This window comes from Stigmatopora nigra, chromosome 19, assembly GCF_051989575.1.
Source record: "Stigmatopora nigra isolate UIUO_SnigA chromosome 19, RoL_Snig_1.1, whole genome shotgun sequence".
NCBI classification, from domain to species: Eukaryota; Metazoa; Chordata; class Actinopteri; order Syngnathiformes; family Syngnathidae; genus Stigmatopora; species Stigmatopora nigra.
In genome coordinates, this window is record NC_135526.1 from 5,166,851 (window position 1) to 5,695,883 (window position 529,033).

At 39.7% G+C, this 529,033-nt stretch overlaps 40 protein-coding genes and 5 long non-coding RNA genes across 64 annotated transcripts; 19 read left to right on the forward strand and 26 right to left on the reverse strand.

The window, feature by feature from the left end:
* The first annotated feature begins 10,993 nt into the window (after positions 1-10,993).
* Positions 10,994-46,603, forward strand: LOC144212681 (neuroligin-2-like). The gene is made up of 9 exons (XM_077740757.1): positions 10,994-11,823; positions 21,962-22,686; positions 30,745-30,798; positions 33,700-33,849; positions 37,277-37,462; positions 39,791-40,056; positions 40,153-40,306; positions 40,388-40,754; positions 41,066-46,603. Exons 2-9 carry the CDS (start codon positions 22,173-22,175, stop codon positions 41,985-41,987), a joined length of 2,613 nt encoding a protein of 870 aa, XP_077596883.1. The 5' UTR covers positions 10,994-11,823; positions 21,962-22,172; the 3' UTR covers positions 41,988-46,603.
* Positions 46,604-48,210: 1,607 nt separating this feature from the next.
* Positions 48,211-63,104, forward strand: kdm6bb (lysine (K)-specific demethylase 6B, b). Its single transcript, XM_077740755.1, has 20 exons — positions 48,211-48,339; positions 51,618-51,654; positions 51,946-52,069; positions 52,541-52,603; positions 52,935-53,142; positions 53,244-53,492; positions 53,778-53,927; positions 54,020-54,298; positions 54,817-56,903; positions 56,989-57,115; positions 57,191-57,296; positions 57,923-58,128; positions 58,282-58,445; positions 58,532-58,749; positions 58,934-59,048; positions 59,116-59,303; positions 59,417-59,558; positions 59,707-59,833; positions 59,905-60,075; positions 60,638-63,104. The coding sequence occupies exons 3-20, from the start codon at positions 51,951-51,953 to the stop codon at positions 60,659-60,661; spliced, it is 4,743 nt and encodes a 1,580-aa protein (XP_077596881.1). The 5' UTR covers positions 48,211-48,339; positions 51,618-51,654; positions 51,946-51,950; the 3' UTR covers positions 60,662-63,104.
* A 1,067-nt stretch (positions 63,105-64,171) lies between these two features.
* Positions 64,172-71,823, forward strand: tmem88a (transmembrane protein 88 a). The gene is made up of 4 exons (XM_077740849.1): positions 64,172-64,338; positions 64,434-64,611; positions 70,706-71,003; positions 71,374-71,823. The coding sequence occupies exons 3-4, from the start codon at positions 70,710-70,712 to the stop codon at positions 71,659-71,661; spliced, it is 582 nt and encodes a 193-aa protein (XP_077596975.1). The 5' UTR covers positions 64,172-64,338; positions 64,434-64,611; positions 70,706-70,709; the 3' UTR covers positions 71,662-71,823.
* Positions 71,824-71,880: 57 nt separating this feature from the next.
* pcolcea (procollagen C-endopeptidase enhancer a) lies at positions 71,881-75,468 on the reverse strand. Its single transcript, XM_077740018.1, has 9 exons — positions 75,303-75,468; positions 74,285-74,393; positions 73,952-74,210; positions 73,735-73,859; positions 73,060-73,196; positions 72,661-72,983; positions 72,513-72,590; positions 72,245-72,415; positions 71,881-72,173 (listed from the first exon to the last, which is right to left on the reverse strand). The coding sequence occupies exons 1-9, from the start codon at positions 75,389-75,391 to the stop codon at positions 72,043-72,045; spliced, it is 1,422 nt and encodes a 473-aa protein (XP_077596144.1). The 5' UTR covers positions 75,392-75,468; the 3' UTR covers positions 71,881-72,042.
* Positions 75,469-77,492: 2,024 nt separating this feature from the next.
* Positions 77,493-85,243, reverse strand: vamp2 (vesicle-associated membrane protein 2). The gene is made up of 5 exons (XM_077740019.1): positions 84,702-85,243; positions 82,409-82,511; positions 82,176-82,334; positions 82,009-82,060; positions 77,493-81,676 (listed from the first exon to the last, which is right to left on the reverse strand). Coding segments are annotated over exons 1-5 (333 nt in total). The 5' UTR covers positions 84,704-85,243; the 3' UTR covers positions 77,493-81,659.
* An 827-nt stretch (positions 85,244-86,070) lies between these two features.
* Positions 86,071-93,832, reverse strand: mpp1 (MAGUK p55 scaffold protein 1). 6 transcript variants are annotated; one of them, XM_077740585.1, is made up of 13 exons: positions 93,590-93,832; positions 91,691-91,813; positions 89,384-89,512; positions 89,227-89,305; positions 88,956-89,041; positions 88,781-88,849; positions 88,279-88,475; positions 87,557-87,660; positions 87,404-87,484; positions 87,250-87,330; positions 86,962-87,164; positions 86,801-86,875; positions 86,071-86,718 (listed from the first exon to the last, which is right to left on the reverse strand). In XM_077740585.1, the coding sequence occupies exons 2-13, from the start codon at positions 91,811-91,813 to the stop codon at positions 86,542-86,544; spliced, it is 1,404 nt and encodes a 467-aa protein (XP_077596711.1). In that variant the 5' UTR covers positions 93,590-93,832; the 3' UTR covers positions 86,071-86,541. The 6 variants fall into 6 exon arrangements, with proteins under 6 accessions (XP_077596711.1, XP_077596710.1, XP_077596709.1 ...); XM_077740584.1 differs by having other exon boundaries at positions 91,691-92,663; positions 93,590-93,830; XM_077740583.1 differs by having other exon boundaries at positions 89,384-89,515; positions 93,089-93,827.
* Positions 91,470-96,745, forward strand: tmlhe (trimethyllysine hydroxylase, epsilon). Of its 3 annotated transcripts, none has more exons than XM_077740586.1 (8): positions 91,470-91,504; positions 93,441-93,604; positions 93,686-93,862; positions 94,534-94,813; positions 94,904-95,023; positions 95,393-95,629; positions 95,712-95,850; positions 95,924-96,745. In XM_077740586.1, the coding sequence occupies exons 1-8, from the start codon at positions 91,488-91,490 to the stop codon at positions 96,053-96,055; spliced, it is 1,266 nt and encodes a 421-aa protein (XP_077596712.1). In that variant the 5' UTR covers positions 91,470-91,487; the 3' UTR covers positions 96,056-96,745. The 3 variants fall into 3 exon arrangements, with proteins under 3 accessions (XP_077596712.1, XP_077596715.1, XP_077596714.1); XM_077740589.1 differs by having other exon boundaries at positions 91,490-91,569; XM_077740588.1 differs by lacking the exon at positions 91,470-91,504 and adding an exon at positions 91,674-92,047.
* Positions 96,746-100,201: 3,456 nt separating this feature from the next.
* On the reverse strand, positions 100,202-191,336 carry gabrb4 (gamma-aminobutyric acid type A receptor subunit beta4). Of its 5 annotated transcripts, XM_077740576.1 has the most exons (14): positions 191,169-191,336; positions 181,780-181,903; positions 178,080-178,160; positions 153,635-153,735; positions 134,612-134,679; positions 125,615-125,706; positions 115,988-116,055; positions 115,000-115,220; positions 111,803-111,885; positions 110,099-110,236; positions 108,736-108,888; positions 107,915-108,171; positions 106,794-106,883; positions 104,554-106,250 (listed from the first exon to the last, which is right to left on the reverse strand). In XM_077740576.1, the coding sequence occupies exons 6-14, from the start codon at positions 125,685-125,687 to the stop codon at positions 105,897-105,899; spliced, it is 1,437 nt and encodes a 478-aa protein (XP_077596702.1). In that variant the 5' UTR covers positions 125,688-125,706; positions 134,612-134,679; positions 153,635-153,735; positions 178,080-178,160; positions 181,780-181,903; positions 191,169-191,336; the 3' UTR covers positions 104,554-105,896. The 5 variants fall into 5 exon arrangements, with proteins under 5 accessions (XP_077596700.1, XP_077596702.1, XP_077596703.1 ...); XM_077740577.1 differs by lacking the exons at positions 181,780-181,903; positions 191,169-191,336 and adding an exon at positions 178,927-179,052; XM_077740574.1 differs by lacking the exons at positions 134,612-134,679; positions 153,635-153,735; positions 178,080-178,160; positions 181,780-181,903; positions 191,169-191,336 and adding exons at positions 100,202-100,354; positions 128,439-129,384 and having other exon boundaries at positions 105,987-106,250.
* On the forward strand, positions 148,481-186,516 carry gabra3 (gamma-aminobutyric acid type A receptor subunit alpha3). 2 transcript variants are annotated; one of them, XM_077740578.1, is made up of 11 exons: positions 148,481-148,978; positions 161,860-161,966; positions 169,797-169,915; positions 171,857-171,924; positions 177,634-177,854; positions 178,410-178,492; positions 178,699-178,842; positions 179,420-179,572; positions 180,080-180,285; positions 184,375-184,413; positions 184,553-186,516. In XM_077740578.1, the coding sequence occupies exons 2-11, from the start codon at positions 161,881-161,883 to the stop codon at positions 184,877-184,879; spliced, it is 1,446 nt and encodes a 481-aa protein (XP_077596704.1). In that variant the 5' UTR covers positions 148,481-148,978; positions 161,860-161,880; the 3' UTR covers positions 184,880-186,516. The 2 variants fall into 2 exon arrangements, with proteins under 2 accessions (XP_077596704.1, XP_077596705.1); XM_077740579.1 differs by lacking the exon at positions 184,375-184,413.
* Positions 191,337-192,758: 1,422 nt separating the features above from the next.
* tmem164 (transmembrane protein 164) lies at positions 192,759-198,294 on the forward strand. Its single transcript, XM_077740021.1, has 6 exons — positions 192,759-193,569; positions 195,998-196,047; positions 196,209-196,275; positions 196,421-196,499; positions 196,767-196,867; positions 197,223-198,294. Exons 1-6 carry the CDS (start codon positions 193,141-193,143, stop codon positions 197,427-197,429), a joined length of 933 nt encoding a protein of 310 aa, XP_077596147.1. The 5' UTR covers positions 192,759-193,140; the 3' UTR covers positions 197,430-198,294.
* A 749-nt stretch (positions 198,295-199,043) lies between these two features.
* Positions 199,044-206,530, reverse strand: ammecr1 (AMMECR nuclear protein 1). The gene is made up of 6 exons (XM_077740020.1): positions 205,283-206,530; positions 202,932-203,042; positions 202,697-202,811; positions 202,524-202,614; positions 202,129-202,225; positions 199,044-201,858 (listed from the first exon to the last, which is right to left on the reverse strand). The coding sequence occupies exons 1-6, from the start codon at positions 205,765-205,767 to the stop codon at positions 201,744-201,746; spliced, it is 1,014 nt and encodes a 337-aa protein (XP_077596146.1). The 5' UTR covers positions 205,768-206,530; the 3' UTR covers positions 199,044-201,743.
* kif4 (kinesin family member 4) lies at positions 205,307-215,035 on the forward strand. The gene is given in 29 exon segments (XM_077740022.1): positions 205,307-207,297; positions 207,427-207,593; positions 207,740-207,854; positions 207,956-208,146; positions 208,240-208,329; positions 208,420-208,586; positions 208,661-208,755; positions 208,839-208,958; positions 209,285-209,460; positions 209,563-209,624; positions 209,708-209,854; positions 210,228-210,354; positions 210,439-210,540; positions 211,037-211,219; positions 211,326-211,429; positions 211,544-211,688; positions 211,797-211,907; positions 211,986-212,069; positions 212,191-212,283; positions 212,720-212,875; positions 212,967-213,064; positions 213,172-213,301; positions 213,406-213,576; positions 213,657-213,734; positions 213,807-213,854; positions 213,990-214,067; positions 214,175-214,300; positions 214,404-214,490; positions 214,576-215,035. Coding segments are annotated over 28 exon segments (3,429 nt in total). The 5' UTR covers positions 205,307-207,297; positions 207,427-207,470; the 3' UTR covers positions 214,798-215,035.
* A 2,939-nt stretch (positions 215,036-217,974) lies between these two features.
* Positions 217,975-221,937, forward strand: adssl (adenylosuccinate synthase, like). Its single transcript, XM_077741242.1, has 13 exons — positions 217,975-218,260; positions 218,663-218,765; positions 218,973-219,041; positions 219,115-219,165; positions 219,242-219,308; positions 219,402-219,509; positions 219,644-219,725; positions 219,837-219,963; positions 220,053-220,207; positions 220,457-220,581; positions 220,658-220,755; positions 220,900-221,049; positions 221,130-221,937. Exons 1-13 carry the CDS (start codon positions 218,027-218,029, stop codon positions 221,180-221,182), a joined length of 1,422 nt encoding a protein of 473 aa, XP_077597368.1. The 5' UTR covers positions 217,975-218,026; the 3' UTR covers positions 221,183-221,937.
* A 600-nt stretch (positions 221,938-222,537) lies between these two features.
* Positions 222,538-228,692, forward strand: kcnk4b (potassium channel, subfamily K, member 4b). 2 transcript variants are annotated; one of them, XM_077740730.1, is made up of 8 exons: positions 222,538-222,928; positions 225,853-225,976; positions 226,043-226,310; positions 226,740-226,854; positions 226,922-227,082; positions 227,172-227,358; positions 227,498-227,640; positions 227,713-228,692. In XM_077740730.1, coding segments are annotated over exons 1-8 (1,569 nt in total). In that variant the 5' UTR covers positions 222,538-222,927; the 3' UTR covers positions 228,283-228,692. The 2 variants fall into 2 exon arrangements, with proteins under 2 accessions (XP_077596856.1, XP_077596857.1); XM_077740731.1 differs by lacking the exon at positions 222,538-222,928 and adding an exon at positions 224,556-224,863.
* A 3,455-nt stretch (positions 228,693-232,147) lies between these two features.
* On the forward strand, positions 232,148-241,102 carry esrra (estrogen-related receptor alpha). The gene is made up of 8 exons (XM_077740779.1): positions 232,148-232,555; positions 234,103-234,183; positions 236,456-236,839; positions 236,931-237,047; positions 237,146-237,259; positions 237,344-237,511; positions 237,902-238,171; positions 238,415-241,102. The coding sequence occupies exons 3-8, from the start codon at positions 236,461-236,463 to the stop codon at positions 238,666-238,668; spliced, it is 1,302 nt and encodes a 433-aa protein (XP_077596905.1). The 5' UTR covers positions 232,148-232,555; positions 234,103-234,183; positions 236,456-236,460; the 3' UTR covers positions 238,669-241,102.
* A 338-nt stretch (positions 241,103-241,440) lies between these two features.
* prdx5 (peroxiredoxin 5) lies at positions 241,441-243,719 on the forward strand. Its single transcript, XM_077740637.1, has 6 exons — positions 241,441-241,689; positions 242,596-242,730; positions 242,824-242,955; positions 243,075-243,113; positions 243,181-243,245; positions 243,397-243,719. Exons 1-6 carry the CDS (start codon positions 241,594-241,596, stop codon positions 243,500-243,502), a joined length of 573 nt encoding a protein of 190 aa, XP_077596763.1. The 5' UTR covers positions 241,441-241,593; the 3' UTR covers positions 243,503-243,719.
* Positions 243,720-244,281: 562 nt separating this feature from the next.
* Positions 244,282-245,837, forward strand: banf1 (barrier to autointegration nuclear assembly factor 1). The gene is made up of 2 exons (XM_077740491.1): positions 244,282-244,794; positions 244,970-245,837. Exons 1-2 carry the CDS (start codon positions 244,669-244,671, stop codon positions 245,114-245,116), a joined length of 273 nt encoding a protein of 90 aa, XP_077596617.1. The 5' UTR covers positions 244,282-244,668; the 3' UTR covers positions 245,117-245,837.
* A 236-nt stretch (positions 245,838-246,073) lies between these two features.
* Positions 246,074-261,092, reverse strand: LOC144212917 (uncharacterized). The gene is made up of 7 exons (XM_077741110.1): positions 260,763-261,092; positions 253,904-255,984; positions 253,486-253,788; positions 253,085-253,348; positions 248,137-248,320; positions 247,581-247,680; positions 246,074-247,026 (listed from the first exon to the last, which is right to left on the reverse strand). Exons 2-7 carry the CDS (start codon positions 255,966-255,968, stop codon positions 246,898-246,900), a joined length of 3,045 nt encoding a protein of 1,014 aa, XP_077597236.1. The 5' UTR covers positions 255,969-255,984; positions 260,763-261,092; the 3' UTR covers positions 246,074-246,897.
* Positions 261,093-261,787: 695 nt separating this feature from the next.
* slc8a4a (solute carrier family 8 member 4a) lies at positions 261,788-283,348 on the reverse strand. Of its 3 annotated transcripts, none has more exons than XM_077740640.1 (10): positions 283,171-283,348; positions 282,991-283,063; positions 282,054-282,128; positions 278,312-279,671; positions 277,578-278,095; positions 274,215-274,321; positions 273,917-274,035; positions 273,086-273,185; positions 272,524-272,796; positions 261,788-263,175 (listed from the first exon to the last, which is right to left on the reverse strand). In XM_077740640.1, the coding sequence occupies exons 4-10, from the start codon at positions 279,641-279,643 to the stop codon at positions 262,796-262,798; spliced, it is 2,829 nt and encodes a 942-aa protein (XP_077596766.1). In that variant the 5' UTR covers positions 279,644-279,671; positions 282,054-282,128; positions 282,991-283,063; positions 283,171-283,348; the 3' UTR covers positions 261,788-262,795. The 3 variants fall into 3 exon arrangements, with proteins under 3 accessions (XP_077596766.1, XP_077596767.1, XP_077596765.1); XM_077740641.1 differs by lacking the exons at positions 282,991-283,063; positions 283,171-283,348 and adding exons at positions 282,284-282,318; positions 282,432-282,615; XM_077740639.1 differs by having other exon boundaries at positions 282,991-283,348.
* Positions 263,050-266,961, forward strand: LOC144212619 (uncharacterized). The gene is made up of 4 exons (XR_013329791.1): positions 263,050-263,272; positions 265,389-265,772; positions 265,908-266,001; positions 266,108-266,961. It is a non-coding gene; the product is annotated as an uncharacterized LOC144212619 (long non-coding RNA).
* Positions 283,349-285,952: 2,604 nt separating the features above from the next.
* On the forward strand, positions 285,953-293,485 carry cnih2 (cornichon family AMPA receptor auxiliary protein 2). Of its 2 annotated transcripts, none has more exons than XM_077740480.1 (7): positions 285,953-286,531; positions 287,008-287,218; positions 288,276-288,344; positions 289,330-289,377; positions 290,013-290,125; positions 290,201-290,344; positions 293,245-293,485. In XM_077740480.1, exons 2-7 carry the CDS (start codon positions 287,138-287,140, stop codon positions 293,468-293,470), a joined length of 681 nt encoding a protein of 226 aa, XP_077596606.1. In that variant the 5' UTR covers positions 285,953-286,531; positions 287,008-287,137; the 3' UTR covers positions 293,471-293,485. The 2 variants fall into 2 exon arrangements, with proteins under 2 accessions (XP_077596606.1, XP_077596607.1); XM_077740481.1 differs by lacking the exon at positions 293,245-293,485 and adding an exon at positions 290,464-292,858 and having other exon boundaries at positions 285,971-286,531.
* On the reverse strand, positions 289,799-298,968 carry tm7sf2 (transmembrane 7 superfamily member 2). Its single transcript, XM_077740479.1, has 12 exons — positions 298,819-298,968; positions 298,390-298,469; positions 297,909-298,105; positions 297,689-297,743; positions 297,338-297,532; positions 297,061-297,164; positions 295,520-295,639; positions 295,242-295,410; positions 295,089-295,169; positions 294,759-294,881; positions 294,216-294,392; positions 289,799-290,144 (listed from the first exon to the last, which is right to left on the reverse strand). Exons 2-11 carry the CDS (start codon positions 298,460-298,462, stop codon positions 294,232-294,234), a joined length of 1,278 nt encoding a protein of 425 aa, XP_077596605.1. The 5' UTR covers positions 298,463-298,469; positions 298,819-298,968; the 3' UTR covers positions 289,799-290,144; positions 294,216-294,231.
* A 401-nt stretch (positions 298,969-299,369) lies between these two features.
* On the reverse strand, positions 299,370-303,771 carry vps51 (VPS51 subunit of GARP complex). The gene is made up of 11 exons (XM_077740478.1): positions 303,580-303,771; positions 303,359-303,488; positions 303,138-303,284; positions 302,845-303,064; positions 301,934-302,777; positions 301,645-301,860; positions 301,472-301,555; positions 301,184-301,318; positions 300,981-301,102; positions 300,225-300,312; positions 299,370-300,144 (listed from the first exon to the last, which is right to left on the reverse strand). The coding sequence occupies exons 1-11, from the start codon at positions 303,751-303,753 to the stop codon at positions 299,884-299,886; spliced, it is 2,421 nt and encodes an 806-aa protein (XP_077596604.1). The 5' UTR covers positions 303,754-303,771; the 3' UTR covers positions 299,370-299,883.
* Positions 303,772-304,280: 509 nt separating this feature from the next.
* Positions 304,281-308,822, reverse strand: frmd8 (FERM domain containing 8). Its single transcript, XM_077740184.1, has 11 exons — positions 308,426-308,822; positions 307,559-307,656; positions 307,314-307,481; positions 306,927-307,028; positions 306,658-306,716; positions 306,299-306,465; positions 305,951-306,163; positions 305,748-305,871; positions 305,523-305,672; positions 305,219-305,447; positions 304,281-305,144 (listed from the first exon to the last, which is right to left on the reverse strand). Exons 2-11 carry the CDS (start codon positions 307,647-307,649, stop codon positions 305,032-305,034), a joined length of 1,416 nt encoding a protein of 471 aa, XP_077596310.1. The 5' UTR covers positions 307,650-307,656; positions 308,426-308,822; the 3' UTR covers positions 304,281-305,031.
* A 913-nt stretch (positions 308,823-309,735) lies between these two features.
* rom1a (retinal outer segment membrane protein 1a) lies at positions 309,736-312,203 on the reverse strand. The gene is made up of 5 exons (XM_077740185.1): positions 312,023-312,203; positions 311,654-311,887; positions 311,157-311,587; positions 310,843-311,089; positions 309,736-310,761 (listed from the first exon to the last, which is right to left on the reverse strand). The coding sequence occupies exons 2-5, from the start codon at positions 311,801-311,803 to the stop codon at positions 310,543-310,545; spliced, it is 1,047 nt and encodes a 348-aa protein (XP_077596311.1). The 5' UTR covers positions 311,804-311,887; positions 312,023-312,203; the 3' UTR covers positions 309,736-310,542.
* Positions 312,204-312,636: 433 nt separating this feature from the next.
* On the reverse strand, positions 312,637-318,794 carry LOC144212373 (uncharacterized). 2 transcript variants are annotated; one of them, XM_077740187.1, is made up of 8 exons: positions 318,062-318,794; positions 317,656-317,822; positions 315,579-317,571; positions 315,044-315,072; positions 314,787-314,945; positions 314,647-314,713; positions 314,466-314,570; positions 312,637-313,881 (listed from the first exon to the last, which is right to left on the reverse strand). In XM_077740187.1, the coding sequence occupies exons 2-8, from the start codon at positions 317,784-317,786 to the stop codon at positions 313,099-313,101; spliced, it is 3,267 nt and encodes a 1,088-aa protein (XP_077596313.1). In that variant the 5' UTR covers positions 317,787-317,822; positions 318,062-318,794; the 3' UTR covers positions 312,637-313,098. The 2 variants fall into 2 exon arrangements, with proteins under 2 accessions (XP_077596313.1, XP_077596312.1); XM_077740186.1 differs by having other exon boundaries at positions 312,638-313,881; positions 315,579-317,574.
* A 145-nt stretch (positions 318,795-318,939) lies between these two features.
* Positions 318,940-321,534, reverse strand: zfpl1 (zinc finger protein-like 1). The gene is made up of 8 exons (XM_077740189.1): positions 321,361-321,534; positions 320,815-320,922; positions 320,630-320,741; positions 320,358-320,551; positions 320,129-320,204; positions 319,854-320,045; positions 319,627-319,744; positions 318,940-319,548 (listed from the first exon to the last, which is right to left on the reverse strand). The coding sequence occupies exons 2-8, from the start codon at positions 320,914-320,916 to the stop codon at positions 319,362-319,364; spliced, it is 981 nt and encodes a 326-aa protein (XP_077596315.1). The 5' UTR covers positions 320,917-320,922; positions 321,361-321,534; the 3' UTR covers positions 318,940-319,361.
* A 4,433-nt stretch (positions 321,535-325,967) lies between these two features.
* flrt1a (fibronectin leucine rich transmembrane protein 1a) lies at positions 325,968-353,984 on the reverse strand. 2 transcript variants are annotated; one of them, XR_013329782.1, is made up of 4 exons: positions 353,523-353,984; positions 336,048-336,279; positions 327,007-331,140; positions 325,968-326,394 (listed from the first exon to the last, which is right to left on the reverse strand). XR_013329782.1 is itself a non-coding variant. In XM_077740550.1 (3 exons), the coding sequence occupies exon 3, from the start codon at positions 331,059-331,061 to the stop codon at positions 329,016-329,018; it is 2,046 nt and encodes a 681-aa protein (XP_077596676.1). In that variant the 5' UTR covers positions 331,062-331,140; positions 336,048-336,279; positions 353,523-353,984; the 3' UTR covers positions 326,834-329,015. The 2 variants fall into 2 exon arrangements, 1 of the variants encoding a protein (XP_077596676.1); XM_077740550.1 differs by lacking the exon at positions 325,968-326,394 and having other exon boundaries at positions 326,834-331,140.
* Positions 353,985-362,754: 8,770 nt separating this feature from the next.
* rps6ka4 (ribosomal protein S6 kinase, polypeptide 4) lies at positions 362,755-370,051 on the reverse strand. 2 transcript variants are annotated; one of them, XM_077739987.1, is made up of 18 exons: positions 369,193-370,051; positions 368,604-368,675; positions 368,416-368,483; positions 368,189-368,339; positions 367,957-368,072; positions 367,681-367,788; positions 367,515-367,592; positions 367,347-367,450; positions 367,118-367,268; positions 366,886-367,047; positions 366,661-366,792; positions 366,402-366,535; positions 365,905-365,998; positions 365,600-365,770; positions 365,346-365,537; positions 365,107-365,266; positions 364,484-364,647; positions 362,755-364,398 (listed from the first exon to the last, which is right to left on the reverse strand). In XM_077739987.1, exons 1-18 carry the CDS (start codon positions 369,272-369,274, stop codon positions 364,186-364,188), a joined length of 2,352 nt encoding a protein of 783 aa, XP_077596113.1. In that variant the 5' UTR covers positions 369,275-370,051; the 3' UTR covers positions 362,755-364,185. The 2 variants fall into 2 exon arrangements, with proteins under 2 accessions (XP_077596113.1, XP_077596112.1); XM_077739986.1 differs by having other exon boundaries at positions 367,515-367,595.
* A 289-nt stretch (positions 370,052-370,340) lies between these two features.
* Positions 370,341-375,582, reverse strand: stip1 (stress-induced phosphoprotein 1). Its single transcript, XM_077739988.1, has 14 exons — positions 375,458-375,582; positions 373,991-374,200; positions 373,756-373,897; positions 373,358-373,499; positions 373,037-373,217; positions 372,837-372,963; positions 372,592-372,694; positions 372,110-372,230; positions 371,872-371,968; positions 371,677-371,801; positions 371,541-371,577; positions 371,359-371,462; positions 370,946-371,118; positions 370,341-370,863 (listed from the first exon to the last, which is right to left on the reverse strand). Exons 1-14 carry the CDS (start codon positions 375,464-375,466, stop codon positions 370,791-370,793), a joined length of 1,644 nt encoding a protein of 547 aa, XP_077596114.1. The 5' UTR covers positions 375,467-375,582; the 3' UTR covers positions 370,341-370,790.
* A 492-nt stretch (positions 375,583-376,074) lies between these two features.
* spata22 (spermatogenesis associated 22) lies at positions 376,075-378,078 on the forward strand. The gene is made up of 7 exons (XM_077741001.1): positions 376,075-376,140; positions 376,250-376,390; positions 376,633-376,810; positions 376,924-377,266; positions 377,348-377,471; positions 377,537-377,634; positions 377,706-378,078. Exons 1-7 carry the CDS (start codon positions 376,098-376,100, stop codon positions 377,895-377,897), a joined length of 1,119 nt encoding a protein of 372 aa, XP_077597127.1. The 5' UTR covers positions 376,075-376,097; the 3' UTR covers positions 377,898-378,078.
* A 114-nt stretch (positions 378,079-378,192) lies between these two features.
* Positions 378,193-409,290, reverse strand: lhfpl7 (LHFPL tetraspan subfamily member 7). The gene is made up of 3 exons (XM_077739989.1): positions 408,443-409,290; positions 399,013-399,151; positions 378,193-380,059 (listed from the first exon to the last, which is right to left on the reverse strand). Exons 1-3 carry the CDS (start codon positions 408,842-408,844, stop codon positions 379,833-379,835), a joined length of 768 nt encoding a protein of 255 aa, XP_077596115.1. The 5' UTR covers positions 408,845-409,290; the 3' UTR covers positions 378,193-379,832.
* Positions 409,291-409,545: 255 nt separating this feature from the next.
* Positions 409,546-415,678, reverse strand: akap10 (A kinase (PRKA) anchor protein 10). Its single transcript, XM_077741367.1, has 15 exons — positions 415,463-415,678; positions 414,462-414,506; positions 414,053-414,238; positions 413,041-413,520; positions 412,748-412,846; positions 412,582-412,666; positions 412,363-412,486; positions 411,818-411,954; positions 411,593-411,737; positions 411,358-411,525; positions 411,075-411,184; positions 410,912-410,994; positions 410,781-410,833; positions 410,598-410,687; positions 409,546-410,530 (listed from the first exon to the last, which is right to left on the reverse strand). Exons 1-15 carry the CDS (start codon positions 415,482-415,484, stop codon positions 410,525-410,527), a joined length of 1,833 nt encoding a protein of 610 aa, XP_077597493.1. The 5' UTR covers positions 415,485-415,678; the 3' UTR covers positions 409,546-410,524.
* A 142-nt stretch (positions 415,679-415,820) lies between these two features.
* Positions 415,821-417,161, reverse strand: alkbh4 (alkB homolog 4, lysine demthylase). Its single transcript, XM_077740850.1, has 3 exons — positions 417,016-417,161; positions 416,663-416,851; positions 415,821-416,551 (listed from the first exon to the last, which is right to left on the reverse strand). Exons 1-3 carry the CDS (start codon positions 417,115-417,117, stop codon positions 416,030-416,032), a joined length of 813 nt encoding a protein of 270 aa, XP_077596976.1. The 5' UTR covers positions 417,118-417,161; the 3' UTR covers positions 415,821-416,029.
* A 52-nt stretch (positions 417,162-417,213) lies between these two features.
* lrwd1 (leucine-rich repeats and WD repeat domain containing 1) lies at positions 417,214-421,611 on the forward strand. The gene is made up of 16 exons (XM_077740993.1): positions 417,214-417,294; positions 417,881-417,967; positions 418,037-418,271; positions 418,409-418,528; positions 418,605-418,751; positions 418,944-419,015; positions 419,097-419,339; positions 419,406-419,520; positions 419,603-419,697; positions 419,784-419,994; positions 420,186-420,258; positions 420,388-420,531; positions 420,596-420,693; positions 420,775-420,933; positions 421,033-421,142; positions 421,206-421,611. Exons 2-16 carry the CDS (start codon positions 417,888-417,890, stop codon positions 421,350-421,352), a joined length of 2,049 nt encoding a protein of 682 aa, XP_077597119.1. The 5' UTR covers positions 417,214-417,294; positions 417,881-417,887; the 3' UTR covers positions 421,353-421,611.
* Positions 417,958-422,365, reverse strand: LOC144212835 (uncharacterized). The gene is made up of 3 exons (XR_013329828.1): positions 421,083-422,365; positions 420,912-420,990; positions 417,958-419,962 (listed from the first exon to the last, which is right to left on the reverse strand). It is a non-coding gene; the product is annotated as an uncharacterized LOC144212835 (long non-coding RNA).
* bckdk (branched chain ketoacid dehydrogenase kinase) lies at positions 421,690-426,381 on the forward strand. The gene is made up of 11 exons (XM_077740992.1): positions 421,690-422,094; positions 423,272-423,340; positions 423,415-423,525; positions 424,256-424,303; positions 424,886-425,005; positions 425,095-425,193; positions 425,260-425,333; positions 425,501-425,629; positions 425,720-425,809; positions 425,889-426,044; positions 426,133-426,381. Exons 1-11 carry the CDS (start codon positions 421,855-421,857, stop codon positions 426,275-426,277), a joined length of 1,281 nt encoding a protein of 426 aa, XP_077597118.1. The 5' UTR covers positions 421,690-421,854; the 3' UTR covers positions 426,278-426,381.
* An 820-nt stretch (positions 426,382-427,201) lies between these two features.
* LOC144212836 (uncharacterized) lies at positions 427,202-427,660 on the reverse strand. The gene is made up of 3 exons (XR_013329829.1): positions 427,601-427,660; positions 427,462-427,515; positions 427,202-427,381 (listed from the first exon to the last, which is right to left on the reverse strand). It is a non-coding gene; the product is annotated as an uncharacterized LOC144212836 (long non-coding RNA).
* A 345-nt stretch (positions 427,661-428,005) lies between these two features.
* orai2 (ORAI calcium release-activated calcium modulator 2) lies at positions 428,006-430,885 on the reverse strand. Its single transcript, XM_077740729.1, has 3 exons — positions 430,548-430,885; positions 429,391-429,650; positions 428,006-428,897 (listed from the first exon to the last, which is right to left on the reverse strand). The coding sequence occupies exons 2-3, from the start codon at positions 429,643-429,645 to the stop codon at positions 428,364-428,366; spliced, it is 789 nt and encodes a 262-aa protein (XP_077596855.1). The 5' UTR covers positions 429,646-429,650; positions 430,548-430,885; the 3' UTR covers positions 428,006-428,363.
* Positions 430,886-431,326: 441 nt separating this feature from the next.
* Positions 431,327-441,248, reverse strand: usp28 (ubiquitin specific peptidase 28). Its single transcript, XM_077740933.1, has 26 exons — positions 441,067-441,248; positions 439,413-439,487; positions 439,213-439,324; positions 439,036-439,120; positions 438,463-438,625; positions 437,924-438,010; positions 437,721-437,858; positions 437,567-437,637; positions 437,058-437,134; positions 436,844-436,992; positions 436,610-436,737; positions 436,172-436,267; positions 435,915-436,097; positions 435,532-435,713; positions 435,382-435,452; positions 435,073-435,301; positions 434,688-434,999; positions 434,469-434,599; positions 433,864-434,157; positions 433,692-433,787; positions 433,392-433,570; positions 433,226-433,304; positions 432,585-432,664; positions 432,394-432,517; positions 432,130-432,331; positions 431,327-431,908 (listed from the first exon to the last, which is right to left on the reverse strand). The coding sequence occupies exons 1-26, from the start codon at positions 441,109-441,111 to the stop codon at positions 431,733-431,735; spliced, it is 3,564 nt and encodes a 1,187-aa protein (XP_077597059.1). The 5' UTR covers positions 441,112-441,248; the 3' UTR covers positions 431,327-431,732.
* Positions 441,249-441,578: 330 nt separating this feature from the next.
* Positions 441,579-444,329, reverse strand: LOC144212802 (uncharacterized). Its single transcript, XR_013329818.1, has 4 exons — positions 443,967-444,329; positions 443,002-443,204; positions 441,991-442,062; positions 441,579-441,682 (listed from the first exon to the last, which is right to left on the reverse strand). It is a non-coding gene; the product is annotated as an uncharacterized LOC144212802 (long non-coding RNA).
* htr3b (5-hydroxytryptamine (serotonin) receptor 3B) lies at positions 442,088-445,685 on the forward strand. The gene is made up of 8 exons (XM_077740934.1): positions 442,088-442,126; positions 442,247-442,410; positions 442,660-442,704; positions 442,778-442,887; positions 443,020-443,189; positions 443,494-443,651; positions 444,872-445,082; positions 445,153-445,685. The coding sequence occupies exons 1-8, from the start codon at positions 442,096-442,098 to the stop codon at positions 445,677-445,679; spliced, it is 1,416 nt and encodes a 471-aa protein (XP_077597060.1). The 5' UTR covers positions 442,088-442,095; the 3' UTR covers positions 445,680-445,685.
* LOC144212801 (uncharacterized) lies at positions 444,338-446,205 on the reverse strand. The gene is made up of 3 exons (XR_013329817.1): positions 446,140-446,205; positions 445,404-445,696; positions 444,338-445,341 (listed from the first exon to the last, which is right to left on the reverse strand). It is a non-coding gene; the product is annotated as an uncharacterized LOC144212801 (long non-coding RNA).
* A 427-nt stretch (positions 446,206-446,632) lies between these two features.
* Positions 446,633-449,176, forward strand: htr3a (5-hydroxytryptamine (serotonin) receptor 3A). The gene is made up of 9 exons (XM_077740846.1): positions 446,633-446,708; positions 446,820-446,983; positions 447,094-447,138; positions 447,208-447,317; positions 447,395-447,564; positions 447,846-448,006; positions 448,083-448,293; positions 448,361-448,597; positions 448,875-449,176. Exons 1-9 carry the CDS (start codon positions 446,633-446,635, stop codon positions 449,174-449,176), a joined length of 1,476 nt encoding a protein of 491 aa, XP_077596972.1.
* A 6,262-nt stretch (positions 449,177-455,438) lies between these two features.
* On the reverse strand, positions 455,439-528,332 carry zbtb16a (zinc finger and BTB domain containing 16a). Its single transcript, XM_077740551.1, has 7 exons — positions 528,129-528,332; positions 524,613-525,923; positions 498,417-498,514; positions 482,056-482,142; positions 464,112-464,282; positions 458,260-458,430; positions 455,439-455,704 (listed from the first exon to the last, which is right to left on the reverse strand). Exons 2-7 carry the CDS (start codon positions 525,830-525,832, stop codon positions 455,475-455,477), a joined length of 1,977 nt encoding a protein of 658 aa, XP_077596677.1. The 5' UTR covers positions 525,833-525,923; positions 528,129-528,332; the 3' UTR covers positions 455,439-455,474.
* Between the last annotated feature and the right edge of the window lie 701 nt (positions 528,333-529,033).

A 529,033-nucleotide genomic window follows, 5' to 3' on the forward strand; every position in this document is an offset into this window, starting at 1 on the left:
ATTTAATAAATACTGTAAATTGTGCACTTATAAAGGCACCTTATAATAAACCCCACCTCACAAATGTAATAATGTTTAAGAAAGAAGAGTGAATGAAATTGCAAAATTACGAGGTCGATTTGACGGAAAGCAAGCTGAGGAATCCTTTGTGAGATCTGAGGAGAACCTCCCATCACAGATGTTCTCTGCTGATTTAGCATCAGAATATCTTTGGAAGGTGCAAAATTAAAAAAAAAAAATCCTATATATTTATATATAATATTATGCTACCACATTATCAAAGTAGTTTGGATAAATTATATAAAAGAAAGTGGTACAGACGTTCTAGAAAAATATCATGTGTAGTTTTGTTGGCTAGATTGCAATAATGTTGATTAACTGAATTACTTATAGGCTTATTTCTACAAACTGATTAATATTTAAGTGCAAGTGCCTGCCTCCTATAGTACAAAAAGTGGCACAATGGTATAATGCTCCTATAGTTGCTTTACATGAAATTCCTCCACAATTATGTGGCCCAGTGAATTGAATAAATAACAAACACAAGTTCCATCTGGTGTTATACATATGAGATGAGAAAAACATTTTTATCTCTACTTCATTTTTCCTTCTATACTCCACTAATCATGTACTACCTCCAAAAAAAAAACCTAAAAAAAAAATACCTCCAGCCCTTTGAACGGAAACAGATTGGACAACAAATTTCTGTTGGTTATGCAAAATAACAATAACTAAGTATCAATATTTTTCGACAACACCACTCGTAAGATACTTATTGTCAGTTATAAACCAAGAGATGAATTTTATATTCCCTCCGACAATAACATGACAGTTTACTCTTAGCTCTAACCTGCATATAAACAGTATCCTTGCCTAAGACGACATTGCTTATAAAAATTTATGATATTGTTGTAAATAAGGTCTTCGCACACGGAGCAACTTAGCATGTGGTCTTCTTCATGCTTCAGTCTGTTTTGCTCCTGACAATGTTGATTTGTCATTGCTCATCTCCTTGCAAGAAGCACAAAATGTAAGTATCGCTTGAGCTTGTATGCTTTTTTTTTGGGTGCTTTTATAGGCATCATCCATTTCCAGCTGTCAGACATACCAGGTGGTCCTACAAGAGCTTGGTGAGAATGATGAATCCCCTCCCCACCCCACCCTCACCGCCAAAATGTGCTGGTCACGTTCCCAGCTGCAGATGTTGGACAGTAGCGAGTGAGTAGATTGGTGGGATTTATGTGTTTTTAGCCCATTGGCTCAAAATGCATTGTGTTCTTTACATGAAAGCGTGGAAGTGAGGTTAAAGCCAGTGGACATTTTTGAGTAAGATTACAGCTGCAGACATAGTGTTTACAAGCGAGACGGCGCGCGCAGGATTACGGGACGGCCGAGTGCCGTGGACAGATTAAAAAGCTCAATATCCTCAATGACATGAAAATGACCTTTACACATAGCGGGGCTGCAAGGGGTGATGGAATCAGTGTAAGCGACCTACAAAGTGCTCTTATCACCCTAACACGTTCATGAGGGATTTTTAGGGGGGGGGGGGGGGGGGTTGTAATACAATATGTTAAGTAATTAGAAAATTTGATAAAAAGATATTGAGTTGGTCTTATTTTTCTGTCAGATTTTTTTTTTACAATAGTTACTATTTATTTACCTGACACTTGAGCATCTTGGGGGTGCAGGAGTATAAAAAAATACCAGTGTTCAGCAGCTTTTTAATGTATTTATAGCTATCTTTATTTTGTTTTTATTTTATTTTTATAACTCCTTTTATATGTTGACTCATTGCCTAGCATGAACATTTGTTATTGGCTCCTCCCAGTCCAAATTATTTGGACGTCATTGATACAGAAAGATGGGACGCCATTTTTTTTTAATTTAAATGAATTAGATATCTGTTGTTGTCAAAGACAGACAGTGCTTTTTTTTAAAACTGACAATGCTAATTTAATAATATGAGGTAATCAATAAGTTTCTATTAGATATGGTTTGCATGCTCACAAATTTACTGTGCGTACAAAAGCCATTGGAGTCAAGTTGTTTTGAAAATTGGAGCCACTATTTCCGTATGCATTGCTGAGCTGAAGCTTCTACATTCCACTGTCCGCTTCAATTGAGTTCTATTTGATGTCGCGAGCTCTACTGCAGGACAGCCAGCCTTTGAACCACAGGGAAGCTGCAATGGATTGCCGTAATGGATATTGCAGTGATGTCTCTTTGGGCTTGTTTGTACTATTGTGGGAAGAACATCTAGACCTGAGATATTATCGAAGGATGGGAAGGCAAAAGGGGCACTTTGCTTCTTTAAAGGGGATTGAATGGCAGTAGAAAATGGCACCTAATTAGGTAGAAGGACAATATTTTCTTTCTTTTGAGCAAAAACATGCATTGCACTATGCTACTTATGTATAAACTGTATGGTTTTAGGTAGCAGCACTATTTGATGCATACATGATTTGAGACTAATGCATTACTAAAATGTCAACAGTTAAGTTTTTCCCAACACCCGCGTGCACTGTAAGTCGTCCTTGCATATGCGGCCATTACAGCGGCAGACTGGCTGATTTTCTAGCCAAAACTGCTTGCTTTAATCCACCGACTCTGTCCTCTCAATTCCCTTGGAGGACAGCCAAATCCTTGTTTACCCCAAACCCTCATCTGTCGCCACATTAAGCCTGTCTCTCAACCAGCGCCCTTACTCTGTCTGCAATTAAATTAATATGATACCTTTTGCTCTCACCGTGCAAAAAAAAATCTGAACAGATGCCGCTCTGTTGGTCCGACAGTGTCAGATCGCACAGATGTGTTTCATCCAAGCAGGCCGGGGATGAGCTTCTGTTTTTAAAATACAGCTAATCTTTATATAAATAACATGCCATACTATAGTTAGTCCTTTTCCTCATTATTTTGGGCTTATTTGACGAAAACATACCTGTTGAATAAACTGCAAATTGGCACTAGACTTGCAATTTATTTAGATTCTGCAGGGCGAATGAACCAGTCAAATTGGATTGGACATCTAGCGCCACCAATGGCAAAGTATTGAAAGATGGGGATTCACGAGTAGATTTTTAAACTAGCAAAAATAGTCACTGTTCGTATGAAGCGTTAAATGATCAGTCATGGTCACAATGTCAGATGCTATGTGATCCCACTCGCCTTTGACCATAATGAGGAGAGTCACTATAAAAATTGATGGATGACTCTTAACCCTTTATATGGCACTCATTGAAATATATCAGCTTTAGTGTTATTGTGGGCCATAAACAGAGTGCATTTATGTTATCATTCATTTCAAATTTAACAAATCAGGAGGTCTTTGTTTGGAAATGCTACTTAATCAGCAGGAAGTGACCTGAAGTCATCAGGAAGTGACTCACAACACAGTGTAACTTGGAAATGCCCCAAAATCAATACAGTGACCGACCTGATATCAACTTTGAGGAAAATTGACCTGTATACATCCCAAAATCACCAGAACATGATCTAATAAACCAAGTAAACAACCTGAAATCATTCCCCCGTCTTCATAAAAATCATCAATGATACATTATTAATAATACTAATAAGACATTTGACCTATCAAGGTATAACACACACATTTGAAGTTATTGAGGAATGCAATGAGCTTATCATGACTACAAAAGACATTTCTAACTTTGTCTGGCCGTAATTTAAGAAGACTTACCTAATTACTGCCCTTGTTTCCAGACTCCGGCACCCCATCTCGTGCCCCATGACTTAACGGATCATTTTTTACGCCCTACTAAAAGTCCATTTCTTCTCTATTAAGTGCACTGTCGTTCTCATCCTGTCTTTCCATTCATCACTGGCCTTCTACTGTTTCTCTGAAGCACTTGCAAACTACACTCTTAGTCATTTATTCCAAAGATTTTTCTTCATTTTAAACTCCTCCCTGATGTCCAGAGGCAGACAGAAAATAAGTAGAAGAATTAGGCATGCTAAACCTCTTGGGTTTAGAAATGTTTGTTGCATTTGTGATGTTATTGTGATTTGTGATGCAGCACAAACAATCACCTGGTTGCAATACTGAAAATTAGGACGTAATTAAAGGGCCAGTGTGGAAAAAGCAAGACATTTTGCACTCTTTCCCGACTGAGCAAGAAAAGACGAGTAAAAGATGACAGAGAATATGCATGATTACTTATTACCCCCTTGACTCCTAATCCAGTTTACAATAGTCTTCTTCACCGAAGCAATTTGACTTCAAAGCTTCTGAACCGCGGCCAATTATATTGCATCCAAGAGGTCGTTTCCAATCTGAAACAAAAAAAAACTTGTCAAAGAAAACTAGATTTCTCATAAAACTAGACCCAGCTTTTACAGCTACTGTGTGCACCTTCTTTTATTATATTTAAAAAAGTATTATTTAACCCAAAAGAATGCAGGAAAAGCTGGGAAATGCGACAATATTCATCCAAAAAGTGACAAACTATTATACATTCTCTGGTATTATCATTGAAAAAAAAATGCAAATACATTGCTTGTCTCTGTCGACAGACATAATTGTTCCGTTCTTATTTTCCGGAAAATAAAACACTGTTTGCATAAGATGAAAACAATCATTGCACCCAAAATTGTGTTCACCATAGACACAATTGTTTTGTACCGAACAGAATACTCTAATGGAAGAGAATAACTTGCGGATTCAACATAATGCGCATGTGGGGTTTATGGAGGAAGATAATTACTGCTCACACTCACGTACACATATGTTAATCCACCACGACGATAAGTCGTAAAACCTGAAAGACATGGATTTCATGGCAAGCACTGTCATAAAAGCTCACAAAGCGCTGTTTCAAAAAGTCAAGAGCACCCTGAGAAAAACACAATATCATGCAGAATGTCATGTCCTTTATCTTAGTCAATATACTAATGTATTGATTATGAGAACAATAGGGGTTATGGAGATATACAGCTTTTTATATACAGTTTTTTTGACCCTTTTAAGGATGTTGAAAATAGGTGCAGATAGAACATAGGATGAATTGAAAGTTTAGTATAATTAACTCATTGGCTGCCATTCACTGAGGTAGATTTTCTTTAAAAATAAGGCTTTTTCTTAAAATTATGTCATGGATGATTATTGATTTCTGCTCTTAATCGGAGTAAAACATCAACTTTATCAATGAACTAATCAGCCTCCATGATGGTGATAAATGCCCAGTCTATTTAGATTGAATAAGTGGAACAAACGATTTTTAACAGACTGCATTAAATAATAGTCTGTTCGATTGCTGCCTGAATCCCAATCCATTTGGATTGGGCTTCTCATCCTCGTCAATAACGTTGAAATGTCATCCATCAATGCCGGGGCTGCTCGAGTTAAAATGGATTTGATGTCTATTGTTGTGAATTGGATAAGTGTGTGTTTGGTGGCGGGATTGTGTATAGTCATGCCAGCTTTTAGGAGGTGGGGGTGATGGTGCTGAGCTTATGTAACCGTGGAGGATCGGACCATTCAAGCCTCTCAGTGTTCAAGGTGCAAACTCCCGAGAACAGCATCATTTGGTATGTGTGTAATGGATGAGGTTGAAGGAATATAGCCGAGAATATTCCAGGAAACTCGGTAGCATAATCTTCTTATTCACAGCCGATTGGTTAAGCGTATGATGCGTTCATGCGTGTGACTCCACGTAGTATTTGTGCACAATAGCTTTTTGACCATGACGACTCCACTTCATCCTTTCCATCCTTCACCTTCCATCCTTGCATTCAGCTTCCCCTGAAGTAACTTCACCCCAAATGACATCCACCACCATTTTGCCCTCATTAGCGCTCCTTCCCCCCCACCCCCCGATTCTGTCGACCTAAAGTTGTGAAGATGAAAGTGACCTCATGTGGAAGGCAGAACCAAGGGAGGGATGGGATTTTTTTTCCTCAGAGAGACTGCTGAGTTTTCTTTGCCCCCCGGCCGTGGGAGATTTGTGTGCGTATGTGGGGTGTGTGTGGACTGGGCCGTGGGGTGGGAAAGGGCTAAAGGGGGTTGGGTGCTATCAAGCACATTCTGCTGATTGGAGGAAATTATACCCTCTAATTTCACCTGCGACTATCAGAACAAAGGATGGGGAGAGAGGGGGGTTTCAGTGGGTGATAAGAGGAAGGATGAGGCGGAAACAAAGACTGGGATGGCCACTCAAGGGGGAAATGATAGGAGAATGGATCCAGGTTATTTGGAATGAAAGTTGTTGCCCGTTAGGAATATTTATTTTAAGGAACTCTAGCAATTGTTCAATAGATTAGTACATCTCTATAGAATTTGTGAAGTTGCTACTTTGTATTTAGGGACTAACATCAATTTATTTACATTTTGTGTCCAACATTGTTTCAACTTATAAAAGGGCTATAGTCACTATTTTTGGTAAATATTTAAAAAAAAGAAAAATCACTTTTTTTGTGTATCTAATCTCCATCTGTGTGGCATATTTGTGTATTTATTTGTAGAAATAAGTAGATTAAAGTATTTTTTAAACCTAAAATGAAACAAAAAACCTCAAATAATCTGGTTATGGCCCCAATAAAATGGAGAAGATTTTTTTTATTGTATTTAACTCAATGCCTGCCACTTACACTGATAGTTATCCAACTAATTTAAACTGGGAGGACTGGCTGGGTTATTTTTAGGCCTGATTGCCCAGCCCTACTTGCTACCATACTACTATACTATCTGTAAGAATAGGCAGACATGCCCTATCCTGCACCTATACATCCTCTCTCTTCACTATCTTTCCACCCGACTAGAGTGTCGTATTTGGCAAGAATTGCTGCATGTATCCTCTCATCTTCCTCTTCTCTCCTGGTTTCCCCTCACCTTCTTGATAGTCTTCCCAGCACACCGTGACTATCTCCCATTCACAGCAGAACCAGGACAGGATTAAACCGAATATTCCCGAGGAGGAATTGAAGGCAGTCAGCAAGCGCCATCTGCAGTGTAAAGAGTGTAAAAACGATCAAAAACAATCTGCAGCATCCTTGAAAAGACCACAACAAGGACATTTGGTTTTCTGGCTTGTCAAAAGGCATCATGAAGAAAAGATGGTAGTAGTAGTCGTAAATAAACTGTAGCTGACCTTTTGGCCCCATCCTTAACAAATCTTATATTAGATTAACAACTGTATCTTGTCAAATGTTATGTTATGTTTGCATCATGGAGAATTATGCAAGTCTTTTTTCATCAATTTAGTCATTTTTATGGAAATTTCAAAGCAGAAAAAGGCAAAGTGGACAAATTCTAACAGATTCAACTCTATTCTATAAATTATTTCATAGTTATAACATCGGAAGCTAAAAAAATGCCTTACATTTTTTTCAGTTGAAAGAAAATATGGAAAACTCTCAAAAAAAAGAAACAATAGCTCACGTAATTTCGTCAAAAAAAATTGTTTTATTCCATATATTAGAAATAGGACAGTTTTTAATATAGAACACAAATATTCTTAGTCTTGTGTATTTTCCCTCATCAAATTTGATCCAATCCTCCTATATTACAGCTAATAAAAAAGGCTTTGGGCAAGTTAGTTACAGTCAAGAAAGTGGGACACAACTACACTTTCATTTATCTGCGTTCCACATTTTAATTCCAAAATCATCCTCCTTGTCCGCCTACTGAAAATTCCGGCGTTCCATTTCCAATTTAGTGCAACTCTCTCTCTCACATCTGAGTTTCCCTGCCTAGCAACACCCTTTTTGGCACAGCCAGTCCATCAATTGTGGAAATTTCCTGACACATCCTCGTGCTGACATTTTCCAGCGTGTTTTCTTTTTCCTCCATTAATGATTTGGAGCTGGTGTGTGTGAACGGCGTGCGATCCGGCGCCCAGTGACTCCCAAAAGCCAGAGCGTTTTAGCACACGAAAAAGAATGGGGGAAAAAAAGCTGAACGGCAGAGATGGAGCTTGGCAGATCTACACCGTTTCACTGCAGAGGTTTTAAAGCCTTTAACATGATTTCCCTCATCCTATTAAACACATAGCTATGGCTAGTGAGACTGTTAAGTGTTGGGTGGGTTGGGTGGGGGGGTCGAGTGTGAAAAGATAGAATGGGGGAAAATGAGAGGGAGAGATTAAGTGGATGTTGAATGTAGGGAACAAATCCTCATTCCGCTCTTATTTCTATCTGCGGTCAGGCCTCTTGTGACCTTGCTCCATTATCTCTTGAAGATTGCAATAGATGACCTTTTATGGTTTGGCTCAATCAAAATCATGACCCAGTCAAATACACAAAATGGGGAAATGAGGTTCAAACTCTGTACATGTAGGGAATGCCTGGAAATGGGTGATATGGTGACATGCAACCATTGAATGTTACTGGTCAAAAAATATTACACAAATGAAGTTCATTGGGGAAATGGTGTGTTTTGTGTTTGGATGTCGTTGAAGGGGTTCATGAGTTTAACCTTAGCTGTTGGTATGAAAATGAGTCTGTTAGATTTATACCATTAGTCATTTGGAAATTAAAGCATAATGATTTGATTTCGTTATTTGAACTTAAGTTTAAATGAAGGACTTTTGAAAACTTTGCTGATTGGAATTCAGAGCTGTTGTGATTTTTTTTCCAATTTTTGCTGCTTCACTTATGTATTTAAGTAAAACTGATTTGTAAAACTTTGTTAATATTTATTGTGATTTAATGTTAGTTCAAAACTAAAGTGTGTTGGTTTTGCATAGCTGTAATACACAATGTAAACTAAAGGGGCTAAATTGTTAAGAAAACCTCTTCAATTGGAATTTAGATGTAGAATGTTTAGACCTGCAAAAGTATTTCAATAATGTGAGTATAAGTATCTATTTTGAAATATTTTTTAGTTTGCTATTCCCACTTAACTCCTTCACTTCCATTGACATCAAATTCATTTCAACTTGGGATGTTGATGAGACTAATGAGCAACTTTTACTCCCGATAATGCGAAATGTCCCCCGATTTTGCGCTCGAGAGATCATTTCTCAATGACTTGAGTCATCTTCTGCGAAAGGCTTTTCTGAAAATGTCTCTGCCGCAGTGCCTCTAATTTATTTAACTCTCACTCTTGCAGACAGTTGCAAATCAGTTCATTTACTCGATCGACCCATAAAAGCTTGCGGATATCTGTAGTTTGCAACGGCCACAACTCAAATGCAACATTTCTCCGCTCAAGTACTATAGCCTCGATAGAAGGAGGTTACAATGATTTCCAGTTGCACTTTGCAACTTTTGTATTTATTCAATCAGAAGAAAACCATACCAAACAACAAGTAATTATTCTTTATTTATATCTCCATATGCCCATCATAGACTGAACAACAATATTTGATTGCCAGAGTTTCATTTATTTATTTCTGGCTGCACTACCACAGGTTACCAAAAAAAAAAATGCGGTCACGTGGTAGATTGAAATTTGCACTACTTTTCAAAATAATACAGGATATCATTGCATTTTTTTGTTTACTCAGTCTTCCATTAACAGTGTTAGACAGCCATTGATCCATACTGCTTGTGTCTATCATCATCATCATCCCTACATTTTCTTATCTGGCAACCTCCCACTACAAATTGAGATGTTACATTTTTTGAGAACCAGAAGTTTATAAATCTATGCATTACCAAGTAAAAAAAATCAGTGTAATTTTGAAATAAGTTTGCAAAATTGGTACTTGATTGCTCCATGATGTAGTAGCCATCACTTGCAGCAGAGTGAGCTGTTTCCTTTCATCCTGGTGGAAGGAAATGCATCATGGCCTCACCAATGCATCTCTAAAACTGAATCTTAAAGCTCGTCTCAAATCTCTTGTGTGCAGCCATGTTGCATACATTTTCCTCTTCGATTCACCTCGCAGCGTCCACGTCCTCTAAATGCTGTCCATATCTGATTGCAACTGATTTCTGGGCTGCTCATAACATGCGTTTACTGCATTTCGTCTTCTGCGTTGCGTTGGGTGACGGGTACCCAAGGATCTTGTCACAAGAGCCCTGTGCCCATGGTTACCACATCTATCTCTCATAACATCTATCCTGCAGATTTTATAAATCTTAGACAGCCCAGTGGTCTGTTTTGAAATTGTTCAAGTTGCATTTCCACTTCTGGGACGTCAGGCAATTACCAATGGAATATTGGAGCAATTTTCAGTGGAGTCTGTTGATGGTTTTAAGTCTTCTGGGAATATTTTACATGATTGGAGTGTCTGTTGTTATGTGTAACTGCAAGTATACATGTAAGAATGACAATGTTTGATTGGTGGAAGAGAAACAGTAGCAAAACTAGACAAGGCTATGCAATGTTAGGTGAGTCATGTTTTTAACAGGGATGGCAAAAAAATATATAGATTGAGGGGAAAAAACTGAACTAAAAAGAAACATTGAAGGCCAATCTGACAGTGGTAAATTGTGGTAAAGTTACATACTGCAGTCACATTTGAAAACCAGTCTTTTTTTTGCTTCAATTTTCATGTTTCGCTTGGTTAAGTGTTTTTTTTTTTTTTTTTTTTTTTCTGTGACCATCCGTGAGATTGTATGACTTTTACCTGCTGTCTTTTTTTTGGCTCACCTTCCCGTATGTCACCCAGATTTTTGTGACTGTCATCAACTCGTTTGTGTATTTGCCAGCCAATCACAGATGGTTAATTAATGTATGGACATATTGAGATCATCATATCTGGAGGTAACGCCCCCCCCCCCCCCCCTCCACTCCTACTCTTACTTAATTCATCTTTCTCATCAAGTGTGAAAAATCAGTCTGTCTGACTAAAACAGTCATCTCCAATTTGATTACGATTTTTCTTCCTAAAACCATCAAAACCATCTGCCATGTTGGCACCCCCCCAAATAGCTCAGGATGATGACTTTGGTTTTCCATATGATGACGTAGGCGTAGTGTCACCGAGTTCTGCGTCGGACCCCTCGTCATGACAACGAGGTTGAAATATTGAAGCAGTGAGTGAGTGAGAGAGAGAGAAAGAGAGAGAGAGGGAGAGAGAGAGAGGGGGGTGTGGAGAGGGAGAGATGAACTGAGATGAGAGGCTATTCACCGCAGCATCCAAGCAGCGCATCCTTCTCTCTGTGCATAAACGCCACCAATAAAGCCGAGACCATCCTCCGTCTTGTCACAGTCATCCAGTATTTTGGACAATCCGGTGGCGAGGGACACCGACAAAGGAAGAGGGGGTGAAGGGGAGGAAGAGAGGGAGGGTGAGGGGGGGAGAGAGAGCCCCCACACAAGCACGTCAAAAAAAAAAGGAGCTTGGAGCTTTTTTTGTGGAGTGTCTGTTTCGTATATGAAGCCAGGCTGATGTGAGTTTTTTCTTCTTTTTCTTTTTTTTTTACATTTTTTTTTGTGGAGGGGGTCCTGTCGGAGCAGATATTTTGGATGATGAGATGATCGGAGGCGAAAGGACACTTAGAAATCCTCGTTGACTGCAACCAGTGCGCATTTTGACGCTATTGCGTTGCGCGTCAATTTGTTTTTTTTTCTCTTTTTTCTTCTTCTTCTTTTCACCCATCAAGACGCCCCCCCCCCTCGTCTCATCTGCATTTTAGGCTTCGAAAAAGTGCTATCAGCCTGTTGTCGTGGGAATGGTAGGAGGCGGAGGAGGGGAAATAAGGGGCTGCTGTGCTTTTTTTGAGGGGTGGAGGGGGGGGCGGCGGCGACAGCCGGACGGAACCCGGGAAGGTGTACTGACGTGTGGATGTCTGTGAGGAGTCTCGTGAGAAATATTCACGTCCAGGCGGCAAGAAATGGCCTAGTTAGGGGAAAAAAGCCAGGATGCTAGAGGGATGCGAGCGACGTCATCTTGGGAAATGCGCCGCTATCTTGTGAAGGTAAGAAGACGGACACAGACAGACGTAAGAAGCTCTCCCAGTGAGCCGTTTGCGGACTATCTGGGATGTTGCTTGGTGTGTGTGTGTGTGCGTGTGTGTGCGCCATCCGCACCGCTCTGCTGGTGACTTAGCACATTGCACACGTAGTCCATCTTGACGCACTGTCATCATTGGGGGGAATGGGAATTTGAACACCAATCACTTTGTTTTCACAAAGCATGCATCGAGCGACTCAGCTTCTTTCTCGTGGGAACCTCGACTCGGCCTTTGCCTGTTGATAAAGTGCCTGCCGCCTCATCTTTTTAACAGCAGTTGGTAGTCAAGCCACTTGCTATTAGTGTCCTGCTAAAAATGGTGCTTTTATTTACCTCCAGTGTTATTTGGTAGATATTTTTGCATATTTTTTTTCTCCATCCTAGTGTCATGACAGCTTGACTGCTTCACCAGAACACGACTCAATTCTAACCTGTCAGAAAATCCACTTGCGAATCATGTCTTCTCAGGTGGAAGACATCATAAACTGTGAGATAATACAATGTTCACATGGACACACCAATGCTGGCGTCCTACTAGATTCAGACAGGGGAATTAAATGCATAGTCGCTGATGATCTAGGGAGGGCTCCATTAATATTCAGTGGATGTTGGCCAGGGCTCGGTTAATGGAAGACAACAAGACCTCTGTTCTGAGAGGTCATTGAAGAAAATGGTGTATTTCGGATTCGGGATAATGATTTAATCTTCTTTTTTTTCCTCGGTTGAATTCAGTTATTTAGTCTAATAGCTGGTTTTTATCATTTGTGTTCACTTGGAGTCACTACTGAGTCAGCATCTTAACTCTTTCGGTGCCATTGACGATGATAGATGTCTTTTTTTCATGTCAATTGTTAGACGTCCAATCCAGTTTGTTGGTTTTAGGCATCGTTTTGCTGTCAATGGCAACCATTGAGTGAACAAAAAATGTCAAAAAATGCAAATAGAAACCTATTGAGGTTAAATTTCCCTTTAAATAATATATGATTAGCTTCCCCTCTTGGGTTTTAAACCTAATTCAGTTAACATTTTGATGTGCCTTTTCACAGAAATAAATAAAATACTTCACTGACAGAAAAAAACATGATGGCAACTAGACGTATAATAATCCAAAATGACTTTTATTAGCGTGATATGTGGGAAGTGTCTAAAAAAAACATGATTTGTGTGATACACCCTCAATCCCTCATCTTGCATGTTGTGTCTATTATTAATTGACAAATTGTGATTATTTACACGGATGAGAGCATAACGTGTCACAATTTATTTCACTTATGTGGTGACTTACAATGTCAGACTTTAACCATATGACACCAATTTGAAATTTTCATCATCCTTTGCTAAAATATTTGGATTTTTGGACAATTTGCACATAAGAAATAACAGTCAAAGTAATATTTTACTTTATCTGGATATTTCCTTCTTTAGAATAGACTCCACTTTGAGTAATTAGGGCAAACAGTCCTCAAAAGTAAGCCAATACTTGTCTATTTTTGGTACTGCCTTGTACCCTATTCTAAGACAGTGATGTTTTCTTTTTGCATGGCAGCAATCCTGTTTTGGTGTGTGCTTTTGGGACCCCCCCAACCCCCTCTCCCATACTCCCTCAAGTAAATGTCACATGTCACATTATCAGTTGTGAGCCAGTCACTCTATGACATGTTGGATTGTGTGCATAGATACTTTATTGTATATCATCAAGTGAGACTCTATTCCATAATTCTCACATGTCCACTTGTTGGATAGTCTGGAACATTCTGGAGGAAATTAGTTTCCTATTGATTTCACCAATTATCAATGAATATGAATATTCAACTATTGCTGCCTGATTTTATTTTCATTTTTCTAAGCAAAATATTTGACCTGCCACTATCATAGAAATGACTAAATTCACATTTCTGAAAAGTGGAAGAGGTTAGAATGACCCACCTCTTAGTAGAGTGGTGACCAAAAGAAGAGAAAAGTAGGAGAGTTTGACCTGACCCATTATCTGTCACCAAAATGAAGCTGGCAAAGCACCAGTACAAACACTATGGTAACTAATGTTGTGTAACTTGTTTTGAACATTATGACGTAACAAGGCCTCTTAAGATGACACAGAATAAGTCATGCCTGGAAAGAATATCACAGCAAACAAAAAAAAAAGCATGCAAAGCAAGACAAAAATCAATTTTTGCCCTCAAGCCATCAGACAAGATTCATTCAGCAGCTGTTTTTGTTGTTTTTCCATATTTCCATTCTCTCGATGCTGAATACTCACATGAATAATTATTTTGGATTATTTACCCACTGACTTCAGATTTGTTGAAGAAATATGTATCGTCGGAACAAATTCACACCGAGCAACCAGAAAAGTAGTTTAACTGCACTATAATTGAAGTAAAACACCCTGCCTTATATCTTGTTAAAAATAAAGAATTATTCCTTCCATAGACAACCAGGCACTTTTACAATATTACCTCTGATCTGCTTAGTAAAATCAATTTCTTCTAATTAGGGGTGAAATGTGTTATAGATGATTATATTAGCGAGGCGAGATGGGATTTGTGCAGCGTAATTTAGGGGACTTGAATGATTTCTACGTCAGCAAACGGCATAAAAAAAATGACAAAAGTGGGCATAACCCAACAAAAACTTTGATTTCGATTCTTAAATTTGTGCTATTTGACAAAGAAGTCATAAAAAACATTTCTTTTATTTAAATATTTAGTTTGCTGTCAATTTTCTAGGTTGCATCATTTTGCAAAGCAACAATAGACAATTTAAATATAACGTACATATGACTTGGAAGGGAATTAATACATATTAGTCTCTACTATAAAACATAGTCATATTTGTAGGATTATTTCCTTATTACATGGACATATTTAGTTTTTTCCCCAAATATTTTATTAGTATGAATTGGCTGTTGTTGATTTTTATTATTTTTTGTTCATGTCCGTAACAAATAAGATAGCACGATATTTTCTGGGTAAGGAGAATCTTATCTTAGCGGCGTATGAAATTTTGCGCATGCCTATGCAACGCATAACAGGAGCATGACATAAATAATAAAGGCTTACTCGCAGATCATGCAGACTCCTTTAATTACAGCGCTCTACTGCAAGTTGAAAGCAATGCACATCTATCAAGTTAAAGCCATAAAAAAAGCTTAGATTTTATCCCATTTGTTTCCAACCTTTAGACACTTGCCTGTATTGGTACAAAGCTTTTCACTGTCCTTGACTCATGTGCAAATCTGGCATTTAAACAGTGCAATGATTGTCTTTAAAAAATGCCAACTATTTAGTCAAGGCATCAAAGTATTGTGCTTTTTCATCTTCCTTTTTCCCAGTCATACTTAAAAAAAATCAAGTTCTAAATAATATTAAGTTCAACTTGGTAAACAAAAGTGTGATTTTGATCCAAACCGACCATAAAAACGGTATAAAAAGGTTTAAACTTGAATAATTAGTGCAAAATTATGTAATCAGAGTGCATATATGAGCAATGATTTGCTTGAGAATGGTAATTATTAAACAAAATGATAAAATAGCCATGCTCACTCATTAATATACTCAGTTTTATGCAGTATTTTGTTACGAGAAGGCAAAATCAATACATCATAACATGGTGTTGAGCATTGTTAAATGAATACAGTAAGAATACTTCTCAGTAATTGAATTTCTCATTATTGCCAGGGATGAAAACATTTGATTAAGGTTCAGAATGCATGGCGGATTCTGTCCAATGGCTTCTTATGCTGTCCTCCTTGTCCCACCATAGTCGTAAGTACAAAAAAATAAGTCCTCAAGGCCCAACATAGATGCTCATTTACATTTATAAGCTTAGCAAACACGTAGCTACGATGCTTGCTGTTTTCTTTCCAATTGAAGCCGCTATTTACTTCATTTAAGATCAATATTTGATTTTTTTGTTTGCAATGATAATGATATAACCCATCGTGAACTGTCTAATCCATTTGAATTTCATTCCAAGAGTTTTAATTTCTAGTTAAAAAAAATGCCATTTGAAATGACATTTGTTTATTGGAAAATATCAATAAATGTATAAAATCAGTCACTTTTCATGTGACAGGCACATTAGTCTTTTCTGTAGCCCTCAGAATTTGTTCTAGCCAGTGGTTTTGCATTTTAATCCTGTCATGCATGATATATTTTATAAATGCACTATCAAATATTCAAGCTTTGAAAACAGGACAAACCAGTGCATGAATTTTAACTTCCATCTCTGATATTTAGCCAAGATTTGATGATGTTGCTTCTTAAAATGTGACTAGTGTGTACACAACAACAAACATTGGTTTATTCAAGAAAACACACTTCCTCTTGCCATGTAACAATACATACAATTAGCTTCATTCAAATTACAGGCGACCCACTTTTAGAAAGGCTTGGCGCAGCTTTGCGGTAATGTCCACTGACACTAATTTAAAAAAATCAGTCTGACATGTAAAAACCAAAGATTCTTCATTTATAAGCATGATTCATCACTCATGCAAATATGAAATTCAATAGTATTTCTTTTGCAAAATATGAATATATGTATAGTGTGTGTATGTATATATATTTTTATTTTTTGGAGGACATAATATGTGCTAAAAATAGCATTTCAAGTGCATTTTGACTTAATTTAACGTAGATTTAGCTATGATTATCACTACTGTAGATACTGCTTTTGAATTTATTCTGGCAATATATGTATAGTGTGTATATATAGATAGATATTTCTTTTATTTTTTCATTTTTTTGGAGGACTTAATACTTGATAAAAGTAGCATTTCAAGTGCATTTTGAATTAATTTAACAGATTTACCTTTGATTGTTACTACTGTACATACTATTTATTATGGCAATGTGATTAATTACATTACCTGCAAGTGCAAAAATACAAATTGTCCCTCAAAACTCTCCAACAAAAATTGCAATTCTGTTATGTATTTGCCTCTGTCAAGCTTATTTTAGCCCATGAGATCAGCTGGTTAGTATCGTGAGAGATTGTCAGAACGGCTCATGTTTAACAACTCCACCAGGGAATTGCTTTCCACATGTAAACATTTCACCGCAGTTGCATACACACCTAACAGTATAGCGTATTCATTTCAGATCAGCTCCCTTTTGTATTTATTTTTTTTATCCTATTCTCACAAAACGCATGGCAACCCAATTTTTTTTTTTAGGTGCATCTTGTATTAACATAGAAATAAATAATTCTCCGTGCGTCACTAGTGTAGCGAAAAGAGCTGAAAATATACAATGAGGAAACGTACAAAGCAAGAATATTTTTGGATACGAAAAGATTTGACTGACAGGTTGAGTTTATTCAAATGAGTTGGGATGATGTGTTTTTGGTTAAAATAGATTTTTAAAGGTATTTTGCCATCTTTTAGAAGCAAATGAGTTGATTAAATGCCTCGTGACACATACTTTATGTCTCATTTATATATCAGTCAGTTGACTGATCCCCATTTATCAGGGTTAAAATGTACCTGTTTCATTTCAAACACAATTTCAATTGAATTGTAATGTATGAAAAATTGGAGATAGTATTCCGACAAAAAACCTGTAATTGGAACCAGAATGTGTGGACTTTTCTTTTGATTAGTGAAGCGCATTAGTGCATCGCAGGGCAGCCGAGCTCTAACTTGCCGTTCAGCAAACCACTTAACCATGCGTGCCAACCTCATTCCTGCACCTACCTCCATTTAGACTATTTTTTTCCGTTTTTTTTTTCCCTCACTGACATCTGCTCCTCCTCATCATTTTGAAGTTGCCCTCGCTTCTTTCCTTATTTAAACTCACATTCACGTTGTTTTTCCTCTTCCTCTGGCATCACAAGTGTAAGCCTTTGCCCTTCTTCGGAAAACCAGTGCTCGGTTTTAAATGTCAGCTTCCAACTAAGTTTAAAGCAAAAGCATGATCAAATAATTCTGAAATTTACACTTGACCATCATTTAGCCCCCTAATACTGATTCCGACACTTAGCTACGTGCTATTATCCCATTTTTTTTCAATACCGATGATGCCATTTTAACTAATTAAAAGGGCATTAACTTTGCCAAGGCATGTTTTCTCTTTAAATACCTTTTACATTGTTAGATCATTGTTTCATGATGCAATCTTTGTGTGCAATTATAATGACTGTTCACCCATGTCTAAAAAATAATGTGATCTGCTTTCTTTTGAACTATGAACAGTTGACTTCACTGACATAAATGTTTATGAACGTGTTGCTAATTTGCTTTGCTCGCTGACCCTTTCGGAGGAGCAGGCTGATTCTCACAGCTCCTATTGACGTCTATGACATCAAAAATCTTTGCACTTTTGCATGACAATTTCAAAAAAAATTGTCTTCCTCCCTCAAAAATAATGAGCATTTATTTCAATGCTATATTTCTGTAAATCAATATATTGGCACTATATTATTAGTGTATTTAGTGTTTTCTTCAATCATCCCCTGCCTGTCAATCAATCCATTTCTTTAGCAGTCTGTTGGTCAATGTATTAAACAGTAACACCTTTTTTTCCTTAAAACGATATATCGATTCTTGACCAGGAGCATATTGATAACCCATTGGGATCCCAAAGTATCACGATATATCACCACATTGATGTACCATCACCTTTTAAACACACACACTTATATAGATAACAAATTATATGCAAGAATCCCATTTCAGAAAAAAAAGATCTTTTTTCTTCTTCCTTGAATCATCTGAGTCTCAGTGACACCAAAATGCAGGCTGCTGGTTGCAAAAATGGCCCGAAGCTAAAATGTGGCCGCAAACACAAACCTCATCTGCTACACGACGAATATTTTAACTTTCACGAACAACGTAACCCAGGCGGAGGTCAATGCTCACCCACCCAAAACGCAACCTTGTTTGATAGCGCTTTTGTACTCCATGCAATTGAGAATGAGTTGTTTTATTTGACCTCTAAAGATCCCCGACTCTGCTAAGTGTGTCAATGCATCTTCATTCTTTCAGTCCGGAGACTAGATAAAGGATGGTGCAATTTTGGGAGCGGATTGTGGGGGTCCCTCTTGGTGTTACCAAATTACAATGGTCACACATAAAGTAGGCCAAATGAGTGTAGGGCAGCACATTGCTGCATAGAGACTTCTCAATTTCCAATCAGCCTTTAGATCCTCTCTGCCTTTTTTCCCCCTCTCCCCTCTTTTCTTATTTTTTTTTTTTTTACTTTTCTTTAGTCTTCACTGAAGACTTATGAAGACTTAAAAGATGACTGCAGTTTTGTCACTAGGGACTTACTATTGAACATGCTCGCCTGAAGAGCATAAACTAGTTAGTTCAATGTCATCCTCTAAATCTCCTTTTAAATTAGACATGCCTATATATATATATCTATATTATCTCTCCTTTATCTTTTTTAAAACATTTTTCATGCTAATTATGCAAAAAAAAAACATCTAAATCTCCCATATTTTGAAGTAACATTCACAACATTCAGACTGAAATATGAGCAATATCATTTCTGAGCTGTTTTCTAGTTCTGGAAATGCCTTGGAGCTTAAGATGATGCTATGAGAACGGTCACTGGAACTATGAGTGTTGTGACATACAAACAACACTACTAAACATTTTCTTCCAGCACTTCACTAATTAGTCTAACATGAAATCATACACAAGCACACACTTGACTAAATCACTACAAACTATTTTCATTGTCACATTAGTTCTAACTTCTAATAGGCTATTTGAAATGACCTTTCTATATCTAATTTACTTCTAATTTTTACCTAAAAATGGATAAACACCTTTCAAATCTCATTACATTTAAATTTACTACAATAATAAGGAATAAGGTGGAAAAAGATCAAGTTTTAAAATATATTTAATGTCCACTATTTAACTAACAAGCTGAATTTACACCATATTTCATAGCAGTACTTCAAACATAGACACAATGCAAAAAAATTAAATGAAAAACATGAAAAGATAAAATAAAAATTAATGTTTCTGATGGGCGCACACACAAAAAAGGCCACAGAATCCAAATATACAATTTTAAGGGATATTTAGGTGTTCAAAAAGGCCTGACTTAAAGGGAAAGAAGGCAAAATATAGAAAAAAGGTTCTTTTTGCACCACACAAGATGGCATAAGGCATTTTTCAAAAAGCAATTGGTGTTCTTCCACCTTGCCACCTTCCTCTTCCTGTCATCCCGGTAATGCATCCAACTTAAAAGCTTCTTCAAATATATGAGCCTACTTTATGATGTCCATTTTAAAAGCACTACTTAAAGTAAGGTAGGACTGTAAAATATTAGAATTACATCCTGTTGCTTCTCTCATGCTTTACACAATTGGTCAACAGAGACACTTTGAAGATATAACTTTTGGGAACGTCAACTATGAAATCATCCTTTCTATTTTTGTAGATCAAAGGTAACTTGAGCACCAAAAAATGTGTCTTAAGCTGTAGTCCAATCTTCCTTCCACTTGAGTACAATAGCTCGGTTTGCCTCTCAGGGCTGCAATATTTTTTTTTTTGTCTCACTTAGAAAATGCAGGAGTTCAAAAGGCCAAAATGTTCATATTATGGCTTTAAGCAACAAAAAAGTTGAATTTTTGCCTGATTTGGAAAACTTTATACCAGTTTTTTTCCGGTCATATCTATTACTATTATTATAATAATGATTGTCTCGGATTAAAACATGACTATAAGTAATATGAATATACTATAAGGGGTTAAAAGGAAAGGATAGGGAAGGATAGGGTGGGGTTAATTGCTCAGATAATTGAAAATTGGTCACCAGGGGTTTCAATTTATTTAATTATTTGTTGCACTGCAAAATTTTTTTCTTCAGGTTTCCCCAAAAGAAGAATAATCTTTAATTTTTGGTGTTGGGTTGTCTTGAAAAGCGTCCGCAGTTGGGGTCAGTGAACTATGTGACTTTTTGGTCACTCAACTTGCAATAACATGAAGTCAGCCAAATAGTTTTCCCAGACAGCTTGTTTCCAGTTTTGTCTAATGAGACAGATTTGCAGTCACTTCACAAATTGGAGCCTCCCGTGAATTCTTCACATGGTTGTTGCGCTTTATATCCCTGCCATCCCCCCCATTGTGTGTGGCGTGGCAGGAGAAAAGTTGGATATTGTAGAAGAGGTATGATGTGGCATTCAACCAAATGTGAGTACCGCATAAAGCCTTTATCACACCTAAACGGCTCTGTCTCCAAAGCCGGCGTGAGATAAGCGCTGCCCATTCGTCTGTAATAATGTGAGAGCAAGAACCAAGTGAACAGAGTTGGGAGGGAAAAACCCCACATGTCCCAGAAAACTGGCAAAGAAAAATGTTGAATTTATTCATTTCTGAATCTCCAATAATAATGATAATTAAGAAAAATCATTTTTTTGCCCAGGTCTAATATGAATTCATTATTTTCTGTGAATTGGGGTCACTCCTGAAACAAAGTACTTTAAAGAACAGCATCATTAAAATGTTAATTATACCACAATTGAACAGGTCATTTTCATAGTTCTTCTACAGGACATTTTTCCTCATCTTTTGGGAAGTTTATTCTGCTGAATTAATAATAATTAATGCAATAACGACAACTAAAGTGCAACAGGCATGCAATTGAATTATGAGGCATTTTATGGAGATTGACCAGCATTCACATTCAAAGTCACAGTGGGACTTGAACCCAGAATTTGTGTCTAAAAGTCAGGCAAGTGGACGGCAGCACCCGCAGTGACACAGCTGTTAACATCTAAGACAATAAATCGTACGCTTGTTGTGGTCTTTGCTTGAGAGAGTAGTCACTTCAGACTCACGGGCCAAGGAATTTTTGTTTTTTTTAACTCATAGGCTGCCATCGACGGCAATGGGCGTCCAATCAGTTTGGCTCGGAAGGCAAATTAATCATCATTGACTGGTAGAAAATGCAACCAATCCCAATGAAGTGGACATCTTACGTAATTGTTTAGTGACTTCAGATACTTCAAAACAGCAAATCTGTAGTAAATGTCGGTTCCATTTTTTTTAATGATTTTACATTTGATTTTCCTTTTGAAGATTCCTCATCTTTTCATTCCCCAAATTGACTCCCATCTGCCTCCGACCTTTTCCTGTCTCGCAGGTGAAATTAGCTTCCTGACTTCAACTCCGGAGCCTGCCGGAAAAGATCCAAAGAGGAAGACGGATGAGCCTCCAGGCTCAAAGTGAGAATGCTACCAAAACCACCACCAGAGCATCTTGCCACCCAAGGAAAACTCTTAACCTCCTTTTGCCTTTGCTCTCCTCCATGACTGTCAAGCTGTGATTGTCAAGCCCATCCATGTCTTACTGAGATGACAAAAGGAGCTTTTATTTTGGACATGTTGTTTTCTCCTCTCAATACTCCCAGCCACCAAGGCTTTGGTGGCAAACGTCCACGTGGCCGTGGAGGGGACGCGAAACCCTGCCCGGTCTGGCTCCTGGGCCTAGTCTTACACCTGGCCCTCTCCTCCTGTCAACGAGTGGACAAACACCCAATAGTATCCACCGGCTATGGAAAGATACGTGGCTTCAAAAGGGAGCTCAACAACGAGATCTTAGGCCCCGTGGAACAGTATTTCGGAGTACCCTACGCCACCGCCCCAGTCGGAGAGCGCCGTTTCCAGCCTCCAGAGGCTCCGGGTTCCTGGCAGGAGATCCGGAATGCCACCCAATTTGCCCCGGTGTGTCCCCAGAATGTGCATGGCGTCCTGCCTGAGATCATGCTGCCCGTGTGGTTTACGGACAATCTGGATGCCGCGGCTACTTACGTCCAGAATCAAAGCGAGGATTGCCTTTACCTCAACATCTACGTACCTACAGAGGACGGTGAGTAAGAACAGAGTTATCCTTCCCTTCTATATATCAGTTTTTCAAGTCGTTCAAGGCCTAATTTACTCTAATGGGGCTCATTTCTTGATTTCATTTCAATCACGTTTTTCCAGCGCGCCAATTTTTTTGTGGTTGCTGGTCTCAGGTGTCTAGAAGGAAAAAAAACTGACTTTTTTGTGCGTGTGTGGTGAGGGCAGTGTAGAAAAAAGATGAATTTAAATTGAGCCTGGAGCGACTTCATTTTTTTTTGTTGCTTTTTGAATAACTCAATAAAAGTGTGCTATTAGTCAGCCAAATCAATGTTGGCGTTTTGCATCAAAAGTGAAGAAATGCTTGTTGAAAGTCAGTTCTGTCGAATGTCGTATTTAGAATAATGCTTGAAAATGCCCTTGGAGAATTGCCATCAGGGTTTCATTTTTTAAGGGGTGAGGGGGGGGGGCATATTTTGCAACTCAAATAATCCCCACGATGTGACTCTAATCCCTTGTGCTACGGCATTGCCAATCACCATTAGTCATTGAGATAAATACCTTTTTATATTCTTAAGCACATTCTCAATCTGCTCTGTACTCTACTAAGCGCTAAACTACATTTGACTGGTATTGTTCAACTGAATTAATTCAAACATTTCCTCCAAAAGCGTCATAGGGGGAGCAAAATCACATTTTTGTTAAAAAGTGAACTACATAATCACATTACATTCACATGAATCCAATTGAATTTTAGAAAAAACAACTTTACAATCTACTTTTAGGTGACTGTAGTAGTTATGAACAAAAGAAATCCACTTTAAATCATACATTCATGAGCTCTGCCAACCCTCCCAAGTCAAATGGGTTGGACAACCACTAACAAGCACTTTTAAATTCACACCAGAATTCTGAAAAGAGCCACGTCGTCATCAATGACTGTGAACGAGTCACGATGTGCGAATAATCACCATCTCGCATTTATTCGCTTTTTATTTTAGGTCGAGCCACGCAGCTTCATCCCTAGAGGAATAAACTCATCTTTTTCATTTGAATGTTGTTTTCTATTAGTAGCTCTCGTAACAAATATATTAAAACTGCATTCAGTGTATTAACTGTGCTTGACTGAAAGGTTAGTGCATCTGTACTTTCTTCTATATTGGCTCTTAATAAGGTTAGAAACAAGTGCTAATTAAGGCTGCTAAGATTAATGTAGTAGCTCGTTGAGAGGAAAATTGTAATATCTACTATCAGAGCAAACAAAACCTTGTTTCAGCCTCCTGGGGTAAAATTAAAAGGCAAAAAAAAAATGTAGTCAAGCAAAAAAAAAAAAGCTGCTTCTATTATTGGGCTCATTGTTTGTTCTTTTAATGAATTGGCAGGTAAGAAAACACCATCAAAGTCCAACTTTAGAAATACTTTTAATGAGTGCACTCCCCTAATATAAGAATGTACAAAAGTACAAAAATAAAATAAAATGAACAATCATCCTCACCTTATTATTTCAGTATGATTAAGTGCAACTTACTAAAAATGAATGATGGATGCCATTGTTAAAAAGCCAATACAATCCTTATACAGCAATAATACACATAATACACTTATTTTCCGTCTTAATCAAAACTGAACAAAATTTTAACTGAGCATTTACCGTCTGTTTGTTTTTTCTCACAAATGACAATAACGGCTCGTGCGGAATGGCTGCTTCCCTCCCAAGAGAATTGGCGTACAAATGAGGAAGACATTTTTATTTATTTATTTATTTTTTTACACGGGGCCCTTCTGCTTGTCGGAATCTGTCACTTCCAGTCAAGGGTCACCGCTTCCGAATCCCATGCGGTCCCCGAGGAGAACTTTAATCTCATATGCAAAAGAGAAGTAGAGCTGAAAGGGGAAATAATTCCAACATGTTTCCTTGTTTTTTTTTTGTACATAAAGCGTCACTCTTCACCATCGTCCATTTGTTTACTCTGCCCATGGCAGACGTGTGTTTAGTTGAGCTGATTTATTGCAAATCCTTTCACGCATGGGCGACCATGACACACGACGCTGACGTGAACTGCTCGGGAACCTCATCAAACGCCTCCCACCCAAATGACGACAGGGAACAGTTGGCCATTAATTACCTCCCACCATATGCTTGTCTTTTTTAAGGTGCTTTCCTTTCAATTTTTATCTAGGTTGGCCAAAAATGATGGCCCTCCAAAGGAACCCATGACTAGAATAATATAGCCCCTGGAAAGGAAAAAAAAAAGATTCCTTTTGAAACCCCTATTTTCACTCATTTTCTACCAACTGAGAGAACATGAACAGACACGTACCGACATTCTTTTCCCGACAGCCTTCAAGAATTTCTATTAGGTCACTTGTCAGTAAAATAGAAATATTTGACGTGAGCAGTCGATTTGGTGCTAGGCCGAGCTTATTCCGAGTAGGTTTGTTTTCCACGGTGCTCGGACGTTTGGTCCCCAGTCTTTTGGTCGCCGGTCAAATGGTGACAGAGAGTTTACTGTTGAAGCCAGCTTTCAAAATTCTATTCATGAGTGAGAATTTAATATCTAAGAGAGAGAGTTTAATTTCTAAGAGTGAGAGAGTTTAATATGTAAGTACTGTTTAATACGTAAGTACTGTTTAATATGTAAGTACTGTTTAATATGTAAGTACTGTTTAATATGTAAGTACTGTTTAATATGTAAGTACTGTTTAATATGTAGGTACTGTTTAATATGTAAGTACTGTTTAATATTTAAGTACTGTTTAATATATAAGCACGTTTGACCGGTGACCAAAAGGGACCAAAAGACCGGCGACCAAACGTTAGGTCACGATATCGGATTACGTATCTGGACATCCCTAACTTTGAAAGGAACATATTTTTTTTTTTGGTTGGAAGATGGCCAAGGGAAAATGGCTTCCCTCCAAAAATGAATAGACATCTAGAGGATCTGCAAATGAATGGATTTACTGTATCATTATCATTGCGTGTGCCTGCATTCCAATCAAATGGAAAACATCTCCAAGACTTTATGCCCTCTTCAAGGCAATCTTCAGAAATATACACATTCTTCTTCATCTTCTTTTAATGAATTTCTGGCCAGCTGCTCTTCTGCTCTGATGTCCCACTTCAGTCATAACAGCCTGTCATAAAAGATTAGGACTGTGACCAATTATAATCAGGAACATAGCAGAAGATGGGTCCGCCCACTTAGCGCTCACATGAGTCCAAATCTTACAGCCATTGAACCGGATAGAAGTTCATATTGGACGATTCAGGTGTGTTTCCAGGGTCTGATCATGGAGCAAATCCACTACGCCTTCACTCAGGGATCTCATCTTTTTTTTTTTTGCTGGTAGTTATTGGCAGCTCGGCACAGGCCAGCCGGAGAAGGGCATGGGCTTCATTTGCATTCAGAACAGTGACCTATTCTGCCGCCATCTGCATAAAGATGGAGGACGAGACGAGGGGTTGCTTCCAGATCAGGAGTAGGGGGGAAACAGATGCGGGAAGAAAAGGGACTTATTTTGACGAAAGAAGAACAGAAAAGATGAGATCACCCAAGCTATTTTGGGATAGGACAAAGAATTAGCTGATCGGGCTTTGATTGGACGAGGGCCATCTTTCTGTGGAATAGAAACAGATTGGAACTCAAACCACGTCAGCCTGATTTGGAAGTCAATACGAGTCAAGTAGCGTATGAATTCAAACAAGAGCTAAAACCTATGACTAGGATTAGGACCCATGGAAAACCGTAAATGGACGTTTGGTCGCCGGGCAAATGTGCTTAGATATTAAACAGAACAGTACTTAGATATTAAACTCTCTCTTAGATATTAAACTCTAGTACTCAAGTAACAGTTATGGAATCTGATCACTTCTGTTGGAGTAAAATGCTGATCTAAAATCCAGTTCTGTAGGTTTGTTGGTAAAGTGACCTCTAACCCTTTTTTGTGGACACTTGTAAGGATGCCAATGAGTTAAAGAAGGAATCTGAAGTATGCAAGCCTTTTGGCCCAGGCTAAAATATAGGCAGTACTAGATGGGTTGGCCCAAGCAGAACACACTTTTTTTTTCCATGGCTCCTGAGGCATGGTTGACATTGGAGGAGTTCAGAGAGAGGACACCAAACTAAAGGGAGAGCACTCCTCTTAACCACCCTTGGTAAGGTCTATTTAGAGACTGAAGTGAATAAGGGGCTTGCAGCAATCTGCAGTGATGCAGACTGTTATCGTGCACGAGCGGCTCAGCCCAAAGATGAAGCTCTCCATTTGTCAGTCTATCTGAGTTCCCCACACTCACCTGGGATTTTTAGATGATTCAAAATGATAAAAAAAATAACCCAGATAGCAAATAGCTGTCCACTCATACATAGCTAAAGTCTTTTAGTTCCTTTCCATATTTGACGTCTTATGGAGTACTTCACTGGTTCCATTTTGCATACTTTCATTGTGCCTTTTTTTTTTTTTTTTAACTTTGTGACGTTCCTGCTGTTTTTGGGGGGAAAAAACAGGAACTACCGTCTCACTATTTTCTCTCGACTAGAAAGTTTGAGATCCTTCATTTTTATTGCTGCTAGAATAGTCCTTTAGAGTCCTGTACTCTTTATTAAAACCATATTTCAAGTGTGGAAGTGAGAAGGTGGGTGGTACAGTCAAAAAAAAAGAAATGGAGATCAGGAATAGCACATTGGCCCACGTGTACCAGCAGTAGCGGTCGGATGATTGTGTTGCCGTGTCACACACCTTGTCAAGCGGACAGGTTGCTGTAGACGTGACATAGCGCAGCTCCATCCCATTTGCTGCAAAGAGGGAATGGAGTGAGACACAAGACAGCTTGAACTGGAACCACTGAAGCGAAAGGAAATGCTAGCCAATGAGGGATAGTGCTACATTAGGTCAGACTGCACTAAGGAAAATCCCAGCTAAACGCCTTTTTTTATTTTTTTTATTGGCCGGGGCATTCACTGACCGCTGGCTACTGCATCATGTGACACATGTTAGCCTACTAGAGGGGCAGCTCTCTGGGGCAGAGTGTCAGGCGAGATGCTTATGACCCTAAAAATGTTTGTATGTTTGTGGTTACTATTCTTTCATGCGTTTTAGTTTGTGTTTACTCACAAGTGGCTTATTCTGGGAAAGAACAATTTATTTCAATGCAACAAAAAAAACAAGAAAAGGAATTATTTTCTGTCAGTTTTGGGACTCAATTGTGTATTTTTGTCTAACCTTCTGTTATTGTTTACTTTATATTCAGTGTAATAATAGCATTCCATAACAAAAAGTGATATATATTTTTTTTAAATCATCAGGGTTAGTAAAAATAGTGTCTTTTTTAAAATTAGATTTGTTTAAATATATTATTTTTATTATTTGCAACACCATATGACAATTGAGAAAAGAACCAATTTGGAATCAGATCAATTAGGCACCTATAATACAATCAAAATCCATCTGTATTTTTATCCATTAAAAAATTGCAATAAATACTATGGTTTTGCCATGTAATGAAAAAAAAGAGTTTCTCTAAGCAGTCGTGCTGACAGAAAGTGGTACTGTCACAACATTAATAATTGCCTCCAGCAGAAGGGCTTGATCATTTCCACTCTGTCTCAGAATCACAACAGGCTAGTTATCCATGCAATGCAATGATGTGTTGCTAGTATGACACTTTTTATCCCATCAAGGCTTGAGCGATAAATCAATTTTATGTTGGGGTTTGACTCGTTATTGTCATCTCATCTTTTTGCCTTTTGTATCCTAAAAAGCAAATCTAGCATTTACTAAATAGACAGCACAAAAAGCAAACGTTTTGCACATTAAAAGCATTACATTTGTTCAGCATGACATTTAAGTAAAATACTGGATTCAAGGTATAAAGGTGATTTTTTTTTCTGACTGTAACGCTCCTTAAATGTTTCTTTGTTTGTCCATTTTTGAATGCGCTAGAAGCTAATCACAAAACCAATTTGCCAATCACTTGACGCCATCAAAAATGCTTTAGGTTGCTTGTGCACATATTCCATTAAAACCCATTAGATTATTATTTTTTTGTGTTAAGCATGATTCATTTCATTTTGGAAAAAAAACAGCAGTGCTTTAGGGGCCTTTTTACTCTAATTGCAGCAGTTTACTTATCATCGCAAACGAAATACTCTGGACGGGATGAACATTTCATTTTTAGGCAATATTATAAAGACAAAGGTAATTGACAAAAAACTTAGCTACTAATCTCAAAATGATGATTTTTGCTTAAATAGTCATGTATTTTTTGATTGGGAATGTTCGTTTTGGAGTGGGATCTATCTGCACATTCAATCCTGCTCTTTATAGGCATTAGAAAATGAATGAAATCAAGAGTCATTGCCATTAAGAAGAGAGGTGTGGTTTTAGAGTGTTGCTAAGTAGTGGAAAATTGCTGACAAGAAGAAGGACTAATGTGCCTTTCTATCCATTACTGGCCTGCATACCTGCTTGTTCTCTATTTGCAGCCAAGCCCGGAACAAACCGTGCTTTCTCTTTCTATTTCGCTAAGTACGACAGCGTATTCTTGGCGGTTTAGAGGAGGATGCAGGAAATCCATTCAGCATTGATCCTCCATTTTCTTTTTCCATTTAGAAGGACGTTAAAGATTTTATGTCAGGAACTTGGATTCATACAGACGTATGGGATGAAAATGCTGTTCTGGTATGAGAATGCAGTTGCAAGGCTTAATTATGTTTTTGTTTTTTTTAATGTTAAAAGTGTTTGACATAATTAATGTTGCGATATATTTCCGTATGACATTGCACCATTCAGGTAGTTCTCCATGAGAACATTGGAAAGGTGCTGGTGGGCAGGTAAGAGTAGCACGGCAACAGATGTTTAGGACCTTGTTAACACGCTTTGTGCAGCATGTGTGGATTTAATGAGGATGGCTTTGTGATTAGAGAGTCCTTTAATGGCTTCTTTGAAGACTCCAAAGTACAGATAGTGACTCCAAAGCAGTGGCGGCGGCAGCAGCAGCAGAAGACATGGACGGCTTTAGCCCAGGGCAGATGGGGAACTCTATTGACGGAAAGCGAGACAAAGCAAATTAATGGGATCCTTATCAGGGCAAGACTTACAAGGGTTGACAGGCCGAGGTTTTTGGTTGGCCGGATTGAGAAATGTGTCTTATTGGCAGCTATGTTTTTATATTTTTTCTTAAGAATTCAATTGAACAAAGAAGAAAAAAATAATACATGAAAGGGAGGAGTTGCTGAAATTTTCAGCACCATGGACAGCTCCAAATGCTCACTGTATTTCACAACATGATTCTACAGTTTGGTGAAAAATCCAGCTTGGGTGTATCTTGTGGTTTATGTGTAAAACTAAATAGAGGCTGCAGTTAAATATGATGCGTATGAATGAATGCATTTGTATGGAGGAGCTGGAAATCATCATAAATGAAACATTTGGGAGAGTACATGACAAACTGCAACATTTATGGTTCAGATTGTTGGCAACTGACCATAAATCAATCCGTCAGAGAGGAGAGGTAGAAGAAAATTACTGTAGAGCCATTTGAAGATTATATATATGGGGAAAAAGAGGTAGGAAATATCTGCTTTAATGAACTTTTTTTTTTTTTGCAAAATGGCCAATGCTTTGCTTGTAAAGACTCACTGTGGGAAGTCATTAGCCTCAACGGGGCTTCGGGCAACAAAGCGGTTGGCCGCGTTCATACCTGAGCCAAGTGAAAAATGAATGATTAAAATCGCAGAAATGACAGAAAAAAAATTGACAACCACTGCGACATTGCGATATTGCAATAACTTTTCTGAAAAGTCTTGTTGAATTCCAGCTAAGAAATGTCAATCCCAAATGGGGCTTCATCAATATCCTTTTTGTTTTTGTTTTGCAGTTTCCTATACAATCTTTGTGATATAAAGTTCAATTTTAAATGCCTAGTGTTCCTGGAAATATAGCCTTTGACTTTTCAGTGTCACATAATCTCATAAAAAACAACAAGGTAATGCTGAATAACATGCATGACATCATTCACTGAGTGTCTTCCCTTCTTGTGTTTTGCCCATCTTTTTAAAATGTGTCATTATTTTCTTTTTCTTAGGTCCACTCACGAAAAAGCAGGATGAATCGACCATGAACAGACCAAGGGATGAAGGTATTTTATTTACATTATTTTCTTATTATTATTCCCACTCATATCATGTTCTCATTAGGCCTGGGTGATAAATTGATTTTTTATACTATATGATTAAAAAAATATATTAATTTGAGTTTACCATAGTATTCAACTCATTGCCTGCCATTGACAAGGATTGACGTCAAATTCATTTAAAATGAAGCCTTCAACGTGTGCGCTTATGAAGTATTAAACTTATTTTTACTTCTATTCTATTATTTCTTTATTTCTATTCATATCACCCATTCCTACGCATTCTTATGCATGCAAGTAGCACATAATTTGAGATCAATATTTAATCATTGTTAACCATTTTTTCCTTTGCAACACTGTCTATCTTCTGCATATATTGTCAACTACTATAAAATGATGTTATGATATTTACTATGCAGAATCCCTTACTAGATTTGATGATGTAGCCAAAAGAGGGCAGACTGGGTGAGCATCTGTTCACATTCGTGTGCCCAGATATTCGTACTGTACAAAACAAAGTATATTATGTACACATGATGCTTTTTACATGTCCATTTGTACGTGCATGCTTGCTCAAGCACTTTGTCTGTGTAAAGCCATGCCTGAGTGCATCTGCTCGCATTAAGGTTGGTTTTTTTTGTTGTTGTTTTTTTTTCATCTGCACTGTAAAGTAAAGAGAATATCGATGCGTAATTTTCTAAAAGTAAGAGAGGGAAAAAAGTGGAAAGGTTAGGAAGGAAAATATCTCCATGAGCACTGTGGCAGGGCAATAAAAGGGAGGGGGAAAACAGTTGCAATGATGAGATGGCATTTTCTTCAGATCTGGATGTGATGGGAATACTACAGAGAAAGTGGGATGTAGCTCATCACAAGGGTTTTTGGCTGGAGTTGTTTGATAGGATTTTTAATTCAAACTCATCAATGACATTATATTTGTATTTTTCTTATTATATTCACTTTATTTATTATTTATCTTACACTTTATTTCCTTGTTTTTTAAGTTACTTTAACTCATTTTTATTATTATTATTTTTATTATTTATTATTATTATTATTTTAAAGAAATTTGTTAGTTTTTATTACTTATGTCTTATTTTAAATTAGCTTTTTTTCCAACTTTAGTTTTTACACAAATCTTTAGATTTCCCAGCTAAATTAAAAACTACTAAATGTCGAAATGGATAAAATATCTCCATCAGGACTTCATATTGAAGTTCACTAGACTTTTTTTCCCCCCTCTTATCCACTTTTCATTACGGTATTGTCGGTATGCATGAGCTTTTTATCTTTTACACACCAATAAATGGATTTCACGACCACATTTTAGTTTCAGACTACTATATCATTTGGAAAATTCCCTTATGTTTTTTTCCATCATTGTGACAATTCTAGTTTGGGCCTTAGAGAAACAGCTTACCTGCCAAGTGATTAGTTTCCTCTCTTCTGAAAATGTAATTTACAGTCGCTGCCTTCATGGGGGCGTGTGACTCTTCTATACTATCCTGGTAATGCTAGGATAATTGAATTTGTTTACAGATCCATTGGGAAATCAGCTGAGTTCTTGAACGCACCAGGGAAGGAGAAGCATGTTAGAGTGTGGGACTGAAAATTGTTTAAAATTAATTTCTTTTTTTTTTGCAACCGCCTGCTTCATTCCCCGATATGATCCATAAAATGTCCCAGCTCTTAGCGTCGTGCACCTGTATACGCGTACGTGACTTCGTTACACCCAAGACTATGTTCGACCTGAGATTCAGGTGGTGATGCAGACGGCTGTGCAAAAGACGTGAGTTGAATCTGTTACCACGGCAACAGGCATTGGGCGACTCGCTGCAATGGAATGGCTGGTGCAGTTCTATTAGCGAGAAGCAGTTTCCATAGCGACTCGGCATCACAGCTGCCGATGCAAGCATTGTGCACGAGCGTGTCTTTGCGCGTGCGTTTGTGCGCGTTTGGTACGAGCACGACTCGGATGCTCATTAGCGTAGCCTACTGTGTTTGACTGGCTTTTTAGCATCTCATGTTTTTTTCATATGCACTATCATGTTATTGTTTTTTTCCGCTATGGACCTTCCTGCTTTGTCGTTAGCCCAAAAACACACACAAACACACACACACACGTGCTGGTGTACATACGTGCTGAAGTTCTTTCACGCTGTCCTATTTCTATCCTCTTCCACTCTGTCTTCTACCTCTTTATCTCACTTCCTCTCCTCGCTATCTCTGTCTCAGCCCCATCACAGAGTGCTTTGGTTCATCGGGGTAAACAGATGCTGTGGCTGTTATTTATGTTTCCACTTGGTGTGTCTTTCATACAAATGATCCACATGGCCTGCAAAATGCAGGAACTCATTTTAAACAGGCAACCCTGGCAGTCGTTCTGAGGCCGTACCAAAGACGCAGTTTGCGGGGGGCTTATTGATTGGAAAAGGGGGAGATTGGACTGAGGTTTTAATCAGAGCGGGCGAAACCATTGAGGGGAGAGGGATTTTACTTTTTGGAAGGTGTCATCCCGCTTGGCATAGGAGGCGAGATATTGGAAGCGTGGATGTTTGGTTGTTTGTTTGATTCTATTCAATTAAGATAGCTGGAGTTTATAATGAAGTAAAACTAAATTGGTGAGGCATATTTACATTGGAACTCAATAGAAGTGCCACCTATATAACCTTTATATTTTATTTTTTATTACCTAGTTCACTGCCGTTGATGGAGATTGACGTCCAATCAGTTTGGAGTATAAGGGTTGGCCACCCTTCCATTTCAACTCATTTTAATTCAGTTAAAATGAATTGGACGTTTTTGTAGAAATAAAGGACTTGATTACTAAAGGAATGCACATACAGGGTTGGATTTACATATATGTTGTTTTGTTTTCTAATGAAATTTATTGTGTTTTTTTCCCCCTAGATATTCGTGACAGACGTAAAAAGCCAGTGATGTTATTCATCCATGGCGGCTCCTACATGGAAGGTTCGGGGAACATGTTTGATGGCAGCGTCCTTGCAGCATACGGAAATGTCATTGTGGTCACCATGAACTATCGATTGGGCGTCCTTGGTAAGTATGGTGTTACATGTTATATTTGGCCTGAGACGTTATGGTCTTTTTGGCGTCACCTTGGCCTTGTTCACCAAACGACAAAGACATTCAGCAATTTTCATGCAACTTATAGTCCAGAAAATACGGTCCCTGATCTTAAAAAAAACAGTTATCTGTTTATTTCAGTAAAGCTTTGTATATTCTATATCTAGGTCGCATAAATAACACACACCGGACCCTGCAGAAGCACAAAGTGCCTTTGGCGTACTTTCCGCCACCGAAAAGTAGAACGAAATGTGTGTTTTTTGCTAATCAGTGCATTTTTTGGGACAAATGTGGTAAATTTATTCTTTTCAGCAGATGCCGCTATTACAGTGGACTCGCGTGTTTACATTTGCCGCCTTCTCCTTTTTTTATGCACATGTTCTCTATTCGGTTTGTCAGTTGAGTAATCAGACGTTGTTTGGTGCATGGCGCCTGTTTCAACACTTCTGAACAATGACAAACACGGGGATGAGAGTAGTTTAGGATCCTGTCCAAGACTGGCATTTCATATTAACACAGGGTAATGCGATCCAGGCCAACGAGGGGGAAGAGAAGCCTGGGGACAAGGACAACCTGCAGCTGCATCCTTTTCACTTCACCAGTATGATCCCGTAAACAGGCTGTCAGATCAGATCAGAAGCGCCTAGCCATTTGAACACGTGATTCCTAACCTCAACTTTGCAAAGTTCAACTCGGTCAGGAATATGACGAGGACGACTTCTGTGGTGTGTTTGTTTTATAACAAACAGTACCAACACGGATCGTGTTGTAGTCTTTGCCAGCGTTGATGTTTGAGATGCCTTCGTGCATTCTTCAATATGTTTACTGCTCTGCAAGCATCCCATTAAGATGCAGACAATACCCACGTTCGAATAGGCGGGGAGCGACTCTGCCTGAGTGATTCTAAAGCCATGACGCAGTGCCCTTGATTGTTGTCATGTTATACTTTCTCTATGTCTCATTCTTATAGATAGGCTATAAATAGGTTACAGTGCAAAGCTGATTCCCCCTTAACTTGAATGTGTTTTACCAATTTCCTTATGTATATGTGTTTAACGATTATATAGTCACGTGCTACGTATGAATAATGCGCCATCCATCTAAATCTTTAATGGAGTTGCTCCGATACTTGGATTTTTTTTGGGGAAAAATGCTAGCTTGCTTTATTTCCATAGCGGCGTGCTTTAATCTTTCGTATTATCCTGTAATTACATGGTGGCAAAGTGGCTCCTGCCAACTTGATTTCACATGACACCTGTACCTTTAAGAGGATGGCGAGAGATCAGGAATAAGGAAGGAAGACAGAGCAGGGAATGGAGGCGGATGAGCAAGGGAGAATTATGGAGAGGCAGTGAGGGAAACAGAAGGGGGGAGATGGGAAAGGTCTAAAAATAAACCCTTAGAAGTGTCTTTTCAAACTGCACCAATGCAAAGTATTCAGTCTAAAGGCTGCACCAGAAGGTCCTACTGCACCTTGACATTTGCCTTTATTTTATCCTGCAATATATGAACGTGGCTTTTTTTTTAACCATTAGAAAGATCCAGAAAGCCGCAATTTGAAAGAGTAATAATTACTGTGGATGCAAACTAGAAAAAACAGAAAAAAACGTCTGCCGCACACAGTAAGGATCAGAGGTTGGTGGTGGTTGAGATCCTTCCTCACCTTCACTTGCTCCAGGCTCACAGAGCCTCCTGATTTGTGCCGCAGAGCCATCTGTTTGCACTAATTAACTAATTAACTAATTAATGAACTCTGGAGAAAAGGCCTGCAATCTTCAGCTCCAGGAGTGAGCACATTTTTCACCTCAGGATGAAGAGACTTATTGCCTTTTTGGAAACTGCCCAATTGGAGAATTCTCCGTGTAATTGGCTGCACCTGTCCGAAAGTATATTTTACTCACTTAAAAAAAATAATAATTAAAATACAGCTTTGAAAATCAGCATATTCCTGATTTTAGTTAGAAATGACAGATTAGCCCATTTACTTCCATTGACAATTATAGACGTCAAATATATTTCAACTTGAAAAGTCCTCATGTCTTACTGCCATGAAAAATGTACAATTTAAAACCCAGTTTTTTTTTTTATCTCAGCTGATTCTGATCATCTAATAAACAAATAAAAGTGGCAAGATTTGATTCAATTTGGCCTTTGCATCCTTTAATATTTTCCAAAGCTGTCCTCAATTTACATAAAATTACAGCTGTGCCTTTGAGGATACATTTTCTGCATCTATATTTTAAATTCCAAATCTAAAATGGCATTGTCTTAGAGAGGCCGTTTGTGCCGAGCTCAGCAAATATCAAGTTAAGGAGTAAAAAGAAGAAGAGTTGCTCATCAATAACGATGAGGAAAAGTAAGAAAACATCACGTTAGCATTAAAAAAGGCAGTTGCATGCAAGTTGGTTCACCTGCAGTGTGTGCAAGGGTGCATTGAGCTGTTTGGATGTTTGACAGTGCAAGTGTTTGCACGCAAGTACTTTAGCTCGTATCTGCCCATATCATTTAGCCTGGAGCGCTGGACCGTTGCCAGGCAACGGTGGCAGGAAGCTCAGCGCTCAGTCACTGAGCTGACCCTTCATTCTCATTCTTCTTTGGACAAGAAGCAGAGGTCAGCAATCATACCTCTTCAGGTCACAGTCCAATTCAGGTGAACAATTTTCATTTGCCAAAAGGATCTGAGGTATTTTTATTTTTGGTTCTACTTGATACTTTTTAATTACTGCCACCGCTTGGGTAACTTTAATAATTTGGCAGGCTTTCAAACTTAACAGGCAGGAGAATAAAACCAAACCTTGATGCGTCTAAATAGACAGACGGGGGTTGACGAGAAAATCAGGAACAGCTGGGTCAAATCAGAGGTGGCAAGCAGAATATCACAAAAACAACTAAACCCTATACATATACATGTGTATGTGTTTGTATATGTGTCTATATATATATACATAAATATATAGACACATACATTTACATATATACACATATACATATATACACGTACACATACACATGATCATTAAAATATGTACTGTCCCTTATCAAAATAAATCAATCAATTAAACGAAGCTTTGACTTTCATTTATGTATATTGTTGCAATTTCTTGTTTTTGCCCATTCAATACAACACTAATTTATTGCTATATGTAAAGGAAACTCAAATCTGAGTTGAGTTTCATTGCTCTCCTGTGCAAGACTGGATCGTTGAAACGACTTAGTTGGGAGTGATTTTGTTTGTATAAAATCCCGGCAGACCTAAACTTGAGTTGTAGCATCTGTTTGCAACACTTTCAAGGCCCATAATTATTTCATGCTCTGCCCTCCTGTTTGTACACAATCTTTTTTAACTGTGTCGTTCTCTCCCTCCCACTTATTTTTCTGTTTGTTTGAATTTATTTTGCAGGCTTTTTGAGTACGGGGAACCAGTCTGCCAAGGGGAACTATGGTCTGTTGGATCAGATCCAGGCACTGCGCTGGCTTAAGGAAAACATTGGTCACTTTGGAGGCGATCCGGAGAGAATCACCATCTTTGGCTCTGGAGCTGGTGCTACCTGTGTCAACCTTCTCATCCTGTCTCACCACTCTGAAGGTAAAGATGTGGACCCGTGGAGCCAAAGTTTAGTGCAGGTGTAGGGGAACCTATGGCTCGGGAGCCACATGTGGCTCTTTTGATGGGTGCATCTGGCTCTTTGCTAACCTGTGAGCTAAAATATGGAAATCGCTGGTGACAGAAATGAGATATTACATCTAGAACTGCTTTAATCTTCATTTTTCTTTGCAGTAGACTCTTCTGGAATGCATCCTCATTGATTAGCAACCGGTATTTTTAAAAATATTCATTTTTTTCTACTTCAAAAGTGGTGAAATTACCCCCGAAAAAATTGAAAAGGCACCTGTTTTCATGTATGTATTTTGACTTTTAAATTCATAGTATGGCTCACAAGAAATAACATTGGAAAATATGAATTGTTTGTGGCTCTCTTTGTCAAAAAAGCTTCCCGACCCCTGGTTTAGTGGAACAAACTCTATATTTTCTGATTTAAAGTGCAGAGAAAACATATTACACGGAAGGAAGATGCAATATATTATGGAATTCAATATCCTTGGCATTGAAAAATAACCCCGTTTTTAATAGTGATATATTTTTATATACTGCAGAGCTTTGCGCTTTTTCCCTGCCTTCTCTTAGTATACAGTCAGAATCGGAATGGTTGACTGTACATACAGACAAATCCTGTCATAAATGGAAAGCACCCAGCAGATGTTTGATCCCAAAATCCACGGATGTGATGATAAATCTGAGAATATGAACCAAACTAGCACTCTACGCGTAATATACTCAGAAAGTAGATTAAGAGCAAACTGTTACCCTGCGCAGTGCCAAGGTGACCTTGAAGAAATTTAATATCTATATTTTGTATGCCTGTGTGACCACATCACTTATAATCCAGACTCTTAAAAAAACGGAGACAGATGGTTGATGCTGTTTAGTCCACAGTTTTAAAATCACTTAGATTTGCATCAAATTAATCCCTTTTTTTGCCATATTCAGAATGCAAATAAAACACACATATGCTCAATTATATACAGCAATTACACAGTTTAAGAAAATTTACTAAAAAAAATCCATGACAAAGAGGTTAGAGTTCAGTTTGTAGTGATATTGATTGACAGGTTAAATAATTAGTTAAAAATTGCAATGGTTTACAATGTATGGCTTAAAAAGAACATTTCCAAATGCATTTCCTTCCCATCCCCATTATATTTTTCGTCTTTCAAAGTACTTCCCATGAAAATGTCCTGGTGTACCTAATGTGAGTATTAATGTGAAATGTAAAACCTGCAGTCGCATATCACATTTAAGGCTTGCTTCATACATTGTAAACTGGGCTATCATTCTGAGTGAATGCAGACAAACTTGGAGCAGTTTTTTTTAAAGGCGCTGTTTGTGCAGAAGAGAGATGAACCGAGCTGAGAGGCTCCCTAATTGATTTCACAGGGAAAGAAGCAGGGGAGTGGGTGGGGGAAATTCTGAATATGCTCTGTGTCTGTTTGTGGGCTTAATTATTAATGACAGAATCTGCAGATAAAAAAGAGGGACGGCAAGCGACTGCATAACTGCAGCAGGGCAACGGTATTTTTTTTCCCCTCTCTATTCCAGCACTTTTGCCGTCTTGGCTTAATGCGGGGTAGTCGTATACCTCGCCGTTGTCACGTTAGTGCAATGTTTGGCCACGGTTATGTTGGCAAATATTCTTGGATGACTGCGGTGAAAGTACGAGGGTTGCTTCTTAATCGTGCTTCCAAACTGTGTGCTCTATAAATGCTCTTCCTCAAAAACGATGCATTATTTAAACGCACTGTAAGGCGGTGAATGCATCTTCCGCTGCTTGCTAAAGTATGTCATTGGGGGGAAAAAAGAAAAAGACACAGAGAGAGAGAGATGAGGCGTTAAAATGAATTGGACGTCCAATGCCGTCATTTGCACTAAAAGATGAACAATGAGTTAATAACTGAGTCAATAGCTCTGAAAAAAATCTACTGTTCATTGGGATTATAACTAGTGTTTTTTTAAAATTCATTTCAACTTTGTTTTTATTCATCTTGAAAAATATATCTATAAATTCCCATATATGTATATATTTTTACATTACAAAAGTACATATAAATATGTATGTACTATAAATTACTAATGTATTATTTTGCAAGGTGAAAATCAGTTAAATATTTTGAACAAAAATAATGTTTATTATAGGCAAATAAAATATATTTTTCTCTCACCCTATTTCTGCTGTCAGCCTCTGATTATGCTAAAAAAATGGAAAAAATGATGATAAAAAATACAAACTCTTTGAACAGTATGTTTACATACATATATACATATACATATATATACTTTTTTTTTCTTTCTGTGCAGGTTTGTTTCAAAGGGCCATTGCTCAGAGTGGCTCCGCCATTTCCAGCTGGTCAGTCAACTACCGACCCGTCATGTACACCAAGATTCTGGCAAAGAAGGTGGGCTGCACTCTTCGAGATATGGCGGAATTGGTGGACTGCTTGAGGAAGAAGAGTTTCAGGGAGCTGGTGGACCAAGACATACAACCCGCCCGCTATCACATTGCCTTCGGACCTGTGGTAGATGGCGATGTGGTGCCTGATGACCCTGAGATTCTAATGCAGCAGGTCAGTATGATAACCTTTCTATTTCCACTATAGAAAGACGTGTATGACCAAATATTGTCTCACTTTATGGCGTTATGTGGTGAATTTTAAAACCAGGGTGAGTTCCTGAACTATGACATATTGCTGGGAGTAAACCAAGGAGAAGGCCTGAAGTTTGTGGATGAAGGTGAAGGAGAGGATGGAATATCCGCGCCTTCATTTGACTACACCATCTCCAACTTTGTGGATAATCTTTACGGATACCCTGATGGTCAGCTTCCCTACTGAATTCACTTCTAGACGTTCACTGCGGAATTGAACCCTCATTAAACACGGTTCTGTTTCCTCACAGGTAAAGATATTCTGAGGGAAACCATCAAGTTCATGTATACAGACTGGGCAGACCGGGACAACAGTGACATGCGCAGGAAGACCCTCTTGGCTCTTTTTACGGACCACCAATGGGTGGCTCCGGCCGTGGCTACGGCTAAATTGCACGCAGAGTTCCAGTCTCCCGTCTTCTTCTACACTTTTCACCACCACTGTCAGACGGAAGCCAGACCCGAGTGGGCTGACGCGGCCCACGGAGATGAGATTCCATATGTGTTTGGAATTCCCATGGTTGGCGCCACAGACTTATTCCCGTGTAACTTCTCCAAGAATGACGTAATGCTCAGTGCCGTGGTCATGACGTACTGGACCAACTTTGCCAAGACGGGGTAAGAAAAGAACAGATTGAAGAAAAATTTAGGACCTCGGCTAAATCACGTGGCAATGTAAACAAGCCTGGGTCCAAATTGGTTCTGGTCCAAGTTTTCGGTCTTCTAATTTATTAAGGTTAAAGATGCCGTTCACTTAGTCTAACTAAGCTGAAGGGTGACAAAGTTGTGGCTATTTAATCTTGGCCACAGATAGATTGGATGAATTAATGCCGATATATACCCCCCCTCCCCCCTTCCTTAAACAAATATGTACAGAAGCAATACCTGTGAAAATATCACCAGCAATCCCTTTAAATTCTGTTTTACAGTGATCCTAACCTGCCAGTTCCTCAGGACACCACGTTCATCCACACCAAGCCCAATCGATTTGAAGAAGTCATCTGGACCAAATTCAGCTCCAAAGACAAACAGTATTTGCACATCGGCCTGAAGCCACGCGTCCGAGACAACTACCGTGCCAACAAGGTCGCCTTCTGGCTGGAGCTGGTACCGCACCTCCACAGCCTCCACAAGCAAATAATGAGTACCATCACCACACCGCCTCCGCCCGGGAGGAACCGCGACCGGTCCACCACGCCACGTGTACCCCCCGGCATCTCCACCTACCCTCCCGAGCCGGACGGTTCGGAGCGTCCCCGCAACACCCCCTTCCCCCCGGAGACCAGGGACTACTCCACCGAGCTCAGCGTGACGGTGGCCGTGGGCGCGTCTCTCCTTTTCCTCAACGTGTTGGCCTTCGCCGCACTTTACTACAAACGTGACAAGCGCCACGAACTCATGCAGAGGCGTCACCGCCGCCTGTCCCCACAACGCGGCGGCACCCTAGGCATGGGCATGGGCATGGGCTTGGGCATCGGCGTGGTGGGGGCGCCGCCGCACAACGACCTGGCACTGAGCCAGGAAGAGGAGCTGATGTCGCTGCAGATGAAGCAGCAAAGAGGGGAGCTGGAGCACGGCACCCCGCTCCCTTCCCGCGGCCTCCACGGCGACCTGGAGCCTCTGCGGCCTCCGGTGTGCTCGCCCGACTACACGCTGGCGCTACGCCGTGCTCCCGAGGATGTGCCGCTGATGACGGCCAACACCATCACCATGATCCCCAGCACCATCGGGGGTATCCAGCCCCTGCACCCCTTCAATACCTACCATCCAGTCCCGGCCCCTTCCACCACCCCGGTCCCCAGCCACAGCAACAATGCCTTGCCTCACCAACACTCCACCACTCGTGTATAGGACCCAGCACAACTGCCATTTTGGGAGCGCGCCATACATGGTCACCCTCATCAACCCCTTCCCACTTTTCCTCTTCTTTACTAGCTAGCGCTTTTTCATTAAGCCCTCGAATACAGCTGCACTTTGTAAGATTTTAAGCAGTGGAAACAGAGTCATTGGTCAAGGTCGGGTTGACTGCCATTGCGGAGAGACGAGCAATCTTTAGTACGACGTATCCAATTCCCATTGTGTGTATCCAAATCTTATTCTTCCGCTTGCTTTACTCGCTCCGTCGGCGCTCCAGGACTCCTCCGGTATCATCAAAGTACAAAATGTTCGGATGATTATTTTCCTCAGCCCAAAATCTGGTCCCAAATGTACCAAGGCCTTTTTTTTTTTTCTTTCCTCTTGTTGTCGCTGGAAAATCTGAGGTGAACTAAGGACACGGCCAAAAGCAATGAACGCCGTGGCATTGCATTTAAGCGCCTCGTAGGCATCTAATCAAATTGCTCTGATGTCAACCCTGCACCGCTCACAGCACCCTTGGGCGAGTATTTTCATGGTATTTGAGGATCATTAGGATGCACGCCGATACAGTACAACTACTAGCGTTCCACGGCTCGATTCACATCTTTCATCGGCATCTTCGCTCTAGTAATTTCAAGCGGCGAATAACATCCACATTTCCCCATCACGTCCTAATTGAATTTAGAAAAAAGACAATGAAGGCTCGGAATTATTATTATTTTTTGTCCATTTTCAATGCAAACCAATTCCCAATGAAGGAGCATTTTTTTTTCCTTTTTCAACTACTTCTTTCTTTTATTATTATTATTTTTTTTAAGCACCGTAGCACCATCCATGGCAGAGAATGCGTTACATTAAATTATTCATAAATCGCCATCAAATAATACCATGCAGGAATCGGGAAAATTACTCAACAACCCACTCAGCATCTACTTCACATAATATGCAAACAGCCAATCCGGTTCAGTTTCATTTCCGGCTCCTCCCTGTCATTAAACATGATTTCTTTGTTTTAAAAATTCAACGTGGTCATCTGTAAACTATTTTTTTCGAAAGGCACTGAGCCAATGATAGTCTGTGACACATTGTGCATAATCTTTGATTGGTTTTTGCACATCTTAGCGGCTTTGAGAAAGGTCAAAGAAATGGATTCACTTAACAAGTAGAATGCATTAAGCTTTGCTGGACTTCTAATACACGCCCAAAACACACTCAATCTGTCACAAGCCAGCGCTTTCTTGAAATTTACAAATTGCAGCTTTAAGGCCCAATCTGGAAGTGAAACTCACTCCTGAATGGGGAATCATTAATGGCCACCAATCCTTTTCAGCCTCCCAATTCAAATGGATTGGAGCGATAAAGTCATTTCTAGATTAAATTTGTCATTTGACATTTTCAGATTGGGACATCAAATATTATCCAGTTTTTGAGATGCAAGCTGGAAATCACACTAGCTTTTTTACTCATCTAAACTCTTTTTAATTTTTGTTCCTTTAATTATCCTCATCCAGACCACCAACCCATCTCACTCCTTCACTTCTATGCTTGCTTCACCCCCCCCCCCCCTCTTTCATTTTATAAATCCATTACCATAATGGATCTTTACTCAAACATACGATGCCATCAAGACTCGTTTTCCCTTTTTGGAGTCTTTTATACAAAAAAAACCCAACAACAACAACACAAGTGTAAATGATGTATTATTAATAAATTGTAAGCATAAGAACGGAGGGGGGCTATTCTGATATCTCATTTTTACCAGCATTCATGGTGCCAAGTACTGTGATAAAGTTCCTCTCCCGCTGGCATCCAGTGGACTGCCTGGAGAGGTCCATCCTGACTGTATTTTAGCTGACGGAATGACCCTCATAAAAGTGCCAACCTTTTCTTTTTTTTCCTGATAAAAACACCCATACAAACATTATAACTTCACATTTTTTTCCACTGTGGTTGGTCTCTTCTTTAAGAATTTTAATGTATCCTCACAAAAAAAAAAAAGATCATGGAGTTCTTGCATGATATTTTTTCTTGTCCAGGACAGAAACATATCCATTATTTTTTGTTTAAATATGTTTTTTTTTGCCTATATGACTTCTCCATCCGAAATATTTTGTGAAAAGTCCATTCCTTATTTGAAACTCAGCTGCACTTTGTGGTATTTTGACAAATATTAAAGTATTAAGAGATGAATATTGTGTAAAACTATAACAGAGAGTAAATATTTCCTCTTTTTTTGTTTTTTTTCCCTTTCAAAACTTATTACAGAGGTTTTTTTATGCTCCACGGCCACTGAGACTGATTCCCTTAAAAAAAACTCTTTTTTTGTTGTTTCTTTCCTTTTTTTGTTGTCTTTTGCCAATGGGGATTCTTGCACAGTCTCGGAACGATGTGAAGAAAACTACTTTATGTTTCAGGAAGTAAAAAGAAGAATCTCAACATGGCTGTAATCTTCATTAGGTTTGTGTATGTGACCAACATTAGCCACATGCTTTGCGTGTTTGAAGACTGCCTAACCAACTTATCTTCTTAACTGTTTTGTTACTATCCTCAACCAAGCGGGAGAATGAGATCTATATATCATGATGAGAATATTGTCAAGTGCATTTCACATCAATTGCACAAATGAACATGAACGGTTCTGAAGAGAAAAAAAAAAGTGACATTTAGACTGGACCGAATAGCAATTCATTGATGTGATGGTGAATTAGCTTGTCAGAGTAATCAATGCATTGAGGATGCATTTTTAAAAACCTGATTTCAACAAAAAAAAATACTTCACATCAGGCATTACTTATAGTACAAATCTCGGGGGGTTATATTCTCTCATTGTAAATGTTCTGCATCCTGTGTGCCGAGGATAACAACAACGACGACAACAACAACAACAACAACAACAAACATGCCCAGGACTGCCATTGCTTACAAGACTTGAGAGGAAAAAAACGAAAAAAAAGGAAAAAAATATATTAAAAAATCAACACGCGGAAAAACTGTACATTTTTTAAGTGTAAGAAAAACAAAGTAGAATTTGTAAATATTATTTGTTGTTTGGTTTTGATTGACTGGCCCAAACTTTCCTTTTGTGACAACAGGTGCAAAGTTAAGATGATTTACATGTTTTTACCTCTTGTGCATGTTTAATTTGTCTTTTCAACCCTAAGGAAATTCCCAAAGGTTACAGAGCATATGAGTAGCCTATTTAACAGAAAAAAAGGGGGAAAATAATTATGAAAAGAGTTCAGGTCAATGCAGGTACATCTTAGAATTCAATTATCCTGAAAAAGTTGATTTTTTTTCTTTCAGAAATACCTTGAACTATTTTGAGGCATTATTTCATGAAAAACACATTTCACAATAAGAGTAAGCCACTACTAAAGGCTTTGTAAAGTGTTGGATGTAAATTCCCTTGATCTGAACCCCATAGAGAATTTATGAGCTGTTCTCAATGAGAAATTCATGCAAAAACACATTTCACAATAAGAGTAAGCCTCTAAAAGTTTCATAAAGTAGCTTTTTTCACAAAATGCAGTAAAAATTGGTGCCCAAAAAAGTATAGGTTTAAAAAATTGGGTTAATTGGATGTAAATTCCCCTGATCTGAACCCCGTAGAGAGTTTGTGAGGTTCTTTCAATGAGAAATTCATGCAAAACACAAAATAAATGAATAGAAATGTACATATTTAGAAGCCTGGCATCTTAATGTTCTAAAATATTCAACAAAATATTCAACTTTTTCATGATATTGTTATTCCATGAGATGTACCTCAAGATGGAGCTCAGGTAAGCTTTCGTATCGTCGTAACAAAACTGCGTGTGACTTTTCCAAGGAATTATCCAATCAGTCGAGAAGGCAGCTTTTGAATAAAAATGAGTCATTTCATTGGTTGTAAAGCCAAAGAATGAACAAGAACGAAATGAGAGGATATTTTAAATGTGCTCCAATCAAATCAGATAATATGACCTGTAATGCCGTTTGCTTTTAATTGTTGATGTCGCACATCGTCTTGAATTGTCAAAAAAAAAAAATTATAATCTGTCATTGGGATTTTTATCAATCTTTTATGCCTTCTTGGTTGTAGTATTTCAGCATATTTCATGGTGATTGATTTGCTTGTCTTTTGCAATTTTGTCTGCGCGGTGTGTTTTTAAGTCGGTTCAAAAAATGCTCATAAATTTGTCAGGATTTTGTGTTTGCCAGGGCTTTTAAAAACGTTTTTTTTAAATACAAAAAGGAAGAATGTACCAAGTCTAGGAAAGCCAATGGGAAATGGAAGCACACTCACCAAGTTTACATGTTTACACCAAACTGTTTTGAAGTTGGCAAACGGGAGGAAATTTAAGAAAAAATAGGGCAGTTTATTCTTAGTAGCCCAAGACATTTTTTTTTTTTGCTTGACTGGTAAAAAGAAAGCTTGCACCTGTTTGTCTCGTTCATTTTAGTCTGATTCCGTAACATGCTTGAAGCTCTAAATTCTTTGAGAGAGCATCATGACCACACAAGGGGGTTAAAACCATTTCAAATTAATATTTCTATTTCAAATAGAGGCTATTACACACTGTATGTTGTGTATCTGAACTGGAAAACATTAAAAACAAACATTGTTAAACAAATTCTTTCCATCATATTTTGTGATGTTCTTTTATTTTATGTAGTTCGGAAAAATAATAATGTTTGCCCATCTGTTCAATTGTCTACTTGCGGAATATAATGTTTTATGGCAACTAGTCATTTTTTTCATGCCTCTCATGCGTTTGAAAACTGTCTAGACATATTGCTGTAATATGAACTTTAATTAATCCCCCACGGGTAGGCTGACTGCTAATTTATGGATGATGTACACTGCATTCTTCTAAATTTCAGAACATTCATCATGAATAGATGACATTGTTCAGATGACTGATTCAGACTTTATTAGAGTCATTTTTCTCTTGTGTTCAACCCAATTACCTCAGAAGGTAATTCTTTCCCAGTACCTATAACTCTAGAAGTACTGCTTTTCTGTCACTAGATGGCAGTGTTTTGCATTTTTCATACTGTAGTAATAACTCCTATTAATTCTTTTATTTTTTTGTGCAGTTTTGCACAGACCTGGCCTGGAGTATATCAAAGTGTCCACTAGATGACAGTACAGTAGCCTTAAGTATTGCTGTTATTTGCCTGCTGTGAAAATATATAGTTTTGCAGCCTTCAGTTTGGATGCATCCATTCAAATTCTATTGCAGTGCGTCATCCAGATTTGATAAAATCAAAGCACTGGTGTATTATACACAGTTTGACTTGATTTAATCTGGAGTATTGCGTTTTTGACTGATTAGATTGATGTGATCACGCTTTATTTTCCGTCAGAGAACAAGGCAAAATACTAACTACAGTACAGACACCAACCCAACAGGGGGCAACATACAACACTTGTCTCATAAATGCTCCGCGTTAGTTCTGCACCAAATATTGCTGATTGGTCCAGGTAGTCACATGACTTGTGCTAACCCCCAATCGAGGATTGAGCCACAATCCAGCCTGTTACTATGCTGTATCAATGGCAAATGCTAGCAGTCATTATCTTTTCTTTGTATTTCATCCCTATTTTGGCGTCTTTAGCACTTTCCACCGACATTTTGAGACTCAAGGTGGGCTGAGTCGACGGGTGGCCCCTGGATACATAGTCCACGGGGCTCAATAGCACCCCAGCCCCCACCGCTCAGTGGTGCCTCTGTCCTGTGGCTACATTAAGCACTGGCAGCTCTTTCCATCTGTTGAGTCGGTCCGTCAAAAATGACTGGTTTACATGAATACTACATGAGTACACCACAACAAGTCATAATAATAAATATACAACAGATCGGGTATATATGTAGGGTACAGTTGTGTAACATGTTAACATGTTAGCCTACATTTCCCAGGATGTGATGTTCATGTATGTTGTTCATTGCGCAAAAATAAAAATGTCACTTATTATTTTTAAAAAAGAAAGATGTGTAAATAATAAAGTGCAACTTTTTTCTTTTATGGTTGCAGCACAACTCAAAACGTGTGCATATTAGAAACCACGCACAAGTACACTTTAAAATTTAAAGGGCTCCTCCACGCCCCTCCCAACCGCCTTGCACACTACACTACTAAAGTTCCCATTCCCTCCTCTGATTGGGTTGCGTGTGATTGACAGCTCGTAGACCCGCCTACATAGGGTTGTTCTGTTGGCCCTAACATCTGAGAGCGGATTGGAAACAGGAAGAGGACTTGAGGGGGGAACGCAGAGACGGTGGAGAGGATCGGATGAGACAAGGTGGAGGAAAAGGGGTGCCAGAGGGGTGTGAGTGTGGACCGAAAGACGGAAGACAAATAAGAGGTAAAAGTCGATTGTTGAGCAACAACTTGATTGTTTGCGATCTGCCTCCACCACCGTCGAAAGACAGCTCAGGTTGCGCCTCGTAGTGGCGCTATGCGTACGCATACAAGTGTATACGATCTGCATTCGTGCATTGCGATTTACAGCCTTTTTCCTGTTTGCATTTCACCAATTTCTTCTAGTGATCTACTCTGTCTTTAGCGTATGGTTGTCATTTGTGCTGCTTAATACTGCAGTGTGCTGGCACATTCCACACACACATGCCATGATCAAAAGCCGATTGTGAAGAACCCTGTTTTGTTTTTCATGGCGGATATGGCTGCTCACTGCTGAACTATTGCAGCTTTAAGCTCTTCAACTGTTGAATATGCATTATTGCAGCAATGCATCTATCATCTAACCAATCAATCATTCTTTTCTTGCTACCAATCTAATGTTTTGCCACTTCTCCGATGTGGACACATAAACATTTGCACGTGCATCCTGCAATGAACCCTCAAAACTATGTCATTGTCTGGATGTATATATACATACAGTACCTTTGCAATGTTAGCAAAAGACACCCCTCCTTCTCGCTCTTGACCTTGCTTTGGTACATTCCAGTACCCCTCGGAGAGACGTGCTTTATGGAGCATACACCGGGAGAGGCTGCCATTATAGAAGGGGATACAGCAGAGGGAGGGAATCCAGCCTGCTGGTTATTTTTAGTAATAGCATTGATATTCGTCTCCTACTGTACATTCTCCCCCTTGGCTGACATGCTTTTTGGTGTGTCATAGACAAAATACAGTCTGTGATATCTAGAGCGAGCTGTCTGGTCCATGTCGGTGCTGACTATTGCAGCTTCTTGCCTCGTCTCCATCTGTTCTCATGGCTTCTTTTGTTAGTAAGCTTACAACTCACTGGAGACGGTCCTAGTCTGGATCAGCCCATCCTTCCTTTTATGGTGTTGGATGGCTGTTCGCCTCCGTGCATGCACACACAAGCACACACATGCATGTTGGGTTTCAGTTAGAGATGCAATGTTTCGCTGCAACAAGCGAGCATTGTCAGAGAGGCTGGCGAGGATTGTTTCATCAGGAATGGATCGTCTTACCACTATTAGTCACCTCTCTGTCAAAATCGCAGTCTTTCCTCAGAGTGTTAGGCCTCACTATCAACTTTAGGCTGAAATATCATCGGTTGCCAAGGATACAAGGACACATTGTGCTAGGGAAACTATGGCTAGGGAGCCACATGTGGCTCTTTTGATGAATGCATCTGGCTCTTTGCTAACCTGTGAGCTAAAATATGGAAACTGATGATGACAGAACTGAGATATTACATCTAGAACTGTTTTAATTTTCTTTTTTTTTTGCAGTAGACTCTTCTGGAATGCATCCTCATTGATTAGCAACGGATATTTTTATTTTGACTTTTGACTGCCCTTTTATTTGTTGCTCGCATGAGTTCAAATATTTAACAATGCAGATCGAGCAAACTCGTGATGCAAAAGGAAGACATTACCCTGTATATATTTGACTGAATAATAGCAACTGACAATAGTGTTTCCTCCGTTTAGCTGATGTCTGCCAGATAGTGAAGAGCCACGAGTGCGTCTATTTTAAGGTACCCAGTTGAGACTGCACCGTTTTGCTGGCTAGGCTCATTTGGATGGACTGTGTGAATGATTGTTCAAATCTAGACTTTAATATCATTTCAGTTGTAGTTTACATTACTGCAGAACTGAACTGCACCTTGAGAGTCATTTATTCAAGGGATAATTCATATCAATTCACCAATATGATACAATTCTGCAACAATAAACATATGAAAGTGTTTTTTTTAATTTAGTGCTGCACAGTATATCTCTAAAAATGGATATTACAGTCATAAAAGTATACATTTCTATCTGCCCTGCAATAATGAAAGAAAAAGATGACTGTATTTCCCTTGTGGTTGAAAACGAGGAAAGTGGCTTTGACAGCAAAGTCGTCCAAATACTTTATTTATTTAAGAAACGGTCAATGTTCCGCACATCAATTTTCACATTGCAATGTATTCTTCCATGCCGCCTCTATTCTTTTTTTTTTAATGTGCTTCTCTGCATAAGGTTATTCTACACTTCTTTCCTAACATAACCCCTTTTTAAGCACGTGATGTCATTTGGGCCCCTCAAGCTAAATTCCAGATGTATGGAGTTAACCCTGCACAGATGGGTTTAATATTGGTGGTGTGCACAATGCTGTTGTGTTGAGGCAAACTGGAGCTGACGCTCAACTCCTCCTGCATCTCTGTAACAAGACTGTGCATTCCACTGTGCAATTGTGAGCTCCCTGAACAGATGAGTGTATTTGTAGACTGTGTAGTTTATAGTAAGCCTCCCTATCTGAGAAACCAATACATTTCATTGTTTTCATCATGTAAAAATATGACTCTTTTAACCACTAATAGAATCTATATTGGATTCCCAAAAACTAATACCATACATATTCATTCATATTCTGAGTCGCTCATCCTTTTGGGGGGTGCTGGAGCTGCAACTTTCTGCCAGCCAATCGCATGGCACGTAGATATAGTTTCATATAAGAAAGAGGATCGCAATGCTTTTTTCATACAGTGAGTATTTGTACGTATAATAACATATTGAATCTTATGGATTCATAATTACATGTACAAAGTGATATATTGCCAAGTTGTGGTTGCCTGTTGTGCCATGTTTCTTCTCTGTGAATAAATCTAAATGAAATGGTCTTTACATGGCCTAAAGCCAAAGGCAGTAAAACATGTCTGGCTTTCAGTTGCTGTAGCAACTGGGTAGAAATTGACTCTTGAAGAGCCTCCTCGCTTACTTCATTGAGCATACACACTGAGGCTTTTAAAAGCATGTCTCTACAATATTCAATAAGCACATCATACACACACACACGTGCATGGAAAAAGCTTAACCACTGGAGGATTTGCCTACATGTTTTATAGCCCGGTATGAAAGCATAATACACACAGACGACCACAAGCACTACAGCCCTGGTGTCGTTAGATCTTTTTTTTTTTTTGACGTCGTCAGCAATAATGACTAGCTTAATACATTCACTGCCAATTTAGGTCACAGGCTATGTGTAGGTAGTGAAAGAGGGAGATTGATATTGAAAATAGCCTTTTGACAGTAATAGACGTCCAATTTGTTTTAATGAGAGGGGCTGGAAGAGATTATTTGATCATTTCACAAAACAAAGTGAAATATTAAATAAGATTCTTGAAGCAAAACCCATATACTAACTCACATTTCTTTTTTTCAGGTGTGAAGTGGAGGGCCTCCCGAACAAAGAAAGACTGGTAAATATTATTGTTTTTTATTTGAGTGCCTTTTTAGAGATTTTTCACTCATCAAATTTCTGGATGCTCTTGAAACATTCCTTTGTATACAAATACATTTTTTTAAATGTAGCAACAGCTAGTTTAAGTAGCCTTTTCAGATCATTATTGATTTTTTTGGGGCACTGTTTAGAGGAGTAAATATTTCCATTGAAAACGTGCTTCAATCAGTAGGTCATCTGACACATTTTTTTCTTTCTTTTGTGTTATCATCATGCAAATTATCCTATGATAACCACATGATTGTTGCAGGCTGCATGTATCACCCGGCAGAGCTGTACTCTGGCCGTAAAACATGGCACTCGTACCCAGATGGAGGACCAAACAGAGGTCAATGGGCCCCAGTCAACAGTCGGCCTTGGACTCCGTCACAAAGGTCAGAATCAGCATGACGATACTGTGTCTACAGCATGAAAAGGGGGAACTTACCTTTGAGCAATATAGTTCATTTGCAAGTTAGCAGGTGACACACTTAGACGAGCCTGTGTTGATTTGAAAAGTGGGAGCGATGCAGGCTGATTAACTGTGATGAGTACATTCAAGAAATTGCACTCAAAGCCAGCTGCAGGCCCAAGTCTGGCTGAATGATCTCACAGCATGTCTTTCTTCCACTGACATGGCGGGAGAACTCCTGTATTTTATCAGAACAATTCCTTAGAACAATTTTGTCTGATTGGATGCATATTTCTATACATGCCAATACTTCTTTTACAGTAGAAAAATAATACAGGAAAAAATAAGGGAGATGTGAACTTGAGTCTATTATTTTGAAATGTAAAAAAAGACCCCACAAATAAATCAAAATGATTTACATTATTAACATTACTTTTGTCTGTTGTCATCACAGATGCAATGGAGGACGAATTCCATCCGATCATCCCACCTCACCATCAAGTCGTCAGTATAACAGGTAAAAAGATATTAAATACAGTACGTGGCAAATTTTTGGGACAAAATATGGTACTTTATGAAGTCGCCATATGAATAACAGCTAATGTAAAACTTGTTTCAAACAATTAAAATGTTATTACAAAGCGTGTTCAGCAAATAATACATTTCCCCAGAAGTACTTTATGTTAAATGGCTCCTCTTCAGGTGTACAAAATGTAGTTTCTGTTAAGCACGTTGTGCAATATAATCCTTTGGGTTTGAAATAGCCATTTCATAACTGTTTATTCCATGACAATTATCCTAAATTTGTCCTCACGTTTGACTGAAAACATTTGATTTGTTTGCCTAAGGGGAGAAAGAACAGTCCACTATGCCCAAGACAAGGCTTCCTCAAAGGCTCCACATATTTGGAATGGTAAAGAAAAGCCATTTGAGTCCCAGAACTGGCATCCCAATTCCATGCGCTCATTCCACAACCGAGCTGGCACCAACAATGGTTATCTAACAAGACCAGGACAACGCTACACAAACTGGGACAGCAATGTCAGCAACTCTGTGGTGAGGCCTGTCAAAGGGGGTTGTGAATGAAAGAAGTACATGTGCTTGGTTCACTTTGAGAGCTTGGTGCTAAACTGTGATGTTTCTCATCTGGGCTCTAGCGTGGGAGTCCTCGCCCGCACCGTCACCACAGACAGCTTCACTCCCTCCCGGAAAGATGGACTCCCTCAGATGCATTTCGCAGAAACTTCCCTAGTCGAGTGATCGACGACAGACCGGGACCTTGGAAACGGCCGGCTTCGCAACACCGCCAAGAGCAAATCCACCAGCAAGGTTTTGCTCCACAGCACCCTTCATCATCAAGAGATGAGTGTCCATCCAAAAGGAGCCGAGACTCACTTTTCGATCAGGTAAAATGTCGTTTCAAAAATGAGCAATTTGGGGGAAAAAAAGTTGCTTTTTTTTTTTTGCTTATAAATGGTAAAAAAAATGTCAAATTTAACCACAGTAAATAATAATTTTTTACATCTTGCACCCTTTTCTGATACACTGACATGATTTTATAGCTATATCTTTACCGATAAATACCAAAGATATTATTATTATAAGTGTGATGGGATGGGATGGGAAGGATTTACCAGAAAATATCTATATTTTGGTAGTTTGATGCTCCAATAACCTTTTTCCTCATTTAGCCATGTCATCCTGGATCAAGGCATTCAATCGGCCATCCATCATCGCCACCTCGCCATCCCCATAGTAACCGAGATGACTGGAAGACCTCTCATGACAAGGCAGGTCTTGGACACCCCTCTGAACACAGGACCTCAACACCACAGCAACAGGCATATATATAATCGCTCCTTTTATTTTTAGGCATTCTCAGTGGTTCTCCAAGTTAGTTTCTGGTTTTAAAATGTATGTTGTTTTTTTTCAGGAGACCTCGAAACCCCGCGCTGGAGGACACAGTTTTTGCAACAGCGATCCAACATGTCAAAAGCAGGGTTGTGGCAGTAGGGCTTCACATCCCGGAAACAGTTGTGGCAAAATGTCTTCACCAGCAGAACACACCCGTGTGCCTTACAGCCACCAAAATCCTCACGAGCAACATCAGCGGCACACTCGCCACCTCAGAGCCGAGCAGCACAAGCCTCTGACATACCGCCTCGAGATAGAGGACGAAGACTCAAGAAATTATGCCCACAAGCAAAGCACAGTAGGAAATTTGCTTCTTTAAATGCTCAAAAGAATCATGTTGTCATATGCTATCCAATTAACAGACAGTTAAGACAGTTTAAGGATTTCTATGCTAGTTTGACCCATTTAAAATGCCTTAATTATATTAATCCCTAGATGGTAGAATTAATATTGAATATATGTACATCAAAAGCAGTAGGTGATACTTAAGTACAAAACAAAAATATTAATAATGTACATATTAACGATCATATTTTTTGAATGATTAATTGACAATATAGAAATACAAATGGTAAGTAAAAATCTAGCAACAAATCATTAAAAAATGGTAAAAAAAGGCTGCAAAGTTGATTTTAAATTAATTATTGGTTTAACATTTTTTAATTTTTCACATGTAGCTGATTTTTAATTTTTAAATTTTCTGTATTTACATTTTTTTAATGAATAGTTATACTGTAAATTGAAGGATCAAGGGAAGAAGTTTAACACATACTCTCCTAGATAAATAATGATGACTTATTTGTACTTCTCCCACAGGAAATTCAACGTAACATTTCAGGAGACTCATCCACCTTCAAGTCTTTTGCAGAGGACCCGTTGCACCACTCTTCCCTTCATTCGAAAGATTCTTCTAATCACAGTCCAAGCGTGAGTCCTTCATCCCACAAAGCGGCCAGGAGCAGTCAACAAAATAGTTCTGGCTACAGCGAACAACCCAAAGTCCAAGAAAGCCCCACTCGCAAATCATCATCATCATCATCATCTTCCACTTCATCTCGTCCATCCCCAACCGACACCAAATCCAAATACTCGGATGTCAAATACAAAAAGACCTCCCGTCCTTTCTGCTCATCTCCACGCGGAGGCTCGAGAATCGACAAATCCGAGAAGGAATCACCACCCAAGAGGGAATCGGGTCACCTACCCGATAAATTGGTGAAAAGAGAAAGAAGAGAAGACCTCAAGCAGGCTGTAGAAAGAACAAAACGGAGGGACCATTTCAAAAGGGCGGAAGAAAGAAAAAAACGCAAGAAAAAAGAACGCAAACTGGGTGCGAAAAAAAAGAAAAGGGATAAATCGATCAAGAAAGAAAAAAAAATAACCCCCAGAACGGAATCAACAGAAAATGAAACTTGGTTAGAGGAGCATCTTTCTTTTAGTGAATCCTTTCTTCCGAAATTGACATCTCGGCGCACGCCTTCTCCGAATAAGCCAGGAAGAAACAGCTGTAGCCCAAACAGAAGAGAGCGCTTCACAATCTCATCTCAGTTAGACCAAGGACCAAAAGCTAATGATACACCACTTTCTCTTTTGTATGAAGCTTTAGAACCTCTTAGCCCGGCTTGTTCTGAGGAGACGCGGGAGTACGAGGAGCAAAAAGGGCCGCTCCGTGCCCCCGATCTCCTTCCCGTGGCTGTGATTGGTAGCGGAGAAGTTGGAGACAACCTTGCAAATACTCCTCCCGTCCTCAGCTGGCAAGGCTCCCCGATATCAGACGTGGGAGAGGACGACGACGAGCTGGAGAATGGAATGATAAGCCGACCGGTCCTCCAACCCAGTCCCACTCAATGTTTTTCTCCTCCACCCTTGGAAGGTGAGACAATTGACCAGATGAAGGAATCTGTCAGATGTCAAGCAGAACCCTCTGATTCTTCAAATACAACAACAAAACTTTTTCTCGAAGATGACAAGGAAGAATTTCCAGAAAAGTCCAGCTCTCCATATCATGAGCTTCATCATAAATCAGGTTTGGAGGATGTCTTCAAGAGCCTGGCTAATTTTCTCACTGGACAGAGGGCAACGTGTCGAGGGGGTCCGTTTGCGGGGTCTCCAACTTTGAATGCAAACGGGATTAAGTTTGCTTCTTCTCTTGCTCTGGGACCAGATCTTGATTGTCACCGGCAGGAAAGTCTATGTCCTCCTCCGCCTTTATCTACAGAAAATAACAATCTTGAAGATTCGCATTTAGAAGAGCAAACGAAGAATGAGCCAATCACGGAGACTTCCACAAAAGACGAAGCGGATGTCCATCTCACGGCCAGGCGAGAAGTTCAGGACGATTACATCCAAACTGAGAAAGATGTCTCCCTTTTAGACCACTCACTCAGTGCTGAGTTGAGGCTAACCACCACCCACACTACCTCATTGAGCCACCTCCTCGTTTCCAGCAAAGACGAAGCGTTAAAGTGTGAGGATGCCGATCACAAAGCCAGGGTTAAAATGAGGACAAAGAAAGAGAAATGCAACGTCAGCCCCCAAATGAAACCCACGCATAACAGACCCAAATCGCCACCCGGTAAGGATTTGGAGAAAAAGAGAGTGAAACATAAAAAAGCTAAAGTCATCGCAAAGAAAAAAGACGATGTCGGCGGGCTTGCAAGTGGCGTGTCATCAGAAGGCGGGACTTCCGAGTCGAAAGGCGAAGATTTTTCAACCAGTGAATTACTTTGTAAGCCGCAAGCTTCTGATGACCCCTTAAAGCTGAAGTTGCTGTCCATGGGATTTACCAAGGAACTGAAAGTCTGCCTGGTTAAAATGAAGATTCACCGTAAGGATGAGCGACCAATCCCACTTAGTCAGATCACCATCCAAAACACAGCGGCTGAAGTGGTGAGAGCTTGCGAGTAAGTCTCAGTATTACTTTTAATTACAAAAATGTAGTATTGTTTAGTTGTGTTGTTTTTTTTAACATGCTTTTTCTCATCACAGGGGGGAACGGATCAAAGAGAAATTTAAGGAATCGTACCTGCTTCCTTCTTTTTCTGTCAAACCCAACATTTCCATCCATATTCCTATTCCCAGAGAAAAGCTTAACCCTCCAACACCAAGCATTTATGTAAGTTCACAGATTTTCTAATGTTCTAGTGAGTGTTAAAAATGGATTAAAATGCATTTAACTTATCATTTGCAGTTGGAAAGCAGAAGGGACGCCTTCTCGCCAGTCTTGCTTCAGTTCTGCACCGATCCCAAAAATGCGGTGACTGTCATCCGAGGCCTCGCTGGCTCTCTCCGCCTCAGTGAGTTTATAAACAAGTCCAATTTAAGCTTCTGAAAAAGCTCTTTATTCTCTTTATTCTCTGTCATCCGTGTGTGAAACGGTCAATCCCAAAATGCAATACACTCATTCAAAGACAATAGAGGCAATATTTATGTGTTCAATTTAATCAGTGGATGGGGATTACAAGTTTACTTTAAATAATGCTTTTATTAGTTTAGTACATATCAATACTTAACAAGATAGTCACCAAATGTCATCATTTAGTGTAGTTTAAAGCTCAAAGGAAGTACAAGAATATGTCATGGCTCATATTAGGCTTACATAAGTAGGTTATTCATATTCAATAATGTATCAAAAGAAACAAAACATTATTATCTTATCATGTACACAGACTATTTGAAATATTAGCGTGAATCATTAATATACATAGGAAAACAAAAAGCATAATATAGTATCATGTAATCCAAACAGTAGAGTTTGATGTACATTTTTAGAGCATATTTATGTGCATATTATATGTTTAATTTTACTCTATTGTAAAACTAGTGTTTGATTTAAATCCTTATCTCACTAATGAATGCAGAGTTAGTAGAGTTTTGGCTGATTTCATCTAATCTCTTTGTTGTTGCTTTTTTTATGAAAAAGACCTCGGCTTATTTTCCACCAAATCTCTGGTGGAGGCCAATGCAGAACATGCCGTGGAAGTCCGGACTCAAGTCCAGCAGCCCGCTGATGAAAACTGGGATTCCCGTGGCTCCACCCAGACGTGGCCTTGCGAAAGCAGCCGCTCGCATACCACCATCGCCAAGTACGCTCAGTACCAGGCCTCTAGCTTCCAGGAGAGCCTACAGGTAGACATTTGACCTCTAGATCTTGATTCCGTATAACCAAACATCATCAAATTGTGCCTTCCCTTCTGAATTTTGGGATTCACATCAAATGTACTGGCAGACAGTTCTGCCATTGGCAAACCTGTCGGCTCAACTCATGTAGATGCTTTATAGGAGGAGAAGGAGAGTGAAAACGAAGAAGAGGAAGATGAAGAGCAAGCGGACTCCAAAGCTGTCGTGTCATCAGCCAGCAATAAAAGTAGTCCACCACCCTCAACTGATGTTAAAACTGCTTCCGCACTTCTCTCCAGTAAAAACAGCACTGCCAACACGCCAAGGTTAACTTAACCATTCATGTTATCATACAGACAATGGAAAAGTAGATTTAGGAGACTCACCCCCAGTCTTGACATTTCCTTTCCAGTTCGGAACTGAAGACTTTTGGAAAGATCATCAAATTTGGGACCAACATAGATCTATCAGATCCAAAACGGTGGAAGCCTCAACTACAGGAGCTGCTGAAGTTGCCAGTTTTCATGCGAGTGGAGTCCAGCAACAACATGCTCAGTCATGTCGGTCACACCATTCTCGGCATGAACACTGTTCAGCTCTACATGAAGGTTCCGGGCAGTCGGACGCCAGGTGAGCATAATGCAACACTCTTTTAGTTTTTAGGACACTTAGAGTTCTCGTTTTATTAATTCTGTAAAATAGCACATGTTTATTCCATACCAGTGTAGCACCAGTATTGACATGTGGAAGTCAATGAGTTTTGCTTACTAATTCAATGATGGTTGTAATTGTTTGTGCTTGGTTTTGGCCATAGGTCACCAGGAGAACAACAATTTCTGCTCAGTCAACATCAATATTGGACCAGGTGACTGTGAGTGGTTTGCTGTTCATGAGCACTACTGGGAGGCTATCAACTCATTCTGTGAGAAGTGAGTGACGATCTTGGGTTTAATCAAGTGGAAAACCGCCATTTTCTAAATTATACATTCCACTCAGGCATGGAGTAGACTACCTGACGGGGTCCTGGTGGCCAGTTCTGGAAGACCTCTACAGTTCCAACATCCCTGTGTACCGTTTTATTCAGAGGCCGGGTGACTTGGTGTGGATCAATGCAGGGACTGTGCACTGGGTCCAAGCTGTAGGCTGGTGTAACAACATTGCCTGGAATGTGGGCCCCCTAAACTGTGAGTATTGTGAGCCAACACATGGTAAAAATCTTTTTTTTTTTTTTTTTTTAAAGGATGCTTCTCATGTCTTTGTTTTGATTTTTCTTTTACCCCCCATTTCTGGTGTTTAGCATACCAGTATCAACTTGCCTTGGAGCGATATGAGTGGAATGAGCTGAAGAAGGTTAAATCAATTGTTCCAATGATCCACGTTTCCTGGAACGTAGCTCGGACGATCAAAATTACTGACCACGATACCTTCAAGATGATTAAGTAAGAGGCTATAGGAATAATCTTATCGCTGGCATTATTAATATTAAAGCGTGAAAGACAGGCAGAGTAACATTGTATAAATAATAAATATGCTCACCTAGTACAAGTAGCCTTACTGTATACTCTATGGTTTTCTTCCCTATACTAGACACTGCCTACTGCAATCCATCAAGCATATCCAGGTTTTACGGGAACAACTGATTGCTTCGGGAAAGAAAATCTCGTACCAGAGTCGTTTGAAGGAGGAGCCGGCGTACTACTGCAATGAGTGCGATGTAGGTCTCCCAATTTATTGTTGAATTGCTTGCTGGGTCGTTTTGAGATTGGCTTTCTGATGCTTGTGCAGTTGGAGGTGTTCAACATGCTGTTTGTGACGAGTGAAAACAGCACCAAAAAAACCTACGTGGTGCACTGTGAGGACTGCGCCCGGCTTAAGAGCCCGTCCTTGAATGGAGTCGTGGTGCTGCAACAGTATCGAACGGAGGAGTTGATGAAAATGTATGACAGCTTCACACTGGTCAGTTTCCCTTCTTTTTCATATTGTAAATTGATTGTAGAATGTAGTTGAAATCTGGGTATGTTTTTAGAATGGAAAACAGAATTTACATAGAACCCTTTATTGGGCACCCATGGAATTTGTTGTCCAATCCATTTTGTCTCTCGCAGTCAAAATAGACTGCAAAAGATGGTTGAGATCTGTCATATATTATGTAGGCATTAAGCTGCACTAGTATATTGATATTGTGGCATATATGTCTAAAAACGTGATGGATGTGCATGTAACTGATTTCTAGATTTGCTTTTTATCCCCCCAAAACAGCCTTAATTATTATTATTTTTTCCAATCATTCACCATACAAAGCTTGATTTCTGATTGAGAATTTGCTGTGAGTCTAATGTACCAGCAGGGGGGAGGACCCCTTCAATTCTCAAAAGTGGTCTCTATGGAAGCACCATTTTTGTATTTCACTACTCAATGAGCTCAAACTGTGACCGGTTAATAAATGTAGTGAGCTGTGGTGCTTTGAAAGCATGTTTTGGCATTGAAACCTTTTTTCTTTTTTCTCTTTTCGATTCAGGCTCAATCACCCTTATCAAAATGAGGATGTCATTCTGGCGTCTTTCAGCCATAACCAAAACTTAGGGCAGCACAAACGTTTGCCAGCAATGCCGGCCGGCAATCTACACCCGTGAGGATGTTTTGAATCCGCCAATCAATGTTTACTCTGTTGTTTACATCACACAGTAAGGTGTAGATACTCAGCCAATCCAAGTACAGCTCACTCTCTTCTCCATACCAGCTGCTGATTGGACTTGTGAATTGAAATAGAATGACTAGAATGGTAATTGTCAAGGATGAAACAACAACAACAACACTGAACACTGTCAGCACTGAAAATCAGGTAATTATATACCGTACATTCGACGGACTTCTGCTGTGATTCAAAAGCGTCAAGTAGCCAATTTTATGTATCAATTCAGGTACTTTTATGCAAATTCTGTTGGTTTTTTTTTTTCTACACCAATCTAGTTATTCTATATGTCCATGGATTTGCTGTGATTCTAGCGTACCAGCAGGGGAAAAACCGCTTCACACAGAAGTAGCTGATTGTCACATTTGCGTTGTATTGATCCCAGTTTGTGTTGATCTTCAGGTAAACTTTGACATGATACTCATGCCTGTAAACTTTCTGAGGTGCTATACTCCTAAAACGTATTTATTCTTGTCAGATCAGTTTGAAAAGTTTTACCAGCCTGGAAGTACACCACATTTGGCCTTGTGAGCTGTATTAAGTGGAGTTGGAATTAGAGTATAAAACTATGCCAATATGCTTTTAATTAACAGGGGGGGGAAGAGAATATTTCTCAAAAATAGGGGGTTTGTTAGAGAACTAATAACGCCGGTGCTTTTTTTGTTGGGGATCAAATCGTCAATATAGTCTACGATACAACTTAAAGCCAACGTGGTGTGGATTTTTGTATTTGATTTGTTTGGTACAGGGACAGAATTCCCAATTTTATACCTCCTTTGTGTTGATTGGTTCCTGTTTTTAGATAAGATGAACATAACAGTAAAATAACTGTACATTGTGAGACTTTATGGGATTTCAGAAAAAAATGGAGTGCATAGATGCAGTACAGGGCGAATCAGGAAGATATAAATGGGGGAACAGATTTGAACTTTTACTTCTCTTTGCTTACATAGCCACTTATAATACCAGCAAATACCACTGGATATGTAACAAAGAGTAGAGTAAGAAAAGTACTTTGAAGGTGGCATTTTGTCTTCTTTCAGTATTTCAGTACGTGTTCATTTTTTGGCAACAAATACAGAGGATTTCCAAAGATAAAATACTGAATCATTTGCCATAAAGGACAAATTTACAACCATTTAAAGTCGAAACAAAATAATCTGAACTTAAGTCAATTTAAACAAACAAGCTCTTGTCACTAGTTTAATTGTGATGATTCAACCACTTTTAAAATGTTATTTTTTTAATTTTCTTTGATTTTAAACAAATATATATATATATGACCAAAGTTTCTACCCCTTTTCTAATTGTAAGAACATGATATAATCCATTTTAACCCCAAATTTGATTCACCCTGCTATTATTCCTCTATGCACACCACACTATGTAAATAATACATAATATATCTGTTTTCTAGTTGACTTAAATAGTTTTGGAGTCTAATTTGTAAATGGTCAAAACCTGTTATTGCTCCTGTTTTTGTTTGTCGGGAGAGAAAAATGAAACAATCTTCCAATCTTGGGATTCACTCGTTTTAATAACTGCACTTGGAATTTTGTCCCACTTTAATACCTCCTTTTTTGTTGACTGGTTTGTGAAGGGGACTGCGGAAAAAAAATGTAAATGTGACATTATTTATACTGTAAATGCTTCATGGTTTTTCTGAAATATTTATTGCATTGCAAACAGTTATCATTCATGGGGCTTCAAGGGATTTTCATGATGTATGGTGCAGAATAATGGGGGACTTGTGTAAAAAAAAAATTAAAAAAAATCCCCTTTTGGTGCTAGACCCCTTGGTTCATGTCTCAAAAACACGATAAAACTCAAGCCTGCTGGTGCTTAGAAACGTTAAAGACATTTTACTGTAATTAAAAATTCAAATCTGTACTGTATTTATCTCATGAATACTAAATCTTTTTTAATTTTTTTTATTTTAATTTCATAATCGTGTGTGGCTATAATGGTGACTATGAAAAATTAGTGGTTGTAGTTGTAAACTCTTGAAACATTTTTACAGAGAATTCAGGATGTGACTTTGACGGCCAAGGTTTTGTTTTGTGTTTTTTGTTTTTTTTTGTCTTGTCCTCATTCTGGTTATGATTTGACATGTATACGGTTTTATTTTTTTCCGTTCTTTTTCAGGATATTGAATTTTTCAGCTGCACTTCTCGTTTCAGATAGAGTATGTAGAAGGAAAAAAACCTGAGCCAGACCTGTCTTAAACCTCTCTGTGATTTTTCTGTGACATATTGTACTGTTGGTAAAGACAATAAAATGTTTTGATAAATTATTCAACAATCAAGTCACTCTCCAAGTTATATTTACTATGAATTGATGCAGTGTGGGAAAACTCATTTAAAAGAATGCTGATCTTATTAATGAAGCCTTTTTGTCCTCCCCTAGATAACACACAATCACTACCTGGTCACCACATATGAGGTCATCTCCATTCCCCCACATCCCATCATCTATTGTTAACCTCATTTTTTTTCTATTTATAATATTTCCGTCCATCCTGAGGCTCGAAGCAAACAAAAATGCACATCTGGATGAAGACTACGGATGCAGCAAAGGGATATCCTGCTTCCAAGGACAGGAAAATGGCTTTTCCTCTAACAAGCCTTCCCGAGCAGTCTTGACAGCGGGGGTAAGACACACAAAAACACACACAAACACACACACACCTCTGTCATCGTTAATCACAAAGCCATCCGTAGCGTGCACTTTTCAAGTTTCGTCCCCCACGAGAGCCAAATTTGCCCCCCGGCTGTCGGTATATTTTGAAATATTTCTTCAAAGAAAACACTATACACACGCAAAGCGACATAAATAAATAAACACAGGCGATAATACCACGAAAATGGGCCTTTATATCGTAATACCGATCCCCCTTTGAACCCAACCCCCCGATGGCTTTTTATCTATCCCGCCATGCCTTTTTTCTCCCCACCAAATTAGTGGAGCTCTACCCCCAACCTCATTTCCTTGCCCACTGATCTGTTTTCCATCAAAAGGGGTCAATGGTCAACACTTTGCCATTCCTTCTCCTGGGAAACAACCCAGCTTTTCGTGCTCTTTTGTTTTACACTTCAGGGTGGGAATTTTTTTGGGGGGAGTCCTAAACGCTCTAGCTTTTTGACGACGACTCTTACAAAACACATTGGGCTGCAATTCGTCCTAGAAAGAAAAAAGGTGAAAGAAGTGTCAAATGATGTGCGTGGGGCAGCAGCACACTCTTACTCTCTCTCTTTTTCTCTCCAATCTATCTAAATAAACATCACTCCCTCCCCCTGGATTCACATCTGGGCTCTGGTGTTATCACAGAAATCCTCCACTGCTCAGCTTTCTCCACATGCACACACTTACACACACACAGGCACGCACACACACACACACACACAATCATATCTCAAACCGGAGTCAGACTAAGGAAACAGAATGCCAGGGAAGGAAGTGTTGAAGTCAGCAGGAGAGTAGATTTCTCCTCCAGTCAACTCACTTCTCCTCTGAAAGGACTCTACAAGGTAAAGACGTCTTAAAGGGTTTAACTTAAAAGCAAGAGCATTTTTTTTTTGGTTTTGTTTAATTCCGCCTGACACTTTCACGTGTGTCCCAACAGCCGCTGGATTTGGGATATCCACTGAAGACGCTCATCAGGAGGGAAATTCTTCAAATTCTCTTCATCCCTGACTTAACTAACGGACCTTGAGAGATTCGCTTTCTGTGGCGTCAAACGGCAGGCGGAGAAGGCACATCATCGGGGGCAATCCCGCAAGTGAGGAGAACTAAATATAAAGGTAATGCTTTTCAACTTCAACCTTTCAAACACAATTGAAACTAGTTTTGTTTATTTTCATGGAAGTCATTGGAAAACTAACTTGGCCAGGTCTTTGTTAAATAACACGTGGAGAAAAAAAAGAGGCGGCAAAAAGGTATCCAACAAACAAAATCCAGTCATGGACGCAATGACATTGTTCTGACTGATTAGAGGAATTTCTGGGCTCCCGCTTGGTCTCATTGTTCTCTGTTATCCTGCAGTATGGAGGTGGGGCTGGCAGAGCCCATTTCCTTGCACTTAAAACCTTCACCACCAACTACTTTTCAAGCATCATTTCGTCTCAGAATTACTGCATGAATGGGCTCGAATCAAACGAGGCAATTTTAAAGTAGGCACACATTGACTAAGGTTAAAATAGATCCCTCAGTGCCCCTCCCCCCCATGCAATACTCTTTTTTATTTTTATTATTGTCTTTTAAGTGGACAATTGGAGTTATTGGATATTGATCTCTACATGAATGTAGTTGATTTTTAAATGAACTTTTGCCATACTTGAGATTCAACCTTTGACCCCAAGTAGTGAATTCCACAAATACTTAACTCTCATAGTATAGTAAGACTTTTCTTCTTTTAAATGACATAGTATAGTAAGGCTTTTTTTTCTTACGAAAACGACATAGTATAGTAAGGCTTTTTTTTCCTCACAAAAACGACATAGTATAGTAAGGCTTTTTTTTCTTACAAAAACGACATAGTATAGTAAGGCTTTTTTTCTTACAAAAACAACATAGTATAGTAAGGCTTTTTTTCTTACAAAAACGACATACTATAGTAAGGCTTTTTTTCTTACAAAAACGACATACTATAGTAAGCCTTTTTTTCTTACAAAAACGACATACTATAGTAAGCCTTTTTTTCTTACAAAAACGACATTGTATAGTAAGGCTTTTTTTCTTACAAAAACGACATAGTATAGTAAGGCTTTTTTTCTTACAAAAACGACATAGTATAGTAAGGCTTTTTTTCTTAGGAAAACGACATAGTATAGTAAGTTTTTTTTTTCTTAGAAAAACGACATAGTATAGTAAGGCTTCTTTTTCTTAGAAAAACGACATAGTATACTAAGGCTTTTTTTCTTAGAAAAACGACATAGTATAGTAAGGCTCTTTTTCTTAGAAAAACGACATAGTATAGTTAGGCTTTTTTCTTAGAAAAACGACATAGTATAGTAAGGCTTTTTTTTCTTAGAAAAACGACATAGTATATAAAGGAAATTCTCTTTAAAAAACAACATAGTATAGTAAGTCACTTGGTGGTGTAGTGGTTAACTCACTGGTCTCTTGTCTGGGTGGCCTGGGTTCAAGTCCCGGTTGAGATACATTTTTACTTAGTTGTTTCTGTGGACTTTTTGTCAAGAGACTAAATGATTACCAAGGAAAGTGTAGTCACTTGGTTGGCGCAGAGGTTAGATCACTGGACTCCCGTGTGGGAGACCTGGGTTCGATTCCTGGTCGAGACACTTTTTCACTTAGTTGTTTCTTTGGACTTCTTCTCAAGAAACTCAAATGATTACAAAGAAAAGTGTAGTCACTTGGTTGGCGCAGAGGTTAGATCACAGGACTCCTGTCTGGGAGACCTGGGTTCGATTCCCGGTCGAGACACTTTTTCACTTAGTTATTTCGTGAACTTCTTCTAAAAATACTCAAATGATTACAAGAAAAGTGTAGTCACTTGGTTGGCGCAGAGGTTAGATCACAGGACTCCCGTGTGGGAGACCTGGGTTCGATTCCCGCTGCCGTCGTTTGGCTGAAAATACTTGGAAAGAAGAACTGGTCAATGGAATAAGAAGAAGGGGAAAAAAAAAGAAAAAACTTTTTAATTTATATTAAACACTTAGTCATACTTTTCAGCAAAAGGTTATATTCCGAACTGCCTTCGGCAGTTCGGAAGACACTTGAAGGACCTGTCTGTGCGAAAGGCGTTCTCGGGTCGGCCTTCGGCCGACCCTCGACCGCTTGCTTGGTCAGTGAACCGCCGACACCGGGAAGCGAACTCACGTTCTCTCGGTGCAAAGGCGAGTGTGCAACCCACTACACCAACTCGTGCCCCACTTATACATGGGTGTTGAAACGTTTTATCCTAGGAAATGGGGTGAAACACTTAGTCATTTTTTGTCAAAATGCTTCATCCACCATTGAAGACTTATATAGTTAAACACTTAGGCATTAGAATTTATTCTTTTACCTGAATAATATTTTGAAAATCTTTGCTTGCACTGGGAATCGAACCCAGGACCACACAGTTGGTAGACTGATGACTTATCCATTGGGCCACCACCCTGTGAGAGAAAGTGGTAGTACTTGTACTTTAGTATCCTTCATTTACCTGAATAATATTTAGAAAATCTTTGCTTGCACTGGGAATCGAACCCAGGACCACACAGTTAGTAGACTGATGTCTTATCCATTGGGCCACCACCCTGTGAAAGAAAGCAGTAGTACTTGTACTTTTGTCTTCTTCATTTACCTGAATAATATTGGGAAAATCTTTGCCAGCACTTGGATTTGAACCCAGGACCAAAGTATTGGGGAACTGATGACTTAACCACTGGGCCACCAATCTACAAAATTAGTTAGTAGTATTTGTGGTTTTTGCTCTTTTCACTCCCAGATCATACTTAGTACTTTATTGTACCTTTAAGTGGGAAAAGTTAGTTAAGTTTACTAAGCAGAGCAAACCATATTTACTATATCATTTCATTATGAAAAAATACTTAACTATACTATGTCGTTTTTGTGAGGAAAAAAAAGCCTTACTATACTATGTCGTTTTTGTGAGGGAAAAAAAAGCCTTACTATACTATGTCGTTTTTGTGAGGGAAAAAAAAGCCTTACCATACTATGTCGTTTTTGTGAGGAAAAAAAAGCCTTACTATACTATGTCGTTTTTGTGAGGAAAAAAAAGCCTTACTATACTATGTCGTTTTTGTGAGGAAAAAAAAGCCTTACTATACTATGTCGTTTTTGTGAGGGAAAAAAAAGCCTTACTATACTATGTCGTTTTTGTGAGGAAAAAAAAGCCTTACTATACTATGTCGTTTTTGTGAGGGAAAAAAAGCCTTACTATACTATGTCGTTTTTGTGAGGAAAAAAAAGCCTTACTATACTATGTCGTTTTTGTGAGGAAAAAAAAGCCTTACTATACTATGTCGTTTTTGTGAGGAAAAAAAAGCCTTACTATACTATGTCGTTTTTGTGAGGAAAAAAAAGCCTTACTATACTATGTCGTTTTTGTGAGGAAAAAAAAGCCTTACTATACTATGTCGTTTTTGTGAGGAAAAAAAAGCCTTACTATACTATGTCGTTTTTGTGAGGAAAAAAAAGCCTTACTATACTATGTCGTTTTTGTGAGGAAAAAAAAAGCCTTACTATACTATGTCGTTTTTGTGAGGGAAAAAAAAGCCTTACTATACTATGTCGTTTTTGTGAGGGGAAAAAAAAGCCTTACTATACTATGTCGTTTTTGTGAGGAAAAAAAAGCCTTACTATACTATGTCGTTTTTGTGAGGAAAAAAAAGCCTTACTATACTATGTCGTTTTTGTGAGGAAAAAAAAGCCTTACTATACTATGTCGTTTTTGTGAGGAAAAAAAAGCCTTACTATACTATGTCGTTTTTGTGAGGGAAAAAAAGCCTTACTATACTATGTCGTTTTTGTGAGGAAAAAAAAGCCTTACTATACTATGTCGTTTTTGTGAGGAAAAAAAAGCCTTACTATACTATGTCGTTTTTGTGAGGAAAAAAAGCCTTACTATACTATGTCGTTTTTGTGAGGAAAAAAAAGCCTTACTATACTATGTCGTTTTTGTGAGGGAAAAAAAAGCCTTACTATACTATGTCGTTTTTGTGAGGAAAAAAAAGCCTTACTATACTATGTCGTTTTTGTGAGGAAAAAAAAGCCTTACTATACTATGTCGTTTTTGTGAGGAAAAAAAAGCCTTACTATACTATGTCGTTTTTGTGAGGAAAAAAAAAGCCTTACTATACTATGTCGTTTTTGTGAGGGAAAAAAAAGCCTTACTATACTATGTCGTTTTTGTGAGGGGAAAAAAAAGCCTTACTATACTATGTCGTTTTTGTGAGGAAAAAAAAGCCTTACTATACTATGTCGTTTTTGTGAGGAAAAAAAAGCCTTACTATACTATGTCGTTTTTGTGAGGAAAAAAAAGCCTTACTATACTATGTCGTTTTTGTGAGGAAAAAAAAGCCTTACTATACTATGTCGTTTTTGTGAGGGAAAAAAAGCCTTACTATACTATGTCGTTTTTGTGAGGAAAAAAAAGCCTTACTATACTATGTCGTTTTTGTGAGGAAAAAAAAGCCTTACTATACTATGTCGTTTTTGTGAGGAAAAAAAGCCTTACTATACTATGTCGTTTTTGTGAGGAAAAAAAAGCCTTACTATACTATGTCGTTTTTGTGAGGGAAAAAAAAGCCTTACTATACTATGTCGTTTTTGTGAGGAAAAAAAAGCCTTACTATACTTAGTATAGTAAGGCTTTTTTTTCCTCACAAAAACGACATAGTATAGTAAGGCTTTTTTTTCCTCACAAAAACGACATAGTATAGTAAGGCTTTTTTTTCCTCACAAAAACGACATAGTATAGTAAGGCTTTTTTTTCCTCACAAAAACGACATAGTATAGTATACTATGTCGTTTTTGTGAGGAAAAAAAAGCCTTACTATACTATGTCGTTTTTGTGAGGAAAAAAAGCCTTACTATACTATGTCGTTTTTGTGAGGAAAAAAAAGCCTTACTATACTATGTCGTTTTTGTGAGGAAAAAAAAGCTTTACTATACTATGTTGTTTTTGTGAGGAAAAAAAAGCCTTACTATACTATGTCGTTTTTGTGAGGAAAAAAAAGCCTTACTATACTATGTCGTTTTTGTGAGGAAAAAAAAGCCTTACTATACTATGTCGTTTTTGTGAGGAAAAAAAAGCCTTACTATACTATGTCGTTTTTGTAAGAAAAAAAGCCTTACTATACTATGTCGTTTTTTTGAATAAAAAAGCCTTACTATACTATGTCGTTTTTGACGAGGAAAAGCCTTACTATACTATGTCGTTTTTGAAGCCAAAAAGCCTTACTATACTATGTCGTTTTTGAAGGCAAAAAGCCTTACTATACTATGTCGTTTTTGAAGGCAAAAAGCCTTACTATACTATGTCGTTTTTGAAGCCAAAAAGCCTTACTATACTATGTCGTTTTTGAAGCCAAAAAGCCTTACTATACTATGTCGTTTTTGAAGCCAAAAAGCCTTACTATACTATGTCGTTTTTGAAGCCAAAAAGCCTTACTATACTATGTCGTTTTTGAAGCCAAAAAGCCTTACTATACTATGTCGTTTTTGAAGCCAAAAAGCCTTACTATACTACGTCGTTTTTGAAGCCAAAAAGCCTTACTATACTATGTCGTTTTCTTGAATAAAAAAGCCTTACTATATTATGTCGTTTTCTTGAATAAAAAAGCCTTACTATACTATGTCTTTTTCTTGAATAAAAAAGCCTTACTATACTATGTCGTTTTCTTGAATAAAAAAGCCTTACTATACTATGTCGTTTTTGAAGAGAAAAAGCCTGACTATACTATGTCGTTTTTGAAGCCAAAAAGCCTGACTATACTTTGTCGTTTTTGAAGCCAAAAAGCCTTACTATACTATGTCGTTTTTGAAGACAAAAAGCCTTACTATTCTATGTCGTTTTTGACGAGAAAAAGCCTTACTATACTATGTCGTTTTCTTGAATAAAAAAGCCTTACTATACTACGTCGTTTTTGAAGAGAAAAACCCTTACTATACTATGTCGTTTTTGAAGCCAAAAAGCCTTACTATACTATGTCGTTTTTGAAGCCAAAAAGCCTTACTATACTATGTTGTTTTTTTGAGTAAAATAGCCTTGCTATATATTATGTGGTGTATATAAAAAAAGCCTAACCATAGTATTTCATTTTTTACATGGTCAAAATATATCCTTATTTCATGTCAATGTCTAACTTTCTCATAAGTTGTCTTCTTGACAAGATGGTTTTCATGACACTTTTCTACACACTACAGAAAAATGAGTCTATCACGGAACGGGACATTGGAGAAGACGTCTGAGCTGCCCCACTCGGAAACCGGCTCTCCTACGAGAGCCGTAGTCCCCCCACCATACTCTACCAGTGGAAGCGATGCCCCCGACCAACCACTGGAGTTGAGGGGCTCTCTGGACTGCTGGGCCTGCTCCGTCCTGGTCACAGCCCAGAATCTGATCATCGCCGTCATAAACGGCTTACTTGCCGGCATCGTGTTTGGGACCATCCTTACCCCGGCGCTGGTCATGATCATCTTCGGTTTCCTCTGTCACTCCACGGTTAGTCTTTTTAGCTCAGACAGACATTTCTTGAGTCAAGTTGCAAATTTTACAGGCAAAACACCAAACTGAAAGGTCAGAAAAAGATACATGGTTATCCAATAAACTCAAACTGGGAGGGGTGAACCTTCATTTGCTCCTCCTATTAAAAAATCTAGTTCCGTCAATAGCAGCCTATGAGGTACTTTAATAGTTATTCACTGTAAATACTCCCTTTTTTTGTACTCATCTGTCAACCAATGGAGAAGGCAAGGCTTTTCCACTAGAGGGCAGGAGTTATATTTAATATCCATATGAATGGAATACTAATTTGGACATTTTGGTCGTCAGAGCTTTCTTTTGTAAATGTTTCTTTTCTCTTTACTTTTAGGTGCAGCCACATGGTACCTCAGTGTACTGTTCAGACCTGCTGGATGATGCTGGTTGCGTTGCCTTGCTGGTGGTGGGATTTCTGCTGCTCACGCCCCTGCTGGTCCTGGCCTTGGCGGCCTTCTGTCGACTGGCTCGCCATCTCCAACTGGGCTTGTGCTTTATTCCCTATAGTAGAGCTGTGTATAAGAACCTGCCCGCCGCCCGCAGCAGGGAAGCCGGAGTGGGGGGCTGTTGTGGCATGCCTGAGGCTTCGGAGAGGGAGGGAAAGGGCAGCGTTTGGGTGTAAGGAGACGAGGCCTCCCAAAAAAAAGCTCTCTTTTGATCTTTAAATAAAAAAAGGAAAAAATCTATCTGCTAGCCTTTTAAACAATAGTTTTGTACTCTATTCATGTATTTTCTAAAATATTGTTTTCAATAAAACCTCACTGAGATGTCAAATTCATGCAAATTCATTGTGTATTTTATAGACTCAGATATAGAAAGGTCACTGGACTGAAGTAACAAATGAGGTATAAAAATCCTTTATTCATTTATAAATTACAGACAATGTTTAAGGATTTGTGTTTCTTTAGTGGGGTTACATCATTACTGTTTTGTTTTCCATCTGGTGTCTATTTTAGACAAGGATTCATGATGTAATCATATTGATGGATTTTTTTGGATGGAGTTAACAAGGCTGTTTGCTAATGTTTGTCAATAATTTGTGATGCGGGGGTTTGTAGGGGGCCGTGAAGGCACCGGGTTGGAGGCTACCACGTCCGTCCTCGTTCACTTGACCCATGATGATGTAGTTAGAACCTGTGGCGAACCAATGGAGGGACCAGATGAGTTAACCAGTGTGATGGAGTGTACATTACCTGCGTGCATACCTCTGCGGAGCAATGGGCACTTCCTGCATTGCGACACCAATCGAACCGACATGGTTTCTCCCACTTGCGCGATGGCGAGTTGACCTTCTTTGTAAGTCCTGATGAGGGTTACCCCAATGAGAAGAGTACCCTGGGGTCCAGGGGCCAAGGAGGTCACCTTCCCAGTTATCGCTGAAGAAGAAAAAAAATGGAAGGCAACATTGGACTCATTGATTGTGATCCTAATAACGAGTTAGCTGAACATATTTCTTTGTTCTTGTAGACTCACCAAATTCACTGGCACAGAAACTGGCCTTGATTGTTCCGTTTCTTTTGCATTCTTTGGCACACAATGGATTCTGAGCAACTGTTTGGGGGATAAAAACAAAAATTGCTTTAGTAGGCCTTCAAAAAAAAGCACCATATGATTATATTACCAGGACGTCCTCCGTTTGGTCTTCTGTCTTGGCCTGTGGTAACTACTTTTTTCCCATTGGGCCTGACTGGTCGTTCATTTGGTCCAGGCGCAGGAGGGGGGACATTTTTTCTGGCGGTGACAGGTGGAGGCACTGTCGTGGTGGGGACCACGCGGACAGCGGGCTTGGCTGGAACGGACCTGGTATCGGATCCGGAACCAGGCGCTACAGATACGTCGGTCCCGCGGGGAATGCTGGTATATGTGGCCATAAAACCATCGGAGGTCACGCTGAGGTCAGACACAAATTGGACCAGGAGGACGTTGCCACTGGTTAGGATGGGCCTATGTAGAAAAATAAAATAGAATTAGGGAGTGCTTAAGTCTGGTATTTTACAAAATTAAGATGAATTGTTCCTACGCCGGGGCTTGATCGCCGCAATATTTGCCAATCAGGCGCGAGTCGTCCTTTTCGCCACCGTTGAAGAAGGCCACGTAGTCGAAGCGGCAGTAGCTGTCAGCTTCCAAGACAAATTTGCCAAATTTAACTTGGATTACCTGCAAGCCAAAAAAGAAATGGGGGGTCATGCAAAAGAGAAACATTTTGAAGAAATTTATGTTATGCATGTAGTTTTGTTTTTGTTAGAAAAAAGCCTTACTATACTATGTCGTTTTTGTCAGAAAAAAAGCCTTACTATTCTATGTAGTTTTGTAAGGAAAAAAGCCTTACTATACTATGTCGTTTTTGTAAGAAAAAAAGCCTTACTATACTATGTCGTTTTTGTAAGAAAAAAAGCCTTACTATACTATGTCGTTTTTGTAAGAAAAAAAGCCTTACTATACTATGTCATTTTTGTAAGAAAAAAAGGCCTTATATACTATGTCGTTTTTGTAAGAAAAAAAGCCTTACTATACTATGTCGTTTTTGTAAGAAAAAAAGCCTACTATGTCGTTTTTGTAAGAAAAAAAGCCTTACTATACTATGTCGTTTTTGTAAGAAAAAAAGCCTTACTATACTATGTCGTTTTTGTAAGAAAAAAAGCCTTACTATACGATGTCATTTTTGTAAGAAAAAAAGCCTTACTATACTATGTACCTTATCAGGCTCAACGGTGATGAGCCAAGAACAGCTGGTTCCTGCTGGATACTTTTTGTTTGGCCAGTTTGGGGTCATGATCTCTCCCTGGGATTTGGTCATCTTTCCTCCGCAGAACTGCTGATCTAAAAAGATAAATGCAGATTTATACATTATTACTATTTCTTAGTCTTCTAATGACGCCATCACTTCCGAGCGTGGAAAAGCGGAGGCCTACCTTCTGCATATGGCGTGGCACCACTAAAATAGGCCACAAACCCTCTCGCATTGGTCTCCTCATCAGTCACCATCTCTAGCATCATGGTATTGGTGGTAGAAATAAGCGTGCCAGGCCGAAAAGTTCCACAGAAACGACCCAGTTTTTGCACGGCGTTGGAGTTCCCGTTGTAAACGTCCAGGTAGTCGTACCGACATTGCGAGTCTGCCTCCAGGTCAAAAATGCGGAAGGAGAGCATGACCACTTTATCTTCTGGGACCTGAAAACAAGAGAGACAAATGACAAGGAGCAGTCAGGTGATGTTTGGTGACTTGTTGCAGTCAGGTGACCCACCGTGATGACCCAGGTGCATTTGCTGTTTGGTTTGTAATGGGTGGGGAAGCCCTCACTGCCGACAAAGCCAGAATCTGACACCAGCGATCCCCCGCAGTGGAAGACGGGCCTGCAATAAAGTGGGGAGTGCTGTATTCAAAACAGAATTGCACCGGAGCGTCAACTTGGCGGCAGAGTTTTGCAATGTTTACAGAAACTTTCATTGGGAAGCGCAAAGTTTGGAATTTTCCAAGAGGGGGGAAATATAATATGCTCCCTGCGCCAAGTACGTTTCAGATAACAGCACATTCCAGGAATTGAAAAAAGTAACAAACGAGAGAGAGATTAATGAACCTAGTTTTTAACCCAAGCAATTCTGACTAGGAGGTTTGAAGGCCTGCTAGGTATGAATTCATTATCTATTAATTTATAGGAGAAATATAATGATTTCACATAGATTGGAAGGACATCTATTGATAGACAAATAAAAATTCTAATTAAAAAAATAAAAGAAAAATAGGAGTTGCTAGTAAACGAAATCATTTGTTTCCCCAAAGAATTAGAAAAAAAAATAGTGAGTATCAAAACTTTTCAGGCTCTTGTGCAACCGAGTGATATTTCCAGCAAAAACACACCCACTTTTATGGTGAATCATTTCGGGTTTAGCGGAAGCGACACAAAAAACACACGACTGCTGAGTTCAGCCAAAACATCCACAGCGGGAGCCAATTTTCTCGCATTAGACCCCACGGCTTGAAATGAAAACATCTGGTGACTCAGCCACTATCGACAATATAAAAAATATATACTAATAAAAAAATACCAAGCCCAGTCCAATAAACTAAAGAGACAAGAAAGATTATTGTCCAACATACTGCATACATACTGTAGAGATCTCACCTACAACATCAACAAACAGTGAATTAACTCCAACATCAAACTCACCTTCTCCACAATGTGTGTATTTGTGTGTGTGTGTGTGTGTGTGTGTGTGTGTGTGTGTGTGTGTGTGTGTGTGTGTGTGTGTGTGAGACCTCACCTGGTATAGTTTGTCTGCTGGGCCTCCATCTGAGACAGAGTCAGACACAGGAGCAAGGAGATCCCCCACATATTGCCCACACACACCATGATGCTCTCGCTAAGTTACAATTTGGTGAGAGGGGAGTTTGCAGCATGAGACCAGAGTTTGAGGAGCTGGACTGAAGGAGGAGGAGGAGAAGGAGGAGGTTGGGCGGAGCAACTAAAGGATAAGGGGGGTTAGATACTTCGAAAAAGGGATAAAGAGCACAAGAGGGATGCTAAAACAGCTCATGACGGGGGTGATAAGCAGTGGGAGGCAGTGAGTGGAAGGCCCTAATACGAGACAGATGTTTCGCCATAATAACACAGGTTTGGGGGAGTTTGTCGGACATTTTTTTAACCCTTTGTAGCAGGAGTGCACAAACAAGTCGCGTTCTTTTGCAATTTTTTAATTGGATTAGAACCAATAACAAATATATGTTAAAGTTAATATAATGGAGAATCCTAACTACATAGGTATCTGTTGAAATAATAATTTAGATTATTTTAGGCTAAAAAAATACAACATGATGATTGTCGGTGGATAAAGAAAAAAATACATTTAAGTAGCAGCAACATTTTGAAAATTTTATCTTTTATATTAAATTGCAATATTTGGAATTATTTATTAATATTTAATATTTGGGTGTTGCTAAAAAGTGACACCATTTACAGGTTGAGCAGGTGCAAGCAAAGCCCGGGGCTGGCCCAATTGAATCAAGCGCCACTGAAAAGACATTGATTTTTTTTTCTGTAGGCCGAGGATTGCAGCCCACCTCCCCAAACCCTTTGAATCTACACAGAATAACAACCAGAGGGCGTCTAGTTCACCCAAGACACCATGGACAGACTTCTCGCCAATGAGTCAACCCTCCGGCCGACACGGTTGAGGCCTCCAGTAGGGAAAGCTCTGGCTATAAAACCAGACACTTTCATGCACTGATGACCTACAACCGCTTGATCAGAGCCTGAAACAACCGGGGCGGACAGCCAATCAAAATGCACGGCACCATTTCCACATAGTCAGAGTCGGTCGGTGTCTCCAGTTACATGTGGCATGTTTCTTCACCCCCCCCCCCCCTCCCTCGGATTGAAATGTTTCATTTTCCAAACGTTTTTTTTACTGCCAAAAGGAAGATGAAAGAGGTTTTCTGTGTTGTTTGCCTTTAAAATGAGAGTCTGATAAGAGACAGCAAAAGGCAGGAATGCAGTGGTGATGGCATCACAGTGTGCGATCACTGCTAGAACTCGCAAGTTTATGGGGGGTGGGAGTTGTGCTGACCTCGTATTACACTTGGCTAAGACAGGTCCGCGTGATGGACGTACTTTCATTTATCCAAGAGTCACAGGAAATCGCAACGTGGGGGGAAGGGGAAGTGAAAAACAAAGTTGAAGAAAGGATTTTTGGAAAAGTGAAATCACTTGTACTAGCTAAAAGAATTATAGGGTTGAGAGAATAATTGTCTGGGATACCCATCTGTTCTCTGTCGAGGAAAAACAAATCAAATACTATTCTCTCTTTTTTTGGAGGCCTTTACAGTAGGCCAGTTTGATCAATTTGAAAAAAGCAGAAGCTTAATGTGGATGATGGTGGAGTGGGAACTTGAAAATAATGTTGAGAAATCCCCTTGGAGTTGACTACTTATGTCAGGAAAATGATAAGATACTGGAAAAGAAACAAAACAGTTAATTAAACAGATCCAAGTAGATACTCAAGAGTAAAATCTGCTTTTTCCTGACTTGATGCAGATCACCTGAACTCACCCTCATCACCCATGAATAGTGATAGACGTCCAATCCTTTTGACCCAGGAGGGTTGGCAGGAAACTGTAAGCATTTGTTTATCCACTGCCAAACTTGCCATTTCAAATGAATTGGTGGTAAACTCATTACCTGCACTATGAATTCCTCTACAAAACAATTGTTTCGACTCATTACTACAAGAAAACAGGAAATCTATTGTCTATTTGTTTTTGTTATTATTCTTCCATCCAAACTGTTCATCCTGTGCACGATTCCAAACATTTCAAACCCACTCAAACTGACATCTGGTGGTAAAGATCAAGAACTACTACTACTACAGTATTTGAAATGTACATGCATTTTTGATCTTTCCAATAAATTACATTAAAAAGCAACCCTTTTCAGGTAAACATACACACACAGAACACAGTTTTCCAATATACATATATTTTATGATGTTCATCAATATAATAAGACATTGATAGATTTACACTACAATTATTTTATACAATTTAGTTTTCCATTCAGTTTCCTCTCCTTTACATTGAGCCAACCTTATTTAATGTCCCATCCAATATTAAATGACAGCACAATACAATTTTTTGAATAAATAAAAGCTAAACCACACATCAAAAAATTCAGAAATAAAGCTAAAAAGCCATTGCCCATGATCCTCCAATCCATTCCCTCCAGTAAGACTGGACCAACAGGGGCAATTTCACACCAAAACATCCAGTCCCATCGAGAAACAAAAATATATTCCCTTAAAATAAAAAGAAAACCAAATTTGATGTAAACAGCAAAAAGCTTTCAGGATGACCAAAGGTAAAATACTTCCCCTTCCTGTTGACCTCTGCCCTCTTTACTTCAAACCAATCAGTGCTTACACAAAAATCCAAAACATTTTGAAACCATCCAATGCAAAAAAAAAAAAAAGTGGAAATAGAAAATAACATATCATTTGTGGAATATCATTTGCCATCCAGTGATCATTCACAAACTCAATAGGTTCCCTCCTAATACTACACTTCTCCCATTTGGGGGTGACGTTACCAACATTTTAAGGGTACTCATCATGTTTTTTTTTTCTTCCCAGGCTTAAACCTGGTTACCTAAAAATCACCCACAAATGAGCTGAGTACAGTTTGAATTTGAGTTTAACTGAACATTTCACAAGGACGTCTTCAGGCAATATTCTCACGTAAAGAACAGACGCGATTCCCCCCAAAAAAAGGTTGACGACAACAAACCCAAAATGGCAAAAGGGTTTCCAATAGAAATGCACAACTTTTTCCCCACAGGACAGATAAAGCAACGTGAAAAGAAAGCACTCGCTTCATTTTTTTTTCTTTTTTCAATTGTGACCAAATTGGTTGAGTCATCACAGGACAACAGCAGGATTTATGGAATAAAACACACATGTTGTGTCCTGCCTACCCCAATCAGTATTATCATGACACTTTATCACAAAGGCTAAAAAGGGCCACATTGTTGACATTGTTGTTCAAACTACTATTCCACAAAGGGTCACAGTGGGTGCAGTTTTTTTCCCTAACGTATCCAAGCAACAGATACTTCAACCAATGAGCTTCCTTCTGAAACCAGCAGCACCTGAACAGCAATCAACAGATTTAATACACCAGTGGAAAATGTCTCTGTAACATTTGGAATGAAAAGCTGCAAGCCACTGTGACCAAATGATTTAGAATCTAAATTTTAGATTATGTGCCAGATTTAGACAATGATATATTTCTTTTTTTTTTTGTGTCCCCAACAATACAAGTCCTCCATCCTCTCAAAACAGGTAATTGTTTACAGCAAAGCTGTTTTTGTTCAATAGTTCTCACTCAAATTTTGTACTTAGACAGAAATGGGTATTTAAAAACAAAAACAAAGGTTGTGCTATATTATTTGTTTAAGGATCCTGAAGTAATGCATGTGTACTTTTAAGTTTTATATTATCAGAAGTTAGACACACGCAATTGTGGTATTATATCATTGAAGATTGTAAGGTTAATGTTTGTTTTAAAAGTAATATATCATGTGGGTCAACCAGCACCTCTCTACTTGTTTTTGATGGCGATCGTTAACCTGGAAATGAAGTCTTTGGTCATCATTCCTTCTGATTGTAGATAAACTTCTAGGTCCAGGAGTATCAAACTAGTCCTCAAAGGGTTGCAGTGGGTTTAGGTTATCATTCCTACTCAACAATAGAATACATTTTGCAAGTGTAATCAGATAACCAACCAGGTGCTACTTATTTCAGAAGACACCTGAATGGTTAAAATGTCAGCACTGGATTGGTTGGAACAAAAACCAGAACCCACTGAGGCCCTCTAGGGTCTAGTTAGCATGGGGAGGGGCTGGATCAGATACATGGCCTCTATACTTGTGTACTCTAGCAGGCAAGGAAACTAACGTACCTTCACTCAAGAGATTTAAGTGGCCTAATCTGCCAGGATCAACTGAGGATATTCTTGGGGTAGAGCTATTCTAACACACACACACACACTACATTGATGCACCTGCACATACACACAAAATGGATTCTGAATTGCCAACAAGTCAAAGTTGCTGATAGTTGGTGGCTAAGGTGAAAAACCCAAGGCTACTAAGTACACTTAATAAATACACTGACTCGGAACTATTGCAGGTTATGACAAAGACTGAAAGCTAATGCTTTTTTTTTTTTTCTTCTATTGATTTGGTACTATATGAAGCTAAAAATACAGCAAGTGTACCTATTGCTCAGTTAGTCATGAAGTAGCCGAAGGGTTTCTTATAATGCACCAAAACGACTAGAGGCTAACTGTTTTACAACTGTACACAAAATGACGGCGGGAACTGCAATTAAGAAGAGAAGCTCCCCCCTCAGTTTGTTGCTTGGCAGTGTATAATGCACACGGCTGAATTATATCGAAGAGAAGAAGAAGAACAAAAAAAATCACACAGATAGAAGTAGAGGAACTTGCATTTAAATGATGCAAATTTCCTCTTCACCTTTCTGTTTTTGCACAAAAATACACTATAATAAAAAATAGAATCTTATCCCATTGAATGATGCATACCTAGAACCACTTAGAACACTGAAAAGGAATGCTTTGACTTTTTTTGGGGACAAATCTTCCCCTTCTGTGAACTGTAGGGATTTTTTTTTAAATGCAAATAAGGCGGACCTGTTTTATGTGCTCTTAATGTCGGAGAAGTGTGGCAACACAATCTTCTCTATCAGTCTGGTTTTAGCCCAGTGTGACAACGCCATCAAAAACAAGCTCGATTTGTGCATTTTTTTTTTCAACTGAACGCCGATCCAGAAACTTTTAGTGTACCAAATCCTAATTTGACTTTGGAAAAGAAAAAAATAATTCTCATCTCTGATGGTGTCACTTTAGAGCTGAAACCTGCACATTTGTAGTAGTTTACCATGATTAACACGCCCCCAAAAAATGTCATCCTCATCCCAAACACACACACGCACACAAACAAACACCTAATAACCTTTTTTTCCTGTTGTTTCAACGACATATCGTACTTCTGCATTAAGTTTCATACTTGAAATATAACTAGTTACATGTGCTACAGTAAGAGCATTTGCACCAGACTGCAATGAAGGAATGTTTTCGAAAGAAGACACTACGTAATTTCCCAAAAAAAAAAATAACGGAGAAGAAAAAAAAGAGCTACAGACATTGGTCCAACAGTACTATGGCAGTTTTAAAACGATTGGGCATTCAAGCATGCTGCAAGACACACACACACCAGGGAGAGCAGAGGACGCGACAGAAACGACTTTAAAGGGGGCTGGTGAGGGTCCGATTTCATAAGACTGATTACACGGGGACCGATGAACCATATACATGCCGTTCTTTGTGTTAATCTCTACCTGTGAACACAAACTTAAACCTGAATAAACCTCTCAAGTCCCTCCAAGTCGGAGATTGTATGGTCAAAAGACTTTCAGAGAACATCGTCGCTTTCTGTGGCTTATTCCGATTGTTGCCACTGTGCAGATTTACAGCCAAAAATGAGTAAACCGGGGACGGACGGGGTGTTTAGAACATGCAAAGTAGTAGTAATAGTAGTAGTAGCACGTACTCGGATCGATAGGCAGTAGTCGACGCTGAAGCATACAGAAAATGAATACAAAAATTAAAAAATACAAAATGCACACACTCGCACGCACACCTACAAAACAGCATATATCCGAAGAAAACTCTACAAATGACTAGATATAGATCAGTCATGGAACAATTATCATTGCCAATCGTTGTTTCCTATTCTGTTGTTGCACCTTCACATGTTTGGCTCTCGTTATGGCAGGCTCGAGAAGCCGAGAGGACACGGGACGGACGGATGCGGTGCCCCCCACGCTCACGGGACAAAGATTTTTGACAAGGGGGCTCCGGAAACGGAAGAGGACGTGGAAAACGAGGGGAGCCGTAGGACCCTGAAAGGGGGGGGGTTTATATTGAAGCCAAATCAGGTAAGATACACTAACTCATTATCTGTGATTCCTTTTGAGGTGAATTTCAAGGGTTCCTTCTGAAGCGAGAATGTTTGGTTGGGATTAGACTGGGGTAGGAAGTGAATCTTCTTAAGTGCTGAAGTACACTGCAAAAAAAAAAAAGAGAGAAATTAGATTTTATTCTGCTTTTACTGAAAATTGATCAAATGTATTGCCTGGCATTGACAATGATGCATATCAAATAGATTTAAAGGGGCAGGACTTTTTTAAGTTTGCAATACGTTTAGTCAAAATGAATTCATACTTCTAGCGTCGTCAATGGCATTGAGATTTTTTTAGGTTCTATCACTCAGCCCTGTTTAAAAAAAAAATTAAAAAATAGCAAATCATTGAATGGTTATCCAGCTCTCCCAGTGCACATGAATTGGAGGTCCACTACCGTCAATAGCAAAGGAGTAAATAATAAAGTAATTCTTACCAATGATGACAATGAGCACAATCACGCATATCACGCCCAGGATAATCATCATCTGTAGCCAGAAGATGAAAAAAAAATACATTATTTTTTTATTCAACATTGGTCATACTAACAGGAGAATACTTAAAATTGCAGGCTTTATTTGATAGTTAATGAATTTCGCTAACCTTAGCATTCTTCCACCAGTATTTATTCTTGAGTTTAGCAGCACTGGTCTCAAACTGAGAGGCCCCAGCCTGCAACGCATCAGCCCTGTCGTCCAACTCGGACAGTTTCTGATCGCGCTCCAGAACCTTATCCACGTTGACGCGCATAATGTCCACCACCTAGAGAGAAACACATGAGAAATGAAAGGGAATATGCCACCATTTCCATTCCCGAAGCTCAAAAGATAGCCTACCTCGTCCACTTGTGCCTGCGTCTGCTGCAGACGACGGTTACTGGTGAGGTTGGGAGGACCCTGACTCCCTCCCTCGGGTGCGGGGGCTCCAGCTGGGGCAGACCTAATCAGGAAAAATTCCTCAAAGTTAGGCATTTTTATACCTCACTTTAGAAGAATGCCATATTCACTCTGCCATTGACGGCATTAGAGCTACCTAAAAGATTCCATATTCAAATCCCATTTTAAACAGAGCGTGTTTATCATGGTAAATTTCTCATGCTAGATGACAGACAGTGATGCCTAATTACAGATACATGATATGACAAAGCTTCCCCACTACTCCAAGACTAAACTGTGTATAAAGGTCACCTTAACACCAACGTGCATGACTAATCCTTTAACAACATGAAATCCTATTGAATAGTAGTAGTTGATTTAAGGGTCTCATTTGTTTGTATTTAGTTTTTTAACAAATGAAATTTAGAAATCCATAACTACATAAATTATTTTGAGTGTTTGTTTATTGTAGTAGTACTTTGTATTTACTACTGTTCAATATTTGGCATTTTTAAAAACACTATAGGAAAAAAATAGCATTCCAGGTAAATATTAATATTAGTAAATATTAACATTTACTAATATAGCCTTTATGTGGACAGCAGATTTTAATCAAAACATATATTATTTTTTTATTATTCATCGTGTTTCCATATACATTTACTTTTAAAATGATAAAATTCTTAAAAAATAATAATTAGGTCATATGGCCGAGGTCTAGTATTGAATTCCATTGGTGTGTGCAAAACCCACTAACCTGGAGCAGCACATGCTCCAAATACAAAGAACACAAAACAGGGAGAGTGCACAGTGTAACTGCTTTAATAATAATTTAATATCTTTTTCAATAACACTCTTGATTCATTCCCCAAATTTCTGAGAACAACCACCCTTACACATTGCCCTGGGAAGATGTCACATTCCTCCCTATACAATTAACAGTTAATGTCATGGCTAAATATATTCCATCTGGCCTTTTAAAAATAGTTAGGTCTTATTAAATTTCCATTAAACGAATGAACGGCTCTTGCAAACGTATACTATAGATAGATTCCACTTTACAATACAGTGGATGCAACTAAACGCGGTCCTCAGCTGACTTTCAGTACTGGAGAGAGACATTTCAGCACCGGACAGCTCCAGTCAAAACGCAACAACCCGCCGGCTCCCCATCTATTGTCACCTCTCGAATCTTAATGCGTGCATTTCTTTCAATTCCATCCAACCACAACCGTAGTCACATGGCATCCAGTAAAACATCACGTTTCACGGCCTCCAAAGACTATGGCTGGCGACAGCCTTAGCGAGGAGTTTCCCTATTTTTTGATGATAATTTCAAACCGAGACATCAGATACTCTATTTTATATGGAAATAAAACGATTCATTCTCAGATTGCACGTTTTCCTACCATTTACACAAACTCAAACACTTGACATCTTAGTCTTAAGACAGCTTTCATCTCCAAAACATCCAAAAAATACTTAAGATGAAACGTTCTAATAATTTAAAGTGTAGAATAAATGATAGCTGTCCACCCTGGTGTAACCATCAACCACAGAGACGCTAGGCTATCCCCACCCCCCGCTGCAGGTTGTAACAAATCGTGTAAACCAGGCCCGGGCCTAATTTATAGCTAATCATAACAATAATTAAAAATATATCCTTTACGCTTTGTATTACATTTGTCAATGAATCCTCTGTGCGATTTGACATTGTGGTTTCTGCCGTCAAAATGAGTCCATATTCACCATACAGTATATGCCCTTGATGTTTCTAGAAATAGCTCCATCGTCACGCGCGCGCGCACGCTCGCCCGCACGCACGCACGCACACCAAATTACCCCTGGATACCTTTTGGACATAACTAGAATATTCTATTTCTAAGGAACGGGGCCCTAGTGATAAATAATCGTCGTTTGTGTAATGATAAAAATGATGTCCTTTCCAACAGAACCGGTCCAAACTGGAAAAAAATACGTGCGTGTTGCGATGGCTGCAGCTAGCGGCACGAGACGCGTTAAAAAAAGAGGCACGAGATAAACAATCCTCGTCTTTTCCCTTCCAAATCGTTAAAAAAAACACCCGATCGATCGCATATTCCAACGATTCAAGGTTCGATGGAGCCATTATTTCGATTTACCAATAAACCAAGGGAAAAGAACTGTCTGTCATTTAGGCGCTCACCAGGGTCCTTCTTTTTTTTAAACCCTCAATCGTGGACGTCAATCCACCATGAAAAGATGGGATACTTACATTTTTTGTGGTAGTGTTGGCTAGGCAGCGGTGAGGAAATCCGGGCTGGAAATGTTAGCGTGCACTAAGTGGCTGGCAGATGGATGTGGATTGCCTTCTGCGTCCTTCTCTAGCCTCTGGCACCCTTTGGATGCTTAGCCTGGCGTTTCCCTGCCTATATAGCCGAGGAGGGGCACTGTTTTTGGCTTTGGATCGGCTGGCAAAATAGGCGCACTTAAAACTATTCCAATAGTCGCTTTCCTATCCGTAACTGGCGGTTCGTGAAACTGACGAGAGATCGAGCCCTTAAATGAAGGTTTAACTAACAGTTTGGATTAGCTGGACAAAGATGGCTGGGTGACGTCAATCGCGTCGAGTCTCGGGTTAAAATGGGTGACATCTAAGGAGCGTTGTTTTATTTTATTTTATTTTAACTCGATTCAAGGTAGTTTTCAAGGATTGGTGTCAATGATAATAGTGGGCGTTTCCCTCCATCAGGGTGTCGAGTGTCAAAATTGTAGCTGGATTGCCAGATCGGGTAAAAAAGAAGTTTATTTTGATCGTCTCGGGAGCTGTCAACAAAATGGCGTTTGTCGACGTGAGGGGGCGTGGCCACTATCATAGAGACAGTTGGTAGCAGAGGGACAACCATTTATACTCACAACCATACCTGAGAGGAGCCTGTAGTACCTGGAGAAAACCCAGACCAGGAGAACATGCAAAATCCACACCGGTGGCCTGACCTGGATTTGAACCCAGGAGCATAGAGCTGCGAGGCCGACAAGTTAACCACTTAAGACACCGTGCCGCACACTGAAGTTCATTCAGCTGATTATGCTCACATAGCACGAGGGTGCTGAAGCTTATCTCAGCTATCTATGGACAGACAGGGAGAGTACACCCAGAATCATTCACACATTCCCAGTCCATTCCCATCCATGTTTTTTTTCAGCATTTATTTTCTTCTTGGCATTAAATAGTTGCACACAAAGGGTGATAGATGTATATAAATCTACCTGTTGAATACAAGTAGCGTTCTTAGGAAGCCATTACATGTATTATTCTTAATCCTCCAACAATAGTCGTATAAGGTAAGTTATTGATTGTTCTAATAGTACTTCATACTTGTGAAATGTTAGGATGTTATGACTATAGCAGTGCTTCTTGGATTGATGTGAAGAACTGCAAATGTGTGAAATGCTAAAATGTTTAAGAGTGTAATTTACAGGCCTGTTAATTTCATTGTAATCATGTTTTAATGTTATGCCAGCTGTAGTACTTGGTCTGAGAATTTTGGGGGCAAAAATTGATCCAATGATATGTATTCTATGACATTTGAAAGGCTGAAGGGTGTTTGGTTGGTGGATATTATTAAGGCAAAGAGGCAGTGTGAGAGTTGAGTATTTTAATATTCATGAAAGTGCCTTAAAACTGTTTACGAGGTATACAATTTTACGTGACATTTGTGACAAGGTGATTGAATGCTGAAATAGATTCTCGAAAGAAAGTTACACTAGCAGCTCTCTTTTTTACTAACTGAAGAAATAGATATAAGAATAAAATCCCATGCCTTAAAAGTTGTCTTTCACAGTTCACAGGTCTTATTTCACTTTTACCTACAAGATAACGATGACAAAGTTGAATGGCGGCACCAAACCTCTCCAAAACCTCAAGCAAGTATAACCATATGAGGAAATAATGCATCCCTGGTAAGGTTCTCAGCTTTCGCATTTTAACAGTAAATCTTTCTTTATATTGCTTTGTTTATTTTATGTGATTTTGTACTAAAGCAAGTCAAATATTTAAACATAGAGGTTTTTGTGTGAGAAGTGATATTGCACTGCTTTTGGAGTAATCTTTATTAATACACCCAGGAGACAGGCACCCATTGTGGAGTGGCGGAGGCCTGCTCCAAAGCCTCTTCAACACATTTTACACTTTCATCCACGTCGTTGTTGACGATGACCAAATCAAAGAAGTGTCTGTAGGATGTTAGAATGGCGTCGGACTCTTTCTGGATCATTGTCAGGTTTTCCGTCTGCCAACGAAAAAATACACAGAACATCAAGCATTTTAGAGGCAGATTTCCTTTTAGTTCATTTAGATAAGGATGTCCTTACCTGAGGAACGGTGTTGGTAGGTGCGATGAATACCACGAGAGGAGCAAAGTCTGCAGTCCTTAAAACCTTTAATGTCTGCCAAGTCAAATTGGATATGTGAATTGAAATTTGAAATGACTTTTGCCTTTAAAAATGTGTGTTTTTGTAAGTACAACACATACTTGCGGTTCAACATCCAGAAGTGCAATTTTTCCCTGATCTTGGATCTTTTGGATAGTCTCAATTTTGGTACCAAACATATTTCCCTGGAAGCTGCCATACTCCAGTAGCTCATTTTCTGAGATGCATTTGGTCATGGCTTCGTTGGAAATGAAATAATACTCTTGTCCGTTGTCCTCATCCTTACGTTGCGTTCTGGTGGTGTCTGTAAAAGCAAAGTTAGAATAGGGTCAAATCAAGCTTTTCACTTTAGTGTAGTTTAGCATTGGTTGAGCTTCTATACTGCTTACGTGGTACAGGATAGGAAAATCTGTCCGGATATTTGGTCAGCAATGAATTTTTGATGTGACTTCTTCCTACTCCAGGTGCACCTAAAACATCAGGTAAAATAAATTCAGCAATTTAGTTAAAGAACTCTTTTCAAATTTGAGTAATGGAACTTACCGATTAACACCAGTGTTTTCCGTTTGAAAGCAGGCAGCCGGACAACTTCCTCATAAGAAATGACATCCAGCTGGTCAAAAACTAGGAGGGAAAAAGTAAAGAAGTAAGTCGTTGAATGGTTAAAGGGCAAAATTTTCCTAGTGATGAACTGACTTGAACTGTGCTTTGCCAGGTATTTGTCTTTGCACTTCTTTTTCTTTCCGAATGGGCTCCAGGACTGGCTTCCATCTTTGGTGTTGCTTTTACTTGCTACTCTCCTGTAATGGGAAACAGGTTTGAGAACAAAACTTGTATGTACATGTACATGTATGTATGTATATGTATGCATGTATATGTATGCATGTACATGTTTGCATGTATATGTATATGTATATGTAGGGATATGTATGTATGTATGTGTGTGTATGTATGTGTATGTATATGTATGTACATGTATGTACATGTATGTACATGTATGTACATGTATGTACATGTATGTACATGTATGTACATGTATATGTATGTATATGTATGTATATGTATGTATATGTATGTATATGTATGTATATGTATGTATATGTATGTATATGTATGTATATGTATGTATATGTATGTATATGTATGTATATGTATGTATATGTATGTATATGTATGTATATGTATGTATATGTATGTATATGTATGTATATGTATGTATATGTATGTATATGTATGTATATGTATGTATATGTATGTATATGTATGTATATGTATGTATATGTATGTATATGTATGTATATGTATGTACATGTATATGTATGTATACGTCTGTCTGCCTGTATGTACGTGTAGATGTGTGGGTGGGTGTGTGTATACATATACATACATATACATTATACATATCACTATCACACAACCATTCTTGGAGCTCTGGCGAGGGTATTAGTCCGGCAAAGTCTGCAGCGCTGCTCTCGACGGTGCCCTGCCACCAGTTGGGATCCTGCTTGTTGATGATTTGAATGATGTCCCCCGTTTGAAATTGTAGGCCGGCCTCTTTGCATGGGATGAGCTCGTCTGCCGAGGGGTCGTAGTTAAACTGGGCCCTCATGTAGGTCTGCAAAAAAGAAAAAGAAAAAAAAACTTAGCCGGCTTAATTTTCAAGGATCCCATTTAAATAACAACTTGGTGGTGCTGGATCTGCGATTTATGCTATATTTCACATAACTAAGGCCTGATTTTTCTCTTTCCAGCTTCCACCACTTCTATCTTGGCAGTGAACATCTCCAAAACCATGGAACTCATCCTGGACTTCAGACGGAACAAGGCCGCTCCGCACTGCCGATTTCACTTGGACTACTTATACATTTGTTGATGTTAAATGTGCACTATAATGGAAATAAAAGCATTCAATTCAATTACCTCACAAGCTTTGACTCGATTCTTCTGATTTGAAACAATCTTCATTGTGACGACTCCATTGGTTTCTTTCTGTAAAGAAAATAGGGTTCTATTACATTTCCATGGCATAATTTAAATAACAATCAACAGTTTTCATTTTTTTTGATGAAATTAGTGTAAGAAAGAAATGACATACCAAAACCTTCTGCAGCTGATCAACTGTGTGGTTAGTCACACTTTTCCCATTAATTTCTGCTATCTCATCTCCTTCATGCAAAGATCCTGGAAGAAAAAAAAAAAAGAATACAATATTATCACATTTGTTTTTAGCTTCTGTGATACTAATGTATGGAAACCTCAAGCAAGCTTGAAGGAAAACACAACCATATATCAAAAAGTCATTGAGGCACTCTGAGTGTGCTTGTAAACACTCCCGCTAACGGATGGATCAAAGTTTGATTTATCACCTTGTCTGTGTATAAATCCACCGTGCAATATTCTGGCCACCGTGCACCTTTGCTTGTCGTTCATTTTGAGAGTCACTCCCTGCCAAAGAAACAACGATCATGATAAGGACATGGAGCAGCAACATGAATGCAATCATTGTAAAAATAAGTGTGGTACCATTGGCTCCGAAGGATTTTTTTCAAACGTGACTTCTCTCATTTTGGTCGACTCGGTGCCGTTTGCGTGTTTGGCGCTCCCGTTGGTATAAACTTCAGCTCCTTTGTTCTCAAAGGTTTGCATAGCTACCTGCTAAAAACCATACAAACAATAAAACAGACAGCATATGTTATGTTGCAGTTTAAAATAAAGGAGGCCTTATTTATTCATCATAACTAAAGCTACTGCTTCATTTGCAGTTGCAACACATTTTCTAGGTTAAAAATTAAGCCAGCATTATAACACATCATTAAACACATTCGACGATCTGCTCCAACAGGTTCGTGTGGTCATGGATACCACCAATGCCATCAGAGGAAAAGCAGTAAAGCAAGATTACGTTTACGGTCTTTGCTGACAATTGCAAATAAGTCGACTTTAACCCTTTCGGGAATAGTAGTCACCGCAATGGATAGCTATTAACAAACTGACAGATAGCTTAGAGAAAGTGCTCATTTTATGTGATTTAATATTGTATTTATTCATATTTTGAGAATAATATTTATTTTTTTTTGTTTTAAATGTAATACCCTGGACTATTTTAGTCATTGAAATGAAACATTGAAGCAATGATATACATAAATAATGATTATTATTATTACTTTGCATTACATTGCATGAACGTTCATTCGCCACATCCCAGTTAAAAAAATGAATTGACGTCAATTGCAGTCAATGGCAGCCAATCAGTGCCTAATAAAAGGCTAAAAAAAATAATTCATGCATCAAATGATTAGAGTATTTATACAATTTAGGTTGAGGCTGTACTTTTAGTACTAAAATACAATGAAAAGATGTGAATTACCCACTATTTAGTTCTATAACTAAAGGGAAATCATTCGGAATTTTAATGGTGGTGAAGATGTCACATCTTGACAATAATTCCTCAATATGCAATGCAAATATGCCCCCTAGGGGTGCTGAGGAAAATAGATAGATACCAGGGGGGGCAAGGTCATGAATACTATGTTTGTTTAAAAAATCCTCACAACTTGACATGGGAGCCACGAACGTTTAGTTCCGTGCAGTAGAGGAATATAAAGGGGGACATAGTTGAATTTGAACGTGGCAGGAGATGAAATGAGATCACTGACGTCATATTTGGACTTCAACTGTGTGGTGTGAAGAAGTAAGAAGAACACGCTGAAACCACAAACGCCTGAGAATGTTCTTTCCGCAGTCTAGTTGGCCACTTGAGACGGCAACTGTTTATCACAATCCACACTTGGATGATAATATCAGACCTTTTCAAATGCCAGAATAGGGTGTGGTGACGCATTTAGGACAAACAATGGCCATTAATCAAAAGGGAACGCTTTCTTGTCCACTACAATTACATCTCATGAGTTTTCAAGAAGGGAAGAGTTTATCACTTCAATCATGTGACTGATTAAATCGGAATTAAAACTAAGAGTTTATCATTAGTAGACAGACATCTTATACATTTGAACTTGGGGTGGCAGCAAATGAATGTTTGCAAACTATTTATCCATATTACAAGCAAATGACCACTCTGACAGGTCATTTTTCAACTAATTTAACTGAAATTGAACATTTTTGTAGAATAGAAATAGTCTTGGAATACTGCCTAGTTTGCATTTTTTGGTTTCCTAACAATCCCATTGTGACCCTTGATCAAGATACTCAGCAATCTCCAAAGTGAAGGCCTCAATGACTAGGTCAGCATTTAAAGTAGACCAAAGTGCTGAGGTCAGGAAAAAAGTTTCCTTTCTTTGTCATGTTATTCTGTCCCACAATGCTGAATTGTCACTTTTAACCTTACATTATTTAACAATTATGCAAAAAATAATACATGTATTTTTCATTTAATCACCAGTATTTGATTTAAATCCAAGTTGTGGATAACTTGGCTGCAATGCAGTACACAAGCAAAATAGCATTGGAAAGCCGACACTGTTTTTGAAGGTCCATTTAGCACAAGCAGAAGATGTTGATGGTCAAAATAGTAAAAATAGATGACATGTGGGAGAAGTTTGTTTGCCCATCAGCTGTCACATGATTTCATGTATATTTTAGGGTAGTGCGTTTAAACGTGGAAAAGGCTATGCCATTTCAAGCTTAGTAAGTGACTCAGCTTTTAACACAGTCTCTCTTATTCTTTAAAATCAGGGGCATTGTATTCAATGGTAAGGAAATCCATGAAATAAAAATAGTGATCTTTTAGTTCTTGTACAAAACAAGGGCCATGTGACAGACAACTGGCGTCCCGGAAGCAAGCAGAAAATTAAAGATAGAGCGATAACTTACCTTGTCAGGCTTTGGTTTGTTCTGGAGAAGCTGCTCCAGGTAGAGATCGGAGAGGGCTGTCCGGACAGAGTCCGCGGGTTCCAAGATGACCGCAGGTTCATTTTTATTGGATTTTAGCGTCATCTTTCCGGAGGAAGAAAAAAACAACAACAAAAACCAGCGAACCAGATTAGCCAACCTGTGCAAGGTCCGCAAGAGGCCGGCCCTAAAATATGCTGCGAGAGAGGAAACGCTTGATAAGTACTGCCGATTATAAAATGTCACTGAGATAAAGGTCCAAGGTTCTGATCGGCGTCAGTTGATCTACACGAGATCCACTGCAGGAAACCACAGACTGAAGTAAACATGAAGGGGAAGGTTCGTGGTGCCTTCACGTGCATGCCACAATATCCGAAATTTGAGTGCTCGTCTATCCAACCACTACCCCATTACTAAATTAGCCTTCGCACATTCCTGTTTCCTGTTAAGACTGCGTTTTACACCGTTACAATACTTTAATAGTTCTAGTAATAGTTGAATAATGAATTGGACAATTATTTGTACTAGCTAGTCCAGTCATATTTTTATTGGATATTTATTGACTATATTCTGCAACCTGTGCAAAGAGCTACCCGACTAACCATTTAACTCCTAATTGGCAGCAAATGACAGCAATAGGCGTTCAATCCGTTTAAAATGGACAGGTTGAGTCATAAATAATTCAATCTAGAAAAAATCAAATGTTTTGGTTATTTAAAGCTAAAACATGACAACATTCTGCAATGAAATTTGGCTGTCAACCAAAACATGACAAATATCCGAACGGTATTGAAGGCATCACGCTGCAGCGGTCCTTGGAGGAGAGGATGCAGGAAAGGATGCGGGAAAGGATGCGGGATGGGCTCACTATCCAGGATGCTCAGGATGGGATTCCCAATTAACAATCAGAGATCTGTGGCCAGCGGTTCATCGAAAATTCCTTGATTTCATGTTTCTACAAAACACATGGCAACCTTATTTATACAACAAATTCGTATATATCAATAGACCAGAAGATTCGTCGATTTTGATGTAATGGACCAGTAGATAATGTTATCGGTCAAGTAGCCTTGGTTAAATGCACCAAGGACTGGTGCAGTTGTTTGGAGGGGGATACGCCATTTTCTTCACTGGTTATTTTTGAAGAGAATTCTCATTCATGATTATTTGAAAGGGAATGGCCTTGCTATATGTATTTAACTTCCATATTTTACTTTTATCAGTACTGGTTGGAACAGCGACATCTAGCGGTCAAAAAAACGACTACAACTGTTTACCCGACGATTATAAATGTTACACTACTGCTACTATCATTACTGCTATGAAACAATACTTGATTGCTACATAGTTTGTAAAACATTTGCACATGAAAAAACTTACCTTTCACGCATTGACTGCCATTGGCGGCAGTAGACGTCCAATCCATGTTTTAGCAGCAGGGCTGTCAGCGACAAATTTGGATTGGGCGTCTTTCCCAGTCAATGGCAGTGAACAAGTGGAAACACGCATGCAAAAATAGCTGCAACTACACATGCGCAGTGAAAAATTCCAGCCTGACCCGGAGTCGGTTGTCAGAGTTTAAAAATTAATCCAGGAAACCTTTTATAATCATAAACTCGCTTTGATGAAGCAAAACGCATGAGAGGAGGCCAATATCAGTGGATTGTTGCTGCAGCCACTTTGCACTTGCAAAATCGAGCAGTTTTAAAATTAAAAAGGTTCTCGTCCCTAGTGTCAAGGATATGATCGGATCGCTGAGCAGAAGTTTACGGGCCTGTGTGACATCCACGCAATGCTTATCCACTTTCACCCTAAAAAGGACCCCTTGGAGACACAAGAAGCAGGAAAGAGGCTACGCTGACAATCCAACAACGCACTTACTTGAAGATTGCCTCGGTGAGTCCTTTCTTTTTTTCAACACTCTTGGCAAAAGTCCATAGCTCTTGTTTCTGTACACGTTCTGCATGCGTGGAGCAGAGTTGCACTACAAAGGGACTCGAATGCATTTGGATTACGTGTGGTTGAGAGATCACTGCCGATCGAGCTCGTCTTTCAACTTCCAAACAAATCAGAGGAACTTGGACACCGGAAGCATTGACTTAAACATCCGCCCAGATCGCATCCAAGTGGAAGATGACCACCTCATTCTCACTTGTAAGTAGTACTGGGCGATATTTGTATAAAATACCACATGGGCATGTCATATCTTGATGTCAACATACCAAAATATGAGACTTTTTTTTAAGACTCTGTGAAAAATAATGCATGCATTATGACAGATTTCCACCCACTAATTATATTTTTGTAATTAAACACATGCATTAAGTAATGCTGCAACCTAAAACTATCCAGTAAAAATAAAATCAGTACAGTAGCATAAACATTTTGTGCAACAAATCTAATCACCAGTATTTCTCAATGACATAACTTAAAAGAAAAATAGAAAAAAAAAGAACAATCCAAAAACTTTTATATTAAGAGGATTTAGATCATGAAGGGAGATGGACTTTCTCCTTAAGTTTTATTGTTTAATAGTTCACCGAGTGAAGTCATCCTGGAGGAAAAGGCATATTGTTCTTGATTGTTCAAACCATATCCCATAACACAAAATATAGAGTTGACAAAAGGTAACTGAGTAATAAAGGTTAAATGTTAACTGCTTCCAAATTATTCCATGTGCTGTTTTCCGTCCATTCAGCAAGATCTGGGGGAAAAGTTGTCTTTGTCCATTATATCAGAATCATATTTTAATATAATGCATAAAACAATGTTGTTGTTGTTCAAATTCAGCCATCTTAAATTTGTGCAAATGTTCTCCTTTTTAGGGCCTGATGGCCACATCTCCAAATACAGCCTTAGCTGGATTGCAGAAAACACTTTTGAGGCCAACAAGCAAAGCATCATGCAGCCCCGCGTTGTTTGGAATGCCGACATATATCATAATTCACGTATAACCAACTCCAAATGGGATACCTTCATGAACAGCGAAGAGGAACTCAAGAAATTTCTGCAGAATTATCTTCTCTATGGGGTCGCTTTTGTGGACGATGTCCCTGCTACAGTTGAAGCCACAGAAGCTGTGACTCAAAGGGTTAGTCTAATCAGGTATGACTTTTTTTTACGTCTCGTTCTCAGTTTACGGTTCAGAAAGAACATTTTCAAGGTTGCTTGCCCGTTGTCTTACTGTTCCTCAAGAGAGACAACCTACGGAAAAATGTGGTGCTTCACTTCCGATTTCTCCAGAGGAGATACTGCCTATAGCCAGCTTGCTTTGGACCGCCACACAGACACATCTTACTTTCATGAACCATGTGGGTAAGTTGCAAAAAAAAAAAAAAAAGAATACACTTACCCCGGAAATTACTGACATACTTGATCAAATCAGCCTCATTGTTTTTTAATGTAAACACAGTTGACTGCAAATTTACACCATACACTCAGTACATTAAAGTACTTTTTCTGACTTTATATTTTAATGAACTTCCACCCTTGAAAGCAAAAACTCAATTATTTATCTTTTTAAATTCAGGCATCAAGGGTAAAATGTTCAGTTTAACTATAGAGTCTGTTAAAGTGAATATATTTTGTTATACAGGATATGTCAGTGGTTATAGGTTGTATTGTTTATATGTCCTCATATTGCTGTATATCAGACTAAATATTCCCTTTTTTTTAAATCTACAGAATTCAGGTTTTTCACTGCCTAAAACACGAAGGAACCGGAGGAAAGAATCTACTGGTGGATGGTTTCTATGCAGCTGAAACTGTCCGTCAGCAGTCACCAAAACATTTTGAACTACTTTCAAGTGTTCCAATCAGACACGAATATGTTGAAAGCACCGACGGCCACCGAAATCACATGATAGGCGTTGGCCCAGTTCTCAATCTCCATCCATGGAATAATGAAGTTTACTTGATTCGGTACATTTTTTAAATATTATTTTCAATGGTGTGTTTTGTTGTCACGGCTACTATTTGTACATATACCTATATGTATATATAGGTACAACAACTATGACCGATCGGTCATCAACACCGTCCCTCACGATGTTGTTCGCCGCTGGTATGTGGCTCATCGACACTTGACCACGGAACTGAGGCGACCAGAGAATGAACTGTGGGTTAAACTCACGCCCGGAAAAGTAAGATGTATTCCTTTACATTGATTATTGGATGGAATGTGTAAAATAAAGGGTTCATTTTATTTGAATTCAGGTGATTTTCATCGACAACTGGCGGGTCATGCACGGAAGGGAAGCTTTCACTGGCGTAAGGCAACTCTGCGGATGCTATCTCAGCCAAGATGATGTTCTCAGCAAAGCACGTGGTTTTGGACTTCAGGCTTAATTCAGTCTTATACTAAAGTAGTTAGTAGAGGGATTTTTGAGCGCTAACATCAATCGACAAAACGGCAGGGGGAAAAAACAGGGCGTGGTCAACCATTTAAAAGGATTTTTCAATTCATTTTAGTAATAATGAATGACTTAGTACCATGCATGTTTTTGGGAGGTGGGAGATAAACCAGAATACCCGGGGAAAAGTCACACAGGGCTGTGGGGAACATAAAAACTCGATATATTTTTTAAAAGATATACTTTTGAATTTCTTGCTAGCTAATGGGTTGATCATGGTTGAATATTTGATATATATTAGGTTTATTTTAAGGGGTTAAGACACATTTACATGGTGAAGGCCACAGAAAGATGCAGTCAAAGTACTTCTCTTGTTTCCATCAGTGACTAGGGAGATTGCTGTAGTCATGGAAACAGCTGAGCATACTGAGAGCCGCAATGTTGTCCTGGCAACTCAATGAATGAGAGCATTCAGACAGGATGTACTTCTACAATCAGGCTATGCAAGGTGACAATTTCGATCAATAAGTGAACTTGATGACGTTGCCTTCGGGGAAAAAAAAAAACGGGAATTTAACAAGACTCAGAGATAATTGAGACTCCCACGTTGGGGTGAAAAAGGGCAAATGAGGAAACAAATACTGACAATCGCTACAAATGGAAATAAAACTCTGAAATTATGGAACGCCTCTCTATTACTGTACAAAACGGCAAGTCAATCATGATATTGATATCACACCATATAATACAGAAATAATACAATCAAGCCTGTCATGGTACAGATTATTTTTCAGCCCAAATATTACAATTGAATCATTTTTTAAATGAAATTTGCTGAAAAAAATGATGATTTTTGAATAGACATCAATCTAACCTTCCACAAATCTTAAATGTATCAAATAGTGCCGCAACCTAAAACTACCCAGCGTAAATAAGGAATCCATTTTGCAAGCCTACAGCATGTGCTTTGCTTTTTTTCCCCCTGTCTGATACTGTGAGAGCTGCTAGGGCTGCAACTGTCTCCCACTCCAAGCGGAATGCTGTTTTCAATGTAATTCCTCTACACAGACTCATTCAGCCACCCACACATGTTGTTTCCCAGTCAGCAGACTGTGAGGGGGTGTGAATCAGCACTTTGCTTGGCACTGCAGTAGTGCGTCCAAATAAGTTTTTGTTGTTGTTGAATATTTTAACCAGAATAGCACATTGCCAGTCAATGCTAATGTCTACTTTTTAGGTCTATACTATTTCTAATGGACAGATATTACACATTTGTACTGTTTGAGCAAAATGTGCATTTCACAAGCCAGCCAGCAGGTGACAGAAGAACCTTTTTTAGATTTTTAGAATGAAACAGAAGGCAAGAGTGCTGATGGGAGCAGATGAACAAATGCTGATTCCCTTGATCCCCAAAAAACACAGGTCGTCAGTCTAATAAGACTGCGCAATTTCTACAGTAGCTAAAAAAATAAATAAAGTATATACTACCCAGCTCCCTGATGCCTTCAAGTGCAAATCACAAAGCCACTTTCAGTATTGTGCAACATCCACAGAAGAAGGTATACGTACAGTGAACAAATTCAATGACACTGAACTATCATGTTGCATTGCCATCAAAACGTGAACATGGACGACGCATCTTTAACTAGCACGAACGTGCAAGCGATCCTTGTGAAAATGGAAAACTCTTGACAGCCAGGCGCATATTTGGTCGTCTGACAAATTCAATTCCGTGTTGCTATAGGTGACAGAGCATGAATTGTACAGAATACGCAGGAGTGCAGAAGGGAAGCCAAGCCATTCTTTTGCATTGCATCAGGATTGCATTTGATTTGGAATCATTGGAGTTGGCATCCAAGTGGTCATTTTCTGCCAACAATATTGTTGTATTCAGCCATCCTATAATAGTTATATCACAGTGAGTGCTGCATGGCAGTAAAATGAAGTACTATATCCATAGATATATACATCTAATGTGATAGAAATGTTTTATATAGCCTCCAGGTCTCGGAAGGTGAAATCACTTGGCAGCGTAATCAACTGTCCAAGGACTCTGTGAGTAAATTAAAAGAAATCAATTAGATGACTAACACAAAGATTAAATATGCCATTTGTCTTGGGGAGGATTTGAAAGTCCAGACAAGAGCACATAAAATTCATTTTTTTCAACATAACCTTCAGGTGACCAGTTCGAATATATTGCCTTTTATAGACAGTGAAAATATTTTAAAATGCTCCAATGACAGCAACATTCCATGACCCAAGTTGGGGATATCGATTGTCTTGGTATTAAGGTCTGATTATCTCCTTGGAATCAATATTCGACCCTTTGACCTTCAATTACTCTTCCTAATATGCTTAGTCTCTCATTGTCCAAAGCACCAGAAGAACAATTACAGGCATTGATCAAGTATTTGACATTTGAGAGGTTTGAACCTCACCTAAACATCTTCATTTTCAATAAGTATGTAATCATAAACATCTCTTGAATCTGTTTAAAATCCAAAATAATGATTCCTAGTTAGTAGAAATGTTAAAGAATGCTCTATATCTTCCCCTATTTGTGTTTTAGTATCCAAAATATGTTATCCCAAGGCGTCATGTGTCTTTAAACATGGATTATTGTGCTTGTATGCCTTCTTTTGTTCAAACAGTAGCGTTACCGCAAGTCAAATCGCAACACTGGATTGCATTTGTATGCACTCGCACACATAACTAACACAAGGCCTCAGGTCTTGCGCCTTATGACAGTGAGCCATGAATGCACCGCTAAAAAATCCTTAATGGCGTCCAAACAAACCACATTATAATCCCATCAATTCACCAGCATACTATCCTTCTAAACAATGTTCCAAGCCTGTCCCTTTTGTTTTCCTGTTGTTCAAGTTTGCCAAGCGACCCATTCATTTTCCAAACAGCTAATCCGGTTTAAAGTGGCAAGTGTTGGAGCACACAAGGCAAGGCTGAGTGACCAAGGACGTGTCAGTTTGACAGTCTATCACGTAGAGAACCCACGCACGCGCATTCCCTCACATTCACACCTTCCAGCCATTTCAAGGTCTCCCTTGGACGACGATGTGGGGACGAGGCCAAGAAGGGCTGAGATGATTGTACTTGTCAGCTGTCACTGACCTGCTTGTCGACATCTCGACACGTAATAATGCACTGATGTTAGACAACAGCAGAAGGCATCGTTGGCGTGGAACTCTAAATGGTTTTATTATTTGTATGCACAAGTGGGTCAAAAATGTGTCATGTTGTTTTTTGAAAACTATGTTATTGTTTCATATTTCAGGAATTCTTTAGCAAATACATTTTTTTTATATCTGTTCCTGACTTAGCTTTAAGGAATTCGAACTTTTGTGTTAATATCCCAAACTATAATCCTTGCAAGGGTGTCAGACTATCAGTTTTTTGAATTAAAAAAAGAAAAAATGGATTAAAAATTACGATTATTGATTTAAAAGGGGGAAAATCGGGAAATGTAATATACTCTATACTCTTCATTTTAATTTGATCCTAAAACAGAAAGTCGGCACTCATGATTTACTTTCCCGGGCCACATAAAATAGTGTGGCGGGCAAGATTTGCCCCCCGGGCCGCCACTTTGACACCTGTCGTCCACAGTAATTTTTTTGGCCCATTTTTGGAACGGTGTGCAATCAAATCAATAGTTTGTGGCCATAATAATGTCGTCTTTAAAAGGGGGTGGAGAATGTGTTGTCTTTTATTCAGTGCACACAAGCTTTGAAAGCACCTCTACAATCAATCTGTAAAATCAATGAGCTGCTTCCACTGGCAATTCATTGTTTCACATGAGCAACACAATGTTTTCGATGTCTCACTCCCTCATTACAACTCTTCTAAGTGCACTCCAATATTCCAGCTCTGGACCAAATGTTATCTAGTTTTAACTTTCAGCACCAAGACAACGGTCGCTGTCCGATGATTTGGTGCTGAATCCACTTTGAATTGAAATGAGTTTGTCACTAGTAGCATTCGATACCGTCAATGGCAGCCAATGAGTTAACTAAAACTGCAACGTTCTTAAAACTGAGAACAAGCAAGAATACACAAAAAACACCTCATTATATACGATTACTATGTATGCTGTCTTTGTCCTACCTGCAGTAAAGTAGATCACTTTAATGGTTTTACTTGACAATTCCATCGGAATCCAACAGTGCAAGTATTACACTTGTCAGCAGGATTCCTTTGCATCTTTATTCAGAAGAGAAGGTCATAAAGGACGTAATACCTCATTTGTGCTCCTCTGAAAGACAACTTGTGTATCCTGATAAAAAAGAAAAGAAAAAATGATTCATATTTGCACTCTTTTTATCCATCATTATAAGCTATTTACCTTTTGGGGACTAATATTCATTAGTCCTCAAAGGGCAAATGAAAAAAGACGGAGCTTCGATTACTGTATAAGCCTTTATTTGTAAAAAGTCTGTTGTTTGAATGATAACCCTTTTTTTTTTTAAATACCACATACTTGAACACCTTGTATTTGTAAAAAAAACACATTTTGTTCAAACACCTTAAAAAGCGGATTGACACCATAACATTAATTTGCACCGACAACAAAAGAAAACAAAAAATACAATATCATCATACCACACAAATGTTGATCTCCATGGGTACCGATACTCCAAATGAAATCAAACACCTCATTAAACAACAGAAATAAGCGCCCCCCTTGTCAACAAAAAGAACAAAAAATGCATTTATCTTTCAGTGCAGTTTTAGCAGATGAATTACATTTTCCTTCCCGTGATCCGACAACAACAAGAATAACAATTCATAACGAATGTAACAAATACAACAAAGAATAAAAGAACACAAAAAATGACGCAAATCATCTCCAAAGAAAAATGCAGGGGCTCGTTTGGTTGATTGTGTGTGTGTGTGTGTGTATGTGTGTGTGTGTGTGTGTGTGTAAAATGTGTGTAAAATGTATACGTGCATGTGTTTTGCCAATTTCTATCAAGAGTATTGAAGTGGTCACGGAGGGCGGCACAAGAATTTGCAACTGGGAAGCTTGTGGAAAGCGTTGCCATAAAGCAATCAACAACACACCATAATAAGCAAAGGCAGCTCCTTACAGGGAAACACACTGTGCAATCACATGGCTTAAGTTGGACGCTACAGGTGGAGCATCCTTTACATCCTTTGTAGCTGAAGGCTGACTGAAGTAATGAGCATGCTTAACCGGATCAAACCATCATTCCAAATGCTGGTTGACTTTGCACAACAAGGAGGAGTACTGTGTATTTTCTAATGAATGGCAACAACATGTACATTCCCTGTTGATGCGTGATGTGGTTTTTGTTAAGAAAGGTTTACCAAAGCTGGCTGTAACACAAAGTGCAATTGGAGCATGTAAACACTGTATTTTTTTTCTTTTATTTCACCTGTGCTGAATCATAGGATGCAGAGAAATGAAATAAGACTAGGTTAAGAAAAGAAACCTTTTAAAAAAGGTAAAAGGTCATGCACAACTAAATTGGGGTGTACACAAAATAATGAATGCACCAACTAAAGTTCTTCCAACAGTGAGAAGTCTGCATGTCAGCCTTGGTCTGGGCTTTGGTGGATGAAATTTTCCTGCTTTATTTCCTCTGTTTATGCTTATTTTTAAAGGGTATTTAGAGTCTGGTGTTAGGAGTGGGTAACTGCAAGCCAGAAGGAGAATTTTTTTGCCTTTATAGAAAAAAAAAAGAAGAGTTCAAGTGTAGACGGTAACTCAAGTTGAGAAAGTTAATTAAGTCATTAATTAACCAAGAGTGAGAGACATCCAATCCATTTAAAGTGGGTCGAGTAATCATGTTTCACTGCCTTTAGCGGCAACAGTTGTCCAATTCAGTTGAACTTGGGGATTGGCTGCTAGCCTTTCCATTCAAAAATGATTGGACGCATATTAAAAGGATGAATAACAATAATAAATATATATCTAATGATAAAAAACAATGTTGAGGCTGCTTTGAAGAGTAAATTGGTGACAATAGGCATCAAGGGGTTAACAAATACAAATCTGGGCCTAGCCAAGGACTGTTTTAGTGATTTTTTTTAGACAGGTTTGCAAAGGGCAGGGACTCCTTTGCAAACAGTTAGCAGGTTTCCTAACATTCCCTTTAAAACGATTTGTCCTTTTTCTGAAGGAAGGTAAAACCAATTTTCTCAGTGGAAAGTCGACGCACAAAAAAAGCTATGATATGCATTATGACGACTGCCTAAAATCCAAACTAGAATATCATTAATATGAACAGTGCAATGTGTGTTCCTGAGAAAGAACTACACTAACCGCCTCATTTGTTTTCATGTGTGTATGTGTATGTGTGTGTGTGTGTGTGTGTGTGTGTGTGTGTGTGTGTGTGTGTGTGTGTGTGTGTGTGTGTGTGTGTGTGTGTGTGTGTGTGTACCTGCGCTTAATGATATAACCTGATTCATAAATGTCAGAGAAAACGTCAATGTGACAATTGCGTCATTTTTGACATTATAACGGTATTGTGGTTATTTTCTCTGTGGCCTCAATTGCGAACATTGAACTTTTACGTGACTCATTACTACCTTGGACGCACTGTAGCGCAACGTATTAACTTTTAACTGTTAACTCGCGTTAAGTTCTGTTGTTGGCAAGGGAGCAGCTGCACTAGAACTTGGCTACGTACCTTGCTCAAGGGTACACATGAGAGCTTTTTTTAATTTTTGTTTTTTTAGTTTGTTTTCTTTTTTTGAGGAGCAGGAAAGAACATCCCACTCGCCTTCTTAAGGCATATCCTGCTCCTCTAGCCTCTTTAAAGCCGTCTCGGCCATAATGCCCTTTTTGTTTTCTAAAAAAGATAGACTGTACATATTTATTTATGTCTAAATAAAGGAGGAGGTGATTCAGCGATTTCGTCCATGGCTGAGGTAAATACTCCAAGTACACTGTGCTGAAATTTCCTATAAATCCCACACTTGCTTCTGATGTACAAATAGAAAATTTCATTCAAGTTGACGCCATCCCATTTGCTGACAGTGAGCCAAAGCCTTATTTCAACATCCGCTTTCTTATTTGTGGGTTAAGGGGGTATCTGGGGAAAGGGGGGGATTCAGGCTAAACGTAATCGTCTCCACAAACTCCATCACTGTGAGAGGACTTGTTGAATTCTCCATTATTTTGTCAACACTGTCATTTTTTCCCCTTTTCTTTTTAGCAGAAGTTTGCCAATGCTCGAGAAGCTGTCCATGCCATTAGCAGTGAAGCCAGTTGATATTCACCAACTGCCGTGTTTTTCAACATGCATTAAGAACTATTAAAGTGAAAGATATCATATGTACAGTACAATTCACATGTAATTACACATATACACTAGAGGCAAGAAAAGCTCACATTGAACTCAGATCAGCACCCCCCCACCACCCCCTTCCCTCCCCACGCGCACACGCACATACCTTGAGCACATTTTAAATGAAATATACTGTATAAATTCTTCTATAAGCACAAATATCCAACACAAGGTTTTCTCACAGCATCTGGGATGAATGTGATAATTCCACACCCGGAAAGCCACGACAGGTGAATATCATGTGATGTATGCAAGGAGGGGAAGGGGGGGGGGGGGGGGGGGCGATTTTGTTAAGTGGAAAGTAGAGTGGGACTTTTGATACTTGAGTTTGTTTTTAAATACAATATCCTTTTAAATTGCATCTGGAGGGAAATTAAAACTAAAGTGTGATGTCAAGTGTACTTACACAATGGCAACATGGTCTGATATTATGTTAAATTTCACATTTGCTAGGAGAAATTTATATTTTATAGTGTGGGGCTTTAAAATATAATAAATGTGTGTGTGGAGGGGGGGGACTTTTGTGTTACCTTTAAAAATGTCTCTACTTAAATACATCAATGTAAAGTACTATGAACTATGCATTATGGTACAGGGTAAACTCCTTAGTAACCACTTTAAACAATATGGTTTGGTAGATTTTTTTAACCCAATTTAAGAGATTAAAACTGATATCACTATCATAATTTCATATTTTCACTCTCCATTCATATGACTGATGAAATATTGGGAGTGATAATTCCTACTATAGCCCCAAGTGGAACACCAGTGACCTTTGACCTCTTCTGTTTGAAGACACCCCACCCAACATATTTTATGAATTCTCTATATGTTCCTCACTTTTCCTGCGGGTGTAATATTAAAGTGTTGCAAGGCCATTGTTCTTAATAGTGTTTAGTGGCCCTATATAATGTTCCTACAGATGCAATTGAAGGACATGATCATTTTCTGCTACATAGGCCTGGCCCTGGAGATATTTCACTTCTATTGGAGTGTCTTTTGTGGTGACAAAGCACAGCCGACAGTAATGAAGCCATTCCACTCTGAATCCAAATCGTAGGCTACATTTTGCATTTAAAGAGTAGAAGAAAACCCATTCAGGACAACATTAGACTGTCATTTCAATTTGATGCATACAACAACAAAAAACACGATATGGATGACACTATATGTTTTGGCTTTGAAATGATTAAACCAGCTCTCAAACAATTCCAGGTAATGACGTTCAATACCGAAAAGATGCTTAACGAACAAACGACATATACATCTGGTCTGATATGTCAACTCTGTTGAATATAAATACATACCTGTAACATATTTACCATGGGTTAGATCCGCCGAAATCACATAAAAGCCATACATCAGTCCTTTAGCGTCTGCCCTCGCGCCAGCTCTTTTTCTCAAACACAAAGCAAGATATGACGTCAATTAACGCTGCATCTATAGAGCATGTAACTCAATCAACAAGAGGAAATAAAACAATACAAATATACTCTCATGGGAACACCTACTGATAAAATGTACACAATGTTATTCTTTTTTTTTTGTCCCCATTCCCCGAACAATCAAAATGAGTAATGTAAAACTGTCACTTTGATCTGAAATAGCCTATCTTTAGAACATTTTTTCCAACACTCGGGAATCACAGTATTTTCCAAAGACAACTCCTACTATCTACAATAATTAGCACTTATTTTAAATCAATAAGAATAGCGACACCCGCCCATCACCTGAAAATAGAATTTAAAAAGTTGACTGGTGCACCAATGTGGCGCTCAATCATCTGGTGATTGATGTCTGATTTAAGAGAACGCTACCGCTTGAAATAAATGTAAATTGAACATAAAAAAGGTGAAAAAAAGCGAGGAAAATTATTTTTTTCACCAAAATAATGTTGCTGTACATGATGGAACCAATCAGAGAGTTCTGTGCACTTTGTATCGAAGGGCTACGTGGGGGAGGAGGGGGAGTGGGGGGTTTGGGGGAGGTGTTCGAGGACCTTGCTGGGCTGATGCTGCGGCCGATTTTCATGAGCTGCAGATTACAATGAGAATCAATAAAAAGTCAATGTCTTCAAAAGTCTTCTTTCTTAAGAGCTTGCACTTCTTTTTTTTCTTCCTCTCTTAAATTTTCCCACTTTTTGTAGCAAAAATATCATGCAGTCTGTAAGTTCCAAAAATCCCTGCGGGGGGGATCTTTTTTGTTTGTTGTTGTTGTTGTTTTTGTTCATTTGTTTGTTTCAGGAGGCAAAAAAGGAACTCAAAAGCCTTGAAATTCGTCTTGCGTTTTCCACCCCGAAAACATTCAAGTCATCCTATTAATACTTTGTACAGAAAAGTCCTTCGTGTTTTGCGTGTGTGTATATATAAATATAATATACTGTATAGAAATATGCATATACATATGTTCAACGGTGTATGTGTATACATATTTTGGGACTGTATCAAAGCCAATTTTCATGTGCTCTCAAAATATGGCCCATTATTCCTAGTGGGATGCACATCAATTGACGTAGTACAACCAGTAGATGAGGTTGAAAAATCCAAAAGTGATTGGGAATATGACCCGGGACCACTTGTCAATGGTGCTTACGTCGGACAGGTTGGGGATTTTCAACTTGAGCTTGGACGAGCGTCGCCGTAGTCGGCAGTTGGCCCGGCTCCGCATGGCGCTCCGATCCAACGAATGGTGACTGAAACCATCTCGTGGCGTCATGGGCTTCCTGAATTGGACCCCGGAGCTGTCAAAGGACATGACGGAATTCCGAGAGTCACTAACGCTGCTCCCCACGTCGGAGGGCATCACCTCGTTGTTCATTTCCAGAGTGGTGAGGAGAATGTTGCCGTACGCGTCCACCTGCGATCAAACGGCGGAAAAAAAAAGAAAAAAAACCACGATATCAATACAGGCGCTTCTTAACCAGACAAAACATCCCGTCGTTATTAAACGCCGCAAGATTCCGCACCCTTGGCCCATATTTTTTTGAATCTCAGGCAAAATGCAGAGGTGGTAGGGAATGTTTTTTTCTAGCATGCTAAAAAAAAATAATAGACATACACAGATGGAGTCCAAACACTGATTCCAAAAAAGGCAAAAGCATTCATATGTACACAAACACTGTATACAGTACTTCATAACAATTCATAAGACAATGTAGATTTGGAGGAAGACCAAGGTAAAGGTCCTACTTTGGTCTTATCCTATTTAACATGCAATAAATATTGGGTTTAGAATTATGAAAAGAAAAGAAAACAACATAAGGAAGTATTGGCACATTTGCACTTTTTTTAGATGCACAACCGACTCTTTTGGAATCAGTTTGCCGGTTAAACAACTTGAAGCAAAAAGAATGATAGTGAGGGATGGCCTGCAGCTTATATGATTTCTAAATACATGTACCCCAACTTTTCTTTGTTCCTCGAGATACAGATTTCTTCGCTGTGTAAATGACCTGAAGGTGTTGGTTTGAAACGGCACGGAAATGGAGTCCTTGCAATGTGAAAGAAACATGAAGAGAACATTAAAAAACGACTATCAAATACTGGAAAGTAAGCACATTTTCATTTGATTACACAGTGCATTGGAGACAGAAAAGCTTAGCGTTAGTATTTACACACAAAAACAACAGGCGTCATTCAATCTGACCATTTTCTCCCCACAATTTGGTCTCTAGAAATAAAACATCAAGATTAGGGGTGGGAAATGATGACTAAATTCAAGGCTTACAATAAAGATGAACTTAAAATGTGTGCGTACTACAATTATCAATACACGAGTAAGGAAATGATGCTATGATATTCTAAAATAAAACCATTAAAAAGAAAAATAAATAAATGGTCATTTGCACTTGCTTACTCACAGATGAGAATATTTATTTTGGTAAATAAATAAAGTCACTTTTGTAAACAAATGAGGGTCTTTCTTAAGTCTTTACTTAACATTGTTAGATAGATATGCCATTAATTTGTGCTAGAGGTCCAATTTATTTAAGATAGGTAGGCCAAATGAATCACTGTTGTCAATGGGAGCCAATGAGTTAACATTTTAATGTTTTATATGCTATATTTAGTATTTTAAGGCCAACTTTTTGGGAGCAATCGACGCATCACTTGATCAATATATTGTCCCGCCCCTAATCGTGATGCATTTTGTCAAGTATGTTAAGTTCAATGTAGCAAGGTGAGAAGGAATGAAGCCAACAGTGACAACTACCTAAATAAGAAATGAGAATGTTTATACCACCGTCAGGCTCAATGAATCGCTATCTCAGTGAAAAGGGGCGCTGCTCAATAAAAAGCAATCAGTGCTTGAGAGAAAAGCAATGGATGATGGTTGGTGAATTGGCTGTGGTGGCAATACTGTGCTCCCACAAGATTACTGTAGTTAGCAACGTAGACAAAATAGCAGTGACGAATGTTCAAATATACCATTTGTTTTTTTTTCTTATTGTCTTCCCAACTTAAAGCCTGACTGACAGAGTCAAGTCAAATGTAAGAAAGGCGGCAGATAGAGATGCAAACCTGTTCCCTTAGGCGCTTCTCTTCGTATCGTGTGCGTTCATTGTTGACTTTATTCAGCCTTTCATTGATTTTCTTCTGTTGTGCCGGGCCCCGGCCAAAGAACACATAATTTACAAAGGCATATTCCAGCAGGGCCAGGAACACAAAGACAAAACAGCCCATGAGGTAGACGTCAATGGCTTTCACGTAGGGGATCTTTGGGAGAGTCTCCCTAAGGTGGGTGTTAATTGTCGTCATGGTGAGCACCGTTGTCACACCTAGATACAACATACAGAAAAGAATAGAATCACTTTTTAAAATTCCGACAGGTTTAGCAATCCTATTTTTGATGGATTAGGGCAGGGATGGGCAAACTTTTCGGCCCAGGGGCCATATTGGCTTTAAAAAATTGGACAGATGGGCCGGGTCAACACAATATACGATACACATAAAAAAGTGCATGCGTTAACAGTACATATGAAACATAAACAGAAAAAAAGGACTAAAGTATTCACATATTTATCACTCATCATTAGAGTAAAAAGTACAAAGTCAAGTAAAAAGGAATGTATTAAGCCTAATGGGCCGTATGTGGCCCGCGGGCCATAGTTTGCTCATGGCTGGCCTATACTATTGAGGGTGGATAGGCTCTCTAAAGATCTTGATGTTGTTAGGGGAAGGGAAAATGGGAAACCTAGCAAACACCTACTTGGATGAGAGATTAACATATGAGCTACAGGAAATCAATGTAAAAAAATCCATTAAAAAATTTAAAGTTAGAAGTACAGTGTAGTATTGAGGGTGGTTCTTGGGTATCACGTATACAGATGTACAGTACTTACCCAGGGCCACCCGAGCTGCAGAAGCATCATAATTGATCCAGAAAGAGACCCAGGATAAAATCGTGATCAAGATGGAGGGCATATACGTCTGCAGGATAAAATAGCCAATGTTCCTCTTAATCCTGAAACTCAGCGAAAGCCTGGGATAAGAACCTGTAAGCAGAAACAATGGAGTCAGTCTTCAGCCCCGATGAGAGCGCAAAGCGGGGAAAAGAAAAGGGGGGTACGCGTTAAGAGCTCCAAACTGGGAACTTGACAACGTGCAGGGTAGTCATTTCTCCGTTTGTTCAGATGGAGCACTTAATTTCCCCAAAGCGATGGATTCCTTTCCAGGGACAAGTTCGATTCCAATTAAACATGGCAGAAAGTCGCAAACACGGCAGATTTTTCTGCAAGCCCCTATCTCAGCAGGCCCGCTCCAGCATCCCTCTGAGACTTGTCACAGTGAGCAGCTCGCTCGCCGTTTCCCCCTCGCTCGCTCTGTCCTCTAAACATTACTGAAAGGCCATTTAAAAAGGTGATTGCAATGCACGACTGCACACCAAAAAGGACAAAACACATGCTTCTTTGGATCTACTACTATACTGCCTTCGGTCACTTTGGGAAATGTTTTTTTGCTGACATATGTCAAATACTTGCACCACATTTATATATATAAATCTCACAGTTAGATTTAAACAAGCAGGCATATAAAAAATGCTGATGCAAAAAGCAATAAAAGCAACCAGGCGAGAACTCTGCTTCAGCTATATATTGACTTATTTATAGTTTGCAAACTCAAAAGATGACTCTAAATATAGTTAAATGCAACACTACACTATCTGGTTTTACTGCTAAATTGTACTTCTGGAGCAAAAAAATAAATAAAAAATGAAAGAAAATGCTTAGGCGAGGAGCTCCACAGTGACGGATGACCTCATCATTTGCAGACTGGTATAAATCTTTCAAAGAATCAATACTTTTTGCATATGTGCTTCATCAAATGGGAGACAAATACTCAAACAACATCTAAGAACATCTAAGATTCATTCTGGCAATTCATTTTAATGGAATTCACTTGGACCAAACATGATGACTACATTTTCAACTTACTTTGGTCTCTCCTTTTCAGTGCTATAATACATAAAGGCTATCTGCAGTGCGTTTTAATAGGAAAATGCAAAAGACTGCTTAAGTATGCTAATGTTTTGTCAACAATAGACGTCCAATCCAAGGTCAAAATGCCAGCCGATACATCCAATGAATGCCTTGTAAATATTGCCAAGTGACAAAACCTTGGCATTCCTCTTTTTTTTCCATTTTCTGAACATGGCAGACATCTTTTTATTATTATTATTTTTAATCAAAGCAGTCAATGGCTTACCTGTCGTAAACCTTACTTCCTTGGAGACCAATCGGATGTCCACAATGGAGAACTGAGGTAACTCTAACTTATCGACACCCGTCACAGCGCTGTCCCCTCCTTGCCAGAAGAACACAATGTCATCCGTGGTGTATCCATCTGAAGAAAATGGAAAACAAAACAAAAAACACACACACGCTCAAGAAATAACCGTGAAATACAACAATGGTTCTAGTGAAAGGTGCACGGTGCAGATAACTACATTTATCCCTCTGATAAATGATGCACTCTGCCCTAACCTGATTCACTTGTGGGCAGATGCCTTGACTTTTTAGAAGCGTTCCACTGAGCAACGATATTACAAGCTACAATGACTTCATTGAGACATTTGTTATTAGCACACAAAGACAAACTCTGCGCAAACACACTGTCGACTGCAGTTACTCACACTGGAACGAGAAGAGACACGCCGTATTTGGCTTCCACCCACCCACACATGAACCACACACTCCACCACATAGTTTGTTGCTAGTCAACATGGCTCATTTCCTCGTGGACGCATACACAACTTATCTTGTAATTATGAATGATATACAAGCAAGCCTTGCAAAGCCTTGCATGCATATGTGTCTGTTAACCATTTGTGGGACCCTCATTGACAGCTAAAAAGAACAACTGTAAATAGTTTCCTAGTTAAAAAAAGGAAGATTTCTCTATTTAAAATCTTTATTAAATTATTATTAACCTCAGTCTTAGTCCGGAGAAAGTCCCCACCTTGTGGACTTCCTTTGAGTGGCTCCAATTTTTTTAACTAGGTCTACAACGTCTTGTGTCTCTCGTGTCTGTCTTGCTACTGTTCTAACCTAACCTTAGGTTTGTTTTTCCCTCTGTAAAACGTTTGTGCAGACCCCCTGCATTATAACAACAATTCTTAAGCATCCCTCTTGTTGGTAACACCCTTTCTTGCTTCCCATCCATCATGAATATTCATCAGCATGTGTCACTTGGCTGTTCTGCACATTCTCAGCTGGAAGCGCAATCAAAAGTGATCACCATTGTAGATTTATTTCCAAGGGGGCCGTATACATCTACTGCAGCCTGGCCTTTCAATGCACTTTTACCATATTTTACCTTGAACGAGCCACATACAGATTCAGTGACATTAAATTCACCGAGGGGACTCAGAGTCAATAGCTTTCAATCTATTTCTGGATGGCCTCATCAATCAAACTAATAAGAGTGCACAATTTACAATCTCACCAAAATTCTATAAGCACACATATCAGGCATGTATTATGAAGCCCCCTTTTGAAATCCTGGAAATAATCTCTAAATTCACATTGTTCTATTTACAAAGAATACAAATGAATGCTTTTAGTTAATGCATTACACACTAAAAACAAACTGCTGTACAGTGAAGCATATATTGATTTTTTTTCCTCATGAGGTGAGATTGCATCTATATCAGGTTTAAAATGGCACTCAATCAATATATAATCACCATTTACTACTTGTACAATAGGTACATTTTGCTTAAGGTTGAGGAAAAGGTATTTTATTGCGCGTGGTGTATGTAAACAAAGACTGTATGAACGTGGTGATCAATTTTAGTTGAATCGATAGGTGCATTTGTGTATTCTTTGCATACATTGTTACCAATGCATCAGTTACAGTATTTTTGTTTTTATGGGAGCAGGAGCTATGTAAACATTAGCATTTACTTACAGCTTTCAATTTCCAAGGTGCAGTTTTGTTCATCAAGAGGGTACCTTCTCAGGTCCATCATACAAGCAGCAGTGGTGGTTATCCTGCAGGTAAGGGACAAGAACAAAACAAACTTTAATAAGATTTCTTGGCTTTCTCTACAAATGACAGTACAAGTCTTATATGCCATTTTATGTGCTGGAAGCGCTTTACAACATCTCATTGGCCCATTGGCCACCGGAAGCAATTTAAGGTTGAGGGTCTAGCACAAGGACTGCGGGCAGGCAGAGCTGGGATTAAACCGCTGACCCTTACATCACTGGACGGCCCCCACTTTACCAACTGCACCGCCCAAAGTTAAAAGATCCTAAAAAATGGCGACCACTCCTAAAATATTTAACTGACAGTACTTATTTCATTTTGACATGTAGAAAATGAACTAAACACTTAACTCTTGCCGTCTTTTACCATGGCCTAACCATTGAAATCTCATTATACTGGTACAATGACAATAAAAGCATTCAATTCAATTCATTGGTACAACCTGTTGCAATTGAAGCAATGGAGAAAAAGGAGTAAAATGTCGCCCCGATGCCGACGATACAAGGAGGCGGGGGGAAAGAAGGCTAGTGAAGGAAATGTGTGTGTGACCGGTGTGCGATATCTATTATTCAAAATGACACTGAGCTGCATTGTGCTGCACAAGCATTCTGCTGCTCAAAGTGCATTTGTTACCCCTCTGCTGTGCTACACCTCCCCGCTGCCTTCACAGCACTCCCCCGCCGACTACATGGAGTGGGGCGACACACTGCTGATTCACTGTGAGTGGAGATAACATCAGGCCTAATTACATAAATCGGAGAGGTCACTTGGCAATTAAACTTTCCATGTACAAATTTGCCAAAAAAGCAACCCTGCCATTAACAACATGTCTTACTCGTGTGCTTAAAGTAAGCCTGAGGAGCTGTAATGCGGAACAATATATCGTTTTAACAATGACTGACATTTGGGGCAACAATTTCTTTTAACTGTGTTTGCAAACCTTGTCTGGGAAAGACATTGGTTGTATGCATTCAGTGGATTATAGGATGGATAATGAAGAAGAAGAAAAAAAACAATATGATATGTATTGTACAGAATTCTAATGCATGTGCATTTCTACTCGTCAAAAAAAGCTCTAGTTATTGTAACTTTCTGCTGTGGAGGTGGACTCCAGACAAGGAAGACAACATCAGATGCATGAGCAACACTTCTGACACCCACACAGTCTGCTGATGCAGCGTACTTGCTCAGAGAATACTACAATATATACTGCCACCTCATCGGAACAAAGAAAAACAAAAAATGTGCCCATTTTTTGGATGCTAGAAAGCCAATATACCCCAATTTGTTAAAAAAAAGGTTTTTTTGCATTCTAAAACGCCAATATACCCCAATTTGCTAAAAAAAACAGCCTTTTTTGCATGCTAGAAATCCAACATACCCCAATTTGTGAAAAAAATTCTTTTTTTGCATTCTAAAAAGTCAATATACCCCAATTTGTAAAAAAAAAAGCAAAGTATTGTGTCGGATTAATAATTGCAAGAAAAGGAAGAAAAGCATGAACGATATTACTATACAGTATATAAAGTCCCAAAAAAACACATTCAGGTCAGTTTTGCATTATGATTGGTTGCAGAATATTCACCATGTGACTGTATATGTATCCAATAAAGTGTATCTGCTTAAAAAGCGCATTCCTGAAATGGTCCTATGGACAGATTCAAGGTCTTGATGCAATCTGCTAGTAAGCATTATGCACAGGGTGATAATAAGAAACAAGCACCTCTGCAGATGTTCAGAGGACAAACTAATGCCAGAATTCGTATCAACAAGATTCCCCCTTTTTTTTGCAGCACGCCATCAGTGGATGCGCAAGTGCAGCTGTAATCCCATTTTCTTCTGGCTGCCATCCAATCTTCTCAGCTCGTGATGGTACTTTTATGGCTCCGATGGAACCTGGCCTTCCCAAAGCGGTGCAGGCGGGAATCTTAATTCAGATTAGGAAACCGTGGGGGCTTTTGGGGGCATTTTATCGGGATCTTGATCCATTTTACGCCTCCTTTGTTTCAGGGTAGAATACAACCAGAATTCCAGTGGGATTAAAAGGTAAATCTCACCCTTGGAATAGCTAGTCATGGATTTAGGACTAAAAAAAAAAGTGGAATTTGTTGTGGTGTCACAACCAAGATTAACCTTCTTTTCAGACTGGTTTCATTTCTTGTGTGCTTTCTTTTATTTTTATTTGTTTTTTTAGTCTAGTATATGATGCCTAAAATAAAACTTACTAACATGTTTGTCTTGCTTTGGGTCTATTGTGTTGAACAAGCTTCAGTTATTAAATTGATTAGCTTTTTTTACAGACATCTTCGGGCAGAATTATTTGCAATTTATGGAGGAATTCATCTACTTTTGCTTTAAGGCTTACATTTGTAAGACAGAGACAAGCAAAATTGTCCAGACACGATTTACCTCGAGGCCCGTTATATGTTTGCTTCTGATAAAGTAGAAAAAACAGCCATTCACAGTCCCAATTATTGCTTATATACGTTTAGACAAACTTGACCTCCTCAGTCCCTGCAAATAAACTTTCTTGTTTTGATATAATCTTTGTGCTTGCTGGTTTTTCAATACTTACATCCCTAATTAATAAGAAAATAACACTATTATTCATTTCAAAATTAATTGCACCATCCATAATAGCCAATGATTTAAAGGTTATTTAAATAGAAACTTTAAATTTCACAGTACTGGCATTTATTTTTATTTTTAAGGCTGGTTCATTTATAGCCATCTAAAGAGTCATAAAAAGAAAAAAATAACACTTTTTTCCTTCTTTGTCAAAACAAATTCAGTAATTTAGCGTGTCTGAACACTGATTGTCACATTAATAATTCATTTTTCTATGATCCAAACCTTGTCACTGCCATTTTATTCATAGAACAAAACATATTTCTAGCGTCCTTCACTTCTTTGCCGTGCTTTTTTAAAGAAAAAAATAAAGCTCATGAATTAATTCCCATTTTAAAAGGCACCTGATGTGTTCATTTTAGCATCCCAAAATGGATCTTTGATTTTTTTGCATTGATTTTGGTAGGGGCTTTGTTTCTTATTCATTAAAATATATTACAGTATATTACTATTGCATATGACATGGTGATAGTGTTTGTTGTTGTTACCTCAGCCCGTACAAGACGGTGCCGTCGGGGTGTAGTCGAATCATTCGATTTTTAACCGTCACTCCATGTAGAAAGGATTTCTTGTCATTAAGAAAGTAGGTGTCCGGAAGCCAAAGCTGATCCGCCACACGGTTATCCAGAGTCAAGTTGAGGTTCAGCTCACCATAAGCCAAACGCTTATCTCGCCAGCTTTGCTGGAAATACATTGTGATGGTATAGTCCTAGAAGGGAGTTCACAGAAACAAAACAAATTCAATTATAAAAAATGTGTGCTTCAGCAAAAAAAAACCAAAATTTTCCGTTCCCAGAATATTTCGCACTCTTGTTAAAACATTCGTAGCTCGGCGGCCATTTAATGTGTTGAAAACAGCTGCCATTGATGACTCCCTTGAGTTTTGGGAAGGATAAATAAAATCACAGAAAGCCAGGTTGGGTGAAAAGGGAGGTAGCTGCACTACACCAATGTTCTTCTCAGCTAGGAAGAGTGTGCAGGCGTGTTGTCATGGCGAGGAAGCCTTGACTTGTCCTGCCACAACTCAAAACGCACCTTGTGCTTGGAACAAATTAAATGGGATCTTGTTGAAAGAAATGCTGGTTGATTGGTGCACGGTTTGTATTTGGATCTGAAATATGGACACCCTTGACCAAACCATTTACTTTGTCATGCTTATTAAAAGTGTATGTATGACATATACTGTTGGTATGGTCACAGTGAAGGGTAATATGTAAGATTCATGCACAAATAAGGCCTTGAATTCTACAGCATGTCATTAAGAGTGTGCCACAGTTGCGATTATTATACACGATATAAAGTATAACCTGGGGTGAGTCAGTTCTGCTTTATTTATAGAGGCACACTTGAGCCAAAGTGATTCAGAGAACACATGACACAAAACCTCGAGTACTGATGCGACCTCAATATCTTTTGAACATTTCATTAGCACTGAAGGCAACATGTAACCATTATCCTTCATATTTAAGGACTCACCATGTTTACTTCTGAGATGGAATCGATGCTGGCTATGTTGATGCTCATCCCAACGATGACCGGAGCACCTTAAGGGAGGAAAAAAAAGGAGAATAAACCTTACTTACGATGAAAAGTGAAGTGCAAAGCACTGATTTTAACTCATTAGTTGCTATAAACATTGTAAAAATAGGCAGTCATCCATGCCGAAGCAAAGAACAAAGTAGCCCCCATTTGCATGATTGCAGTACATCTTGTAAACAGATATGCAGAGCAAATTGCTTACGTGTACTGTAAACACTTAAGCCGTCTTAAATATTCAGACAACTTGTTTTTTCACACTGAGCATGCAATGACGTTGCAAGAAAGCAGCTGTGGCTGACAATGGCGCTCCCTGCTTATTGTCGCCATGGTTATCAACATCATCGAAGTAAAAGAAAAATGGTCATTTTTTGTATTTTGGCATGAAAAATTCAGTCAATGCATATTATTTGCTTTCATTTTTTTGCTTGTGAAAACGCTTCTTTGTAGCACTTTTGTGCCATAGGCAATCAGAACATGGCTTATTGGCTACTCAGCCAGCCTAATGCTATATGGAGGATGGTGGATTGAAAAATAAAATACTATCACGCACAAAGTGTACAGATTTTTTTTTCTTTTGTTAGGTGCAAAATTGCTTTTTGGCAAAAAAGACACTTTTTTTTTGGTGAACACAAATTGTCTCTTGCACTAATTAACTCCATAGCCCTCCAGTTAAAAAAAGGCTGTCAAACATGATCACTCAATGCCATCAATACTAATCAAAAAACTAATCATACAAAGCTAGTGAGCGTGTTATATGAGTTGATATTTTGCCAGCAACACCTTTAAATGAAAAGTAAAAAATGAAAATTGCTGTCATTGTGTCATTTGTCAATCTGTTCATTTTTCCAAAGCAAAAATATGAGTTAATAGGGATCTTTAATTTAGTTTGAGTTGGTGGTCACTGTAAAGAAAAAACAACTGACATGTTGTCTGATGTCCTATATTCTTCTTTTCTCCGGGGGCTCTTCTCCTCCCAGTTTCCCGAATGCCCCGAAGCTTTGTCATATCCCCTGACCCATCTCTTTGCAAACATGGAGAAAAAAGGCAGAGGAAAGTAGAGCCATTTTCCAATGCACTTTGAGAAGGCAACCAGTAACTGTTTTCCCGAGAGATGTCAAAGTACATTTCTTGGTGAGATGAAGAGAAAGCCAGAAAGCAAAGTCTCACTCTCTGCATATTTTGATGGCGTTTTGAAGGGAAATGATTCTCGCTTTGTTAGTACAGCTTTTTCTAAATATGCTCGTGTTTAACTCGTGGCTCAGAGGTCGGCTCATTTTTGCCAAACGTCATCAAATAGGATAACAATGTAATGTATAGTATTCCTTTTAAACCAGTTTTGGTCAAGTAGCAAGATGTCAACTTTATCTTGTAATCTTAAAAATAGCTCTCAACCACCAGTCATCAATTCAAAGCCAAATGGTAATTAGCAAATTGATCTGAACATAAAATGGAAAACAAGTACTTTGGCAACAACTGCAATTTGCTTTTGTAAAAACATGGAACACACTTTCATAAAGGTCACCCAGATCATGTTTGGATGTAAACATACTGAAACCATTTAAAACAAGTCTTTTTTTAAGTCTCTGCTCTAAAAAATGTGTAAAACTGAACAAAATCTTTTATGAACATTGATCCAGTGGGTATATAATCATATGGCATAATTCCGTATTTAATAGACTTAATTCAGGGGGTTTATACAGCCATAAGGCAATTCAATACACATATATAAAATATATCGTACTGTAACAAGGCCGTAACGCAACATTGAATACTAATGACCTTTACGAATTCAGAATAAAGGAAAAATCCCATTTGGAAATAAATGTATGCAATAGTCATGAAAATTGTTCACACATGCAACGTCAGCCCAATTGGAATAAGTGCCGTACGAGATACGACTTGTCGATAACTGCTAATGTGGTTCCCGTTAGTCTGTCAAATAGCCAGTGTTGCTCAATTGGCCTCCAATCAGCTGAATACAACATGCTTTTATTATGGAGAGGCAATAGCAGCTATGTTACAAACTATCGTCGCAAAGGGAAACTGCCCATGTATAAATTCATCCCTTTTTCGGTGAGTTTCGTTCGGGTTAACGGTGTTCATTCAAGTCTCTGGTAACACGATAAGTCTGCCATTTTAGGTAATTACGGCCTTTATCAGTTGTCAAGGGAGTCGAGTACTCGTCTGCCAGGGAGTGTTTGGATAAAAGCGCAACACAGGTTTGTTTGAATCGTTCATCACACGACGAACGCTAAACTAGACGTCATGAAACAGAAAATGTCGGTGCTCCAGGAATAAAAAATAAATAAAAGAAAAAAAGCTGGCAAGCCAACAGCAATGTGGGTAAAAGTGGCCCAGCTGGTGTAAATGATTTTGTTTTTGATTAGACATTTTAGAATATCAAAGAGCACGCTGTAAAAAGTGCTCCCATTCGTCGGGAAACAATAATAATAACAGTCATGAGTCACATAGAAGAATACAGTCACGAGAGGTCAAGCATCGATTTTCTTTAGCGCACACTTAAATGAAATTCTGAAGAAATGGGGAAGAGAAAGAAAGTGAAGGAGGAAGAAGCGCAATTTTCCTAGATGTGGTCTCCAAGGGTTACCATCGACGTTATTGGATTCATTGAACGCTTTCTCGGCGAGTCCTTCATGTCATAACGCTCACATGCAAATGTCTCCCTCATTTGAATATGCAAAGATAGATTTATTTGAACAAACTGCTTTTAGAATGGAGAACGTCTTTCTTTTTGAGTAAAGCCGACTGAAAATACATTTGATGGGCACCAAAGAAAACACAAATCTTCCTCTTTAAAGAAAACTCAGAAAATAAACCTATTGCCTAGCAACAGAGGGCTCCATAGCAACTGTGCGGCATTTTTTCCTTCAGTGTTGCAAGAGAAGCATGATTTATCCAGGCGAGTGTGTTTTTTAAAAAGAAATTCTGCTTTTGTTTTCAATGCCGGCTGCACTTATGAAAGCCTTTCCGCAAGAAGCGAACCAATAAAACAAGATCTTGCGCCAAATTCTTCCCCCACATTTAATACAGTGTTTCGCATCAATTATTTCTGCCTCGGCAGAGAAGAAGCAAGGAAAGAATGGCAGGAAAGCAATTGTAACTCACGCTGTTGAACACTGATTGTGATTCAGCAAAGCCGACGCGTTTGAAATCAACAGCTTCTTTTGTAAGGCAATTTGCACTATTGTGTTTCCGCCCTTCACTCTTTTAGTGCCATTGACCGTGACAGACGTCGGATGGTGCGCCGTCCCTTTAAATTGAAATGAGTTCATCCCTATTAGACAAATTGAGCGCCAACTCCTGGCTAAAATCGGTCTATTCATTGCAACAATGACAATCGATATTAGTATTCGATTGTACAGTCCAAATTCCCATTTATCATGATGTTTTAAGACATTTATTCTTTGGTCTTCTAGACCTAAGCCTGCTTTTACGGGTCACAATTTTATCACAAGGCCAACTATCATCAAGACTGACAACATTCACACCCACTGGCTAATTTCCACCTGACTTAACCCAAGTCTTCCCACTGTTGAGAGGAAATGCATGAAAAAAAAAGCAAACCTCAACATGTAGGCTACCATGTAACATGTCCATGTCACATCGATTTCAGCAACACAAAACCAAACACCACGCCATGCCGCCCTGGAGAACATTTTGTAATTCGGCCTCAAAGATGAAGTCATCTGCCAAATATTTTAAAATGCAGGACAAACACGGTCATGGCTCTCCCAAGAGGCAGCCAGCATGCAGTGGCACCATAAGGGAAATTTGCTTTAGGCCTGAGCATGAATTGTCTTTGCATGTACAAATCTTCTAACGCATTACATAAATGAACTATACTTCTCGCCTCATGCTATGTTTTCCAGCACAAAAAAAAAGACAAAAAAATGCTCGTCTCCATTAACATCTCGACGGAGTCATATACAGTAATTAAACATTGAAATGGAATCTCTTGATGAATATCAGACTTGAAGGTGGCGAAGTCTAGAGAAAGAAAAAAAATCACAGACTTGGATGACTGTCACGACCCTGTCACAATGTTTCTATGGCAACACATGCTAATTTACAGTGCGGTTTAACGACACACTGCACAAAACATGACCGCATGTGACAGCATTTTTTTTTTAATCACACGGGCTTGGCAATAGATGTGTAGGGGGGGAAAAGTTTCTATTGCCGCAGCTGGGTCGGACAGAAGTGAAGATACCGCAGTATGGTGAAGAAATACTGGTGAATAAAGGGGAAATCATTACAGCAACTCTGACATGGGCGAATAGAAAGAGCCAGAACAGAAGGCAAAAGAAAATGATGAGGTAAAGCAAGAGAGCAGAGGCAGTATATCACCAGTAGTCAAAAAGACAGAGGATAAGTAAAGGTGGCCTCATCTTATCGTCCTTTCCTGTCACAAAAGTCGAGGCTGATGAATGAAACCTAGCGAGAGATTCCCCTTTAAAAAGCTACATAATATGAACATTCCTTCATGCTTGCATACACTGATTTTGTCATTGAATTATGAAACACTGCAGATATTACCCGGGGACTTTCCAACTCATAAATCAACGTCCCACTAGAAGCTTTAATAACGTACCTCGACTGATAAAGGCTCATTAAAAAAGTTGGTTAAGTTCGCATTTCAGCAATTTGGAAAAAAAATACAATACGTGCTGTGGGGTTTGTTGGACAAGAAGCCACGTGAGAGAAAGTTTGGAGAACTTTGCACCCCTTGTGGGCATCATTCATCAGTTATGTGTACAACGACAATATACCGCGCTAACTGTTGTTTAACAAAATTGATTTGCTGCTCTTACAATTTTACGAGCATATGCAAAATCCATTTTTTTGGGTGTGTATATGATTAATGTTGTCGTTGTCATTTGGATAGTACCCCAGGGGATAAGGTTGAATGGACTGGATAATTAAACTGGCTCACTTTGCTATATAAGGTAAGCAAACAAATCCAGTGTAAATGAAGTGTTAAATGTGAAAAGTCTACAACAAAAAAGACAATTTCCTTTACGAGCTTTGATTTTAGAGTCATGACTGGTATAGAAATAATACTTCTTTTTATATTTATCCATTTTCAACCTTGGCTAAAGAGGTGTTATTGATTTTGGTGCAATTTAGCAAGATATTTTACACCCAATTGCCATCCAATGAAAATGAAGTGATCAGGCCTGATCAAGTGATTAAAATGGGGATGTCCCTAATAAAATGTATTATTTATTTGCATGAATTAAATTATTCATTGAGTCAATGTTAGTGCTATGCATGTATTTTTCCCAAGATAGAAATAAGTGGAGAAGGACAGCCATGGGGGTCTTTCCGCTGACGCCATGTTGCTCAACTAATCTTCTGAGTAACCTTGCATGTAACCTGCATTAAATCACATTTATAGTACTTCATGTCAAGTTCTGCCAAAGGCATGTGAATGATAAAAAAATGCAGGTTTAATTCCATCACAATGCTTTAAGTTGGATTGGAACTGCAAATATGTTTATGAATGTATTCAAATGTGACCATCACATTATCTCTACTGTGTACAACTAATTAACGGTACTGGCTTTTGTTTTGCCAAACATTCCAGTTCAAGTACTAGGATGACCTCGTTTTGCTGGAATGTATAATTCAGTCAACTCAAAAGTGCTACAAATACTTATAAAAAGGAACAATTACTAAGCCAAACTGGTTATTAGGTGTTTATTAATAACCATCTTTTCTATTCCAAGTAACTACAGAGCATTTAAACTAGCATATATACAGATATATATTATAGATAATAGAGTACTTGCTGTAAATACTGTATATTCCATCATTCTGTTATGCACATCTCTGGAAAAATTGTTTCCATCATGTCTATGTGCAAAGCTTATTTATACGCCTGTCTGTTAGGGTTCAATAACGGGATGGCTTCTTAAGTGCGCTTCCTGGTAGTAAGGCTGACGACATCTATCTCCGGTGTACTTCCAATGACATTTCTAGCCTTGTTTATCTTCTAGAAACAACGGAATGGCTGCAACTTGTCCTTGGCCCTGTCAAGGACACACCACTCATCAATCACTGTACTTTCAAGATTCGACTCACCGGGGACGCTTGCAAAAAGGGGGAAATGTCTGCTACGTGGCCTAGGGTTATTTTTTGTTTTACTTTGTGTTTTGTGCAGGTTAAGTAGAATCCGTCCTATCAGCATTTTTTTGCACCTCCGTTTCAAAGTTGCTGAAAACAAGCCTGTGAATGGGAGGATGAAGTATTTGCCGTCACCTCCACGCTATCCCGGAGCACCTCTACCACCTCTCCCACCCCCGCCGCCGCCTGCCAACATGCACACCTCATTTAATTCAAATCGAAAATCTAAGCGAAGGGAAAAGCGCCCAGCTTGAGCATTTTCTGCCGTGTTTCCTTTGTAATAAATCACCACGCGTTCCCTTTTCATCAGGATAGATATCACTTGTACATGCCCCGACATCCATTCTGGGATTCTGACAACACGCTCCTCTTTTGTGCTGAATGGGCATTACTTTGTAACTGAATTACGGCCGCGCCTGCGATATCAGCCCGTTTATGCAAAGTACCTCGGAAGAAGTGGCCGCTCTGTATACTTTTTTTTTTTTTTTTAGCTTCTAAATACTTCTGATGTCCAGCAAGTATCAGCTAGAGGTCAGATGAACACTTTTTCTCCAAAGGTCTAAAATTGAAGAGGCCTAAATTCCTTAAATATTGCCTGGCAATTTTTGCTAGTCTAGCAAGCGGTCTTATTGGCTTGCTACTTATAGTCTGAGATCAGGTGGTTACACTCAAAGTCCATTTGTGCCTCACAGATAGTGTCTGGTTGGCGAATTCCAGTAGTCCTGGCACCTACCGATGCTTTTTAATGTCGGAGGTCATTAAAGTGTCACATGTACGCTAATGCTCTCTCAGCTGGAACCATTAAAGCTTAAGTGCATTGTGATGAATCTCTCATCCAGGCATAGAAAAGCTGTCCAATTTCAACATACCTTATGATACACGGGAGCACTGTAAATGTATTCAAAATACTACTATAGTACGTCGCAGAAAGACGTCAAAAGTCTAAAAAAAAAATAGGGAATTCCTTGGTGTTTTAACGTGGCATATTGCATCTAGTTTAAAACTTCTGTTAACTAAAGGACAAACTATTGATACTTTGGGACAAGTCCAGGTTGAGAACAAAGATGACAGACGCAATATTATATTACAAGTGGTTAAGGCTTTTGTCTAGTAAGGCCATTGTTAATGATGATCAAGGTTATTTCATTTTTGTTTTCAAGTTGCCCTGAATAACTTTATATTGGAGACAAAAAGGCTTGTAATGTAAGCAATAGAATTACCCCAATATTATATATTTCACTCATTGGCATTTGGAATGATCAAAATAGTCCTAAAAATAGTAATTAAATATGTATACCTGCCTATTCTAACATTTGACCTCTTGCACATGTCTAATGTAATGTGATAAGGAAGCTAAGCCATACATATTATGATGGAAGCTTTTATCCAAAATGTATCTAAAAATCCAACACACTAATGCAATCTGTTATCCATGCGTCTTTGTATGTCAAAGTATTACAAAAGTAAAGCAAAAATATTTATTTGCCTTCAGACTGAAAACATTTTGGCCATAAAATCCAAAGCGATGTATAAGAGAACTAGCTGGCATTCAAATTCTAGATTGTCCATTTGCAAAATAACACAAGATACATATATACATGCCTATAAGTATAGTATAAACAAAAGCCTGAAGCTTACAATTCAATTGGACAAAGGTTAGCAGAAAAAAATAACGTCTGTTGAGTTCATTTGTGCTGATGAGCGTGTTTGGTTAGAGGATGTAGCAGATATCAGGCTGCAGCACTCAGTGGTTTTAAGCAGGTCAATGCTGACTACTTGTACTTGGAATGTTGTGTTCAGATGAAAGGCCTCACATAATTGTCAGCTTACTCTTTGGATTACTTTACATTATATATATATATCAAAAGGACAAGTGATTGCTCTGCAAATATTTGGCCAGAACAGCCAATGGAATAACAATTGATCTCTCTGAATATCACATCAGTCACGTGACCAAAATGTCCATCAGCGCTTACGACCCATTAATGTCGGGGAGATGTCAGGAAGCCAGGAGCAGTTCAGATTGCATCCATATCGTTTATAGACTTCGTTTCACTACTAATTCCAAATAGCGCCGCAACATAGTGGACTGACTCGGGGGTAGAAATATGTTACATTGGTTAGTGGATGAATTGTATTGTCTATATGTGTGAGTTTAAATAGTTTTTGTCAGATAGAAAGCACACTGTGGCTAAAATCTGCTTTAGTCGGCTGTAGCTCAGCTTTTTTTGTCCACAAAATTGGGTATACTTAAGCCATAGCTTGATGAATATCAAATATTTCATTTGCTTGAGCTTATTTTGACAATTTGTATCGACAAATGGTATAAAAGTCTATCAAAACGCTTTTTTTGCGTCGTCATTAACCATAAAATAGACGTGTTCGACTTATTGTTTTAGGTAGCAGCATTCGAAATTTGTGGCAGGTTTAAACTACTAAAAATGTGTTATAAAGTGGCCAATCAATATCATGATAAATGTTTTTTATTAAAGACTTTTACCCATATTGCACAGTACTACTTTCACAATTAAAAGTAATGTTTGGTAGAATTTTCAAAAAGAGATTTGCACAGACAGAAGGATTCAATAAATTTGTTTAGCAGCGAGACATTAAAATTAAATTAATGCGGCAGAACATGCATGATCATAAAATTTGCAAGTACTTTGAGGTTTATCCCGATGATACGTTTCAGGTTATTGTACGATCATTTCTGGTTAGGAAACACTGCTGTAAATTTAAGTGAGACGATTGCGATTCCTTGCACTCAATTAATTAACATCACACTTCATTAACATGTCCCTTCAATGAAAAGTCTGCTTTGTACCAGCGTTTGATTTTTAAATGCAGTTAAATGGAAAAGGTTGCCATACAGATAGTCGCTGTTGCAAGGAACATCAAAGCCGTATTTCGACCCAATGCTTCCTATAAAACTAATGCATTCAACTATTCTTCCCAAACGCAAAAGTAAATGCACTCATCAGCCGCCATTGTCGGCAATAGACGTCCAAGTGTTTTGACAGCTAAATGAAAGAAAATTCATATACTGCCTTCCCTACCAGATCAAATTAATTGGACATCTAAACATTTAAAACAGGAGAAAAAAAAGCAGTGAACGATTTGACATCAAGCAGAGTTGAGAATGCATACATTCTTTTTAGCAGTTATGTATTCAGCTATTTTTTCTTTGCACATACTCCTAACATCTGAAGGTGTATGTTGTAGCACACATGGCTCGCCACACTTTTCGATGTTTGAACAGATGCATAGTAATGACATGCTTGCAATCACTTCAAAGTGATGTTTTGCCCCCCCTGGCAAACTCTCTGAGACATTCTCCCACAAATTGCACTTTAACTTAAAATCCTCTTGACGGGAAAAGAGCTCGAGCCCCTCATAGCGCAGAGTCCCCCCACCTACCTCCAAAATCGGGCCTCAAACGGATGTCATATCCCTTCAGCAACTTGTCCACGGTAGTCTTGGCCACAGACATTCCGGTGCTTCCAGTGGAGCTGAGGACAACAACAAAAAAAGACACACAAATAAAAAGTTAGCCCTATTCATCTTATTTTAAATGTGCAGGCTTCTTAAAGACTTTCTACAACCTTTTGAAATGTCCATTCACTCGTGAGGCCACTGGGGTCGGGTTTACAATCTTTATTCTATTTAAGCCAAGTTCTTGATGGGATTGAGGTCAGGGTTGCAAACTTCCCCCCAAATTGTCTTTTTTTTACAGTAGTATTGCCACAATGCTAATATTTTCGACTGATGTTTCCTGTACTGAAATTCTACATTTTCCTACAATGACTGGGAAATAATGGAGTGACTAATTTTATCTTGTGTTAAGCCTGAAACATGCAAACCAACATAGCCTGAATTCAATGTACTTTTGTGGGCCAAATTCAATATTACTTTCATTATAAAAACTGTGTGGCAGGCCGCAGTTGTCCATAGTTTGAACAACACTGACTATTAACGAAAACATACTAAAAATAATGCAATACGGTAAAGAAAATCAGCTAGTCTACCGTAGCATAACATACTCAGCCAATCATACAGCCCGCTGTTATGTGTATTTATGTCATCGGTTCAAGCGATGAATATTCAGCTGTCTAGGCTTGTATGGAAGCAGGTCATCCCAAATAGTAAATGTTCTAGTCATGAGGGTGCTTTTGCATAATCTCATGCAGGTTTACAAAAATCCTTTCACACGATGCTGTCGAGACACACGTTTGCTTGGCCGCGGCGTGGAGACAGACTATGTCCCCAGGGCCGATATCTAGTCAGCACTAGCTTGCTTGTCATCTTTAACCCCCTTTGTGTGTTGTTTAAAAATAACAATTCCGCTTGGGGCGTGCTCAATTCTCCCAAAGCATTCAAATGAAAAGCAAATCATCCTTTTCTCAGCTTGCAAATATGTGAAATTGGCTATTATGATGTAGAATGCGTGTGTTGAATACACTTTAGAGGGGGGGGGGGATACATATTTGTTTTTATTACTTTCACAATAAAGAGCAGACATGAAAAATGATCAAATGTTGAAATGCACATTCATTTAAAATGTATTCAAACAAAAATGTCAGAACTCTTATTTGTTATAAATGCATTTTTGTTAAAAATTCAACTTATTGGTGGCTTTAAGCAGTGTCTTTCTTTTTGTATCCATTATTATATTTGCTTTCATGATCATTTTATGAATTAGTTGATTTAAAATAATAATATTTCAATGAGAATTGGCATGCAGATAGGTGGACATGGCTTTTTTTTGGTCACCTAGGTTACACTTGCCTACCAAATGAATATTATGACCTATATTGACCCAAATGTGATATACTGAATTTGTCAAATTACCCCCCCCCAAAAAAAGGCCACTTGCCTTATAAAGGGTTAATAATGGTGCCATGACCTGCAGCACTTCAATAAAGACCAGCGCTCCATCTTACGAGGTGGGCGTGGAATGGGATTTAACGACAAGCCGACGGGGTGGGGGTTAAAAATATCTCCCCTGGTGGGAAGACTTTAGCTGGCGGCCTAGTGAGGGGATACGGCGCTCAATTAGCTCATACAAGAAGTGCAGCTGTTCATCAAGCTGGATGCTCACACACACACACACACACACACACACACACACACACACACACACACACACACACACACACACACACAAACACACACAACCTGTGGCTTTGACACTCGAGGGCATCGTTACAAGAAAATGTTGAGTGACACCTGATAAGATTTCCCACCTGCACCCATTCCGGAATGTATATTCGGAATAGGAGTGTCAGAAATTGAGCATGAGAGAGAGAGAGCATTCTACAGGCTGTGGGGGGCTGCAACAAAAGGAGCAGACCACAGGGGACGCACACGCTACATCACTTGCCTCGAAAAACAAAATTAATTGTCGAGGGAATTCTGCCTGTTGTTATTAAGCGCTCTTTCAGGCTTTTTGTGATTCAACAAAAAAAAAAAAACAAAAAAAAAAACACTTGAACCTTTCAAAGCCCAAAGCACTAAATAATTGACAGCAAATTAAAATTCCCTTAACTCTGAGCTTTTTGGCTGGTTGGCCCCTGTGCAAAATTGACAATCTAATTTGGATCATATTTATGCCATGCATCCATTTTTATAGGGGGGGAAATATTATATTGCTCAAAATTGATGGGACAAATATGATGTTTGACTATAGAGGAGAGTGGATAATTCAATTCAAATGCTTTTTGAAAGGTGTATTCAAAAGTTGAATTTAACTCTGTCACGTCCAATGACTATAATAGACGTCCAATCATGTGGCTCTATTTTTAAGTTAGTTTATCACTAGTCAACCTGCAATGCCTGTTTTGTGAGAGATCTGGCATCCAATAGACGAAGATACCCCCCCCCCCCCACACACACATACATACATACACTTCTTATGCATTTGACGTCTATAGCTGTCAATGGCAGCCCATGAGTTAAAGTCCAAATTTTAATCAAATGTTACTTGAATCCTTCAAAAGGGTATGACTAACCCAACCAAATAATTTGCACTAATACTCCACCCTTGGACTAATGTTTACCTTATGCAAAAAAAAATATGAATATAGGATTGTAGTATTGAAGAGATGAACACACAATAATAATAAGAAGGCCTGGGCACCCCTTTAATGCGATTTATCAAATCTCAGCCTCATATTGACCGACATGAATTAGTGTAAAAGGTTTGTTGTTGTTTTTCCTCCTTTTTTTGAGCGACGTTTCTTACCTTTGAACAAAGCTTGCGAAGGACAAAGCTGCCAGAGCAGAGAAAATTCCACATAATTTCTCTTCTTGGCGACCCAACATCTCCACAAATCCTTATTTCTAGTTTCTATATCCCAACCAGTCCAGTCCAGGGGTCCCCTCCGGCAAGCGCACCAACTAAAAACTAGGCAATGGTAGAAGAATGTCGAGTAAAACAGCCTACATCTACATCTACGCATGCATGCGACGTCTTCAAGCAGGCTTCTCGGTGTCCAAAAAAAAAAAATCTTAATAAATTGGCCCCCCGCTATGGAAATCCGTGCAGGTCACAGAGTCCCTCGACCAAAACCAAAAGATCGGACATCTTGCTCAGAAACGAGCGCTCTCAATGAATTGAAAAAAAAGGTGGAAAGCAAAGGATCGAGTATTTGGACGAAAAAAAAAAAGAAAAAGACTGGAGAAAAAATAAAAGAGTCTCAAATCGGTGGATGGAATTTCCCCGTCCAAGTATGCACGAGAGGCATGGTTGCTCGCATCTGCAACATCGGCGACGATTACGGGGAATCAGACGTGCTGCTTTTCCAAAACACCTTTATCTATTTTACTTAGGAGCAAGCGAGCTGGACTAAAAAAAACAAAAAAATGAAAAGGTCAGGACTAAAAAAAGGAGAAGAAAAAAGAAAAGAAAAGCCAAAAGATAATCTTCGTTCCTTGCCTTGCCCTCTCGTCGCTGCTACAGACGATGATGGAGATCAGCGCACTGAAGTCACTGAAGGGGAAACGCACATTGGGGAGGGAAGTATAAAAAAAAAGAAAAAAAAGAAAAGCAAGTGGCTAATATCTAATGCAGACGTCAGAGCAACCTATATCACCCCTCTCGTGGCAAGAATGCCCCCAAAATGACAAGGCATGTGAGATTCCCCTCGGATGCAGAGCCATTAGAAAAGTCCACTTGTCTCCTCCTGTGCAGGTCCAGCCTCAAATGGGCGTTTGGACACCAGTGCAAAGACCAAAAGTGACAGAGATCCAAACATCCAGGGATGTTTGGTGCGCAAATATTATTATTAAACAGCTTTTTTCCCCCTTCTACCTCGCCTCTATGTTGAAATTCCCACTTCTATGTTTAAAAAAAATAGGAAAAGGGGACACATAAGGTGAAATCCTGACCAGCAGCTCATGTTCTCAACTGTCCATTTTTCTTCTCAAATGCACAATGTTTGTGTTCTCATGACACCCACTTTCTTAGAGAAAATCCCCCCCACCACCCCAAAAAATGATACACGATGAAAGCATCATTTTGATGACTTATTAACATTTTTTTGTACGCATGAACACGGGTGTAAACAACATAAAGCTTTGTGGAAATGGCTAACAAGCCAGCGTGCGCATCACCATTCAAGGAGCATACAAGCTTGTATTTTATACAGAGGAGGAGGTTTTCTTCTGGGATCGCTTTGCTGTCCAGTTGCTAAGCAACCCCATCCAGCACTGATGCAGTTGTGGTGATTCGAAGGCTTTGCGCAAAGGCTCGCTTAAATGAATAGACCCGCTACTGTCACTGATGTGGTGTCAGTGGGACAAGAGCAGACAGTTACTTATCTACCATGTGTCCATTTTGTTAAGAGGAAAAAAAAATGGACGAGCATCTCCACAATACGATTTAAAGGAACGCTAACACGTCTCGTTCTTGATCGAGATACTGGAATCTTCTCTTGTTGCAACATGTCATTTCCCTGTTTTTCTGCCACCCCGCCTTATGTTTATAAGAAGAGAATAAAATAATATGGCTCAAAACGTCTTTGTAGGACATCTTTAGCCATTTCTGACAGGGATAGACGAATAAATAATCGTAAGAAAAGTTAGGAGAAGGCTATGCTTGGAATTTCCCAGAATTGCAGTATAAATTAAGTGCAATAAAAATGAAAAATAATAATAAGCAGAAAATGTTTCTGCAGATGCTTTGGAAGTTCCCTTGTCAGCAAATAGAAGGGGTGCCTCTGCAGTTTGGGTCAGATAGCTGCAGAGCTTAGCCAGCAATCTGTCCACGGCACCACCATCAGCACAAGTGCAAGCAACCTTCTCAGCCACTTCTGCCTAACCCTGCAGAGCAGGTTCTATAGTGCAAACCAGGGGCGGAACTCAGGGTGGAAACGGGAGGGCGTCCCATTCCGGGCCACCCTCCCAGTTTGAATGGATTGGACGTCGTCTACTAGTGAGAGACCATGTACCAGGCGCTTTCCTACTTTTGCTCCATTCACATGTTGCATAACACATGTGAGTTACTGGGTCAAACTAGTCCCTCTGATATAAATAGTATCACATGGTTAATGCATTGGTGCCTTCAAGTCATTCGCGTTTTTCTCTCGCTCTTCACGTCTATCAGTCAAACCAAAAGTCTCCAAATATGGTTGTAGGTCTCAATGATTTGTTCTGAACTTTAAGTTTGTGATCTCAAATGGCAAGGTAGCATCAAAATCTTCTCCACTCCCAAAATAAGCTCTTATAAATTGGGAAAATCTATTTTTACGATATAATATTTTCCTAATGATCAGCCAGTTTTGGTCCCAATATTCTAGCAATCTGTTAATGTCTTATTTTCTCCTCCAGCACACTAGTGGCTGACCAGCGTCTCACCTGAGCTGCTTGATGCTTGTGAAAAGCTATGCTTCAGGGACTATTAAAAAAGAGAAAAAAAAAACGTATGCGGTGAGTCACCGCTGCACATTCAATCATTGCAGCAGGTGTCTCCAAGACAAATACAAGCCTCCCTCTCAAAATGAGAACCTAAAGACTCAAGTTAGGCTTTCTTTAAGATATTGTGACAGCTGAATTGCAGCACATACACAATTATTTACATTTATCTACAGCTCATGTACTCTTCACTTCAAGTTCCTTCTACTATGGACGCAGTAGGCCGTCAAATTCTATTCTGAAAACAAAGATTTAACCACCATTTAAATCACACCACTCATTTGTAGAGCATATTCCCAGCTAGCATTGCTACAGTAGAAAAACAACGCTACTAAGCACTTTTCAACTCAATAAACCTAAACAGAAATGCAATTCCATGAATAGCCGGGCGGAGTTTGCACAAGTTCCATTCAAACGCCATCATACAATATCAAAAAAAAAAAAATTGAATGAGGTCTACATGGACTACTAAAGAAAAAAGAAAGACTCATCCCATCTTATCATGCAACCACATAAACAACCAAAATGCTTCATATACATCTTAGCTACCAGTAATCAATAAATGTCTCATACGTATACTCCAGGAGGTCTGATGGAAATTCTATTTATTATTTATGGGTAGAATGTTGGCACGATTTCCATCCATCTGTGAGCATTAAATCCAATCATAAAAATGACAGATGCACCTATTGAAGCTTTACAGCATGGTTTTCATCCTCGATTGTTCAACTCTGGGGTCCGATTGCTCATAATGCTTAGTGTCACTCTTCCAATGTATTTGAAATTTAATGAGGACAGGTAAGTCCAGATTTCCAATGACTTGGTCCTTGTCAGAAATCAGGGACACTAGACCAATGTTTCCCTTCTAAAGAATCAATATTGACAGCGCAAGGGATGCAATTCAGAAAAAGGAAAGGTTAGATCTGTCTCACCACTGTAAAAAATAGGACTGGGCGATAGACAACAATAACGGTGGAAAGAACTAAAATAAGGAACAGGTAACTTTTTTTCTAATCCGATTAGAATATAATGATTGGTATAAAAAAATAGCCTCAAAAAGTCTGTTTCGGTACAGAATCAAATGTGTTATACATCTATTTTTCTATGTTTTGCTACTCCCGCCCTTTGCTAACGCTTCAATTTTCAATGAGCCGTGGGCTTTAACCCCCACAAATAAGTAACTTTGTAATTTTCCTAATTATATTCAAAGAGCCTACTTAATTTCCGCTGTCCTTGAAATGATAATGTCAGCGCCTGACACAACAAGCCTGGGCACAGGAACAAAGAATATCATCACCAAAGCAAACATGAATTTCTTTCTCTCTTCTTCCAGGAATATATAATATGTGATGGTTTATAAATAATATGTGTGGCAAAAATAGCACAATAACAATCCCCTCCTTAGTTCCTATCTGTATTCAATGTGGGATTTCTGGAGTGAACTCCCGTGAGAAAGGGTTAATTAATTCCTCACACAGATAAATATTGCCATGGAAACAGCGGCGTGACGGCTCGCAGCCCGTATACACACAGGAAGGGGAAAAACAAAACAACGGTGCCAAAAAGGTATTTCAAAATTCACAAAGCACAACTTTTCCAATGAACAGAGGTACTTGAATTCATTTCTATATTATTTTCCATAAGTCTGAAGTGTCATGTTACCTTCAAATCCCGGGTGCTCATTTGCAAAAGCTATCGAATGAACAAATTCAAGACCGGACACGCTAGCTGGGAAATAATACCGTCATTTTCTTTTCCAATAACAAAGTGCACCCCACCTAACATACATGCACACAGTCTCCAAAACACAATTCCGGCAGAGAATAATTCATTTACGATAAGAAACAGACCTAAGGCAGTGAACCTCAAGGTTGGTCTGGATAAAAAAAAAATGCAGGAATACAAGACTACAATGTTGTTGTCCAATTCTCCTATCCACGCACTGTGGTATACGCACGTCGGCTCACTGCGCACATGCAATATTCACTCGGCAATCATGATCTGACAATCTTGAATTGAAAATAGGTTTGGTGGTGACTGAATGCTGTTAATCCATGTGAGCACAAGAACCTTCTTATGGCAGTGCCATTAAGCAAGCTCTTAATAGTAAGTCAATAATTGAGTCTGCTCAAATGGAATCTCTGCTTGTGTCTGCAAATATCACTCCATAGGTTGGCCTGTCCGGCCTACGCCAACGGCACTCAGTTGTTGAAGGAAAAATAACTACGGTTCGATTCATAAATATTTTGAAGTGCATTGAAAAGCTTTTAAGCGCTGAGAGGACTGGGCTTGGTGAGGCAAGGGAATGCAGGTGGAGCCACCTTGGAGCATGGAATGCTCACTCTAGTATAAACTAGTAGTAGTAGATTCAAAGGATTAGTAGTTGTATAGAAGTGCATTGACCGCGATTGCGTGTGTGGCTTTTTCTCAATATATTTTTGTCCATTTTTGAAAGAAAAGTCTTCAATTTGGTCACTTTTAGGCACATTTTATCCAAAAATCGTATTTATTCACATGTAAGCCGCAGCTTATAGTCTTAAAATGAAAGTAGCGTTCCCGGATCTGATCTATTAGTGCTAAACTCATTGAAATCAACAGCTACCTGATTGCACGACAATGCCCAACTTGGAATTTAAAACCATGCATGAATATGTTTTTTTTTTGTTAGTTACATTTCTAAGCCATAATCATCAAAGCTAATTAAAAAGAGGTGGAGTCCACCAATCCCTCTCATCATACAGTAGGAGGAACCACGGTCAAGTGTAATTACACCATAAATGGATAATAATTTACTTGTAATTCCTTGTGGGACCCAATCCTCCACTGAGTTTTTTTAATTGACAAGATAGCTTACAGCTGCCAGAAGTTACAAGATTAGGCAACTATCATAGCTAATCACAGCGACGCAGAGGAGTAAGTCATTAAGAAAAACAGTGGGAGGCTCTGTGGCGGTGTCAGCCAGGTACGTCAAATGATCTTATCAGGTTTGCTAAATGAGCCACACCATTCAATTTTAGAAAATACCGTATGGTGACATATGGAAGGAAAAGATCTATCTGTCTTGCAAGGTTTCACTCCAAAATAGTCCTGGTAAATTTCAGAAATAGATTAAGTTGCATCACTGTATTTACAGACTATAAATCATAATGAAGTGGGGGGAAAAGTATTCGTAATATATGAGTCGCACTGGAGTATAAGTCGCATTTTGGGAGGGCATTTTTGTCAAATATTTAGGGCAAATCTTGCCACGTAATGGTTTCATCTGGCTTGAGTCGTCACAATTGAATACACCGATGAAGAACAGCTGCAGAGCGCACACCAGGGATTGGAAGGGTGTGCGTGTCTACGTGTTTGTTATTGGCCTTAGCTAAGGGACTTATGCCATCTCAAAGCAGCTGTGCTACGCTGTTAGAAACAACTAAACAATGACTTCATCACTTTTAGAACACACATTGTGTCCATCAACAAATATTTCATAATACCATTTAAACTAGAAAGACTCACCTTTCTGTGCATTTTCAAAATGGAGTAGATGTTCTTCAATTCCAGTTCTTGAATTGAATGAGTCCCATCTGTCAATAAAAAAAAAATGAATTAATGGACGAAAAAGGTCAAATATCATACAGTAACTGTTTTATCAAGTAGTATATTCCCACACAGTAAGAGTCAATGTTTACAAATGGAAAAAAAATGATTTGACTTTTCTCTGTCTAAGATGGCCTGCGTTGAATTAAGCACAGGCCTGATTATGCATTCTTCCATAATGTGACCTTCAGTGGTCACTAATTTAGCTCCAGAATCTTTCCCGCGGCTTATTTATGCTTTACTTGGTATATACGGAGGCCTGTATAGATGATTCAGCTCGTACAGTATACTTAAGGCGGACACGGGGCTAGATGCAAGAGCAGAGGCTCCCTCCTAGGGTCAGGATTTGGACGGCCATATTTTTCCCAAGTAGCCAAAGCCTCATCCCTTTTGCCAGAAAAAAAAACACCATTTATTTCTCCAGGCCACCAAACCCAATGTAAATCAATTTGAATACCTATTCTCAGTCAAGACAAGGTACTAAAATAACAATAACAGCAAGAATGGGGTTACTGTGATAGAGAACTGTCTGTGAAATCTATTTGTCATCGTATTTAAAATAGTTTTGCATGTGATGTTCACCTGTCCCATGGGCGAACATCTACATGCAACCATTTGGAACCTTAAGATCTCATCTGACAGTACCAGGGAAAATACACTATTAACATAACAGTGCTGATTTGTACAGATGTGACCAATCCTGTGGGAATTGTAGTCCATCCACACTTCTCTCAAGTCCCTCATGTTGTATTTTTTTGGGGAGGAGGGGGTTCTACCGTCTCCAAGTTGAGCATGCGAGGATGGAGACTTTTGAAATAACACTTGCTCCAATCGACTACCAACTGGATATTATGGCAGAGCTTTTGCGGCAAAGATACCGCATTGTTGCCGCATTATTTTCTCATTTATAATTGATCGTTTAGGCAGTGGTTGTATTTTGTTGCTCTATTTGGATGTACTTTGTGGCGGTCAATAATAAAAGGCAAAAAATAATAAAATGAGTTAAAAACTGAGATAATCATGGACAGATTGGATAGTTTTTGAGCTCTCATTTAGGGTGGGAAGTTCAGTCAGATGGTAGGATTACATATTAGAGCTACTACTCCTCCGCACTGAAACTCGCTAGATCAGGTGGCGGTGACATCTTGTTCAGACACCTTATGGACGTCCCCCTGGGGGGCTATTTTGGGCACGTGCCATCAGCAAGAGGCCCTTGGGATGACCCGAGATGTAGTAGATAAACCATGCGTTCTGACTGGCCTGGGAATGTCGCGGGATCCTCCAAAAATAGCTGAATGCAGTGGGCGGAAAAAATAGGAAACAAGGGTTTTCCTGCCGTCGCTGCTCTGCATTTGACCCAGCTTTGAATAACTCTTGTTTTTTCTTTTACATTTACCAGCAGGGATTTTTAGGCTGTCATTATATTCCATGTCACTTTGTTAAGAATAGGTTACGTTTAGGGGCAAACCAGAAAAGTGCTGATATAAGCTTGTGTGCTTATATTCTAAGTTATCGTGGACAATCACAATGAAAGACAGAATTGATTTATAAATCTACCTCCTTCTGCCCGCAGGTATTGATGGACCACTCGTCACACTGCATCTAATTGCCAGTGTATTGATTACGTTGTATTTCAGGGAGGGGGGGCTGTGTTGCGTGATGACCTCAGATACTGCTGTGGAATGCTGTCGTGACTGCCTGACAGTCACTCACTTCACGTCAATGCCATGCTTAGCCGACAGAATATTTAAGATAACCCTAAAAGGAGGAGGAGACCCCCATATCCATACAGGAAATGACTATTCTGTGCAAAAAAAATACGTTAAAAATGAAGAAATAATGGATAAAGCTTGCCTTATTTTTTCCTAGCCAGCTATCTTTATATACCACATTATAAACAATTAGGGGATGTTTTTTTTGCTCTTATAACATTTTTGCAGTTATAATATTGGTTTCAATGTCCAAATTTGAAATGCAATATCAAGTGGAATGTATAAAAAGGTAGGTTATCTATACATGATGACTCAATAAGAGCAGTTTTAATTAAAAAAAGGATACTACTGACAAACTGGACTACTGAATGCATATAAACATAGCCAATGTTATGTATACTATATACAGGTCATGCTGGAAGTCAGGTGTAACTTAACAATGTCTGCCCGTATTTCTATTTGCGTTTCACCTGCGTGGGAGAAGAGAGGAAGTATGACAAGTGGCACTAACACCTGGCCCTGCTGGGTCCACCTGCTCCCTTCCTGCTCCATGATGGAGGGAAGGGTCATCCGAAACAGAGAGTAGCATATTTTCTGGGCAATCTGGCAGATCACGGGTGAGCACTTAGTTCCTGGTGGCTTCTGGCATCTGTCCAAATTTGTGAACGGACATAAAGAGGCAACACTCAATGAACTTCATTATCTCCTCCTGGCCGGTATTGTTATTCATGGGAGGGACACCCATCCGTCTGTTATGTACAAACATGAGGTCGTACATCAATCTGTTGTCTGCCTTGTGCTAGATTCCCATCTTCCACTCATGGTGAGCTCCCATGTTCCTGTTGGAAAGCCCATGACTCTTTTTCACAAGTCAGCGTAGGTTTTTCTTGCTCACCAGGCTTCCATTGTGAGTTTGCAGTATCACATGACCAAGTGACAACAACAACAACAAAAAACACGAGTAGAATGGAAAGCTTGCCCAGTTACCAGAGTAGCCAGCTTGAAAATATTTTAATGATGAGATGACTAATGCTAGTTGGAAGCTGGTCTTTCTGCAGTGCTTTTTTTTTCAGCACTTGCAAAAATGAAGTTTACACTGTATTTGGCTCATATTCTGCACTCAAGGAAAAATAACAAGACATAAGGGAGTATCACATTTCTGTTGAGCTCAATAGAGTTATTTGACATTAATTACATTGCCTAGCTTGTGAGCAGTACAGCGTCAGTGTCAAAAGAGGGTGCCATCCTGCAGTGATTGGGAAGCTATGTCTCCTTGCAGGATGTGGTACAAGAAGGGGATGGGGGAAAAATGGGGAACCCCCCCCCCCATGAAATAAACAAAGATAACTCTCTCATGTGAGTATATAGTATAAGGAGCACTCCCCAGTGAGGCTTGCGTTTGTGTACAAAATGAGTTCACATCAGCACTAGATGGAAATACACAGCTACACGGTCCCCTCACTGCAAGAGGCCTGGAGGGTTGGGATGCATAATGATGAGTGGCATGGATATGAAAATGCTGGTGTCATTATTGTGTGGGAGGTAACAGACTAACCCGTCAAAGAGCATCTGTCGTGGCAACGTTATCAAACAAAGCCTTTGTGTGTGCCCTGAGATCAAATAACATGGGAATGTATAGGAAAAGCCTTTGCAAATGTGTCACTTGACGATGAAGGCTTGCAATATAGTTGCCATGGAGATGAGCAAGTCTCCCAAGCCTCGTCATTTCTCAGACTCCGCCCGCGAACGTTGAGATAAAAATAGGCATGGGCAGAGAACAAAGAGCTATTAAAAAAAAAAAAGACAACAAGAGTGAAGGGGGGGGGGGGGGTCTTGTAGGAAAAAGATGGGATGAGCTTAGGGTTGGGTTTTGTTATAACCTTTGTCCTAGAACTCTTCCTAAATTTGAACTCACCACAATAAAGACAACATGTACTTATAAGTAATGCAACATTTAAGCAAAATTATATTACACACGCAGTTAATAGTGCTAAAAAAGGTGGATGTGCAAAGTTTTTGTTCGCCTAAACTGTCATGGAAAACTTTTCCATTCGTATTTAGTTAAATTATCCCATAGTAAATTGACTAAGCATTGTTTTTTTGTTAAATTAGCAGCTAGACACCATAAAGTATACATTAAAATTGCTCCCCTAAATAAAAATTCATATCCTTCCATTAACTTAGTCGTTGAGAAACACGTTTTTTTTGAAAGTTAACCAAGTCTGTTGATCTTCACTACAAGTGAAAAGCAATTAGGATAGTAAATCTAGAATAGGGCCACAGCTCTGTTTTGTTGATTTAAAGTAAGTGAAGGGGTCCATAGACTGGAGTTCTAGAAAATGGCAGCTGGCCCGAACTAAGAGGAATGTGCACTGATAGTAGGACATTCCATCTGCTGAGCGCCTGCCCTCAGACCAAGTAAGCACGTGCTGTTTGTCACCACGTCATCTAACATCATTACTTACACTATTTCGAGCATCCTCTCACTTTTCCCCATTCAAATTAAATAGACCACCATTTCTGTCAGTGGCAGAAAGAGTTAAATAATATGAAATTGATAAAAGAAAAAAAAAACTTTGGGATTTTTGGCTGGATTTCACTTCTTTTAATTCATTATTTGTATTAACATTTACTCATTCAATTATTCCAAAAAAATAAATATGACAAAATTTGTAAAATGCAAAGCCTGGCATTCACATACATGGAGATCTCCTTTCTAGGTCCCACTTGTAACTTAATATTGTGGTCTTAATAGACAATAGTAGTTTGAAGTAATAAGTCCCTGTCACCATGTCAAAAAGTCTTCAGGCAAAGAAGATGAGCCCATAAAGTAAAGCGTGTTTCTTTCTAATGTGGGTCATCTCCAATTTCCAAAGGACAAAGAATCACTCTTCTTGAGAGCAAAAGAGCCTTCCTCTTCTCCAGTGAGATTTACAGTCAACATCAGCTACCTGCTCGATTTCAGGCAGCAAGAAATGATGAATATGAGGATGCAAGAGCCCATCCTCTCCCTAACTCTTTCTCCTCATCCTCCTTCTCCTCTTCCTCCTTCAATCCAACTGACTATAGCAAGCAAGAATTGATCAAACCTGCCTTTGCAGCACCATCTGGTGACCACCACTGAGATTGACTAAATCTCGTTGTGGATGATAAAGGCAGAGGAGGGAATAAAGTCACCCTTGTTTTTCCTTCCCATTTTCCTCCCTGATGATGGTCAAAGGACAACTTTGGCCCAAAATAGAACATGTATTCCTATTTCTTCCTTATCTGTAGACATTATTTCACTTAGAAATCAATTCTGTAAACAGCAATGTTTTTCAACTTACTTGGAAGTGCAACTATTTTGCCCACAAAACATCAATTGTACTCTTTTTTTTTTCAGAATGATGACCTACACATCATTTCTTGAACATCAAAAAGTTTTTTAACATCTCAAGGTTTTTCTTTTCCTCTTGGTGACATCTTTTTGTTGCAGCGTACTCCTTTTATGTATATTTTTAGTTTGTTAAAATTAGCCAGACTGTCAAGAGACCACAACTCCAAAAAATTCCTAAAACATGTCGCATTTGCACTTCTTTCCTTTTCTTAAAATTCCTTTACCTGATGCTATGCACGGAATGAAACATTTGCACAAATAATTGGATAACTGTTGAAATTATGACATAATTTGCAAAGTTATACTGACCAATAACTACTATTTTATGGACTATAATACTCGTTATATAGTTAAAAACTACAACCCAAACAAATACAGTACGATAGATACATTTTTTAAAATTCACACTTCATGAAATGCACTCATAACTTAAAACTTTAACTTAAAAATTTGAATTGTATTATAATTTATTCAATTTTGAAATCAACTACCTGATGTCTTATTATACAGATACACGCCGCTCCCTCTAAGCGAAGGACGCCTGTCATTTAAAAATCCATACATAAACCTGTCGTCCTTGCTTGGAGTCCATTGGTTGTCAGAAGATACATTATTTGCGGCACCTTTGCGCTTGGCGCCCACTATATTTTGTCCCCCGTCAATGGCATATGGCACTCTAATCAGCTAAAGCGGAGCTTGATTTACATTGGCTGTCATCTCCCCTTCGCCGTCCCCCAATTTTTCGACATGACCAAGGTTACTCTGGACTGACTTGGTGTCGGTATCCAGGGACTTTTGTTCATTGCTATTCACATGCCGTTGGCAAAGGTCCTTCAAGCTATGCCAGCAAAGCCTACCTCAAATAATCAGACCATCAAAACGCTAGACATTGAAAATATTTGTGTTTTTAACGTTTCAAAATAGCTGAGATTTGGTGGTATATCCATGATATTTTTGTTGTGTTTTACTCTTAACTAAAGTTACCAGACGAATCTTTCTGTTGACCATGTGACTACATAGAAGCAAAATAAATGTACATACATCCTGTTCATGTTCCTGTTGTTGTTGTTTTTTACATTTACTTCTCTTTGAATTCTGTACACGCTATTGTCATGTTGGTCTATTTCCTCTAAGTACCTCTCCATACAATACCAAGAGGAGTCTGAAAAGGCCTACAGAGAAAACATGCTGCATGACTAATCCATCAAACAGGACAGGTTATACAAGGGAAAAAATATATATATATATATATATACATATACATGTATAGGCATTACCGCTCAAGTACTTGATTGTAATTTCATGTAGCTCGGGTTGAAGAGACATAATTGCCAAGTGTTTTAATGCTACTGAAAAAGAATACTGAAAATGAAGACTACTGGCGTTGATGTACTGTGGTTTTGAGAAAGGAAAATTAGGCCAAAGCTAATCCCTGACATTACAGCTCAGCATATCACTAGGGTAATGTTTGAGTGGAAAAGTAAGTTAGGAAGTAACATGGTATAATGTGATGTCTTGATTCAAGAGATATGGTTGTTACTAGAAGTATATTTATAAAGCAGGGTTGATTTAAATAATTTGCCACTCCATTTGTTTAACAGACTATAGTGCGCCAATTTTTACGATAAAATGAAGGCTCACAGTGCATCTGTTATGATTTATCATGATTATTTTTAGTTTTCTTGCACTTTGCAGCAGCGTGAGTTCTGAACACGGCAGGTATAATACTGCAACGTGGGATATACAGGATTAAAAGGATTCAAATATACTGACTATTAAAAAAAAGTACTGCAAGGCTTAATCTGGTCAAGATAAGATCTCCACTTTTGTAGTTTTTTTTGAATGTGTACTGGTTGGCTGTGTAATTAATGAAGTTGACTGGGAGTTAAAGTGATCTTCACAAAAGGAGATGAAAGCAAGGATACAAACTGCTCAGAAGTGGATAATGAAATGAGAAAGAGAAAGACTGCCGCACCTTGTTCACATGATCATTAAAACATGATTGCTGTGGGGGTCCTGGTGGGTTAGCCCATTTAACTACCACAAAAGCACAGTTCAGGGCTCTGTTTTACACAAAAAAACACAGATTTAATAATATTCTTCTTGATGATCATAATATGAAAAAACACACGGATAAAAATGGAGGCTTTCTTAATTCATGTCCAGTCTGACAGAAGTCAGTGTTGACCTTGCCTGCAGGATGGAAGTCATTCTTTGTGTAACTGCATATGGTCATCACGTGGTATTTTTTTTTCTCATCCTGTACTCTGGCAGGCTTTACAAAATGTACTCACACACACACACTACGTTGTCAAATGCTCATAAAATCATCTTTGAAAAAACTTTAAAGTGGCAAATTATTGACTGAATCTGGGAGCAAGATGTAAAAAAATTGCTTCCGTACGTTTTTTTAAAATTATTTTATCCGTCTATAATTCCTTAAATGTTTTTATGTATCAAATAAAATACGTGGATTCATTTAAAAAAAAAAAAAGAAAATCAAGCTCACTTATTAATGCATTTTTTGGACTATAAGTCGCACCGGAGTATCAGCAAGGCAGAATAAATACAATAAATAGTTCATGTAAATAAAATGAATAAGAGAGGACATCCAGCTCTGTCAATGGCAACCAATGAGAGATGCAATCTATGGGCTCTAGAGTATTGCAATCCCTCTCTTTCAGCTATTTCCAAGGAATACTGATCATTATTATTGGATGTCTTCCAGCATCATGTCTGCCTTTCTCACCTTGACATCACAACTCCATGCAGGCAGATCCAATTTGGACCAAAGCTGCTTGCTCTTCACATTCTGGGCCTGGAGCCAAAAGGCAATTATTTTGTCCCATCCAAAATGTTATTCAAAATAGCGGCCTACGGGGTGATCGTGTAGTCACCTCATTATCGAAATACCCATTTACAGAATGGGTGGGACATACACTTTGTTTCTATTAGACGCTATGTCAAGTAGATTGTAGAAAACATGACCATCTTTCCTTGAACTATTTGTAAGGGAAACTACCAGATTCCTACAAGTCGCTCTCCCACAATAGATCTAAAAAAAAAATCTAAAAAATAAGAAATCAGGCTTTCAATATTAACTAAGATTACGAACAAATTGCACCAATTTGCCCCAATGTTCAAAACTTCGATCCACAAAATGAGTTAATGGATTATCTTAAACAATGTATTTTTTCCCTGTTTCATTTTATAGTTGTTGTTATTTTATGACAATAGAGCCTTCGGCTATCCATGTGGGTGCTAGCCAGGTATACTTTGACATTTAAAAAATGGGCTTTAAAGCATCTACTCTCCTCAATTTTGATATTTTGATCATTTGCTTCTTACAGTAGGGACTCATTCAGCTCAATACTAAAGACGTTTGCTCACAACATTGCTCCATTGATCATGCATTCAACCCAAGGGCTGACAAGATAATTGCCCAGCAGCTTTTTATGATCATACAGTACGTCCTTCTTTTTTTTTTTTTTAAATCATAAAACGTCCCAAGTCCGCTAGTCACCTGCAATCCTTCATCGTGCAATTCAACGTGCTCCGGTGTCTTCATCATGACTGTGATTGAAATATTATACCTTCCATTTTCTGTAAATAGAATGACATTTGAGGCTGCAGGATTTGCCCTTTCATCATAAATTACCACCAAAAGCTTTCCCTTAGAGATTAATGCTCAAACAATGCGTCCTAGATACAAAGAAAGTTCCTTTTTTTGGTTTTCTTTTCTACTAGACACTTCTAAAAGATGCTACTTTTGGCTATTTATGAAAGCCCTGGTCACATTTGAGTAAATACACAAGAGTGCGGCTTGGTCTTCAAACTCTGCGTTTCCTCTTTTTATGCATTTGGCCGTTTTGAAGCATTCTACACCTTGCCGAGCGTGGCAATGTTTGCCCTCCAGAGTAAACACAAAGCTGAACGCGGGTCCTTCCTTTGAAAAAGACGAGTGTTTGTTTTCTTTGGCAAGAGAGCTGGTGGCTTTCACAGTACTTGCATTTCCCCACGGGTACACTGCCGCTGACCTAACTTGTGCCTGCCTACTCAATAATTCTTATTTCCTTTCCACCTAAATGCCATAATGATGAATGGTTGTCTCTCATCACACATCTATTATTCATATGTGTTGGCTTACTTTGAATTACAAGTGCAATGTACTGCGGCAAATGGTTGACTCTGCTACTGCCAATGCCATCCAGAGGTTCCTTCACTATAGAGTTAAGGGACTTCTAGGATTTTTTTCACTCATTACACCATGCATTCCTTTCCTCATCAATTTTTGAATTCATCAAACATTGAGAAAATACATGCTTCCAAAGTCACTTTTACATGAGATATTCTAAAAAAAAATAGTCTCCAGAGATTAAACTCTGCATGCAATTACCATAAGGAACTGTATAGTATGCATATCAACTTTTTCCTTACAATTTATTAACCGTACCAATTATCAAGTAAGTAGTGAAGTCGTCCCCAGTCATTTGCAGAGCAAATATAGATGCAATTATTCTTTTCGCAATGGTCAGAAAGTAGAGTGATAAAATCAAAACTGCTCCTCTTGGACCAGAGATCGTCATTTGCATCAGTTTTTATTGAACTGTGCAGATTTGACCTCCAAATTTGGCAAATCTGATGCCACCAAACTCACTTTTGACTTTCCAACTGTTTACACAATGTTTTTGCTTTTCTCCAGTTACCATAGTGACGTAAACAGCCCATCAATTACCAAAATCTTAAAGCTAAAAATACAAGATACCTGCTGTGTATAGCCTTATAACCCAAAAGTGACAAAAATCTGTGGTGCCCCATACCCCAATCCCACTGGGATTTTGGCAAAAAAATAACAATACTGATAATAGGGTCTTTCAAGATCTAAACAATTGCTGTAAGGCGGAGACGTAATCCCAGGAGGATTTACTTTTTGGGGCAGTATTCCATCACCCCCACATAAATACTGAGAATATAGTTCCTTCTTAAAATCCATATCCCAACGGCTACCTCTTTGAAGATTCCACACTGAGCTAGCCAGTGGGTAGTCGGGCGAGATTTCTCAATGCCACTGATGTTACGTGTATCTAAAAGCTGCAGGATCCATCAGAGGATGAACATCCAAGAAAAAGATCCTTGACGACATTTTTTGGCCTCATGAAAAATCACGTTATAATCAAGAATAACCTAAATGAAACGTGGAACAGGTGCATTAACTGTTGCCTCTGTCGGACATTCTCAAAAGTATTTCAATACTTTAGTAAAAATCGCCTTTCTACCAATACTTTTATTGATGTTTTGGGATTGGAAGATTTTCAGTGTACTAATATGACTAATATATATATTGTTGGCCTTCATTTTAGCCATCTTAAGGAAAAGACCGATTAGATAAGATAGCGTTAACAAGATTAATGAGGCAGTATTAATAAAGTGATGAGGAACAAAAATGGCGACAGTTACGATTGAGTCCTTGGAATAAACTAGTGGCCGTGACCATGTGAGTGTGTGTGTGTCTGTTGTCAGGGGACATTCACAATTATTCAACCTCGAGACTATTTCAGGCTGGTGCTGTCTTTGGCAAGGTTCCTCATTAGTGTACCATAAAATATCAGGGTTAGTATGGTCATGTTAAGCATCATTATTACCACTAAACTTAACCGTCCATACAACTATGATGGTTTGCTTCCATGTAGCGTTTACTCTCTCTGGACTCGAGTCATCTTGTCTAAAACATCTGCAAGTTTCCATATGCACACGCATTTTTATCTGATTTATTACAAAGTTTAATCTAATCTACTCTAATCAATGACAAAAATATAATCTCAATTAACATTTACTATATGTATGGCCTAAATGACCCCAAATTTATTATGAATCATTATTGTATTTTTATATTCATTTTCTAAATGAATAAATACATTCAGACAAAATTTAAGAAGAGTCAAAAGGGCACTAAACTGTAGCCAAGCGGGAAACAAGCCTCAAAATATACAATATACTAAAAAGTGAACATTTGGAGATCTCTTTTTTTTCATTCTAAGGATAAGACACATTCTTATATTTGGTATTGAAAGCACCAAGTTAATTAGCCATTTAATTACCGTATAAGACTTAGTGACCTATAGGCAAAGCAGTTTTATATCCTTGATGTAAAACATAGGGACAGGGTCAAATGAAAGTTGAAACTAACCTCATACACTGACCTCATAATCTAAAATGATAAAGTGTCTTTATATTTTATGATGCACACACTATGGGATTTACTGTGTGTCTTGGAAATTGTTGAGTAATGCATTTTTGTTAACAATGCAAAGACAATTCTTCGCACCGGTAGTTCAGACTTATAGACTGCGGGGAAATTGTATAATGTCTGTTCCTGTCAGAACAAAGACCGTCGCTGGCTACAATTTGATTGGACAAAAGACAATTAAGGCTTGCCGCAATTATAATGCAGGGTAGGACGGAAACATGTGTCCAGTCGTGGATGATTTATGTACAAGAAACAGCTACATTAGTCATGAAAAGTTAAAACAAACTTGGTTAAAAATGTATTCTCACAATACAGTCTATTAACTTATTTGGATGCTAATCACAGCACTAAAAATTCTATTAATTTTGACTTGGAGGGGCACAAAAAGAACCATTGCCCTCTTTAGAATTTGTATTTTGATAGAATAAAAGAATTTCAAGTTTTATACATTTGAATTGAAATGAAATTGAATGAAAATTACAATTTAATCTTGACTAGGGCGTTTTTCCCCTATTGCATATTTCCATATACATACACATCATTTAGACAAGCCACATTTTAAGAAACATCTACTTTTCCACGACTTGTCCTAAAGCAGGGAGTAATTAGCAGTAGCAGATGAGCCCTGCACGTATCGCAGTGTCAGTTTTACCCAAGCTTACACTATAATTGTTAGCTGTAGGCCATGATTACATCGGTTTAAGGAATTAATGAAAGGAACTTAACTCTGGGGCACTTGCTACCTGTTTTAAAAAAAAAAGCAAGGAAATGTGGAATATTATGCTTGAATTTGCTTCTACGTGAAACGGTTGGAAAATACTGTTGCTTTCAAATCGTGCACAGTTGGAAAGGGCTCCATTTGAAAATGGAAAATCATATTTTCCTGATTGGCAGAGCGGGTGGCATTGATGTTAGCAGCCATGGGGAACCTTTGGGGGGAGTTTTACCATCATATAAACTCAAAGACGACCGTAAAAAGCTCTGTGGCATAACCGGTCTGCAAAGCACACGCAACGAGCGAACTGGAGCTCGTAGCTAATTCATTACAATCACTAATTACTTTCACAGTCTCGAAGGGTTTCCGTGAAATATTGTACTCTAATGGAACCCCCACCCTCAGAGCTGCAGAGCGAACAAAGAGAAACTCCATGGCAACTTAATTAGACTAATTCTTTCGGGGCAATCATTGGCTGCCATTGATGGTGTTAGTCGTCCAATTGCTTTTTTTTTTTGGCTGGTGAATGTTTGAGTTAAATAGAATTAAAGTTGATTTGAAAGTTGATTTTAATGTCAAATGTACTGTAAAGTCAGTGGAAAAACAGAAACTTTGTAAAAAAAATCATTAAAAACTTCCAATTAATGGTTAACTACTGAAGAAAATAAAGTGCAGATTGCAAACTACACAAGTGTAATGTGTTGGATTTAATTTAAAAAAAATACAACAGAAAGAATTGATGAAAAATATTAATCTAAATGGATAATGATATTTCACACTGGATTTAATGGGAATTCCCAAATTTATATTCAGCTTCATTTATCTTTTAACTAAGCTGCTCAATATAATTTTTACATATACATCTTATCTTGAGGCAACTCATTTGATTGATGGTAATCTAAAATACAATCATTTAGTCTTTAAGTTTTTACACAAAGATTACCGCTTGTGGCTTCAGTAAAGTCAACTTTTGTTAAACACATGCCTGAAGGTCAGGCAGCAATAATTGCTCATTTATAAGTCATGAATTTCAATTCAAGCACGTTTCATTAACAAGGGAACCTCTCCCTTAGGTTTTAAGCAGTCTGGGGAATGTTCACTGAAAATTGAGTTGCCTTTAGAGTATGCCATTTGGTTGTTCAAGTAAAAAAAGACTTAACATTTAAAACTGTCACTTAGAGAAGAGAAAAAAAACAAAGTATGCTTTTTACATATCAATTAAGTACCCAACATTTACTTAATCCCATGACACAGGTCTTGTGACCATTCAACCAGTTGAGGGTATACATCTAATTCATTCCCATAACTGGGATAAGCTCCGGCACCCCTGATGAAGGAATATTCTTGCACAATTTAGCTCGGATGCCATTTTCTACCCTTAATCGACTACATATATGTCATTATAGGATATAGATGGCTGATATCAGTCTGCATAAACTAGTAAGAGTCCATCTAGTTTGGTATGACACTCTCACCTTGAGTCCCATCCTGAAGGATATGGAATCTCATTCTTCTTCCAAAAGCTCATCTCTCTGATTAAACCAAAAAAAAAAAAACATTCCCCAAGGTCACCCAGTGGGAGTCATCTTCTCCCATTTCCCCCCCGCACGGACTCCACCGGGGTTGCTAAATCACTGTCATCCCTTGTCATTAATAACTAGACCTTGGATATCTACCTGCCTCAGGAACAGAACCATCGGGCCAATTGTAAGCCGAGCTGTGTTTACACGATGGCAGACTTGAAGGAGCGACATTTGGGAAAAAGGGCTGATGGGGAAGCGGATATGCAGCATCCGCGCAACATTGAACTGATGGGGGGTCCTTTCCAGTTGTCGAGCGCATTATACAGGCAAGCATGCAATGCGCGTCCACGTGGCCAGCGGAGCGCGTGACAGATCAGCGCCGCTAAAGCAGCCCCCCGTGGGTTCAGGGTTTGCCCCTCCTGAAGAGCACCAATCTGAGATGGCTACACGGAGGGGGCGGGAAGGAAGGATAGTTTGACAAGGGCTGCGCTTTTCATCAGAGGACGCCAATTTGGCTTTGTATATTTTACCGCTGACAAAAAAGGGGGCTTGGGTGGGGGGTGGATGGTAAGAATTTCCCAAAAGGCAGCAGAGAAACATCAGCCGGACCACGCGTCAGAACCTCATTAAGTCCAAATACTGGAAGGAGCGAAAAGAAGAAGAAGAAGAAGAGGAAACTGCAGGGACGAGCATCCTTTTTTTTCTCTGAACAGGTGAGTTGGATTTTTTTTCTTCTGGGGTGGCTTTTGATTATGTTTTGGGTTTTGTGATATCGCGCAAACGTGCACGTTTCACGCACATACAACAACAACTGCGGCAGTGGGATGCTTGGGAACAGGTTCTCTCCATCCTTGCATGCGTGCTTCACGGATGTGTTGTCTGTCTACATGTGGGTAAAGCAATGGATTAGAACATTATGCCTTTGGGGAAATGAGCGTGTTTTGCGGGGGTCTTCTGCTCCAGCCAGCTCACAATGCGACAGTAAAAGCGAGGATGGTGACGTGCCCTTATCCTTAATGAGCAATTAAAAGCAGCGTGACGCCAAAAGACGACTGCGTCTGGAAAGGACCGTGCCGATGCGAGCCAGTGTTGTTTGGAAAGCTGTCAGACAGACACAAGCTGCCGCAACCAGTGACAACACTGTTGAGCAGACGTTAAGTTAACCTTGGAAGCCAAGCTTCAGAAAATAGATAGAAATTGTTCACATTAAACCCCCTTTCTCCACTCAACCCTGCTGATGACAGCATGAACTGTGTAATGCGGGGGTGTTCAAACTACGGCTGCCTGTGGTCCCCGAGCAAGTGAAAATATCATAGACTGTCCTGCATAAGAAGCTGAGGTTAAACCTACATTGAGTTGCACTTCTCAGCTTCCGCACTAGGTGGTACTCATTAGTTTAAGAGCCGAAACTTAATACTTCAAATGCAAGTAGGAAACTGTTGAATTTCAGTCCATGAAAGAGACCAGTAAAAAGCTAAATATATATATAGTCATCGGGATTCTCATTTAAATGAAAAGGCAATACGTACTTTCTAAAAATCTTTTTAACACAAAGACTTGTCAGGTAAGCTGTCCTAACTTTCTGAATATTTTCTTAATTCTCAAAAAAAAACTACATGTGCCAAGTGAATAAATATGTAACTTTTTCAATGCCAATGACAATATTAAACATGTAATCATGTGGTCCACGTTTCAGCTGTACAGCAAATCAACTTTCAACCTCTGACTTCCAAAGGAAGCCAATGAGTTAAAGCACTTTAAAATGCTGTTTCATGAAAATATACAGTTTTTTCCTCCCATAGTCTTGGTACCTGGCATTCTATGGTGACCAGTACAGGGTGGTTGAGGCTTTTACTTTCCTATGGTCTAGCTGAAAATCAAAACATCATTTCCAGCTCATTTCCAATTCCAATTCTCAGTGCGTGACTCAAAGTCTCCATGCATCTGATTCCCTGGTGTCTGCCCACTGATCCTCACGGATGTGATAAATGCAGACATGTCATTGCACACTGTTGCCCATTTAGCATTTTTATCCTTAGGGTTTTTACCATGTCATTCATATACAGAGGTAACACTCAGTTCAAATAGATAGCCACAATTGGACATCTATCAACGTCAATTCCAATCAAAACGTCCACTTCCCACGTTTTTAAAGACAGTTTCATCACGACTCGCAATGACAATAAAATTCTATTATGACAACCAATTCAAATGTGGGTGGTCGTTCAAGAATGATGAGGCTAACGAAGCAGTACAGTCTCATAAATGTTTGGACACGTCCTAGTATGCATCCCCTGTGTAAAGTACAGACATTTCCCATCTAGATGGATACATCCATGGTAATACTTGACGTATATTCGCACATTTATGAACGTCTGCACACTTGCTTTATACAACGGTCGTCCTTCTCTAAATCAAGACGTCATTCGCCCCTTCGTGATGCATTAGAGTGGCCATGTTTGAATCCCCCCATGCTGCCTGACCCTCACGTGTTGATGTAATTTATTGTAGAGCACACTCCTATGTTTTAGCCCCTTAGCCATCCCTCTCTCAAGTATGCACACTTCAAGACGCAAAAGTGACTAGGGCTTGGCCCGCGAGTAAATGACTTTTCTCAGCCAGTTTCTTCAGCTGTTGTGACATCCGGAGCGAGCGCTCTTTTTTTTTTTTGTCTTTTCGCCTGGAAATATACGTGGTGGCGGGAAGCCAGCAGGCTGATTTATTGTCCGTCGTGCAGCAAATGTGTCAGGGGGAGCAGATTTGTTTGGGAGGAAGGTGATATTTTCTCTAAGACTTAAAAGATGGATGTGCTTTGTTTCTATAATTTAGCAAATCTGCGGCATGGGAGAGGGGGGGGGGCTTGGAGAAAAAAATTGCATTGGGCAATTGCAAATGACGCGAGGGCTGGCAGATGTATTTGAATACAAAGCATAAGGAAAAGAGTAACTTTGTTGACAGGATTAACTTGGCTATATTGTTCCTTGAGGCGTAGTGAGGAATGATGCAGTAAAATGCAGCGCCTCTCCACCCATCTCAACGATAAATGCATCCAATAGCGTTGAGAAAAGCATCATCTGTGCCCAGCGGGGGCAGAGAAAAATTTTCCAGAATAAATTAACCGATGTTTTAGATACAGGCCGAAAATATGCTAAACAACACAGTAAAATGTCCTTCTGAAGCACATGAGGCTACTTTCTGAGATTTAAAAGGCGACCGGCTGGAGTTGAAGGGTTGGACTAATGCATAACTAATGCCTGATGATGAGAAGGGTGATGCTACCTGACAGGAGGGAATCACAAGGGCCCTCCAAGTGTATTGAAACCTCCACCATGATGGTGTCAGTTATGACCAAGAAGCATTGAGAGGGTGCACCATCCATCTAAGGATGACCAAGAAATGGTGCAAAGCAAAACAATCTGCCCACTGAGCTGTGTTACTGTAAATGTATAACTAAATCTTGATCCAATACCCAGGAAATGTATAAAGTATAGGAGAAAAACTACTATATCCAAATGCCTTTTATCCACTTAATTTGAGGAGCTATCACAACATCTTAACGGTATAAAATTATGTTCAACAAAGCGACAACAACAAAAATCATCACTTTTCCAAAACAGCGTTATAAATGGATATTACATAAATAAATGTATACAGCGAAATTACCCAATGACGATATCCCTACTAGTCATAATTGACTTAATGTCCTCAAAATTGTCAATTCTTTGGTCAACTGTTACCAACTGCTACATCATTAGCTGGCTAGACAGAAAAAAAAATGTTATTATATTATTTTGCCAGTGGCAGAGGACTCCTGCCAAGACTAATCTGGTGTGAATGTGCATTTGAGCAATTTAGAGAATAAAAGCACTCCCCAAAACTCCACAAAATATCTTCAACAAGAGCATAATGAGCAGAGAAAATCAATGACTATTGATTGATGAGCCACTGTTGAAGTCTTCACTATAGTTGCTCAGTAACTCCATTTGAACTTGTGATGGGATTCAAAAGTGGATTTTTACTGGCTTTTGAAGGGAAAATAAAATTAAGCTATGGATAATACTCCATTACGTTTATTCATGGCAACAAAAGCACTCTGACGCTATACGTTCTATTCAGATGTCACTGCAGATGTGCTTTTATTTATCACAATTACTGACACTTGTTTTCAAGAGCAAAATCCACATGAAGAAGGAGACCGGAAAAAATATGCTCATTCACAAGTGCACTTTCCTCCAAAAATATTCAAACGGCGAGTGCAATTTATCTTACTTTTTGCCGCGCTTGGAAAAACTATTTTTCATTCATATTTAGACCTCAATCTTAAAAAAAACAACGTAATGTTTACCATTCAATTGAAATGAATGTGACCACTGACAAAACAAAAAATAAGTGTTGATCATGGAGGGAATTGAACCTTTTAAACAGGTAACAGTCTCCAGATTCAAACTTCCCACATATATAATTTAAAAAAGTTAAAATTGATGATTACTGCACCACCTTATTATAAATTAATCATCATCATCAGATGCCCATCACTAACTGCTCATGCCGTCGCCTCACCCATAAAATCCTCTATTTTATTTCAAATAACGCTGCCTAAACACTGTATCAAATCTCTACCGAGGAAAAAAAGAAGACATTAAAACTTTAATTTCTTGTCTCATTACCTTTTGATGTTAAAACCCGAATGTTTTGCAGCCAAGAGCAAAAATAAAGGAAAGTGTTTTCCCTTTCTCAATCATTTTTCTTTTAGGAAGAGGCTATAGAAAATCTAATAGTTCCCTGGCCTTATTTTCACAGATCATAAAAAAAACAGTCTTCCATGGACCTGTAAGGGTTAGAAGTTCAATCTAAAGCCTAAAGCTGCATATCTGTGAAGCTCCAATACAAAAAGGCAAAACAGCCCCCAGCACTTGAATAAAAGTATTATTACAGTTGAAATGCTGTGTAGAAGGAATATAAAAGGAATATAAATATGCTTTTCTTTGCCCGAATCACTCATTCACTTGATCTATTGTACCTGAGAATACAGTTGCCAAACAAACATTTTCAAATATGATTTATATATGTTGTACTTTTAGAAAACTGTAACATAATAGTAACAATAAAATGAGATTTTCGCTCTTCTTATTTGACGGAGAAGAAATAAAGCACCATAGAGACATGAGAAAGGTCTATTTTAAAATGAAGCCACTTTTCTTGTATGTTTTGTTATGTCTTAGTGCTGATTCTCCCCTTAATTTAGGCTCTATATTCCTTTTTAAGTCAGTGTCAGGAGCAGGGATTGCTCTTGATGATCCCATATTTAATCTTAGATGTATTATTGCTGCCTAGTTAGACTTTCTTGAAGGCAGAGTCTTGTTACTAACCTTGTTAGCGCAGGGCTCAACTTTTTCTGCTGGAAATCATTAAAAAAAAGGACATTGCAGTGCTCGGCCTGTTGCTCTCCAAATCTCATGCTGGAATGTTCCTGGGAGGAGATAAAGAAGGCATGCTTTTACTTGCTTATAAAGTACAATTTTTAGATGCACAACTGCAGTTGCTGATGATTATTCAGGTTTGTAGATTGTCCAACTAGCTCTAATAAAATTTAAACCATCAGGAAATGTCTCTGCAAAAGTGTTTCTAGCCTTTTAAACAAAGCTCAATTTGTAAAGATCAATTTATTTTGGAGGCCAAGTGTTAAAGGGGCCAAATGTTTTTATTTCATTGATCAGAAACCAAGAGGAACATATGTTAAATGAATTTAACATATGTTCATGTTAAATTCATAGTAAAATAGGAAACAATAGAGAAAAAAGGCACCTGCTAATGTAAAATTCATCATTTTTGGGGGGTAACTATAGCGTACAAAACACAACATAAGCTTTTGGTACTCAGACAAAGTGGTGTAAGATAAATTCGACGTCGGTATTTTTGATTAACGCAGCTCTCCAGGGGTGACGGAGGGTCATCTTGGGAAATGAAGTGATATAGGATTGCCTTCAATGATTACCAAGCTGGCTTTTCCACAGATTGAGATGCCCTACTCCAACATTACACTAAAATCAGGCACTCGAACATCAGCACCTGGATGTACCTGAAGCTTACCGACACAGGAGAACGTGATTTTTGGCATCCACTAGAAATTTAAAAAATGAATAAACTCTGGTTGCTCTATGAGTCATCATCTCCTCTCATTGTACTTAAAAACGTGTGCTGTTAAACGATGGCATGACCTCCATGGAAAATGTGTACGGTTTGTTTTCAAAATAGTACACGTGCATAAATTCAGGAGTTAATCCCTTCGGGCAGATGCCCATTTAACATTGCTGTTCTTACTTTTTCTTATGCAAATGAATGCAATGTTTTGCATGTCATTTTAAAGTACATTGCTGGTTTCAATACAGAAATAATCCCCCTACCCTCCTTTTTCAAGGGTGATTTCCCCAACTAAGACTATTATTATTTTTAATCATAGCCTGCCAGATAACTGTAGGCATTTTAATTGTGCAGCGTTTGGACAGTCATACTCTTTCAGCCTACACTCCACTGCAGTAGGTAAAAAAAAAAAATAGAAGGGATTTATTTTACATCACTATTGCATTGCTGGGCTCAAATTTGCCATTTGCCAGATTACATTTAGTTACAAAAATGAGTGCGCTAATGTAAGAAAAAACATGTCAATATAAAAGAGGACATAAATAGATGGTTGAAAATTAAGTGAAGTATATATTTTTGGATTTTTTCCTATTGTGAGAAGGGTGTCTCAGTTTAATTAAGCTTGGGAAACAATAGAAATAAATTATCTCGCTATTTTATTCCACCACTTGGAATCGGAACAGGCCCCGTGCGCCCAGAGTTTCAACAACCCCCGACTGAGGATATCAGCATGCACGTTGGGTTCAAAGAAAATTGAGATGAATTCTGGAAACAAAGACAGTTTTTTTTTTTATCCTTATTGGAAATTAGTCGGGTTCTTGTACTTTCATAGAATGCTCGGTTGAATTCTTTGAACACGTGCTCGGTCCTCAGTGGCCACGGAAAATATTCAAATCAAGGCAATGTTACAATGCAGAATACAGCCAAACAAAAGGATGGCTCTCATAGGTAGCAACCTTTTTTATTCATCCTGGTTGCCACACGGCGGTTACTAGGCTGCACGGTTAGACCTCTCCATTGTCTTGATAGCTATCAGGAAAACCGCAAACAAGCTGAATGAGCTCCTGAGCTCAACTTCATGCCAAGAATGAAAACATCATTGCTAACACGGATGAGCCCATCTACACAAATATATTGTACATATTTCAAAGGCAGTAATTACCATGCTTGTCTTTCAAATGTGCTGCCATACAATTTAAATAATTGATGGTGACAGATGCCCAATCTATTTGAACTAAAAGGAGAGGCTGGCAGTGTTCATGTCTGCCCTTGTAGTTGAAATGGAGTAAACATCTACGGGTGTCAGTGGGAGACACATTAATGTGCAAATAAATAATTAAGTGGGAGATTGTGATTAATCACAGTGTGTAATGAATTTAAAGGCAGTGTAGTATTTGTATTGTACTGTAGATATTAATTTAGAGTGTATTAATGAATGAATGAAAGAATTATGGATCCATAGTTGACCATATATTAATTATTTTGGTTGATTTAACCTAACATTTTACTGCATCAAAGCACATTTTTATTGATAAAATTCAGGTCAATATCGTTTGAAAATTTGGTTAATTATTTAATTACACGGCAGCAATTGACTAGTGATAAATTGATTCCAAATAAGAGCAGGAATAAAAATAAAGCCACGATATCACTAAAGTACAAAAAAAATACTACTCGGAACAAGACAAAGTCATTTTGGGATTACTGGAGCGCCTCATTCCGAAAGCCAAAATGTCAGTCTCCCAACAGCCCCCGTCAGCGGCATTGTTATCATAGCTTGTGCCCAAGCAGCAAACTTCTCCAGTGTGATACTTTCTGCACCACTAGTCAAATCTGCTTTTATCACAAGAGTCACTCTTGCCAGGCTCTCCAACAGCAGCCCACACAGAGCATCCGGAATTATGTTCATGGCAGATACCCTGTCACATTTCCATGCGGTCACAGTCCGAGGAACACAACGCACTGAGCCGTTTTCTAACCACGTCTGCCAAAGTCTTTCCCGGTGTTTCACTGGCCTGTGCATGCTTCCTGCGGTCCTAATCATTCATGCTCAGCAGCCTGCTCACCTGGCGCTGTACTATTGCTATGTGAGAGCGAGGAGTCATGGCTGGAGTCACACTTTACGCCATCAGTCACACTAAGTGGGGCCCAACCGGCCACACAAAAAGTGCCTTAAAGGCCATCAAAGTCAGCAGTTAACTTTGTGATTTAAGCCTTGTCCATACTTAGTAGGGTTTCATAAAAAGAACATTTCCTTCAGTTTGCTCCATCATCCACACGTAAACCCAGATCTGGATCCAGAATGCAACAAACTTTGACCCAAAAAGCCCACACATATACAAATTACTATGACTATTTTGAGTATTGTACAGGATCCAATCCAGTAGTCGAGCTTTGTATATAAATCCAACCAATAGGCAATTATATCTGTCTTTGTTTTGCTTTCTTTAAAAACTATAACTGAACATTGTGTAATATTGGTAGACAGAGCAAAAAATGTACTTTAACACAAACTGTAGTCATCATTTACTGGTTACATTACATTTTGCAGTATTTTTCCAGGTCTAAAAATATGAAAGTCAAATCAGTATTGTCAATTTTTTTTTTCTTGACGAAGGGGAGGGAAAATTCCTGTTTTTTTTAAATAGCCCTGTTACGAGCACACAAGGCCATAGTCTTACGTCTCCCGAGGAAAAGCTGATTACGATGCAGAGGAAAGCCAGGTAACATACATTAACTGCAATGCACCAGATTCTATGCATCCAATTGAAATCATTCATCTCCTTTTTTTCACTTGGTAAAATAAAGGTTTTGAGCCATTTTCAGAGGAAAGACTTTTTCTTTTGATACGCAACAGCAGTTCTGGCTATATGAGCTCATATTTCTTGCAGCTCCTTCAATTTTACGTATGAATCTCTTCCCTATTGTGTCACATGAGAAAGCAGGACAGCTTTTCCAAACTATCATTTGAGAGAGGGGGATTCGTCATACAGATGGATTAACTTCAGAATACTGGATCAATTTCAATGTACGTCATGTCTCCATTACAGAGTTTTGGAATTTCATTTCAAATTTATTATAAATACTCTATAAAAGTCAGTACTCTATTCTTGTGTTTGAAAAATCTGAATATCCTGGCTAAAAATGATGTATCCCATTAATGAAGACTGATAAAATGTCTGGCTAACACCTGACATGTTCATCCTAAGGCCTTAGTTACAGCCGTAATAGAAGGGGACATTGAGAGTATCTGGATTGATGGAAATGACACAGAAATCCCATCTGAGAATTACCAGCCCATCTCATCGCCCCGGCGGTATTGACTCATAACTCCCATTCCAATCATTAAATGAAGATTGATGTGCATGGCGGAAGGCTGTAAAATAAAAATGCATTTGTAAATGTTTATATCGATGAAGCATATGGAAAAGCCTACTTGAATACACGTAAGTCATGCTTTAATAACATTCATCATTCTTTCATTGCCAATTAAAACTAGACAAACACATTACATGGTAGATTGAGTTAGAAGGTCTATGGATAACTAAATTAGACTAGAAATTACTGCTTATTCGGTTGATGTTTAACTCATTATCAAGGCTTTTTTTTGTCAGAAACTGCTGAGGTCATTCATATTCTGCCACTAGAAATTCACTTCATTTAACAGGAGAAAAATGATTGGAAGTCTATCATCATTTTATGCAGTTAACAGCCATCTCGGACAAGGTGACCAGGGCTTGAAAATCACTTTTTTTTTAGTACTGTTGGATAGTGGTGACGTCATTTTAAATCGTGTATTGGCTCAACACTGGAATACAGGCTCGGTACCCTATCCACTTCATCTAATTAAGGATTTATTAGTACAAGATGTAGATGTTGTCGTTTGGAAAAGCCAATCTTTTGGCGCCATGTCGATGGGTCATTAACAAACCTGAATAGTGTGAACATTTTAATAGCAGAACTTCTGTTGCTTCTGGAATTCTTTCAAGATGTGTGGTTAGTCATTTTATTGGATAATAAAAAGTATTCAACCTCTTTGCCCAAGCGATTTCTTGTTGTTAATTTATTGCTACTTGACGATCAGCCAATTTTCTTTTAGCCAACCTTCCTAATGAGGTTGCAACATAATATTGGTCGGGGGACCTTTCATCATAAGGTAGAGGAGATTATTTTATATTCTATGATTGTATCTAGAGTTATTTTTGCATCAGTATTAGGGGGTTAAATCAGAAATCCATTGTTGGATTTTAATTAAACTTGGACGACATGCCGTCAACATCGCTAATTATAGTATGGCCCATCTAATACCGCTTATGGAGGGATGCAATTGGAAAAATCAGAGGGATGAAGCGCACAAACGGTTGCGGCGGTCGACTGCTGCATTGTCAAAGGTCACCTTAACAGTAGTCAATAGTAACATCTTTGAAACTTGCCAATTATTTTTGACATTACGCGTCCTTACAAATACGTTACTGCCCCAAATTGTACACAACAGTGAAGAGTTTTAAACATAAGCCAAGCCAAAAGTTTGCATTCTGCTGTTTTGTATTGTTTGTGCATTTTGAAATCAAGACCTGTTGGAGTACATTGAATTAATTCTCTTAGCTAAGCAGATAATGACAAGCTTTTTAGGTTTAAAAATAACCACACTAGTGCATTTCTTAACTCACTGTCACTATATGGGAAAGACAGAGCCCAACCCAACTTTTAAATGAATTCTAAAGTGGTTTGATTGCAGATTTGCAGGATATTAGTGTTGCCACTGAGTTTAATTGCAAAAGTCATAGTGATTTAGCCTATTATTTCATTTATCTGATGGAGTCACTCATTCCCAACAGTGCTAAATTGGAAGTATGGGTTATTATTGGGACACTTGCATGTTTATTGACAGCAGTGTGTCAAGAAAAAAGATACTGAATGAAATCAAGAAGCTTTTCCAGCTTTTCTGATTGCGTCAAATAGGATTTCAGTACCTTACCCAATACATTTTCAGTTTTTTTTTTTCGCCTGCGAGAAGAAATGACGGCAGAAAAGATTAAACCGTGTGAAATGTTGAGTGCTTTAGGTCTGCTGTCACCTTAGGCAAGCTATTTTGGATTTGCCAACAAAAGTGTTATGTTTGTTGCTGTTGTTAATTTTCCTTTTTTTCCGTTTTCATCACAGTTTGAGCCCCAGGAACTAAGTTCTTCAGTTGCGAGACTGATATTGACGGTAGACGGTAGGCCGGCGGCAGCAGTCTTGTTTGTTACTGTCACTCAAAGGAGTTGTGCCGATCACATCTTTTTTTTTGTTTAAGACTCTGTCGATATGAAGTACTGATCCGAAACCTCATGATATCCACTAAGGAGCTATAAAATACTCATTTATTTACAGGAATGATCACTCTGGAATGATTTTAATCTTGCCACTAGTGTCCTACAACAGCCATAATAACATTTTCTCAAGATATGCAGGTTTTTTCTACTTCTTACTTCTTATTTCTAAAATAATCAAACTAATCTTACATCTTCACACAATCTTTTTCAGATAATTTGGATCCCTAATTGCCAATACTAATTAAACAGTAACTAATGTGTCAATTCTGTAATTAGCCCTTTTGTCAGAGTCAAAACAACAAAACGGGCCTTCTAGCAAAAATTCATGTAACGTGCCGTTATAATGATGGAGTTCAATTTTTAAATTTGTACTGTTTCATGTTTGTTTATGGAGCACATCATTATTCTACCAGTAGCTGTGTATCTTTTTAATGAGACTTTCTTTTTACAATTGAACTAGTTCAGTAAACAGAAATATGTTCCAGTGGGGCCTAAATAGAGCAAGCATAGAGCTTAGGGATCTTACTGTATGTATCTTTTCAAATATTTATACATAGAGGACAACAAGAAGCCCTAAGGAAAAGAATACATTCAATAATGGTCTTTACTCAGTCATTCTAAGATAGGGAATTGACATCTATTAGTCTAAAGTTTCTCATTTGATTTTAATGCATAACATAAAAGCTATAACGGGCAGACATAACTGCCCTAACATAAATCGTCTTTTCTACTCTCTCAGCGCTATTGACGATTTTAGACATGGTAATAAATAAATAAAGAAAGAAATAAATAAGACTTAACTCTTTAGTAACCTTAACCATAACCCTAACCCTCAATATCAATATTTTATTAAATAGCGCCACGCATACTGAGCTAGAGGTGAAAGATCTTTAAAAAAATAGAAATAAATGATGACATTTTTCATTCTCACTGCCTTGCTGCTCTCTGAAATGCTGTTTTTAACCTTTAAGAAAAATAATTGCAGTTTCTTGAACTATTATAAAAAGTAATGGAGAGTCGTATTACTGATGTTTCCCTTGACTCAACCTTGTCGTAAATAACTCTTTCCCAAGTCTCTTTTCCTAATGGATAAGACAAATTAATTGTTGAAGGGCTTCAGCAAAGCCATAAAGGCCAACATCTACAGTATGTCCAATCATTTGTTGTTGTTTTTTTCCTGTAAAATGAGATTGCTCTCCGTAACACCGAGAACATTGATTCCCCTGAGGGAACTTTTTGATCCTTTCTTTCTGCACTGGCCGTAAAGGGGACACAATCTCACCAAAACACAATAAAAGCCTTTAAAGTACAAAAAAACAGCTGCTACACATGTGCGCTCCAGTGCTCATGCATCTGCTCAACTGAGGTTGTTTGGCTTCATTTCCTGATATTGATGGCGGCTTTTTTTTAGACTTCCACCAATAGCAGAGGTGCCAATTTTGGAGCGCAAAGTGATTTATTCTTGTCTATGAAGCGCAACTTTACTGCAGTTATTATACAGTGCTCATAATGAAGTTGAAGGAGGTCACACTTGTTACAACATTAGGTATGCCTACACACTCAGAACTTTTTTTTCCATCCCTATTTCAACTCATCAGTGCCAATTATGTGGTATCCAATCATTCTTTTACAGAATTGAAATGTGTTTATCACTAGTGCACGTCTAATTCATTTGGAATGAAATGTTCCTTCATTCTCTGCCAGCTACTACTTTAAATCCATTACACAGCTAGTACTGTCAATGGCAGACAATTAATTACTACTTCTACTTTGTAGTTGTATTTGGATATTGGATTATTGGATAACTTTATCCATCCCATATACGGGAAATTTCATCACAGTAGCAAGAGGGTGAGAATACAGACACAGAAAAAGACATTTTAGACATAAATAGATAGGTAATAAGTAAGTTAATAAATAAATACATGAATAAAAATATAAATAAATAAGCGTGTTGCTGAAATATATTACGTATGAACATATCCATACACATTTTTCATACGTATTCACATGTATTTCTCAATACGGTATTGTACATTTTTGCCGAAAACCCTTGTAAACACCTAGAATAGAGAGTTTGTAAAAGTCGGGATTTATATTAAAAGGCCTAACTCAAGTTGACTTGTCATTCCCTGTAGGAGTCCTGTGCTTAAATTGCTATGGCTGCTACATTTGGGAAGCCCGAAGCCCTGCACTTGGCCTTGTGGATCTTCTTTGTATGCCTCAGCATCCTTTCTCAAACCAGGTAGGACTTTAAAAAAAAAAAGAAAAATCTCATTGCAGACACTCTGTTCCGCCATATGCGATTTACAGTCTTTGGTTCTTTCTGCCAGCTATTGTTAATGTGGAGTGTTTTGCATCCTATCTCATTAATCAAGCTGACTGCTGCACTAAACGCTGTAATCGAGCCAGTATCTTTAGAAGCAAATAGAAACTCACGCTCCACTTCATTAGCTATACCTGTACAATCTCATTAAATGCACTCAAATAAAAGTTGTTGCCCATTTTAGAAAATGCAAACAGAATTCAACACACTGCCGTATCAGATATTTTTTCACAATACTACAGCTGTACCGAATTGTAATAGTAATGCGATAATGAATAAAATGGTAACCTCACCCATTCAAGTCTACATTTTACTGACGGAGGAATTTGTTTGGATTGTTCAGCACGCCACAACCAAGATTATCCAATCACAGCAGTTTTTATTTCTTGCATCTTGTGCACATTTTTCCACCTGTGTTAAGAGTCAGCGAGAAAAGAATTCACCCCTTTGTGTCTAGGTGTCATTTTAATCAAGGCCCTTGTAATTTAAAGTGAAAAGAATGCCATGTTAACATTGTAGATGAGGCGGGAATTATGTAACAAGGTGCAAATCACTTGAAGCCTTAGCACACACAAGCAAACAAAAGGCGGATCAAGCCCACAGGGGAAAGAAATCAGAAAAATGTGGAGGAAAAAAATTCTAGGAATGCAATTGCATTGGAAATACATGACTTGATGCCTGGTTTGCTAGTATCCATTATGTTAATTATAGATAACCATTCAATTCTTTATGAGAGCGGCATACTAATAGTACACGGCATGTGGAGCATTGAGACCCCCAGGGACAAATAAAACAAGTTACACCCTTTCCAGCAGGGCACACCGACAGAAAATATTAATATTCACGACGAGAGAATAATTAAACAAACTTTACCCAACAACCTGTCCTTTCCCGGTAATGTTAACTTTCGAAAGATTATATTTTTGAGTTTAAATAGGACATTGTAATGCACTGAATCTCTATTCCGTGGACTGGGTTGGACATGTATGACTGATAAATGTATATATAAATCTCCTTAAATGGTTAGAAAAGTTCTAGTATTGCTAAATACATACAATAATAGCCTTTGGTCTATATTTTGTCATTTTGAAATGTCAGCATATGGGCAGAAGTGAGCTGTCACTTTTCCGATACAGTTGAGGAAGAAGACATTTCCCATGAATTACCATGCGTCTGACAAAAACGCCTCTGGGGAGCCGTCTTCCGCTACTCGGCACGTTTCTGTCAGACTCAAAAGGAAGCTGACGTGCCAGGTGGTTTGTTTAAAAAAAATCCACCTTCCAGAGAGAATGGAATGACTCTTTGGAAAAAAAATGGGTACTGTGTAAACATAGGAATAATTCTGCAAATAGCACAATGAGAACAAAGATGCATAAGAATGAATGAAAGCCCATGTCGATCTTTTGACAATCTCACGTTAGTTGATTCTCTTCGCAGGGCCATTCCTAATCTACAGCTAATCGATTATTAAGTACATTAAAAACTGTTTAGGCCCCCCAGGGCTTATGTTTGACCTCAGTGGCTTAGACCGTGGGGAAGACTCCAAACTCAATTTGTAATCAAAAATCCTTGTAGTACATGCCTGGGTTAGTGTTTTATTGATAAGCCTGTTGTTATATCAAAACCTGCACTTTTCCTTGTGGGCCATAAACACATTAAAAGCAAATATAAATTCATAGCAGTGGCCAGAGGCCTCGACAAGTCCCTCTTTGCTGCATTCCTACTTGTTCCGGGTTTGGCAAGATTCATCTTTAAATTGCCTTGCAAGATTTCAATGAACTTAACAATACTATATTTCTTTCAGTTGTCTGTACACGTTTAAATGTGCGTACACAATATTTTCACCCTGGAAAGACACTACTTAAAGTTGGACCATCTTGGTTTAGTTTTGATTTCAAACCGTACGTAGGGACTGGCTAATGTGACATTTAAACAATCGCTATAAGAACGAAAGAGCAAACTGTACAATTTCCCCATGGATTGCTCGTAACAGTAGTCAGACTTTGCACCTCGTCTTCCATTAATTATTCACCGAGCGACGAAGAGGGACATCACTTTAAGGGGTGACCTGGTCAACAGATAACATTCTGTACTGGCAGCGCTGTCAAGGTTAATGTGTCACAGGTCTCAAGGGAAAAAAAAAGTAATGTATTCTCACTACCAAGCCACTTTGCTGATTGAATTATCCAGGAAGCCGAAGCCACTTTGAATGACAGGAGTTGTGCTTTTCATTGTTGTATCAATATAGCATGACGATATTGAACTAGTATACATGTCTGACATGCTTTAACCATATTGTTCAGTGTAAAAATTAATTTGAAGAGACTCACAATGGGAACAACAAGTGAAAACAAACAGGCTGCTAACAATGTATGTGAAGCTGTCTTAAAAAAAGGTCTTAAAAATATAAGATACACAGGATAAGGAAGAAGAAGAAGACTGTGGAAAAGCGGCATTGAAAAAAAATTCAATTTCTGGCACTACTTTAGGGCTTTAGAGAGCATTATTGTTGGACTGTAAGGGCTGTAGATTTAAGGTGGAAAATATAAGAGATTTTATTTGGATGGTGTCATGGGAGTTCAGTATGAAACTAATATCATCAAGACTCTCACCATACATAAACTGAGATGGCTGGCACTGAATGATATATTTCAGTGTTACAGTAAAAAAGACTGTTTTCTGAAATGTTCTCACGTGACATTTGAAAGGGAAAAATAGTGCAATTCTCTCATTGCTTTTTAAGTAAATTCATAAATCTCTTGGGTCTTTTTGTTGAAACTGAATATCATTTTTTTCCTGCACGCAGCGCTTTTTTATGCATCTATTTTGTTGTTGTTGTTGTTGCTCAAAACACTGGCAAAACTACAATAATTTCAAGGCTAAGCATCAATGCCAACGCTTCAAATGATATTACACTCTGACAGATAGATAGCTCTTCTGTAATAGTCCGATAAATTGAAATCTTCCCTCTCTAAGGAAATTGGCTCAGAGAAAAGCACACTTTAATGAATCAACAATTCTGCCAAAAATAAATGACTATCACACAAACACTTGATTTTTTTTGAAAATTTCACCAACTGTGTTATTTTACATACCAAATACTTTGTTTTAGCTCCAATGCTCAAATGTTTTTTAAGGCATCTTTGCAATTGTTGAATTTCTATTCAATTGCTATATTTTGCATTATAGTGTATTTCCAAAGCTGTTGAATTTCAGACGTTTATCTAGTTTGTTGAGCAAATGCTTTAAAGATAACCAACAGATATTACAGTTGACATAATGTATAATTTTTCAGGAAATGCTCATAAATCATATCCATAGCTTTGATAAATCACTTTTACTTGGCTCCATTGCATTGAACAGAACTTGCTCGCAGTTATAAATGATCCTTTCATCGCAGCTGATGCTGTTGATAGCATCTCTAAAATCCATGAAGATATGAGCCCCGAGTTTTGCCTCATCCCTTTGCTTCTAAAATTGAATTTGAGACTAGATTTCATTCATTATATATTCAAAATATCATTTTTCCTTTCCCTTATCCACTAATTTATGTTATCTTATGGAACAGTCTAATTTCAATTATGGAATACTGCTTTTTTTAAACCCCCAAAAGTTCTTATCTGTATCTTATTTTGTTTTAAGCATTTTTCGAATGGGAAAAAAAACAATCTGATTAAACAGCATTCTGTTTATTTTTCATTGATTTCTTCCTAAAAGGAAGAAAGAACTATTACTATTCTGTGATGAATTACAGATGATAATTTTATACCAAAAATGTCTAAAGATTAACCGGGCAAATGTCTCGTCATGCATCCAAGTTTACACATTTTGTTAGACAATGTAAAGATTGCAAACTTGGCTCAAGATGAGATGAGTATTGTGTTCTTGTTGCCAGCTCTGAGGTGAGTGACCCACCATAATATAGATTTAAAGGCCCCTGGAGTCATTTGGGTGAGGATGCGTTCAAGTACACTTGTTTGCAAACTATCAATTGTCTACTCAACACATTCTAATACAAGACGAAGGAAGGGGTGAGCAAAATCCTTTTCCTGGCTCTGACATCTACTGTGACCTGATTTTAAAACAATGACTGCAAATTTAAGACCATGAACAGCTACTAAATCTGAACAAATACTGTTTTTTAGTCAAATTTGGTGGGTGAGGCTTCTCGTAATGTTCTGATGATCATTTAAAAAAAATACAGTAATTGTTTCAATCCAATAGTATACAGTAAAAGACAAGGGATGCATTTTTAAAGTTACATTACATCATTATTCAAATGGATAAGTGGCATGAAGTAACTTTTAAAGTATTCAACTTTCCACTTTTTCAAGCTCATTGGAGCGGCATAGTCGACAATGATGGATCAATACACCGTGTTCACTAACGAGCTTATGTAGTTTAATAGTGGGACTGCTGGAGTACGCGTGATTAATTTATGGTTATCGATTCTAATGTTGCTCACATTGGTGCAGAATGATGTCACCTCCAAAGTTTGGAGTATATTCCGAACTGCAGACTACAATATTACCAATGACCACACGCTTTCATCATACCTTTAAGGACGGTGAAATTAAATTATAAAACATTTCAAGGCAGACACCTTTTTATTGGCATAAAGGGACATGATGCACTTATTAAAAAGAGTATTGCTCTGGAATGCCAGCAAGGTTGGTTGAAATGTTACAAATGTAATATTGAAACCTGATAACCTTTTCAGCTTGGAGCTTTGAGGAATCTAATTCGGATATTAGACTGTAAATATTTAACTTCAAGCATCATTCATGGAAAGCTGGGGAAATGTGTGGGCGTATGAGAGGAGGTATTCTAATGAGCACTTTCTTGATTAATAAATTCCATCCCTGAAGTGATTTACGGGTTAAGCTTTCTAACATATCTAATCTCTCGTTTTATAGTCACTCATCAACAAGGTATTGATAGCAAGTAGGGTCTTATCTCAATGTAAAAAGTTGTTTTTTTTTTATCAACGGCCGCCTTGTAGCCATTTCAAGTTTTAACAATCACTGATGGAGGCTTTGAAATAGTTCCTAACAGAGCAGTTTTTTGGTACACTCATGGGACATTGCTGCTATACTGTATTTATCAACATAGGCCTTCAGATTTGCTTAGGATCCACTAGAATTGAACTGAGACTGTTCAATCACAGGGTAAACCTGAGAGAATTAAAACTATAATACTGTAGTCCCCCCATTTCAGAAAAATGAACAATAGATGACATTGACACCCTTGATATTTCAAGCAATGCTGAAAATCACCCAAAAAAAATGTAAAAAGGTCCAATTTCCATGATGATAGATGTAGAATAATGGAGAACATATGAGGTATAGTTTCATACGATTTTTTGCGCACTATTTTGCGAGCCTAAATAAATGTTTATCTTCCACCCATTCTTTTTTAGCAATAATTCTACACTGATTTTTCAACATGCACTGCAATTCTTTCAAAAACGTTAGTCACAAGGGTCGACTCCAAAGCCGTTAGTGCTGCACTCTTTTTATAAATGATTTCACTATGAACAGCCTACTTCTCTAATATACTCTCTATCCTTGAGCCTTTTCACTATAAATACCCCTTTTTTTTGACTGCAAAGGCAGAGTAGGACAGGTCTTTGCTAAATGCAGCTCCCAAAATGAATAAGATGCTTTGTCATTTAACATTATTTGACTGGGGGTTGACGGCACCGGTATGCTAATTTCCACGGCCGAGACTATAATCAATCTTGAATGGCATGCTCAAAGATGGCCGGTAAAAGAAAAGTGGCACTTGAAGAGGAGTTGACTGAAGCGTGTACTCTCTGCTCCTCCTCAAAGGCTTTTTGGCTTCCTTCTTATCAGTGCAGCTGTCATGCTGCCACTCCTCGCATCAAACGCTGACATAACAATGGGGAGAAGGCCATTCGGACGGAGCACCTCGGCTTCCTCCAAAGCACGTGCAGACTTACAGCATGGGAGGAATTAATGAGAATTTCCAGATGAATAAAAAAAATAATGTTTACAGTGGTTGAAGTCCATTTAGTTCACAATACTTGTGAATTTTGTGATTCGAAATGTATGCCAAATGCATTTTAAGGGACAATACTTTAGTGCATGCCTGTATAGTCAGATATTTCCACAAAAATATGACAAATAACTGCAATTTTAAAGGGTTCAGTTTATAAAAAAAACAAGAAAAGAGACGTAGAATAAGAAATATCTCAAAAAAGATCATATGGATCTTTGCCATCATTCGATCGGTGCCAGCCTCCCCAGTCAAACTTAATTGGACGTCTTTTGTCAAGTGAAGCATCTCTCAATGCAGGCCATCTCAGTTAAAATGGAATTGATGTCTGTCAGTTTCAATGGCAGTGAAATTTAACAAAAAAAACATTCAGTGTAGTTGTGATTGCACATAGTTTGCATTTTGCCCAAAAGCTGTGTAATAAAATGTCACTATTCCTATAAAATAATCAACTATGGTGCTTAAGTTCCATTTTTTTTTTTTTAAAGTGTGAACTTCAAGTGAGCCCTCAAAAGCAGCAATGTTGCTTCACACAGCATTTCTTATGGTCTTTCTTGCAATGATCAAATAGCCGCAATGCACTTTTAACTAGCAAACTTCCTCTTCACATTGACTCCAAAATGCACTGAGACAGGTTGACAGTGACAAGTTAAAAACACGCTATTCATATGACAAACTTGGACAAATATGCAAATGCAGAAACATCTCCGTATCTTACAAGCTGTCAGACAGAGTGACATTAAGCAATAGAAACTTGACTTATCAAATATTTATGCCTTTTTTTGCTACATGAGGCTGATTGAATCTGTAGACTGTATTTTCCGCTAGAGTGTAATAAGGGTGGAACTCTTTGGATACTTCCTGACTGATTAATAATACAAGCACACAATCATAACAATATGGCAGTATAACAATTATTGCTACCTGTATTAGGCAATCAATAAATGATATAACTATATAAAACATCTTGCTCACTATGAGAATATATTTCAGTACACAATTTCTGTCATAAGCAATGGAGATAAAAAGTATATTACAATAAATTACCATATATTATCTGACATCTAATATGAAATATGTGCATGAATAGCATAATTTTACTGATTTATTTGCATTTTATTATATTCCTGACGATACAGATTAATCATTGGCCATCGTATGTAGTCTTTACATAAGTAGTATATGATATACCCAAATATCATTGCTATTTTCTGCTTTTAGCCAGTACTTTGAATGCTGAGAATGTGGAGTTGTCTGACTTACTGGAACAGTCATCAGTGCATGAAGTGTTTGCTGATCGGGAATTAGTTAGACGTTTTAGCCCGTTGGGGATTCGTGTTTAATTAAAGGCCGTGCTCATTAAATCAAGAGCGTTCTAACTCTATAATAATGGCCTTTCAACATTGGCATAATTCTCTTTTGACAGATGATAGGGGTTGTTGCTAACATTTATGGCAACGTAAACCATCTGTCAATCCACCATGTGATTAATTTTGGAGAACAGGACAATATTAAAAAAATGTCCAAACCATGCTGCATGAACTTGACAGTCAGGTGAACAAGTTTGACTTTTTTTCCCTTTAAAAAGCTTTTATTTGACTTAATAAATGGTTATGACATCTACTGCCATCACCGGCGGCCAATGAGTGAACCTAATAAGTGAAAAAGTTAAAATGTTTTCTTTTTTCTGTAATATTTGGACTAATTTCATTCTATTTCATCTTACTAAAGTGCCCAAGTTGGACACCGAGAGCCGCTGCCCGATGACAGTAACAATATCACAATTTTCACCCGCATCTTAGACAGACTGTTGGATGGATACGACAACAGACTACGTCCAGGGCTGGGAGGTAAGACTGGAACATTTTTCAAGGCACTTCCACTTTGTACTGTCAGCCATAGCAAATGTTTTGAAGGCACGCCAATACTAGCAACCCTGTGAAGTGTAGATAAATGACCATGGAGCCATTGTCCCTCAAGACTTCTTTGGGAGTAGCCTACATATGTCAGTGGAAAGCTATGCTATTTCAACCAAATCTTTCACAAAGTAAGCCCACATGCTTGAGCAGATTTTACTCAGTCATCCAGCTGGAATGGCAGTTTCCGCTTCGCCGCTTACCGCGACGGCCACGAGCATAGCTACCAGGCTGCAGACCACCAGGCCACAAGACTTTGAAGCTCCAACCAGGCAGTGGAATCTGGCACCATGTACATTTTGAGGCTTATTTCTTTGTTTCAGAATGTTGCAGTTCTAGTTTACAATCACACAAGTTTTAGAAAACACCAATTGCATGTGATTTCTTCTTAAAAATGGATAAAACATAATTGTTTGGTTGCAAAATAGCAATTATATCTCATCCAAACAAAAACCCAAGCTTGAGATAACCTACACTGGCATATGAAAAGAACCGAATCCAATCCTGATAATTAGACTGTTAAGAACTTGAAGACTCAGTTAAATATCAGCAACATTGATTCACTTTAATGCTGTGAAGCATTGTTGTGAAGAGGAAAAAAAGGGCAGAGTCATTCTTTCTCCGCCAATGCATGCCATGCAAACTGCTGACGCGACACGGTGATAATCACATACTTTCCCAGAACTACTAGTGTCGTGGGGATGATTCATGTGGAAGAAGATAGCTTCTCTCGTGGGGTTTTTTTCGCCAGAGGAGGGGAGACTTCACCTGTGGGTGGTCTATTAGGTCTGGGACATAGTTAGCGCAAAGCATCTCTTTCGCTTTTGGATAAAAGCCTCATCGCTCTCCAGTCGTTGTGCTACGGGGGAGAAGCTATTTGTCTCACCCAGAGCCCAAAAGCCTTGTTCACACATCCGCCCCAGAGGAGCCCATTCAACCCGCTAAGAGGCATACAAATTCTGGTCCATCTCTACTCTCTCCTGACTCATGTCCTACTTACTGCATTAACATTTACAGCTGTTTTCCTCTTTCCTATTAACAGTATATACATCACTAAGAATATTATTTTCACTGCATTGATCTTTGAGATGAGTACAGAATATGAGCACTTATTTTTCAATTATCAATTTTGGGAGGATATCCATTCTGTTGTATTATGTAAAAAAGAAAAAAGAAGACAATTTGTGGTCTTTTCCACCAGAGTTGAATCTTGCCCATAGCATTCTTTTTTTCTTTTTTTTTTTGCATGAGTGGAAAGACAAATGTCACTTGAATTCAGTGACATAAATTATATTAGAAATGTGAGTGTGTTTTGCCTGTAAATCTTTCCACGCTGATAATGTCATGTCTTCAGGACGGATCAGCTCACCCGCCACAATGAAGACTGATTTTGCTTGTGTTTCTCCTCAGGCACAATACCCAATTGATCGTTATAAATTGTCCATTTATGGGACAATCAGGGCAAATCTCCATGTAGTGCTCTACTTGGAATTCCAGTCAAAGCGTGGACTCAATTAGTTTGTTGTTCACGGCATCACATTAGACAGGATAGACAATAGATCTTCGCATAATACTCCTATCGAAACATCTTTAGATCCGTTTTGCAATTTGGAGCGATTCCTCCTTGTCAATTATTGTCATATATGTTAATAAGCTAATTTAATTTACTCATTTGTCCCTCTGCACTTGCATTTTGTTTGATTTTCAGCCCAAGTTTTACACATTGGTTGCCCGTAACTTCTGCTTAAAATCGATCAACATCAAATTTACAACCCTGTATGTGCATGAAAAATCAATTTCACAAAACAGACCATCATTGTTGCTCTAAAACATATTTCTGCTACTTTCTGCTGTTGTTTTTTTTTTTTTTTACAGAAAGTGTGACCGAAGTGAGGACAAACATTTACGTGACAAGTTTTGGCCCTGTATCAGACACTGATATGGTGAGTATTTTTTACTTTTATATTCATCTCTCCCATCAAAAAACATTGGCTAACCTCTAAAGTACTTTCACATAGAAATAAGGCAGTAATTTACATAAAAAACAAGAGCTACAGTGCAATTTTAACAGAAAGACTGCAAACTTTTCATTAATGAAATTCCATGAGTCATTTAAGAACCAGCCTTTAAACAGTAGAGACTCTTCTTTTCTTTCCTTTTTTTGGCTCTGGGTATTATGCATCATTTGACATATTTGATCATGCAGCTGTAATTGACTGCCTTGGGGTAAGGATTTTTTTTTTACTTTAGCTTGGAGCTGGCTTGACATCTTGTATTATGGAGCTAAATTGGATGGCTTTGGAGTTCTTTGGTCTCACAAGAGGTCCAACAAAAAAAAGTGCTGTGGTGCAGTCCAAAGCTGTCAAAGTCAAATTGCATTCAAATCCACAAGGATCCTTTCAAATAGATGTATCACTAAAGATAATTACAGCGTCTGATTAGGTCCAATAAGACTTTGGAGAGTAGTATTCCCGTTTCTTTCATTAAAGGGGCGTTTGCAGCAGATTATGTTAAAGACAGGTTCTTGCTAAACTTTGTCGTACTATATTTTGGTCTTGCTCTTCCAATAACACCTTTGGGATTTTCTCGGCTCACATTTAGGCCGAATATTGTATTGTTTTACGGATGCCCTACTTTGAAACACCATGAATCAGTTACCCAATAGAATTAATAGACCTAGAATTGGAGTTTACATTCATAAAACCATGTGGCTACTTATATTTAACTTACTTTACAGTTATTATAATGGAAACAGTAGCTTATCTGTGGGAGGGCAATATCTTCTGGGCTTTATTGCTAGGGTTATTTTGCTTTATGTCTTGGAAAGAAAGAAAAAAAAAGACTCACTGTAGAATGCTATTTTGCTTCATGACCTGTATTGAAATGCCCTTGAGCAAAGAATCACATCCCAATGTATAAATCCCTATACAAAGTATACAGAGGTTCTTCTACGACTTTAAAAAGACTTTTTATTGACTTGCATGTTCAAGCTTTTTATCGATGCGGTGAATATTCCGTCATATTTCTTATTCCAGTCAGGTTTTCCATTTCGATAGCCATTTGCTTTATGACGACAATCTTTCCTCCCGAAGTGAACGGTATTCCAATTTCATGGCAACCCGGAGCCATTTTTGCTTTGGTGGCAGCTTCGGGAATGAATGAGGGTAGGAAAACAATTGTTTCAGAGAAACAAACATTTCTCGGGATAAGTGAACATGTCAACTTGTTCACGGCAAAACATTCAAAAAAGGTCAAGCTCAAGTGTGCTGTGACCACTTGCACTCAATTTTCACAATCTAATCCAAAAGCCTTAAACTGACCCTCTATCCAGCTTTGCCATTCCAGGCATCAAACCATTAAATAAATTCTTCCCCCAAGGACCACTCTCTATATCTGTGACATCACTTTGAAGTACTGGATATCCACTGGTCCAATGACCTATTTCAAACATGGATTGCCCCAAAAAAATGCCTTGGTTGTCTTCCATAGCTTTTACTAAAACAACAACTTTATTCTCATAATAAAAATCAATTCACATTATGAATCAAAGTGAAATGATAACCAATGTTGTTGAAAGTCAGGGTTATATATTATTGCTGTGTACTACAACCATAGCTAACCTCTGTAGTGTGTCAAAGAAAGGCCTAGAAATGTAGGTTATAATCTTGACAATGATCTCCACTAAGTGGGCAACTTTGTTTGGAGCCTCGTCATTGGAACTTGTTCTTTGTTTTTGTCCTCTTTCCTCTTATTTTCCCTGAAAATATACTCATCTCATACACAAGTAGACAAGCTTACAAGTCTATTCATATATTTGTCCTGATTTGTTGTTGAGGCACATTCTGTCATCGCCATTGTAGGATGGTGTTGCGACTAAATGTAACATTTTTTTTACTCTCTCTTTTAAACTAAAAGTCCATTCAAGGGCATGTTGCTAGAATGAACAGAGTTTGTTTGGGGAAAAAGAAACTTCATATCAATATGCAATAATTATTTAGTAAAATATATGTAGTGCTGCAACCTAAAACTATCCAGTAACAAGAAGCAACAGTGTATAGCATACACATTTTTTCCTCATAATTAACGATATATAATTAATTACTAACATGTGGGACAGGGAGTTTGACTTTTAAGACTTTTGTGTATTAGGGTAACATAATAGCATTCATAAATTAAATACTGTTGTAGCTGGTACAAATTGTCTATGCATATGCAAGGAGGAGGCATTTAGTTAACCATTGAGTGCCAATAAGGGGAAGTCAAAATGGATTGGGTCTCCTTTGAGAATGACGTCAAATTCCTGTTCGGGTTCATCAAGTACGCGATGACACAATTTAAATGACGAAATTATATCCTGTAACGTGATCAAAGCATGTTATGACTCATTATGACTAACTTGGGAAGTCATAATGTAATAAAACCCAACTGTGTGCATCGTTTTTAAGGTTATTAATGACAATGAATTTAAGGAAATGCCGTTATGGACATTGTCCTTCATTTATTGACTTCAGTTTGATTAGATTTGTGGAACAAAATGTGCCTGCCACCGTACAGTGAAGTGCTAAAATGTGTTTACGCCTCGGAGCAGGGAGATGAACAATAAAGGTAATTGCAATTCGTAGAAGTTTGTTACGACTTTCACAAAGCATCTAAAAAAAAGGGTTACAATCAAAGATCAAATGACTTCACATCAGTCAAATCATTGCGTGATCGTCACAATGCCCAGTGAAGCCCAAATGAATGAGAATAATGGCTGTGCTGCTGCTAGTAAGTGGTGTGTGTCATTATCACATTGGCAAATGTCATCACTGGCCTGCTGCGTATTGTCAAAACAAAGGCATTTCCCCATACATCAGGCAAACATTTTTTGCACAATGACATTTTTTTTCAGGCCACTAAATCACGACTGTCAAACCGGTTGGGTTATGCAGATAAATCATTGATGTCAAACTCATCTCTGTCATGACCACATCACAGTTCGAATTTCATTTTTTAAGGTCAACAATAGCGGCCACAATTCATCGACCCTAACTCATTCCACAAAGGGATGTAGTATGACTTTTGGAAAAACTGTCCAAACTGCAAAAGAAGTCTGAACAGAGCAGACAATAAGTCTAAAATCTAAAATCCAATAAGTGCAGGTGCCGGATTTTAGGTCGAGGTGCAGAATGTAGAAAATAGAGAGCAAGTTGCAAGTATCAATGATCAGATAAGACTCGGAAATGTGGCCGTCTAAATCCACCCCCCTCCCCCAAAATAAATAAAACCTTATCTGCATTTTCAGCAGGCCAGGCTGCCAAAAACAATATACTGTAAAGCTTTAACTGGCTCTGCGCAAACTAAAACGATGCAAATAAATGTACATAGTGTCAAATTAATCCCGGTGTTTAATGATGGTGTTTTTTTTTCAGTCCAAATTGGAAACACCAAGCAAAGACGGTGCCCAGTTGAGCAAAAGAAATCATTTATTTCCGCTGCATGTTTTTTTGTAATCAATGAGATCATTGGAGCTTATAAACAAACAGAATAAATGGTGTGTGCTAAGAATAGAACCATGCAAATTAACAATTAAACCTCTTGGATCTTTCAGTAGAAGAATATACATGTTTTTTTTTAGTCTGAATCTAAAAAAAAATGCAATATAAGTTTTGTCTACAGACCCAACATTGGGGGAGACTAGCAAAAATAAATAGTAAATTCCCTTAATAGCATCCTGAAGAATAATTTTGGGTGTTCTATTGGCCGTGTCACAGCTTTTTTTTAACTGTATAAAGCATTTTTTATTACACAAATGTTGCTAATAAAGCCGAAAGACATGTTTTCTGAAAAGATACCGATTTTCCATGAGGACGCCAATCTTTTGGCTTTGATAGAACATACACTATTATGTAAAAATATGTATAAATGCGAGAGGAAAAGCCGAAATTGAGCGGCAGGCTAAAAGGGAATATGTTTTATGTGGTTGTCCCACTTTCTGAATAGAATGGGGGGGGGGGGGGAAGGAAAAACTAGCAGATTTTGAAGCCTCTGAGCAAGGAGGAAGCGCATGTGAGATGCTTGAAAGGGTGACTCAACTTTTACAAAGGCACACATTTACCAGCGTTTAACGATGGGATAATTACAGAAAGTCAGTCTGAGTGCATCCTCCGTAAAGCCGCTAGAGTCCTTAAGAAGTGCCTAACTTTTTTTTTTTTTAAGAATAAGATGTACTGGGACAAGTAATTGATAACGTTTACAAATTCAACATAAAGTATTTCACCTAGTGGATCGGCTTAAATATGAGAATGCCCTCAACCCCAGAATTCATATTATAATTCATCTAAGCTCTGAAAAAAAATAAACTCAAGTCATCATAACTGGTCCTTTGCAATCCTTCCAATAAGCCAGGCTAAGCTCTGATAAAAATTTGTTCCCAGCGACTCTAGATGGCAAATAGTGAAGACTAGAAAAATTCAAGAAATCAATTGTGTCTTCCGAAAGGCAGGCCTGGTTTAATTTGTGTAGTAAAAAATTTTATTTGGATTTTATTTGGGTTTTTGGTAGAGGAATCCTTAATACAACGGTCGTCTGGTATCAATAAGTATTCGTGTGTACTCGTTTGCCTGCAACTTTGTTTGTGTTGAGAAAACAACATCTTTCTAATCTGATGTAATTTGCATAATAGCAGATGGATTACTTTGACTTTTTCATGGCTATTCGTGATGTTGTAGGCAAACTTCAAATAAACAATAACACGTCAAGAGTTTATTCTCAACAAGTTTTGTTTTTTTCTTCTTCTTTAGTTCCTACTTTGTCAGTTTGCAACCAATTCTGACCGTTTAGAGTTGCCATTTTGAGTGGAGGCTTTCCAAACCCCATGCTGAGGATGATGGCCCTGTTTTCAAGCCACTTGGAAATAATAATAATTACCCCTTTTCCCTTAAGGAGCACTAAATTCCACATCACTGCTCACCCAGAAGCCTTTAAAATCCACCGAAAAAGTCAAATTATCGATCACACACACACACACAAGTCTGCACAGCTGCCATACGCCAGTAATGAGCAGATCTGGCTCCAGGGCACCAAATCCTTCAGATGGTATTTGAACTACTGCACACCTCTTTTGCAGGCCTTTATTTTTGTCCTTATCGTTTGCTTGGGAACAATTTACCGACATATTGTTCATAATATGTCTTGAAGCACCTTGGAATCACCACCTTGGCGTCAAACCTCATTGACGTGCTTTATGAAGAGGGATTTATAGGCTATTTAGGCAGACAAATCTGAAAGTAACCGCACCAGAACAATAAAGTAAGACTCCGTATTAGTTTCCGAGGGGATTTCAAACTACTCCCGGCTCAGCCCGCGTTATATCTCCAAGCGGTTTGAGTGGAACTGTGTCGTGTGGTGAAACGTATAACTCACCAATGAGATTAGACTCCCCCCATTTCTGCAAAAACTAGTATAGCCTCCCCCCTGTTCCTCTAATCTCCTCTTTCCCCTGAAAATGTGCAAAGCTATGGCTTTTTTGTGCAACAATGAATCGTAAATCTCGTCAAGGTGCCACAGTTTATTTCTCGGCTGGAAATACACTGCTGCAGAACACTATGGGCTGAAGGCTGTTGGCACATTCCTTCTACTGGCTAACCTTTGACCTCTCCTCCTCCCCACAGGAGTACACCATCGATGTATTTTTCCGCCAGAGTTGGAGAGACGAGAGACTGAAATTTGACGGGCCCATGCAGGTGTTACCCCTCAACAACCTTCTGGCTAGTAAAATCTGGACGCCTGACACATTTTTCCACAACGGGAAGAAATCAGTGGCTCACAACATGACGACTCCAAATAAACTTCTCCGACTAGTTGACAATGGCACGCTTCTTTACACTATGAGGTAAAACCAATGCATTTTTGACAGTATATAATCCTAATAGTATATCAAATCTCGATGCATAGTAGGACTTTTTTTTAAAAAGTCATTGACTTGTGATTACAATCCTTTTAACTCATTGACTGCCATGTGAATATAAATATATTGCAATATTCTAATACTTCTGGTTCAATTTGTTTGTAGCTTTTTAAAAAAAAAAAACATGTTAAAAGCCAAATGTCTTCTTACCTGATTCCGCCTGTCCTTTGTTTTCCAAATGAAAGATTTTCAAGGTGATTCTTGTATTATTTCATTTTTCTGAAATCAGCCCTGAAAAGAAAAGGAATGCTGAATTAATATAATCTGAATGATAAAATGATTATTTTTTTAATACATCTCAACTAGGATACATTTTTTTTCAATTTCTTCTATGGCAATGGCTATTTAATTAAAGAAAAATCCAAGTCAAATAAAAAAGTGACCAAAAAAATGTAGTATCTTGGCTAGCATTTTGCAGTGTCACATCTCCTAACAGTTTTTCTTCCATGTTACCCCTTGCGACCTCTCTCTCCCTGCAAGGTTGACCATTCATGCCGAATGCCCCATGCACCTGGAGGATTTCCCCATGGACGCGCATGCCTGTCCCTTGAAATTTGGAAGCTGTAAGTCACCCCCGCAATGCGCATTATCATTACACAGTCACCTTTAGGGTATTTTCAAATGACTGCTACTCTAAATATCAAGATCATTTTAACATTTTGACACTACTGTCCTTTGGAGAAGAATCACTATATAGTATAGGCATGAATATTTGGTGGCTTCTAATCTACGTTCTCTTCATCCATGTTTGGCGCCTCCTACTTCCCAGATGCATACACCAACAACGAAGTGATTTATCTCTGGACTCAGGAAGATGAGCGGTCCGTTTCAGTAGCAGAAGATGGTTCCAGACTCAACCAGTATGACCTACTGGGGCATGTTATTGGCAAAGAAACCATAAGTTCCAGTACAGGTACAGTGCAGTCTTGGATGTGTGTATATAAAAAGACTGTAATATGTGAAAAGTTTTCCTTCTTTAAAAGCGGAAGCCATTTACTCTTTGTGGCTCTCGGGAGGCGAGTCTCGGGGTCAAGTATCTGTGGCAGGTTTCACAAAAACTCCGGTGGAAAGCACTTTCGTGCAGTGTCCTCTGGGCTGTTTTCCGATAAGCAAAAAAAAGTGTGTAGTCAGAAACTCCAGTGAGAACACTTTGTGATTATCTTCCTTGTTCTTCTGTTGCGTATCATAAAGGACAGTTGCGCCTATTGAAAGAAATTGTTAAACGATCTTTTTTAATGCATTACAAAGGCCATGCAATCATTTGCTCTCATTATAAGGCTTTTAAAAAAAGCATGCACGAGTTCTTGGAAGTGAAAGGAAAAAAATAGGGATGTCAAAATGTGATGACAACCGTGACATGAATGAACATACGGTGTTGTAGTTAAATATGTATAAATGTTTCCTGCATTCATTAATTTGAACAGTCAGGCTGTTTTTTTTTCATATGGCAACTGATGAATCCTATCTTTTTTTCTGTTCTCTTCTCTTAGGGGAATATGTAGTGATGACAACATATTTCCATTTGAAAAGAAAAATTGGATATTTTGTGATTCAAACCTATCTTCCATGCATCATGACAGTTATACTGTCCCAGGTTTCCTTCTGGTTAAACAGAGAGTCGGTTCCCGCACGTACTGTATTTGGTGAGTGCCATTTTGTATTGGGGGTTTTGAAACATCCCAGAATGTAATAAATAATAACTGAGGTCTAAAGAACCAGTCTGGGTGAATAGAAGGTTTTAGAGTTAAGGGGAAAAAAAGTACAAGAGTTGATTTCATTCAATATTTAGCATTGATTTATCTGACAAAATGACTAATTTTGGTTATTTAAAAATATATAGATACACATTTTTAAAATGACCTTTAACCCTTTAAATGAAAGTGAATCCAAATCAAAATACACTCATTATGCCTCGATTAGCATCGATTTCTTTAGTCAGTTTTGACGACAAAGCTACCAAATTTAGTGCAAATAAGTAAAAAAAAAATAAACAACCAAATGCGTTGTTACTATGACCAAACTTGTAATCAGATTGAAATGACTTCTCTCAGAGCGTTATGTCATAAAGTGCCATTGACAATGACGCTATTGGGCACCTATCACTGCCAATGAATAAAGCCCGTGGTGATATTTTGTGATTCTATTCCCAGGGGTCACCACTGTCCTCACCATGACGACCCTAAGCATCAGCGCCCGCAACTCCCTCCCCAAAGTTGCCTACGCTACAGCCATGGACTGGTTCATGGCGGTGTGCTATGCTTTTGTCTTCTCTGCATTGATTGAGTTTGCCACAGTCAACTACTTCACCAAGCGAAGCTGGGCCTGGGATGGCAAAAAAGAGGGCATGGAAGTCAGGGTGAGTGATCCTCTTAAAAATGGATGTGATAGACTGAATTTAGCTCTCTTGGTTACTTCTACCATATTTTACATTGGTGTTTTTGTTGATTCACCAGACAGTCACCTATTAGGTTGTGTTAAAAAAAAATGTGTCTTAAATATATTTTTTCTCCCCTTTTGTGCCATCAAGCCACAAAAACAGAGAAAAAATCTCTCTTGGAATAATCAGAATTGCCAGAAATGTTTAGGTGTCCTTTTAGGGCAAAAAAATAAAATAAAAAATCTCAAATAACAGTAATGATTTATCACCCAGACCTACTGGTGAATAAAGAACTGAACTTGGAACTCCTGAGTCACCAATCTAAAGTAACCCAGGCTGTTCTTTAAAATATTTTTTAATTATTCAGTAACAGCTAAATAAAACAAGGGCAGTGGGGTGGTACATGGAGAAAAGAAAAGGGAGGTAAATTCCCAAAGACGCTAGCCCCAATCTAAGCTTGCGGCATATGTTCAAGCCCCATTTTAGTCAGTGTAAACCCATTCTGTCAAGATGAGACAGCATCTTGCAGTATAGCATGCTCATTAAAAAAAACGGTACACCGAGTAAAAAAGTGAGTGTATCAGGAGACCAATTTTCCCTTCACTGTATATCATAGCCCAGAAATGTGCCAATATTTTGTGTTGTTTTGTGTGTTTATGAACAGAAAAGAAGGTACATGTAATTGGATCATTCCAAGAAAAGTTCAAATAAAAATGAGTGTAGTAGAGTGTAAAGACATTAAGGGGAAGGCAATAATCTCATGAAATAATGTCAGTTTTAAAGTAATACAGCAGAGTTCAAGCATTAGGGTGTGGAGAAATGTTCTTGCCTGTTGTATGTTTTTTGTGATGCTTTGTTTTTCTATTTTACGCTCTTTGTGACTATTTAGTTTGGCCTATTGCCCGCTTTTTCATTGCCTCGCCGCAAATTATGAAAATCTCATTGACTACTGCCCGCAGAAGAAGCTTAAATATGGCTTACATGTTGTTTCACTACTCTGATTGGACACGAGATGGCAGTATTACATTAAACGGCGCCTCTTAAGTGTGTCAACGCGTATATTATATTTTGTCTTCCATTCATAATATAACATATCAGAAATCCAATGGGATATGGTAAGCTATCTTGGCTGTGATTTTCTTGCCTATTGTTTCTGTTCCTGGAACATTTTCTCTTTGTTCTGCAGTTTGTTTTGCTTAAACTACTCCCCCCTTTCTTCTCGAAAAGATACAAATAAAAAACAGTGGGGGATGAGGCTGGAAGGGAAAACATATACTGTCCACAGAAGCCAACGGAACCAAACGATGAGTGCATTTCCCGCAGGCTCTTTCTTTTTTTGGGTCTGATATGGCGAGCAATAGTCGAGTCAGCGTGTACTCATTTACTTTAGAGGTTACACAGCGTCAATGGCATGAAATTCCCTCTGGTTCGCTAAACAATCTGTTTAACCACCGGGCTAATGAGCGAGCTCACCTTAAAACAGCTGTCGGTGGAATATGGCGAGTATGGAAGCCGGCAAAATCTTTGGTAATTCTTCTTGCCAATCCCAGTCCAAATAAATATGACGTCATGGTAGCCAAGGCGTTAAATGAGGGCCCTGTAAAAGTAAAAAAAAAAAAAAAAAAAAAATAGATCAAATTAATGCAGGATTAGGCTGGGGGTGCAGGTTTAGTAGCTGTACTTTTCATCTACCAGATTTCCAGTGGCCTAAAATATACCAAATTAATGACATGCTCTATCTCACACTTGCACAAAATGACTTAAGGCTATGAAATAAGTCAACATGTCATCTTAAATCATAAATTAGGATAGAATATCTTTCACAAGACACAAAGCAACACTCGCACACAGACGGCAAGTGGCACAATCACCCCCGGGATGGTTAATCACGACAAAAGAATCTGACATTTGCTGATGAAAATGCTTTGACTTTACTATATGCGGCCAAGGACAGCCATATTTAAAAAAATAATAATAAATAAGTGTATTACAATCTTTGTCAGAAAATATTTAGACTACGGTTTTCATAATAGGCTTGGATCAAACACAGTCGATTTTTTTTGTTTTATGAGAATAATTTTGTTGTCAGATTAACAGATGGATTTAAAATTATACAAAATATATCAGAAAAAAACAAATTTGGAGAAGCAGAAAAGGGTTTACAAGGAAAAAAAAACATTTCTAATGTCATTTAGACTTGCAGGTACTGTATATACTGTACCATTAAGGTCAAATAGCCTATTAGAGTAGCTGTTAGATTTGTTGCTGAGTAAGCCATCCACAGTATGATATACAAAATAAGACATTCAGTGTAGATGGCTCAATGTTCTGGAAAAGACATTGGTTATTTAGAGGGCAATGGTGTGTCAAGTTACTTTATTTTAGTTTTTTTTTTAAATCCAATGGAAATCTGTAGGGAAAATAACTGGTCGTCGTTCTCATCGTCTTTTTAACCATTTAAAATGTCCACTGGGTGGTTTCGATCACTAGAGGACGGTTTGGAAGGGATTCCGATAGCTGGGTCAACGATGTAAACAACATGGCCTCATCATCCCAGTGGGACAGTCGTTAATTTAACAACAAAGACAAATTTTCCACAGTAAGCAAAGGACAACAATAGAGGATGTCAAGCATCGTTAATTACATCAGGCAATTCTCTATTGACCAATAAATTGCCGGCGTTGTGTTAAGCACCACCCTTGAGCTCACTTTGTGAAAAAGGGATAACGTTACAGTTTATTTCAGTAGAATTGCACATTTGGAAATGTGTATAAAACTGTACTGCCTTAACACATTTAAGCCAAATTTTCTTTTTTTGTGGCTTTTTTAGTATGCTTATGAAAATATTTATCAAAGAGAACTGATAATAAAGAGATCCGCCATTAAGCATGAAAACTGTGGCCTCAAAGTAGACATGGAAATACTGAAACAGAAATATACTGTAGAAATAGTGTTCTTTTAGATCACATGTGTCAAAGTGGCGGCCCGTGGGCCAAGTCTGGCCCGCCACATCACTTTGTGTGGCCCAAGAAAGAAAATCATGATTGCTGACTTTCTGTTTTAGGATCAAATTATAGTATAGAGTATAGAGTATAGAGTATAGATGTACATTCAATTTCCTGATTTCCCCCTTTTAAATCAATAATTGTAATTATTGAATCCAATTTTTTCAGTTTTTTGTTCAAAAATCATTTTTAAAAACCTAAAAATATATTTAAAAAAGCTAAAATAAACATTGTTTTACATCTATAAAAAAAACTGAATATTCAGGGCTTTTAATCAAGTTATTTTAATCCACTTCTAAAAAGTGTCTAAGTTTATCTAAAATGGTCCGGCCCACATGAAATCACCCCTGTTTTAGATTGTAAATGCTAGGCTTGGAAGACAACACAAATTAAATTAAATTCTCACAGATGTGAGATGCAAGGACATATTTACACAGTTACATCCTCTCACAAAAAGTACAAGTTGCGCGGTGATCCATCTTGTTGCCCTACTTGTTCTCCCACATGGTCTTTGTGTTTTGCCCATTTTAAGACAGTCGGGATTATGAAATCATCCCGTGCTAGCGTTTGGTAAATAAGTGTATCCCTGTGCAAATTTAACATGACAGTCTGAAGCATTCTCCCAACAGAGAATGCCTTAATGGTTTCTGAGCTGTAAGATGGTGGCTTCTTCTCAACTTTGTATCATATCGCCTGTGCTATGTTTTTTATTTTATTTTTTTTAACCGTCAGTTATTTTGCCTAAAGAAGCTTAACTTCTGGCATCAATTTGTTGGACATGACTCCAGGCAATGCTATTTTTCCTTTTTTTTTTTCCTCAAATCAGCAATTTTACACACGAGGGATGCAAACTTTATTTTTTTTCTCAAATTTCAGCACATTTAAAAACATTTCACTGCTGAATATAGGAGTCATGACCACTTTTTTTCCGCCCCTGCAATCAAAACTTGTGTCAAAAAATGTACAAGCAAGAAAGTGATGAATGGAGCATGTAAGTTGGGTGTTTTTTTTTTTTTTTTTAAATAATTGGTAAACTTTTTTTCTTTTCTACTTTTCTTTTCAGGAACCGTTTCAGGCTAACATGGCCAGGATTAACGATATGGTTAGGCTTTTGTTTTGCTCTTGTGTGTGTCGTGTCTCGTGGTGTTGCTTCTATTTCCTCTTTATGAGTTCAAATGGAAGTATTGTGGAGTCTGCTGCGTTTTCTCCTCACAACCTTTGCTGCCTTCTCTTCTTTTCAGAGAAGAGAATCGGCAACTCTCTCCAAAAAGGCCAACAACACATTCAACATTGTGGGAACGACCTACGCCATCAACGTGGCGAAGGACCAAGGTTTAACCACCATTTCTAAAAGCGCCGGCACGGTGCCGCCGTCTACCAAACATTCGTACCTTCATAAAATGGATGACCCCTACACAGAAGCCAAGAAGTCGTACAACCGAGTGAGCAAAGTGGACAAGATATCGCGCATCATTTTCCCCATCCTTTTCTTCATCTTCAACTTGGGCTACTGGGCCACATATGTCAATAGAAAGCCCGCCATCATCGAGGCAAACAACCTCAATTGAATTTGGATCAAAAAAGTCAGTCTTAAGCTGGGTTTATCAAAAAGAAAGGATAGACAGGTTCGCCGGAGGCCGTAAAAACATCTTTTCGTGTGTGTGCCTTCGCGTGTGTCGATACAGTGGTACTTTGGTTTTCCAGTGTATTTTCAGGTAGGAGCGTTTCATTCGCAGACGTTTCCGTCCATTCCAAAATGACTTTGTTGATAGATAACGTCCAATCCTTTTGAACTGGGAACTCAGTTCAAATGTATTGGACTTCAACTTTGTGGATGGCAGCCAATGAGTTGATTTTTTCTTTTTTCTTTTTTATTTAAACTGTGCTATTTCTCTTTCATAATGTGGACTATGTGAAGCATTAATGACAATGCAATTTATTTCAATAGGGGAAAAGAGTATACAATATGTATATACAATACAGACTATATCGTATATATCTAGTAATGAGTTTTGGTCACCGTCAAGGTACCATTGTGTACAGTACATTTCATTTTTAGGATTAGTGTTGCACTGATACTAAAATTAAAATTTAAAAAAAAATCACCGATCCTGCGCAACGTGTACATTGGCTATTTAAAATGAATTGGCTGACTTCCCATTTGAGTAATCAGTAATTTAGTATTTAAAGAAAAAAAAAGTAATTTTCCCCCCCAAAAAACACATAGAATCCAATTCAATATGTCCAAAAAAATGGTGTACATTTCCGACATTTAATTTCAAGTGACCCAACATGAAATCTGCCTTCCCAAAGATAATATCTGGTTATTAATGTAGTAGCAGGGCAACCTGAAATCTTGATAGTACTATTTCTGAAACCTTCCTTCCCTGATACCACAAAAATATGTGAAATAAAATACATCAGGGTTGAAAATAAGCATGCATGCCTTGTATTAGGTTTAGCTGCAATGGTGTCGTCAAGTAAAGAAGTAATGCAAACCTCTGATTATCATTGTAAAGGCAGAATTATTTTGTGATCACAAGGTATTATAAAATGACATTCCTATGCGTATGTGTGTATGAGAGTGATCCTGCGTGGACCTGCTTATGTTACCATCATTTTTCCCCACTCACATTTCCTGAGAATAGCCCTTTTACACAATTCACCAGTATACTCATAGCATTACACCACATTTCCAATGAAATAAAAGCTTGTCAAATTTTTGCTCCAATCAGACAAAAAAAAGAATGGTAATAACCACCCCATATTTACTGCAGTTATGCATGAGTGGAAACATTTTACAACTCCACTCATGCATTTGAAGTGCTTCACTACTATGGCTACACACTTCTTTGTTTTTGTTCCTCAAAGTAGTTCAAATTCATAGTCGAGGAGGTTGATGATGCCTTTTATTTATTTATTTTTGCTTCCCTTACATACAGTAGCTCTGGCCCTGTCTCCTCTTGTGAGTAATCCATTGTTGTTGTTCTCCACCGCTTGTCTTTTTTTGGCAAAACAGTGTAGCTCTGTTTTGCAAGCATGTAGTTCAGGTTGTCATTTTGGTTTACCAGCCAAGACAGACATTTAGAGCACGCATGCATAGACACACAGATTATGCAGGCGGGAAGACACCTAAGGAAGTGTCCTACGGTCGCTTAAGCGTGGTCCGGTCAACGGGGCCGCCCTGTATAGTTCCATAGGAACATCATTAATAATCCTCAGTGTCTGGCCTTCAGCTCAAGATGAATCTCATCAGAGCCAAGACGGTATCATCTGGAATTGCTTTCGCATCCCATGGGGCAGCCTGCGCATTTTCAAGTCCACTGGCTCTAGCTGGCTGACTATGTTTGATTAAAGACGAGCCAAGTGCCTTGGTGAACATATACAGAGAACATAAAGGGGACAAAAAAAAGGTATTATCGCGCACACACACACACACACACAATCTGCAGTACACACGAGAAGATGGTGGCGCTATATGGCGATGGTCGACATAGTGATAAGGGCATTCTGTAAAATTGCCCTTCTGTGTAGAAGGTGGAAGTCTTACTGTTTGATGTCACAAAAGCGATTGTTGGATCCAGCATTTATTTCTTTTATTTTTCTGTGCTTTTCACATAGTCATAAGAAAAAGCCACATTATCTCAGACTGCATTTCTTCTGTATTTGTCATTGAGATTTTTTTTCTTCAGAAAAATAGGCTATTTTCTCATATATTTATCTGCTTTGCGGAAGGTTTTTTTGTTATTTTTCGCCTAAACTAAGCATTTTTTTAACTTGGGATTTTAATACTTTAATGGTCTACATTTGTACAAGCTTTGTTTTGTAGTAGCAAAATGTGCTCATTAACTAACCCCAATTCATTATTAACCAACACTAAAATGACACATCTTTCACAAACACTAATCTCCAAAAATGTTCTAAATATTTTTAACTGATTTGAACCATGAATATTGTTTCAACTATCTTTTGAAATAATCTCCAGAAGTACATAAACCCAGAGTAAGTAAACGTTTAATGCCTGACAATCTGTACATGTTTGTCCTCACATGCCACCTCACATAACGATATATGCACTATTACGCTAAGTAGTGCTTTGGTTCCTGTGGTTCAACCAATTTACTCATCGGTGTCCCACCGCAGTCCCAAAGACGCCATCAATTATTTGTACATATGGATGTAATGTTCATTTACACCGACAAGGTTATGAAAGTGCTTTTACCCTCATTTGGAAGCATGCAGATTTCATGAGTGGGCTTTACCTGAAGCATAGTAACAAATATAATCCTTCATAAAGTTCCTAGATCACAACTTTCAGAAAATATTTCAACAGTGTCTATCTAAGAAATGGCCCAATGGTTTTGCAATCATTAGCTGTATTTATTCTATTTGGTAAAGTCGTAGTATTGTGACAAGTTGCTTTGGTCTGGGCAACTCCACGGCTGCAGGGATTTTAAATTATTCGACTCGGTTATTAATTATGCATTGCGAAGGACTGAAATGAACCATTCCATCTCCATCAAGTTTTTGTCGTCTAAGTGGATCAAAAAAGATTTGGGACTAGTGGATCTATGTATTTATTGCAAGACAAAGATTACACTAAAACTTCATTGACAGAATTGTAAACCATTTCTTATGATGGATGATCAATTACAGTATCACTCAAAAAAAATGCATATATGGATCATATTTTCTGTCAACGCCCGTGCTGATCTGCATTTTTTTCCCATTTTATTATCACGATACAAAAAGTACCTTTACTTCTTGTGTTTCAATTGCAGGTAATGTAAGTGACAACCACCTTAAAAATGTTCAAAAGTACCTCATTTATTTTAATAATCCATTATTAAGCTCTCACCCTTTCTTAATCTATGTTTCATGTATTCAGATATACTTTAATTTCCAAAGACAGTTAAAAAAAAGATATATTTTTAAATACATCAACTTAATGTTATTCATTGAATTTATACCCAGATTAACTGTATATAACTCATTAAAGCTTATTTGAGGCTGTAACCAAAGATCCATTTACGTGCCACCTACAGTTGCTTGTACCATTAAATAGTAACTTTAATTGCAACACTAACAACATCTCATACAGTTCCAAAATATGAGTACATATACCTATGATGAATTGAGCAAATGGAGTACATATTATAGGGAGCTATGCGGTTACAACTAGATGCAAAGGATGCAAAGTCATTTGTTTATTTTTAACTATTGCAGCAAAAAGGTTGTTTACTACACCAAAACACTCCCTCAGCCCATTAATTCCAAGTCTAGTTACAGTCCAGGCAAACAAATCAAACTAGGAAAATTATGTCTCTATGTTAGAATAACATCTTTTGGTATGTCAGAATGAAAAGATCCTGTTGTGGGTTGGTAGATTTAAAAACGCTGTGTTTAAATGTATTACTGTATGTAAACCTGCAATTACCGAATGGACCAATTTTTCATCTATTTTCTTTAGTCTAGCATGGTACATGAGCCTTTTCTGCAAAATCTAGCATTGCCTTCTTCGCCATATGCAGTATACATTTGTGGTCCTTGAAAGGACATGGCCAGGAATATATTTTTGTCACTTTATGCTGTCAATTAATACTCACATATCCAGAATTGTATGCAACCCTAACTTGCTTTGAATATTTTTAACAAAAATGAATACAACTTTTGAGTTTCAATATATGTGCTATGTTATGTTTCTTCTCGCAGGGCCAGAGTTAACTATAACCCAAACCATATCATCACTCCAAAAGACAATATTTAAAAGTAAACATATTGACACTATTCCGCTTAATGGATCCATACGAGATCATCTTCTTGAAAATCTTGATGCAATTCTAATTAATGGCTAGAGTACCATATACAAAATAGTAAGGTATACAACAATACTTGATAGCTGAGGAAAATGTAACTATGTGAATTTGTAGATATTGTGGAATCACTTCCAATAGTCTGTGAATATGGATACGTCATGTCGTTTATTTTTCAAACGGATACTGTCTAACATTCAGCTCTGTAACACTGCGTGTTATGGTGTTTTAACCACGTGGGCTAGATACTACTTAGGAGATCCCTCCCTACCTTGTGTGCACTTTTGATGGAAACTTAACTGTGAATTAGCAGCTGTTTGCAAGCAGAGTTGTACATGCTGTGTTCTCTCTCCTGCAATTCCACTGCATGTCTCTCTCTCTACACATTGAGCCATAAAAGACCTCCCCCAAAAACACGGCCCCGGGACCACACTGTAGTGGATAGGGATGTCCCCATCGTGTATTGTTGCTGGTGACTCCGAGTCGCCCAATTTGGATAATCTTGTCTTTTGGACCACCCAATTTCAAAAGAGCTATCGCAACATTATAATCAGATAAAATGTGGATTTCAATCTCGCAAAAAAATAATTGCAAGTACTTTTTTTCAGCTGTGCGGCACCAAAATAAGGCTGCAAATTTAAAAAATGTCTTTAAAAAACTGGGATGAATTGACCTGTTCTAGTTGTGATTTTTTTACTGGAAGTTTTGTTTCAATAATGACAATATAAAAATATATTTGCATTATAATCATAGATCACTTTTTTAGGTGTTCTCTTAACTCATGACCTGTCATAGGGAGTGATAACTGCATTTGACGGCGAGGAGCGTCCAATCCAATTTGACTAGGGATTGGACACCTCTCGCAATCAATAGCAGCTAAATTGAAGAGAAAAAAAACAATTTTTTCGATAGATTCCAATCCGATTTCTGATAAATTCCAATCCGATTTCCGATCGGGGACATCCCTAGTAGAGGACACTGTATTGTTGTTGGGAAGTGGCTCTTTTTGTGCTCAATGACTGAACTGTATGTTGACTTCTCTGGTTCATGTGCTTACTTACTGTAATGAGATGTAGCAAACGGAAATTGAAATAAAAGGATGTTGTATTTTGGCTTGGAGCCCAATGTTTTTATTTTTTTTTTTTCCTTGGGAACACGTCGGAGTGATCAGAGAGGTACATTTTCTCCGAAAGGTATTTGCTGTTGTCTGTTTGTGCGTAACGAGCGTTTAGCAGAGCTTGACGATGATTAATTTATTAAAGCACACCGTGTAGTGTGAAAGCTTCCTACTGGGAACAAACCAAACACAAAAAGTTCTTTGAATTTTTCATGAGCAATATGCGAGCTACAATATTTACGACTATTTCACATTACACCGATGGACCCGGGATAAAGCATGCACATTATAAACTGTGCTTTTAATATTAAAGTTGCAAATGTTGTAACAAGTAAAAGAGGGGTAAGGTTTCACGCAATAAGATGTGATGTGGAATTGCTGCCTTGAGGAACAACATTAGTTATTTCTAATTATTCTGCACATTTTTAGGTTTACCTTTGACAAATATGAATGAAGTAGTGGTTTTTTTTAAAGGTTTTTCTATAAGTGTCAAAGTTACAGCTCAAAGCAGAAGCAAGTCAACAAAAAAATATGACATACAGATATATAAATGAAAATCTTAACATGACTCCTTTCTATAAATAGTATAATAAATACAATGATGAATAAATAAACACAAAAATACTATTTACAGGCTCAAAAAGAGTATTTGGCCATATGGAAGTCAGCAATGTCTCTAAACCATTCACAAATTACCAAAATATTTAGCAATTCATTTAATAATCAATTGGTGCAATAAGTAAAAATGAATATGGTTGAATTAATCATAAACTGTTGTTCATCTGTCTATGCATGCAACACATATAAAGTAAAAACAAAAACAACTAGCAAGGCCAAAAGCCCAAGCAACATGGCTGTCAGTCCCCTGCATGTTTTCATTCATACCACAGTATAAACTATTGCAAGAAATTTAATCTGGTCACTTGCCATTGATGGATAGCAGAGCTTGGTGATCCAATTTCATCAACAAATCGGATTTTCCAGCAGCGTAGCTCCACAGACGGGGAAGAATCGACCAAGAAGAACGGCTCAAATTGATAAGCAAACAAATCGAAATGGACAGGATGCCATGTCTGACAAACAGGTGAGATTGATAAGGAAATAATGATATGCATCCAAAGCTCCAACTTCCTGGATCTACAGGGGAAACCCTGCATAGTTTTCATGCCAATCATACATAGACAACTCGGATTGGTCCATTTATTTACTTATTTATTTTGCTTTGACTAGGATTTAAAAAAAAAAGAAGATAGTGTCACCATTTTTGTCGTATTATAGAAAGAGGAGTAAGAGTACATTGTAAAAAGAAAAAAAAGGTCAAATACTTGCTCTTGCGGTTGCTAGAATTATACTAGCATTAAATATATTTACTATCTCATAACTATATTTCATTTTTTAGCATTTTAGCGTGAATTGAAGGTTTTACAGTTTAATAGCCACAGTGGTTTGTATGTATTTCCATGTGCAAACATTGAAAATGCATTTTTTCACTATTTTCCATGACTTCTATTTGAACTGGGACTGTTTGTTCATGTTTGGTATCGCTCTCAAATGAAGCTACTGTCTTAATATCCATTAAATGAAAATAATTGCCTTGTTGAAATTGTTTCATTCTCTCAGACCTACTCAAACGTGTGTTTGATGGCTTCCCATTATGTCTGCTTGAAATTGCCTCGTAATGTCATAACCATAAACCAGGGAAATAACTGGAGTGCAGGGATCATGTGAAAGATGACAAGTTCACAATAAAAGTAACTGCTTGAAAATAATTACTTCATACAGAAGACTGTGAGCAGTTGCAGAGAGTTCAAAAAACAGGAAAAAAAGAAGGGCAAACATTTCAGACTGGAATTCAAAACAGGTATAAGCATGAAAAAAATAGACTTGAAAATGTTACTTCACCTCATGAAATCCATTTACTGTACTGTAAAATATGCACTCATGACAGCTGTGCTAGTAAACCCCAATACAATAAACTGTTTTAAAAATGTTATTTACAAGGACATCTGGCCATAAGAATTCACACTATTTATTGGCTGCAGTTAACATGCTTTAAGAATGGAAACATACTGACATTTTAGTTACATTTTTACCTCCAAGGGAATGGGAAAAAATACACAATGTAACCCTTTCATGCACAAAGTAGGACTCTTTTTTCACTCTTGCAAGGCCCTCATTTACCTCATTGGCTTGGTCAAGGACATGAATTTAAACATAAATCATGCATTGGGAGGACACCAGCAGTACAGTAACCTTGCTCATCAGTCTATCTCCCTTGAGATGGAGGTGGGTAGATGGTTCAGAAAGGGTATTGAATGTCTAAGCATGTCTTTGTATCAATGCATTAAAATGGGTGAGTTGTCTGATCTTAAATTCTCAGATTACCAATTATTTACTACCCATTGATAGGGGAAACGCCCACACATGGTCATTACTATACATATAAATGAGTTCCAGATTTCAAACGTACAGTGAATGCAGCACGGTTCGCCATGGCCAATAATATTGCAGCTAAATCTGAGAGACAAAATTCGGGGTTTACACAGGAGAGGGGTGGGGCAGTTTGGTAGCTAGGATAGCTACAAGCTAGCTCATCGACACCGATGATGTCGCTCAATCGGGCTCAGGTTTCTGACAACAACATGCACGTTTGCCTTCAATAATGTCAACATCAGTTAAGAGTATTGCATGAGGCTGCAGCTTTCCCGGCGGCGCATCTATCTAGTCGTCTTGATGATAGCGACTGCCTGCTGCAGCCGGCTAGGTGGAACTTTGTCATCATCCGCTTCAAATCCGGAGGAGGAGGAAGAGGTTTGGCTAATTAGCTAGCCGAGACGGGGCAAGGCGGCCCGTGCATGTCTTCCTCTCCACCTATTGCCAAAAGGAAATCTTGCAGTTCATGTTTCGCCAAGAAGTCAGTGCGTCGTCGCGTATCCCGTCTTGTTCGTACAACGAGAAGAGGAACATGTCCAGGTATAACATATACAGCCTCTTAGATTGGGTCTACGGCGGGGTGGACCCGAAGTTTGAAGGCAACGGGGGTCCTGAATGCGCCGCCTTCCTCGCGCCCCAGCAGCGCGTCAGTGAAAGTCTGGTGGTTCTTCTCATCTCCATCGTGGAGATTAGCGTGGCATTGAAGAAAATAAACATCCACAAAGATCTTAAAGTAGTGAGTAAAGAGTGCACAAGGTCAAAGGAGGATAGTCTTGGCAAGAACTTGTTGCTTGTAGCACTATGCATGACTTTTGGAGTGGAGGTGGGCTTCAAATTCGCCACCAAGACTGTGATCTACCTGCTGAATCCATGCCATGTGGTGACCATGATCCAGGTAAGGATGGGAGGAAATCACAACACTCTGGATTCTCCTCTTGACTACGTTGACAAATGTATTATTATTCATATGTAATATTGAAGGATGCCCAATCAGAACAAACAATGAGAAGAAGCACTTGCCAAAACATCACTTCCAACGAAACATATTTGTGGTGTCACAAATGGCATGCAAAGGTTTTCTACGTAACTTCAAATGATACATTTACATACCACAATGTCTACAGCAGTTTTTTTTAATTCTTCCTCATTCAGAGTGAAAGTTCTCCCTAACTACTTCCCATCTTCAGATTGTTTTTTTTGTTGCAATATCTTTTTTTAACTTCTTCAAATCTCTTCTGAATAAAAAAGAGGATAGTCCAACCCACTGTAGTCCATAACCTGACAATCCAGAATATCTATTTACTGTTATTGTCAAACAATGTATTGTTTGCTTTGTAAATCTTAACACTTTCCTGTGTCATTGAAAATGATGGACAACTATCTAGTGGCACTTTTCCTCATTCTGCTATACATTCTGTGTGAGTTTGTCTTACTTCAAGTAAAAGAGTTGTAACGTGAGAACTTTTGGCAACGCAGCTATTTTTATTTTTTAATACTTGGGCTTGCCGGGGTATAAAAAGGTATATATAGCTGGAATTGTCTTTTTACCAGGGCAATTGTGAAGTAGTTATCACCTGACCTTTCTCCCCATGTTATCCAGGTTCCATCTAAGTCGAAACTCTAGACTTTACTCTTATTTTTCGCTTTTCTTTGTTTTTGTACGCTCTCATTTTATTTTCTAAAATGTTCCTTAACGTCCTCAAGAATGATTTTTTTGTTCAAATGGACTAGATTTTTGTCATTTTAACCTTTTGTCAGAGTATAGCATTAAAGTACAAATATAAGTACAAGGTTAAAGTCAACATGGCCCGCACAAGAAGCCTGAGTAAACCTACATTGTTGTACTCCTCAGTTTGAACACTAGGTGGAGGTAGTCCATTAAACAGTGCATCCCCTTTAATTTAGGGGTCAAAATCTGACAAAACTTCCAGTCAAAATAAATTGGACGTCTATAAGCACCAATGGCAACCAATGAGTTAAAACTTGAAAATAAAAAGGAATCATTTTAAAACCTGAACCTTTTGGCATTTCAAGTTGGCCCTTGTAAGCTTTTAACTGGTACTCTATTTTGACCTCCATTATGACTTTAAATATACCAAATAAACTGCATATAGTACTTTAGTTGAAGCTGTCTAGACAGTATTACTTCCATTACTTTTACCATTTCAACCAATTCGGGGTGCCGATGATCACTGAATGGAACAGAACTCTGAGCATTTATGTTTTAGTTGTAAAATTAATCAGGGGATACAGCTCATAAAGTTAATTGTGTCTTTAATGCAACGTCAGCACCATCACGGATAGTTTCCCAACGCTCACGCTTGTGGACATAAAGTGGATAAATTGTTTACTGGCACTATGCAAAGTCGTGATGAACATGGTTAATAATTCCTCTAAAGTCTTATTGTTGCAAATCGGTAACAAACCATTTGCATATGTTCAGACTTTTACCGGAACGTGGCGTAACAGTGTGGTTAATTTACGTAATACCTCACTGTACTTTCTTCGTCCAGGACACTTGGTGTCTTTGTCACCTACCAGTTATTCACATATACACTTTTACACTCTAGTACTTACTGACAAAATGTTTCATGTAAATTCCAAATAGTCCTTTTTTGGGGGTGTTTTAGCATTTGTATGTTTCAGAAGTGTTATTCTAACTGAACCCACATACACTTACACACTTGAAATAATATCACCACTGCACACGGCAGAAGCCTAGCAAGGGATTAATGGTAGTTATCACATTATCTCAATCTGGCTTTGGCACGCGTCACTTGGAAGAGACAGATTATGCTTGCCAAAAAATAAATAAAAAAAATCTACCTCTCTATATCGCATATCATTTTTTTTTTTGACAAACGTACCGGTAGTGACACATGAATCTTTAAGCAGTCCGTTTCAAAGTTTCAAAGCAAGCGTGCAAACATCTTTACTTAGTCAAGAGCTTCTTATTCGGAAGCAGCTTGTCTATTCATTTGCATGAAATCCATTTCATACTGTAATCTCTTATGGGGGGGAAAAGAAGAGGGGAAAAAAACTGCCATTTGGTAGGAAAGTGTATAATGGCCACAGCATAAAAATTTGCTTATAACTGACTGCCATTGACAGTACTAGAAGTCTCATCCACAACATATGTGACATACATAATTGAAGCTTTAACCTATTCCATTTTTCTGCAATCCTGAAAGCTCTTTTGTCTCCCTCTCATTTCACTTGACTTTGTCGTTCACGTGTTAAAATCCGCATTATGTCGTCACCCTTTCCACATTTTTATGAATATAACACGAGTGTGTAACTTCATTTGTGTTTCTGTTTCATAGATCTTTCTACTGGCCTGCCCACCTTGTAAAACTGCAATGGTTGTGTTTAGGTGAGCTCATTAACATATAATACTCATCATTAAAATGTTCCTCATTGTGTATCTCATGCTTATAGAACTCTAAACAGTTAAAATGCCCCTTTAGAAAACACTTGTTCAATCCAATTCAAGTCAATATGAGTGCAGTATCACAATTTTTTGTGTGTTTTTAGGCTGCAGGTCCATATGTTGAATGGGGCGCTCTTGGCTTTAATGTTCCCGGTGGTCAACACCAGACTAGTAAGGAACCGTCACGGCACTTTATTTTATTTGTAGACTCGACTATGCTGTCTGAGCCTGCATGAGTAGCCATATGCGCTGTCCATGTCCAATACAAAACATTACAGTGACGCTTGTGATTGCTTCTCTGTCTCTTTTTCTTTAGCTTCCATTTGAAAAGGAGATTTACTACATTCAGCACTTCATGCTGTATTTGGTGCCACTTTACCTTTTCAGGAAAGGAGGTAAGGTATCTTTCTTTCCCCTTGGCGTTCATGGAGCACAATAAGGTTTTTCCTAACACAATATTAAGGCATTTGATACCCTTTTGCTTGCAAGGATGGTTCAAATCTAATTGTGGGTAAAACAGGAAAAGCCAGTTTGACATCCTATCCTCTCGCTGCAATGCAGTATAGGGCTAAAAACAGAAGCTTTTCAACCCAGATGCTAATTTATTTTTCAGTCCTTGCAAACAAATGTATTCGTTTATGGTGTGTGCTTCATTGTGATAGGTGTGTACAAGCCTGAGCCCCTGGGGGACATCTGGTGGGCGCTGCTCTCCACAGGCATCCTTTTCCTCTATCACTTCCTCTTCTTGCAAATTCTTGGCCTGGTAAGAAAGAGACCTCTGCTGGCTGACTGTTCATACTTCATTTTTTCTTTATTTTTTATTTTTAAAAAGTTAATTTTTCTATCCCTACCTTTTTTGGTCGCTCTAATGAAAATGATAATCAAAAAAAAATGTATATATATATTTTTTTTACTACTTTTGTCCTATCATGTATGTAATGGAAAGTACACCTTTGGGTGAAATCTTTAATGCATATATTGACTTGGGGAAAAAAAATGGAAATACATTTTAAAAATACAAGAAAATTTGGACACATTTTAATGTTTAATCTATGGACTTAAACAAAACATAAACAAAAACATAACTACAACATGTTCTAAATTCTAAACCCCCGCAGGTGACCGAGGTAAATCTCAACAACATGCTGTGCCCGGCCGTGTCCGATCCCTTTTACGGCCCGTGGTACCGCGTGTGGGCGGCGGGCCACCAGACCCTCCTGACCCTGATCCATGGAAAGGTTCTGACCCTCCTCTCGCAACACACCGGTCCCATGTGCAAACACCTGTTGGATACACTCCGACTCCGCGGCAAGAAATTCGACTGAGCCTTTCACTCCCATTGCCTTTTTAAGTTGCTTTTATCTGCAATTTTAGCACATTTTTTGGGGGACGTATGCCCTCCCACGTCTGGTATTTTATTCACGTCGGCCTACGTGCGGACACTATTTGCACGCCTAAAGCTATGAGGGTCATTATTTTTGGGTGGTTCTCTGGTGCTCTGCTTTGATATCGAGAGCTTTTTCCCCCCCACCCCAGAAATATGCAGGAAATCAAGTCGTGCTGCCTTTTTTTCTTTTCTTTCTTTCTCTGCCCAACACTGATCTGCTGCGGTCATTTTTTTTAAATGTGGTAAAGGTCATATGATAGTGAATTTATCTGCCATTTATTTTGTATCAAGTGTGTCGTTTTTGTTTTACAATGTAAATGTAAATTTGTGTGCGTCATCAGTGTTTTTTTAATAACTGATGAGAATGCTTTTATGTGATGTGAGAAGGGAATGACTCATTTAAAGTCACTTTCTGTTATTTATAAACAGAAAATATTAGTATTTCATCAGTTATGTTACTTATCATTTCAAACATCAGTGTAGCATATTGTACAGTGTGTATACTGTACTTCAATGTAAAAAAAGGGATTTTTTTTTTACTATTGAGGGATTATATGTAGTTTTTAATTAAAGTTATTTCCGTTAAACAAGGTCTATGTGCATGTCTTTGCTGCTTCAAAGTCTTGGTCTGCAGTGATGTGCTTTTATTGTTGGAAAGGTTCCATTTTACACCAAAAGGTTGACATAGATTTAATAATATTGATGTGTTCAGTCCAAATAAAAATCCCTGAACACGGATGTTCTGGTGTTCATTTGTGTCCGTGCCAAAAATCCATCATAAATAAAACAAAAGACTTGTTTGAGTTGACTTTTTTTATTGAATAAATGATTTTAAAATGTAACAATGTTTAAAACTACATTATCTTCACATCCACTGCTTACATACTCAGATATCCCATCTATATATACTTCCACCCACCCCAACTCATTTGGATTTATTTTTTTTGTTTTTGCATCACTTTTGCTTTTTTTCCAGTTGGGATCTTACTATCATGATAAAAAAAATGCTTGTTTCAAGTCTTATCACACTAACAGCAATTCAAGAAAGGTTCTAGCTCTACATGGGTGGGATTTTTAGCTCTCCTACTTCATGTTTTTTCCTCCATCAACATTTTCAAGTTTCTAAAGCAGAGTAAAAGATTCCTAAATGAAAATAACAAGAAATAAACATCGGTAAGAGGAGTTACACCAGGCAACCCTCCCAGCCTATCTCAGGCCACTGTAACTAAAAAAAAAGGTCATTTTATACAGTAAAACATCTTAGAAGTTGGCGTCCCAAAAATTCCGAACATAGAAAACCACTCAAATAATTTTGAAACTAGATTCAAAATATTTGAAAAGAACTTTTGATGTACAAAAACAGTCATTTTCTTTTTCTTAATGTCACATAGTAAAAAGTTTCAAACAAGTTTATTGTAGTTCTTATTTTATTTGTCATTTCCATAGTGGAGACCCCCCCCAAAATACACCCACCCACCCCCAACTACTCATCTACTGTATCAGTGCGATTGTACACCAGTGCAGCTACTGGATCCAGAATAAAGAAAACAGGGTATTTCCACCTTTTAATGGCATAAAAATAAGAAGAAAAAAATCCATCTTTTATACAAAGTATAACTGCTGGTCTTGTGGGGGACAAAAAAACATTTATAAACCCATAAAGCTACGAGGCACACCATGGGAGTTTCATTTTTTTATCTTTTTGTTTTGTTTTAATTAGAGCAATATAACAACAATGATAACGAACAAAGTAAGTAACAATTTTTGCAACCATCTTTGATGCCATGAATGGCTTCAAAAGATACTTTCAATGAGAAAATCACCGAAAGATTGGGTTGCTAAACCAGTGGAGAAACATTTAAGGGATGGATACATACATACAGACGTTTTTTTTTTGTCAACTGCAGGAATGTCTTTTTTTTTTGGAAGGACAAGAAGTCAAGCCTGACAAGCTGCATCTTTGGTTCAGTCAAACAGGACAAGTTATCTTTAAAAAAAAAAAAAAAAAAGTAGTTTCGCATTATACATAAAAACCTGCTCGGTTTACGTCTACATTACCCAAACAACTCTGAATCTAGATCAATTCAATTTGGATTTTTCTTCCCAAATGGAGCATCATTACACAAACCGACTAATCCGTGGTATGCGTACGGGGAGAAGGTTAACACGTGACTTCTTGTCCTTTCAAACCTGCACAAATGTTGACAACACTAAACAAAAAAACAAAAAAAAACGCCCCAGAAAAAAGAAAAAAAAAACACCTGTTAAACAGATCTGCATATTTCGAGGAGAGTAAAGGTACCACATGTAAGATTCTCTCACAATAGTTTGAATGCTAACAGTACATTCTATAAAGTCTGCTGCTGGAGGTCATCCCGCCGAAGGAATATCCATTTTCCCATAGGGAACTCATCCCATAATCAGCCACAGTGGATTTGATGAAAGCAGGGGCTACGTTTATGTCCTTCAATGTTAAAATGTGCCGCATTTGGGCAGCAATATATACTGAAGAGAAAATCTTACATGTAACATCTTTCAAAGTCAATGATATGATGATGGATGAGTCCGCATGACCAGTCACAAGTTGTGACCACCCCAATATGAGGTCTGATAGCACCATTATTTGTCGTTACTCTCTTAACGCTTCTTAAGAGTATCCAAGCATAATATATACTGTGTATATCATGGAGAAAACCATAGGTCTCATACTCATACATACATGCAACTAAACACATTGCATGTGTATACAAAGACATATATGTTAAAGAGCATGGTCAATTTGGTTTTGCAGCAGATCATTTCTGGTTGTGCTGTGATTAAAACGGAGCGGGGGATGGATGCCCAGTTCTTCCCACCATTTGACCTTCAAAAGTAAGTAACTAATTAACTATCAAGCACCCCGACGGGGAATCCAAAAGCAAGAAAAAAAACAAGAACCGAGCATCTTCTCCAGGCCCGTTTGTTGTTAACGCATTCATTTAAGGCAACACAACTTTAAACGTCGCTTCGGGTGAGCTGTGGATGGAGTGCCGAAAGCCCTTGACGTTTTTTTTTTTTGCATAAAATAAAAAAAGAAATCCGCCAGTGGGTAAGGCTGTTACCAAAGATATTGGTCAAGTAACAAGAACCTCTCAAAAAAAAAAAAGGTCAAACTAATTAAGAGCAATTGCCATAAGACGCTCAATTTCTCACAGGTGATGTCATTGAGCTACTTAATTGACTTTAAGACCTTAATTCGGATCTTGCACTATGAATAACAATTCAAGGTGAATATCCTTAACTTCAGCCAACCGCGTTTCTTTTAGAGAATTGAAACTTTTGAAATATTATCGCCCTGTCATCGTGCAATCCGTTTGAAATGTGCGAGTGGGCCAGAGAGTGAACAAACATTTAAAACTTGCCACTTCTAATGGATTGGATGTCTGGCACTGAGTTGAAGAAAACAAATAACGGTTATAGAGATGCAAAGTTTCAAAACAAAACAAAAATAACGGCAAAGTTTCAAAATATATGGTTAATGTAGTGTTGCACCAATATTAGTATCAGCCAGGATTGCCAATGCTTCACAATAGACGATGTACATATTTGCAATATGTGCAACACTACTTCAATTCAATGATCCAAAATGTTGATGCACACATAAAAATGATTGTTGTGAGCCCGTGTAAAGACTCTTGTATTGCCATTAAAATGTTTGGTGCAACACAGCATGATACATGATATCTTTTATGAATCTACTGGAAAGCTACAAAAGTAGATGAGGCGTCTATCCTTCTTTTTTTTTGAGAGGTATTAGAAAGAAGACAACAGCCTTTGAGGAAAAACACCTCCCTGCTACATAGTGTTTACAGTTAGGAAAAGAGGTGATTTAAAAAAATTAAAATAAAATAAAAAAATAAGCCCAAACATCATCCTCATTAAAGAGACATCCTTCCATCCACAGAATTTAGGTTTGCTGAGCAGACTTAATAATAAAGGTTAACATTTTAAGAATATAAATGAAGGGTTTTTTTATGCTGCAAAAACCACAGGCCAAAAAAAAACAACTGAGAAGGTGAATTTCTTGCTGTAATCAATTGATGCGTTGTAGCAAACCGTTGCCAAGTGGACGTCTTGGGAGACGGGCCAGCGTGGCAACGGAAACTATCATCATAAAATGGTACAGTAGTAGAAATAGCTAGACCAGGAGGGGGCGGGCTCGCCTGGGAAATGGTCCGCAGAGAGGTCCAATGATTGGTCATGCGGCTCGCTGTCAGGAATAATGGTTGTACGGTGGAAGAGGGTGCCCGATGCCATTCTGGTAGTGATGATGTTGGCGGTGGGCTATGTATTCCGCATAGCCCATTGTCATCTTCTCGCTACGGTACCTGAGCACGGGAGAAGACCGATTTTCAGGAGAACGTACGTAGTTCATCCTGACTTAGACTGGTTCGATATTAAGGTATGTAACTCATTCCCTGCCATTTTTGACACAGACATTGACAGTAGGTGTCAGTTAAACTGTAATTATTCCTTTAATTTACCCTCTTGGTTTAAATGGATGATGGAAAACAGGCCGAGGTAAGCAAGTTTTTCAATTGCAAAGGGAAAATAGATTGACTTCATCCTGTAAAGCGGACACTGTTGTGTGAGCTTACCTGGTTAACTTAATGGTCTTCCTGAAATCATTTGTGATGGGAGCTTTGTAACCTCCCTTTCGTAGTAAGGAATCTATGGTTTGAATGTGGTCCCAACCTACAAATGAATATTGTTTGTCACATATTGTCTTATCTTCATTCAAAAGCAAGCTTCTTTTGAAGGACTTGAATATTGAATGCGTTCTTCCATCAATACTTGCCTTGACTGCATTTTGATCATCTTACGTTACTGTACACGTACAAACTTAGCAAAGTTACAAATGATCAAATTAGATTTTTCTTTTTTTCTTCTTCTTCTCAAAAGCAATGACTGACATATCTTGTGACCTGACTTCTACAACATATTTGAACATTTTAATGACAACATAATAATACAAGAGAGAACTTCATCTCACCTTGCTCCTTCGCAACCTCTGGCAAGTAGGTGGCGGTGCGCTTTGATCCTTTCTCATTGAAAAATTCTATCCTAATGCCGTGAACACCCACCTATGACGATAGAGCAGAAAACATTGAACACAAAATATTGCTAAAAAAAACGCATATGCAGATTGACAAAGCAGTCACTCACCTCCCAGTCAAGGTAATCACCGACGTCTTCAAAGTTGGTGAGAAGAGACACTGAGCAGAAGAGGCGAGGCAGCTCATCCCTTGTCATGGGGGGGAAGCGGCTGTCTTTAAGGGCACTACAATACCAACCACCCAAAGGTAACTCAATTAGGTGCTTGGCTTATATCTGTTATACCTTTCTTTTTGACAGGAGAGTCAAACACATTTTTTGCAGAATATTGAGTAACATGCCTCACCTGGTAAGGGTGTACTCCCTGAGTCCTGAGTGCAGATTCATGGCAGAAAAAGTACCTATACAACCCCTCAACCGCTTATCTCTGCCTATTTTCCATGTGACGAATAGCGGGCTGCAAAAGAAAAGAACAGGATTCATGAGTTTCAGGAGGATTTTCAAACCTTTATGGACAGAAGAACGGATGATCACTGGCCTGGTAAAAAGAAGGTAGAATGTGAAATAATGAACACCAATATGCATTATTCTGTATGAACTGTAACTTTGATGGAGGTCTGCTTGTACTCTAAAAATTGAGTTACATTGTACTTAATGGCGCGAGACACAGGAAATGGCACACCCGCTTTGTACTGTAAAATACTCCAGGATTTACAGGCACTTGCATAAGTAGAATAACCAGATGCTTTTCTCACATATACTTACTTGGCTGCCACCAGCATTTTCAATAAAATGAGCAAACGACCGCATCAAAGTATTTCAACATTCTCCTCACTCAGCATCATTTTATGGGCAAGTCTTTCATATTGGTTCTGTCCTAATCAGAATTAAAAATATAAAGTTTGATAGCCTGGGTGAAAGCCACATAGTTGAATGCCTAATGGAATTAAATCATTCATGACAAAACATACAAAGCAAAAAATAAAAAATAAAAATTGTTAGGACACTGACGACATTATGTTATGTTTCTTATAGTGAGCAATGAGAATGGGTTGGCATATTTTAACTAGGGACTATTGAGAAATGGCCTCAGTTGTTCTGCAGTCCTTCTTTAGAGGGAAAGTCAGCGGATTTTCCTGTTATGAAAGGTAAAATTAGTCACGCTTGCAAGGCCTGTTAGCGGAAACATGAGATGCTTTTTTTCATGAGGAATGGGAAAAAAATGTGGCAACACCCATAACTTTATTTCCTGACTCTTAGGCTGGACTGTATTAAGCACAAGTGTTTAACAAATATGATTCTATATGACTAAAACTAGAGAAGTTAGTTGAAATACACAATGTGATATTAGTGTTGGGTGCCAATGTAGTTGGGAGATAAAAAAAATCTCTATCCGAAATGTTCTGTAAAAAAAAAAGTGTTCCGTATACGATACTTGATTTGAAATAGGATTTTGCACTAGTTTTGACGGTAATGGATGATATTTTTGGATTTTTCTTGTTAACTCAATGGCTGCCATTGACGGAGGTACACGCCCAAACCATTTGAAGTGTGAATGTTGGCAGTGAATGCAGTGTAACATTGTCTTCCATAAATGGGTGAGTGCCAAAACCCCAATTATGAAAATGTAATTAGCTGTAGGGAAACGTGGTCATTGTTCGATTATAAATGCCTTCAAAAAACGTGGGCTCAACATATCGGATTACCATCTTTATGCTAAAAAAAAATGCTTATTGTCAGCAAGATCGGGGCACTTGGTAAAATGGAAACAATTTAAACCAACATTGACTTGTAGAGTCTATTGCATATGCAGTATTATTCATATTAGGAACATATACATCGAGAGAGCAGAAAATTCTATGTACTGGCCCTGATCCTTCTTTCTTTGTCATGGATGCTAACATCACAATCGCTTTGATTACACTTTACCCTTCAAAAGAACACTCTTGAGGACGTTATGTATGGCAAAAAATAATGGCATGTGTTTATGCTTACTAATGGTTCAGATCTTATAAAGTGCTTCCTCATAAAGCTACCAGTAATAGAGAGCCAACCAAACCAGTCTTTGAATGTAGCAATATGGAGTTCATTGAATGTAGAACTAACGAGATTAAAAAGAATACGACGGATATCCAACGTTATTTAGTGTTCTGTTTCCTTGATTCATATTGTTTGTGCTTGAATACATTTTTTCATCTCTTTGACTAAATAAATTCAAGTTTAATCTTTTTTGTTGCACCCTTTTTGTTGAGACATGCTAATAATAGCTTGTAGCCCACAAGCTTAGCTACATTAGCCGGCGATAGAAGAGTTAACAGGTATTCATTAAAAAAATATGCACAGAAACCCTCTGGAGTCCAGTTAAAAAAAGAGAGATAGTCTTTCGTATTTGTGCACTAGTGATCGTCAAATTGTTTTAATGCAGCGTTTAGATCTATGGATTGTAGGCCAGTAGAGTCAGTAAGGTTGTCTTCGACAAGGCCCCAAATTCCAACTGGCCACAGTCGAGAGATTTTCACATTAAAATTGTTCCTGTCAAGTATTTCTTAGACGTGACAGTTGATGCCCTGAAATCGGACGCAAAGGCTCGGGAGGGATCTGTCGCCAAAGACTCTTATTGTGACAATACAACAGTGTTGATTTGAGCATGCAGCAAAAAAATGGAAAAAAACAAGGAGACAATAAGTTGTGACTTACTAGGGATCGTTTGTAAACCTGGGTGTTCTCGGAGGCTGGTATCCGTACAGATGGCAATAAAGCACGTCAAAGCAGAAGCAGCACATCTCCGCCGAAACCACCATTTTCCTGCCTCCACTTCCCGGTCCAGGGCTGAGATTGGGGCTAAGGCCGGATGAGGTGTAACCGACCGGGGCTGGAGACAGTGTCGATAGCGCGCTCGTGCCGCCGCCGCCGCTCCCACTATTACTACCACAGCCGCTAACGCTACCCCCGGATCCCCCCAGGCCGTTGGCCCTGCTCACGTTCGGCGCTCCCGCAACAGTGGCCGAGGAGCCAATCCCCAAGTCCGATCCACAATGTCCGGTTCCTGCCACTCCGCTTCCAGCCCCCACCCCGCCGGGACCCCCCGACCCGGGCGATCCCGACAGCTTCTGCTTCTTCACCCCGCAGCACCCGGCCGCCATCTTGGAACAATCTGCACCTACACACCGCTTCCGACCCATAACCGTCACTGCGGGAAGGGTGGGGGGACGCAGACCTGACGCACGAATCCCACTGCGTTGACACGTATAGCGGACGATATACTACCACCCCGCTGTCACGCTTGGTTTGATCCCCCCTGAACGAATGTCGTAGTGGGGCGATATGACGGGAAGACTGCAGTGTCACCTTAGCGCCGCTTCAAGTCTGCGTGACTTTACCGAGCCAACTCTCCCCCCCAACAATTTTTTTTCTGCTTAAGCAACCATTTTCCCCTTATCGCTTAGCTCGGAGCTCTCGCACGACAGTATACAGACCGGCCTCCCCCACGATGGACACGACGCCCTCCCTCTTTAGGGGCTGTCAAGTCAGTTGTCAAGCAGCATAGAAGTTGAGGCCGTGTTTGACAGACGCCGGGCGGTCCAGATGTCCAGCCGACGTGCGTCGTAGCTCCTTCCACAGCAGCAAAGCTCTTCAACTAGAAGCCTGGAGCTCAAGTTCGCAGTAGCCATCAAGCTTCAGCAGCGATTGCGCACAGTGCCACGGACGCTGCTTCCTATAGTCCAGCGGATTCTTTGCTACCGCCTGCACAACTTCTAATGACACGAGACTTTGCTGGATTTCCAAGCGCTCGAAGCACGCAGGCGAAAATGGCATCTGTCAATGCGGGGCTGCCGTGGCACAATAGATCGCGTCGGCGCAGAGCAAGACATTTCAGGAACATTAGCGCTCAGTTTGCACCTGCATCACCCACAGTCTGTTCTTGGACCTGACTCAACACAAACGCCCCCCGCCCACCAACCTCCCTCCCTGCCTCCCTCACTCCCTCCCGCACACAAAAAAACACACCCGTCAAACGCCGAGCGGAAAGTTTGAAATAAAGGTTTGGCCAGAGGCTGTCATCCGTTTCAGTGGCTTCATAAACAAGCGCATTCTCATCGTCGCTACGAGACGCGTCCCACAAAGCACCGATCGGGTAAAAAAGAGCCGGTGATATGTCTGTAGGCACAAGCGCCCGTGTCGATGTACGACGCATCTTGATTCAGGAACGTTGATTGCGTCCATTCGCTACGCATAGTGCGCAAACTTTTATAATTTCTTGTTTGTTTTTTTGTTTTGGCATAAGAGTTGTACGATATCCGAGAATTATAGTGTTTTCCGACTTTTTGAAGCATTGTCAAAAGAAGGCACCCATTAGATATGGTTATTAGATCATAATAATGTTAATAGATTGGTTGTATTATTGAAAAGAACAAATAAAAGATAAATACACAAGAATTTGAAGAATTGAATATGCGTTTCTTAGTTTGTTTGGTTTGGGATTTTTTCTGCGTATGCTGGTTCACACTCCAGTACAGTAGACGGCGCTAAAGCGCCTGAAGATTAGGTGCCATCTACCATAAAAACAAGATTGCGGGGCGGAGCTATATGTTTGAATGTAGCGCGACTAAACGGAATGTAATGTAAGAACAAAACTGCAGCCTATCCAGCAAAAACTACTTTATTTCTGGATACTTTTTGCATTTAACCTCATCGGAGAATAAGGAAGAAAGGTAAGCCAAAGTTTGTGAAAAAGGCACTTTCATTGCCAAATCTGATCCTGCAATAGTTTCTTTTTCTGCAGTTGCTGAGCGGTTCTAAATGAAATGCAATGGTAACTGACGCCCTATAAACAATGTCAGTTAATGACATTGTTCGTTTTTAAAGGTTATTTCAAATCCCCATAATGGCCAACGAGGATGCAAAGCTGATACCGGTGCGAGTTGCCTTGCGATGTCGTCCTTTAGTGCCAAAAGAAATTAATGAGGGCTGTCAATGCTGCCTTACCTTTGTGCCAGGAGAACCACAGGTCTGTATTTATAGTTATATAGACTCAGCATATTGAATTCCCTACTTCTGATAACCACAATATCTAAGCTGAAAGTACCATATTTGTTTTGATTTGTTGTCGTACCATATAGTAAGTAGTATGTCCAATATACCTTGTTCTTTCAGGTGGTGGTTGGCACAGAGAAGGCTTTTACCTATGACTATGTATTTGATCCCACTGTGGAACAGGATGAGGTCTTCAATACGGCTGTGTCCCCTCTCTTAAGTGGACTTTTTAAAGGTAAATGTAGATTGTAGAAAAAATAAGTACGTACAGCAGGAAAGGGGAGAAACGTAGCAAAGAGGTTGAGGTTATTTTTGTTCTATTTTTTTTTCTGACAGGCTACCATGCTACAGTACTTGCATATGGACAGACTGGGTCTGGGAAGACCTTCTCAATGGGGGGAGCATACACATCTGCAAAAGAGGATGATCCATCTAACGGCATTATCCCACGTGTCATCAGGACCATTTTTAATGAAAAGGAAAAGAGAAGCGACGGTGAATTCAGCATGGAAGTGTCTTATCTGGAGGTGTTATGAATCTTTTTTTTTCCTCATAGGATCAATATTTATTTGAGAGTTGGAAATGTTTAATCCATGCAGTTGTTTCCTCTTTCATTTTAGATCTACAATGAGGATGTGTTAGATTTGTTGTGTACATCTAAAGATAGACTTGCTTTGAGCATTAGGGAAGACCCTAAAGGAGGTATAAAGGTAAATGTTGTTTAAAAAAAAAAAAAAGCAATGATTTATCACCTGATGGTTGTTTTGTCTTCGCCTCAATGTGTCTTTCCATTTTCTCAGATTGTTGGGTTAACTGAGAAGCGGGTGGTCTCAGCTCAACAAATGATAAATTGCCTGGAGCTTGGCAACTCTGCTCGCACCGTGGGTTCCACGGCAATGAATGCAGCCTCATCACGCTCTCATGCCATCTTCAGCATTACACTTGAGCAGCGAAAGGGGAAAGACAAGTTAGTGTTATTGTAGCCTGCCTGGCTCACAAGAGTCATCCGTTTCTTTGCCTTATTTTGGTTTATTTTCACAGACTTGACTCCATTGTTTCAAAACTGCACCTGGTGGATCTGGCTGGTTCAGAGAGGCAAAAGAAAACAAAAGCAGAGGGAGAACGTTTGAAAGAAGGTACGATACTGAACTTGGAAGCTGCTCCTAAGCGTGATGGTGGATTGAATTGATTATGTCTTGGCTTACATTTTCCCCCTCAGGCATCAGCATCAATCGAGGCCTTTTGTCTTTGGGCAACGTGATCAGTGCTCTGGGTGACGAAAGCAAGAAAAATGTCTTTGTCCCTTACAGAGATTCTAAACTCACTCGACTGTTACAAGGTAGGCTTTGATTTTATTTTTAGCTCAAGACTCCAACACATCCTCCATTCACCCAACACGAGTAATAGCTGAATTGTTCCTTTTCTGTCCAAAAACCACAGTTTGAATGTAAAAAAAAAAAAATGGGATAGCTCAAATAGGGATACCATCCAATGTTCCCTCTGAGCTGTGCGCATGCGCAATTGCATACTAATCTCGTCTTCTCTGCGCAGCAGCAATCGTATGGCTCGCAGTAAATAAAATGAACTGAGTTTAAAAAGATTTGGAAAAAGCTATTTTATGCTTGACAACAACAAGACCTTGTTTGCACATACTGTAATCATTAGATTCCCTCGGAGGCAACAGTCACACACTAATGATTGCATGCATCAGTCCTGCTGACTCAAACTTGGAGGAAACCGTCAACACGCTCCGATACGCTGACCGAGCTCGGAAAATTAAAAACAAGCCTATCGTGAACATCGACCCCAGAGCGGCGGAAATTGGACGCTTGCATACACAGGTGCATGGAAATCATTACCAAAATTTAAAAAAATGAAGTTCCAATTGTTATTTAATGAAATTGCCCAAATAGTCCGAGTTCTGACAGTCTTTTTATTAACAGGTTCAGGAGCTGCAGGTAATGCTTCTTCACGCACGTGGAGGAGTTTCAACTGGGCTCAACGGGTAAGATGCAAGTTTGGAAGGCTTTGCAAAAGTTAAGTTAAGTTAAGTTAAGTTTGCTTTGTCTTATTTTCCTTCGGACCCAGGCCAGAGACAAGCGAGACTATGAAGAAGTTGCTGGAAGAAAACCACAAATTGGGCAAAGAGTTGAGTGAGACTGTGGGACAAACTGCCCTCATGATTGAGAGGAATATTATGGTGCGTAGCTTAAAATAACAAACAAAATCAAAAAAGTTGCCTCCATTGCCCTAAAATATTCAGGAAGAAATTATGGAGAATTGGAGGAAAAATATTCAATTTCATATTCTTTTTCAGATTGAGAAACTCCAACAATTTCAGCAACGTGCGATGTAGGTTTTCAAATCTTTTCTTTTTCATGGTTTTTCCTAATGTTTTGAATATAAACATGTCTGGAGAGGTCCAATCCATTTGGACTGGCAGAAAAAAAAAAATTAAATTCGAACAAAATTAGGAGTTTTGTAAGGAATTTGACAAAGTTACTGTTTAATGATATAAATGGCAAATTTATAAAGAAACTGCTGCATTTGTTGATGCGCTATTACAAATTGTTTTTTTTTTACAAGTGGGTCACATGGGTCAAGATAGCTCAAAGATGCCTTTGTTTTATACTTGCAGTGTAAATCGTCAAAAACTTTTAGAGACCCTTGAGGATCAAGAGTTGAAAGAAAACGATAAGAAAAACATCTTGAAGAACCTTATCTTGGAACTCAAGGTATGCAAATCACCACTAAAACCACAATAATAGATATATTGTCCATCTACTTACTAATTCTCCCTAACTAAAATATTCTATTAGAACGAGAGTGTAGGCATTAATGCCTCTATCGACGCCATGACCACTGAGGTGGATGACCAAGATGAATTGGGCAACGTCGGTGATACAAGTGCATCCTCATCCGTGAGTTGACGTTTGTTATAGTTTGTTCATTCATCCCTCTTGGTCAGTGTATCATACATCTAGAGCAGGGTTCGGGAACCTTATTTCCTGAGAGCTATACTCAGAATTTAAAAGTAAAAATACACGAAAATGTGAGCATTTATTATTCATTTAACCACTTTGAAAGTAAAAAAAAAGTCAGAAATCTTTTGAGAGCATTATTTCACTGTTGCTAATCAATGAGTATTAATGAAAGAATGCATGCAGAAGAGTCTAATGAAGAAACATTATGATTTAAAAAGGTGGAGAGCCATATACACCCATCAAAAGAGCCACATATGGCTCCCCGAGCCATAGGTTCCTTGCATACGTATCCGAATGCAACCTTTCAGTATGGATTCTTTTGACATCCTGAACTTTGATGAAAAATTGAAAAAATATCTGCTACTGTTTGTCCGTCAGGGTTTCCAAGTGAAATTGAAACCCAAATTGCCTATTTTATTTTTTCATCACTAAGGATGCCAACGCAAATGAGGGAAAGCTCTCGCTAGATGGCTTTACGGCCCATCACGCACTGCAGCAGGCTCAGATGTCTAAAGAGCTGATCGAGCTCGACAAAGTGTTGAGATGGAAGGAGGAATTGGTCAAAAAGATGTGCCAGAACGAGAGTCAGTTGGAGTCGGTACAGTCGGAGGAACAGGTAAGCAAAAGTTTATCCCATTGTCACATTGGGGTTGTACACATAGTGACTTTGGTTCAGTGCCTTATTAACTGGATGGTCATTTGCCATTCTCGCCATCCTACAGAACAACTTGAATGAGCTGCAGATGACTGTAAACTCGCTGCAAAAGGAGAAAGAACAGCTTGTTTTAGCACTTCAGACTGCCAAGAAAGACACCAACCAGGCCAAGTAAGCGCTCTATTTGCTCTTCAGGGCGGTTAAACTATACAAAGCATTCCAAATTCACGTGCAGCTCAAGAATTTGTTCGTCCATCTTTATATGACTGGCGCATTTCCCCGTAGGCTGAGCGAACAACGGAGGAAGCGTCTGCAGGACCTCGAGAGCCAGCTGGTTGACATGAAGAAAAAGATTCTTGAACAGTCCAAAATGCTTAAACTCAAAGAGTCTTCTGTTCAGAAAGTCAGCAAGCTCACGCAGGAAATACAGGTTGGGAACAATTTTGTGCAAATATATATAATATATTGGATTTTTTTTCCTATTTGCGCCTATTTTCGACTTATTTACTACTTAAAGTAACGGCCGTATTTTCCGCAGGCAATGAAGTGCCAGCGTACGCAGCTTATGAGACAGATGAGGGAGGACTCTAAGTCATTCCAATCGTGGAAGAGCAAGAAAGATAGAGAAGTGCTACAATTGAAAGAGAAGGTACAGCTTCTGGTCTTTATTAGTCTACAAATGTACACTGGAGATGTTTTTTTTTTTTTTAATCGTTCAATTTTACAGGATCGTAAACGTCAGTATGAGCTACTTAAACTTGAGAGGAATTTCCATGATCAAGCCAATGTCTTACGTCGCAAAACGGAAGAGGTAAAATGTCTTCTTTTGCACGTCTGTGCAGTACAATTGCAGTTTACCTGCCCTCAAATGTGAGGGGTAGTACTCTCATTTGTAAAATATTCCCTAAACCTGTGAATGCTTTGGCCAACAGGCGGCAGCAGCAAACAAAAGACTAAAAGACGCTCTCCACAAGAGATCGGAAGTCAAGAACCGTGGAAATGAGGGAGCTGCTGCAAGAGTGAAGGTAGTATTGTCCTGTTCCACCTTCTGACTTGATCATGAGAAAACATTAACTGGATTTCTACTCTACTAAATGCCATGCAAGATGGAAAGAGAAACCAATCTCTTGCTCATATGCCCCCATAGAATTACATTATTAATGAAGTTAAAAAAAAAAAGTACAATTGCACCACCCCACAATCAATTTATATTTGAACTGCCCTTCAGCAAATGTTAAATTCATCAAGTAGTGCTGCAACCTAAAACCTAATTATCTAGCCCATTTGGTCCAAATGTAAAACTATCTAATGATCTACTAACCCTTGTGAGTAGTTTTCGGGAAATTAATCAATTGCTTTATAACCAATGTCTATGTTCATAATAGTAACGTAGTATTCCATTGTACTCCATCGGGACTCCACAGCCTAATTAATGTTAACCATGTGTCTTCTCGGGATCAGAACTGGCTTCTCAATGAAGTGGAAGTTACAGTTAGCATGGAGGAAGCTCGGCGTCACCTCAACGACCTTCTTGAGGAGAGAAAATTCTTGGCTCAAGAAATAACTCACCTCAATCAGCAGATTGAAGCCGGGGACCGACCGGCAGCTAAAATCAGGGTGATTTTTCTTTTTTTACTTGTTCTCTGTGTCATCAGCCTCGATATGACGACTTAGCCTTTGCTTCTTTTTGTGTAATTGGTGGCTTCAGCGTCGGACACTGATCATTTCTGAGTTGGAGAACCAGAAGGCGCTGGAGAAGCCTTTGTCTAAACAGTTGGAAAATCTCAAAACAGAAATGGAGCTCAGGTCAGTCAGACAAAACAGTTAGATTTGATTGGATCAGTACTATTTATGCAATGACTACAAAAATCTTGCCTTTCAATGAATCCTTTTGTAATGCTATTTCTCTCCAGAAACGCCCAGATAGCCGATCTTCAGCAGAAAGTCATCGCTGCAGACGGGGAAGGGCGAATGAAGCACCGCATAGACGCTATCACAAGCATTGTGGATGCCAAGGGTGCCGTCAGGGTCTTGGTAGCTGAGGTGAATATTGTTGTCCTTCCAAAAATACAATTCGGATGGGGCGTACGCTTGAACGTTTTTATATATTTATATATTTTTTTACTCTCCCCTCCAATTTTATTCAGCTGGTGTCGTCAAAGGTGGGCGCGGCCAAGCTGGAAAGTGAACTCCAACAAGAGAAAGCCAGTAGACAAGAATTGAAAAAAACGCTGGCCGATGAGCAAGCATTAATGTCCAGCATGGACATAGAACACCAACAGCACATTATGGAAATGGAGCAGAGGCACCAGGACAATGTAGTTTTTATTTTGATCCATTTCTTTTGCCCTCATTTCATCAGATCCCCCCCTCTACAACAGTTGTTTCTCTCCCGCAGGTCCAATGCTTTATCGAAAGAAAGCAAAAAGATGAACGTTCCAGGGAGAAGGAGCTCCACCAGCGTCTGAAAATTCAGGTTAGCTTCCAAACATACAAAAAAAAAAAATCAGAACAGAAAGAACCACTGAACTATCTTTGTTGTCCTCAGGATGAAGAGCTACAGAGACTGCGCACTTTATATGAGGAGAATAGACGGGTAATGCAAAGTTTAGTCCACTTGAGTGCTTCCTCTCATTGCCAGATGTCTTTTTTTTTTTTGGTCTAAAGCAAAACGCAAAGTCATCATCAAAGACATTTTAATCCATTGAAAAGGGCTATATTTTTTGTTTAGTTGCAGAAAGAGGAAAACTTGCATCCTGAGAAACTGGACAAGAATTGCAGGGCCTCAAAGAAGCCCAGGTCAATTGGGGTAAGGACTCACTTTATTGCTTGGAGGGTCTTTTCGGGGTATTTCAGGCATTGTTAAAAGTATGAAACATGCTTTTGAATGTTCATACTGTTTTTCTTTATTTCCAGTGCTCCTGTAAAGGCTCCTGTATCAACAACCAATGTGGCTGCCGGAAAGGGAAGTTGACGTGCAGTGAGAATTGCAACTGTGACCACCAGAAATGTCAGAATTCGGATGAGCAGTTTGCTAACGAAGTAGGTTTTCATAGAGAGCGCTGGTCCATTTTCTCTTTTAACTGGCAAGGGGCCATTGAACAAATTCAGTGCGTACAAAAATTCTTCCTCAATTGTGTCCCAGGATGCTAGCTTGAATGAAGCCAATTCTGGAGATTCTTCCAGTTCAGATGTAAGCTTCTTCAAGCCGCTTTATGTCCCAACAACAAAGGTTTGTGATTTCCCTTTCAAATGCCAGATACTCATTATCGCTCAATGAACAGCATAACGAAGGATTCATTTCAATTATCTTTCAGGTGTTAAAGGAAATTGGAGACAAGGGCAATAACACCACAGACCTAAGGTTAGTCCGTAAGACCCAGACTATATTAAAAGATGAAGAAGTAGCGCCTGATCAGGAGGAAGATGGAACTATCATCAAAATCCTCAAGAAGAAGAAAAGACTGCTACCAACTTCTCAGTATAGTTTTTTTTCTGGCTGCACTCCAGTTATGGAAGAGCCTCCCTCCGACTCTTAAAAACTAACTTTTTTCAGTTGACGTAGGTTTGTCCTCTTATTTCCAGAGAAGAAATATCAATTGTTAGTTTTGGACTCTCCTGCCCGACTTAGTTAGAAAAGGACCAATTATTATTATTATTTTTACTGCACAGAAGCTTGATGAATGAAAATGTGATTTTAGTTTGTTGATATAAAAACTATGTTAGTTACTGTATTTGCGTTGAGGACATGTTGAATAAAGCTGCTTCCAACTGAAAGCATTTCTTTGTTCATTCTTTTTACACTACAAAAAGTAGGTAGGGTTATACCTTTTGAACATTTGAAGTACATATTATATAGTGGATGCATGTATTTGTCCGTTTTTTTTCTTCTCCCTTTGGAATATTTACTTATAATGATTATGTTTCCTTGTAGAAAAATGAAGTCATCAAGAACGGCTCTGATTGGTGAAGTGCATGTGACCGGCTCAGCAGGTAATGGTGTTATCTGGTGTAAATTGCATCTGAAATGATGACTATCAATCCAAAGGTGAGCAAGAGAGACAGATTTATCAGTGTCACACATTATTGCTGTGCACATATTCCCTCTCTTCAAGACGTTGGACTCTGCACTCAAGCGTAGCCTTCCTTGAACTTACAGATAAGATAAGTCCAGTCTATGAATGAATATGTACAACAATATGTAAATATGCATTTACTTTAAAGAAAAACATGTTTTGACTTATGTTTAGTGATGATGAAGATAATTTGCTTCTGTTTTTATTGTCAGTTTAAAGCCACTTCACTCTAAAGACATAAACTCGTCTATACATTTCAGTTTCATTTTAAATGTGTCGTATCATCTGATATCTCAATCTTTTTTGCAGGATTTTTAATAATTAACATCTGAAACACACCTCAAAGCAGTGCAACCGTTAAAACTGTTGTAGATCTATCATTTCGCAACTATTATATTATTATTTGCTTTTTTTTGCTCTTCATACAACCCAGAAATTTTAACTGTTTATAGCCTTTACATGTATTTCAATTAGTTAAAAAAAATGGATGCAAAGAGTGAATAGTTTCGCAAATTTTAAATGAACAATTCAGCTTGGCTTTCTACTTTATTTTGTAAATATCAAGAAATAGTTGCCAGAAGAAATGTGATGGTTTTTTTTTTTTTTACAAACAAATAAAAATAGATTGTAAACTGACACACACAAACACACACAAACACACACACACACACAAATTGTATCTTGCATTAACCATGTGCTTTGAAATGACCCCTCGTGGATGACCAAGTGAAGTGTTGGGAGGCCATTTTACAGGACAGTTAAAGGAGATCTACTTGAATCCGGCCCTTCCCCATGTCATTCGGCGTAAATCAGGATGTTGAAGAGGGGCAGGGCGCAAGGCCTGTTAAATATTGACAGCCATTGTAATCATTAACTTCCTCTAACCCAATGTCTTTTAAACCGGCGCCTCTGCTGGTTTGACGTTCGTGCTCTTCCACGACTAACTGACATCCAAAAATGCAGCCTGGCCGTTCCACTACCACCTTGTCTGTCCTGAATTTACCCGTTTAATCACTACTTCTAATCCGTTCTCTCTCTCAACCTATCTGCTGCGACCCAAACTTCAGTTGGGGGGGGCGTGAGAGCATCATTCTACTTCAAACTTTGGCCTACTGGTTCCCTTCTCGGTGAGTACAGCTTAAATTTAAGACTGTTTGTTTAAACTAATGGAACACCAACTAATGTGAGCAAATCATTTTTTTTTCTTTACAGGAATTACAAGCAAGCAACCCAATGTTAAGGTTATTTTGATATTAATGGAATTGTTTTCTACGAATGGAGACATTTTTTTGGAAAAATTCAGCTCATTGAATCTTTCATGAAAAAATAGTTTTCATAGTATGATTTTTCATTTGATACATTCAAACTATCTACCAGTTAAGGACGTAGCCAACGTTCATGGAGTACTCTAAGTGAGTTGTGTTTGTTTTGGTTGCATATTAGTAACAGTAGTTAGTAGTTAGTATGAGTCAAAAAGGTGAGGGGAATGAACTTTTATTGTAAGGGAAAGTCAATGGCATTTTCCATGATAAAACGCATCACAGAAATTGAAAATAATAGACAAACGCAGGAAGTGTAAGGCCTGCAAGTACACGGAGGAGACACGCCCCTTTATGTATGTACTGTTCACCTATTGACAGGCATCCTCATGATTGCCACCATAAAATCAGTGTTATCTAGTCAAGCTTTGGCCCCTTGGCCGCACTGTTGGGTGATTTGGTTTAGTTGAGGCTGTAAAAGTGTGGGGGAGGAAATTAACGGGTCAAAGTCACTTCCCAGAGGACCATCGTGGAAAGCCGCCGAAATCCTGACTTCAGCTCGGCGATCTTTGAACTTTAGCCTTCGTGTGCTCGCTGCTGCTTTCAACTTGGGCCCAAAGGCACTGATTTGCTTGATATAGCCAGGCTACTCTACCTGGATGAGACCTTGGTGCTCGCTGGGTGTAACAGCAACTCCATGTGGATGCAGGATTAAGTTCCAGTGGAGGTGCTGTTACTTGCAGAAAGTTACCACACACAACTACTACAATTTCCAAGACCCAGTAATGTTGGGTTATACGGGTGTTTGGTCAAAAGACTCATGGGGCACAAGGTAATGACCTATGAATTGACAGCCAGTAGTGACAATGTCTGCCTGTCATTTCTGTAGGCCACTGCTGTGTTTGTCCTTCAGAACAAGAAGTGGTTTGGTGCATCATCCCTCCATTATTCAACTATTATTACAGGACTGCAAGGGTGCTGATTTTGTTGTTGTTGTTGTTCTGCATGTTTGTAATACACTACTGTATTCAATAAAGTCTTGACATTTTCCTTTTACAGAATTTGTGTGCCTAGTTATGTGCTGCCATTGGGTGGAATACTAAAAATATGTTCAACTATAAAGCAAGTAGTGCTGTATATATATATATATATATATATATATATATATATATATATATATATATATATATATATATATATATATATATATATATATATATATATATATATATATATATATATAAAATTATATTATATTATTTATATATATATGATATACATTTATCATTTATATTCCAAATATATAAATGATAAATGTGTAATATAGGTTTGGAAAAGGCCAGCATCTCAATTCGCAAAACTATGCCACCTAGTGGTAGAACGGAAGCTGTTGTTCGCGCTTAAACGCTATTCCGGTTTGCAGAAGGGGAAGCATGGCATCGCCATCGGCATCCAACAGCGACATGGCGAATGCCAATGGACGAGAGAACGGGGAGCCGGTGGTGAAGCGACCGAGAGAGAACGTCACGCCACAGTCTCAGTTACGTTCTCACAAGGAGCCGGCCAATAAAGTGACCGTCGTCCTTGGTGCCCAATGGGGGGACGAAGGCAAGGGAAAAGTTGTGGACTTGCTCGCAATGGATGCGGACATCGTATGCAGATGTCAGGTACCAGCCGCGCTCTTACGCAACGTTTTCGACCGACCATGACATTCAAACGCCCTTCGATCTCCCTGCATAACATGTAGACGTCAGAGAAAGTCGTTCCAGATCAGCAATAGTTAAACATTCGGCTTCTTGCTCTCACTTCCCGGATGCCCCTTTAAGCTACATTGGCATTAGCCTTGTTTGCTAACCCGTTTGCTACCATGTGTTCCATGGCAGAGCAAATACGTCATGCCTGGGGTAAAATGTCAGTGGGGCCGCTAATCTTTCTCAAGTAAAACAGCTTGTCAGGTTGTGAATACATTTCTGCTAGATCGTGATGAATTTCTTTGACGCCAGCCTGTTCTGGATCTACGGGTACTACCATTCGAAATAGCAGATCTGAATAAATTGTTGTTTTTACAGGGAGGCAACAATGCTGGCCATACTGTGGTTGTGGACTCAGTCGAGTACGACTTCCATTTGCTGCCCAGTGGTGTCCTCAACAAAAAGGCTACTTCCTTTATAGGTGAAACTATTATCTTGTTTTTCTGTAATTTAACATGACTAACCTGAATTTTCAGGGAAGGGTAAGACCATTTTAAAAAATCCAATGACCCTGAGAGCACACATGCAATCCTGCACACTATCTATACTGACAATTCAATACGTGTTTTTATTTCATTATTGCTATGGAAATTTGATGTAAGGTGTGATGATATTTTTGGGATTTCAGGCAATGGAGTGGTCATACACCTCCCAGGGCTGTTTACAGAGGCACAATCAAACTTGACGAAAGGCAAAGGTAAATAAATAAAGTCTGTTTCAGTAAAATGTTGACGTTTAAGACAACATTTCATCATTGTTTGTCTCTGCAGGATTACAAGGATGGGAAGATAGACTTAAGATTTCCGATCGTGCTCACATTGGTGAGTAGAATTTTTCCATCTGAAATGTTTTTGCATGTGGAAGTGTCTTATTGAGGTTTTGTCCTTCCACCTCTAGTGTTCAACTTCCATCAGGCTGTGGATGGAATTCAAGAGCAGCAGCGGCAACAGCAAGAAGGGAAAAAGTAATTTAGCTTTTTTTATTTATTTTTTTTATGTACCCGCACCTGAGTGACTTATTATTATGATAAACTCTTACCTATTTATCTTTGCTGCAGTTTGGGAACAACCAAAAAAGGTATAGGTCCAGCTTACTCATCCAAAGCAGCTCGGAATGGCCTGCGAGTCTGCGATCTTGTCTCAGATTTCAAAGTCTTTGAGGCCAAGTGAGTATTTGGCTTGTTTAAGTTGAAGTTTAGCACTTTATAGTTGTACTTATTATACATGTTTTGAAGAAGATGAGTAGTACTGATTGATATATGCATAAGAAAATAATCTCTTTTTTAATTTTTTTATTAAGGTTCCGCATGTTAGCAGAGCATTTTCTGGCAATGTATCCAAACCTCAATGTGGACATTGAAGGTGAACTGAAGCAGTTGAAGGTGAGATGTGATGTTAGCCAATTCATCAATGCTCAGCAATGAACATTGTTATCATTAATAATAAAAGGACATTCTCCAATTTCATATTTTAACATTATCCCTTTTCCTTAGGTGTATGCTGCGAGGTTGCGCCCTTTGGTGACTGACGGTGTGTACTTCATGCACAAAGCGCTCACTGGCCCCAGCAAAAAAATCTTGGTGGAAGGCGCAAATGCGGCACTGCTGGATATTGACTTTGGTAAGTGTCAGGAGGTTTAGGGATTTAATTGTGCTGACTGATATAAATGCGTTTGGCTTCCTCATCTGATAGACGTGTGTCTCTCTCAGGCACGTATCCTTTTGTGACTTCGTCTAACTGCACCGTCGGTGGAGTGTGCACCGGGCTTGGCGTGCCCCCGTCTCACGTGGGAAGAGTGTATGGCGTCGTCAAAGCCTACACCACCCGGGTGGGCGTCGGCGCTTTCCCAACAGAACAAGATAATGTGAGTTGGGGAAAGTATATTCATGTTTGTTTTGCGTCCCTTTGTGTTTGGGTGTGCTTTCTTACCACATTTAATGCACCAAAGCACAAAAAGGTGCTCCAAAAACTTGGTGCTAGATGTAGAAAATTGAGAATATTTAAAAAAAAAAATACACTGGCTTGGCATTTGAATTGATCTCAGTGGAGATGAGATATTTATTTGGCTGTGTTTTGATCGAGTCGTAGAAAACAATGGCTTTTGATCCTGCAGGAGACGGGGGTTCTTTTACAAACGCGAGGTCACGAAGTTGGCGTGACAACGGGCAGAAAGCGACGATGCGGCTGGCTGGACTTGATACTGGTCCGATACGCTCACATGGTCAACGGCTTTTCAGCGTAAGAGGCCGGCCCGTCTCTTCTCGCCGTGTCGTTTTGTTTTTTTACCGCTCAACTCACAGCTTTGAATTTGCAGCATCGCCCTGACCAAACTGGACATTTTAGACACGCTGGAAGAAATCAAAGTGGGTGTGGCTTACAACGTAGATGGGGAGCCTCTACCTAGTTTCCCTGGTAAGTCAGAAAAATAGGAATATATCCCAATTGTTTATTTCGGCATGGGAGTCCAAGTCACCTGATTTTAGTCCTGATCCAAAACCATGGAAATATATCGAGGTGGTCCAAAAAATAAAAAAAGTGCATTTACATTGTTCACAGCAAACATGGACGTCCTTACGCGCGTGGCTGTGGAATACAAGAGCTTCCCCGGGTGGTGCCGCAGCACCGAGGACGCCCGCTGCTTTAGCGATTTACCGTTGCAGGCTCGGGACTACATTCGCTTTATCGAGGAGTTCCTGCAAGTGCCAGGTTGGTAGTCAATTGCATTTTGGTGATTGGATTAAAAACAAAGCCCAAATAGCAAATGACATTTTGTTCTCTGCTTTCAGTGAAGTGGGTTGGAGTGGGAAAGTCCAGAGAAAGCATGATCAAACTTTACTGATCAGTGTTCCGCTCTCTCGAACACTTGAGAAGACCACCTCACTTTGCCAATCATTTTTGATGTAAACTCCATTGTAATGGAAATATTTCACCAGCTGTGATCGCCGTGGAACATTTGTGTCTCGCAGGTAGCAACAATCCTTCCCAAATCAATTTGTTCATTACGGCTGATGTTCTCTGTGGGTTTTTTGGGTGGGGGGGTTAAATTTTCAATTTCGGGTCTTAAATTTCACACTCTTGTCTTAGACTTTTGACAATTTTTAAAGCAATTTTAAAATATGTATTTGCCCTTTAATATCTCTTTCCACTGTCTGGAATTAAAAATCCAAAGTTCACTGAGGTCAGAAAATGGGTTAGAAGCTTTGCTAAAAAAAAAAAAGAAAGGCCATAATCCAGTAATTTTTAATCTATGTCGCTTGTTGTTAATGTGAATGTTTATGCAAGTATTGTGTTTTTCAAATTAAGGCTTAATACAAGGAAGAAAATTTCATTCACAAATAACAGTTTTTGCACAAATGAGCAATTGGTCGAATTTTAATTTACTAAACGTGAATTTATTCATAGTTTTTCGACCACCTTGTATGCAAAAGTTGTGGCTTTCTGTCATCATTAAACAGAAATTTAAAAAATCCTCTTCCTTTTTTTGACAATTACATCTGCGTATATGTGAAATCATAATTTTTTCCTTATGTAATTTAACAGCAATTGTAATAGATGGACCACAAAATACACTAGAATATCAAAAGGTTTCTTCTTTGTAGAAATTGGTGATTTTAGTCATCTAATATATTTCTCCCTTGAAATCCTTTGGGGGGGGGGGGGTCGTCTGTGTAAAAGCTTTTTGGCGTCTGGAGGAATTTGATTAAACCATAAAGTGGTTTCCTCGGGAGATCAATAGCGAGGTGTAATCGAGTACAGTCTTTAGAATTCAGCTAATGTTCGATACATGAATCTGTATTTGTACACCAAATGATCAACCGCAGGCTATATTTCAACTTTATGAATGAGGTGTTCAAGCTTAACGTCAAATTTTTATGCCTAGAAAAATGCCATGATGGCGTATATGAGGAAAAATTTAGGCCAAAAAATGTGTTACTGTATTTTCTGGACACATTTTTTCTTTCTTTCATAGTTTGGCAAGTTCTGTGACTTGTTTTTTTTTTTTCTTTCTCTGAATACTGACTGCCTGTCAGGTTTATTTTTCTATTAGGCTCGGGTTATCATAAAGAAAATATGTTAACAGAGGCATGTTATTCTCCATTTATCTAATGTTACTTTAATGTATGCTTGTTCTTGGTTTCTGATCAAATAGACACAAATTTAATGCCATACCAAGGATTAAAAAAAGGGTTTTTTTGTAACAAAATACCATTAGGAAAATCATGTCTTTTAGTTGTTTTTCTTTTAATGCATCTTCCCCTGAATTAGCAAACATGCAGACGTTTGCTAACCAATCCATTTTCAGTCCCAAGAAGTCTGCATCATCAAAAAATGTTTGAACGAAGAGCATACGCTTGATGTCTTAATTGAAAATAAAGTGCTCGTAATTGCACGGTTGTCGGGGCCTATCTCCCTCCTCCCTTCCTCCCTCTTTTATTTACCACCATCTTGCTTTGTTAATGTCAACACGTTCATGCCTGAGTCAAAATATTTGAGATTTTCTATTCTTGCCTCCCTTCTTTGCAAGTGTTCTGGATGGACCTGATTGGAGGAGAGTTGGAGTGGAACTGAAGATCAAATTTGACAAGTAAGGATTATTTAAAACCAACCGTTTGGTCCATTTGTATTTGATTTTAACACAGATATTGTTTATTTCAAGTTTTTCTTCCCACCCAAAAAAAAAATATCATTTTTTTTTTAGAATTTTATATGAAGCCTTATTTTCTTGACCCAAGTGGCTTCGGCTGATCCAGTGTAAATGGACTGAATTCCGATTTTTTTGTAATTTTTTTTTATGAGAAGCTCTAGAAACAGACATTCACTTAAAGCCAGACTGAGCTCAAGGAGTTAAATATATTTCTCTTGCAATTGATCTGTGGAGTGCATGAAATATATCCAATTTAAGCAAATGATAGTGCCTTTGTGGTGCTTAAATTGCATTTTACAAGCACAGTGCTGTGCTTAAAAATATCTGCACATTCTTTTTATGTGTATGCACAATATGATATAATATATCCCTGCTGTATTTTTTCACATCTAAGTTGCACTCAATAGGTATAATATTTCCCCCGTTTTTTTCCTAACGTTCTTACTATGTATATATCTCTATGTACTATTATTATATGTTTAAATGATTTCCTCTGTTAGCTATTTAACTCGTATGTAATGTGTTTGACTACCACGTTGCTGCTCAGTCTGCATCCGTTGAGAAATGACATTAACGGATCCCCAGACGGGTTATCGTGTTGGTGAAAAATGGATTCTGGCTCCTAATTTGTGGCCACAAAGTATGTGTAATATAACCAAGAAATAGTGCTACCTCTGTTTCTGTTGCTGTCGTACTAAACACATCAACCAAGACAGATTCATTACATTTTCTTTGAAATTGGATTAAAATTTACGCCCTCATTAATAACTAGTGAACCAGGCCTGGGCGATAAATCGATTTTATGAATCAATTTGAGGGTTGTTGTTCTCTTTTACCAACAGGGAAATATACTACAAGGTTATAGTATAGCAAAAATACAGCAGAGAAAAATGTATTTAAAAGGCATTGCATTTTATGTATTTAAGATTCTTAAACCTGTTATAGTTATAAGTGGCTATTTTTGGTCATTAGAAAAAAAAACCTGACCTCTATAATGTATTTAAGAGGCATTGCATTTTATGTATTTAAGATTTTTAAACCCGTTATAGTTATAAGTGGCTATTTTTGGTAATTAGAAAAAAACAGACCTATAATGTATTTAAGAGGCATTGCATTTTATGTATGTATTTAAGATTTTTAAACCCATTATAGTTATAAGTGGCTATTTTTGGTAATTAGAACAAAACAGACCTCTATAATGACCCAACATGAATCAAAAAGGAGTGTTTCCATACATAGATCTCAATCATAATTAAGCTTTATCATTGTCAGTCATAACTTTGATTAATAAATAAGTACGCACAGATAAGTTAATACAATTAACTCTTGTTATCGCTCAATCTTTTGTTGCTTATGAGCTAATGGGTGGAGTTTACACTGCCTGCTCCTGTCCAGAATACTGTAGTTGCTGAAATTTCATCAAAAAGGCTCCCTTGTGGGAACCTTTTTTTTTTCTTCCTATACTGCAAGAACATCATTGGAAATGGATATTTTTTCCCCCAGGACGAGATAGACCCAAATTCCCATATACTTGACACACCCACACTCCAAAGCATCTCTTCAGCCATGCCGGCGTATGGACAACCACACAAAGATGTGAACACAGAACACAATGTCTATTTTGACTCCATACATATGTGCTTTTTGTTCCTTCTCTTACGCCCTCCTCACTCTCATAATGTCAAGTTGATTGAGTATTTTCTCTTCCCTTGCGTTCTCAGTAACAGCCTCCCTCCTCACACGCCCTCACCCCCCTCACACACAGAAACACACAAATGCACAGTGTCTGCCTGTGTGTGGCCGCCCCAACTCGTCACTTCAAGCTGCATCTTTTGGCGTATTATTATTATTATTATTATCATCTTCATATTTAAGGTAGGTGCACTTTTGGCAGTGTAGTAAAAGCACGTGATGGACTCTGTCAGGTGCTAAATGGAAATGATTCCAGTCATGACTCGCATGCCGCTGCATCAGCATCATCTGCAATGCTGTTGGCACACCATGCCAGTCGCATTAGTTGTAATTTCCTTTGGCCGTTTGTTAAGTGTCATGGTGTCAAAAGCTGCTTTTACAATTGCTTTAAGCTGATGTGGAATTTGTGTCCATTGTTTGGGTGGTATGATTTTTTTTTTTTAAATTGGGACATGTGGATAGTTGTACTTTTTGGGGCTGGGTTGTGGTCTATTAAGGTGCATTTCTTTGTTCTTATGTTTTTTTTCTTTCTTATTGGCGATTGGATGGTGACCAATTCAGAATGTCCCCCACCGGAAAATTAATTATTTTTCTTTTTGTTTTTTATTTAAAAATGCCAAACTTGCTGATTTTGAGCTGGATGCAATTGTAATAGTTTTACTTGATATCAATGTCTCCAGCTTTTATTGAATGCATTATGGGATGATTAAAAGGTAATAATGCTAATTTTGGACTGATAGTGCTAATAGTTTTTTTCCCTGGAAATCTATTGATGGCATAGCGGTTGAGCGGTTTGCACTTTTGCCTTAGTTCTTGTGTTCAAACCCAGTTCTTGAACCAGGATTGGCTATTTTATGAACTGTGCGTGTAAGATCTGTGATTGGCCAATGGGTCACTTGGGTGTACTCCGCCTGTCAAGCGTTGTTATTAAAACTGTAGAAGATGGATGGATTAACTAATCAATTTGATGTAAGACAACAAACACATTGTGATTTCATTTCGAACAATAAGCGCAATGATAATAAACATGCAGTGAAATAATTGCTTCTCAGTCTGCACAATATGAAATGGAGCAAAGAAAATAAAACTCTTGCTATATACAAATTACAAGCCTTTATTTCTACAGAATTCCTTCATAGAGTCTCATTTAAATGTCCCCTTTCTGTTTTTAGTGTCCCCTCCAGCAGAGTGTGATGTGGATGGGCTCCCTAGCGGTTACGGATCGAGGGAATCTATCCTCAGGCCCGGTGAAAAGAGAGAGTGGAAAAGGCGAAGGCGCGATCGTCGCGACATCAGGTTTGCAGAAGCATAACAACCACCACCTTTGTTTTTGTTTTTTGAGCTTTTTCCATGACGTTTCAGCTGGGGCTCGGCCCACGACGACGCGGATCCCGGGAGAGTCCAAGCAGCACCCTCGTTCGAAGTGAGCTCCAGCGCGGCCATGCGCTGCTCCACCCTCCTCGCCATCCTCACCGGGGTGCTGCTGTACTTGGTGTTGGGGGCCGTGGTCTTCCGGGCCTTGGAAACGCCATTGGAAGAAGACAAGCACAGGCGTTTGCAAGGGACCTGTCAGAAATTCCTCATCAACTTCACTTGTATCGGCCCAGAGAATTTGCAGGCTCTTATAGAGGTAGTGTACATCTCACCGTCTCCTTGACACTTATAGGCATCATATCAACTTCAATTGAAAAAACAATATATATCTGTATTCCTCCCTTTTGATGCTTCAGAGCCACCAGATTCATCAATTGTGTTCAGCAAGGAGTGACAAAAAAAAAAAAAATCGGAGTGGCCATACCACATTGGTTTGTGGCAAGCATCTCGAATTATGCAGCCACTTAACATACATGCAACCTAGACAAAAAAATAATGTTTGTGCAAGGGAAAGCATCATTTCAAATTTGAATTGCTGTATTTGTACCTTTACAGACCGCTTTGCTCCATATAAACCTGACTAGAGTAGCAATATCAATGGTTGTCAATGGATTGCCTCTCAGTTGCCAATGCGGTAATTGTCTGCCATTGTGGGTTATTAAATTGTTCCCCGATTCCACGGTAGGAAGTAGCAGAGGCCATTGGAGCAGGCGTAGATCCCAGTGGTAACAGCACCTTTGTCAGCCAGTGGAATCTGGCCAGTGCCTTTTTTTTCTCTGGGACTATCATAACCACTATTGGTGAGTATATACACTCACGGCTCTAGGCGACGAGAACCACCTTTAATAGTATTTTCCCAAATTCTAGGATTCGGAAACATCTCCCCAAAGACAGAAGGCGGCCAGCTCTTTTGTATTTTCTACGCCTTAATTGGGATTCCGTTCTTTGGTATCCTGCTGGCCGGAGTCGGAGACCATCTTGGGACTGGCTTGAGAAAAACCGTGGCCAAAATAGAGAAGCTATTCCTGGTCAGAACTCAAATAGAACGTGACAATGTGTCGTTTTTTTGTTTTTGTTTTTTTGACCCATCACTTTGGGATTTTTTTTGTCCTTCCAGAAATGGCGTATCAGCCAAACCATTGTGCGGGTCATTTCTGCCATTTTGTCCATCTTGCTGGGGTGCCTGCTCTTTGTTGCCGTGCCGATCATGGTTTTCCAAAGGGTGGAAGGCTGGACTCTGCTGGAGTCGGCATACTTTGTGGTCATCACCCTGACGACAGTCGGTTTTGGCGACTACGTGGCGGGTAAACTCTATACCGCCGTTTCCATTGAGGGCAAATAGACATCCCAATTCATTTGAACTTGGAGGGCCAGTTCCTGTTATAGCAAATGGATTGACTCTAGTTTTCTATTTCTATTCCCCATCGATGCTCTTCTAAAAAGGGGATTCGGGGCTTGAAGGCAGCGATCACTGGTACAAGCCGTTGGTGTGGTTCTGGATCTTGCTGGGTCTTGCCTACTTTGCATCCGTCCTGTCAATGATTGGAAATTGGCTTCGAGTTCTCTCCAAGAAGACCAGAGCTGAGGTAATATTTACTTTCGCCAGCCATCGCTCTTTCGCTTGCGGCTCTTTTTTCTGTTTTATCTTCCCCTCATAGATGGAGGAACTGCGAGCCCATGCCAACGACTGGACTCAAAACATCCAAAATATGGATTTTCGGATCTCGGGCAAAATCGACGACCCCTTCCGACGCCATCGGCGAAGGCGGCGCCACCGCACTCGCGGCCACGGCCACGGCACTTCTGCTCCCGGAGGTCCTGAGGCTGAAAATGGGAGTCAAAATGGGAGTCAAAGTGATTCGGAATCGTATTCCTCGTATTCCTCGGCCAGCGAGAGCGAGACTGGGTCGGAATCAGAAACCACCCAATCGGAACGCGTCCCCGAGGAAAAGAAGGACCCCCACTTTTCTCAACCTCTTGACTATTTTGGGGAAAACCTGGCGTTCATCGATGAGTCATCTGATGCACAGAGCACTAATTTACATTCAGACGTGCAAATGGATCCCAAATCGGCGAATACGAAAGGCGACCATGCGCACAGAAGAAGACGTCACAGGAGGCCTGTCCCTAAGAGAAGCCCCAAAAACCATCGAAGAGAACTTAAAATAAAAGAACCCAATGGGACACTGCAAGAAGTTCCAAATATACCGCCAAAGCCTCAAGAATAAAACAGATTAGCAACTATGTTTACAGCACAAGAAAAGACAGAAAAAATATCCCCACTCTGGGAGCGATAAAAGAGATTTTGAGACAAAATAAGTGGCCTCAAAAAAAGAAAAGAAAGAAATACTTGGAGGTATTTACACGCACAGGAAAGAAAAATATTGCACAAGCTTCTGCTGCATGTACTTTGACGATCATGTGTCAATCTGCACCACCCAAGTGTAAGTTTGAATTTAAAACACGACTTTTTTATTATCATGCACTTTTTTTTAGCTTTGAAATTCAGTTGCAAAAAAATGCTCGGACGCTGCAATTGAAATTTATGCAGGAAATCTACTTTTGCATGTACTATATATGCCTTGTTAAAAAAAAGATGCCTTGACATCACGACTTGCCTGACAATGCTGTTTTAGCATTTTACTGTCCTCTGCTGGACTAAAAGATTTTTTTCTCGTATTGATCATCCCAAGTACATAATATCAAATAAATAAAATAAAATAACCATGAAAGAAAATCCTAAACCAACATTGGACTATTTTAGCAATGTTGACATTACACAGCCACAAATCACTGAATCTTACAATTTTTCCAGGGTGATTTGAACACATCTGTGAAGCCACATAAGTTTAAATTTAAACCTCCATATGCACCAATGTTCCCATACAGTATGTCGTACCTAGAATAAAGTACAAGCACTGTGTTTTGTGGCAGTGTTTACTGTGAAAACAAAGTTCACGATGACATTGCCGATTAATGTCATCTATGCTGCAGGTAGTGAACCAGTTAACCTTTTCCACGGCAAGTAACTATTTTTAGTCATTTCAAAAGCTTAGCCTCTTAAAGACTGACCGTGAATGCTGAATTTTTAAGGCTCATTAACAGCTGAACTATTTTTTTCTGGAATTTGGACTCCCAGTCAAACTGGATTGGACATGTAGTGCCGTCAATGGCATCGGATGAGTATGAAACAGTGACTAAATTTCTGGTGTTCTTCCAAATACTGCAAAAATAAGGTCATTTGATGGTTTGTATGGAGCATTTGCTCATTAGCTGCCATTGAAGGTGATAGATGTCCAATCCAGGTGGCTGCCAACTGCCTCAATCCAACTAAATTGGACGTCCGTCCCCTTTAAGATGATTGTTACTTAAAAATGCATCATTTTAACATCAGAATCAGTTATGGGGGACTAAAAAACTCCACGTGACAGCAAGATACTTCAAGACTTTTTGTCTAGTCTAGTGAAGACAAATTAAGCCTGAGCCACGAGACTGGAATAACTTACATACTGATAAAAACCACTAATGTGTCAGTGGACTCAAAAGACTCAGCAAACAATTCAGTATCAATCATGTTGGCCTTTAAAAAATAAAAAGCTGGTGACAGTCAGACACTAAGAAATGAATGGATCATTCCCCAGGAGCTTGGCAACGACGCTATACACGCTAGAAGCCAAGAATAAAGGAGTAAAATGTGCACGTGGAGGGGGCAAGTGGCACATAGAAGAGGGACAACACAAAGACTAAATATACACTGGAGGTGCTTGTGATGATGATCGAAGACAGGTGAAACGCAGCCCTGGAAAAGAACACACGCCGCGTGCCAGCAGATATAAAATAACAAGAATTGATGAGATGGGTGAGGTGGCTTCAAAAAAATAAAAAGCCCTTATATTATTGGCTCAACTCATTGGCAGTAACATACATTCTTATATACAATATATAACTCATTGGTTGCTACTGACAGTATTTACCAGTTGAAATGAAATTGATGTCACTTGGAAGGGAATAAGATCATTATTATGTAGGCCTCACAGTTCTAGGGTCGTGGGTTCAATTCCAGGTTGCATGTTTTCCCTCCCTGGGTTTCCATGGTTTTCCTCCCACAACCCCAAAATATACAGAGTAGGCTGGCTGGTTGAACACTCTAAATTGCCCCTAGCTACAAGTGTTGTATTTTTTGTCCCTTCGTGGCCTGAGATTGGCTGGCAGAGATAGGCTCCAGCACCCCACGCGACCCTCGTGAGGATAAGCAGTTCCGAAAAATGAATGCACGAGGTAAAATTAGATCAAGTTTCATCTTAGTTTTCTGCTACGTTGAATAAGGCGCGCACGCAGACCATTTGTGAGTCACGAAACCCCCCTTGCAAACGCCCCCCGCCCTTCCTTCCCTTAGCAAATGGGACAGTTTACTGTAGCATGTATAAAGATGACAGGCAGCCTTCTGGCATGACGATCAGGAAGTCAGCAGGCTGTGATGATGTGCACTGGCAGTGGGTGACCTTTTCCTGGAGGACACGCGCGCGCGCGCACGCGCACCCTCGACTACCATGCCGCACTATCCCCACTGCTGCCACTAGAGGGAGATTACTGACCGACTCTTGTGTCGACTTCACTCTTCTTACCCGACTACTTACAGTTAAGAAATACAACTCCATTACTGGGAATGCAATCATAGAATTCTGGGTGATGACCTACTTTTTGAGTGAACATGATGAAAATCACCGCCAACTCTCCAGTTTGGACATTGTTTTGTCAATTGACGTGGACGCGTCTGTAAACGCGCTCTTATCAGCAGCTAGCATTTAATAATTGAAGAACACTGGGGCCTTATCTTCTCGTGTTCTGGTTTACCTGTCGCTCCTTTTCGGTTGGAAAGAGCACAGCGCATAATAGCCCCTATAGTAAAAATGTGTATAACATGATCAGAATGCGTATAATGTCTCGTAGTTTAGTGCTTCCTTTTGCCGCGTATGACTCATTAATGCAGTAATGTTCCTTTTCTGTACAATGGCGTCTTGGTATTTGTGCAGACTCTCAGCTGACACCTGTCAAAGGTCAAGACCTGCTGTAAGAGGCACCCTTGGGAATTCAACTGGCATTCACACACAGCATGTAGTAATATAGCCAATCTGGTGGATTTACTTCAAACACGCCTGGTGACAAGATAGCCTATCTTTGACGGCGGATGGCATTTTTAAATACGTAGATGTTGGCTAATTCCACAGGGCCCGTAGCAGGACCGGTTTGGTCGAGTTTGTAATGCACACTGCGCCAGCACGGTGCAGTTACGCAGAATTGCAGTGTCTGCAGCAGAGACTGGGTGACCTTGCTTCAAGGTCGCAATGACACCGCCGTCAGTTTTTCCTCTCGTGCGCGCGCCACGGCCATCCTGCACCCGCTGGCCATTTCACGCGTGACCACAAAGAGGCGCACCTTTGACGCAACTATTCAAGACGGGGATTGGCTATTAACGCGCGGTCGGAAAATGCAATCCAATGAATGTCAACGATGCATTCTAACACTATTTAGTTGTATTCACATCACTAAAGCACTACACTTCAGATTTTATGGAGGAAATGGACTGGCTTTTTACTAACAGGCTGCCATTGACAATGATAGACGTCCAATCTATTTGAGCTGGGAGGGGCTGCCAACCCTCCTTGGTCAGATGAATTGAACGTCTATGCGGGATATAAAGTACTTATTTGAGACAGGTTTTCTTTGAAGGGCTCTTAGAGATATTGCTGTAATGTTGCTGTGTGTGTTTACATGGCGTGTTTAATGTGTTTTTGTGAGATGTGAGGGAAAACTCATTTAAAGTTGCATCGCTGACATATGTGGGATTGTCGTTTTATATCAAATTTCCAGCCGGAGTTGCCTGGCCCCGTTATGAAGTTGATGACGCTTGTGGATGAGACGCACGTATGGACGTAACTGGGGAAGCAGACGCAAATTGCACAGGGGGAGGAGCCTAGGCACGGGACAGGGTGTGACGTTGAAACAAGCTAGGATGAAAACACAAGAGTCGAGGGAAATTGACGTATACTGGATCAAAACAAAAGATAACTGTCAGCTCATTTGAACTGCATTCTCCATAAGTAACACACACAGATAAACGATTAAAATAAAAAATTCTATCCTTTCATGCCCAATGCAATCATTGTCAAACCCTGCCAAAATTGCAGCCAGTTTAGCCACGTGGTGTGTACAGCATTTTATTTTGAAAAGAATATGACAGGATGCCGTTTCCCTGTTTTGAAGTCGAATATATGACAACGGTTTAGCCGTGGGAGTCTAGCGAGGATTTTAATACCAGTGTCTGGACCCGACCGAGCAGCCGAAGAAGAAGACGCCGTCGCCGGTAGCTGTTATCGTGAATTCATCGCCCGAGCCACCGCAGATGTGACCATTACGACGTTGTTTGGACAGCGTTGTCAAATCGCAGAAACAGACGCTCGTCCGGAAAGATTCAAAAGCCGATTTTTCTATCCCTGGCTGGTGAGTGTCACAACAAACGGCGAACCGCGAAATACGTATTCACAAGGCTTACTGTTATGACTGGCGTTTTTAATTATTCTTTTTTTAAATGCATGGTATAGATTGATTGGTATTCACGCGGGGCAGACGGAGTGAAGTTGGCGTGGTCACGTTATTGGGGGTAGGGGGCACCAGCCGCAAGGGAATTGCTCATTGAGTTGTCTTTGCGTTTCGAATAAGTATCCTGCAGATACTTCTTGTTTTGCCTGTGTACAAAAGCATCACTTGGAGACGTCATCAAAGAGCTCAAAGTTGCACAATGTAGCTGTAATGTCTTTGAAAAATCCTGAACAATTTTAGGCTAGATTGGCATTTGGATTGCTAAATGTAAGATAAAGCTGAATCAGACACTACTTTCTCTTGCAGTCCACGGTTGAGGGTGTCCACTTTTGAATGTTAACATTTTCAGAGTAAATTGACTTCCTGTCACGGCACACTGACCTCTGAATGTAACCAAAGCAAAACCTGCTGGACCAGGATTGAGATCCCTGATCTGAAGGCTTAATCCACTTTGGCAATTAACCTTTCACCGGTTCGAGATCAGTAGGCAAGGTCACCCCTGGGCGCCGTTCCTGACTGCTGCATGGCGCGCAGCAAATACAAACCTCCATGTGACTTTTAAGTGCAGTTTTTTGATGCACAATCACTGACGGTGTGTCCACCAGGAACCAAAACAACTAGCTTTAAAACAACATCGCCCTGAAAAGATATTGTGATTTATTTAAGTATGTCAGATTCAGTGTCAGAATTCCATTGAAGTCGGCGAATGGGCTGCACATGAGATTTAAAAATAATAATAAAAAAGAGTACTAATGAGATCTATTTTCACACATCAGCACTACTTCTTCAGCATGCACTGTAATGATTGACAAAGCTATGAGCAAACTTTAGCTCCTAACTTAATATGAGTGAGAGACAAGGTGTTGGCCTTACAGTCTGTCCTTGAAGCATTCCTGTGACTTTGACCTTTGGAGCATATCACGCAGAAAAATGGGGTGGGGGGAGTCGTGCCCATAAATATGAATACATCCTAGGTGTTAGATGTTTCAGGGATGAAGTGACATGCTTTTGTATCCGCAAGCCTTGTAGTTGATCATATTTTAGTTTTAGTGCCAGGAATCCTGAGAGGCTTTAAAAAGATAATATAAAAAACTTTATTAGGGATGCCCCAATCACATATGTTTGCCTGTCAATCTTAGCTCTTTGACAGTTCTAGACATTAAAATCCTTTCAATTAAGAAGGCTAGCATTAAGTTAATATGTTTCATTGTCATTGACGTCAATAGACAACCAATCCAATTTGACTGAGGAGCTGGCAACAAAATCTGTCTGTCGCAACTTGCCCTCCATGTCAAAATGGATTGGACGACAATTTCGACAATGGCAGCTAAGTTAACGTTTAAAAATAATACAAATAAATAGAAAATTTGCACATATTTTTTTTTTCTGAAAACGACGCGATCAGGTATTTTGTCATTTGACCCAATGAACCTTCATTCATTTTCCAGGTGATCTGATCGTAACGGTTGAAAGCAGACGCTGGGGATCACGGACTGAATTTTTGGCTTCTACTCCTCTCCAGCAAACAGGTAATGCTTGGTCTTATAAAATATGAGTTGTGATCACAAAATTCAGAATGTTTGTAAAGTTGAGAACTTTTTCACAGTGTATTTTTGAGGTAATCTGGATGATTTATTCAAGTGTAGATAAGTGGATCCTTTCTATTGTCACCATTGTTACAGTATGTATGCGCTTTTCTGGGTTTGTTTGTTGGCAAATGACTGCAAGTGACTTGTGTTAGGTTGCCTTGTATATTGTTTGTGGTCCAAACATTTAGCCCCGTATTTACTCATATAAAAAAAAATCTGAGGGAATGATGTCTTCTATTGTCCCATGATTTCATAAAACCTGGTGGTTTTGGGTCAAAATTGCAGTGTAATTGTGCAGAAAAAAGTAATGTAATCAATAGTAGTAACAACAATAAACTTCTTTGGGTGAATGCTTGATTATGGCAACTATATTTAGCGTTTATACATTTATTGCACTTGCAAGATTATGCAGGAATGTTTTTTTTTTTACTCCCAAAAAGATTATAATTCAAGTTATGCAGTGAATATGACTGGGTAAGATGGTAATATATATTTTTAAGATTTACAAACGACTTGGTTTATTGATAAGTTGATTTACAATAGTGACTGTTTTATTGATTGATAACTGTTACAAGCAATGGACTCTGAAAATAATCGCGATCAGTGTTAGTTAAGCAAACAGCTGTTTGGCTGGGGAGTTAGCAGCTAGCCTGGCCCTTAGTAACACTCGGTTAGCAGGCAGCTAGGATACAGCTTTTCACCTTTATCTGGTTATTATTGTCAGATCGACGGCAGAATTACGTGATCTACGGGTCTCCTCTGTCGGGTAAGGCGTAGCCTAGTTCGTGTTAGCGGCCAAAATCCATCTCGTGCCAAGAGGATGTAGCATTGACACTGTAAATTAACCCTTAGTAACCGTTAGCGAGTTAGCTTCCCGAAGCTAACTCGCCCGCAGATAATGGTAATATGTTGTTAGTTTACAAGATCTGATATGGCAAGTTATAACGTAAAACAAATCAACTATGACAACTTGCTCTGGGTTATTTAATGATCGATCGGATCTACTGGGATGTCTAGATTTGATTGGAAATGGTTAAAAGCCGAGACGATGCACATGGTAATAAAGCATCAACAACAGATTGAAAACAATTTTATTTTGGTGATCATTCGGATCGATCCATTTTGGTGGGTGTTGGATTTTTTAAAATTTAAATATCACCTCTTGATCTTCTGCTGCCTTCACATATTGTAGGGGGCAAACTCCAAACGAAGTTAACCAGCTGTAATTGAATGGGATTTATTGCTGGGGCAGTAAATGTAAAACGTACACAGTTGTATTCCCCCCTGAGTTTTCTATGGTGGTCCATGACTTCATTGATTATTTTTTTTATAACCCTTATAGACTTACAATGTATTTAATGGTATTGGGAAACCTTTTGTATTGGTCCCTCTGTGTATCATATCACTTATTATTTGTAACTCTCCTTTTTTTATTTTCTTTTTGAGGTTGTAGATTTTAAGGAGAAAAGAAAGCGTATTGCCTCACATATTATAACACTAGTGATGCATCTGGAAATTGAAGCACAAGGCTGCTTTACGAGCTGTGTGACCTTCATCCAGTCACCTTGGCTATTTTAATTTACAGAGACGCCAGCGACAAAGATTCACATTAACCGTGCTTAAAGACGGTGTCGTTTTAAAAGACGCAGAAGGTCTCGATTCAGCAAAATCCAGTACGCTTATTCCACAGCTTTAAAATAGCAGCGGATCTGCGCATAACAACTGTTTGTACTTTGTCGAGAGCTCTCAAGGAAAACTGCGCCAAGTAACGGAGTTGTGATCAGTGTAGATAAGATAATCCTTTATTAGGCCTCTAGTGGGGAAATTTATGAATAAGATATTGGCAGAGTCCTTTCGCCTTTGTTGGGAAATATTTAAACTTTGACCACAGAATCTTTGTTGACAATATTAGTATTAAGGGAAAGTTCACTTGTTGGACTACAATGCCATAACATTAATGTAATCACATTTTTGTTCTTTTTAATATCTGTTTGAATTCAATTCTCAAACCGATGCACATTCTGGCTCCGCCCACAACATCGAGCGAAACGACGCTTTCCGGCACAAAAGGGGAGAGAAAGTTGTCACAGTGACAGGCTGCTCAGAGGGTGTCGTGCCCTTGAGCTTTAGTTGGCCTGCCGCAGGATTCCTTACTGCTACCCCTAATACTCTTCTTCCATTATTTACTTCATCCCTTTCCTTTGCCCTCTAGGGATCATGTCTTCCAGGGATCGCCGCTCGGATGTCTACATCAAGGCCGAACCCAGCAGTCCGGAGGGAGGCGGTGGAGGTCGGACCAGTCCCGGCGGGCCCTCGTCCGACTCCTCTCAAAGCGGAGGTCCCGAGACCCGAGAAGACGGCGCCAAACGCTATTCGCCACCGCTTTACACGCCGGCCTTGCGTTGCCACTTCAAAGACGAGAGCGGCGACGGAGCCGACGAAGGATCCACTGGAAACGGAGCCGGACGATGCAAGTACGCTCTGAGCACGTTACCCAAGAGGCTGTGTTTGGTCTGTGGGGACGTGGCTTCCGGTTACCACTACGGTGTGGCTTCATGCGAAGCCTGCAAGGCCTTCTTCAAGAGGACCATCCAAGGTATGAATTTCCTGGTTTTCATTCCGGGGGTCCTTGTCTTCTATTTACTAGCAATGCATTCATGTTTAAATGATCTTGTTCTTGCACAAAGGTAACATTGAATACAGCTGTCCTGCATCAAATGAGTGTGAGATCACCAAAAGGCGCAGAAAGGCTTGCCAGGCCTGCCGCTTTACCAAGTGCCTCAAAGTGGGCATGTTGAAAGAGGGTAAGCATGACTTCTACCAAACTAAATTCGCCACTCATATTAGCCTTTTACTGTTTTTTTTTTCTTCAGGGGATTTAAACCTATTATTTTCATTGTAGGTGTTCGTCTCGATCGGGTCCGAGGTGGGCGGCAAAAGTACAAAAGGCGCCCAGAAGTCGAGAATGCAACGTACCAGAGTGTCCCCCTATCATTGACTAAGGAAAACGAAAAGGGTTTGTCAATTTGTTTGGAAAAGGAATATGAATGATGTATCTTTTTTGACATTTCTAATCCTGTTTGTGTGTTTTGTGAAACAGGTTCCTGCAACATCATCGTGTCTCACCTGTTAGTTGCAGAACCAGAAAAGTTATTTGCAATGCCGGACCCCCTCCAGGCCGACACCGCTCAGCGCACTCTTACCACCCTCTGTGACCTCGCTGACCGTGAGCTGGTTGTCATCATCGGCTGGGCTAAACACATTCCGGGTAAGAGACGAACATAGAGTAGGTCACTAAAGTCCCTTTTGAAAAAGTCCGCTCATATACCGGTATTTACCCGGCACGCTCCAAGTGTAAACGCAATTTCCCGGCTCAGCTGACACGGACGTCAGCAGGTACATTAGTGGCTCGCCACCAAGTCCGGAACTTTACCGGCTGGTGCGGCAACGGTAATGTTCCACTCCAGAGCGCACGTTTTGATGACGTAGCTATCACATGACTGCAGCGTGCTACATTACTGACAAATCTGCTGTTCAAGGGTTAATTAGCCATTCTGCAATTTTCATCTGCCACTTGTCTCAAATCAGATGTCATTGCCAGTTTTCCTTTTTAAAATTCAGAAGCTTCACTCTGCCTTTTTTTTCTGTTCCGCCGCAGGCTTTTTGTCTCTGTCGCTAGCAGACCAGATGTCTGTGCTACAGTCCGTTTGGCTGGAGGTGCTGGTGCTGGGCGTAGCGTACCGTTCGCTGGGCTGCGAAGACGAGGTCGTCTTCGCCGAGGATTTTGTCCTTGATGAGGAAATGTCTCGCGTTGCCGGCCTAACGGAGCTAAATGCCGCAATCAGTCAACTCGCCCGACGTTTCCGTGCCCTAAATGTGGACCGAGAGGAGTTTGTCATGCTGAAAGCCATCGCGCTGACTAACTCAGGTACACTTTATTTGCTAACAGTATTGTATTTTGAACCCTATGTTAGGAAATTAAGATAACAGAGGTTAGAAATTGTTGTGAGTCTTCAGGTTTAAAAAGTTAGAATATGTTTTTAAGTACAGGTAGAAGTAGTTTAGATGATAGGAGACACCATAGGTCATTGAGGAGAAACCTGTCTACTGCTCTGTGAAGGAAGGTTGAGAGACTAAACAAAATAACTGATTTTTGTTCTTGATCTGTCAGACTCTGTTTACATCGAGGACATGGAGGCTGTGCAGAAGCTGCGGGACCTCCTTCACCAGGCTTTACTGGAGCTGGAGTGTCAGCGGCGCCACGGCGATCCCCAGCGCGCCGGTCGTCTCCTTTTAACGCTACCCCTTCTCCGACAGACCGCCGGTCGGGCCCTGACTACTTTCTACAGCATCAAGACACGCGGTGGTATACCCATGCACAAACTATTCTTGGAGATGCTGGAAGCCATGATGGACTCCCCCTAGGGGAGCAACACACATAGGATGACAGAGTCGACTAATCTCGTCTTTACGAGCGGGTAAATTGTTTGTCACAAAGGAGATGTTTTATGAATTATTCATGAGGAAAAGGACACTTTTTTCCCCCATTGTAGCTGACATGAGGAAATAGAGACCGTTTAAAAAAGAAAATAATAATACCGACCCTAAAATTAATTGTTTAGCTTCACTTAAGATCCATATTTCTGTGGACAAAAACTGAGAAGTGATACAACCACAATGCCAAGTTACTTGCAGTGGCCTCCATTTAAACAAAAAAGAGGAAAACAAAAAAAAAAATCATTGCAGTTGCATGACCACTGGAGAACAATGGAAGTCGTCAAGAACAGACTGCAGTCTCGTGGCTTTTAAACTTTGAAGCTAATGCAACAGTGACTCACGTAAGCCATAACATATCCGGCCAATACTTGAGGGTCCACTTTAGTACACAGGGTGCATTACTGTATCGATAGTATAGTGCCGTTGTAGGCAGTTTTGGGTTTTTTTGTTGTTGTTTGCTTCGTTTTTGGCAGGACTTTTTTGCAATAGGCTGAAAGCAATATAATGACTTCATTATTGTCCGTCACCCTTAAAAAAAGATTCACATGGTAAGTTACTTACTAGTTGGTCACGGGCTGGTAGTTTTCTACTCTCAGGACCCCAAGTATGTTGTTTTATTTCAGTCCTAGACTGTTGTGGACCTGCGTAGAGAAAACTTTGTCAAAAATGTTTCTGCATTACTTTTAAATGTTCTGATCTAGGATAGGCACACCTGACATATGTGGCCCTAAAATCCTTTGCTGTTAGGATTCGTAGTGGAAAACACATAGTTTGAGTTGTTTGTTAACCCCTTTTTGCACTTGAAACATGGCTTCCATTTGCAACCTATGAGCTTCACTTTTTGAGTGGCCACACAGAGGTTGGACAAAAACGCATCTGCCTCTTTTGCTGTTTTACAAACTCGTCAAAAAAGAAAATAATAATAATGATCTGACTTGTTTCATATGATAAGGTGGATTTTCTGTGCTTTGGAAAGGAACGCTTTGGAAGGTAAGCAATTGTTTCAGTGTGTAATCTATTTTGTTTTGGGATGTGTTTTGAACTTGCAAGCGTGCCTGTGATGGGCTCAGGGCAACTAAAAATGCAACATATGCAACATTGTGTGTTTCAAAACCCTACAAAACCTACCTTAAAATCTACCCCATTCATTGTTGTTCATCTCCAGCTTTTTTCAGTCAAAGGGGCTCCTGTCTAAATGGGATTTCACCCCCCAAAAAAAACATCCGTGTATATTGGCCAAAGTGCCATTAATAGTTTAGCCATGTACAGTTACAGTAATATGACGAGAAACATGCAATTTTTTTGTGAAAGATGATGAAGCCAGCAAATGTGACAATTTACTCATTACAAATGTACAGTACTGGTGCAGCTTATGGTGTATTGACATTTGAAACTGTTATTTTTTCATATACTTTCCTTTTTAGTATTCAAAGGTTTGTTAAGGTGAAAGGATTGGGTTTATACACTGACGCATATTTTAGCTGCTCAGACTAGGATTATGAATGCTAGTTTTTTCTTAACTGGTTTTTAAAAGCTGTGTTCATTACAGGTATCAAAATTAAGTTTTTATTGATTCAGTGAAGCCACAGAGGTATCAGAAAGCCTATTATGAAAAAAAATGTCAAACAGAAAAATACTTTACCCTCCGATCTTATGATTTTTTTCTCTTTTAAAGGAGAATGCATTAAATGTTTTACACATAGGAAGAAAAAAAAGTGTTTTCTGGGACTTAGTTCCTTAAAGCTGACCATCTTTTAATGGTAACGACTTACTAATGATTCTCAAATTATATTTGAAAACGTGTAATTTAAACAAAGATAGTGTTTATTCACATCAAATATGCTGTATGCTTTTACTGGTTTGCGATAAAATGGTTATAGGAAAGGAAACCAATGTCTCATGGAATGGTCTTTTGCAGTGTTGCAATTGGAATTTTGTTGTGGTTTCTATGTACATTTAATATAAATTAGCAATACAATAAATTACCAAAAGTCACTTGTTTCCATGTATAGCCACTGTGTACATTTTACATTGCCATTTATGAGAAATAGCCACCAAAACATTATTTAGAAGCTCAAGTCAATGTTTGTATTATAACAGAATATTTAAATGAGGAAATTCTATTTTTTACTCCATTTACTGTGTGTTGACACTGCTTTATTTTTATGCGTGCTGCTGGCTGTGAATTTCTGTAGGCTTTGGTTTCTTTTAAAGTTGGGTAATGGTTTTGATGTCCTTGTCTAAACATGTCCATATTAAAATCACTGTGAATAAAAGTGATATATTCCTCTGTTTGAAGCAACAGAGAGATGATTATTTGAGGTGCTTTGTGCTGTATAATAAATGGACACTACTCACCTCACATTGATCTTTTTTTTCCATTTAATTCATTACAAAACCTAATTTTAAGGTTTATACAGATTGGCCCATTCACAACAAGTGCAATTTTTGGATGTATTTTTATTTTTAAACAATAGTAATAATAAAATAATAATATAATAATAAACAATATAATAATAAAAATATAAAAATAATAATATGATAAAAATATAATAATAATAATAATACAAATAATAATGAATAATAATAATAAAAATAAACACTGGCTGCTTAAATCGCGTTGCGTTCAAATGTTTGTGTCAAAAGTTAACCACCTTTTACATGCGTGGACTTTCATGACAGATGGCACAATATATACACATTTTGACATATCCCGAAAGGAATATCGAGTCTATAGTCTCATATAGCAGCGTGAAGCCAGGTTGGAGGCGTGTTAGTCTTCTTAGCAGGAATTGTCTCGTCTCAGCATGCCTCATCGTCACATAAGCTTTAATAGGCACCAGCTAGCAGGACATGTTTTCCGTTGCTACTACTGTCCTTAAACGCACCCGTGTAGACTATTGCTCGAGGTTCATCCACGTTTCTTCTTTGGTCAAAATGCCGATAAAGGTAAAAACCGATCTCCATCAACAATATAGTGTAATCTTTCTGAAATGTCTCTCTTTCGGACTGCTCGTTAAATAGTTCCATTGCGCCTTTGGTTACTCAACATGCTAGCATAGTTGATGTCGCATAATAGCGTCTAGCGTTGTTTGCTCATATGACCTACAAATTTCTACACAAGTCTCATCCTTTTCCCAAAAAGAAGGACGTAAACGGTGTTTAATGCTGTCAAATTATTTTAAATACGTAGGTTTATGTGCGTCATAACTCTTCCGATAACCTCAGATAAAACGATTAGAATTGATTCTCACGTTAAGCACATTTATAAAACATTGCAATGTGCAATACCCGTGTCATGTTTATTAGTATACAGCAAAAGAAGTATTGCAATGTTTTTGGAAAACACGTGTTTTAAGTCATAGTTTTAATTGTATCGTTTATCCTGCTGTATTTAATGCGTCTTTGCAAAGGTCAAATGAGTTTTGGACATACATGAAAATGTACATAAAAGTGTCACTAATCTGTCAAAACTGGCATTTTGTCAAGTCTTTCGGCCATTTTAATCACGCTGCACTGACTGTTTGAGTTTGTCTACCTCTAGCGAGAGTCAACTCGAACTAACAATCATTAATTTTCTGAATTTTCCGAGTCGTGGGGGTGCTGGAGCCTATCCCACAGTGAATCGGTGGCCAGCCAATCACAGGCCACAAGGAGACGGACAACCAATCACGCTCACACTCATACCTGGGAGCAATTTAAGAGTGTTCAAAAACCTACCCATCATGTTTTTGGGATGTGGGGGGAAACTGGAGTACCTGGAGAAAGTCTACATAAGATCAGGGAGCAGTAAAATAATGCAAATAAATTCACCATTGGTGTCAAATTTACTAGTTGTGATTATTTTTTTCCCAGGTGGGCGACTCTCTCCCTGCAGTGGAGGTTCATGAGGGTGAGCCAGGAAATAAAGTGGCCATGAACCAACTTTTTAAGGGGAAAAAAGGCATCCTCTTTGCTGTCCCGGGAGCTTTTACACCCGGTTGCTCCAAGGCAAGCCCCAGTTAAAGTTATAATGTTATGTCATGTGTTGGCTGTCACTAACGTTGTTTACCGACTTGGTTATTTTCCATTTTTTGCTTTCAGACTCACCTCCCAGGTTTTGTGCAGCAGGCAGAGGACTTGAAGAGTAAAGGCATACAAGAAGTGGCTTGTGTGTCTGTGAATGATGCTTTTGTCATGGCTGCCTGGGGAAAAGAGCATGGAGCGGATGGCAAGGTGCACTTAAGGAAGAGATTTTATTTATCTCACTCTCTGGCACTGTTGTTATTTATACTCAGCCCTCTTTTATTAATTGTTGTCAATAGCTGTGAATATTGAGTGTATTTCTCTCATAGATTCGAATGCTTGCTGATCCTACTGGAGCATTTACAAAGGTACACTAAGCAATTGGAAATACTTTTAAAAAAGATTTTTTTGGGGACAATTTTCTTTGCTTTGTAGGCTGTGGACTTGCTACTTGATAGTGATCAGATAGTGCAAGTACTTGGGAGCAAGCGATCAAAGAGGTATGGTACTCGTATTCATCAGTCGTCAGCTACATTGTTAAATTTCATAATGTCTTGTCTGATAATGTATCGGTAACATTTGACGCCAGACTGTATAAGAAGTTGGCCTTTTTTTAAGTTCAATGAGGTATTTGTCTACTGTGTCCTGCAGGTATGCCATGCTGGTGGAGGATGGAATTGTGAAGAAAATTAATGTGGAGCCCGATGGCACAGGGCTGACCTGCAGCCTGGCCCCCAATATTATGTCAGAGCTCTAGACTAGTTTGTCTAGAACTCGGCTACCAAACTAAAACTATTGCACTAACTAGCTTGTGTGCTTCAGTGCATCTCCCTCATCCCAAAGAGCACCACAAATGTTACATGAAGACTAGTAAGAAGAGGCATAAAAACAGCCGTCAGCTCATTAATGCGCACAAACGTTACAGACATTGGTATACTGTTGTCTGCTTGCAAAAATAAATCTTCTCAAGCAGTCCTATTTGTATTTTCCTTGAATTTACTTATTTGTTTGATGTGAAATGAATAAAATAACTTTAGTTTCATTATGAATTAATTGTGATGTTTACAGCCGACATTAACACTCCAGCCCACTAGGTTGCAATAACGCATCATTATTTATGTTTGCCAACTTGCATTGGCCCACGAAGAAGAAAGACCGCCGAAGAAGAAAGACCGCCAAAGAAGAAGTCGGCGAGCTGGAATAAGAAAACCCGCTATAACTAGCTCGACTCAGCTAATCTTGCCTTACACTACACCAGAGCCAGCCGGTAAGTCATTGTCACTCAACATAAACTTTCATCTCAAACTGCACCACTTGGTAATTTAGATCAAATATCAAATTTTAGAGTATGTTTGCTTTGATTGCTGTCTAGGCTACACGAAAGCCCATAGCCATGGGAAGCGTGGCACGTTTGTTTTTGTCAATACTCATTCAACTCATTGAACTCGAAATGGTCTACTCGTTGATGGTTCTTTGAAAACGTTCCTATTTATCATTTTGACATCAGAAACATGATGCTATTTTTAAAATTTGCCGGTGTGGGATTTCATGGCAGATTCTGGAACGATCGCGCGCGCAATATCAATCATGTCGACACCATTGTCCTTTGAGTCTAAACATGCATATTTGCTTTCAATTTCAAAGCCGATCTCAATTGTATGTGTGCGTATTTGGTGGTTTGCTATTTGGTTTCGTTTTCCTGCCATTTTCAGTTAAACGTAACTCAACAATAGTCGTCATCAATGGAATAAAAGTAGCTAGTGCACTCAAAGTATTTTTCGGAAGGTAAATCGGTTTTAATAAACAATCGTAACAGCTCCAAAAAAATCTTGAATTGCGGGTAAGTCACAAACCAAACTATATATTTCTTGCCTTTGTCTTCCAAGTTTTTTTTGGGGATCCGTGACTTCCAACAAAGCAGTCATGACTTCGACATCTAAGAAACATAGAGACTTTGTGTCAGAACCCATGGGTGAAAAACAGGTTTTTTGTCTTGGAGGCATCGGCGAAGTTCTAGGCAAAAGGCTGGAGGAGAAAGGCTTTGACAAGGTACATTTTCCTACTATAAATATATATTTTTAGGCATCCGTACATATTTTAAATAGATTTATTCCCCCTCTAAATGGTTATGGTTTTAATCGGGTTATATTTTTCAATATATGTGTATATATCTAGCTCTATGAAATCCTATTAGTCCATTCAAGTTGTTCTCTTTATTCAACAGGCGTATGTTGTCCTCGGACAATTTCTAGTGTTGAAGAAAGATGAGGAGCTTTTCCATGAATGGCTTAAAGACACTTGTGGAGCAAATACAAAACAGCAGGGTGACTGCTTCAACTGCCTTAAAGATTGGTGTGATGCCTTCCTATAAAGCATTGCTCTGATTTTGTTTGGGTTTTTTTTAAATCTATTTTTGTAGTGCAAACTGGCCATTGGCACACTAGGAAGCTATTAAAGTGAAGTTTTAATCATGTTGTTCTCAAACTTCATGCTTTTTTTCCCCATTCATGGGCTGCATGATGCTTCAGTTTTTTCCTTAAAGTTCTAAAATATTGACACAAATGCATTCTGCTAGCAAATGTTGTATACATGATCTTAATAGACCATTTGCCCACTCAATGAATTGTGCATATGTAGCATCCATTTTGATGATTGTCGACTGCAAATGTTTAAAAGCTTCTTCCCTGATGGGCACAGTTGAAAACTACAAAAAAAAGAGAAACTGACACTGTATGTGAAAATAAAGGAAACTTTTAAAAGTATGATCTTCCAACTTGGATGGTTCCAACATGATTATATGTCTAGCTTTCGCTAAATTTTCACTCGGGCTACAACATTATATATACAATCAAAAGTACAAGGACAGGCCAAAAAATATATAGTTAAAATAATTTTTCTAGAGTTTGCTATCTGGTGTAACTTCACTTTTAACATAAGCTGCCTTACTACTCTTTTTAATCAAACTAATCTTGAATTGTGTGTTTGAGTGCAAAACTTGTATTTTACTAATTCTTGTAAGCCTAAGAAATAGACTTAAGTGTTCACTGCATGCTATCTGTTGGTCAAATAAAATCTATACTTAATTAAAGGCATTCCATCTCATTCAATGCAGTAAAATTATGCATCATTATGTCATAAATCAGAATTTGCTATTCTCTTTTTAAGGTGATGTCACAGAACAAAAGTATCAAAGGGAATTTAGGGCTCCTTTTCCGATTCCGAGTTTGCAACTAGAAAGGTCAAAAAAGGTACAATGTTTTCCTTTAAAACTTGTTTTGTCAATGTCCTTTTTGTCGTGTTCACTTTGGCAAATAACATCACAGTTGAATTCATGCCTTTATATCACAGATTTTATTCCAGGCATGGTGATTTCTTTTCTTTTCAGGTTTATGTATTACAAATGGTCAAAAACCGAAATGAAAAATAGTAGAAATGCAGATGATTTACATTTCTTTCCATTGAAATGAAACAAAGTTAGCAAATGTTTTTTTCTAGCTAGGAACTCATTGGCATAAAAAAAATGGTGATGCATTTGTAAATGAAATATGGATTTACCCTCATGGTCCATTAAATTAGGTACCCCGACACTCTACTATTTAATAGGGGCATAATAGTTCAAATACTACAAACAATGTTGTAATAAGATCCTGTATGATAGAACATGACAATTCTCGAGAGTAATAAGAAAAAAGTAGCCTTAAAATTCGGTATATTTTTTGGTACTTGACCTCATAGATTTCACTCATTAATGAAATGTAATTGAAAACTGATACTGTTCATACTTGTGCCTTTTGTACACCGACAAAATCTCATAATTGTTTTAAACCAATCCCAACTCACTAATATGGCTTTAAAGAATCAACAGCAATGCTAAATAACAATGAGTAATGCATTAGTGTTGATCCAAAGTTAAATACATCCATTAAAAACGAGGTGTTATCTCACCGATGACCGCTTTGTATGTCGATATACCGGTAGTTACACCTGGCAACTCTGATGGCTCTGTCTCATAGTCACGCAATTAAACCATCGAGCTCACTTTGTTTTGGACTGTGCACTGGACACCATGCTCAAGTAGCGCCATTGTTCGTACACATGCTACTCTTCATTTGTACTTTTGTTTTGAAAGGTAGCAACCGTCCCTGAATGAGTTCAAAGCAGAGCGCAAAAGAACTTCTTCTCACGGAAAGGGTTTTCCGAAGTGGGCACGGGTGTGATCAGGGGGTCGTCGCAAGCGTGGGCGTCGCAGTATGCCATCAGGTCAGCCGCCGCCTTGGACACCTGTAGAGGTTCAGATAACGGCCTTGACATCGAAATATATGTGCTATCAAATGTAATGGTGGAGGTTTTGTCACTCAAGCTAATAACGGATGTTATACTAAGAACTTTCTAGGACTGATACCCACAATTCTTTCAAATCTAACCAATAGTGTGGCTTCAATTTTGACCAATTGGGAATTTCGTAAGGGCCTCATTTCTCACAGCATCTTGAATCGTTGCATCGATCATCTGATGTACCAAATAATGTAAAAAAAAATCTAATAATCGGACGTAGTCGTCATCATTGACTCGACAAAACCTAATTGTCATCATACCCAGCTCCGTATGGCGAAATTGGTAATTTCATTGGTAATCGCATTTGGCAATCTCGTCGCTAAATTGAACAAAAATATTTACTCTCTAGCACCACCTAGAAGGTTTTTGTAACGGATCATCTTAAAAAATGACGGCAGTAAAGCGAACCCCTATCGGTCCGGATCGGTCTGACCAGTTTTTTCGTTACGTTACGGGAAAAAATTCACGCACGGTCCAGTTTGTGAGGAACCCAGCTTTACCTTTATCCTGCAGAAACTAGCTTCGATCTTTAGTTGCTCAACCAGCTTCCTGGCTTGACCGACACTCATGGTGCTGTTCACTGGGGTATCTCCTTTCATTCTGGGCACAAACGGTACAGACAACCTTTAGGAACACACACTCAATATCACACTTTCATTTCAACCCGATTGATTCTCATCGAAAGGCTGGCCTTTTTTTCATGTTTGCTAATATATGTCAAATTACAAAATAGTCACATTTAAAACAAATCTTCAATTTCTATACCAATACAAGAACAATCCCAAGAATTAAAATACAAATTATACATTATTCGCCTCCTGATTAGAATCCAAATCACAATTCCAATTGCGATTAGAAGGATTCTATTCAAGCCGGCGTACAGACAGATAATTTGACCACAAGCAATTTCAAACCCACTGGCGTGGAATTAGAACCCCTGTTGCACATTGAAGGGAAGAACAAATAAAGGGTGGATTGCTGAGAAGAAATAACCGAGCCCCCCTGGTGTATCTATTCCATCCTTTCCCTCTCCGGCCATCCGTTTTGTTTCCTTACCCGTACGATATTCCTCTCCAGCTGCAATCTCCCCCCCTCGTCTCTCCCGTTTCGTACCTTTCTATGTCCCGTGTCAGCTTGTGTTTATCTGTGTGTGCGTGCAGTGTCAAGGAAGGCGGACCCCACCCCTCGCAGACGACAGCCCGGATGATGATCCCCTGCTCTCTCTCGACAGCCCGGTGCACTGCAACCCCGCCGCGGCATGATGCTCCCCTCTAAAGTAAGTGGTACATGCCGGAGGGAGGAGGGGCAGGCACCGTACCGTGTTGATGAGGTTTTCTTAGGAACGCTGGATCAGACCATCATTTTCCAGGGAAATTCTGACAAGCTGGAAACTTTTCAGGCTTATTTGCAATATTTGATAAGTAACAATAGGGCCCATTTTGGGGTTAGGTAGGATACTTATTGGAATATATGTATATGGGATCCTAATATTGTTAGTGACGTCAGGTCCTGTGGTCTGAATCATATGTGCCCCGCCTCTCTCCTCTCCTCTGTTGCTATGGCGACTGCTGCAGTCTAATTCAGTGGTTTACATGATCACGCTTTTTACTTCATGAATGGCCTTCGTCTTTTTCTGATCATGACAGTTCAGCTAGGGCTTAACGTGGGGGAATGATGCTCGGCTAAAATGCTTATTCGAACCATTTGGTGGAGTGGGACGGCGTTTAAAAATTATATAAATCGCTGAATCGCCGAAAAGTACGTTCCTGCGATTATGACAGTCTTGTCGACTTTATTTTATTTATTTATTAAATTTGCTCTTAGATCTGGTGACCACAATAGCCAGATTCACCGTACAGGAAATGCGGCGCCATATTGGATGTGTCAAATTGTGCAATAAATCAGTTTTTTTTAATTGTATGGACGTAAACTTTGGAAATAAATTATCGGTAAGACCAAATAGCAGCTGGGAAAACAATTAAAAAAAACTATTTCCATTTAAATTCTCGTGCCGTCCCTTTTATTAAAAGAATAGATTTAAAAAAAATATATTCTCATTAGTTCTATAAAGCTTTTCTTTCAATTCACAATAATGTTGACGGCAATAGACTGAATCCATTCTAACATTGAACGATCGCGCTTCCTTCCCTTTGGCGCCAATAGAGGTCCGATCCATTTGGAGTCATCAGATTGGGCATACATTGCAGTTAATGGCTGCCAATCCATTTAAAACATGCATTTTTTTTTTACAAATATAAATTCGAAAATAATTCAAGGACAGTCACAGTATAATCAAATCTATAAATTAACTTAAGCCCCTTGATTGAAGAGGACTTTATTCCAGCCAGATACTAATTGTGTCCCATATTGACGCGCCCGCGGGGGTCTGGATTGCACAGTTGTGAGTACCTAACTTAGTGTTACACAATGCAGAAGCAAACGGCTGTGGGTGGCATGATGATCAAAATCATCCATTGCAATTGGCTGACTGTATTGATGGAACTGTTCAATACTAGACAACCAGGGATTGTTAGCGTGGTTGTTTTGGATGTTCATCTTAACTATATTTTGTGCCCTTTACTTGGAAAAAAAAGAAGAAGAATACAAAACATAGCTACGCATGCAGTCTCCATTTCCTTATTTTATTACCAGAGAAATTTCCAATGTCTTCACTAGAATTGAACATGAACAACGTCACTATCCAACCAACCAACCAACCAACCAACCAACCAACCAACCAACCAACCAACCAACCATGACATTTCTCAGTGCGCACTGTCGGAATTCTATTCAGGTTTTCATTTTGTTCATTTCGAATTAGAAAAAAGAAAGATGGTGAAACCATAACTATTCCATACATTTCCAAATAAAAATACAGTTTAGACATTTGTGAGTTGTTCAAACCGTGTTCTCGCGTGACTAATTGTCAAACAGGTCTTGAGTTTTTAGTAAGAATAACAATACTGTGGTAAGTAGTCCAACCCGTTAATACAGAACAAACTACTATGTCAAAATCTCCTTGCGCAACACTCACCCAACTGTGCAAGTAGTCACATTGCAATCAACATTTTTGATAGGCCTGTGCATGAATTGCTACACTTTTAGCAGAGTGCCTTTTTTTATACCTGCATAACTTTTGTGATAAATGTGGCATACAAAGAAGTCTTAGTGATATAGCAGCATTGTATTAGTCACAGTGCACATGAAATAATTAGTCATTGTCTATATAGAACTATTATCTACCTATTATAAAAAGGAGGAAGATCACTGCTAGATAGTATAATAGCTTGTAGAATCATTAGTAGAAACACTGCCTAGTTTTTATTGGCCCGCTACAAATTAAAAAAAAAATGTTATTAAATATGGACTGCACAAGAAGCTTGAATTCAGCCTATAATTCACTTCTCATTTTTAACAGACGTCCAATCCGTCTTTGTTCATTTTGTTTGGTTCTTAGTAGGTAGAACATTAAAAACAAAAATAAAGTTGAATTAAAAAAAAAAAGATTAATCACAATTTTGGGATTTTATTTTTAGGCCATAGTTCCCAGCCCTAATAACAGGTTGAGTCAAGATACAAATATACAAGTATAACGGGGATTTTCACCAAGTTAGCAAAGCACTGGTTTATAATGTCCTCATAGCACGTATCAAAACACAGCAAAATCTCGCAAATCTTCAGGCTTTAAAACGCAAAATAGACTGCAAACTATGCCGAGACCCCCAAGAGAATCTCTCTCTCTCTTTATAATAGGTTCGTGATACATGAAATTAATTGTATATCTAGTCTTTAAGAATTGATTGTGATGACAGGAGGCTCTAAACTGGGTAAAATGCATTTTTGGGGGGGGCGGGGTGAAATCAATGCCCTTTTTTTACAGTAGCTGGGGGACATCTTGGGTAGGACTAAACTACATGTCTAAAAGTTCATTTTGCACAGCAATGACATTTAAAAAAAGGTTTATTTCTTATTTTTTAATACAACCGATACTAATAGCGATATTGATAAATCACTATTTATAAATACAAGGTCAAAGCTGAATGTAGTAAAGACCAACCACTTCCTTGAGTTATTTCTAACAAAGTAAACACTTTTTTTTTTAGGTTTGGATTCTTTTTTTTTCAATGTAATGTGTCAGAATAGTTACTAAGTGGACCTGATTAAGGCCTCGTTTTTCACAGTCAAAGTAGTGTTCACAGTGAATCTTGGTAATTTCTTAAATCAAAGTAAAGCCTTCAAAATACACGATGCATAGTCAGTCACAATGGCCACAGGAGACGGGGGGAAAATAAGATAGGATAGTGGAATCGCTGGGAATTTTAGTGAGGAAAGTCCTTAAGAGAGAAACTAATTGTAATCTCTCCCTCATCAATACACTGTAAACATTTTAATGGCTCTTTTTCTCACTTGCGTAATGTATTTTCATTCAATTTATTTAAATTTTAACCCCTAACATGAAATTATGATCAAAATGGTTCAAATCATTGTCCACTGATCATTTTTAAAAACATTTTTTTTTAATCTTACCATGGGGTGTCTATAAATATTGAATATGTCCCAAAGGAAAAAAAAACTGTAATTCAGCCTATTTAGAAAAAAAAAAATCTTCTCGCCTGAATTAATCCAATACAAGTGTTGTATCCATTATCAATATAGAATATAGTTGCGTTTAGTATTATTAGGTATTGTGGTAATGAAATATTTTTTTCTGTTTGTAACAAAGAGCACAAAAACAAACATTGTCTAGCAAAAAACAGTGTAGCTGTACAATTTGACTGCAAACTACAACCACACATAACATGAGTCAATGTCTTTGAAACAGAACTATACAATATTACTAAATGACATTTTTTCCTTCATTTTATCATAATGAAGGATTTTGATACAACTCTTGTATTAGATCATAGGAGTATAATTGGGCAGGCGTCAAAGTTACTCTTATATGTATTGTTCAAAGAATTAAATTTAAAAAAGAAATTAGTATACTGTTAATGTTCTTCTTCCTGATGTAGCATAGTATATAATCTGCATAATAATCCCATGCATTAGGTGACTTTACATAGTAAGAAAAAACTTTTTTTTTCATGAAATGCCCGTTGGCGATGATAGACGTCCAATCATGGCGATAATTTTTTTCCGTCTGATGTGAATTTCACTCATATCGACAAATTAGATTGGCCGTCTATCAGGCAGTGAGTTAACAGATTTAGTAAAGTGCATTGCAATGTTTACGTTTGCTACATATAGAAAAGTATTGTATTGGAGTGGCAATGGCAATTTTGCATGCAAGTATGGCTTATGATAGGCTACGTTTACATTACATTTACGGCAGTCATGACAACCCATCATTTATTTTGGGATTTAAACAAACTATTGCTTTTATTTTTTTAAAGCAGGACATTAGCCCCCAAATTTAAAAATGAATTCATGTTAAAGTTGAGTTCATTTAAAGCAAAACCAAACCTTTGTCATTATTTGAGTTGATTTAGTATAAGATTTATTTAAAGAATATATTTTGGGGATAAATGGTATTATGCGATGAATCAAGATGTACTAATTATAAAGTCTCTAATTGATTAGAGTCTCTTTCATAATTCTAATGTCAATTCTGCATTTGTGAAGCTCTTAAAAGCCATTTGCTAATTTTGAGATTGTTTTAAATATCGTATCATTATATCGTTAAACTGTTATTTTATTATAAATAAACTCACACACTTGAAATGGCAGTCAAGGAGTAAACGTAGTAAACGTAGCCTGAACGCTGTTGGTATTGATAGGAAGAAATAGTAAGACTTGTTAGGGTAAAAAAAGAGAATACAATACAGTTCTATTGGTCTACAGACGGCTTACTGGAGGATAATCAAGTTAAATAGCTACTAATGTGAGGTCATTTACCAGTTTGCCTTATGTTTGTTTCACAGTATAAAAAGGGCACCATTTGCCGAACACACGTCATTTTACAGTTTAATAACAGTCCGCTGTAAGCTGAATTGGAATCTGCCTCACACTTGAGTCTCCACACCATCAAGTTTAGGCATTAGGATGCGAGGAGTCACACCAGAATTCAGGTCCCTCTCGAACTCCAGAAGCTGCCCCATGAAGTTCAGGTTAGGGGACACCACGGGACGACGGCTGCGCACATATTTGTAGGCGTCTGTCATTGTCATGAGGGTGTGCTTCATTAGATAGGCGATGACGATGGTCGCCGAACGGGACACGCCTGCCTGGCAGTGCACCAACACGCCTTGATCACTCTGATATGCTTCCTCTGTGGATACAAAAACAACATTTTTGTCAACTAACAACCCATAAAATAGAAGCATCAAGTCAGTCAGAGATCAGTGAAAAATGTAACCCTGAGTTTGCAAGCCCCAGACCTTAGTCTGATAGGAACTACCATCTCACCAATGAACTCGAAAACCTCCTCAAAGTATTGGCGAAGGTTTTGTCTGCTGTTGTCTGTGGCCGGCAACCTTTTGTAGTGCAGTCCCGATTTGAGGTGGTAGAGGGGAAGGTGCGTGGTCACATTGACCACGAAGCCAATGTTGAGGCGGAATAACAGATCCAGGTCTTGAGCGTCTCGTTCATTTCCAAGAAATAAGAAGGGAAGGATGGCGCTGACCACCGCGTTCTCCGCGTCCGGAGTTATGGCCGACTCGTCGGATAGGGAAGCCGGCAGGGAAGAGGATAGCGGTAGTGAGAGGTGCACTGAAAGACATTTTCAGAGAAGACATGTCTCCAACTTAGATTGGCTATCAATGGCAACATGTGACAAATTTACAAGCCAAAAAATAGAATAAGTTTGATCCAATAGAAGTCTTACTTCTGCTCTTCTCATGTGGCTCTCTGTCCAGCGAGTTGAGAGCCAAGTGAAGAGACTGGGCTGATGGCAACGAATTTCCCCCTTCCCTGTCTCTCTGCCAGGGTTTAGGTTTGACAAGAGTGCTGGGTGCAGACGGCGGCGGCGAGAAGGAAACTGGCGATGGGGGAGAAAGGGAACGGGGGTGAGGCAAGCTAGGATATGCTACGTCTCGATTGCGCTCTGGACTGCTGACTGTTCCTCCGTCTTCCTGACCGATACGCGTCCTGAACGAGCTCCGTTGTTCCTCGTATCCCGTGGCTGACCTGCAGCCCGTAAAATCCAGGGCCGCCCTCTTGTCTTGCTGTAGTCGCCTCCGGCCCGCGTGGTCCGTGTGGTGAGAATGTGCGTAGTCTTGAAGATCTTCGCAGTTCAGGTGGACTAGTCCCGTTCTTTTGTTCTCGTTTGGGATCTGCCTCAGAGTGGCCTTTCCGACTCCCATGCCCATTCCGCAGTGATTCCCTTGGCCTGTGGTATGGCTCATCTTTCGGGCTAGTTCTTCGGGCCAAATAGTACGTACGCCGTAGTCGTCGTCGTCATCCGCTTGAAATGTTGCGGCCGAGTGAGGTGCGGTGATGCTTCTTCCCGGAGGTTTACCTCGGCGAGGGTTGTACGTTACCACGATGGGGTCGCTGCTACAATAGCTGCAGGTGGAGCTACCAGTGTGGGAGGCTTTGGGATTGCAACCGGTGACACAGCTCTGAATTGCTCGTAGAGGGCCCGAAGAGGAGATGGGGGTACAAGGCAGGCATCCCCCGACCATTCTCTTCCGAAGAATCGCCGGACTCTCAAAGTTTCCGGCCTCGCTGGAACAGGAGGCACAGCGGAGCGGTTGGAACAGGCTTGATCGGTGTTCAGACACAGTGCTGTTGGTCGAGGAAGCGTTAGATGTAGAGCCGGTCGACAGACACCCTCCCAGATTTCTCAGGCCCATTTTTTGTTCTCTTGGTTTTACCGCGCCAACTTTGTGCGTGCTAGAAAAAGGGGTGGACGAATTACCTCCACCGTCTTGGCAACTGCAGGCATGGCCTTTGGACCCTCTGCATCTGACCAACCTCCAGCAACCACAGTCGAAGGGATGGGAGCAGTCGACAGTGCATGTGTGGTCAGGACTGGGGAACCCTCCCGCCTGGGAAGTGCATGGGGACAGGGGGAGACCATGAAGAAGATGAGGACGGTGATCTCTATGGCGGGAGGAGCGAGGCTGGGTAAATTGATGGAAGGAGACGGGGATGTGTCCGGTTTGAGGGGGAGAGGTCGAGGGGTGCTGGGAATTTAGGACAGCCGCATGGGGAACGGGGACGGAGTTGTGGTGGTAGGGAAGACCGTGATGCACGGTGCCCAGCTTGGAACCGTTAGGATCCAGCGAGGGGAATTCGGGCTCGGGTCTGTTCAGAAACGGGGAGTTTTCCTTCTCTTTTACATCTCTGAAGTGGAATTGTGATGCCTGTGCGGGGACAAATTGCAGGACCCCGCCGGTAGACGTCAAGAGTTGGCTGCGTCGATTCCTCTGCGGTTTGAGTTCACCTCCGCCAGATAGCTCAGCGGCGCCGCTTCTTCTCTCGATCTGTTCTGAAAACGAAGGGGCGCATTTTCCTCGCGTACCTTTGGCGCTTCCGCTACGGCCAAGCGAGTCGCCGATCCCTGTCCTTCCGCTTTTGTCGAGAGTCAATCTGATGTCAATAGAATGCGTGTGGGACGGCAATCGTGGGCTGAGAGTGACGCTTCCGTTGCTGTGGCAGTGGCTCGGGACCCGGCGGGTCACCGGCGGTGCGATGGGGCGCTCGCCCGATGTTTTCTGTGTACGGGGAGATCTGCCTTTGCATTCCAGAGTCAGCGATTTACAGGTGGGTGAGTAGAATTGGGGTTGAGAAAAATGAGGACGAGGAGCGCGGACCACTTGGCCATTGGAAGAGGTGGATATCTGAGATGAGGGATGGGGGACGGCTCGAGGGGAAGCCTCGCACAAGCCAATGCTTTTAGGCCGCTGGATGACCACTATGCGCTCGTCGAGCGGAAGAGGAGGCATCTGGGTTTATGCGAAGCTGTCGTGTAAAAGGAACAGAGAGGGAGACAAAGATTAGCCATTACCTGACTTGTACTTAAAAAAAATACTTTGGGTGAGACTCTACATTCTGATTCATACAGATCTTTTTTTTTATACAAATTTCATTATTTTACTATCTACCCCAATGCTTGCAATGAGGGAAATGCATGTTATTAAAATTGCCATTTGTCAATAATTCATGAAATGTCAAATTAAATGCCACAAATTCAAAACATTGAGAACAGTTTGAGGATGTTTTGAAGGTTTTTGCAACAAATGAAATCCTAGTAAAAGGAACAACATTGAAAATGTCACATCTCAGATTGAACATGAACTTGGCCCAAAGAATTCATTTATCCTGGACTTCACTAATGGGATTGGGAGATCACAAGCACTGGTGCATGTTTGACCTTAATGGATAACATTGTAGCAAGGAAGCGCCCACCCTTTGCCAAATCCATTTAAATGAGCACATCTCTCTTTTGCACTTGTTTATGCCACTGTGGCCACTTGCCAGAAGCTAAATGTGCGTCCATATATCCTAAAAATTTGGCACGTCGACAACAGGACGAGCCGTTAAATTGAAAAATGAAATCAGAACAGGGCAAGGGTACGTTAATCAGGACGCCGATTGGCTTCTTAAAAGCTTATTTACAAACATTGTGATGAACTTGCAACAACCTTCATCTCTCTTAGGACTCATCTGTCTAAATTGGAACATTTGCAGTGCTTGATAAAACGGGCTGTTTACCAGCAGTACAGTTTAATTTTTTTGGGCTTAAATTTACATTCGACATATAGACATTATAAAGCTTTCAGAACACGCAATTCAATTCATTTGTCAAATTAATGATCGAAATCAAAGGATTGTTTCGGAATTGTTCCATCGCTGCCAGCCTTCTCAGTCAAAATGAATGCAATATAGGCTGAATTCAAGCTTCTTGTGTCGGCCATATTCAATGAGTTTATCATCACTTGCTGCAGGTCCTTCAAAACTAGGCTGGAGTTGGCCCCCGGGCCGTAGTTTGGACACCCGTAGATTACATCAATCAGAGATGTGCATTTTTCTCGGGGCTGGTTTACCGTAAATAGACAAGCACCACCATCACTCACGTACGTACACAACAATGCAACATTACTCGACACCACACAATGCACAACAATGGTGAATCCCATCTCATTAAAATGCAACATTGCATTTATTTGAGTCATTTAATCACTGCAGCCTCCATCATTAACATTTAATGACTTTTGGGTATGTTACACCACAACAGGAAATCCACCCTAATGTAAATACACAAACACACAAACACATACACACACTGAAAAATGATCATCTATACTTGGATCTTTTGTTTTTGCCAGATTTGACTATTATTATCACTTTCAATACAACATTGCTTAAATGTTATTGTTTTGTGTGCGGATGCAGTCATTTTCAGTTGTAGAAACGGTTTCCTTTCGAGCCATATTCATTAAGAATAGCTCTTGAAGGGAAAGCCTGGGGAGTTATGGATAAGATAGCGGACACTACACATTAAGAGTATCACGCAAAACACAGTAGATGGGGGTTGGGGGGCACAAACAAAAGTCTGGGGATGCCCGCTATCCAAACACCAAATCGATACCAACCGATAGAGACGGACGGCAACCTGATCTCCGGTATCCCCATGCTTAAGTGGATGCACAGAATCTGGCGATGGTGTCCTCGTCTTTTGTTTTTTTTTTCCCCCCACTTTTCAGTTAGCCTGTGGTAGAAGGGGGGTGGGGGTTACATTGACCCAGATTTGTCATGGTTTGTGCCGCTATCTCTCGGGTCACCACTCTCTCACACACCGAAGGCTGGCCTTTTCACTCCTTCGTCGTTGGAAATTTAGCAGACAGCCCGAGTTAATGAGACAATGGCCATGCCAGAAAAGGGAAATTGCTATCCAAGCACACTTTTTGTATTGTTCCTCTTGCCATGTGACGCATTGATCCCCTTTAAAAGGTTAATACAGCCTATTTGAACGGTTTCATCCGCACATGATGATTTTTAACCATGACTTTTAACTCATTTGTCACCCTTAACAGGTTTTTTTTTGCAAAATTGATGTCTCTCGCCATCAAATGTAGATAAAGAGTTTATACTAGAAAATGTAAACCAATACATAGTTATATCTCTACTTATGAATGCCACTAGGTACAAAATCTTCAGGTTATGAAAGCTTTTTTATATGCAAATTAATGCCTCAAGATACAAAACAAGACTCAAGTTGTGAAATCCACCTAAAAGTAAATATATTATCCGTTATTTTATTTTGAAATTGTCGCAGATGCATTGATTTTCACTTTAAAACCTTACTTTTAGTAAAATGTAGAGTTACAGTTTACTAAAATACTGATGTACTTGAAATTTTCATTTTACATCTTTTTAATTCCATTTAATTCCTATAAGTATTTCATGATCATTTACCCCTAAAAAGCTGGAGCCATAAATGATACATTTTCACCTAAGTTCTCCGCAATAGCCTAAAGTGATTTTTTTTTTCTCTCTCCCCCTTTTCATTCCATTGCTTTGTGTACAAAAATAACACGTGCTGAACCAGAGTGATTAGCTTTGTGCCCTGTAGTCATCTTTTGCAGAGCAGATTTATTGTCATGTCAAGTGTGTTTTCAAAGATGGTGCAGTGTTTTGGAGGGAAGCTGTTGAAGCAGTTTTAGGGGAACAGATGGCAATCACACTGTAAAAGATTAAAAACAATCTTTGTGTTAATTCTGCCTGCGGTCAAATACATTACGAGTACCTGAATGCACCCAATGTGAAACTGAGAGGATATGCAAATATGAAAGACCAATGTGTTCAATCAATATTGGTACAAATGATGCATTTTTTCCCACTTAATCAACAAAAAAGATTAATCTAATAACAGTTAAGCCTTGTTGAAGTCTCCATTGTAGTTTGTTTTAAAATAAAATAGTGGAAAATTTCAAGCAGCAGTGGTGTCAACCTGACAGGGTTGTTTTTTTTCTTGAAAAAAGTTAGAACACTCATTTGAACACTTAGTGCCAATTGCAACTGCAGCTAGATTCTTTAAAAAAAGAAAAAAAGTAACAGTAAAAATGCCATATGAATGGTAGGTAATAAAAAGCTCAGCTGTTAGCAAATTGGCCAAAGTGCATTTGGATTAGACACCCTAAATGATTAAATAAAAGTATCACTTGCACTGTAAATCTTGACTATAATTCTAGTTGAAATATGAATAAAACTCAATGTTAAGACATGTTTAGCACTGCCAACACGTCCAAGTGAACATTTTGTTGAGGAATAACATGTGCAAATGATTTTTAGAGGCACAAAATAGTCAAAAGTCTTCAAAAATATTGATACACGTGATAAAAGGTAAAAAATGTGAACTGCTGCATAGCTCATAATATAAATAGTGCCATTTTCTTCCCAAGAGGAACTTGTCTAATCCGCGTGCCTGTTTGTAAGAAGCACTAAAAGAGTGGCCTGACTGCTAAGAATAGCCACAGAAGAAAATCTTCTTAAGAAAAATAAGTTGGAATTTGAGTCATCTGTTAGATAGAGAAAAAAAACTGTTCCATTTTTAAAGCATAATCTCATCTAGGGAGTGGTTTTTAAAGCAATGCTGTCATAGCTAGAAAAATGGCTTTGACAGGTTAAGTCATATTACTAAATGCCAAAATTATTTATGCTTCTAACTCATTCCATTACTTCATTATATGTCATACTTTGGATACTTATATCAATCTCCTTATCCTCTCTAGGATTGCAAGGGGAGGGATGCCTCGACCTATCCCAGTGGACTTTTTCATGAAGATGGGACCACCCTGAATTGGTGGCCAGCCAATCGCAGGGCACGACGAGACCAAGAGCCAATCACTTATAGGTAGGTAAAATTTAGTGTCCAATCAGCATACCATGCATGTCTTCAGAATGTGGGAGGTACCCGGAGAAAACGCACACAAGCCTGGGGAGAACATGCAAACTCTACACAGGTGAACTAACTTGGATTTGAACCCAGGACCCCCAATATTTGGACCGTATATCATTTCGTAAAAATCTTTTAATGTAATTTAAGCTTTTAGAACATATCATCATGGCCGATCATCATTATCATCATCACAAATCCTCTTTTGTACCTTTTAATAGCAAATATTCTCTTGTATTTTTTTAACTTGATAACCTTTTTTTATTTGTATTTTTCCAGAGTAACATGATGGACCAGATCTGGCCCCCGGGCCTTCGTTTCCACACCTGCACTTTAAAGTGTTAAAGTAAGTGTCAACATTTTTAAAAGCTGTTAACTGTCCCTTGAAAAAGATCAAATCAGCTAATTATTCATCTAATTTCATACTTATCGATGTAGATCGCAAAATAGATCCCAGCAACATTACTTCTACAATTGCTTGTCAGACGTGAGCTGTCAAATATGGTCGGACAGGCCGCAATTGGCCCCCGGCCTGCACGTTGGAGACTCTTTGAGACCCCTGTCCTTATATCAAAGTATTTTTAAAAAAATCGTCCAAAAGATAATCATAATACATGCATTGAAGGGGTAAAAATCAAGCATGACATGTCCCCCAAATATTATATCGGGCCGGTAAAAACAAAACAAAAACCTCAGTCCATTCCACAAACCGTTGTGGTCCAATGTGAGCCTCCAGTCCCGATGTCACATAGCGACACTGAGGGTTGCACGCGGCCGGCAAGGCCGACCATAACGGACATGCAACCCGCCCGCCGATCGACAAGGGGAGGGGGTGACTTACATGGAGAGAGGTAGTCCCGGAGTGTGGTCGTCATTTACACGCAGCCCAACCACTCGTCTTCTTGCCTGCCTGCGCTGCGAGCGATGGATCTGGTCTGATCCAGATGTGTGTGGCACCAAGCCTGTCCGCGCGTTAGCCTGGTCATGGGCTTTGAAAAATGAGGCGATACAGTGCAAAAAAAATCCCAAATTAAAAAAATATCCCAATTCATTTGCATGAAAAGAAGGGGGGCGGCGGCGGCGGCATGTGGAGCGCTTGCTCGCCCTGCCAATTGAGTGAAGCGTGTGTCACCCACCGTCAGCTGCAGCGCGTGCGTGCGTGCTGGCGGGCGGGCGGGCTTGGCGAGCGTGCGTGCTGGGAGGTGGGCTGGCTCTATTGTCTCTGCTGTGCATGACATCATCTCGGGCCAATGGGGGAGCGCACGAGATCAAGAAGGGCCATGGGCGCGCATGTTGAGACGCATTCGTCATCATCCCCCCTTTCTTCTTCTTGCTCATTCACTTCAACAACACAGATTTACTACAGTAGAGTGGCTATACTGGTTATTTAGTGGAGCGTCATTCAGCGTGTTGATCTGATCTGTTTCTTTTTTATTTAACTGGAATCTGTAATAAGGGCAGACAACCATTTCAATAGGCGTCTAATCTGTTTTGACAGCCAGTAGTTGTTGACATTTGATTAAAAATAGCTTTGTTTTCATAGCAATTTTTTTAAAGGAATTAAGACCAGTGTCTGAGTGGTTAGCACATCAGCCTCGCAGTTCTAGAGTCGTGTGTTAGATTCCATGTCGGTTATCACCATTTTGGAGTTTGCAGGTTAACCCCCTTGGTTAGACACTCTAAATTCACCCTACCTATGATTGGTTGTCCTTTATCTCCTTGTGCCCGGTGATTGGTTAGCCACTGATTCAGGGTGTTCCCCGCCTGGTGCCAGTAGTTAGCTGGGGTAGGCTCCAGCACTCCCTGCGTCCCTTCATAATAAATAGTTTGGAAAATGAATGACTAAAATGAAAACCATAAGGCGTCTTTATCATAAATTACCAACATTTATTGTATTTTTCTCTTGAATACATTGAACATGCTTTTCAATATATTAGAATTTGACACTTCTACTGAAAGTATTCTTTAAATATGGCTTTACAAATAAAAAAAAGTACAGTTCTACTTTTGATATGCCACATATCATCAACATCATCAGCTGTTAACAACAAACCAGTTCACTGATTGTGCTTGTATTCAATGCAAAAGTGACTTTTGCTTTTTAACTGTGCTTTTTCTAAAAGTCATCTTCGTGAATGGTCGCCGTGTCAGCGTGGTAGAGAAGAAATATGATGCGTCACTCAACATTAAGAAGAGTTGTATAACTATGATAAAATGCCTTTGGCCAATTTGTTCACACAAACACACACATGTAAACACGCTCAAATTGTAAACAATTTCAAGCAGGCACTCTGCCCTGGGGGACTTTTTGTTCTTATTATTTTTATCATCTATTTTCTTGAGAAAAATGTATTTGAACTCTGACTATACCAAACGTGACACCGATGAAAAGCGTTAAGAGATTACTGTCGAGATTCACATTACAGGAGCACATCGACACGTCATTGTTCAAACGTTACACACTATACTTTAAAATAGATTTCCAAGATACTCTCAATCCGATACGTGCAGAAAAGTAACTAATCTTTCACAAAATCCGCACACAACGTTCATCTGTAACATGATATACAATGAATATTTAATGTAAAGTTCATGTCATAAATACAGTATCCACGCAACGCGTGTTTTGCCATGACTTTTCCATATCCGATTCAATTGTTTTGAATTTTGATGTCAATTTTAAAGAAATAAAAACAAGTCAAAACTCAAGCCACCACCATCATTAACGTAAGATTGTTTCTAATTGTCATCTTTCTTTCCAAACAGATTGCAGGATTAACAGAAGGGAAGAAAAGGAGATGACGGAAACTTCTACGAAAAAAGGAAACGGAGCAAAAGAGAGCTTTTGAATTGGAGATTCAGATTTGGACCGTCTCAGAAGCCAGCCACGTGGCAGTAGGCCTCCAGTGAGGACAGCAGAATGTAGATGAACCACATGGAGACGAAGAGAAAAGAGGTGAGCAGCTTGGCTGTCCGTGGGCCCCCGAGCTCACCGCCCGATATTCTGGGACGGCGGCGGTAGAGCAGCACCACCACGCACAGCAGCGCCATGATGGTGAACAGGGTGACTGAGAAGGCCAGGGATCCCGGGTTAACCTTGAAAGTCTTGCCTTTGCTCTTCCAGTAGACCGAGGCGATGGTCCACGCCACCCCGATGCCCAGGAACACATTGACGGCGTTGCTGCCCGTCACGTTCCCGATGGAGGCGTCGGCGTATTGGTCCTGGATGGCGGCCACTTTGCTGGCAAAGGTGTCTGCGGCACAAAAACGGAGTATTGGGTTGTTTCAAGATGTCGGCGAGATGAGTGACACTGGCGCGTGGTCTGAATCGGAAGCCCCAAAACGTGCACGGTAAGATGATTGAACAAACTGTCCTTAAGTGTGTGTGTGTGCGTGAAAGTTTGTGTTTCTAAGGAAAAAAGCCTTACTATACTATGTTGTTTTTGTCAGAAAAAAGCCTTACTATACTATGTCGTTTTTGTCAGAAAAAAAGCCTTACTATACTATGTCGTTTTTGTCAGAAAAAAAGCCTTACTATACTATGTCGTTTTTGTAAGAAAAAAAGCCTTACTATACCATGTCGTTTTTGTGAGGAAAAAAAAGCCTTACTATACTATGTCGTTTTTGTGAGGAAAAAAAGCCTTACTATAGCATGTCGTTTTTGCAAGAAAAAAAGCCTTACTATACTATGTCGTTTTTGTAAGGAAAAAAGCCTTACTATACTATGTCGTTTTTGTAAGGAAAAAAGCCTTACTATACTATGTCGTTTTTGCAAGAAAAAAAGCCTTACTATACTATGTCGTTTTTGTAAGAAAAAAGCCTTACTATACTATGTCATTTTTGCAAGAAAAAAAGCCTTACTATACTATGTCGTTTTTGTAAGGAAAAAAGCCTTACTATACTATGTCGTTTTTGTCAGAAAAAAAGCCTTACTATACTATGTCGTTTTTGTCAGAAAAAAAGCCTTACTATACTATGTCGTTTTTGTCAGAAAAAAAGCCTTACTATACTATGTCGTTTTTGTCAGAAAAAAGCCTTACTATACGATGTCGTTTTTGTCAGAAAAAAGCCTTACTATACGATGTCGTTTTTGTCAGAAAAAAGCCTTACTATACTATGTCGTTTTTGTCAGAAAAAAAGCCTTACTATACTATGTCGTTTTTGTCAGAAAAAAGCCTTACTATACGATGTCGTTTTTGTCAGAAAAAAGCCTTACTATACGATGTCGTTTTTGTCAGAAAAAAGCCTTACTATACTATGTCGTTTTTGTCAGAAAAAAAGCCTTACTATACTATGTCGTTTTTGTAAGAAAAAAAGCCTTACTATACTATGTCGTTTTTGTAAGAAAAAAAGCCTCACTATACTATGTCGTTTTTGTAAGAAAAAAAGCCTTACTATGTCGTTTTTGTAAGAAAAAAAGTCTTACTATACTATGTCGTTTTTGTAAGAAAAAAAGTCTTACTATACTATGTCGTTTTTGTAAGAAAAAAAGCCTTACTATACTATGTCGTTTTTGCAAGAAAAAAAGCCTTACTATACTATGTCGTTTTTGTAAGAAAAAAGCCTTACTATACTTTGTCGTTTTTGTAAGGAAAAAAGCCTTACTATACTATGTCGTTTTTGTCAGAAAAAAAGCCTTACTATACTATGTCGTTTTTGTAAGAAAAAAAGTCTTACTATACTATGTCGTTTTTGTCAGAAAAAAGCCTTACTATACTATGTCGTTTTTGTAAGAAAAAAAGTCTTACTATACTATGTCGTTTTTGTCAGAAAAAAGCCTTACTATACTATGTCGTTTTTGTAAGAAAAAAAGCCTTACTATACTATGTCGTTTTTGTAAGAAAAAAGCCTTACTATACTTTGTCGTTTTTGTAAGGAAAAAAGCCTTACTATACTATGTCGTTTTTGTCAGAAAAAAAGCCTTACTATACTATGTCGTTTTTGTAAGAAAAAAAGTCTTACTATACTATGTCGTTTTTGTCAGAAAAAAGCCTTACTATACTATGTCGTTTTTGTAAGAAAAAAAGTCTTACTATACTATGTCGTTTTTGTCAGAAAAAAGCCTTACTATACTATGTCGTTTTTGTAAGAAAAAAAGCCTTACTATACTATGTCGTTTTTGTAAGAAAAAAGCCTTAATATACTATGTCGTTTTTGTAAGGAAAAAAGCCTTACTATACTATATCGTTTTTGTAAGAAAAAAAGCCTTACTATACTATGTCGTTTTTGTAAGAAAAAAAGTCTTACTATACTATGTCGCTTTTGTCAGAAAAAAAGCCTTATTATACTATGTCAAAAAAACAAATACTACTTCTTAATCTCAAAGAGTGGTGGACTAGTGGCTAAGTCATCAGTCTTCAATCAGTTTGGTCCTGGGTTCAAATCCTGGTGCTTGCAAAGATTTTCCCACTATTATTCAGGTAAATGAAAAAGATATAAGTACAAGTACTACTGCTTTCTCTCATAGGGTGGTGGCCCAGTGGATAAGTCATCAGTCTCCCACATCTGTTGACCTGGGTTCAAATCCAAGTGCAAGCAAAGATTTTTCCACTATTATTCAGGTAAATGGAAAAAGTAAAAGTACAAGTACTACTGCTTTCTTTCACAGGGTGCTGGTCCAGTGGATAAGTCATCAGTCTCCCACATCTGTGGACCTGGGTTCAAATCCAAATGCAAGCAAAGATTTTTCCACTATTATTCAGGTAAATGGAAAAGGTAAAAGTACAAGTAATACTACTTTCTCTCACAGGGTGGTGGCCTAGTGGATAAGTCATCAGTCTCCCACATCTGTGGACCTGGGTTCAATTCCCAGTGCAGGCAAAGATTTTCCCACAATTGTTCAGTTAAAAGAGTAAGTATTAATGCCTAAGTGTTTAACTAAATAAGTCTTCAGTAGTGGATGAAGCATTTAGTCAAAAAATGAGTGTTTCACCCCATTTCTTTGGATAAAATATTTCAGTACAAGTACTACTGCTTTCTCTCACAGGGTGGTGGCCCAGTGGCTAAGTCATCAGTCTCCCACATCTGTGGTCCTGGGTTCAAATCCAAGTGCAGGCAAAGATTTTCCCAATATTGTTCAGGTAAAAGTATAAGTATTAATGCCTAAGTGTTTAAGTGTATAAGTCTTCAATAGTGGCTGAAGCATTTTGTCCAAAAAATGACTAAGTGTTTCACCCCATTTCCTAGGATAAAACGTTTCAACACCCATGTATAAGTGGGGCACGAGTTGGTGTAGTGGGTTGCACACTCGCCTTTGCACCGAGAGAACGTGAGTTCGCTTCCCGGTGTCGGCGGTTCACTGACCAAGCAAGCGGTCGAGGGTCGGCCGAAGGCCGACCCGAGAACGCCTTTCGCACAGACAGGTCCTTCAACTGTCTTCCGAACTGCCGAAGGCAGTTCGGAATATAACCTTTTGCTGAAAAGTATGACTAAGTGTTTAATATAAATTAAAAAGTTTTTTCTTTTTTTTTTCCCTTCTTCTTATTCCATTGACCATTTCTTCATTCCAAGTATTTTCAGCCAAACGACGGCAGCGGGAATCGAACCCAGGTCTCCCACACGGGAGTCCTGTGATCTAACCTCTGCGCCAAACAAGTGACTACACTTTTATTTGTAATCGTTTGAGTCTCTTGACAAGAAGTCCACAGAAACAACCAAGTGAAAAAGTGTCTCAACCGGGAATCGAACCCAGGTCTCCCAGACGGAAGTCCCGTGATCTAACCTCTGCGCCAACCAAGTGACTACACTTTTCTTTGTAATCATTTGAGTTTCTTGAGAAGAAGTCCAAAGAAACAACTAAGTGAAAAAGTGTCTCGACAGGGAATCGAACCCCAGGTGTCCCACACGGGAGCCCAGTGATCTAACCTCTGCGCCAACCAAGTGACTACACTTTCCTTGGTAATCATTTAGTCTCTTGACAAGAAGTCCACAGAAACAACTAAGTAAAAATGTACCCCAACCAGGACTTGAACCCAGGCCACCCAGACAAGAGACCAGTGAGTTAACCACTCCGCCACCAAGTGACTTACTATACTATGTCGTTTTTGTGAGGAAAAAAAAAGCTTTACTATACTATGTCGTTTTTGTGAGGAAAAAAAAGCCTTACTATACTATGTCGTTTTTGTGAGGAAAAAAAAAGCCTTACTATACTATGTCGTTTTTGTGAGGAAAAAAAAGCCTTACTATACTATGTCGTTTTTGTGAGGAAAAAAATGCCTTACTATACTATGTCGTTTTTGTGAGGAAAAAAAAGCCTTACTATACTATGTCGTTTTTGTGAGGGAAAAAAAGCCTTACTATACTATGTCGTTTTTGTGAGGGAAAAAAAGCCTTACTATACTATGTCGTTTTTGTGAGGGAAAAAAAGCCTTACTATACTATGTCGTTTTTGTGAGGAAAAAAAAGCCTTACTATACTATGTCGTTTTTGTGAGGAAAAAAAAGCCTTACTATACTATGTCGTTTTTGTGAGGAAAAAAAAGCCTTACTATACTATGTCGTTTTTGTGAGGAAAAAAAAGCCTTACTATACTATGTCGTTTTTGTGAGGAAAAAAAAGCCTTACTATACTATGTCGTTTTTGTGAGGGAAAAAAAGCCTTACTATACTATGTCGTTTTTGTGAGGGAAAAAAAGCCTTACTATACTATGTCGTTTTTGTGAGGGAAAAAAAGCCTTACTATACTATGTCGTTTTTGTGAGGGAAAAAAAGCCTTACTATACTATGTCGTTTTTGTGAGGAAAAAAAAGCCTTACTATACTATGTCGTTTTTGTGAGGAAAAAAAAGCCTTACTATACTATGTCGTTTTTGTGAGGAAAAAAAAGCCTTACTATACTATGTCGTTTTTGTAGGGAAAAAAAGCCTTACTATACTATGTCGTTTTTATAGGAAAAAAAAGCCTTACTATATATACTATGTCGTTTTTATAGGGAAAAAAAGCCTTACTATACTATGTCGTTTTTGTGAGAGAAAAAAGCCTTACTATACTATGTCGTTTTTGTGAGGAAAAAAAAAGCCTTACTATACTATGTCGTTTTTGTGAGGAAAAAAAAAGCCTTACTATACTATGTCGTTTTTGTGAGGAAAAAAAAGCCTTACTATACTATGTCGTTTTTGTGAGGAAAAAAAAGCCTTACTATACTATGTCGTTTTTGTGAGGAAAAAAAAGCCTTACTATACTATGTCGTTTTTGTAGGGAAAAAAAGCCTTACTATACTATGTCGTTTTTATAGGAAAAAAAAGCCTTACTATATATACTATGTCGTTTTTATAGGGAAAAAAAGCCTTACTATACTATGTCGTTTTTGTGAGAGAAAAAAGCCTTACTATACTATGTCGTTTTTGTGAGGAAAAAAAAAGCCTTACTATACTATGTCGTTTTTGTGAGGAAAAAAAAAGCCTTACTATACTATGTCGTTTTTGTGAGGAAAAAAAAGCCTTACTATACTATGTCGTTTTTGTGAGGGAAAAAAAGCCTTACTATACTATGTCGTTTTTATGAGGAAAAAAAAGCCTTACTATACTATGTCGTTTTTGTGAGGAAAAAAAAGCCTTACTATACTATGTCGTTTTTGTGAGGGAAAAAAAGCCTTACTATACTATGTCGTTTTTGTGAGGGAAAAAAAGCCTTACTATACTATGTCGTTTTTGTGAGGGAAAAAAAGCCTTACTATACTATGTCGTTTTTGTGAGGGAAAAAAAGCCTTACTATACTATGTCGTTTTTGTGAGGAAAAAAAAGCCTTACTATACTATGTCGTTTTTGTGAGGAAAAAAAAGCCTTACTATACTATGTCGTTTTTGTGAGGAAAAAAAAGCCTTACTATACTATGTCGTTTTTGTAGGGAAAAAAAGCCTTACTATACTATGTCGTTTTTATAGGAAAAAAAAGCCTTACTATACTATGTCGTTTTTATAGGGAAAAAAAGCCTTACTATACTATGTCGTTTTTATAGGGAAAAAAAGCCTTACTATACTATGTCGTTTTTGTGAGAAAAAAAGCCTTACTATACTATGTCGTTTTTGTGAGGAAAAAAAAAGCCTTACTATACTATGTCGTTTTTGTGAGGAAAAAAAAAGCCTTACTATACTATGTCGTTTTTGTGAGGAAAAAAAAGCCTTACTATACTATGTCGTTTTTGTGAGGAAAAAAAAGCCTTACTATACTATGTCGTTTTTGTGAGGAAAAAAAAGCCTTACTATACTATGTCGTTTTTGTGAGGAAAAAAAAGCCTTACTATACTATGTCGTTTTGGTGAGGAAAAAAAAGCCTTACTATACTATGTCGTTTTGGTGAGGAAAAAAAAGCCTTACTATACTATGTCGTTTTTGTGAGGAAAAAAAAACCTTACTATACTATGTCGTTTTGGTGAGGAAAAAAAAGCCTTACTATACTATGTCGTTTTTGTGAGGAAAAAAAAGCCTTACTATACTATGTCGTTTTTGTGAGGAAAAAAAAGCCTTACTATACTATGTCGTTTTTGTGAGGAAAAAAAAGCCTTACTATACTATGTCGTTTTTCTAAGAAAAAAAGCCTTACTATACTATGTCGTTTTTGTAGGGAAAAAAAGCCTTACTATACTATGTCGTTTTTGTAGGGGAAAAAAAGCCTTACTATACTATGTCGTTTTTATAGGGAAAAAAAGCCTTACTATACTATGTCGTTTTTATAGGGAAAAAAAGCCTTACTATACTATGTCGTTTTTGTGAGAAAAAAAGCCTTACTATACTATGTCGTTTTTGTGAGAAAAAAAGCCTTACTATACTATGTCGTTTTTGTGAGGAAAAAAAAGCCTTACTATACTATGTCGTTTTTATAGGGAAAAAAAGCCTTACTATACTATGTCGTTTTTATAGGGAAAAAAAGCCTTACTATACTATGTCGTTTTTGTGAGGAAAAAAAAGCCTTACTATACTATGTCGTTTTTGTAGGGAAAAAAAGCCTTACTATACTATGTCGTTTTTATAGGGAAAAAAAGCCTTACTATACTATGTCGTTTTTATAGGGAAAAAAAGCCTTACTATACTATGTCGTTTTTATAGGGAAAAAAAGCCTTACTATACTATGTCGTTTTTGTGAGAAAAAAAGCCTTACTATACTATGTCGTTTTTGTGAGAAAAAAAGCCTTACTATACTATGTCGTTTTTGTGAGGAAAAAAAAAGCCTTACTATACTATGTCGTTTTTGTGAGGAAAAAAAAGCCTTACTATACTATGTCGTTTTTGTGAGGAAAAAAAGCCTTACTATACTATGTCGTTTTTCTGAGGAAAAAAAAACCTTACTATACTATGTCGTTTTTCTGAGGAAAAAAAAAGCCTTACTATACTATGTCGTTTTGTAAGAAAAAAAGCCTTACTATACTATGTCGTTTTTGTAAGAAAAAAAGCCTTACTATACTATGTCGTTTTTGTAAGAAAAAAAGCCTTACTATACTATGTCGTTTTTATAGGGAAAAAAAGCCTTACTATACTATGTCGTTTTTATAGGGAAAAAAAGCCTTACTATACTATGTCGTTTTTGTAAGAAAAAAAGCCTTACTATACTATGTCGTTTTTGTAAGAAAAAAAGCCTTACTATACTATGTCGTTTTTGTAAGAAAAAAAAGCCTTACTATACTATGTCGTTTTTGTAAGAAAAAAAAGCCTTACTATACTATGTCGTTTTTGTAAGAAAAAAAAGCCTTACTATACTATGTCGTTTTTGTAAGAAAAAAAAGCTTTACTATATTATGTCCTTTTTGTAAGAAAAAAAAGCCTTACTATACTATGTCGTTTTTGTAAGAAAAAAAAGCCTTAATTTACTATGTCGTTTTTGTAAGAAAAAAAGCCTTACTATACTATGACGTTTTTGTAAGAAAAAAAGCCTTACTATACTATGTCGTTTTTGTAAGAAAAAAAGCCTTACTATACTATGTCGTTTTTATAGGGGAAAAAAGCCTTACTATACTATGTCGTTTTTATAGGGAAAAAAAGCCTTACTATACTATGTCGTTTTTATAGGGAAAAAAAGCCTTACTATACTATGTCGTTTTTATAGGGAAAAAAAGCCTTACTATACTATGTCGTTTTTGTAAGAAAAAAAGCCTTACTATACTATGTCGTTTTTGTAAGAAAAAAAGCCTTACTATACTATGTCGTTTTTGTAAGAAAAAAAGCCTTACTATACTATGTCGTTTTTGTAAGAAAAAAAGCCTTACTATACTATGTCGTTTTTGTAAGAAAAAAAGCCTTACTATACTATGTCGTTTTTGTAAGAAAAAAAAAGCCTTATGTCGTTTTTGTAAGAAAAAAAGCCTTACTATACTATGACGTTTTTGTAAGAAAAAAAAGTCTTACTATACTATGTCGTTTTTGTAAGAAAAAAAGCCTTACTATACTATGACGTTTTTGTAAGAAAAAAAGCCTTACTATAGTATGTCGTTTTTGTAAGAAAAAAAGCCTTACTATACTATGTCGTTTTTGTAAGAAAAAAAGCCTTACTATACTATGTCGTTTTTGTAAGAAAAAAGCCTTACTATACTATGTCGTTTTTGTAAGAAAAAAAGTCTTACTATACTATGTCGTTTTTGTAAGAAAAAAAGCCTTACTATACTATGTCGTTTTTGTAAGAAAAAAAGCCTACTATACTATGTCGTTTTTGTAAGAAAAAAAGCCTACTATACTACTATACTATATTGTTTTCTTGGAAAATAGCTATTGTATACTATGTCGTTTCTTACGAAAGAAGCCTTACTATACTATGTCATTTTTTAAAAAGAAAATGGTCCTTACTGTTCTATGTCATTTTGTAGGAAAATAAAGCCTTACTATACTGTGCCATTTTCTACAAAAATAAAGCCTTACTATACTATATCGGTTTTTATTATCTAGGTGGGGGTAAAGAATAGGCTGAAGGCAGGCTGAAGGATCCCCCCCCCCCTAAAAAGGGCCTAATGAGACCACTGAGTTTTACAATGGATGAATTGTTTTCATCTCCTGTTGGAGCCTAACCATCAATGTTCTTCAGAAGCAAGCAACCCACCTCACACACACACACACACATCCACCGAATGAAATTTCAAAGAACAAAGCGCAAATTTAGTTCCAGCAATATCACTGTACCATTTTAGAAGCAGAGTCCATTATATAATCTGAAGGGCACTCTACCCAGAAGGCTGATAGCCCTTCACTCTATCGCCAAGTTTCATAAACTTCGCCCCCACATAAAAAAAAAACACATTATGGCATATTTGAGACTATTCCATTGTCTCTACTCAGCAGAACGCTGCACAAATGCTGAGCACTCAGCCTTGGCTCTATTGGACAATAAAAATAAAAAAACATCTATTGTGTGATGCGCCAAGACAGAACAAGCATTCGAATGACACAAGATGGTGGCAGAGTACTACAACGGCTCTTTTACTCCTCAGACAACAGACTTATGAGTTGATTTTTGCTTAGACTTAATAGCAAAAATGACCCCACTTTGCACATGTTATAGATACTAAACTCCAGTCAATCACCTTTCCCACTGGAGGTACTTTTCTACATTTGTCCTGATGTCATTTTGGCTCCCGATACCTGCATAATATCGGCCAAAACATTCAGAAACAACGGAGTGACTCACCGGGGACAGATGTTCCCAGGGCCACGAAGACCACGGCAGTGACGGAATCCTTGAGTCCGACGGTGCAGCCGAAATGAGAGGCCAGGTCGCCGGTGACGGCGGTCAGGACGCCGATGAGCGAGATGGACACGAAGAAGCAGGCCCAGCCGTTCCAGTACTCGGTGGGTGGGACGAAAGCAAAGAGGACCTTCCAGAAAACCGTCAGGAAATGCATGATGTAATCGAAGCAGGAGGGCAAGCGCTCCTCGCCGCTTTCTTCCTCGTCATCATCACCTGGAAAAACAGAACAACGTGATCGTTGGATGTTTTGTGATGAAACGACCGTATTTTCACGACTATAAGGCGCACTTAAAAGTCTTCAATTTGCTCCAAAATAGACAGGGCGCCTTATAATCCAGTGTACTTTATATAATGGAAAAAAAATGTGTCATTCATTTAGGGTGCGTCTTATAGTCGTGAAAATACGGTACTTTTTGTGTGAGGCAGCTGGCAAAACTATAAATGGAGCCCACCAGACTGACCTTTCCACAGGTGAGGTCAGAGTGAGGTGGCGTAAACTCACCTGCGCTGACAGTCACGGCGCTAACAAACTGTTCTCGCCAGCTGCTGCTTCCCACCACCAAAGCCAAGTTGGTCTTTTTAATCAGCTTGTCCACCGTGCTCTGTAGATGGACAAAAGAGGGGGAGGAGCCACTGCCTAAAAATCACATCCATTTTGCATTAGCTTGTCCCACTAAAAAAATGCAAGTGTATCCCTCAGGGGGGATAAAATGTTATTTTTTTGCCCCACATTATGCGCTTGTTGTGATTTCCCAGCATGGAAGAAAATAGAGAAAATAGAACGACTAAGCAGAGCCTACAAAGTGGTCGAAATGGGGCATCGTGATATTGGGGGAAAAGATCACTTTAAAAGAAGACATGGTCCCCAAAAGGGGCAAATTTGAAGATAGGATGTCAATTATGTCAATTGACATTTCTTTTAAATAGGGAGGATAAATGGAACATATTGTCACAGTAGGACACATTGTTCTGCACTAGTGGATTTACAAAAAATAAAATAAAAAGGGATTCGATGGAGACATTCCTTTAGTGCATTTTTTAGCTTTGTTTAATTGAAATGTGTTGTTCCTGGTTCACAATGGTTCTGTTCACTTTAAATCAAAGTACACGTGCCCCTCAAATTGAATAAAAATGTACACTGCTTGTTTTAAGAGATAGTGGTTTCACTTAAAGCTTTTTCTCTGTAAAACTGCATTTTCAATAAATATCACAATACAAACAACCCTAACCCAGATGCTATTTCACATTTCTGTCTTATGATGTTGATTTCTTTTCTAAAATAGCCACGCCATGAACAAAAAAACAGTCTCAGTGGTCTTAAATTTATCCTTACCTTAAATTCATAGGACTCCTCAATGACCACCTCCAGGCTTGTATGCTCCCCCAGGCAAGGGCATCCCATCTTTGCCACATCTTCTGGGCCTACTGGCGTCTTATTATCGTTGGTGTCTCCTGCACAGGAGGACAAGTATCATTCTATTGAAATATTACATTTTCAGTCCTAAACTCAAAAAGACCTGATGTCCAAATACAGGGAACAGTAACAATAATGTAGTTTTTGATTAAATTATTATTTTACTATAAAAGAATACAACGAGAGTTATTTTAAATAAAAAAAAAAATGTTCCCACCATGTCTCTGGCCAACTTCCAGCAAAATGGGCTCCTCCAATATGATGGAAAAGGTCTTGTTCTTTTCGTACTCCTCGTCATCGATGATCTTCACGTTCAGCATTTTCCTGAAAGTACAAGGTCAAAAAAAAAAAGAGGATGAAGTCACCAGCCGGTGGATCAATGAAGAAGTCCAATTGTTTCCCAAATTGCCAGCGTCTGACACTAGGAAGATAAATGCGTTTGTTGGCTGGCTGCCCAAAAAACAGGTCACTTCAGATGCCAGGTCTAACTTTCGAATCCAAATACAAGTGCGTGGGGCCTCCAGGCAGGCAACCCACACAATCAATCGTCAAGAGCTCTTATGCAGTTTGGGAAAAACAGAAGCTGGGCAGTTGAGCAAACTGTGTTTAATGGTAGCAACTGCTCTTGTATTAATGTTAAAATAAGTATAAGGGCTTCAAAAAGACAAAAAAAAATCAGGACTATAATAAAGTTGTAATTTTAGAAGATTCAAATCACAATTTATGGGGTTAAAGTTGTCATTTTAACAGATTAAAGTCATAATATTACGCTGCCCCTGTCATATAAAAGCTTAATATTGTGAGGTAAAAGTCGTAATATTATGTGAAGTAATATTAACTATATGGCATTTTAGCCAGTGTTGTAACTAAACATGTTATGTAAAAGTACGCAACATTACTACTTGAATGTGTAAGTAAAATTACATAAAGTTTTAATACTACATCCTTATTCTCTATCCCATTGGCTCACAGCATCAAAACATAACATTTTAAGGCACAATACTACCTCTTGCAATATAACATAACTTCATAATATCCCTTCTTTAATCACCTCCTCTTGATTCTTCTCAAACTATTACAATTTTAATCTGCCAATATTACACCGTTATTCTCGCCAGGCCTTTTTTTTATTTCCTTTGTGGCCGCCAAAGACTTTCAAGAAAGGAATTAAATTCCCAGCAAAACGAAGGCTGAAAAACTCTCCTGGCAATTTGAATGCGTCTTTTTCCAAAGCTGCGCTCTCAAACTATGACCAACATGTTTTTCTCCTGTCGCTTCGCTCTCTCGTTCTCTCATTATCTCGCTCTCTTTTTCTCCTTCCTCTCATCACCTCCCTAATGACGTGTGGGTGGCTGTCTATTTCTGTCTTCAATATACGCCCAGGATGCTGCAATGTGCAGGAAGCGCGTTTTGCGCGTACAAGTAAAGCAGATTTATTTTGAACAAGAATGACACGCCAGGGGAGAGTCATGCTAGTGGGAGGAAAGAGGAAAGAGGAAAAGAGGAAAAGAGAAAAGAGCCGACGGGCAACCCGGGGATCTCGGGTGCGTTACGGTGAGGAACAAGGTGAATTTACGTTCACGTCTTAGTGGGAAAATGTTCAATGGCTGTATTATTAGCAGCATCTGGAAGGATGGCGTTAATACAATTGAACAATAAAATAAGCAGGGCGACAAGGTTGACTTCTATATTAAAACATCTGTCTTAGATAGGCAATAGATAAATATGGAAAGGAAAGTGAAATCAAGATGCAATTGGCTTGAATAACTGGGGCGTATATTAAAATTAAATAAGATTGTAAATGAATATGGGAAAACTGAAAATTATTTCATAAGGGGCATATAAGTTACTATAAACCTTCCATAAAGCACAATTTCTGACTTTTATTTTATATATTTTTTTACCTTTACATGCAAATAAAAACGGAATAGACCTCAGAGGCAACAAAATATAAACATCTATCATTACATTATGTCCCAGTTTCCTTAAATTGGACATTAATCACACACAATGAGTTAAATACTAAATTTGATTTCATTCATTTGGCTTTTTATCTGATTTAATTAAAAGATTTATTCCCAATTTCAGAGGAATCACTTAAGATGTATAATTGAATACTTTATAAATGAACATTGGTCATGGCTAATCATTTTCAAATGACCCAAATCAGTCACTTAAGAAATTGAATGTCATTTCTATAGGTTCAAATTTAACCGTTGAACTTTGCTGCAGAGAAGGGACCAATAAAACAAAAAAAAAAAACTATTGAAGAATGGTTCCAAGTGTCAGTGAGAATTGACATAAGCTTTATATGGATGACACCACTCAATTGCACTGGTCTCCCAGTCGTATGCCTCTGCAGGTCACAGCAAACTCTCATTACGGACGCTCCTATCATCCAAAATGGAAGGCTGGAGATTGGCTAGCTGCTAAAAGCACATTTCAGAGGAGAAACACTGAATAAAACGTGTCGAATAAATGTGTCTGCGCGCGGAGGATTGCAGGGTTCAGTGTGTGGGTGTATTGTGTGGGTCGGCTGAGCGCCTCAAGAGGGGATGGGGAGGTGGGGGGGCTAGGTTAATGCGCACCAAATTGGCATGCTTCAGATTCGAATGGAGCCAGAAAAATGACAAACTACACGACGACCAATCCATTTAAAATGGGAGGCTGGCATTTAAAAAAAGAAAAAATATGGTGGCCATCCAATCCTGCTTCTGCTGTCAATTTAAATCATTTTATCCAAATTAGATGTTCAATCTACTTGAATGAATGGTAGAAAATGAGTAAAGTGTTGTCTTACTAAGCCATTAGAGTTTTAGGACCTTGTTTGTGTCACCACAAAATAACGTGCAATGTACATCTTCCTTTTCCTCCCCTTGTTGCACCGGCTGCTCATAATATTTATCTTTTATACGCCAGTGATACTCTCACCTATGCAAGTGTCTCTATTTGCGTCGAGGGGGCTTCAGGCTACAATCGTGTGCGTTAGTGATTTTGCCGGTACCACGGCATTCAAGTTGACAAGTGGTGATTCACAGGAAGACATACAACGTTTGTGAGCTTTTGTCACAAAGGCAGCAGCAACGAAAAATTCTGCCGTAGCGCAAGAAGACGAAGAAGAATCACCGACGAGCCTGGCAGCTAAAAGAAACAAGGCGAGGAGAATGTTTTACATGCTTTGTATATGGATTATTCCGAGCTCAGTATAACCCCGTGATACTTATTCGGAGCGTTCCTTTGTGCATGTGTTTTTTTTTTGTTACGGCTTCAACATAGCAGTTGGGGCTAAAGTGGAGAACAGGGGTGGTTATATAAGAGAAGAAGAAAAAAAAAAGCTCTGATACTGCATTTCTGCAAAGTAAAATCAATAGGCAGTCTTCTTAACGCCTCACATTGAACGTTTCCAATCGATAAGAATCTGAACTTCCTGACACACGTGGATAAATGCGGCACCTTTCTATGGCATGTCATTTTCAGAGAAATGGAATTGGGTGAAAAAGAATTTATGACATCTGCAACTGTGAGCCAAAATGGCCGTCTAAATGGAAATGTCCTTTTACGCAATGGCGGCTGCACTCACATGGTCTCGTCGTTCTGGAACTCCAGCTTCCCCGACACTTCCTCGTAGTCCTCCCCGGCCTTGGCGGTGCCCTCGGCGGTGTGGTAGGGCACGGCGACCTTGCCCCTGGCTCCCGAGGTCCGGTGAACTTTGACCTGCATGTTTCCCACGCTCTCGCTGACCCTGATGGACTCGCTCTCGAAGGTGAAGATGCCGGCGTGGTCGTCGTCGTAGATGGTCACCGTGGCGGTGCCGGCCAAGCCCAGGGCGGCTTTTGGGGCCACGTGGGAAGAGGCGCCCGCCGCGCTGTTGCCAGAGGAGATGGAGCGCGGGTCTAGGACGGAGACCTCGGCTCGGTGGACGATGCGCGGGTTGCTGAGGCGGACGTAGAAGTGCTCGTCTTCTTCGAAGATGTCGTCGTCGATCACGCCTACCGTGAATTCTTTGGTGGTCTCGCCGGGCTTGAAGACTAGAGTGCCCTCGGCGAACTCGTAGTCCGAGCCGGCGTTGGCTGTGCCGTCCTCCGTGCGGTAGTCCACCTGTTGGCCAGAATGAAATAGAGCAGAGGGGTCAGACTGGGGTCAGCATTAACGTCAACTCGATTTCATGTGGGCCAGACTATTTTAGATATAATATTTAGATTTTGTTTTAATAAATAGATGAAAAGAACTGGATTAAAAGCCCTGAATACCTGTGAAATAGAGCATCTGTTGGTATTTTTTTTTTTTGGCGTCAAAATTTCTCAGATCGCTCACCTTCACCGTGCAGCCGCCTTCTCCTCCGTGGCGAGTCACCGAGAGCTTGAGGGATCCGCAGTTCTCGAAGCACTGGTAGTGGGAAGGATCGAACTGCAGGTAGATAGTGTTGGGATCCTCTTCTTGACCGCTAGCCTCGTGACAGCTGACCACCTTCCTGGCCTGGTCGGCGGCGTGCTTCTTCAGGATGTTTCCCGCGCCGATCATCATGCGGGTGGCCTGGATGCGGTAGAAGGCTCGGCTCTTCTGCTGTTGGACCAGCACTTGGTAGTTGGCCATCTCAATCAGCTGCTCCATGTCCTTCTCCGGGTGCCTCTGTTTGAGGTCTTTGAGGGTGCGAGCCATCTCCCTCCTGGCTTCCTCTTCTTGGTCCTGCTCGGCGCTGGACCCCCCGCCTTCCTCCACGCCCTCCAGCATCCCGTCCAGAGCTTCTTTGGGGCCGGCGTGGGAGTTGACCCCCTGGCCGTCCATCTCCAAGTCCATCTTGGCGAACATGGCGTCACCCTCCGATTCAATGATAATGCCGCGGTTCTTGTCGGCGCGGTAGCGTTTGTGGACGTACTTGTAGAAGAGCAGGCGCCTGTCGGCGATCCAGGCTTGGAGGACGCAAAGCGGGAAGAAGAGGAAGGTGAGGACGGCCTCCCAAACTTGAACCTCACCGGGGGAGAAGACGGACAGGATGAGGTAGAGCCAGATGTAGGCGAAGATGCTCCAGGCGCCCGTGACGAAGAACACCCGCAGGTGCTTGATCTTGCGGGTCTCGTTCTCCGGCACCACGTAGACGCAGATGGCGATGATGATGAACATGTTGAAGGCGGCGCTCCCCACGATGGTGCTGGGCCCCAGAGATCCCGATTGGAAATTATGGCCCACCACTTCGATGACGGACAGCAGGATTTCCGGCGCCGACGAGCCCAAAGCCATCAAGGTTAAGTTGGACACCGTCTCGTTCCAAATACGCACAGTGGTGGTGGTGGTCTCGCCGTTGGGCTTCTTGATGGTGATCTCCTTTTCCTGAGAGGTGATGACCTCAATGGACGACATGAAGCGGTCGGCGATGATGGACATACCCAGGAACATGTAGATGAGCGCGGCAAAGTAAACGATGGCTCGGGCCACCTTGTCGCCCACTACCGGGTTCTGGGGATTCCACATGGGCAGCACCACGCCATCGGAGCAGTTGTCCTCGCTGGAGCAGTTGCCCGGTGGGGCGCCGGGGTCGTCGTGGCCCGAGCTGCCTTGGGACATGTGGGGGACCCCCGGGAGTAGAAGTAGCAGGACTGAGATGGATAGGCGGGGGCAGAAAGATGAACTCCATTTTGGTGCTAGCATGGTGCTGGTTGATGCTATTCAGAGTTTCCTGCAGGAAAACGGCAACATTTTTTTAGACATTCCAAAAAATGTGCAATAAAAATACAAATGGTTTAACCTCTAATATGGGGACTATTTTGGTCATTCAAAATAGATATTTATTGTCCAATTTTTTCATCAAGTCATAAAAAACTACATTATTTCAATTTAGATGATAACAAAAGCACTGCTTTTGACCCCAAGTAAAAAAAAACTAAACAAAATACTCACAATTGACATTAATAGATGTCCAATGCACATTTATGGGGGTCGAATTAATTTGTTAATTGCCCCTCCCAGTCAAGCTGGTTTAGACATGAGTAAAATAATCATTGGATAAAGTTTAAATTGTATTTAACTCATTGCATGCCATACATGGCAAAAGATTCACTTCTACATTGACAATACTAGAAGTCCAATCAATTCGGACCGAGAGCCGCAAACGAACAAATTTGACCAGTCCAGACTAGACTGTCCAAGTTAAGAAAAGGGCAACGAGTCAGAACTCATTGCTCTCTATTGAATGCCCTGCCACAAAATCCTAGACACTGTCTTTTCCTTTTTCTTATTTTTGACCAAAGTCTATTTTGGGCATCTGGGCTCGTCGCTTTTTTTTTTTCTTTCTCTCCGCTGCGCAAGAGCAAAGGTTAACATTTCCACCGCCGCTTCTGCTACGAAATGTCCACAATATACAGCATGTGTGGGAGTGAAGCCGTCCAACACCAATGACTCAACCATTAGTAGGAGCCAATATTTCTGCTTTCCAAAAGCCGCTATGCTGTTGGTGCCCACGTCATTTGCATACAAAAGTGCACGAGTGGCTCTATTGTATGGAGCTCTTGTTTTAGAAACAGCACACAATACTGAAAATGCCATTTTCTCTCAAAGTTTTAGCAAAAAAAAAAGACATTAGCCGGGGTCCTTAAGCTACCATTAACGATGATAGACTATTTCCAATGTATTGGACGTCCAAGACTGTCAAACCCATTTTAAGAATCCCAGCAAAAGGCTGAAAAGATCCGCATTATTAGAAGCGTAGGGTGGTCAGAGTATAGCGGAAAACTGCGTTGGCTGCCTACAAAATGCCCAGTCGAAGCACTCCAAGTGAATAATTCAGGGTGGCGAGCCAACGGAACCCGGAGGCTCCACGTCGGCGTCAATACGAGGCGAGAGAGAAAACGGCACGCGGGGGAAGGTGTAATCTGACGCGCCTGATCAAAATTTTAAAACAGGCTCCAAAATAGGTTGCGATAGAGCAGGGAAGGAGAAGGTTTTTTTGTTGAGGCGCCCCTCGACGTCGCCACGCTGACCCGCCGGCTGGCGTTCGACAGAGCCGTCCCGCTCCAAGGTGAAGCGGGAATGAATCTCAGGGTGACATTTGCTTTTCTCGGACAATCGACAACGGGCAGATTTAATTTGAACGAGAGCAACGTCGGTGTGACTCGGGCAGCATCAGCACCACGGACAACAACGTCAGTGCCGCTCGGGAGGCATCAGCACCATGGACAGCAACTCTGGTGTGTGTGTGTCTCTCCAATGTACCTGAAGTTGTCATCTCTACTTTTTTTTATAAAAGCCCGTACAGACAATTTACGCTCCGAGGACTTTGAGATGAATGCCGTCCGAGAAGAAACCAGAAAGGGCGCTGTTTTTAGCAAAAACTCGGCCCTGCCGAATCAAGTCGAAGATTTCGGATATGATGCCAAATGTAATCTTGGGAAATTTGGGATGGGTTTTTGGTTTGAGCAAATGTTGAGTGGGAGGTGTGTTTCTATGGAAATTGTAAGATGGCCAACCTGGGGTGATTAAAAAGGATGGCTTCTGTTTGCGTATCGCGAGACCTTTGTCATAAACAGGTAGTGCTAGTTTCACCAGATTGTTATATTAATTCCATCATTTGTGACCGCAACGCACTTCCCTGCTTCCGAGAAAGCAATATTGGAAGACTGCCAGTTAAGGCAACAATAGATCACGCTCTGCTGGGATTTCTAATGTATGCAAATGGGAAGCTACCAAAAGAATGAGCATTAAAAAGACTCACTTGATAAATAAATTCCTTAATGACTTGTATGTTGATTCAAATTATGTTGGGAGTTGACATTGCATTAATTTGTTGGGAATTTTTCCAGAACATGTTTACAAAATTAGACTTAATTTGGTTGTTAATAAGGTGGTTGGAACATTGATTAAAAAATACACGGAGTTAACTCATTCACTGCCATTGACAGTGATAAATTATTTCAATTGGAATGAAGGATGTTTATTGATCCAGTTTCATTGCTCTTGACGGCAATCGATTGGATGTCGATCTCCGTCAAAGACAGCCAATTAGCCATATTTTAACACCCAATCAATTCCCAATACAACATCCCAAGACACATTTTGGACTTACCCCGCAACAGTTGTTCAGCGAGCTCGTCGTTTGAAGTCGGAAGCTTCAAAATTGGAACGTCTTTTTCATTTTGCTCTGTGGGAACAAAAACAGTTTAAAATCTGTGAAAAAAAAAGTCTGTACTTTCATCACCATCATAAAAAAAATAAAAATAAATAAAAAGACAGACAGGAGATGTTGCCCGAGAGCCCATTTAACAAAAAGAACTCAGTTGGATAGATTGTTCTTACAGGTTGAAGATGACACGTGAAAATAATTGAGGGCGCTGCAGAAAGAGCAAAAATAAATACATTAAAAAGTCAATTTTTTAAAGGACCGAGCTGTGCGTGAGGGACTCGTTGACGGCTCTATTTGATGCGCAGAGCCACATGTACTCACAGAAAGCCCCAAATCTCACAGGAGTCTGGAAAAAAAAGCCTCCTAGCCTGCAGGCGAGCAGCAAAAGATGCTCTCCTAAGACATGCAAGCCCTCAGAATTCCATTTCTATCAAACTTGACGCATCCCGATGAGCTCTTCAAGCCATGAAAACATTCCGATTGTTTTCTTGTGCCCCCCTCCAGAAAAAGGGGGGTGCAAATTCAATACGTGTTCATCATGTATCCGCAGCTCGGTGCGTAAAATATGAGCGTCTTTTTTCCGGGAAATTTGTGTCAAATCGCATTAAAGTGCCATTTTATAAAACCCCAGGGGATTTTTTTTAAAAAAAGGGGTTCATCTCATCCTCATAGGGAAATGAGGACACAAAAAACAGAGAAGAGGATCAGGTAGAATGGATGGATGGATGGAGATGGATGGAGATGGACCGAACGGGAGCTGGGGGGACGAACGGAGATGGAACGAGGGGCTAGTGCTGGGTGACAGATAAGAAAAAGAGGGGTTTGCGGGTGTCATGCGAAAATAAATCAAAAGGGATGCAAGCATCGGAGCGAGACTTACTCTTTGCGGTGGGCAGCAGCAGCCAGCATCCGTTTGCTCGCGAGGAGTCAGGAGGAGGAGAAAGCGCTAAACACTGCAGTGGAGACAAGGGAGGAGACGGCGCTTTGGACCTTCTGACTGCGCATCAGGAGTCCGCCGCGCTTTTTACTCGCATGTTTGACATCATCACTCATCGCTCACCTGTTGTCGTCGTCCAACAAGCGACACACACACACACTCACTCACTGGCCACTTTGCAACCTGCACAGTCGAATCGGCTTGAAGAGAGGAGGGAAGAAAAAAAAACATTTCAAGTCAGCCTTTGCAAAAAAAAAAAAAATGTAAGCCTGTTAACAGTGTCAAACGCATGCTGTAGTAGTTTGCAGTGGTGTAAAGCTGCACTGCATCATGCTCACAAGAGTTGCTCATTATTTCCAGCTAGGATTGAAAACAGTTCTCACGATAACAAGCAAACCACAAACACCCACAAAGAAAATTGTTAACACTTAACCACAAGTGGGGTCATACTAAGTTCATGTATTTGTTCATCATTTTCTATTCAAAGGTTTCAGGGGGTGCTGGAGCCTATCCCAGTGCCCAGCTAAATCAGTGCCAGCCAATCACAAAGCACAATTAGATAAAAAAAAAACAGTCACTCGTAGCTATAGACAATTTAGTGTTTAAACAACCTAATCTGCAAGTTTTTTTTGGATTATGGGAGGTAACAGGAGCAACCGGGGAAAACCCACGCAAGCCCAGGGAGAAAATACAAACTACACACAGTGAGGTAATACCTGGGTTTGAACCCTCGACCTCAGAAATGTCGAGCCGACTCGCTAACCCACATTAGCTTCATAAAAAAATGCTCTTTTTTCAAAATACAATCATTTCAGAGCAAAATTTTCCACTTTGCGGTAGTCATCACAGAAAAGCTTTGGCCGCCACCCACTCGCTCGCTCCCCCACCTGCATATAACTAAAGCATTTGGTGGTTTCTATGAGCTGCTAGCTTTAAATAAGTGTGGAAGAGGAGTCTTGTTGTTAAGTGCAATCATATCATTTAATTATGAGCAATGAATGTTAAGTAGCAAAGCCGGGCTATGAGAGCAACTATTTGGCAAGCGCTCAGTTTATTGGACGGATGCTGTACTTGTTTCCCCTTTTTTTCTGCTTAATTCGCCTACAATCTGGTGGGCTTGATGTCTAGTATCCTTGCACAGATTTCTCTTCTTTGTACAGGTCCAAATTGTTGGCGCTCAAATCTGAAAATTAAAAAAAAAATGACCCTGTGTGGCTCCTAGTTGAAATCCTTAATAAAAGTGGTTGACTTGCCTATCTGAGGGGTCTCAAAACACAGTTTAAAAACCAAGTGTGATTGGTTGTCTGGTTCTTTTTGTGCCTTGTGATAGACTGAGGACCACTTTGAGGGAGTATCTCATTTTATCCAATTGAAAAAGGGCTTAACGTACAACATTTTGAGACATCAGTGAAGTCAGAACTTCACTTTCCACTTACACGGTCATAAGTAAAAAAAATAATTCATATACAGACACAGAAGTAGAACTAGCACAGAAAAGGCCTTTCATTTGGACAAAGTTTTGTTCCTTGCTAAATCAAAGATTAAATTTGTCATTATTATGACGAACATGATAGGGCAGAGAGAGAAAGGTCATAAAATGTATCAACTCACGTCATTTAGTTCCATCAGGATGCACACATTCCTTGCTGTGATATCCTTGCGGTGCAAAAGCTGCAAATGAAGTTAGAAAAAAAATTGATTTTCCGTCTAGATCAGGTCAGGAGTTTCCTGTCAAAACTTGATGGAAACAATGATTGGAAATATGTTTAACGCAGCATCGGAACAGTTTAGCATAGAGAAGATATCCCTTGCAGGAATTTGTCAACTGGCACTGAGTCATTTGTTAATCAGTCCTGTTAGGCACCTAATGAGACCATCTGTTGCTATTCCGCTCACAAGTGAGTCGCCATCCTGCGGATCATTTACAATCTGTTGCTGTTCATCTGCAGCATCAAACTAGTTGTATCATTTGAACCTTGCAGGGCCTTTTAAGGGACATCTGGATTTCAGTGTTGCTTTTCAAATTTGTCATTATTACAATAATAATGCACCCTGTTGCATAGTGAGAACCCTATTTATCTTTAGTCTTGGATCCAATCATTTAATACAACTACTGTATTGCCATTGCCTTTAAATCTGTCCTTTATCTTAAAAAAAAATGATGTTAGTCAGGGTCACCTTTTTTAAACAATTCTTAGTCAAAATAGAAATTATATTCTTATTCTAAATATACATAGTGCTTTTTAACATAAGGTGGAATAAATAGCCAATATTAATCAGCCAGATAGTCATTTCTCAATAACCCTTTACTACCACTAGAGGCCAGACTGCAATCATTGAAAAGTATAAAGTGCTTTCGACTAGAAAGAAAATGCTGATATCATTTCATTTTTAATTTTTTTCCCTCATTTATCACAATATAAAATGCCTAAAGCGTAAAAGATAAATCCATTACAACTAGAAGGGTGGCTGCACCACACGCTATCATTTTTTTTTTTTTGCAAATTGAATTATTATAATGGAGCGAAAAAAAAAACTATGATGCCCTCATTAAAACAAAGAAAAATAAAATCATGTCACCCCAGTCATGAGTGCACTGGCTTCCAGTAAGTCAGAAAATGTATCTTATTTTAAATGTATTTTACTCTTATTTCAGATTTAATTTGTTTTTGTGTATTTCTCAATTGATTGTCTTTGTTTTCTGATGTTTTAATGTCTGTAAAGCAAATTGAATGACCTTCAAGTGAATTCTGCTATCAATAAAAAGAGTGTCGCCTTACATAGAGATAATTAGAAAACAGTGTGATATAAAATGAGTCACTGATCCATCTAGAATTGAAGACACACACAAGTGTGTACAGCTGCTGGTGATACTATTCAGAATTGTGTCTTTTTCTGTCTTCTGGAAGAGCATGAGACAAAAACATGTATTGAAATCAATGCTGAATGCTTGCCATTGGGAAGCAGTCAAAAAAGGGGAAAAACATTTGCAGTTTGCCCTGCCTCCTCCTTATTTGTCCCAGGGGATCCGAGTGATTATGAAATGTGTAAATGGGCAAGCGACAGAGTGAGAGAACAAGAGAGAGAGAGAAAGAGAGAGAAAAAGGGAGAGAGGAAAAAAAGCAGACGCCAAATAACAGCGGGAGAGAAAACGGGCTGGTGCGATTGGATGATCCTTCTAATATTACGCTGGATACAAGAACATCTCTTCAAGGCAAAGAAAGCAATCGGACAGGAGAAGACGCTTTAAAGAGGACAAGTGGATTTTTCAATTCCAAATGAACACAGGTTTTCCTCTATTCTGTGATTTTTTTTTTTTGGGAGAATTTGACCAGACGGCTGAGCCTTTTTTTTCGCAATTTGGAGATGGATGGAGTGATGGAGGAATGAGCCAAATGGACACGCAGCAGACAGTTGTGACATGCTGTTGACCCAAATCGATCAAGACGCTGACCAGGTGGAATGTTCTCTTCACTTGCCGCAGGTATTTTCGGCTTGATTCTAACATTTATGTAGACTATACGTCTTCAAATTTGGATGATCGCTTTAGGGTAAGGGTAGCAAGGATCATATTTCAGGGGTGTCAAACTCAACTTGGTTTTTGGGGAGCACGTTCATGCCAACTTGATCTTATGTTTATTTTAAGATGGGAAAAGTTAACTTACATGTGAGACGTCCAATCCATTTTGACTGGATTGGACGTTTAGTGCTGTCAAATGCACTGAAAAATGAGCCAGTTTAAGAGAATTGGTCAATGAGTTCATTTGGAGTCACTTCTTTGTCATTTTAGGCTACTTTTGGATCATTTCCTATTGATTGGGGCACATTTCTGAAGCAAGGCTAACTCATTGACTGCCATTGATAACAGGAGGCCAACAAATAAACATAAGAGTGATGGAATTTGAGAAAAACACCATAGTGCACACCTTATAAAATTGTCTTTTTTTTCTGGTCAAACAGGCACTGAAACTTGGGAATCTTGTTCCTCCTCGTAGCTGCGTGCTTGACTTACTTGGGCCCGAGGGGGTCGAGAAGATCAATCTCCCCCTGAGAGAGAAGCCAGACCGTCGTCAGGCTGGCTGGCCCCGCCATGGCGTTCACCTTTGCGGCCTTCTGCTACATGCTCACCTTGGTGCTGTGTGCCGCCCTCATCTTCTTTGTCATCTGGCAGGTGAGGAAAAAAAAAACACACTTGAACCTTCAACCAGCAAAACTTTGAGACAAACAAACCCATCATTATTTGTCAAATGAAATACAGCAACAAAATCAATGTCTTTTTTTAGGATACACTTTTGTATTGTAAAGCTCTACTTTTAAGTCCCACGTTTAGTGCCCGAAAGGGTGACATTTATAGGGAGCAAATCTTATTCACATCATTTCTCTAACCGCATGTTGACAATAAAGCTGCTCCTCAAACAAGATGGTGACATTCCCACCACAGCAAACATCTCATTGCACGACACGAGATGAATTGGCCGCAAAAATTTGCACAGACGTCACCGGAGACAGCTGCGGAGACTTGACAAACAGATGATCCTCACAAGGACAAAATCATATTGAACTTGAAATTAGTTGTCACCAATACGAGGCCGACGTGTGGATTGAATGGCGCCACTTGGGATGAGTCAGTCAGACCGTCTGCCTGTCTGTCTGTCTGTCTGCATGTGTGTCTATTTGTGTGCGTAAAAAAAAGCAAGCGGATGTCTGACTTCCCGTTCAAACGTGATTGAAAGGCTTATCGAACTATGACCCCGCCCCCTCAGCCTCCAGCCAGGCTTGACTGACGACTAAAATATCCCAATTGAATTCAGCTCTCAGCCAATTGCATCATTTATGCAGTGCAATTGTAACCATGGAACCCATGGAAGGGGGTTGCCAAGTTGCTATGGCAACTGTATCTGTTTACAAGTGTGAAAAATGATGAGGGGAGTCATACAGACTGGAAGGGAAAACCCCCCAGAATGGGAACGCTAACAATGATTGTGTATATTATTGATCAATGTGTCGGTCAGAAATGGATGGTTTTGACCCATTTTGCTAATAGACGTGTCATTTAATTAAAGTAAAGAGAATGGGTGAGGTTGTTTATCTTTCTATCTATCTTTTAAAAAAGAACTATTAATAAACTGAATATTTTATGGGCTAACAAAATAATTATTTGTTTCTAACCAATGAGTCACTTAATTATCGCAGCTCTTTTTTTAACCTGGACGTGTTTTATTTTTCAGATTATCGCATTTGATGAACTGCGTACAGATTTGAAAAACCCCATCGACCAGAGCAATCCCACCAGAGCGGTAAGCAATGCAGCTACCTTTCATATGTCCAAAAAAAAAAAAAAAAGCCATTCTAAACCTTTGTTAGCATAACCACATCCAAGTCAATTTGTGAAAAAAAATGTCTTATTCCTGATCGGAAATAAATGAGTGATGGCTACCATCACTGAATTCAAATTCCTAAGTTGACATCCGCCACAGGATTGGAATGTTCCAACAACAATGTGAAGCGGCAAAGTGAGAGTGATGAGGAGTGGGAGAGGAAACTGTGAAATCAAGCTGTGGGAGTGTGGAGGCGGGCCAGCCACAAACACACACAAAACCTGCATGCTCACTTCTAAATGTACTATACACAGAAAAAAACCATGGGTCTTTTCCTTGCATTCTATTAGTCTGGCCTAGTCAACATGTACGGAAAAAAAATGTGTTTAAAATGACTAGGGCAAGAATTACATTTGCCAAATAAGAACTTTGACTGTAAGTCAATGTTGGTGCACAAAAATGCTTACACGTTTATCTCTAACTGCTGTGTGTATCAATATATATATATATACAGGACAGGACTTACGTAATTGCAGATGGTGGGCGTGTGGGTGGGTCCGGAGTGTCCACTTTTGGAATTAGGAACCAGGGCAAAAAGTCCACTTTATGATCATCTGGGGAATTGGAGTTCATCTTCCAAGATGTGCTCTGCTCTGCCTAATTTCTTTAGGACTGAAAAAGAAGTCTTGATAATGTGGGTCAGCAAAAACTAGAAGAGAACATCTCACCAATCCTACAATTAGTCTATTTTTCTTCACCTTCATCCTTCGAAACATAGTCATAACTACAGTATAACCAACAATTTGTCTCACTGTGCAAGTGTAATGGGCGTGCAAAATAAAATTCACAGTATTAACATTAAAAAAAATGAGTGTAACACTCCCATATGAAAATGTGTGGCACTGCACTACATTACAAACAATGACGATTTGTGTAAGAGCGTCTTTTTTTGTGTCATCAACAGAGGGAAAGGATTCTCAATATCGAACGAATCTGCAACCTTCTCCGCAGAGTGAGTAATTTCATCTTTTCAGCTACCTGCCACACTTTGATAATGACACCAGGGGGCTTCATTTGTCTCCCCCTTTGTTGAGAGTGTCGTGACACATTCTCCATTTCACTGCTTCACTCCGAAACCCACACGCTGATTCATAATTTATACGCTGTCTGGATTTTTCTTCACGTTCACCAGAAAAAAAAAATGTCTATCACCACTGGCACATGGAAGAATTTAAGAGAGTTTGATATTAGTGATAAACGCATTTAAATTCACAACGGAAAGATTAGTACGACCCAATAACTATGAATTAATCATTCCGATGCTGGTATCAATGCAACACTATAACAAGGCTGAAATATAGTAAACACAAAATACCTCTTTGCTGCACTTTTGAAATATCAAAAATGGGAAATTTAATTTTGAGTTACAAATATTTAATAATGAAAACATGTGGGGGAAAAAAATAACATAATATATTAAAATAGATGCCGTATTGACCTGATTAAAACCAAGTCTTTCACAATAGACACTTCAGGAATGATTCACATTTGTATTAAAATTATTGATTTCCTATGCTGGAGATTTAACATCATCAATGGCACTAAAAGAGTTCATGTTTTCTATTTAATGCATGTGTTTGTGTTTAGCTGGTGGTACCAGAGTACTCCATCCACGGGCTCTTCTGCCTGATGTTCATGTGTGCCGGAGAGTGGGTAACACTCGGCCTCAATATCCCGCTTCTCTTCTACCATCTCTGGAGGTACGGTATGAACGGTCCCCTGACAAAAAAAGGGAAAAAATACAAGATATAAGACGGCAGTTATGTTCTATTCAGGTTTTTCCATCGCCCAGCCGATGGGTCAGAGGTCATGTACGATCCAGTCAGTGTCATGAATGCTGACATCCTCAACTATTGTCAGAAGGAATCGTGGTGTAAACTGGGATTTTACCTTCTCTCATTCTTCTATTATCTCTACAGGTAAGTTCCAGTCTTTAAAGTATATCGATGCTAAGGCTACGGATGTCCATTATTGGCAGTGAAAAAACTTAATGTTATTATACACAGTTTATGTAGTAACTTTCTTTTTGTTTTTCAAGTATGGTCTACGCCTTGGTGAGCTTCTAACAGATTGTCACAACATCTAAAAAAAAAAAAGGAAAGTGCAATGACATCAACGCGTTCAATCCACCATGTAACCGTCCCATCAGTGGCTTTTTTTGGAAGACAAAATGTCAAAAAAATCCAATCTGAGCGCTATTGTGAATGTAAAGCTGTTGCCTCCAACCCATTTAAGTCGCTTTATCACAAACACTGCTGTGAGACAGATGGACAAAAGTACCGCGTGTACGGAGGAAGGAGGTGAAGCCCATGACGGCAAAAAAAAAGGTGTTTGTGTTGCCTTTTTCCACTTCGTTCTTATTTTTAACAAGGACTCCGAAGGGCTGGAGTATTCCAATGCTGCTCTTACCGATCCAGTCTTTTTATTCACTGTGACTTTCCAAACAATGGTCTGGAACACTAAAAAAAAATCACTTGTCTGGGATGTTTGACTTGGAACGTGTTCACGTGCCAAATTGTTTGGTATTATTCCGTATTTTGGTAGATAAATCGACAAAAATGGGGGATAAAAAATCATGTATACTGGCAATGTATACCACAATGATAAAGTATGTGACTAGGATAAAATTAGTTATTTTTACCATAGTTAATTTGGCAGTAAAGCTTTTAGGGTTTGGTTGTTTTTTATTTATTAATTAGGCAGAGCTAAGTCAAGTCAATGTTTCTTAATTTATTTTTCAGTGGATTTAGAGTTAAAGAACTAAAATTTACTGTAAGATGAGAGTATGGGTATTAAACAGGTTGGTAGGTGCACAGCCACTTTCAGCCATCGTAAAGTTTTTTGGCCATGAGTTTAGTATTACATTGGAAGAATACTATTTAAAAAAAAAAATAAGCAAGGTCGAAGTCTCCGTGTGGGCGATTCAATGTCAAATGAATTTCTAGCTGGAAGGACATTAAATGTGGGAAATGCAAGAAGCCTTCTTTTGTGCTCACATAAATAATGCTAAAAGATTGTATAGGAAAAACATTGTGCCAAAGGTCAAGGATTATAAGTACATTGAGAAATTGCTTGCCTTATGGTCTTCTACAAATGATAATGCGACAAGACACTTAATAAAATGTTAAATCTTGCTAGTTGACAATGATTTTGATAAAAACAAACAAAAAGGAAAATATTATTTATCTTTTAGCACAAAGAAACTGCAAACTAGTAATATAATTCATGTTGCACAAATACAATGCGTGGCAATAGCCGAGGCATTTTTATTTATTTATCTTTTAAATACACCTTTTTTCCCTTTTGATACTACATTACTGAATACTTGAATGTAAAGTAATTGGTTTTCTGCCTCATGCTGGCTAGTGACAATACAGGGCGACCTATCTTTTAGTTAAAAATCGATTGGCCTTCTACTAGCGAGACGCCAATTTAATCTAACAATTATTATCATAGAAAGGACAAAAATACCATGTTATTTATTCGTATGCTCCAATACTTTTAGTCGCGTATCACTACTGATACGGAAATATCAGCGAGACACAAAATATAATAGGTTTGATTACTGTGTTGTGTGAGAAGTGATAAAGACGCAATGATAACAATGTAAAGTCATTTCACCCATCTAGATAATACACTGATGACCTTTGCTCATCTGCTCTTTCTCTCGAGTGTTTGTTAGTCGGACTAAGTTGTTGATAATTGTGATTTAAACAACAGTATGAGTACACATTTAAAGGGCAGATCATAATGCTCTATGTGTATTTAACAAGTGTTGAAAACGTCTAGTGTTGCTACCTAGAGTAAAATATCATTAGTACTGCAGCTTGTCAAATTATTGTCCATATGTGTCAAAATCGCAGTATTTATTAACAGCAAAAATGGGAAAGATCCTTTGTGAAAGTGTAGAAAACATCGTTTTGGATGGACAGCAATACAAGGATTAAAGCCTATAACAATGGAATAAATTCCATCATTTGCAAATAATACAAATAAACACAATGGTAACGTACTGTCATTTTGTGATTTTCTTAACTTTTTCCACACGCCATTGACGACATGTTAAAAAAAACTCTTCAAATGAGATCGTCACTAGTAAACAATACAAAAAAAGCAGCTAATGCCACTGTCACACACTAACTGACTCCTACAAAACGTTTGCCAAATCTAACAGATTAAAGTGCAATTAAGGTGTTTGAGGGATTACGGATAATGTAAAATACTTTATGATATACATTGTTTACAGCGTCTCATTCTGCCATCGCCTTTGGTGTAATTATTGCAATAAACATTTCCGTGTTGACAAGGCAACTGTCTATTACACTAACTGTCAAACTACCTAGAAAAATTATATCTATGTGTGAGTGTGTAAGAAGTCTAATATGTGTCAAAAAGTACATTCGATTTTGAAATAAAGAAATACATCAACTATTTCTCTTTTGAAAAATATTGGGTGTACACTTAGTCTAAGTTTATGTGTGCCCATTTTAACTCTCACTGCCAATTTATCCAAAATAAATGTCCAATTCGCTAGACGTCAACTCCATTTGGACTGAAAAAGGGCCAATGAACATTTTTGTCCCTCCCATTACACAATGGATTGGACGTCTAGCGTCAATGAATTGAACCGAAAATGAAAGCAGCAACCAGGCAACAGTAACCAGGTGCCTGGCTGATCTTTTCTGTAGAATGAAAAGGACATATTATGATCCACTGTCACCATGGAAACCAAATTGTATTGGGCATTCCTGTAGAGTCCTTTCAAGACTTTTACCAATAACCCCCAAAAATAAAATCCAAGTTTATCTGTACTTTACAGTGGGGAATCTACATCCCATTTCTCCTATGAATCGCACTATTCCACACTCCTGATCCCGGCCAGGATCCTCCTTTCCCTTCACCCTCCGCACGGCCATAACCGTCTCAACGCTCTCTTCCTACGTCTGTGCTCTCACAGGCACGTTGCCATGGAAACTGGCTACAACTGCAGGGCTCAAAACGGTAAGATTGGCATACACATGGACGCACTCGCACTGAATCGCTAATTCATCATCACGCAAGACACTGTGGGATGTTGCGTGTTTGTCACGCCGTGAAGAACGCCATGCATAACATACTCTACTGTAAACATCCTTAAATTGGGAATGAGCATCCATCTTTTTTTCTTTTACTGCCAGAAAATGATTCAACTGTAAACATATAGTAAATCCAGATGTGAATATCAATATGAATCTATTGCTTAGAGTCTTATCTTAACTAAAAAAAGGGCAAAAGCCAAATAGGGCGTCATTATAAGTAACCCTGAAAGAGTTAAACCGGTATGTTTGTCATTACCACTTTGCATATGAAAAATAATGCAAAAAAATAGCTGGAGTGTGGTGTGGGCGAAGCCAGAGGAAAAGTGTGCTTAAGTGGGTGCATGCAGGTGACAAATGGAATTGTCCATCAACAGAATGCACTCTCACCTCGATTTGCACGACTCACTGTGCGTGACACGAATAATAGATGCTCTTTTCGTCCAATGCAATTTGCTATCTTTAAAAGGCAAATTTAAAGTATTGTTTGTATTTATATGTAAATCTTTTAACTAGTATGAAGTGAGGGCGAACATCTACATACGACTAACCCTTCCATAACGACCAAAATATGACCAGTACGGAACTATTATTTTCATTTATTCTTCGGAACTTATTTAGACTTGTTTAAGTTTAAATATTTTCCTTCGTGATAAAAAAAAAAAAATGACAGGAATTGATTTTTTTGTGACACAAACCTGATTCCATAGTTTACCTGTTGCCTTGAATTTTCAGTAAATATATGGAAGTATCCTGTAGGGGACTCGTCGGCAATAGGTGTCCCACGCGAGTCCGTATTTGGCTCGGCAGTGTCTCTCGTCACGGGCTTCGCGGTGAACCAGCAAGATGGTGAAATATATCACATAGAAGTATGGCAGGAGATGCGAGAATCCTACAAAAATAGAGAGGAAAAATCAGTTTGATTGCTCTGGTATTAAATAGCTGTATCGAACCCGCGGAAGGGTGTCATCATTTGCCACTTTGACATGAAAAGATCTTGCGTTTTTCTGTCTTTTTCGTTCGAACATCCATTTAGTTTCCGTGTTGTTATTTCTATTTCTTTCTCTTCGACTTCTATGCTTCTCAGTTACAAAAGCGGCGAAACAATGAGTCACATCATCTTTGTGTGTCAGCGAGAACAAAAGGACTGACAGCCTCCATTTTTACGCGTGCTAGACTCTGTCTAGCGCGTGTCGGATGGCGGGCGGAAGGAAAAATGATATAAAAAAATTGAACATGCAAGATGAAGTGCTTTTACCACAAGGCAAAGACCAAGCCAAGGCCATGAGGAGATCTCCCAAGTAATTGGGGTGACGGACCAGACCCCACCAACCAGACACCAGCAAACGCTTTCCTGTCGCCGTGGCGATGGTCTCCAGCTCTGTGGGCAGCCGTGGAAAATGCAAAAGAGAAATTTGCAATCACTTGAGCTAATTAGCGCTTCGCCATCTCGCTGCCCAAATGCCATCCTTGTGCGATGCTAATTTGAACCCGTCAATCACTCGTTTAACACGAGTAGGCGTCCAATCCATTTGAAGAGACTCCAAATGAAAGGTCCATCACTGTCAATGGCAACTATTTTACTCACTTGAAACACTTGGATGCTTGGGGTTTCTTCTGAATTGATTCTTCTGGGAGTTGGATTTACGGAAAATATAATATCCGATACCTAGTAGTGAAGAAGATGAATGGTATTTTAAAAGGGAGAAGAAATAATACATTGTGACAAACGTGATTTTACCATTTAAGATGATAATTGCAGCACCTCCCAGGGCACTTAGAGCTTGAGGATGCTCCACCAGAAAGGCCGCCTGCAGGCTGTACGTAAAAGGGACCCAGGTCAGGTCACCAAAGACCAGCATGAACCCAAAACCGTCATGCACGATGTCCATGGTGGTCAAAACTGCTTCCTGTTGGCATCAACGAATTGGGGAAGCTGAAATGGGTTGAAACTCCATCCAAAGCACGGGTGTCAAATTGAATTCCCTTAATCGCAATTAAACCAGCGGGACTAATCACCTCGTTCCACAGCGCGTCGGCCACGTAGAGTAACTGGAAACTATTGACAAGAATCATGGCAATTGAGGGAGAACCTCGAAGTTCCACTTCTTGCATCAACATGCCAAAGTTTACAACCACCTGGAAAAATTGGAAAATAATGAGGAACTTGCATTTTCATTCTTCAGAATCCAATACATATTTGCGTCACAAAAGCGTAACATTGTTAAGGCTAACCATAATTCTACAGTACGTATACGAGTCTAGCATTTTAGATAATATTAAATGCACTATTGTCTCATCTAAGAAGAATGATTGCAATAATGTGAAAAAGTGAAAGCATTAGTCTGCTGATTCAATGGTTAACTTTCATGCACATAAAAAGTGCAGTTTTAATCATTTATTCATCAATAGCCTGAATGAAAAATCACATTTTAGAGCGCTCCTTTCACAAAGATTAGATCTTTGTCAGATTGTTGGCCTCAAATGAGTGTCTTTTCTTTTCAAGGCAATATCTTCGATTTCTTTTTATAGCGTAAGAGAGGAAAAATAGGACATTTCTGTTTGACAAAAATCCTTACATTGTTCGGTTATGCATGTCTTACTCTTGACTATCTATCTGATCTCTTTCTTTAACATTAAGAATCATCATTTTCCCAAATATACAGTTTTTTATCCGATTTGAGAGTCTTACATGAACTGCATATGACTTTGAGACAAAAACGCATCATGGACCAAAATATCATATATTGATGATCCATCTGTCATGCTTATGTAGTCATCACATGCTCAAAAGACAAAAGCTATTTGTTATTATGGGATGCTTTGCAAATGGATTGTGTTTTTGGTCCATTTATTTGTTGCCATGCTATGCAGAAATGGCACTTTAATCCATTTTGATCCTTCCAACTTTGAAATGTTTCAAAATTTCAAACAACATTGTTTGTGTTTTTGTAATTTGACCCCTAACTTTTACAGTTTAGGGAAAAATAAGCCCATTCCTACACTATTGAAAATTTTGAAAATGCATCTACCGCATATTTTAATGAGATGACCCAAAAAAATGCCCCATAATTCCTAAATTTGGCAATAAAGAGATGCAGTCAAATGATTATGATGGAACTTTCAACCAAGATCTCCCACTCACACGTGGGAGTTTTTTTTTTGTCTCCTACAACACACCTCAAGCTAAAAACAATCAGATGTGCAAATCTTGTTTTGGTTTGGCTTAAAACAAAAAAAAGAATAAAGCTATGATATTTCCCAAAATAATATCTGATTGCAGCAGGTGGCCAAAACAGATCTATTCGTTTAGACCAATTAAAATACTGACCTTTAGGTTTTCTATATTTGTAATTCACTGACAAAATGTCAAGGGGGTAATTCAGTGTGTAATTTAGTCAAGTCTAAATACTAAAATTTAAATTGGTTGAACAATATCGCCACCTGTTGGAATAAATCTTTGTGATTCGTGGCAGACTTTCATATCATTTCAATTATTTGTGCAATGTTCAGACATGCAGAAGAAAGCAAAAGGTTGTTCTTTTAAAAATTATACTCACCCAGCCAATCAGGCCTGGTCTGAGCTCACAGAAATATTTCAGGTCGAAATGACCTAAACGAGGGTTTAGTTCCCGTCCGATGAAGAAGTCATACAAATGATTTCCTAGAAAGCAAAAGAAAAAAACAATGGTCACGGTCAAAGGTCAAAATCAAATACTTGATATTTGAGGTAAACCATGCAAACAGGGACATTGGCCTTTTGGATTGCCTTCGATTGCATTTTTGTGAGAAATAATAAAGTCTAACATCTACAGTAAGAACTCAAGGGCTACCCACCTGTGTTGCCCCCCAAAGCAAGAGCGTGGGGAGGAGCCCAAAAGGAAGAAACGTAGAGGAAGACGGAGAGCAGGAAGGAGATTCCCATTGCGGAAACTGCCAAAGGCAACATCAACTGGTACAAATGCCCCAAAGGAGCTTTCAACATCAGAAGCAACATCAGCAATGCAGCGCTTAGGCACAAGCTGATGAAACCTAGAGGAGAAAACAGTCAAAATTGAAGATGAAGTTTGTGATAGAATAATAAGAAGATCTATTATTTGATTTGTCAGTGACAGGCAATTAATCCCAGATTAAAAAATACTAGAGGGATGGATGGATTACTGTCATTATCATTACATTGCAATGTACCATTTATGGGATACTTAAGGCGTGTTCCATCTCTCAGCACTAATCCTTCAGAAACCTGCACAAACATGATATAAAATTGAACGAAACATTTAGTCACCATTTCCAGAGAATAGGGTAAACCCATAATATTCTTATTAAAAAGGACTCAGGCAGATGCTAAAACCAAAATATGAGCATGACAGTAAAATCCGACCTAATTTAGTGTAGTATGAGCACGTACCTTTCCAAATGGCAGCAAATAGAGGAAAGCATGCAAAGTTATCCATCCCAGGAGCAGGACGAGGGCCAAAGGGTCCCATAATTGATCCAGCGAGGGCAAAGGCAGGGGCCACTGAAGCACAGCTGCGTCAGGAGATCGACTCACGCAAATCAGGAAAAGCACCGTTAACGGTAGCAAGATGGGAATGCAAATGGCTCCTAGGGAACAAATACAGAGTAGAACAGACAGTTTAGGACAAGGGTGTTCGCATCAACTCGATTTCACATTGGCTGGACCATTTAAGATATAATAATTAGATTTTTTTTTAATTATAAATGGCTTAAAAAAAACTGGATTAAAAGCCCTGAATATTCAGTTTTTTATAAATCTAAAACAATCTTTATTTGAGCTTTTTTTATATATATTTTTAGATTTTACTAAATGTTTTTTGAATTTCACATTGCAATAATGCCGACGGATAGAAAAGGTTGAAGTAACTCACCTAGAGTCCCTCCAAACTCCCTCTCAGTTTTATGGGAACCCTTGGCATTGGAGACTTGACCTTTTGACCTCATGATTAGTCTGTTGGGAAAAAAACAATTGCATGATTACAACTATAGATTCATGAGGGTTTTTATTTGTTTGCTTGTTAAAATCAATCCTGAATATGTTAGTAATAGTTACAATATGTATACTAATCATCCAGTAGTATTTATTTTTACAGTTTTACTAATGTTATTGTGAGTTGGATTTGATTAGTTGCAGGATGAAAACGCCACTACCCAGGTGAAACGTGTTATGTATGGGTTTAGGCATTCAATCGAGCAAATTAGTCCGTGCTATGTGGTTTCAAACTGGTTGGAATACATTCAATACACAAAAACCTCGTTATTACACTTGAAAATGCAAAAATAAAAGTTGGATTACTTACGGTTATGAAGTATGAAGGTAGATCTCTAACAAAGTGTATCAGTCTATGCAGGCTGCATGCGGAAACGCCCCCCTAAACGCGTACCTCAACGCGAGTGGGAGCACAGCGAATCACATGTCTGGTTGGGAATCTGAAGAGGGCAGAACCTAGACACTTTGACAAATCAAAACTGTTCCATCAGGCGACGTCAGAAAGTACCGCACCTCATGCCGAATGGCAGAAAGATGTTGTGAAACATCTGAATACATATACTAATATCATAATTGACATTGTGAAGATGTCAAAAGCTTCCTCAATAAGAGATTATTTTTCACACGTTTGGTACAAACATTACTTCACACATTTACAATAATCGGAATGTTTTTCTTCACATGCAAAGCTTTTAAGAAAATAATTTGAGGGAAATGTATTTGTTTTAAATATGATTATGTCCAGTGACCTAACAAACCTAAAAATGGCATCATAAATATGAATAGAAAATATGTATAAATTGAATTACATGCCCAATCAGATCACATATACAAGCTACTGTACATATAAAACATGTACACTCCATGTATACATTAGTTTTTAATGAAGTGCTAAACATGATTTGTAATCTGATGTTTGAAACAAAAGGACAACGTCCTTATGAATTATTTAGCAATCACAATCAACTCATGTTCATGCAGCTTTCTATTAAAATTTAAATGAGTTCAAATTACATTTTTTTTCATCATCTGGCTGCTAATTTAAATGATTTTATGACTCCTACATATCCAATCTTTTGGACAATTCAACTGGATTAGACAGCTATTCTTGTCTTATGGCAGCCAATAAATTAAGATCAAGTGTAAGTACTTTCATTAAATGCATTACATATAAAATTGCAGTATTTGGATTACCATAGAAAGTAATTTAATGAGAAGTATTTTTACATTAGTCCACATATATCTAGCAAGATATTATTTAATGCTATACCTCACATTTCGTAGTACACAGAATATACTTTCCCACTCCAGTGTTTGATCAAATCCAGTGGTTTTGCGACACTCTGGTTGGCTATTCATTACCTCAGCTTGACCTTCAACCTCGTTCACAAATAACTTCAATGACGCTCTGCTCCATCGGGGTGGGGTCCAGGCAACGGTGGGCGGAGCTCCCTACAATTTCATCTAGCAAGAAATGTACCAAGTTCTCATCAGACACAAAGCGCCACAAGTACATTTGCAGGTAGTGACAGTCAACTTGGATTTGCTGCAGCCCATAGCGGCCAAAAGTACGCAGCCGCACACACTCCAAGAAGGTCTTAAGGCTGATTTTGATGATCCCCGTCATCACAGAGACCTGAAGCAGAGAACAAATTAGTATTAAAAGTTGGACTTTCTGAGATATTCTATGTAGATATGACACAAAAGTGGCCTTACCTTGTTGAACTCCACTGAGCTAAAAATGTCAATTCTTTCCGAAAACAGCTTGTGGATGTTGCTCAATAAACTTGTGTCCATGGGAGCGCTGCATAGAGAGGCCAAATAATATGATACCATATAATAAAACAATATATATAATGTAATATAAAACAACTTTAGGCTGCCTTGTTACTACATCTACCTTAAAAACACAAATACTGTATTTTCATGACTATAAGTCTTCAATTTTGTCCAAAATAGACAGGGAGGCTTATAATCCAGTATGCTTTATATATGGAAACTAAATTAAAATGTGTCATTCATTGAGGGTTATAATGCAGTGTATAATAATTATAATGCAGTGCGCCTTATAGTCGTGAAAATACGGGACCGAATCACTGCAAAAATCTAAAGAATGAACATTTTTGACCAATACAGCATTAAAATAAAGTCATCAGTATTGAGTAGTACTAACGAATGACATGCCGAGAACGATGATGGTGTTGTTCGTTCAATTACTGTCAACTTTATGGATTTGCAGTCATTGGCAGCCAATCAGTTAGAAGGAGAGAATTCAAATGGATTAAATGCCTACTTGTGATAAACCACCCAATAATTGGATGTCTTTTATGGTCATTTGGTATTCAGGTAGTTTAAACAAGGATTTTCATTTGTAGCCCTGTCAAATAAAAAAAAAAAGATCTTCCCCTTGTTGATGTCCTAGAGCTCTCCCAAGTGGCCTTTAAAAAGAAAATATAGTATAAATATCCTTACCTTGGTGTGTAGCTAGCAGCATAGCGAGTTTGCTGCCTTGAGCTGCTGTAGACTGAGAAAGTCCTTTTGCTTGAGTCACTACTGTGCGCTTTCCTCACACCTTCTTCATATAGAAGACCCACCTAGAGTAACATATAGGATGAAGAGGGGTCGGTAAAATGCATGCAAGTGAGGATGTTCTTTAAAAAGGTCAAATTGGTCACCTGTACGTCAATAGATGTGGCATCCTCCACAACCCTCTTCATCACTGCGCGGACATTTCTGGGCTCGATAGTGTTGACCCAATCTCGTGTTTCCACGCTCTTTCTGAGCATTTGTGAAATAATGAGGCCCTGAACCTGCAAATATGAAGACAACAATGTCCTGCGTTGATTCAAATCGATTATATGCAAAATGGTATTGTATAGTAGAGATTGATGAGAGCCAATGATGGCTTCATTTGACAGCAGTGAATTTTGCAAATGCACCTCATTTTGTATGATTGCATTTACCTTGACGTAATGGTTGAGCAGTTTTTGTGCGGCCTCCCTTGCTTCTGCACATAGGGATGTCACGGCAGTTGCTGGACTGTGATGCTAAAATTGAGAAATGGAAGAAAGAGACGTTTTTAAAAAAAAAAATCAAGTTTGGCTTCTAACCAGAGTGCACAATGACAATCTATTACCTGTGCCAGGAACTGTTCATCAGTCAGAGTGAGTATATACGAGATGGTGGAGGTTTCATAATCCAAACAAAGTCGAGAAAGAAGCAAGAGGAGAGCTGGTGGGGTGGAGCCCCCCTTGTCTCCTGCACTCTCGCAAAACTGACGAGATGATTGGCATACAAATTTAATGAAGCTGACAACCAGGCTCTCACGAACAACTTGGCAGCAGAATTCCCCCTAAAAGAAGAAAAAAAAGCACTAAGAATAACATTTTCTATGTACTATCGGCTAACAGAATACCTATCCTCACCTTAAAGTACGGCTTGTTGGAGAAAGTAATGTCCTTGGCTGTGAACAGGTGCACAGATGCTAAAACAGACTTGATCTGGTTGAGGATGGATGCTGACAGGGAGGACAGCAGTTCTGGGAGGCCGCTTGGCGCCTCCCTGCCGGAGGCCGGACCACTTAGATGAGACCCCGCCCCCGGAGTGGGCAACGGCGAGAGACGGGGTGTCGCCAGGGCCTGCCTCACGTCTGTCAGGCTGTCCACGTAGAAGCTCTGGAGGGCGGCCAGGTACTGCTTGACGCGCTCCGTAGCGGCGCGGATCACGATTTCCGTTCCACGGGTGGGCACAGAGGAACCGGGCAGCAGTTTGGTCACGGCCTGAAGCCTACGGTGGAATCGGTCGAGGGCGCGGACCAAGAGCGAGTTATCTGCCACGCCTTTTTCCTCTTGGATCCTTCGCTCCACTAGCGAGAAATAGCGAGCTGCTAGATCATTGACGAAGGCCAGGAGCTTGCCGTTTGCCATCTGAGCCATATTCTTGGAGGCCAAGTCCCCTTTTTGAGCATGGTTGATGAAAAGTTCTTGATAGGATGTAATGACTAAACATAAGCTGCTGACAAACTCGTTGCAACCTCTGTCGATGAACTCTAGGATGTCAGTGTTCAAGGACTGAGGAGGGAGGAGGCTCGACGCATCCTTCGATACAGACGGGCTCGGTTTTATCTCAGCCTCCAGACCTTGGAGATCCAGCTGGAGACGCGAGCCGGCGTGGCTGAGGAACTTCTCACACAACTCCTCTGCAGGCTCATCCAACTGCAATAGCAGCTCCACACACTCGGCCAAGTCTTTAGCACTCGAGCCGCCATCCCTATAAAACAGCCAATCATATTTGTGTATGTGTACATGAGCCATTTTGCATCATTTTGTAAACTCACCTGAACTTTTGGCGAAGCTCCATTGCCAGCTTTTCCATGATGGCATGACAGTCATCCTGGATGCCCTTGAAGGAAGGCAAGTGGCTATATTGCTGCAGCACGCAGCGAGCACGCTGATGGAAATTCACTGCCTGAGCATAGGCTTGGAGCTCCAAGCATTTGTTTAGCCTGGCAGGCAGTTCAAATAGAAACTGTAGTTTCCTTAACAACGTGTGAACCCCTGAGGAAGAAAGTGGGAAAGTCACAATATGCCGGCATAGCAGAAGTGATTGGGTGGTGTGGTAGTTGCTCACCTGAGAGTTTTGTAATCTGAGCGTGCATGTCTTCCAGGGTACCGCTGATGTGAGCACTAAAGTCAGTGATGGTTGCCATGTTGGTAGAAAGACAGTCCATTTCATCTTCCATCTTTTTGAAGTCATTCTTCATTTTTCTTATGGTGTCTTGAAAAAGTTAAGAGGATGTCAAAGGATTTCAGGCAAAAAAAATTGATGGGAAATATATTAAAGGCCCTAACCTGTGGCTGATATGAACTTATTGTAGTTTTCATATACCAGCGTCTGCATGTCACTATCCAAGGAACGGATCTGCTTGACCATGGTGGTCTCTTGATTCATCAGCTCTGCAAGAGAACATTCTTTTCGAAGCTGAGGATACAAAAGGATCAGATCCAGTCACTTAAATGAAATAGACATTTATACATTTTCAAGTCAAGATTTCAGCGATCCAGTCGCTCACCTTGTTTAGGTAGTGTTCTGGATCGAAATCTGGCCCGTTGATATCACAGGGATCTGCCGATTGTGGCTTCTCCTCGATCTTTCCTTCTTCGTTGAGCCCATAATAGAGCTTCAACATGCCGTGCACCCTACGCTTCCTCCCAGATTCCTCGGAGGCCGGGACTTCAGGATCCATGACGGGCAATATTGATCAACTGACGGACGTGCAGCTACAGGAAATCTACAAGGTTTTCTGACTGACAAAAAGCGATGTAATGCAGATGTCCCCGAATATACCCGTCGTTTTGTTACTTACGTGCACGGCGATCTTTCAAAAAAACTATAATAACGCGTTGAAGACTGTAAGACAGCAGAATGCACACACGAGCCGAAATAACAGATCCTTTCCGTAATCGTAGGGCAGTGGGTGTCGCCTTTCGTTGTGTTTTTTTTTTTTACCAAAGAGTATGTGCAGGCGAGAGAAACACCGACACGTTCACAAGTGTGTTGTAAGCCAAGAACTAAAAGGAAATGTGCATGCATATTTCCATGTTTACTTGAATTGTAGTATTAGTTTTGTTGTTTTACTATTTTATCCATTCACAAATATATCCCCAAAAAATATTCAATAAATGAATAACTTGTAGTGGGGTTGTTGAAGTCTCATTATTATATAATGAGAAAAACAAAGTATATTTGAAGCTGGTCATAAATAAGCACATATTATAAAATTCACTTTAATTGGATACATCTTAAAAACACCATTAGATAATGTAAAACTCAATTTGTGATGAAATGATAGTGGTCTAAGCAGTAAATAATTAAAGCAACCCTTGTACAGGGAGAATGAATAACTTGAGAGAAATGCCTCAAATATTTTAACTTGTTTCACTTCTCCAGTTTGTTGAATGGAAATATTTATATTGCTCACAGCAAGCATACCCTCATCGTTCAAAAAACAATTCGAATAGTATTTGCAATATCCAAAAGCAAACACGGTTGGATATGTATCAACAAAAAAAAATGTAAATCTCTCAAGTCTGATACAACTGTGCATTACAAAGTGCAATTGTTAAAAGACTTAATAGATGTGCTAAAGAAATACAATTGCCTGCTAAAAAATAATGTGGTGACGTCCTACTGCCTGTCAAACCGATGTACACAAAGAGCAGTAGTGTGATATGATTTTTTTCTTCATATTACACAGTGTAAAGGTCAAACAAAGGCTTCTTTCAATGTAATCAGGCTGTTGGGAGCACATAATCCCTACTCGTCTTTTGACCCTTTCAGGCATCTCAACTAACTAAATACTTGGTATTAACATATCTAGAAAATATACACAACTTAACATGGTCAAACTAATAATATCCCTCACTTGGTCCAAAGTCTGTTCAAATGTTTTTGTGTCCATCCGCAGTCCAACTTCTCCTTTAAATGTTCTGTTTTTGGTCTTTGTGAGGAGGAAGTGGAACCTTCAACCCTGCTCCAGGTTATCTGTCACTTGCACAGAAGTGTACAAGGGTGTAGATGTTGGACGTGTGAAAAAGGACGATGCTCTTTTGGGTTTTAAGCATTTGATTTCTTTTCCTGAAAGAATTAAAAAAAAAGGTTTTAACCAAGTCATTTTTTAAAGCATTGGTGAACAAAGTGGCTCAACTCACCATTGTCAACGTAGTTTATGGTGTTAAGCGAATGAACTCGGCTGCACACGGCACTGCTTTGCCGGCGTAACATCCCTCGCCGTCCCCCGCGTCCATTCTTTCCGCTGTCGTCTTTTCCACAAGCTTGTTGTGATCGACTCGCGTCGCCATCTGTTTCTACTGCAGCCGCTCCCTCGGACATGGACCTCAGCTCCACGCAGAACTCGATGAAGCCGCTCATGAGCTCTGCCTAATCGGTATACACACAGTTCAGATGGAGCATAATGAAGAGAAATGACTAAACTAAATGAAAGAATTCAGCCACTTGTTTGGAGTAGATCTTGAGCAACTTGTTGACCGCAGTGCCATCTTCATCACCGTCAAACTCAAGCCACAGGATGTGAGAGTCTCCCTCCTCCTCGGGGTAACTGTGATCCCAGGAGAGCTCGTTGAAGCGGAGACCTAAAAGCACATGCTGCACCAACAACACAAATCATAAATGGGAAGTGAATTGCGCATTTTTACAAAGCTAACAAAAATAAGCACACACCTTTTCCTTGATATCCATCACATAGACTCCTTCCAAGGAGATGCCGACATTGACAGCTTTACGTTTCACTCTTTGGAAGATCCCTGGGTTGGGTTTGTCAATCTCCCCATCAAAAAAGGCACACCTGCCGAGTAAAAAAAAAAAAAAAGTCAGATTTGAGTTCTTAGTGATTTTTGTGTGTATTTTTATACAGAAACTCTTACCCGTAATAAGGCAGAGAGTGACACGTGCTGAGGTACTGTTGTAGAAGCTCCGACTGTCGCTGTGGGTCTCCAGATATGTTGATCTTGTTGTACTCCTCCAAAAGATTTTGCTCCAAGCCAGCCTGACGGCTTGACTTTCCTCGAAGCGTAGAGAATAAACCTCCACTTCCCAAAGTCACGTGCAACGGTAGGAAAGAAGATAGCTTTTTCTCTCTGTTGTTGGACAGAATTTTGAAGTCATTTGGGCGTGTGCTTGTACAAACTGCCATTTTATCTACTTTTTTTTGAGTGTAGGATGCTTTAGGGTGCATGATTTCATAATGACAATAAGCTGTAGCATTTACTTACCGTATAGTAGTAGTCAATGTCTCCTTGTCCAGGCCGGTCCCTTTATCGAGAGCAAGAGACAGGCCTCCAAGGGCGGTCCAATGTTCAGGGTCGCAGGGGTATCGTCCCATGATAATGTTGTTCTTAGCCTCTTCATACAAAAGTCGAAGCACTCCCTCATCTTCTATCTGCAGAGAGGGATTATATACTTAACTCAATATCAAGCTAGGCCAGAGTAACTCAATTGTTTTGGATTAAAAAAATAAAACAACAACAAAAACAGCACAATCCTGCTTTATTTTTTAAGTGCATGATGATTTAGAAAAAGGAAAAACATTATTTTTTCTTTTTTCAGTGACAAGGATAAAGCTTATAAGTACCTGCAGCTCCTTAGATTTTGGATAAAACACATTTCGGCGGTACTGGAGACAAGGCTCATCTGAGGAGAGAAAATAAAAATATTTAAGTGTAGAAAGGGGAAAGAAAGGTTTCTAAAAGAACAGGATTATTGCAACAATGTCTTAAAAACTTTTAACGACATGTTACAGGTCTATCCTCTTAATACACAAAGAGCTATTTTTGCAATATGCGTCTTGGCCCGAAGATGGCGCTAGTTTGCGCTGACTTGCTCCTTCTATTATTTATTTACCTTGTGAAATATCTTCATCTGAGGCTTCTGTGAAGCGATATAGAAGGTCTTGCCATTGCCGACAAACCTTGTACGGCTGATGTCTTGTCTTTAATTGCAGCTCTGTTGATGAAAAGAGCAAATTCAGTGAGCAAGAAAATAGTTTCTATAGTGTGTGAATGTGTGACTCCCAGTAAAAGACGAATGAAAAGAGCAAATTCAGAGAGCAAGAAAATAGTTTCTATAGTGTGTGAATGTGTGACTCCCAGTAAAAGACGAATGAAAAGAGCAAATTCAGTGAGCAAGAAAATAGTTTCTATAGTGTGTGAATGTGTGACTCCCAGTAAAAGACGAATGAAAGTGCTACTTAAGGGTGTCCATATTTGTTTTAAAATACTTTTTCATTACCAAGTAGAGGGGAAGACAGCCAAAAGGTAAAGACATCCTGCGCACTTTCAGGAATGCTCAGAGATTCTCGGACAGAGCGTCCCAACTCTTGTACATTGATGCTGCTGAGCCCTTCAAGTGATAGGTGTACTGCTGTGTCACCAAATAGGTATATCAGCACATCTTGCGCTGGGGGGGAAACACAGGTAAAAATGTAAGCAAGCATATAATGAGGAGTATTTCAAATGATTTCTCATTGAACTTACAATGTGAGAATGTAACAGAAGACGCAACACTTCCTCTTTGTGACTGATCATCTGACAAGTCTGGCGGGACGCTACACTCATCTCCTTCCATCTCCAATCTGAAAAACATTAAAGACTCGGGTTACACTTCCGCAAACAACAGAACTGAGAACAAGAATGTGTTTAATAAAATGGACTTGAGTTTGAATCCTGCTAAGAAACAGACAACAACAGCACAATCTCCATCACACTTAAAATCTTACATCACTATAAATTCATCAATAATAAATGAATAATTTACATGACCTACATGATTGCGTTCGACATATTATCTTCTAATTCTGAATTTAAAATGAGTTGAACGAGAAATGATACCCAGTTTTGTCAGAGGTGTTTATGTATTCATCTTGCAGCATTAATATTAGCATCATCATGCATGAGTGTCGCTCTAAATTGAGAATTGTAAGATGGTTTATTGACGCGTAATTCTCGTTTATTCTTAATGTGTCAGCGGTCGTCTGCCCATCAACAAGGAATTCCACAAGGCTGAGTTCACTGCTATAATGCTAGCATCAGCCCTAACTTGTGCTAAGTGTTAGCTAGGCTAAGAACAAGAGCTAAGTAGCTCAATATATTAAAGTCAATTCTACCCAGTACACAAATCAATTGTTAAAACTGACATTTAGACTCACAACATTTAATATATTTAGTTAAAGTGTGACAATGAGGACTCATTGTAATCACATTGTATTTTTAGGCAACAATATTGACTCAATCACTGTTTAAGGCCTTTTACTTGGCAAACATCTCAAAAGATTCATATTGATGACTTTTACGAACATGGCATGATAGCTATTAGCATGTAGAAGAACAACATTTAGGACTTACCTGTCAGATGGCTGCTTTTGTCGCTCCACTTTTCCGTCTGTCTCTGGGCATGAACTATTATAGCTTCACTGTACTGTCGAAACGTACAAAAATGCAAAAATACCTTTGTGTTATTCCTTACGCCCTCGATGTTTGTTTGAAACTAGCTTTTCCGGGAAAGCACGAGCGATACAGTGTACAAACGACGGAGGAAACGCTCATTGTGACCGATTGTTTCATGGGCGTGACAACTCCGTTTAAAAACTGGAATATTATCTTAAAAAAAATACTTGCATCTAAAGTACATATGAAACAATGTTTACAACATAACCAGAAATAAACATTATAAAGTGCAGTTGAATGCGGAGACTTCTTAGTGTATAAATGTTTGTTCGGATATGACGAATCTAAAATATTGAGTCGTCATGTTACAAGCCAGCAGGGGTATGACGTCACTGCTGCTAAATCGGTGCAGTAAAGTAGTTTTTCCATTTGCCTTGTGTTTGTAATTCATACCTGTCAACCTCGAACCATTTGTGATCTTACCAAATTTTGTTTTCGCCCTTACATATATGTATAAATACATGGAAAATCTTACCACTTTACTTTTTTGTAAAAAATCACGAACAACAGTTGATTTTAGCAGAGAAATGCTCACTAATGGGTTTAAACTGCTTGGCCTTATGAACAGCTTCAATGTGGCCATCTGTGCTAAAGTGCCTCCGGACATCATAAAATCCAGAGGCAGCAACCTTGATATCAGTCTTACAAGCCACACAGTATGAAAATTCAGGTCCTTTTTTTGAAGATTGAATCAAACCTGCAAATTCATCTGTTCTTGTTTCCCACTCTTTTCTGTGTCTTCCATGCTGTTCTCTCTTTTTCTTTGGTGCTGGTTCAGCCAATTTCAAAGTCCTTTTCATTGAAGCCATTGTCAGATAAATCAACTTGTACCACGTGTAAGAGTGTATTCTTGACTTGTAAACAGACCAGAAACAGCTGATCAAATGAAAGTAAACATAAACAAGGGAACAGGAAACGGAAATCACATGGTGAAAGTGTTACAAAATGCGTTTCCGGGAAGAAACAATGGCGGATGGTGAAAAATGGCTAGAAAGTGCCTTAATTTATTTTTTTTTCTCAAAATCACCGTTTAGCGTACCATTTTCATGTGTACAGCGTACCAATATAAAAATGGGCTTTCAGTTGTACCAATTACGGCGAGAACGTACCAGTTGACAGGTATGGTAATTGTTTAAATGAAGTTTATTATTCCATTAAAAGAGCCAGATTGAAGGGCCAAGTATGATTAAATACAGAAATACACTGGCCACAATTAGTATCATATTTTATTTTTAGTTGTATTAAGTTTATTTACAACAAATATAACTAAAATTCAGTCATGTATGAGACTGCAAAGGCAGCAGGTTTAGCATTAACAAATGAGATTACCATAGTTTACCAGGCAGCAGGATAGAGGACACTCTTCTTTTATTTAATTGGATTATAATTTAATATGTTCTAATCCAACTGCTCCCATTACAGGAGCAAGAGGATCAATTAATGATGGGTGACAACTCAATATTGTTTAAAAAATTCTAGGTCTACTACATAGTAGCACCTTCAAATCCAATCTTCTTATGCATAATTCACGTTAGATTCATTTCACAAAATTAATGGCAATCAAAACATGTTTTAGAAAAAAATGCTGGTATTATTTTAATGGTTTTCCACTTGATAACAAATATTAGCTGCTTAATTTGTATTTGTATTCTGCGATTCGTTTACTCCCTGGTTAAAGTAAAAATAAAATAGCAATAAATTAAAAATAACTGACTATATTTGTTGTGTGTTTGTAAATGCAAAGTAATACTAGGCATATAACAAACATTTAAAAAGACACATTGCATACTGTTGCATCTTCATGTATTTTGGGTGTATTAGTCATGTGAATATCAATGATTGAGGAAAAATAGTAAAAATTTGTTTTGTTTCTTCCCTATGGAGAGGATTCAAAATTTACATTTGTTGTAAGGGATGTGGTCACCTGAAAATGTAAATTATAGCCTCAAACCACATTTAAAATGGATTATTTTCCCTTCACAAAAACTATTTACATATGTGCACAACCTGGGTGTTTACTTGGGAGCTGGGCCTGCTTTCTCATCCGTAGTCGTGCCTTCCTGCACATGATTTTTAAACAGCAGGAACTTAAGAACAGGGTCAAAGTACTCCATGAAGGTATCCTTCACACCCTTCTCTAGCAAGTATCCTTCTGTTTCAATTTCTGTGTTCTCCTTCCCAGCAACTGCCTCCATTGAAGTCTGCAGGAAGCGCAAACTAACCAACACAGAACCCTATTTAGGGAAATTCCATTAGTTTTCAATGCTAAAAGCAAAATTGGCCAAACATCATATTAGAAGATAATTTTCTAATACCTGTAGGAGGAAGACTGACAACACTCCGGCCCCAATGGTGTTCATCAGCCCCATGTAGTAATTGACCAAGGCCTCCCTGCAGCCTCGCAAGTAGATGTTAAGCTCCTCCGTCTCATACTCGTAGTTGTAATGAGCCGAATTGTTGGTGAGGCGATACTGGATACAAGGTCTGGGAGAACTGGGATTGCAGCAACTGAATGGGACTCCGTCCACCAAGTATCGTCCGTCCACATTGCTCTTGACACGGCTGGGGAAAGAAGCCAAATTTGGATTAAGTCATTAATCCATTCCACAATTCCTCAAATGCAACTTACACTTTGACTTCCTTGGCGTTGAAATCAAGGTAGCGGTTGCTGACCCACTGGACCTCGAACCAGTCCCTGTGGTCATTGTTTCCGCAACATTGAAACTCCATCTGTAAACGGTCGATATTTTGCTTCTGGAAACAGCGCCCTGGGGTGTCGGTGTCTTTATAGAAGCGGATGCCGTTCTTCAGGCCGACTTTTAGAGAAGACTCCAGACTGCCCTTCATGGCGTAGCTCATGATGACAGCCAGGAGCATGAGGACGGTGAAGAAACAGGAGACGGCAAAGTAGGGCTTCAGGAAGGTTTTCCAACGAGGGAATCGACCAGCGTCAAGGGCGTCTTGACAGATCTTCGAGGCAAAGTAGTTGATGCCTAACGAAGCCAGCCCAACAACCATGAGAGTGTTGGGTACGATGTGTATGTCCGCATTATCCATAACCTGCGTTCAAATGTCAAGTTAGAGGTAATACAACAAGTGAAATTACAATATTTATAGAGAATTTACTTCTGCTCTCCTCCGGAGTTCCGCCTTGAGGATGCACCCGAGGGTGAAGGTCATACCCCCGGCTACTGTGGCACACCAGGAAAGCATCCACAGTCCCTGGGCTAGTTTCACCCTTTTCTGGAAGGGGAACTTCATCTTCATCACCACCATGGTTGCGGTGAGGGGCTTTTCGCTTATGGAGGGGAATAGGGGAAGGAGAACGCTGGATGGCGGGAGGACAAGGCTTTTTTTGCCCTGATGGGAGAAAAAAAGTAAGCAGAACAGGAGTGGATTTGAGCAAGTATAAAAACAGGTTACATCTAGTTTAAGGTCTAAAGGATTCAAAAGTACATCAATACAATTTACAGGCATTAGTTTGTCAAAATGTACCTTATTTGTGTCCCTAAAAAAATCCGGGGGGGAAAAAAGTCCACAATAACCACCGACCACAGCGTAGCTCCACAGTGGATTTGGCAAACCTGAATGCAAGGAGCGTCTTACCGTTAATGCCTTCCTATCCTATTAAACTGGTCTAAGGATCTGGGCTATTGTCTGCTCAGCATCCATCATACTCATACAGAGGGAGGACAAAGATGACAAAATGGATTTAACCAAGTGAGAGAGAGAGAAAGAGAGTGGTGACAGTTTAACCCTATACACTAAAGCACATCTAACACTCTCCATGGTGCTGAAATGCAAGCTATTTATTGTTGTCAATGTGAGATGCTTATAAATTAAAATCAAGATAGGAAAACATTTTCTGCAATGTACATAATAAATATGAATCTGTCCTGAGAGCCCCTAAAAAAGTCATCTGAGGTCTTTGAGGATCAATAGGCTGACCCAGATTTCTATATAGAGCATTGTGCACCAAGTACATCCCATAATATCCATTATCAATACTTACCACGTGCAGGGTCAGTGGGTGGAGTCTACATCGGCGGACACAGGGGAAATTCAGATGACCAGACTGGATAAAGTGAGAACTGTGGAAAAGCACATTTCTAATAAGTGTTTATCATGGCCTTTATTTTTTATGTTAGTTACAATACATGGCCAGAGCAAATGTCTTATGCTGAATATAGAATTCCCCTGGCAGGTGAGGTATTGTTACAGAGGTAAGATATTTACACACAAAAGCATAAATATATTCCAAAATAAACAAAAAAAAAAACAAGACTACCTCTTTCCCACTCTGTCCCATATTAACTTATTAGCTACTTAAATGTTGACGAGATATTGAGATAAAGGACTTTTAGGATTAAGGGTAAGATTTTTCGATATACATGAACAGATCTTCCAAAAAATACAATGTGTTTTCAAGATGAAAAAGCAAATCCAATCAAGGAATTTGCAAGGAAACAGGGAACTAAAAATTCTATTTTTACAGCACCCGGGTGGAAAATAAAACAAAAGTATTTCATTCTGATTGAGCTACAGAGTCAAGCCTTGTATTTGACACATTATCAAAGTTGCGTTTGCTCGCCCCCTAAGACCTCCTCCGCCATTCCTTCCGTCCAGCCATGCAGTTCCGACCTGCTCTGACAAATTCCCCCAATGGGCTGAGGCTCAAAGCTAAACTGGTGGAGCACCCGTTCAACCGACTGCAGACTGCATGGAGCGCTTTCTGCCCCGTCCCCGTTGTTGTTCGTTCTCCAACGATGAATGATCTCATCGTCTAAATCTAAATCGCCATTGGCTTCGTCGGCGGGTTGGTGGAGGTCCATCATGGCTTCCGTTCCTCTCAACTCCTTGGGCATTTGATGGCATGCCAGTGGGATCTCCTCCAGGCTCGCTGACCTTATCAGTACGGTGGAGCTTATGTTGGGACTCGTGGCGATCCGAAATGCGCTCTCGCCTGGCAAACTAGATGGGCACAAAATGGCCGGCGGGGCGGGTAACATTTCATTGTGAATGGTGAACTGGAGATGAGGGATTTGCAGAGGTCGAGGAGATTGAAGTCGGATGATTTCTTCACCTCCCGACTCGCTGTCTTTGTCCATCCACATTTGGCTTCTGCTGGATCCCGTCAGTATAAATCGGGGGATCTCGTCGCCCATTTCCGACCAGTCGGATTCTTCCTCCTCCGGGACCGATCCCAGGCATTGGTCCTGACCTGCGGCTTTGACTTTTTCGTAGTTTTGGCTGTCCATGAATTGGACTGGTGGAGGGGCAAGAGGGAGCATGACTTGATGGATGGGATCGTCTGGGTGGAAATGCTCGATGCTTTTGTGCTGCACCAAATTGACCTGAGAAGAAGAATGAACATGGGAATGACAATTGGTTCTCACTTCATTGTGGACTGTATTTTTTGGACAGTAAGCTGCAATTTTTTCATAGCTTGGATGGCCTTGCGACTATATATTTTTTTATTATTTCGACCGCCAACAGCTTGTTATGTTGTATTATTTAGGGAATTAATATCAAAAAATATATATATTTACCATTAATAGCCTGTCATTTTACAATTACTTTCACATGTTGGATAACTTGTACTCTATTGCAAATTTTAATATATATAAATATATTATTATACATTGTGTCTTCTTTGGCTAGTGTGACTTAAATTCCACAAAATAGTGCATAGGAAATACAACACATTGGTCAAAATTGCTAAAACGAAATCCAACATTATATCTTATTTTCTTCATTGATTGGCTGTCATTGATGGTGATAGACGTCCAATCTTTCATTTATTCGCTCCTCCAGGTTAAGATGGATAGGCGCTGTCAATGGTGCTGAAACATGAGCAGTGGGCTAGCAGTGTGTCAGTAGTTGAATTATTTTACTGTAGCTTAATGCTAAAGACATTAAAAAGATTTAAAATTCTTACGTTCGATGTGTCCACATTGTTGGCAAAGTTTGAAGGGGCCATTTGTTCCGTCAAGACTGAAATACGTCGGCTAAGCCGTTCACGTTCTCCTTCCATGCTTCTAGTCTATCCAAGTAGAAAAAATAAAATGTCAATAATTTCAAGTCACTTTCACCAACTCAGTCCAAAAACCAGAACTTACCACAGAGTTGAGTTTTTGCTCTAGTAGGCTATTTGTTTGCTGTGTGGACGAACAGTTCTCGTGGAGTCTAAAAACAAGTCAGAAGATTTTTTTAAATTCCATTCAAATCAGCTATTTTCACATGTTTACACATCCTTTACATTTTGAAACTCTCAGTGAGGTCACTCAGTTCTGCTCTGGTCCTCTGGAGTTCCTCTTCCAGAAGCTTATGGCTGCTTAAAAATTCTCCAAAACACTCCATTTTGACGGCCTGCTTTAAAAGATTCTGGTGCAGACCTTCGTTTTCCTTCTCGAGAACCCTTCATGGAAAAGACAAAGAAAAAAAGTTTGTCATTTATTTAAAAAAAATGATCTATACAGGGTGAGATGAGATGTTTCTTTTTTTTGCTATACTTACTTAATCTTGTCAGTTCCATGTGTTGGCTCCTGGATAAACAAGAATAAAAATAGATTTAGAAAGAGCAGAGACATTTGTGGAGAATCATTATTAGAAGACTAATTTATTTATGATAATTCTGGGAGTGCAGGAGATTTTTTTAGCACTAATTCACTGCCATTGACAATATTGAATGACTATCATATGTTTTTTTAATGGAAAAAAAAACCTTTACTTAAATTGACATTGAAAATTCAATAGGGTGCAAATGATTGGAAGTCTTACATAACTATCAAGCAATCTGAACATGGAAATTATTGATTTGGCTTTTAGGATTGAGTAACATAACGGATGGTGTCCAGAACTTGACTCATTGCCTGCCATTGATAACCACTAACATCCAATCCATTGAATGAGCAATGAATTAAAAATGATTTATTTCACCCTTCACATCATAATATATTGGAGGTCTAACACTGTCAATGGCTGTAAGTGATAAAACGAGTAATGTGAATTTCAACTCTATATAATTGTTCATTAAATATTCATGCCATACTTGCGGTATTGACGGGCCGGTGAAGTCGGTTTGTTCCTCAACCCGACCTGAAGAGCCGCTGGTTTTTTTTGAAGAGTCAATCTTGCAAGCGAGAACGTCCTTCTGTTGTGGAGGTTGACGACCATCAGATTCTCTATCGGCTTGCTGATCCTGATGTTCAGGAGACTTTTGAGGGCACGTTGGACGTGGCTTGGAATGACCCATGCGGCTACGGTGGGCTTCGTGTTGGGGATGATTGCTTTGGCTTTTGTGGTCTCCATGGCGATGCTGGTGGTGAGCACCATCTCTTCCGTGGTGTTGCTGCAGATGGCCTTCCTTTTGAGGTTCTTCAAGATTTCGACCGGGTTTGTCTGAGTGGTGATGTGGACGATGTGGACTGCGATGGTGGTGTTCTGGATGGGAACCCTTGCTCGCTTCATTGTCAGGTTGATGCGATTCATTTGGTTCATCGCCATGGTGATGCTGAGGGTTCGGACTAGGGGGGTTTCCACGTTGTTGAGGATGGCCTGACCTGTGAGGGTCTCCGCGGCGATCAAATTCACTAGTTTGAGATCTCGGGTGGTCTCCGCGGAGTGCAGATTCGCTGTGGTGATCGGCATAATGCTCTTTTGAGTTTGGATGACGGGCATGGTGATGTTTGGACTTGGGGTGGTCGCCGCGTTGGCGTGGTGTGGTTGGACGTTTTGTTTTGAAATGATTACCGTGGTGTTCTTTGCGGTGCTGTGACGAGCCTTCGGATATCGGATGTCGAGTGGCGGCTTGATTGCGGTTTGGTTGATCACAGTGATGCGTGTTGGGAGAGCGACCGTCTCCGTGGCTGTAATAGCCGCGGTGATGGAAATGAGGGTCACCCTTCTGGTAGTCGGAGCGATTGCGGGGAGTCGAAACGCCGTAGCGGTCATCGTCACGCTCGTCTTCGTGGTAATGACGTGGAGAATGTTTACCGGGATGAGAAGCGGAACTCTCGCAATCGGGATAAAAAACAGGAGTGTAACATCTACGCTGATGGGGATGATGACCTTTGTGGCGGGGGGGATAACCCGGGCTGTGCCGGTCGCTATGGTGACGATACTGACGATCTCCCGGAATCCGACCGCGCCGCTCTTTGTCGTAAGGTGGACGGGAGCGACGTGAAGAAGTTTGAGACCACGACGAGTGTTGGTCCAGACAGTTTATATCGGTGCAGCTTCTGGGCCGAGATTCCACAGAGTCGGGAGAACCGTGGCTGCGGCGATGGTGGCGGGACGACTTAGAGTTTGGAACCTGGGTACGAGAACGCTGACTAGAGTTGGCGGAATCGGCGCTAACGGGTCGACTCCTCCTCCTTTCCACGCTACTCTCAGATTTCCTGGATCTAACGGATGTGGGTTCCACGCCGCTGGCTTTTTGGGCATCCGTGACACCCAGAGTGGTGAGTCTCATTGGGCTGAGCACTTGGCGAGTGATCTCGTTGAGGAAGGCGGAGAACTTCATTTTCTCCTTCATTAGATTCTTTTTGACTTCACTTTTTCTTCTGTCTTCTTCTTCCGGATTGGCAAAAGAGCGCTTTTCTGGGGGATGAGTCAGAGCCTCCATTGACTTGGATTTGCGGATACTCTCTCCGGTTTTCCTCTGGGTGCCTTTTGATCGTTTCTGCTTGCCCACACGGCTTTTGTGATCACTCCAAGTTGCGTTGTCGTCTACATATTTGGGCTTTTCGGAGAGATTATTGCAGGAGAGGGAATGTGGGGGTCTACGGAGGAGAAATGTATCCGAACCGTCGGTGCTACACTCGGATGAGAGGCTCGAAGTGGAGGAAGAGTTGGATGAGGAAGAACCTGAAGAGGAGGCGGTGCTTGAGGAGGATGAAGGGGATGAAGAACCGTAAGAGGACGTGAAGGAAGTTTCAGAGAGGGAAGGATGGCCATGGTTTGGTTTGGTGTAGTAACCGTGGGAACGACGCCGACGAGGGGCACAGTCACTCAATAAGCTGTCCTCTTCTGTGGAAAGGATGCTACTTTGGGAAGAGAGAAAGTCAAAATCAGTCATGGTAGGCAAGTCAAGGAAGGAATTTGAAATGATGATTGAATTGACATACTCTTGGTAGTCATTTTCCGGTGGGTGGATGCTTTGTTGTTGATGGCGGTTTTGCTTATTGTGATGACGCTTCATTTGATGAGATTTGCCGTCTGCTTTGTGGTTCTTGGCTTTTTCTTGTTGGTCACACATGGCTCAAGTTTTCAATTAAAATAGTATACAGTTGGTCTGATAGGAAGGAAATATTTAAATCAGAAAATGGGCCGTTTTGTAGTCAGAGTAAAGCTATTGCAAACATAACTAGTACAAATACTACTCATTTATACTTACATTTAAAATAACAAAAATATAACATAACTTGCATATACTTGTTGATAAAAACGTATAATGTAGCCACAGACTATATTAAAAACTGCATTATCCAACATATTCATTCATCTAGTATAAACTAATAGATATTTACTTACGTTTTCAGTTGAAGCAGATGTTCACTGATGCTTTGTACCAGGAGCAAAATGACTGAAATTCTATGGGATGCCCTTTCTAATTGAACGATGATGTGTATGTGTGTGAAACACACACACACAAAAGCTCTCAATTCGATAAACTTCAGCCTCGTCAATGACAGAGGGGTCAATTCTTAGCGTCATAGTGACGTACAACACTTTACTAGAACCGTATAGGAAAATCTCTCAATCTATAAGATACAATACAATACATTGGCATTGGATTTTAGACGTCAACATTATTCTTCAGTCTGATAAGAGAAGAAAGAAATAAGCAGTAAAACGGTCATGTTGTATGCATGTGGCAACATATTGATCCGGATGGCCCTATTATGTCAGTGCAATGGGCAATCTAATGCTCAAACTTAGTGAGAAATGCATTGAATTCCAATAGAATGACAATTCAACCATAAAATCTTGCATTAATTAAAAGCTGGAAAGTTTTGTTTTGTGTTGGAGATGACAATGGTAAAAACTTTTAGGAACGGTTAAAACAAGTGCAATGGAAACTTGGAAGAATACAAAAAAAATGCATACACTGCAAACACAATGTACTTGCGAATAATTCCAATCAGGTTTGCCTTGCCCGGGGTTATTATTGAGATGCTACTCAACAGCATAAGCTACCCTCAAATGATCAAATGCATGAGTAAAATTAAATGTGGTACTCTGGGAGAGTTAAGAGAGTTCCAGAATTAATACTGGGAGAAAAAGACCGTTCCCATTTGAGTACATTTCAGGTAAAGTGAGTGACTTTTTTTTAAAAGTAGGCTGTAGTAAGCACTTTTGGAGTACTACTGTAGGACTTTCTAAATCTGAATGAAAACACAACCACATAATAAAAGTCCAGAGTAGTCCCATTTAATATATAATCCAAAAAGAAGCCCAAAGAGCAAAAGAAATAAAGTGTCTAAAATCACTCAAAAGAAGAATGCACGCAAAATATGTTAAGTGTTTGACTCATTCTGATGCACTGCACAATTAACAGGGAATCATTTTTTTTTTACATTCACAAATATATACATCATAACGAAGGGTTTTGCAATATTTAATTTTGTGTTTAAATATTAGATAGTCTACAGGTAAATGAAATTATTGCCCCGTTTGACCTAATCACCTGAACGCCGTTTGGTTGGTCCTTAATGAGAAGAACAACTTTTCAGTTGGCGATGTGAATAGAGCTCGCTCTGCTGGCCAAATACTGTTCTACCATCTTACCATGCTCTTTCTGTGTACTAATTCGTGTGGATTTGGTGACAAATCAGTTTTTGCCAACACGAATGTGCGGATTTAGAAGAGGATCTAAATTTGGGTCTGAACCAGCTGACGCACGTCCAAGTTTGGCCATTATAATAATCAAAGTAAAGAATCCTAGTACTCCAACCAAAAGGAGCATGAAGACTCGCTGTTTCCAAGACAACGATCCTCGCTTCTTACCTGTGCGGTTCCTGGAAAAAAATAAAACAAAACAACTAATTTAGATTAAAAATTACAATAAATAATGACGCTAAACCTATATTACTAACTTGAGAATTTGAGCGAACCAGCTCAAAGTCGGTCGTCTTCTGTACTTGTCGTCATCGAAGTCCATCTGCGTGACCGAGCTATTGTCTCGCGTGTCATAAACCTTTCTTGGGGATGATCCTGAATGATAATAGAAATGTGACCAAAGTTAGAAAAAAATGGCATAGTTTTAGATCCTAATGTGTAAAAAAAAGAGGCTGGGTGCATATTTCTGAAGACCATTCTTCACCTGCATGTAAAGTAATGGTGTCACTTGTAGTAGCCTCTGGAAAGTTGACTACAGAGTGATCATGCAGATTTGGATCCCCATTCTTGGGAGATAGCCCATATTGGTCTTCTGCTGGGGACGACAGCGAATTTTCCGCTTGGCTGAGGTTGGCATTGTAAGAGTGGCTTTGGTAAAGGTGACTTTCTCCTTGTGCTGCAATACCAGAGGAGAAAAAAAAGAGAGATCAGTATTTTAGCGATTGATAAAATCATCCAATAAAACTGCAGTAATCTCACCATCAAACGACGACCAGTCAGTGTAGTCTGTAACATCATTTGCTGTGACCTCCTGAATATCCGCTGGCTCGTCGATCTAAAGGTAAAAATTACCACTTCATCTCATATATATACACACACTCTATTGGCTCATTAGAAAATACAGATAAGTATGAACTGGTTGATCTAGTTTTACAATTGCAATGTATGAGTGAAGTATTTATTGTCTCAAATGGACAAAAATCCTTACCAGTGGCAAACCCAAACCCGCTCTCGCCCAGTTGACCGATGACAGCTGATCTTTTAGCATATCGGCGACCGGGCTTGCCAGATTGGAAGGGGGGAACACTGGACCCTGACAGCTGGGACACTGGTATCCTGCTGGAGCCGTATGGAGCGGTAGCCGGGTTGCCAAATCGTTGAGACAAGTCCAGTGAAAAACATCTGTAGAATCAAAGTGTCTTAATGGAACTGAAAATAATTTAGAAGGAATAGAATCATGTTTTGTGAATGTTATCTTACCATAGCAGATGAGTCTGACAGTGTCTTCAGCAATCAAGGGGATATTACAAAGTGTACAGTTTGGGTTATAATCACTGTCCTGAAGCCATTGGAGATAGGATTGTACAATGCACTGAAAAGAATGCAGGTAATAAATGAATATGTACAATATTATCTATGCATCATCTTCCCCCTTTGCAACTGACCTTGTTATGGTTGGAGACGAGGCAATGTTCGCACACGTTTACACGGTGCTCAAAGCAGAATAAATTGGTCACCTTTCTCTTTGGACACTTGCAGAGACCCATAGTCTCCTGTGTGGAAGATTTTTAGGAAGACTTTCAAAATAAAATAATGCAGGAACCCAGTACAGGACATCCAATGCTTCAAAATGGTAGCCAATGAGTTTGCTTATAAAACACGTTATGACCGTTAGGAAGGTTATTGACCCGTTTCCTTAATTTTGGGGTGATCTGACAATGTTTTTGTATGGTTAATGTAAAAATCGCCCATTCCTTAAGCAACTCTGGTGCATCTGTCGACATAAAAGACAGCCAATGATTTTGATGTTGCACATTCTGAAATGCTATAATAGTCTTAGATCGGGGAAGCTATGGGATCAAACTTTTTTGGGGACAAGATTAAGATCCAGAGATAGATTGATCCCGAGGTGCGACAATATATTTAGCAAGCCATGTACCATTGCATTCAAGCAAAGAAGGCGAGTCAGGGTATTAAAAAAACGACGTTACCTGTGAGACACAGACTTCAATAAAGTCCTGCTGGTTATATGAAATACAATAAGGATGACATTCAACAAGTTTGGTTTTGCGATCTAAAAGAGAAAGGAGAGATCTGCCATGAGTAAACTTGAGAAGGACTCGTTTCTTCCTGCTTCTGTTTATGTGCCACGTCTCTTCCGCCTTGCTTCCACAATTTGGATTTTCTCATGCAGGAACGAGCGCCATCTAATGCCCTGGCATCCAAAGTCTGTCAAATATAAATCATTGCAAAATCTGAATGCAAATATACCACATAATAATGATACAAAAGCCAAAAGCTGATCCTGAAAAGACAATTGCATGTTTCTTTTTTGCATATTTCAACCATAATATGGCTCTTCATTTGCTACTTTTATCATGAAAAGTGCATGAATAATATGAATAGGAAATAATTCTGTGTTTGTTATTATCATTGCATGGAATATAGAATGATCTGATTCAGTTTGACCAAAAACATTGTATTTTCTCACAAAAACTTTAAAATGTTCATAAGTTTTTCACCTGAAAAAATAACCTAATATTGTCATATGTGAGATAATATACAACATACTTGAGGCATCAGACTGAACTAAACTGAGGTTAAAGAACAAAATGTACTGGGATTTACATGTTCCATTTTGGTGTGTTCATCGGACGAGCAAAATGATTAAATCTTTGCCGAACGTGTATGCTCATTTAAACTGATGCTATTGGTTTAATGAGCAACATTTCTAGTCACTCCAGAGACCCGTGTCTGCCAGATGTCATAAATGTAAATGCAAATGAGGAAAATGAGACAGTAAAGGATTGTAAGTGTTGAAAATTATGGCCATAAAAAACACTGGCCACCCCTGATGGACAACCAGGGTGTTGTAATAATCCCAAAACTGCTGCTCTAAAAAACCAGGGACAATAGCAACATAATAAATCCCAAATTTCTAGTCATTCTTTATTGTTAATATGAATAATTGATTAGAAACCCACCCAATGTACTGCTCAAATGACATTCAACTGATTTTTTCTTTTTTTTAAACCCTATCATGTTAATGGGTGAATATGATCTGCAAAGGAAATCCATGCAAACTAACTAAATGCAAATCGTTATATTTAATTGAGGGAGATGCACGCCAACGAGGTATGGAGTCAGAGCAATTCATTGGCCTAAATGCCTAGTGCATTAGTCAGTATATGTTTGTGTGGAGGGGCTGTAAATGCTTTTTGTGGTTGGACTTTAATACTTAAAAGAAAAATACATTGTTTTCATAATAACATGCATTGGTCAATGGGTGGGGGGAGGGCGGGTCTGTAAATACGTGTTGATTGGGCTTTCATGCTTCAAAAAATACATTGTATTCATCCTAACGTCTGTGGGGGAAGCTGTAAATACTTTTTGGTTGGGCTTTAATCCTTTAAAATACAGTAGTATTGCACATTATGAACATTGTGATGATATGCACTTTGGTGTTTGTTTTTTACTTCTAGACATTTAAATGATATGAGCAAATGCATAGACAAATGACACCGACACTGGAGGACAATTGAGCCTTGCGGCTGTGGCGGTTAGAAGTGAAAGGTTTTGAGGTTGAGCTGGGGGTTGGGGGGGGGGGGTGTACAGGGGGGCCAGGATTGATCAGTCTGTCTGTTATCGATCTGCTATCAGCTCTATCTGCTCAGTTCAGAATCAAGCCTGCTTGATGCAGACTTTAAATCCAAGGTGGTGCTGATAATAAAAATAATCTGCTGGTGCTATGACATATTGATGTAATCAACAACAAAAGTAACTGTTTTTTTTGTTTAAAATACCCACCTGAGGGTACTTCTTTTTGTGCATCTTTTTCCCACACCTGGGAACTGCAGAATAACACAATTAAGCTTCTTTTAACCTTTGCTTATGGTTTAATGGTGATTCCTGAATATTGAATTGCAATAAAAGAAACACTACCGATGTCCACCACCCAGGGACATTGATTTTATACAATAAATGTATACATGTAAATGTAACATGAGCCGAAATGTATGGTCTGTGTATGTAGATGCCAGGTCTTTTTTTTTCCAATTTACCAAAAATAGTCATCTGACCTTTAAAGGCTGTGAAAAAAACACTTGAAAAAAGATGTATTATAGTTTTAAAACATGAAGCCTGAAGAAAAACCTGTTGTCTGGAGGCATGACGAGATTTGCAATGATTACTTTAATTAAATGACGACTACTATTATTGTATTTCTTCAGTGAGTGGAGGAGCTTTACAGAACAAAAGCAGTTGCCTCACTTTACTTGGATTGAAACTAGATTGACTGATTGATTGGTGTGTGTGTGTGTGTGTGTGTGTGTGTGTGTGTGTGTGTGTGTGTGTGTGTGTGTGTGTGTGTGTGTGTGTGTGTGTGTGTGTGTGTGTGTGTGTGTGGATGAAGGGCAAAGAGAAAAGACTGGAGGAAACGTCAGAATGCAAGAGCAGTGGTGGATAAAGCGCTACTCCCCCTACCAATGGGGAAGGAGGACATTGAAGCAGACAGAGACAAATGGACTGCGAGAGACAGAGAGAAAGAAATTCAGACATGTGGCTGCTGACCTCAACTGTTTTTGGAAAAAACAATCAATACATGCAATTCTGTGTGTTTGTGTGCACTGGTTTCTGCCTCTCTCAATGAACTGTGACTATACCTAAATTCGTCCTGCCTGGCCCGACCTTTGCACATGCTTGGATTTAATTTGTAAGCGTAATCTTATAAAAGCCGGGAGAGGTCTGATGCACTTAGCCCGGCTCGCTCATTGCGTCCAAAGTGGCAGATAAAGCATCATTGCGGAGGCAAGATGGAGGCATATGTGGTTGAAAATTTTCAATGGGACTTGCTCCTTGGTATGACTTGTTTTCAAGTATGTTTGCATATTTATTGAAATGAGGTATAGCTAAAGCCAGGGTTAGAATTGGCTAGGCCTCACCCAGGGCGGACTTTCTGCCATTATTGCTTCTTTGGATTGCATGTAATCACCATTAAAGTCTCGAGGGGCACCAATTTACGAGACAGCAAATCTCCACACTCAATCAAGATTCCCTGTACGTCCAGCTCCTCCTTGAGAATAGCACAATGCGACTTTCGTGACCGTGTCAAAGAAATATTAGGAAGCTTGGGCAGAATGCACAGGATCCTCTTGCCTGTATCTAATTGGGAAAATAAAGATTTGTTTTTAAAAAAAGAGGGAGGAATGAATAGAAAAGCGTTATTTTGTGGCCCAAAAGACAATTTTGAGGTCCACACAATGTCTCTAAATTATTTATTATCAGAACCGATGATTCATTTGTTAATCAACTAATTGTAGCAGTCCAAGTTTAGAGTAATCCCTCAAATATAATGGTTAATGTAGAGAAGACATGGCCACAAAAAAAATGAAACCCCCCATTATGACTATATTTTTGTGCCTATACAGAATTTCAAGTATAACTGTCAAAAATGTATTTATTAAATATTACAGCTATAAGCATATCAAAACACTAATGTATTAACATCTAAATATAATGTGTGTATATATAAAAATGTAAACACTTTAAATTCTGTACTCAAAATGGACCTCTCACTCTCCCAAGGACAGCCACAAAAAAATAGGAATTCATATGTTTAGGCCAAAATTATCCTTCAAGCCTCTCACTTTAAATTCAATTATTTTGGGGTATATTTTCCTGCAGACACAAGTTCTTTTTTAATATCCAATGGGATGAGCTTGATTTTCTTTTGCACATAGAAAAAAAAGCTTGCTTCAGCACATTGTTAACGAGGCTATCGTTCATTCTTTTGACTAAACTGCACATCCCATGCCAATTTGTCTGCCACTACTCGTCCATAAATGGGCACCTTTATGTGAAGCAAATGCTTGTGTGTACAGCACCATGTATATAAAGAAGCAGCTGTTGAAGAAAATACTTATTTATAGCTGTACAGAGAGGTGCGCTTAGTCACGATTGTGGTAACAGCTGGACCCATGCCTATAAAACAAAAGGCCAAGTCAAGCTGCAAACAACCTAAAAGATGCAATAGTTGGCTATAAAATGAAAATAAACAACATCATTAAAACCAGAAATTCGGTTATGAAGGAAGCAATATGAATATTTAAGAAGATGGTTATGAATGAGACTGATTTGCTGCTCACCAAGTCAAATTTAGATTAATAATATGATGGTAGCAGTGGTTAATGTTTTTAGAGAACTCTAAAATGTTTAGCATTGTTCATTTCTTTCACATCATTTTCTATGGGGTGAGTTACAACTTTTTTTTTAATATATCAAACGCTAATTTCCCCCCAAAATGGCATTAATATGTGATAAAAATACTATGTTGTTTCCATTGATGGATCAAGCAGCAGGCCAAGTAGTTGCATGGCCTGCAGTTTTTCCACTAACTCAATTACCGTCGTATTATCAAAGGACTCCTGCGGAAAGCTTTTACTGTCCGAGATCCCCTAAAACATTTGTCTCGTGATCTAATTGTAAAATAGCTACTTGTGCTAGAGTACATTGGGTGCAGGGCCAGGTAAAATATACTATTTATTGTAAAAATACAGTTTTGGGCTTTCAATGGTAGCTTTTTCTGTGTAATTGAATTTTCATGGTGTGCAATAGGACAGAAAAATGTCAATAAAAGACTATTTCCAGGAATCAATAACATTTTTTCATTAATATGCCAATAGATTTAAAATAACAGTTTGGTAAGTGCTACTGAAATAATTGGCAGCTGCATTTTTGTTTAAATAATCGATTGAATTTGGTGTCCAAATGCTTTCCAACCCGCGCCTTCTTTAATAGGATGCTTTCTGAAATCCAACAGTGAAGGAAGCTTACTTGAGTTGGAGGATTATTGCCATTCCTGCTTTTTCCATTGCTCCTTAATTAATTTGTTTTTAGTTGGGACGCACACCCGCATGTTGAAAGGCGGTGAATCCAATTAACTTGTGTCGCTCTGCCCGGGGAATCTTGCTTCTGTTACAAAATGTTTACGATTCCTCTGCTGCAGTTGATTGAAGGAATCCCGACCCCTGTAATTGCGAGGTAATCTAATTAAATTTGCCCCCAAAAACAGACGGACAATGACAAAATTGCACATTTATAATAAAAGCAATAGCCATTTAGGCATGTTTTTCAAGTATATTCCTGAATGTATGCTTTTCCTGAATGCTCAATAACAAGAGATTTGCTTATAAATACATAAAGAAATTCATAGGTAGCAGCATATGTCCAATCTTTTTCAACTGGGAGGACTGGGAGCAAATGGACATCCTTTTTTTTGCACTGTATGCACAAAAAGAAAGAAAAATCAATAGAAATTTCAATTATTTTCCGAGTAAAGTGTAGTTGTGGTACTTCAAGTATGCAGAATTATGTTAAAGTCTTCATTTGTAGAGTACTTGTCCCCTTCACCTATATTTAAAATGTTTAAAATCCTTCCATGGTGAAATAAATAACAGCTTTCGCTGATAACAAGCTTAGAAAACCTTTATTGATTCCACCTGAAGTCACACAAATTCATTGTATTTCACATCCACATTTTCATCAAAATGTATGGCACCCTTTTCTTTCTACTTTTCAGAGAATAAAAACAATTGTAGTGGCGGCCATGTTTGTATTTATGAGTCATGAGCAAATTTTACCTGATCAAATTCCAGTTTAATATCGACTAAATCAAATCCTCATAGTCTTGATGTTTGTCTTTCCTCAGACCAAAAATCCTTTAAAGAGTGAATCCACAGCAACCCTGCTAAATAAAGACTGGATTAGTATGCACATTTCTAGTTTATTACAATTGCAAAATAGCAATTACTGCATATTGACATTTTCTGAAATAGGCCGTTAAGATGCTATTTTGAGAACTTTTGATTTACTCTGACATTTATCAGTGACCACCATTAAACTCAGGCCGGAGAAAATAGTCAAGGAAGCACAATTGGTGGATGGAAAACAGCAATAAAGAATGTTAAAACCCCAAATCACAGTCATTTGTGAATTACAAACATTAAATAATTCACCACTATTGACAGGGCGAGGCGTCCAATCCAGTTAAAAGTGGATTGGACGTCTCACCACGTCAATGGTAGCCAAAAATTTAACACAAGAGTGAGTTTCAATCACGACAACGCGATCCATAGTGTGTCTTTCTTAGTGCTGGGAGGCGTTAACTTTACGTCGCTCGTTACTTTTATTCCTCTTCTCCGTTAAGTGCTAATACATTTTCAGTGCCACTTGGTAATAAAAACGTCAGAATGAGCATTTCACCATCCCAAAAGGCAAACAACAATAAACCCTTCTTACCACCTCATCTTTGATGATGCTACAAATCTATCCACTTGCCTCATTTTTCATTCCTGCAAAGATTTGACTCACACAAGAAGTTCCCCATAATGTGTAACTTGCTCTTTTTCAGGACTAAATGGATGTCGACAGAGGAAAAAAAATGAATCAGCAGGATTTCCACAAATGTCAAATTGAGGTTGTAACCCAAAGATGGATTTTTACATTAGTTGTAATGTCTTGTAAACCCATTCATTATTATTATTTTTAAAATTGGTTTTCATAAATAGTAACAAAAATAAGGCGGGACAATATAAAAAAATGATTTTGCCTGAATTAACATTGAGCAAATATACATCAAAAAGCATTGGGAAATCCATAAGTACATGCAAAATATAGTCTAATGAAAAAAATAGGAAAATTGAGTATTATGTTTAACAATTTAAAGAAAATATTGAAAAAAAACGTATTTTTTGTGTATATTCATTGAGGATTTTCACATTTTGTTGCAACATGTTTTAAATCTTTTCCCTCTAATTCAATGAATGCTATTTTCATGTACTTATGTATTCATCCTATGCTCTGTTTATTTGTTAAATGTCAACTCAAGCATCGAGTAGTTCCAAAATAATTACAGCGATGACAAAAACAGAAGGATAAAATCAAATGAAATAAATTAAATACGCAGTGCAGGATGAAGACTTCTCTAAAAACAAAACAAATACATTTCCAAACAGTCCAACCAATACCAAATCTAATTATCTACAAACAAACGTCACTCAACACGGCAACCCCAAAGAAAAGCTTTGCTTTAAGACAATCGGCCATTTTGCTTTTGAACCAAAACAATTCCCAGCTTCTCTTTTCCGTCGATACTCGATACAATTGAGCCATTTAAAATACTGATTGTTGGATCAAATTTATCGAAGGTTGAAAACCCAAAACCACAATCCAAAATGTCCATTCATCAAAACCTCCATTCAGATCGTCTCTTTTTTATTATTTTTTCTTCATTTTTTTTTTTTTTAACAAACAAATCGATCTCATCTCTCGACAGAACATACATTCTTTGCTTACGCGGAACGGAGAGGGCCCAAATGTCAAAAGGTCCAGCGTGGGTCTACAAAAAGAAATGTCTCATCTCCTCCCGCACAGTTTCAGGTCCAGATAAATCGCTTACTGTACTTTTAGTGCAGATAAACCACAGGAAATATGGAATGAGAGACCAGAAGTCAAAGGCACAGAAAGGTGCTTCTGAAGTGTCCAAGTGGAGGAGGAGGAGGAGGAAGAGGAGGAGAAGGAGGAGGAATATTGTGCATCTGATACAGTGTACCCATGATTCTATGGTCAGGATCTGGTAGATGAGTATACATCATGTGTAACAATAGTCTATATCTGGGATTCCTCCTTCTCTGTAACCCCTATTGATGCTTTGCCTCACATTAGACAGATGATGGGCATCTTTATACAAGCCAGTGCCATTGGACGGGAATATAGTATGAATGATGTAATCTTCTTGTAAGGGTTTAGGTTGCACGGACTGGCAAGCAGCCATCGGCGTCATCTGTAAGCTTGGACCACGGATTTCTAATATACTATTGTCTTTCTTGGTGCCCGACTCGATGTAGTCGTCATAATTCTTGCTCTTGCGGGAGCCGTTGCGAGTGTAATGGTCCCGTGAACACAAGTGGCCGCTCCGGTGGCCGTACCAGCAAAAGATGGCGAAAATAAGTGCCAGGGAGACGATTGTCGTAGCGCCGCCGATAATCCCCGTCAAGGGCAGCGCCGTGATAGGCCTGGAAGTGTTATCTCGGTCCTCCTCGGACGGAAGGGGGTCGGTCGTCTCGGCTTTTGCACACACCAGAGCTTCGTCGGGGTCGGCTTCTCCCGAAGACCCCCTTTTGCTCTCGGAGCTGCCGGAAAGGGGTATCATGCAGATAATGTAGCTCGACCGCGCTTGCAAGGAGGTGAGCAAATACTCGCGGCGTTCGCCCCGCACCAGAGTCTCGGTGATGGATCCCATGGCGTTGCCGATACCTAGTCGAAGCCAACTGAGCCTGAAGGAAGAAGTTGGCTGAGCGACACTCCAGGTAACGCGTATGCTACTGGGAGAGAGGGGCTTCACATTGAGAGCCAGACTTTTCCCTACGCCGCTGCTGCCCAGAGTATAGTCCAGGCCGGAGTCTGGAAAACCTAGGCCGGGTCGCTTTGACCGGAGAGTAAAGAGCGAGCCTTGGGGCGGTACGTTGGTGGTAGAACCATCTACTCCGCCAAGACCCGCTTTGTCCTTGGTCCCGGATGTCCGCACGACCTCGCATTCCTCCATCTCAGCTGCCAGGTCTTTCAGAGCCATTTCCCTCACCCTTTCAGGGCCTTGACAGGTAAGACCTCTGACTGTGACCGAGTTCCCCCGAAGTCGCAACCAATCGTAAAGCCAACGCAAATTACAGCCACAGTGCCAAGGGTTACCCCGCACTAGCAGCTGAGCCAAGTTGTCCAAGTCTTTGAACAGTCCTCGCGGGAGGGTTGTTAGATTATTTCCAGAGAGGTCTAGCCTTTGCAGCCTGCGCATGCCATCCAATGAGCCGCGGGGCATGTGAACCATGGCGTTCTCTTGCAGGGACAACCGCTGCAGGTGAGCACTGGGAAGGTTGACGGGCGGAGTCTGAAGGGAGTTACGGACCAAGGACAACTCTGTTAAATTGGACAGACGTGAGAAGGTGTCGTCGGCGATGCGCTGATTGGCCAAGAGGTTACCGTCCAAAACGAGACATCTGAGCGAAGTGAGGCCGCGGAAGGCATGGGTTGGTATGGTGGAGATTCGGTTGTCGTCCAAACGGAGTTCTTCCAAAGATGCGGGCAATCCCGAGGGGATGCTGGACAGGTGATTACGGGAGAGGAAGAGTAGGCGCAGTCGCGGGTTATCGGCGAACGCCTGCTCTTCGATGCTGACGGTGGAAATGGAGTTGTCGTCCAAGTGGAGCTTCTCCAGCAGGGGCATCCGAGCCAGAGCACTACGAGGAATAGTGCGGATGTTGTTGTCTTGCAAATGCAGTTCCCGGACGGACGGCGGCAAGTGCACGGGGAATTCGTCCAGTTCGTTATCGTACAGGTAGACCACTCGGACGGTGAGCTGGCGTTCCAAGGAAGTGGGAAGGCCTGGGTTGTTTATCTGGTTGTTTTGCAGATAGAGGACAGACGCCGAAGCGGGTAGCGAGGGGATGGAGTTCAGGCCGCGATCGTTGCAGTAAATAAAGTCTTCGTCGCATCTACAAACAGACGGGCAAATCGGGTCGTTTTCTCCCACGTATCCTTGGATCGTAGCCGTGGCGAAGTCAAGCGCTCGCATGCCGAGGGTTAAGCAGAGGAGAAGAAATGGCAGCCGGGCCTCCAGTTTCGCCATTTTAAAGGGTGCCATTGTGGTGAAGGAGAGAATTGTACTTCTTCCGATCTTCTTTTAAGCCGCAAAGTGCTGCTGGACTCCACCGACCTCCACCCTAATGAGACAAAGAGACCATGAAATTGAGGACTATCGAAACAAGAGACAAACAATTTGGCTCGATATCCGCGTTTGATCAAACATTTACAGACGGAACAAATTGTCTGCTAAGCATTCCCATCATCATTGTGTCAGTGATTTACAGCAAAATAAAGATAAGTGCTCCGTTAATAAGGTTTACCAGAAGTCTCCCTCTACAGTCATAAAATTGAAACTCTACTAGCCTACCTCTTCTATTCCATTGGAACAGCGGATTCCTTTTCAATCCCATGTCAAATTCTTTTTCTACATCTTTTCCAGCCCATTTCCACTTTTTTTTATGTCCCAATTCTATATTAAAGACTGACATTTCTGTCATGTCTGCGACATTGTTTTGTTTTTGCTCTTGTAGCTTTCTCCGACCGAGGCTCTTTGTGTATACACCCAAGGCAGGACGAGTCCCAAACCAAATTAAAACCTACTACAAATTGCCTTTTTGACTTAAGTCATCCTGACATAATTGGACCTTTACCAAACCCGATTGTGCGTGCAAAGCGTAGTGAAGTGCAAGGCCTCAGAAATTTGAATGGCCAAATCTAGCTCTAAATTTGGAATTACACTTACTATGCGGATAGATATGAAGACCTAAGAATACTCTGAATTATTGAACACATCTTGAGAGTCTCCAGGAGTTGCTGGCAGATGGTTCCATTAGTTAGACACAACTGAAGGCACTTTTCCATTACCAAGAAGGAAGACTACACACATAAGTTCATTGTCATCATTTAGGCAAGCCGAAGGCCATTGCTGATGGTCGCTGAAAAAAAATCTACATAATTAAGTGTCATATTTAAATAGTGTATCATTAAATATTTTATCTGTGAAATGTAATGTAGAGATTCTGGGTGACCAGAACTTCAAATAAATAATTTAAATGACAGAATACCTCACTGGGTCAGCTTTTTTCATCATTAAGAAACTGAGCGGCAATCTGAAAATAAATAGACTTTATATGAAGCATTAAATAATAGAGAAATATATTACTCTAAAGATGATTTTATTTATTTGACCTACAGCCTGCCATTCATAAAAATTTGGACCTCTGCTGGTGTCAATGGCTACTAGTAAGTTCAATGCGTGCCCTACAGAGGGTGCTTTTCTCCCATAGAAAATTAAATGGGTGAAAAACAATCAGAAGATTCGTAAACCAAATTATTGGTAAAAAATAAATAAAGGGGGTAGATTTCATCAGTGATCCCTAAGGCAGTTAGTTCTTTAAAGACTGAAAAGGGAAAAACAGTGGAACAATGACAAGTTGAGCCCTTCCGAGTTGTCAACAGCCAGGGTCATTAGTCAAACCTTTATGGCCTGTGCAACATCAGACGCACTCGCGTTGTAGTATTGATTTCTTCACAAATCCCAGTCATCTGACAGAGGAGCTCACGTAGATTAGAGTATTCTCCAGGCGGGAAATACGGCAGTATGGTAATTGAGCATAGGAATAGCAAGTCTGTTGGGAAAATGCTTGGAGTTCTGGTGTGACTTTTTGAATTAAGAATCCCATTATTATACTATGCCAAAAAATACATGACAAAGATGAAATGGAAAGCAGCCTAAATAGGTATCTGTTAATATAAGTTTTTGAGATAACTATGGCCTAAAAAACCCTTTCACTTAGAGATAAAAATAATAACACAAGTCAGACCTGTGCAACTTATAGTCCTGAAAATACGGTAATCAATGCGACAGTTGTGAATGCACCAAATTTGATTTTAAACTACAGATGTGTATGAATATTTGTCCTTTAAGGTTCACTTGAAGCATTGACCTTCCATGCGTGATGAATTTGTGGACATTGACCCATTTCTGGACAATAAACGTTTGGGGTTTCTGCCTACAGTTGTGCGCAAGGCAGTCTGGGATGTGGGGTAATGTGTTTAGCAGACAGACAGTCGCCTCAGGGAGTCCACAGGTCACTGGACGACCCCCCCCTACCCCCCAACCTAATACTGGAACCCAAGACTAGATCAATTTACAAATTAGTCAAAAGGCAACCTAGAGAGAGTGACAGACAAAAGCTTTGAGCGAAGACCTTTGAGTTCTTTTCCCCATTAAGACCCCCACGGAGAGAAGAAACGAGATTTTCGATGACCGGAGGGGTCAGGAGATCCACTTAAGCGACAGCAGGGAAAAGATAATAGTAGACCGGCATCTTATCTGACATGTAATGTTTATGTAGCTTGTGGATGGAGGGATTGGATATTAGAAAAAAAAGAAGGAATGAAAACATGACAGTTAAGGTGATGATGGAAATAAATCAGAAGATCTGACATGGGGAAATGAATGAAAAGCCTGCAGAGTGCATTCTATTCATTGCGCTTGGATACATGCGTGCACTATTATTTATAATAGTGTGGCTGTTGTGAAAAAAGAAAAAAAACAAGGTTTTAAATGGCTAGCAAAACAAGGTTATAAATGAGAGTACAATTCCATCCCCTTAAACATGAAAGCCTTCATTGCGTACAAATATTAGGTGGTATACTCTCACTGCGCCTGAAAATCACCCATATGTGAATAAAATATGGCTGTTCTCTAGATTAACATTTTATGTTTTCTCCGTATGGCTCTCATAATTCCAACCGAGGCCTTTGGAAGAGCTACATTTTTAATAAGTTGTATGAGTGGCATGTAACTTGTAATACATGCTATCGAGCACAATGTTTATTCAAACGGGGGTCTTGACTAATGTCTGTTGTTGTAAATTATCCTTTTTTTAACTCACTGGCTGCCACAGACAACATAGAACTATAAAAGTTCATCTTTTTTTTATTACTACGAGGAGCATACAGTATTTACAAGCTTTGTTTCATAACAATTGAACAATTTTGCCCGCATAATTTAAAGTCCAATTCACTATGATTGATTTAATTTCCTATATGAAATAACTCATAATTCAATGCCATTGACGATGATAGACGTCCATAACGTGTTCTGATCTCCCAGTCAATTTTAAATATACTCTGAATCAGTGCAGTTTTTTCTAACCCAAGACAGGCAGATTACAGGTAAATCCTTTACAAAAGAACGATGCTCCGAAATTGCTCACAAAGAGAACTAATCTGACACTGACTGGGCGTGTGAGAGGATTTGGCTTAACTCTACCTCACGGCAACTCAAGACAAGCAAAAACAACCGCATATTTGCTTAAAGTATTAATAAGGTAGTAGTCCACGATGGATATCGGTCTTCAATACTCTCCGTTATCCCTGAAATAATCCGCAATGTCCAGTACGAAGAAATAATATGTCGATTTTGTGCAATATGTCATTTTCAAAAGACTTACCCTAAACACACTATAAGAAAAACTAAAGGACACGTGCATTGTCTTCTTCATGAATATATAATACAAAGTACTTGTATCTCCATGTCCTTTTAAAAAAAAAAAAAGTAGTCTGTTTGTCGCTTGAATTTGAAGCATTAAAATTTCTTTGTGTCTACAAAGAAATCTCTCTCTAGATGTCAACTCTCTGGAAATGCAACATTTGCTTGATCCCATTTTAAACTGCTTTTATATTTTCCCAACTGAAATCTTCAGGAGAACAAATAGCTCGTCTTGAGAGGCTGAGACAATGAATGCTGGCAAATACCACGCAATTACAACCCCCTTCTGTCTCATCAAATGTGAGCCAAATGGAAAATTCAACCATTATGCAGTAATTAACTCTTTCAGTGCCATTGAGGTCTAAATCACATGGCTCTTAAAAGCCATAGTAAAACTCTTAATACCAAAATTATGAACCTAACGTGACCTGCCACAAATGTTTAATGCAACAAGTAATGTAAAACTATGCAATGCAGACAGATGCAGATATTTAATAATGATCTACTACTACAAAGTTTTTTTTTCCTTTTGTAAGAAATAATCAAATATAAAAATTGGAACAAATTGCATTTTCTTCTGCTCTGTTTGGAATACAAAATTAGTTGCTATTTTCAATTGTCTTGCATGCATTGCTCACCTAAGGTTGGCAGAAATAAGGTAATTGGCTAACTATTAAGTGGACTGGGGACAAATTGAGGCATTATCGTAGTATTTGGAATCAATGTTAGGGCAAATTGGAGGACATTTGCTGGCTAAAATATCCACCACAAGAACAGGTTTGTATACTGTGATGATAGACAGAAAATGTCCATATAATATTTTACAACATTGGATATAATCAATAAATGTTTTGCAGGAACTTCAGATGGAAGAGTGAGGCTGGATTTTATGGTTTGAAGACTGAATGCATGCCGCTTATGTTAATGTTGATATGAATATTATCTGGCCGCAATGTTGGAGATAATTGTGTGCACTGTACATGGAGACAGCAGTAGATTAATAAACAGAGTATAAGCTGCCTTAAGGGCTCAGAAAAGATCATGCGGAGTGCGGCAGCCACCTTTCGCAGCATGTGAATCCGCATCTGTTTAGCTTTTATTGCTTTTGTCCTTGAAATAGCAACCCAACTTTCACCTCCAAAAGCATAGATTAGCTTCAAGGAGAATCAATAAAAAGAATGATAAACCTTTTGACCAAATATTTGATGGATAACAAAATTATTTGTATCAAAATTTGAGGCCCCAAAGTCCCATTCAAAGTTAGGTTGAGGTCTGAAACTCCAATTTGAAATGACTAAAAAGCCAATTGTTGGTTTTTTTTGCCTTTCCTAATCATTAATTTGCCTTGAAAAAAGATTTTATTAACTTTTGGGTCTTCGCATTATGCATCAAAGCACAGAAAAAAACCAAATAACAGCATTTTTTTTTTACGGCTACTTAAAATGATCCTACCATTGCCAATGCAAAGCCTCAATTTTAATTGGCTGTGGAAATCTCCAATTTGCTATTGAATATACTTTACCAAAAAAAACAACAACAACATACCTTTCTTTCCTTGCCATTGGCTCTACATTTCCAAACCAGCCGCGATTCTTTAAAATGCGCCAGCTGTATCTTCTCCAGCTCCTGTCGACACGTCGTCCATAAACTGTGATACACGAGGTGTTGCTTGGAAGTGTGCTGCCACTATCAGCGGCAGAAGCTCTCCGGAGTCTTTTTATTTTCCGTTTTTATGTCAATGAGAAGATGCCGCTGGCTGGCTGGCTGGATGGGCCCTCTGCGGAGAAAGTGAGGGCGGATAAAAATCACAAGGGGATTCCGGCTGACCGTCAATGTAAATCAAATGTCAAAATGTCACATCCTGGAATGAAGCCGTGATGGCATTACTCAACTGTCGCGCCCGTCAAGTGCACTATGGCACGTGTCGTAAACAGCAAATTGCACATTGGTCATTTTAGGGGGGGGGGGGGGGGGATTACATGGTTTAGTTGGAAATTTTCATTAGGTTCTCTTCAAAGAAATCAAAAGTGTTTGCACAAGCTTTTGCTGATGCTTATGTGTATTTAACACCAATTACTGAAATAAAATGTCAACCCACTTTAAAATTCATTTGCTTTCCCATCAAATATAATGCTGGCCTCATCTACTCTCGGTCGATGAAAGATTGAGCATAAAAGTAATATCAAAGGGGATTCAAAAGGAACATGAGATGCTATCCTAGTTAAAATATGATGAAATCCAATGGAACTTTGCCTAAAGAGTTTTCCTAATGTTGCACTGTTATCATTTTTTTTGGCACATTATGTTGTTTGACGATATTGTACGGATACCACAGTTTTTTTTTTCAGGAAAAAAACATACATATACAGTAGTGTATATAAATATAGATAGATCCATATAATTACTGCATCCTGACCTGACTGTAAAGTATTTAATATCATGGCCATGGGGTTTTCCAAATTCCAAAGTATTTGCTAAAAACAGCTTGCAGCAGAGCAGAAACGTCAAACCGCCACAACATCAACATATTGCCTTTGGACCTCAACATACCACATCAGATGTGCAGAATTCAGCATACATTTCCAAACCGCCACTTTACACAAGAAGAAAAAAAAAGCCATCTTTTTTTAAAATGCCCCCCTTTCATCGCTACATGTGAATGGTTGTTTGACTCACACGCATAAAGACGATGGATCAAATTGAAGGATCGTTACTTCCAGTCAAGTTGAAAACATTGCGTAACCGATAGCATTCCAATCGCTCGTTTTTTTTTCCTTCTTTTTTTTTTTGATGCTGTCGCCACATCCACACGCCCCCAAAGTGACCTTTTTGATTCAGCACTCTGAACCACAGTCAGGGTTGCGTGTTTCCAATTTTCTTGTTGAAATCTCCAATTGGATTTCTGCCAAACGCCTCCCGGTTGACCTTGACACTAACCTGCTGTTCTCCTCCTAGAAATCCTCCCATTAACAAGAGCCGTCAATCACCGTGGCGTTGGCGCGCTCAATCCTGAGTAGGTCGCCAGAGCTGAAATTGCAGATGTGCCATGTGGAAAATGTGCTGACTCAAACTCTCTGCACACCCGCTTTGTCTGCCATCTGCTGCAGAACATCCAGATCGTTGCCACTATGCTTTTTTATCCAACCCCCCACCCCCAATCATGTCTCTTTTTGTCATTTTGCTGTGAATTCAAATGAATTCCAGCACTTCAAATAGATTGGATGCCACTGTCAAGCCATGAGTTAAACAAAAATGACAATTTCATTGTGCACAGCATAAAATTATTGGGAAAAAAATCCTATTAGTCATGCTTAACTAAAGATTTTTTAGGAGGCATAATGCCCAGTCTTCAGTTCAAGCCATATTGTTTAAATAACGAGGAGATCTCAGGCTCCCGGTGTGTTATACTGGGGAAAAAAAAGAATGGTAATCAGTCCTACAGTCTCTGAGGAAGCTTTCTCGCCGAATGTTTCAACATGGTGCCAATGGAGAACAGCATGGGGTATTTGCTCCTGGCTAAGCAGTGATTCTGTTGCAAAACCAACCATCCCCACTCATTGGGGTCCTCTTTAGCTTCACAGGTAACATGTACTCATTCCAGATTACTTTAGGCGACAGGTGGGAGGAACAACTGAGACTAGACATCTGTTATTTTCTATTCTTACCTCTGGGAAATTGACAGGTTTGTGTCATTTAGAAATTCCCTCCCAAAACTGCCTCTGCATTTACTAGATTATACATCTGGCGCTATGAAAATGATTCCAAATCACTTGGATTTTCTGAAGTGGCACCCAAATTCTAAGGGCCATTTGAGTCTAATATGAAAGCATCCATCCTTGTCTATTTAGAATTTTCGGCTGGGATTTAAGGGCAACATTAATTCATGCCAAAAACCACTTATTGCAAAGGAGCATCTCTAGGAAATGGATGCAGACACACACACTGATGACCCAAGAACACGGCAAAAACAAACTCTTGAGAATGAAGTAGTAGCTGCAATTGTAAATTTCATGTGCTTTGCTAAGCAACAGAAAAAGACATCATTTTATAATCAATATTTTTTTTTGTATCTTCCCTTTTGGGCTGTCAGCCCCAAATACAAACTCTCACATAATAATCTGTTTAAGGACTACTTGTCAACTTGATTTTTTTGTCATCTGCAATAAAAGAAGAAGAAAAAAACCCCTTGAATTCATTCATAATATTGATTTATAAGATACAATTTGGATAAAAATGCCCAGCCTAGTAATGTGTGTAAAAAGTCTCCAATCGTAGAAGAGAACAAAACCAATCTGAAGTGCAATAAATTCACTTACCTGCCCACTGAGATTTTCTTTTAATGTATCACTACTTATTGAATCATGACTGCAGAAATAAAAAAAAGTATAATACCTTTGTGACAAATCCTGATTGTCAGCAGGTTACTACATATGAGCATAAGCCACCATTACTCAAACATTTTTCTGTAGTTATTATCATAATTTTTTTATCAGACTCCAACACTCCAATTTACATTTAACAAAGCTCCCCAATGACATTTCTCCATCTCGCTCTCAGCAGTGCCGTTAATGAGCCGCGACGTTATGAAATCAAATATTGTTGAAGGACGTGCAAAAGAAAAAATAAATCCAGTATAATCTGTATTTTCCAAAAGAGTCTGCCGTCTAAACGGAGGATTTTGTTACATAGGTCTGTTATTACAGCACCCTCTCATAAAAGATTCAAATGTTCACGCCTGCTGTAAGTGGTTTGTAGCTTACTGTGATTTTACAGTGATAGATGTGCGGAAAGCAAAGCCGAGATGATTTGACACACATACACACACACACACACACACAGTCAGTGATGTGATCAGACTTTTAATGTGGCAGCACATAATGTCTATTCAGTGATGGAGGTGGCAGAGAGCAGTGTAGTCTAAGATGTCAAAGATGACGTCTAACGGAGTTGGGAAAAAAAACCCACCAAAATGTGATCAATTCATGAGCATTTGGCTTGGAATTTTTTATTTTTTTTTAATCATTTGGACCTTCCTATTCCTCTTCATGAAAGAGCATTCTTTGTTGCCGTTTTCACTAAGAAGCGCATCTGTCCTACATAGAAAGCTTTACCATGTATAATCTGGTCTTTTCCACATCAAGGCCCACTTATGCACTTTCAAATTTGGTCCGTTTTAAGCCCTGGATGTCCATGTTTCCTCTACTGCACTTATTTTATCTTTTAGTTCTTATTCTTAATATTGTACATTCAAGGCAGGGGTGGATAAAGAGAAAAAAAATGGGGTAAAGAAAGCAATAAATGAGGTGGTAAAATGTAGGAAATAGGGTGCAGATTTCACCCAAACACAAATATTGGCAGGGACTGAGCCTGAGGAGCTGGCCAGCAAGACTAATGTAAACATGAAAGGAATATAGAGTGGAGTGTTAATAGAGACGCTGTGAGGAAAACAGATGACTAAGAAGACCCAGACCATTTGGAAGGAGCATTATATAAGAATTAAGTTTTTATTTTTTCTCAAGTTCAGGGACATTTTTTGATTGATATTCATTTTAGTGCCAAAAAAATACAGGACATTGTCAATGGCAGTTAATGAGATTTAGATTTTTCTTCCTCTAGTCAAGATGTAAACTTCCTCATATGAGTTTCTTACTATCAGATGTCCAATCCATATGAAGTGGGATTTTGGCAGAGAATTCATGTTTATTAGTCATCACAATTCAAATGGATTGGACATTTAGTTCGGAAAATGTATGACAGATATTTTAAAGTAAAGTACTTGGTCCAAGTTATGAAAATATTGACCTTATATTAAAGTGATTTAGTATTATATATATTTTTTAACCATATTGATACACTATCGGCACATCATCACAATTCGTGTCATAATCGGTTTTGAGAGTCAAAAGAATGGTATCGGTGAGTCACTATTGTGGTTATATATTCATTCCTTTTTCTAAATATCATCATCATCTATCTCTCAGAGCAGTGTGAAGTTTTCTGAAGGAAAAATAAACATGGGGAGCAATGCGGGGCAATGCTAGGCATATTAAAAGTCATAATTGTCGAGCATTCATTAAAAGTTAACCACAGATGAATTGCCTTGTGATAAATTGTTTCCCTTACCATAAAACTGTAGATGCATCCCATGGGGGGGTGGATGGAGGCCACTAAATCTGTCATCCGTGTTTTTCATGCCCTCTGCTCTTGACAGTAATGAGTCGGGCTACTTTGATTGGCTTTTCAGCTGCTAATTAAAATGAGTTTCTTTTAATGCATGGATTTACTTTGACATTTCCTACACTGCACATCTAAAAGGCTAATCAATGTGGCTCGAGGGGTTAATGGTTGTTTTCATATTTACTTTTCAGCTCAGGTGTTGGTTATTCTCAGTTTACAAAATAAGTCTCCGAAAAATTAACCAACTGTTAACCAAGTCTATTTGATTGTGACAGACCCGGTCAATAAAGTTCCGAATCAGTCACCAAAAAAAAGCATAATGAGCCCAAATTAAAGAAACAACCAATCCCATTTATGACGGAATCCAGCACAAATGATAGCCTTGACTAGAAATGCTCAAAAAAAAAGGATGATCGTAAACCACGTGGCCATCAACCGATATTTTCTTCCCATAATTATATCAGGTTAACATCTCAAGAAGAAGAAAGTGGGATGACATGGAATGCTGCAAAAATGCAGCAGTGAGGTTGCACGGCTAGCAAACAAATTGAAGAGTTGCAGCGGTGGCCTTGGCCGCTTGTGTTTGACAAATTCTCCCCACAAAGCTCCACTAATCACTGCAGCCTGTCACAGACACGCCTCTTCTCCCCAGAGAGGGGCACGTCACGTTGTCCATCTCTCCAGGCAACCTCCAACATAACGTACAATAGTCAAGGCCTGTTTGGCTCGTCTTGGTGAAATCAAATGCAAACAACAAACAGCCCGGCCCCCTTCTTCGTTCCCATTTTTTTTTCCCCCATGGAACGGATGCGGGGACTGTAAATGAAGAGGCAATTCACATGATGTGGACAGTCTCACAACCAAGCGAAGGTGGGGAGAGGGACAAGGTCAACGTGCAAGGGGACAGAGAAAAAAAGAGGAAATTAAGCAAAGAGGCGCAGGGCAAATCTTCAGAAAAAAAAGAGACTAATCTTATGGATGAGTCACTGTCAGATGACAAATTTACAGCCTGGCGAGAACAGGGAGAATTAGATTAGCACTTTGTGGTCTTTTTTTTTTGTTATTTCAGAAGAAAATTCAGCCAGGTAATTTCACATCCTTTTAATGTTGCACTTTTTTCATTTCTAGGTGTACTTTTTGAAAAGTACATTTTATTTTCACTCTTTGGAGGGTTTCAAGGTTGAAGGAAAATGGAAGGTTTTTGATAAAGGGAAAAAAAATGAAATATATTAATAAAAGATATTGCCTGACGTGTCAAAATAGAGGCATTGGCAGACATTTAGAAGTTGCAAATTAAAATTTTAGAAATGAGATTACCACTGGTTGATTATATGACACCTTCAAAAGGCTTTGGGTGTCTAATGGGAGAAATTGCAGCCAATTTAAGCCAATCAAATGCTCGTATTTCAGATCATTCCTGCCTAACTATCACCTGTAATGTTATGTTTATCTAACATTAAAACAAGCTTTAATGCAGTCAATGTAGACAAATGAATTCAGTTTGCAAAAAAAAAAAACATTGCATGCAAACAATGGTGTCAAAATAATTCAGCAAATTTAAAAATTATCAAATGCAAACATTTTGGCTTTGTGAGTGCACAGTTTTTGGTGCAAAATAACACTCTTACACCATAAATTTGTCTCTATACTTTCAGTTCCTAAATCAATAGTGCTATTTGGCATCCAAGATGAATAATGCATTCCCAATGCATGACGAAATAAATTAAGTACGTGTGTGTGTGTACATGTGTGTGTTTTGGTTCTGACCGGTAACGGTGCTAATTATTAAAACGCTTGCTGTCAAAACGTGCGCTTTGCCCACCGTGTTCTGCACTTGACTGCATTAATCTGTTCCCACGTGGTCCTGTTAGCATCTGTTGGGAACAGTCATCCCGCATGAATATTAAAAGCTAGCGGCCAGTTCTGTATGCAACAGAGTTAATAATAAACGAGGTCTAATAATTTAATGGATCTGCATGCTGACATATCCCAAGGGCTGGCCTTAAAGTCGGTGAATGCGGTAATAAGGAAAGCGTACGACGCATAGAGTGGGACTTGACAAATGGAGAGCGGCGGAAACAAAGACAGCCATTTCTTTCCATTGTGGATGAAAAAGCAGAGTTAAACAGATGCCCTCAGATTATTCCTAGTCCCTGTTGTCAAGATTTCAACAAGGTGACATTTTGAAAAGGAATCATTGCAATTCTGTATATTTATCAATAAAGTACTAGATTACCATTCTCTAGTGAAGGTTGAATGGTTGACAAAATATGGAGTCGTAAGTCGATCATCCGCACCCTTCTTACAATTATCGGTATGCATTTTGACAAAAATAAGATGGAGACAAATGTCCTTTCCCGTGAACAATGATTTGTCTTGCAGCCACTTAACTCCTGGTACCACATGAAAGCCATCCATCCATCCATACATCTGTCTTTTTTTTTTTTATATATATATATAACCGCCTGTCCTGTTCAGGGTCACGTGAAGCTCAAAGGCAAATTCTTGAAAAGTTGCCAAGCAATCACACACTAAAATAAACATCCCGTATTTTCCAGACCATAAATCACACGCATCGAATTTAGCTGGAATCTGTTTTTGCAGATTATCCAAATCAGGTGATCCTATTTTTTTTTATCATTCATTTGCATTCTTTTCACAATATGTAAAAGGGACAAAGTTGTCTGGGGTGAATTATTTAGCACAATGCGGTAACAAGACTATAAAAGTGGAGCTAATCGCACATATTAGCAGTTGTTTGCCTTCAGCACGGATATAAAGATTGTTGTTTTTGCCAAGTCTGACCTCCTGCTGAGCTTGTCTCCTTTATGCAGTTTAATGCGGCGCTAATCCCTAATAAAATAGGTAATTTTTTTTCTTGTGATCTCGGGAATCACGTTTTTTTTCCTCTTTTCTGCGGCAAAAAAAAGCTTTTTGTTCGTGGAAGCCAACACAGTGATTCAAACTATCATGCATTTGATCCATTTGGCACTTTTATTCCACATTGTAGTGGAGCGCTCAGCTTGTGCAGCATTTTGCTGAGCTTTCTCTGATGGGCTGTGAATTATTCATTTAAAACATGATTGACCGGCGGATTGAATTTCTGAATTGATCGGTGGCCTCGTAAAAAGCCGTCCCAGTGACCACTGAAATTTAAGTGTGACATAAATGACTGCAGGGGGAAACCACTTTGATGCTGTTATGTAGATTTGTTACAAAGTGGCCCTGATTTTTTGGGGAGGGGGTTTAAAAAATTTGACAAGGAAATTCTGGACATAAAATTGAGTACAATTCCCAGAATGGCGTCCATCAAATTCCATAGAAGGTATCTATATTTAAGTATGTTTTGTAGGCTATACTCACAGATATCTTTATCATTGGCTGCTGGTCGATAAAGAACGAGGCAGCGGGACTTAGTTTGAACACCCCTGCATTAGACGAACATTGCCGGTCGTCGATAAATTCAGCCTCTGTCAAAACAAGACCTGGAGTAGAGACAACAACTCGCTGAACTCTATATATTATACCACAAGCCACTTTAGCTCTGCTGTGTATTGTCAGCAAATTGTGAAAAATGGATAAACACAAAAGGCGCTAGCCTTGTCCAACCATCCTTTATAAAGCATTAAACTGTCTTGGAAGACAAAAAAAGCAAAAAGTATTCACATTATGACCATTTTTTGTGCTTCAAATAAGAATTAAAAGCAAGGAGCAGTTGTTCCATTTTTTTTAACCGATCTGGTTTTTAACAATGAGTTAATAGGTTCATTGTTGCCGCGCCGAGATAAGAAAGTAATAATGCTTTCTGTGAGGGTCTCGTATCTGTGCTCATCACTAGTTTTTCGCACGTACGCACGCGTCAGGGAATTTTTGAGCAGTTTACCAGTGAAAAAAAAAACAGGTTCACATATTCGGGTGCTTAGCAGCAACGATGGTCTTGTTTGTCATGGTGATTACAAAAGTGTCTTTTGCATGGGTAATCATCATTCTAATCAGGGCAAGATCTACATTTGCGGATCAGATTGTTATGAAATGGAATTGGAAATATGTGGCAAGGCTGTGTGGGATATTGTAGGAAAATAAGCTTGGTGTTTTTCATTAGCAGTCCTATCACTTTATTCTGCTTGCTTCACCTATGTGGCTTTATTTGTAAGCCTGGGAAATGTTTCTTATTGTGGAGGATTCAAGAAATAATTTAAGGTTTGGTTGTTGTTTTAGACCATTCCAGTGGTGTTAGATTCCAGAAGGAGTTTGGGATGTTATTACTTTGTATTTGGTGGCTCACAGCACAAAGAGGGCGTTTGAAAATGACATAACAATGAGTTTTTTGTTGTTGTTTTTTAACTTGATGTCACCTTTTGTTCAACATTTACCATGGTGACTATTTTTGACCAAATATTCATCTTTCCCTGCCATTGATGATGCAAGTCGTCCAAACCGTTTTGACTGGGAGGGTCGAAAAAACGAATATTGCACTGAAATATTCTCAAACGAATGACTAAAAATGTACACTTCCCCATACAAAAATCAATTGGACCTTTAGCGCCATCAATGGCAGCCAATGAGATTACTGATGGCGTGCTTGTCCAAATGAAAATAATATTTTGGTGAATGTATTTTTCTAATTTTGATTCCATCTTAATTTTTATTCCATATGGCCTAGCCTTTGCCCTGTGTTGTGTCCTGTTCCAGTTTGCCATTTCTGCCTTTGTGCATTTAAGTGCAAATGCTTGGGAGTAATCCTAGATTACACTTCTACATGGAGTGCGTTTGTGTCATTCCCTCTCGTGTTCTTTTCCACCATGTGGTCCTTTTTAATCTAGTGTCTGTTTTCGTTGCAATGGCTGACCTCGTCCCTTCAGTAAATTGTTGAGAAATTCTTCAATCTCTGCTCCAGCGAACACTAATGAGATCTTGGATTTTCTCTGTGGGTGTGCAGTCAACACCCAACCCCAAATCATTTCTAATGTAGGGTGACAGAATGGAAAGAAAGGCTTTAAACTCCTGGGAAATACTTGAGGAAAAAGTGAAAATTATGAAAAGCGCCATTCCGGTAAGGCGTTTTGATTTTGGAGTGTTTAAGTCTCGACGGCCGTGTGCTCTCTCTCTTGAAGAAGCTTTTCCGTGGGATGGGGCCAAATGCTGTTTGTGGAATAGACGATGCTGTTTGCATATTGCCAGATCATTACAAGACTCCTCTTTTACTGTGAGCTATAAACCCTGAAGCAGAAGTCTTAAATAGAGGAGGACAGAAAAGCGCTATGTGAGCAAGAAAGGAGTCGTAATGGGATCTTGCTAAAAGCTTTCCAAAACACCTTGTTAAAATCATAACCACCAGGGAAGAATCACAAACCCCACACAATAGTATTAAAGTTTGTTATTATATATGTAAATAATTTAAAAAATACCTGCCATTGCCAATGGTCTGAAGCTACCTGAATTGCAACAGAGATTATAATTAAAATAACATTTTAAAAATCATTAAAATATTACATAGCTATTAGTGTGTACATAAAGGCTCCTTTTGGTCAAAAGCCTTTATTGTCATTGTATAACAGCTTAGTGGTGTTACTCCACAAAATGCGTGTTTCCCAATAAAACATAAATAAGTCATTTAAAAAGTCACATCCGGGCAAGGTAATTCTAAAATATTGCACAATACATACACCTCATTGTGTCCTCGCGATTGGCGGCCAACCAATTCAGGATGTACCCCGCCTACTCCGCATGGTTAGTTGGAATTGACTCCAGGACCCCCACGACTCTTATGAGTTTGGAAAATGCATGAATGAATGACTTCCTTTCCAAAAGAAGGACAAGTGTGCTACAACAAGCTGTGACAAGAAGCATGCAGACTCTCTAACAATAATAAACAATAATAATTCTGCAATTCCCTTTTTTTTTTTTTTACATTTCACAACCTACCTTCTATTCCCAAGGACTATAATCTATTTAATCAACTTATTGTTTGCCTTTGACACCTACATATGTCCAATCCACTTTGACTGGGAGGGACGAATGAACGTCTTTAACGGTCAACAGCACTTAAATAAAGCCATTCCATAGCATCTCGTGGATGAATTTGATATCTAATATTAATAATGCGTGTAGAGAACACTGTGTTCACATGTTGAAACTATGCAATCTTGGCTCTAGCAAATGAAACAGTCAGGCTCAGGCGTACATTTTCTCAAGTCGCTTGGCAAAACTGCACACTCGGGTTGGCATGGCCGATGGACCCTACTGGCTGCCAGCTGTCACTCATATAAATGGAAGATAAAGGACAACAGGGTTGGAAGATAAAAAAAAAAAAAGACCCAACAAGATATGAGGATGCACGTCCAAAGGCATTTTCTCGCTCTCGTGTTTTCTCATTTCGCCTTTGACGATGACAAAAACGCGGTGGCGAGAAGAGGAAAGGTTGACTTGTAAGAGGGGAAAAGGAGATGATATCATAATGTATTGAAAGCATTTGATAGTCATGACAAAACGTGCTTTGCTTTTGTGTGTGCGCAGGACAACAGGTTTACTCGAGGCATTTTTAAGTATTCATTATACTGCTGGTAGTCATCCAACTAATTAGGGCAGACTTTCCCCAAGATGCTCCTCAATCCCCAAAAGCACATTTTATCACCAAAAAAAAAAAAGCTGCATCAGCTATGACAAAAGTAAGCAGGAAGAAAAAGGAATGGGTTCAGGGTTTTGTGCGGAAATCATTAGGATTGGAAATGTACCATTGTGGTTACATGTTGAAATGATTAAATAACCGGAGGTTCTAAACTCGAAGTTTTGGAGTTGATTTGTATCATTAAAAAACTGAATGGTAAAATTATAGAAAGATAATTCATTTTAATTGAAATTCAGACTGCAGTAGTCTATGTAATCCAAGTCTGAACATTCTCAGATGACTAGTATTTTTTATATTTGCAATGAATAACAATAATCAGTTAAGAGTTTAAAAACAGGATCCCTTTTGATTCATGCGCATGATCAATATTTAAAAGATAAGCCGTAACAACAAACATTTGATGAAATTCTAGTTTTGCTGCTGCAAAGATTCTTACAAACAACCAGCCCGGCAACTGACAAAACCTTCTACGCTTCTACAGCCTCAATAAAAATGATAAACATCATTATTTCCCCACATCTCCTCCTACCAACAAAACAAATCCTTCATTTTCTCTCCCTACTTCCAATTCCAGAACTCCAATTGCTCACATCAGCAGAATCCCTAAACTTTTGTATTCCTTCATTAAATTACAAAAAGAAAATCAGTGATAATGACAATCAATGTTCACCCGGTTACTCCAAGATGGTAAAAATGATTTCATTTAGGATCAACTTGGTGTATTAGTCAAAAAATGTTATAGTAGGAAGTGGCCATATTTAAGCTTCAAACCATAGTAAGTAATTCGATTATTAGCATTGCTGCTGATGTGCACAGAATATAGAAGTGAAACAAGAGGAAGGGGAGGGAAGGCAGCTGATGTTTGCTCTTTTGTCCTGAAATTGTTCATTTCTCATCTTTGCTTGTCAACTCTACAAATCGATCCGGTCACGGGCACCGGGGGTTTATGTTTTGCTCTATGTGGCTAAAAACAGCGGATAAAAGAGTGCCCACCATCGACCCCAGAAGTCGGAATTTTGGGGCGACGGGCATGGATGAGACTGCATTTTTGTGATTTTAGAAATGTTGCAAGGCGTACTGCTTTCTGCATGGGCGGTGTTCACTAAAGCATGCTAGGAAATTCTGTCCGCAGATGGCATCTGTGTACGTATACTTGCAATTTGTGGAAAAAATGATTGTGTTCACGCTAGACATTAACCTCAGTCATTGAGCAGCTCGTTTTTCTCTGATGTGCACAGTAAATGTGTCAAACCAGCTTACTTCTCAGGGAGCTTGGTAGTTGTGCTGTCACCATGATGAAATATGATATCGATACCCAGAGACATTTTCGGTACCACATAAAAAAAAAAAAAAGAAAGGTAAAAATGGGATTTTTTTTATTATGTCTATCTCCATTGGTGGTCATTATTTTTGCAAAGACAAACGGATTGTTTTCGAATAGGATGTGACCCCGGGAATACCACTAAATCATCAGAAAGTGACTCCAGAATAACAGGAAATGATGCTGTAGTGCCCCAAATTCAAAAGGAAGTGCCAAATAAACAGGAATCAACCCACAAATGGCCTAAAATAAACAGACATAACTCAGTTCATGGAAAAACACAAAAATATACTGCAGTACTGAGTAGAATGGAAATATTTTATTGAAAAAAAATGTTTTTTTGGGGGGGATTGCTGCACATTAGATAGTATATCCAATAAATTTAATGAATTTTTTGGTCATTTTCCGATATTTTTTAGCTTAACCTGTGGGAAAGACGAATAAATTGAGTGGATGTTATGAATTGTTGTACAGAAAAGGTCACAAGAATGCCTTGTGGCATAATAGCCATTTCCAAAGGATGGACAAGAAATCAAATGCATATCACACACTTTAAGATTTCTTACGGGTATGTTTAAAATGTTCCTTTGCATTTTGTTCGGAATAATTTAGCAAAAACAGTTATGTTCACGACAATAAATCGTTGCAACGGAACTTTTAATGGATTCGGCAAACCTTGAAGGCCTTTAAAAAGGTGCCTAGATATCTGCTACCTCTACTTATGAATCGGCTTTTGTTTAGAAATGTGAATCACGGACGTCTCGCTGTCAAGTCATTCACCTCATCGAACACTTTCTTATTCACGGAAGCTTCACATTTTCAAAGGATAGCAAGAGAAAAGGAACAAAAAATCGACGTTTCTTTCCATTCGCTCTGCTTTAGCAATTTCTAATGACTTTTCGCAGGTAAAGTGGATACAGGTGAATGTCAAAACGTAATAAAAGCCATACTAACAAGGAATGGTCATGATCTACTGTCCATAATAGCATTCAAAGATCTAAAGGATCAGAGATTAAAAATAAAATCTCTGCATATAAGCAGCAAGGCTGAAAACCAATATTGAATCCTTGTGACCTTTTAATTCCTCAGGCGCCAACGCATTAAAAGCCGCCATCGATGCGTCGAGGATATTGGGCCTAGGGACACTTTGTAAAAAAAAAATCGTCAGTTAACACAATTTGTCTCCATCCGCAAATGCAAGTTCAAATCTAAAGCAAAAAAATTCAGTTTTTCTTCCTATTGCATTCTGTGTGAAAAACATTTTCTACCCGACGATAACTCTCCTTTTAATAAACGCTATTTTATGATGTCTTCCAATCAGCAAGCTGTACATGTCAATTATAGGAGAGTTTTCTCCGTTCTTGTTCGTTTGCAATTTATTTGAAGGAGGATGTAAGTTTGCTGATAGAGCCACTCCCAATCTGCCAAATAAATAGCACTCATAAAAGGCACGTCTGCCGGCACAGGATGGCAGCAGGTTTACAATATATGTCTGAATAAATCTATGAAAGGCAGCGTTGCCAAGTCTTCCGCAGTGAAATATACTAATAGAGGCTCAGAATGACAGAATGCCACATGTGGGAGAGGATGTGATGCTTTGGCTGACATAGAAATCAAGCAATGGGGGATTTATCATCAGGAAGAAAGAATTTTGGGATGTGGAAATGATGGGGTTTTTTTTGTGTGTGAAAGAGACAGTGTACATTTGGCAGGAGGTCTATTGGAAGCCCACACTTAAAAAGCAGTGTACTAAATCTTGTGGTGAATTCATTATGGGTTTTTTTTTGTTGGGAATGTGATTTTTTTTCTATGTTAATCAATAGATTTATGGAGATAGAGTTGGTTACTTTCTATTTGGGGGCTGACAACATAAATGGGGCAAAGAGGTTATTTTATATTTCATTTTTTTGTAACCTGGTTATCAAAAAGTGACTGTTTTTGGAGGAATTAAAAGCAAAAAATGGGTGAAAATGGATCATAAACTCATTGACTAGCATCATTAGTCTTTTTTTCTTCATGTCTTCTTCAAAGTAGGTGAGAAAATAAAAATAGAAAAACATAGTAAATGGAATTTCTGACAAGGTTTTATGTTTAGGCCATAATGGCCAACTCTACATCGCATCCCGCCAATACTCGGTAGATTAATTTGTTAGCCAGGTCTATAGTGGAGGCTGTCCAACTGAGTAGAGACGCCTGTAGCAAGGGTACCGACATCAAGCTCCTCTCTTTTCTTTTGACATCCTCCTCTAAGACTTTAAAAGCCAGGCAGACGAAAGCAATGTTTCCGTTCCTGCAAATTACCTAGGGACTCTTTTCATTTCAGCACTTCTAAACTGAAGGCTAATGCTAAGAGACACTTCATGACAATGAACACATGACGACAAATAGTTTGCAGGATTCAGATCCCAAGATTCAGAAAATATGGCCCTGTTTTTTTACATTTTTGTTATGCGCCAACAGTTTTGTAGGGGAATGGAAACTATCCAAAGAATGACTTTTCCTTGGCAGGATAGGGAAATAATCAAGAAGTATTGACCAGGGCAGACAATTTACGATTGGTACAGTAATAACTGCCTCCCTTTTTTTTCCTGGAAATAGTAAGTAAAGTTGCTTAAAAGCAAGAATGACAATTATTGTACTATGGTTGGTGTTATCTCCTTCATTCATATCGTAAAACACAATTTTCATTACAAATAAGTCAATAATCAGACCACAATATTGACAGCGAATACACTTCAAGCCTTGCGTTTACGTCTTATTTAAGTGACAACCCATAAATCTTGATGATAATCTGTCATTGACAACAACAAGTCAAATAAACATCGAGGCCATTGTAAAGATTTCTATGGAAAATATTGATTGTTCACACTCTACATCCACTTATCACCTCATCCAATAGCATCTATGTTCATATACTATATTTTTCATCTATTTTTCTATCGAGTCTTACATTTGAACAAACTATTCCTGGTTTACACATTTGTTTTGGGTGATAATTGCAATCCATTGTCAGGACAAATATAAAAATGTTCTGTTGACTATAATTACACTGATCCAAATTGCTATCCGTTAGGTCTACTCTACTTAAATGCCACATGATGTTACATCATAACAATAGCCGAGCGTAGCGGGAGAAAATTATTAACACAGCGATGAATTTTGCTGTGTTACGACACAAAAGATGATCACAGAGTCCTAACAAGGCTTTAGGTACATGGTCCATACCACAATGAGGTCTCGGACTGACCAAGAGTTCTGCCGACGTTCTGGTTTTCGTTGAGTACAGGGGTAGTGACAATTTTGTGGCAAAAAGTCAGTCCAGATTTATACATCCTCAGACCACATGATGGCACAGCTGGTCTGACATTTGGTGAATTTGATAGGGGTACAAAAAAAGCCACCTCGGCGGACAATTGTTATCATGAGACTCTTTAAAAAATGGGAATGACCCAAACCGCTCTAATTGGCCAAGAATGAAATCAACTCCATCTCTGAAAATGTGTCTTGACACCTGTTCAACTAAACTGCACCAAGAAGAAAACAAACTGAAGTTCAGAAAAAACAAATTCAAAAGTAGTTTACAAACCCCAATCAAAAGCCTCTGGAACAACAAGTGTGAAAACAGTCCGGATCCCAATTTCTTTCTACTTTATCAAACAAATCCCGTATCCAGACAGCCAAGCATAAACATAATTTGTTATTTTGTTAACACTTCAACCTTGGCTGAGGTTCGTGCTCCTCCACAAAGCGTTGTTGAAGTAACGAGAAGCCAAGACGAAGGAGCAGGCAGCTTTGTGCTGGAGCTCCTCGCACAATTGCGAATTTCATTTGCTTTCATCTCTATTGATGTCTATGAAGAACGCATGCAAATGGATTCAGCAGTGCTCCACAGCATGGCAGCGGGAGTGCAACTGAGGATTTGATTTTTTCTTTTAAATCCCTCTAATCGAGACTGCTCCCCGTGACTGCCAGCCTTGGGCCTGGGCTCCTGAACGTCCGAGGGTTGCCCGTCCAGGAACATCATATCTGATCCAACTTTCACAAGATGGTCTCCTTTGGAGATGCCATCTGTTGGTCTAACACCCGTTCACTATTTATGTAAATAGATATCACAGCAAGCCTTCTTTATTCTACATCTATTGAACATGTCTATTTATTAATCCATAGTGCTGAAATCAATCACTAAAGTATTTACATTGGTTAATGTAAGCCTTTTTTTACCCATCATGCATAGCTTAAAACAAAGACAATATACAGTCATTTTCTAATGCTATTTTGCGAGTTCAGCAAGCACAAAACCCCTCCCTGTGGATTTGATTGACAATCTTTGTTGATTTCAACCGTCGGCGTCATAAAAATCGGACAGTTTTATCATCTTAATGATATGTTAATAGCAAGAGGGAGTGTGGCGCTGCTGCAACGATGATTTATGCACTAGATTTCTATTCACCTCCATCAAATTTACCTGGTTTTGGGGGCGTGGCTTTTAAAGTCAAGGTGTTAACCAGCTGTCTCTAACTACACTGACATTTTACCACTAATCAACCAGTTACAGTTTAACAATATTCTGCACATCTAAGTTTCCTTCACAAAACTGAACTCGGATATAAACTTATAGTGTAATACATCAAGCCATTTTTTTTAAATGAACATAAATCTAGAACCAGGCCTTTGTATCAAAACGCAACTAAACCTGCATCTTCAATCAAGTGGTTCTTCTGGCACCAAAAAAAAAAAAAAAAAACGGAATAATCAATTCTATTGTTTCATGCAAAGACTAAAAAGACGCATTAATACAATGTTGTCTGTAAATCCGTAAATAAAATGCAAATTTTGCCCCAGCGAATGACAAACAATAGTGGCACTGCCCACACGTCAATCAAGCATCACCTACCGGTGAAGGATGAAGACGAGGATGCCGTCTCGCCTCCGTCTCGGGGCGCGATGTCACTCGTTTCCCAAGCAGGTGTGACCGCACGTTCCCCTAGTTGTATTCCCATACGTTGCCCCAACCTCCGCCACCGGCTGGATTAGAAACTCTCCCTCGGATAGGCGAGTGACTGGGCGTTCCACGTGATCGCGAGCTGCCAAGGTCTCATGCGTGGCGGCGATGCTCTCTCCAGCCCAGAACCTCCTCCAAGCGATGCGGCACTGGACTGCCTACATACTCGTGAAAAGGCGCGCTGGCCAACTTATCGTGCGTGCCAGTGAAGATGCTGGAGCTCTATTGTCAGAGACAAGATGTGTAGAAAAGCTCAAGAGACGCCCAAAACGTGATTTTTTTCCCCTCCTGCGAGAGAAAAGGCAGACTGGAGCGTAAAAAGGATGGGAGAGGATTATCGCTGGAAGAGGAACAGAGCGCTCACTCACACTCTCTCTCTTTTTCTCTCTTTCTCTCTCTCTCCTCCCTTTCTCTCCCCCCTCCCTTCTTTTTTCTCTATGCATAATCAATGCGTAGACACACGCTACTTTGTGAATGGAGCTAAAAAATCACAGTATTCGCATGAACACCCCAACAAAGAAAGCTGCATTCTATTCTGCTGTTGTGACATCATTGCACATTTTTTCCCCCCAAATTGCCTGAACATCTGCCACCGTCTCCAGTCACGGCGATGTGGACCGCTGCTCATTGAAGGAGGAACCGGGTACACCGCACCGTGGGGGGTGTGCAGCAAATCCACATTGGATGGAGTTTAGACTAACTGCTTACATTTGGGGGTTTAATGGGAATCATTATGAGACGGCGTGCCGTTTTTCTTGTTATTTGAAGAGTCAAGCGCAAATGGAGATATGCGTGTGAGATAAAAGATCAGAATGCAGAGCCTAAAGAGATGCCATCAATGATTCAGCAGGTCGGAGAAAAAAAAATGAAACCGGAGCTCCTATCGAGCTTGTCTAAAGGCGTAACAGCCGCAAAGTCAGAGACTGGAAGTCAGAGGCGGCCTGAGCTTGACACAAATGGGTGACCTAAACCGAGTGAGATGGCCCACTGAGTCATCACGGCTGATAGAGCAAAAGTTCTACTACTTGTTGTCATGACTTCTTAAAATGGTTAAGACACAAGTGTTGAGAGGAGCCGCTGGGGGGATTTAAGACTTTGCCAACTTCAAGCCACAAATTAAGAATACTATTTCCAGGCCTGTCACTAGTTATGGGCTTTTCAACATTAATTTTCTCTTGTTGAGTCATTTTCGAAGAAACCTGTTGGTACTATTAAGGGGGATTTTTACTAGATGACCTAAATGTGCATGGAGAAAAAAAATCCTATTAATACACATTGCGATTTATGTCATGATCCAGAGAAGCTAACTTGGATCTGATCTGCCAAAACTTTCATAGAAAGCAAATAAATACCATACTGGACAGGGGTTAATTTTTATCAAGACTTTATAAAAAAGGACTAGGATATTTGCCAACACATTTGTCGTGCTGGCAAATATCCCAAAGTCCTTTCGCAATCGATTGGGTGTCAGTCCATGAGCCATTGTGGCGGTAAATATAATTTAGCACCAACTAACTGGCGTAAGACCTCCAAGTTGGAACCCCGTTCTTTGTATTTGAAGTGACGTACAGTGGATATGAGGAACAAAAGCCCGACTGGGATGCTGCCGTTCAAAGTCACCTTTCCCCCCCACGACGCGGAGGAGAGCTCAGGAAGGCAGGACACGGAAAAGTGTAATATCTGACTGCCCCTCTGACATTTAGCTCATTATTCTCTCTCCTACTGTCACCAGTCGACGTCCATGCTACTTTTCCCTTCTTATCTCCCCTCCCGCCATGGCGTCTCAGTGGGAGTAAGAGTGTAATTATGCAGTCAGACAGTGTTACAGTGTTTACAGACGCAAAAGTGCCTTAATTTATTCCAACTGTTAGCAGTAATTCCCTGCTTTAATTTATAGCTCGTACTCCCGTTGGGAAAAGGCTAAGAGAAGATAGTAGGATCAAGGGGGTGGAGCTTAGGAATGTTATTTACAGAAAAGATTTCAATGCTTGCCAATGGTTTAGTGCAGAGTTGTCAAATGCCTGGCCCGGCGGTCCAGAAAAGGCCTGCCACGTCATTTTATGCGGCCCGTGTGTTGACTTACTCCATTTTTTTCACTAAAATTGTATTTTTGTACATTATCAGTAGTTGGACAATATTTTCCCTTAAAAGATTTTTTTAAATGATATTTTTCTGCCTAAAAAAAGCAAACAGGCAACAATAAGTGTTGCAGAACGTGAATTCTGTCCAGTCAAAACCATTTATGCATTTGATACAATAACCTAAACGAGCAGGCTGAAAGACTTGCGTTAAGATCGCCAAGAAAAACAAAATAAAGCTTCCAGCATTTAAGGGAGAGGAGGCCTAACAGACGACTCTGTGTGCAATTGTAATACCACAACAACAACAAAACAGCTTGATTGAGCCAGACCGTGTAAAATGGGGCTTGTAAACAAAACAAAGAATCATCCCTTCATCTTGCTTAGTCACAGTTCTACTCTTCATTCCATATTAAAACACATTTAACCTTGCCATCCGCGAAGAAGAGTCATTTCAATAAACGTGTCACAAAAAACAACAACTGTGAAAACACGCCAGTTGATAAAAAAATAGCGAATAGACAGTACTCATTAACATCAGCGAAATATGTCAAATGGATCGTATGGCAAATATATCACAGCATATTATAATAGGATGTCAAAGAATACAATTAGAATCAAGACAAATCCTGTCAATAACACATTTTTGATGCTGTTATGGTTACAGCTCGAGAGAAATCGAGTAATGAACCTCTATGTACTAAGTCGTACAGTAAAGTAGTTTATTTGCTTTCTCCTCCGACACTGATCTTAACGACGTGCTGATTTTGCACAATAGTAACAGTCTTTGCCCTACGATAACCGTTAGCTTCTACAATCTCATTTATAGAGGTTTTGTCGGCTTTTTTTTATTACTATGTACCATACGGTAAGATACTGCCACTTAACTTTTTTCCATATCTCGATCACAGTATATTCAACACAAAATATGTCCACTCTATTTTGACTAAATTGGACATTCTGCACCGTCAATGGCAAAAAAAATGTCTCATTGACATGATCAACTGACTCATCAATTAGCAAATGAACCATCATAGCTAATAAACCATTTACAATCTGTTATATACGGATACATGGGAGTGCATTAGGTGTGTTTTGAGAGAAGAATTTTAATGATACACAATGAATCATTCATGTGTTGTAACTCAATTATGCTTTATGTTTTTGCTCCTCATAGTATACATCAACTTCTCATTTGCATGTATTTCCAGATTGTTTGTTTGAATATTAGCCATACTATCGCTATCAACTCCAATTTTAGCGAATCTAATGAAGCCATCTTCTTGTTTCACCATGTTTATTTTATCATTTTTAAAACAAATGCTCCCTCTTGCTTCAGAGACGGCATAAAATAACCTTGGTGCGTTTTCTGCGGGAGAAAAATCGAACTGCAGCTGATTCGTATTCATTCCAAAGTCGCATGGTGCCTGCTTCATTGAACTCAAATGCTTTTGCCATCCGGGTCATCTATGAGAATGTATCCAATAACCTTATTAAACCTTGTGCTGACTCGCCATTGGCATACCTGTCAACCTCGAACCATTTGTGATCTTACCAAATTTTGTTTTCGCCCTTACATATATGTATAAATACATGGAAAATCTTACCACTTTACTTTTTTGTAAAACAGACCAGAAACAGCTGATCAAATGAAAGTAAACATAAACAAGGGAACAGGAAACGGAAATCACATGGTGAAAGTGTTACAAAACGAAATGTTTATCATGATCTTTTTTTTTTAGCCAATCAGAGGCGCCGGTACATATATCACTTGGCAGACATGCGTTTCCGGGAAGAAACAATGGCGGATGGTGAAAAATGGCTAGAAAGTGCCTTAATTTATTTTTTTTTCTCAAAATCACCGTTTAGCGTACCATTTTCATGTGTACAGCGTACCAATATAAAAATGGGCTTTCAGTTGTACCAATTACGGCGAGAACGTACCAGTTGACAGGTATGCATTGGGCAGAAAGGTCAAGAGTTGTACGGTATGCACATGAATAATTTACTTGATGAGCAGTTTTTAGATTCAATTCTTGGTCTTCAAATCCAGGAAAATATGAATAATTAAACAGTATAATCTTCACAATAAACAATTGGAGCATGATCAGTGTGGAGGAGGGGTGTCCAACCCACAGCCCGCGGTCCACCTGTGGCCTAGTTTCTATTGGCTGGCAGCAAATAATGAAAACAGCAATTGAATTCATACTTAAAAATTACATTTTTAAAACATAATTGATTTTTTTCCCTTCAGATTACAATCCTAAAGTCTATTTTCCATCACAATTTGTTTGTTAGGTAGAGTCAAGTAAGGTATAAAATCGCAAAAACATCATGAAGGTGAATCAAGACTTCCAATTGGCATTTTGTACTTTTATCCCTGTTGTCTATTCATGGAATGAACAAAGCGCTTCACCCAAACTCAATGGCTAGTGGCCCATTGCAGCAGGATAACATTCATCTGATTCATTCACGCTACATTGAACAGAGTGAGATCGCTCAACTACAGCCGCAGCAGCTGTCAAATTCAAGCCGATTGGCCCGCTCCTGCCAAACAAGTTATGCTCAGCACATTTTGTTTGTCCTTGGAGGTCGTTACATTATATTTATTAATGTGATGCCTGCCTCGGAGGTAAAAAAAAAAAAAAAAGCAATGAAAGATGCACATTAACATTGTGCAATTTTTCAAGCAACTGAACAAGCTATTGCATACATTTCAAAAGTGGAATAATAAAAAAACATTGTACATCTAGTATGTCTTTATCAGTACTATTCTTATTCATCCAATGCTTTATGGATATTTTTTTTAACTGTCTATTCAAATGGACTGAACTTCAACTCGTGACAATTCCATTTAAATTCACAGCAGACGCTTGAAAAGAGAATTTTTCCACATTCCTGAACTGCCTTATTTAGTCTCACGGCGTACGGTAATACCGCAAGAGAGGAAAATTCAGCACATTTTGCTTGAACAAACATGGAAGGTTATTTTTCTAGCATAGATCATAATAGTGGCCTCACAGACAAAGGCTGCGTCTTGGCCGGCCAAAACAAAGAAGGGAGTGCACTCGTAAAGCCAAAGTCACATTTCTCATCCTCATCTTTTCGAAAACAAACAAAGGAAATGATTTGTGACCTGTCCAAAAAAAATGCTTGTTTAATTTGCCCTGCCAGATAACAAATTGATGATTTTCTATAAATACTAATAACAAAAGGCAGAAAAAGCACGAAAAAACTAACCTTTCAAGGGTATTCATTGATAGCATTACATGTCCAATTCATTTTAAAGTGCACTTTGAACCATTAGTGTACAGAATACACAAGATCTAAAAATACAAAAACAGTAAACCAATACACCCTCAAACTAAATTAATCATGACCATTGCTTCTTTCCACTTGCAATTTTCCCTTTCTTAACATCTCCAAAAATGCCCACACATTTACATATTGACACATAGCATAGTCCAACCCTCTTGAGGTATGTGAAGCATCTAATTAAAATATTTTCCACAAGGGCAAAGCCACATTTCACGTCTCCTTGAGCACATGCGGCCGGCAAAATGCGCGTCGAAGCCTAAGCGATGGCCGCCGGCCGTCCGATGGCCGCGGTATGCATTAGCGTTGACTAAAGAGCAGTTTAGAGACTCTTAATAAGAGCAGCGTACGACTCCACAATAGAGTTATTGTGTTTGGCCGCTTGTGTGCGTGCCTGGAAATGCACTCATGCGTCTCAAGGGCTTGACCCAGATCACAGAGAGACATGATAACCAACGACAGGTTGTCCTTTTGAAAGGCCTTTATCCTAAAAGGCGCACTGGCCATTCCTCGCCGTCATATCCGAGATTGCTAAAACTACATCGACGAAAATGTCCCATCAGGCAAAGTTTTCTTTTCACTCTTTCCATGTTTGATTGGTCTTTTTCCAGCCTATTTTTATCACAAGTTCACGTCCAATTCATTATAAGGAGAATGGTTAAAAAAACAAACCTTTCAATCGCATCCAGAGCCAAAAATGTTATGGGTTGAATGAAGAGTAAAATTAATAAAGTAACTCATTTATGCTTATGTCAAAGGATGAATGGGGAACAACATTCGAAGTAGAAGCAGAATGTAGCATAAAGTGCAGTGTGAAATGAGGAAAATAAGTTTTTATATGCTCCTCTGTCCCCAAAATAGGGTGAATTAACTCTCTAAGCACCAAAGTCGCAAAAGTTTAACAAGCCGCACTGCTGTTTTTAACAAGCTAGAGTCCTAAACACGTTGCCCTGAGTAGTTACTACAGACATCTGCCATCTTTTTTGGTGCAAACCAACAACTAGAAAAGAGAGACCATTTTTACAGCTCAGGCTCGTTAACAACATCCCGACATTTTGCGACCCCAACACTTAATTCCAATAAAAAAGTAACTACAAACTCCCATTCCCAAACTGGCACCGTATTGAGCAGCAATATCCCAAAACGTAGTGTTTCGCTTAGCCTCAAATCACCACCCAAACTTACTCCCGACTTATTCGAGTTCAGGTGAATAACATCTTTGCCTAAAAAAAAAAGAGGATTGTAAAAATAACCCTCTTTCCGTGTCAGTTGAAACAATTAGCGTGGTATGCACAAGCTTGCTTCTATCCTACGCTTCCATTATACATGGAAACGTGTCCGTCGGTCATTAAAGATGCATCCGAGTGGCTCATCCCAAATACTTAAACGGCACTCCACGGCAAACAAAGATCATGTTTTATTCACGGGATGTCATGTTGTGACATGGCGCGCAAATTCTGTTGCTTGGAGATATTCCAAGCTAATGGGCCTGAAGTCATCCTGAGTGGTGTCATGTGAAGGACACCACAGCCATGTGGAGTGGAAGTGACAGTCCTACCAAAGCTGGAACATGGCGCCTTTCAGAAATTCAAGATATGTTCTCGTGAGAAGCACTCCAAATGTTTGGGTTTTTTTTTGTGGGGGGGCCTCTTGGGAAATGGTGGCAACAAAAGCCATAATGATATCGCAGGTGAAATGGTTAAAATGGTATCTCTATTTAAAAAAAAAAGGTCTCTATAATTCATGTTTTGAGCATTCAAGATGTGTCACTGATAATTTCCTCATGTAGTGCCTGTGCTCATCCTTGTTGTTGCCCACTTTTACAGAATAACTTATGCTACACGCTGGTTAGTATTCATCTCTTCCCGTGATCTAGTGAAGTCTGTTAAGCCTCCTCGCCGCTTCCTCAGGCGTTTAACCTTGTCAGAGATACGACAGATCTATTAAGATTTCCTGAAAGGCTTGAGAGTTACGGGCTCATTTAGAATGACTCCCATTTTTAATAAACTGCTCAAGGCACTGGAGGAGCCCATAGCAAGGACGTGTGCACAAATGCCACAAGAGAAAGATATTTTCATTTATAATAGACATTTTATAATTATAATACGTTTTATTTTGGGTTCTTTTCGGGGGGAAAAAGTCAATTATTTCAACATTTACCTTGTAGACACCCAATCCATTTTTCCATTTATCTACTAGTGATCAAGAAATGAGAACAGCCATATTATTGGACGTCTATCACCGTCAATGGCATCGTAAATGTTAACTTCCTTGTACGCTAATGGGTTGTTCAGACCGTTTTATGTTCCATTTCTTTGCACACAAGCTTAGAAAACGTACCAGCCGGCAACTTAATGGCATGAAGAGTCTGCTGACTATGTTCTCAAATGATCCATCCAGATCTGTCTTTGTCACGCTCAATATAACACTTTATTATCCACTCAATATATTATTAATTATCTACTCCAAAATTAATTTGATTAAAGGCTGCACGACTCATTATATGACTTGGGGGTGGTTTTTGAGACGTCAGTGCCAAGAAGTTTACTGACCCCCAGTGGAGTGGAGTTAATGGGGGACTCGCTCAGGACCATGGACAGCGTCAGCTGTAAAGGGCCTCAATGACTGATACACATTGTTCCAAATTTCAGGTACACACAAACTTAAAGTGGAAATCCAGAGATTTGGATTATTGTTAGCACTGTTCAAGAGGACAGAAGCCATTGTTAAAACTATTTACAAAACAAAATATAGCTATATACAATTAAAATATGTGTTTACTCGTTATAACAGAGACCTTTTTTCCAATGATCTGGGTGACTAACTATTCACCAATTCGTGGGTGCGTACACTAAACAATGACATAAAAAAAACAAGTTTCACTCAGTGTAGTTGTCAAAATCACTCTGATGTTTGTGAAGTTAAATTGTAAAGCCAGATTGAGAGCAAGCAACGATAAAAGACAACATTTGAATAAAATACAGCCTGAAAGAGAAATGACAGCTTTGACAAATCCACACATAAATCAGTCCACCAAGTAACTTTGAATCTAAACGCTGAAGACACGTTGAATAAAGTTAAATGACTGCAAGAAAAATAGAGCAATGTGCAAGCACCAATTGAAGAGAAATCAAAGTTTCACAGACCTGAAACGTGCATCTGCCGCCAGTGGGTGGGTGGGTGATCTTGAAGTAGTAGAGTATATTTCTTGGGGAAAAAAACAAAAAAACATCTGCGATCCATTAATAAAGGAGTAGTTAGTTTACAACTGCTTCAGTGATGATGTACACGAGTGCATGGAAAGTACAAAACAAAGTCTTCTGGATTCAAACTATACTTATTCAATAAATAAAACAGCTATAAAAAAAAGAAAAAGCACATGATCGGACAAGTTGCAGAAAGTGACGAGACAATGAGGAGCAGGTGGTGGAAAGCAGAAAGGGGGGAAGGGTATATACCAACAGGTGAAATCAGTTGGTGATCACTAGGACAAGCCACACAAAAGTGAACAAAACAAAGAGAAACTGAAAAGCAACAAGACTAAAATCAGACAGATTTCTTTTTATCTTTGCAATGATTGACTTTTGCTTCTTTGCCCTTGACCACCCTCTACAGTTGTCCCATGCAATTTCAAGAAAAGTAGCAAATATAAACTGAAATCATGAACTAGAATTTTTTTTAATATTAAATGCACCCCAAACTTGTTGAAAAAAAGTTCCAAAACACATTAAAAAACATCTATTTAAAAGTCATATTTATTTTTTTGCAGCAAAACAAATAGTTTTGGTGCAAATAAATCCCAGTTACAGTGCATGGCAATACAAGTCATGTTTAAAATGAAATAATAAAAAAAAACAAGAAACAGGATAGTAGAATCCTGTTAACAATTGACAAGAAGAATCTTTCCATAACAATCAACACAGTTTAAGTTTAAAACCATTTAAAAAGAAAAGAAAGTAGCCGAGAAGTGAAAGAACAAAATTGTAGACATCTCACACGTAGATATTCACAGTCCAGGTACACCAAAGCCCATTTATGACACCCTCCATTTACCACAGCCTTAAAAAGTCCATTCCACATAATAAATATCAGTGAAAGCACCTTTAAAGCTGAAATGGATTTTATTGTTAAAATGCCTGTGCAACACGTAAAAAGTCAAAAGATCACGTTGACACCGTTTTAAAAAGGTTTCAATGATCGCACAGCTAATTTGTCTTTGTAAAATTATGTACAGCCAATCTCTCAGCAATGAAAATCCAAACAAAATGTCTCATTCTGAGCATTAAAAAATGCAAATTCCGAGCTGTAAAAACATTCTGGTGGAGAAGTCCACCCTGTAAGTGAGTGGACCGACTTTACGATTTATGGCAGGACAATATCACAACAACAACAAAAAAAAAATAGATATAAATTGTATCGAAGAGATACGCATGCTTGAAAGAGAACAGCACGTAAGGCAAAGAATTTACAACAAGAAAAAAATGACACCTGCTCTAGTCTTGTCGCATGGAACAACACCCGAGCATTTGTGAACTAAAAGTGAAATTGCAATGTCAAATACATCAGCATAAATGAACATCTCATCTTTGAAAACTAGTTTTCTTTTTTTAAAATAGTGTGTGACTTGTCCTATATGCAACTTCAATAGTTCACAAGCTCCATTTTGATCAAATACATTCTCAGCCATAAGTGCAAACTATATTTGACAAGCCTAAAGACAAGTTGTTAAAAATCCAATACCCCTCCCCCCAAAAAAATGTAAAAAGAAACTATCAATAATATCCTAATTCCAACAGCTATGGGCAAAATATTAAATAGACGGGTCTGAATTCTTACCGATTTGTTGCATTTATGGCTTCATCTCCAAATGGCTCTTTTTTTCCCTTTTACCCTTATGAAGCCAGGCACTATTTTCCCAACTACAAAAAGACAGTAGTTATCCAACTCCATTTTAAAACTTTAGTGTAAAATTTAAGGATACATACTGCCAAAAAATGTAATTTTGAATTTACTAGAGGCCATCTAAAATATATTTCTATGAATTTTACCTAAAGATGTGGCATGGTGGCTTGAATTCTCTCCTCATTGTAAGACAATGATAAAACTTAAATGAACACTTTTTTTCCTCTCCCACTTTTGTTAATGTGTTTGGTCAACTATGGCTAACTCTCCTTTGGACTTACATTTTGCTTTGGCTGTGCTTTTGATTCTTTTGCAGAAGCAGAGGAGGAAGTAGAAGAGGAGGAAGATGAAGAAGACGAACTCCATCGCGTCTCGACACCCGTACTCGTCATTTTGAGTTTCCGCCGCTTTGCCAGGGGGGCGTTGTCGACACTTTTTAAAAAGAAACCCTCCCTCTTCCCACGGTTGAAAGCCTGGTCGAGGAGAGAAGTGACAAAAGGGTGAGAAGGCACGTGTTGCGTTTCCATTTGAAAGGCTTTTAGATGGCTGCCATGTTACCTTGTAGGTGGCGTTCACAAAGGTGCGTACGGTGGGCCCACTGGACTCCAGCACGTCGGGAGTGCACAAAGGTGTAGTGGACATGGACGCGCCGCCCTGGAGCCAGCTGTTTTCTTTCAGGTCGGAGAGCTTGAGTCGCCTCTCGGGATCCACCGTCAGTAGTCCTTCAATCGGAGGCCATTTCAAGGTTTGGGTGAATGAATAATGCGTGGGAGTGTGAGAACAAGTAGTATTATAACTAAATGCATCCATTAGTTATGAGATTTTTAATGGTTATCCATAATAATCTTTAGTGGGGAATACTAGCTTGTTTTTTTTGTGCGGTTGACAGCACTAGTTTTGGGAGACAGAAAATATATTTTTTTTAAAAAAGGTTCAACCATGTAAAAACCAGAGCAATTTTTGGGCACAAATTTAACATGCAGACATGAGCCAAAAATTGAGCAAATCTCAATTGTAAAATGTGATTATTTATGATAATTTTAATATTGCCAATGAAAAAAAAATTCAAATCATGGATTGTCAACTTCTTAAAAGAGGACCAGAAGAAATTTGATGATAACCAAATTTCTCTCTTAGAAAAGAATATAGGAATGACTAAATGCAACATGGCTGCTTCATACCTTTAACAAGCTCTTTTGCATCTTCGGACACGCCTTTCCACGGCTCCCCATCCAAGGAGAAATCTCCCTCCTTAATCTTATGCATGATCTCAGCAGCATAGGACGACGTCATCCCCACCTGCTCACTCTGGAACGGCACCTGGCCTGACAGCATGGTGTACTACCCCAACGCACACAGACATGGGTTTATCCGACAGATGTCTCGTAACAGGAAAAATTGCAAATTGCGCTTTGATTACCAGGATGACCCCTAGACTCCAGAGGTCACAAGCTTTGTCGTATCCGGCGCTCTCAAAAAGCTCGGGCGCGGCGTATTGCAGAGTGAAACATGGCGTCTGCAGCGGGGCGCTGCCGGCGGGACACAATCGGGCAAATCCAAAATCGATGACTTTGAGAACAGAGTCCTCGCTCTCGTCCGTAAACAGCACATTCTGAAAAAGAACGTTTGTTGACGTCTCGCATTTGTGACCATCTTAAACGGGGAGCTTCCCACCTCCGGTTTTAAGTCTCGGTGCACGACGCCAGCTTCGTGCATGAAACTGACTGCGGAAACCAGGCTCTGCAGCAACTGGCTGGCCTCTGCTTCACCGAAAAGTTTCTTCCTCTTGATCCTTTCAAGCAACTCGCCACCACGGAGAAGCTCCATAACTAAGTAGGTGTGGTACTGACAGAAGAAATGCAAGGAGGCAAAAATCAACAAATCATATTACGTGTCTAGGCTTTGAAAGCTCGGATTAAAATTGCATGGCTTTACTATCCTGAATCGAACTGTAGATTTTTTGTTTTGTTTTGTTTTACCTGATCAGTATAGACGTCGTGCAGCTTGACTATGTTGGGGTGAGCCTCACATTGTCTCAAAGCAGCAATTTCTCGCTGTGTATTGACCTCCATTCTAGAAGAGAATACTTGAATTAGTAAATGTTTCGTAGTTGGTTGGTAGTCAGCCATCCATCATTGAGGATCAATAGGAAAAAAATACACTGGTATACCTAGAGGATGCAATTTTGAGGGAAATTATCTATGGGTCACTTTGTGTAAATTTGGTACATTTTTTGGGGGGGCTCAAAAATTATGATCACTAATGGAGAGATACTTTTAGTTAGATACTGTTTGTCGTAAAAAAAATGGTATTTTTTGGTGGGTAAACAAACTAAGTGTAGGGGGGCTTAATCCAAAAAGAGTGTTTTTGGAATATTTCAAACTGTATTGTTAGTATTAATATTAATATTGTTTGGATGGAGCTTTGCTTTGCAAAGCATACCAGCAGTGAAAAGTAATTGCAGACCTTATCTCACCTGCGGCTGACTATCTTGACTGCATATTCAAGGCCACTTTGTTTGTGTGTACATTGTCTGCACACTGAGAAACTCCCTTCACCTAAAGGTGGGCCTTGAAGAAACAGCTCATAGTTGAGAAAAAACTGGGATTCCTGAAAAACAAAGCCAAAAATACCGTCTGTCAGCTGTTTAGTAGAAAATTTCTATCCACTCCAGATTTGAAATTTGGAGACAAGATGTCCATAACAATTTGTAAATGTTTTTTTTTTTCCCATACCGCTAACATTGCACTGCGTTGGACAGAGGCAGAAGCTGGCCGGTCAGCGGCGGCAGGAATCTGGGAGGCTAAAAAGTCTCCCATAACAGCATTTTTATTGAAGAGGATGGATGGTGCGATGAAAGAGTAGCCCTGGGAAATGAAGATACAAGTACATATGTTAGCAAAGTTAAAGAATGTGCTATTACGTATATATAGAAAATTTGATACGACACAAGGATTGACCTGGAAGAGGCGGTCTGTACTCGGCGGGGTGCTTGCTGGAGAGTAAACTGGATCCATCCCAGTGAACTCCTCAGCAAAGTTCCCCACATCCAGTTCACTCTTGAGTTCAGGCTTGAATGGGCTTGCAATCTTCTTCTGTGCCAGATCATCCCAGTTCAGTCCCTATTAGGAAAAGCATAGAGGAGTTAGGCGGGTAAGAAACGAGAGGGCGTCGTCCAATAAGGAGGAAGACCTTGAAGAAGGTGTGGCTTTTAATGTCCGTTGCACCCCGTGGTCCAGAACCAAGCCTTTTGTGAGGATCCTTCTCCAAAAGCTTCCTCAGCAGGTCCTGAGCAGTGGCTCCAATCATGGATGGGAAAGGTGGATCGCAACGTAGAATGCGTCTATAGGGAAAAGTGACAAGTGGGTATGTTTTTATATTTGCCTGAAAGCATGTTATGTTATATTTGTGGCCTACTCACTTGGACACTTCGCTTTGAGAGTTCCTCTCGCCCTCCAAAGTAAAAGGAGATGCACCCGTCAATAGCTCGAACATCAGGATTCCAAGACTCCACCAGTCGACCGACTGTAAAGTAAAGTAAATAGTTTATTTCGATGTAAACAATACTCTTTACGAATGAAAAATCTACCTTGCCATGGCCTGTTTTCCCCCTGATAATTTCAGGTGCCATGTACTCAATGGTACCACAGAAAGAGTAGGTTCTTTCCTTCTATTCCAGAATTGAAAGAGGAATAAACATTTTTAAAAAGTTGAAAACAGTGTCTATATCTTTGACCTTGGGTTGCTATATTTACATCTTCTTGCAGAAATTCTTTGCTGAGTCCAAAGTCGGTCAATACCACATGACCTTCACTATCCAGGAGAATATTTTCCAATTTAATGTCACGGTACACGATTTTAAGCTGCACAAGGAGAAATCATCATAACAGTTAGTAGCAAAACATATTGTATACACCTTTGAGACAATTCCTCAAAAATCCCATTAGACCACTACTTTAGACAATATAGCAAAATAATAATTTTATATAATATAATATCATATTGAGTGCTTAGCAAAGAATGCCGCAAACCTTGTGCAGATGCTCCAAAGCCAGTATTATTTCCCCAATGTAAATGCGCACCGCCTCCTCAGAAAAGTGATCTTGTTGATATAAATGAGTGAACATCTCCCCTCCACTCACATAGTCTAAACACACATACAGTAGATATATTCAAAAATAAGGAATCATGTTTCTAAGAAAAACAAAGTGGAAAAACCCAAGTATAACAAACATCCAATTGGGTTGAAGGACTTTGACTCACCCAAAATGAGATGCAATTTACTCTGCGTCTGAAAAGCATAATGGAGGGTGACCAAGAAGGGAGACTGGCGGATGTTCTCCAGCACCTGCCTCTCAGTGCGAGTATGCTCTGTGGTCTTTGCCTTCTGAACAATTGCCGCTTTCTTTAACACCTTTAGGGGGGTAATTTGAAGAAATGAGTTATTTTACCCTTTATTTTGGCTTGACCAACATAGACAATTTGCTTACCTTCATCGCATAAAGTTGACCTGCATCGTGGCCGCTGTTCTTCCTCACTAAAAATACTTTTCCATACGCTAAATCCAACAAAAAATTAAAACAATTAGTTGTACTTCCATAAGAGTAGAAAGTTAAGACAAATTATTAGATTGTACTTAATTGTTTGAGCTATATATATATATGAATATATCTTTTACCTCCTGTACCCAAGACTTTAAGGAGCTCAAAGTTTTCCATGCCAACCTTCTCAGTGTGTCCTGTGAGGTTAGCTAGTGGCGAAAAAGGGGGTATTGTCAGTTTTCAAGTTCACTTTCCTCTTTTTTTTTTTATAGGTGAAAGCATTTATTTATCAGTATTTACCTGGAAAGTATTGGCAACAGACAAAAACACTCAAAAATCTCATGCATTTTCAAAAAATAAGTGCAGAGAACACTAATATGATAATAGAATGTCAATTGAGGGCTTGCCTGGGGTGCTGGAGCCCATACCAACTGACTGGGAAGAGGTGGGGAACACCCTGAATTGGCAGCCAGCCAATCAACAGGCAGAAGGACACCAACAACCTTTCACGCTTACACTCACACCTTGGGACAATTTATTGTCCAATCAGCCTACTATGCATGTCCTTGGTATGTGGGAGGAGCCTGGAGTACCCAGAGAAAACCCACACAAGACCATTTTTTCTTTGGGTACTCCAGTTTACTTATTTTATGGGGGGGAAAAAATCACAATTCTTTCATTTTTGACCTGCATGGGTTTTATAAATATATATACTAGTGGACTTACCATTGGTGATGTGATGCTTGACGGCTTTTTCGAGTGGTAGTGCATCAGAGTCATCGCTACTATCAGACGTGTCCCCCGACATAACTAGACTTGTCAGTCCCCTATCCGATATGAAGTCACTTTTTGGATGTATGCGATATTCCACTCCACGCACCCACGATTATTTACTGTCGCTGCATGATGGAGCGTCGCCGCATTAGACAAATAAACGGACAGATGTGCGCAAAAACGTCGCTCTTGCGTTAATCCCACAATTTGTCATCCCTGTGTTTGTTTTTAGGACGAACAAAGCAGCCATCGCGCTTTAGGATCAACGGTCTCCCTTAATACTTTCTCTCAGAAACACTGTTTAATCAAGTAATAAACGAGTAATACACAAGTTCGGGCAACAGCGTTAGCGTTTGCTGCTAAAGTTATCAACGTACATATACTCGCATTCACGCTAGCGCCGGTTAGAGATGAATCATAATGTGAATATGAATCCACAGGCGTGTAAATTGTATCGTGTCGTTGATCGTTAAGATGGGACACCTCGATCGGAGACGACGATCGGTCGTGGTAAATCGTAGTATATTGACAAGAAGATTTGAAGCTAGAGAATGGCTCGTTGTCCGTCAAACTTTGAAGCGTTAGCCGGGGCTACTGGTGAATTGAAAAATAACCTCATCGGGCCTCGGCAGTTAAAGTCATAATGGAGATCCTTTTCTTCCCTGGCTCCACGAGAGCAATGATCAGGTTTCTTCCATTTGTTTGAGAAATATCAGCATGTTACTTGAGGGTAAGTTAGCTTCTAGCAATCTGCTATTAGCAGGATGCTTTCGACACAAGCTGGGCGACGCTTGTCACGTGACTGTTAAAATACGGGCGGTACCACGGTGGATGTGTCAAAATACCAAATCTGGGCAAAATACTCTACATATTGGTGTACATTACACCCGGATTACTATCTGGGGATGAAAGCAAACGTTTCAAGGTTGTGGTTTATGGAGAAATAGGAATATAAAAGATCAATTTAACAGTATTTTTTATACATTCAATATATGGCTTGGGTCTTTCCCATCAAATTTTGTTAGATACTGTCCTTGTGTATTAGTGTCATTTATAATGATGCACTAGAACAGCAGGAAAAATAAGTTTAAAACACCAGGTTGACTTGCTGTATGAATTTTAATGAATATCTGAATGTGTTTAGATGGATATAGTTTGTCATCAAGAATACAATCATATATAAAGAGACGATTGGAGGAAGAGGCAAACTAATTTACGCTTCAATTTTGGAGGACAACATTTACTCAAGCCACTCCGAGCAAAGGATTCCAATGGAATAAAAAGATCTGCTTTACAGTGAGTAACAGAGCGGGATTCAGTGCACACTAAAGTCTCCATTAGCAGCAGTCTTTTCTTTACAGGCGACCATTCTCTAAAATCTGACGCCCAATCGGCAAAAGAGAATCCAAATTGAAAAAGAAAGTTTTTTGTGATACCACTGAAAGTATTATTTGAAAAGGCAACAAAAAGACGACGTAATACCGAGATAATTTGCATTTTGTTCCCTTTTTTGGGGGGCATTGCTTCATCCGGTTGGGTTTTGTGTCAAATCAGTGAATGGCTATGAGACCCACATCCAGTAGTTTTTGTATTTTCTTCGCAATGACGGGATTCTTCAAGTGGCTGAAGAAAAAGAAATTTGAGAGTCATTATTTTCTGGGGTGCAAAGATGAAACAAGTAAAGGATATGATGTGTGAAACATACTCGCTGAGCGCCTGAGGGTCCTTCTGCATTTGCTCGAGGATCATACGCATGGCCGGGTCAGACATGATCTGCTGCACCTCAGGATCTGCCATGGCTCTTTGCTTGACTTCCTCGGGACTGTCGTTTCTCATTGCCTGACTGACCATGCAGCGTTGTAAGCCCTCTGTGGCTTCCTGAGTCCAAAACACAAAAGATGAAAAGTCAATGCACGCGTTGACACGCTGGAATTGCTTTTTAACCCTCGACGTTGTGTTGTTTAGGATTAGATCGTGGCTTTTATCTAGACTTGGAAGTCTTGACTTTTTACTGGCATATCAAATTTCTTGCACTTGAGCTCATTTTTTTTCTACCCCTTGAATAAAAAAAAAACATTTCACTCAGCTTAACAGTTAAAAAAAAACTGCTTAAAATACCTTTGAAGATGAATCGAGCTCCAAAGCCTTCTGGTACACATCCATAGCTTTGGTAAAATCTTTCATTGCCTCCAAAGCAGCTGCTTTGCGTGTGTAGCCTTTGACTGTGGAGACATTTTACAAATTAATCATTAAAAAAATAATAATCTTAAAACACTTCTTTAAAAAAAAATGCCACTCACTGAATGTGGGCTCAAGTTTAATGCACTCTTCACAATCCTAAAAAAAAAAAAGATTTAAAGTTCACTAAAATGAAGTTTTCAAGTCTTTGAAATGTGAGATATCAGTTAAAAATAATAACTAGGTCGAAAAAAGCACCTTCAAGGCGAGTTGAAACTCCAACAATTTAGTGTAGCAGGCAGCTCGGTTGCTGAAAAGCTTGGCATCATTTGGGTTTCTTTTGATGGCCTCACTGTAATGTTTCATGGCAACAGGATAGTCTCCTAAAAGGGAATATACCATAAATTAATAATCTCAGTAATTAACAATGGACATTTAAACTATTGCACATACCCTTCTGGAAAGCCTCATTGCCCTTGTTCTTCTCCTCCAGAGCCAAATCAGGATTAATATAGGCTTGTTTCTCCAACTCTTTCAGGATTTTCTCTGCCTGTACAGCCAAATCAAAACATTTAACATTTACTTCAATAATCTACTTCATCTTGCCCGAGAATACTTTAAAAGGGAGGGATGACCAAAATAGCATGTTGCCGGGAAAAAAAATACATAAAGAGAAACAAGTTGGTTGCACCTGTTGACACTTTTTCAAGACATCAGGAAGACGGTGCTCTGTTAAACTCTTGTTAAAATACTGAACCGCTTCTTTGTACTTTTCTTGCTTCAAGTACGAGTTGCCAATCCTAGCCAGTGCCCTTTAAAAAAGAAAGAACAAGATGGTTATATTTAAATATATATGTATACACAATTTTATTGTGAAAGTCATAATCACTTGGGATACTACTTAAGGCATGTCATTCTATGAATTAAGATGATTTACCCAGCAAAATAATATTATATTTCACCTAACCTGGAACTTTTGTAAAATTAATGCTGTCGTCAATATATTATAAAGTAAAATCTGTTTGTGTGGGAATGGCACAATTTGTCCCATTTAAATAACGCATCCAGCGCCATCCAAATGGCTTGAATGACTTAAGCAATCAAAGACTTTTTTTTCTTTCTGCAAATGGCATCAAATAGGGCCAAAATAAATAAATAAAAGAGGAAACTCACTTTGCAATTTGTCTGTAGTCTTCCCGGTTCTCTCTGCCAACATCAATAGCCTTCACACAGAGCTCCCTGCACTTCTCAAAATCCCCTTTCTCGAAGTAAACAGCTAAGAGGATCATAAAAAGAACATTAAGTGTAAATGTCAAATGTCATTTTCAAATGAGGAGAAAATCTTCTCACTACACAATTAAATGAAAGCCATCCAAAGCATGTTTGGTTTAAGAGACTAAAATAAAAAAGAACTATACCAGCTTGATTTGAAATATAAGTCATGTTGTTCGGATCGTGCTTGACTGCTTCTTCATAATGCTTCAGTGCGCTATCAAAGTCCTTGTTTTTATAGGCAGCATTCCCGAGTTCCTTTTCCTTCAAGGCCTGTTAAAAACACTTTTTTTTTCAAATTGCCAGCTGCCACTGATCATTAATGACGACCAATTAGCTAACTTACATTTCTCTTGTTCTCAGGTAAATCTTCGTTGGGGGGAGGTGTAGGCTGCGACTCTTTCCGTTTTGTAGAAGCAGCCGGAGGAGGAGGAGGAGTAGCGGGCTCGTCTTCTTCATCCATTCCGGACAAGTTTAACCCCAGCAACACAGAGAGTGTGGTCATCACTCGCTTATCTTGCAGTTTCCTACAATCCAAATTGATCACCAATGAGTTGGTTTGAGATTTCTTTCTTCTCAGCTTTGACGTCAACTTTTTTTTTAATACAAGTCTTTTGTCTAAGTGATTTTTCCAAGCCTCACACACACACAAATTGAAAGCACATACGTGCCAAGCGCAGATGGGTTGTTCCTGAGTTGCTCCAAGAGTTCCTTATAGCTGGGATCTGCCAAAAGCTCACGGGTTCGAGGATCATTCTCCAGTTTCTGATACATGTTGGGCATGGCAAAGGGATTCATCATAGATTTCTCTGAAGAAGAATAAATAAAAAAACAAGTGAGCTCTTTTGTCATGAATTTGACCAAAGTTTGTCACTCGTCATATTACTGCTGCACTTCTAATAAAATGAATGAAAACTAAAAAAAAAAGACTTTTCTAACTTGTTTTTCATTAAAAGGGAAAACCCTTGTAATATCAGTTTTGTCATTAAGTATTTTTTATTAGGGTGCCTAACAGATTCAACCAGTGCTTTTACTTAAATTTTTCATTAATATGGAAAGACCTACCTGCCAGGCGACCTTCAATATTCTGCAAACCCTCTTTTAGCTGCTGATTGTTCGGCTCGTGTCGGAGCCCCTCTTGATACGTCGTTTTTGCATTCGCCAGTCGTCCGAGGAATTCCTGCGCCGCAGCTTTGCGAGAGTAACCCTTGTCGATTACGATGGAGATAGTTTGAGAATTTAGATTACTGCAGTAGTTTCATGGTCAAACAGATGATTGCAAAACGCAAGTTGGCCTCACCTTGCCCCAGTCTGGCTTTATCTTGATGGTCTCGCAAGCGTCTTCGAGAGCTTTTTGGTAGTTGCCCTTTTTGGCGTAGGCAGCTGAGCGGTTGCTGAAGAGGACATGGTTTTTGGGGTCCAGCGTCACAGCTTCAGAGTAGCAGCGTATCGCTTCATCAATATTTCCCGCAGTGAGCGCTTTGTTGCCCTGGTCTTTCAATGCAGACACCTGTGAAGCAAAGAGGAGTTTCTACAAGTTAACACTGATCGGCACTGCAGTTGAAATATACTTTAATGTATAATTTAGAATGAGCACGCGTGTGGAATTTTTCCAAATGGGGTTGGGAGAAACCATTGCACTGCTGCTCTTGACAAATGTGGCATCTGTTCATGTCAGACAGGTGCACACACAAGCAAATGAGTGCAAACTGTAGGTCACAATATTAACCGTTGCTGTACAAGTGATATTTTGACTGGCAGGGATTTATTTTTAGGTCATATAACCCAGCCATAGGCACAATATGTAAAGTCATGAAAAACTTCAATACAGCACACTTTGCTACCGCAACTCAGATATTAAGATGCACTTCAGTGCCCTCTGCGGGCGTCTAAAGGTGACTGCAGTTATACCGGGAATATTCACCTTAGCAACGTTCAGGTTTTTTGTTATAAATACATGATATAACTGTATGAAATAAACAATTAAAATCCCATTAGTTACCCAAATATTAGCGTTAAATGGCAGCCAAAAAACCCAAACAAGCAACAACAAAAAAGAAGCTGTGTCGTCACATCAGCAGCGTGTGCATCTAGAAGGATCTTCCGGTCAGATCACTGTTAAATAAAACAACTGAAATACTCCTGCACCCGTGTACTAAAATAAATAAGACAGAACATACCAGATCTTAGTTATAACACATTGACAGAAGCCAGTTAGTATTGGATTTGATGGGATCTACACAAAGTCTATAGAATAATTCCCTCATGTTAGCCAATGTATGCTAACTTGGATGTTCAAATGGTGCGATTAATGATCAGTGACCTGATCCTACAAAAATAAATGCCATATGCAAAGGCAAGATGCACTCTATTTTTAAATCACTATGATGACTTCAACACATTTCTCATTAGCTTGACTTTTAAATGGATCTTTGTTGGAGACATCGATGAATGACAGACTGAGTTTATACAATACAAATGCAACTGAGTCAAATGTATTATCTGATTGATGAATGAATCAATGCTAAACGTTGGCATAATATGTTAAAAAGCAAAGCACATTAAAGCCAGTCAGCTGCAGCGTGTCACTAGCGTATTGATGCTAACCTTACAAGCCACGGACAATCAAGCTAATTGAGCTGCCCAAAACAGTCTCATCGTACAATATCTCCAAATAATGTAGGGGCTAATCAGTCACGATTGAAAATATCGCAAATTAGATGTTCGGCTTGGATAAACTAATAATATATTGTTACAGAAGACTCACTTTCTCCATGTTGCAAGCATGAGGTTCCTTCCAGAAACTACTGTGAACTGGCGCCGCCCCTCAGAAACGTGGTGCTGGTTGCCAGGGTTGACTGTCATAATTCCGCATTTCATATTCTAATGGTCTAATGACGTGAAATAACCAGTACATATATAAAAAGTGCCAATATCCATTCCTTGCTACTTATTATAATACATCTACTAAACATTAACTTTTGGGTAAATGGATAATGATTCATTGAGTTATATTTTGTGAAACTTGTGAAATAGTGATTACTAAAGAAAATGAATAAATAGATTTTATTGTGATTTTACATGAATATTTCATGAAGATCCTAAAGGCAACACGGTATTAGGACGCTAGTCTTTTTATTATTGCGATTAGCATTCTGAGTGTTTATGTAGTATTTGTTGCACATCTATTATTATCAATAAATTTTCGTCAATACAGGCTATAGTAGTATCCATACATAAGTAAGTTCATATATTTCATATATGTTCTATTAATAACTATGTTTTTCTATTACTGTCATAACAAAAGCATGACAGCTAACAAGGACTTTCTACACTTTAATTGAATGCAATTACTATTCATTAATAATTAATCCCTATAACATTCTAGGTAATATACTTACACCAAAATGATGAATAGGAATGATAATCCACCTCGCAGAACAACGCCGGGTATGAAAGTATTTTTACTTTTTAAAATTTTGACAAACATGCATGTGTGCAAAATTCATATATGTATATGACAACATTTTACAAGAAAATTCTCTACCGTCTCCTTCAGATTGTACCCCTGTACCTCTATTTAATCAGAAGAAAAGAAATCGAATTCCTCTGATGTCAACTCCTTTTGAGAATGATTTCTATTCTCACACTGACTTCACACCAAGTATCACTTCAACTGTTACCCACAATTCTTCTTCAGGTGAAGTATTCATTCAGGCCCCTTTAAGCTTTATAGTCGTCATCTTAGAACAGCCATTGAGTGAAATGAATGTGCCATAAACCTGGATCGTCCCTTTTTTATCTAAAGAGCCCCTTTAAATTCAGCAGTGTGAATTTTACCGGGCATTAAACGGTATCTTACTTAACAATGTTATGTAAAGCCTGGCTGCTCCAAATCGGAATCAGCATTTAACCGTTTCTTGAGAATATATCTCTCCTCAGGTGCCTACGGATTTTACCAGACCGCTGGCTCTTCTTCCGAAGCTCAACCAGGTCACCAATGGGGCAAAAAGGACATCACACAACCTACTCAATCCCATCGTTATAGCAGCCATAGACGAACAGCGCCAATGCAATCTCACACACCTATACCACACCCATACAAAGCGGGAAGTACAAAGTGGGTTTTGTTTCTTGCCGTTTGTTGGAGATACTGCTATAACAACTTGAAATGTCCTAACCCTAAATTGTGGTCAGTTTTGGTAACTACCAATTGAGTTTGTTTAATTTCAGCTCTAAGATGGGAACACCCAGCAACAACCCATCCAGACAACAGCAACCTGTATCCATGTTCACTACGAGACCAAGAGAATATCAATCTCCTGCCAGCAGTCAGAGCGCACCAATCAAACAGACAGCTCATATCGGGTTCTCCCAAAAAGGTCAACAAGCATCGTACAGGCCATTCAATTCCACACAGTTCAGACCTCAGGCTCCTCCCATCCAAGCACCTAGCATGCCAGCTGCTCAGACACAAAGCAAATGGAACTTTACAAGCAGTTTTGGATCACAGAAGCCCACATTTGCAGGCAAAGGGATTGCAAATAAACCCCAGTTACCCCCAGAAACTCAAACGGTATTTGCATGAAGTCCATGTCTGTTCACTTATAAGAAAAGTGTTCTGAATCATTGTTTTTTTCCCCCCATCATTGTCCAGGAGAAAAGTGCTCCCAAAAAAGCATCCCTTGACTCCTCACTGAGGATCCTGACTGCAGTCATCGAAGGAATGAGACACTGGAGTCAGTTTAAAGACAAAGTGACCTCTTTTTTTGAGATATTTGGTGAGTTGATTGTATATTGTTGGATTCAAAAAATAGGTTGACATACCGACTTGCTTTCCGCTCAGCTTCTCTGGACTCGGCTGTCACTTTGGGTCCACACGGGTCGAAGAATTTCCTGTTGAGAGACGGCAAGCAGGTTCTACAGTGTGTGTTCTATGAAAATGTGAGTCGGGAACTGTCAGGGAATTTCCCAGGTTATTTGAAAGCAGGTTCTAAACAGTCTGTAATCCACAGGAGCATGAGCTGCCTCGTCTCATCCGTGGCCAAATTCATCGTTGTGTGGGGAACTATGACGTCGGCAGAGATGTCCTGGTTTGCGTGGCGGTCAGAGCTGCCACGGTCGTGGAGGCCAAGAACGCTCACGAGGCTGTCAAAGCTACTGATAGTCACATGCGCCAACTCGTCAAAATCCTGCATGAAGTTTGAGTATTAAAATGACATTTTGTCAAATGCAGGATTTTCACATGGCTGTTTATATAGAAATACAATGTTATGTCAAATGTTATATACAATAATATTAGTAATAGTTATTTAAGTGATGTTGTGTGGAGGAAAAAAAGTTGAACTCACCTGCTATATTTGTTGATGTTCTTGTAATTCTGTAAGTTGAAACTAATACAACCTAACAATAAAAAGTGAGATATTGTCCCCAAATGATGGCTTCATATTTTACACACACATTCTTAAGAGAACAAACACAAGATAAAAGGAGTAAAAAATTAATTCCTAAAACTGATTTATGATGGCCCAGGTCTCCTAGCAAGAGTTAATTCATTAATTACGTTTTATTACAAAGAGAAGCACAGATCAGCAAACAATGTCAAACAGATGAAAGCAAACAGGACAAGGTCATCTCTCAAAATACAACTTCATAAACAAGCAGATTAGACTGACATGATATCAAGTATACTGTACACTTGTTTTATTTACAGCCACAAACGGAAAAAGAATGGTCTAAACTACCAAAACAATTTCACCAGTGCCAAGACTTTACAAACAGTGGTTAACAAAAAGGGCCATTGCAACCATTGCCATAACCAGTCAGTCAAGAAAGATGTGCAAAACAATTGTTTGTTTTACAACCCTTTCCAAATATGGCATTTATATGTTGAGGTATTGACCCCCTTTCTTTTACACCATAATAATGTGCTTAGACAAGTATGTTTTGATGACTAAAATTGCCTTCTTAAAATAGAAAAACAGATGAGTTGTTACATCACAAACTTTAAAAACAGCAAATAAGAAGAACATTTTCTGTAATTCATGGTAATCCTGCCAATTTTCTCCCCATGAGTGAAATTATTTTTGTCCTGTCTTTTTTTAAGTGATCATACTGCATTGAGTAGATAAAAGAAGGAACTAAATAAGTTATAAAACAAGGTATTTTTTTCTCAGTTGGAATGACAAGATGGTGAGGACAACAACCTGATAATTATCTTGGACATTTGTCTTGGTAATATTAAAAAGGCACGAGTTGGTCACGTCACATTATCATCAACAGCAGGTATACAAGCATTTACAAAGTCTTTCTTCTCATGCTTTTGTTTTTGACAAAATCCCCTCCCCAAAAACAGCCCACCTGTCAAAGTAAAACATGTGAATAAAGTTCATATTTTAGAAAATGTTTGTCTACCCTCCCTTTTTAAAGAAAAAAACATTGGAAAAGTTTAAGAATAAATGCAATATTTACCATTGTTAATCAATTAGTCAATTAATCGTGGCAGTCTGAGTTGATTGGACGACGAATTTGACACACCTGCTGGAGACATGAAAAGATTGCTTATATTTAACAAGCCGGTTACATCCACAAATACGTTATTGAGGGAAAATGTCGACATGTTGGACATTACGGAGAAACCACTACCTACTTTTACAGCACATGTTCCCCCCAAAAAATACATCAAAATGACTCTCTTTCTTAAAATGACAGGTACAAAAAGTACCATCCCAGAGAGCCAGAGAGCCGATTTTTAACTCTTCATCAGGTCAGAGTTCAACTTTAGTTTGTCATATGTACAATTCAATTCCTTGAATTAAAAGAAATGAGTAATCTTACTCAGTACAGTTGAATAATTGAAAAAAATGTCCACATCATGTTGGGTGTACAGTTTTTTCCCTTTCTTCCTTTCCATCATCACACATAAAACCCATAAAAAGGGTAGTAAAATGCTTCAATGAAATCTATACAACACCCAAAGATCTGATAAGCAGTTTACCTGAAAACCAACAACATAACTGGAGTCATTTTGCATGTACATGACAACTTATACCTTTAAATCCAGGATTCCCAAACAACATTTCTGAGTAGCGTCTTTCAAAATGTGAACATATATTTTTAAAAAAGGCATCAAAAATCCCAAACTATAAGAGTGCGGGCAAAGGGGTGGGCGACAATTGCTCCTTTGGTGCATATTTGGCAAAAAAGGGCAAAAAGATGGTGAGCATAACTCCGACTATGGCCAGCATGTAACCCCAACCAATTTGGCAATCGCCAGCATTGTAGACGTCCGAGTTCCCGCAATAGGACTTGACCAGTGAGGAATTTAGGCCAAAGGGATAGACCAGTAGTCCGGCAGCCATGATAAACACTGCAACAACAAAAGAAAAACAATACATCGTTAAATAATGACAAATAAGGCAGAATTTATGATTTTTTTTTTGCAGATGGTTGAGTTTTGCTTGATATTCGTTTTAACTAGTTATAAGTAATAAATTGACATATTTTTGAAGTTATTACAGTACATTTGGGGGCTGATAGCACACATAGGGAGAGAAAAAATATATATATTCAATTCTATGGCCCCCAATAAAACTTTATAATTGATTTTTTGGGGGCATAATATTTCTCTTACTGTTATTGTGACAAAATGCTGATGTTGAATTATTTAAAAAGTATTTGTTGTTTTTTGGGGAAAATGACATAAGATGCCATATATACAAAGGATGAACCCAACATCCAAAATCTTGATTTCTCATCCTGTGTTGAACATAACAACCACGTGGAGGCAGTAGAGATTTTTTTACAGTAAAAGCTGATCCAAAAGGACAGTAATGTAAAACTAAATACTCATCAAGAGAGATTGCAGTGTGTAGTAGTCATGATGTACAGTGTAGTATGTAATAGAAGTAGAACAGAGTACTACCATATAAAAAAAATGTATAAATTTAATGACGGTGATCTCCTTTAAACTGTATTATAAAAAAAATAAAGAAATAGAAGGAACCAGGGAACTGTTAACACTTACAACTTGAGTCATGTTTCATGGCCCAAAGCACCCGAGCACGATTATCGACTCAGCTTCCAGGCATCATTGCCACTCTCAATCATCCGGAGCTCTCGGCGGCTTTCCGGTCAATGTCAGGAGTCGTTCTTGATCATTCGCATTTCAGTTATCACTTTAAAAACTATTATTTTAGATCCTTTAATCTATTCTATACCAATAATAATTGAGAGCAGTAAATCACTTGCATTCGGTCTCTATGAGGTTAAGGTATGTTTTTCATTTGACCAAAAGTAGTCACATCCTTATGAAGCTTTAACTAAAGATAAATGTTAAACAAAAATAATAAAAATGGTGCAAAATCTCCATTTTAAGTCTTTTTAAAAATAAATTCTCCCCCTATTTGTGTTGTTGACCCCAGAGTTCAACTTTATAACTTCAAATGTGAGAAACCCTTGTTTTATTAAATGACTGGTTGCCAGATTTCCTTTCTGTCGAATAACTTCATAAAATGAATTGATCACTTAGAGAAAGATTCAACTTCCAATGTGGAATAGCCATTTGTCTACAAAAAGCAAATAAGCATTTTAGTATTTAACATTTCTCTAGTGGAGGACAGCAAAGGATGATTTGTTATTGCAGTCTTTTGTTCATCCACAGTCGAAATTCCAATTGATGGACGAGAGGAAAAGAAAAGGAGATATGAATGGGCAATCTCTTGAGAGAGGTTTGCTTGGCCAGCTTTACTGGAATGTGTCCCAATGGCCAAGTCCCCGAGCTCCCAAACCGGCTCAGAATAAAAAGTAGAATGTGCTTTCTCTGCAGGGCCCGGCCACTCAGAGTTCAATAAATGGCCCATTTTTCCAAATGTTCACAGAGGGTTGATGCCGAGGTGGCCGCATATCATTTCACCCAATGAATTTTTGAGGAAAAAATGGGTTCTATGTGGCAATCTCAGGTCTCATAGTGGCTGTAAAAGTCATAGTTTCATCCCATTGGATGATAAGACTGTCAAAAAAACAACAACATGAATATGCAAAGTGTATCAAGAAGGATTGACACTCAATTACATTGTAACTGCTGCAGTAAGTGATTTCCCACAAGTCGCCTGCGAGACAGTTATGTGAAGGAATACGCGACAATGGGTCTCTTAAGAAACCTCTTCCAACAAAAGAGGAACACGTTGAGGGGTGGCAGGAATTTTGTCAGCCCTAATAAGGATCATGAGAGAACATGAAGCTAGCATTAAAGATAATGAGAGAAACTTGGGGAGGTTTGTATGACTACTTTGTTGTCATTCCGGTTTAATCCTGGGGTTTAATTTATTTATTTTGTCTTCGAGTCCGTAATTAAGTCACACTAGTTGAAGAATACATAATGAAATCAATATAGAAATCACCCTGAATTATAAATTGCATTAATTTTCAGATGTATCAGAAACTAAAATCATTATCAATTAATGTAGTAGGGAACTAGAGATAAAATAGACCCCTGTTAATGTATTACATTGACAATTTTTTTGTATAATTACTATAAATGGGAAGATACTGGGGGCATTGGTGAAAATAATAAAATATATACATATATATAAGTCACAATTGAGTATAAACTACGAAAAAAAGCAATTTATAGTCCATAAAATACGGTAATCATTACAACCTCTCAAGTGAAAACATTGCAGCCAGTAATAATCATACTCTACTTTCCCTATCTATTGAGGTCAAATGTACATTACGGCAAGGGTGCGACATCCACCTGCGCCAGATGTCACTCCCCATCACGTTTGACCACTAAGACCAAATTGGACATGACAATCCTGGGCTTCTTCATTTTTCTAAAAATAAACTTGTATATGAATGGACTCCCGAAAATGAAAATTTCAATCAAAAACACAGCCAGGCAAGTAGGCAGGCAGTCCAGCCTTCAACTAAACCAACTAAATTAACCTTGAATCTCGTTCTCGGTGGCAAACGCGAGAAATGGCACAGGGATGGAGACGGAATGAGTTTGCGGCGCAAGATGTGTGATAACCCGGCGACCATGCGTGACACTGAATCAGTTTCATCATACACAGTAACCACTTCTTTACAAAGAACCCAATACACACTCGGATAGTATTGGCCGTGTCAAGCCCTGAGACCATCAATAGAAAATCTGTCAATTCTCAAGTTCCATCCATCCTAAGACCATTCAACCCCCCATTCGCTGCACCCCTCCCACTTCAAATGAGTTGGAGGTCTACTTGTGACCAACTCATTGAAATTCAAGATTTGAAATAGCGAGTTAATCTCAGCTAGGTTCTAATTTACAGCAGCTGCCAGGGGCAAGAAAGCGTAACGTGTACACATTTACACGAAACATATGTTAGTAGGTGATTAATCAATCAGCTTTTGGGGGCGGTAAAAGTTTTTGAGATGACAGAAATCAGAATGTATGGCAAATTAAAGCAAAAAAAAAACGGTATATTTGCAAAATTGCAGTCGAAATCTGTCACATACGCAGAATTAACGTAGAAAATCCCCAAATAACAACCATATTAAAATGAAATACTCTTTTTAATATACAGTACTACTACTACATCCCCATATTCCCAATGTCAGTCTTCAAATATTTTCTAAAATTCACAACACATAGTAATCCTCGTTATGTCAGAGAAAAGTCGGATTGTCTACTAAATTTGACGACTGTAGATGAAGGAAAAAAAGAAGTTGACCTTGAGTTGTGTATACACCGCGTAGGAGGAGGTCAGGAGAAGAGTAGACGAGTAGACAAGGAGGAAATAAAATACAGAATGATAGGAGAGATTAGCAGAGCAATAAAAAAAGGCCTCTGCTATCTTTAGAATGGAGACGGCTAAGCGCCGACTGGTCAATCACAGCTCGGTAATTGCTCTGTTTATCACAGAGTCCCTCAGACTGCCGACTACAGTTGTGTGGACACAGTGGGCGAGACAGTATTTGGGCAAGCAAATGTTTAGTTTAACAACTGTTATTATTATTTTCTCAGGAAGCAGTTCACGAAAATGTACTAAAAAAAACCTAAGGCCAGAGGAGACGGTCTGAATCCAACGTCTCAATGTCAAAAAACAATGTATTTTAAATTCCATTCAGAGATTATCAGGATCAAATAGGCTACATGCATTTATTGATGTATATCCCAGATGATCGATTTCTAGAAACTGGTTGAGTGTAAAAAAAAAAAAAAGTGACAATATATGGCAAAGCACGTGATGGCCAATCTCCATCCCGGGAGCAGTCTAGCGATGATGACACATGAATCTTACACGCTGCATCCAATCTATCAACTTAATTACTTCCATTTCCATATCCCCATCTTTTTGAGACTGCAAATGAATTCAAAGCTCAGACAAATTGCTTGTCCTTGACTCCCTTATCCCTTATGAGCTATAAGCCAAAGCGCACAAACGGTTGGTGTCAATGCGCCACCTAACCAAACCTAATCTGGACCTCAATCCATCTATTCCATATTGAGCAAGCGTGAGAGATAGAGTGCTTTACATGCATGAATGGCAAAATAAATAATAGTACTACTTGAAAGAAAGTGGCAATTACATTGATGCCATCAATCAGGCGACCTGAGGAAAGAGTCTGTGTTGAAGCAATGATGAAATAAAAAAATTCCCAACCTTAGCGTGTTTGTTTGTATGTCAATGGCGGCTGGCTGTGTTTGACATTAAGTGAACTTGTCGTGCTGACAGCCTTTTGCCCCTGGGGCTAAGTCCTTAAAAGTAGACAGGTTCAGTCACCGTCTCTCTTGACTCAAGAAGGAATGTCAGCTGTGACCACTGACATTCGAGCTTCGGAAAGGTGATGACCCGGCATGCACTTCGACAAACAACAACTTGCAATGTACTACTATATAGTTGTTCATACAAAAATAACATTAAACTCGCTTTAAGACATCATTCAATTGGTTAATGCTGTAAAGGTACACAATAATCAACTTTTGCAATAGAAAAGTCATTAACTACTACAGTTATGACAATTAAAAAACAATATTAATAGGGTGGAAAATTAAACATTTGCTGGAATGTCCCATATTTGAACCCTTTTTTCATACCCCTTATGTAATATCCATTAATCAGCCTCATACTGTTTTTGACCACTAATAGTGTTGTGTGTTTATACCAAATTTGCATGTAAGGTTGGCATGGGATTTTACTAAAGCTCTGGTAGGCTAACAAAGATTTAGTTCTCAGTCTCCAAAAAGGTCAGGGACTCCCGCTGGGTCATTTGATCTGCAACTCAAGTTCATTACAAGAGAATACGCGCCACAGGAGTTTGGCATGGATCAATTGGTAAGGTCAAAACCGGCTTCCATGGGCCTTTACAGTTTCAAAGAGGGTTAGGGAGACATCTATTGATCCAAATTCTGCACAACGATGACTTGGATTCAAATTAGGGTTGATAATCATGAGCTTGCTCACTCTCAGGGGGCAGAAAATGTTCTTTTTGTCCTTGTTAGTCTGATGGCTGAGAATTACCACATTAACTGACACAGTTGGTGCAGCAAACGTGCTGAGCACCAGGTCACCCTGCTGCTTCATACGATCTGTCTACTGTAAATTAAGGAGCCACAAACAAGTCTACCTCGATTTTCTCCTAAGCAGACAAACGGCCTCCATCTCTCCTTCCGATCGATGACGTGCTTTCAGACCTCGAAACCCAGGCTTAGGTGACCAAGACGTAAAGATGACCCGGGTGGGGTAATAAAGACGACCACAGGGGAGCCTGGCGCTAATGTGCCGAAAGCACCTTTTGGGTTACCGCAGACTTCATTAAGGATCGCGGCACAAGCCAGCGTGGACTCATTTAGGTAATGGCGGGCTTTCCAAGCTCAGTGTGTGTGTTTGGGTTTGGGCATGAGATAATAGAAACCAAACAAATTAGATATAATGGCAAACAAGTCAACATAAAATCAAGGAAGAAAATAATCACTGCATTAACTCATTTGGCTGCCATTGACTGACAATATTACATCTCTTTAAATGTGTTGATCCTTATTAGAGGTCCAATCCATGTTAACATGAGATGACAAAAATGTTCCTTTAAATAGCTGCTACGAGACCACTAATTCCTTTATGGCAATCTCTTTCTGAGAAACCTTAATTTGCTAATATTAATAAAGCCCCGAGGCGCAGATACCAATGGCGGCAGCCAATGAGTGAATGAATTGAGTTATGGTAACGATGCCTGAATGAAATAGAAAAAAAACAATACGACAATATGATTTTAAACATTGGGGGGCATCATATTTTGTGTATGTCTTCTGGCTATCTTTGTCAAGAGCCCACTGTGTAAAGCTTAATTGGTTCCTGGGTTAAATTAAACAGCAGTAAAGATAGTAAAAGGCAGTAGTGGCATAACTACGGCTGCTGCAAGTGTAACCTTGAGTGTTTTCATTACGGACCAGAGAGACAACAAACAATTTATGGATCAAAGCATTTCTATTTAGCCATTTTGTGAATTTCTATTTCAGCTTTACTGAAGGGCAGAGTATTCACTTATGCACACTCTGAACGTGAATGCAAATGACCTTGTCATCTCCACACAAACATGGAGAAATTAAATTACGACTTTTCGTTGCTACGCAAGTGTGCTTTTCTTCATTTTGTATGAACGCTGAGTCGTCTACACATCTTGAAAATGCCTGGATTTCAATTTACTGGAATAATTGGAGTACCTGATGATAATTTGTTCTTCCTCTGGCCAAGATGCACCTTTCCATCAATTAGTATATGACTAGAAGTCATGCAATCTAACTCCAGTATCACAGATTGTGTTCCTGTGTAAGCTAGTATATGCAAAACTAAAAGAATGATTTGTCAGCGCATTTTATTATCGTCGCCATAATCACATACTGCATGTATTGCACGTCCTGACAATATAACTAAAGGCCCATAACAGAGGCAAGAGGTCGGAAGGGGATTTCCAGCACTATGTGTCATTGGAGTGCTGAAACGGAGACCTCATTGGCCCTCGGGATGAGGTGCGAAGCCCAGGAACATTATGATGACGAGGTTTCTATGGGCCATAAATGTCCCACAGGCACATATTATGTCCGCTGATATAATAAGAAAGGCGACACCTTAGTGGGAAGTACTGTATCTTGATTGTGCAACTGCAGATTGAATGTCAACTTGAATATTTTCTTCTGTTCTGTGGAAGAGTAAATTCGATTGGGAAAGCTACAAATGCGCTCAGAAAAGGCTTAAATTCATTTTTCCTATATTATATCGTTTTACATCCCTTGAAAGTCGCTTATATATGAATGTTTTTGACTGTTTCTTATGTTTTGGCTCAGCAGCTTCTGTTTTCTTTCAATATTTACTTGTATTGTGTTCATCTTTAAGTGTGGGTCAGATTAACTCACTAGCTGCCATTGACATCAATTTAAAGGAGCCATAAATGGGCAGTGAAATGGTTAAATATGGTAAGCAACTGTTGTCAATGAGGTGCGATTCTGAGGCAAATTAACAGCCGTAATTTTCACAACAACAGTGCTTCCAGAGAACCCAAGTTGTTTTGGCTGTTGTTTTTATGTCTCTTCTAGGACACATTTTGTCAGAGGCTAGAAAAATGAACATTGCAGTGATATTACAAAGCTCCCAAAAGAAATTTAAGCCACGCTCAAACTATGGATTGGGCAAATAAATTTGGGCTTCAAGGCGTGCCGGAAATTTGGATTTTTCAATCTTCAGAGTCTTGAGAAGTGTTGGATGTTCAATCAATTTGGACTGGGAGGATTGGCAGTGTTGATTCAAAAGAATATCTCCATTAACTTTCTTGTTTTGTTTTTTTTAAAGCCAATTAATGACGAGTGGTTGAGGGTAATCCACCCTGTTTACCAAATTTACAGCCTCTTGTTATATCTATTAGTACGCATGACCTGTTCTTCACATCCAATCGTCGGTAATGTGAGTTTAAATTGATGACGATAATTTGGCCTGACAATAAAGTCTTCATTTCCATAATGGATCTTCAGAGAGTCTTTGATGAGCTTTTGACAGACAAAGACAAAACAACAACCCTCTTCCATTCATAAGCATGAGTTGGGAAGAAAAAGAGCCAATTCCATAAATGACTCCACCAGCACACTGTCTCATTTTGGCCCTCTTCTTCCCGCAGCAACAAATTGTAACAAATGGAGCAGAAGTTGGAAGAATCCCGAAGCTTTGTGTCATGGAGGACAAAGCTTTGTCTGTCTGGCACACAGAGACTTCCAAAAAGGCTTGCAGCTTCTTCCACAGCGCACACCTCTTCTAGTTTTACTGCTCCAGAGCAACGGGGCTAGATGAGATCCCCGCACAGCTTAACATCTGGGCGCTTTGCCGCTGATGCCCTCATAAATAAAAGATAACTTCTGCCTGCTGCGCACAGTCGCACTCGTATAAATCATGTATATGGATTTTTCACTTGGCTTTCATTCTCTCTCTTGCCGTTTCAACCCCCCACTCTTTTATTTTGGAGCCCTTCTCTTATAATTCTTCTTTGCTTTTTTTCTGGACCACGTACAACTGTGATGGTGGTTCATTGGAAGCGTCCACGTTTCTGAGTAGGCGCCATGGTTTTGCTAACATGTTTGTTCGAGGAAGACAAATACAGATGGTGACTGCAGATCTAACTTATGCGTGATGTGTATTGAGAGTATGAGTTAAGTCGACAACTCCAGTTGTTCCAATGGTTACAAGGAAAAGCTAAACAGGTTTCTAAAGGTTATTAAAATTAAATAGTCAATAAATGTTGCAAAACAACCAAAAAATTACATTATTTTGCATTTCTTCATTATCATTTTTTTCTTAAGACAAATGACTTAATTAAAAAAATACTCAAGCCCAACTGTAACAATCTTTGTGTCATCGACAACTTTCCGCTTCAGGATCTGTACTGGGACCAGTGAGTTTACAGCCTATAGGCTAATGAACACTTAAATGCTGCGTTGATGGGTTTAATCCCAAAAGAGAGCAAGAACAAATCAACGTCAAACAAAAAGAAGGCCTAATTACGGAGAGGCTCCTCGGGCTGATGATAAAGGATAATTACATTTTTTATATTCCTCTCGCCACGGCCGAATACGTTTGCTCAGATGCGGCAATGTAACCTTTAATGAAGAGTTGGTGATGAATGAGACGCCTAGATTTTCCTTTCCGAATGATTACATATCTCTGTTTCCCTTCCTCGGACTTACATGCAAACAAGCGTGGATGCGAGACTAGAATAAGAAAAAAAAAGGACGTCATCCCATTGAAAACCCTCATTACTCATATTATCAGATATGAGCACGAATATGGAATGTAATTAAAGAAAAAAAATAGAAAGCCATCTCGGCTTCATCCGTCTGTGGCACAATGACAAGAGTGTCAAAGCGTATCCGTCTTTTAAGTGCGGGCCACAAAATGTTGTCAGGAGTCGCTGGATCGCCTCTCCTGACATGACGTCATGATGGTTATCACCTGTGGCTAATTACGTGATTGGATTATTTTTGGTATTTAAGCATTGTGACTTTCTGTGGACGCCGTTGGATCGTCTTCATCGATCAGACGATCCAACGGCGTCCACAGAAAGTCACAATGCTTAAATACCAAAAATAATCCAATCACGTAATTAGCCACAGGTGATAACCATCATGACGTCATGTCAGGAGAGGCGATCCAGCGACTCCTGACAAATGTAGCAAGAATGCAGAAATTGTCCGCCAAAATATGTAGGATGAGCAGATTAAAAGTCACTCTTGATTTCCTCACATCAATAGAAACACTTTTTTAGATATGTTGACACTTAACTCTTCCAGCAGAGTTAATATTTTTATAGATGATCTCAGCTTAAGGAAGCTATTAACTGGTATGTCCAATTTTGACAGCCTATGAAATAGCAAAGCAACCCCCTACTTGATCCCCAACCGTTTTTTGTCAATTCCCTGGTCTTCAGGTCTGAGCCTTGACACTTGACAAATGCGGAAGACCATCTCAACCTGTTTAGCGACAGGTTGTCCAGCGACAGATGCTATTGGCTGGTTAATGCCCCCCCGCCACCCGATTAGGCCTTTCGGGGGTTAAGTTTGCAGGGGCAGGCGATGATAGATGGATATTATAAATGAAGCCGATAGGCAAGGCAGGACATTTTTGAAAAGGTTAGGAAAGACATAAACACAGCTGGCCTCAAGGGTGTCTGTGGCTAAATAGCCAAGTCCGCAAGGTCAGTCAAGTTGTGTGTGGATGTGTGTGTGTGTGTGTTGGTTGACACAAGGACTATAAAGACAGGCTTCATCTTAGACTGTGGGAAATAAGCTTTTCCATGATAGATGAGCTTCTGTTTTTAACGTTGAGAATTTTATGGGCAGTGGAAATTTCCATAAAGAATATCTTCATAAAAAAGGGAGTCATTCCAGTACTGTATTGATGACAAGGAGTTGGAAAAAATGGTAAACAATCATGAAGTCATTGGCGCCCATTGATGGTGATGGATGTACAATCCCTTTAGAGTGGTTGGGAGTTTGCAGTAATATTGAAAGGCGGGTTATCATATGTACAGCTGCTCAAAATATGATGATAAATATCTATTGTCATCCATGGCGACCAATGAGCTGAATAATGTCAAGTTTGTCTAAAGATTGGGAGGATTCTTTCATATACTAATCATATTAGGATGTACAAGGATATGGTCGAAAATCACTCAGTGCCTGCCCTCCCAGGTGAAATAGATTTAATGTTATGATTTCCATTAGAGGGAATTACTGCCTGTTTTGGTGTCCACACATTGAACTCTAAGCAAAATATCTGCCAACAAACCTTTCCAAACCCAGTCATTGAATTCCTTCTCTCTTTTTGTCTTTAATAAGCTTTTCTTTGTGGAAGGTCCATTCAGAGCACAGGAACCATTCTACCTTGTCCTGAAAAGGCTTCAATACAGCGTTTGCGATCAATGGCTGAGAACAGACCGACTGAGGTTTTCTTTGGATAACGCAATTAGCCACGGAACGTCCAAGGATTTGGCATTCTCTTCCCGTGTGAGTGGCGGCGAGTCTCAGTCAGACTTGGGCTCCATACAAACCATCAGCTTATTAAAATGCAAAACTGCACCTTCTTCTACGGGCCTGGCCCGTCTTAAGAAGGCGCTTTCCTGAGCCTCGCTTTGTCCCGTAGCCACCAACGCGTGTAATTTTCATGCGGGAGAGGGACGGACGTAGGCTGGCTGCAAATGGGCCTCTTTTTACTTGGACCATTATTGGATTTGGCCCCTATAGTGGGAATGGAAATGTGTTCTTGTGGCCCAGTGGGAAAATGTCGTTTAGTTAGGGTATAATACGACCTACTATTTTCCTTATGGGTCTTTCTTCAAGAATATATTCTATATTATTTGACTTTGTTCTTCTAAAAGTGGGGAATATTGCAATGGCATTCCTCCAGTGATGGACAAAGACCGCTTTATTTGATTAAAATGGACTTACATAAAAGGTATGCGGCTTTAAAGTGACCCATAAAGGATATTGAAGACCCCGTTGAGAGGGCAGCACATGGTTGGAATAAGTAAAAAAGGGAAAAAAGCACATCATTTTCTCGCGTTTTTCATTCATCATTCATTATTTTATGAACATTAAGTGAGGATATATGGAGAGGAATTTCCTGTCCTTGGATAAGAAGAGCAGTCACCAATTCTTGCATTCGAGTATTCCCCGTTTCAAGTGCGGTTGTAAAATAATGATCACAAATGTCATTTTCTAGCTTTTCTATTTAGACCGCTGACTCTTTGATGGGATTTGATCTCAAGTTCAAATGGATTGGACGTCTACGAGTGATTAACTCATTAACATCTATCATCATCATCAATGGTACTGAAATGGTTCATTCCTCAGATTTTAAAAATCAAAAAAGTGGGATATTTTCAATCACATATCATATGTTTGATACCTGGAAACAGACTGTACAGTGTCACTTTAATAGTTGTGATATATTTGATCATGAATCACTTTTCCGCAATCTTCTATCGAATTCATTTTGATAATTTTTGAAGTGATGGATTCCCATCAAGCGGCTTGTCGCCTCCAGGGTCTAAATTCACTTTCATGTTAATAGACACTCTCATTCTTCTGAATTTAATGGGCTTTAATAATGCAAAAGGATTGCATACAATTCTGCTAAATTCCATTGTGCAAATCACAGCCTGAGGCTTTTTTTTAAAGCTTATTTTCTTTTGATTGCACTTATAACCAAAATCCCACTCTAGCTGCAAACGATCACAAGCCTATTTTCCTTCCTAATTTATCTTTTATTTCCTAATTATGAAAGGTATGGTTGTTTTCAAGGTCTCTTCATCTTGTTCCTCATTACTTCACATAAAAAAGTGCATCCCCTCCTCACCATTTCTAATTTGTAATCCACTCAACAGTCATTCAACACAATTAAAAATACATAACAAAAAAATCAATGAAACAGGTGCAAAAATATATGATCGGTATAACCCAAAAAACAATCCAAACTACCCATCAAATTCTCAGTTGCAGGATGTACTGGCAATTTTGTTTTAAAATAAAACTACAGTTAATCCTCTACTCAAGAGGCACATTTTTTCCCAAATGGGAGCCAGCAGAAAGGTGCGACCTTCAATTACTGAGCACCATATTCCAATTAACCGTCATTAAGATGGCGTGTCACACTGAACAAATAGCAAAGACACAACTATGCAAACACACACACACTTAGTGCCTTGATTCCCTGCTGTGCTGCCATATCTTTGATTGCAACAATGAAAAAAGAAAAAAGGTGAAGTTACATGTGCGTGACAGACAAGCAGAGGCGTGTCGTGGTCGTTGTTGATAAGAGCTTTTTGAAGGTGTAAATCTGCTGCTCTAGTGTCCTCACAACATCACTACAAGAGGACACGAGGGACCAACAGCTGCTTCCTCACTCGCTGGGATGTGTTATCATGCCGTGAAGATGAGCAATAATGGGGACGGCAGCTGTGCTTCTTCTGTGGCGCACGTGGGAAGAAGGAGAATGAGTTGCCAGATGAGCCAATGCAAAAATGGAGGAGGTGAAAGCAACGTGGTTTAATCAACAGGTTTCGCAAGTATCTCGTATCAGGTCACACATCAAAGGGGTGTCCCAACTATAGGACAGGTTTTTTGGGGGGTTGCAGCAAATGATTAAAAAAATTAATTATTGAATATGGCCTGCACAAGAAGCTTCGATAAACCTATTTTTGCACTTTGTCGCTTTGACATTGGGATAGTCACTTAAACAGAGCTTGATTTAGAACCACACTAAGCAAGGGATGAGATATTCATCTTTTTTAAGTGTGAGACATCGGTTTATAAATCCCTGAAGGCGACGCTTCCAAAAGAATGCCAATTCCAATCGACAAATATGGAAGACCATCCACACATCATCGCAATCACAACTGAAGGCAAAGTGTCGAGAAACACCTCTGGCCTATTTAACATTCATGCTTTTCTCTACTTGTGGGATTTACATACTTTAGTCTAGCATACAAAATAGGCTTGGCTCATAAATCGATATTCTTCAGTCAAGTTTATTTCAACCACAGAAGATTAAAAGAAAGAAAAGAAATTAGAAATCTAGCTGTTAATCAACAGCTTATTCCATGACAATGTTTCCTACTTTGCTTCCTATTTTAGTGATAAAAATACAGGATTTCTACCTTTTTCCTCAATACAAAATACTAAAACATTGTCTTCTTCAGTCTATATAAAATCCCGAGAAATTCGGTTGACTGATTTATGTGTTCACTGCATCTCACCGTCCCTGGATGACTATATGTCTGCACACGGGCGTCCAGAATGTGAATGGACTCTTAATAGATAGCTCACTCACTCACTCACTCCTACCGCGTGCAGAGACACACTAAACCGGCCACCCAACAGGTTTGATTAATTTGGCACGTAATGCGTGAGAGCGGAGCTATCACCGGCACCCAGATGTTCTGCAGTTCTTTTGTCGGCAACCCCCACTCCAAAGTGCCACTTGCATTTCCTCCATTTTACCCGAGTACAGTTGACATTTTTGGGATTATTTCCAACCCTGCTCTTTTACGTTCACAGATACAAATGTAAAAAAAAGTCAATATTCTTAATAACTTAAAGGGGAAAAAATGAGTCTGCATCCTGACCATCTGTAGAAGGTTTCTTTTTGGAACAATATGACTTTGCAGTTAATCTGCAAAAGACTTCTTATCATTTGGCTACATGACAGCACTCATTAAGATGCTCCACATAGACACTTTGTTAAAAGAAGCATGCCTGCCAATAGTTTTGTTGGCCTAAACGTATTGCAGGCGTGCACACTTACGGTAAAGCTAAGCAAGTTGTTTGTGCAGAAGTGGTTTAGACTGTAATCCACTCAAAAGAGGCATATTAGGCAGGAAAAAGCCACTTTTAGCTTTATTTCCACGTCAATGACAGTGAAGCATGATCACTCAATAGTGGACACCCCTAATTCGTTGCTGGTACCCATTCAAGTGAATTGTAAACTCCAAAATGATTTATTCTGTGGCCATAAATCACGGTGTGAGCGTGTCGGCTATGTTGAAAAACAAGCCTATAAAGCGGGGAGGTTAATATCCCACCCCTGAGGGGACGTTAATTGCAAGTGATGTCTCTAATAGAGTCGCACGGTAGCAATTAAAGAAGACAGTGACACAACAGAGATTTTTTGAGACAATCACTCACGCAAAGATGGCCTTACTCACGAGCAGAGGCGGTCCTAGCTAATTTGGCGCAGTGGGCAAATACCCCCCCAAAAAAATCACCATCACACATAGATAACCCAACCTCAATGTAAAAATCCAATATATTATTCAAGTTACTTCTGTTCAACAAATACACCCTTGCAACAATTGCTTCAGTCAGAAAAATAGAGATAATAGACAACTGGTAATTGAAAATAAATATATTTTTGGAAGGCGCCCCTACATAGATTGCACCCAAGGTGGTCGCCTTCTTTGGCTATAGCAAAAAAATGAATAAACTTGTGGGATGAGGAGATTAATGGGGCTTCTAGAGAGCGTTTTCATTGTCTTGAGACGTCAAAGTACGCTCGGAGAAAAAGCGCTGGAACACGCTTGAACAAAGATTAGAATTCGGCGCGCCGCAGAGAAAACAATCATCCCATTTTTGGCCGAGGATGACAATTTTCTTCAGTTGTGGACCCTCCACTCGGGCAAGGGACAGCGGGCATGTTTCAATTGGAGAAAATGATGCACGAGGAGGGGGCGGGATAGAAGATGAAGCCACGGTGGAGGTCACAAGAGAGGTGAACAAAAGAAATACTTGAAAGAATTGTTGAGATAAGAAGGAGTGTGCATGATTCTCTTGTTACACTCACTTTTGTGGTAAATAAGGAGACATCAGGTAGATAATTGGATGCTTTCTTCTGATGTTTTCCTTTTCTTATGCATTTTCTGCTGGAAAACTGGTCGCCAGTGAGTGGAGGCCTGCTGTGGTAACAAGCAACAATGATGATGTTCAGCTCCCCTGACAGACAAATCACAGCTTTCTTCTCAACGAAGCCATTTTGTTTCAGTGAGGGCGTGCGATACGCTCAGACTTTTTTTTGGTGTTTTGACAGGCTGTAATTCTGTTTTTCAACTGAAAAATGTTGACATTTCGTGCCCCACTTTTTAATATTTTGCACAGCACTACATTTGGATTTTTTTAGTACCGCCTTCAAGATAAAAGGTGCAGTTATTGATGTTTTGTGTTGTCCATATAAATGTCGAGGTAAGGATTGGACGTCTATTTCTTCCAAAATTTAGATAGAAACTCTATCTAATGGCTTGGAAAGAATCAAGGAATTTCCATAAAAGCCCACCTATGGTGATGACATCATAGCATTTATCCTAGACAAATGGTAGAAGAGATGAAAGAGTTTTCCATAATTGTTCTCTGCATTATGTCATCCGATCTTTAAGACAACGGACATGTCAGGACAACATTAGGAGGCTCGTGAGGAAGCTCTTGTTTGCTTCTCCATCTTGTGCGAGTTTTCTTTTGTTGTGACAATAAATGGCAACCTTGAAAGACGACATCCACCCACACAGCGTCAATGTCAACATGGAAAGTAGAAGATAGCATAAGTAAACATGTTGTAGAAAAATATATTGGCAAGAAGGGAACATATGTTCAATTGTGCTGATGTAATAAGATCAAGAGGAATGTAATGGACAAAGTGCAGTTTTTAATGAGATGAAAACAAGTTTATACATTAAGCATGCGTGTGTGTTTGTAGAAGAGAGCTGTTTTGGAAAAATAAGGGATTCTGGTGCTGATGTAAAAAGGGTGGGTGGAAGAGTAGCTGCCAAAATGCGTGTTTGTGCATGTCTGTGGGGAGATAGACGGAGCTACGCTTCTTTTTGAGAGACATGATAACAGTGTCAGAGAATGATGATAATTCGTCTTCTCAAGTGATGCACTGAGAGGAAAAAATGGATTTGGTTTATGCCTCGGCGATATAGCCATTTGATGAGTATAAATGAGTTTTTTTTACTTTTTTGACTCCAAAATAACATTGGCAATGTTCAGCCACAACATAAAAATGTAAAAAATCTGGATCAAGAACATATATGACAGCCCTAAATCCTGGCATGGTAAGAAAAACATGCTCATCAGCACATGCACTGAGTAGAGGATCAATCACAGCATAAAGAAGAGAAGAAAAAAACTAGGTGCACATAAACATGCCTCATACGCGTACTCACACATTTGTTAAAGTGTGAGTACGTTTATGGCCCAGGGCCCAAGCTGGAGAACTAAAGCAGGTGCAATCCCGCATCGGCAGTCACAACAATGACTCATGCCGGCTGCTCTTTTCATCTAACAGGCGCTAGGGGGAATTTCTGGACAGACAAACGCCCACGCAGAGCTGCTGTATTGTATGCCATGTATGTACACACTCCTAGGCCAAAAAGATAAGGCAATGCTTCAAAAGTCAATAATAGTAAGTTTTGAGGGCTGAAATTTACATGGAGGAAGATTCAAAACATGTATAGAAAGTTAAGCTTCACTATGAGAGCATAAGTGCATAAACCTGTTAAGGAATCCAGACTCAACAATGCAATAAATCCATCAGATTTGTTTGTGCATTAAGTTAGAGTTGCTCAGATTACAACATTTTGCATCCAAGTTCAACTGTGAGTCACTTGATTTCGGGCGATAAATGGATGTTAAAATGGCAATGAGTTGAGAAAAATATTGTACTTTAATATCCTAGTGTTGGTTGTTGGGGAGGAAAAGTTTTGAAAAGTTAAAGAAGGTACAGTGTGTCCATTTTTGAGCAAACAGGCTGTACTATGGTTTGGTGAGGGGAATGATTGACAGCTGGCGTGGTACCCACACGGGCTGAGATAACGCAGAAGGTGCTTTGATCAAAGAGACTTCCTATTTTCATCGCCACGCTTTGGAGGACATCTGCATGGAGCAGCTTTTGCTCGAGGGAACGCTGACGCAGCAGGCCAACCGGGCGGGCTTCCTTGGTGGGTCGTCGCTAAAAAAAAAAAAAAAAAAAAACACGTTCCCTACCGAGCTGTCTGGAATTAAAGTCAACGCGCAAAATAACTCGCCCCGACGGGAATCGAGATGAGACGGCGTGCTTGCGTAATGTGGAAATGAGAAATGATTCCTAAGAATTTCCTGAGTATGGGATGAAAAAAGTTGAATTTAATTTAATCTAAATTGGGTTTACTGGGGAATTGTGTTCTGATTTGTTGTAATAATAATAATAAAAAAGTGCTTTTTAAGTTATGAAGACAAAAAAAATGATTTTAGCACTTCCAAAAACCAATCATGAGTTTTTTGGGGTCAAGCGCCATTACACTTTTATGCATTTTTCCAAATAAAACAAGCTGGTGCAGATTTAGAAGCAGTAGAACAAACAAAAAATAATTTAAAAAAATACAAGCAATGTAGTTCATATTTCTTTCAAGGGCTGAAAAAAAATAACGCTGCCGGCATAATTTCTTTTAAGTGGAGACCCGTGAAACTCCCAAAGAAGCATTTTGACTCTCAAATATTTCCTTTGAACTCGAAAAGAACGATAAGAAGAAATAAACAGGCCGAAAAGGCTTTGAAATGCCCATGTGAGAATAATTATTATTACGAGTTATTGCCTTTACGGCGGCGGTACGAGGCGATAAATGATGACTATTGATTTCAAAATGGACTTTTCGAGCAAACCACATCGTTGGCATGTTGATGACTCACGATGGTTTGCAGAAGAAAAAAAAAAAACACTCCACCTGATTTGGAAGCGACCAATGCAATGCTTGCTTCCTGACCACTAAAAAGAGAAAGCCTATGAAATATACATGAAAGAAGAAAAAAGCTCCCGCTTTAGCACACGGCGCCGTCCCGCCATCCCGCCGTCCTGCCTCCCACCCCCAGGGCATCAAACATTGATGAAGCCCAACAGCATTTGAACAACCGGCGAGGAGCGTCTTTCTAAACAAACAGGGGGGCTCTAGAGGGGGGGCTTGGCTCATTGTAAGTTCACCTTTCTTTGTCCCAGACTGCTTGCATTTATACTGTTTTCATCTATTGTACATGTTAGGGTCTTTTTACCTTGGCGTGATGGTTATTTTATGATTTATAAATAAGGGGTGTTTTTATTGGCTGAGGCGTAAAAAGAGTAACTCATTTTTAGAGTATTTTTGTTGTTGTTGTTGACAAAAAATAAATTTAAAAGGATCTATCTTCCACTTGCCTGGAAATTCAACCAGGCACCTGCTGGTTGCTTAATAGCATTTCTCCTTCATTTGTGTATTTAGTTGGACTATATTGCTGTTTCATTATCAAATTTATTTGTGCGTGCAATCAAGTTTTTGAGCGCTTTTCACCACAGGATGCAGCATATTGAAACATTTACTTGTGTGGATGAGGGAAATAAAAAATATCATTCTTTTTTTTTTAGCCATAATATTATGGCTAAACTAATAGATCTTTAACATGCTCCTGCAGTAATTCCTAACCGGTTTAGTACATAAACAGACAAAAGCAAGTATAAATGCTTGTTCAGGTATACAAATTAAGGTTAGAGCATCCTTTTACTGTCATTTTTCTTTGTAAGACAATCAAATAAATCCATAAAAGTGGGAAAAGACCATTTTTGCATCATTTTTTTCTAACTTTTCAAATTTTATAATGTACTTTGGCAACAATGTTGTTTTTAACTTACCTGTTTATATGGCATTATTAGTCTTGTGAGCCAGTGATAACCTTAAAAAGCACTTCTAAGAATTAAAGTAAACTAATCTGATCAGGATTATGTGCAGGTCACTGGTGTGTTTTCTAACCTGCCGCCATCTGCATGTATCCGGCGAGTGTGCACATCCTCCTCTCGCATCCTCCGCTGGGCAGGAAGACGGTGATGATGGCCAACAAGGAGCTGGCAGCCAACAGCGCGCAGCCTCCTGAGCACAACACGGCGCTGGTCTGAAAAAACAAACATATTCAAAGCCAATCCAATTACGTGAGAAAGAAAAAAAAATCGGGCGTGTTTTTGCTCGAGGGCCTGTTGTGTTTTGCGGTGAGGTAATAGCGGTCTTGTCTTGAAAGTGGCACTCAATGGTCAAACAATGGCGTGCGGCTTATAGTCATTATACCGACGCTTAATCATATGCTTGTGGCAAGCAGAAGAAAGAAAACAAAGCGTAGAAATAGTCAGTTTTAGGGTCAATATCATTGGAGAATTGCAGCGAATATGCATGTCATTTTCAGTTGTATTATCATGATTATGTGTTGCTCATATAGGATGAAAAAGAGCATTTTTCATTCATTCAATTCAAACTGACACGTTGTTTACTTCCCAGTCTTATTTTAAGTCTTCCAACGCTGTATTGTTTTCGGTCTAATCTGTAATTAGGAAATGATGAGGCCTGAATGCTCTCATGTTGTACAAACAGATGTCCTCTTGTTGGTCTCTTTGTCTCAAGGTGCCCTTGTCTCACACACTCCGAGCCCAGTAGCTGATGCGTTACCATGATGTGAACATTAGGCGCGAGACGTGGTGTTAATCTAGAAACACATTCAGCACACATCCACAAATAAAGGTCAAAAGAATCATGGGAATGGCTGCCAGCGGCGTCCCGGACCTTAACCAACACTGCCAAGTAGCCACAACCTGCTCATTAAATTGTCTTGTCTGTCTAATTCCATTGCCATACACTGGGAGAAAAAAAATGTTTGTGGTATGGTGTGCATGGTTGTCCAGAAAGCAAATACTACTTTGAATTCAAGGAAGTATTAAGTTTGTATTAAAAAGACTCCTTAGGTCCTTTCTTGTGAATTTAGGAGTGATTCAATTAGGTTTTTTATTTTAAAAAATTAAGAAAATTACCACAAATGCAGAAACACTGACGAGGTCATAATAATATTGGCTTTTTATTAATATGGAAACCAAAATGGTTATATTTTTGAGTACCGATATGTTGAAAACTGCACATAGTCTGGCAAGACAAACAAATCACCCCATTGAGAGGACACTACATTTTTTTAATCTATTTCTTCTGTTCCTTTCATAGTTTCTTAACTCGATCTCACACCAACGTTAACATCAGCACATAAAGCCGCCCTAACCCTTCAATGAAATGTTGAATAATGCATACCCGGCCGGCCTGGGTAGGAACGGAACCACATTGTGTTTGCGTGCGAGTGTGTGACTGGCCTGACAAAGTCTGGCCAGCCGGTACGGACGCGGCGACTAGAATACGGGATGGAGCGGAGATGAGGGAGAGCGAGAAGTGGAGATTAATCACCTGACAAGTGGATGGAGCGTCCGTTTTGGCCTTAGGGGCAGGATGCAGATGGGATGTGACATCCGCAAGCATTTAGCCCACACAGGCACAAACCTCACACTGGCTCTTACCGATCATTCTTGGGATACAAGGCTTATCTTGCGGAAACTGTGACTTGAATTATACGACATTTTGTGCCCGACATAGTGCCTATGGCCAAAATTAAGACTGCACAATTTTTACTAAGCAAAAAAATGAAGATGGTGAACTTAATCTTACAGTTCAAGGTAGGGGACGGGTTTCAAAACAAATCTTTATCTTTTGTATTTTGATTTTGTTGCATACAAATAATAGTGGCTCTTTTTAGTCAACTAGTATGGGAATTAGTTTGTAATTTCACTATCTGGGTTAACTAAATTAGTTGAAAAAATGCTTCAACTTGTCCAAAAAGTAAATCAGACAGGCAAAAACGCATTGCTGGCCAAGTGGCCAGTGAATTGGAAGCCATTCAGAGACGCTTTAACATGTCTTCAACGTTCTGTTGCTTATTCTGGTCAAACACATGGTGTACCAATGCTTCCAGGTTGATACAATTGCTCCCTTTATAGGTTCCTCATAAATGCTGAGACAGATGTCCAAATGTCCATCTGGCAACTGCAAGCACCACCTGTGCGCCATTGGACTGTGAACCAAATCATTTTTCTTTAAAAATTAGATTGTGATAGTTTCTTCCAAAACTGACACACGAGCAAAAATGATTCTGCAAATCACATGATAGAAATTTGACTCTAGATTAGTCAGAATCAACCAACTGAAAAACAGAAAACAAACCCCAAAAAATAAAACAACCTTTGACTATGTTTTCATCCATGAGTGGGAAAGTTGGATTTAAAAAAGAATAATCTGTACCACTGCTTCTTCTTCTTCCCCCCTGGCCTCCTTTATAATAGATCACAAAGGTGGATCCGGCTACAGTAGATGAGAGGATCATATAGCCATCTTGAAATGAACGGGATTCCCTCCTGGCCCGGTTTAATGATGACAACCTCTGAGATTGATTCAGATCTCATAATGGGCTGCTGTTGCATACTCAAAAGAGCAAAAACCTCGGGCAAAGTTCCTCTCCTCTCTCCAAACGAGTACTACTAACGACAACAACACTGCTACTTGAATGTCACCCCACCCCATGACTTCTTCTCCTTCTCTTCAAAGTGGCTTTTAATCAGAAAGCAAAGACAAATAAGGACGAATTAGGGCGAGATGGGAAAGAAAAGACACACATTTGCTGGTGACTTCAAATGCATGTTTGGCTTCCAAAACAATCGGCGCAGCAGGACTGGTTGGAAAGCTCACATCTGCTTACATCAAACATTCTCAACCCAAAGGAGGAGAGAAGGGCCAGAGTGAGTGCTTTGGTTTCAACTTCTAAAGAGGAAACTTCCCTCAATACTAAGTTTCCCGCGAGTGCAATCAGTGGATTGGCATCAGCTGCTTCTCGCATCCCAACCCCCGCTGCTTCAAGTTGCTCAGCTCGGTCGGTGGACGGCCAAAGCCAAATGCGTCTCCCTCCCTCCTCACCCAAAGCGGCCCAACCCCCGTCCATTCAACTTTTTCACCTATGTATGTGCCTTTGTCACCTTTGCAAAACCACCCCTGCCTGCTATACACTGTCAAAAACCAATTTGAGACTTCCTTTTTTTTACCTATTTCAAACGTGGGCCATCAAAGTGCAAACTTTCAACCATTTTGACTCATTTAAGAGAACCTTTGTTGAATATTTCACACATTTTGATCTATGCAGCTGTGTATGATGACAATAAAGGTTTTGGATTTGATATAAAGACATAACATCCCATAATAGTAGGTTTTCATTTGAAATAATTCCACAAAATGTAGCTTTTCACAAAGAGGAAAGCTTTGCACAATACTAAGTGTCCTGCAAGTGCAATCAGTGGATCGGCATCAGCTGCTTCTCGCATCCCAACCCCCGTGGCTTCAAGTTGCTCAGCTCGGTCGGTGGACGGCTAGAGCCAAAAGTGTCGCCCTCCCTCCCTTCCTCCCTCCCATCCTCCCCCCTCCTCACCAACATTGGCCCAACCCCCGTCCATTCAAGTCGGTCAGTGCTGGGTGACTTGAGCAAAACCAAAAGCGTCTCCCTCCCTACTCACCCACGTTGGCCCAACCCCCGTCCATTCAACCTTATCCACCTATGTATATGTGCCTTTGCCAGCCCTGCCTGGTATCGACTGTCAAGTCAATTCAAGACATTTTTTTACCTATTTAAAACGTGAGCCATCAAAGTGGACACTTTTAACCATTTTGACTCATTTAAGAGCACCTGTGTTAAATTATATTTGACCCATTTGGTTCTAAACAGCTGTGAATGATGATCAAAAAGGCTTTGCATTTGATATAAAGGCCTAACATCCCATACGAGTAGGTTTGCATTTCAAATAATTCCACAAAATGTAGCTTTTCATAAAGAGGAAAACTGTCTGCAATACTAAGTGTCCTGCAAGTGCAATCAGTGGATCAGCATCAGCTGCTTCTCGCATCCCAACCCCCGTGGCTTCAAAGTTGGTCGGCTCGGACGGTGCCGGCCAGATTTCTCCAACCGAAAGCTTCCCCCTCCTCCCCCACAGTGGCCCAACCCCCGTTATTGCCCCGTTATAAGAAGGGAGTGGGAGTTTTGATGAGCATGTCAAAGGAAGCTGGCGAAGATGTGAAAAAGAGGGCTTGGCTTTTTAGCTTTGTCCTCTTTTATATTGGCGTTACAAGCCGACAGCAGAAACTCCTTGATGTTCACTTAATTTGGTTGGAAGTAATCAAACTGTAATAATGAGAAGCATCAAGGCATTATTCTATTTTTTATCTCTCTATATATTCGCCCTAATGATTAAACATCAAAAAGAGGAGGCGGTAAATTACATGTTGGCTGTAAATGACTATTTGGAAATGCTCTTGGAAGATTTTGATCAAAAGAGGCATATTACTGTCATATTTTCCTTTTTGTTAGTTGGTTGTTGTTGTTAGTGCAGTCGGTGACAGATTGCTACGAAATGAAAGAAAATGGCGTTTATAAATGGGAATTGTTCTGGTGAAACTAAATTAATTTGAAAAATGTGCTTTTTGGCAATATTTTGGGGAGTTTTGATGTTAGAAATCTGATAACAATTGGAAAAACATCATTCAAAACCAGGCAAAATTGGTCTATGTGTAACATTTTGTCATCGTTTCCATTGAATCTGCTTAAAAGACTCGATTTGCAAGTGAAACTTTCTGAGGTTTCTTCGTACCATCATGTAGCAACTTGAGGGCGGCGTATCCCATTTTCATCGAGCGAGATGAGTTTCTGCTTTCGGTGGAACCGCTGACAAATTTAATCACCCCCCAATGCTGTGCGGCAAAGAAGGCTTATGAATTACTAATAGCCAAAAGCGGATTCGCCAGCATTTAAGATATAAGCGAGCATTAGTGGATGGAATTTGCCGATTTTCACTTTTTAGACGCGGGTATTTAGCCAGTGAAATTACGGAATTACAATCTTTTCGCCCACACGTCAAGAAGTAAAGCGGCTCGATGAAGGCTGTCCTTCGAGTCCCTCGCGCTCTCAAAAGCTGCCACGGTGTGCTGTTAAATGTATGCATGATGTGCAGCAGCACCGAGGCTGAGTGCACATTTTATAATTCATGCATGCTGTGCCACGGCAAGTTCCAAACGCTATACGTGCTTCCTTCAACTCTGCTTCATTTCACCAGCGAGTCGGGCCCGTCCACGTTACCCACAATGCAACAAAGTCCCTGACCCCAGCCGAGTACACGTCAAACATGTACGGCATCTGATTCGACTTTGACTTCATTGATTTTAGCAGTGAAAGACTGCTATTTGTGCTATGCATCTTTCTACAAGAAATTAAAAGGAAAATGAATGATAAGAACCAAGTCATATTACTAGCCTGAGTTGATAGTTGCATCATTTTGATGAAGCAGCCTGTTCCAGCCTGTAAGGTGCAACCATTGCATGTTAAAGAGAATGATGGACTAAATCAACTTATGAACATGCTGATCACTTTTATTTTACATTACGCTAGTGTATCATAAATCAGCAGGCCACCAATAAAGACACTTAAAATTAAGGGGGTGACCAATGATGTTCATTTAGCCTTTGCCCAGTCTATTTCAATCAATGGCATTAAAAAAATGAGAAGGATTTTGTAAGTGGAAATATGCCTAAATCGCCAAGTCCTCATTGTAAACAATTCATTTTTGGTCTGTTTATCATTGCCACTGGCAGCCGAAGATTTATCTTCCAAGAAGTGAAATGATTCAACTCTATGCCAAACATGTGAGAAAACACTACAAAATATTATCCCAACTAACCTCTACTTATCCGACCAAACACGGTCCGAATTGAAGGATGCCACAAAGTTAAAATCCAGCAAAATTTCCCTTTACAGATCTGTGAAAGTAGAGATGCAAAGGACTTGGTTGGCTTTTGTTTTTTTCTGAAGCCACACAGCTCATTCTGGGATTTGACAGAAGAGTCATGCTTGGGAGCCTGGCGGCATCCTGAGAGCTTTTGGGTTTGATCTTACAGTATTCGCGAGATGAAAAAAATTGGAGCAGCGTGACAAGGCCAAACCACAGCCATTAGTCTAGCATAGGGGTGGGCAAACCGGTCCTTGAGAGCCACTGCGGGTTCAAGTTTTTGTTCCACAGACAGTTTAACCGACAAAAAAAACACCTGACAACAATCCCATTGGTGGAAAGGTTTCCACTTATACATTCAAATGAAAACCCGCACTCACTATGGCCCTTTATGGAATAACCAGCATTTTATTTCCTCTCCATGGTGCCTTACACCGTGACGAAGCGTGGCTATCGATTCACCAGATTAAAGTAGTAAATTGTTGACCATGTCATTCTCGGGTTTTTTATTCGGAACCTGAACTGATATTCAACAAAGCGAGTAAGCTATCATTTATCTGCTAAAAGAAGGAGAAGGGCTCCCGGTTAAATCAATACATAAAGCACCCTGGGCATCCACAGTGAAGGCAGCAGAAGTGACAGGCTGCTTAACAAATGGAAGGTAGGCTGCCAAAGCTCGCTGACTCGGCAACCATTCGTGAAAAAGCGCCATTCACTTGCCCTTGTCCCGCCTCTCACTCCCAACCAGAAAAGACAGGATTAATGTGTCTACCGGAGAAGGACGAGCTCCCAATTTCATGTCAAAGCAAATAAAAACTAAAGGAATTTGTATCGAATTTGGTCTCAAGGAGGGATCTGATCCAATAATTAAAAAACAAGGAAAACATGTCCACCAAGTGTAGTTATATCTCTAAGAAAATTGTAAAATTCAATGATTTTAGGGCAATTTTAAGGGTGCAGCTTATACACACCAGAGCAGCTTATATGCGAGTAAATACGTCAAAATCAGGTTATCCGGAAATCTGCAACTCTTTCTCCAGAATTTAGTAGATGCAAGTCAAGGTAAACAGACAAGTAACACGAAAAAAAATGTCCTAACATATACAAGACTGAGAGCACATCCATAACTGTGATGGACTCATAAAGCACAAGCTTTATGCTTTGCCATGCATCGTATTCTCACCAGGAGCAGAATGATGTGCGGCCATCCTCAGAATCAACCATGTGAAAAACAACTGGATGGAAGGAATGGTAGTAAAACACGGCTTCTGTCCTGCCACCGGCTCTTCTACCTCTCACTCTCATAAACTCGGGTTTGGGATATGGATCAGCGACTAAGAATGCTAGTGGTCAAATTCATATGGTCATATCAAAAGAAACATCTGGTCCATTATTTCCATAAACAGACTTGTACATGCAAAGTACATTTTGTCCATCAGACATCAACTTTGCACCGACTTACTACATTAAATGGTATTCCACTTTTTTTTAAAAGATTGGAGTTGCAATACCAAAAAACAAAAGTTGAAAAGCTTCCAAAGTTAGTCTCTGGCTGTTTTTCTCCTCTCCTGCTCAGCCACGGCTTCGTGCGACCCCGCTAATTACAAAATCAATAGTGCCGTGGGCAGACATTAAGCACATCAATATCTGTTTTGATCATCTGCTCAGTGAGAAGGTGTCTGTTTTCATTGTGGCGAGACAGGTGACAGTTCAAAGAATGTCGCCACCGTAGCAGAATGAGGCCACCGCTAAGGAAATGTCTGTCTTTGTCTCCTCCATGCTGAGTTTTGAGGACTCCCCGAGGAGAAAAGAGAATGCAACATGTGCACTCCACCCCTTAACATGATTTCCCACTGGCAGGTACTCTTTAATACAAATGGCTTTCAACACAGTGGCTCCCCCCAAGAGAGTTAATGGCTTCAGGGAGATGTCTTACAGTAAATTTAAGAAGCAAAAAGTCCAATAACTTCACTTTTGCTTCTGTATTTATCAATATTTAATACAAGGTCATGTGACTACCACGTCAAACTCCACCTCTGAGTATAAAGTTACCATTTTTCTTGATATAGGAATATCTGTTGTTCTGCAGTATACAATCCATCACTTTCTGATCAGCTGGAGGACATGCCTGCATTTTAATGTACTCATTATTTTAAGGCATTGGCAACAAAGAACATTGGCTGTCAACCCTCCCAATCCAAATGGATTGGACGTCTCGTAGTGACAAATTAAATTCCGTGCTTATCAAAGTCAATGGCAGCCCAATGATTTAAAATGGCAACATGTCCAATATAGCTTGTAGAATTAAACCAGATGAGCGAATGTGATAATAGACTATAAGCCTTACAAGAAAGGAACAGCTTTTTTTGATTAAAGTAGGGAAATAAGGCCGGAAAAAAAACTGGCAGATAAAGTAATCATAAGTGAAATTCATTAAATGACTTTGCGCCCCTCTTACGAGTTTTTCTGCTTCACTGAGTGGTGAAATGACATTCCCAGGGCTTGGCAGGCTTCTTGTAGCAAGAGCCATTTTCCAAACACTACGTGTCTATTACTAGCGTGGTAAAGCAATACCACGATTCCTTTTCTTTCAATGAAAAAAAAATAATAAATAAACATTCAAACTCCATATTCTCATCTAAAGTATAAATTGATTTTGGCAAAATCCCACTGGGTGTACAATAGTTTTTTTTTTTTTTTTTTTACCTATGATGCATTTTCTTCTGTGTAAAAATACTCGCACTGCAGTCACCCAAGATGCCGCTTATTAATATCTCCCTTTCAAATGCTAATACATATTCATGCATAAATCATAACTCCGGAGGTGACTCGTATGCATTTTTTTTTTTTTTGCTTCTGTACTTGGAAGATTTTTGCAAAGGAGTTCAAACAGTCACCCTGTTGTTGACAGCTACTTAAAAAAAACACAAACATTCATCTCCAAGCATGTACCTGTTAATTTAATTGTGTGTTGCGCTGAGATAGATACATTTAGAAATGAGTTTTTTTATAACTTTGGAAGGACAATATTTCTATAAAAGAGAATTATATTGTACAATGGCAGTGATAAAAGACCCTTCAAATTCGGTCCACTTTGTTTAAATGAATTAGACACTTGAATTTTAAAATAAATATTTATACATATTTAAATGAACATTTTAACTGTTCATGATGATAACAAATGATAATGATTAAAAAAGGACTAATAATAATATATTATTATACATTTAAGTAGACTACACATTTTGGGTAATATATTGTAATATTATGCAAATAATTAACATTGTGGTCCACATAACTCAAAATCTAATGTCAATGTAAAGGGACATAAGGTGTTTATGAGATTAAATTTAAGTTTCTTACCAAAAAGTAGTTTCTTGACCTACAAATGCCAAAGATGCCGGTTCGAACACAGTGACAGTGAGACAAGCAAGCCTTATCACCCCACAACTCCACCGTACTTCCCTCCAAAACAAACCCATAAACGACTAAACACTTTTAAAAAATGCAGTGAATATGATACAATAAACACAGCCAGGTGAGAATGTGAAAATGGGTCTCACCTGCCACGAGCTTGACGGGATCTCAGCAAATCTGCCCATCCCTCCAAAGGTGTAGCATCGGTACATGTGGTCCAGAGACTCGGAGCAATGCCACAGTAAGCCAAAGCTCACTGAGTCCTTGGGATGATGATGATGCTGATGCTGCGGATGCTGATGCTGGTGCTGATGCTGATGCTGGTGATGACTGGTCCTCGTCTGCTCCTTAACAATCCACGCAGGAGAGATGAAACTAAAACTGCACACGGCAACTAGGGCGGAAGAGAGGAGCACCCAGAAGCATCCCACGCAGCTGAACATGGTGGTGGCAACGTGGGGCGCAAAGCCCGTACACACACTGGCTCTTCCACACTCGGATTCCTCCGCTTCTTCTTTCTTCGCCCGTGCCAGGAGGAGCAAATTCATTTGTAGCTCACATACACACACACACTCACACGCACGCACAAACACCTAAAGTCTACCTGTGGCCCTTCGCACTGTATCTGGTAGACATCTTCGATCCACGGGGTCTGACGTGGATGTCCCGCAGTGTTTTCAAGTTATTTTGTGTCCAGTTGAGGAGATCCAGCCGGCCGATCAGCACGCCGCTTCCCCAAAATGTTTGTCTGTCACACCCACAAGTGGGCGCGTGGCTGCAATGGTTCTACACAGAACAAGAAAAGAACGATCTTTTTCCGATTAAAAGCAAATCAATGACAAGAACGTCCGTGCGTCTACAGATCCTGTCATGGGGTTTCCTGTCTCCTTCGTCCGTCCGCCCGGCGTGAACAGCTGAGCTGTGTTCACTTGGCGTTAATTGCAGGCTACGCCCGGATGGCGTCAAGTCAATGTTTTCACAAAATAATATATTTCCGGGAGGTGTTTCCAAAATAAAAAGATGTCATCTAAAACCGGAAAATAGTACTGCTACAATGCATTTTCCTAGGGAATCTCAATGGGGTATTCAGAGCCCTCCTGTGGACAATATGGAGATTGCACATTTCTAACTTAAAAATTCACAACCTATCAAATGCTACAATATTAAAGGTAAAAATAATGAAATAAAGACATTAGTTAGTAAATCTAAAAATATGTCATGTGTCATACAATAAATAAAAAAGCAGAGGCATTTTTCTAGCATATGTATTTAAATCAAACACAATTTAAATAGATTTCGATTAGGTGCACATACATATCGGAAAAAATTGTGGTACATGGTACCAAAACTGCTCGGATCTTTTCCACACCTCAGTAAGGCTCAAAATGAAAACAAACAAAAAAAACTGGTTAATTCATCGAGCACTTGTCCAGTTGTTTCTGAGATGCATACAAAACAACACAAACAAAAAAAGAAAGAAAAACTATGGTCACATTAAAAAAAAACAGTACTAACAATCATATATGGGATGAACCGATCTACATTATACTTATGTATAGATATACTGTATACACATTGTAAAATATGGAGTTTTCCATCACAAGTGGAACAATGCAATTCAGTAAGGAGTTCTTTTATTCTACGCTCTGTAAAAGTGCCGAGAAGTCTCACACAAGAGGTATCAGATCTTCCATTATCTCATTGTCATTTGCAGATAATCTACAAAGAAATCTCCATCATAGCATTTGACATAATACATTTTTAGGAAGGGCAGGCTTAAAGAAGCATGTGCATAAGAAAAAGAGGCTAACGGACCAAACAGAGGATTTTGGCTATGTTTTTGAGCAGGAATATTTTCTAAAAACAAGGAATGGTCCTTTAAAAACAAACATGGGGGGCGGAGTGTCGCGAAGAAACCAGGACAATTCAGTCCGTGTGACATCCCCAGAGTTCCGAGATGAGACAACCCGATTAAGAGTGGGCAACAGTTTGCTTTCCGTCTTGACCGAGATAATGCTTTTTTTGTGCAAGGTTGCCTTAAGAACCACAAGGCATTTTAAGAGATTTCGTGCCATGTGATGAAAAAAGGCCTGGCCTTCACTTAAACTGAACAAGATAGGCCTTCGTAGTCATGTGGAGTTGGAACAATGAGGTACAGTACTTTTAGCTTGTTGCAGGGTGCCCCATTAGTAGGGAGAGAGAGAGAAGAAGTGGGGGGTCATCTCAGGTCATAACTGCAATAAAAAGAAACCAATGAATAGTTGATATGTGCATGTGTGTGTGAGTGTGTGAAAAAGATACCTTGGTAGACTTGCCAGGACTGTCGTGGTTTGACTGCACAACATCATTGACGATCATTTTAGCAATTTGCCAGGCCATTTCCTCCTGAGCCTTCAATTTAAAGTTAAAGCACATGTCATTTTATTTTTCTGTCTTACTAAATGCCATTGTTGAAAACATGGAAAGGCAGGAGAAATATTTCACCTCATTTGAGTTGCCTTGGACCCATTTCTTCATGGCCTGAGAAAACATGGACCCTAAAAAAAAATTAAATATCTTTCTCTTAGAACTGTTAGAGTTTACTACAAGTGAGAAGCTTTAAGTTGATTTTATACCTTTGGATTTCTTAACATCTGGTTCTGGTTCTGCCTCCCTTATGAACTGGCCCAACTCATTCACCCTGCCAAAAGTCATGCGTCTATACAGAAAAGGGATTAATTGCACTCCATTTAAAAAAAAAACATGTATATAATAATATATATAATCTAATAGACTCACCCAGCATATGGCCTCTGGTACAAAGATTCAGGGTCCAGACTAGCGACATCCACCGTGATGGCCTCGTCGAAATTTTTCAAAATCTTAATCGCTGCCTTTTTGCTAGAAGACTGCCTCAGGGATAACCACAACACGTATAACATACATCAGTGCTTTACAAAGTAATCTTTCAAGACAAGAACTTATCGGCTAACAACAGCAGGAATAAGACGTCCAAGAAAAATGAGTAAAAGTCATCCGACAGGATTCCTCCAGGACACGAATGAAGGTTAGGTCAGGTCACCTGGGATAGAGAAGCTTCGATGCCACTTGAACTTGAGCGCTCGTTCTCCGCTGACCCGCCCTGACCCGCCGTGTTGACATTCACAAAGTCATCCGCCCTCACCGAGTTGAGGAGGTCACTCAGGTATTTGTAGTAAAGGTTACTAGACAGGAAACCTGGCATATATACCTGAACACAAGCATAGCAGGCGGTAATGTACAAGTCTTATGGAAAGGTGGTAAATTTTCTTCTTTACCTTCTCCATGGTGGTCCACGCTTGTCTTAGCGGAGTGTTGAAACACTCGGGTAGAGGTCCTCCTTCTCGGCAGATGTTGGATTCGATCTCCATGCGTACTGAATCGCCAAATCCCAAAGGGTTTGTAGCTTGGAGTGAGAAATACCTGAGAAATGGAGAAAATGGTTTCAAAAAAATATTAAGGAAATCAATCTGACTTTTGCTGTTCTTGTGCACTACACATACTTGTCGTAAAGGATCATGGCGTCATTTTGGGCTTCCTGGCCATCATACTGGCCCTTCTTGGCTGCCAACTGGTTTTGAAAGTTGTCTGCTGCAAGCCAGAACTGCAGTACATTCATGGCTTCTTCCTTTTCCATGTACTTCAAATTTAGAGGGGAGAAAAAAAAACAGAATTGTTTGCTGTAAGTGTGTGGTTTCCTTTTCTTGTTGATTTTCATGTAAAAAATACAAAACTTATTATATATTTTAAATTATTTTAAATTATCCTTTTAAATAAGACCATATTTTAGTCATCTTCTATAATCAATCACTCAACACTAGACATACTGACAATTTTCTTTTGCAAAAATAAGTGCAACCAGACCATGGAAGTGATGAAATACATTGCAAGAGCAAATTTCTTTTCTTAAATCTGCACATCCATAAAGCAAAAAAAATCTAAGTATGATGAATACATAGAGATGTTGTGAGATTGTAAAGTTGACCATGAGAAACAATGGTTCTATTAAAATGTGTGAATCGTTTTGCAAACATTTGTGTCCACTTACCTCGGAAAAGTAGAAGAGAGCTGACTCGCAGAACAAAATGTCAGACAGAAACACAGAGCCACTCGTCAACACTTCAATCTGGTATTTACAGAAATGGTGACTCCGCAGGAATTCCATGAAGTACCTACAAAAGCATTTCAAAGTAATACATTAAACTAGAATCACATATGTCAAACTGTAACCAGAACTGTGTGTCTATTAACTCCAACAGAATCTTACTGTTGCTCCAAGATGGCGAAAACGACGGACTGTGCAAAGACAAAGCAGTTTGGGTCCACCATGCCATCTTCTCCACAAATCTTGGCTAATCACAGAAAGAGCAGGACCACATTAAAATGTATTATTATTCTTTTTTAATGTGAATCATCTCACAAGTCTACCTTACCAACTATATCATTTCGAGTCGGTTCCGTGATGGGAATGGGCCTCACAGCATCGGGAGAGACGTACTTGGTAAAGATGTTCACCGCATCTTTTTCGATACCTAAACCAAAGACACAACTAGATTAAAATAGCTACATAGGAAAATCTTACTATTAAGTTGGGTTCCATTTTCTAATGGGACTCAAAAGTGTACCAAATCTTGTTCACTGACTGGGGATATTTACTGTTATTTTTAACAGGTTTTTGTAGCACTAGCTTGAAAGATGATTTTGTTAAACCAATAAACGGTCCTACTTTTCATGAGTTGGTTGGTGAGATCTCGCAGGGTGTTGTTCGTCTGCACTTTGGAAGGCGTCCCCATCCTGGAGGGGTTTTGTCGGTCGGCTGTTTTGAGCCGTGGCGTTCCGGGACTCGAGCCCACTTGGGTGTCCAATTCCATAGGCTGTCCTGCAACTCCTGGACTGCTCCAATCCAGGGCCATTAAATTTTGGAGGGGGATCTCCGGCACCATTTCGGATCCATCTACGCCACCCGAGACGGGTTCAGCCAACGAGCTGTGTTTGACAGAATTGAGGCTGTGCGCTCGAACCCGTGACCAGCTGGCGGATCGGAAATTCTCGGCCTCCAGCCAGAATCGAACTAAGTGGTCGGTACCCTGACGCTCCATAAAGCGCACGTAATGGGGGATGGCCACATGGTCCCGGAGGACTTGGTCCACAGTTTTGGAGAGCCGAGAGCGGGTCTCCTCGGGATGATAATTCACGCTGGAATGACCTGCCATGCACACACACACATAAAAAGGGGGTGAAGATTATATTAAGATCTGAGATTATTATTAAGCCTTAATTATTATGCTCGATATTTCATACAACGCCACAACTTGTATTTAGCCAGTGATTAGGAAAGGAACTAATCCACTTAGCAACACATTTTTCAGTATGAAACATTTGGGGTATTTAAAAGGGAATTATAAATAAGCATGGATTTCCTACATTTGTCCTTCTAATATTTCAGAACAATATGTAAAGACATTTTGGACTAAAAATGGCGACCAGGCTGGTTTGTATTCTTCTGTAGTTCAAATGGACTGGATGTCTACAAGTGACAAACCAATTTCAATGCAGAAAAAGTCTAATTTACCCAAGTTGTGAATGACTAAATACTGCACAAATATTAACTTGCATTCCTAAGGAATGAACTCTCAAAAATGTGCCTGAGGACTAGAAAGCAGAATCGAGGCCATGATTCTACCAAGTGATAGCTGGAGATTCCATTTTGACGTTTAGTGCTAATTTAGGCGACATACCCAGATCCCCAAAGTGCGCAGCTTCCATGTGGCTGGGCTGTTTCTTGAGGGTGGCCGTGCGACCGCGGGCAAAGGAGTCCATGTTGGCGGAGATGGCGCTGAGGGCCACGTGACTGGGCCCGCTTGCATCCTGTTTGGCATGGTTGTTCTTCAGTGGCGACAATGGTGAGTGCGGGCTGACTCCACCTTTCAATTAGAATTTCATGGTAGGATAGTTCAAGTCAAAACACAATAGCAAAAAATGTGTAAATGCACTACTAAAGGCATGAGTTCAGACCACGATCTCAACTCACAAACTCCCATGTGGCACATTAAAATTATTCCATTCTCCATATTCAATAGGTTTAACAGGACTGGTCAAAAGTGAATAAATAAATATAATAATGAAACACTGAAAGAATAAACTCACCTCTGACTTTAGTGTCAATCGCTCTCTCTGGTTCTTTACTTTTAGCTGCAAAAAAAAAAAAAAAAATACAGTGTCAAAAGAGGAGCAAAGCAGGCTATTCCACAATAAATATTGGCGTCATCAGAAAGTCACAAATTAGATAACTTGAGGTCCCGCAATTCTAACAGGAAAGTAAAAAAGGAATGCAAGCAAACCACTTAGTGTGCTGCAATAAAAACAAAGATGCTGTACTTAAACGTGAAAGGCCTCTCAGTCCTGTTCACTTTCCTGGCCTCTCCAACGTCAACATTGAGCGGCAGACATGGTGGCAACCGAGTGACAACATGTCTTTAGAGAAATTGGAAAGGAGGGAATAAAAATCCCCGGAGGATGTTTTTTTACAAGGGCTGATAGGATTTGGGATAAAATATCTACTATTAGTATGAGAAGAGGAGGTGATCTAGTGTATTTTGTGACCAACATTATCCAAAACAGACAATTGTCTTGCACATAGAAGAAAGCCCTAACTTCCTAAAAACAGAAATGTCTTTAGATTTCCTTCCTATGTTAGACCTGCCAAGTCAGCTGTTCAGGACCCCCCCCCCCCCCCACACACACACACACACACACACACACCATTCCACCAAATGGGGACATAATAGATTACCTTTCACTACTGTAGAAATATTTTCTAAATAAACACACGATCTGTTAAATCTGAATATTACCCACGTGGATGCGATCACTGATTTTTTTCCTCCGTTTTTTGATTCCATGGTGGCCCTTAAGAGTAGCTTTGTGAATCAACAGTCAATGAATGATGGAGAGTCTATGGGGAAGCCTTTTGACATTACTACGTAAACAACAATGCTTATACCCGTCGATCGGAGAAGCTACTAGGTGGACAAAATAGTGGATCATATTTTAAAAAGCAGTCAGTGTAAGTCCACGCAGTTTTTTGTTGTTGTTTTTGCTGGCAGCTAGCTACAGTTGACGTTGCATCTGAGAGGGATCTTTCTCACCTTTCCGCTTGAAAAACGACATGACGGGTCTACTTAGGTTTCCTCAGCTCAGTGACACCATCGCGTGGGTTGGCAAGTCCCTTCTTTCACATCTATCCGGACTGCACACCCCACACATGAAAACTGATGGTGACTGTTCACCCAGTGAAGGCTGTCAAATTCCAATTTTTGCCAAATCCAGTCAGATCAGCAGCCATGTTGTCAATACGCGACCAACTTCCGTGTCTTTTGCACAGGAGCATTGCGGGAAATGTAGTTACACAGGATTAACGCAAGGACGCATGGCAATGCATTCATGTTAGAAAGTAATAACTAATAACTACACTTGTCAACTCATAAATAAAAACTACTGTATTTTTTCAAGACTCTTTATTCATTCAGACCTAGATTCACTTAGATCTAGAGAACTAAAGTTTTCCTTTGCCTCTTTTGCCATCATGTGGCTCATATACCATCAATATGCAACAATGTTTGAAAAGAGAATGAGCCAAACTCCATTCTTCAGTTGCTTTAACTAAGCAAGATAAATTGGTAAGTTAAAAACAAGTACATTTAAAAAAACAGCTCCTATACAGGGGTCCCATTGAAGGACCCAGCAATATTTAGTAGCTGAGCTCCCATCTCAGCTCGCTGTCCACTGGGGAGGAACTCAGCTGATAGTTCTCTGTACGTGCTACAAACTCGCCGTTCCCGAATATCCTTCCGGAGAATGCCGTGTTTCCAGCGATGCCGAGCCTCCCCAAACAACACCACTAAGGACCTGCGCGGCAGCGGCACGGCAACGTTGACTTCCCCCGAGAGTCCAAGCTGGGGGAGACCCCGCTCCAGTGACATGTTGAGCGTGGTGTCGGACAACATGTTGACGGTAACTAGGCGTTCTCCCCACAGCCAGGAGTCGTCCAGGTGAGGGTCAATGGCTGAGCCTCTTTGAGGATTGTAGTCAAGGTTACACTGCTCCACAGGCTGGAAGCTGGCCAGACTTTCCTCTTGTTGCATTCGTAGGACTAGTTTTTTACTCAACGCCGGCAGTCCGCTGAATCCTGCGAAACGCACTTTTTTCTTCTTGAAGTTAACTTTTGGTCCAAAATCCTGGAATTAAAAAGGCATGTGGTATGTCATTTTTTGTAGTAATCAGGTACCTTGTGACTCAATCCACAACTGTAGTAATAGCAGATCTGTGATGCTAGTCATGATCTGTACCTGTTTCTTTCGACCTGACTGGGACAGATTCCAGACGTCCTGGTCCATGCTGCTTATGAGCTCCATCTCCTCCTCTTCTGACAAAAAGTCTTCCCACAGGAACACTCCAGGAAAGGGAAAGGACACCAGGACGTCATCGTTGCGTATTGCAAGCTTTCTCTTGGGATCGTAGATGAAATGATGCACAATCTACATGAATAAAGAATATATACACTTGTGTTAGTGTTATTTATGCACTGGATCTATTATTGCACCTAGTGAGCCACTTGGACATTGAGGGTACAGGTTGCAACCCACGGCTATATTTATGGACGTCAAACTAAATCAACAACTTATAACAACTCTAAACTTACCTTATTCTCGGACGAATTACTTTGTTTTAACTTTTCACACAGGAGGCAGTGCCTGATACCTTTGCAAGCACAAGAACCAGAAACACGATCATGAACTGTCATTTTCTCTGCATCTTCTTCTGTTAAATGTTATAGAGCGCGTCCCTTGAAACGAATGTAAATACTGCCGTCTAGTGGGCAGTTATAGTATTAAACCACGCCTAGTGGAAATACGTCATACGTAGTAACCCGGGAAAGTATCTGTTGTACTCGTAGTCTTGTTAAGGAAGCCTAGTCTATGTAAGTACATGTTTTTATGCCATCTATTACATAGTTTTCAACCAACGAAGTAACTTTAGACTCTTGTTAACTTAAAAAAAGGTGAATTATACATCTATTATCTTTCAAGTGGCTAACTCAACAGTGGACGGTGCTTGTAAAAAGAAAACATATTTCTTTCTTTTTCTCAATATTTATCTCTAATTTAGATTTCAGGGATGATATAGTATGTAAAGTTGTTGTTTTGTAGCATATGGGGAAGACTCGAAGATTCCACCAAAATGGGTGTTGACATACCAAAAAGAGAAAATAGCTCAATTTATACAAGCCCTAGTTCCATTTAATATTTGTCCCATTATGTACATCAATTGATAAAATAGTCAACATCAAGATATAGGAGGTCTCCATATGGGCCTAATCAGGGAAACAACATGACCATTAACTTTTATCTCTCTGATTCCTAATGTGTCCTTTTGATCAAATTGGTTATTCATAGTCTATTGTTTTCATTGAATTATGCATTGATTAAAAGGGTGTGGTTGTGCCTCGCCCATCACTGTTCTTTGTTTGACTCAATCTTTTAATCTAAAACCATTCTTCACTTCAGAAAAGCAATGGAGAAGATAACAGAGAAATTCTTACTGGAAAAAGGCTCTCCAAAAACCAACAAACTCGAAGAGATCAAGAAATTAGAGTAAGCACTTAACCTTTTAATGGTATTTTTTTATCTCCTACAAAGGCTAACTCTTGAAATCCTTTTCAGCCTTTCCAAACTACAATTGAAATCTTCAGACTTGCCGGTCAAGCTCTTCTCATGCTTGCGGTCCCTGGAACACTGTGATTTATCCGGGAACCGACTGGAAGAGTTCCCCAAAAACTTGGAGCTGCCCAAACTGCGTTTTTTAAACCTTAGCGACAACCAGATGGAGGACGTCACCTCAATGGCGTCCCTGTCCAGCGTGGAGGAAGTCATGATGGATAACAACCTCTATATCACTGTAAGGCAGGAAAATGTTATTACAATATTGACTTGGTTAACAATTGTTTTTTTTAAGTGTCTTCTTTCCATTAAATGAGAAAGTAGACTTCCTATAAAAAAATGCTTCATTTCACAAATGTATTCACTTTTCCACAGGTGAGTGACAGTTACAAGCTAATGACGCTGCTACCCAATTTGCGAAGTTACAACGGTAAAGACATCACCAGCACTGCCAACCACGTACGCTTCGTGTTCACAGAAAACCTTAGGACCCGGGTACGAAAACTTGACGTTTCACTTGCTCTATATCATGCTTCTGGTCAAAAATGTCTTCTTTCAAACTGTCCTGTAGATGGTTGCCCTGTGGGAGAAGAGCTACAGCCTCCCTGTTCCTGCAACAGCAAAAAAAATGTCTGCCCTAGAGACAGAATTTGTTACCGAGGCGCAGAAGAAGGTGAAATATGGACCCAATTCGATCAGTGACTTCACCAAATGGAAGGTAAAGTATTTTTTAAATCATAAAAGGTGCTGTCTACAATGTGGCCGCTAAGCGGCGCTGCAGTCTTATTTTAGCAGGCCATATTGTAGTTATCATTTCAGAGTCAGTATGTCTGCAAATTAGAATATTTGATTTAGTGGCTGTCATTGACGCCCAATTTAGTTTATTATGTTTACTTTCCGTGTCTGTTAGGTGGAGATTATGGCCAGGGATTATCTGCGCTCGCTAACAGAACCAAAGGAGGACCTGTCAACCAATATTAATGTAAGGCGGAGTACATTAATATTAACCCAGAGTAAAAACAAAAGTCTTTTTGTCTTCAGTACTGTCCTTATCATCCACAAGGTCTCGACCCCGAAGAAAAGGAAGGAAATTCCACTGTTAGACTGCGCCGACTTGCGGCTGACTCCTCGTAAAAAGGCGCGATCCAATCCCGAAGACGACGCCAATCCCGCCACCAGGCGTCAGTGTCCCTTGACGCCCAGACGTGTCTCTGCCAGAAAAGAGGCCTCGTCGATCAACGAAATTCAGAGTGGAGGGGAGGAGGAGTCAAGTAATGATTTAAAGAAAAGCATCAACAAGACACAGGTATTCAAAAACAAGACTCATTTCTTATGACATAAAGTTAAATTTAATGTGCATACTTTTGTGCAGCCGGTGGGTCTGCAGCCCCTTCATGCCCTGCAGTGTCACAGCAAGGACGACAACATGGAAGATTTCTCCATTCAGCTTTGGTCCTGTGCCTTCCAGCCTCAGCTGGACTCCGAAGGTGATTCATTACAGTAGAAAAGTGCAACTTGTCTCAACCCATCGTAATCACAACATCACATTTTTCTTGTTTTGTTGCGTAGGAAGTCGCCTAGTCGCAACATGCGGTGGAGACTCCTTATGCATCATTGACTGTGAAACTGGCATGGTGATGAAGAAGTATAAAATCTCAGGAGAGGTTTGTTAGATGTCCAATCATTCGCTCCTCCAGTCAAAATGGACTGGACATGTATCATGGATACTTTTATTATTTGTCCATTGCAGGAATTCTTCTCACTGGCCTGGTCCACGATCTTGATGTCCCGAGGAGGAGGAGCCTCGGCGCAGCCATGCAGGATTCTGGCGGCGGGTGGAAAGAGAGGCTTGGTGAAGCTGATCCACCCCCGCTGCAACGTGGCTTATGGAGAGTTCCGTGCTAGTCGCAGGGCTGTGTCAATCCTTCGCTTTAACCACCGCCAAGGAAATTTCCTCTTTAGTAAGTGCTTACTGTCACCTCAACAAAGTTCAAGATCACTTTCACAATTGGCACATTTAAGATGACCATCGGTGATCATAAAAAAAACATCGTAAAGATTTGGCGTTCACATGTTTTCATTAACATGTATTGTCTCTTTAATAAATTAATCAAACTGTGCCAAATGGCCACTATTCCCCTTTCTTTTGTAGCGGGCTCTTACGACAACAAGATTGTGTTGTGGGACATTGGCGGCATTGACAGCAACTACAACTTTAAAGTAGTGTGAGTCATTTTTTCTTCTTCTAGAAGTTTATTTCTCCTACTATAATTAAAACAAATGCTGCATTGAAAATATTTAACCCTGACGTCATTCACCAATTCAGCCCGCTGTGTCATTTTTATGACCTCCAGGCAACTGTTAACATTGGAAAGCAGCTCGACCCCATTGCACATCTGTCTCCCGCCCACAAAGCCCGAGGCGCAACTCTTGGCGGCGTGCGAGGACGGTCTACACTGCTACAACACGCAACTCGCGGCCAAGGGCGGCACCAAGAGGTGGGTGTTAAATATTTACTCTCCCTGCAGTCAGAAAATAAATAACTCAATTTTTCTCCTGAAGATCCAAAGAAGTAGAGGTAACTTTCCCTGTTTACGAAGACAAAGATTTCAACTGCCACACCGTGGATGGTCTCGCTTTCCTTTCTGATGACATCGTGGGTAAGTGTACACTCGTAGCATTTTGACTACCCATTCTGGTTGATGGCAATGAACTAATATTATTGTTATGGTCATGATCAGCTTCCAAGAACTTCACGCACAGTTCTATCTATCTGTGGAGTTGGACTCGGACACGATCGCAGCGGCCCGATAAGAACGGTTGTGTGCGCGCCACCGTACTGGCCGAGCTGCGTTGGGCAAATACAGAGATTCCTTACCTGGCGCTGAACACCTGTCCAGGTAAAATCTTTCTCCAATTTTTCAATGGGCGATGCATATCTGTGAGTTGTTTTCTCTCTGTGAACACATGATCAAAACAACAATTTCGCCCATTTTTAGGTCGATATTACGTCGTGTGTGGTGACAACGAAGGAAAATTGTGGACTTACCACGTCCCTAATCTTCAGAAAGGCAAGTTCCAGGCCGGAAAGCCGATAGAGCCTACTGAGGTGAGTCTGGGATGCAGAAGAAAGATCTTTAAATTCTGCTAAACCCACGTTTGTTCCGCTCAGGTGCTCCAGTGGCCCGCCCCTGTTCGCAAGGGTCTCGGCCCGCTGGAAGGTCCCTCCATCAACAGTGTGACCATGGACCCCGAATTCCAGTACCTGGTGGGCCTCAGTGACAAGAACATAGTGATGGTGTGGAAGAGGACATCTTGAATAATTGAACCATCTATAAATACTACTTGAAATAACTTGTGAAAGTTGACACTTGAATGAAAATGGATTACTTTCCAACACGTAAAGAGGTCAGTGTTTACATAATGTGCAATGTAAAGTACTACTACAGTATGCAAAGATGCATTTTATTTAGTAGCAAACATGCAAAACAAAAGTGTAAACAGTAGAATATCTTCTGTGGCTGTTGAAATACATAAATGTTATTTACTAGTGGCTCATATTTCTATTTGTTTGCGTGTGGATTTAAGTCCCGCCCCCAATAGCCTAATTTGGCCTGTGATACGATACTCTGTCTCCTGGTGAACCCTTTGCCCCGCCTCCTTTGAACCACACGAGCGGCCAGGACTTGACGTCCTTCCACTAGTACCCTCTTGGTACTGAAACAAAGCGGACGTGCTCTTGCGCACGGTGGGCTACGTGACCCACTGATGGCCTCATAGCAGGCCGCGCCGAACACTCCAGCCACTCTCTCGCCGCGGAGATGCTGAGCGGCACTGCAAGTCGGGCCAGGCCGAGGCTGAGCAGCCTCTTCCTCGTGCCGGCTACCACAACGGCACCACTACTACCAGCACCACTAGCACCGACGTTGACATGGATCGCGGGGGGCCGCCGACTGAGATCTACGTCGTCCCTCCAGGGCATCACTGAATTGGCTCGAGAGCGATCGAAGACCGTGACATCGTTTTATAACCAGTCTGCAATTGACATTTCTGCGGAAAAGGTGAGGATTTTAAATGTGGTACGATGGCGATGCTAATGGCTAGCTGGAACTCAGACGCATTCACTGACAGTCATTTTTTTAACCCCGACCTTTCTTGCGACCTCAACTCTTAATATATATTTATATTAAAAAAAGAATCCCTACAATACATAGATATTCATGAACTTCCACTCCTGTGGTACCGCTAAGTTATAACCTCGTTCTGTTAGTAATGTCGTTGATATAATTGTGATCGGTTGGCAGTGGGTCATTACGTATTACAACACGCCAAGTTTGCCACTTTACGAGCGCGGATTGTTTTCTTTTGTGATATACGACTCTTTGATCAATAAGTGTGTTTTATTGACTGTTTGTTGTCTTATTAAAAGCGTTTTGTTGAATAGGTCGGACACTTACATAATAAAATCCCTGCAGTTTATCCTGTCATGCTATTTTACTCAATTTAATTCCAGTTCCATAAACGCACCACGATTTCTTTGGGGCTATAAATTCTGTTTACATTTTATATAATATTGCCAAATCGCTTAGTGGGATTATATTTAACCTTGTCTATGTTAATTTCCATGTTAAAATAGAATTAAGATTCATAAATCCCAAAGCAAACCCCTATATTTGTCTAACTGAGAATCCTTGGATCACATCAACATAGTTACACCCACTTTTATGTAATATACTTATTTATATGCAGTAATTTTGGCTAAATTCAAGTCATTCTTTTCCCTGTCCATCACACGTGGCCTCTAAATGTTAAACAAAAATCCATCTAAACAACAAAATAAGATTTAGATTCCACATACTCCTAATCCACATTAAAAAAAATAATTCTAGTGGGTCCCACTAAATTTGTAAACACTTTCCAGGAATTGTTTTGTCTCAACGCTGAGTTCCAGCACGTGAGTAGAGAAAAAGAAAAACATCCAGAAAAAAAGGGGGAGTTTCCAAAAGTTCCACATGTGCATAAATCAGCAACTGCCTCCTTGTGTTTTTGTTCTCTGTTTAGACTGCGGAAAAAAGCGCACTAAATTCTAGTCTTAAAATGAATTCCATATGAGCCCGATAACATACCCTGCTGAGTGCACTTATTCTAAATTGCAGAAATCTTCCAAAACACAAAATGCATTTCAATGTAGACATTCCCACATCATTTAAAAAAAATTATGATGATGTTATCTTTCAGGCTTCTGTGCGACTCACCTTAGCCACTTTGCTGTACGCCGGCAAGTCACCAGACGGACATCACATCCTGGTAAGTACTCCCCTCAGTCAACACACAAAGTCCCAAAGCTTCCTTCCATGTACACTTTTGGTCCAATTTCCCAGAGCAGCGCCAAGTACCTGCACAAGGAGCTCCCTGTACGCATCGCTCACCGCATCAAAGGTTTTCGCAGCCTTCCCTTCATCATCGGATGCAATCCGACCATCCTGCAAGTGGTAAGACCACACATAACACAGTTAGTTCCTCCCAGGTTAGACAGATTGAACGTCCATCATCGTCAATGGCAGCGAATGAGTTAAGATATTTAAGTATGGCATGGCGAGGGTGAACTTTGACTCACTTAGCAGTTCCACGAATGGCAACGTTGTTGGCTCGGGTTGCTGGGAAACTTCAACATGTGTATGTTTGCAAGCAAACACACCACTGTTATTTTTTATTTTAATTTGTTTAATTTATCATTTCTATTAGTATTACATGTATTTACCTGCTGTTTTACTTCACAACAATTCTATTCTTCACAAATAATACTTTTCCATGTGTCCTATTTTCCTCAATGTGACACAAAAACCTAATTGTGAAACTCAGTTTTGTTTTTTAACACTTAATCCTTAAGAGTTGATGATTAAATCAGGACTACAATGCATGCGTCGATTGTTCCCCTGATTTTATCCATGTGGAACAGAATCGGGAAAGCAACCCCCCCCCCTTCGTAAGCCTCGTGCCTTTTTTTTTCTCCACTGAACTTTCCCCCACATTCTTCTTTCCCTTGTACAAAACACTCTTCATCTTTGTCCAATCAACATGCGACTCGTTTAAATGATATGATTTTGTTTTAGTCGTCGCAGGGAAAAAAATGAGGCTATTTAGTAGTATGGGAGTGACAAAATGTGTTGAAAATGTGTCTGACTGCACACAATACTAATCAAAACTCTTTTCCTCTTCCAGCATGAACTCTACATCAGAGCATACCACATGGTCAGCGACTTTCCATCTGTGAGTAACAAGCACGTACACTCACACTCGCAGAACACACACCCACAGTATACATAAATGTAAACACACACACCGGGTCAAACAAAGTTCAAGTTCCTCATTGGTGACTGAAGAAGATAAACACTTTCTTGGTGCCTCTCTCACCAAAAGAGCCTTGAAAACAAACCATATTTTTACTGGCTACAATCATAATTAGATAACAGGGGGTGAATGAAGGAATGTTGTCATTCACATGACAAAAACATAAAATGAACCCATACAAAAGTTATCAGTCACTTTTCAATTTCTTCATACTTGTAAATCTACCATGTTTTTAATGGTACAAATGTCATTACTTCTTTTTTCAAGTGCAAAAGTTCTAGGAATTGCCCGAAAATCAACAAAAAATGCCCCAAAATCTAAAGAAAGTACCCAAAATGGACAGACAATGTCCCCAAATGAACATGGGGTGGCTCAAAATCACCTTGGAAAATAATTGAACAAGTTTACGGGATAAAATGAGATCACATAAAACAAATACTCACAAGTTTCCATTGGTAGTACCAGTCACCAACTCTCTAACATGATGGTAACCATTTTCAGATTAAGGATCAGGACATGGAGGCTCGCTTCTGCAAGCTCGTGCAGCAGCTGCTGGATGACCACAAGGACGTGGTCACCATGTTGGCTCAAGGATTCCGGGAATGTCGGAAGCACATCCAGGTACGATTAACACACCAATGGGGTTGGTTACTTACTCCCGATAGCTGCAGTATTCGAAAACCTCTAATTTTTTTCCCTCTGTCGTCCAGGATGAGACGATACTCCTCAACTTCTTGGACACGACTCTGTGCTCCCGTCTGGGAATCCGCATGTTGGCCACGCACCACCTGGCCCTGCACGAAGACAATGTACGTCCATGCATTTCACCATTCCTTACCAGCAGCCGCCGCTTAACCTTGTCATTTCCTTCACAGGCGGACTTTGTGGGCATCATCTGCAGACGTTTGTCCCCTAAGAAGATCATCGAGAAGTGGGTGGACTTTGCCAGGTGAGCAAACACCCCAGCGGGCGCTCTAACCGATCGCTGTGCACAGAGATAAACTCCCCATGGGTTATCTCTTGCGGCGATCATGTCAGCCTATTGCTTTGACCTACGATATCCGTTTTGTTTTCACTTGGGCGAGTTAGCTAACAACGTTTTCCACGTGTGCACAGGCGTCTGTGCGAGCACCAGTACGGCAACTCTCCCAGAGTTCGCATCAACGGCCACGTGGCGGCGCGCTTCCCCTTCATCCCCCTGCCGCTCGACTACATCCTGCCTGAACTGCTCAAGAATGCCATGAGGTACAGTTGATTCCTATCAAATTGCCATACCAGTTTAAATGAATTGAACATCTTAATAAGTCTGCCTTATGTTTTGTTGATTTGGGTTAGGGCGACCATGGAAAGCCACTTGGACACTCCCTACAACGTGCCTGACGTGGTGGTCACCATCGCCAACAATGACATGGACTTTGTCATCAGGTATGTGTTTGTTTGTTTGTTTTTAACTCACCTTCAAGGGAAGCCTCTGCTTGATGGTTTCCCATCTTGTCGTTTACAGGATTTCCGACCGTGGCGGTGGAATCCCGCACGGCATCATCGACAAGGTGATGGATTACCACTTCAGCACGGCCGAGGAGAGCGCGCAGGACCCTCGTATGAGTAACTTGTTCAACAACATCACCAACAGTGGCAACCAGTCCAGCCCAATGCATGGGTAGGGAACTAAAATCATTTTTAACACATGCTCTGCCATTCATTGGGTGACCGTTAAGTTTATTTTACGTTATTTTTTCTATTTGTAGGTTCGGTTTTGGGCTGCCTACGTCACGCGCATATGCAGAGTACCTCGGGGGCTCGCTGTCCGTTCAATCCATGCAAGGTATCGGCACCGACGTCTACTTGCGACTGCGCCACATTGACGGCAAAGGCGAAAGCTTCCGTGTGTAGCCATTCCTGCAATTGTTCGATTTTTTTGAGCATTCTTTCCTTTTCTGTTTTTCTGCCTTAGACGAATTATAAGCTATGTTAGCTCTTAAATTGAGGTCTCTTTTTTAAAAAAAAATTACTAGTTTATCGGGACAAACTGTGCATGATGGCATTAAAAAAATAAGTTACTGGTCATGAAGACCCTTTCGGAAAGGAAGAAAGAAGGATTAACTCAACTGCCAAAAAGAGTAAGAGTACCTCTTGATCTTCATTGTTTTTTTTTTTTTTTTTTTTTTTTTTTTTTTTGAATCGGTAGATAATTTTTGGGGGAAAGTATTGCCTTTTTCACCTCAATGCTCCTCACTTAGATTCTTGTTGCCTTTTTGTTGCTTTTTGTAACTTTAACTTTTGCTATGTTAGGGTAGCACTGTTTTTTTGTCTTTTTGTGTTGTTCATTGGCCAACTAACATTTTTTTAAAACTTTTTGGTCGCCATTGACAGCATCCACAGCCAATCCACTTGAACTTGGCACTCCGTTTAATTAGATTGGATGCCTACTCGTGACTAACTCATTTAAAAGGGTTTTTACTCCGATTTTAAGTGCTACACGATTGGACATCTATCATCGTCAGAGGCACGTGATTTTTGGAAATGCCTGCTTTTATTTAGCCTCTGAATTGACCTAATTTTCGATTATTTTGAAGATTTTTGCTGCTGCTGCTGGACAATGTTGACAATGAGTTGATTTTACCGACACTTCCAAATTTGTATGAATAGATTGTGTAAATATTTAGTTGTAATGCATCTGCGTAACGTTAAAAAGGCGACTGAATCCGCCAACTGACTGAAAACGGAAAAAATGGATTAAAGTGTGAACATAAAGTTGCAGAATTTTTCATTTTTTTTCCATTAACAAAAAAAAGTATTTCCAGTAGAAATTGTGACTGTTTCATTGATTATTTTATTAGTCATTTTTCCTTGTTTCATTCGCCACATTAAAACTTGTTTGCATCGCTGACTTATCAAAGCATCATTATTTTTAAATCTTCCTCCATTTGCCCTAAAATCAAGGGTGGGATTTTAGCTCATGACGTGAAAGGTACCCTCCAACTTGTAACTTGACGGCTGAAACGGAAATGTAGTGGGCCATTTAGTGACTTAGTAGGGAGATGGGTGGGAACTTAATAGGTAAATCATCCACTTACCATGTGAGAAGTTGAGGATCGAATCCTACTGTCGTCCAACTTGTCACTTGATGGCTGGAAAATAAATGTAGTGAGTAATTCAGTTACTTAATAGGGAGGTGGGTGGTAAGTTAGCACAACAGTTAAAGCGTTCACTTACCATGCGAGAGGTTGTGGGTCAGACCAGGCATTATCCAACTTGTCACTTGGCGGCTGAAATGGAAATGTAGTGAGCTGTTCAGTGACTTAACAGAGAGATGGGAAGTTTGTTCAACAGGTAAGACGTCCACTTACCATGTGAGAGGTGGAGGGTCAAATCCTGCATCCTCCAACTTGTCACTTTACAACTCCAACATATATATTGTGAGCCAATCCGTGGCAAAGTAGGGAAAATGGTGGGAACATAGCTCAAATGGTAAGGCACCTGCTTAATTGGATCGAAACCCATGTCCTCCAACTTGTCACTTTTCAGCTCAAACAAAGGTGACCAAACAATAAGAATAGTTGGCACAACAATCTTACAATTAGGCTCATTTAGAAGAAAACAAGCCTTACTACACATGGGCAATTTTTTTAAAAAAGCTTTAATATAAATGGGCATCTTAAAAAAGCCTTACTATACATGGTCACTTTATAAGTAAGCTTTACTATACATGGTCATTTTTTAAGGAAGTCTTGCTATACAATGTAAAGTCGAATTGAAACGACTGTACATTCTAATGCATCTTAGGTAGTTATCAAAATCTGAGACGTTTGAAAATTGCTCAAAATGTGAGCAACTTACAGCTATTCTACATCCATGTGACATCTATGGTGTGGACCTTTAAAGCCTAGGAAGCACAAAAGCATACTTTAAATTGTCCTTGTAGAATAAATAGGCGAGAGCCAGACAAAAGACGTATAAATATGAAAATGAGGCGAGTTCAAACCACATGCAACGCTCTCTCTTGGCCATCCAGCTGCACCTTGATCTTGTGCAGCTCCTCAATCTCCTGGTGATGCCGCTCAGTCTTATGGCGTACCAGCGAGCGGTAGAAGTGAACGGTGAACACCACGAAGACGGCGCCCACGGGCACCATGATGACAGTGGCCGCCAAGGCCGCGTGCCATCCGCTGTCCCTTTTTACGTCCGTCTTTGGCGCACTGCCCGAGTCCACGGGTAGGAACTTGATCCAACATAGGAGCACCACCTCGGCCAGGAAGAGCAGGATGCCCAACGCGGTGGAAAAGCCCCAGGCCATCTCGATGTAGTGGTGCATACGCTCGTGGGGCGACTCGCTCACCGAGTTGAGGTTGTGAATGTTGCTGACCGCCTCCACGTTGGGGAGGATGCACGTGCTGATCAGTAGGGCGAACAAGTGGACAGCCACCAGCACTGTGGTGCACACACTGAACGCCACCAATAGCTCTCGCGGGTAATTGTAGTCCATCTCCAGCTGCACCTCCACCATGGCCACCTTGCACCAAAACATACAATTGGACACATTAAAAAAAACTGCTGTTGCACCCATACCGTTTTTTAGCTCATTGATTTAGGGGGGAGAAACAAATACTACTACTACTGCCACACCAAAAAAAAATGGTGGGTAGGCCATCCCATGGAAACTAAATGACATGACATTTCTTCATGTTCTCCCATAATAATGTAATTGAATTGCAGCATCAGTACCAATACAACAGTGCAACATTCCTACATACCACGTCAGATTATTTTGCTTAACTCATTATCTGTCATTGACAACAATAGACATTCCATCAGTTTTGACTGGGAGCATTTTTCTGTGATCTGGCCCATAAAATACAAGATCACAATTGGACATAATGCCTAAGAAGAGTCACAAAGGCTGCTTTGTATAGAGGTATAAAACAGGTACTCATTGTGCTCAGGGAAGTTATCTTTCTGCCCAGATCAACAAAAAAAATTAGAGGGAATATTGGTTAGTGACTAACCATGGCGAAGCCGGAGAGCAACGCAGAGGTCCTGCTGGAGGCCTTAAGCTTGGCCCGGCTCAGGTAAAGCTTCCTCCAGGAGAGCGCCTGCACCGAGTGGTGGTTGGAGCTGACCAGCTCCAGGTAGCTGCGTCGCACCCAGTCACGGTAGTCCATGCCGGCGCCGGCACCAGAGCTGCTGCTAGGGACGTCCGGGACCCGATCTGTCATGCCAGCGGCAGGCGAGCCCATAGGCACGTTGAGCTCTCTGCTCATAATGCCTGTTTGGAGAAAAATGTGCACAATTTTAAGACCATAAAACACCCCTTTTGTTGGCTGCTTAGTTTTTTTCAGCATGTGTAAAAGTGCTACACACACAAAGTTGAGTTTCTATTAAGGGAGAGTGGGGTCAGTTGTCACTTTGTATAACTCAGCCCCCCAAAGACTAGTTAAACACAATATCAGGACATAATCATAAATTCATTATAAAATAATTAATATTGTGGCTTTTCCTCATTGCATATCAGCTGAATATTTAGTTACATATGAGATTTTATATTTAAAATTCAATATATAATTAGATCAAACATAAATGTTAGTGCAACACTTATTTAGAAATCCATAGTTAAGATGTTAAAGATGAACACCGGATTTTAAACATTGTTTATCCCTAAATTTGACCAAAATATTGGCATAATTTTCCAGAAAGTGCTGCTTTACCAAAAGTGAATGCTATAATTATCTTCCGCGTTCCATGAGCGAAAATCACACTAAATTACGACTAATTAGTCACAATTGCTGGTAGTTTGGAGCTAGTTTTAAGGCCAGTACTCACAAATAAGGCATTTTTGTTGTGCGTTTTTGCAGAAAACATTGTTGAGCGCACTTTCTCATCAGCCCCAACTGCACGGATATTTAAAACTCTGCTTAGTCAAAAGTGAGATCCATTTACACACTTTAGCTAAAGTCAGATGCCTCTAGAAATCACGATTTGCAACACATTTTCAAGAGGAAACGTTGGATTTTTACAGCTTCTTCAGATCGGTTTAGCTTTTATAACCCAAAAATCGGAGGGGAAAACCCCCTTTTTTTCCAGTTAACCAAATACTTGGCCTGATCAATTTGGATCGCGATTCCCCTTTAGATGAAAGATCACATGTAAGACTTTGTGGACTCACCTGGGCTTCAAAGTGATGTTCCAATGTTGAATAAAGTACTGTAATAAAGAGATCTTCCAAAGTGGCTTTGAACACACGCATTGGTTTCCTGAAGTCGTGGAAAGTAACCTCTTCCGGGTTTCATTTGCAGCTACTTGACATCTCCCCTTCCTCCACTAGAAGAAATTCATCTGCACTCCTTCTAAAAACACTGTTGAACTTTTAAAATGAACATTTTATGACAAATCCAAGTTGTTTTCTAGGCGATCGGGTTTGTTTTCCCGACACGCTTTAGTCCAGCTGTCATCTTCCTCACCAGACGTCAAAAAGTCCAAGCGTATTTCCTGCTGGATTTACTTTCAAATTAAAACCGGATTTTCTGGTCAAGTTTAGACTGAAAATAACGCAACTGATTTGAACCCTCTCATAAAGAATCATCTAAACCAAAACGAATGAATGAATTGAATACATTATCCTGATAATAGTGATAAATACATTCTAAAAAAAAGGAAAATATATATTTCTCTTGCTAAATACCACAGCACATTGAGGTGGAATGATGACCTTTGCATACAGTATACTTGTTTTTGCATGTTTTTTTTTCTATTTTGTAAGTGGATAGCCTCAAGGATTTATTGAATGTGCAGCTCAGCAACTACTGTAATACTGCCATTTGCTATTTATGAAGCCCCTCTATTTTTGGCTTTTTTTTTTGCAGTAGATCCCTCCCAAAATCTTTCTTTGGTGTTGCTGACCCCACATGTAGGGGTCATTCATATTTACAGGATAAGATCCAAGCCTTGAAAGAAGAATAACCATATTTATTAAACATTTATTGGCTGCAAGCCAAGTGTCGGTGTCAGTGGCATCCGAGATCCAAAAAAAAGTTGTTTTTGTGCATTTAAATCTCATTTGAAAAGATGTATTCATGTCATAAATGTGCTACACACATTTGGCTTTTTCTCCATACGTAACACCCAGACAGTAATAAAAAAAAGGGTTTCTTGAAATACTCTATTGCACTTCCTCTAATCATCTCCCAGTAACATAATGTTTACTTTTGGAGTCTCACCTACGTACTTGGCAAAGTCTTCTCTGGAAAAATAAAAAGTAATAATACAAAATACACATTTAGAAAAACAAACAAATGTTTGTCACTGTGCGCCCAGACAATGTTAATCGATTCTAGTCATTTTTGCACCACCGTTACTTGACGGCGACTACGGCCGTGTTGCGGATGGACTCCATGACGGCGGCCAGACGGCTGCACAGGTCGTGGGCCTGGTTGACGTGTACCTTAGGCGGGTCCTTGAGGACCACCGTCTCGGCCGAGCAGTCTAGGACACGTGGGAGGAACTGGCCCAGTTTCAGTTGCAGCGAGTCTGTCATAAAAAGCATGTAATGTCATTTTTTAAGCAAGTCCGTTAAGTGAAATGATATACCTTTTGTTTTGCATTATTTTTATTATTAACAGTAGAACGGAAACTACTGTCTACTACTTTTGCATTTTCCTGACTGATAAAAAAAAATCTGTTAAAAAAAGGAATACCCTCCACAAAATACCAGAAAAAAATGGTACACATTAAGAAATATGGGATCTTACCATCCAAGTCTTGCCCAAGACAGCAACACCACTGACTACGGATGTTCTCCATGGTATCGCGGTCCTCCTTCGACGGTGGCGGCGTCTCACGGCTCATTAAATGCAGGCAAGGGATGACCACCTCGTCCATGATGGCCACGCCTTCCTCCACCTTGCTCTCATCGCCACTTGCAAAGAGACGTGTGGCGCTTTCGTTCAGCGTCTGCACGCAGGAAGCGACTATATTAGGACAATTCAAAAGGTCGCCATGAAAAGCGCCCTTACCATCAGACACTTCCTCCTGTAAAGTGCCACGAGAGACGCATCCACGCCACGTTTCTCTCCGCTCCTGAGCAGAGCGGCGTTGGCGTCATAGGCGTGGGCCAGGTAGGTCAGAGCTTCGCGGATTCTACCAGGGAATTGAAAAAAAAAACAGTTTAGGAAGGTTAAGGCGCAGATGATGGGTTAATACTTACTTCCCGTGTTGGTACTGCTCCAGTCCGGTTAGCAGGTAGACAAAGACAGTCCTGAATGTTCGGTAGTCTTCGTGCCATTGCTGTGGAATGTCCCATCACAAAAATTATCATTTGTGTGAAACACCACAGTGAAAAAAAATCATCAAAATTATGAATGATTGCTTCAGTATGATTAATATAAAAATAGAGAGTATGTACTACGTAGGGATGATTAACTAGAGGATGACTAACCAACTAATGGAAGAACAAATTAAACTATTTTAAAAGTCAAAGTTTATAGATGGAAATATGGTCCCTCTGTTTTGAGCCTTTTACTAGTAAATATTCCGTTATTGACCAAAAAATAAAGGAAAAAATAAGTTATGTATGTAAATGAGAACAATAATGCGAAAATGTATATTGTTGACATAGACTGTAAAGAAAAGGAAATGTGTTGGGTCTTTTAAATTTAAAAAATGTCCAAAAGTCACATGACAATAAACAACACCTGAATTATAGACATAAAAACGAGTGAGTTACTCACACAATTGAATGCACTATCAAAATAATTGTGACGTCATAAGCATTATTGCCCCTAACGACAATTTTGGGTTTCCTACACCAGCCAATGAGTTCTCTCAATCTATATCAATTGACAGTACCAGGTACTCATCCATGTCCATGTCCTCTGGTTTGATGAGTCGCAGTTTGGCTCGGGCTTCCCTCATGATGCTGATAGCCCTGTAAAACCAAGAAAAAAATCCTCCCATTGAGAGATAGCAGTGACCAAAAAGGTCAAAGGTGGTCACGCGGGAGGTCTGACGTCACCTTTCATCGAAACTGAGGTTGCGGTCGGTGAACTGCTCCAGCAACGTCCGCTCGATGACGCGTTTGGGGGCTTTGTTCTGGAAGAAGTAAACCAGAGCGTGTTGTAGTCGTGCATCTTCCCTCGGTGTGGTTTCCTCTTGAGAAAGCTCGTACAAACGGGAGTATTCTTCGTGGAAGGCCTAATGGAGGTATTTTGATCAAAAATCACATTTATGGGACGTAGTTGCGATCATAAAAGTAACATATTTGAATTGATTTGCTAACATGATAATAAAATAAATGAAAAAATAGGAATCGAACCTTGATGAGGCCGGCTTCGGGCCCCTCGGAGTCGATGGCTTGTCTGGCTTTTGCTATGGCGAGAATGATGCCTTGCATGGCGGGTGTCAACATCATCTGCCAAAAAGTGATTGTCAAGTCTAGTAAATACGGGATAGATTTTCACAGGGCGTCCATTTTGAAGGTCACTCACCTCTTCATTGTAGCCATCAGCATCCGCCCTCACCATGATCCTGCCCACATTGGGGATCTCCACTTCGGACACCTCATTCTCAGCCCGCCGCCTTCTGGGGGGCTCTTGCCGCTCCTCCCCATCTCCATCCTCATCCTGTTGAGGAGGGTCCTCAGGGTTGGCCTCTGCGTCACCCACAACTTCTCCTTGCCTTGCCTCTTCTTCTTCTTCTATCACATTTTCATCTTGTTTCTCCTCCAATGGGGGATCTGAAGGCAGCTGGTTGCTGTGGGGCTCAACTTCGGGGGCGGCGACCTGATAGGCCAGACAAATGTGACAAACGACATGCATGAAGTACTATTGAAAATTAAAGTAAAATGCTGCATTTTTCGATTTTGCTAGTTTTTGAGCCATTAATGATTATTAATCAGCACCCAGAATGACTGACATAATTTGTATTTTTACAGTATGGGGTCATATTCCATCTAAGGCGGAATATGGGAAGCGGTAGACATTTCTGGAATGTCATACCACACGTCCTTGACACAAGCACTAAAACTGGAATGTTAAGAGAGAGGCGCCATATGTATGCACATACTTTTTGGATCACCCAATGGCAACTCTACCTGACTCTGAGGCTCCATCTCATCCGCGGGGGTGTCGGAACACTCGTCGGGTTTTGGGGATTCACTGGCGGCGGGCTCGCTGTCGTCTTCCTGGAACTCAGAACTCTGAGGTGGGAGTGGTACCTCAGATTCTTTTCAAAAGGAGAAGAAACAATTATTTTCATAATTCAGGCCCACGTCTACCAAGATGCAAGACCGTCATATTGCTCATAAGCGGACCTTCCTCTGCTTCTTGAGTGTCCGGTTCTGGATCAATCTGTTCCTCGGCCGGCACTTCTGATGAATCCGCAGGCCGGGCCGTCTCCTCGGTCTCTTGTGACGCGGCGAGCTGATCCCCTTGGTCCACGCCGGGGTCACCCAACTCGACCGTGGCCTCGCCCTGAGGCTTGGCCGCTGCCTGGCAGAGTAGCTCCTCCCACTCGCTGAGCTCCTGCTGGAACCAGCGGTTGTCCTGTTGCACGTAGCGTCTCATAACGGGTGGTAGCGAGTCCACGCCGCGTAGTGCCTGGCCCGTTTCTTTGTCTGTGTGTTCTGGAGCGAAAAGCAGCCAATTAACTTTTACATTTCATAATATTTTCATATCTCAATGGCCATTGTTTCTTACCTGTAATAAGGTAGGGTAGCCGGTCATCAATGTACATGAGACAATAGGCGCTGGCATTGGTCACGCCTCCAAAAGAGTCTCGCTCTAGCTCTTCCCATGAAGACTCAGTGACACTGGTGTCGTTGTACTTCATCCAACGTCGGTGGGTGTGGTCATAAATGTAGGCCCAGTAGTGGCCCGCTGACGCTTGACCTTCATGGACCAGTACGGCATGGAGTCTGTAGGGCACCTAAACAAGGGCAACGATTCCGATCCTTTTAAAAATGACGTGATTGGGACATCTCCAGCAGGGGATGCTGGGAATATTACCTGGCAGAGACTGTTGTCTGTGTACACGCCCTCTAGCATCCCGCTGAGTCGTTCAATGTTTCTCTTCAGATCTGAGGTGGTGAAACGACACCAAAGCGGAAGAAGTATAAATCCAAATGACTGATGACAATAAAAATGGCCGTAATGTACCGTCCATGTCGTTTTCCACTTCGGTCCTCCATCGCTGAAGGCAGCCCTTGACAAAGTGAAGCTCCTCCTCGGTCACGCCGCGTGGGCACGGGTCGGCCGAACGATCGGCGGGGTGTCGGTGCTGGGTCAAAGGCTGGTAGTTTGATACCGGGTTGTTCTCCTCCTCTGGATCTGTTGGGTCTCTAACATGGAGATATTTTACATAAATAGATTCATTTTCAATTTAGATTCAATTCATTTTGGAAACACAAATGCTATTATAGTGGAGAATTTTGTTCTCTTTGAATATTTCGGTTGTTTTATCGGTGTGTGTTACAAAATACTATATTCTACATCCATTCTTTTTTTTATTTAATTTGGAGTTAAGATCTATCCAAACTCACCCGTCCTCTTGATTGGTGGTTTTGCTGAGTGGGTGGCAAGGAGGGGTGGGTGAAGCAGAAGAAGCCACTTGGGCGTTTTCGTTGGGGGAAACTGTGGGGGGCTTGGTGGTGGCAAACTCCAAGACAAACTGCAGCATGTCAGCCAGAGGGTACTTGCTCGGTCCTGAGCCGTAATTTTTATAGCTGGAGAACAACACAAGTTTGTGGTATTATAGTACTGCACAGTAGAGATTTGAGATGCAGATTTCTTTCTGTACCATTCCAGTTTTTGTTGAAGATATGTCAGCTGCTCTTTCATTTTTTTCACTTCTCCTCTTCTTTCATGTGTACATGTCAGATTTTTATGAAGATACCTCAAAAGAAAAATATAATTAGATAAATCCATACATTTTATGCAATAAATAATAAAATATACCTTTAATTTTTGGGAAATACAAAAAAACGAGTCCTCAAACAAATTTTCTTTGGTTTGGTCCAAAATTCTAAGTCATTTTTGAGTCGCTATATACCATTCAAGTTAAACCCAATAGATGGCAGTGTCATCTACAAAATTCAGTTCTTAACCACTGCAGTGAAGAAAGTTAATATGGTGATGAAATGATTAAATATACCTCAACTTTAAGGATGCAGTACTCTAATGTAAACTAAATTAAAGGCACATATTGATGATTTTTTAAACAAATCGTCGTGTGTACCTGTCCATATACATAATTTGCGGAAACTCCAGTTTCTTGTGGATCTTCTCAGGCCGGCCCAGCTGTGTGTTGAACTCAAAGCGGGAAAGCTCAAATGTCAAAACAGGTGGCAACTTTTTGAACCATCTCTGCAACAACAACAAACTACTCATTTCCCAATTATATTACATCCAATAAAACCCCTTTCCCCAAGCCAATCAATCACATGATCCCAAACCAAGAAACGTTCCACACCTCTCGTCCGGATGGAGCGACGTGTTCAGAATGGAGCGACTCGATGTCTCTTTCCACCATGGCGCCTTCCAGGCACTCGTCCAAGTTGTTGAAGCCATTCACTTGCAAAGGGTACTGTCCAAACTGCTCAATGTTATACAAAATTTCACCTGAGTAGACACAGGTACAAAGTATTAGCTTTGTGTATCTTTGTATACTTGAAATGTCCACATACCTTCTTGTTTCCTCTCCGTTACAAAAGTCCCATAAAAAAGTTGAACCATGGGGTTGTTTTGTTTTTCTTTTGAGTTCCTAATAGCAAAACACATTGTTATTAATAATGCAATCATGAATTTTGAATTATTCGTCCTTCCCAATCCAAATGAATTGGCATGAGCATTTTTTCATTGCCAATAGCAACCAATGAGTTTACTTAATGAATCCAGTGAAGTTAAATTTAGACCAAGCAGACCCACCCTAAATCTACCAGGTTTCTCCTTTTTACTACTGATATTGTCTGCGTTAATTGTTTTAAGAATACTTTCACATGTACATTATATCATAGGCGTTCCCAAAGAATAAAAAAATAGGGGATTATGTGGATAACATTGCGATAATTGTAATTCATTGCAAGAACTACGTGTGATTAATTGTGACAAATACTTAATGCAGATTTTTAACCATAGTGTTTGGGTCTTGATGGTGACCCTAACAATAAAAATAGGATTAGGAGATTGGTCTTACTCTCCATTGGCAGCCAGTTGAAAAGCATCTTCTAGCCAGTCAAGCAACTTATGGGAAAATTCACTCACATCCTGAAAGCATATAAAAGAAAAGTTATGAGTACTAGGAGCTCATTCAAATATTTTACTCACTCCTGGTATACTTTATACTGTACCTGCTGGGCCTCGTTGGTCCTAAAAGCCTCTCGCAGTAGCTCCACAGCAGCAGAGGGGTCCACAAACCTTCGTGTGGATCCCACCATGAGGGCAAAGAGGCAGCGCAGCTCTTGCATGAAAGCAATGTTCCTCTTGTCCTGTCCACACAATGTCAGGTTCACACTTTAACAACTTCCTTCGCTTTTTGACAAATTCAACTCACCGCATGGCTCTTACACCTGTCCAGGATTTGCTCTGACAGACGATAGTTGAGTACAAGCTTTTTAAACACCGGCAGGTGAAACAAGGACTGCAAACAGAAGAAAATACATCTTTTTTTTGCCACAAAACGTATGCACAAGATATCTAGGCGCCATGTGTGTTACTGTGAGGGAAAAATTAGTCTTAAGTGTCATGATAATGCGTCATGAACCAAGCACTCAAGAGTCTCCTGATAATATTTGAGTGGGAAACTCAGTGGAGTCTGAGCTGATCATTACAGTCAGGGCGGATAACCAAAGTGAGTCATGTGGTCATTTTGGCTCCAATTTGATAGCGTAATTACATTTTTGGAGATCATATTCACTTCTGTTGAACCGACAACATTTATTTAGTTGGCAACAAAAAAAGTGTATCGTATGAGCGCCATTTAGACTTGAACTCCAATGGATCATTTTACCATGGCTAATCAGGTTAGGAAAATGCCAGTGCACGATAGAAGCTTCATGTGAAGTCGTTAAGGTGCTCGAGGTTTGTCTGTACCTGGATGACGGCGCTGAACCAGCACGTGTTGCCCACGTTACGAATTCCCACGGGCCAGTCATCCTTGCGGATCCAGTCTGCAGGGCTGTTCATGTCGTTCTGGGCCTCACAACGCTTCCTCTTGCTTCTCGCTGCGTTCTCCTCGGCGCTGGCTTCCAGAGCCCTGATGGAAGAACAGCCATAAAAAAAGGACAGAATTAATTTAAAAACATGTATTTAACTCACTGATTGACAACAAAAGTCACCCAATTCATTCAAACTGTGAAAGTGGCTGTGCATGCTAACGTCTCAGAACCATGGACAGCGCTAGACGCCCAATCCAAGGCTCAGTATCATGGACAGCGCTAGACGTCCAATCCAACGATTGGATGCCAACTGTAGCTATTGGGTTAAAATGAGTGCCCGTAAAAGACTAAATGGAATAGTGAGTGCTGTTCTTTTATTGTCCTCATCATTTTTAAATGCTTTCCCACTTTAGGCGATTGCAAAAGTACTCGTTAACAGAGTTTATATGGACTTGATCAGGGTGATTTGGTCATTTGAGTGGATGAAAAATAAGAAAAAACTTGGTACCGGTGGAATTCTCTTTCCTCTTCTTGAGCCTTGTGGGACTCCTGCAAGCTCAGCTCGATGGCCGTTTGGAGTTCATCGTGATCACCTAGAATCAAATAATAACCTTTTTTCTTTTTTCTATTCCATGTGAAACACAATCGTTCAATACTAAACAGAGATTCAAGTCTTGGAAAATACTTTTTTGTGCCTTCCAGTTCTCCTCCGACTCTTGTACTCCTCCGGCATTCTCAACCTCCGCTGGTTGGCTAGTCAGAAGTCCAACGGCATGACCCACGTCGCCGCGACTGGCCTGCAAGAGATGATCAGTAGACTTATTTCTTGTCACGTCGGCTTGATGATTTGAATTGAAAACACACAAAAATGGGCCTGTGTCTTACTTTTAATGCTCTGCAGAGAATCTGTGGATCTTGGATGCCGGTAATCTCCCTCAGCTGGTTGATCAGCATCTCAGTCTATTCAGGATCAAATAACATTATTATTATTTATTTTAGTTTAGTCCAGGGCTATTCAGCTAAATTTGGGGAGAAAAAAATGTAAGAAAATGTCTTGAGGCGAAGGTCAGGATGCTTATGTTTATACATTAACAGATTTTTTAAACACACCCGACCATAACACATTGGCAACATGTGTTTGGGAAATTTTGTTATGGTGACTGAGTGGAAACTGGACCCCCTCAAAGAAATGGAATAATAAAATCCCTCCAATATTTCATAAAGGATAAACATTCATATCACATAATCAACCTTAAATAACCAGGACTGCTTTGGTTTTCCTTACACAATCAGGACACATGCGTAACATGACCGTGTGACGGGCGCCTCAAATACCAACATGCCAACCTCTCTCATTGTCACCAGAGGCCAAAATGGCCACTGGGTCATGAGAACCCCAAAAAGACAATCATTGTCCTTAAGAAAAGCCATTCTTTATAATATTTAGCAAAGCCGACACTTTAAAAAATAACAAACAAACGGTCGAGCCTCTTTTCACCTTGTGGACACATAAAGCATTTAAATCTGAACTAGAGCCTACTAAGTGAGACGTGCTATATAAAGCCTGTCGCTGCAATAGCAGGTGGAAGGATACATCACACACAGACTGCAAGCCAAGAGCAGGGGCAGCAGACTTATATGGCAACCGGGGGTATATCTGAGACCCCCTTGGTGAGCCTCTATTTTAAGCAGCTGACACGGATAGGAAAGGCTTCTGTTTATCATTCTGCTCAGCATGCCACCACACTCCGTCACAAAGCCACTGTGACTCTCCTCACTGACTTATAAACACACACAAACAACAAGTAGGCCAATTTTCATAACTGTTTACCAACTTTAAACATTGTAACAGACATCTGTGTTGAAAAATACTGGCATACTATTGAGGGGCTTCTAAATAACATTTTTCAAAATGATTTGTTGACTTAGAGAATATCATATATGATTTTGTGGCAGGAATAACAGTTAACAACAAACAATTATACAACAACAATATAACTTTCTTCTAGGAAAAAAAGATCATCATCAAATCCTTTTAACATGTATAATAAAATGTACTTTATGGTTAATATTACATTTTACACATAAGGGTTAAATTCACTGCTATTGACAGGGATAAATATTAAATATGACTGAATTGGGATTGGTAACGTCAAAACATGAGGTTTCAGGGTCAGTAATGGCGATTGGTGCCCAATCTATTTGGACTGGAAGGGTTGGCGTTCAATTTAAAGGATGAGAAATGTGTTTTTTTTTAGTTTAAGTGTTGTAATATGGCATAATATTGGTGTGGTCGATGAAAAAATATATTTTGAAAGTAACTCTAGTTGGTCGATCACTATCAAGGGGAGCCAAGGAGTTTTTTTATTTTATTTTATTTTTAATTGTGAGTTGTCTGTCATATATAGAAAAAAAAGTCAACTTTTAAACGCGTCGTCTTTTTAATAGATCTTAGTCAGACAGCTACACAATACAACAAAAGGGTTAGTGTTTGTTATTAGTTAGTTTTCATGCTGGCATTTCATCAATTGGCGCTCACCGAGTTGGCTGAATTTTCTCCATTTTCGCTCTCTTCGGCTCCCATCACAAAAGCCAAGGCCAATTTTGTCCTGTTTTTTTCCAAATTTCAGCGCCGAGAGCACAGTCACTGCCACTCACTCCATCCGTCACCCGCAGAGAGCCGAGAGGGACGAGCGCGCATTCTCGCCAACTCAGTGACCGGCGTGCGCGCGTCCGTCACATGATTGACGGTAGGGAGTGTGTGTATGTGTGTGTGTGTGTGTGTGTGTGTGTGTGTGGGAGGCGGTCTCACTAGTTGACTATTGGTCACAAATGTTATGATGTAAGGAATACATATTTTCCTCCCAACAATTGATAATGAAGTTATTCTCAAATTCACTGCCAGAATTCCAGGTTAAAATACATTGGACGTCTATGTGAATGCAAAACACTAAATCACGTTTATGGAAATTAATTGAAAGTTTTCCTGTTGACATATTTTTTTTGTCACAATAATACAATTACGGTTTGTGGTAAGCGCGTCAGACTCACAGTTCTGGGGTCAAGGGTTCGATCCTAGGTGGTTTCTCACTGTGTAGAATTTGCATGTTCTCTCTAGGTTTGTGTGGGTTTTATCCGGGTACTCCGGTCTCCTTCTAGATCCCCAAAACATGCAGGTTAGGCTGGGTGAATACTCTAAATTGTCCCTAGATATGAGTGACTGTTAGTAGTGGCTGGTAGTGCCCATAGCTTGTGGAGATAGGCTCCAGCACCCCCTTCTGAGGATAATCATTTCAGTTACTAAATGATTGAATAATACTATTACAATTTTAGTATCGTGTGATGGAAACTTTGATGGCCATCATCCTCAGTGCATTGCATTTTTGTGTGGACGGTGTCAGCTTACCCAGTAGGCAAAGATCAATATCAGTGAAAGCAAAGGAAAAAAAATGTCCACACTTACCAGGTCTGGGCTTTGTGTCTTCTTCACCTCGTGCATTCGTATCTGACAGACGTGAGGATATTTTGGCATGAACTAAAAAGAAAAAAAAAGAAGAATTTAAGCAGGATGTTTGTCATTTGGTTGCTGCTTGTGACAGGTAAGACACTATTCTTTTAATTAAAATAAAACTATTTAGCTGTCAGACAGTCTAATCATATGAGAAAATGGACAAACAAAGTACAGAATTTTTTTGGGGGGGGGGGGGGTATTGTTGTAGGCTACATGGCTGAGAGTCTCCCAGAAAAGCCGAAAAGATCGGCGTTGAATCAGCTGACGAGGATGCTACTTAGGAAATATGACTGTGGCGTTCGCCCCGTTTGCAACTGGACAACATCCACCACCGTCTATGTCGATTTTATACTACAGTCAGTTCTTGATGTGGTAAATACAAGTCTTTGTGTGTCATGTTTTGTTCAGGTTTTGTTATGTTTTTCTTTGTGTGTGCTGTTCTCGTGATTATGAATATTTTTCACTTGCTTTGTCGTTCTGATGCTCCCTCTTCCTTATGTATTTAAACCCCGTGTTGTTGTCAGTCTGTATGGGATTATTGCTTAGTCTTGGTCATGTGGGTGTATGTATGTGTCATCCTTCTGGTTGTACTTTTCAAAAATGTTTTGACCTTTGTTTCAGGATTCAAAAACTCAAAGTATAACCACAAGTATTTGGTACCGACAGGTAAGAACTCTAACAATATTGCCATCAAATTATTCACAAAAATATTGTCAGAAATGTCTATTTAATTGTTCAGATTTGGACAGATGAGTTCCTGGTGTGGGACCCGGATGAATTTGACGGGATCAATGACATATCTCTGTCATCGGACGCCATCTGGATTCCTGATATTGTTGTCAAGGAATTGTACGTCTACATTTGCAGAGTATTCATTTAGTATACGCCAATTATGCCTACTGTGCAGTACATCTGTGTAGTGGTGGTCCATAGTTGCATAAGTAAGCGGATCAAAATTCTTACCTGGTGTCGTTTGACCAGTGTGGACGAGGGGAGATCTCCACCTATCCCGTACGTTTACGTCAACTCATCAGGCTGTGTGAAGAACTATCGGCCCATGCAGGTGGTTCTGGCCTGCAATCTGGACATGTACGCCTTCCCCTTCGACAAGCAGAACTGCAGCCTCACCTTCCGCAGCTGGCTCCACTCAGGTTGGGCTTTCATTTCTAAAGGGAATGGGGAGTAAAACAAATGAAAATGCCAATAAAATGGCACAAGGTCGAGCTCAGACCAGCGCGAATGTCGATACTGATGTACTAATCGTTTGGGTTCATTCCAGCTGACGGCGATAGATCCATCCGTGGAGTCAATTTACATGATTTTATTGGCATAAAAGTAAAAAAAAAAGCAAACAAGGATATACAATGGTTTATCTTTTTATAGTGTGGGATTGATAGTCTTCCTTTTCTCAGTTTCTCTGTCACCCTTCATTGCTTTCTCTTTCTTTTTTTTCAGTGAGGGAAATCGACCTGGCCGTGTGGCGAAGCGCCCAGGCTATCGCTAATGATCAGAAGGAGTTCATGAATGACGGAGAGTGGGAACTACTGTCCATACCGTCACGCTACTGGCGCCAACGGCGGAATGATGGCGACTACGCCCATGTCAGCTTCAATGTATGTCAAGTGAGAAGTGGATTTGACTGCAAATGCTCAAATTTTCTCTCCAGGACTGTTATTGTACAAAGAAATAATACGACTTGACAAATTTGTTCCAGAAACGTCCAACATGCATTCTTCCTCCGCAGAGAGTGTATACAAAGCAACTGTTGAAGTCAAACGATTGCTTGTGACCTTCATGGATTGGTTAAGCGTGTTAATGCCAAATGATGAGATTGGGGATGTTTGTGGGTGGCCAGGAAAGGAAGAAGAGAGACTCTGATAGACAGGGAAAGGCCGAGTGACCATAATGAGACTGTCTTAGTGGCTTACTGGTCAATGGACGTCTTGTTAGCGGGGAGGCAAATGGCTGCATGGCTCTTTTGCAGGTGGAGCGTTGGATGGCTGCCATTCATGCGGAAGAGGGGCCTGGGGTGGGGGGCAAAGGAGTGTTTAAAGAAGCTTCTTGGATCACTGTGGATCATTAAATAACATGTTTTATTGTAATAGAGATAATTATGTGTAATGGATTAAATGCCCATTTGACCTCTATCCAAAAACACATTGAGATTTAAGACAGGATTTGTTGTCGTCTGTGTATTTAACTTCTGGACATTGATCTATAAAGTGTTAAAATAATACTAATGCACAATATTTTCGATTCAAGATCAGGTTTTCAACCAACCTACCCAAGATGGCCACGTCTCTGTACAAAAAGTAACATAGATTGCCCAATTGTGTGGTATTCAATCAGCCTTCTGTTGTAAAAATGAATTTATTACAGGTAGATGTCCAATCGATTTGAAATGGGAGGGTGCACTTGCAGCCACTCAGTAAATAATCAATGCTTTGACATTCACAAAACCATCTTATAAAAATCAGTTAAGGAATGAGCTGGTTATTATTTAATTTAAATGTCAACACATTGATTTTGATGATAACATTTCTCCTACCGACATAGTCAGTCCATTTCGGTTGAGGCTATGAAGGGTCTTTTCATGCTTCTGCCTTGAATTGAAATGAGCTTATCACCCGTTTGAAGTGGGGGGGGGCTTAAATGAACTTTCATTCATCCTCTGCCAACCTTCCCACTTCAAATGAATCTCTAGCTTTGTTAATGGCTGCTAATGAGCTAAGCAATCATGATAGAAGTCACTTTACATTGACATAAGTCATTTCGTATTACTATTGGAATTGGGAGCCCCCAAAATAACACTAAAGTACACTTTGTGACCCAGGTATTGATCCGAAGGCGCCCAGTGTCGTACGTGGTTGGCCTCCTGATCCCCAGCGTCTTCCTGATGATTGTGGATGTGACGAGCTTTTACCTCCCCATCGACAGCGGCACACGTATCGGCTTCAAGATCAGTACACTACTGGGCTACACTCTTTTCAGAGTCAACCTGATGGACGAGCTACCCACCACCGCCATGACCACCCCGCTCATAGGTAGGTAAAAGGCCTTACCTGCTCCATCACCCTCATTACTCACTCTTAAGATGGCTCCATTGTCTGTAAGGTGTATTCTTTGCTGTATGTATGGCGCTGCTCATGCTCAGCTTGATCAAGTCCATCCTGGTAGTGAAGCTCCTCCATCACAGTGAAAAGGAGGTCCGGGAAATGTCTGTTTCGGCTTGTCTTTTGGACCAATACCGCCTCGCCGAGAGCACTTCGGCCTCCGATAGGACGCTTGAGCATCTTCAGGAATCTGAAAGTATGGATTTCGTGAAAAAAATGAGATGTTCTTGTGGTAAAAACCATATTTCTTACCTTTTTTTGATCTGGTACGCAGATATGGATTTGGAGATGGACCTGGAATCTCCTGCTAGCCTCCAGGAAAATCCTTCCGGTCTAGAGTGGCTCCTCAAGGAGTTGGTTTCCCTCCGTCTGGCCTTTTCCCAAGAGGAGGTCGAGTCTTCGGCTCAGGCTGAATGGTTGGCACTCTGCTCAAAGCTCGACCGCTTCCTCTTCCGCCTCTACCTGATTGTTCTGGTCGCCTATGCTGGGACACTGCTGCTCTTCTGGGCCAGATGGAGCTTTGCCTGATGGCTTTCTTGCCCATTCTGCAACACATTTTGTAAAGATCTTCAGTATTTATACATCAACACTGTAATATCCTCAACAATTTGCTACTTGTAATCTTCCCCAGCATTGAACCATTAGCAAACCTAAATAAAACACGACTGTCATTGCCTATTTGCCTGAGTTTCCTTTCACTCTGTTGTAATACGACTATGCAAGCACGAGGAATAAAAGAGACACCACCAGAGAAAATTCGTTATAATGATTTCCCAGCAGTGGAAATGTACTTAGCGATACGACGTAACGAGACGACACTCATGGGAGTGAGCGGAGGGCTGCTCTGATCGCGCTCATACTTTCTTCCCACTGCCACAAAACAGATCAATAAAAGCCATCGAGAGCTCGGCGACGGCTGCGTTTCGACTCCCCGGTGGCTTTCTAATAGTCTGGATGAGAATATCAAAAGTGCGTAGTAGAAACCTACCCGTGGAAGGGTCTTTATTAATGCAATTTTCTCACTATCTGCAAACCTCCTTTGCTAGTGGATCAGGTGACATGAGGATTATGTAATAGACCTGAAGACCGCCAGTGTGAAGTCATGGATTTGCTATTAGTTGACTAGCCGACAAGCACTTTAGATGGATATCATTCAATTATCCCCATAGAAAATCTCTCAAATGGAAAAGATACTTGTTTAGTATAAAAACAAATGTTTTGCCAATTTAAAAAAAACACAACATTGGAAACACGGCCTTTAAAGGCCCATGTTTACATTTCATATGAATTTTCCCGCCATCTTTACACTACAGTCGGTCACTATTGGTGAAACGTAATCTGGTGGCTCACTCACTTTAGCACTTTGTCAGTTGCACTTTAGCTCATCATATGAACGTGGGAGTGGCCTCTTGTTGGATCATCTCACCCCTGCGTGCCTGGAAACACAAACAAGGAGGAGAGGACTCAGATCAACTGTCACAATGAGACCATCACCATCATACTGGACTACACTGCCTCTTCTATTGGTTATTCTGGACACAGCAAAAGCTTGCACAGGTACAAAAAAATCCTCTTTTTAAAAAAAATTACATTACTGATTGCAAGGCTAAGTCTGAAATTTCCTTGAAACTATATATTGAAGCCTTTCCTATTCTTAAAAAAAATCAGTGAAGAAACTGAATGGCAACACAAGCCGATTCTCCAATGCAACATTGGTTCGTCTTTCCGAGTTTTTGAGTGCGGGCTACAAAAAAGGGGTGCGACCGGTGAAAGATTGGCGGACGTCAACACTGGTGGCCATCGACCTGATGGTGTACTCCATCCTCAACGTGGTATTTATCCGTCGCATTATACTGTCTAAAGTACTCTCTGTTATATTGTGTTGTATGCCAAAGGTTTTATTTTAAAGATACGCTCACTCTCTTGCTGTTCCATTCAACAGGATGAGAAGAACCAGGTTTTGACCACCTATGTGTGGTACAGACAGGTGAAGTAACAAACTACAGTTTTGTAACAGATATTTGTGTAATTAAAACCAAATTCTTGAACATTCAAGTCATGGACAGACGAATTCCTGGTCTGGAATCCCAAAGACTTTGACCAGGTTAAACAAGTTTCTCTACCGACCGCCAACGTGTGGGTGCCCGACATCCTCATTAATGAGTTGTAAGATTGACACCCATCAACTTTTCCAATTTTATCAACAGATTTGTTAAAATTTGTGACAACTATTACCGTAACAGCGTCGGCGTGGGCAAGTCCCCCGACATACCATACGTCTACGTGACCCACGAGGGTCTGGTGCGAAACTACAAACCAATCCAGGTGGTCACCGCCTGCACGCTGAACATCTACAACTTCCCTTTCGACGTCCAGAAATGCAGTTTGACCTTCCAAAGCTGGCTCCACACAAGTACGAACACTCGTTTGAATCCCCCTGAAAAGTACAGCACATTCACAGTCAATACAATTCTTTCAAACCATTCCACTTCGGTATGTGTCGTTCCCGAGAACGGTCGCCAGTTAATAAACACCTCGGTTTGAAGAACACTTCAACATTCCCCAGTTGGGGCTAGGTGTTTTTTTTTCCCGCCCCTGCTGGGACTTGTGCTCAGAAAGCAGAGGCTTCACTGAAGAACCCAGCGGTTGCCATGACGGTTGCACGGCGCTCCTGATATTGTGTTCGATCGGCAGTTGACGACATCAACATCACGTTGATGCGCAGTCCCGAGGAGCTGAGCGAAGACAAGAGTGTCTTCATGAACCAAGGAGAGTGGGAACTACTCCATGTTCTGTCCAACTATAAAATCTTCAGCGTGGACAATGATGACTACTACGCTGAGATGAAGTTTCATGTGAGTTGATCATCTAAGAGCTAGTTGTATACATAAAGATGACATCACGGCACTTATATTGCCAATTTGTGAACAGGTGGTGATCCGTAGGCGCCCGTTATTCTACACAGTTAACTTGTTGCTACCCAGCATCTTCTTAATGGTCATGGACATCGTGGGTTTCTTTTTACCACCCGACAGCGGAGAGAGAGTTTCCTTCAAGATCACCTTACTGTTGGGATACTCTGTCTTCCTCATCATTGTGTCTGACACCCTGCCCGCCACAGCCATTGGAACGCCGCTAATTGGTGAAAAGTCAATGTGGTCCTATGTTACATCCGTTTTACTGAATTGTCCTTCCAATCTGGCCCCTAGGCGTCTATTTCGTGGTGTGCATGGCGCTGCTGGTGATAAGCCTGACGGAAACGGTTTTGATCGTTCGACTGGTTCATAAGCAGGACCTTCAGCCTCCTGTTCCTCACTGGTTGAGGTACTTGGTTCTGGAAAGAGCCCCAGCTCTGTTCTGCATCCACAAGAAGCACCGACTATGTTCCAGGTTGTCCTCCCAGGCCTCCGATATGGATGACTACAAAGACAACAATTATGGAGCTGGTGAGTTTTTTAGCCGTACAAAAAAAATCTGAAACACATTTTTTTCATGATACACTGGTATACTAGGTCACCATTTTCAGCCTTTTTAAGGTTCTGTGTACATTTTTTCAAACTCTAAATTCAGTGTAGCTGTGTCCGATTATTCTCTCGTGGATGAAATTTCCAGATGACTTTTCTACTTGCAGTTTTTTAAGGCAAAATATGTCATCATGTTTAACAAACAAAAGCAGAAGGATTTGGATATTTCTGAAAGTGGCCCTATTTTTATCTCTTTTAGCCCAGTGTACCCTGCACCATACTTGCGAGATCGACCATCAGCACGAGAGGGAGGCGGCCTTTCTGACCCGGATCCCGACCTCCTCCAGAGACCGGTCGCCGCCCGTGGTGAGCAATATCTTGCGGGAGGTGACGGCCATCCGCACCTTCCTAGAAAAGCGGGACCATGGCAATGAAGTGGCTAAGGAATGGCTGCAGGTGGGCTACGTTCTAGACGTGCTACTTTTTAGGGTCTACTTGGTGGCCGTGGTGGCCTACAGCATCACGCTGGGTACGCTCTGGTCCGTCTGGCAGGTGGCTTGACCTTGTGATGCTGTGCTAGCTATGGAACCGGTGGGAAAAAAATGACTCGGTACTTGGCCAAACTTGAGAAAAACTTACATGAGAACACACCAGGTAGGGAAGCCGTGGAGTTGGTATCAAAGAGGGTCAGAAATAAATGATCCATGCCACTCCTGACTGGTTTAAACTGGTCGTAAATACCTGAAATGGCATACACACACTGCACACTATTCATATTTACACATTAGTACTTTAAAACAAAGATAATGTATTATATATACTACTTGTGTACAATTGTCTTGCACGAATAAAATACTCAAACGCTCTTATGTACAAAAAAAGCATATTGTGAATACTCAAATGACTAATAGTGTGTTTTGATAAGAACTTCTTTAAAAATAATTGTAGTTCTCCCAAATAGCCAAAGAGGGGGGCTATGTACTACCAGATTAAAGCCTTTTAAAATGGGAAACTGACTTTAAAGGATTTTATCGGTGGTTTTTTAACTATCTATGTCAGTGTTGGACATGGTCAATTTAATTGTGGCTGTACATATGGATGCATGCATATGAACGTCAATGATATAATAAAATACATTATGATAATATGCTTCGGATGTCACTCACAATAAGGAACAGTTGGAAAATGTGCAATACAAACCTGTATTTTTTACACATAAACATTGATGGAATAGATTTTGTGAGAAATTTGATTGTACAAACAAGTTGTACATTTCTTAAGGAAGTCAACTAGAATGGGGGGTCACATTTTTTTTAGACAAAAGGCTGGTGATGATTGCCATCAAGATGTTGAATGACCCACACTCCTGCAGCCTTTTGGCTCTTCCTTCCTTAAAAAGCACAATAAGATCAAAGTATAAGTTGGGAACACATTTTAAAGGCAACTTTTCTTTGGCTTCCTTTGAAAACAAGTTCAAAAAACAACAAACAAGCAAACTGACAATGTATTACTTCCTAAAAGTGACACACAATCGGCGCTAAGTGACAGTTCAACAATTCATTGTAGTTCAGACAGGCAGAAAATGTGAATTCTTTTTAATGTAGCTATAAAGTAGGTTTATATCTGATACTTTTATACTAAAGAGACATGCATTTAATTCAAATGATAAATTGAGAAAACAAGCCAGTGAGAGTGCAAAGACAATTTAGATAAAGTCCATTGTTTATTTCCTGTGTACAATTGATTTTATAATGAGACCCATAAATAAAAACAAAGCAAAATCAATCCACTACAAAGACAATATACTGTAAGTAGAATGTGAAAAAAAATCTTTTACTATTTTTTCCACCATCAAAAAGGCACAACATTAACGACTTTAGTGACAACATGGCAGCATTAAATCTTATTTTTTTTATTATTATTTCATATTTTCCACACTCCTTCAGAAAACACTGAAATGTTACAAAACAGATATGTGTGATTCTACATGAAAATAAACCAAAAAAAATTAAAAACAAAAAACAAACATAACCTCTATATAAACAAACCGCGGCAAGAAATATGTAAAAAAAAAAAAAGATGCCACAGCGGGAGATGAGGCAAAAAAAAATAAAAAATAAATCGCACATTGCCGCTGGAAAAGACAAAGGACCTTTTTTATTTATTCATTTATTTATTTTTTTGTGTTTTTTTTGCAAAGCTCTAATGCAAATTTCAACAATAGGAACATAAAATACGAGGTAAGAGAACACAACAAAAAGAAAAAACAATTTCAAAATAATAATTGGGCACCTTCTAAGATTAGGCTAAGATTAGGTGCTGAGGTAGACAAAAACTATAACAAGTCAAAATAAATCATCATCATCATCATCATAAAAGGAAAATAAAGAAACATTATCTTGAATTTTTTTAACATTGACTGACGCTTGCATCGCTACCAAACTGAAACAAAACAAATATCACCCAAAAAAACGGAAAACAATCAAAAAATAACGTTAAACAAACAAAAAAAAGCTTTGTTACTCTTGGTCCAAACAGGGCAAAGTTGTTGGTCCTCAGTGCTAATATAAAAAAATAACTTGATGCTTTCTTGTTGTATTTTTTAGTTGTTTTTTTTTTTACATAACAATTTTCTTTTTAAACATACATTTAGACCTTGATGGCACATAGGCGAGAAAAAACACTACACCGAAAACACGCGCACGGACGAGTTCTGGTTGGCTCCTGGGATGTCACTATTAAATTAAAAACAAAAAAAGTACAATTATTTAGAAAAAAAAATCCTTACAAGTGGGGTGCCACCTTGGAATAGTTAAATTAGCCAAACTCATGAAATAAGTTGAATTTATAGCCATTAACCCTTTGCAGGGCTCTCATTTATCATATTGGCGGTGAGAGATGTCCAATCAATTTTAAATGGGAGGGGCCTCGGTTAAAAATGGATTGGACGTCTAATTACGCCAATATGAAATTTCAAAGACGGTCCACCCATTTGAAATGAATTGTATGTTTATTTCTCTGAAAGAGCCAAAAAAAAAAACAATTTTTGCTTGATTTCTAGTGTCAGCAAACCTGTTGCTGCACCCCCACACTACCCCCCCCCCCCCAAACCCCCCCCCCCCCAATCAAATCAATTGCATAAAAGCCCTCTAATTAACTACCATGACATCTCATGGTGACGGGCAAACGATTCTATCATAATTTCTTTTAAATTTGCAAAAAAACTTCATCTGAAAATACCAAAACGGAGCGTCTTTTCCCCCCCAACAATTTCCACTTTTAGGCACACAAAGAGTACAAGAAAAAAATCTGAAAAAAAGGAAAAATGAGGCAAGAGCTATATGGATGCCAACGTGTTCTATAGTTATATCTTTTTCTGACGTAGAAAGAAAAAAAACAGTGGCATAGAATAGAATTTTTCTATCTGTTTTAGTGCATTTTTCCACCAGCACACACACACACGCACACACACGCTAAACACTCAGTCACACGCACGGAAAAAGTAGAAAACATTCAGAGGGAGGGCGACCAATCACGTGACGGAATGACTTGACGGAAAGTGTTGCATTGTCAGACTCTTTTGCTGCTATTTTTGTGCGGTATTATTATGGAAAATTCATATTTCCGCACCCCTTGGCTCACAGTGTTACGGGACGTGCCATCCCTTCTTTTTTTTCTCCGCTCTTTTCAAGTACAAAAACATAAAAATAATAACACATCCACAATCAAGTTTGATTGACAGGATGGTGAGTGACAAGTACTCTATTTTTTTTTTTTTTTGTGGCGTACAAAAAAGATTTTTAGTCCGTCACCTTACAATGCAATTGACATCCAGAAAGCAACACTTAATATTATCATTATTACAATATGTTCACACGATATCAAAGAGGAGCAAGGCAAAAAAAAAAAGGACTTAAAGAGACGAAACAAAAAAAAGACAAATTTTTTGTGCCCTGCTTGAACTCTCCACAAATGCAAAAAAAGAAAAAATAAACAGGACTGACACGCGATACAAAAATATCACAATTTGTTTTTTTGATATCAAACTGCCTCAGTTGGCTGTCATTCAGGAATTCTTTTTTTTCTTATCTTGATTAATAAACGTCCAATTGTCCATCGCACAATGCAAAAAAAAAAATCCTGAAAAGAGCTCCAGCACCTTTTTGACCCACTGTTCACATTACAAAACTAATAACAAGTCTATTCACATATGTTCAAGTGTTGACATTTTTCAACCCATAAAGCAATAATGCTTCTTCCCCCTTTAATCGTCCCCCTTTGAGTATCACTTAAGGCTTCAAAATTGCTTTTTGTTTTGTATTTTTTTGTCCGAAAATGTACATTCTTATCGACCTCTGCTATGGTTATTTTTTTTACTGTTCGACGTATATTTTTTTAGCCTTGAAATTACCGTATTTCCTCATTTAGTATGTGAATTCAAACACAAAGTGTTCACTCAAAAATGAGCTTTCACATTGAGTACCTTCCTAGTTTGAATAAAAAGGCAGTCAATGGGTAACGTTTGGAATAAAGTGGGAATTAAGTGAATTAATAAGTATTAATATTGATATTAAGTGCGGGATTGGGTAAATACGGTGCAGAAAAATGGAGATTTGGTAGAAAGAAAGAGGGGATTTATAAAAATGTAAAGACAAAAATAAAAATAAACAGGCTAGGTCATTTCAAACTGCAAATTTGTGTTAGATTGGGTACAAAAAAAAATCAAAAAAAAATTAAACATGGGTTTGGATTGGGTAAAAGTGCAAAGAAAAAAAAATTGGAAATTTGTAGGGGGTTGGGTGCTAAATGGGTTGTATAAAAAGTAATTAAGAGGGGGAAAAATAAGAGGACAGTCTCAAAAGCATGAATTAATAATAAAAATAAAATAGGACATGCTGTTAGTTTGGTAGGAAAACAGTAAACTGATAGAGATTTATTTTCTCTTATGGACAAAGTCACTAATATTTCTTGGAAAAAGTCCTACCATTTGAGGAAATACGGTAACTCCAATCTTAGGGAATACATAAATGTAAAAAAAACACAAGCGTGAGATGAAGTAGCAATGATGAAAAACTCATAAAACAACTCAAAAATGTGCTTTTGCAAAAACAAACTAAGAGAGGTAGCTTTTATAAACACATACCACACACACGCTCACAACACAACACACACAAAAAAAAAGAAAAAGACTCAACTGGCAGACTCTTGAACAAGCGCAGTTAATAACAATAATAATACCAAGTTTGGTAAGACGCATCCTAAAATCTCATGGCAGCCGTAGCACTTTTGAAGAAGTGTGTTTTTGCGCAAACAAAAACACACAAATGAGCAAAAACACGGCTTGGTTGGTGCGCTGTGCAAAGCGTCCAACGTGGGGGAAAAAAATGAAATAAAAACAAAGAAAACGAGATCATAAAATGAGGTAATTCAAGTATGAAGTGAAAACGAAAAGATGAAACCACAAAGAGTTCAATTATCCGTCATCCTATTGGTCCTGCTCATCTGTCAATCAACAAAAGCAACCCAATTGGTCAATTTCCTCTTCCTTGACAGTGATGCTCGTTCATGGCCGAGCGTTTGGGCTTTGGCACCCCCACGCTAACCTCGGCGTGCAAGTCGTTTCACATTCAGAGCGCCGGACGTTGGGCGTCCATTCAAATCCGACATTCACTCCTTCCAGAGCAGCCATTTTCTTCGCCAAGTCCGTCTTTTTGTGGTTAATGTGAGTTTCTTGAGCGTGTGAGCGAATGGCGGCGATGTATTGCTGTGATTAACGTGACCGTCTTGGGAATCGAACAGAGAACTGTTGTCGTAAATGCGGCGATACACTGACGATGGAGCGCAAAACAACGTGTAGCGTGCAAATATATCGGCCTTTCATACCGAGAACCAGGAAGACCAATGAGAGGACAACGACTAAAAAAAAAAAGCAGCACTGTAGCCCTGCCCCCTGAAACCCACCATTCAGGGTCAATCTTCTTCTTAATTTTTTTTTTAGAGCTCTCGTTTTCGTCACCTACTGCATATTCCGACCGGCTCGGCTGACGATTCTCAGGGGCTATCTGGGAATGTCACAAAAAAAAAAATGAAACATTTCACTCTGTTCTGAGAATGAATGAAGAAATTTGTTCAATTCGACTAGTTGGCAGCGAATGGTTCATTGGCTATTGCCGCCAATGGCAGCCAATGAGATAATAACATAGGCTGAATAGGGAAATTGAAGGATATTTTCCTCCAATTTTTCCAGAAATCAACAATCGAAGTGGGTATCCATCAAGTACACAATTTGGTACTGGTTTCCACACTCGTATTAGTTGCAAGTACAACTACTGAAAACATCAAGTGTTTACTATTCTTTCCCAAATTTGCATGCTTTGTGCGATCACATTTGTTTGCACGTTGAAAAACGTTAAGACAAAAAAACCAAAAACTTCATCTCTCCACATATCACAAGCCCATAAATCCCACTAAACGAGAGTATCCATTTTTTTGATAGCCTTTGAGAATCTGTCAACACTGTAGCAGCAACACTTTCCCTGCAGCTCGTGTTTTTTTTTTGCGTCACGAGGCAACCTGAAATGACAACAACAACAACAACAAAAAAACCCTACGACAACACAGTAACACAATACGTGCGGGAATGACCCGATGATTCCGAACCAATGGCGAGGTCCCTTCTTGGATCGTCTCATTTGCCAAAAAAAGAACACAAAAAAAATGAGAACGCGCAACATATTCTTCAGTCAGTCTTTCCGCGTAATGCTTTGGCGCCCCCAACCTTCAGCTAACGCCCACCCTAGCCTAACTACATTCTCCTTCCACCCACCCGCCCCCTTTTTCCCCAATACCTCATGTGTACTCAGACGTAGCAGAGGTACAAGTAGGTCTTCTCGATGCGCCAGTCTGGAGGGACGTCTTCGGGCTTGTGGCCCTTCATGTGCTTCTGCATGGCCGATAGGCTGGGGCAGTACTCCAGGCAGATGGTGCATTGGTAGGGCGAGGCGCCATTGTGGGTGCGCAGGTGCTTGATCATGGCCGAGTAGTCCCTGGATCGCTGGTGGCACAGCTTGCATTCGAACGGCTTTTCGCCTGAATAGGAAATGCGGTTACTCACACCAACAAATATTCTGAATATGTGATTTGTGGGAAGAAATCTACTCCCACACCCACAAAAAAAACAACAACATAAAATTAAGCAAAATGAGAAACTGGGTCATTGTAGTGAAATGGAGACAGTGGATTGCAGTATTTATTTTTTTGTTTTGTTCTTTGACATTGATGGTGGTAGCTTGAATTTATGCAGGTAAATTGTAGTGGCCCAGTTTTGCTTAATTTTATGTCAGTTTATAACATGGGTCGTCCCAGTTTTAGTCTATTGGATGGCTATCCTTCTCAATGGAGATGACTGAAGATTATGAAATGTTTTCAAAAGTGCCATATCATTCTATGAGGTGATGAATTTGACATTATCCCAAATAGAGCACTGACAGAACTCAATGGTCGCCAAACGTCCAATCCATTTTGACCAATTAATATTCTTCACTGGAAATGAAATTTGAGCATCTAAAACTTGCCCTCACACTTGATGAATTGGAGGGCTAAATATGAGGACCCCCCTAAAACTTGATCACTCTACCGAGCACCTTTCTTATTATCCTCATTAAAAATGTATTAACTTTAGATTTACGAACATTTTTCAGCTTTATAACTATCCGCAACATATATAATAATTCTAACATGTCTAATTCTAATGAAGGCCATTTTTGGATGTGAAAATAGTCACCTGCCTCACCCAAAAATATGAAAATATCTGCCTCACCCAAAAATATGAAAATATCCATACGTCAGGTCTTTAGGGCATTGATTTAATTTTTAATGACCAAAACTAGTCCCTTGTAAATAGGGTTAAGACATGTAAATAGCGACCTTTCTGCAGTGGCATTTGGATCTGTCGCAAACAATCAAGTCAGCGCCAGCCTCGTATACGTCGCCCCCCCCCCCCCGCTACTTGACCTTGACCGCGGCGAAATCCAATAAGCGTAAATATACGTCCGCCCACCCCGACGCCTGCTGGTATCGATAACCGCACTGTAAACAAGGTGGCTTCAAATAAGCGGCTAATAATGAATTGCAAATGCCCCCTCCCCGGAGTCGCCGCCCACCACCCCTGTCGCTATCGATCCCGGCATCGGCATGTGCGAAAGGGGGTCGCCGTTGTGCGCTTGTCGATGATTCATCAAGCGAGCACCTTTTATGTGAGGTGGCCTTTGACGGTGAGCTTGTCGCTCGCTCTCGTTATCTGCCGTGGAAGCCACCCCACCCTAAAAAAAAAAGGAGTTGAATGTGTGTGTGGAGGCGGGAGCCAATTATTGGACAGGCTGCCTTGATAGTGTGGCTTAACAGCTGCCTTATTGAAAGGGAGATGGGTGTGTGTGATGTGTGTGTGAATTAGAACAGGGCTTCTCGAAATGGGTTTCGTAAGGATGCATTACTATTGTCTTAATAGCTTTGGTTGCTAATATTATGTGACTAAAGTTTGCAGACAACTAGCAAAAAAAAGTCAAATTTGGCAAATGGTGCCAAAAAGGTACTGTTTAACGCTTTTTACTTTAAGATATGGTGTGGACTTTTGGATGATTCAGTAAAAAATACACTAGTTGTGGCCCCAAATTCTTAAATCTCCCCTATTTTCATAATATATAACTTTTTACCTCCCACTGATAATGACAAATGCCTAATTAATTAAAATGGGAGGACTGGGCAGCAATGCTCACCTTTCAGCACCATGGACAGTTCTAGATGTCCTATGAATTTGTAGTGTGACTTCAAGAAATGTCAATAAAATTGTCTTAAAACTACTATTTCTCGTGAAATATAACCTCTTTTCCTAAAGAACATGGTTTTATTCCTGTGATCAATAGTTTAGTCTATGTGAGAAAAAAACAGCCTTTTCTTTGCACCTCCAAGAACAAAATGCAACAAAAAAACCCGGCAACGATATGTTAAATTATTTTTTTCTCACATAGATTCCTCCAAACGGGTCTGTTTGTCTGTTAGTGTGAGAAAATAGCAATGAAGCATAAGTGTCCCAATGGGCTTCTCCATCCGTCTTAGCCGAGCTCCTTCCTCGGTGGACGCTGGCTTATCACAGTGTCAACATCTTTATGGGGCTCTAAATATACCGCGATCAATAGGCAGTCTTTGGAGACGTTCATTTACTGTAGCGTGGCAACAAAGATATGAATCAGCTGCCTGTGTGTGTGTCAATGTGTGTACTTTACTCCGTATACTACTCACACAATGTGTGACAATAGATGCATTAGCAAGAAAGCTCATTTAGACTCAACATAACAAATACATGCACCATTTCGTTCAATGATATCCAAACTATGACTCACTGGCCGTTTTTGATTGGTTCACAGCTAAATTATGAAAATATACCGACCATGACCCGCAAATCTTAATCTTAATCTTAAATTCACCCTACATCATTTTGCATTACTCAGATTTACACTAGAGAGAGCTAGTCCCTTGAACAGAGACTTTCCAGTTAAAGAGTAGGGTCTGATAAGAGATGTAGTAACTATTAATATCCAGTATGTGGCGCTTTATTCGTCGATAGAGGAAGATGGAGTGTGTTTTACCTGTGTGCACCCGATAGTGGGTCTCCAGCTGGTGCTTGAGGCTGAACTTTTTGCCGCAGCCGTTACATTCGTAGGGCTTTTCCCCCGTGTGGATGCGCTTGTGGCCCTTCAATGTGCTCTCGTCGCGGAAGCAGCTCCCGCAGAACTCGCATTCGTACGGGTGGTCCCCGGCTGAAAAGTGGGCACCAAGAAAGGCAATGTTAATTCTTCAGTCAGACTCACACATCAAGCAATATCAGTAAATTATTACTTACTCAAATGAGGAAGTACCAGTTCTAAAAAGAACCAGATTGGTCGTAACCTGAAACTTTCTGTATTTTATGTAAGAATTAGTGATATTTAGGAAAAAATTGGATATTAAGGATATTGTAAAACACCAATTTGGGGTGGATTTTTGTTCAGTGTTCACACTAGAACCATTAAAAATGCATTTTAAAAAACACTAGAGTGCACACATGCTGAAAAGAAGAGAGTGCATGGTCTTAATTGACTAACTTTTGCCTCTGCAATTAATAACAATTTAATTAACTCAATTAAAATAAAATCAAATCATGTAGCATGTATAGGAATTTACGATTAACCCTTATTGAACAGCTCTTGACTATTCCTATTTATTAGAACGCACAAAAGCAACTACCAATGAAGTTAAAAATAAAATGAATCAAATTAAAATGAACAAATGAGCCCCACCTATTTATGTCCCCCACAAAAAGTGTCCCCTCCTCTCTTGAATAGAATTTTCCAATGCAACGTACAATTTAAATAATGCGTCCATTTATGAATGCATTCTGCTCCAACGCCGCAATGACCTACGCCTTTCATTATCTGCCAGTCCGAGTGACGACGTGCCGCCGAATAAATTGAGTTTCTCCTTATTCCCACCACCCAGAGACAATCACACGGCACCCCCCACTCTCTCCCACTCCTCCGTTACGTTATTTAAGGCCTTATTGTACGCAGACGACATGCTACGACGCGTAGACGGGCGCATGAAAGACGCACTTTAAATGCCGATCACATTCCGGCCGGGAGACGCCGCCGCATTCAAAGGAATGAGCTTCCCTGTAATGTGACGGCCGTGCGAGAGAAGGCCGGCGCGTGTGTTGAGGATCAATAAATGTGACACTCCTTATTTGTCCGCATGAAGTTATCAGCGCCTCCTGCTGTACGCCGAGGGGCGTCACGGCCGCGGCGGGGACGGCCATCCATCAGCGGCGGGCGGCGCGCCACGCTAGCGGAATAACAATGCCTTTGGCATTCAGCCGCCTTTAATTAGGCCGTCTGATCGCAGCGAGCGAGCGGGATGCTAATGCTCGAGACGGTGACACTCGATGGTTTGTTTACGCTTAATTCCTTCCTTTGCCATTTACACCAATATGCCAGATAAAAATCTCCACTGAGAGCGACGGATAGAGGTTATGAAAATAAGACAATGCTCAAGAGCATTGAAGAAAGGGAAAGAAAATTTAACCAAGAATGAAGTCTTCTCGTAAGATATTTTATCGGAATTAAGACGTGATGAAATCCCTTTGAGGCAATTCGGACTTGTTCGATTGGTTGTTTTTCGGTTTACTATCTATTTTAAATTGGTAAAGTATGTAGCAATTCATTTTGAGCTAAATTTGCCACACTGAATTCATACGTATAAATAAGTCTAAATGTTTTTCTAGAATTGAAATGAAAGATATAGTTTGTTTTCGGTAAACTAACATAGCAAGATTTTGTATTTTTAGAAGCTGTATTCAGAAGGTTGTCACTTCATTCATTCCCAACAAAAGCTTTGTGAAGCCACTGACATCATTGCTATTTTCTCTTTTACCTTATCGCTATTTTTCTTCTTTTACCCCCCTTATTTATACATTTTATCAGGGCGTACTCTGCAAACTCCCATTCAGCTTTAAACAAAATAATGATTTAGTGTTTTGCTGCATTTGAAACCCATTAATACAAACATGTATTGTGTAAACGAAGAGATAAGAACATAGGGAAAATAAAAGGGAAAAACTAATATTTTAGTATCTCGTCTATTAACTCATATGTTGCCATTAAATGACTACATTTCACTAGATGTCCAATCCATGAGTTTCTTCATTCCTCATTCACATTATACTAAACACTATTTCTTTCTTAGGGACGCACCTGGAAAGGATGTTGCCTTTCCCTTTAAACCACTAAAGAGTACCGTGTTTTCAGGACTATAAGGTGCACTGCATTAAAAGGCGCACCCTCAATGAATGACACATTTTTTTTCCATATATAAAGTACACAGGATTATGAGGCACCATGTCTATTTTGGAGGAAATTTAAGACTTTTAAGTACGATATTTGAAGAAAGGATGGTTGCACCGGATTGGTTGCCAGCCATGTACTGAAATATATGTTTGAAAATGAACTACCGTATTTTCACGACTATAAGGCGCACTTAAACGTCTTAAATTTTCTCCAAAATAGACAGGGCGCCTTATAATCCAGTGTGCTTTATAAATAGGAAAAAAAATAAAATGTGTCATTCATTGAGGGTGCACCTTATAATGCAGTGCGCCTTATATATGGAAAATCTGGTACACTGTTAATGTTTAAACTATTGATGGAAAATCCGACCCGGAAGGGTCTCTAATGGGAGGCCACGGATGAGGGGCCGCGGCACACATGGGCACCGGACCCTTGGGTGCCCCTGGGCACGGCCACCTGCGCCTTTCCACCGACACACACCATCACCCAAAGGAGTGCTGAGGGTGGCCGTGCCCGGGGGCACCGTTGGCGAAGGGGGTTCCGGTGGGCGCCTTGGTTCTATAGCTTTTAAATCACGGGCGCATAGCCACGGCTGATTTATTTCCTCGCTAGAGTCCAGCTGCCAAAGCTAAAAACGAGGCGGCCGACTGCAAATTGTCTCAAACAATGGGGAGACGGTGAACAACAATAGAATATTAATGAAGGTTTACTGTGTAATGTGTGTTTTTAAGAGAAGGCACAGCTGCCAACACTGTATAATTGAGCGCATGCACTTGAACCTTTTAATGCACTGGGCATACGTGCAGTAAAAGTAGAGGAAAAAAAATAAAGCAAAGCATGTCTACGCGCGCGTCGAAGGCGGCTGGAGGAGAATAAAGATGGGCAGATTAAGACGATGAAACAAACACCATTAAACTCCACGTCTCCGATCCCGTGTCACGGCTCTCGGCTGCGTTGCGGAGATAAGAAGGCGGACAGGTAAATGAAGCAAGCCGAATGAATGTCCCGTGAATAAAGCAAAGGGGGGGGAAAAAACTGCTTTTTTTGCACGGTTTTACTGTCTGTCATTCCATATAAGAGGACATTAAGTCAAGCGACGAAAGCGCTGGTCTGGAAAGCGGGCGGTGCTGACGCCTCGGCCATTTAAATGGCGTGGTGATACTGAGAATTTAGAGCTGGCTCCTGTTTTACTGGCCAGCGTGAAAGCGTCTCGTAATGTGAAAACATTCGTGTGGCAAATGGTGATGATTTGGGGGGGATTTCATTCCAAAACGTGGAAAGAAAAACAATGTTTTAGACATACTATAGTATATCTTACATTACAATGATGATATGATAAACTAATCCTCTTTTGTATTATCACATCATGTTATCACAGTAGTAGTTTCATGATATCACAGTTTTATGCTATTCTATCATATAACAATACCAAAGTAATTTCCATATTAAAATGATGTCATATCGTTAAGTACTAAGAAAATAGGTGCCTATGCAATATGTACTATTTAAGGTCTAGTTTCCAGCTAATAAAAAGAGTGATTTTCCCATAATGATAAAGATCCAATTATGCCATAAATAGAAATTAATTCATCACTAGGAAACGTCCAATCCATTTAAATAAGGACCGTTAAAAGAGTAAAAACCCAACAACAACGTGGTATTGCTACAGTATCAGCACCATGTTGGAATCGGTATCAGGAAAGTGTTCCTTAGCCCACTTTTCTTCAAAAAAACAATTGCAAGAAATGATTTAGTGGAAAACTCAACTTCCAAGGGAACGCCACGTCCTTTTCCCTCTCTTGTCAGGGTAAACGAGGACCCATTACTCGCTTGGTAATCTCCCTTTCCTCCTCCTCCAACACAAGTCATATTTAAACCACGCTCTCATTTGTGATTTTACACCCCGCCAACATTCACCAGGTACTGTACGCCCCCCCCCCCCCCAGACACACACACACACACACACACACACCTCCCCCTGCACATCCCATTGGTCGAAATTTTAAACGGAAGCTGACTGCTCTCATCTCACCGCCTCTCCCTTTCAAATATTTATCCGAAGCGCTGGTGAGCTAAATCGGCCGTGACAGTGAGACTGTTATTTAAGGTCGCAGACAAGCTGCCGAGGCGGGGGTGGGCGAGCGTTTGGGTCGGATGGGAGGGGTTTGCATCCATCCTTCACCGCCAGAAAGGAATCCATTTCCATGCGTTCATATCTGTCCATTTGGCCACATGTGTCAACAAAGCATTAGCATCCCACGGTGGCTTAGGCACCCTCCGCCTTTACACAAATACAATAAACGTCCCGACCGCCGTAGACCGCTTTTGACTGCTGACCTGAATGAAGATGAATGGCGCCGCCCGTGCACGCTTGGCTTCACAACCCAGTCTGTATAAAACACGGCTTTTTACTTACTGTAAGCTATTTTTAGACGCGTCTGGCTTTTTCTGCAGACGATGCAACACAGTGTAAGGCACAGTGGCAAAGTATGGTACTCATTTTTAAATCATCTAATTGACTAGAGGCTTTTAAAATAATCAAAAAGCACTATTTGAATTTCAATTCCATTTCTTTCATAATTAATTCCCTTTCAATACAAAACAGTGGTGTCTAATAAATACATCTTTTGAAAATAATCAAGAGTTCAGTCATTTTCTTTCATAATTTAGCAGCAAAGGTAAAAATATAAAGCATGATTGCGATCTATACAGGTATATCAAGTTATTTTCATATATATATAGATGTATATACTATGTATACATGTATACTCATATGTATACATGTATATACATATGTATACTCATATGTATACATGTATATACATATGTATACTCATATGTATACTCATATGTATACATGTATATACATATGTATACCCATATGTATACATGTATATACATATGTATACTCATATGTATACATGTATATACATATGTATACATATATACACATGTATACTCATATGTATACATGTATACACATGTATACTCATATGTATACATGTATACACATATGTATACTCATATGTATGCATGTATATGCATATGTACACATGTATATACATATGTATACATGTATACATATGTATACATATGTATATACATATGTAGACATGTATACATATACATACATAACCGTCACTATGGTACAAAAGCAGGAATTTCCAAATGAAGATATATTTCTATTTTTGCCAGGCTTAATCTGAATTTTTGGGTACATTGAGAATATAACTATATGTTGCACCAGCATTAGAACATCTCGAAATGTTGTTACTTAGGCGTTAATTAACAAGATGCCTGAAATAAAACTTGTGATCCCCGTGACTAACGGCTCTAAACATCCCGTTTTGTCAGGACAAATCCTCGATGCGCTTTTATTCATCAGATGTTTCACTTTGAAGTGTCAACGGCCCACAAAAGGAATCCAAAATACCAAAATCAGGCATGCCAGATGATGCAAGCTTATTTGCATACCAGTGGCATTGCACCGTTACCATTTTTTGGCTCCCAAAAAAATCCAGGCATATAGATTCGGCCATCACATGAATTGGGAAAAAAACTATATGGATTGGACATCTATTATCATGTTACCGAGATGACCGAGTGTGACCTTGACTGACCTGTGTGCGAACGCAAGTGGCGTTTGAGTGCAGTGTGGCTCGGGAAGGTCCGGTTGCATTCACTGCAGATGTAGCTGCGCACGCCGGCGTGGACCTCCATGTGCTGCTGCAACGCTGTCTGGGTCTGGAAACGCTTGCCGCACAGCAGGCAAAAGATGGCCATGTCTGAACCTGCACCAAAAAAAAAGCATGTTTGGTGATTCATAATTTCTTTAAACTCAGTCTTTCATTTTCATGTTCCTAGACAGCCCATCAAAATTCATTGCAATTCACTATTTTGAGCTATTTTGACCCAAATCTTTTCTGCAGTAAATTCAAATGAATTTATAGCATACACCCAATACATTTGTACTGAATGCTAATTGGCTGAAAACAATCCAGGTTCAAATATCCATTGATTTCAACAGTAGCCAAAAAGTTAACATAGCACCACGTTCCATGCAAACTGATATATCACGACAAAAATGAACATGAATACTACCGCAGCTATTTTCATGCCAACACAACAACAACAACAACACTTGAATCAGCTATGGCCGACGGGGGCATATTTTCAAACCCTGACAACGTACTGTACTATATATCCCAGTCTTGCACACGAACAACAAATTGTGGGCGTTTTTGCAGCGAGATAAAGATCTTCTATGCAATACTTCAATTCTGTCTTGACTCTTTCTCCCTCCCTGGCTTTCTCTCTCTCTTTCCCAAGCTGAGATAAAGAGCACACGGCTGCAAGCAGACAAACACATCACCGACGCAAACACACAGCAACACTTGAACACACACTTGCCTTTACACTTTTTCAATTACCAGAAACTCCAGGGAAAGACTTGGGAGTGTTTGGAAGCCAGATTCCATTTCATCAGTCAATAACGCATCTTTGGGGCCAAGCTGACACTAATTTAAAAATCTATGAAGACCGCCACGCCGGCCTACGTTCATAAGCAATGGGGCCGCGGCTGGCGAATGTCGGCCTTTTTCTCCGATCAATTACAATTCGCCAACTTAGGCCGAGATCAGACGACGCCCAAAAGCATCAGTAAGTCTCTTTTCATTCCACGTACAGTAAACTGTACGCTAGCTGGGATTGGCTCTGGCACCCCCATGTCTCTGGCGAGGATGAGCGTAAAATGAATGAATAAGAAAAGTTATAATGTTACGAGAATAAAGTCGTATAAACATGGAGCGTTCTGCATCGATTCCTTAGGGGGAAGCTGGGTTTAAAAAACATAGGAAAAAAAATCTGCTGTACCTCACTTCACTTTAAGAGCAGAAGTTAAATGTAGTGATCACTTGTGCGGAAAAACACCTTATAAACGAGACTTTTATGACTTCATTCCCCTTTTATGTGTGTAGTCAATAAAAGGTGAACGTTAATTATGGCATTATCAGATGCCAGTTTACAATAGCATAAAGTCGCTCTTGCACAACGGTGCGGTCCCTCAAACTGAATGCAAGATGCTCAAGTTCCAGTCTCGCTTCACCCTGGACATTTTCTGCCTGGCCGGACGTTTGGTCGGCAGTCTTTTGGTCGCTGGACGTTTGGTCACTGGTCTTTTGGTCCCTTTTGGTCGCCGGTCAAATGTACTTATATATTAAACAGTACATGGATATCAAAAAGTACTTATATATTAAAAAGAACTTAGATATTAAACTATCTCTTAGATATTAAACTCTCTCTCATGAATATAATTTTGAGTGCTGGTTTCAACAGTAAAATCAAATGACCGACGACCAAAAGGGACCAAAAGACCGGCGACCAAACGTCCGAACACCCATTTTCTGCAAAGGTAACTTGGTCGAACTACAATACGCACTTTGATTAGACAAAATGAAGCGCTACTGTCTTCTACTATGGAGCTTCTCTTGTCTACGTCTGATGGATGAGGAGAACGGTGTGCAGATAAAAGAAGAAAAGTAGTTGACCCAGAAGGTCCATTACAGTGTAAAATTGAGTCAGCCTGAAGTGACACCTGAGAAAAAGCACCAGAGGTGGCGGAGTGTCTGTGTGTGTTTTTAAGCTTGGCTCCTGTTTGGCTGTTTTGGAATAATCTAACTCTCCTAACCAACCACTCGCTCTGACTCCCGCGTTTATTTATAAAAGAAGTCGGCGCCCTAGCCTGGCCACGGTGGTGCCGGCGCATCCTTAATGGTGGCGAGTGTAGTGGCAGGGCTGCTGTTATTTAAGTGGGAGGTGGACGGAGGGTGGTAATGGAGAGGAATACTTTTCAATGGGAGTTGACAGCAGGTGGTGAAAATACAGCCAACATCAATTCACATTGGCTGGCTTGGTTGTCGGAAAGCCCTGGTTGCTATTGACGACAATCGACGTCCAATCCATTTGGACAGGGAGGGACAAATAGATAAAACTGCAGTTACTTTATTAGTAACAGGGTTGGAAGTGATTGAGTGATCTTGTGGCATTTTTGGTGTTTGGCAAAGAGCAGAAAAGGGAAAAAAAGGTAACTTTTGAAAGTGACTGCAGAAAAAAATGCCCATAAAATGTAAATATGACGAGTCCAATATGAATCTGACTACTACTAATGTAAATAAATAAATGGTGGGTTGTGAAACATCACTTTTAGCCCTTTTTTTCATTCATTTTAAGTAAAAGACAACTCGAAAAAAATGATATGACAATAATTTGCCATCACAGTAAGTGGTACATTCAAACTAAACATTAATTAAAATATCATCTATACAATTCTGAATATTCTTATCATAGAGTCCATTACTTACAAGCCCCCGTGAGTGCATAATCTATTTAAAATAGCTGTCGGTAATAAAAGTTTATCTTATAAATGAGTGTAAAAAATGCAACGGCAAACCCAGCAATTAATTGTATGCTAATCACGGGCAGTATCAGACATGATTACTTTTAAATAAGCTGGAATGTGGACAGCGTGCAGCATAAATTAGTGAAACCAATCTAATTGGACATTTTATTGCTGAAGTAAATGTGATCTGTGTTTAACAGCTACTTAAAGAAAAGGCCGTAATCCCTGCTAAGTAGCATTGTAAACAACAATAAACACGGAGTCCCCTGCATGTTTTATATAGAACATCTAAACACAATCTCTCATGCGAGTCCTTGGAGAAATAACCATTCACATGGAGGAAATCTAAGAAAAATCTACCACTGTTTCTTTTTTGTTGCTTTTGCCTGGCGATAATTCAACATCGGGGGGGTCTGTCGGGGCCAACGCCAATGCCAGAAGATGAACAACGGCGGGCGAGATTAATGCCACCAGATGCCAGGCGAGATGCCATATTAATTACCCAAAGATAATGTCATCACGGCCATATGGTGGCTCCCCCGACCGTCAGGTTGACAGCGAGTCCTCGTTATTTCGGCCGCCCCGGCAGATCTTTCTTACGACCGTTGTTATGAAAATGACCGCAACGGGCGTTTTAATTTTTCCAAATGGATGTCTATTGCCATCAGTGGGAGCTATGGCGTTAACTTCTTGGCTTGTGACCTTACTATTCGTTTATTATTTAACATTAGCATCAGATTCTTGGTGTAAATAGTGTTGTTTTAGTCTTTGTTTGTGTTTGGTGGGTGTGAATAGCAATTTGCTGCAACAGTAGTAGGATTGAGATAAAATTGTGTAATGTAGTTGAGCAATGCAACCTGTAGTTGGTCTTTGTATGCAGTAAATATTGAATATTATATTTAACAATATGCTGTTAAGAAGCTCATTGGGGAGATTGTTGCTTAAAAGCATGTCAAATTTGTTCTTTGTTTATCTTTGGGTTGTATTGGATTGGATAAGTTTATTGATCCCGTATTCGGGAAATTTGGTTGTCACAGAAGCAAGAGGGTGAGAATACAGACACAGCAAAATACATTTTAGACATAAATAGATAGGTAATAAGTTAATAAATAAATACATGAATAAATATATGAATAAATAACCGTGTTGCTGAAATGGTCTGGACCAAAATATATTTGGAACGGACATTTTTTGGTGGTGACATTCAATTTGAGGGCATTCGTTCACGTCTAACTATTTTCCAGGCCATTGTAATCTACATCTACCCACTTGTTGGGTGCAAATATAATCAAAGAGATCTTGTGTGTCTACCGAGCTAAAAAGTTTGTTAAATAGATTCCCGCCCGCCAGCAACGCCTCCCCCCGCTGTACTGCAGTGGAAATAAATTCCAAAGCGTCGCCCTCGCTGGTGTGCTTCCCGCCCGCCGCCGCTCAGACTGTAAAGATCATACAGGACGCACGGCGGGAATTAACGTCAACGTGAGGAACGGCGGCGAAGGCCTTTTAACATGATTCACTGCGAGGCGGCCGCCCTCGTCTCGTCGCGCCGTCTCGTGGATCGTTTACAAAGACGGAACGCGTTCGCCCGTCAAGCCCTCCGCCATGTCGCCCGGGCCTCCCTCCCTTCCATCCGAACTCCCTGCTTCCCCCCCTTCCTTTCCTCCCCCCCTTCCAATCCCCACAAATCCGATTTAATCAGACAAGTCGTGCAATGTGGCTGGGAGTAAGAAAAAGGATAATTAGTAAACACAGGAGCTCCTCGCCAAGCTTCATTGGCATTCGCGCCAGGTTACTGTGTCGCATTTAAAATGCGGTCTGATGAAGTCTACAGAATCAAACCATTTGTTACTCCTATTGAGGAGGCTTCGGGCTACTGGCAATTAAATTGGAATTAGCGGGCGGGAATGAGATAGGGGCAGATTCATAGCGAGCGGGTGAACAGAGAGGCCTGTCTTTCTGGGCTTGGCTTGGAGATTGGACGCCAATTTGCCACCGCGCACGTATCCTTTGTTTCCTGCGCCGAGTCACTTATCTTTTATTAATCAAAAAAAGACGTCCCACCCGCCAGAGTTGACTAAGCTGCACCGTGGTGGCATCGGAAATAGACAAAACTATGTTCGGTTTGAGACATTTGGTATAATATCGAGTGGAGCTATTCATCCTTCATTGAATACACAGTAAACCCATTGACAGCAATGTAGGTCCAATCCATGGCAACTTTTTTTTAGGTCAGTGTAAGACATGGACACAACCCACATTGGTCACAGACTTTTCGGTCCTACAACCATACACATAGAGAATGACCCTTACGACCCCCACCAATGCTGTCACGGTCTTTCCTAGTGGACAAAAGCCTTTTAGCACTTTGTTCTACTGTCCGCCAAGCCAGACAGGATAGCTACTTGTTTTTTTGTTTCCTTTAAAGGGGTTATGGGTACAAAAAAAAGGAAAAGGGCTGTTAAAGACAGGGAAAGAAGGAGTATATCTGAGCCTATGTGTGTACTTTGATTTTCAAAATAAAAGGGTATCAGTGACTTAAGGCCAGGGAATGCCTCTCGGGTTGGTTTATGCGAGAAGATGGCGGGATGAGGAGAAAATTGCATTCAACAATAAATACAACAAGTTTCAAGTCTTTTTACTCTAATTTTGTTGGACAATTTTAGTGCCATTGAGTATGTCCAATCGCCATAATGATGTCCAATCGCCATATATGGATACAATTGGCATACAAAGGTGGACAATATGACCCAAAATGTGATGTCCACAAATTATATTGTAATATATAGGTGGACAAAGCCAATGTTTGTGCAGTTAGTGTTGCTATTTCCATATTTACTATTTGCCCAATGTGGCTAAATTAGGTGAGGTTATTATACAGTGCATAAAACGGAACTAATGTGTGCTATATTCTCTTTGTACATATTTTTCACTGTAGCTAATGAAGAGTGCACGCCATAAACATTCAAAGTCTTTTTCTTCTCGCGTAACATCTGCTTGATGAGTCATAAAAAAGCCAGGGTGGGCCTAGAAGCGATATTTGGGTTATGAAAGAGCCATTCAGGTGCATCCAGCGGCTCCATAAAAGCCCCAAATTCGATGATGTGTGGTGTTTACGTGAGTTTGCAGTGAACAACATTAGCCTTAAAGGCCGTTTCATTAGCGAGCGCTCAGTGGAGGCAATAAAGCGCGGCTCAGCCAGCTGTGACCTTGGAGCCAAAATGGTGGACAGGACCCAATGCGAGGGAAGAGAACAAAAAAAAAACCCTTTTATTTATTGATATCGACCTCACATGCACGCCCGTCAAACTGCACCTTTGGGGATGGAGTACATCAATTTACTGTTTGTGTGCAGGTATGCATTTAAAAAAATAATAATATTATAAAGATGTGATTATTTTAGTCATTTTAGCTTGGAAAATGTTTACGCTTTTTCCAGGCTGGCCATTTTAATAAATCATAGTGCTATGTCTATTCTATTGATGTCCTAAATACTGACGATATAATTAAATGTCAAATAGATTCTTTGATTTTTGAAGGATTAATATTAGAATATTTCCTAAAATGTCCCATGAAAATGTCGGCCTCCCGGAATGGACAAAAATCAAAGCATGAAAGTGACTTGGATGTCATTCCTATTATCGCTCAGCATGCAGCGGTTCCCAAAGTCGGCTTTTGTTCAAGCAGAGAATCAAAAAGGAAGAAAGGAGATTTCCTGGGAAGCCTAATGTTGTAACAAGCACAGTCGGGAATTCACCTGTCACTATGGAAAGTCCTAAAGATCCAGTAAAAAGGTTTCAACAGAAGTCAAATAAGTTTCATTCACACAGCAGCTCTAAAATGATATGAATACTAATACTGCGCAAATACTGATTCTAATATCTGTACCAATGCTGCACTAAAATGACGTTATCGGTAAATACAATGCATGCAATACATATGTACTCATTGAGCCCCAGCTTTACGTTACTTAGATTACTTGAGTATTAGTCGCAGGCCCTGCCAAACCATGAAAGAAGTGCCTGTAAAATCCAGCAATATGATCACACCTTCCTGTTTAATCCATTGAGTAAAAAATCAAATCAAATCAGTGTCACGTTTCAGTCCGCTGCCCAGAAAATTGGCTAAAAATGCAGATAAGATGGCCTCGAATTGCTCCTGCAGGACTTGTCTAGCCGCGCGGATTAGCGGCAGATAATCATATAACGGCCACGATATTGCCCATCCACGCTCAACGAGCCTGTAAAGTCAACTCTGAGTAAAGAGCAGCTCCGCCACACACATACACACACTATGGGATGGCAAAATAGTTATAACTAGGCAGCTGAAAAACTATACCTCCTACTACCGGCTGGTGGCGGCGTAGAGGCAAGAGTCCTCGCGTGACCTTTCGAGCAGGAGTTGAGGAGTAGTTCACAAGGGAGGGGGCGTAAAAAAATGGGAGGAGGGGGTCTTATATGCTATGGCGGACACAATGTTGGCCGCCTTGCACGCGCCTAATGCCTAAGAATGGAGATTAGAAAGTAGTTTAGAGGGTCAGGTGTTTGCAGTGTGGGCTTGGGAGTGTCACTGACTTATGTTTTTTTTTTTTAAATTTTTAATGCACATTCCAGCGTGGGAAAATGCGGCGAAAGAATGTGGGGATACAACACAGGTGGCAGCACCTTTCTTTTTAAAACTGTTGAGATGTAACGTAATACTGTACATATACTGCAAGATAATACAAGTTCTTTAAGTTTGGCTATAGTGTCCTTTCGAGCCTCATTTTTGGGAGTTTTATCCTTTTCATTTGATTTATTGCTCAACTAAAATACATTTTAGTTTATTAGATGACAAAAATAGACGTGCAATTTCAAGGTCATTGAAGGTACTTGATGTCCAATCCAATTTTTTCCAACAGGGCTGGCAATTATGATTGTCTTTGTTAGGAACCTCAACAAAAGCCCAAATGGGCGATAAAATATTTCTATTTTTTAAGTTGTCCACATAAAATAACAAATCAATGAACGAAAATATGCAAACTATGATTGCCAAGTTTAGTTTTGTAGCTTGACTCAATTCATCGCTGGTTTTCCCCAAGGACAGAACAGTGGGAGTGAGGGAATGGTCGCTCTGTGACCCGAATGAGATGTGATAAAGAGACTTTTTCTCGGCCATTATGTTGCCTTTCACTCTTAACTTAATATTCTGTGAGAACTCATAGCCTGTCATTGACATCGAAAAAGTTGAGCGTGAAGGGATTGGACGTCTACTGCCATGAATAAAAGAAGCAAGTGACTAAAAAACTAACCTGTTCAGCAACATCACCAGTCCAAATTTTCGACCCCCCCTTTCCTAAAGCAGTCGCAAAGATTTATGACTACTGACAGGTCCCATTCAAACAAGTTTTTTTTTTTTTTTTACTAGCATGTTGGCCTTATCTGAAAATTGTAACATTTGCCCTCAAGATTACAAGCAAAAAGAATGGTTGACTTTTTTTATGGGTGTAGAAAAGTCCTAAAAATAAGTTAGCGTTGCGCATCATCAAAAGCAAACAAAGAGTAAGATATGGTTGAAGCTTTTACAGGGCAGTCATTTTAAATCATGGGCTGCCATTGACGTTCTATTCATCATGACTGAGAGAAGATGGAAGTGATAAAACATCAATATAATAAAATAATTATGGCATACACGACCCAAAATGTGTGGATTTATCATTTTAAATACCAAAACTGCCTTATAAAAGGTGGACTGATGGCCAAACATTTAAAATTATAGACAAGATAGGTCCAAACATGGATACTTTTACAATTTGCAAAGTTCAGTTGCTGTTTTTTTGCAAAAAAAGATTGCAGTGTGAAGTAGTTATAGACCATATTGAAGCTTTACTTAAAAAGTACATGAGGTGGGTAGAAATCCTAATCAAGTCCAGAAAAAAAAGCCTAGAGGGACATCTAAATGAAAGGCAGCCATTTTGCAAACAGACTTTCTCTTCTTCTTTAGCGTGTTTAGGATTCCTGGCCTTTCACCTGACCTGGGGCCTTTGAGTAAGAGGAGGGGTGGGGCGCTTGGGCGTAGCCTGGCGCTGATGGGGGTTAAAGTGTAATCCCGGCCCTGTGACCACAAAGGCTTTGGGCCCCTGAGGGCCAAGGACAAGGCACATTTTCAGAATTGCAACGTTATCCCTACGCAAAGCCTTTGTACGGAGAACCTATCAAAGAGTTTGATAGACCAAAGATGCTTGGACATAGTTCTCAGTGAAACTTGAACGCATCTATTTTGGATGAGACTGCAAACTACACTATACAGAATCCGAAAAATGTTTTTATTTTCGCTTTAAATTGTCGACTTTCAACTATTTTGGCGCCATTGACAACGAAAAACACCATGTGGCTCTTGTTTCATGTTTTTGCTATGAATTTAAATGAGTTTGACACTATTTGAATTACAATCAACGGCAGCCGATGAGTGAAAACTAAACAAGTTTCTACTTAAAAAAAAAGAAAGAAAAATCAACGCCGAACTGATGTAAATCTTCGGAGTCTGCTGCCTATTCTGATTACATTCAAATAAAAAAAATGCTTAGGTCAGTTGAAAAAATAGTTATGCTTAAGATAGCTTATGTTGCTCCTGCTAAATGGTCATAATAATAAAGTTATTAAATACTCTGATACTACAAATAAGTGTATAAAAAGAGAGAAAATTGGCAGGAAAAAACATGATTTAATGCGAAAAAGAAGAGTAGTAGTTTGATTTACGTCACAAATAATGTTAAAGAATATTTTCACTGCATTTATGGACAAAATGCAAAGAAATAATGGAGTAGTCAATCCAACTATGACTGAACATAAAATACTGCTTTGATGAAAACTGGTCAAAAAGACGCAAGAAAAACCTGTTGATGTCCGACAATCTATTAAGGCCACTAATTGCCACAAGTGAGGTATTTTACTGATATTGTGTTACGCTAATTGCTTCCTTGAGTCCTTCATTAAAAAGCGTTTCCACGGTGGCGTGCATGCTCCATTAGCATGAGTTTTTATTCTGCGAGGAGGGGTCAGAGGGGGGGAAACCTTAACAAACGCTTCTTAACAGCTCGCCCGGCCGTGCGTCTCTTTGCATTGCAAGCTAAAGAATTTGCGCTTTAAAGAGAGGCTTGAGAAGACACAGAGAAGTAAAGAGGAGCAGAGAATAGCTTAAATTGACACCTCCTCCATTTTCCCAGGCAGAAGGCCAAAGAGAGGGGGGGATCTGGAGGGGGGTGACGTGACACCGCTCCTCTTGGTGTTTCCACTGTACAATAGGAAGCAGATTTGCAGAAGAGCTGACCTCTGACCTGCAAAGCCCCAGAAAGGGTCCGAGGTGCACCCCCTCCAACCCTCCCTCACCCCAAATCAATCAGCTCCCAGAGCCTGGACTGTAAGAGGACACTAAGGGCCGACCCCCCCACAAACATTCCATGCCTGAAGTGTGTTTTTTGGACAGTGGCCTGTGGGGGGGAGGTAGGTGGGTTTGCCATGTATACAACCAAATTATCCAAACTTACTCCCATTGCAACTATTGACTTTACTTAAATTCTGTTGAAAATGTTTGATTCGTCAATATAGCAAGATGATTAATTAAAAAAATGAACTAGAAATTGCATTAAAAACACTATTGTAATTATGTTACTGATTGACATGTGAATAATTAAAAAAAAACTTGTAAGTTGAATTAGAAAACTATGTACACCATTTACAATGAGTATTTGTTGCCAAGTTTATTAAAAAATGTAAAATACAGTTGAATGCATTATATAAATGTTGATTTGAAGTCAAGATTCATTGGAAAAATCCTAAATTTACCAAGATACAAGCACAAAAAGGTCTTTTAATATACCCAAATCTCACTTTTATCTCTTAATTCCTTCAATTTAACGCCATGGAGAAGAGTTAATGACGTTAACTCAAGACGCTTAAGGTGACTTACTCAAATGACTCAAGGTCAGACTGCACATCTGGCTGGTGACCTCTCACGACGCATACTACGTGATGAAATGCCAAAATTCATTTCAAAGAGACACTTTTCGAGTACCAATGAACGGCGGCCGGTGTGGCGCAACGATGGCGGCCCGTCGTTTGCGCCTTGGACAATGTTTAACTCCAAATCGAGTGTGACTGCAAACACTTGGCCTCTGGAGTCAGATAAGACACGCTCGCCCAAATAGACTGGCTTTAATTATTAATGAACGCCCACGCAACTTCTTATCATCTGGTATAAAGATAAATATTTAGCGCCCACGCCGCTTGTAAATGTCCCTTGTAATTGCTTTGATGAGGCTACAATTAGTGAGCTCGCCAAGCCCGACAGAGGCTGTTGCCGCGTACTTGGGCGGCCCCAAAATGATCAAAGATAGATGTCCAACTCATTAAAACTGCGAGAACTGGCTTAGTTTAAGGATCGTTGACGGCGGGAAATTTTAGTAGCAACGTTTTAGTTTTGATCAAAACGCCCTATCGATATATTGAGACGATATTGGGGTCACATGGACTTTAAAAATGTGACAGATGGCCCAGGTTAGCACAAGATACGATACATATAAAAAAGTGCATTTGTTAACAGTACATATGAAACATAAACAGAAAAAAGGACTAAAGTATTAACATACTCATCACTCATCATTAAAGTAAAAAGTGTAAAGTACAATGTAAAGCCAAAAGTATTACGAAATATTAAAATGTCATTTAAAAAAAGATAGAGGGGCTTTAAAACACGAAAAACAAATGAGATTGGACAGAGCTACTGCCACTGGCTTCCACGTGACGGCACCATCTTGGGGAAAAAATATTTGGACAACATCGGCAGGCTGGATTAAAAAGCCTAACGGGCCGTGTGTGGCCCGTGGGCCGTAGTTTGGCCATGTCTGAATATGAATGAAAAATGCATTCTCAATTGAGTTGAAGTCTGGGAAAAGGTGGCTAAGAGCAATAATGCAAAATATACAAAGGACATAAGATCCCTTCCAGAGATTGAAAGCATCTCCAATTCCTACTAAAAAAAGCACACTTTGGAGCAGGAATGTCACCTAATCAGGTGATCCACAGATTCCCGCCTCACAGCACACCTGAGCAAACACGCCTGGTGACCTTTTACCACCATGAGCAAATAACTAAAGAGGAGGTGGAATCTCAAATCAAATGTCACAGGCTTTTCCTCCAGAATTATATTTAAGTCGGGGGCTTCCACTGACAGAAATAGAACTGGGAAGGAAGTTTGACTGTTCCCAAGGTTGGGTTGCTCTGAACTAAAGATTTGACTGTAATAAAATTGTGAAGATATCTGAAGAAACAATCTTCCTTCATGAAAAACTCGCCATTAAGTGAAAAGAGGGTGTAATAGCTCCTATTTGGGTTCTGCTTCCATCATTTTGTTCGAAACGATTCAGGCACTTTAAGAAAAAGCCCAGTTAGGTCACAAAAATAGGCTAAAGTACAGTAAGCATTTTTCTTTTTTGAACTATGCATCGAAATCAGGCATTTCAAAGAACTTTAGCAGAGAGTTCCACGGTCGAATGAGCTGCCAGTAGATGTTTTTTTCCAACTCTAACAAACATATTCATGACAGGGATGGCTCTGGAAGTAAATTAGCGAGTTCTAGTGTCACTAGGCAACCGGACGCGATCCTTCTTTTGTTTGGTGGAAAGGTTTGGAAGCCCTACCGCTAATCTCCCTGTTTCACAATTAAAGAATGACAAGGACTACTGAAAGTCTGATCGCTAGTGTGAGCATGTTAATAAAAGGCTGTTTGCACTGTAAATGAAAGCCTGTTGATATTTTAATTCCCTGCTAAAATGTTGGCAAACAATCTGATGTAATTACAAGGGGGGGGAGATTTAGTCGGAATAATGGTTTGGACAAAAGAATGCTGATATTGTCAAGTTAAATTGAGGAAAAGGGGAGATCAGGGAGCAGGAATGGTGTCCATTGAGCGTTTTGTTAAATCAAATACAATATAAAAAAATATAATATAAAATAAATACATTATGATATACTGCAGATAACATGGAAAAAAAATTAAAATGAAAGTGAAGAACAATACATAGATGCAATTTAATAATTATGCGACAAATGGTTGTCCATCTCCTTATGCCTTTATGCTACATCCTGTAGTGGCCCGGGATAGGCTCCAGCACCCCTGCACAACCCTTGTGAGGATAAGCTGATCGGGAAAAATAACGACTAAATGAACATATGTAACAAACCAAGAATTGAATCCAAAGGAAATGGAAAAACTATCGAGCAACACGCAAATTCCAAGGGGGTCCAATCGGCACATGGGGGCCACGAAGGATATTGGCCATCCAGATTTGCGGCGTGTCCTGCTGACTTCCATTTTATGGGCCGTGAATGACGGCGCCCGCTGGGAGCGCATAATCCTTCCCCGACCCGGGTGCCCCCCCACCCCGCTCGCCTGCCGCCCGGGCCCCCCCATTTTATTGGGCTTTCTGGATGTGTGGCCGCCGTCTGCCGAGTCACCCTCCCGTCCCAATTTGTCCCACAAGCCGTTGTCCCACGGTTTCACGCCGGGCCGTCTCAATGGACCCGCGCCTACCAACCCGTCGGGAAATAGGGGCCCTCTTTGGTTATTTCTCAATGAAAAACCCTCCGTGCCTGGTATCATCCGCGTGTAATTTCTGGTTGAGGCGCATCTCTTACGACTGTCCTTCGGTTTTTGGTCGGCATCAATCAAGGCCTTTTTCTCGGTGGTACCTTGGAAAAACTCATTTAGACCTTATCGGGGGGGAAATTTGTTTGCGGTGTAGTGGAGGCGGCTCATCGGCAGAGAAGTGACTGTAGTCAAGGTAGCACCACTTGATTTAATTTAGTGGTGATAGAGTCTAAGACGACTTGTACTCGGACTATTTGGGAAAAGCCAGTTGGTGAAGTATAAAAAAAAGGAGCATCTTGGGCAAAAATAAGACTGGGATGGCTGACATTGAACTATCATGGTGAGGGTAACTAGACATCTTTTTTTAACAGATAATGACACTTATTTCCTTTATAATTAGCATGTTGAAGTCTTGCCCTTTGTTTTTTTGTGTGTATATATATATACGCCATATTTACTAAGTGGACAATGTAAAAACAGCTGACTTTTAGGGCAACTCTGGTTCATCCATCACTATCAATAACAGTTTACCTGAAAGTGAATAAAGACGCTGTGCTTATGCCAGTAAATGTTTTTTTTTTTTATAAAGTCCTTTGCATTTGTACAAAGCCTTTTGCGATCCCAATAGCAACTTAAATAAAACTGAGCTGACCTGTGTAAACTTCAACTAAGAGTGGCGTCAACCAGTTTGAGGACTATTGTTTGGGGGAAAAAATTCCTGACTTCTCATGAGTGGTGCTAACACTAACGTGATCTATAATGTTTTCTCCTCCATTTACTCGACCTTCTGAGCCTCTTATTTACCATCCCGCAACAATGTCCGAATTCTCCTTGCCCGTCCGTATGTGTGCGTGTTTACTTTGCATGGATCGGCCTTAATGCTCCCTGACAACTTAATAACATCGCAATTAAGTCGATGCTAAACAGATGCCAGGTTGGTGCGATACGAGGCACTTTTTTTGCGTCCAACGAATCAGGCCGAGGGCCACGAGCGCCGCTTACGCCGTCCTCACGCGGCCCCTTGTTGTTGTCGCTTTTCAGCACATGTTCTTCTTCATCCCTCAAACCTCCCCCCAAACCCCACCACCACCGCCTTCTCCTCCTCCTCGCAGCAGCCAAACTATTCCTGGCTTGAGAAAGGAAAGTGTTTACTCTGGACTCACGCTGCGCTCCCACTGCCGTTGCCTGCGAGGCACTTTGCATATTTTCCGCCCATATTACGAGCCTTGAAAAGGACAGGGCGAAAGACAAAATAAGAGGCAATGAAACCAGCTACAAAAAAAATAATAAGGAACCTCTCCGCTTTTTTTGCTGTTACCGGCGTGTTTTCTCCAGGCGAGAATGATTCACGCAGCGACGATCCAGACCGACAAAAGGTCCGCCAAAGCCACCGTGTCACGTAACTGCTCATCTCCCAATGTGGCATTTCCATGTAAATTACATGTCACGCCAGTGAATGCACCAATTTTAAACAACACAAGTGTAATACTAGTACACTTCTTCTAGTACAGGGATTGGGAACCTTTTTAAATTGAAAGAGCCATAAAAAGAGTCATATTTTTTAAATGTTAATCCTCGAGACCCATGCTCCGAATTTAAAAGTCAACATACATAAAAACGTGTGCCTTTTTTAGTCAATTCACCACTTTTAAAGTAGAAAAAGTCTCTGAAATCTTTGGAAAACATTAATACATGGTTGCTAATCAATGAGTATCAATGAGAAAATCCAAGCAAAAGAGTCTAATGAAAATAAAAAGATTATAAGGTAATGTCAATGCCATTATAGCAACTTATCGCTCCTATTCCTGCACTTTCTCACCAGCAGTTTCCATAATTTACCTCGCAGGCTATCTATGAGCCACATGCACCCATCAAAAGAGCCATATGTGGCTCCTGAGCCATATGTTTGCTACCCCTGTTCTAGTAGTATATTGTTAAAAATATAAATGGGGTTTCTAGAAAACATCTTGCATGATATAAATGCCTCATGAGAAATAAATGAAGAATTTTACTGGAGTTTCTAATGACTATTAGATTGTACTTTCTTTAACAGGGTCCCTGAATGCATCAGAAGTGGAAACAGCCCGCCGCCAAAACATCCTCCCCGACGGTTTGCTGGTTGGCACTTTCCAAATAAAAAATAAAAAAAACACTGCTAAATATAGCCTGGCTGTGTACGTTGCATAACAGCCGTAGCGCACATAAACAAGACCGGGAGTAAATAGGCTTGGCGTTTGGAAATATGACAGCGGCGGGATTTTTTATTTTGGTTTTTGAAGATGAAAGCTTTCCTGACCGCCTGGGAGAACGTTTGCTTACAAAAGTCCCAGTTTAGAGGGAGAGATTGGCGTGACATCTTCTTTGGAGTTGTTTTATTTCTTTCCATGACTTGCTAAGAAAGTCAACAATTGCAGTGGAGTGTCAAGACCGCAAATCAACGCCGCGTGATGTTTTCACCGGGAATGACGACGAATTCAGGAATGCGTATGCCGCTTTTCTAACCCTCCCGTGGCTTTGCTTTTTCTTCCCTCTTTTGAGGTTTAGGCCGACTGCAGCTGATTGCTTACCGCCACGATGGCGAACCATTCAATGTGGCGAGCCGACGTCGGTGGGGACGTGAGGTCACCGCCGATTACTGAACGCCCATGACATGATGGCCTTTGCCTTGAACGAAGATATTGTTAGCTAAAAAGAAGATGTACTAGGTAAAAAAAGGGGGATTGTATAAGCAAAGAGTTCATGAGGAGTGTTAAACTCTGTCAGCTTACTTGTATAAAATAAAATACATTTTTCACATATTTGGGTAAAATACAACTTATATAGCGCCTCACCAATGGAGGCTGTTTTGGAAAAAAGGTTAATTTTACTGGTTTTATCTTACAAGAGGCCCAAAGTAATCATGTGGATTTTATCCTTATTAAAAACAAAAAAAGGAACATTTTCTAAATGCCTTATTTTTCATCTTTCATCAGTGTTATTGGACATCCCATTTTGTGTCATGTCAGCCAAATGTGATTTAATTTTGAAGCCCTAAATGACCCAGAATGTAATTTCCCCTTTACACGTTTGCCAGATCTTTGATGTAGTTTTTTTTTATTTAACTTGCCAAAAATAGTCACTTGCCCTAAAAAAAAAGGGTTAAACTGCTTCCATTGGCTCCAGACTGGAATTTCTATATTTAGCTCTCTCTTTTTCCACCATTATGTCTGCCAGTTCATTAGCCTTGTTTAACCTCGCCGTAACGTGTGCCATGCTGATTGGCTAAGAACGCAAGAGGGAAGATAGGACCCCCTAACCAACCCTCCATAATTTAGCCTCTCAAATATTTTGGATAGGAACAAATGGCCACAAAGATGGGGGTTGGGGGTGAGTGTGTGTATCCCAAAGGCAGGAAGCTGCCATTGGAGACGATGATAATGATGAGGGACTATTTCTGGAATCTCCTTGGGTGCTCATTGGCAGCCCAGACGAAGAAACATCTAATTCGGTTAAGTCCAAAATGAACGGTCACATGATTGTTACCATGATTGCCTAAAAGGCAATACTGCCAAAGAGCACAAGTCATAATGACATGTTCCTAAGTAACGTGAAACCTGGAAGACGTTTTCAATTCTACTTATTTTTACAAATGTTAGGGCTATGCACGGAAACTAAATATTTGGTTTTATTATATCATTTGACTACAAGAATTATTTTACAATGTTCAGAATTTGCTAACTACTTTTGGGAAAGATATGTTGGAAAAAAATGTTCCGTATTTTTGCTATTCTCTTAAAAAAAACAATGTACTGTTTTTGACCTCATCTTTTAGCAATAAAATAATTAAAATTTTAGAAAAGGTTGAATTCGAAACACATGAAGTCGTGCTATTATATATTATTACAAGAATTGGACCAAAATCTGTCAAAAAAAATGGTCATATCGATCAAAATCTGCTGTAATTTTTAATGAGTTTGTCACTGGTAGACGTCCAATCAATTTCAATGGTGGCCAAAAGAGTTGAATGGTCATAATAGTTTCAAATACAACACAAACTTTAAAAAGAAAATTTGCGAATACTAGGGCAGCATTCCGTTTTTGTGCAGACTTTCAAAACTAAGAAAATATAACAAGCCCTGAAATCACACGTAACATGACTAAACAAACCAAAAAACCCACTAAAATAAACATTTTTCTCTCGACTAGTATTTCCGCTCCACAAATTGTCCCACGATCTGTTACACAAAGACTCAAAATTAAGATCCGAACACGGCATGAGATCTACTTAACGTCAATGGACGTCGCAGACTTTCCATCTAAATTAAACACTTGACATCTGCTAACGGAGGATGATTTAAATCCTCTCGTTTTCATCTTGGCACTCGCACAGTCCTCACATTTCCGTAGCGGAAGGGTAAAGGTTCACGACGACAAAAAGCACCGAGGGTGGCCAAGTTTTCCTGACTAGGATGATTACTATTGGGATTTAAGGCTAATCCAGCACGAATGAAAATATCTAAATGTAATGGGTGTGGAAAAATGGGTGTTGTTGGTGGGTTTCCTACCGGTGTGGATCTGCCGGTGGGCCTCCAGGGATTCTTCTGTCTGGAATTGAGCGCCGCATTGGTCGCATACGATGGCTTTCTCGCCGGCTGGAGAACAGAAACACAAGAGAGGAAGTTTAGGAAAAAAATCGTACATTGGGAGAACTCTATTTTAAAGTGGCCAATTGTGTTTCATTTACATTTTTAATTGCATGTGTTGAAAAATAAATTAGCTTGTAGAGTGGCTGCTTAGGCATGAAGTGTGAAATTAAACTAAGGAACACTTATGCAAGCTTTGAATACTTGCTAATTACAACGATAGTCTTTAGTGTAGTTTAGGGGGAAAAATACACAAAAAAAGCTCAGTACAGTGGTTTCTTTTTATATTGTACTACTCTAATTAAAATAACAAGTTTTGCTCATATTTTACTGCAATGAAGTACAATTTCTAATCATCATATTGAAAGAAAACAATGGACATTTTCCACAAAACAAAACTTGAATTCTAACAATTCGAAATTCAGTCTAATTATTCCAAAAAACAATCTCTATTAAAAACATAATTCAGCTCAAAATCTCACTAGTATTCCTCCAATCCATCTTAAGTGCCAGGCTTCCCAGTAAAAAAAAATATTGAATGTCTACTATTGCCAAAGGAGTTTTCATTTAAGCAAATTTGTAAAATGAAGCCCAAATTGATGCAATATGTAACAAGCAAAATAGGCTTAAAAGAAAGCCGTGCTCTTGTTATAAATCCAAAAACGATGCTGATAAATGGAGCGAATCTGAAGGTGAATCATCTTAGAAAGTTTGCTCAGGTTCATTATTTTCAAGTGCTCATTCAAAAGCGCTTGTTTTTCTGTCATCAACATAAGCAACATTTAGTTCATTGATCGACAACCTTGAACAGCAACGAGTGCACATTAGATCGAGCTAATTGCAGGTTTACAGGCTTTGGCAAGGCGCACTGTACATGCCATACGCATCACACATCAAATGCACGCAAGCAGGGAACATCTGGCGGCCCGCGTGCCGATCCCTCACGGTTTGTTCTTGGCGGGCCCGTCGGGGTTACGGCACCACCAGGAACAACCAGAGCGAGCAATGAAAACAGGAAGCGGATTCTTAGACGACCAAAAGGAAAAACAGAAATTGAAAAAGAGTTGAAAGGAGGTTTGATATTTTAGGCGCTTTTAGCAACTGCAGTGACATGAGGGAACGCTCTGTACTGTAACGAGCGGCGACTGAAAAAGCAGAAATGACACAGAGTGTACATGACATGGTGTGCCTGCCAGAACATCGCTTATGCAACAAGTTATGCAAAAGACGATTAAAAAAAAAGGACAGTGAGCACGCTGTACAAAGTGAGGGCAGCCAGATCGTGAAATGTAAAACCTTGTGAGTAGCAGGACGTCCTGGACTTGTCTAGTTTTTTAATCCAATTGACAGGTTATTGGATTGGATAACTTTATTCCTCCTGTATTCAGGAAATTTCGTGGCCACAGTAGCAAGAGGATGAGAATACAGACACAGAAAAATACATTTTAGACATAAATAGATAGTTAATAAATAAATAAATACATACATAAATAGGCATGTTTCTGAAATATTATATATATATATATATATATATATATATATATATATATATATATATATATATATATATATATATATATATATATATATATATGTAAGCCCATATATACATACACATATGTACATGCATGCATATGATAGGCCCTAACATGGAGGATATGATGATACATGTTTACTTGTGAGGCTCTTTTTACTGTGAATTTGAATATGTTTGTCACTTTAAGACATCCGTGATCTAAAACAACAGCTGACGTGTGCCCTCATTTACGGCCATCTTTCCAAATTCACCCACCTACCGTCAAGGGGCGGCAAGTAAGGATTTATCACGTTAATTTGGCAGTGAAAGTTGCTAACGGCAAGGCGTGGCGCCCCCTCTAACCCCCTCCAAAAGCGTCTTGGCTTGGCGCAGCCATGTGTACCTTGGATTCGCCCTCGCACCCCCTACGTGCGTGCCCTGCCGCGACCTCGCACAAGTTGATCCCCCTTGAAGCCAAGCACTCGGCGGACACCTCCTGGCAATTTATGGGCGGGCGCCACAAGCGGGGGGCACGGCCCGCACTAAACTGCCTCCCCGCCCCGTGCCTGGCCCATTTAGCGCACGCCTGGCGGCCTCCCGCCCGGACCTCGCCGCTGCCATCTCGGCTTTTAAAAGCCCAGCTGATTTACTACAAATGACCTCGCGTTTACAATACCGCCGACGCCATTGTGTTGATCCTAGACCCTGGAAAGCCACCATTGCCATTTTATTTTGAAAGCAGATTCAATTCTCCAGTCGCACAAACGGAATATTGGTGAAGTGTGCATAGATTTGTGATCAGGTGTTGTTGTGAGGCACAAAAAAAAAAACACTTCCTGTTTCACTTCCTCCTTGGAGAGCTGTTGCACAACTAAGTGTTGTTGTTATTTCATAAAAAGATGGAAAAAAAGAGAACAAGGCACAGTAGGGTTGCCTTGCTGTCAATCTATGACCGGAGTGATATAACGTCTTTCACAATTGCTGCTAAATTGACAATTTCTATGTGCTGTAACTAGTTCAGGATTTAGTTTTTGCAAATTAAACTAAATTGTGGGAAGTCTTGAGTTAAAAACAGTTTTTTTTCTTTTACATACAGGTTTCAAGCAAAAGGTTTAACTTAAATACCCCCATTTAAAGCATTACCTTTAAACTTTTGACGTACTACTATTCGATAACTATTTTGCCATCAATTAACTGAGGATTTTCATTATTATTAAAACTCCCGATTCAATCTTTCAAAAGATATAGTTATCAGTCTCGATTTGCCAACATATGTCAATCAAGATACCATTCCACCATAGACAGGTTTAAACTATTTGCAGTTTTGTGACACGTCGTGGCGTCATTTGCCACTTGTTGTTTCAAGCCACATCCTGGCTAAGGTAACATTATTTTGCAACAGATGCGCTCCTTTGGGAGCACCCGTCGAAAGGGAATCTTTCATCAAAGACACTCTCAGAATTAAACATCAGAGCGGAAGAGCCCGTCTCCGTTTGTAGTGACATAAAGTAGGCCATCGCATCCAGCCAAACGTTCCCCCAGCTTCTATCTATTCCCTACTATTTTGCAATTTGAGCTGTCAGAAGCTTTCATCAGGAAAGACAAACTGTTTGGAATCCACTCTGTGATGGTTTACTTAAACGTACTACACCGTCGCCAGTCAGTTTTTTGTGTTTTTTAGGGTTGGGATATTAACTGAATAATTTCCAAAGATTGAAATGGGTTAAAAAAAATCCATATACTTTCTAATCTCAAATTATACCTAGAAATGGTGGTCTTAAAGAGATACAAAGACAGAATAATTCAGTTAACACACTGCTGTTGAAATAGAGGTCAAATTATCCTTTTTTTGTCAAGCCACAACACTCTAATGAGGATAAAATGGTTCCGAAAATGCGTTGAGATGATGAGGTCAAGCCATAATAAATACATGAGCAATCTAGCACACATTGAACAGATGCCATCCCAAATGAGACGTTGGGAGCAAAATAAGTGCAAAAGGTAAGTAGAGCTGATCTATCATGTAGGAAGTCTGCAAAGATTGTTTGAGGGTGTACGGCGACAAGCCATCAAACGCGGCGCAAACGCGCTTGGCTGGAGATGACATGTCGGCGGTGAGAAGGAGAAATCAAAGGGAAACCGCCACGTACATGGAATATTCAGGTCGCTCTTGACAGCTTTACAGTCTGTTGCGCCAGGCAGGATGTCTTGGGACAAATATTGACTCACCCCATCGCACACCGCCATGCAACTCCATCAAAAATAGATGAGTTCCGATTGATTTTTTTTGTTGTAATTCTGGATCTAATCTGGTTTTCGGCTCCTATACACACAATGCTATTGCCAGATTAAGATTTCACTTTGATTGCTCCAATCACATCCAGAGATTTTGGAGGGATATCACAAAAGCTACAAAATTGTCTATCTCAATACAATCTGACTTAAAATTGCACCACAATAAAATGGGATACCATCTCCTGCTTGCCAATCATATCACTGTAGCACTTTCATCTGTGATTTTGTTGGTCAATTTAACGCCAGGAACCAATCCCACGCCATATACGAGTGCCTCCGAGTCATGTTCGCCATGCGCCAAAACATACTCTCTCACATCTCTCAATAAGCATATCAATTTACATAATACAGCTTTGCTGGTGGCCTGGAAAAATGGAGGTTGGGTACTTGAAAAGTAAATCTATGTCATCGAAGTATGTTTTTTTTAAAGTCACTTTGTATGTCATTCATTCTTTTGCATACAACTATAGGGAATATCACTACTACACTTCCAGAAGCAATGCACAAACCGTGAATTTTGCAGACATTTTACCCAAACAAGAACAAAATAAACCCAATTTGGCTGGCAAAAAGTAAAAGCTATCATTAGGTAGTCTTTGCCAGAAACTGACCGAATGTTCCACCCCTCTCCCGCTCCAAAAATGTTGGGCTGACAAGTTAGTTCACCACCCTGAAAGGTGAAAGGTGCCATGTGCTTTCAGCTCTACTTTTAAGCAACCCCCTTTCCACACAAACACACAACTGCTGTCTGTGCAGCTCAGACAAAGAGGAAAATGCACGTGAACACTCCTGCATGTGTTTATTGTTGTGTACGTGTAGGAAGGAAACAAGAGCTGGATGCATGGACCCAGCAAAAGCTACCGCCTCGAGGCTCTACTGGTGTGAAAAGGGAGGAAGTAAGTTAGGCGCCCCGGTGGCCCCGGGGCCCGCTGGTATTAATAGAAGCTGACTGCACCAGGGTGGGTGGGCTTCTTCTGGAATACATATATATATGTATGTCGTCAATAATAGACATTCAGTCATTTGAACCTGGGAGGGCTGCCAGCGAAGGTTTTATCATGCATTAAATTGACGGAAATTGACATTGTGAGCTTTTAAATCGATTGGAAGTCTATCATCGTCAACAGGAGACAATTAATTGGAAAAATAAAACTAAATTAAGACACGTGTCATTTATTTTTGTTATGTTACAGCAATCGAAAGATATTTTTCAGCATTTTTTCCTGTTAGTTTTTTTTATCTTTAAGTTAGGTGATCTTTAAATTTGGGTGTTTTGAAAAGGCAATTTTAAATAAAACATTATGATTTGGGTTAATGTGACTTTTTAAAACCTTATGCTGAATACTTTTTGTTGCTGTCAAACAAGCATAATGTGTGGAAGTTTTCCCTTTCAAATCACCAAGTTACACATATAAGGACAATAAAAATGAGTCCATGATCGGAAAACATGACTATATTTTTGTGACGACAATCATTTATTTGAGGCTCCTAACCACCTCATGAACTTTCCCTACCCCCACAACCACCACAGAATGTTTCTTTGGTCGGCAGCTGGCGGGTGGTGCAGCATCACATTTACTGGGCCGTTAATGCATTTTTATAGTTAAGCAGAGAGAAGGATGAAGTGGCGAAATCTCACATGGCTTGTGGGCTATTGCCTTGAGGGATGGCTTTAAAAAAAATGCTTAGAAAAACTTCAGTGGCGGGTAAAAGCAAGTCCTATCTGTTTTCTATTTTTATTTGTATATATATATTTTTTTGGTTGCCATCTTGGGGGACTTTTAGCTGTGAAATGGGAGCCTCCAGGCTGGTGTGAATTAAAAACCTCAGGGAACACACCAGGCTTTCACAGCTTTGTTTGTGGGAGCATTCTTGGCCAGCACTGAGGAGACCAAAGCCCAAAGTACTGTTAAGCTGTTACTCGTATTTATTTTGTATTTTTTTTTTTGTATACAGTGAAACTAAAATGGTCAAACCTGCTAATGCAGTAGAGGATTGACAACCCCCTCGCAAGTACTTGCCATTATTACTAACAAGTCCCTCACCTTGGCCGGTCAATAACCTGTAAAGATTTACTGTTTAGGGCCCATTATTTCCTGCTTTCAAGTCACACATTGTCAAAAGCAAGAGTAGAAAGTCATGAGGTCTGAAATCAACACGACATGAATATATTAGAACTTAAAAAAAAACACAAAAATAGGCTATAAAATGAAATATTAAATAGGCTCAGTTCTAAATAATTCAAAAAATCGACTAAAACCTCGAGTAAGCAATGTATGTTTTTAAGAAAATATATCAAATGGAACTCTTTGGAATTTGGTAATTTCAGAAATTGGATGCAAATCATGTTTTGGGGCAAAACAGGATATTCCGGAGTGTTCACACGAACAGGTATTTCTATAAATGCACCATTTGTTTTTAGTTGTTATTTTTTTCTTCTTCCCCTCACAGCTTTCAGGTGCATCGATTTACACGTTTGTTATGTTCAGGCATTCACTACATCACACTTGTAAAATGTTCCATATAAAAAGGGAACACGTGCAGTCTTCAAAGGCTCAGGAATCAGATCAATTAGGATGGAAACTATTTTAGCTGACGACATCAAACTGGCATTAACGGGAGTTATTTTCCATGAAGTCATCTTTTACCATCCTTACTAAGAAGTAAAGGCATGCTTATTTCAAAGTTAAAAAAATGAAGATTGAAGATGTTAAAAGAATAGGAAATATGTTGGAATATGCCAACATTACTATGTAGATAAGATAAAAAAAAACAGGTCATTTTAAAAGCAACTTTGGTCAGTCTTGCGCATTAAATCTTTTTCTTCCCACTTTATTCATTGGTTAACTTATTTGATCACATTTCTATGTCAAATCATCCCATTTAGGTTTCAAAAATTGCTTTAGAATTGTTCCTCCCAGGCTTATTTTCCCTTCTATTTGCTCGAAATTCTATCAAGTGTTTTAAAAAAAGGTCTTTTCCCCTCCACTGGGGAGTCCTTTGAAAAGTGTGTTTTCTAAGCACATTACACAACCAAACACTCCTCACGTCAACATCTTTGTGAGCAGGAGGAAGTGGAACCTGCAGCTGAAACACTTTCCAGTTCCTCCTGCAGCCCAAACTGCCTGCCAACATGCAGCACGGGCCTCTGAATATAAATACAGCAGAAGTGATACTGTAGAGGCGATGACAGTCCTTGGCTGGCGGCCAAAAGCGTGTGTGCATCTGTGTGTGTGTGTGCCTACAATCAGCTGAGGCAGAAATAGGCCAAGTGGTGACTCGGCGGTTCAAAGGGTTCAACATGTATTGAGTTGGGAGTGTTATTTTGTTGTTGTTTTTTCCCCGTTCCTGCAGTTACCTCACCCGGATTAACCTCCAGGATAAAAGAAAGGCAAAAAGAGGGTTGGAAAAACTTGATTTTGGGATTATTAACTTCATGTATTCTTGTTATTAAAGAGCAAATCCATTTGTAAAAGGTGCATTCTGTTGTAATATCTTATTTAGAGACACAGTCAACTGTCAATAGTGGCCTTGAAGGATTTATTCTATTTTTTTATGCATGTATTGTATCCCTCTTTCATTCTTTGAACATGTCAAGGCTGTAGTATTTCATTTCTAGGTAAGCCAGTATTTAGCTGCATTTGATTAAATCACATAAACTGCAATTTACGGGTTACAACGCGCATGTTTTTCATAGTTTGCCTCGGCTTGAGACTAATACTCAAGTGTGGCTTATCTTTTTCTTTTTATTTACTTTTCTTTGACCACCAACAGCCTGTTATGTTGTATTTTTAGGCTATAATTATCTAACAAAAGTTATGTTAACATATTTAGCCTGTTGTTCTCCATTGTGACTTGAATTCATTTCTAAATAATTGCTTTCCAGATAATACAACCTATCTTTTTTCCACATCATCGTCTATTCTTTAAGTGATGCAACTTATTGCCCGAAAATAAATGGTAGTTATTTTTTATGTGGTAAACTCGCAATTAAAGACCTCAAGAAATGTATTACTCAATTACGAGGTCAACTGCCACATTAACCACAGAATAATTAGACTTATTGATGATGATAATACAAATATTTCATTTTCCATCTGCTATCTCCATGCTAATAAACTATAGAATATGCCATTTGAACCCACAAAAAAAAAGATTATATGTCAAAAATAGGAATATGCACACAAACTGCACTATTTTTCTTGCCAGACAATACACGACTCAGAGGCATATGCCAAAAATAATATACAACAAATATATGAACTGCTGGAATAAAAAAGAAGCCCTTCTTCAATTAGTGTAACAATGCATGCAAAGACAAGTTGCTCAAGGCTGTTCATTTTATTATTTAACTGCAAGGTCAGGGGATTTTCTTTGACTCCATTTTGTGGCTGATTTTGCAGCACTGTTACGCTCACTAAACTTTGACAGGTTGAACATTTCATCAAAAAGCAAGTGTAAATGTAAAAATAAAGGTTTTCTAAAAAGGTATGATTGGAGGTTCCCAGTCCAACTGGCTTTAAACATGATCACTCAATGGCAGCCTTCACTATTGAAATGGATGTTCGGTCTAAAAATGTCAATGGCAGTGAAAGAGTAAAAGCCTTAACATTAACTTTTTATGGCTTATTTTGAAATCACCTTTTTTTCCATCCCCTTCTGTCATAAGCAAGGTTAAGGCCAGTTCACTTCTTTTTATGATTGCATGACAATATAACGTGACCTTAGCGTCAAAGCATGGGGGAAGTTAGTAGTAGTGAATTATTTACTGAGTGATTGGGAGGAGAAAAAAAAAATCACATTTAAAGAAAAAAGGTAATGTTATGCCACATTGAGATTTTAGCATCAATGTAGTTTTTTTGTAATGGGACAATTACACAATTTGTGGCTTCAGGGGTTTTACAATGATTCTAAAGTCTTTCAATCAGCTGTGAATTTAAATAAGTTTGTCACTAGTAAACATCCAATCCATCTGAATATTTTTTGATACTAAAGAAATCGGGGTAGATGCTTAAATTAAACGTGGCAAAAAATTCAACACTTTTTTAGGCATTTTAAATTAGAAAATGGTCATTTTTTCATCTTTCTGATGTGAATGGTAAATATTCTCTACCATCAATTGCCAATGGTTGAATTATTTCCATATAAACAGCCTTAACATTTTTTAAATTTAATTATTATTATTATTTTTTTGCAGACTCCCCTATTCGAAAAAAAAATAGACGTCTATATTCATCAACAGCAACTCACGAGTCAAAGCATCCATTCCCATTTTAACATTCAGTCTGGTAACCACTTGCTGATTTTCAAGAGTTATATAAACTAACATCCACGCCATCTTTTTTTTTGTGGCGCCTCCCGGTGGAATAAGCGGCATAAAAGTAATCCCGATGCGTCCTGGCTACTTCCAGACGGCTTTAGAAGTGCTTTTATCTCCGTCGTTGTTATCATAGTCGCCTTTTACTTTCCCCCTCCCCGACATGAAAGATCTTTGCTGGGCCTTCTCGATTCTCTCCACTCTTACCCCCCCAACCCCCCCTCCAAAAACATAAAGAGCATTTGAGGACGGAGCTCTTTCATGAATGGGATTCATAAGCGTTCTAATCTGCACTGCGAAAATTGATCTAAGAAGTTTCCCAGAGTGATCTGCCATCTTACATAATGGTATCATAACAAGGAAGTGCTGGGGAGAATATTTGCTTTTATCATTGTTTGCTGTCACAGTCGCTTTGTTGCTCCCAGCTGGGATTCGGCATTAGGACATTTCAGGCAAAAAAAGTGTGCTCAACAGAATTTAGCATGCTAAATTATCTTTTTTTAGGACATCGAATAAAGTGGAATATTGCTAACTTTGAACAATGGAGCATCATATAGATGAATATATAAAAAAAAGATGAATAAATAAAAATATTTATGAGCAAAATCTAATAATGGTGTCATTTAAATGACTAAAAATTAATGCTAATTTTTATTTGCACTTTAACGAACAAACCAGATTATAATTATGCAGCCACATCACAAAAAATCCCCCAAAAAACAACGGAAAATTTGGAGATTTAATTGGAATTGAGAATCAATATGAAAATTCCATTGACTCTCATGCATAATTGTCTGTTTATTGAATCAATTTTCATTCGTAATTGGTCCTCCATTAGTCCTGTTCCTATTATTTCCATGGGTAAAGAATTTTGACCCAGCTAATAAAATTTCTTGTATGACTTGCAATATTCTTTAAAAAAAGAAGGTAAAAGATGACGTTTCGTTCTTGTGAGCAAATACAAGCCCTACAGTATGTGCAAAGTCACCACACAATGAGACACTTGTCAAACATGGCCAACATGCCAATGTCAGCGCATGCCGAAGGCTCATTACAAGAAAACGGTGATGTGGACAATCTAATAAAGCAAGCATGTGTGTGTTTGTGTCGATTGTATCATTACCGCCAGTTATGTCATTACAACAACAAGGTTCAACTGTGTCTCCGGATGCAACGCCACCTTACGCCATTTTCAGGAAACTATGCGATGTGACGAGATCTGATTCGTCATGTGGCGGCGCCCTCGTGTTCAGCAAAATAAAGACTTGCGCTTCTCTATGTGGAAAGACGCCATCAATCCAATCACTCGGCAAATAGACGACAAATTATTTAGCGGTTTCAATCGTCTAGATCAACTAACTTGAGTATCTAAACTTTTCTGGGCTATTGCCGATGCTTAACATCCAATCAAATGGCTCCATTGTGTTTGATTTATTTAACAAGCGGCAGCACATATTAATGAACAGATTTATATTCATGTACGTTAAAACAAAGGTAATAAACCATCCATTTTGAGAGTATTGTACATTCTGTGACTTTGAAAATTAAACCTAGGATATATTTCCTTGTATATCTTAGCCTCACTTGTTGATATAATAATCCTTTTGTAATAATAAACTCAAATTATATTCCCAAGGACCACTCAACCTCCATCACCTCTACTAACAGAGTTTTGCATGTATGTGTATGTGTGTTTGGAGGTTATTTAAGGGCTGCTTTGCATGCATAACACGTGACAAACACAGACATACTTGCAAAAAGGCAAGAAAGAGGGGAAAAAGAGAAAGAGAGAGAGAGCGAGAGAGGGACAGTGGCGTTGAGAGCCAGCAAGTACAGGGACACAGATAAGGTTGCAGGAGCACTAGGCTAAATTTAAATGGTAATTGGCCGACTTCCACAAGCTTGTGGGCATTTTAATGAGTCATAATAACTTCATTTAAAACCAGCTGAGCAGAAAATAGATTGGAGAGGAGCCCGTGGCTACTATGGATTTGTAGCGTGCCAATGCAAGACACACACACACCCACACACACACAGAAAGGCAGACACAAAAACACAAAACACAAGGGACATATATCCAGGGCATCTCGCAGAAGCTCACTGACTCACTCATACACTAGTTTTTGATGTAATGTGCCATTAACACTAACCAAGGCAATACATATTCAAATATCTGGATTTACCGTTCATCTTGTTTCCAAAGGCTGATTTTGCGAGGAATTTCCAACTTATACACACCTTAAAAAATACAATTTCCACCAACATTTTAAAGTTGTAAAATAGTCTATTTCCTATTATTTACCTCATTGCCCAATTCATTTAAGATGGGAGGACTGGATATGAATGCAAGAGCAAGGCACCTTAAACAAGGTCCTTCAACACAAGTACTTTAGATCACATTAAAATAAAATAAACACAATTAACAATAAACAAACACAATAGGCCACATTAGAAATAGGCCAGATTAATCCCAGTTAGAAACAGACACAATTAAAACATTAAGCTCACATTTCAATGCCATTGACGACGGCAATAGATGTCCAATTCACCTCTCCCAGTGAGTCAGAAGAGCCGTTAAATGCTCCAGTTCGGGTTAACAACAAAACCCACAACCAAATCTATCCAAAGCAAAGTGACTCCAAAAGCTGTCCACTGAGTTTACAGTCAGTCTCATTCAAATTTGAGAGAGCAAATTAATTGGCCAGCTTTTGGCAATAATTGACTTTGACCACACAAACACACACACACACACACACATTCACTACATGTCGACAACAAAAAAGCAGCTGGGCTGACGAAGGGGAGGCGGATGATGAAGCGACTCCAACGTTTAATCGACTGTGTTCTTGTTTTGAGCAGAAGGCACACCGTGTACTGTACAGTGAGGACCCATAAAAAATGCTCCCTCTTCACTGAAAGAATTAAAAAAATAAAAGACAGAAAGAGATAAAAAAAAAAGGGTGGAAGCAAAGCAAAGCGATGGGAGAGGAGACAGCCTCTGGTAGACACGTACACGTTTCGGCAATCACCCTCCATCAAAACACTTGTCTCGCATACAAAAATAAGACCTGGATTCAGTGCGGAATACTAAATCAGGCCCATTAACAGAGCAAAAGGCTGCCTGCTACTTAGCAACCCCCCAAAAAAGGATTTAAAGCAGCGATATCGCCCTTCAAAACTCAACAACTCTGCGACGCGTCGAATGCCAGGCGAGGGTAAAAGAGTGTCTAGGTGTGGTCGATGGAGGAATAAATTAGAGTATTAGAAGCAGAATTGTGGCTTTTGCAATGTCATTTCAAGATGTGATGTCTGGCTCTTGAAAAAAATGCAGTAAAAAAATTGATGTATGCAACAGTTTGTGATCCATCTTTATGAGATATTGCTTGTGGTAATAAGTAATTGTTAAATTTCTTTCCTGTGTTTGTTTAAAATGTTAATACAAACAAATGAAAAACTAATTCATAAATATAGATATAAAAATGTAAATCCTTCATGCTGTGAATATTAAAATTTTCCCCTTTTTTAAATAAAGTGAAATGAGGAAAATAGCTTTCAAAAGTTTGAGGTCAGTATCCGAAATAGTTCTTGATTTATTTGCTAGTTGTCGATTAATGAGGGATGTAAAAAAAATGACAAGACTCCCGACAGTATATAACATTCATGTACGCACAGATGCATTATCGGAAGTAGTACCAATAAAAAATGTATTAAATGTATAAACTGCCCTCCAGATGTACTTTCATTTTTCTTGTGAACTACTTTTTTTTTTGCCTGCAACTTGCTTTTAATAGATGGACTTTTCCCCCGCCACTCAGCCTCGCTCTCATTCACACACACACACTGATACACACTCATGCTCGAGCACACACATTTTGGAATTTGTGGCCTGGAAGGCAGACAAGTTTCATTAATTTCTGGGTTTGGGTACAGTACAGTGTGTTCCTGGACTCACATCTGCGAGCGATCATAAATTCTGGTATGCTGGCAGAACATCCAGACCTGCCGGCGCAAATGTGTCGTCATCAGTGTGAGGAAAGAGACGGCGTCGTGCCAGAACTGCCAAGCCGCTGCCACACGTATGGGCAAAGTGGGATGGATGGAGGTGGCAATACAACATTAAAATGTTTTTAAGTTGGACTATTTCAGTGCCATTGACTCTTAAAAACAACATTAAGACTTCTTGTAATACTATTTCAATCCTATCTCTGTCAATGACATCAATGTCATTGTCAATGTTGTATGCCTTCATGACCAAGGGTATTTGGAACAATGTGATTATCTCATTGTGTAACAATAAATATGGAAAAAAGCGTTTATGGAACATTTCAACATTCATTTAGTTTGATACAGCAGAGAAGGATGTTAAAGAGTTTGCCAAACATTACAAAGCCTGCAAAGAGGTTCTAAAGATTTATTCTTTAGGCACTCGTTTGTTTTTCTTCTTATTTCAGACCAGACCAAATGAACGAAGCATTCTGTCAAGGTTGGATGGTGACATTTGGCTGCAAATGTATGCAAATCCGAGGATGTCTTTGGACTGTATTTGATCCTTTCATTAAAAGCCGAATGAATTCAATGTGGCCATCTCTGAACAGAATCAAATAAACGTGTAAAACTACAGAAAATAAAGTGCTAATCACACGAACAAGTTGACACAATTGGCAAGCAATGCAACAATACCATGCAAGTACCTCTTTGACAATCATTACTCTCACTCTCAGGTCGACATTATAACTCAATAATACTCCCAGTGCAGGCAGAACAAAGTGGGGAAAACAACATTTAAAAAAAAAAAAAAAGGAAAACAAGCTGGCACACGCTGGACTGTACATACTGTACCAAGCCAAAGCCATGGCACTCGGCCCAGATGGGACATCAGCCAAGCGTCTACAAACAACATGTGCGCACAGACACAGACAAATAGATAGGTAGGTCGCCGGAAAGCAGACAGGTAGACCTACATTTGGGCAGACAGACTGCTTCTTTTGGAGACAGCTAAACACCGATGCAAGTGGAACACAATTTCACTGTCCTTGTTACAATGACAAAAACAGATATTTCATTTCAAGTAAGTAGGCTGGACAGATAAAGATGGCCAAGGGACAAAAAGACAGGGATTGAGACAGTAGCAAAGTGGTAGAAACACAGAGAGGAGATGCTAAATGGTCGAATTGAAAGGCTGACGGACAATTGTCATGCAAGGCAGTGTGGGGAGACGTTGCAGGCAAGTGAGACAGCAAGTCAGTTAGAAGGACAGGTAGAAGGACACGGATAAAAAAATATATAGGCTTGCTGGCCCGTGGACTGATCTCAGCTGGCAAATAGGGACACAAGATGAATCTGAATTGTAAACCGGCAGAAAAAAGAAAGACAGGCAGGTAGTGTCGTAACGTCAGGCACGGATGGGCATTGAGGTCCATGGCAAGGTAGTCTGAGATTTTGATTGGTTGAATGATTCAATAGATACGCTAAGGCACACGTAGATTGACAGAAAATTATATAACGAGCAGAAAACAGAAACATAGAGAGGCAGGAGTAGTTAAGGCTGCCTGGTAGGTAGGCAGTTGATTAGAAAGATGCTATAGTTAGGCAGACCTAGAATAAATGTAAGTCAGACAACTGAATAAATACCCAAACAGGGAGGTACTACATGTGGGTAGAAAAGGTTATTTAACCATTTTGTCATGTATTTGAATGAATGAAACGTGACTTAGATTGATGATCGGTTAGGCAAAACGATAGTCTGACAAATGTGCAGGTGGAGCAAGACAGCTTAAAGCCACATTGACCGCGGCTAGGAACGGTTTATGTAGACAAGTAATAATTCAAGTGGCTGAAAAATGGGTCAGCAGATGGAAAGATCATTTTTACTTTGGTAAGAAGTCAAATTTGTGCAGGAAGACAACCAGAAAGACGTGTTGGTAAATAGCTAGGTTAGGTACTGCCAGACAGAAGACGACGTCCACAGACAGGCAGAATGAGACAGACACAAAGAGAGAGACAGACGGTGGTAGAGAAGGGACTGAAAGGGGAGGGAGCAGGCAGCCGCCGTGTTGCCGGTGAAACATCCACAACCCGCGTGGCATACCAAAGAGCTTCTCTGCTCTCTCTCTTCATCTCTCTGATATTGTGTCGGCTGTGAAGCCAGCTTGAAGGATGATGATGATGGCGGTGGCGGCGGCGCCGGCGTTTGGGACTCGGCGAAGTGTCATCATTACACAGAGAGTAAAAATGGAGACGCCGTGGCAGAGCGAGAAAAGCCTTGGAAGTCAGAAAACGGAGGAGGCGGAAGAGAGGGAGAGAGCTGAAAAGTGTACAAGAAAAACTATCAAAGAATCTTTGCCACAGCACTGTCTCTTCCCTAACTGTCATCTGTCTGCAGCACAAGCACAAGCTCTTCTCGCCTTTTTCATCAGCACAAGAAGTACCTCGCCAGCAACGCAAGAAAAGAGTTGGTGCACTTTGTCGCCCGCATCAAAAATACATCGGTAACATTCTCTTTACCGAAAAGATAGAAAGGGATCAATCAAAAGTTGCATGAAAAAAATGTGATTAAATATACTAAAACGGCAATGTAGTAGTTCCCTATGGTTGTACAGACTGAACAAAATAGCAAGTTTAATTTCAGTGAATTTAAACATTTTGTAAAACGAATAAAGACAGATTGCAAGGCGCCTTATGTTCAAATTATCTTCCTTTTTAGAATTTAATGCCTTAAATATGTTCCCCAAAATGCTGGAATATGGCAAACAAGACAAGAGTAGATGAATGCTCAGGAAACAAAACATCCACGACCTTCATTATAGCAAATTAATCATCAAAACAAAACTTCATTAGCTATCAAACCAACCAAAAATGTACCAAAACCTTTACTCGACAAAAACTTCACTTAAAGCCACAGTATCATAACGCCTGCTGGTACCAGAACAATCATTCCACGTAGTGTCCTGACCGGTCTTTAAAGCCCATAAATGTCATCAAAAAATGAAGTGCGAGAGAGTGACAAAGTACAGATACGTCTTGGGTTACACTTTCAAGAGCTCCTTGGGCCATTCTATGGACAATTTGGTGAAAGTTCTACACGCTTAGGGAGTTGTCTAAGTGAGACAAAGCATGCGCATTTCCCGTAACGACCACTTGGTTTGATTTGCTCACCTGAATGAGACAGGAGATGCATGCGTAGACGAAGGCTGTCCAGGAAGCTCTTCCCACACAGCTCGCAGCCATAGGTCTTCATTCCGCTATGCATCTTCCTGTGGATCAAGGAGAAAAACACATTAGGACCTAAGGCCAGTAGGGGGGGTGATGATTTGACAGACAGGTCGGGTTGGAATCGGTATCGCGGCGGCCTTCTCTAGCCCCCCGACCATGGTGGTGCGTTGTAAATAACACCAGGCGTTATTAACTCCCTGCATCCAACGAGCTGCAGATGGCAAAGGAGCCATAAAGCCAAAGAGAAAGATTTACTCAACACTTCTACGAGCGTTTATGGGACACTTTTTGATTAGCGCTCTCGACAGTCGCGAGAGGGAATCCGATAGCGACGTTAAGCCGTAACAGTTTAAGCTGGCAAGGTCAGACGAGATGAGGGGTCAATATTTGATTGTAAGGGTGGGGGGGAGAAGACCTTGAAGGTAAGCTAACTAAATAACATATGACAGCACGCAAAGTCTGGCCTTCGCCGAGGAGGCCGCGTTACGAAATTCTCAAAAGAGCCTCGGGCTTCCAACCAAGCCAGTAAACTCTGGAGAGATATCTGAAAGTGCTCTAAAGCAATTAAGGTGACACGAATTGCCACACAGTCGCCTTGAGCCCAGAGAGATCTTCAAATACCTCTCCTTGACAAACGTGCACAGTTGCAGAAACACACAAGGCTTAAAGTATTGTTTCAGTTGACAAGTTTGAATTCTGTAAACAATACCATAGACGGATTAATTGGCTTTTTGACAATTCATATTTTCTAATGATATTTCTTGAGAGCCATTCTCAGATTTGAATGGTAAAAATACAGGAACATGTGTGATTTATTTTTTGTTTTCAGCACTTTTAAAGTACAACAAGTCTCGGAATTATTTTGACAACAAAGTTATGCTGTTGCTAATAAATCAGTATCAGGAATATCATGCATGCAGAAGAGTAATAAAAACAAAATTATGATTAAAGTGGCCAGTGATTTCCATATTTTACCTCACAGGTTAGTGGAAAGCCATATGCACCCATGGAAAGAGCCACATATGACTCGGGAGCCATATGCACCCATGGAAAGAGCCACATATGGCTCCCGAGCCATAGGTTCCCAACCCCTGTGATATAGTGTCACTTTAAAAGGTCGAAAGTTTAAAGATCAACCATATTTTTGTAAAGGTTTGATGAGTTTTTAAGGAATCCTAGCAGTGATACTTTTGTTATTAGATCTTTGGAATGCACCAACACTTGTTGTGGACAATGTTTGGAAATGTCAACGTCTTGGGGTCACCCTTTGGTGAGCGATCAAGCAGGCAAAACCCCGAAAAAGAGGAAAAAAAACAAGACCCTTGATAAGCGATCCCTTCAAGTCGTCCGAGGAGATGACAGCCATGCATCCATCTCGGCGTCTCAGAACGTCATTGCCACTCTAACCCCCCCTCCCCGGAAACAGGACTGATTGATGTCACCCGTCGAATGCAAATTGATGGGCTTTGCATTCTGGAAAGCTGGCGACAACACCGAATAAAAACAAGCATTCGGTTTGGCACTTTTGGAATAAAAAAGGCACAATTACAGTGCAATGTCTTGGCATTGACAAAGTTCAGGGAAAAAGGGCGAGAAAAAGTGAAGTTATTGTACCCAGGCGCTTTCCGGTCATATATGTAATTGGACAAATCAATAACAATCAAGGTAGGTTGGGCTACGTGGTAAAGGTGCGTAACCTCATCCTGTCTAGCTGCGTGCAAGTTTCCATTCCGATACTGGAAGTCATTTCCACCATTGTTAATGCAACAACACAGGATTTCTGTTGGGTTTATTTACTGTGGATTTGGAAAGGCTGTGCTATTTTTTGGCAGTATTTTCTTGTACAATGTGGGCTACAGCATTTAATATTATTCATGGTTTATGAAAAGAGCAGGCCAACAATTTTGGATCACGTTAATTTTGATTTTATACCTCAAGGCGCTTTGTCATTGCGCTAGAAAATAAAAAGTGGATTTGACAAGTTAATGCCAATTTGACAGAGGGACGCCTCCAAGAGATAGAAACTAACAAAGCATGAAGGTCAATTGCTATCGATGCAATGGTATTTTTTTTTACAATGTGTCACTCAGAATGGGGATTTCAGCATTTTTTTCTCTCTAGGACTAAATTCACTGGCCAAATATTGAAAGTATGCTTGACTGTGGTGTCGTCGAAGCATCCATCTTGGAATGAGCTTGGTGACTGGAAAAGCCTTAAAACAAATTGAAACCAAATGACTGTAATTCCCTTTGACAAAATGTCTGTGGTAACGACACGGATTCACCAACAAGCAACACGGTGGACAAAAGACGGCGGACAAAGGATGGATTTTTTCCTTCTCCCGTTAAGGATCATAGGTGAAGTACACACTTTGGCCAAGATAAGAGAAAAACACACTTAAGCGGTGAAGCACAACACACACAAGGAACAAAGCCTTTCAAAAGCCTTTTGTGTCGCCCCTCAATCTGACTATTGTGCCGCCCGGGCAGACAACTGATAAGGTATAGATGGTCTTATTAAGGCCACTCCAATTGGGAACCGTGCCATGCGCTCAATGTAGTGCGCCATGTGTGTCGCAATGTCTTACCGAAACACTTTACATAACGTAATGTGGCACAAATTGTGGCGTTATTGGGCGTTATTATTATATATTTTTTTAATATCTGGGTCAATTCACAAACCAATCCAAAACAAGACAGTTTCTTCAAAACTACCTCATGATACTACTGCCTATGTGCTGAATTCCAAGTCAATTTTTCACAAATCAGGGTGATTTTTGGTGTAAATTCCATTTTTTTTGTGCGGGAAAAATGCAACTTAATGGAATTTAATGCTATCGTTGTTTTTAAAGCTTGATAGCTTCTTTTCCAGTATAAAGCAGATAAACATTTTTACTACATCTGTCATCTTATGATCTTTTGTTCATGATGACCTCCATGCAGCCATCCAATAATATGTACAAGTGTCGGGTAGTCTTCTAATTCTTATCCACATTTAAATGGGCGTAGTTGGCATGTAAAGAAAAAAAAACTCCAAATAGGACAAAATGGCATAGTAAACATATTTTTTTCTGCTCAGATAAGTGTTACACATGGACAAAGAAATAGAATTACCAGGCAGTGCGAAAAAAGGTTTAGTCTTCTTCCTGGAACTGCAACTTCATCAGGCCAAGGCCAAACAGTACAGCGGGAAAAAAAAAAAAAACATCACGAGATTTGTTTACTCCAACTTGCAACACTTTTAACAAGGATTTTATCTGGGGCTTACAGACTGGCACTTTTTGAGCAGAGCGCATCATCCATCCCCGCCGCATCACACAATTGATCACCGCAGCAAAGTTTAACGAGATGTAAAAGGATACTAAATTGTCACAGCTCATGATTGTGCTCGGAGATATACGCACGCTCCAGTCTCTTTTCTAAGTGCCGGCTTTCATGTTGCGCGTCTGAAATACATGATTAGTGCTTTTGTGTGTGTGGGTGATTTGAAACAGACTGACTGCAGTCATTAAGGAAGTTCACATAAAACTCTCAGGCCATTTGCCGGCTTAATAATCGACTTTGTCCGACAGTCACTTTTGACAAGCACCGTAAATTTGGAATTGATGTCAACAAAACATATGCTAATCACCTCCTCGTAAAACAAAAACGGAGACGCTCCAAAGGCGAAATTGCATTATTGAGTCTTAACAGCTTGCCGCTTCATGGATTTGTTTTATTTTTTATTTATTTTTTTGCCTTCTACCCATCAACCAATTTTGCCAGTGGAGTCGCCTGGTCGTATATCACTGACGCTTTCGGAACAATAAATAAAAGACCCTGGCTTGCAATTTATCATATTGGAGCATTAAATGATCATATTGGAGCATTAAATTAAATTGCAATGGAAGACTATGGAGTGAAAAGGGTTAAGTTTTGACCCTCTGGCTGGGAAATGTGTATTAAGTGAAATGGCTTGAGCTAAAATTTAACAATTACATTTAACATTATCTTTATTAATGATCAGCCTCAGTGTTATTGGGGCTATAACCACAGTGTGTTAATTCATTTTAATTTTGTTTTCATTATCATTTTACTTGATTTAGTCACTATAGACAACATAATAATAAAATGCATAATATTATGTATAATTCTCCTTAAAATATGACATCCAGATACTGTATGTGGAAATGACAAATTATCCAAATATTCAACTGAAAAGTGGGTATTTACATAACAGTATAGTGTGTATTTTTGGGTTTTTATTCAGCAATTTTAGTATTGAACCGAGTTCATGTAGTATGGAAAAAATAAGATTTAAAATAAGGGATCAAATAGGTACACATGATGTTTCCACTTTTATCTCATTTGGAGCAAAACAAACATAAGTTGGAGGTGATTACAAAAGCCTTTTTACCCTCCCTCCATCTTTGGCCATCCTCTTATTTTGCTCCCACATCCAGCGAACGCTTCCTTGAAGGCAACGATAAAACTACCCGGAACGACGTTCGTAAATAAAAAGACGTACCGAGGGGAAAAAAGAGAGGGATGCGCGGCTTAAGATGGAGAGAAGAAAAACACTAAAAGATAAAAGGGAGCCAATTGATAAGAGGCGGTAAATTGAAGTAAGGCTGCTGCATTCGGGGCGACTTGTTTGTTAATTCTTCCATTGGTCGGGTGGAAAAAGGGATAATTGCACGGAGGAAAGCAAAAGCAATGGAGCTCATGTTTTAAGGACGGAAAGAAATTGACTTCTGTTTCCAGCAACAGTCAGTTTCCAACTACTGTATTTTCTGCACTATAAGTAGCATTTTTTTCACCAAATTGAATCCATTTTGCATCACAATTCAAATGGATTATATATATATTATCAAAAAGTTGAACGCATAACCTTAACAAGATGCTGTGGTTATGGACAATGTTCCCTCTAATTTTTCGTTGGTCTGGGCAGAAAGACAACCTGAAATCAAAATTTGTCGCTATGGGCATACCAGTGTACGTCAATGTTCCCTGTAATTTTTCATGTAGAACATGCTATAATACACAAAAAACATAAGAATGGGAAAAGCGGTTAAAGAAACTAGATAAAAAAAGTTTGGATTTTATTTACTGCGCACCATCTGATTGCTGCTGCGCAAAGAAGAAGGAACATTGGTTATGGCCCACCAAAGCTGAAGAGAATCCAGCCATCCCGATTACAACGCCATCGCTATTGATTATAAGTTTTACGATTACATGCAAGGAGCTTCATTTTTTCTTGTCCATTAGAGGCGGCTTTAGCGGGATTAGTGACAGAGAAAGGGAAAATAAAAGAAAACCCAGTCTGAATGTAACTTGATTATAGCACACATTTAATAGTAAAAAAAAAAACACAAGGGGAGCAATGGTGACATCTCATTGATTTTCTGCACGCACAAATGCGTCACGTCTAGTGCGGTTTGCTAACATTTACATGTCTCCATTTTGTGTCTGTCTGGAGAAGCAGGTGGGGAACAAAATAGAAGGAAAAGCTCTCTTTCTGTCATTTTATCCCGCTTTTAAGCCTCCCGATTCTATTACTCTAGCGCTCTGTCGGCGCTCCATCAAAATATATCAGGCCGACGGGTGTAACGCCACCGTTTATCCGTGAGTCCTCCCGCACATATCAATGACTTAACACGAGCCCACCTCCCCGAACGCCAGACCCCTCCAGTCAGGGGGCGGTTATAGAAATTCTAGCCACACACAGTGATGCTTTTGTGGAGCGTGGATGAGATGCAGGAAAAAAAAAAAACACGATTGGTTTATTCGTTGAAAACACTTGATGCACATCGTACAAAGTCAAATTGTTCCACAAATAATTGTCAATTAAGTGGTTATGTTTTTGAAAAATTGGGAAAACACTTTGAAAAAATGGCATTTCCATGCAAGTCTTAATTTACAATTGTATATATATATATATATATATATATATATATATATATATATTATTTTTTTTTTTAAGTAATTTTACATTTTGGGAATTTGACCAAGAATATGCATATATTGAAGTAATTGCAGTTTTTTTAACCTGACTCAGAAACCACAGACTAATCGTATTGTAGAAATTCAGGATTAGAATGATTAGATTTTAAAACAACCATCTTTTATAAAGTCAATGATTCTAGCTTGTATTTTTCTTGAAACTGTGAAAGTTCTAGACGTCCAATCCACTTTGACTGGGAGTGACTGGCAGCAATTGAACACCCAATAAAGAGTTAAATGTATACTCAAAATCCACAAGTAATGTATAACCTATAATTGCGGCCCCTACCAATTAAGTCCACAAGTATTGCTTTTTTTCCCTCAACAAGCCTGTTTAAATGAACCTTAAAAGTGCACACATTATCCCAAATTTTCCATTTTGCGAGCTAAAAAATCCACTTTAGTAAGTGTGCGAGTAAACAACCCCTATAAATAAGATTTTTGTTAAATCCATGAGCCATTTCAAGGAGTTGAGACCTCACAGGACCAAAATCAAGGTTGCCGCTTTGCGCGCATTTCGATTGATCTGAGAGGCACCGACGCGCGTATAAATATATATAAATGCGTAGAAGGAGAGCGCCTATAAAAAGCAACCAGACGAAGTGTTCTCTTCTCGCCTCATGCATTATGCAGCGGCATCACCTTCCATCAAGTGGCAGAAAAACCTCAAAGATAGCTAAGTTTAGCTGGCAGCCTGAAAGCCAAACACACGGTGATGCAGACGACATTATTTTGACTGCCGCTGTCTGTGGCGCTAAGCACCTGTTACATCAATAAAACAGAAATGGAGGCGGAGGAAGGAAGGGGGGGAATGCAACAAATGTAGATTGTGGTGCACAGGTGAGAAAAAAAATGACGGCGCATCAAAGTTTTGACCTTGCTGAAAAAGTTTTGTCTGCGGAGACTCCATTGGGATTGAAGAAATAAACATTTGAACTCTCTCGGAGTCATAGATGTCCAATCTATTTGAACTGGGAGAGTGGCAGTGGGACAAACTTATTCTATAGTCGCCACTGGCGCTGTAAAAGTTAAATCCGAGTCAAATATGGTAATGGCGTCAAATCTGCCAAGTTGTAAAAATGCGTAAAATGAGCAGATGGAAGGTTTGCATTGCACCTTGTTGCATCATGTTTAAGTCAAGAAAGATCTGCCGACACGTACAAAAGAAATGTGTCTACATTCTGGAGGTGACGATAAAGTTTTAAGTGCACGTTTTATGGCTACAAGTCATAATCAAAACTTTGAAGACATCACAAAGTGTACAACTTAAAAGACAAATTCAGGGTTGATTGGTATGTTCTCTCACAGTTTGTTTCCATTAAAGGCTATAAAATAGGCTTTTTATGACTTGACAAGTAATACGGAAGATTTATAGAAGTAAAATAATGTACCATTTGTTTTTTTATATTCATTTAGAAATGTTCATGAACTTTACACTTCTCTTTTCCATCTGTTATTTCTATCATTCCAAATATTAATGTTAAAAATGTCAATTCCTTTTTTCCCTTTGCATTTTTAAGTACAAATAATAAAAACTGCACACAACAGTGCTTAAAACTTTGATTTTGTAATGACATTTTCATGTTTTTCTTTTAAATCTACAAAAAAACATTGTCTTTGTGAAATGAAAGGTTAAAAAAATAGACCTTGATTTATTTTACAACCAATGGAAAACAATTTTTCGCACTGCTTCGCAGATGTTGACTGGCTACTGATCAATATTCCGACCACGTCGGTGTCCCGTTGCCCGTACAAACACACTTGTTTGTCTGGAATTGTCATTTTTTTTGTATGTTTTTGGCCAAGTCTCTCTCTACGATTACAGAATCCTTCCCGCATTGGATTTGGTGTTCTTCCTTAGGAATGAATTATATCTCCATGTGTTCCATGTGTAAAGTAATACATTCATAAGGAAGAAAACTGCTAGTAATGTAAAAACAATAAAAAAGTAAACCCTAGTCAGCATGAAAATGCTCAAAATTCTGTTAGCTTTTTATGCCTGCCGCTATTTAATTTTTCTTTTCTTAAGCCGAATAAAAGCGTTGATCACAGTAGGAATGATTAAATGTGACTCGCACAGTCTTGGAGGACTTCAAGAGAGTCAAAAAGATAATGAAGCGTGACAATTGCTCCTATTTCTAGCAGCACTCCGATTCCTCCCCGGAGCTTCCCGAGCTTGACTTTGGGAATATTCTGCGAATATTACATAACTACTTTTCCCCCTTTTCTTTCCTCTTTCCCGGTGACCTAACTAAAAGAGGTACTGGGCTGCCCCAGCCGCGTCCTAAAGGCTGGCCGGGGTAGCAAAGTCGGACAAGCAGGTGTGACGGCTGAGCGGCAGACGCTGAATGGAGTGGGCGGTCCGTGGCGAGAATTTGTCGCTTTCAATCACAGTTGATTGTCATGTGAGATTTTTGGGGATTTAGCTAGTGAAGTTTGCTCAAAATGGCACAGGGTAAACACCGTTGAGAAGAATTTTGAGGATGGGAGTGGTTCAGGGAACAGCAAATGTAAAATTTGTTCCAATTGGGCGACAAATAGCATAATTTTATGTAGACCTACTCGTTCATTGGATTGGATAACTTTATTCATCCCATATTCGGAACATTTCGTTGTCACAGTAGCAAGAGGGTGAGGATTGAGAAATAGGTAAGGCATTTTAGAGATAGTTAATAAGTAAGTTATTAGATAAATACATGAATAAATATATCTATAAATAAGCGTGTTGCTGAAATACATACATATATATACATTTACATACACATACATGTGAATGCAATGAGGGTGCAGCAGTCTATTGCTGAAAGAGCTTTGAAGGGACTCCACAGACTAATGCAGTCATAAGAAGACTAGTATCATAGAGGAGCAATGAACAATAACTGAAGGAACTAGCAAGCACAAAGTGGCCTTTGGGAGTCCATTTTGCAAAGTAAACCCTCAAAATAATTAAACCAAGCACTTAACCCAATTTCAAGACAATCAGGGAACTGATATAGAATCCCGAAACATAAGCATTTTCTTGATATTTACCTAAAAACTACCCAACATACTCTAAATGGGTCCTCACAATATATCTATTTTTACAGAGTAAATACACGACTTTCAGCGCTGGCAAGATGCCAGAGTAGCTTTTCAGCACTGACCTCTTCTTAATGTAATGCCTCTCTTTAACACGGTAGCAGATGCAAGTAAAATCTAATAATCCCAAACGTAAACGCTTATAAAAGCCTGGCGCTGGATCGCTGCCACTATTATAGTACATATGCACACACACACACACACTGTGAGGTTACTCAGCTGTGGAAGGGCGAAAAAAAAAAAAAAAAACGGAAACTACAGGAGCGAGCGAGTGAAAGGATAAAATATGTGCTGACAGCTTTTTGGCCCGGGGCTTGGAGCATTGAAAAAGTAGCGTCTGGGTGTCGGTCGGAGGTTGTGAGAACATCATGCATGCACACACAAACACACACCGTGGCCGCCATGACAGACTACATGACAGATGATGTACTTCCCCATTGGAATGGGACGTTAATGTAGCTTTAAATGCTTTTTGGAGTTCTTCCATTAGGAAGTGAAATGGCAACGGACAGGGTTTATGTGAAGAACTAGAGCTGAGGAGTGTGGACTATTTATTCAGATTTACTTACATAATGTTATAACGATGCCTCAACTTGCGAGTTTTTGAGTGATATGGCGTTTAACCAAACTAGGGGCTGTACTATGCTGCCATCTGCTGGGATTTATGCATTACAAAAATTGTTTCCGAGCTTCGGAATTCACTTGGGTGTGGCAGACCCAACTTGGATTAGAAAAGTATACTTTATATTTCCAAATGATGCCTAATTTAAATAAAAAATAAACTCAAAATGACCGGTTGTCCACTATAATTGGTTGATGTAAGGTTCTAATGAATGTCCCTGCTATTTAAAATGGATTGGACTCTTAATAGTAGCACAAAAAAAGCCAAAGAAGAATAAAAAGATCCACGATAGAGGAATATTTGTACAGTAAATGTCAGGCAAAAAAACACAAAAGAACAATTCCCACCCATATTCCTACCAACTGTATGTAAAGTTCTTGTAGTAGTCATCCTGTAATTATGAAATTTACCAAAGTAGCCTCACTTTTTTACTGTTTAAAGCAAATAAAGCAGTTGGCTGCCAATTTTGGATTCACGCTCTACCGAACATCATTGAGCTTTTTGTCTTTGCTGACATTGAATCAAATCGCGCTGTTGCCACTTCGAGGGGAGGAAAAAAAATCCTTTTTTTTTGGCTTCTCTTCCAAAAAAAAAACTGCAAATCAAACATCTGCTGCACAAAATGTCCCCACTGTCTTGAACAGAGTGAGCATTTTAGCGAGGCTTACTCTTTGTTCAATATATATGCCAGCTGGGATTGCTTTGCTTTTTTTTACTGTGTCTAAATGTGTGTGTTTGAGGTGCTGAATCAATCATACATGTAGACACAATCCAATAAGGCTTCCAGTGAGACTGCAGCTGAGGTCTTAGGAGACCCATGCCAGGGAGAGCTCATGTTGGCAAGCTGACGCGGCAGATGCAACGTTACAGAGAAGGTAATTAATAGCCCGGTGGGACCAAAACACCCACACACACACACACGTTAAATAATAATGTCTCCATTTGCCCCTTCGGAACAGCTTTGTGCCAACCAGTCTTCACCTCATTATGCCAATCACGTGGCAATGGGAGTGAAGGGAAGGGCGGGGCTTAAATAAGAGGCTGCAGACCACATTGTTCTTTCACATTGGATTAAAAAAAAAGATAAATAGTGATCTTAATGAGAACCATTAGAAAACCATGAGGAAGAGAGTGGTTATGAAATCTTGTTTGTTTTTTGGAGTGGGTTGGAATGGTGGGGGGGTGCAAAACACATGTTGAATGTAGCAGCTGCTAAGTTGGCAAGACACTTATTCTTCTTTGACTTCAGAATATGGCTGGCAGATGGACGCATATAACGCATTGGTGAAAAATCAAAGCGTTTTTAGCCTGATATGAAGGATATATGATTTCTTAGAAAAGTCTGCACCCGGTGCTTGTTTGAAATGGATTGTTTTAATAATATAAACCTTATAGCTGCCACTACAAGTACCCGATTAAACCATGCAACTCCTTTTTTTATGTCCATCCCAGAGGAAAGAGTTCTGATTATTACATTTAGAATTAAAAAATATTTTTCTCACGTGTCATAAAATATAGAATTTCAAGCCCACGCTGGGAAGAAATAATATCAGGGAAGGTATAATTTTAGCTCATCAAATGCAAGTGTCCCAAATTGCTTCACCCTCTGAGTCCTACGATCACCCTAGTGTCATCAATTGCATGCCATCTTTAAAAATTAAACCATTTCCTACACACAACCAGAGATATAACCATTATAATTTCTAATACCCTCACAATGACAGCCACCTCTGGACAAAACTATCAATAACTATATGTCATTATACATTATTTACTCCATCAGTGGCCTAAGAAATTCCCTCTCAACTCTATAACTTCATTCCCATGTTTCTAAAAACAAATCTAGTATAAAAGACCACCAGTTTCTGCAAAATCCAGCATATTTAGCAAGCCATCCACCCAAGTGTCACAACACCGTTAAGGTCATTTGGCTAAAAAGCAGCGTCATTCAAACAAACAGATCTCCTTCTTATTGCACTTGTCTTTTGAGCTCTAAAACTCCCCCCCGAGCACGTTAGCCTCGACAAGCAATTTACCATTTTTGTTGTTTGCCTGACCTAGAAAAACAATTTCAGAGGGGTCTTCCTGAGCCCTAACAGCCCCTACGTTTGAACAGGTAAAAACGACTGGAGCGCCACAATGGCAATTCCCCCCCCCCCCCCCCCCCCCCCTGCCCTCTTCCCTTTACCATAGTTTTTTTTTTTTTGTCCTCGGAGAAGATGAATTGGTGAGCTGTCAGCTCTAGACAGGCCGAGTAGCAGTGTTTCTGTAATGGGACACTGGAAGTGTCTTTGATTAATGGAAGCGCCATACTGAGCTGTTAGGGAAGCCGCCGCGGCTCCAGCGAGAGCGATTGAGCGGCGGATACGTGCCGACAGATCGGCGAGCGAGCGCGGCCTCCTTGCGAGACGAAAAAAATAAAATAAAGAAAGAAAAATACCCAGTTAAAATGGAGCCTATTTACAAATCTGGCTTTATAATACAGTTTGGTTTAGACCTCCATTTTGCAGCGTCTTGCTGCTGCTTTGCAATTCAGTTCTTTTGATGCCTCAGGCTGGGAAATATAAAAAAAATAAAAAACATCTGATGTTCCATTTCACAGGACAGAAGCACATCAAGATTAAAAGAAAATCCAAAACCCATTTAGCTACGGTACAATTCAGTTTGAACATGATGTACTCGGCACCAGAACAAACTGGGCTAAATATTTGTGACGAACAAGAAAATAAATGAATCCAGATGTGAATTCATTTTTTTAAGTCATAGTTGGAAATATGTTGCCACAAAAGGTTGTAACTAGAAGAAATGCCACCAAATGGCAGACCAATAGAAGATGGTGTACCTACAAAATACAATAATACATTTTTCTTGCAAGCCTGAAGGCGCTATCCTTACAATTCATTCAAGTTTCAACTCAGCAATTTCTCTAACTTTGACCCAAGATCATCAACCATTACCAGCCAGAACTTTACTTCTATCTATTTTACTACAGTTCCGGCTCATTCTGGAACTTAAAGATCCAAAGATGTGGGCTAGCTAAACAATGACTGTGTTAGTTTCTCTAGGGAAGCCATTTTTCACCGGGATCACCACTGATGGTATGAGAACCATCTGGAAAAAGCCAGTATGGCAACCACAAGGGCTTTACACAGGCCTGGTCTAAAATCCACAGCCATTTTTACCCCACCCAAGATAGCCATCGGGCGTCACTTACATTTGGAGCCCTTGATTGGCGGCTACTTCCTTCCCGTGTTGGGCGAGGGTTAACGGGGTCGACTCGAGATGCCCATGCAATACAAACGCCTGAGGTATCATTAGGGGAAGGGTCAAGGGACGATTGTTTCCGTACTGCACAGATGAGTCCTGGTTCGAATCACTGGATGGTTACAATGGAGACATTGCTTATTCACTAAGTTCAGAAAAGGACTTTTTTGCCTTCCAATTCAATCAAATATGGATAAACTCCAACATGTGAGTCCATCACCTTTGTTAAAGAAAAAAAGTATAGACAGACTAAGGGTACGGAAAATTACATTTAGAAAAAAAAATGGAAGATATGGACAGAATAGAGCAACAAAGTGGGGATAGTATTGGACATTAATAACATTAATCTGATTAACACTGTCTTTTTGTTGTTGCTTCATTTGGTTATTAGTCTTTGATAAGACTGAGTGTGTTTTTCCTAATGGAAAAAAAAAACAAGAAATAGATTTGAAAAAAATAATAAATAAAGGAGTTGAGGGCATTGAGTGCAGCTTTAGAAACTGAACGTCACGTTCAACAGAGGTAACAACGTCTAACAAGAGATGGTCAAACCAGCCGGTCAATTTGCTAATAAGAGTGTAGCTAATTAAATCAATCAATGAGTCTGGTGGGAACAAGCACAATTGTGGGATTGTTGTTTTGTTTCAAGGCTCCAAATATAAATTGATCTCTAATTTGATTTTTCAAGCCTGAAACAACTAAATCCAACTCCACAACAAAGAGACTAAGAATTTTTTTTGGCTCTTGAAACAAAAGAACTGCCAATGAAAACAGCTTTGGAAATAGTAGAAAAAGGTTGGCAGTTTGAAGCTGTTAAGAAAGTTTAACACTTCAACTTATGTGAATAGGTTACTCATAGATGTCCAACTCATTTAAACTATGAGACCTGACATTGAATGGTCGAATAAACCAACCCTACCAATTGGATCCCAGTATTTTGTCTGAATTTTAGACCTAAACATAAAGCTTTAAAAGTGTGCAAAGGGGGCGCACAGTTGCGACGGGGGAAGGAATTTATTGAGGGGTAGGGGGTTGCTGTATTGCTGTTTGGTGGGAAGGAGCGAGCCTAACGTTGCTGGGAGGGGTGTGGTGGGGTAGGGGGTCAGAGGTCAGCTCCTTGCACTCAACAGCTGTCCTAAAAGCAGCAGAGATAAGAAGCGAGAGCATCCTGTGTGTGTGTGTGTGTGCACTTGTGTGTTTTTGCAAATGTGTACGCATCTAATAGCAGCCGCTGGGCAAACAGATACAGTAAAGCTTGACCAACTGGAATCCTCACCTCGCAAGGAGTGGATTAGGACACCAAGGAGGGCGGGGGGTGGTGGGATAGGGAGGTCAAGGCTTGACCGGTAGGCCAGGTCATTCATCAAGCACTAATGGCCGGAGCTTTATGCTGTCGCCATGAATGACCTTTGTACAGAGCCTTGCGAGGCTTGACCGCCAGACAATGGGCATCGGCAAAAGCATCCATTCCAAGCATGTCAGTTGGGTTCTGAAGGAAGGGGGCCGTTGATTGCTAAACTCGGTGAAGGGGAGGAGCTAAAGCTTTTTTTAAGAAAAAGTTTGTACAGGGACTGGCTTATCTCCAGCTAAGAGTTGACAAGTAAAGGCCAGCTGCTGGATGCCAAAGAACAGGCGGTATTTAACTTAAATTGAAAGCTCTATAAAGGGTTAATATTGTTTTGGGTGTATTTTGTTGTTTTCTAGTGTCTTTTTTTGTGAATTGTTGTTATTCTTTGCGTAAAGAGTTTTAAAACTCCAATTTGACTGGAGATAAACCTCATTTTCAGTTCCTTATGACAAAAGAACTCCAGTGAACTTAGCGACTCTAAGAATAAATGCAAACTGGCTCAAATTAGGGATGCTCTTCTTCCTTTGTGACACAATCACTTCCTTATTGGGACGCTCGAGTTCATTGCGACATATGCTGAATAAGATCTAAAAATCACAAAGCAGGAAGTTGCTACTGGCACGCGAACAAAAAACACCTTACTCTTTAATATTCCAGACAAAAAGGGGAATTGTATGCCAGAAAATCTCCATCTCCAAAAAAATAAGTTACCAAAAACAAATATATCTTTTTATCAATACTTGGACATGCATCGAGAAATTCCGCCAACTTAATTGTTCTGTTCAGATGTTGTAAACTGTGCAAATGAGATTTTATCTCAATAAAAATAAGAGTAATCTCCACTGAAACCATTCTTACACATCGGTACCAAACACACAGGCTTATTTATTATCTTTACGTAGTTGAGGGTGCCGCAGCAAGGCCCAAAGGCTACAAATAAGGATGCACTTTATTATTCCACACTAATATCTAGAGATAACAGTTCAATGTCTCTGCAGCTTGGGTTGGTTTTTCCTCAAAGTGGCAGTGTAAATGTAAATGAATAGTGGATGTTTGTGCTATGAAGAAAAGAAACTCTGTAGAAAAATGAATGGATTCTTTTTAAATTAACAGTTTAGCTTTAAAAAGTATTCACTTTTAACTTTGAACAAAAATGGGCACACAGACTAACCAATCCTGTTCAAGGATGCCTCAGATAAGGGGAACAAAAGGCAAATCCTGCTTAAAAAGGTGTGCAAAAGGCACTTTGCCATTGTAGTTGATAAGAAAGCCACCAAAGGAGTTCACTTTAAATCATGTTTAAGAAAAAGACGCGATGTAAAAATGCATTCAAGCTTTATGTGTTAACACATTTTTCACTTCAACCATAGTTTCTGCAAGGTTGATGTCGACAACAGGCCTTTTCATTAAAAAAAAAAATATATATATTAATTTTTATTCAGTGTGGAACACTTGCTATTCTATTTCTATTTTATTTTCCCACAAAGAATATAATGTCAGATATCTTCCATTAGCGCAACCCCCGTTCAAACACTATCAAAAAAAGAGGACTTTTTTTGGAACACATTTTAGTACTTTAACAATACTCAGCAAGCAGAAAGTATTTAGAAGAAAGCAGACATGCATTTAAAAAGAAAAAGACTTCAGCAGAACTATTGCTACTACCAGTTTTTCCTTCCATTAGTGGATAAGATTCTTAACCTTGACTGATCAAGATTCAAACCCACTGGCATTAACTCGTACCACAACATCTATTCAATGATTACATCAATCTCTACCGGACAAAAAAAAATCCAACTTGCCATTCCACCAGAAACAACCACAGTAGGTCAAGATGTTGAATTGTATAACCGGCTCTTTTACTTTAAATCCAAAAGAAGATTAACAGATGACAACGATCTGAATCCATAAATCTGCTCATTTCATCACATTGACCGATTAAAAAAAAGGTATACCATCATCTTTTAAGCACTAAAAATCTACCAGTCGTGTCTTGTCATTTATATTTCGGCAACGTGTTCATTTCACTTCATTAAAAAAAAGTCAATGGCAAACATAACAAGACATCCAGATGTAGACTGCCAGTTGGGATTAGGATGTTTGCCATGTCATGTTTGTGCAGTGTCCCTGCATATTGTGGCTACAAGCGGATAAAGTTCAGTCTTCCTCATTGTGCCTCTAAGACGTAGAAGCCGTGTACACATCTGTCATTTTATCTGACACTAGTGTTTATTTTTCCATGTAATGCAGAAGAGAAATTATTAGGAATCATGCCAAAGTGGGTGTGTATTTGAAGAGTAATTTACCTTTGATGGATCAGTCATAGTACTTTTTTAAAAAAAAACTTGCCGCTACCACAGACTTCTAAAGGAGAATTTCATCATTCTGACTGCGAGTGGGAAACAAAATATGGCCGCCAAGTTGAATCACAACTAATCTGATATTATGCACGTGCACGTCGGTTGTGTGTCAAGTCGCGGAGATGCAACAAGGCGGAAGGCGTTGCTCTGCCGGTTGGTCCCCTTGCGTCAGATTTCTTCATCTTATTTGGGTCGAAGCACGTCCTTTGCAATTTGGGTGTGAAAAGTTGGTTCTGAAAACGTATCAGGTTTGGATTTAAGGGTTCAACGACTTATTTATTATTCAACACTGCGCACCATTGCAAAGTTGAGCGTCCCGGGTTAGAATCCTGCATTGGATTTGCGTATATAATCAGGTTGCATAAACTGACAATGACTAAAGTAAATTAAATCCACTAGTTGACGAGTCAAGCATCTCCATTGAGAGTGCCTGTTGCAACTGTACAGTTCTTAATCCACTTCTAGTGCCCCCAATTTAACACCAAGCGACTGTGCGGTCTCTAGCCAAAGCTAACAGTCTGACACCTTGCCAACAATGCTTCTTCCAGAGCCAATAAAATCATAAAAAACACCTTACGGGCCTTCTTGCCTCTTTGAACAGGCGCAATACTCAGAGACAGCAGACGTAACGGCGTGAGCTAAGACAGTCTGGCGCTAGACGCCCCCTCGCGCTCTCCGTACACGGTTCAAATCAAGCATGACGACTGGGAACTATGGTGGAGATTGGCGATCGGTGCGATAATTGGCAAGGCAAAATGGCGTCATTGATCCAGTGCACGAGGGAAAGCGGGCGCTGTTTACCATCACACAATGCCAGAAAATAACGTCTGCCGATGGACGTGAGCCTTTTGGCCACCGTAGACGGTAATTTTCCCAATACTTCTTTTGAAGGTTTTCTTCTGTTGGGCCTAGATTGTTGTGAAAGCGAGGGATTGAGAGAGGGGGCGGCGGTTTATGTTTGTGTACGCGCTGGCAGCTGAGGCAATCGGAGGGTCTCAAGCACATCTAAGTTTGGGCAATTAGTTCCAGTGCCACTATTAATGTGCTGAAGCGGCGCGCTCGGCAGGGGGTTGAGGACTCTGCTCAAAGGGCTTCGGGATTCGCTAAGAGGAGGGCGGACGAGGGGGTTGAATACGGACAACAAAGGTGGGGGTCAAGACCTCAGGGCCATGTGAAAGCTGCACCATGTCCACTGACCCACCGCATTTTACCCGTTGAATTTGGACCAACAAGTACAAGCCGCAGTACTGTAGACTGTAACTGCCTGATTACTACACCAAGGTGTTGCATGAAAAAAAGAGGAAACAATATTTCTACATGGCAATTCGGCAGGGTGTCGTGAAATTTAGACTCTTTAAGTTTGGGCTACCAAGTTTAAGCTGTGGGTCAGGTCCCCGAGGGTAAACCCTGCCTTGCTGAACCTGGGAGAAGATTTATTTCGCTAACATTCAGCATCAGTTTACCTATCCAAAATAGCTCATCTAGTTACATTACTTAGCACATTAACATCATTTGTCCTATAAAATCCAGTCAAAAAGCAACAGTTCTCTACAAATAAAGTAGTTGTCTCTGATATTGGCCAAATATTATTGCTTTTGTATGTTTTATCACAGCCAAAACAGGCCTCCAGAAGAAAATAGATCCATTACTCTGCTTGATTTGGCAGGTCAGGTCAAAGCCCCGATCAGTGGACAGTTTGACAGCAGCTATTGTGGTGGTACGCCACAATAGGTGTGAGAGCTGGGTGGCAAAAGGGTGTACACCCCCACACAAAAACATCTGTAAAGTTCTTGCCTGCTGACCTCTCACCCCTACTGTCATTGTCCCAGTAAAAAATAATTAAATCTGTTCCGGCTGCTGTCTTTACGGTGCGTGGTGGGTACTTCCCCTTTCAGCCACGGTCACGTGGTACTTCACGGTGGAAGGTTGACGCTAAGATTACAGCGAGATTAGGCAGATGGCTGCACTACTGCCAACAATCTGAAAAATGGGGAATTGGGTTGGTGACAGGGAGTGAAATTCAATTTAAAAACTAACCACACATGGACATGAAGTACGACTTGTGTGGGAAAACTTCATCTACTTTCCGCAATACTGGACATATTGGGAGCCCCTACAAGACAGAGCCATTCTTTTTAACCCCCCCTTCAACATCCCAAAAAGAGATGGGCTCTTCCCACTCTCCCACACACTGTCTAAAATGACACACTTTACCATGGAGGGTCTCATTTTATAGGTCAGTTCAGAACTTCTAGTTTAAAACCAGTTTTGCCTAATAGATAATCTGAGATACCGTGAAAACACTGCATCCAGTTGAGATAAAAATTAACCCGTATTTTAAATACAAGACAAGGACTTTGCCTTTAAATAACCTTCAGCAACATAAATGATCTGTACCGCTTATCCTCAAGGGAGGCATGGTTGCTTGAGTCAGAGGATATCAGACTGCAACAATAACAACACGACTTCATTTATCTGGGAATGTTCATCGTTCAGTGCCATTGATGGTAAAACGTTGATTGGACAGCTTGCTTGAGTTAATGTACATTTAAACCATTCAGTCCATTGGTTGGTTTCCTTAGCAAGCTGCAACTTCCCCCACCATGCAGACAAAAGTCAGGTCTGTAAGCCCCCCCCTCCCCTTCCCTTGCCAACCCTGGTGCTCTTTGACCTATACTGGAGGCCTGACTGAACACAAACAGTGGTCATTCCCTCAAATACCCTTCCGGACTCACATCCACGGGAGGCTCCCATTTCGTTCGGCCAATGAAAAAGTATACAGTAAATATCGGGTGCGGGGTCGAACCCAGCGTTAATGTGGTCCTCAGACCTCTGCGTCCAGCGTACTGTAACAGAGCCGGTGTTCACAATAGAACCCCTCAAGGGCAGGGCTTTCTTCCCCACTGGGCCAACTCAGAAAGGAGGATTAGTATGGGAAAAAAGCAGGGTCCCTGTCATGCTTTTTGATGGGGTCAACCCCCCCAATACAGGAGCACAACCATGTCCTAGGACACTTTAGCCTTTGTCCCTGAAAAGGGGACATAGGAGTAGGGACGGTGGGCAAAATTTTTCAGGCACGTTTGGCTAGGGATCAGTCAATCTAACAAGATCAGCAAATATCTATGACTCTTGTAAGAGAAAATAAAATGTACATCTTTAAGATTTTTGCCTTGGATATTGTTTTTTCTAACACTTGTATAGTTATTAAAATACCTGTTTGAATCAATGCCAAATGTTCATTCATTTTCTCTTAAATTTTCAAAGCACTAAAGATATTGGAGCTGTCACAATCAAATCTTTTGGGGAAAAAGCAAAGGGACAGTTGCTTTTATATTTTTCTAATCTAAACTTTTTACTATCTTAACAGAATGATGCCTTGAACCACCCCCAAAAAACACAATTTGATAGGATTACTTCAAACAATGACACTTTTCCCCATACTGCGAGACTAAAGTTCCACTATGCTTGTGGTTCAAAGTAATATGACAGTGTTTCCTGGTGAGGGTTCTTGTAATCCAGCATATTGAGCGGTTTAAGTGCATAGTAGGCAACGTCTCCCGAGTCTAGTTGCGTCCGCCGGTGAGCCGTCGCCTCTAAGTGAGCCCATAAGGCAGCATGAGAGGAGGCTGAGAGAAGAAAAGACACGAAGAGGGAGGTTTCAGGTCAGGGGCTAAGTGAAATATATCCCCGCTCGGAGGCATGCGAGTGAGAGGATGCAGGAAACTGAGGGCCAGAGATAAGGGCGCGAGACGTGGCCGATAAGCACCCAAACACCTGCTGAGGGAAGGTCTGCGCCGCTAGCAGCACTCCGTAAAACAAGCGGCGCTTAGGGGGGGTTGGTGGGGGTGTAGGGCTGGTGCAGAGGAAGAAGAAGAAAAGAACAAAACCATCAGCCGGCAAGAACTGCCACTGTAATCTGCTTTTCCTTTCCCAAAGGTGAAAGCGGGGACAGAAAAGTGCGGCGGTGGCGGCGGCGGGAGGGAAAAGGAAGGAATGGTGCGCCGCCACCATCCTGCTTTACTGCATGCCTAATGGCATATGGCGGCAAATATACAGCGTCATTTGTAAGGTCAGCCGCAAGACAGCAGTGACAGAAATGATGCCGCTTGAGTCATGACGTGCCACAGCCACCGGCTTCAGCGATCAGTCCACAAAATGGAATGCCCCCTCCCTCTTCTTCAAGCCCCAACACCACCAGCGACTCATTTTTACTAGCCCATTCTCGCCTCTGCTCGCCCAGGGACAAACAGACAAACACAAAACAATCTGGAAGCGGTCAAGGAAGACCTTGAAGATGCCAGAGACGGGATCCATCAAGTGTCCAGATGAAGGGATTGGAGACATTTTGGAAAAACAACCAACTTTTTTTTAATGCCATTTTTGCCTTTTTAAAGCTCAGTGTAAAATTCTAAAACAAGCTCACTGAAACACCGGTTTCCCGACCGGTTTCTATTCAACCCTATAAAAACCTGCCATCTTTTTATCTGTATTCCAAGAATGTGCAAATTACCAAGGTCAGCTCATTAGTTTCAAAGTTACAAGGATACTACTGATGATGTCAGCTCAAAGAAAATCCATTTCCTAGCCATTCCATAGTAATGTGACTATTGTGATCTATTGAAATATTTTTCTCTGGTTAGAAGGTGTCAACAAAACCATTTTTTTTGTTTCGGCATATAGAAAATTTACCTTGTAAAGCGCGTGTTTACAAAATGTTGACCTTCCCCTGATGACTCGACAGCTCGGCTGAATAAATAGAAACGCCATTTTCGAGGTTTACGCGAAGTACGATGATGTGATTGCAACTGCTGTGGTGCGGGTTAGTAATAAACAGGTCTGTCCCTAGACTACAAAAGGCAAAGAAATGAGAAACCTTCGTGAGAGGAAACTCCTGATCTGACGTTAAGGTTAAATATTCAACATCATCCAATTGGATTGTTATTTCCAATTGTATCTCATCTTAACTTGCAGAGCGTCACCTCACAACGTACATAACCCTGTCAAAATCAACTGTAGGAATTCAGCATCATTTTCCTTCAAGCAGACCACCACCAGCTGGCATGTGTAGGGCGGGACCCTATCCATCATCAGCTCTCTATCTCATCTTAATCTCAGCTGATGTCTTTAGTCAGAAAATACATAAATCAATTATGGTTTTAAGCTTCATCCTATGATTTACTCAACTGTTCCCTTCTGGATTGCGGCTCAACTTGCCATCTGAGAAGAGGAAGCTTCGGACCACCTTGACAATCGTCATCGTGCTCCAATTAAGCAGTGACACCCAAGTTTCGGCACCATAATTGTTAATCCATCCGTGACAACTCATTTAAGATCCTGATGCTTGACAGGCTGACAGATTACGAGCTTCCATTGGCCTCACGACTACTACCTGAGAGCACCTTCATGGCAAACGTGGCGGCATAGAGAATGGACTAATTTTTATGACTAGCTTCTTAGCGTGGCTCTATCACTCCACTGGGGCCCCTTTTGCCAATCGCTGGCGAGCCATTCAAGTAGCAACAAAGAGGCTAATTAGAAGCTCTCTCACCGCAGGCTGGATGGGCCTCCGGTTTGATACTTCCCAGGGAGGCTTGGGGGCCTCCCTTGTTTTTTTTTTTGTTTTTTTTCTCTCCCTCCCTTTGCACACAGAGGATATTTGTGAGGACACTCGGGTTAGCCCTCTGGCTCTTACACATTTACTCATTGTGGTGATCCTCTCTCTGGTCTGCCAGAATGACAGAATCAGAGAAGGGGAACCGGCACGTTTCCTTTTATGTGGTAGGGACCTGAAGAGGGGATGCTAATGGGATATCGATGGGATTAGAACCCCAAGCGAAGAAGGTCCAAGGTTCTTTGAACTCTTAACTAAAAGCTATTCATCTTTGCGGCTATCATTCTTTGGGCTGGAAAACCTTGACACGGGGAAAACTATTAAATACAACGTCCTTTTCCCTTGCCAAAACGGGCCGTGTCTAGTGCAGTAGGAGATAGACATCAGAACATTTCAAGCTGATAACACATTTGCATGTGAACCCGATAACACACTGTCATTAATACTCCCTAGGACTTCGCATTTGCAACAACACAAAACAAAAATGGACACGCATGAGGTTAGGTACAGTATTGAATCCTAATCCCACCCTACAGCTGGTTGCATGGGTCAAGCTGCTAACTTTTTTTTGCACAAGCACCATCTTTAATCTTAGGATGGAGGTGATCTAATCAGTCTGTCAATTAGATCATTGCTTCCGCTTCAAAAAGAGCATCCCCTGACATCAGCATCAGGAGCACGCTCCGAAAACGGAAACTTTGATCGGAACCGTAGACATTTGAAGGCTTTTGTGTCACTGCTTTGACAAAATAAAGTCCATCCGCCTCCTGTTAAGTCTCATCGATACGTCTCCCTATCCTGACAGTCGGGACGGAGCGTGGCTCTGAGATCAGAGTAAATCTTTACCGTTCAACCGGAGCCTTTTAAAGTCAGTCCATAATTGGTCTGCAGCCAGAGGTTGGCTTGGTAGCAGCGATCGCTACACCGCGGGTCAAAGCGGCGGATCCTCGGGGCTGTAAACAAACGCAGCGGCTTCGGATGAAAGCGGGAAATCACCTGTGGGAGGTTGAGGGGCTTCTACTCTTGTCTGGGTTGTTGAGTTCAACACTCAAGATCCAAAAATCAAGTGTCATTTGGGAACTAAACGAAGGGATGGGTTGGTGGGTGACTTAAATGATGAAAACCAATGACCTTTGGATGACGACCTATAAGCTAAATCAAGACACTAGAAATTTGGATATTATGTATTTCCTTTATAACAAGGGCATCTTTTTAAAACTATATATCAAGTCCTAACAGGAGTATATCAATCGATCATCTTATCGATATTTGGTATATTGCCACAACCTAAATATGACTGCCATTTTCATTGAAAGGCATTCATAGAAGAATATGTTATTCATTTCCATATTCGGGCATGGAAAAACAAAAAGTGGTGACTGATTGGTCGCTGCCAAACCACACGGGAGTCAATGTGTGCCAAATAAACCAACTGGCCTCACCTTAGTATGCGTGATGGCATCCAATATTATCACCGGCTGCAAAGTGCACGTCACTATCCGGACTCAATCTGCTCTTGGTTTACTGAGGAGGGGTGCCAGGGGGTTATCGGTCCCCCGCTCTGATATGCACCGATAAGAGCCTGGAGCCCACTGTTTAAACACCTGGGCTCCCCAGGTTATTAGAGCGCCCTCCGCAGAAGGACAGGAAACGGAAGAGCGAGTGCCACCGCCATTGCAGAAGTAATGAACAGCAAAGCGTGAGAGTGCAGTCGGTAATGCCGGCGTGATTATTTCCACCGCCGCCAAACTAAGTAAGTAATAATAGGAATACGGCGAGCAAACAAGTAAACACAAACAGGAGCAGAAAATGCTCATCTTTTCTAACCACCAGCTGCATTCACAGATCACAAAGCCAATTTGCACAAATGCTCACCTGCGTTATACTCACATTACGGCAAGGGTCGCTCATTGATATGAGACGAAGCGAGAATTACAGGGACGGTAAAATAGCGTGGCCTGAATTTGGGGATGCCAATACAACTCAGAGAGCTTCAGAGTTTGTTTTTTTTTCCATTCTATAATTGCACAGCAGCTTGAATTCATTCCACTAAATAAATTGCTCATGTTTGTTGTCTATCGATTCATTTCTGGGAGAGTTTACTGAATTGCTAGACCAACAACTCACTTTAGAAAAGGAGCAGACCAACTACAAGTCCACATTTCAGATCCACAGAAACAATTCTAGTTTATTACCAAGAAATTGTATACTGTTTTTGGAAGCCAAAATGCAGGCGACTTTTAACAACTTTGCATCTCCACTTTGAAAGCTAAGCAAAATAAAACTTAAAAAAAAATATATATATATATATATATACACATACTACTACTACTATATGTTAAAACATGTATTAAAAAAATCCAACTTATATTGGAATACATTTTAAAAATGGTATATTCAAATAAGAATTATATTTGTTGATATTTTTTTAGTTTATAAATCTTACATATCTAAACTGCTGACATCTAATCACTTTCCATCCATTGCGGTCAATACTTATTTTCTAAATCAATTTGCCTATTTACGAACAACCACACGACTGTGAAATGTTAAAATGTTAACCTTTTGAACAGACATTAACTCAAATACCACCTCGCTCCCTAAAAGGTTTAAAACTTAAGTTTGACATGAACAAAAAGTGTGCAGTAAACCTCGACCTGCATTATCCACTTGGCGAGCGTGTCAAATTCCAAATGTCTATTTTGTCCAATTTATTGATATAAACCAGAGTGGCGGTGAGTGGCAACTAAATCTCAACAGGAAATGGTGCTTTCTGCCGCATTCATTTCAACATACACACACTTCCAAATATACGGAGTCACCTCACACCAGTGACCTGTGCCACATCTGGAAACAATCCCACTCATGTTTGACTTGACCTGCCGGCACCAAATGAACTCTGCCAGCCAGCTCTGTGTGTTTAGCCCAGGCGGCGGTGACCCTGACACAGTGCTAGCGGGAAAATGATGCCTAATTAGTCAAAAGCAACACGACTCCCCCTCCCTCGCCCGAAATAAAACGTCTTGGGTTCGACGTGAAAGGAAAGCGTCAGTCCCAATTCTTGGCCACGTTTTATTTGGCCACTTCGGGAGGCTGTCAAGATGGTTAACAACGTCTCGACGGTGTAGCCACTGGCCTTGATTTTAACCTATTAGTATGCCGCGTGGCAGAGCTACAAGATCAATGCATGAAACGCCGTGGAAATCTCCTTTGATACGAGATTTCCCAGCTCGGTCCAATTGATGAAATTTCTCCTAAAACACTGGCAATGTTTCACAGGAAGAGACGTCTGTCCTTTAATGCGCCAGGGCTTGGCGTTTTTGAAAATGCTTTAAAACGCTCCCAACGCTGCCACAGGTAGGGCCAAGTGATGAAAAGTTACTCAGACTTTTCTTCTCTTTAACAATTTCTTTTCCACGATGATGAAAGTAATAGTTAGCTCTCACGCAGCAACATTCGCAGAGGAATTCAGTCAAAGTGTGAGCTTTAAAAGAGATGTTAGGGTTCGAATCCTACACTTCAATTGACCGCCAGAGTGCCGACTTTCTGTTTTAGGATCAAATTAAAATGAAGAGTATAAATGTATATTAAATTTCCTGATTTTCCCACTTTTAAATCAACAATTGTACATTTTTAATCCATTTTTTTACTGTGGTTTTAGTTCAAAAATCCTTTTGTAAAATCTAAAAATATATTTAAAAAAAGCTAAAATAAACATTGTTTCAGATCTATAAAAAAACTGAATATTTAGGGCTTTTAAGAGTACTAAACATGACACAAAAGTAATACATTAAACCATCAATGGAATCAAAGCTCATCTCCATTAGCATACACATATATATCTTTTTGTGTAAAGTACAAAAACTCAGTCTTACCTGTGCTGCTCCACAGCTTCGTTATCTGGAAGTTCGGCGCCACAGACGTTGCAGCGTTCATGTTGATGCCTGCCTTCGGGTTTCATGCCAACCGCCAGCTCGCCCAGCTTGTTGAAGAACTCCCTCTGGATGAAGCTTTGGGGCAGCAGTCCGCCATAGGCACTGAAGTCCACCGACATGGCCAAGGCCGGCGACATAGGCAGGCCGGATGCCATGGAGACCGGCATTGACATGATGGCTTCGCCTTTGTGATTGACTGGCAGGGAGTAGAGGGAAGCCAGATGTTTCTCCGCCATCCCGGCCATGGCTTCCAGACCCATGTGACTGACTTCGGCTTGAGGGTCGCCCATGCCGTCGTCGCGGACGTAGTGCAGCTCACGGGCGCTGGTGATCACGCTGCTCCTGGTGGGCGTGCCCGGACCGTCACGATTCCGGTCTTCCCCACCCCGTTCGCCATTGCTGGAGCTTCCGGACTCGGCGCTATCGTGGCCGTTACCGCCCACGTCTACCTGCATCATTTCCGTCTTGATCTCGCTCATGAGATGGCGGGCGTTGCCGTGGTCGCCGCCAAAGCCTTGCTGAAGCAACGTCTGTCCAATACTCATTAGGCTGTCCACGGCGGCTTTGGTGGGACTCATGTTGGAGACGCCAAAAGACGTGGAAACCGAGGGACTCTGGTCCAACATGGCGGACATAGAGGAGAGCTGCTCCGAACCGGACAGGTAAAGACTCTCGATAGAATGCTTTTTGGAGCTCTTGACTCCATTGTGGCCTTTACGCTCTTCATCCTCCTCCGTGCTACCGTCGTTAACACCGACATCGGCGTCGTTCTCATCCGACGACTGGATGGTCTCCAGGATTTTCAGGCACTGCTCCTCCAAGTACTCGATCTCCAGGATTTCTGCCGCGTACAGCAAGTCGTCCAAGTCCTCCACTTTGGCCTGAAGCGTGGCAGTGTAGGCATAGTCCAAAATTTGCTGGAAAGTCTTTGGCGAGAGAAAGTCCAGGGTGTAATGTTGGCTACTGCGGTGGAAGAGGATCTCAAACATTTTGCTAGTGCACGCCAACACGGTGCGATGGGCGTGAAACTCCTGGCTGTCCACCATGATGACGACGTCGCACAGCGTCCCCGCCAGGCGCATCTGATTGGCCTTATGCAGGAGCGCCGTGGGGTGGTTTGGGTTCTGTAGCTGGATCATACCCATTTTTGTTAAATCCATGATGATGATGATGATGATGGAAGTCTGCGAGGCCAACTCATGAGGCTAGCCTTCCCGGTGGTTTGAGCTATGACTGGAAACCGGATTCAACCTGTAACACGGAAGACAGAGACTTTGTATTGGAAAGGCTTGTAAAACATCACCAAAAAAAGACTTCGGAATGACAAGTGGGACGTCTTTGTGGTCTTTTCAGTCCAAACATCCCCGCGGGGATGCTTAAAGACTGCCGGAGCAGGAACATCGGCACCGACTGTAGATTTGTGAAAAGAGACAATTTGTGAGCAGTCTGCTTGCCTCGCCCTGCATACCAATCAGGCCGACATATGTCATGCGAAGTGGGGAGGGCTAAGAAGCCCACACGTCTTCATTCGTTTAAGCTGACCGGTTAAACAGGCGCGAATTGAGGCAGCTTCACAAAAGGGCGTCAAAGCGGCCTTTTCGGAAATTAAATAGGCGGCTCGTTCAGTATTCCCATCACAGAGCTGGAGGGGAGAGAACCGAGCGGTGGCCAGAAATGACTGGGAAGGGAGAGCGGAAAAAAAAAACAGAACGGAATGCTGCGGCACATCCAAAAATGAACAACTGCTCTACCTGAAGGTCCCGTGGGGGAACGTGTCCAGCCACTTACTGGCTACATTGCTGTCAAATCCTTTGTAAGTGACATGTACAATTGTCGTATCGGGTCTATGTGCAATCAATTTATATCGTCGGGCATTTAAAACAGACAGCCATTCTTAACTAGTGGCCTGGAGTTAGCTAGGGTAGGCTCCAGCACCCTTCCGCAAACCTTGTAAGGATAAGCGGTTGATAAAATCAATGAATGGGCTCAATACAGATTAAACAATGATGATATCATATCCAATTTCGTTTTAATACTGAAATTCTATTATAAATACATTTCTCCACTTTAACATGGGCTGCCATTGACGTTAGGGGACGTCCAATTCATTAGAAGTAGGAAAGTGGCAGTGAACAAACGTTCATTGACCAAATGCCTTCAAATTTGGGTGACTATGAGTGATAAACTCATTGCAATTCCCAGAAGAATGATAATTGGATGCCACAAGATTGGTCCATCATCTTATAAAGGGCTGACAAGCATTCTTTTTTTTAATGGAGGCATGCATAGACATGTCATGGCAGAATTTGGACGTCTATTGCTGTCAATTCCAAGCCAGTCTGTTGATAAATGTCCTTAGTTTGACTTTTACATGTCAATATAACAAGATGACAATGTACCCAAATGTAAACCCACCATATTTTGAAAGCAACTTGTCAGCGTCAATGGCAGCCATTCTTAAAATCACCACTAATTGCATCATGTGCACAGCATCGTGCAATGCCTCAAGTGCAGAGAATCCCAGCATAAGAGCAGCTTTTGTTTGCACAAATCACTCCATGGAATAAAAGATACTACTGTACAGTCGAACAGTTCACACGGTCGCCATCGATTTTGAAGACGGGAGACGAGACGCTATGACGAAACGACAGTCAGACTCAGTCATCGGAGGTCATTCACGACATTATCTTCATTACAGCTCCACCAATAGCGTTTAATGGACGATCACCCCCTCTCAAATGCTTGTTGCGCTCCCCACGGTGGCGAGCGCACTTAAACGTGCCCTTTTCCACGCGCGTTTTCTTATTAATAATCCACAATAAAGCAGCGCGTCTCGAGTCTAGACAGCGCACACGCAACGCGTTTTGCATTTCAACACAATTGCAAGACACCTCTTGCCCCCCAACCAAACAAATCGATACGATCATGTGAGACAAATAAGCATAAATTCGATATTCGGACACTTGCTCCAGAAAAAAAAAGAAAAGGAAAAAAAAAGTACGCTTCATTGGCGCACAGGTGGTCACCGAGGAAATGACGCCGAGCAAACAATTGACAGCTTTCCATTCCAAATTAAACATACTAAATGGACAATTATACAAGATCGGAAGTAAAAGCGCTGTTTAATAAAAATAAACGCATTATAAAATGCAAATATCAGGACAAAAATGCCTATTTTTAAGTCACGTTTTGGTTTGGCGTCCATGTGCTGTCAATCAAATGTGCGCTTCGGGTGAACTTTCTTTCCAACATCAACCATGTCCAAATAATGTCAACTTTACAACGGCGTCCACGCGTGTCATCAACTCGGCAAGGTTGAATCGGGACACGGCGAAAGGTGCATCCGAAAGAGCGCAACAAAGTGCGTGCACGGGCTTTCAAGCAGTCCCCATTTTTCCATCCCAAAGCCGACCAAAACAGTTTTTATCATTGGCAGCGTTGACTCGTGTCACTCACCTGAAGTTAGGGGTCACGTCCGGAGAGTACTCGGGCTAAGAGAGAGGGATAGCGGGCTTGTGGATCATAGTAAAGCCCCTCTCTCTGGTTCTCTCTCTCTCTCTTTCTCTCTCACTCAACACGCACTAACTCCTTCCCTTGTCTCGCCGGAGCGAATCAACACGGCGCTGACGTCAGGCTGCAGACGAAGCAGCGCAAACGGCGAGAAAGTGAGACACCTAGGGGGCTGTCTTGTGTCCACATGTGTCTGTCTTGTACTATGTGGCGATCACGCCCCCCTTTCCTCGTCTTTATCAAACCACCATGGCCACTTCAAGCAGAAATCGGTCGCAAATTAGCTAAATTTTGTCTGATTTTGTTCAGAGCGTACTGGCTGCCATTGACGGTTCCGGACGTCCAATCTGTTTGGAGTCAATGCCGGCAGTGGAACTGTGAAGTGGGAGCCTTTAAGGCCAATCCTTGTTTAAGCCTTCATAGGGAAAGGGGATAGTTTGTGTGTTTTGGAAAACCAGAACCCGAAAGATCGAGTATTCAGATTTGTGGAGGTCACATTTTGTCACGACCCACATTGTGATGTCCAGACATGTTCCAGGTTTCATTTTTTCATCCTCACAAGGGTCACAGGGGGTGCTGGTGCCTATTCCTGCTCACTTCTGGCACCAGGGGGACAGGGATATGCTCCAGCACCCCCACAATCCTCATGAAGATAAGTCGATTAGAAAAGTGAATGAAATGGAACTTTACATTAAAGTTAATGCAACATTTAATATCCTAACAACACTTAAAATGATGGTGATGCTGAAAAGCTGCACCCTAAAAGTGAGGGTACTGTCACATTCCTACTTTACGGTTGCAGGAAACCTTTTGGGTGTTGGAGCCTAGGCCCCAGTAAGATAATGTGTATG

Bases quoted from the DNA above. Each gene is read 5' to 3' on its own strand.
- LOC144212681 (XM_077740757.1), top strand. From the start codon at position 22,173: ATGACAAAAGGAGCTTTTATTTTGGACATGTTGTTTTCTCCTCTCAAT. The intron at 33,850-37,276 runs GTAAGTATGGTG...TTTATTTTGCAG, and splicing joins CTATCGATTGGGCGTCCTTG to GCTTTTTGAGTACGGGGAAC. The intron at 40,755-41,065 runs GTAAGAAAAGAA...TCTGTTTTACAG, and splicing joins ACCAACTTTGCCAAGACGGG to TGATCCTAACCTGCCAGTTC.
- kdm6bb (XM_077740755.1), top strand. From the start codon at position 51,951: ATGTATCACCCGGCAGAGCTGTACTCTGGCCGTAAAACATGGCACTCG. The intron at 56,904-56,988 runs GTAAGTCTCAGT...TTCTCATCACAG, and splicing joins GAAGTGGTGAGAGCTTGCGA to GGGGGAACGGATCAAAGAGA. The intron at 59,559-59,706 runs GTAAGAGGCTAT...TCCCTATACTAG, and splicing joins GATACCTTCAAGATGATTAA to ACACTGCCTACTGCAATCCA.
- tmem88a (XM_077740849.1), top strand. From the start codon at position 70,710: ATGAGTCTATCACGGAACGGGACATTGGAGAAGACGTCTGAGCTGCCC. The intron at 71,004-71,373 runs GTTAGTCTTTTT...CTTTACTTTTAG, and splicing joins GTTTCCTCTGTCACTCCACG to GTGCAGCCACATGGTACCTC.
- pcolcea (XM_077740018.1), bottom strand. From the start codon at position 75,391: ATGGTGTGTGTGGGCAATATGTGGGGGATCTCCTTGCTCCTGTGTCTG. The intron at 74,211-74,284 runs GTGGGTCACCTG...TCTTGTTTTCAG, and splicing joins AATGCACCTGGGTCATCACG to GTCCCAGAAGATAAAGTGGT. The intron at 72,984-73,059 runs GTAGGAACAATT...TTTTCTACATAG, and splicing joins TGCGGCGATCAAGCCCCGGC to GCCCATCCTAACCAGTGGCA.
- vamp2 (XM_077740019.1), bottom strand. The intron at 82,335-82,408 runs GTAGGCTATCTT...GTTTCTCTCTAG, and splicing joins CGCAGGCACAAGTGGACGAG to GTGGTGGACATTATGCGCGT. The intron at 82,061-82,175 runs GTTAGCGAAATT...TTCTGGCTACAG, and splicing joins ACTGGTGGAAGAATGCTAAG to ATGATGATTATCCTGGGCGT.
- tmlhe (XM_077740586.1), top strand. The intron at 93,605-93,685 runs GTGAGTCCTTTC...TGCGTGGAGCAG, and splicing joins CTTACTTGAAGATTGCCTCG to AGTTGCACTACAAAGGGACT. The intron at 93,863-94,533 runs GTAAGTAGTACT...TCTCCTTTTTAG, and splicing joins TGACCACCTCATTCTCACTT to GGCCTGATGGCCACATCTCC.
- mpp1 (XM_077740583.1), bottom strand. From the start codon at position 91,813: ATGACGCTAAAATCCAATAAAAATGAACCTGCGGTCATCTTGGAACCC. The intron at 89,042-89,226 runs GTGATAAATCAA...TTTTTCTTCCAG, and splicing joins TGGATTTATACACAGACAAG to GATCTTTGCATGAAGGAGAT. The intron at 88,850-88,955 runs GTATGTCATTTC...TTTTCTTTACAG, and splicing joins ATCAGCTGCAGAAGGTTTTG to AAAGAAACCAATGGAGTCGT.
- gabrb4 (XM_077740572.1), bottom strand. From the start codon at position 128,518: ATGTTGGGTCGCCAAGAAGAGAAATTATGTGGAATTTTCTCTGCTCTG. The intron at 110,237-111,802 runs GTAAGTAAATGC...CATTTTCTTCAG, and splicing joins CACCTTGGAAATTGAAAGCT to ATGGATACACCACGGATGAC. The intron at 106,251-106,793 runs GTACATGTATTT...GTTTGATCGCAG, and splicing joins AGGAACAAAGAAAAGTTGGG to GTGGACGCGTACGGCAACAT.
- gabra3 (XM_077740578.1), top strand. From the start codon at position 161,881: ATGGCTGCTACATTTGGGAAGCCCGAAGCCCTGCACTTGGCCTTGTGG. The intron at 161,967-169,796 runs GTAGGACTTTAA...ATCTTACTAAAG, and splicing joins AGCATCCTTTCTCAAACCAG to TGCCCAAGTTGGACACCGAG. The intron at 184,414-184,552 runs GTTAGGCTTTTG...TCTTCTTTTCAG, and splicing joins TGGCCAGGATTAACGATATG to AGAAGAGAATCGGCAACTCT.
- tmem164 (XM_077740021.1), top strand. From the start codon at position 193,141: ATGTTTCGCCAAGAAGTCAGTGCGTCGTCGCGTATCCCGTCTTGTTCG. The intron at 196,048-196,208 runs GTGAGCTCATTA...GTGTGTTTTTAG, and splicing joins ACTGCAATGGTTGTGTTTAG to GCTGCAGGTCCATATGTTGA. The intron at 196,500-196,766 runs GTAAGGTATCTT...TCATTGTGATAG, and splicing joins TTACCTTTTCAGGAAAGGAG to GTGTGTACAAGCCTGAGCCC.
- ammecr1 (XM_077740020.1), bottom strand. From the start codon at position 205,767: ATGGGTCGGAAGCGGTGTGTAGGTGCAGATTGTTCCAAGATGGCGGCC. The intron at 203,043-205,282 runs GTAAGTCACAAC...TTTCTTTTGCAG, and splicing joins AGGTTTACAAACGATCCCTA to CCCGCTATTCGTCACATGGA. The intron at 201,859-202,128 runs GTAAGCTCACAC...TCCCGTGCTCAG, and splicing joins AAGACCATTAAGTTAACCAG to GTACCGTAGCGAGAAGATGA.
- adssl (XM_077741242.1), top strand. From the start codon at position 218,027: ATGGCATCGCCATCGGCATCCAACAGCGACATGGCGAATGCCAATGGA. The intron at 219,309-219,401 runs GTAATTTAGCTT...TCTTTGCTGCAG, and splicing joins CAACAGCAAGAAGGGAAAAA to TTTGGGAACAACCAAAAAAG. The intron at 219,510-219,643 runs GTGAGTATTTGG...TTTTTTATTAAG, and splicing joins TTCAAAGTCTTTGAGGCCAA to GTTCCGCATGTTAGCAGAGC.
- kcnk4b (XM_077740730.1), top strand. The intron at 225,977-226,042 runs GTTTGCAGAAGC...ATGACGTTTCAG, and splicing joins CGCGATCGTCGCGACATCAG to CTGGGGCTCGGCCCACGACG. The intron at 226,855-226,921 runs GTGAGTATATAC...CCCAAATTCTAG, and splicing joins GACTATCATAACCACTATTG to GATTCGGAAACATCTCCCCA.
- esrra (XM_077740779.1), top strand. From the start codon at position 236,461: ATGTCTTCCAGGGATCGCCGCTCGGATGTCTACATCAAGGCCGAACCC. The intron at 236,840-236,930 runs GTATGAATTTCC...TCTTGCACAAAG, and splicing joins CTTCAAGAGGACCATCCAAG to GTAACATTGAATACAGCTGT. The intron at 237,260-237,343 runs GTTTGTCAATTT...TTTGTGAAACAG, and splicing joins GACTAAGGAAAACGAAAAGG to GTTCCTGCAACATCATCGTG.
- prdx5 (XM_077740637.1), top strand. From the start codon at position 241,594: ATGTTTTCCGTTGCTACTACTGTCCTTAAACGCACCCGTGTAGACTAT. The intron at 242,731-242,823 runs GCAAGCCCCAGT...TTTTGCTTTCAG, and splicing joins TTACACCCGGTTGCTCCAAG to ACTCACCTCCCAGGTTTTGT. The intron at 243,114-243,180 runs GTACACTAAGCA...TTTGCTTTGTAG, and splicing joins CTACTGGAGCATTTACAAAG to GCTGTGGACTTGCTACTTGA.
- banf1 (XM_077740491.1), top strand. From the start codon at position 244,669: ATGACTTCGACATCTAAGAAACATAGAGACTTTGTGTCAGAACCCATG. The intron at 244,795-244,969 runs GTACATTTTCCT...TTTATTCAACAG, and splicing joins AGGAGAAAGGCTTTGACAAG to GCGTATGTTGTCCTCGGACA.
- LOC144212917 (XM_077741110.1), bottom strand. From the start codon at position 255,968: ATGCCTCCTCTTCCGCTCGACGAGCGCATAGTGGTCATCCAGCGGCCT. The intron at 253,789-253,903 runs GTAAGACTTCTA...AATGTCTTTCAG, and splicing joins GCCACATGAGAAGAGCAGAA to TGCACCTCTCACTACCGCTA. The intron at 247,027-247,580 runs GTAAAGCTGGGT...GAACCTCTACAG, and splicing joins CTAGTTTCTGCAGGATAAAG to GTGTCCAAGGCGGCGGCTGA.
- slc8a4a (XM_077740640.1), bottom strand. From the start codon at position 279,643: ATGCTAGCACCAAAATGGAGTTCATCTTTCTGCCCCCGCCTATCCATC. The intron at 274,036-274,214 runs GTGGGAACATTT...CCTCCTGTGCAG, and splicing joins GGAAGTTGGCCAGAGACATG to GAGACACCAACGATAATAAG. The intron at 273,186-273,916 runs GTAAGGATAAAT...GTCCATCTACAG, and splicing joins AGGAGTCCTATGAATTTAAG to AGCACGGTGGACAAGCTGAT.
- cnih2 (XM_077740480.1), top strand. From the start codon at position 287,138: ATGGCGTTCACCTTTGCGGCCTTCTGCTACATGCTCACCTTGGTGCTG. The intron at 289,378-290,012 runs GTGAGTAATTTC...GTTTGTGTTTAG, and splicing joins TCTGCAACCTTCTCCGCAGA to CTGGTGGTACCAGAGTACTC. The intron at 290,126-290,200 runs GTACGGTATGAA...TGTTCTATTCAG, and splicing joins CTCTTCTACCATCTCTGGAG to GTTTTTCCATCGCCCAGCCG.
- tm7sf2 (XM_077740479.1), bottom strand. From the start codon at position 298,462: ATGAGGTCAAAAGGTCAAGTCTCCAATGCCAAGGGTTCCCATAAAACT. The intron at 298,106-298,389 runs GTGAGTTACTTC...TTTGTTCCCTAG, and splicing joins GGAGTTTGGAGGGACTCTAG to GAGCCATTTGCATTCCCATC. The intron at 297,533-297,688 runs GTACATTGCAAT...TTTCTCCTCTAG, and splicing joins CCTTAAGTATCCCATAAATG to GTTTCATCAGCTTGTGCCTA.
- vps51 (XM_077740478.1), bottom strand. From the start codon at position 303,753: ATGGATCCTGAAGTCCCGGCCTCCGAGGAATCTGGGAGGAAGCGTAGG. The intron at 303,489-303,579 runs GTGAGCGACTGG...TTGTATCCTCAG, and splicing joins CAGAACACTACCTAAACAAG to CTTCGAAAAGAATGTTCTCT. The intron at 301,319-301,471 runs GTAAATGCAATC...TCATATTTGCAG, and splicing joins TGCTCAACCATTACGTCAAG to GTTCAGGGCCTCATTATTTC.
- frmd8 (XM_077740184.1), bottom strand. From the start codon at position 307,649: ATGGAAGGAGATGAGTGTAGCGTCCCGCCAGACTTGTCAGATGATCAG. The intron at 307,029-307,313 runs GTAATGAAAAAG...TTTCATCAACAG, and splicing joins GCTGTCTTCCCCTCTACTTG to AGCTGCAATTAAAGACAAGA. The intron at 306,466-306,657 runs GTACTTATAAGC...CCCTCTCTGCAG, and splicing joins CAAAATCTAAGGAGCTGCAG to ATAGAAGATGAGGGAGTGCT.
- rom1a (XM_077740185.1), bottom strand. From the start codon at position 311,803: ATGGTGGTGATGAAGATGAAGTTCCCCTTCCAGAAAAGGGTGAAACTA. The intron at 311,588-311,653 runs GTAAATTCTCTA...ATTTGAACGCAG, and splicing joins AACTCCGGAGGAGAGCAGAA to GTTATGGATAATGCGGACAT. The intron at 310,762-310,842 runs GTATTAGAAAAT...TTCCCTAAATAG, and splicing joins TGTCAGTCTTCCTCCTACAG to GGTTCTGTGTTGGTTAGTTT.
- LOC144212373 (XM_077740186.1), bottom strand. From the start codon at position 317,786: ATGTGTGACCAACAAGAAAAAGCCAAGAACCACAAAGCAGACGGCAAA. The intron at 314,714-314,786 runs GTAAAGGATGTG...ACTTGTTTTTAG, and splicing joins CTCACTGAGAGTTTCAAAAT to ACTCCACGAGAACTGTTCGT. The intron at 313,882-314,465 runs GTAAGAATTTTA...TCTTCTTCTCAG, and splicing joins ACAATGTGGACACATCGAAC to GTCAATTTGGTGCAGCACAA.
- zfpl1 (XM_077740189.1), bottom strand. From the start codon at position 320,916: ATGGGTCTCTGCAAGTGTCCAAAGAGAAAGGTGACCAATTTATTCTGC. The intron at 320,046-320,128 runs GTGAGATTACTG...CTGGTATTGCAG, and splicing joins TGACTGGTCGTCGTTTGATG to CACAAGGAGAAAGTCACCTT. The intron at 319,549-319,626 runs GTTAGTAATATA...ATTTTTTTCCAG, and splicing joins TGGTTCGCTCAAATTCTCAA to GAACCGCACAGGTAAGAAGC.
- flrt1a (XM_077740550.1), bottom strand. From the start codon at position 331,061: ATGGCACCCTTTAAAATGGCGAAACTGGAGGCCCGGCTGCCATTTCTT.
- rps6ka4 (XM_077739986.1), bottom strand. From the start codon at position 369,274: ATGTCGGGGGACACGTCTGATAGTAGCGATGACTCTGATGCACTACCA. The intron at 368,340-368,415 runs GTAAGCAAATTG...ACCCCCCTAAAG, and splicing joins GTCAACTTTATGCGATGAAG to GTGTTAAAGAAAGCGGCAAT. The intron at 365,999-366,401 runs GTGAGATAAGGT...ATTCTCTTCTAG, and splicing joins GTCAAGATAGTCAGCCGCAG to AATGGAGGTCAATACACAGC.
- stip1 (XM_077739988.1), bottom strand. The intron at 372,964-373,036 runs GTAAGTTAGCTA...TGTTTTTAACAG, and splicing joins TACCTGAGAACAAGAGAAAT to GCCTTGAAGGAAAAGGAACT. The intron at 371,969-372,109 runs GTGCAACCAACT...TTGGCTGTACAG, and splicing joins TCTTGAAAAAGTGTCAACAG to GCAGAGAAAATCCTGAAAGA.
- spata22 (XM_077741001.1), top strand. From the start codon at position 376,098: ATGATGAATAGGAATGATAATCCACCTCGCAGAACAACGCCGG. The intron at 376,391-376,632 runs GTGAAGTATTCA...ATCTCTCCTCAG, and splicing joins TACCCACAATTCTTCTTCAG to GTGCCTACGGATTTTACCAG. The intron at 376,811-376,923 runs GTGGGTTTTGTT...GTTTAATTTCAG, and splicing joins TACAAAGCGGGAAGTACAAA to CTCTAAGATGGGAACACCCA.
- lhfpl7 (XM_077739989.1), bottom strand. From the start codon at position 408,844: ATGAATTTGCTCCTCCTGGCACGGGCGAAGAAAGAAGAAGCGGAGGAA. The intron at 399,152-408,442 runs GTGAGACCCATT...TTGTTTTTTCAG, and splicing joins TCCCGTCAAGCTCGTGGCAG to ACCAGCGCCGTGTTGTGCTC. The intron at 380,060-399,012 runs GTTAGAAAACAC...TTGTTGTTGCAG, and splicing joins ATACATGCAGATGGCGGCAG to TGTTTATCATGGCTGCCGGA.
- akap10 (XM_077741367.1), bottom strand. From the start codon at position 415,484: ATGTCGTTTTTCAAGCGGAAAG. The intron at 414,239-414,461 runs GTGAGTTTATTC...TCTAATTGAAAG, and splicing joins GATTGACACTAAAGTCAGAG to GTGGAGTCAGCCCGCACTCA. The intron at 411,955-412,362 runs GTAAGTGGACAC...CTAAATTTGAAG, and splicing joins CTCTCTTCTACTTTTCCGAG to TACATGGAAAAGGAAGAAGC.
- alkbh4 (XM_077740850.1), bottom strand. From the start codon at position 417,117: ATGACAGTTCATGATCGTGTTTCTGGTTCTTGTGCTTGCAAAGGTATC. The intron at 416,852-417,015 runs GTAAGTTTAGAG...TTATTCATGTAG, and splicing joins GTAATTCGTCCGAGAATAAG to ATTGTGCATCATTTCATCTA. The intron at 416,552-416,662 runs GTACAGATCATG...TTTTAATTCCAG, and splicing joins AGTCAGGTCGAAAGAAACAG to GATTTTGGACCAAAAGTTAA.
- lrwd1 (XM_077740993.1), top strand. From the start codon at position 417,888: ATGGAGAAGATAACAGAGAAATTCTTACTGGAAAAAGGCTCTCCAAAA. The intron at 418,272-418,408 runs GTAAGGCAGGAA...ACTTTTCCACAG, and splicing joins ATAACAACCTCTATATCACT to GTGAGTGACAGTTACAAGCT. The intron at 420,934-421,032 runs GTAAAATCTTTC...GCCCATTTTTAG, and splicing joins GGCGCTGAACACCTGTCCAG to GTCGATATTACGTCGTGTGT.
- bckdk (XM_077740992.1), top strand. From the start codon at position 421,855: ATGCTGAGCGGCACTGCAAGTCGGGCCAGGCCGAGGCTGAGCAGCCTC. The intron at 425,006-425,094 runs GTACGATTAACA...TCTGTCGTCCAG, and splicing joins AATGTCGGAAGCACATCCAG to GATGAGACGATACTCCTCAA. The intron at 426,045-426,132 runs GTAGGGAACTAA...TTCTATTTGTAG, and splicing joins CAGTCCAGCCCAATGCATGG to GTTCGGTTTTGGGCTGCCTA.
- orai2 (XM_077740729.1), bottom strand. From the start codon at position 429,645: ATGAGCAGAGAGCTCAACGTGCCTATGGGCTCGCCTGCCGCTGGCATG. The intron at 428,898-429,390 runs GTTAGTCACTAA...TTTTGGTGCAAG, and splicing joins TGCTCTCCGGCTTCGCCATG to GTGGCCATGGTGGAGGTGCA.
- usp28 (XM_077740933.1), bottom strand. From the start codon at position 441,111: ATGGGAGCCGAAGAGAGCGAAAATGGAGAAAATTCAGCCAACTCG. The intron at 437,638-437,720 runs GTACAGTATAAA...ATATGCTTTCAG, and splicing joins GGACCAACGAGGCCCAGCAG to GATGTGAGTGAATTTTCCCA. The intron at 435,453-435,531 runs GTACATTACGGC...TCACCACCTCAG, and splicing joins AGTGGAAAACGACATGGACG to ATCTGAAGAGAAACATTGAA.
- htr3b (XM_077740934.1), top strand. From the start codon at position 442,096: ATGTTTGTCATTTGGTTGCTGCTTGTGACAG. The intron at 442,127-442,246 runs GTAAGACACTAT...GTATTGTTGTAG, and splicing joins TTGGTTGCTGCTTGTGACAG to GCTACATGGCTGAGAGTCTC. The intron at 443,190-443,493 runs GTTGGGCTTTCA...CTTTTTTTTCAG, and splicing joins CCGCAGCTGGCTCCACTCAG to TGAGGGAAATCGACCTGGCC.
- htr3a (XM_077740846.1), top strand. From the start codon at position 446,633: ATGAGACCATCACCATCATACTGGACTACACTGCCTCTTCTATTGGTT. The intron at 446,984-447,093 runs GTATTTATCCGT...TCCATTCAACAG, and splicing joins TGTACTCCATCCTCAACGTG to GATGAGAAGAACCAGGTTTT. The intron at 448,007-448,082 runs GTGAGTTGATCA...ATTTGTGAACAG, and splicing joins ACGCTGAGATGAAGTTTCAT to GTGGTGATCCGTAGGCGCCC.
- zbtb16a (XM_077740551.1), bottom strand. From the start codon at position 525,832: ATGGATTTAACAAAAATGGGTATGATCCAGCTACAGAACCCAAACCAC. The intron at 498,515-524,612 runs GTAAGACTGAGT...CTTGATCCACAG, and splicing joins GAAGCTGTGGAGCAGCACAG to GAAGATGCATAGCGGAATGA. The intron at 464,283-482,055 runs GTAGGAAACCCA...TTTTTGGTGCAG, and splicing joins CCACCGGCAGATCCACACCG to GTTCAGACATGGCCATCTTT.